Source organism: Rhinolophus ferrumequinum, unplaced genomic scaffold (assembly GCF_004115265.2).
Source record: "Rhinolophus ferrumequinum isolate MPI-CBG mRhiFer1 unplaced genomic scaffold, mRhiFer1_v1.p scaffold_58_arrow_ctg1_1, whole genome shotgun sequence".
Lineage (NCBI taxonomy): Eukaryota > Metazoa > Chordata > Mammalia > Chiroptera > Rhinolophidae > Rhinolophus > Rhinolophus ferrumequinum.
In genome coordinates this window covers 54746-631461 of record NW_022680423.1, presented here as the reverse complement: position 1 = coordinate 631461, position 576716 = coordinate 54746, and the positions used below count along the sequence as shown (strand labels likewise).

Here is a 576716-nt window from a genome sequence, read left to right as displayed (position 1 = left end):
GGCTGGGAAGGAGAGATAACCCTGCTTGCCTGCCGAGAGGTGGGGGCTGCCATTTGTTGCCAACTTTAGCATTGGCGTGGGTGATGGGGTGGAACAGGGCTCAGGACCCAGGCAGGCCCTGGCTTGTGAACTGGCCTCCCATCATTACCTGACTTCAGGAAGAAGAAAACAGCTCTCACCCCACCCCAGAGTAACATGATGGGCATCTGTGATGCTGACGGAGCTGGAAGGAAAATTCCTCAGGTCCACTTTCCCCTTCATGATCCTCAGAGCCCTTCCTCAACACCGAGGGACACTCAATAATGTAAACTTCCATAGTGCAGTAAAAGGGTCTATGAATATGAATCCTTTTTATTTTAACTCTTCCATTTCTGCTATTGGATTTCATAATTCACTTATATGTTTGCTAAGCAGAAGAGGCTGCATGGTGAGGCTCCACTGAAGCAGAGGGAGAAGCAGCTTGGCAAGGTTGAATGTCACAGGCCTGAGTGGTGCTGAGACCCACCCCCATTGTCTCCATGCTGGACTTTGTTTGCAACATCCTGAGTTGGAGAGTTCTTCTTGCCATGCTTCATCATGCCATCTCTCAGCATGGAACTTGACACAATTTTATCAACTGAGGCAGGATGGTAAACTGGGAGACAGGAGCCCAGAGCAGAACTAGATGGGGCTTAGCAAAGACTGTCTCCTATATACAACCACATGACCTGGACATGAAGGTGGGCACCTGATAAGGGCAATCAATTCATAGGCTGACCAGGGTCCCATGAAATGCCAGGCACATAAAGCAATTAGCTCAACTAATCAGGGTCTCTCTCTATATATATGGAAAAAAGAAAAGAATAAAGCCATTGGCATGGGAGTGAAAAGTACTATGAAGAAAATTAAGTCAAGGCAAGAAGATGTATCATGACAAGGGTGCTATTTTTATGGGGGGGGTGGTCAGGGAAGGTCTCTTAGGAAGAGGCATAGGAGTCAAGTACCCCATTTTTACCTCCCTACTTAGTGTATCAGTTCCTCTGGAGTCCAAGACAACAGGCCCTGAGCTAAGCACTCACTACTAGGAGTAATGAGCAAAAGGGATGTCTATGAACCCCGGGGCCTGCCTATCTCTGAGTTCAGAGACACGGGGGAACACTGAGAAAGTGAAGAGACAGCCACTGCCTTCAGGGAGGTGGGGTAATTACACAAGAAAGGGCATAGGCATGTACACAGAAGCAGAAGAACAAATGCCAATTAGTGTGATGCAAAGTGACCATCTGTCAGGCAGTCTGCATGAGGGAAAGGGGCATCATTGGTCTCTATGATATTCTCCATACAAGTGCAATCTGAATGTCACATATTTCCCTAGCTGGGAAATAAAAAGGTATTTCCACTTACCTGAATGTCTAAATTTTGATGCTCCAGCTGTGTGGTGGAAGGAAGTTCAGTCTTTTAGGGGAGTCACTGCTCCCATATATTCCTGTGATTCTTCTGGGAAGTCCCATGTGGACACAGAGCACCCTGGCCTTATTTTGCTCTCACCATCTAAGTTCCAGGCTCAACAGCATCCCTGAGGTGTCACTTCTAGGACTCCATTCTATCACCAGTATTTTGCCACTGCCAAGCCTATTGCCACTGTGGTGAAACCCAAAGTCAGTGACTATAGATGATGTCTGATTTTGCCATCACTGGCAAAACTGAAACTCAATATGGTCATTCTTGAAAAGGGGAAATGCTCATAGCACAAGAGTAATGCAAAGGTTGGTACTTAAAATGTTATCCAGTTAGTCAAACAACTCATCCATTCCCCTGGACAGGTTGCTGGGAGGGCCTCCACCATGGCCCCCATCCCTGATAGCCATTCCAGAGCTTTCACAATCCAGGACATGCACTGCTCCAATGAGCCCTACCACCTGTTTCTACTCCAAGAGCAGCTCTGAGTTTGCAAACAAGGAGAATGCTTCCTCTCACTCAGTCAAGGAATGTCACATAGCAAGGATTTCTGAGCAGGAGCAGCCACATGTCACAGATAAAGGGACACATGTGCCCCCTTTATCTCAAGCCACACACAGGTCATCAAGGAGTTAGGTCACAAAGATGTGATGCATCAACACTCCCCTATGAAGGATGTAGCCTGTGATCTGCTCTGGCTTACCCCTCCAGCCATCTTTCTCACTCAAGTGAGTTCTTTTTGAGAGTCCCTGTCATTCTCCCGTGTGACTTGCTTTCCTTTGGGTCTCATCCATCCCACTGTTCAGTCCATCCCACCATCCATCAGACATATTTGTGTCTGTGCCCCAATAGTAGATGAGGTTTGTCCTTTAATCCCAGGAAGCTCCCTGGTCCTTATGTAAATCACTGCATGCATGTTGGGCAACGTAGTGACCAACAACTCCAAATATTAGGAATACCCAACACACCATTTTCCAGTCAAGATAGTGGAGTAGATAAATGCTGTGCTTGCCTCCTATCATGACCACATCAAAATTACAACTAAACTCCAGAACAACCGTCATTGAGAATGGCCTGAAATCTAGTTGAACAGAAGTTCTACAACTAAGGACATACAGAAAAAAGCCACCTTGTGATTGGTAGGAAGGGTGGAGATGCAGAATGAGCTGGTTCCACACCCGCATGTGGCAGTTAAACATTGAGAGGGATATCTCAGCTGTGGAGGTCTCCCCTGAGGAATGAGGGGTCCCAGCCTCACACCAGGCTCCCAGCCCAAGGTTACAGTCCTGGGAAAACAACTCTCCACAATTTCTGGCTGTGAAAACCAGCAGAGATCGTAGCTGAGTGAAACAGAGAGCCGCTGGAGTCCTAGGGCTTGCACATGAACTTACTCACTGACAGACTCACTCACTCTGAGCTCCTGTGCTGGGGCAGCAACTCAAAAGGCTCCAGGGACAAATAGGGAGGAACTGAGTTGTCTAGCTTCAGGGCAAGGGCTGGAGGGGCCATTTTCTCCCAGACAGAAGTGCTAGCAGAATCCACTATTTCTTTTTTGAGCCCTCACCCATCCTGGCATGCAGATGCAGATGGCTGCCATATCTGAGTCTCCATCAACCTGACTAACACCATTCACCCCACCCTGGTGATTCCCTGAGACTGTGCCCCATCCAAATTGTGGACCCACCGAAGCCACTTCCAGTAGCTTTTCCATACAAACAGCCTGTCTTGGCTCATATTACAGACTTTCCAAAAATCTCGTAAAGTTTCACAAACCCCAAACAAGCAGCATCTGGCCTCAGTGTGACCCATATCTCTTGCTGAGCATCCCAAGCCTGGCACTAGTGGCAGCCAGCCACAAATTATGGCTTGGCCTCTTGCAAGCACCTCCACGCCCAGTTCAGATGGCTGCCATCTGGGGATTGCTTTCTGGCTCATGCAGGTGGCACAGGCTGCAGCTGAACTTGGCCTGCAGTAGGACCCCTCACAGGCAGCCCTGGGATCAACACACCTGGTGGCCAGCATTAGACTAAGCCAGAGCACCACACAGCTGCCTCTGTGGGCAACACACCCATAGGGCAGATGGGGCAAGCATCAGAGCCCCACTAAAGTGAACCCTGCTCCATAGGGTCAGCCCCTGCACCACAGCACCTCCACTGTGGTCACAACCAGTCCTCACAACCAATCAGCCCAAGGGTGAATCTCTCCCATTGATGTGCAAACACCAACCAAGGCTTGACTGAAACAGGAGGGTACACACAACACACACAAGGGACACACCTGGAGCATCTGGCTCAGATGACCAGAGAAAATGCACCATTGGGCCCCACAGGACACCTACTACATAAGGCCACTCTACTAAGACTAGGAGACATAGCAGCTCTACCTAATACATAGAAACAAAAACAGGGAGGCAGCTAAAATGGGGAGACAAAGAAACATGTCCCAAATGAAAGAAAATAACAAAGCTCCAGAAAAAGAGCTAAACAAATTGGAGATAAACAATCAACTAGACACACAGTTCCAAACATTGTTTACAAGGATGCTCAATGAACTTAGGGGAAGAGTAGATAAACTCAGTGAGAAATTTAACAAAGAGATAGAAAACATAAAAATGGAGATAAAAAGCATTTAAAAATAAAGAGTCAGAATGAAGAATGAAATAACAACAACTGAAACAATGAACACCTTAAAAGGAATTAGCAGTAGATAAGGTGAAACAGAGGATCAAATCAGCAATTTAGAAGATAAGGTAGCAGAAAACACCAAAACAGAACAGCAAAAATAACCCAAAAAAGTGAGGAGAGTTTAAGGGGCCTTTGAGACAACATCAAGCATACCAACATTATCATCATAGGGATACCAGAAGGATGAGAGAGAGAACAAGGAATTGAAAACATATTTGAAGAAATAACGATGGAAAATTACCCTAACCTAGTGAAGGAAATAGATATACAAGCCAAAGAAGTGCAGAGTCCCAAACAAGATGAAACAAAAGAGGGCCACACCAAGACACATCATAATTAAAATGCCAAAGCTTAAAGACAAAGAAAGTTCTGATGTAATACAGAATTGTACACCAGAAATCTATGTAACTTTACTAAAAATTGTCACCCCAATAAACTTTAATTAAAAAAAAAAGACAAAGAAAGTTCTTAAAAACAGCAAGAGAGCTCTTCCGCTACCATTTTAAATCCAGCTCCACACAACACTCAGCCACCACTGCTGCCAAGACTCAGATTGCACACCAGCAACCCCCAGTCAACAACTCCACCACCATGGAGGACATGAATGAGTACAGCAACATAAAGAAATTTCAGAGGGATCCAAGATCAGTGCAAGCAAGAATCAATAGACTAATGATAAAATCTTTATTGGAGGCTTGAGATGGGACACAAGTAAGAAAGATCTCACTGAATATTTGTCTTGATTTGGGGAAGTTGTAGATTGCACAATTAAAACAGAACTAGTCACTAGACAATCAAGAGGATTTGGATTTGTGCTTTTTAAAGATACTGCTAGTGTTGATAAAGTTTTGGAACTGTAGGAAGACAAACTGGATGGCACATTGATAGATCCCAAAAGGGCCAAAACTTTAAAAGGGAAGCTCCCAAAAAGGTTTTTTTTTTTTGGATGGATTGAGCTCAGATACTTCTGAAGAACAAATTGAGGAATATTTTGGAACTTTTGGAGAGATTGAAAATATTGAATTTCCCATGGATGTAAAAGCAAATGAAAGAAGAGGATTTTGTTTTATCACATATACAGATGAAGAGCCAGTAAAGAAATTGTTAGAAAGCAGATATCATCAAATTGGTTCTGAGAAGTGTTAAATCAAGGTTACACAACCCAATATATAGACGATGTATTACAGAATTGTATACTTGAAACCTATGTAACTTTACTAACAATTGTCACCCCAATAAACTTTAATTTGAAATAATAATAATAATAATAATGCTTCAAAGTTGCACAACCCAAAGAGGTATATAGGTAGCAACAGCAATGACAAAAAGGAGGAAGAAGTGCTGCAGCTGGTGGACAAGGTGTTACTAGGGATTGTGGCTGAGGTCAGGGTCAAAACTGGAACCAAGGATTTAAAAACTATTATGATTAAGGATATGGATATTACAATAGTGCCTATGGTGGTGATCAAAACTATAGTGGCTATGGTGACTATGATTATACTGGGTATAAATACGGATATGCAGACTACAGTGGACAACAAAGCACTTATGGCAAGGCACCTCAAGGGTGTGGCAATCATCAAACCAATTATCAGCCATAATAAAGGAGGATACTGGGGAGAAAACAGGAGGAGATTGTTAAAGTAACCCATCTTGCAGAATGACATTGAAGATTGGCCTTCTGTTGATCTAAGATGATTATTTTGTAAAAGACTTTCTAGTGTACAAGACACAACTGTGTCCAATTGTATGTAGCCATCGATTAGTTTTCTTTGTTTTTACTTTGTCTTTTGCGCTCTGTGTTATGACTCAATGTGGACTTGTGTTTATACAAATTTTATTTGTATGAATTCATGTTAAACCTTAAATAAATGCTTCCTTATGTGAAAGGAAAAAAAAGCAAGAGAAAAGCAGTTATTTACAAGGGAGCTCCCATAAGACTGTCAGATGAGTTCTCAACAGACACTTTGAAGGCCAGAGGGATTGGCATGAAATATTCAAAGTGATGAAAACAAGGACCTGCAAACAAGATTACTCTACTAAGAAAAGCTATAATTTAGAATCAAAAGACAGATTAAAAAGCTTCCCAGACAAGAAAAAGGTAAAGGAATTCATCACCTCCAAGCAGTATTACAAGAAATGTTAGAGGGACTGCTTTAATAAGAAGAAAACAAAGAAGATCAAAAATATGAATAATAAAATGGAAATAACTACATATCAATCAACAATTAGATTAAATGCTCCAATCAAAAGATAAGGTAGCATAAAAATTAGGGATGACATCATAGAAATGGTGGTGTGAGGTGAGCCTCTGGAAATCTCCCCTGGAATTTACAACAAATTGAACAACTATAACTCCACAAAGGACTCCCTGCACAGCACACAGGCAAGACAAAGAGAAGCACAACTGAAATCATCTAAAGGTGGGCAAATTGGGCGAGCAGGGGAGGAGGGAAGCAGGAAGTTCGGAGACACAGGCCACGTGGACGCAGGACACAGACCTAGCTCAGAGCTCAGAGCTTCTTGCATTCTGGAGCTACCACAACCATGGGAGAGGGAAAAATTTGGACTGCTAGCGCTCCCCTTAAGGCCCACAGTCACACCTGAGGGCTCAGCATATAATACGGCTGAACCCAATGCTCATGACAGAGACCTCGGAGCAAACTGAGGAAAGGAGGGTGTAAATGGAGGTTTAAGCACTCACTGCCAAGCAGAGGGTGGAAGGCTTAGATGAGGGGCTTAGCCAGCGCCTCCCCACCCTCCCAGAGCTTGCCCCACCCCCACCCACCCAGTGCTAGAAGTGGAAAGGTAGCAGTGTCAGATCAAAAGACCACAATAGTTGCAGTTCTGAGAACTGTGATCAGCAGCCACGAACTCGTGGCCCAACCAGTTCCAGCAAAGGAGAGGGAGCCTTGGGTGAATGATGAGCTGTGCTTGTGGTCACCAACATGGCTCAGAGCCAACTCTTACAATTCACCCCACCCCTGCCCCCGCCTATCTGGGCAGATACCTACAGGGGAAAACAGAGCCTCTGAAATTCAGGATCTGAATTTGGTGCAGGAAGAGCTTTGGAACTTCAGAAGCTTTGCATCCCCCAATGGAAGGAGTACCCTGAGACCCAGGCATCCTGCTAACAAAGAGGAAGCCCACCTTCCAGGTAATTCCCCCATTGTGTGAGAAGCTGGAACAGTGCAGAGAAAATATAAAACTACAGTGTGAGAGAGAATTAAAGGCTGCAATTGGAAAGAAAATAAAGCATTCTACCAACACCTACTGGAAAGCAAAGAAAAGACCACTTCATATCAACTTATTGTAGAACCCACTCCTGTAGATGCCAAGGAAGAGAAATAATAATTTACAAATTGCCATGAATAACAAGGTAACAGGCAGCTTAGAAAAAAAAAAAAAAGAAAAGTCTACAGAAAATGAACTTAAAGATGTGGAAATATGTGACATAAACGACAGAGAATTCAAGATTGCACTTCTGAAAAAACTCAATGAGATGCAAGAAAACACAGACAGGCAGTTTAATGAACTCAGAAACACAATCAAAGAACAAAACAAACATTTTACCAAAGAGATTGAAATTTTAAAAAAGAACCAAATAGAATTTCTGGAGATTAAGAACACAATAGAAGAAATGAAGAATGAAATAGCTAGCTTAGCTAATAGAGCTGACAAGATGGAGGAGAGTATCAGTGACATTGAAGATAGAAATCTGGAAATGGCACAAATGGATGAAGAGACTCTTGAGAGTTAAAAAAAAAAAAAGAGAAAGAGCATTATAAGAACTTTCTGACTCCATCAGAAATAGCAATATAAGAAAAATGGGCATACCAGAAAGAGAAGAAAGGGAGAAGAGAATAGAGAGTATATTCAAACAAACAGTGGACAAGAACTTCCCAAACTTGTGGAAAGAACTGTATGCTCAAGTCCAAGAAGCAAATAAAACACCTAATTACTTAAATCTGAGCAGGTCTTCTCCAAAGCACATTGTATTAAAGCTGTCAAAAATTAAGGACAAAGAAAGAATCCTCAAGGCAGCCAGGGAAAAGCAGACAGTAACCTACAAAGGAAAGCCCATTAGAATATCATCCGATTTTTCAGCAGAAACTCTACAAGCCAGGAGGGAGTGGACTCAAACATTCAAACTAATAAAAGAGAGAAATTATGAGCCAAGAATAATATATCCAGCAAAGATATCCTTTAGATATGAAAGAGAAATAAGACCTTTACAGACATACAGAAGCTGAGGGAATTTTCTTTTCTTTTCTCTTTAAATTAAAGTTTATTGGCGGTGGAGGCGGCGGGGGTGAAAACCACGGTGGCACCCGCAGTTCCAAACACGCAGGGCATCCCAGGGTGGAACAGAGAACACAAAAACCAGGAGGTGGGCTCTTTCCCTGTGCCCACAGCTGATCTCTCCCGCCGGGAGGGCGGCTAGTGGGCCCTAGGGCGGACAAAGAACACAGAATCCATACCTGGGCCACTCCCCTTGCTCTTCCAATCCTACCCGCGCCCTTCCAGAGATTTAAACTGGCCCCTGAACTGAGGAGTAGAGTCAGATTACAGAGGAGCCGTAGTAGTGCTCAGGCTCTGGGAAGACTGACAGGCAGCTCTGACCCAGGGAAGAGGCTGGGAAGAGTGTGACTTTGGCTGGGCTAGGAGAGAAGAGACTCCTCCACCCCTAGCCACCACCTTTTCTAGCCTGAGGGAAGAGGGTGACGAGGCTGGGCTGGGAGAGAAAAGACCCCTCCATCACCAGCCCCCACCCTTTCTGCCTGCCTAGGGTTTAAATGTACTTTAAATGTAAACAGATTAAATGCTCCAAACAAGAGACATAGGGTGGCTAAGTGGATAAGAAAGCAAGACCCTTGTATATGCTGTATACAAGAGACTCACCTCAGAACAAAAGACACAGATAGGCTGAGAGTAAAGGGTTGGAATAAGATATTTCATGCAAATGGAAATGAGAAAAAAGCTGGAGTTGCAATACTTGTATCTGGCAAAATAGACTTTAAAATGAAGAAGATATTAAAAGACAAAGATGGGCACTATATGATAATAAAGGTATCGATCCGACAAGAGGACATAACCCTAGTAAACATCTATGCACCCAACATAGGAGCACCTAAATATATAAAACAGGTATTGACTGACATAAAGACAGAGATCAACAGTAACACTATCATAATAGGGGACTTCAACACACCTCTGACAACAAGGGACAGGTCTTCCAGGCAGAAAATCAATATGGCAACAACAGCCTTAAATGATACATTGGACCACTTGGATTTAATCGCTATTTTCAGAGCATTTCACCCCAATGCTGCAAAATACACGTTTTTCTCAAGCGCTCATGGAACATTTTCTAAGATAGACCATATGTTAGGCCACAAAACAAGTCTTGATAAATTTAAGAAAATTGAAATCATACCAATTGTCTTCTCTGATCACAGTGCTATGAAATTAGAAATGAACTACAAGAAAAAAACTGGAAGACACACCAATTCATGGAGGCTGAATAACTTATTACTAAATAATGAATGGGTCAAGCAGGAGATCAAGGAAGAAATCAAAAGATATCTTGAGACAAACAAAAATGAAAACACGACAACCCAAAATCTATGGGATGCCGTGAAAGCAGTCCTAAGAGGGAAATTCATAGCATTGCAGGCCTACCTAAAGAAACAAGAAACATCACTAATCAACAGTTTATCTTCACACTTAAGGGATCTGGAAAAAGAACAGCAAAATAAGCCCAAAGGAAGCACAAGGAAGGAGATAATAAAGATCAGAGCAGAAATAAATGAAATACAAAACAGAAAAACAATACAAAAGATAAATGAATCCAAGAGTTGGTTATTAGAGAAGATAAACAAAATTGACAAACCTTTAGCCAGACTCATTTAAAAAAAGAGAGAGAGGACACAAATTAATAAAATCAGAAATGAAAGAGGAGAAGTGACAACAGACACCACAGAAATACAAAAAAATTTTAAGAAATTACCATGAGCAACAATATTCCAACAAATTTGACAATCTGGAAGAAATGGACAAATTTCTGGAGGCGTACAACCTTCCAAGGCTAACTCAAGAAGAAACAGAAAACCTGAATAGACTGATTACCACCAGGGAAATTGAATCAATAATCAACAATCTCCCAACAAACAAAAGCCCTGGACCAGATGGCTTTACAGGTGAATTTTACAAAAAGTTCAAAAAAGAATTATCACCTATTCTCCTCAAGCTCTTCCAAAAAATCCAGAAGGAGGGAAGACTCCCAAACACTTTTTACGAAGCCACTATTACCCTGATCCCAAAATCAGACAGAGACACCACAAAAAAAAGAGAAAAAAAAAAAAAAACTACAGGCTAATATCCCTGATGAACATAGATGCAAAAATCCTCAACAAAATATTAGCGAACAGAATTCAGCAATACATTAAAAAGATCATACACCATGATCAAGTGGGATTCATCCCTGGTATGCAAGGGTGGTTCAACATCCGCAAATCAATTAATGTGATACACCCCATTAACAAAATGAAAAATAAAAATCACATGATTATATCAATAGATGCAGAAAAAGCATTTGATAAAATCCAACAGCCATTTATGATAAAAACCCTTAAGAAAGTGGGAATACAGGGATCATATCTCAATATAATAAAGGCCATATATGACAAACCCACAGCTAACATCTTACTCAATGGGGAAAAGCTAAAACCATTTCCCCTAAGATCAGGAACAAAGCAAGGTTGCCCACTTTCTCCACTTCTATTCAACATAGTGCTGGAAGTTCTAGCCACAGCAATCAGACAAGAAAAAGAAATAATAGGTATCCAAATTGGTAAGGAGGAAGTAAAATTATCAGTGTATGCAGATGATATGATACTATATTGAGAGAACCCTAAAGACTCCACCAAGAAGCTATTAGAGCTGATAGATGAATTTAGTAAAGTAGCAGGATACAAAATTAATATTCAGAAGTCAGTTGCATTTGTATATACCAAAACTAAAAAATCAGAAGGAGAAATTAAAAAAAAACAATCCCATTTACAATTGCTCCAAAGACTATGAAATACCTGGGAATAAATTTAACCAAAGAAGTAAAAGATCTGTACTCAGAAAATTATAAGACACTGAAGAAAAGAATGAAAGAAGATATAAATAGATGGAAACACATATCATGTTCATGGATAGGAAGAATTAATATAGTTAAAATGTCCATACTGCCTAAGGCAATATACATATTCAACGCAATTCCTATCAAACTACCAACGACGTTTTTCACAGAAATAGAACATATAATCCTAAAATTTATATGGGACCATAAAAGACCCCGGATAGCCTCAGCAATCTTGAGAAATAAGAACAAAGTGGGAGGTATAACAATACCTTACTTCAAATTATACTACAAGGCTACAGTAATCAAAACAGCATGGTACTGGCATAAAAACAGACACATAGATCAAAAGAACAGAATAGAGAGTCCAGAAATAAATCCATGCCTATGTGGCCATTTAATCTACAACAATGGAAGCAAGAATGTACGATGGGGTAAAGACAGTCTATTCAATAAATGGTGCTGGGAAACCTGGACAGACACATGCAAAAAAATGAAGCTGGACCACCTCCTTACACCATATACAAAAATAAATTCAAAATGGCTTAAAGACTTAAATGTAAGATCTGAAACCATAAAATACCTAGAAGAAAATATAGGAAGAAACTTCACAGACATTACCCGGAGTAAGATTTTTACTGATATATCCCCTCGAGCGAGGGAAGTAAGAGAAAAAATAAACATGTGGGATTATATCAAACTAAAAAGTTTTTTCACAGCAAAGGAAACCATCAATAAAACAAAAAGGGATCCTACTGAATGGGAAAAGATATTTGCCAATGATATATCTGATAAGGGATTAATACCACAAATCTATAAAAAACTCACTCAACTCAACTCCAAAAAAACAAATGACCCAATTAAAAAATGGGCAGAGGACTTGAAGAGACATTTTTCTAAAAAGGACATATAGATGGCAAACAGACATATGAAGAAATGCTCAACCTCACTAACCATCAGAGAAATGCAAATAAAAACCACAATGAGATACCACCTCACCCCAGTCAACATGGCTATCATCAATAAATCAACAAACAACAAGTGCTGGCGCGGATGTGGAGAAAAGGGAACACTTGTGCACTGTTGGTGGGATTGCAGATTGGTGCAGCCACTATGGAAAACAGTATGGAGGTATCTCAAAAATCTGAAAATGGAACTACCCTATGATCCAGTAATTCCACTCCTAGGTATCTATCCGGAGAAATCCAAAACTCCAATTCAAAAATCTTTATGCACTCCTATGTTTATTGCAGCACTATATACAATAGCTAAGACATGGAAACAACCGAAATGCCCATCAGTAGATGACTGGATTAAGAAACTGTGGTACATTTATACAATGGAGTATTATGCAGCCATAAAGAAGAAAGAAATCTTACCATTTGCAACAACATGGATGGACCTAGAGAACATTATGTTAAGTGAAATAAGTCAGACAGAGAAAGATAAGTACCATATGATCTCACTTATGTGCGGATTCTAAAGAAAAGAATAAGTGAATGAACTAATCAGAAACAGTTTGGGAAACAAAGAGGAAAAACTGAGGGTTGCTAGATGGGCGGGAGGGGTGGGGGTGGGGGGGAGGGTGAGGGGATTGGAGGGCAATCGGTGACCATAGGATGGCCACGGGCTTGAAAATTAATCTGGGGAACGTAATTTGGTGGTTACCAGAAGGTAAAGGGGTTGGGGGGTGGGGGATGAGGGTGAGAGGGATCAAATGTATGGTAATAAAAGGGGAGCTGACTCTGGGTGGTGAACACACAATGGGATTTATGGATGATGTGATACAGAATTGCACACCTGAAATCTATGTAATTTTACTAACAATTGTCACCCCAATAAATTAAAAATAAATTAAAAAAAAAAAAAAAAAAGCTATTAGAAACAATCAACGCATACAGTAAAGTTGCCGGCTACAAAATCAACATACAAAGGTTTATTGCATTCTTGTAAACTAACAATGAAACCTCAGAAAAAGAAATTAAAAAAAACAATTACTTTTGCAATTGCAACAAAAAGAATAAAATACCTAGGAATAAACTTAACCAAGGAAGTGAAAGACCTATATACTGAAAACTATAAGACATTTTAAAAAGAAATTGAAGAAGACACAAAGAAATGGAAAGATATTCCATGCTCATGGATTGGAAGAATCACCATAGTCAAAATGGCCATATTACCCAAAGCAATCTACAGATTTAATGCAATCCCCATCAAAATCCCAATGGCATTTTAAAACGATATAGAACAAAAAGTCACCAGATTTGTACGGAACCACAAAAGACCCTGACTAGCCAAAGCAATTCTAAGAAAATGAAAAATGCTGGAGGTATCACGTCCCTGATTTCAGCTTACACTACAGGGCAACAATAATCACAACAGCATGGTATTGGTAGAAAAGCACACACACAGATCAATGGAATAGAATTGAGAACCCAGAAATAAAACCACAAAGAAAGGGACAGGTAATTTTTGACAAAGAAGCCAAAAACATACAGTAGAGAAAAGACAGCCTCTTCAATAAATGGTGCTGGGAGAATTGGAAAGCCATGTGCAAAAGAATGAAACTAGACTGTTATCTGTCACCATGTACAAAAATTAACTCAAAATGGATCAAAGTCCTAAACATAAAACCTAAAACAATAAACTGCATAGAAGAAAACATAGATACTAAACTTATGGACCTTGGGTTCAAAGAGCATTTTATGAATTTGACTCCAAAGGCAAGGGAAATAAAAGCTAAAATAAATGAATGGGACTATATCAAACTGAAAAGCTTCTGCATAGCAAAAGAAACCATCGACAAAATAAAGAGGCCACCAAGTGAAAGGGAAAAGATTTTTGCAAACAGTGCCTCCTATAAGGGGCTAATATCCAAAATATACAAGCAACTCATGCAACTCAACAACAACAAAACAAACAACCCAATTGAAAAATGGGCAGACGACCTGAAGAGACATTTCTCCAAAGAGGACACACAAATGGCAAATAGACATATGAAAAAATGCTCAACGTCACTAATCAACAGAGAAATGCAAATAAAAACCACCATGAGATATCACCTCACCCCAGTCAGAATGGCTATCATCAACAAGACAGATAGTAACAAGTGTTGGAGAGGCTGTGGAGAAAAAGGAACCCTCATACACTGTTGGTGGGAATGCAGACTTGGTGCAGCCCCTATGGAAGGCAGGTGTGGAGCTTCCTCGAAAAATTACAAATAAAATTACCATATGACCCAGCAGTCTCTCTCCTGGGTATCTACCTCAAAAATCTGAAAACATTTATCCATAGACACGTGTGCTCCAATGTTCATTGCAGCTTTGTTTACGGTGGCCAAGACGTGGAAACAACCAAAATATCCTTCGATAGATGAATGGATAAAGAAGTTGTGGTATATATACACAATGGAATACTATTCGGTGGTAAGAAAAGATGATACAGGAACATTTGTGACAACATGGATGGATCTTGAGAGTATGATGCTAAGCGAAATAAGTCAGACAGAAAAAGCAGAGAACCATATGATTTCACTGATATGTGGTATATAAACCAAAAGCAACAAAAGAACAAGGCAAACAAATGAGAACAAAAACTCATAGACACAGACAATAGTTTAGTGGTTACCAGAGGGTAAGGGGAGGTGGGGAGTGGGGGGTGGGAGATGAGGGTAAAGGGGATCAAATATATGGTGATGGAAGGAGAAGTGACTCCGGGTGGTGAACATATAATGGGATTTATAGATGATGTAATACAGAATTGTACACCTGAAATCTATGTAATTTTACTAACAACTGTCACCCCAATAAATTAAAAAAAAATAAAAAAAGTCAACACAGTCCTGGCCGACGCACCACTCCTTCTTCCAAGGGGTAGCAAATTAAGGGAGAGAGAGCACAGGTCATAGGGAAGCAGTGTGCTATGTTCTTCCTAATACAGTAAGTAATAGCTTCGTACTGAAAGTGGTCTAGAGGGGAGGGCGGCAATCTGGCCAATGCATAGGAAGCAAAAACAATGGCCCAGGTTTAGGGGATGGAGTGGACAGAGAAGTAGAAGTCTGAGTCACGAGTTCCATATTAATTCAAGGATCAGTCCTCAGGGAAATGAAAATTTTGGTGGAGTCCTATTTAACATAGTTTAATTAACCACCTCTCTATGTAAGTAGCTGAGAAAATAACTGAGGAAGGGACATTGTGCATCCATTTCAGGAAACCTGATTGCTATCTACCTTCCTGATTTATCAGGCTGGGGCTATGGTATAATCTTTCCAGCACAGTTCTGTACAAGGTGAGAAGATGGAAGTTACAAATAAACCCCTGGATTTAATACAAGGCTGAAGTCTTATTTGAAAGGCTTTGTTTTCTTTTTTATCTTTTTTTTTTTTTAAACTTTCTGAGGTGATGGACATGTTTATTACCTTGATGGTATAAGATTTACTATCCTGATGGCATAAGGGATGTATGCACATGTTCAAACTCTTCAAAATGTATATATTAAATATGTACAACTTTTTGTATAGTAAATATACCTCACTAAAGCTGAAAATTAAAAAAAAAAAGAATTGAAAGATATATAGTCCTTTTTCAGAGCTTTCTTAAAACAGCTCCCAACTGAGGAAGGAAGCTTAAAAGTCTCCAAGTTCTAGTCAAGCATTAAGTTAGAGCATCAGAAAGCCAAGTAAATGTGTGTGGACACCATTATATCAGCCTCATAAAAAATGTCCTGCCCTGAGTTGTGATTGAATGCCATACCCTCTCCCTCTATGGAGGGCCAATCTGTGTATCGCCCAGGAGAATAGCGTTTCTGTATCTTTTGTAAAACTCAGGTTGTATATAATGTACACTGAATGATTTTTAGGTTTCATTTTTTTCCTTTAAATACTGCTGTACATGCTAAGTTTCTTCTTGGGTTAAGATTCAGAAAGAATTTTCTATATAGATGAATTTGTATGATGTCTATTATTATGTAATTCAAAATGTTTTTCTTCATACCTTAGCTACCAGAAAAAAAACTAATTGTCCCTGTACTATAATCTTCTCACCTCAAGAGCTTGAAAGTGCCAATACTTTTTTTCATATGCCTTTTTTTTTTAATTTATTGGGGTGACAATTGTTAGTAAAATTACATAGATTTCAGGTGTACAATTCTGTATTACATCATCTATAAATCCCATTGTGTGTTCACCACCCAGCGTCAGTTCTCCTTCCATCACCATATATTTGATCCCCCTTACCCTCATCTCCCACCCCCCACCCCCCTTACCCTCTGGTAACTACTAAACTATTGTCTGTGTCTATGAGTTTTTGTTCCTCATTTGTTTGTCTTGTTCTTTTGTTGTTTTTGGTTTATATACCACATATCTGTGAAATCATATGGTTCTCTGTTTTTTCTGTCTGACTTATTTCACTTACCATTATACTCTCAAGATCCATCCATATTGTCACAAATGTTTCCATATCATCTTTTCTTACCGCCAAATAATATTCCATTGTGTATATATACCACAACTTCTTTATCCATTCATCTATCGAAGGACATTTTGGTTGTTTCCATGTCTTGGCCACCGTAAACAAAGCTGCAATGAACATTGCACGTGTCTTTATGTATAAATGTTTTCAGATTTTTTGGGTAGATACCAGGAGAGGGATTGCTGGGTCATATGGTAATTCTATTCGTAATTTTTTGAGGAACCTCCACACTGCCTTCCATAGTGGCTGCACCAGTCTGCATTCCCACCAACAGTGTATGAGAGTTCCTTTTTCTCCACAGCCTCTCCAACACTTGTTACTATCTGTCTTGTTGATGATAGCCATTCTGACTGGGGTGAGGTGATATCTCATTGTGGTTTTTATTTGCATTTCTCTGATGATTAGTGATGTTGAGCATTTTTTCATATGTCTATTTGCCATTTGTATGTCCTCTTTGGAGAAATGTCTCTTCAGGTCGTCTGCCCATTTTTCAATTAGGTTGTTTGTTTTTCTGTTGTTGAGTTGCATGAGTTTCTTGTATATTTTGGATATTAGCCCCTTATAGGAGGCACTGTTTGCAAAAATCTTTTCCCATTCACTTGGTGGCCTCTTTATTTTGTCGATGGTTTCTTTTGCTGTGAAGAAGCTTTTAAGTTTCATATAGTCCCATTCGTTTATTTTAGCTTTTACTTCCCTTGCCTTTGGAGTCAAATTCATAAAATGTTCTTTGAACCCAAGGTCCATAAGTTTAGTACCTATGTTTTCTTCTATGCAGTTTATTGTTTCAGGTCTTATGCTTAAGTCTTTGATCCATTTTGAATTAATTTTGGTACATGGTGACAGATAGCAGTCCAGTTTAATTCTTTGGCACGTGGCTTTCCAATTCTGCCAGCACTATTTATTGAAGAGGCTGTCTTTTCTGCATTGTATGTTTTTTGCTTCTTTGTCAAAAATTATCTGTCCGTATTTATGTGGTTTTATTTCTGAGTTCTCAATTCTATTCCATTGGTCTATATGTCTGTTTTTCTGCCAATACCATGCTGTTTTGATTACTGTAGCCCTGTAGTATAAGCTAAAGTCAGGGAGTGTGATACCTCCAGTATTGTTCTTTTTTCTTAAGATTGCTTTGGCTATTTGGGGTCTTTTGTGGTTCCAAACAAATCTGATGATTTTTTGTACTATTTCTTTAAAAAATGCTGTTGGGATTTTGATGGGGATTGCATTAAATCTATATATTGCTTTGGGTAATATGGTCATTTTAACTATGCTGATTCTTCCAATCCATGAGCATGGAATGTCTTTCCATTTCTTTGTGTCTTCTTCAATTTCTTTCAAAACTGTCTTACAGTTTTCAGCATATAGGTCCTTCACATCCTTGGTTAAGTTTATTCCTAGGTATTTTATTCTGTTTGCTGCATTGCAAAGGAAATTGTTTTTTGTATTTCTTTTTCTGAGACTTCATTGTTAGTATATAGGAATGCAATGGACTTTTGTTTGTTGATTTTGTAGCCGGCAACTTTACTATATTCGTTGATTGTTTCTAATAGCTTTTTCGTGGAATCTTTAGGGTTTTCTATAGCATCATGTCATCGGCAAAATGTGATGATTTAACTTCTTCATTTCCAACATGGATGACTTTTGTTTTTTTCTTTTGCCTGATTGCTCTCTCTAAGCCTTTCAATACTATGTTGAAAAGCAGAGGTGATAGGAGACAGCCTGTCATGTTCCCGAACATAGAGCAAAGGGCTTCAGTTTTTCAACATTAGTTATGAGATTAGCTAAGGGTTTGTCATATACAGCATTTATTATGTTAAGTTATTTTCCTTCTATACCTATTTTATTAAGTGTTTTAATCATAAGTGGATGTTGTATCTCGTCAAATGCTTTTTCTGCATCAATTGATATAATCATATGACTTTTGTCCTTTTTTTTGTTTATGTGATGTATCACATTGATGGATTTGCAGGTGTTGAACCATCCTTGTGCCCCTGGGATGAAACCCACTTGGTCGTGATGAATAATCTTTTAATTCACTGTTGCATTCGATTTGCTAGAATTTTGTTTAGGATTTTTGCATCTGTATTCATCAGAGATATTGGTCTGCAATTTTGGTGTGTGTGTTTTCCTTACCAGGTTTTGGTATCAGGGTAATGTTGGCCTCATAAAATGAGTTAGGGAGTACTGTCTCTTCTTCAATTTTTTGGAAGAGTTTGAGCAGGATTGGTATTAGATCCTCTTTGAAGGTTTGATAGAATTCACTAGTGAAGCCATCTGGTATGGGCTTTTGCTTTTGGGAAGGTTTTGGATGACTGGTTCAATTTCGTTACTGGCCGGTCTGTTTAGATTTTCCAGTGTTTCATGGTTCAGCCTGGGAAGGTTATATGTTTCTAAGAACTTGTCCATTTCTTCTAGATTATTGAATTTATTGGCATATAGTCTTTTATAGTATTCTTGGATGATCCTTTGTATTTCTGTGGCATTCGTGATAACTTCCCCTTTTTCATTTCTGATTTTGTTAATTAGTGTCTTCTCTCTTTTTATCTTAGTGAGTCTAGCCAAGGGTTTGTCAATTTTGTTAATCTTTTCAAAGAACCAGCTCTTTGTCACATTAATTTTGTCTATTATCTTTTTGTTCTCTATGTCATTTAGTTCTGCTCTGATTTTTGTTATTTCCTTTCCTTTCTTCTGCTGACCTTGGGTTCCATTTGTTCTTCTTTTTCTAGTTCTTTAAGGTGTAACTTGAGGTTATTTATTTGGGATTTTTCTTGTTTCTTGAGATAGGCCTGTAATGATATAAATTTTCCTCTTCAAACTGCTTTCGCTGAATCCCAAAACTTTTGGTAGGATGTATTTTCATTGTCATTTGTTTCTATGTATCTTTTGATCTCTCCTCTAATTTCTTCTTTGACCTGGTCATTTCTTCTTTGACCCGGTCACTCTTTAAAAGTATGTTGTTTAATCTCCATGTATTTGTGTTTTTACCTGCTTTCTTTTTGCAGTTGATATCCAATTTCAAAGCTTTGTGATCAGAGAATATGCTTGGTATGATTTCAATCTTCTTAAATTTGCTGAGGCTGATTTTATGTCCCAATATATGGTCTATCCTTGAGAATGTTCCATGTACACTAGAAAAAAACGTATAGCCTGATGTTTTAGGATGAAGTGCTCTGTATATGTCAATTATGTCCATTTCATCTAATGTGTCATTTAGGGCTGCTATTTTGTTATTTATTTTCTGTTTGGATGATCTATCCATAGCTGTCAGTGATGTATTTAGTTCCCCTAGTATAATTGTGTTTTGCTCAATTTCTCCCTTTAGTTGTGTTATTAGTTGCTTGGTATATTTCGGTGCTCCCTGATTGGGGTCATAAATATTGATTGCTGTTATGTCTTCTTGTTGTATAGTCCCCTTTACCATTATAAAATGTCCATTTTTGTCTCTTGTTATCTTTTTCACCCTGAGGTCTGTTTCATCTGATATCATTATGGATACACCTGATTTTTTCTGGATACCATTTGCTTGGAGTGTCAATTTCCACCCTTTCACTTTGAGACTGTGCTTTTCCTTGTAGCTGAGATGTGTCTCTTGGAGACAGCATATGGTTGGGTTTAGTTTTTTGATCCAATCTGCTACTCTGTGCCTTTTTTATTGGCGATTTCAATCCATTTACATTTAAGGTGATTATTGATATGTGAGAATTTCCTGTCATTCTATCTTTAGTTTTCTTGTAAGGCTGTGTCTCCATTGTTTCTTTGCCTTTTTGTTGTTGTCTATTATTTCTGTGTGGTGGTATTCTATGATGTTTCCCTCTGTTTCTTCTTTTATTACAGTATAAATTTCAGTCCCCGATTTTTTTTTTTAGTGGTTACCCTTAAGTTTATGTAAAAGAAAGTTTGATATTTAGAGTATTCCATTTTCTTCTGCATGCTTACGTTCTCCATTCCCATGTTCTGCTTCAGACCTTTACTCTCCCCCTTTTTATGTTTTGGTTGCCACAAATTGTCCCTGTTGATGGTGGTCGAATAGCCTCCTTTAGTATATCTTGTAGTGCAGGTTCTGTATTAGAAAATTCCCTCAGCTAGAAAAAAACGTATAGTCTGGAAAGGTCTGTATGTCTGGAAAGGTCTTTATTCCTCCTTCATATCTAAAGAATATCTTTGCTGGATACATTATTCTTGGCTCATAATTTCTCTCTTTCAATAGTTTGAATATTTGGTTCCACTCCCTCCTGGCTTGTGGAGTTTCTGCTGAAAAATCTGATGACAATCTAATGGGCTTTCCTTTGTAGTTTACCGTCTTCTTTTCCCTGGCTGCCTTGAGGATTCTTTCTTTGTCATTGATTTTAGACAGCTTCAATACAATGTGCCTTGGAAAAGGCCTGTTGGGATTGAGGTAATTAGGTGTTCTATTTGCTTCTTGGATTCGAGGATCCAGTTAGGTCCAAAAGTTTGGGAAGTTCTCATCGACAGTTTGTTTGAATATATTCTCTGTTCCCTTCTCTCTTTCTTCTCTTTCTGGTATGCCCATTATTCTTATATTGCTCTTTCTGATGGAGTCAGAAAGTTCTCGTAGAGTTCTTTCAATTCTTTTAAGTCTCAAGTCACTTCTTTCATCTGTGTCATTTCCAGGTTTCTATCTTTGATGTCACTGATTCTTACCTCCATCTGGTCAACTCTACTACCTAAGCTGGCTATTTCATTCTTCATTTCTTCTATTGAGTTCTTAATCTCCAGAAATTCTATTTGGTTCTTTTTTTAAAATATCAATCTCTTTCGTGGTTCTTTGATTGTGTTTCTGAGTTCATTAAACTGCCTTTCTGTGTTTTCATGCATCACGTTGAGTTTTTTCAGAACTGCAATCTTGAATTCTCTGTCATTTATGTCACATATATCCTTATCTTTAAGTCACATATTTCCATATGTCCTTTTCTGGAGACTTTTCACTTTTTTCTGAGCTGTCTTGTTGCCTTGGTTATTCTTGGCAATTACTGATTTATTATTTCTCTTAGACATCTACAGGAGTGGCTTCTGCAACAGGTTGATAGGAAGAGGTCTTTCGTTTGTTTTCCAGTACTTGGTAGAATGTTTCATTTTCTCTCTGACTGCAGCCTTTTTTTTCTCTCACACGGTAGTGCTATGTTTTCTCTGCACTATTCCATCTTCTCACACAATGGGGGGATTCCCTGGGAGACAGGATTCTCCTCTGTTAACAGTTCGCTTGGGTCACAGGGTGCAGTGTCCATGTGGGTATGTGGAGAGCTTTTGAAGTTCCAAAGGTCTTCCTGCACCAGATTCAGAGCCCGTGTGTTTCAGCAGTTCTGTTTACTCCTGTAGTTATCCGCCCAGATAGGTGAGGCCAGGGGCGGGGTGAGTTGTGAGAGGTGGCCCAGAGCAATGGCGGCGACCACCACTACAGCCGGTCCTGCTTCCACAGCTCCCTCCCCTGTGCCGGAGCTAGTTGCGCTGCGAATCTGTGTCTGCGGTCCACATTTCTCAGAACAGCAAGTATTCTGTTCTTTTGATCTGACACGGCTACTGTTTCGCTTCTAGCACCGGGCGGGTGGGGGATGGGTGAGCTGTGGGAGGGTACGGAGGGGGCGGCTAGTCTCAGTGCCTACGGCTTCTGTTGTCTGCTCGGCAGCGAGGGCTTAAATCACTGTTTTCAGCCTTCTTCCCTCAGTCTTTTCTCCAAGGTCACTGCCGTGAGCATTGGGTTCAGCCGTGTTATATGCTGTCCCCTCAGCCCTGTGGGCCATAAGCGGAGCCCTAGCAGACCGAGTTCTTCCCTCTCCCGCAGCTGCGGTAGTTCCGGGATGCAGCGAGCTCGGAGCCCTGAGCTGGGTCTGCGTCCTGCGCCCGCAAGGCTCCATCTCCACACTTTTCCCTTCCCTCCTCCTCCGCTAGCGCGATTCGCCCACATTTAGGTGAATTCAGTAGTGGGCCTCTTCGTCTTGCCTGTCTGCTGTGAAGGGTGTCCTTTGTGGAGTTATAGTTGTTCAATTAATTGTAAATTCCAGGGGAGCTTTACAGAGGCTCACCTCACGCTGCCATTTTGATGATGTCTGCCCCCATTTCGTTTTTTTGAAACACATTTTTAATAGCAATCTGACTGTTTGGAACAGCAGTGGGATCTTGTTCAATGTAATCTGGATCCTTTCCTAAACCTACTTCCTTTGAATCTGCCAGGTCAGATCTCTCTTCAATTGGTAATTCATAAAGCCTGGTTGTCAGGACTGTGAAAGAAATTTAGTTAGAAGTATCACTAAATTCATCTCCTGACCCATCCCTGTAAACTGGAGAATAAGTTCCCCATTCATTATATACCAGCAAGTAACATCATACAGATGAATTTAATGTTCATGGTGGGGGCGATAGATCCTTGGTCACATGGGCCCTTCCCCTTTTGTAGAACTGAGACCCACATGGCCAAGGTGTTGGACCCCCCATGGAGATTGAAATGTTCTCCCTCATGTGGCTGAACTGTCCTTCCTCTTAAAAAGCAGGAAGCTGGATATTTCTGGTTTTCTGGATCATGGAAGAAGCAATGAGGAGCATGCACCGCTCTGATGGGTAGGTCTCAGGAATCTTAGGTTAAAACTACCATGGGAACCAGGGAGATGATAGGTGTTGCCAACCTCATGGGTTAGGATCATCTAAGTGGGCATGGAAGTCAGTCTAAGTCGGAGAGCTAGAGTGCCTGGACTTTGAGCAGAACTGAGTTAGACACAGGGTGGTTTCAATCCTATTTCTCCAGTTCAGATGAGGGAGCTGTAATCTAGGCATGCATGGTGAGCAATAGCTCTGAACAAGGTCCCACATGGTAAAGTGGAAATGCATCACCAGTGACAGGAGATGCCACTGAGTCACCAGAGCACAAATGTCAGTCATAGGAGCTCTGGAGAATGTGATCAGGGAGGGAGCTGACTGGTTGGTGCCCCAACCCCAGCATGGGCAGATGAGATAAAGTCATACCTAGATTTGTCCAAGTTGGCCACTCTGTAACTTACTCATCAATACAAATTTGTGACACATTCAACTAAATGTTTCCTAGAAACATGTCAATCCTAGTAGAGTTTAGATAATCTGGTAATCACGCACACCTTCTCCAGTCTAGTGATAAGGACAGAGTGAGGAGGTAATCTAAGCAGACAACGTCTAAAATTCAATGTGTTCTCTACACAGCATCCAGAAGGATCCTATAAAAGCCTATAAAGTATCTCTCTCTACTGTCAAATCTCTCCATGGCTCCCATCACACTTAGAAAACTCTTATAGTGGCTACAAAGTCCATTGTGATCTGGCTCCCTATTACTTCTTGGATCTCGTCCCCTGTGGTAACCCCATTCCAGCCATACAGGCCTCTTCCCTGTTCCCTGGGCTTGATTTTCTCCCAGATGTCTCCATGGCTCTAGCCCACACTCATTTAGTTCTTCCCTGAAGCATCATCTTCTCAGAAAGGTCTGCTCTGACCACCCAATTGTAAAGTGCAACACCCCCACACTCCCATGCCCCTCACCTACTGAAGACTTTATTACCATCTGATACAATAAGTGTTTAAATGAACTGGCTCCTCCCACCCCAACAGTAAAAAGTAAAGCTGTATTAGGATTGGGATTTTTGTCTGTTTCACTCACCACTCACTTGTGAGAACCTAGAATACTGCCTGGCATATAGTCCACATGAATACTCCAAAAAGATTTATGGAATGAATAAAGGTGATGAAGGTCAGGACTACTGGCTCCTAGCTTGGCCAACTATCATCATGGGCCCCAAATCCAATTACCTTTTAGGAGGACTCCTTCCCTCAGGTTTGCTTGGCTCAGCTCCTAGCTCCTGACTTCCCTACCTGCTTTTGTCCTCTCCCATCACCCAGCTCAACTTCATCGCACACACATGATAACAGAGGGCCAAGACATGTGGGCCTAATCTCAGCATTCCCAACAGCAATGTGTCTACTGTCTTCATGAGACAGGTTAGTTAGTATGTTGCTAGGTAGACAGGGGGGTCCCTGGTGGAATAAACAAAAAAGCAGCCATATCCTAAAACTCCAGGTCCTGGAATGTCTTCTTCCCTCCAGGACAGAGACATGAGAATATACCTTGAGGTTAATAAGTTATCTCAAATCCCTTTTGGCCAGACAAAGAAGCAGATCTGATAAATAGGAATGGGTTATTTCATTAAACCCTTCAGGATGGGCAAACAGGACAAACCTGATAGATGAATTTCATTAGAAGGCTCCAGTCCCCTTTGCCAAACAAGCAAGGGAAGGTATAAAAGTAAGAACTTTTGCTTCAGTCACTGGGTACCTCCATTCGGGACCCCCTCCTGCTTGGGAGCTCTGACCCTTTGTTTTCAATAAACTATCCTCTTTTAAAAACTCTTTGCCTCTCCTGGGTCCGTGTTTCCGTTCTTTGGCCTTATAAGGCACGATCCTGGCCCATACACAGAAATTGCCAGCAGATCCAACATCATTACATCATTCAAAACAACCTTCCTTGATTTGGAGCTTCTTAGTTAGCTCCCCAGTCCCTTACAGACTCTCTTTCAGTCAAATCAATCTCAATATCTTAGGGAAAAAAATCTATAATATTATAGTTAGGCAAATAAGCCATCAATTTGGCCAAAACAGGTGATCCTATAAGGGAAGCCACTTCCAACGAAAGGTTTGTTGGGGCTGGCAGTGCTGGGCCTGCCGCAGAACCCTCAGCAATAGGCCAACCTGGCCTTCTCCCCACAGACTCATCACCAAGCCAGTATGAGGAAGAGATCACTTTTGAGCCTGCTCCTTAAATCAAAGGAGTGTATACTTTCAGAATCATAAAGTACATGAAGACCTGAAAGAGAAATTCAATAGATACAGTTCCCACTGTGCAAAGGCAATTCTTTCGAGGCTCACTGATGTTAACATCCAGAACTGGTGTCCAAACAACCCCACACATACACAGGATTTCTCAGAGCTATACAGCAAAACAGAGACATCAGCCAGCTGTCTCTTGAAATTTTCAAGGAGGGGTTGGGTACCCCTTAGCTGGGAAGACACATTAAGGTAGGTTCTGCCTCTGAGATACTCTACACCAAGTTGTGGGAATAGAACTTTCGAGAGTCTTTCCCCAAGATGGTATGAGTGTGAAGCAAGCAGATTTCCTACCCTCCTCACCACCCAGTTCTGTCTACAGCTAGTGGTCACAGCAGTTCTAGAAACCCATAGGAGTGAGGATGCCTGCAAGAACACTGACAAGAGAGAACAAATCCTGGCTGAGCAATGTTCCCAATCACTCTGGGCCAAATTCAGGTGAAATGAGACACTTTTCAAAAACAATTTCTGAGTAAGTGGTGGAGATATTAAGATCGCCCTGAACACATGGAGGAGAGAAAGGAGCAAGCTGTCAAGTGCAGAGGTGCAGACTTGTTCCTCACACACCTTCGCAAAATGAGGTTAGTTCAGACAGTGATTTGTATGGGTTGTCATGACAATGAAATTGAAACTGGGATAAACAATAGCCACTCGGCCAACAGTTAAGCTCTGAGCTGACCGAACAGTAGGATCACAGCCGCCTGGGCCTCATGCAGACATCAGGAGATGAGCATCTCTCTGGCAGGCTTTGATAACAGGTAGCTAAACATGGGGCTGGAAACCATCTAGGTCTTTGTGACCCTTCTTGAGCTAAACTAGGGAATTGAGCGGCATCCTACGAAAGGTCCCCAGAGCCTGTGGAGGGAGAGCAAAGCATAGAAACTTAATGAGATGGACCCAAAGGCCCACAGCACACCATCCAAAAGGGTTAAGAACTGATACCCAATCCTAAATTCACATTCCTCAGAAATCATTGCTCACAGGGGAGGTGGGCAGTGGGGTGGGTGGTGGGGACACACTTCTAAAGCTCAGCAGTGCTTCTTAGCTTTCCTCACCAAATGGACATATGCAAAATTGGTTTCCTCTGTCTTGAAAATGTCTGTGCAGCTCCAGGGTAAATGTGAATGCACAGCTCCTGTGGCAGTGCCACCCCCACTTCCATCTCTGCTTGCCTCAGACGTGGAGCCTGAGCCCCTAAACACACCTGCAGGAGCTGAGCGCCAATTAACAGAACAGAATATGCCCCCAGAGGTCTCACCTTGGCTTTAAGATCTGGTATTGTCATTTATATTTAATAGCGGCTTCAGAAAAAGCTGCAATTCCTAGAGTATGGCAAAAATGTAAATGCTAATTGATTGTTATTCATTTAGAAACTTAGAATTCAATGTTTAATCATCCTCATTAGCATAATTTGGGCAACCTCAGTCTATAACCCTACCCTGGTTGACTATTTATGGTGCCTTGAACAGAAGTGGAAAATTAACTTTGATGTAACGTAACAATTCCATCCCCAATATAATTCATAACGCAGATACTTTTTCAAAAATGAATCAGACTGCTTCGCCCATCTTAGAAGAGGAAACCAAGAAAGCAACAGAAAGAGAATCCCTGATCTTTTGTTTCTGTAGTTGGTCCTGCTCTCCTTTCTCATCAGGTTTGTGCCTGTCTGGGAACAGCTTTGGAGCAGGCTGATAGTGCACAGAGATATCTGTGAATCAAGACAGACGGGCAGCGAGGGGGTAGGGTTCACCCGGGATGGACATCTTGCTTTTCCTGAGGGTATTATCCAAGTAAGCAGCTTTCTAATAAGATGGAAAGAGGAAAATTATCACAGGGAGTAGTCAGGTGGGAGAGTTGGAGAACGTAGTTTAATCCCCTGCATGTGTTCGAGGTTCATCAGTTTAGTTTGCTTCCACCTGCATGATTACAAGCAGTCCTCACAATGATAGGTAGGACCAATGGAAACTGAGGCCAGGAGAAGTTAGGTAACTTGTTCACATCCCATGGCTCATAAAAGGCAGTGCTACCCCTGGAATCCTGGTCTTCTGGCTCCAGATGCAGTGTTCTCCATCTGTCAGACATTGGGTAAAAAAGGTTCCTGGCTCAGCAGTCTGTCTCCTGGCTAAGGAAAGCAGAGTCCTGATGGACTTCATCAAGGGTTTGGGGTGACAGTGGTAGACAAGTCTCCCACAGCAGGAAGAGAAATATTCAAGACTTCACCAGCTTACCAATTTCCAAGAGCTCAGAAGTGGCATTTATTACACCTGCAGAAAAAACTCAGAATATGTTGGTTTCCCACACATTGGACAAAAAGAACTCTAAGGGACCCGCCCAGATGATAGGGTCATCATTGTGTCAGGATTCTCTTTACCCCACTTCACATAAATTTGTCTCTGAGATGTACCAAACTCTGCCAAGGAAGAAATATTTTTCCACGGGCAGCACTGAGGAGCCAGACTGGCATTGATGTGCAGACTCTTCCTCCATACTAATTCTGTCTGGACTGCCACAGCCACCCAGATATGCCAAGTTTCAATGGCAGCAGGTTTTCCTGCCAGTAACCAGTATCCTCTGCCTCCTTCTGCAAACACGTACAGCCTGGACAATGCCAGCTCTCCCTTTTTCATGCCAGGTAGAGCTAATGCTATCTCACAATGGGCAGTAGAGCAGTGTGCCAACAGCCAGAGTGTTACCCAGTGGCTGGCAGGAAAGTGACCAAACTCAGACTATGCCATTTGGCTATTTGGCTTCTGCTGTGGAAAAAAAAAACTGGCTGAGAAGAAGTAAAAGCTGTTGGCAAAATATAAAGTTTGGGCTCTCTTGATCCCAAGCTCAGCAAGGATAAATCATAAATTGGCTTGGCTTCTTTGTGTATATGTGTGTGCTGTGTGAGTGACTACATGCTCAGTCACATATTTTAACAGTTATAAAATTAAGATGGAACCAGGCCAAAGAGTTCATTGTGAAGGGGAAAGCACCCAGGGCCTTGGATAAAACTATGACCAATCTTAGAATAGGTCACCATAATGCCAGAACAATGGATTGATTCATCCAGTTAGAATAACCAATTGGTTTCATCCAGTTCAAACATGTAACCACCTAATCCCACCAATGGAAAAAAAATATGTCAGTTGTTAGAGCTTTTGCTGACCAAACACACAGGGAGTTTGCTGAATTGATGTTTTAGCAACTAAAGGTTGTGATACTGTATAGATACCTCTTCCAGGGTGTCAGTTTACTGAAAAAAAGGTCTCTCCTCCTTCCATTTTTGGATATGTAATATTAATAATAACAATAACAATACAGCACATCTGTGTACATGGATAATCTGCTATGAGCCAAGTATTCTATTATGTACTTCATATACTTTGTTTTCAAGTAATTTTCACAACCTTATGAAATCAGTATTATCATCCTGACTTTAAAGAAGAGGAACTGAGGTTCAGGGCAGTTAAATAGCCTAAGGTCACACAGCTAATAGGTGACATATCCAAGGCCCACTTACATCTGGTTTTCTTCTTAACACTTGCTCACATGTATGCAGTTGTCTCCCCAACTAGATCACAAACTCTATGACAGAAGGGACCTAGCCTATCTTGTTTGTTTCTGGATTCCCACATCTAAAACAGTGCCAACACTGAGGCACAGAATACGCTCTCAATAAACACTTATGGAATAAGTGAATGATTGAATGAATGAATAAACCAGCCCCACCATAACTGTGTCATGAAACCAGACAGCTCCATATCCACCCCGACCTGAAGCCCCATCACAGAGAGTAGCCAAGGACGGGCATTGAGCGGTGGCACTCCCAGAGGCAAGAGTCATTGCTGTCTGCTGTTGGTAGGGTATAGGAGGGCAGAGACTGCCTACATTCCTGCCTCCTGAATATTTACTTTTCCTCACCCCGATATAAGTTTCCCATCAGTCATATGTCTCCCTGATATGCCCCTCTGCTGGGAACACCCCAGGCCTCTCAGTGCCCATTATCATGGGGTACGCATCCATACTCCATTTTGCCAAACATCTTCCAGAGGTAGGCAGTGAATGGACTTGGTGTCTCGGCAATCCAGCTGAACAAGTTTCTACCTGAACTTTGGCTCTGCTGGTAACTGAATGGAGGAGCCAAAAAGGAGATCTGGGCAAAGGAAATTGCCTTCTAATTTCCAGTCATACAGGGCCAGGGAAAAGGTACATGCTAATGATGGTGGGGAAACACCAATAAGAACATACATTCTTTGGTCAGATGGCAGCTCTGGACTCCCATTCATCCCTTTGCTTCCAGGGACACCTGTACACAATTCACCTGAGACAGACTGGTTCTTCCACGGCCCCCAGACAGGAAGCTTCTCTGATATCGCACCTGATCTGCCACATTCAGAACTGCAACTCCTCACGATGGGCAACGCTACAAGAGTGGAGAAATCCAAAACAGCCCAGTGATTCTCTCCAGGGCTCAGGATGGAGCAAGCACCAATTCTTAACCTAGACTTTCAAACATACGTGATGTGGCTACTATTGTTTTCAGAGACCCTGACCCTGTTCATGTCTTCTTCCTTGTTCCTCCTCCTAGAATATGAAAAACTGAACAAATAGGAAGGTGGGCTTAACCCTTCCTGTGGCAGGGATAGGAACATGCCAGAATTGAGTGGGAGTGAGATACCTTATAAAATGAATACCTTGGGCTTGCAAAATGCTTTATATTTGACAAAGCATTTTCTCCTTTGAACCTTACAGCTGTGAGGTGAGTAATACTGTATTAAGTCCATATCACAGAAGAGAAAACAGAGGCTAGGCCAAGGTCCCAAAGGTTGTTCTAAGCTACCTTCCCTCTCCTCGTTACCCAGGTTCTAGGTCCCTGGAGATCAGGAATGGAGAAATGGTGGTGCTAATAGGCCGTATTGATAGCAGTATTGCCTACCTGGTGAAAGGTAGGTAAAGGGCCTGTGATAGTTAATTTTATGTGTCAACGTGACTGGGCCACAGGGTGCCCAGATATTTGGTTGAGCATTATTCTGGGTGTAGTAGGGAGGGTGTTTCTGGATGAGATTAACATTTGAATCATACACTAGTAGAGTACCCACCCTAATGTGAGTGGGCCCCGTCTAATACACTGAAGAACCAAATAAAATAAAAAGGCTGAGTAAGAAGGAACTCCTGCTGCCTAACTGTTGGAGCTGGGACATCAGCTTTTTCCTGCCTCTGGACTCAAACTGAAACATCAGCTTTTCCTGGGTCTTAAGCCTACCAGCTTTTTGGTTGGAACTGTATCTCTGGCTCTCCTGGGTCTCCAGCTTGCCAACTGCAGATCTTGGGACTCGTCAGCCTCCATACTCAACTGAGCCAATTCCTTATAATAACTCTCTTTCTATGTCTATTTATTTATATTTATACCTATTGGTTCTGTTTCTCTGGAGAATCCTGACTAATCTAGGGCCCCAGATAGACTCTGGTTGGGGAGACGAGCTAGAAAGCCAGGCTGAGCTGATGCAGGCAGGCCTCCCACCCTGGCATCAATTGAGAAAAAACATGTTTTCCGCTCTCTTGCACAGACTCCTCCTCAGAAGTTGCCCTTTCTTTCTTTTTTTTTTTTTTAATTTATTGGGGTGACAATTGTTACTAAAATTACATAGATTTCAGGTGTACAATTCTGTATTATATCATCTATAAATCCCATTGTGTGTTCACCACCCAGCGTCAGTTCTCCTTCCATCACCATTTATTTGATCCCCCTTACCCTCGGTCTCCCACCCCCCAACCCCCTCACCCTCTGATAACCATTAAACTATTGTCTGTGTCTATGAGTTCTTGTTTCTCATTTGTTTGTCTTGTTCTTTTGTTGATTTTGGTTTACATACCACGTATCAGTGAAATCATATGGTTCTCTGCTTTTTCTGTGTGACTTATTTCGCTTAGCATCATACTCGCAAGATCCATCCATGTTGACACAAATGGCCCTATTTCATCTTTTCTTACCACCAAATAGTATTCCATTGTGTATATATAGCACAACTTCTTCATCCATTCGTCTATCAAAGGACATTTTGGTTGTTTCCATGTCTTGGCCACCGTAAACAAAGCTGCAATGAACATTGGAGCACATGTGTGTTTATGGATAAATGTTTTCAGATTTTTTGGGTAGGTACCCAGGAGAGGGATTGCTGGGTCATATGGTAATTCTATTCGTAATTTTTTGAGGAACCTCCACACTGCCTTCCATAACGGCTGCACCAGTCTGCATTCCCACCAACAGTGTATGAGGGTTCCTTTTTCTCCACAGCCTCTCCAACACTTGTTCCTATTTGTCTTGTTGATGATAGCCGTTCTGACTGGGGTGAGGTGATATCTCATTGTGGTTTTTATTTGCATTTCTCTGATGATTAGTGATGTTGAGCATTTTTTCATATGTCTATTTGCCCCTTGAATGTCCTCTTTGGAGAAATGTCTCTTCAGGTCGTCTGCCCATTTTTCAATTGGGCTGTTTGTTTTTTTGTTGTTGAGTTGCATGTGTTCCTTGTATATTTTGGATATTAGCCCCTTATCGGAGGCACTGTTTGCAAAAATCTTCTCCCATTCAGTTGGTTGCCTCTTTATTTTGTCAATGGTTTCTTTTGCTGGTGCAGAAGCTTTTGAGTTTGATATAGTCCCATTCGTTTATTTCAGCTTTTACTTCCCTTGCCTTTGGAGTCAAATTCATAAAATGTTCTTTGAACCCAAGGTCCATAAATTTAGTACCTATGTTTTCTTCCATGCAGTTTATTGTGTCAGGTCTTATGCTTAAGTCTTTGATCCATTTTGAATTGATTTTGGTACATGGTGACAGATAGCAGTCCAGTTTCATTCTTTTGAACGTGGCTTTCCAATTCTGCCAGCACCATTTATTGAAGAGGCTGTCTTTTCTCCATTGTATGTTTTTTGCTTTTTTGTCAAAAATTATCTGTCCATATTTATGTGGTTTTATTTCTGGGTTCTCAATTCTATTCCATTGGTCTATGTGTCTATTTTTCTGCCAATACCATGCTATTTTGATTATGGTTGCCCTGTAGTACGAGCTGAAGTCAGGGAGTGTGAACCCTCCAGCATTGTTCTTTTTCTTAAGATTGCTTTGGCTATTTGGGGTCTTTTGTGGTTCCAAACAAATCATCTTTTCCTACCGCCGAATCGTATTCCATTGTGTATATATACCACAACTTCTTTATCCATTCATCTATCAAAGGACATTTTGGTTGTTTCTATGGCTTGGCCAACATAAATAAAGCTGCAATGAACATTGTAACACACTTGTCTTTATGAATAAATGCTTTCAGATGTTTTGGGTAGATACCCAGGAGAGGGATTGCTGGGTCCATATGGTAATTCTATTCGTAATTTTTTTTTTTTGAGGAATCTCCACACTGCCTTCCATAGTGGCTGCACCAATCTGCTTTCCCACCAACAGTGTATGAGGGTTCCTTTTTCTCCACAGCCTCTCCAACATTTGTTACTATTTGTCTTGATGATAGCCATTCTGACTGGGGTGAGGTGATCTCATTGTGGTTTTTATTTGTATTTCTCTGATAATTAGTGATGTTGAGCATTTTTTCATATTTCTATTTGCCATTTGTATGTCCTCTTTGGAGACAACGTGGATGGATCTTGAGATTATAATGCTAAGCAAAATAAGTCAGACAGAAAAAGTAGAGAACCATATGATTTCAGTGATACACGGTATATAAACCAAAAACAACAAAAGAACAAGACAAACAAATGAGGAACAAAAACTCATAGACACAGACAATAGTTTAGTGGTTACCAGAGGGTACGGGGGGTGGGGGGTGGGAGATGAGGGTAAGGGGGATCAAATATATGGTGATGGAAGGAGAACTGACGCTGGGTGGTGAACACACAATGGGATTTATAGATGATGTAATACAGAATTGTACACCTGAAATCCATGTAATTTTACTAACAATTGTCACCCCAATAAATTAAAAAAAAAAAAAGAGTCTCTTGTTAAAATCCAGGCTAGAGATGATGGTGTCTCCGCCCAAGGTAGTATCAGTGGTCAGATTCCAGATGGAGTCAGTCAGTCAGCCTACCAGAGAGGAGCAGGTAGGTTTCAGGGTCTTGGATCCTTCTGTTCTCTGCCCAGGAACATGCCCTAATGTCACCTACTCTCCTGGGACCTCATGGGGAAATGCCTCGTCACAACTAGGAACAGTCTTTCTATGGAAGGGCTGAGGAAGAGAATGAGAAGGCCAAGTTCTGCCCCTTTCCCCAAAATCTGGAGTTGCCATTGAAGGCTGATGATACCATACAAATCCTAGAACTAGTGTAGAGTGTAAAAAGCATAGAAGTACAAGGTTAATTTATAACTTCTTCAATTTCTTTTAAAAATGTTTTATAGTTTTCAGTGCATAGGTCTTTCACATCCTTGGTTAAGTTTATTCCTAGGTATTTTATTCTTTTTGTTGTAATTGCAAAAGGAATTGTTTTTTATTTCTTTTTCTGAGATTTCATTGTTAGTATATAGCAGGGGGTGGCAGACGATGGTAAAAGGGATCAAATATATGGTGATGGAAGGAGAACTGACTCTGGGTGATGAACACACAATGTGATATGTAGATGATGCATTTCAGAATAGTACACCTGAATCCTATGTAACTTTACTAACAATTGTCACCCCAATAAACTTTAATTAAAAAAAAGAAAAAAAAGAGAGCAGCTTTTCTTCTCCAAGCCTTCCTGCTCATGCTACCTGGAGAGTGTACTATCCTTTTTAAATAAATCTACTGATCACATGGCTTCTTCAGTGTGTCGTTTAATTCTTTCCTGTGACGAATACCAAGAACCCGTTTTCTGGTAACACGAAAAGTTTCCTCATTCTGAACAAGGAAGTCATAGGAATGGTGGCAGCGGGGCGCACTCTCTGAGTTCTCCTCCGGATCTTATTACAAACAGGACCTATAACCCATCAAAGAACTCTTTGCCCATCACACAGAACAGCTAAGAGATTCGTGGAAGTAGTACTTGAAGGTACGCTAATTAGGTGAGCAGGGGAAGGAAGGAAGGGAGCGGAGTGAAAACGCTGCGGCCCGCGGCGGGGTCTCGGCCCGCGGCGGCGGCGGCAGTGGTGGCGGCAGCGAAAACCGAGGTAGCACCCGCAGTTCCGGGCACGCACGGTATCCCAGGCCGAAACGGAGAGCACAGAGACCAGGAGGTGGGCTCTTTCCCTGCGTCCCATGGCTGATTTCTCCAGCCGGGAGGGCAGCTAGTGGGCCCTAGGGCGGACAAAGAACACAGACTCCATACCTGGCCCCCTCCCTTCCAATCTTACCCCCGCCCTTCCAGAGACTTAAACTGGCCCCTGGACTGAGGAGTAGTGTCAGATTACAGAGGAGCTGTAGTATTGCTCAGGCTCTGGGAAGCCTGACAGGCAGCCCTGACCCAGGGAAGAGGCTGGGAAGAGTGTGATTTTGGCTGGGCTAAAAGAGAAGAGATTCCTCCAGCCCCAGCCACCACCTTTTCTGGCCTGCGGGAAGAGGGTGATGCGCGGCTGGGCTGGGAGAGAGAAGACCCTTCCATCCCCAGCCCCCACCCTTTCTGGCCTGCCTAGGGCGGGGCAAGTGCTACTGCAGAGACACTCCCAGGGATCAGCAGTAAGGCAGACGCAGCTCTGGGCTTTCAGCAGCTCGGAAATCTCCCGCCCAAACCGCCCCCCCCATATACACACACACTGAAGAAGTGCCCTAAGACTCAGGAGTAGTGGACACGGGGCTGCTGGGGCTACTCTCAGTGTGCATATGTGCAGGCAAGGGCAGAAACTGCACTGACTTTGTAAAACTATCATCAAGACCCCTCAGGCTCACGCATTTAAATCTACAGTCCCAAAGTCACTCAGGGCACCAGGTGACCGGCTCTGCCTCCGCAATAAGCAGGGGGCTCTTTGGTAAAGCAGAGGACAACCTGGACATTACTTGGTGGGCTTAAGCCAAGACTGGCGCTGCTTTTTGTTTTGCTTTGTTTTGTTTTGTTTTGCTTTGTCTTTATATCTTTGATATCTTTCCCTGTGTCGAGTGGGGGTTATCGGGTGTTTTTACATGTGAATGTATTTTATTTTTTTCTTTGTTGTTGTTGTTGTTCTTGGTGATTTGCTTTGTTCTGAAACTGCCCTACCAGGGCCCAGCTTAAGAGGCACAAGATTCAACATATCCAGAGGCCAACTCCAGACCAAACCAGAGTACTACTGGGTTTAACCTACAAGTCACACACCCAGAGGGAATTCTCTGCAGGCACTAGAGCCCATAGAGGCCAAACCACATTTAAGTGGTCAACCCTCACGCAGCAGAACGCCCTGTGGTGGGCAGAGCAAGTCTCACAACGAGTCAGCCTAGGAGTTAACCCTACCTACTCACAAGCAAAAAGCAATTAAAGATCTTCTTGAACAGGACAATATACACAACAAAAGAGTCACCTTTGGAGCACACGCAGAAGAGAAGAACGAAGTAGTGCAAGGCAAATATAAAGGACACATACTACAGAAGATAACCCAGCAAGAACTAAGAACTCTAGGGGATCTACCTAATACATCAAAACAAACACAGAGAGTCAGCCAGAATGGGGAAACAAAGATACACGTCCCAAATAAAAGAACAGAAGAAACCTCCACAACTAGAACCAAATGAAGCAGATGTAACCAACCTTTCAGAGACAGAGTTCAGAACACTGGTGATAAGAATGTTTAAGGAGCTTAGAGAAGACATAAAGAAGGATGTAGAAATCATAACGAACAACCAGTTAGAACTAAATAACACAATTACCGAAATTAAGAACTCACTTGAAGGAATTACCAGCAGGTTAGATGAAGCAGAGGATCGAATCAGCAACTTAGAAGACAAGGTAGCAGAGATCACCCAAACGGAACAACAGAAAGAAAAAAGAACAAAAAACAATGAGGATGGCTTAAGAGACCTCCGGGATAACATCAAGCGCAACAACATGCGCATCATAGGAATACCAGAAGGTGAAGAGAGGAAGCAAGGGATTGAGAACATATTTGAAGAAATAATTTCCGAAAACTTTCCCAACCTGATGAAGGAAACCACCATACAAGCCCAGGAAGTGCAGAGAGTTCCAACCAGGATAAACCCAAACAGGTCCATACCAAGACACATTATAGTTAAAATGTCAAAGAGAGAATCCTAAAAGCAGCAAGAGAAAGACAGAGGGTTACCTACAAGGGAACTCCCATAAGACTATCAAATGACTTTTCTACAGAAACATTGAAGGCCAGGAGGGAGTGGCAAGAGATACTCAAAGTGATGGAAAACAAAGGCCTACAACCTAGATTGCTTTTTCCAGCAAGGCTATCATTTAAAGTTGATGCAGAGATAAAGAGCTTTCCAGAAAAAAATAAGCTAAAGGAATTTATTACCACCAAGCCAGCATTGCAAGAAATACTAAAAGGACTTCTGTAAATAGAAGAAAGATCAAAACAACCAAACTACAAATTTAAAAATGGCAATAACTATGTACCTATCAATAATCACTTTAAATGTAAACGGATTAAATGCTCCAATCAAGAGACATAGGGTGGCTGAGTGGATAAGAAAGCAAGACCCTTGTATATGCTGTATACAAGAGACTCAGAACAAAAGACACACACAGGCTGAAAGTGAAGGGTTGGAGTAAGATATTTCATGCAAATGGCATGAGAAAAAAGCTGGAGTTGCAATACTTATATCTGGCAAAATAGACTTTAAAATGAAGAACATGTTAAAAGATAAAGATGAGCACTATATAATAATAAAGGAATTGATCCGACAAGAGAACATAACCCTAGTAAACATCTATGCACCCAACATAGGAGCACCTAAATATATAAAACAGGTACTAACTGACATGAAGACAGAGATCAACAGTAACACTATCATAGTAGGGGACTTCAACACACCTCTGACAACAAGGGACAGATCTTCCAGACAGAAAATCAATATGGAAACAACAGCCTTAAATGACACATTGGACCACTTGGATTTAATCGATATTTTCAGAGCATTTCACCCCAATGCTGCAAAATACACATTTTTCTCAAGCGCACATGGAACATTTTCCAAGATAGACCATATGTTAGGCCACAAAACAAGTCTTGATAAATTTAAGAAAATTGAAATCATACCAATTGTCTTCTCTGATCACAATGCTATGAAATTAGAAATGAACTACAGGAAAAAAACTGGAAGACACACCAATACATGGAGGCTGAATAACTTATTACTACATAATGAATGGGTCGAGCAGGAGATGATTGAAGAAATCAAAAGATATCTCGAGACAAACGAAAATGAAAACACGACGACCCAAAATCTATGGGATGCCACGAAAGCAGTCCTAAGAGGGAAATTCATAGCATTGCAGGCCTACCTAAAGAAACAAGAAACATCACTAATCAACAGTTTATCTTCATACTTAAGGGATCTGGAAAAAGAACAGCAAAATAAGCCCAAAGGAAGCACAAGGAAGGAGATAATAAAGATCAGAGCAGAAATAAATGAAATACAAAACAGAAAAACAATACAAAAGATAAATGAATCCAAGAGTTGGTTCTTAGAGAAGATAAACAAAACTGACAAACCTTTAGCCAGACTCATTTAAAAAAAGAGAGAGAGGACCCAAATTAATAAAATCAGAAATGAAAGGGGAGAAGTGACAACAGACACCACAGAAATACAAAAAATTTTAAGAAATTACTATGAGCAACTATATACCAACAAATTTGACAATCTGGAAGAAATGGACAATTTTCTAGAGGCGTACAACCTTCCAAGGCTAACTCAAGAAGAAACAGAAAACCTGAATAGACTGATTACCACCAGGGAAATTGAATCAGTAATCAACAATCTCCCAACAAACAAAAGCCCTGGACCAGATGGCTTTACAGGTGAATTTTACAAAATGTTCAAAAAAGAATTATCACCTATTCTTCTCAAGCTCTTCCAAAAAATCCAGAAGGAGGGAAGACTCCCAAACACTTTTTATGAAGCCACTATCACCCTGATCCCAAAATCAAACAAGGACACCACAAAAAAAGAAAACTACAGGCCAGTATCTCTAATGAACATAGATGCAAAAATCCTCAACAAAATATTAGCGAACAGAATTCAGCAATACATTAAAAAGATCATACACCATGATCAAGTGGGATTCATCCCTGGTATGCAAGGGTGGTTCAACATCCGCAAATCAATTAATGCGATACACCACATTAACAAAATGAAAAATAAAAATCACATGATCATATCAATAGATGCAGAAAAAGCATTTGATAAAAATCCAACAGCCATGTATGACAGAAACCCTTAAGAAAGTGGGAATAGAGGGATCGTATCTCAACATAATAAAGGCCATATATGACAAACCCACAGCTAACATCATACTCAATGGGGAAAAGCTAAAACCATTCCCCCTAAGATCAGGAACAAGGCAAGGTTGCCCACTATCTCCGCTTCTATTCAACACAGTGCTGGAAGTTCTAGCCACAGCAATCAGACAAGAAAAAGAAATAAAAGGCATCCAAATTGGTAAGGAGAAAGTAAAATTATCATTATATGCAGATGATATGATACTATATAGAGAGAACCCTAAAGACTCCACCAAGAAGCTATTAGAGCTGATAGATGAATTTAGTAAAGTAGCAGGATACAAAATTAATATTCAGAAGTCAGTTGCATTTGTATATACCAATAATAAAACATCAGAAGGAGAAATTCAAAAAAACAATCCCATTTACAATTGCTCCAAAGACTATGAAATACCTGGGAATAAATTTAACGAAAGAAGTAAAAGATCTGTACTCAGAAAATTATAAGACACTGAAGAAAGGAATGAAAAAAAATATAAATATATGGAAACACATGTCATGTTCATGGATAGGAAGAATTAATATAGTTAAAATGTCCATACTACCTAAGGCAATATACATATTCAACGCAATTCCTATCAAACTACCAACGACGTTTTTCACAGAAATAGAACATATAATCCTAAAATTTATATGGGACCATAAAAGACCCCGTATAGCCTCAGCAATCTTGAAAAATAAGAACAAAGTGGGAGGTATAACAATACCTGAATTCAAATTATACTACAAGGCTACAGTAATCAAAACAGCATGGTACTGGCATAAAAACAGACACATAGATCAAAAGAACAGAATAGAGAGTCCAGAAATAAACCCATGCCTATGTGGCCATTTAATCTACGACAATGGAAGCAAGAATGTACGATGGAGTAAAGACAGTCTATTCAATAAATGGTGCTGGGAAACCTGGACAGACACATGCAAAAAAATGAAGCTGGACCACCTCCTTACACCATATACAAAAATAAATTCAAAATGGGCTTAAAGACTTAAATGTAAGATCTGAAACCTTAAAATATCTAAAAGAAAATATAGGAAGAAACTTCACAGACATTACCCAGAGTAAGATTTTTACTGATATATCCCCTCGGGCGAGAGAAGTAAGAGAAAAAATAAACATGTGGGATTATATCAAACTAAAAAGTTTTTTCACAGCAAAGGAAACCATCAATAAAACAAAAAGGGATCCTACTGAATGGGAAAAGATATTTGCCAATGATATGTCTGATAAGGGATTAATATCACAAATCTATAAAAAACTCACTCAACTCAACTCCAAAAAAACAAACGACCCAATTAAAAAATAGGCAGAGGACTTGAAGAGACATTTTTCTAAAAAAGACATACAGATGGCAAACAGACATATGAAGAAATGCTCAACCTCACTAACCATCAGAGAAATGCAAATAAAAACCACAATGAGATACCACCTCACCCCAGTCAAAATGGCTATCATCAATAAATCAACAAACAACAAGTGCTGGCGTGGATGTGGAGAAAAGGGAACGCTTGTGCACTGTTGGTGGGATTGAAGATTGGTGCAGCCACTATGGAAAACAGTATGGAGGTATCTCAAAAATCTGAAAATGGAACTACCCTATGATCCAGTAATTCCACTCCTAGGTATCTATCCGGAGAAATCCAAAACTCCAATTCAAAAATCTTTATGCACTCCTATGCTTATTGCAGCACTATACACAATAGCTAAGACATGGAAACAACCAAAATGCCCATCAGTAGATGACTGGATTAAGAAACTGTGGTACATTTATACAATGGAGTACTACGCAGCCATAAAAACGAAAGAAATCATACCATTTGCAACAACATGGATGGACCTAGAGAACATTATGTTAAGTGAAATAAGTCAGACAGAGAAAGACAAATACCATATGATCTCACTTATATGCTGGAATCTAAAGAAAAGAATAAGTGAATGAACTAATCAGAAACAGTTTTGGAGACAGGGGAAAAACTGAGGGTTGCTAGATGGGCGGGGGGGGTGGGGGTAAGGGGGAAAGTGAGGGGATTAGAAAACAGTCGGTAACCACAAGATGGCCACGGGGTTTTGAAAATTAATCTGGGGAACATAATCAATAATGTTGTAAAGATTTTGTAGGGTATCCGATAGACATGTGTCCCATTTGGGAGACCATCTCAGGGAAGATGTAGATGCCTGATCACTGCACTGTACACCTGAAGCTGAACAATAATGAATGCCAACTATAATATTATATATATATATATATATATATATATATATATATGTATATATAGGTATGTATACATTTACAAGAGGCGGAGTACAGCATTGGGAGTGGAGATAGTGGAAATGGGATGGCTCGGTGCGATGTCAGAGAGATAGTGGGTGGGGGTGGGGGGTCCACAATGTGAGGGATATAAATGATAAACGTCTAAGGAAAAAAAAAAAAAAAACCTCATAGACAAGACAGACAATAGTTTAGTGGTTACCAGAGGGTAAGGGGGGTGGGGGGTGGGAGATGAGGGTAAGGGGGATCAAATGTATGGTGATGGAAGGAGAACTGACTCTGGATGGTGAACACACAATGTAATTTATAGATGATGTGATACAGAATTGTACACCTGAATTCTATGTAATTTTACTAACAATTGTCACCCCAATAAATTTAAAAGAAAGAAAGAAAGAAAGAAAGAAAGAAAGAAAGAAAGAAAGAAAGAAAGAAAGAAAGAAAGAAAGAAAGAAAGAAAGAAAGAAAGAAAAGGAAAAAAGAAAAAAGTATATAATTACAGTCAATGACATGCTGGTAAATCTTTAACAACTGGCTGTCCAGGAAAAATAATGTGTGTATGTACATGTGTAATTTACTGATATAAAAGAGATATTGCACGTATTTTATCAATAATAATAAAATATACAATTCTCTTTACTATAAATTCTGTGTAGCTAGTTGGTTCTCACAGAATGCTTCTGTTGATTTTTGCAGAACTATCTGTTGCCAATCTATGATTGCAGTTGACAAATGAGTGTAGTTCCCACATGAATGTTGGTTGATATTTACATTTACATTAATGGGTCAAAAGAATGTGAAACAAAGACATTTGTTGGAATTTCTTTTATTTTTCAATGATATGAGTAACTTCTTTGCTGCATTAGATAATAGTTTCAATTACTGCAATAGTATTTCCTGAGTTTTTTGTGCTATTTACAATGTAATAGCTACACATACAATATACTTTTTTTATACTTTTAAGCTTAATTTGAATTATTAAGAATTTCTCCATCAGTGTTTTAAGTCTAAATGAATAGCAAAGCAATAAATGAAGTCTTGACTTAACAGCATTTGCCAGTTTCCATGCTGTGAATACTCCTACCCTAGATGTGAATACTCCTACCCTAGGTGACATTACTGAATTTGGGAAGAGATGCTTAGTCGTGAGATATTAGTATTTTCAACACAGAGATACAATCGGTTGGTGTAAGTAACCTCAAGAACATGAATAATAGTAAAATGTAGTAAAATAACTAGGACGTAATGACTGTTGAGTGTTTATTACCTTTGTGCTTAATGTAACTTACTTAATTGTAAATTTATATAATTTAATTTTTAATAATGGCTGTGTTTACAAGGAAGCTGACAGTATCACTGAAAATTTAACCATTGACTCTCATGAGCCAATACAAGCCCGCTCTAGCACCCCACTGACTGTATGATGTTTGCACAGAAAGCACCCATCTTCCCAACTAAGAGATCTAGTAGCTACCGCTACCAAAAAATGGGGAAACTGAGGCTCAGGCAGCTGATGTCCTAGACCAAGCATGGCCTCAGGGAAGTGTGTCTGGTATGGAGTGAAGGGAGGGTTGTGGAAATCCAAGAGAGCCAGAGGAAGTTAAATACAAAGACAATGAGGGTTAGCAGAAATTGTGGTGTAAGGGACATTCAAACTCAGCACCATGTCACCACCACTGGCTCCCCCAAACCTGCCTGGGCCAGACTCTCAGAACAGGATCTTGGTGGCTCTTCTTGGAGAGTCAGTCACACCAAGTTGCAGGGGTGTGGCTGATTAACAAATTAGAGGCAAATCACACACCAATCAATGTAAATAACAAGTCTGTCCACAGGATGGAAGAACTGCCAGTGGCAGCGTCCTCAGCTGGGCTAGTCACAGAGGCAGCATATGGGATCGGGCCACAGGTAGGCAGGTGGAGTGTCTGACCCTGTTGGCCCAATGCACTATTGTTTCATTGTCCCAGAACGTAGGAAAGGGCCAAGAGAGTGGTTGAGAGGCAGGAGCTGGCAACCCAAAGATCACAGCTGCACCTGCCATTTAGTACCTGCTCTTTCCCAAGATGGGCCCCTTGTCCCCCTTAAGTTCTCGGGGTCCTGATTCAGTTCCCAAACTTCCTTCTCTACTCACCAGTGTATTCAAAATGCCCACTTGGCCCTCTGGGTCCCTGAAATGAGTTATGGTAGAAATACCAGTCCTTCCCAGTCTCCACAAACCCACACAGGTCCTGGACAGAAAGGGAGGAGCAGTGGATAGTCCTGAACAACCAAGGAGGCTGAGCAGTGGCCTTGAGTGTTCTCACTCTGAACTTGGCCCAGCTCAGAAGCTGAGGGCAGAGCAGGTCTCCTGCTGTTCTGGATGCAATAAGGGGCAGGAGCAGCAGGGAGAGTGTAGCCACAGATTGGTTAGAGAGTGGCCCACACCCTAGCTTCTGTGTACAGGAGAGACAGCCCCCCCAGCCCAGACCTGTCTTTTCTGCATTCATTAGCTGTGTGACCTTGGGTAGTTAAAGAACCTCTGTGAGTTTCCATTTTCTCCATGTTAAAACTTAGTTAACAATACAATAAATCCTTGGCTTTCACAAATATAATATTTGTCTGTTGGTTGTTGTTGTTAACTCATCATCTGCCTGTTTAGCTGGACAGTACCTACTCACCAGTGCTGTTTGCCTTCCTAGTAGCCCTTACTCTACTGTTTTACCAGCCCTAAGGATAGCCTGGGAAGAAGGATCCAATGTCTGCTTCTAACTTCCTGTTCCCAAGCTCCTCAGTCCAGAAGCTCACTCCTCCTGAATTTTCCTTCCCCGTAGGACTTAGAATCTGGGTTGCTGCAGCTCACAGCTTGTGATTGGTGGCAAAGCACCAGAACTTCTGCACAGGAGTACGCATGTCCCTGAATGAGGCAGCTCTGCCCACTGTCTTGGTGTCCAAACTTTAACCACCCTGGGGATGGGGGCACACGTGGACCTGGGAGTCCCACAGACTGAGGCTCAGAGCTGGTTCTGCCACTGAACAGGTTACTGAACACCAGTGATCTGGCCTTTCTGCCTCCAGGCCCCCTTTCTGCCTTTTCCATACTGGCCTCAGGGAGATCACCTGGAACAACAGAGTGCATGGTCCCCGGAACTGGGGGACCTCTTCCTTCTGCTCTTTCCCCTACCTGCTGCCCCACCTTCAAATTTTCCAGCCAACAATGACAACTCAGCACCAGTACCTCATCCCCAGAAAGGAGGTGAAATTAGGCCCAGCTTGGCCTTGGGCAACTTGGGGAGGGGAGAACCAGTGGGAGATGACTGGTAGCCTTGAGAGAAACAGGGATGAGAAGCACAAGTAGAGGGAGGCTGAGACCAAAGGGAGAAGGCAGGAGACAGAGGGAAGCACTGACAGTGCACTCAACTCTGCAAATTTCTGACATAAATCACTGTAATGAGCGGCCTGAGAGCCCTCACAGGAGAAGGAAAAAAACTTGGAAATTCCAGATTCTAAGCCCAGAATCTTCCTGTGGAGGGCTAGCAGACCTAAGGCAGCACTTTGTTCTTGCAATGGGCCTCAGTTTATGCCTGCTAAATGGAGAGCACTATCCCCTTCTCTTAGGTCCTGTACAAAGACTCATGGTATCCTCAGGGGCATCAAGTTCCTTAGGCCTAGATAAACAATGGGATAATTAGTTACTATCATTCCTAACAGTATTAATTTTCAAAAAAATTACAGGGAGCTCAGGAACGTGCCTGTTCTGGGGTGTGGAATTAATAACTTATGTGTATGCAATGCCTCATAGCACGAAAGCCAGTCAAAGGAGAATTTGTTGCAACGATGTTGCTAACATTTTTTAGATATCAGGGAGATTATTCATTATGAATTTGTACCAACTGGACAAATAGTTAACCAAGTTTACTATTTGGAAGTGCTGAAAAGGCTGCATGAAAAAGTTAGACGACCTGAACTTTTCTCCAACCATTCATGGCTCTTGCATCACGACAATGCACCAGCTCACACAGCAATGTCTGTGAGGGAGTTTTTAGCCAGTAAACAAATAACTGTATTGGAACACCATCCCTACTCACCTGACCTGGCCCCCAATGACTTCTTTCTTTACCCGAAGATAAAGGAAATATTGAAAGGATGATATTTTGATGACATTCAGGACATCAAGGGTAATATGACGACAGCTCTGATGGCCATTCCAGAAAAAGATTCCAAAATTGCTTTGAAGGGTGGGCTAGGTGCTTGCACTGGTGCATTGCTTCCCAAGGGGAGTACTTCAAAGTTGACTGTAGTGATATTCAGCAGTGAGATATGTAGCACTTTTCTAGGATGAGTTCATGAACTTAAATGTCAGACCTCATATATATGCATATTTTCTTCATTTGTTTCCCACAACAAGGCAGTAATACCGTGTTTCCCTGAATATAAGACCTAGCCATACAATCAGCTCTAATGCGTCTTTTGGAGCAAAAATTAATATAAGACCCGGTCTTATTTTACTATAATATAAGACCGGGTCTTATCTAACGTAATATAATATAAGACCGGGTCTTATATTAATTTTTGCTCCAAAAGACACATTAGAGCTGATTGCCTGGCTAGGTCTTATTTTCAGGGAAACACAATAGTCATATGGCCTTCTTAGCAAAATATTGTACCTAACACATACTGCTATAAATAATATGTACCCCCAGTTTAAAGAGAGAGGGAGAAAGAATTTCATACAATCAATGATCAGAATTTTGTCGTACATCTGTGAAGAGTCCATAAATGTCACCCCTCAGTGAACTGGTGGTTGTGGGGACAGAGCCCCAGAGAGCAGTTTCCAGGCTCTCGGCCTCACATGGAAAGGTGCTGGCTCGGGTAGTAGATGGCCGTCGGCTGTTACCAGTTGGCCATTGGCCACTGACATAAGTGCCGTGGCTGAGCCAGCAGAGGGCGGAGTGTAGACTGCGGATCGTGTGGCTCCTGCCTCCTGTGTCTCCACCCCAGCCGCCAGCGAGACTATAGTGGTGTGACTCCCCTATTTATGGTTCCCTGGGTGTTCCTTTGGGCCTCATCATGTCCTGCGTTCTTATGTGGGGAGCGGGACCAGAGACCTGACTGACTCCCTGCATGACAGTGGTCCTCTCGAGAAGACAGATGGCACTCAACCCTGTTGGCCATGGCAGGCGTCGCCTGCTTTTTGGTGGTCTGCTGCTGCCGTAGGCCCCCAGGGTTGTGGATATTTTACACCGAGGCCTCCACCCAATCGGATGCCTGGCACCGCGAGCAGGATTCCGGCCAGGTAGGATGGGTGTCTGACTCTGGGCAGGAGGACAGGTGGCCCTTACACAGTGTGTGGTACCCAGTAGCCACTGTTCTCAGAAGTTGGACCCCCAAGGAGGGGTGGGAGGACATCGATGGCTCTCCGGCCAGCGTGGAGAGGGCCCTGCAGCTTCTAGCTGAGCGGTTGCCGGAGGAGGCAAAGGTACAGCCAGCCTAGTGGGCTGGATGTTCCTCACCGCCTTGCGTTGTAACATGGAGGACGGGCTTAATGAAATAGCTCAGGTGCAGGACCAGCAGCCCCAGGGGGAGGTGCTGGAAGCTCAGGACCGTCAGGTGGAGGAGGTTCTCACTGCGTTGCATCATAACTTGGAGGAAGTGCTTGCTGGAACAGCCCAGATGCGGGACCAGGTGTCCTGGTGGGAGGTGCTGGAAGCTCGGGTCCACCTGTTAGAGGATGAGTCCCACAGTGGAGACTCTGAGGCAGAGGCAGATGACGGGAGTGGAGACAATGTAGCTCCCAACCCCCAAGCCCAGCCCATCCTGAAGCAAAAGTTAGGGATGAGCAATCTTTGGGCCCTGGGGGCGTTGCTGCAGGCAACCCAGCTGTGACTGAGTTCACAACCTACACCCCTTACACTCCCACTGAGGTGCAGGAGCTGGGGAGGCGGTACCAACAGCGCCCTGGAGAGCCAGTCTCGGCTTGGCTACTACGTTTATGGGATGAGGGGCAGACGACATTCTCTGCTCCCCAGACAAGATGGAAAAGCTAGCCTTCGTGACGGGGCATCGGTCCCTGCGACAAAGGTTACAGAATTGCCATAGGTTGGCTCAAAACCAGGGCAACCACACTCTAATGGAGTGGCTCACTGCTGCAGTACGCACAGTATGGGGACAGGCTGGCAAGCTGCCAGACACTGTGAGTCAATGGCAGTCATACACGGAATTTACGCAAATCATCTGTGAAATGGGTATGAGACATGCTATCTTTTTTTTCTATTTTTTTTAATTTATTGGGGTGACAATTGTTAGTAAAATTACATAGATTTCAGGTGTACAATTCTGTATTACATCCTTTATAAATCCCATTGTGTGTTCACCACCCAGAGTCAGTTCTCCTTCCATAAACCAAAAACAATAAAAGAACAAGACAAACAAATGAGAAACAAGAACTCATAGACACAGACAATAGTTTAGTGGTTACCAGAGGGTAAGGAGGGTGGGGGGTGGGAGATGAGTGTAAGGGAGGATCAAATATATGGAGACATGCTATCTTTAATGCTAATACGCAGGGTCCGGATGACGAGCGTTTTACAGCCAGCATGAGAGATCTGGTTTTGGATACTGCCCCTGCAAGTGCTTTTGGATCCTTGGTTGCCATTCTTACGCCCTATGTGCGGTAACAGATCCATGAAGTTACCGTTGCCATGGCCATGCTAGGGGATGTTGAAAGCAAGAGGCGAAGGAAGTTAAGACAGGAGGTCCGAGAAGTCGAGACCTGGAAGCCCAAGCCAAAAGTAAGGGGGTGAAGTCGCGGGCCTCAGAGAGTACCATGCACGCAGATGTGGCGTGATCTCGTGGCAGCAGGGGTTGATCGGGAAAAAATAGACCGACCACCCAATGCACTCTTGTTGGAACTTTGGATACAGTTACGTCTGGAACAGCAATTCCGGTGAAAGCTAAAGGAGAAGTCTGGGAATCGTGACTGGTGTCCCTCTAGGACTTCATGTGGCCACTTGAGGCCAACTCCTTTCAGCTCAATTAGGGGTGGGGCCAAGGTACCCAGTCAGAGGGGATGAGCAGGGACCAGAGGCCCAACGTGGAACTGTCTATACACTGGTCCCCTTCTAATGTGCAGAGGGTTTTGGCCCTAGTTGACACTGGCGCAGACCGCAGTCTTGTTTATGGGAACCCAGAACTGTTCCCCGGACCAGCAATCTGCATTGATGGCTACGGGGGAAAGACTGTGACTGTGAAAGCCGTTTCCTTACCACTGGGTATAGGAAGGCTTCCCGCCCGTACCTACAATGTGTATGTCTCCCCTGTTCTGGAGTATATTCTAGGGGTGGACGTGCTACATGGCCTCAGCTTACAGATGTCGGTAGGAGAGTTCTGTCTCCGGATCCGGGTGGTGAAAGCGGTGACACGTGGGCATGCTCACCACCCTCCTCAAGTGTTGCCACAGCCCTGGCGTGTGGTTACAGTGCAACAGTACCACCTGCCAGGAGGGCAGGAGGAGATTGGTCGTACAATATTGGAATTGGAGAAGGCACATATTGTGAGGCCAACGCACAGTCCCTTTAACTCTCCAGTATGGCCTGTCTACAAGCCAGATGGGACCTGGCGAATGACTGTGGTCTATAGGGAGTTAAATAAGGTGATGCCACCTTTGCACACTGCAGTGCCTTCAATTCATGATTTGATGGATTGTCTGACTATCCACCTGGGAATGTATCACTACGTAGTGGACTTGACAAATGTTTTTTCTCCATTGACATTGCACCCGAGTGTCAAGAGCAGTTTGCTTTTACTTGGGACGGGTGACAATGGACTTTACAAGTCCTTCTGCAAGGATGTTTGCACAGCCCCACTATCTGCCACGATTTGGCACAGTGGGTTCACCCGTCCTCTGTGGCCTTGTTTCATTATGTCGATGATATTTTATTAACAACAGATTATCTTTCTGATTTAGAGCAAGCAGCTCCCTCTCTTCTCCGCCACCTGAAGTCACGTGGCTGCACGGTGAACGAGGAAAAGATCCAAGGCCCTGGCTTATCTGTCAAGTTTTTGGGTGCTGTGCGGTCGGGTAAGACAAAGGTCATACCTGAGGCGATTATTGACAAAATACAAGCCTTTCCCTGGCCGCCCAAGGTCTACCAACTGCAGATGTATTTGGGTTTGCTGGAGTATTGGCGGGCGTTTGTACCCCATTTAGCATAAATGGCAAGGCCCTTGTGTAATATGATAAGAAACCGGGCCTCATGGGTTTGGACAGAGGCTATAGAGCAAGTTTGTTGCCACAAAATGGGCAGTGTAGCAGGCACAGGCTCTGCAAGTGGTAGACCCTGGTAGCCCGTTTGAACTTGTTGTTCGTGTAACCCAAGAAGGGTACAGTTGGGGCCTCTGGCAACGGCAGGAGCGTCTCCAGTCGCCAGTGGGATTTTGGTCCCAATTATGGAAAGGAGCAGAGGTCCGCTACTCTCTAATAGAGAAACAGCTGGCTGCTGTGTACTGAGCCCTAGTGGCCACAGAAGCCATCACAGGAATGACCCGGGTGTTGGTTTGAACAACCTATCCTGTCCAGGGGTGGGTCCGTACGTGGACCCTGGGACCCAAAATGGGGGTGGCACAGACCACCACTCTTGCCAAGTGGGGTGACTACTTGGAGCAACGTAGCACCCGTAGTTCAAGCCCTTTGAGCACAGAGCTACAACAGGTCCTGGGGCCTGTGGAGCTTGTAGCCCAGGCTGAGCCAAGCACTCTGCCTAGCGGGGAGGACTTGGAGTCCTCGCCCTACAGAGAAGGACAGCCCCCAGTACCTGAGGATGCCTGATGGTACTAGCAGAGGAGCTGCAGCCATTTGGACGGCTATTGGTGTGTACCCCAAAACAGATACCACTTGGTTTGATAATGGGACGGGCCAGAGTAGCCAGTGGGCTGAGCTACGGGCTGTGTGGATGGTAATCAGCCACGAGCCTGGGCTCCTAGTTGTTTGTACTGACAGCTGGGTGGTGTTCTGGGGCCTAATGCTGTGACTCCCTACATGGAAACACCAAAACTGGTTGGTAGGTAGGACACCATCCACTGTGGGGTCAAGCCATGTGACAGGACCTTTGGGACCTAGGGCAGAGAAAGAAGGTGACCCTAATGCATGTCACAGGTCACTCCCCCTTAGTGTCCCCAGGTAATGATGAAGCAGATGCCCTAGCACGGGTCCGATGGTTAGAACGGGCTCCTGCCACTGATGTGGCCCATTGGCTGTATAGGAAATTGCAGCACACCGGAAGCCGAACCATGTGGCAGGTGAGCAGACGCTGGGGTCTGCCTTTGAAAGGGCAGGAGATAGCAGATGCCTGCTATGATTGTGCCGTCTGTGCCCAGAACAGCCCCCAAAGGCAGAGACTCCCCTTGAGGACACAGCAGATTACACGAGGGAGGGTGCCCCTCACTCGCTGGCAAGTGGATTACATTGGACCCCTGCCTAAGGCCCACAACGCGATATATGCGTTTATAGCAGTGGACACTGCTACGGGGTTGATGTTTGCTTGGCCGTGTCCGGCTGCGGATCAGCGGCATACAGTGGTCGCTCTTACACGGCTGTGCGCCATCTATGGGCGCCCCCAAGTCATTGAAAGTGACAGGGGTACCCATTTTACAGGGCAAGAAGTGCAGCGCTGGGCTGCCAGGATGGACGTACATGGTTGTTTCATACCCCGTATAACCCACAAGCAGCTAGCATGATTGAACACTACAACGGCCTTTTGAAGCAAGGCCTCCGGGTGTCAAAACACCCTCCCACAATGGGTGACTGGGCCTTGTGTCTATGGGACATCCTGAGAATCCTGAATGAGAGACCATGGAAGGGAGGGCCTGCACCAGTAGAAACTCTGCTACATCGAACGGCTGCTCCCATTCAATTATAAGTTACCACCAGTGAGACTCTGTTAAAGCCAGGCTATGGCAGAAATGGAAACATTTTGCTGCCAGCACCCACATGCTTGAAAGCAGGGGAACGGCAGCAATGGACTTAGCCCTGGTGGGTCAAAAGCCCCCACTGTAGGTGGTTGGGCCTGATAGCCCCATGGGGGGCTGGTTTCACCCATGATTTGCAAATGATGCCCGGGGTGGTGGCCGAGTGGCCACCGCAACTGACTGTGGTATATGGAGATCCCGATGCCAGGATGATTTTGCGGGGAACCTATGTGCTCTTACTATGGCCTATTATGGGGTCCCCTGTTCCGTTACATGTTGAAACTATGCAAGGGACCCCAAGCACTGCCATAAAGGTCTGGTAGCACCAACCGGGAAAGGTGCCAGTGGCAGCGACCCTCCTTCCCCTAGGATAAAAAGCTGGCATGTATCCTCCCAGATGGAAGGGATTTGCCATTGTTGGTTCCTAAGACTACTATTTCTTTCCGTCCATTGTGCCTATAGCCTAATATGGCACAGGGCCCCTCACAGAACACGCTTGTCACGTATATTGTGAGGCGAGATCCTGTAGAGGTGGAGTGTGGGGACTGAGTCCCAGAGAGCAGTTTCCAGACTCTGCCTCATGTGGAAAGATGCTGGCTCGGGTAGTAGGTGGCCATCAGCTGTGCCTGGTTGGCCATCAGAGGTTACCGATTAGCCATTTGCCACTAATATAACTGCCATTGCTAAGCTAGCAAGCACAGATTGCGGATTGTGGATTGCTGATTGCAGAGAGGTGGATTGCAGTTAGCAAGTGAGGTTGGTTGGCAGAGAAGCTGATGTGACTTTTGGCAAGTCAGCAAGACACATGGCCTCTCCATTTCTTTATCTGTAAAACGGGTATGGTGTGGGGACAGAGTCCCAGAGAGCAGTTTCCAGGCTCTCGGCCTCACGTGGAAAGGTGCTGGCTCAGGTAGTAGGTGACCATCATCTGTTACCAGTTGGCCATTAGCCACTGATGTAACTGCCGTGGCTGAACTAACAAGCTGGGATTACAGTTAACAAGTGGGGTTGGTTGGCAGAGAAGTGGAGGCAGGTTGCGGATTATATGGCTCCTGTTCCTGTGTCTCCAACCCAGCTGCCAGCAAGAACATAGTGGTATGACTCCCCTATCTATGGCTCTGTGGGTGTTCCCTTTTGGCCTCACCATATCCTGTGTTGTTATGCGGGGAGCGGGAGCTGAGACCCTGCAGGACACACGGTAATACCTGCCCCATCGACTCAGAGGGTTGATGCAAAGATCAACTGAGATCAATTTTCACCCATCATTTAAACTCTTACCAGGGGCTTTTAACAGCCCATCTAATTTCACCCTGGACAACCCAATGAAAGAGATTACCACCCTAGACTACTGATAAGGAGCCTTTGGTCAGAGAGGTCTGCTGCCTCCAAACATATGCTCCTATCATGTTTGCTACACCCATGGGGACACAGGGTCAAGTTCTGTCTCTCTGTGCAAGGTCACATCAGTGGTGTTATAGCCTCCACCTGGAGGTAGACAGGTGGGCATGGCCACTGCTCCTCAAAGTACAGACATGTTATCAGAACGCTAACTGCCCCCAACACTGACCAGCCCTCTCTTGCTGGAGGATTTGAGGGCTGCCAGAGGTCATTGGCTCAGTCCTCCCCATGTCTGACACCTCTCAGGCATATCCCCCAGAAGCACGTCTTCTCCCGTGAAGGCATTCCTCCAGTTTCCATTCATTCATCCCTTGAGAAATTCTTCCTGAGCAAGGTCACCCACCCTCATGGTCTTCACTAGTGACCCCCAAGTCTCTATCTCTATCTATACCTCACCCCTCAGCCTCAGATTTTTTCTATTGGTTTATTTCTCTTTTTAAATACAGCTTTATTGAGATAACTAATAGATCGTATAATTCACCCATTTAAAGTGTATAATTTAATGGTGTTTAGTATATTTACAAATATGTACAAGCATCATCACGTTTTGTTTAGAACATTTTCACCATCTCTAAGAGAAACCCTATTCCTTTTAGCCATCACCTGTCACATCCAGCGCGAGGAGGGTTGTGGGGAGCGAGGAGGGCGGCGCAGGGTTAAGAAAAGACAGTAGCCATGAATAGAGTGCAAGTGGAGGCCAAAGGACCAGCAGCCTCTTGGTCTGGGCTGTGGCGCCTAATCGGGCCTCGCATCCGCTTTTATTAGTTAGGTGGGGAAGTTAAGGAGATAAAGCTTGTCAATCTCAAGATCTGTGAATTCCATACACCATAATAGGAAACTGATTCAAGCCAAGCACCCTTGCCTGCAGGCAGCTGGGCCTTAAGTCTCAACTTCCCCAAGGGACAAAACCTATATGCGTGTGAATAGATGGAGAGCACACCATTGAATCTCTTCCCCTGCAGGTTGTGGGAAGGAATGCAGCCACAGAGGCTGAGGCTTTTCTTAGCCTGGGGAAGGTGGGGGCTGTGCCCACCTCTGTGAACCTGTGGGTTCTCCTGTTGGTCCCCACACAACTGTGCCTGGCTTTAGTTGTCCCCCACCATGGGGAATCTTGCTCGTCATTGACTGTCCAGTCATTTTTCTGGGACCAAACAGGGAGGCATAAGGTGCAAACACAAAGGTTTAGCAAAGTCCCTGAAAGGATCCCTCTTACAGACTCTTCTTTCTTCGGGGGCAAGTACAAGGAGACAAACGGTTAGGCTGCTGCGTGGTGACAATCACCCATCTATTCCTCCAACCCCACCCAAGTCCCTAAGCAACAACCAATCTACTTTCTACCTCCACAGGCTGGAATTTTGCTTATTCTAGAATTTTGTAGGAAGAGAATCATTTAATATGTAGACTTGTATATCTGGCTTTTTTCACTTAATGTTTTTGACGTTCACCCATGTTGTAGCATGTATTCATACTTAATTATTTTCTATGGCTGAATAATACTGTATGGATAGATCACAACTCTTTTTTTTTTAATTAAAGTTATTGGGGTGACAATTGTTAGTCAAGTTACATAGATTTCAGGTGTACAATTCTGTATCACATCATCTATAAATCCCATTGTGTGTTCACCACCCAGAGTCAGTTCTCCTTCCATCACCATATATTTGATCCCCTCACCCTCATCTCCCACCCCCCTCCTCCCTTACCCTCTGGTAACCACTAAACTATTGTCTGTGTCTATGAGTTCTTGTTTCTCATTTGTTTGTCTTGTTCCTTTGTTGTTTTCAGTTTATATACCACATCTCAGTGAAATCATATGGTTCTCTGCTTTTTCTGTCTGACTTATTTCGCTTAGCATTATACTCTCAAGATCTATCCATGTTGTCACAAATGTTCCTATATCATCTTTTCTTACCGCCAAATAGTATTCCATTGTGTATATATACCACAACTTCTTTATCCATTCATCTATCGAAGGACATTTTGGTTGTTTCCATGTCTTGGCCACCGTAAACAAAGCTGCAATGAACATTGGAGCACACATGTCTTTATGTGTAGATGTTTTCAGATGTTTTGGGTAGATACCCAGGAGAGGGATTGCTGGGTCACATGGTAATTCTGTTCATAATTTTTTGAGGAACCTCCACACTGCCATCCATAACAGCTGCACCAGTTGCAGAGTTTTTGTGAAAATTAAATGAGTCATTCAGGCCAATCCCCAAAGGTTATCTACTGTATGATTCCATTTATTTGACAGTGTTGAAATAAGAAAATAATAGAAGTGGAGAACAGATTGGTGGTGCCCAGGGATCAGGGAAGAAAGAGAAAGGAAAGGAGTGAAGGCACATATAAAGGGGCAACAGAAAAGATCCTTGTGGTGATGGAAATGCTCTGCATCTTGACCATATCAACGTTAGTGTCCTAGGTGTGATACTGTACTAAAGTTTTGCAAGATGTTACCATTGGGGGAAACTGCACAAACGGTACATAGGAATCTCTCTGTATTATTTCTTACAACTGTACGTGAATATAGAATTGTCTCAAAAATAAAAAGTTTAAATTAAAAAAAAAGAGAGGGAGTTATTATATGTCTAGTGAAGAGTAAGCATTAGCCATTTTTACTCCCCATCCCCAAGTTGCTCTATGAGCTGCTGTGGCCTAGGAATCAGCATCATATAAAGCTGTGATGGCAAATGGAGACTGGGAGAGTTAGAAGAGCCTGACTATGTGTTTAGCATCATTTGTTTCTGTGACTACCATGAGTGCTTCATAAATGAGCACTTGAGGGACCGAATGAGTGAGTGGATGGCTGACTGACCGTTACAACAAGTAAACTATTGACCTCTCAGGAAACGAAATGGGCTTAAAGCAAGAGGTACTTGGGATAGACACAGCACCAATCTTGCAGCCTCTAGGTCAGCCTGCTCAGGTCCACGCCTGCCTCATGCATTCTCGGGCTGCATTATGGAGTGTGTCAGGGGCAGGCTGCGTGACTTAGAGGACAGCAGTATGACACACTTTAATAAGTGCAAGAGTAAATTACATGGGATGAAGAGAGTCCTGACTTTTCCCAACAGTGTGGGGAAAATGGAAGCCTAACATTTTCAATTTAAGGTTTCGTTAGATAATTCCTATTGGTGCCAGTAGATTACAGAGTGGATATTAAATCCTGCAAGGTATGGAATTGGAGTGTACAAATGGAATTCATAAGTAGGGGAAGTTACTGGAAGGACTCGGCCTGCTGTCCTCAGCTAACAAAAAGCGTTTCTGTGAAGGAGGAGCCGGCACAGACCTCAGTCCTAAAGCTCCCACTTACAGCTCCGGGAAGACGAGAGGGGTTGGTGATCCCTGAAATTCTGAGGGCTGGAATCGCATTCCTTCCTGGATTCCTGAGCAAACTCTTCCCAGGTTGCAGATGGGAATGGTAGGGCCAAACTGCACCTCTGGTCCTGGCAGTCAGAGTAGGAACGCACACTCCCAACTGCTCTCTAGCCGTCCCTCTCCTGTCCATCTGGTTAACTCCTACACTACCTTCAAAATGGCTCAAGCTTCCCCTCCTCCAGGAAGCTCCCTAACCACTCACTTGGATTCCCCTTCCACGAAGGACCCTGGCCTTCGGTCATTCATTCACCACCCATCATTATCATCCAGGACGTACCTTACTCCTACTCCTTACTCTTTGAAGTGCTACTCTCCTGCACCTGTGCACCCCCTTCCCCACCCCTGCCAACAAACAAGTGCTGCACAAATGGGGTTTTCACATTAAATCTGTATTGATTTTAGAACAGCGGATCCATCTTGAGTATGTGATGCAGTCACAGCGTTGGAGACACAAGAGGTACAAAAGGATCTAGGGCAAAAGTCTCCCTCCACCCTGCCTGCAGTCCCAGCTCCTCCATGGGCCAGTCAGTCTCCTGTGCATTATCCTCCAAGCAAATATGTACAGCATTTCCCTCTTAACAAACAGCAGAATACAGTACATATTATTCACCCTTCACTGTCTTCACTCACAACATTTCCTGGAGACCATTTCTTATCACTGCACAGAGGATGTTTTCATGTTCCCAGTCATCTTTGAACCAGGCCTTGTGGCTCCAGAACAGGGAACTTGTAGGGCTGTGAGGATAGACTCCCAGGTTCCCCTTTACCCCTAGATGGTTGTGAGGCTGATTGGGGACCGTGAGATGGCCACTGTGGCTGACCTGGACCAGCAGGTTCAGGAGTGTGGACACAGGACCTCAAAGTCTTGGGCCAAAATCATGGGACAGCAGTGAGGACCATCACTGGGGCCAGGATGACATCTCTGGCAGAGCCAGCACGAAGGCCCAGGGTTCGGCTCAGTGGAGAAAGAGACTACAGAAGCTTATTAGTTTAAGCAGAATTAAATGTGTAAATTAATTACCCTCACCACAGGTGCATGTAGTGGCTAACCCTGCATGCTGGGAGAAACACGGGTCTCTATCCTTCTTGCATTTGGCTCTCCTGCCAGATGCAGCTTGGCGGATCCACAGCTGCGTGCCCACAAGTGTAAGGAGGGGCCCAGTCACCAGGAACCAGAGCCAGGTGATCTTGAGGGATGAGCAGGCCCTTCACCTGAATGGTGAGGCTAGATTCTGCCATCAGCAGCACCAAAAGCAGGGGTCAGAAGAAAATGGGAAAAGGGAGGGAAAGGGCCCACCCTCTGTCCTGGTTTCCATACAATTCACTGAGCGCCTATTTATCTAGTGATAGAAGATGCCAGGCACTATGGTGACCCTTTATTTGCTTCCTTTCATTTAATCTAAGTGGTCTCTATTATTAGCCCCATTTCACAGATGAGAAAACTGACGACCAGGAAGAAAAAGTGACTTTTTGCTGTTGACCTAGTTGCTAGCTGGCAGAATCAGGATTCAGGTTCAGGAGAGCATGCTTCCTCCAATGAGGGCAAACAAGCAAGTAGCAATCTCTGGGACTGTGTCCCCCAAATGAGACTTCTCTCTTTCCATGCCCCATGTCAGAAGTCCCTCCTCAGTAGCCTGTCCAGCTGAGCCTCTGCCTTCTTCCCCATTTGTTCCCTCTGCAAATGGAACCAGCTCTCCCACTGTCTCCTCTGTCCATGGACCTTCTACTCTTAGCCATTTCCCAAACTGCCACATCTTCCAGCACTTCTTGCCTCCAGGTCTTTGCTTATTCCTCCACCTGGAATGTCACTGGTATTGTTTACTGGGACCTCCACTCTGCTTCACCCCGATTCATTCTAGAGCCCTCTTCTTAAAGCACTAATCTGGTCATTCTCCCTCCCTCCTGTAAATACAGTGGCCACTCTATTTACAGTAAAACACCAACTCCATATGAAGCACTATATGATCAGACCCTGTCCACTTTGCTGCTGTCTGTTATCCCCTCCTCACCACACCCGAAAGCTGTCCTCCTCATACACACAGAAATCACTCTCCAGGGCAAGTCCCTCTGCTTGGATCTCCCCCAGATCATCTCCTCACCAGTCCTCACACAGCTGCATCATCATCAAAGGAGAACCCACCTTCCCCTGTCCTTCTCCCCCCATTACTGTGTGCTGTGGTCTGCATGGCACTTCAGTCCATGTAAACCAGCTCACGGGTTCATTTATCCTCTGCTTCCTGGCTAGCTCTAAGTTCCAGGAAGAGCAGTGACTTGTGCCTCCTTTATCCCCCATGCCTAGATCTTGGCACACCATGAATATTTGGGAATGAATGAAAAGCCCTCCCTCTCCTGCCCCCCCCACCCCCGGTCCTGCCCTCACATGAATCCTTATTCCTGCCCTTCTGCAGGACATCTATCTGTGCTCCTCTCTCTCACCTAGGCCTGCACAATGGACCCAGTCTTGGGCTTCAGGTCATCTAGTCTAGTCCCAAGGCAGATCCTCACTGGGGCCACCAAAGACTTGTAACCTCACCTCTCAGGCAATAACCATGAGTCCTTTCAGTGATGAGCTCTTGAAAGCCACCTTCCACTGCCAGATACACTTTCTGCAAGTTGCCAATCAGTCTTGGGATTTGCAGCCCATCAATTCAGCCATATTGAGCGGTTGGAACAACCCCATAGAGGATGAAACAAACCTCAGAGAAATAGGCCAGCCATGAGGCTAGGGGGGGCGGGGGCGGGACAAATTTTCAGCCCACTTGGGATTAACTTCTTAATAACCATGAGCAGCCAAAGACTTTCCCCTCCTCCCTCCGCTGGCTACTGTCCTCCCTGGAGACCCAGGGCATCGTTATCAGCTCCTGGGGAGGGGTTCCTAACACCCCCGACAGCCACATCCTTTTGCAAGAGGGTCTAGTTGTTCCCAGGGTCCCTCTTCTTTCCCTTTCCTTCTTCCTAGCCTCAGCCTTGGCAAGATAATGAATTAGAAACCAAGAGTTGGCACATCCACCCAGCAATTAGCCTAAATCTCCCTTGTTCCTGTGGCTGAATAGCAATTTACTTTCAAATTTAGTCAATACTCAGAAAGGTAAAACTGCCTGGGTCACTCTTGGGAGGTGATTTGAGAGTTTGGTGAGAAAATGGGGCCGGGGCAGGCGCTGGACTCACACCTCCACCTTCAAGCACCCACTTCCTCTGGACATTTAATCTTGGGGTCCCGATTTTTACCCTTCTGACCTCTCTACATAGCCAACCAGAAGGATGGTACAAATTTCCCCGTTCTGCAGGTAGGAGATCTGAGGATGAAGTCAAGGGGCTCTGCAGTTTGTAGCCTCTCAGTCACCTTGGATTTCAAGGACTCTGCCTTTCCGTCTCACACTTCTCTTGGTGGTCTGCTTTGTACAGAGTCCAACCCCCCACACCTTCAGAGGCTACAAAACAGAACCTGATGTGCCCACTTAGCCTCCTCCTTCGGCCCCCCTCCTGCCCACAGAGAGAGCCCAAGGGCCGCAGCACCCACAGGGAGGGGATCCTCCCTGTATTCCACCCAGCTACCGCCATGCACTGTGCTGCCTCCTTAGTAGGTTGGGCAGGGTTTGGTGTGAGCAGCAAACCTATAGTTCCTGCTTAGTTGGGGTCTACTGTCCTATAGTTACACATTCCACAGCCTAGGAAAACAAGGTCTATTTAGCTCATGCAGAAAGAGGGGAGAAAGAGACATCCTTTGTGGAAGGGAGTGAGACCAGTCCTAACTGTAAGGCAAAGGAAGGGAAGCTTAGTGCCCATTAACCACAGTGAAATGCTGCCATCTGCTGTCCATGTCTCAGAACTGCAGGGAGCCCTGGGGCTTGTTCTCTGCCTGGGAAAGAAATGGGAAACTATCCAGCTGCCTCCACTGGGCCCCTCCTGTCTAAGTGCAGAAGGTCAAAAAGATGGAAAAATCAAGTTTGGCCCCAAGTTGAGATGTTGTCGTTGATGACTGGACAACAATAATAATATTGTCATGTGTCAATTATTGAGTGCTTCCTATACCAGGTGATTTGCATACACTGTTTTGTTATTCCCAGCAATCCTTTGAGATTCTGTTAACCTCTTACAGGCTGCGTGGCTAGCCCAAGGTCACACTGCTGGTCACTGGTGCAGTCAGGGTTCTAACTTAGGCAGTCTGGCTCCAATCTCTGTACTCTGACTCAGAAGCCCACACAATGAAATGTCCTGGATGCCCCCACTGGGCACCTCCCCGACACCCCTTTTGTTTGTTTCACCATCTGCTCCTACCACTTCTCTTCAAGTGAACTGCTTCTAGCCTCCAAGCCCTGTCCACATGCCTGTACTGTTCTAAGAAAACAAGACAGAATAAACCCTGATATCAGAGTCCATCTTCTGGTGGGTCCTGAAGATCCAAGCCCAGAGCTCGGGTAGGACCTGAGCCCCCTGAGAGTTGGGGTCTAAAGATGAGGTGAGGCAGTTGGACTGGGTGGGCAGAGACTCAGGGATTTGGGAGTCCAGGCCGCCCTGCTCCCAACCCAGTCCTGGTCATGGAGCCCCAACCTGGGACCCAGCTCAATTTTCCAGTCCCTTCCAACTACTTTCACTGTAGTCTTTACCGCATAGACTGTTAGAGCTGGGAAAGGGCCTCAGGAATGATCCGGTGAAAACATCTCATTTTGTAGACGGAGAAGGTCAAGCCCAGAGAGGACAAGCAGCTTGCTCATATCACACAGCCTGAAGAGACAGAGCCGGGAAGAGAACTCCCAACTAGTTGAGCCCTGCTCAGCCCCAGCTCTTCCTCCCTCATCCTCCAACCCAGACCCCAGTGGGTCCTCCCTCATCTGCCAATGGATTACCTACAACACTCCCAGAATCACCTAAAGCCCAGAGCTGGGTGAGGACAGGACACAGGGTGACATGGACCAAGATTTTGCTGGACCTGAGAAGACCAAGAATGGAGTCTTCCTTTTCTCTTTTCTCTCCCATTCTGGGGTGAGATGCCTCTCTTCCGCAACTCTCCCTTTCCCTGAGCCACTTGGAGCCTGCAATAATCTTGACGTTTTCACGCATGCTGAGGAGGGAGGCATTCTAAAAAGTAGGAAGAAAAGATTCCCCTGATTGCTTTACAATTCCAGCTCTAATGTTAATGGAACTGGTTGGGACTGACAGGGGGAGTATGATGCTTGGGGAGGTCCTCAGCAGAGGGCCAGGGCCTCCAGACACTGCTTGCCCTCTCTTCCCACCTTGCCGGCCTCCATACTGCTGGTGGCTGCTCCCGGTGAGGCCCAGGCCTAGGACAGGTGGGGGCCTGACTGCCCCCATGGCTTTCATCTTGGGAACTCACCCAGACCAGTGTCCCTGTCCATTTCCCCTCCTCTGGAGCTGGTGGGCTTGGGGAAGGTCCCAAAATGAGACAGTCAGGGCCTCTCTCAGAGAATCTGGGCATCTCAGGAGACCAGGAAACTAGCCCATCTCAGCATCATGGCCACAGGGACTACAGCTCCTGAAAAAGGTCAGAGAGGCTACAGGGCACTGAGTGCCCATGGAGATGGGTCTGCTGGGTTGGGAGGACACTCCTCAGAGGACATTGTTCATGGAGCTCCAGAGAGCAGCAGCCAACCCCAGGGACACTGCGCTCCTAGCTCCCAAAGGAAGACACCGAGCTCAAAGTATTCCACCAGAGGTGCGTGATGTCTCTCCTTCCCGGCAGTGCCTGAAGGTCCTCCTCAGATGTACTGATCCCTTCGTCTTACTCTCCCTTCTTACCCTTTCCTCTCTGTCTTCTCTTCTTATCCATTTTCCCTTCCCTTTTCTTATTCCAAGGAGCCCCCTTCTGGGAAGTCTGGCTGTTGGTTCAGCAGGGTGGGGAGAGGAGGAGGAAAGGGTGTTGCCCCTCCACTATGGACAAACAGTGAGTTCATTTAGGTACTTTCACTAAGTGGGGCAGGAGGTGGGTGCAGGGAGAGGGGGTGCGGCTGGTGTCATTTGGCCCCTAGTAGGAAGTGGAGCAAGGAAGGATATAAGAATGGAGGGGCCTGGAGGGGTCGGGCCATACCAAGGGAAAAGGTGCCGTTTTCTTGCACCTTCTTTCCCTCCCTGTTCAGCCAGACTTCCTTCTATCTTGCTTGACTCTTTCAGGAAACCTTCCCTGACTGCCCTTCCAGGCCTCTCTGAGCTCCCAGGGATTGGAAGGCCTCATTTCTTTCCTCCATGCCCCAAACCCAGAATGGTACTGCCCTCAGGAGCCGAACTCTCCTGCCAGCCTTCAGACCAGGGAGTCTTCCCCACTACTGAGAAGGCCCTTAGGTCTGAAGCCTCTGGTTAGCCAGCTTGTGTGTAGCCACTCCTGGGCCCTGCTCCCTTCTGGAGACTCTGCGGTAGGCTGGCCAGGGTGTCTGAGCACTCATAGCCCTCAGGGTAGTCAACATACCCCAGGACCCCACCCCACTGTCCTCCCTTCTGCTCACTGTTAACAGAGTCCTGCCTCAGAAAGGTGCAGTCTCCCGCACTGCACCTCAGGGACTCAGATGGAGGTGGAAGGGGTGGAATGGAGACCTCCCAGAGGAAAGAGGGAAGACGACCACACACTCATCAGAGGTTGAAAAAGTGTGTTCAGCAGAACTGCAGCCAGTCCCTCTGCTGACTCTGAGGGAAATGCTTATTCAATACAAAAGAAGTAGGTAATCAATGGTTTATTCAGTGGGGAAAGCCCAAGCTGAATGTCTCCCTCCCTCCCTCCCTTACCCTTGCAAGCTGGCCCAACCTCCCCATAGACCTCATAGGCCTGGAGAGGGACTGTGAGAGGAAGAATGACCCCACCTTGCTGCTCCTGGTTTGGTCTCCTCTCCAGGCCATGGGCCCCTTGATAATATGCAACACGGAGGGCACTCAGAGGAAAGAGGAAGGCTCTATGATGGGGGCAGTGGATGCGGGTGGGGGCAGCGTTTAAGGAACCCTTGTAAATAGCGTTGGCAATTACCAGTGCAGCCATACTTTCACTGGTATGCTCACTTCCATTGCCAGGAGAATGCAAAATTGTCAAACCAATGAAATTCTATAGGTAAATGATATTTCCCTCACGGCAGCTGGGCCAGTAGCTATTTTCTTGGGTGGATTATATCATGTCAAGAAAATTGCTCATCTCAGCAGATAGAAGAGAAGAAAATCTTGGCTAAGATCATTCTTCCAGCCAGGAGAGCCCGTCCTCAGGGACTGCAGATTCAAAGTGGATGTGATGAGACCAAAGGACAGGTAGAATGATGCCAAGACACTGAGAAGTGGGGGCCAAGGGCTGCGGGTTCTGCCAGGCTGGGCATTGGTAGGTAGGACCAGAGCAGGGCACACAGGACCTGTCTTCTCCTGATGGGCCATGCTCCTGGGAAGAAAAAGGTGAGCCCATGCGGAGGGGAGATGGGCAGCTGTCTTGGCCAGGCACCTACTGACTGCATCACGGGGCAAAGGGCCTTGGAGAGAAATGCCCAGCAGGTGTGAAGACAGCAGGGGCATGGGCAGAAGAGGCAGGCTGGTACTACTTGGGCCCCCACTGCTAGCCCCAATGAACCCACCCAAGAGCAGGAAAGTAGGGGTGAGGGGAGAGAAGCCCACTTATCTCCCACCCCTGTGATACTTGGCGTCTGAGCCTAAGAAAGATGGGGACCATTGAAAGCCTTGGAGCAGGAGAGGGGCCTGCATGGAGTATGGCTAAAGCAGAAGGAGAAGGGAGGCCAGGATAGCCCTGAGAGGGCTGGCAGAGGGCTGGGGGAAGGCGGGCACAGGCCTGGGCTCCTTCCCACCCAAATAAGAACAGTAGCAAGAGCAGCAGCGTCAACTGGGGAGGGCAGGAGTGGCGGTGCCTCGTTCCCGCCTGTCTGGAACTCATGGGGCCTCGCTGGACCCGATCCCACTGCCTTTGTTGACGTAGAATGGCCGGTAGTGAGACTGCAGGGAACAAGAGTAGTTAGGGAGGGCAAATGGCAGTGGAGCATACTAGCCAGACCCACCCTACCCTAACCTCCCCCAGGAAGCAGCAGTGGTATGAACCCCAACAATTCTAGGGTCTGTGACCTAAACCTGCAATCTCTATCTACCCTGTGACCAGAGTTGAGCCCCAATCTTCTCAGTCTCCAGGTTCAAACCCTAATTAGAGTAGATTCCCATCAGTCGGTTGGGGAGCCTGAACCTCAGCCCCCTCGTGGAACTTTCTCTCCATGGCCCAGGAATGCCCTCCCAGCACCACCATAGCTCCCCTCTACACGGTGGTTTCTAGTCAACTAAACTACACAGCACTCTTTATATAGATGGACTCACGAAATTTCTACAATCACTCAATTAAGTGAGTTAATATTATCATACCCTTCTTATAGATAAACAAACCAAGTCACAGAAGCTGAGCAATTTGCCCAAGGTCATCCAGCTGGTAAGTAGAGGAGTCTCTACACGACTTCTTCAGTCTCAAGGGCTTCAAGTGTTTGCTTCTATTCTCTTTGCATAATTTTCACCGATAGAGGGGGAGCAGGGAGGGCAAACAACCACCCCAGCCCAACACAGACCGTGGGCTCCCATCCCAGACGCTCCTCCTCTCTCATCCTGGCTCCTTATCAGGATTCAGGGAGTGTCTCTCAGGACTGAGCCAGTGACAGCTTTCCTGCCAGCTCTGTTTATCCTGCAGAAATTTCATGAAATCAGTGCTCCCTTGCTTCCCAATCACTTCGTCAGAGCTCTGAGAAATCACCCTCCAGGCTGAAACAGAAGAGCACATTTAGCTGCTGCTTACCCATGCTAGCACCGTAGGCCCCAAGGGGTTCTCTGGGAGTAGCTTTGTCCCTGAGCTGAGCCAGAGACGGAGCCTAGCAAACACCCAGTACAGGAGAGACCAAGAGTGCTCCCAGCCCCAGTCTTTGGCCAACCTGGGGACTTGTATGTGCTAGTAGCTCCTTGCCTACATCTGGTCCACAGCAGGTCTAGGGGGCCTGTGGAAATGCGGGGTTGAGTCCTTATCTCAGACCTTGGTGAAACCACCTACTAAACAAAGGAAGAGATAGAGACCCAGGAAGAGGAATGACACAGGCAAACTCACACAGCTACTTAGTGGCAGAACAGGGTCTGGACCAGGTCGACTGACCCCCAGGTATCAGCCTTGACTCCAAAGCATTCAATAAAGCAAAGTGAATAGAACTGGCAATGGTTGTAGCTTTTCTTTCAGAAATGCTGGGTCAATAAAATGGATCAAAAGTGGTAGGAGCCCAGAGTGGTGGAAGGGCAGGAACAGAGAGCTCCATGGCATCTGGGCAGGGTGCTCTCCCTTTGCCTCACCCTCCCTAGTTCACAGTCACAGCACGTGTAAATTGGAAGAGCTATAAAATCATCCCTGCCATCTGACTCATGTTGAAGATGGGGAAACTGAGGCACAGAGGAAGAATGACTCATATGAGGTCACAGAGCAAGTTGATGAGAGGGCTGGGGCCACAACCCAGGCAGACTGACTCCAAGCCAGCCCTCTCTTCACACACTACTATCTGCTTCTATTCTCCCAGCACTGGGTGCTAGCTGAGAACACCAGAACCCTGCCCTGCCATGCGTCTCAAGGTGGTGATGAGCCTTCTCTGCTGACACGCAGAGTCTGGGAGGTAGGAGAATATGCGATAGGAAGGGAAAGGATCAAGTCCAGGAACAGAAGGCTTCTATTTTCATCCCATAACTGCATTTTCTAGTCCTGCTGCTGCCATGCCTCTGGATCATTTGTGTCTAAATTATACACATGATCACTTAGCTCCCATCACCAGCAAATTAAAGATTTTCTCCAATTAAACCAGCCCCAGTCACTGTGGACCAGAGTAAGTTACCTCCCCATATTCTGACCTCCAAATGCAAAGACAGAAGGGAGCTGGGGGCTCCAGCCCCTATTCTTAATGGACGCCACCCACATCCCAGAGCAGCTGGCTAATCCTTCAACAGGGCCTGGCATGGGCCTTCAGGAGAGAAGCAGTCATGAAAGCTGGAAGCATAGCATGTGAAAGACAGTCCCTGATCGCTGAGGTCTCGGGCAGGGGTCAGGCATGACAGGGCTACAGGGTATTAGGGGTCATCTCATCTCAGCACCACATTATAAACATGAAGAAACAAAGCCCCAAAGAGAAATCTGACTAGCCTAGGATCCCACAACCAGCAGGTGGCTGGATTTCAAGACCATGCTTCCCTCTTGTGCTGCTCTTTGATGCCCCAGGCTCAGGGTCATTAGCTATTAAAATCTAAAGATGGGGTCTGACAATTAGGTTCATGAACTTTTTGCAATAATGTTGCTAATCTGTTTTAATCTCAGACAGATTATTCATTATGACTTTGTACCAACTGGACAAATTTACTATTTGGAAGTGCTGAAAAGGCTGCATGAAAAAAATTAGACAACTTGAACTTTTCACCAGCAATTCATGGCTCTTGCATCACGACAATGCACAGCTCACAGGCACTGTCTGTGCGGGAGTTTTTAGCCAGTAAACAAATAACTGTATTGGAACACCCTCCCTACTCACCTGACCTGGCCCCCAATGACTTCTTTCTTTACCCAAAGATAAAGGAAATATTGAAAGGAAGACATTTTGACGACATTCAGGACATCAAGGGCCATGTGACGACAGCTCTGATGGCCATTCCAGGAAAAGAGTTCCAACATTGCTTTGAAGGGTGGACTAGGCGCTGGTGCTGGTGCATAGCTTCCCAAGGGGAGGACTTCGAAGGTGACTGTAGTGAGATCTGTAGCACTTTTTCTAAGATGAGTTCGTGAACTTAATTGTCCGACCTGATATATCTGTTCCTAAGTTCGCAGCCTCTAGTCCTCACCGTGCCATCACCCCAATGGGTCCTAAGCTGTCAGAGCTGGAGAACTGGCCCCAAGGAGCTTGGACTTATCTCTAGGATGGCTGTCCCCTGGACTGAGCAGTTTACATTTCCAGAGCTGGCAGGGACCAATCCATCATTCAACAAGCATAGACGCCCAACAATCATGTGCCAAATGAGAAAATAAATGGGCTGCCTATATTACAGATTAGAAAACTGAGCCCAGAAAGGGCATGCTTACCTAGGTCCCCTGCCTATGATCCTTGGGTGTCTACTACCCTTTGCTGCATGCAGGTATTCAGGCCACTGCTGCTTCCTTCTCCCACCCCATGGCCCAGGGACGTCACCATTCTCCCACAAGCCCTGGGCAAGTGATGACCAGTCGTCCCTGGGGAGTCCCATTCAGTACCTAATCTGGACATGCCTATGCCCAGGTGGGCTGTCCTCGTGGCCCCTCACTCACCAGCAAAGTCTGCTTGCCAGATTTCCAAGTCTGGGGCTGGGCCTTGGGGCTTTGGTTCCTCATGAGGGAGGGATAGCCTGCAGAGATAAGAGGCCCCAGTCAGACGGTGTGGACAGCATGCCCCCTGGACACACATGCCATCTCCAAAGTGATCACCAAGCTCCATCCAGCCCATTACCAAGTACAGCCACCCCCTTGAAGAGGTATGCAGTAGCCAGGGGTCCCCACAATGGGAAATCCTGAAGAGGTTGCCAAAGGGAGGAGACCCCAAGGCAGACAGGAGGAGGAGCAGGCCAGGTGGGCTGGGCCAGATCCAGGTCGGGATCACAGCACTCTACGCCACCCATGCTGAGGACTCACGCTGCTGACATTCCACTCCCCCGCCCCCAGAGCCCAGGAAAGCCATTTCATAAGCACAACCTGCTAGGATTTTCACCAGGAGGTGCTCATCCCAACTCCCCTGTGCTGCATGGATACTTATGCCGAGCACCCATAGGCTGACACTTTGCATATGTCTCATTGAGCATCCACACAATTTCTGTGAGTTCAGCCATTTTCCCTGAGTTACACAACTAATAAGGAACAGTCAGGATTTGAGCCCAGGTTTTGCTGGACTGCAAAACCCACTCTCATGTTCCTCCTGTTCAGTTCTGTTGCCTCTCCCCTGCTTCAGAATCAGGAGGCTGGGATCCAGGGAGGGGCAGTAATCTTCCATGTGGCTGTGGTCTAGGCTTAAGACAGCAAACCCAAGGAGCCTGGAGCCCATGGGCGCTATCTGGGCCTGGTCCTGAAGGCACTGGTAGAGGGTGGGGCTTTCTGGGTCTGCCTCCCCACCCCTCCTTAGAGGGATCTATAAGGAGCTGTAGTCCACAGAACTGTGAAAAGCACTCTCAGGGTCAGCTGTCAGCCTACAGGGATAAGCAGTGGTACCTGGGAAAAACAGGCTGTGACCTGGACACAGAGAAGGTCAACACGGTCTGTTCTTGGCTGTGGCAGCCTCGAGCCCTGTCCTGGCCTGCTCTTAGGGACAATGAATTGGTCAGATGCAGAAACCACCTGCAGCACTGCCAGAATGCCAGTTAGCTGGACCTTCCCTGGGTTGGCACTTAGCAAGGGGGAACAGACAAAGCAGAGAACTGGGGTCTCTCCTTGAATCTGGAGATGGAGCAGCCTAGGAAAGAGAGGGTCCCGTGGGTTCTGAGTGGGAGGATGAAAGAAGATGATTTCAGGTCTCACTTCTCCATTCCCGGAAAGAAAATCCCATGCCAGCCAGCCATGAAAGAGGTGAGGATGGGGGTGGGGGAGGGGGACCCAGGAAGCCAGCCTTGTGCAGCAGGCAGAAGTCCAGGGGAGGGGGAGCCAGGCATGGCAGTGGGGCATCCATCCTTATTCCAGGGGGCTCTGGGGAGGAGGAACCAGAACACCGTAGAAGTGGCAGCGAACCCCCACAGTATCCCACCTGCCCACTGTGGCAGAGAAAGGGGAGGGATTAAAAACAAACAGGTACCAGGATTATTTTTAAACAGCCCACTGGTGTCCAATGGTTTGGAAAACTCTGTGGTGGCCTGTCCCAAGGTGGTGAACTGATAGGGGACTTTCCCAGTGCCTGCTGGGAGAGAGAGAGGCATTAGCAGCACTGTGCTGGTCTCAGGAGGGGCCACAGGGAGTCACACCTTCCCCAGGGCGATGCCATTGCACAGCCCTTGCTCAGCCCTGCCCAGCACTCTGCCATAGGCAGGGGTTCTCCTTGCACATATGCAGTCCTGCCCAGAACCTCCATCCAAGGCCATTGTCAGTGGGTCTGGTGAGTTGATCTCTGTGAGGGTGACAGTGGATGTCCCTGAGTCATTCCAACAGGACATGGTATATTTGACACTGGGCTCTCCTAAGGCCAGGCATTCTGCAGAGACGGCCCTGCAGGCTGGTGGGGAGACACTGAGAAACATGAAAGCTCAGAATCACTCCTGAAGGCGGCCATCTTCCCTGCTGGGTGGCCTCCGACCAGAGCGTAGGGAGGGATCTGCTGGAAGCCAAACAGGCCCAGGGAAGACTCAGACTTTCCCAGGGGTTCCTGCACGCCGAGACCCTCTAGTCACATTCCCTTTTCCTTCACCTTGCTGATCATTCCAATAATCTCTGCCCTGGGCATGGGCTAATATTCCAGCCAGGAAGGCACAACTGGATGAAGCCATCTTCAGAGGCCACTGCTTGGGGGTCTGCCTGCCCTGCACAGCCCTTTCCCTCCCCCTGGCCCCACCCAACCTGCTTGTCCTTTTTTCCAGGCCAGATATGTTGTGTGCTAGAAGACAGACTAGGTTACTCCCACCATAACCCACCAGAGCTGTCATGTGGGCATTTTGGAAGAGACATGAGAGCCCTGGGCCCCACTGTGACCTGGGGTTTGTCTCAAAATGACCCAACCCCAGGGGACAAGAGGCATTGACCACTCAGCCTTGTCAAAGAGTTCTGGGGAGCAGAATAAGACTTGGAAGCCATAGGGATCATCTAGTCCCACCTTTCCCAAAGGAGCTCAGCAGGACTCTGCCTCTTTAGGATGTTGACCAGCACCATATGGCCACAGGGTTCTAGAGTCAACCAAGGCGGGAGTCACTATGTGAACAAAGTTAAATAAGCTTTCTGCAGCAGGAAGACTCAGGGGCTCAGCCTTATGGAAGCCCCCTGGGAATGTCTGGAGTGGGAGTTGTAGAGGATGTGGTATGTCCCCACCTCCCTGACACTGAGGCCGGTTGTCACAGCGCATCCTTAGGAACCAGTGTAGGAAACAAGCTCTGAGAAAGACCACTGTGGCCTACCCCTCCTTGACAGCAAAGACATGGAGGGAGGCAGCCTTCAGTCCAAGGCTCTGTCCCCTTCACGGTGAGGAACTGGTGAGTAAGTGAGTAGAGACCATTGCAGGGCTTGGTGGGTGACAGGAAAAGCAGGGAGGACAAGGGAGGCATGGAGAGCTTACCTTTCAGGGAGAAGGAGGAGCTGCCTTGGACGGGGGGCAGGTCGTCAGAGCTCTGCATGGTGGAGGAGAACTCCCAGACCCGGGACGTGTAATTACCTAGTAGGGCAAAGGAAGGGCATCACACCAAGGCAGCCTGGCATGGGGGCCAGAGGCAGGACGAGGCTATTTCCGTGACTCTTCAGCCCTCTCCATTTCTGAAGCCAGCATACTGCTGGTCTCCAATCGTGCCTCCCAGCAATCCTTCCTGCCATGAAAGTTGTCCTTCTAAACTATAAAGTGTTGTCATGTCCCTACCTTACCTAAAGGTCCACTGTCCTCAGACGGATGTACAAAGTCTATAATACACGGCCCACAGCTCTTTCATGAGATGCTGCCCCCCCCACCACAGTCTCCACTAGGCTTCATGTCTCTCCCTTTCTCTCCATTGTTCAACATTCCACCCAGGATGCAGTCTGAATTCCTTACACACACCAGGCCTCTCTTGCACAGACCCGGTCTTCTGCCTAGGATACCCCACCTGCTCCCCCACCCTTAACAAATCCATCTGATGGGTCTTCAGGTGTCGGCTTCTATGTCATCTCCCCAAGTTGGCAGGGCCTCAGCCCATGCCCCACCTCACCCTGCACCCCTTGCCTCCTAGGTTGAAGTTGCATGTTCAATTGTTTGTCTCTCCCACTGAGCTCCATGGGGCAGGGGATGTGCCCTTGTGGCCCAGCATGACACCCACGCCTGGCACAGAACCTGGTTCCCAGAAGATACTCATTCTATGGTTGACAAATGAATGAAGGAGCAAACAAACAAATGAATACAAACACATGCTAAAACTTGGGGACAGCTGATATAACTCCTGGAATTCAGTTTGCCAAGTGGAATGGGCTGCAAATGTTCATTTGCAAGCATGTCCCTGCGGTCTAGAGGAAAGGAGGCAGTGGCAGAGTGTGCAGGACAGCAGGGGTACCGTAGGGCATTTGAGTGGAGGACTTCGGGACCTCTGTGGATGATATACCCTTCTCCAGCCCCTCTTCCAGCAGGCCTGGGAGGCATGCGGAGAAGCCCTCATCAAGCTCACTCCATGCAGAGTCCCCAGTCCTGATGCTCTTCTCTCACAGCTGCGTGCAGGGAGGGCTGGGGCTGATGTTTGGACTCAGCAGTCCGAGATGGTTGGGGCTGAGGCCTCAGGAAGCCTCTGCAGCATGGCCCTCAGTGAGTATGTCCACCCAAGGCTCTAGAGAATCATATGTCTTGCCCTCTCATTCACTCACTCATTCATCTACTCTTTCTTTCATCAAATGTTTCCTGAGCCCCTTCTTTTGGCCCTGGGGTTGCAGTAGTGAATAGGACAGATCCAGATTCTGCCCTCACAGAGCTCACAGTCTCCCATGCATGTGATAATACAGTGTGAATACAGTCCTGGACATAGAGGCCAGATTGCCCTGTGCACAGGTGCCCCTGACCATCCAAATCTCCGGGGTCTTGGCCTCACCAAAGAGCAACCCCCTGTACTCCCTTCTTTGCCTCTTCAGATCTTCTAGTGCTGTGTCCGAGGCAGGGGTTCTGATGCAGTTGGCCCAGTCCCCTCCCTCCCTGAACATAACTGCCACGTACCCAGAAGTCTCTGGGATGGAAGCACAGCCTCCCAGAACCTGGTTTCATTGAGCACATGGCCCTGCTCTCAGCACAATGTTACCTTCAGTGCACTAGACAGAGAGACGCTGCACATGGCAGCTCTCCTTGGAGAAGCCACATCTCTACCCACATTTCACCTCTTCTGGGTCTTAAGGGCATGTCATTTGCTCACCTCACATGGTTTTCCAGGGATGGGCCTATTCCATATCATGCCATCCTTTCCATTAACAGCTACACTAGTTTGTTTTAAGCATTGGACTTTTCAACGCAGAAGTACAGAAAAGTAAAGGTTCTTTTGTTGTTCCTCATGCCCTGATACTTGCAGAGGGAACCTAATCCTAGGTTCCAGTTCCCCTGACTCATCCGTCAAGGAGAAGATCACATAGACTCAGGGATTTTCAATGATGCTAAGGTGCCCAGCTGCCTTTCCTCCAGCATAATTAACAATGTCACACATGTGCATGCATACACACGCACAAACACATTTTTTTTTTTAATTTATTGGGGTGACAATTGTTAGTAAACTTACATAGATTTCAGGTGTACAATTCTGTATCACACCATCTATAAATCCCATTGTGTGTTCACTACCCAGAGTCAGTTCTCCTTCCATCACCATATATTTGATCCCCTTTACCCTCATCTCACACCCCCCACCCCCCTTACCCTCTGGTAACCACTAAACTATTGTCTGTGTCTATGAGTTCTTGTTTCTCATTTGTTTGTCTTGTTCTCTTGTTTAAGTTCAGTAGGACTCTTCCCCACACATCTCTGAACGTGCAATCCCATCTCAGATCCCCACATTCACCTTGAATTGGGGAGTCCAGCCCCCCTGCCCATGGCCCAACTCCTACCTCCTGCCCCCACTGTCCCTGGCCACCCTTAAGCTAAGCCACCTCCTACCTTTGGTGCCATAGAGATTGTTGAAGTTCTTCTGGTTGATCTCCTTGGAAAGGCGGCTGGGGGATGCAGGCTGGTATGATGTCCTGGCCCCAACTGTGAAGTAAAAGGAGGAGCATCATCACAGAAAGGTGGGTCTGGCTCAATCAGGTCCTTGTGGCCTCTGACTTGAAGGGAGTTGGGCAGGACTGTTTGCCCCCAAATGGCTTCCACTGCCTGTCCCAGGACCTGGATTCCACCCCTATGATAGCTCTTTTGGGTCTAAAATAAGGTGATCATTTAATTTACCATCTGGAACATTTTGAGAGTAAAAGGATGCTACTGATAATTATACCAGGAGTACCAGGTATAAACCTAGACAGTCCTGGATAGACTGATATGTGTGGTTATCCTACTTGGGAGCTCTGAGGCTGGAAAAGCAACACTGCCCTCCTGAGCCAGTCCCTGTGTGGCTGAGACCCCAGAGTCTGGGAAATGGGGTTCCTGTGAGGAAGGAGAGCCATGGTAACCATGAAGGGAGCAGAGGCTTTGGGCCCCTGGCTAAGTGAGGGCTTGATGAGCTGGTGCCCAGGAACATGACCCAGGAGCTTCCCCCCAGGGACAGGAGACTTGTACTGCACAGATCTTACCACCATCACCACCCCAAATTCAGGCTCTCACATCAATCTTGAGAAGACGGCAGAGGGGGATCCATATCCCCACTTTACAGAAAAAGAAAACACGTTCCCCACATGTGTCAGGGTCCTTCTATCTGCTTCTCCCCTCCCACCTAACCAGCGCCCCTCCCAGTTCCAGCCCATCTAGCCCAGCACCTGCTGGTCCTTTCTCTAAACCTCTGCACCTACAGTTGCTCATTCCTCTCATCCCACTACCCTCTGTCCATTATAGCCACACTCTCTTTATTGAGAACATTGCCCTCTTTTAGGGATCCTGAAGACTAACTTCTTTTGGGAAGTCTTCCTGCCCAATCCCACTGCCCCAAAGCTCTCAGACTCAAGCTGGTAGCCTCTTGGTGGACTTGTTTCCTGATCTTTTTGCTGACTCTCCTTGGTCCTTCCCTTGCTTCTACTTGCCTGGGAGCTCCCAGAGAGCAGATTTTCTCCTCTTTCCTATCCCCAGTGCAGGGGCAGGGACACTGGATGAACCTGTTTCTTCCACCTACAAATGTCACAGCCTGACTAATAGTGACAGAGTTGGAAGCTCTCCTAGCTTTCGAGTCCAACTTCCTCTCTTGTCAGATAGAGATATTGAGGGGGCAGTGACCAGCCCAAGGCTCTCAAGATGACATCTTGGCGGGTCTGTGCTCTTTTCTTCATCCCTCATTACTGCTCTGTTCCCCTTCTCACAGCCTAAAGTCTGCACTTCCCTCAAACTTCTACAGAGCAGGGGAGCCAAAGCAGAGACCAGTTCTGGGCCCCTCAGGGTCTTGTCCTCAGAGCATGGAGATGGCTAAGAGGGAGAGGGCCTGGGCAAAGGATGCTGGGGTGTCCGGTTAGTGCGGTTCACCATCTCACAGTACCAGGTCCAAAGGGCAGCACTGTGGGGGCAGCAGGGGGCAGCACTGCCCGTCCCATACCACGAATGTGGGGCATGGGGGGGGAGGGGCGCAGGCCCCCACTGCCTAGCCAGGCCTCCACCAGAAGTCCAGGAGTTGTTTTCAAATTGGATGAGGCAGCAGAGGCTCCTCTCTACTGAGCTCCTCTCTTCCAATCACCTAAGCCCTTCCCATAGTGTGTGTGTCTGAGGTATGTGAATCAGTGCTGAGGACTTGGGGCTCCTCCCTCCCAGCCCCCTGTGTCTTGCCCCTGTCTCCTTTCTGTCCTTTCCCTTCATCCCACTCTTCTCCAAGCCCCCTCCCCCACATATACCTGCACACACCCCTTCTATTAAGGCTGGCAGGCCTAGCATACCCACCTTGTGTAATGGACATTGTTGTGGTTTGTTGTTGGCGCCAAAGAATGTGACAGGCTACCACAGGGCAAGGACAGGCAGGTGTTGGTCTATACCCCCACCCAGGCTGTCATCTCTGCAGGCCAGGACTTTACAGGGCCTGATGAGGGCTGAGAGGGTCAGGCACAGCTTCCCATGTAGGGAGGGAGTGGGGGAACTTCAGAAGACCAGCTGTCAGCATTACCCTTGAGGAGCAGAATGATTCTGGAGGAGCCAGCCCTCTCACAGTACTACAAAAACCTAAGCAGAAGCAAAACACAGCTCAGCCTGGCAGATGGGAGCAAGTGAGACCAGAAGCCAGGAGACCCTCTGGAAGGAAAAAGAAGGAAGCGTGTGGACTGGAGGTAAGGGGTGGGTGGGGACTGCCTGTGTCACAGGGGAAGGAAGCCTCTAAGGAGCAGGGCGCCAGATAATTTGTCATCTAAACCAGGATGCTTCTGACAGTGAGAGGAGGCCCTGTTAATGATTATAACAGGACAACAGGTACGTGCCAGGGCTATCCCAGGCAAACCAAAGACAGTCACCCTGCTCGGGGGAGCTGGCTGAATCACTCCACAGAGCAGCTTTCCCTTACCCTTGGGCGTGAGGTACATGGAGTATCTCTTCATCGTGTCTGGTGCATTCCACTCACTTGCATAGCTGTTAGTATAGTTGTTCATGTAGCGATGATCACCTCCTGGGAAGGAAAGAGGTTGGGTCAGCAGAGGGGCTATGGGAAGGAGCAGCTGGCCCACTAGGGGCAACCTTGGGCTCTGTGGAATCAGCCATAGTTTCCTCTGTCCCAGTGAGTGGCGAGGCTCCCCAACTTCAGAGAAGGTGACGTCTTGACCAGCATCTCCTCTGCTCCTGAGCTCTTACGGGGCTAGAGAGTCTGCAGTGAGCCGTCCTCTCTGCCTTGGACTGACCTTGTGAATAAAATGAAGTGCACAGCACTTTGCAGTTTACAAAGTGGTACTGAGATCCATTTCTTATTTGATGTGTACATCAACTCGTGGACTGTTATGAATCATACCATGTGAAAGATACGGAAATGGAGACTCAGGAGGCGAGTGAAGTCACTTGCCCAATGTCACATGGCCAGTAAGGGCAGAGTTGGGGTTTGAGCCCTGTCCCACTTCCTAGCTCTGTCCCAGCCACTGCTGACAGCCCAAGGGGGTGGGATGATGATTGAGCAAAGGCAGGCAGAGAGGAGTGAGCCGCTCAGAAAGGTTACTGACTGCTCACCCTCACCCCTCCACCCACCAGCAGACCCACAAACCCAACAAACTTCTGCCTCAGTGCTTGTCTTCCCCGGCCACCGTCCACCCCATTCCTTTCTCTTGCTATTTCCCCATCTCCTACTTTCCCTCTGCCCTTCATTCTCCCTCTCTCCTGGGCAAGAGAGAGCCCTCGTTCTTCATCTCCATCACCTGTGCCTTGCAGGTCGTGGCACAGAGTAGGCACTCCATGACAAATAAATGGGCCTCCTAGGTGTTGGCCCAGCCCCCTCCCCACCTTCCCCAAACCCAAAATGAAGGTAGTCTGGTGTCTCCCAGCCCCCAGGCCTTTGACAATGGAATGAGACGCTGGTCTGGTGGGCAGGCCCACCTTAGGGAGGAGAGGATGGTCACTCCAAGGTCTGACTCACTGGCTACCCATCCCCCGCCTCTTATAGCCAAACACATTCCCAACAACAACGTAGCAGCAACAAAAACCAACGTGCGGGCCCAGGACCCCACGCACAGATGCAGGGCTGCTGACATGAGCAGCACCCATCCCTGCTCCTGGCGGCCACCTCCCTATACACTTTGCAGGGCACAGAGCCACACCTGCACAGAGGCTACGGCCAATACAAACTTGACCTAGAAATAGCACAGTGGGTGGATGGCAGGTAGGGGTTCCTTGAGACACTCACAGGCCACACTGACCCAGAGCTATCCTCATAGGTCTGGCAAGACCTCAGCTGAGGGGCTCCTCCACCAGGGACTGTGATCATCACACTCTCCAACCCTTCTGCATGGCTACCAGCAGCTGCAACTTCTCAGATGAGAAGGCATGAGAGGCTGAGTAACAGAGTGTAAAACCCAACTGTTGCCCTTGCTTAGTTGAGTGCCATTAGAAAAGCTACTTCTCTGAGCTTCAGCCTTCTGGTCTATGAAAAGCAATATATCCTGCAGGGAAAATAAGATATTGTAAGTGAAGAGGTCACACAAAGCCAGCATACAGGGAGCACTCACTCTCTGTCAGCCATCACTATTGGTAGCATTGCCATTGTCATTAGAAGGAGGATTTCAGGACCCAAGTGCTGCTTAAAGCCAAATGATTGTCTTATCAGTCCTTCGGTATGATTAAATGTCCCCCAGTTTCACAGGGACACTATGTGATATCACCATCACAAAGTGCCCTGAACCCCGGTTCTTCTACACACTATTACCCCCTTCTTATTCCCAAAAGATTCACAAGCTCCATCTGGAGACCAAAGACAGAGGTCACCTCTTTTGGTGTGTTTGGGGCCAGAAGTTGTTAATCAGGCTATGTCCTCAAGGCCTGTGTTGGGCCTAGGCCACTGGGTAGGGCCTTGGGAAAAGTGTTCAGGCTTCAGCCCCAAAGGGACTGAACTGGGACTGGTGGAAAAGGACTTAACAGGTTAGTTTCTCAAGTTCAGAGTCTTTCTGTTGGCCTCTGCAGGGTGCAACATGACTCAGAAAAGAAGCTGATTTCAGGGGAGCTGGTGAGTCACCGAGACATGATGTATCCCATCGTCTCCAGCCCCGCCCAACAGGCCAAGTTCAGCCTCTGGGCTCAACACCACTGTAGTCACAGTGACAGGCAAGTTCTCACTCCGAGCACAAATGCTGCTAGGTCCCACCTACTGGATTCTGCAAAGCCATCAGTTTGGAGTCTGCCCTTACAAATGGCAACATCCACACAGATGTAGATCTGAATGAAACTGATTCCTGAGTCTGGTGGATGACCACAGAGAAGAGACGTTTGGCAGCTGGTGCCCAGATTCTACCTGCCTTGGAGGCCCCTTGTTACTAACTTCAGCAGCAAGTTCAAGGCAGGACTACAGTTCCTGAATCCTAGTCCCAATACCTTAGTTGCAATGGGTGGCTGGGAACAACAAGGGGCCAGACGGCTGGATGTCAGCCTGCACTAGGCAGCAGGAATTGACTGAGGAGAAAAATGCCCATGGCCTTGGGGCCTGCCCACAAGAGACCTACCGTTTTCCACATGGCTCCTTTCAATGAAGTTACGGCTCAAGTCTGCCTTGCACATCTTCTCAACATGACGCATGCACACATTGAGCAGGTCGTCCTTGAAGTTGCCAAGTGACTGCCCCAGGCCCTCCCCCTCCAGCAGAACATGATAGGTGGGAAGGGCTGGGGGGAAGGAGTAACTGCTCATCAAGGCACCAAATTCCTACCAAGAAAGGAAAGAAGCCATTAACCTTTGGGGTCCTTAGGAGCTTTGGGGACCCTGCTCTGTTGGGGGTTCTCACAGTCCAGCTGGAAGACTCAGCACTGGGAGCCAGAGGACCTGGGTTCTAGATCCAGCTCTGCTATTAACTAGCCCCATTTCTCCTCACCAGGCACTAGATTCTTCTTCTGTAAAATGAAAGGGTTTGACTAAAATTCAGTAGATGCTAACATCCCTGGTAGCACTAGCAGGCAGATATGTGACTCCATGGTTCCCACCTTCAACACTAGATACTTCACGCCTACCTCATAGGGGTTTATGATTGTGACACAAGCTGTAAAGACTTTGGGATTGAAAGCACTAAAGAAATGCAAGGAATTCCTAGAGAAGTGTGGGTCAGTCATGGTGGTATTCCCACCTTTACATGCCACATTCAATCCTGCCCCTATCCTTTTGCACTTTTTCTCTCCCTTCCCCCTCCCTGGAGAATCCCTCTTTCTTCTCAAATCCTAACCGACCTTCAAGACCAAATTTATATTCCACCTCCTCCACAAAGCTGTCTTGGATTAATTACTCCAGCTTGCTGGCCCTTCTCAGAGCTTCCATAGGCAGTTGTCTCCTGAATCACATGTTTTATAATTTAATTATACACTCTTTTTATTGTTCTCTAATTGTACATGTCTTATCTTCGCACCTAGATTGCAACTCCTTAGGGGCAAAAACCATGTCTTATACTTCTCTATTCTCCCTAACACCTAACAGAGTGCTGGGCATGCAGTAGTACCCAAAACACTCTAGCAGACGGAAGGGTAGATGGATGAATAGACAGACAGACAAGATCAAGGATAACAAATACGCAACTTATCTGTCACTCTCCCATACCTGAAGCAGGAATCACCAATCAATCACAGTACTCTTTCCTTGTGCACCTGAAGCACTATGAGTACATATCAGTTGAAATTGGTAGAAGGTGACATTTGTGTGCCATCTTTGGATTAGGTAGGGAAATGGCTTGAATAGAAAAATTAAATGGATAGATGGAATAGAGCTTGGATAATTGGATGGATGGATGGGTAGACAAATGAATGGATAGGTGGGTGTATGTATGGAGGGATAGATAATGAATCAGGGTCTGAGAAAGTGGATGGGAGGATTGAGGGATTGAATGATGGAAGAGTTGCTTGTCACCTGCAGAAACAGCACCGAGTCACTGATGCTGTGCAGCTGCTCCCTGGTCTGCTTGTCCTCATGCAGCACTTTGGTCCTTTCATCCAGAGCATCCACGATCACTTTCACTTGGTCCACAGCATCCTGCTCCCGCTGCTCCAGTGCAGCCCTCACTTCCTCCTTTTGCTTCTCCAGGTCCCGCACCAGGTCCCGGAAGTTCTGCTCCAAGATGGCCTTCTCATTGGTGGTGAAACTCTGGGTCCAGATAAGGGAGTAAGGAAGGAGTAATTTAAAAACCTCCCTAGCATTTTCAAATTACTCCCTGTGCACCAGAGTTAGGGAATTTCTACCGTTCCAACCCAGGAAGCCTGTTTGGTCAAGAATCTCATTTAAAGGAATCATTGAGGGATGCCATCTATTGATAGAGATGGCCAGGTTTGTTTTCTGTTTTTTTTTTTAGTCTTCCTTTCTTTATCCATCTGTGGCTCCTCCCCAATTACCATTCCCCCCTTGGGCAACTCTGTGGGCCCAGAAGTGCCCCCTGTGAGTCAGGGTGTACTCACTGAAACCAGGATCAAACATCATTCAGAAAGTGATTTGATGGGTGTTTATGTGGCCAGGGTCAAGAGTCAATGATTTCAGATCATGTTTGCAATTACTCAAACCATGGCAGACATCATCTAGCCACATTGGCACAGTAAAGGAGAAAGGGCATGCATTTGGTGGCGAGGTAGTCTGGTGGGCAGAGCAGACAAAGGAGCTATTGGAAGACAAGTTGGTGTAGAGTCTTTATTTGCTGAGATGATGAATGTTAGGTGATGGGCAAGATCCCACCTGGATTCCTGGCCCAGACTTAGAAGGAGAATTGGTAGACAAGCCAAAGTGGGTAGGTAATCCCAAAAGAAACAAGTGTGGGATATAAATGTGTGCCTGAGACCTTAAACAAGAGGTCTGCCTCCTTCCAGGCAGAACAGGTCGGGTAAGAGTACAACAAGAGAGAGGTCTGAGGGAAGCTCACCTTGATGCGGTCCTTTTCCTTGTGCCATTTCTCAGCTTCATCCTCAATCTCAATGATCTTGAGCTGCAACTGTTCTTTTTGCAGTGACAGCTCTGTCTGCAGGGAAGGGGCCAGGGTTGGAGGAGAAATCAGGGGAAGGAGGTGAAAGAGAACCAGAAAATCAGGGAGTGGGCCCACCCAGGGAGAAAACTGGGACAGGGCTCACTCTTCATCCATTCAGCCCTTCCTTCATCAAACACTAATCAGGGCCTAGGACATGCCAGGCACAATGCCAGTTGCCAAGGATCCAAAAATACTGTCTCACTATAAACTCAGACCTCTAGAGTTAGACATCCCAGCTATGTCTTTGAAAGGGCTAAACATCTGCAAGACCCCTCCACCTAATGTGAGCAGGAGAGAGGCCCATTTATGGGGTTCCCACTCCTTTCAATGCTCCTGGGGCTATTGGGAAGATGGAGGAAAGCTCCTGCCTCTTTCAAGTTAAGGGGAGGGAGGGACCTTGCCCAGCTAGGCTCAGCCCAGGGAGTGCCCCGTGGAAGAAACAATGTGCAACATTTCTATGGCATGACGTGGGGCTTGTGTTGCAAGCTACAGCTAGCGTTGCTGCTGGCAGGGACTCTGTCTGGGCAGGCACAGCTATAAACCTGTTTATGGAAAAGGGAACGCAGTCTGCAAGACAGAAACTTTTATTCAGGGCAGGAGAGAGGATAGTGAGGGAGGCAGTGATGAGTGGATGAGAAAAGAGCAGGCGAATTTCTAAGGATCCCTGCTCATGGCAAAGTCATGAGTCTGGGGTGAGTTGGGAAGAGGATTTATCAGGAGTGTATTGGGATATGAGCTCTCATATACGTATTTCCCTTCCACTTGGAAAAAATGCCCTTCTCTGAAAAGCAGCTATAACAGAGACAAAAGGAGAGGCTTGAAGCTAAGGCCAATCCAATTCAGGCAAGCCAAGAGGTACTTCTTTTGTTCTGCTATATTCCCCACTAGTGCTCTCAAAGCATCTTCCAACTTAGAAGACAGGTAGGTGATCTCCATCTGACATAATGAAAGACCAAGGCATCCAAGAAGGCCTTGCAGTGCTCAGGTCTACCCACTATACTGGGTTTTGAATACAGTCACACCTCTTTCTCCACTCATCTCTTGGAGGAACCCACAAGAACAGTGAAGATGAGGAAACTACAAACAATTAGGAATGGAGGTTTGTCGGCAAGGAGTCCTGAACAGCTGGGCACAGACTTTACCACACGTCACAACCTCCTGAACACTTCACCTAGCTGAGGTGGGTGTTGATGGGGAACCTGTTGCAGACACCCAGGGAAGTGGATTGATGGCAGAGAGAGCTTCCCTGAATTGTTTGGAAAATGTGCCCAAAGGGATGGAGAGCTGGTGGGGAAGAGCTGGGGGAGGTGCTGCAGAGCTCCTCAACAGAAAACCCCTGATTCCAGCTCCCAGGCCCACTCACACTCCTGAGCTCTCCAGCTAGGAGACCTTAGCTTTCTTACCAGTAAGCATCTGCCCTGCTAGCAATAGGCTGGAAATACCACAACATGGTAAACGCCATCACCAGAGATAGAAAATTGTTGTCAAGAGGAGGGCAATAAAAGAAGATGAGGTTGGGGATTTGGACTGGTGTCTGGAAAAAGGCTGGAGAGAGGCCAGCTGTCAATAAACACAGTGATAAGAGGATGGAGAGAGCAAAGGGAGTTAGACCTTATTGTGGACAGCAGAGACTCAATCCTCACACTGTCTGAGGATGCACAGCTTGAGATCCAGAACACAGCGGCTGGCAGAGCAAATGACTTGGAAGGTCCCAGGAAGTCTAGGACTGGAAGGCAGACCTGGGCTGTGAGGAAGGAACCAAGAGGCTGGATGATGGGTCTGTCCCACGCAACTTTCCCATCCCTAGAGAATTCCTGCATTGGCCTGAGGTCAATGGGACAGCTGGAGGCCTCCCACCCACTGCAGCTGACTAAGCCAACTTAGTCCTCCTAAACTGACTAAGGGATAAAGGAATTGGCACTTGAGTTTCTCATCCCCAAAACAAGGTCTGACGGACAGGAAAGTAAAGAATAAAAAAGCATACACTCCCACCCCAAGCCTGGTGGGGTTGGGAGGAAGGGCAGCCCTTCCATGAAATGAGCATGGGGGATCCAGGAGGGAGCCCACCCAGAGCACAGGACTGGGAGTCCAAAGGCTTCAATCCAGTTACTATCACTTCCAGACATTTGTCCTTTGCAAGGTACCTAACTTCCCTGTGCCTCAATCACTCCACGTTTCATGGAGATAATAAGAGGACCGCCTCCCAGGAAGATTGTTCAATGAACTGGGATCAGGGAAATGAAGCTCTCAGAACATGCCTGGCATAGAGAAAGCACTGACTAGTAGTCCCAGTGTCACTGTTGTGTGTGGCACCTTCTACGGACCAGGCTCAGAGGAGTGAGTGCAGTGTGGCAGGCAGGCCACCAGGTAAGTGAGGGGAGCAGACATGTGTGATCACTTGAGGTCTTGGTGTTCAGTGGTGAGCACAACGTGTGCTATTATGTTGGAGTCCAGGTGTAGTGTGTACACTGTCAAAATACAGAGTGAAGTGTTCATAGAGAGGCTGAGGAGGTCAAGACTTTAGACTGAAAGTGCAAAACAGAGGCTTTAATTGTGAATAATCGAAGCTTGGAGGATACTAGGAAAACCAGAATGAAAGTAGGAAAAAGGGGGTGAGGGTGGACTAACCACCTGAGAGTATGAGGAGGTTAGACCAGAGAAGGTGAAGGCTAGCGGAGTCAAGTATCTGGAGTGAGCAGAGGTGCTCAGGGGGAACAGCTGGGAGCTATGTGGGGTGGGGAGTGGGGGAGCTGGGTCACGGCCTGCAGGTGAGAAAAGGTCATACCTAGACAAGCATGGATTCACCGGCCAAGAAAGAAAAAAGAGGCACTGAGCACAGAGGAAGGAGAATCCAAGGAGATTTAGAACAATAAAGAGCCTAGGCCAAAGGCAGAGGGAGTCAGCCCCTGGGAACCATTCCTGTATAAGAAGGAGTGAGGAGGGCAGCGAGGCTAGCTGAGGTGTGGAGAGGAAAAGCTAGAGGTGCCAGCCAATAACCTGAGGGAAAAGGGAGAGGTGTCTGGTCTGGAACCATGTGAGGGCAGGGTCAAAAGTGGGTGCATTGTCTGCAGCAGTGGGCAGAATCAGTGTGGAAGAGAGACTAGTATTATTTCTTTGGGACACTAGAAAAGTTGGACACAGGCTAGGAGGGGGCCTTGCTCCCACAGCACGCCTCGTAAAACCGGACTTGCAGGACACAGTGGGATCCTGGAAGGGACCTTGGACTACAAACTCTGTGCTGCTAGAATGGTCCTTTCTCACCTCTAGAATAAGGACTTTTTGGGGTGAGATCTCTGGAGATGTATCCAGCATTTGTTTACCTCTTTTCAATACCCCTGCTGAAAAAGGCAGGATATAGAAAACAATATAATATGGGAAAGCTCCAAAGACATTGGATTCTCCTACAACACTAGGGAAGGAAGGACATCGATTATATCACTGAGCATCTACCACATACCAGGCATTTCTCCTTCAATCTGCAAAAACCCCTGTGGACATAAGTGACGTTATCCCTCTTTTAAAGACTCAGAAACCAAGGAGTAGAAAAATGGCATAGCTTGAGTTCTTACAGGTAGAAAGTGGTAAGGCCAAGATCCAACAGCGCTCAGATTCTATTATGTGGCCTCCTAACCTCTAGGCTATTCTCTGTATCTTCCAGGACACTGTGCTTCCACTTTACTCCTACTAGTTCAGCCCATCCCGGCTCCTCCACCTTTGCAATTTGGTGATTCTACCTCTTTCTCTTGTTGTTCCCTTTTTATTCCCCATACCCACCTTATTGTCCCCTGAGGCCCTAGCTTTCTCCCTCACTACCTCCTCCCTTGGAAGGTGATTAAAGCCCCCGATGTCTGATGAGGCCTCAGCACCCCACAGGTCCCTGTCTACCCCTCCCTCCTGTCTTCCTCCTACTCCCTGTTTCATTCCCTTCACCCTGCCCAGGCCTGTTCCTAAATGCCTCCTTTGTTCCCTCTCCCACACCCTCCTGGTTGTCTTCCACTCTGATGCCTGGGACAGGCCTTGTGGAGTCCACCCAGTCTTGGAGGAGCAGAGGTTTCCCTGAGAGCAGACGGTGGCACAGCAGCTGGTGGTACCTCAGCATGGATGGGGCCTTCAGATGCAGACATACCTGAACACTCACCTGGACACGTGTACTAGCACTGCCCCCAGGGAAGGGGTATTGAAGATCCGGCCGTGATCTTTCCCTGGCTGGAATTAACCACATGGGCTGTGGGCTGTGACATTTGCCAAATGAGCCAGTTAATTGTCAAATTTGTACTCTCAGACAAATGGTAATTATCTGGATAAGAATCTGAAATGCTAGATAGATTTCCCCATTTCCACTCAGATGTCAAACAGCTCATTAGTCTGCTTCACTAGGGCTTACTGTTCCTTCTGCTTCCTTAGGTGTCAGGACAGGGAAGGGACAAAACGGGATGGGAAGAGTATCAACCAGGCTGTCTCCAGCCCAGCGGTGGGCCCTGGAGGAAGTCACCCTACCTCCCCAGGTCTTGGTTTCCTCTGGTGAAATTGAACTAGATACTTGGTTTCCAATGTGGTGACACATTAGAATCCCCAAGGGATACTTAAAACTACAGATCCCAGGCCCTGATCCCCTGTATCTGTACCTCCTAAGATAAGGCCCTGGAGTCTGTGTCTTAACCATTCATCAGGCAGTTCAGATCAGAGGTCAGCTTTTAGAAGGTACTGGACTCAGTGGCCCCAAGGAGAGCCTGCCAGTCCTATGAAAGCAAAGTTTAAAATGATGAGAGGAAACAGCCTGGGTTGTAGCCACACTAATAGTTTGAACCCCAGTTCTGACACTTTGGGTAAGTCTCTTGGCATGTTTGAGAGTATTTCTTCATTTATAAAATGGGTGCAGTAACCCCCACTCCTGTTGGGACTGTTGTCAGGAGCAACCATGTAAACATCAAGCCCAGTTCCGGGCTCCAGAAAGACTGGTGTGTCTCCTGCCCATTTGCCTGTCACTTTCCTTCTCTGCCTCCTGTCTTTAGCCCTCTTTTATTTTGTTGTTTTCCCCCTTAGCACCCACAGAGGTCATCCCACCTCCTTTTCTTACCTGCCCTGTCCCGAAGCAGGAATGCTCTTGCAAGATCTCCTGGGAGAGTGATCCGAGCCCTCTCCATCACACCCTAGGCTTTTAGCCTGGCTTCTCTTTCTGAACCCCAGTTATCGCTGTCTGCCCAAAGAGCTTTCCTGCCCACACCAGCCCAGCTCCCAAGGCTCAAGAACCAGTGGCTGTCTATGCCCAGCAGACTGGAAGCTCAACCTTCATGGAAGAATTGGGCAATGAGGAAAGAAGCAAAGCCATGGGGCATGGTGAGAGAAACAAACTGAGCCAAATAATGGAGTTGGGAGAGTGGCCGAGGCACCGAGTCTGAGCTGCACTGACAAAACAGGAGCTTGTGCCTCCAGAGCGATGCCCAGGCTGAGAGCTTCTCTGCACATACTTTGCCATGCTGCCAACCCAGAGCCCAGCCAGGACCCACAACAGAGAAGGGCCACTGGTGGGTGCAGAGGCCAGGCAAGCTGCCCCAGAGCAGGCAGCCATCTGCCAGGAGGAGTCCATCCTAATCCAGTGTAGCAGGAGGGGCTTGAGAAAGACAGAAGAAAGATCCATGAGACACAGGAAAGGATGGATATGTACATTGTAAGCTCATCAGCCTAATCCAGCCTCGGAAATGTCCAGAGGCAGAGGTGATGGACCAGAGGACATCTGTGGGACCCCCTGTGACATTTGGAGTGGAATTGAAGACTTTCTGTACTTAGGCCCACCAGAGGAAGGATTGTCATGTTGCCACACCAAGGTGACCTTGCCCCGACACTGCCTCTGCTCAGAGTCTATAGACAGAACTGAGTCCCAGGAGAAGAGCACCGGGGCCCCGGTGTCGTCTACAGCCTCACGCAGGTAACCAACACACGTCGGAGATGATCTCACCTGGGTTTTCACCACCCAGCCTGTAGAACAGGTTCTGGACACAGAGGTCCTTGCAAAAACTGTGTGGGCTAATGTTTGGGTCTGAGGGGATGCCTCCAAAGGACGCCAGGATTGATACACTCATTCATTTTGATCCATCAAAGCACTAAGTTCACTCTGTGCCAGTGGCCCCCACATCTGATGTTCAGCACAGCCAGGCCTAGACAAACTGCTTTGTTCCAGTTCAGTCTCCCGGCTGCTTGGCATTCGCCTTCCTGTCTATTTCTATGCTTGTTGGTGCACGCATGCATGCACACACACACACACACACACACACATGCACACGCATGATACATGAAGTTTCCTCCACTAGCGTCATTCCAGAGGATCAGACATTTTCCTCTGAAAGCTCCTGTGAAGCATACTTATCCTGAACCCTATCACCTCAATGCCTGTCCACTAAGTTGCTCTCAAACACTGGAAGAGAACTTAGAGCGATTGTTCCTCAAACTCTATGAGCTTGGACGGGTCCCTTCCTTTCTCTGGCCTGTGTCCCCATCTGCGAGGTGAAGAGGAGATGGATGAGGTTGTTCATAGTCCATTCAGCCTCGGTTTCCTTCCTCTATGATTTGATGCTTACCTATAGCTGCTGCTGTGTAACTGGGCAGATGAGCCCCAGGCTTGTTTGTGTGTCTGAGCTCTGCCTCCTGACCTACATCATGAGCACTCAAGGGTGAGGACTGTGTCTTTGAGTGTTATAGTAGCCCCAGTACCAGAACCTGAACTCCGAGCTCCTGGTACCTCCAGGAAGGGCTGCCTGAGACATTCCTGTCCTCCAGGGGTACTTGGGCTTTTCTTAAGTGGTGATACCCTTGTTTCAGATGAAATTTGGGGCCAAAACCTATATATTAAAACAAATAAATAAGAGTGTGTGTTGCTTGCAGTAGAGATGGGAACCTAGAGCCCCTGGCTTCTTGACACCAATTTGCCACCCTCCTTATCCCTGAGGCCTCAAAGACATTTACAAGACACCTAGGTTCAAAGGGACAATTTGAAAGCTATCAATCTAGTCCAATATCTTGGTTTCACACATAGGGAAATCAAGACTGAGAGAATGGAAGGGACTTGTCCACTGTCTTACAGCTAGTTAGAGGCAAAAACCAGGGCTAGAACTCAGTCAGGTTCTAGCCTAAAACCCAGTGTGAGGCTCGGTAACTTCTTGGTTGCAGTGGATGAAAATGATTGACCCTTTTCTCTTTTGATTTCCCAAATAAGCTCCTGAAGGATGTGTTCCATGATCCCTGCCCCATCTCAGTGTTTAAGTATGAAGCTTGAAGCCAGGCTGAGATGAGAAAGTAAGGGGAACTGGAAAACCTTCTTCTTGGGCCAAATGAGGCTTCTGCAAAGGATCTTTGAGTCTTTTCCCATTGCTAACTGTCCCTCCCTGCCAGAGGATGTGGGCGAGGGTTCAGGCACAGAGTAATCAACAAGCTCCTAGTCAGGAAGCCTGAACAGGCAGAGGGTCCTGTGCTGCCCCATTCTAAAGGGTGCAAAAGCTCCTGAGGAAAATTGAGTCCCCTGCATTGGCCACCAGGTGGTTCCCTGCCCTGCCCCCCCCCCGCCCCCACCAGGAGACCACCCATTGAAGGAAGCGGTTTTGCTGCTGGAAAGAGCAGGCTTAGCATCTGTGGGGCAAGGGTCAGCCGTCACAGCTGAGCCATTAGCTCAGAACACCTTCTCTAGTTGCACCACATTCACAAGCCTTCACACGCCATGCTCCTCCCCATGGAAGTACAGGCATAACCGCATACATGGAACTCATGCAAACACATGTATCACATATATAAATATATGCAAACATCTACATGTGCATGTAAACGCCCACATGATTATAAAACACACACACACACACACACACACACACACACACACCACCCATACACAAACGCCAACCCTCACCAATAGTGTTCACCTACAAGTATAGGCACATCCACATACAACCATAAACCAAAAGCACACAGGGCCCAGCTGAGAGAAGATAAAGGAGGCCATTGGAAAAGTCAAGAGACTGGCTGTGGGGATCAAACAGAACACCAAGAAGCCACTGCCCTGAAAATGCAAACTCTGCAGCCAGAAAAAAAGGACACTTACAGGTCAAAATTCCTTCCTCCTCACCCGTAACCCATTTTCCAGGGGCCAGTCCTGCTCAGAGGGAATTTAAGAATTCTCTCTCCCTTAAATAAAAAAATAAGACACATGCCAGTCAGATACAGAGACCAGGATAGAGTGCTGATTCTCTGATCTGAGTTGAATTTCTCCTATGACTTGGTTAAGTCCCCAGTCTTTTCTGAACCTCTATTTGTTCATCTAGGAAATGCCCCTGTCTCCTGAGTTCTTGGAGGATTGAGGAACTGCCTTTGACCTCCAGCCTCGCAGCATGCAGGGGCAAAAAAGAGCCATGGACAGCAGAGACTTAAGCCCCAATCCTTAGGAACCCTCAGTGGAGGAGATCAGGTGGAGAGACACCCATGGTGAGGGAAGTGAGGCCTGAAGCGGCAGTGAGGGGCCCAGCAAGTTACCTCCTTCTCGGCCTTGGCTTCTTCTACAGTCACTGTGCTGTGATTCTTGTGCTCCTGGAACATGCAGAGGTAGCAGATACAGGTCTGGTCGGTCTGGCAGAAGAGCTCCATGGTCTTGCCATGCAGGGGGCACTTGCGGGCCTCAAAGTCCCCAATGGGCTCCAGCAGCTGGTGGTCACGAAAGGCAGCACCCTCCAGGTGGGGCTTGAGGTGCAGCTCGCAGAAGGAGGCCTGGCACACCAGGCAGGACTTGACGGCCTTCTGCTTGTTGCCGATGCAGGAGTCACACAGGACCTCCTCCGAGCCTGGCTTGGAGCTCAGAGCGATGCCCTGTTCCGCTCGGGGGTAGCTGTTCCTCCGGACATCACCAGGCTCCACGATGGACATGGCTGGCTTCCGGGGCTCTGAGAAGATAGACTTGCGCAGCTCCCCCTTCTCCACAAAGGTGACAGGTGCCTTTTTGGCAGCCCCCAGCTGGAGCCCAGAATAGAGGGACCTCTTGCCTTCCCCAGAATCCATGCTGAAGTAGTGGGAGCCCTTGTCATCTGCAGACTCCACAAACTGGATGATGGGCCGCCGCCACTCGTTCCCCGAGAACAGGGAGCTCTTTCCCTCACCTGTCTTCAGGGTGCTGCCCAGACTCTTGCCCTCAGCTGCCTCCCCGCCATGCCCATTGGTGGTCTTGGCATCTTTGCCATCAGTCTTGGCCCCATTCTCCACGCCGCTGGTGGGGCCTGGTGGGCTGCGGGCTTCCCTGGCTTCCGGGCTGGCCCCGTTGCTCCGGGAGGCATCAGCGGCTTCCATCTCAGGCACCGGTTGATCTGTTTCAGGCTCACTGGGACCGCAGGGTGGTGACCTCTCTGGTAGAGGTCTCAAAGGGGAGTGGGACAAGGCAATCACGGAGTCCAGAGACACACCTGGAGGGAACGAGGAGGAGAAAGAAAAGGGGAGCGGAGAGGAGGGACGGCTGGCACAAGCCTGACACAACGGCCAAGAGAGAAGCAGAAGAGAGCCAGCAGAGCGGCTAATTATACAGGGGCCACGCCCTGCACATTCATACCTAACCTGATTTTTAAAAGAAGTGATTTTTTTTTCCCTCCCCCAGTTTAATTATTTTCCACAGCTCAGCAACCAGTTGGATTGCTTCCTTTTGACGTAGTTTCTTCTCATCAAGAGAATGGGGAGCCTCTGTCCTCACACGTAGGCAGCTTTCTGAGTGGAAGGGCCCCTGGGGCAAAAGCTGAGGTCTCTGCAGAGGCCCGAGGGACAGAGGGTTATTAACTGGGTCATACAAGTCAAATAATTTGCAGGCCTATATTTCAGAGGAAAGATTTTCTACCCTGGGACAGTGGAGTTGCTTCTCATCTTAAGGGAACTGATGAGTTCAGTTTGATTTGGATTTTAGGATTTGGCATGAAGTAGCTACTAATTATTGAACCCAACTTGCCAACTTCCAGACACTGTCTTAGGTACATTATTTATATGAGTTCATGACAACCTGTTCAACAATCCCTATTTAATAGATGAGAAAACTGAATCTCTAAGATCACTTGCTGGCTTAAGTCAACTGGCACAACTGAGATTTGAACCCAAGGCCTTTGAGCTGCTAAACTTCCTTCTTCAGTTAGCTTCGTGAATATCTCAGTGGAAGGTGGCTTCTGAAAATCACGCCTATCCCAGCAGCCCTAACAAGATACATACAGACCTTACTTTATTTCTATCAGAGCAAGTCAGAACCTGCTTGGATCCAAAGGACAGAGAAACAGTAATGAAGGGAATGTAAGCAACGCCGGGCCAGGTGGCCGGGTCCTCAGGGCCCAAACACTTCATTCTCCTCTGTCTCCACAATAGGTTTGCTGTGTGACTCAGAAAAAAATCTGTCCAGTCTGTCTGCGCCAGGCCATAGGAAATACCCTCCAAAAAAGAGGCCAGTGAAGTGTGGAACTCAGGTAATCTCAGAAGTGAGCTGTTAGAGTATGACTATCATATAAATACAGAGCTCAGGAAGAAAAGTGAGAAAAACTACTCCAGTTGAGTCCTGTCTCTGACAACCTGCAGGAAGACTTGCCAGGACAAGCCAACTGGTCACTTCTAGGCCGTGACCCATTGCCACGGCCCTGGGAAGCCAGCACTCCCTAACAAGTAAAGAGCAGTGCCTCTCCCAGTCTGGGTTGGATGAGACAAAACAGAAGGTGGGTGTGGCTAGGGTGGCAGGTTCTTGTGTGTAGAGGAGTGGGTTTCCCTCCCTTCCCCTAGAATCCAGGTCAAGCTCAGGAGCCCCCGCCCCTTTGGCTCACCAGGCTAAACAGCTAATCCTTTGCAATAACATCCCTGGGAACAAAAGCAGAGACAAGCTTTGTTCACAAAGCAGCAGAGTTTTAAGAGGAGGAGTGGAGTGATGTTGAGGGTGGAGAGTACTGGCTTCTTAATAGGGATTCCCTCTTACCTGATGTCTCTGTTTTCAGGCCCCACAGGAGTTCCTCTTGTTTGAACTCACTGGTAAATTGGCTAAGAGCTCATGGGATCTGCTAGGGTGGGGAACCCTTTCTCAAAAAGTGAGGCCCGGGGGTGGCCGGATGGCTCAGTTGGTTAGAGCATGAGCTCTTAACAACAGGTTTGCCAGGTGGATTCCCACACGGGTCAGTGGGCTGCCCCCTCCACAACTAGATTGAAGCCAATGAGTGGCTGCTGAGGTGCCAGAGGGGCGTCTGGATGGCTCAGCTGGTCAGAGCGCAAGCTTTTAACAACAAGGTTACTGGTTCAATTCCCACATGGGATGGTAGGAGAGCCCCCTGCAACTAAAGATTGAAAACGGCGACTGGGCTTGGAGCTGAGCTGCGCCCACAACTAGACTGAAGGACAATGACTTGACTTGGAGCTGACGTTCCCTGGAAAAACACACTGTTCCCCAATATTCCCCAATAAAAAATTTTAAAAGTCAGGCCCAATTCCACTGGGCTCTTGCCAGAGGTGTGGAGGGAGAGGTAGAGAAAGAGCAGTACTTTCCTGGTCTGCTGGATGGGGATATGTTCCCCCTTTTCTCCTGATAATATCTCCCCAAACCTGTGAGAACAGTCTATGAGGAGAAAAGGGCAAGGAGGGCGAGAAGGAGCAGAAGAGGAAAACCAAAGCATTCTGCTGATGGACCCAACATCAATGTTGGCTGAGCCTGTGCTGCTGCACTGGGGGCCCCTGCCCCATAGAGCTCATGTGCCTATCTGCTGTGAGTCTGGGGAATGAGTCTTTGTCTTGGGAATAGGCTGACTCAGAGTAGAAAACATTTGCGAATGGAGATTCACAACTAAAGATTACCCTGTACAGTGTGGAAGAAATAAAAGTTAGATGAATCCAAGTGGGGAAATGGATGGATAATAGATATGTTGATGGTCGATGAGTGGGCAGAGAAGGATGGATGGATGGATGGGTGATGGATGGGTAAATGGGTGGGTGGATGAGTAGGTAGTTGGTAAATTTGATAAAACAGTTGAAGACAAGGAAGGGAAAAAGGCAATAAGAGAGGGAGGAAGGAAGATAGCTGGAAAGGAAAGAGGTAAGAGAAGGGAAGAGAGAGGAAGGAAGAAGATGGATAGGTAGTAGGTAGGTGAGTGTGCTGACAAGTGTTTAGCAACTGACTCTTCCAGGGTGAAAAAGCACTGGCTTATCGTGTTTGCCAGTTTTTCTCACTGTGATCAATTCCAAGCTACCAACACTAGGTGTATGGGAAAGAGGTGCACGTGATTGGCTCTCCCAAGCCAGTGGGAGCCAGTTTCAGCCCATGACAGGACTGGTGGATGATTGAGGTAGATGAATAGATGGTAAGAGGGAGGATAGAAAGATGGATGCTGGAGAATGCCGCTCTCAGTTGTCCTGAGGGAGGAAAACAGGTCCAAATGATTTCAAGGCCGTGGAAATTATCTCTTCCACAAGGCTTTCCCTCTGACCCAGGCCCATCCCACAGTGATGGCTCCCTCCTCTGAACTCCTGTGACATCCCTGTCTGTCCTACTCAGTGGCGTATAGTTCCTGATGTTGTTGATTATTCACTCATTCACACAGAGTTCTCGAGGATCTTACCATGCATGTGCCAGGCTCTAAACAAGGGACTGATCACATAGGCCTGAATGAGTTGGGGAGATCAGTCCAGTGGGAAAACAGACCAGTGAGTCAATCATTTGAATTTGGCATGAACAGTGAAAGAGAAAACTGTGTGAGGAACTTGGGCTGTCTAGAGGAGGGCTGCCTATTTTCCTTCCTCCCTCCAATCTGGCTGAGAATAGCTCAATTCCCAGGCACAGAAGCATCCCCCCAGCCAGACAGAGGCAGCATTGGATTTGACTTGGTAGATATTTATTTGTTTGAATCTTAGTTGATGCTTGTTGACTGGTCTTTAGATCCTCCTGGACAGGGGCCCCAGACCCCTTCCTCCCTTGATGGCACTGCTCTCTCCAAATGCCTTGCGGACGATAGAGGCTCCTGGGGACCCCCAGAGTCCAAGGCCTGAAAAAACCTTCTTAGGGGAAGAAGTCAAACAAACAACTGTTCTTCCAGGACTTGCTGCAGCCCTCACACCACTATGCCATGACTACCAGCCCTGGGGCTGAACTAAAGAGCGAAGATTTCTATTTCCTTGAGTATTGAGGTCTGGGGTGGGCAATGGGGACTGTCCATGGGAAAGTGATTGCTCCCAAGTTCCCCCAAGCCCCTCACTCCAGCTCTGCCTTTTGTGCCCGTCAAAGGGCCTAACTACACTCAACCCCATCTGCCTCGGTTCTGCCCCTCTCCAACCCAAAATCTAGTTGCACAGGCATTTCCAGATAACCTGCAGAGTCTATGTGTCACATGCAAACTGGCAAAAAGCCCCCAAAGGCCACCTATCTGCCACTGTGGTGAGAGGTGCCTAAAAGCCAAGGAACCTCTTCCATTTTAAAGAACTTGAAAGAAAGGGATCCCATAAACTCCCTCAATCACTCATCTATTATCTAATCCTGTTCTCACTCTAGTCTAGCTTAAAGCCTTCCTGTTGCAACACTTCTCCCTATATGAGGTGATGGTGGAATTTGACTTACTGCAGTCCCTACTATCTCTTGCAAGGTTTAGGAGGTAAGAAGAGCTGGCAGGTGTGGATTGAGGAGAAAGATCCTTATGGAGCTGGGGTGAATTCTTTCTCTTCAAACTCGGCATGCCCTGCCAACCAGCCTGCACTGAATTCCTTCCTCCTGTTTATAAGCCAACCCCAAGCCTTCTCCCAGCATTCTTTCATGAGGCATCTCAAAGCCGTTCCCTCCCGGGAGCCTCCCCTGATTCAGCCAGCAAAGTAGTCTCACCCACCCACTGCTATGGCCTGGTAACACCAGATTTCCCCACTAATCACCTTCAGATGAAAGAGGAAACCCCTTGAAAGGAGAAAACTCCTCAGCTTTCTTGAGATCCAGGGTTGGGAGGGAGCAGCCAGTTGGTCCATCCCATACCTCTGAGCAAGACTTTATCTAGAAGTGTCTTCTAAAAGATGTGCAAGAACGTTAGACTTCAGGTCAAGATGACAAAGTAGGTAAATGCTGTGCTCACCTTCTCCCATGACATCAAAATTACAACTAAATTACAACTACAACAACCATCATTGAGAACCACCTTAAGACTAGCTGAACAGAATTCCTACAACTGAGGATATAAATAAGAAGGATATAAATAAGACTGGTAGGAAGGGCAGAGATGTGAAATAGGCTGGTCCCACACCCACATGTGATGGGTAAGAATCAGGAGGGATATCTCAGGTGCGAAGGCTCCCCCCCAAGGAATGAGGGATCTCAGCCCCACACTGGGCTCCCCAACTCAGAGCACCAGAGCTGGTAAGAGGAGTCCCCACAACATATGGCTGTGAAAATCAGTGGGGATTCTGTCTCTGTGAGATAAAGGACATGTGTACACATAGGCATCCTCTTAAAGGGCCTAAGTACAGACTCACTAGCTCACAAACACACACCCTAAGTTCCAGCAAAGAGACAGCAGCTCTCAAAGCACCAGGGACATATGGGGAGGAACTGAATTATTTGATTTCAGGGTTAGGGCTGGAGGGGAAGCTCTCTCCAAGACTGAATTCTGGCAGGCATCATTGTTCCTTTGTTGAGCCCTTGCCCCATGCAGCAGGCACAGGCAAGCATCAAATCTAAGTCTCCATTAACCTGGCTAACACCACTTGCCCAGCTCTGGTGATTCCCAGAGACCCCGCCCTACCCAATTCACCCACTGGCCCAAACCTTTTTCAGCAGCTGTTCCACCAAAGCAGCCAGCCTTGCTCACACTGTGGACTTTCCTAAAATCTCTCAAAGGTCCACAAACCCCAAACAAGCAGTGGATGACCTCATCATGCCCTTTACCTCCTGCTAAGCAGCTCCAAGCCCAGCACTAGTGGCAGTTGGCTTTGGCTCACAACATGGCCTCTCCCGGGTGTCTCTAAGCCAAGCAACTACCAACTGTAGATCACTTTGTAGCTCCTACCACGTGGCCCCAGACAAGGCACAGGCAGCAGCTGACCAAGGCCTGCACCAGAGCCCCTCCCAAGAAGCCCCAGAACCCACACACCTGGTGGCCAGCTTCAGACCATACAAGAGCACCACCCAATTAGCTCCACAAATGACACACACAAAGGATGTACTTATCAGGCACCAGAGCCCCACTAAAGTAAATCCTGTCCCAGGGGGTCAGCCGCAACACAACAGCTGCTCAGCTGTAGTCACGGCTAGTCCTCACAGCCAGTCAGCCTGATGGTTAATCTCACCCGCTGATGTGTTAACAGCAATAAAGGGTCAACTACAATAGAGGGCACACACAACCCACACAAGGGACACCCCTGGAGCATTTGGCTTAGGTGACCAGGGAGACTACAACACTCAGCCCCACAGGACACCTACTACATAAAGCCCCACTGCCAAGACTGGGAGACATAACAGATCTACCTAATACATAGAAACAAACACAGGGAGGCAGACTAAATGAGGAGACAAAGAATGGCCCAAATGAAAGAATAGGACAAAACTCCAGAAAAAGAACAAAACAAAATGGAAGCAAGCAATCTACCAAACAGAGTTCAAAATACTGGTTATACCCTTGTGCACTGCTGGTGGGACTTCAAATTTGGTGCAGCCATTGTGGAAAACAGTATGGCAGTTCCTCAAATGATTAAAAATAGAACTATCATATGACACAGTAATCCCGGTTTGGAGTATTTATCTGAAGAAATCCAAAAAAAACTAATTCAAAAAGATGCATGCACCCCTATGTTCATTGCAGCATTATTTACAATAGCCAAGATAAGGAAACAACCTAAGCATCCATTGATAGATGAATGGATAAAGAAGAGATGGTACATATATACAATGGACTATTACTCGGCCATAAAAAAAAACGAACGAAATCTTAGCATTTACAACAACATGGATGGAGCTAGAGGGTGTTATGCTAAGCGAAATAAGTCAGACATAGAAAGACAAATACCACATGATTTCATTTATATGTGGAATCTAAAAAAAATTAATATACAAACAAAATAGATATAAACTCATAGATACAGAGAACATTTTGATGGTTGCCAGATAGAAGAGGCTGTGTGAAAAAGGTGAAGGGATTAAGAAATACAAATTGCTAGTTACAAAGTAGTCATGGGGATGTAAAGTACAGCATAGGGAATATAGTCAATAATATTATAATAACTATGTATGGTGTTAGGTTTCTGACACTTACCTCGGACTCTGCAATACTATAGTTATTGGGGGGATCACCTGGTAAGTTATATATATGTCTAAGTACTATGCTTTACACTTGAAACTAATATAATATTAAATGTCAACTGTGAAAAAAAATTAATTTTAAAAATAAAAGCCAAAGGGATTTTTAAAAAAACCTACAGATGGTCTCAAAACAGGGAAGATGCTATGAACAGTAAATATTAAAAATTATTTTGAGGGATTCAAAAAAATGGCAGCATGAGGTGAGCCTCTGGAAATCTCCCTTGGAATTTACAACAAATTAAACAGCTATAACTCCACAAGGGCTCCCTACACAGCAGACAGGCAAGATGAAGAGGCTCACTACAGAATTCACCTAAAGGTGGGCAAATTGTGCTAGCAGGGGAGGACGGAAGGGAGAAATGTGGGGACAGAGCCGTGCTATCTCAGGACTCAGACCTAGCTCAGTGCTCCCAGAGCTCGCTGCATCCCGGAACTACCGCAGCTGTGGGAGAGAGAAGAACTCGGACTGCTAGGGCTCCGTTTATGGCCCACAGAGCTGAGGGGACAGCATATAACACGGCTGAACCCAACGATCACAGCAGAGACCTTGGAACAAAGACTGAGGGAAGAAGACTGAAAATGGTGGTTTAAGCCCTCACTGCCACAGAAAACAGGAGCCTTAGGCACTGAGACGAACGGCCCATTCCCTACCCTCCCAGAGCTCACCCTGCCCCCAACTGCCCAGTGCTAGAAGCAGAACACTAGCAGTGTCAGATCAAAAGGACAGAATACTTGCAGTTATGAGAACTGTGGTCCACAGACACAGATTTGCAGCCCCACTAGTTCCGGCAAAGGAGAGGGAACTGTGGAAGCAGGACTGGCTGTGGTGGTGGTCGCCGCCATTGCTCGGGGCCACCTCTCACAACTCAACCCGCCCCTGGCCCCACCTATCTGGGCGGATCCCTGCAGGAGTAAACAACTGCTGAAACAAATGGGCTCTGAATTGGGAGCAGGAAGAGCTTTGGAACTTCAAAAGCTCTCCGCATCCCCACAGGGCCGCAGCGCCCTATGACCCAGGAGAACTGTTAACAGAGGAGAGGCTCGCATTCCAGGAAATCCCCCCCATTGTGCGAGAAGCTGGAATAGTGCAGAGAAAACATAACGCTACAGTGTGAAAGAGAGAGAAAAAGGGCTGCAGTCAACCTGTTGCAGAACCCAGACCTATAGATTTCTAGGAAGAGAAATAATGAATCATTAATTGCCATGAATAACCAAGGCAACAAGACAGCTCAGAAAGAAAGTGAAAAGTCTCCAGAAAATGAAGTTAAAGATATGGAAATATGTGACTTAAATGACAGAGAATTCAAGATTGCAGTTCTGAAAAAACTCAACAAGATGCAAGGAAACACAGAAAGACAGTTTAATGAACTCAGAAACACAATTAAAGAACAACATAAGCATTTCACCAAAGAGGTTGAATTTTAAAAAAAAGAACCAAATAGAATTTCGGGAGAATAAGAACTCAATAGAAGAAATGAAGAATGAAATAGCCAGCTTAGGAAGTAGAGTTGACCAGATGGAAGAAAGAATCAGTGACATCAAAGATAGAAACCTGGAAATGACACAGGTAGAAGAAGAAAGAGACTTGAGACTTAAAAGAAATGAAAGAACTCTACAAGAACTTTCTGACTCCATCAGAAAGAGCAATATAAGAATAATGGGCATACCAGAAGGAGAAGAAAGAGAGAAGGGAATACATTCAAACAAATAGGCGATGAGAACTTTCCAAACTTGTGGAAAAAACTGGATCCTCGAATCCAAGAAGCAAATAGAACACCTAATTACCTCAACCCCAACAGGCCTTCTCCGAAGCACATTGTATTGAAGCTGTCTAAAATCAATGACAAAGAAAGAATCCTCCATACAGCAGGGAAAACAAGACAGTAACTTAGAAAGGAAAGCCCATTAGATTATCATCAGATTTCTCAGCAGAAATTCTACAAGCCAGGAGGAAGTGAACTCAAATATTCAAACTATTGAAAGAGATAAATTATGAGCCAAGAATAATATACCCAGCAAAGATATCCTTTAGATATGAATGAGGGATAAAGACTTTTCCAGACATACAGAAGCTGAGGGAATTTTCTAATACAAGACCTGCATTACAAGAAATACTAACAGAGGCTATTCTACCACCATTAACAGGGACAATTTGTGGCAACCAAAACATAAAAAGGGGGAGAGTAAATGCCTGAATCAGAATATGGGAATGGAGAAAGTAATTGCTGAAGAAATTACTCCATGCTGAAGAAAATGGAATACTCTAAATATCAAATGTTCTTTTACATCAAATTAATGGTAACCACTCAAAAAATAAAATCCAGAACTGAAATATATATTCTAATAAAAGAAGAAACAGAAGGAAACATCATAGAATACCACCATAGAGAAATAATAGACAACAACAAAAAAGGCAAAGAAACAATGGAGACACAGCCTTACCAGAAAACTAAAGATAGAATGACAGGAAATCCTCACATATCAATAATCACCTTAAATGTCAATGGACTGAACTCGCCAATAAAAAGGCACAGAGTAGCAGATTGGATCAAAAAAAAGTAAACCAAACCATATGCTGTCTCCAAGAGACACATCTCAGCTACAAGGAAAAGCATAGTCTCAAAGTGAAAGGGTGGAAATTGACACTCCAAGCAAATGGTACCCAGAGAAAATCAAGTGTATCCATATAGATATCAGATGAAACAGACCTCAGGGTGAAAAAGGTAACAAGAGACAAAGATGGACATTTCGTAATGGTAAAGGGGACTATACAACAAGAAGACATAACAGTCCTCAATATTTATGCCCCCAATCAGGAAGCACCAAAATATACCAAGCAGCTACTAACAGAACGAAAGGGAGAAATTGACCAAAACACAATTATACTAGGGGACCTAACACATCATTGACATCTATGGATAGATCATCCAAACAGAAAATAAATAACGAAATAGCAGCCCTAAATGACACATTAGATGAATTGGAAATCATTGACATTTATCGAGCACTTCATCCTAAAACATCAGACTACACATTTTTTTCTAGTGTACATGGAACATTCCCAAGGATAGACCATATATTGGGACATAAAATCAGCCTCAGCAAATTTAAGAAGATTGAAATCATACCAAGCATATTCTCTGATAACAAGGCTTTGAAATTGGATATCAACTGCAAAAAGAAAGCAGGAAAAAAACACAAATACTTGGAGATTAAACAACATACTTTTAAAGAACGACTGGGTCAAAGAAGAAATTAGAGATCAAAAGATACATAGAAACAAATGACAAAGAAAATACATCCTACCAAAATTTTTGGGATGCAGTGAAAGCAGTTTTAAGAGGGAAATTTATATCATTACAGGCCTATCTCCAGAAACAAGAAAAGTTCCAAATAAATAACCTCATGTTACACCTTAAAGAACTAGTAAAAGAAGAACAAGTGAAACCTGAGGTCAGCAGAAAAAGGAAGTAACAAAAATCAGAGCAGAACTAAATGAAATAGAGAACAAAATGACAATAGAAAAAATTAATGTGACAAAGAACTGGTTCTTTGAAAAGATTAACAAAATTGACAAACCATTGGCTAGACTCACTAAGATAAAAAGAGAGAAGGCACTAATTACCAAATCAGAAATGAAAAAGGGGAAGTTATCACGGACACCACAGAAATACAAAGGATCATCCAAGAATACTATGAAGGACTATATGCCACCAAATTCAATAAGCTAGAAGAAATGGACAAGTTCTTAGAAACATATAGCCTTCCTTGGCTGAACCACGAAGAACTGGAAAATCTAAACAGACCGATCACCAGTAATGAAATTGAATCAGTCATCCAAAAACTTCCCAAAAGCAAAAGTCTTGTTCCAGATGGCTTCACTAGTGAATTCTACCAAACCTTCAAAGAGGATCTAATACCAATCCTGCTCAAACTCTTCCAAAAAATTGAAGAAGAGACAGTACTCCCTAACTCATTTTATGAGGCCAACCTTACCCTGATACCAAAACCTGGTAAGGACAACCAGAAAACTACAACAAGAAAAGAAAACTACAGACCAATATCTCTGATGAACACAGATGCAAAAATCCTAAACAGAATTCTAGCAAATCAAATGCAACAATGTATTAAAAAGATTATTCATCACCACCAAGTGGGGTTCATCTCCAGGGCACAAGGATGGTTCAAAATGTGCAAATCCATCAATGTGATACATCACATAAACAAAATAAAGGACAAAAATCATATGATTCTATCAATTGATGCAGAAAAAGCATTTGACAAGATACAACATCCATTTATGATTAAAACACTTAATAAAATAGGTATAGAAGGAAAATACCTTAACATAATAAAGGCCATGTATGACAAGCCCTCAGCTAATCTCATAATTAATGGTGAAAAACTGAAGCCCTTTGTTCTACGTTCAGGAAAATGACAGGGCTGTCCCCTATCACCTCTGCTTTTTAACATAGTGTTGGAAGTCCTTGCCAGAGCAATTAGGCAAGAGAAAGAAATAAAAGGCATCCACATTGGGAATGAAGAAGTTAAATTGTCACTCTTTGCAGATGACATGATGCTGTATAGAGAAAACCCTAAAGACTCCACCAAAAAGCTATTAGAAACAATCAACGAATACAGTGAAGTTGCTGGCTACAAAATCAACGTATAAAATTCCATTGCATTCCTTTGTACTAACAACGAAATATCAGAAAAAGAAATTTAAAAAACAATTCATTTTGCAATTGCAGCAAAAAGAATAAAATACCTAGGAATAAACATAACCAAGGATGTGAAAGACCTATACGCTGAAAACTACAAGACATTTTTAAAAGAAATTGAAGAAGACAACAAAGAAATGGAAAAACATTCCGTGCTCATGGATTGGAAGAATCAACATAGTTAAAAGGCCATATTACCCAAAGCAATATACAGATTTGAGGCAATCCCCATCAAAATCCCAATGGCATTTTTTAAAGAAATAGAACAAAAAAATCATCAGATTTGTTTGGAACCACAAAAGACCCCGAATAGCCAAATCTTAAGAAAAAAGAACAATGCTGGAGGGTTCACACTCCCTGACTTTAGCTTGTACTACAGGGCAACAATAATCAAAACAGCATGGTACTGGCAGAAAAACAGACACATAGACCAATGGAATAGAATTGAGAACCCAGAAATAAAACCACATAAATATGGACAGATAATTTTTGACAAAGAAGCTAAAAACATACAATGGAGAAAAGACAGCCTCTTCAATAAATGGTGCTGGGAGAATTGCAAAGCCACATGCAAAAGAATGAAACTGGACTGCTATCTGTCACCATGTACCAAAATTAATTCAAAATGGATCAAAGACTTAAGCATAAGACCTGACACAATAAACTGCATAGAAGAAAACATAGGTACTAAACTTATGGACTTGGGTTCAAAGAACATTTTATGAATTTGACTCCAAAGGCAAGGGAAGTAAAAGCTAAAATAAATGAATGGGACTATATCAAACTTAAAAGCTTCTGCACAGCAAAAGAAACCATTGACAAAATAAAGAGGCAACCAACTGAATGGGAGAAGATTTTTGCAAACAGTGTCTCTGATAAGGGGCTAATATCCAAAATATACAAGGAACTCATGCAACTCAACAACAAAAAAAACAAACAACCCAGTTGAAAAGGGGCAGACGACCTGAAGAGACATTTCTCCAAAGAGGACATACAAATGACAAATAGACATATGAAAAAATGCTCAACATCACTAATCATCAGAGAAATGCAAATAAAAACCACAATGAGATATCACCTCACTCCAGTTAGAATGGCTGTCATCAACAAGACAAATAATAACAAATTTTGGAGAGGCTGTGGAGAAAAAGGAACACTCATACACTGTTGGTGGGTCTGCGGATTGGTGCAGCCACTATGGAAGGCAGTTCCTCAGAAAATTACAAATAGAATTACTGTATGCCCCAGCAATCCCTCTCCTAGGTATCTACCAAAAAAATCTCAAAACATTTATCCATAAAGGCACTTGTACTCCAATGTTCATTGCAGCTTTATTTACTGTGGCCAAGACATGGAAACAACCAAAATGTCCTTCGATAGATGAATGGATAAAGAAGTTGTGGTATATATACACAAAGGAATACTATTCGGAGGTAAGAAAAGATGAAATAGGACCATTTGTGACAACATGGATGGATCTTGAGAATATAATGCTAAGCGAGATAAGTCAGACAGAAAAAGCAGAGAACTATATGATTTCACTGATATGAGGTATATAAACCAAAAATAACAAAAGAACAAGACAAACAAATGAGAAACAAAAACTCATAGACACAGACAATAGTTTAGTGGTTACCAGAGGGTGGGGGGGGGTTGGGAGATGAGGGTAAGGGGGATCAAATATATGGTGATGGAAGGAGAACTGACTCTGGGTGGTGAACACTCAATGGGATTTATAGATGATGTAATACAGAATTGTACACCCGAAATCTATGTAACTGTACTATCAACTGTCACCCCAATACACTTTAATTAAAAAAAAAATATTTTGAGTGACGTCATAGGAATGGCGGCAGCAGGGCGCACTTTCTGAGTTCTCCTCCGGATCTTGTTGCAAACGGGAACTATAACCCATCGAGGAAATTTTCGCTCACCACACAATATAGTGGAGAGATTCGTGGATTGCTTGAAGCTAAGAAATTCTTGGGGGTGAGCTAACTGGACGGAGCAAGGAGAGGAGGAGGAGAAGCGGCGTGGGAGCGCCCGGCCGGCAGCGGCGGGAGACCCCAGCCCCCAGCAGAGCCTCAGCTGGCGGGGGCGAAAACCGAAAACCACGGAGCCGGGCAAGCACGGGATCCCAGGCGGAGCGGAGAGCGCAGAGACCGGGGATAGGCCCTTTCCCTGCTCCCACGGCTGATTTCTCCCGCTGGGAAGGCGGCGCGCCCTGCGGCGGTCGGGGGGCGCAGTCTCCATACCTGGGCCCCTCCCCCCTGCCCTGCTCTCCCAATCCTACCCCGCCCTTCCAGAGACTGGGACTGGAAACCGCGGTGCAGCCCCGCTGTGCCGGGCGCGCACAGGAGCCCAGGCGGAGCAGAGAGCGCAGAGACCGGGAGGCGGCTCTTTCCCTGCGTCCCGCGGCTGATTTCTCCAGCCGGGAAGGCGGCGCGCCCTGCGGCGGACGGGGGGCGCAGTCTCCATACCTAGGCCCCTCCCCCCCGCCCTGCTCTCCCAATCCTACCCCGCCCTTCCAGAGACTTAAACCGGCCCCTGAACCGAGAAGTGGTATCAAAAGCTCACGCTTTGGGAAGCCTGACGGGCAGCCCTGACCCACGCAGACTGGGCAGTGTGCGTGATTTTGGCTGCGCTAGGAGAGAAGAGACGCCTCCACCCCCAGCCACCACCTTTTCTGGCCTGCGGGAAGAGGGCGACGCACGGCTGGGCTGGGAGAGTGAAGACCCCTCCATCTCCAGCCCCCACCCTTCCTGGCTTGCCTAGGGTGGGGTGGGTGCAGCGGCCGAGACACACCCGGAGATCAGCAGTGAGGCAGACGCAGCTCTGGGCTTTCAGCAGATCAGAAATCTCCTGCCCGCACTCACACACACACACTGAAGAGGTGCCTTAAGACTCAAGAGTTTTGGTCACATATCTGGTGGTGCCACTCTCAGTGTGCATTTGTGCAGGCAAGGGCAGAAACTGCACTGATATTGTAAAAACTATCATCCAGACCCCTCAGGCCCACGCTTTTAAGTCTGCAGTCCCAAAGTCTCTCTGGGCACCAGGTGACCGGCTCTGCCTGCGCAATAAGCAGGGGGCTCCTTGGTACAGCAGAGAACAACCTGGACATTGCTTGGTGGGCTTAGGCTGAGACTGTCGCTGCTTTTTGTATTGCTTTGTTTTGTCTTGTTTTGCTTTGTCTTTATATCTTTGATATCTTTGCCTCTGTCGAGTGGGGTTATCAGGTGGTTTTGCATGTGAACGTATTTGATATTTTTCTTTGTTGTTGTTGTTGTTGTTGTGCTTGGTGATTTGCTTTGTTCTGAAACTGCCCTGCCGGGGCCCAGCTTGTGAGGCACGGTCAGCAGATCAGAAATCTCCCGCCCGCACCCATACACACACACTGAAGGAGTGCCCTAGGACTCACGAGCTCTGGACAAAGGACTGGTGGTGCTCCTCTCAGTGTGCATACGTGCGGACAAGGGCAGAAGCTGCACTGACTTTGTGGAGACTATCATCCAGACCCCTCAGGCCCACGCTTTTAAGTCTGCAGTCCCAAAGTCTCTCTGAGCACCAGGTGACCGGCTCTGCCTGCGCAATAAGCAGGGGGCTCTTTGGTACAGCAGAGGACAACCTGGTCATTGCTTGATGGGCTCAGGCCGAGACGGTCGCTGCTTTTTGTTTTGCTTTGTTTTGCTTTGTCTTGTATCTTTGATATCTTTGCCTGTGTCGAGCGGGGGTTATCGGCTGTTTTTTTTTTTTGTTTTTGTTTTTTGTTTTTTGTTTTTTTTTTCTTTCCTCTTTGCTGTTGTCGTTGCTGCTGTGCTTGGTGATTTGCCTTGTTCTGGGACTTCCCTGCCGGGGCCCAGCTTGGGTGGCACGGGACTCGGCATATCTGGGGGCCAACTCCAGACCAAATCGGAGTGCAACCGGGTTTGACCTGCAGGTCACACACCTAGAGGGGGTTCTCGGCAGGCTCTGGAGCCCATAGAGGCCAAATCACATTGGGGTGGTCAACCCTCACGCAGCAGAGTGCCCTGCGGGGGGCAGAGCCAAGTCTCACGGCAGGTCAGCCCAGGAGTTGACCCCACCTGCTCATTAGCGGGAAGCAATTAAAGATCTTCTTGAACGGGACAGTGTACACAACACAAGACTCACCTTTGGAGCACACGCGGAGGAGGACGACGTGGTGCGAGTCAAATATAAAGGACACATACTACACAAGATAACTTAGCAAGAACTAAGAACTCTAGGGGATCTACCTAATATATCAAAATAAACACAGTCAGCCAGAATGGGGAAACAAAGATACACGTCCCAAATAAAAGAACAGAAGAAGCTTCCACAACTGGAACCAAATGAAGCAGACGTAACCAACCTCTCAGAGACAGAGTTCAGAACACTGGTGATAAGAATGTTTAAGGAGCTTAGAGAAGACATAAAGAAGGATGTAGAAATCATAACAAACGAGCTTAGAGAAAACATAAAGAAGGATGTAGAAATCATAACGAAAAACCAGTTGGAACTAAAGAACACAATTACCGAAATTAAGAACTCACTTGAAGGAATTACCAGCAGGCTAGATGAAGCAGAGGATCGAATCAGCGACTTAGAAGACAAGGTAGCAGAGATCACCCAAACGGAACAACAAAAAGAAAAAAGAATAAAAAACAATGAAGATGGCCTAAGAGACCTCTGGGATAACATCAAGCGCAACAACATGCGTATCATAGGAATACCAGAAGGTGAAGAGAGCAAGCAAGGGATTGAGAACATTTTTGAAGTAATAATGTCTGAAAACTTCCCCAACCTGATGAAGGAAACCAACATACAAGTCCAGGAAGTGCAGAGAGTTCCAACCAGGATTAACCCAAACAGGTCCACACCAAGACACATTATAGTTAAAATGGCAAAGCTTACAGACAAAGAGAGAATCCTAAAAGCAGCAAGAGAAAGACGGAGGGTTACATACAAGGGAACTCCCATAAGACTATCAAATGATTTTTCTACAGAAACATTGAAGGCCAGGAGGGAGTGGCAGGAGATACTTAAAGTGATGGAAAACAAAGGCCTACAACCTAGATTGCTTTATCCAGCAAGGCTATCATTTAAAGTTGATGGAGAGATAAAGAGCTTTCCAGAAAAAAATAAGCTAAAGGAATTTATTACCACCAAGCCAGCATTGCAAGAAATACTAAAAGGTCTTCTGTAAATAGAAGAAAGATCAAAACAACCTAACTACAAATTTAAAAATGGCAATATCTATGTACCTATCAATAATCACTTTAAATGTAAATGGATTAAATGCTCCAATCAAAAGACATAGGGTGGCTGACTGGATAAGACAGCAAGACCCTTGTATATGCTGTATACAAGAGACTCACCTCAGAACAAAAGACACACACAGGCTGAAAGTGAAGGGTTGGAGTAAGATATTTCATGCAAATGGAAACGAGAAAAAAGCTGGAGTTGCAATACTTATTTCTGACAAAATAGACTTTAAAATGAAGAACATACTAAAAGATAAAGATGGGCACTATATAATAATAAAGGGATCGATCCGACAAGAGGACATAACCCTAGTAAACATCTATGCACCCAACATAGGAGCACCTAAATATATAAAACAGGTACTGACTGACATAAAGGCAGAGATCAACAGTAACACTATTATAGTCGGGGACTTCAACACACCTCTGACCACAAGGGACAGGTCTTCCAGACAGAAAATCAATATGGAAACAACAGCCTTAAATGATACATTGGACCACTTGGATTTAATCGATATTTTCAGAACATTTCACCCCAATGCTGCAAAATACACCTTCTTCTCAAGCGCACATGGAACATTTTCCAAGATAGATCATATGTTAGGCCACAAAACAAGTCTTGATAAATTTAAGAAAATTGAAATCATACCAATTGTCTTCTCTGATCACAATGCTATGAAATTAGAAATGAAATACAGGAAAAAAACAAGAAGACACACCAATTCATGGAGGCTGAATAACTTATTACTAAATAATGAATGGGTCAAGCAGGAGATCAAGGAAGAAATCAAAAGATATTTCGAGATAAATGAAAATGAAAACACGACGACCCAAAATCTATGGGATGCCGCGAAAGCAGTCCTAAGAGGGAAATTCATAGCTTTGCAGGCCTACCTAAAGAAACAAGAAACATCACTAATCAACAGTTTATCTTCACATTTAAGGGATCTGGAAAAAGAACAGCAAAATAAGCCCAAAGGGAACACAAGGAAGGAGATAATAAAGATCAGAGCAGAAATAAATGAAATAGAAACCAGAAAAACAATACAAAAGATCAATGAATCCAAGAGTTGGTTCTTAGAGAAGATAAACAAAATCGACAAACCATTAGCCAGACTCATTAAAAAAAAGAGAGAGAGGACCCAAATTAATAAAATCAGAAACGAAAGAGGAGAAGTGACAACGGACACTGCAGAAATACAAAGAGTTTTAAGAAGTTACTATGAGCAACTATATGCCAACAAATTTGACAATTTGGAAGAAATGGACAATTTTCTAGAGGCGTACAACCTTCCAAGGCTAACTCAAGAAGAAACAGAAAACCTGAATAGACTGATTACCACCACGGAAATTGAATCAGTAATCAACAGTCTCCCAACAAACAAAAGCCCTGGACCAGATGGCTTTACAGGTGAATTTTACAAAGCGTTCAAAAAAGAATTATCACCAATTCTCCTCAAGCTCTTCCAAAAAATCCAGAAGGAGGGAAGACTCCCAAACACTTTTTACGAAGCCACTATCACCCTGATCCCAAAATTAGACAAAGACACCACAAAAAAAAGAAAACTACAGGCCGGTATCTTTAATGAACATAGATGCAAAAATCCTCAACAAAATATTAGCAAACAGAATTCAGCAATACATTAAAAAGATCATTCACCACGATCAAGTGGGATTCATCCCTGGTATGCAGGGGTGGTTCAACATCCGCAAATCTATTAATGTGATACACCACATTAACAAAATGAAAAATAAAAATCACATGATCATATCAATAGATGCAGAAAAAGCATTTGATAAAATCCAACAGCCATTTATGATAAAAACCCTTAAGAAAGTGGGAATAGAGGGATCTTATCTCAACATAATAAAGGCCATATATGACAAACCCACAGCTAACATCATACTCAATGGGGAAAAGCTAAAACCATTCCCCCTAAGATCAGGAACAAGGCAAGGATGCCCATTATCTCCGCTTCTATTCAACATAGTTCTGGAAGTTCTTGCCACAGCAATCAGACAAGAAAAAGAAATAAAAGGCATCCAGATTGGTAAGGAGGAAGTAAAGTTATCATTGTATGCAGATGATATGATACTATATATAGAGAACCCTAAAGACTCCACCAAGAAGCTATTAGAGCTGATAGATGAATTTAGTAAAGTGGCAGGATACAAAATTAATATTCAGAAATCAGTTGCATTTGTATATACCGATAATAAAACATCAGAAGGAGAAATTAAAAAAACAATCCCATTTACAATCGCTCCAAAGACTATAAAATACCTGGGAATAAATTTAACCAAAGAAGTAAAAGATCTATACTCAGAAAATTATAAGACACTGATGAAAGGAATGAAGGAAGATATAAATAGATGGAAACACATATCATGTTCATGGATAGGAAGAATTAATATAGTTAAAATGTCCATACTGCCTAAGGCAATATACATATTCAATGCAATTCCTATCAAACTGCCAACGTCGTTTTTCACAGAAATAGAACATATAATCCTAAAATTTATATGGGACCATAAAAGACCCCGAATAGCAAAGGCAATCTTGAGAAATAAGAACAAAGTGGGAGGTATAACAATACCTGACTTCAAATTATACTACAAGGCTACAGTAATCAAAACAGCATGGTACTGGCATAAAAACAGACACATAGATCAATGGAACAGAATAGAGAGTCCAGAAATAAATCCACGCCTATATGGCCATTTAATCTACGACAATGGAAGCAAGAATGTACGATGGAGTAATGACAGTCTATTCAATAAATGGTGCTGGGAAACCTGGACAGACACATGCAAAAAAATGAGGTTGGACCACCTCCTTACACCATATACAAAAATAAATTCAAAATGGCTTAAAGACTTAAATGTAAGGTCTGAAACCATAAAATACCTAGAAGAAAATATAGGAAGAAACTTCTCAGACATTACCCGGAGTAAGATTTTTACTGATATACACCCTCGCGCGAGGGAACTAAGAGAAAGAATAAACATGTGGGATTATATCAAACTAAAAAGTTTTTTCACAGCAAAGGAAACCATCAATAAAACAAGAAGGGATCCTACTGAATGGGAAAAGATATTTGCCAGTGATATATCTGATAAGGGATTAATATCACAAATCTATGGAAAACTTACTCAACCCAACTCCAAAAAAACAAACGATCCAATTAAAAAATGGGCAGAGGACTTGAAGAGACATTTTTCTGAAAAGGACATACAGATGGCAAACAGACATATGAAGAAATGCTCAACCTCGCTAACCATCAGAGAAATGCAAATAAAAACCACAATGAGATACCACCTCACCCCAGTCAAAATGGCTATCATCAATAAATCAACAAACAACAAGTGCTGGCGCGGATGTGGAGAAAAGGGAACGCTTGTGCACTGTTGGTGGGATTGCAGACTGGTGCAGCCGCTATGGAAAACAGTATGGAGGTATCTCAAAATTCTGAAAATGGAACTACCTTATGATCCAGTAATTCCACTCCTAGGTATCTATCCGGAGAAATCCAGAACTTCAATTCAAAAATCTCTATGCACTCCTATGTTTATTGCAGCACTATACACAATAGCTAAGACATGGAAACAACCAAAATGCCCATCGGTAGATGACTGGATTAAGAAACTGTGGTACATTTATACAATGGAGTATTATGCAGCCATAAGGAAGAAAGAAATCTTACCATTTGCAACAACATGGATGGATCTAGAGAACATTATGTTAAGTGAAATAAGTCAGACAGAGAAAGATAAGTTCCATATGATCTCACTTATTTGCGGATTCTAAAGAAAAGAATAAGTGAATGAACTAATCAGAAACTGTTTGGGAGACAATGAGGAAATACTGAGAGTTGCTAGATGGGCGGGGGGGGGGGGGGGGGGGGGGGGAGGGGGAGGGGATTGGAGGGCAGTCGGTGACCACAGGATGGCCACGGGGTTTGAAAATTAATCTGGGGAACGTAATTTGGTGGTTACCAGAGCGTAAGGGGGTTGGGGGGTGGGGGATGAGGGTGAGGGGGATCAAATGTACGGTGATGGAAGGGGAGCTGACTCTGGGTGGTGAACACACAGTGTGATTTATGGATGATGTGATTCAGAATTGCACAACTGAAATCTATGTAATTCTACTAACAATTGTCACCCCAATAAATTAAAAAATAAAAAAAAAAAATAAAAAAAAAAATATTTTAAGATTCAGTAAAATGTTTTCAGTTGTTAGTAAAGTTACATATATTTGAGGTGTACAATTCTGTATTACATCATCTATAAATCCCATTGTGTGTTCACCACCCAGTAAAGTGTATTTTTAAACTTCTATAAAGACATGCCAGGAGAAAGATTTCACAATGGCCCTCAGTCATCCAGTTCAAGGTGTAGGACTATTTGCTACAGGAAGTCCTTCTTTGAGTCTAACTTACACACTCTAGAAATGATGGAGCTGAGGAACCTAGGCTCTGGCCCTGCAAAGGACAAGACAAGGGATGATTGTGTCTGTGAAGGGAGGGTCTGGTCCCATCTCAGTTCTTACAGGGTTCTTTTGACTTGTTGGTATCTCCGCCCTTTTGGTGAGCCTCTAGATACAGACGTCAGCAAGAAGGCTGGTGGTTCAAAACCTTATAGCAATAGTAAAATTTCTGAAGTTTAATTTTCTCATTACTGCTATTCTAATATTACAGAGTTTATCCTGAAATTGGAGGATTTTCAATGATATATTAAGAACTCTCGAGATTGAGAAGTACTCTTCCTGCTATCATAAATTCCCTTCTTGGAAGAATTTTTAAAACAGGATTTATTTCTACCTACCTATAATGTTCCAGAGGCACCTACTTGAGAAGGCAATGGAAGGGAGAGGAACAAGCATTTGTAGCATATCTGCAGTGGGCCATGGTCCCAGCCCTGGACTACAGAGAAGATAAGATGTTGACCCCACCCTCACGGGATCTTGGCCTACTGGATCTCTTCAGATTTAAGCAACAGTCCTCTTACTCCTATTCCAACGACCACCCTCTGATCCTTCCAAGCCTTCTGCCTCGTGAAAAGACACCGGGTCTTAACTGTAGCCCTCAAGTAAGCAGAAGAAATGTGGGGCCTCCACAGGGGAAAGTGGTCAGATCCAGATCTGGTGGGATAACCCTGACTCAGGACACCTTCATAAGGGGGAGGTCCACAGAGGGCTCAGCCATCCCATGTCCCTGTCTTGGCACTTTTCTGACGTTTACCTAGGACTCTGGGGGAAATTCCTATTAGATCAGGGTGACTTCTCCTGTGGCTTCCCATCAACACCCATAAAGAAGGTGTGATGGTTAGCTTTATGTTAACTTGGCTAAGCTACAATACCCAGTTATTTAATGAAACACTAATCTAGGTGGTGGTGTAAAGGTATTCTGTGGGATGTGGTGAACATTACAATCAGCCGACTTTAAGTAAAGGGGATTACCCTGTATACTGTAGTTGGGCCTCATCAAATCAGTTGAAAGACCTTAAGAGTAAAAACTGAGGTTTCCTGAACAAGAAAGTCTGCCTCAAAACTTTACCAGGAACTCCTGCCTGAGTTTCCAACCTGTCAGCCTGCACTCTGGATTTCGACTTACAAGTTGTCTTGCAGGGTCTCAGCTCCCAGGCCCCACAAAAGAACACAGGATATGGTGAGACCAAAAAGGAACAAAAACGGAGCCATAGATAGGGGAGTCATACCACTATATTCTCGCTAGTGGCTGAGTTGGAGACACAAGAAGGAAACATCCGCCAGTATCCCAACGAGGGGTCTTCCTGCACCCCAGTCTCACTGGCAGCCTGGCGGGACACAGGAAGTAGGATCCACACGATCCGCAATCCTCCATCTGTGCTTGCTAACCCCACTTGCTAACTGCCATCTGCGCTTGTTAGTTCGGCCACGGCAGTTATATCAGTAGCCAATGGATAACTGGTTACAGCCGATGGCCAACTAGTTACAGCTGATGGCCATCTACTACCTGAGCCAGAGCCTTTCCACATGAGGCCAAGAGCCTGGAAACTGCTCTCTGGGACTCTGTCCCCACACCAGCCCCCACAATCTCAAGAGCCAATCCTTGAAATAAATCTCTTTACATAAATATATATCCTACTGATTCTGTTTCTCAATGAATTCCTGATCCATTCTCTGCCATAGCCCAACTCTGGCCTCCCTGGAGCTCTGACAGGCTTTCTCAGTGGGAGAGGAGCTTCTGTAAGGGCCTGTGAAAATTGGCTCTCTGTGGGTGCAATTGAAATTGGGGAGAGAGTAGCAGATGGAGGGAGTTTGGGAGAAGGAACTCTGGGACTTTCTTGGTGTGTGAATTTGGGCACGTTACTTAATCTCCTTGCCTACAAAATGAGGCTAATCATAGCTCTCTCACAGTACAATTGAGGGATTACGGAAGTAATGACTGAAAAATCCCTGGACAGTGCATGTCTCATAAAAACTGATCAATATGGGTTTTTTTCCTTTTTTTTCATTTATTAGGGTGACAATTGTTAGTAAAATTACATAGATTTCAGGTGTACAATTCTGTATTACATCTTCTATAAATCCCATTGTGTGTTCACCACCCAGAGTCAGTTCTCCTTCCATCACCATATATTTGATCCCCCTTACCCTCATCTCCCACCCTCTGGTAACCACTAAACTCATAGTCTGTGTCTATGAGTTCTTGTTTCTCATTTGTTTGTCTTGTTCTTTTGTTGTTTTTGGTTTATATGCCACATATCAGTAAAATCATATGGTTCTCTGCTTTTTCTGTCTGACTCATTTTGCTTACCATTATACTCTCAAGATCCATCCATGTTGTCACAAATGTTCCTATATCATCTTTTCTTACCGCCAAATAGTATTCCATTGTGTATATATACCACAACTTCTTTATCCATTCATCTATCGAAGGACATTTTGGTTGTTTCCATGTCTTGGCCACCGTAAACAAAGCTGCAATGGAACATTGCAGCACACGTGTCTTTATGGATAAATGTTTTCTGATTTTTTTGGGTAGATACCCAGGAGAGGGATTGCTGGGTCATATGGTAATTCTATTCGTTATTTTTTGAATAAGTTTTTGTTTAATGTATCACTTTAAGAAAAAATGAGCAGGGTTTTCTTCTGCTGGAGGAGAAATGGGGAAGGGTGTGGTGAAGGGGAACTGACTGACCTTCCTTCCCTTCCGGTGGCTGGGTGGGTGCCATGAGGAGCGGCCTGCAGGGTCTCAGCTCCCGCTCCCCACATAAGAACGCAGGACATGGTGATGCCAAACAGGAACACCCATGGAGCCATGGATAGGGAAATCATACCACTATATTCTTGCTGGCGGCTGGGTTGGAGACACAGGAGGCAGGAACCACACTATCCACAACTACTTCTCTTTGCCAACCAACCTCACTTGCTAGCTGCAATCCACCGTGCTAACTGCAATCCGCTCTTGCTAGCCCCCATTTTTTTCTGCTAGCGTAGCCACAGCAGTTATATCAGTGCCCAATGGCTCACTGGTTACAGCTGACGACCAACTAGCCACAGCTGATGGCCATCCAATCACAGTTGATGGCCATTTACTACCTGAGCCAGCACCTTTCCACGTGAGGGCGAGAGCCTGGAAACTGCTCTCTGGGGCTCTGTCCCCACAGTGGGTCAGGACTTTAACCCTCTGTAACTGGCTCTCTTCCATGCATCTCCTAGATCTACCTTCCAGCTCTGAAATTGTATGATTATAGGGTTGCATCCTAAAATATAAAGAAGTACAGTGAAAATAATTAGAGACTTGGGAAACAGAACCTGAGAGGAAAGGGTTAAAGGCACTGGGATTATTTGGCCTGCAGAAGGGGTGGCTTAATAAAACCCTTAATTTAGGGAGGGTTATTTGGACATAGGCACTGGCCAGCATCTCCCCACCTCTCTAGAGGCCGAAACAAGAGGGAATAGGCTAACAGCATAGCTACAGGGATTGAGGTTAGATAGCAGATGTCTGCTTGTCTGAGATAATATCTACTCTTTTAGAGGATTTGGGGGACAGGGACAGTGGTAATTTGCACTGGACAGTGGTAACCTGCCTTGTAGTAGGAAATGGATTGGACTGGCCTCTGGGTTTCCTCCCTGCTGTTTGAGTTCTTGAAACCAATGTTCCCAGAATTGTGAAAGATAAAAGGAAAGGGAAAGAAAACTGAGAGCATACCGAACAGGTGTGGTGGAGCTACCCAAACAGGACTCCACAACCCTGCCCTGGGCTGCAGTGGAGTGTTAGCCAGGCAATCCAGAGATCCAACAGAGTGGGCGGGATGGCAGTGGGGTGTATCACTGAGACAAGGCTGTGCTGTGGGCTAGCTCCTAAGGCTTCAGAAGGCACCTTCCTTCCCCATTCCTTCCACATAGCTTGAAAGTGAACCTGCCCAGGTTCAGGCAGTGCTAACATCTCAGGAAGAAACTAAGGAAAATAAGAAGTGCTTCTTAAATTGAGTCTATGATAGGTAGTGCTCTCTCCCAAGGAACATGCTGAGTGACTCATTCCGTCAGACCCCTGAACTTCCCCATCTTCATCATTATCATTATTATCAGAATAGCAATAGCAGCCATTATTTTTTATTGAGGGTGCCTCTATCAGGCACATTGCATAGATTGTCTACCCCTAATTACACAACTCTCCTTAGTATATGGTACTGATGAGAACACAGAGGCCCAGAGAGGTGAAGCAACTTGCCCAAGGTCACACAGCAGAACTAGGACTCAGCCCTGTGCCGTCCATCCATGCCATCCATACCTCACTACTAACCAGTGAGATAGCATCATCCCTATCTTACTGATGAAGAAATCAAGACTGAGAATTTGAGCAACTTGCCCTCAGTCACTCAACAGTTAATTAAGGAAGCCAGATATCCCAGCTCCCAAACCTGAACATTTCCCATACTAAATGAGGCTGACAGAGAGTACCCACTGATTCTGCAGCTCTCTCATCCCCATGAAGGGAACAAGCAAATCCCTATGAAGTCCCCCAGTGGGTGTCAGGCAAGGGTCAGTCACCTACCCATCAAAGAGATTAGACAGAATGATATCAATAAACAGCACTATTATTATTATTTATTAAGCATTTTCCAGGCACTATGCTTAGCCCTTAACATGCGTTATCTCACTCAGTCCTCCCATAATCTTATGAGACAGGTACTTTTTTTTTTTCTTTAAAGTAGTGTGTTTATTTCTTTTTTTTTTTTTAATTTATTGGGGTGACAATTGTTAGCAAAATTACATAGATTTCAGGTGTAAAATTCTGTATCACATCATCTATAAATTACATTGTGTGTTCACCACCCAGAGTCAGTTCTCCTTCCGTCACCATATATTAGACACCCCTTACCCTCATCTCCCACCCCCCAACCCCCTTACCCTCTGGTACTTTTATTCTTCCCATGTTACAGAGGAGGAAACTGAGACACAGAGAAGTTAAGTAACTTACCCAAGGTCCCAAGGTTAAAAAGTAGCAGAACTGGGTTTTGAACTGCACATAACCTGGTTCAAGAAGTCTCCTTCTAACTCTTTAAACTATACTACTAGATTTTTCCCTCTGAGCCAAGCATACTGATTTTATAGTCTGACAGCTACCTTTGTGATGGCTCTAAAAATTCTTTCCATGTTTTTCTAGTCTCTACTCCTGGGAAGTTCATCCACAGCCTGTCTCACCAGCCCATGGCAGCTCTGCCCTTATCCAGGCTCAGGAATGGGGGAGGCCTCTCCTCAGGAGAAGGCTATGAGGTCAGAGTCTGCTCTCCTGGCCCTGGCAAGGCCTGGCTCCCTCGGGAGTGTGGTCTCACCTGTGGGCACAGCTGAGCCTAGAATCAGAACCAGAGCCAGACCCAGAGCCACAATCAGAAGTAGATCCCAAACCAGAACCAGACCCAGAGCCAGAGGACTGCCTGAAACAAAGGGGCCAGAGGGACCTGCCTGACCCCACAGAGGCAGAAGACATGAGTCACATGGAAGGAGATGAAGCCAGCTCTGCCTGAGTCACTGCTCAGCCTGAGGGCTCTAAGAAGGGAGAACTGGTGACGGGAGGAGGGGAACAAACTGAGGTGGCACTCAGGCACCAGCTCAGTACCAGCCTACCCAAGCGCTCTGCAGCTCCAGGAGAAGCCGGCCCCACCCACCTTGGAGTCTTCCTGATCCAGGCAGAAGCACAACTGCCCTAGGGGAGGGGTGCACAGGGAGGCTGGGCAGGGAGGCTGGGTATGGCAGCTCCTGGCAGGGGAGCTGTTGGGCTCACTAGGCCTCATCTCCCAGCCAGACCCACCCCTCACACCCAAAGTCGAAACTTTCTGCAGTTTCCAGAAGGCCCTGACGGTGAGTGCTCAGCCTGGGGCTGTTTCACATGCTGTTCCTTTGCCACCCCACCCACTTTGGGTCTTAGCTTAGTTGTCATTTCCTCCAAGAATGGCTTCTTGACACTTCCACCTCAATCCAGGCTGAGGGGCCTCTCCCTGTGCCCCCCGTTCTTCCTAGTTCCCCAGTGGCTGCTCTGGTCACACTGCGTTGTACTCACCTATCACCCCACATCCATCACGAGGCCATAAGTCCCACTCATCTCTGTGGCCACAGCATCGCACGTAGTGCCCAGCACACAGTGGGTGCTTCGTAAATATCTGATGAGTTAATGGATGGTTGAAACAAAACAAAAGAGAGAAGACTGTAGGCATCTTGTGGGTCCTGCCCCAGAGCCCACGTTTTCTGGAGCAGTGCCAAGTGCTCAGCTGGTTGTAGACAAGAACAAATCAGGGTTCAAGGGCTGAGATGCTGACAGCAATCATGAGGCAGTTACCCAGGTGGAAGGTGGGGTGGGGCAGGGTGGCTCCAAAAAGGAGGAGGGCGAGGATGCAGGGATTAAATTTCCCTCCAATCTGACAGTTTTCGGGGAAGCCAGGTGAGGAGACATGTCAGGGCAAGAGCAGCCTGTCCATCCTGTCAGAGTGCTGGCACTCAGACAGCAATGCAGCAGGAGCAGCCTGCCTCCTGGAGGGTGGGGTGGAGGCGGGGGTGGCAGAGCTGGGGAGAGCAAGAGAGGAAAAAGGCAAGAAGCAGTGCCTACCATGGTCTTCCCAAACCAGGTGCTTGCTGTGTAGCCACAGCTTCAAAACAACACCCTCACTCAGACTGCTGCCACCAGAGCCCTCCTGTAGCAAATCTGGAGGCATTTGTGAACAAAGGGCAATGGGGTGGGGAGGGAAAGGGAGGTAGCTAGGCAGGTGGGAACGGAAAATGAAAGGAGAGCTACAGGAAGGATGAAGAACAAGAATGCCACAGAGAAAAAGAACTCCAGTGAGTAAATGAGAGGGAGAGAGAGGAATATCAGATGAAGACAGCTCACATCAAATCACACTTCCTAGCCTTCAAAACCCTTTCCTCAAATGTTTCACAGGAATGCACAATAGTTCCATGAGGTGTAATTATCCTTTTCTTTCCTTTTAGTTATTTCACTTTTTATCAGAGAAAACTTTAAAAACTACACAAAGTAAACAAAACAGTATAATTTAAATCCCTATATACTGATCATTCCACTTCAGCAATTATCACACTGCGCCATTCTTGTTTGACTATATTTCCCCCCACTTGATTTTTATTATTTTTTGACATTACTATATTTTAGGAAAATTTACATACATTAAATTGTAAATATTAGCTGTATAATGTTGGTAAATGTTTATATCCAAGAAACGCATATCCCTAACATAACATGGTACATTACTATCTCACCAGAAAATTCTTTCTTGTTCCTTCCCAGTCAAACCCACCCCCCACCTCCACCCCAAACTAATCTAATTTCTAACTATAGATTACTTTTGCCTAATTTAGAACTTCACATACATGGGACCATAGAATATGAACTCTTAGTGCTTTGCTTTTTTTCTGTCAGCATATTGTTTTGGAGATTTATCTATCTTGATGCATATACCAGGAGTTTCTTTTAAAATTGCTGACTAGTATTCCGGTGTACAAATATATCAGAATTTGTCTAGCAATTCTCCTATTGATGAGAATTTGGGCTGTTTCCCATATGCGACTGTTGTGAATAAAGCTTCTATGAACATTTGCTTTTGTGTGCATATGTTTTCATTTCTCTCAAATAAATACAAGGAGAAGAATTACCAAGTTAAACACTAAGTGTATGTTTAACTTTCTAAGAAACGTCAAAACTTTTTCCAGAGTGATCGAACTGTTTAGCATTCCCGCCAGCAATTGTGTGCATTTCAGCAGCTCTACAGTCTTGTCAACATTTGGTTGTTGTCAGGCTTTTAAAATTTAGCCATTCTAGTTGTTGTGTAGTGGTTGTAATTTTCTTTACTTTAATGATGTCAAACAATGTTTCATGTGCTTATTGGAATTTACACATCTTCTTTTGTGAAGTTTCTGTTCAAGTCTTTTGCCCATTTTTAATGGAGTTACTTCTCTTCTTATTATCGAGTCATAGGAATTCTTTGTACATTCTGGTAACAAGTCCTTTTCAGATATCTGTTTTATGAATATTTTCTCCAAATCTGTGGCCTGCCTATTGATTTTCTTAATGGTGTCCTTTTATCAGATTTATTAAGGCATAACTTAGACAAGATCCACCAATTTTAATGTACAAGTCAATGGGTTTTTGACAAATGTGTACAGTCATGCAACCTCCATGAAAGCATCATATAGAACATTTCCATCATCCCAAAAAATTCCTTTGCGCTCTTTTGAGTGAATCCCATACTCATATCCCCTGGAAATCATTGATCTACTTTCTGGCACTATAATTTTGCTTTTCATAGAATTTCATACAAATTGACTCTTGCAGTATGTAATCTTTTATGACTGCGTTCTTTCACTTAGCATAATGTTGTTAATCGATGGTCTTTGGCGCCAATTCAATGCAAACAGGAATCCCGAATTTTGGGTTTGGTGAAGAAGGAAACTATTTAGTGCAAACAGCTCAATTGTGATACAGGCCAACTGTCGAACAGTATGGGTGTGAGACAGCCCTGGGGCAATGCAGCCCTTGAGTGAGGCCCCTCTCTGGCTGGACAGCTCTGCTCTGGTCTGGTCTGGCCACAGTGTTCTTCTCTGGCAAGGTGTCTTCAGTGCCTCCAGCTAGGGGAATGCTGTCCTCAGTCGTAAGTGAAAAGGGAAAGTGTGGTCCCCAAACAACAGAGGAGTTGACATTTTTTAAAATTAAAGTTTATTGGGGTCACAATTGTTACTAAAGTTACATAGATTTCAGGTGTACAATTCAGTAATACATCATCTATATCTCACATTATGTGTTCACCACCCAGAGTCAGTTCTCCTTCCATCACCATATAGTTCATCTCATTTACCCTCTTCTAGAACTCCACTTCCCCCTTAGCCTCTGGTAACCCCTAAACTATTTTCTATGTCTATGAGTTTCTGTTTCTTCACTTGTTTGTATTGTTCTTTTTTGTTTTCAGTTTTATATATCACATATCAGTGAAGACATGTGGTTCTTGACTTTCTCTGTCTGACTTATTTCGCTTAGCATTGTAATCTCAAGATCCATCCATGTTGTCTCAAGGGCACCATTTCATCTTTTCTTATGGCAGAATAGTATTCCATTGTGTATGTATACCATAACTTCTTTATCCATTCATCTATTGAAGAACACTTTGATTTTTTCCATGTCTTGGCCACCGTAAATAAAGCTGTAATGAACATCGGAGGACATATATCTTTATGGAAAAATATATTCAGATTTTTTAGGTGGATACCCAGGAGAGGGATTGCTGGGTCATGTGGTAATTCTATTTGTAATTTTTTTTTTTCAGTTTTTATTTATTTATTTTTTTCAGTTTTTTTTTTTTTTTAATTTATTGGGGTGACAATTGTTAGTAAAATTACATAGATTTCAGGTATACAATGATATGATGATGTAATACATATTACATCATCTATGAATCCCATTGTGTGTTCACCACCCGGAGTCAGTTCTCCTTCCATCACCATATATTTGATCCCCCTTACCCTCATCTCCCACCCCCCACCCCCCTTACCCTCTGGTAACCACTAAACTATTGTCTGTGTCTATGAGTTCTTGTTTCTCATTTGTTTGTCTTGTTCTTTTGTTGTTTTTGTTTTATATACCTCATATCAGTGAAATCATATGGTTCTCTGCTTTTTCTGTCTGACTTATTTCGCTTAGCATTATACTCTAAAGATCCATCCATGTTGTCACAAATGTTCCTATATCATCTTTTCTTACCACCGAATAGTATTCCATTGTGTATATATACCACAACTTCTTTATCCATTCATCTATCAAAGGACATTTTGGTTGTTTCCATGTTTTGGCCAGGGTAAACAAAGCTGCAATGAACATTGGACCACACATGTCTTTCTGTGTAGATGTTTTCAGATTTTTGGGGTAGATACCCAGGAGAGGGATTGCTGGGTCATATGGTAATTCTATTCGTAATTTTTTGAGGAACCTCCACACTGCCTTCCATAACGGCTGCACCAGTCTGCATTCCCACCAACAATGTATGAGGGTTCCTTTTTCTCCATAGCCTCTCCAACACTTGTTACTATTTGTCTTGTTGATGATAGCCATTCTGACTTGGGTGAGGTGATATCTCATTGTGGTTTTTATTTGCATTTCTCTGATGATTAGTGATGTTGAGCATTTTTTCATGTCTATTTGCCATTTGTATGTCCTCTTCGGAGAAATGTCTCTTCAGGTCCTATGCCCATTTTTCAATTGGGTTGTTTGGTTTTTTGTTGTTGAGTTTCATGAGTTCCTTGTATATTTTGGATATTAGCCCCTTATCGGAGGCACTGTTTGCAAAAATCTTCTCTCATTCAGTTGGTTGCCTCTTTATTTTGTCGATGGTTTCTTTTGCTGTACAGAAGCTTTTAAGTTTCATATAGTCCCATTCATTTATTTTAGCTTTGACTTCCCTTGCCTTTGGAGTCAAGTTCATAAAATGCTCTTTAAACCCAAGTCCATAAGTTTAGTACCTATGTTTTATTCTATGCAGTTTATTGTGTCAGGTCTTATGCTTAAGTCTTTGATTGATTTTGAATTAATTTTGCTACATGGTGACAGATAGCAATCCAGTTTCATTCTTTTGCACGTGGTTTTCCAGTTCTCCGAGCACCATTTATTGAAGAGGATGTCTTTTCTCCATTGTATGTTTTTAGCTTCTTTGTCAAAAACTATCTGTCCATATTTATGTGGTTTTATTCCTGGGTTCTCAATTCTATTCCATTGGTTTATGTGTCTATTTTTCTGCCAATTCCATGCTGTTTCGATTATTGTAGCCCTGTAGTACAAGCTAAAGTCAGGGAGTGTGATACCTCCGGTATTGTTCTTTTTTCTTAAAATTGCTTTGGCTATTCGGGGTCTTTTGTGGTTCCAAACAAATCTGATGATTTTTTGTTCTATTTCTTTAAAAAATACCATTGGGATTTTGATGGGGATTGCATTAAATCTGTATATTGCTTTGGGTAATATGGCCATTTTAACTATGTTGATTCTTCCAATCCATGAGCACGGACTGTCTTTCCATTTCTTTGTGTCTTCTTCAATTTCTTTCAAAAACGTCTTACAGTTTTCAGCATATAGGTCCTTCACATCCTTGGTTAAGTTTATTCCTAGGTATTTTATTCTTTTTGCTGCAATTGCAAAAGGAATTGTTTTTTGTATTTCTTTTTCTGAGATTTCATTGTTAGTATATAGGAATGCAATGGACTTTTGTACGTTGATTTTGTAGCCAGCAACTTTACTGTATTCGTTGATTGTTTCTGATAGCTTTTTGGTGGAGTCTTTAGGGTTTTCTACATATAGCATCATGTCATCTGCAAAGAGTGATAATATAACTTCTTCATTCCCAATGTGGATGCCTTTTATTTCTTTCTCTTGCCTGATTGCTCTGGCAAGGACTTCCAACACTATGTTGAAAAGCAGAGGTGATAGGGGACAGCCCTGTCGTGTGCCTGAACATAGAGCAAAGGGCTTCAGTTTTTCACCATTAATTATGAGATTAACTGAGAGCTTGTCATATATGGCCTTTATTATGTTAAGGTATTTTCCTTCTATACCTATTTTATTAAGTGTTTTAATCATAAATGGATGTTGTATCTTGTCAAATGCTTTTTCTGCATCAATTGATAGAATCATATGTTTTTTGTCCTTTATTTTGTTTATGTGATGTATCACATTGATGCATTTGCACATTTTGAACCATCCTTGTGCCCCGGGGATGAACCCCACTTGGTCGTGATGAATGATCTTTTTTTTTTTTTAAATGCATTGTTGTATTCGATTTGCTAGAATTTTGTTTAGGATTTTTCATCTGTATTCATCAGAGATATTGGTCGGTAGTTTTCTTTTTTTGTGTTGTCCTTACCGGGTTTTGGTATCAGGGTAATGTTGGCCTCATAAAATGAGTTAGGGAGTACTGTCTCTTCTTCAATTTTTTGGAAGAGTTTGAGCAGGATTGGTATTAGATCCTCTTTGAAGGTTTGGTAGAATTCACTAGTGAAGCCATCTGGTCCCGGACTTTTGCTTTTGGGAAGGTTTTGGATGACTGATTCAATTTCATTACTGGTGATCGGTCTGTTTAGATTTTCCAGTTCTTCATGGTTCAGCCTTGGAAGGCTATATGTTTCTAAGAAACTGTCCATTTTTCTAGGTTATTGAATTTGGTGGCATATACTCCTTCATAGTATTCTTGGATGATCCTTTGTATTTATGTGGTTTCCGTGATAACTTCCCCTTTTTCTTTTCTGATTTTGTTAATTAGTGTTTTCTCGCTTTTTATCTTAGTGAGTCTAGCCAATGGTTTGTCAATTTTGTTAATCTTTTCAAAGAACCAGCTCTTTGTCACATTGATTTTTTCTATTGTCTTTTTGTTCTCTATTTCATTTAGTTCTGCTCTGATTTCTATTACTTCCTTTCTTCTGCTGTCCTTAGGTTTTATTTGTTCTTCGTTTTCTAGTTCTTTAAGGTGTAACGTGAGGTTATTTATTTGGGATTTTTCTTGTTTCTGGAGATAGACCTGTAATGATATATTTTCCCTCTTAAAAGTGCTTTCACGGCATCCCAAATATTTTGGTAGGATGTACTTTCATTGTCATTTGTTTCTATGGATCTTTTTATTTCTCCTCTAATTTCTTCTTTGACCCGGTCGTTCTTCAAAAGTGTGTTGTATAATCTCCATGTATTTGTTTTTTTTCCTGCTTCCTTTTTGCAGTTGATGTCCAATTTCAAAGGCTTGTGATCAGAGAACATGCTTGGTATGATTTCAATCTTCTTAAATTTGCTGAGGTTAGTTTTATGTCCCAATATATGGTCTATCCTTGAGAATGTTCCATGTACACTAGAAAAAAAAAATGTATAGTTTAATGTTCTAGGATGAAGTGCTCTATAAATGTCAATTATGTCCAGTCTTCTAATGTGTCATTTAGGGCTGCTATTTCGTTATATATTTTCAGTTTGGATGATCTATCCATAGATGTCAATGATGTGTTTAGGTCCCCTAGTATAATTGTGTTTTGGTCAATTTCTCCCTTTCGTTCTCTTAGTAGTTGCTTGGTATATTTTGGTGCTCCCTGATTGGGGGCATAAATATTGATGACTGTTACGTCTTCTTGTTGTATGGTCTCCTTTACCATTATGAAATGTCCATCTTTGTCTCTTGTTACCTTTTTCACCCTGAAGTTTGTTTCCTCTGATATCATTATGGCTACACCTGATTTTCTCTGGATACCATTTGCTTGGAGTGTCAATTTCCACCCTTTCACTTTGAGTCTATGCTTGTCCTTGTAGCTGATATGTGTCCCCTGCATATGGTTTGGTTTAGTGTTTGATCCAATCTGCTACTCTGTGCCTTTTTATTGGTGAGTTCAGTCCATTTACACTTAGGGTGATTATTGATATGTGAGGATTTCCTATCATTCTGTCTTTAGTTTTCTCGTAAGATTGCGTCTCCATGGTTTCATTGCCTTTTTGTAGTTGTCTATTATTTCTGTATGGTGATATTCTATGATGTTTCCCTCTGTTTCTTCTTTTATTGGAGTATATATTTCAGTTCTGGATTTTTTTTTTTGAGTGGTTACCATTAATTTGATGTAAAAGAACGTTTGATATTTAGAGTATTCCATTTTCTTCAGCATGGAGTAATTTCTTCAGCAATTACTTTCTCCATTCCCATATTCTGATTCAGGCATTTACTCTCCCCCTTTTTATGTTTTGGTTGTCACAAATTGTCCCTGTTGATGGTGGTCAAATAGCCTCATTTAGTATTTCTTGTAGTGCAGGTCGTGTATTAGAAAATTCCCTCAGCTTCTGTATGTCTGGAAAGGTCTTTATTCCTCCTTCATATCTAAAGGATATCTTTGCTGGGTATATTATCCTTGGCTCACAATTTATCTCTTTCAATAGTTTGAATATTTGGTTCCATTCTCTCTTGGCTTGTAGAGCTTCTGCTGAGAAATCTGATGATAATCTAATGGGCTTTCCTTTGTAGGTTACCGTCTTCTTTTCCCTGGCTGCATGGAGGATTCTTTCTTTGTCGTTGATTTTAGACACCTTCAATACAATGTGCTTCGAAGAAGGCCTGTTGGGGTTGATGTAATTAGGTGTTCTATTTGCTTCTTGGATTCGTGGATCCAGTTCTTTCCACAAGTTTGGAAAGTTCTCATCGACTATTTGTTTGAATATACTCTGTGTTTCCTTCTCCCTTTCTTCCCTTTGTGGTATGCCTTTATACTTATATTGGTCTTTCTGATGGAGTCAGAAAGTTCTCGTAGAGTTCTTTCATTTCTTTTAAGTCTCAAGTCTCTTTCTTCTTCCATCTGTGTAATTTCCAGGTTTCTATCTTCGATGTCACTGATTTTTTCCTCCATCTGGTCAAGTCTACTTCCTAAGCTGGCTATTTCATTCTTCATTTGTTCTATTGAGTTCTTAATCTCCCGAAATTCTATTTGGTTCTTTTTTAAAATTTCAATCTCTTTGGTGAAATGCTCATGGTGTTCTTTGATTGTGTTTCTGAGTTCATTAAACTGCCTTTCTGTATTTTCTTGCATCTTGTTGAGTTTTTTCAGAACTGCAATCTTGAATTCTCTGTCATTTAAGTCACATATTTCCGTATCTTTAACTTCATTTTCTGGAGACTTTTTACTTTCTTTCTGAGCTGTCTTGTTGCCTTGGTTATTCATGCAATTAATGATTCATTATTTCTCTTCCTAGACATCTATAGGAGTGGGTTCTGCCACAGGTTGATAGGAAGAGGTCTTTCTTTTCTTTTGCAGTACGTTTTGGCAGAATGTTTTATCTTCTCTCCGACTACAGCCCTGTTTTCTCTCTCACACTGTAGCGTTAATGTTTTCTCTACACTATTCCAGCTTCTCACACAATGGTGTGTTCCCTGGAAGGTGGGATTCTCCTCTGTTAACAGTTCGCTTGGGTCATAGGGCATCGCGTCTCTGTGGGAATGCGGAGAGCTTTTGAAGTTCCCAAGCTCTTCGGGCACCCGATTCAGAGCCTGTTTGTTCAGCAGTTCTGTTTACTCCTGCAGGGATTTGCCCAGATAGGTGAGGACAGGGGCGGGGTGAGTTGTGAGAGGTGGCCCCGAGCAATGGCGGCGACCACCACCACAGCCAGTCCTGCTTCCACAGCTCCATCCCCTTTGCCAGAACTAGTTGAGCTGCAAATCTGTGTCTGTGGACCACAGTTCTCAGAACTGCAAATATTCTGTTCTTTTGATCTGACACTGCTACTGTTGTTCTGCTTCTCCCACTGGGCAGGAGGGGCCGTGCAAGCTCTGGGAAGGTAAGGAATGGGCGGCTCGTCTCAGTGCCTAAGGTTTCCATTCTCTGCGGCAGTGAGGGCTTAAACCACCATTTTCAGCCTTCTTCCCTCAGTCTTTGCTCCAAGGTCTCTGCCGTGAGCGTTGGTTTCAGCTGTGTTATATGCTGTCCCCTCAGCCCTGTGGGCCATCAATGGAGCCCTAGCAGTCAGAGTTCTTCCCTCTCCCACAGCTTCGGTAGTTCTGGGATGCAGCGAGCTCGGAGCACTGAGCTAGGTCTGTGTCCTGAGGTAGTGCGGTTCTGTCTCTGCACTTCTGCCTTCCCTCCTCACCTGCTCACGCAATTTGCCCACCAGTAGGTGATTTCTGTAGTGAGCCTCTTCATCTTGTCTGTCTGCTGTGCAGGGAGTCCTTTGTGGAGGTATTGTTGCTCGATTAGTTGTAAATTCCAGGGGAGCTTTACAGTGGCTCACCTCAAGCCGCTGTTTTGATGACATCTACCATTTTCATTGATTTTTATTCTTTTTTCTTTTTGTTTTTCTGCTTGGGTGATCTCTACTAACTTGTCTTCTAAGTCTCTGATTCGATCCTCTGCCTCATGTAACTTGCTGGTAATTCCTTCAAGTGTGTTCTTTATTTCAGTTATTGTTTTCTTTAGTTCTAACTGGTTGTTCATTATGATTTCTCTATTCTTCTTTATGTCGTCACTAAGCTCCTTAAAAATTTTTATCATCAGTGTTCTGAAGTCTGTCTCTAATAGTTTGGTTACCTCTATTTAATTTTGTTCCAATTCTGGAAGTTTCTTCTGTTCCTTTATTTAGAACATGTTTCTTTGTTTCCCAGTCTGGCTGACTCTCTGTGTTTGCCTCAATGTATTAGGTAGATCCCCTAGGGTTCTTAGTTTTTGCTGGGTTACCTTATGTAGTATGAGTCTTTTATATTTGACTTGCACCACTTCCCTATTCTCCTGTGTGTGTGCTCCAAAGGTGACCCTTGTGTTGTGTATATTGTCCTGTTACATTTGAGCTTTAATTGCTTTTGGCTTGTCAGTAGGTGGGATTGACTCCTAGGCTGACTAGTTGTGAGACTTGGCTCTGCCCGCAGTGGATTATCTGCTGCGTGAGGGTTGACTGCTCAAATGAGGCTTGGTCCATATGGGCTCTTGTGCCTGTAGAGAATTCCCTCTGGATGTGTCACTTGTAGGTCAAACCCAATAATACTCTGGTTTGGTCTGCAGTTGGCCTCTGGGTGTGTTGAATCCCGTGCCTCTTGGTCTGGGCCCTGGTGTAGGGCAATTTCATAACAAAGCAAATCACCAAACACAACAACAACAACAACAAAAACCAAGTACACGCACATGTAAAAACAACCAATAACCCACTGTGGGGACAGAGCCCCAAAAAGCAGTTTCCAGGCTCTCGGCCTCACATAGAAAGGTGCTGGCTCAGGTAGTAAATGGCCATCGACTGTGATCAAATGGCCATCAGCTGTGGCTAGTTGGCCGTCAGCTGTAACCAGTGAGCCATTAGCCATGAATATAACTGCCGTGGCTAGTCTAGCAGAAAAAAGGGGGAGCTAGCAAGAAGATGGTGGCTGAGCCTGCAAGCGGCACAGTGAGGGTTGAGAATTGTGTTGCTCCTGGTTCCTGTTTCTCCAACCCAGCCGCCAGTGAGAGTATGGTGGTGTGACTCCCCTACCTATGGCTCCGTGGGTGTTCCTGTTTGGCCTCACCATGTCCTGTGTTCTTGTGTGGGGAGTGGGACCAGAGACCCCGCCGGGCGCCCCGCACGACACCCACACTCAATACAAGCAAAAATATGAAAAATACAAAAATAAAATAAAACAAAAAAAGCAGCATCAGTCTTGGCTTAAGCCCACCAAGTAATCTCCAGGTTGTCCTCTGCTGTACCAAAGAGTCTTCTGTGTCTTGTGCATGCAGAGCCGGTAACCTGGTGCCCAGAGTGACCCTGGCACTGCAGTTCTAGATGAGTGGGGCTATGGGGTCTGGATGGTAGTTTTTACAAAGTCAGTGCAATTTCTGCTCTTGCCTGCACATATGCGCACAGAGAGTACCACAGCCAGCCCTGTGCCCAGGTCTCCTGAGTCTTAGGGAACTTACTCTGTGTGTGTGTGTGTGTGTGTGTGTGTGTGTGTGTGCGTGTGTGCATGTGTGTGTAGAGGGCTCAAGATTTCTGAGCTGCTGAAAGCCTAGAGCTGCCTCTGCTGCTGGCTCCTGACCCCTGTGTGTGTCTCCGCAGTTGTAATTGCCCTGCCCTAGGCAGGCCAGAAAAGGTGGGGGCTGGAGATGGAGGGGTCTTCTCTCTCCCAGCCCAGCCGTGTCACATTCTTCCCAGCCTCTTCCCTGGGTCACAGCAGCTGCAAACCGGGTCCTCCCAGATCCTGAGCTCTAGTGCTCCTTTGTCATCTGACACTACTCCTCAGTTCAGGGACCAGCTTAAGTCTCTGGAAGGGCAGGGGTAGGATTGGGAGAGTGGGGGGGCCCAGGTGTGGTGTTTACTTTCTTTATCTGACCTATGGCCCAGCTGGAGGTCTCAGCTGAGGTTACTGCCTCAAACGATTGATTTGCTGCTCTCTCAGCAGAAGAGATCAGCTGTGGGACACAGGGAAAGCGCCCACCTCCTGGCTCTTGTGGTCTCTGTTCTGTCCTGGGGCCACCTGTGTCTCCGCAGCCACAGATGCGGGCCGCATCTCCACTCCGTTCCCTTCCCTCTTCAACTGCTCGCCCAGTTTGTGCACCTTTAAGTAATCCTCATAGGAGTCTCTTTGCTGTTCTGTGTGATGAGCAGTCAGTCCTGTGATGGGTTGTAGATGTTCAATTTGTGGTGCGTTCCAGAGGAGAACTCAAGCAGACCACCTCATTGCTGCCATTCCTTTGATGTCACTCAGTCTTTTTAAATCTTAGCCCTTCTAATTGTTGTGTAGTGGTGTCTCAGTGTGATTTTAATTTGTGTTTACCTAGTAACTAATGATGTTAAGTTTGTTTTTACGTATTATTTGCCATTTGTTTACATTTAATGATTAAATGTCTCTTCAAATCTTTTGCCCATTTTTTAAGTTTGTATGTCTTCTTATTAAGTGGGAAGAGGGGTTTTTTGTTTTTTTTCTTTTTTTTAATATTCTGAATCCAAGTCCTTTATTAGATATATGTTTTGCAAATATTTTCTACCCCATTATGGCTTGCCTTTTTGTTTTTTAACAATGTCTTTTAAAAAGCAAAAAGTTTGCATTTTTATGATTTTTCCCCCCTTTAGGGGTTGTACTTTCTGTGTCCTGCCTAAAAAGCCTTGATTGACCCACAAAGATCTGGGTCTTTGACTCACCATTTCAGGTTAATTGTTGTTTATGGTATGAGACAAGGGTCATTTAAAAAAATAATTTAGATATCCAACTGTTTCAGTACCATTTATTGAAAAACTTGTTTTTTCCCCCATTGAATTACCTTGGCACCTTTGTGAAATATCAATTAACCATATATGTGTAAGTCTATTTCTGGAATCTCTAGTCTGTCCCACTGATCTAAATGTCTATTTTATACCATAATATACTGTTTTAATTACTATAATTTTATTGTAAGTCTTGAAATCAGGTAGTAATTCCTCCACATTTGTTCTTTGTTTTTCATAGTTTTGAGTTTTTTGTTTTGTTTTGTTTTCAGCTATTACAGTCCTTTGCATTTCCATATGAACTTTAGAATCAGCTTGTCAATTTCTCAAACAATCTTCTGGGATTTTGACTGAGAGTACATATGAAATCTAATCTGTAGATTAATTTGGAAAGAATTGACATCTTAACAGTATCAAGTCTTCTGGTTCATGAACATGGCATATCTCTGTTTATTTAGATCTTCTTTTATTTCTCCCAGCAGTATATTTTAGTTTTCAAAGTACTGTATAATTTTGCTAATTTGTCCCTAAGTGTTTCCTGTTTTTATGCTATTGTAAATATTATTTTTAATTTAAATTTCCAGTTGTTAGTTTCTAGTATATAGAAATACAATTAATTTTTGTGTATTGAACTTGTATCCTGAAACTGATTTGTCAGTTCTAATACTCTACCTTTTTTGTGGATTGCTTAAAATTTTCCATATAGACAATCATGTTGACTATACATAAAAATAATTTTGAAACCTTCCTTCAAAACAACATATCTTTTCTTTCTTCTTCTTGAATTATTGCATTGGCTGGGGCCTCCAGTACACTATCAAAAAGAAATAGCTATAACAGGTGAGTGGGGAGTGGGGGAAATGGGTGAAGGTGGTCAAATGGAACAAACCTCCATTTATAGTATTAATTTGTTCTGTGGATATAATGTGCATCAGGGTGATCATAGTTAACAATATTGCATTGTATATTTGAAAGTTGCTAAGAGAGTAGATCTTGAATGTTCTCATCACAAGAAAAAAATTATAGCTATGTAAGGTGATGGATCCTAAGTAAACTTATCATAGTAATCGTTTCACAATATATACATTTATCAAATCATTATGTTGCATACTTTAAACTAATACAAGGTGATACATCAATTACATCTCAATAAAACTGGGAAATTAGTTATAACAGACTGCATTGCTTTGTTCCTGATCTGAAAACATTCAGTCTTTTACCATTAAGTATTATGTTAGCTGTAGGGTTTTCTCAGGTTGTGTAAGTTCCTTTCTATTCTTAGTTTGCTAAGATTTTATCATGAATCTACGTTGAATTTTGTCAAAAACGTTCTCTGCATCAATTGGCATGACCATATTTTTTTCTTTAAGGCTGTTTAAATGATTTGTTGGTTTCCTACTTAGTTTTCTATTGCTGTTGTAACAAAGTTAGTGGCTTTAAAACAATACTAATTTATTATCTTACGTTCTGGAAGTCTGAAGTCCAAAATAGGTTTCATTGGGCTAACGTCAAGATGTTGGCAGTTCTACATTCCTTCTGGAAATACTATGAGAGATCCATTTCCTTGCCTTTTCTAGCTTCTATAGGCTGCCCACATTTCTTAGTTCCTGTCCCCTTTTCATCTTCAAAGTTAGCAATTGCATCACTTTGATCTTTGCTGCCATCATCACACCTCCTTCTCTGACACTAATTCTCTTGCTTTTCTCTTTCATGTGTAAGGACCTTTGCGATTACACTGAATGCAGCTACATAATTCAGAATAAGTCTCCCATCTCAAAATCCTTAACTTAATTACATCTGCAAAATCTCTTTTGCTATATAAAGCAGCATATTCACAGATTCTGGGATTGGGACATGGGTATTCTGTGTACCATGTATGATAAAGTATAGATTGACTTTTGAATATTAAACAACCTTGAATTTCTGGGCTAAAAGCCATTTGGTCATGATTTATTATCCTTTTAACATATTGCTAAATTTTATTTGCTAAAATTTTAAGTGGTTTGTAGTTTGGGATTTTTTACCCCTATAATGCTTTTGGTTTTGATATCCAGATAATGCTGACTTCTTAAAATAAGTTTGTAAATGTTCCCTTCTTTTCTATTTTCTGTAACAGTTTTTATAGACTTGGTATTATTTTGTTCCTTAAATATTCAGTAGAATCATTGGAATATCAGAGGTGGTTTGTACTGTTTCATGAAGGCCTATTGTTAACTTTTTAGGACATTTGTGAACCAGTTTTTAATCATTAAAAATTAAGTAAATTATGTGGAAAACAAATGGAATAAATACTGAATGAATACTCATCACTTCTTAAATATGTTTTGCTGCATTTTATTAATATCAGTGCTCTTGAGGATTTTTACGATGATTTTATCTGTACGGTGTTCTGCTCTACATTCTTCCCAGCTCCATTAGTGGCATCACACTGGTAACATGAAATTCAACATTGTGCGAATATTTATATCATGGAAATTGGCAAATGCTACAAAATCGGAATATTTTATTCTGGAAATGCAGGTGTAAAACATTTATCAGCACATCAGTGGACAAAATTCACTAGTGAAGGCATCTGGTACTGAAAGTTTCTTTATAGAAAGGTGTTTTAAACTATGAATTTAATTTGTTTAATAGATACAGACATATTCAACGCATTTATTTCTTATATGTGAGCTTTGTAATTTGTGTTTCAAGGAACATGTCCATTTCATCTAAGCTGCTGAATTTATTGGCATATAGTTGTTCATAATATTCCTTAAGATTTTTCTAATGTTTGTAGGATCTGTAGCAACATCTTCTCTCATTACTAATTTGGTCATTTGTATCTTCTCTCTTTTTTCTTGATCAGTCAGGTTAGAGTTTTATCATAATTCCTGACCTTTCTGTGGAGTAAGGCCTAAAATCAAGTCCAATATTACGTGCTGTTTTGACATCTAGTGAAATCAGGAGGGCCTCATCTGGCCTACCTCATGTTCCCCTCCCTACTCCACTCCTATAGACAAGCTGTCCAAGCCAAACAACCCACCTTGTCAAGAGAAACAGGCGCAGTTCTTGCTTATCCCTGAAGAGCAGGTTTCAAGATCCGTGCCAGCTAGTGAAATTATTCAAACATGCAAATCACACCTAGGAACTATGAGGTACCTCATGTACTTGGTACCACAAAGTCCACCTCTTAACAGCCCATGGTTGTTCGCTCTTCTCCCAAGTGCAAGCCCATGCGGCACTGCATGGTATGCAATGTCCGTGTCCCCCGGCTGTGCGTACCTGTGATTAATAAACTGTCGATTGCATCTATCTGGTGTTAGATGTTGCACGTTCCACCGTCCTCCTGACTCTGGGGTGAGAATCCCTCTCTCATCAGCTAAGTGAGTAGGAAGCAATCAAAATACTTTCCAAAGAATAAGCTTTGGCTTTCTTGGATTTTTCTTTTCTTTTCTTTTTATTCAATCGATATCTGTTCTTATCTTTCCTATTTCCTTCATTGGATTTAATTGGATTCAATTTTATCTTCTTTTTCTAGATTCTTTTGGTGGAAACTCAGGTGACGGAGAACACTTTTTTCTAGTATAAGCATTTAATGTTATATATTTATATCTAAGCACACCTTTAGCTACATTCCACAATTTTTGAAATATATATAATGTGTGTGTTTATTTGATTCAAAACATTATTCTTTCCTCAGGGATGACATAGATGCCTGATCACTGCACTGTACACCTGAAGCTGAAGCTGAACAATAATGAATGTCAACTACAAGTTTATATATATTATATATAAATAATATATATATATATTTATTATATATAAATATATATATATATATATTTTTTTTTTACAAAAAGCGGAGTACAGCATTAGGAATAGAGACAGTGGAAATGTAATGGCTGTGTGTGATGTCAGAGGGATAGTGGATGGGGGAGGGGGGTTGACACAGTGTGAGGGATATAAATGATAAACGTCTAAGTATTACTTTGTTTTGTGCACCTGAAACTAATAATAATAATAAATAAATAAATAAACAAAAAAACAAATAAAAGGCATTATTCTTTCAATTTGGTTTATGTAGAAATCTGTTGCTTAATTTCCAAATATTGGGGGAGTTTTCTATAAATATTTTAGTTATTGATTTTTACTTTTATTTCCTTTTGGTCAGACAACATGCTTTGTATAATTTCAAACTTCTTAAATGTATTGAGATTTGTTTTATTGCCCGAATATGATTTGTCTTTGTTAATCTTCCTTGTACACTTGAAAAGAATGTGTATTCTGCTGTTGTTGGGTGGAGTGCTCTATAAATGTCAATTAGGTCAAGTTGATTGATGTTTTTCAAGTCTTCTATATACTCACTGATATTCTGTCTACTTGTTCTATCAGTTACTGAGAAAAGAGTGAAATCTATAAGTGTAATTGGGAGTTTTTCTATTTCTTCAGGTCTATCAGTTTTCTGTTATATATTTAAAGTTCTGTTATTAACTGCATAAGCATTTAGAATTGTCATGGTTTATTGATTATTTGACCCTTTTTCATTATGAAATATATTATTTTTGTCCCTTGTAATGTTCCTTGCTATGAAGTCTTCTTTGACCAGCATTAATATACCCCCTACAGATTTCTTTTGATTAGTGTTAGCATTACATATATTTTCCCATCCTTTTACTTTTAATCTGTGTATTTATATTTAGTGCATGTCCTATAAATAGCATATAGTTGAGTCTTGTTTTTATCTAATCTGAAAATTTCTGCTATATAATTGGAGTGTTTAGACCATTCAGATTTAATGTAGCTATTACTAGGTATAACCCTCCCATTTTGCTATTAGCTTTTCATTAGCCCCATTTGTTCTATGTTCCTTTTGTTTCATTTTTATATCTTCTTTGGGATTAATTGAGGATTTTTGGTGATTCCTTTTCTAAAAATCTCTATTAGTTTCACATTAGCTGTTTCTCTTTATTTTATTAGTGGCTGTGGTAGACTTTACTATATACATCTTCAAATAATCCTTACCACTTCACATATAGTTTACAACAGGGATCAGTATTTTTTTTTTATAGAGTCAAAGAGCAAATATTTTAAGCTTTGTGGGCTATACAGTCTCTGTCACAAATACTCAACTCTGCTGTTGTAGCAAAAGCTGCCACAGCCTAAATATAAATAAATGAGCATGACTGTGTTCCAATAACACTTTATTTATGGATACTGAAATTTGAAGTTCATATACTTTTCACATGTCACAAAGTGTTACTCATCTTTTGATTTATTTTCTTAACCATTTAAAAATGTAAAAACCATTCTTAACTCATGGGCCATAGTTTATCAACCTTTAATGTAAAAACTTTATAACAAACAGTAAGACTTCATTTAACATCATCAATAGGATATGCAACTTTAAGCAAACCAATGTATGATAAAACCAATTTTACCATAGGCTGATTAATATGTATAAGAGTTAAGGCTCTACATCATCTCATCAACATTATAATTAAACTATATTGAACAGACGCCATCAAAATGGCGACCTGAGGTGAGCCTCTGTAAAGCTCCCCTGGAATTTACAACTAATCGAACAACAATAACGCCACAAAGGACTCCCTGCACAGCAGACAGGCAAGACGAAGAGGCCCACTACTGAATTCACCTAAAGGTGGGAGAATCCCGCGAGCGAGGGGAGGAGGGAAGGGAGAAGTGCGGAGACCGAGATGTAAGGGTGCAGGACGCAGACCTGGCTCACTGCTCCAAGCTCGCTGCATCCCGGAGCTACCGCAGCTGCAGGAGAGGGAAGAACTCGGACTGCTAGGGCTCCGTTTATGGCCCACAGAGCTGAGGGGGAAGCATATACCACGGCTGAACCCAACGCTCACACCAGAGACCTTGCAGCAAAGACTGAAGGAAGAAGGCTGAAAACGGTGGTTTAAGCCCTCACTGCCAAGCAGAGAACGGAAGCCTTAAGCACTGAGACCAGCCAACCCCTCCCTACCCTTCCAGAGCTCGCCCCGCCCCCACCTGGCCGGTGCTAGAATCGGAACTGTAGCAGTGTCAGATCAAAAGAACAAAATATTTGCTGTTCTGAGAACTGTGGACCACAGACACAGATTCGCAGCACAACTAGTTCTGGCAGAGGGGAGGGAGATGTGGAAGCAGGACTGGCTGTGGTGCTGGTCACCACCATTGCTCTGGGCCACCTCTCACAACTCACCCCATCCCTGGCCCCACCTATCTGGGCAGATCCCTGCAGGAGTAAACAGAACTGCTGAAACATACAGGCTCTGAATATGGTGCAGGAAGAGCTTTGGAACTTCAAAAGCTCTCCGCATACCCACATAGACAATGTGCCCTGTGACCCAAGCGAACTATTAACAGAGGAGAAGCCCATCTCCCTGGGAATCCCCCCATTGTGTGAGAAGCTGGAATAGTGCAGAGAAAACATAGCACTACCGTGTGAGAGAGAAAAAAAAGGCTGCAGTCAGAGAGAAAATAAAACATTCTACCAACAAGTACTGGAAAACAAAAGAAAGACCTCTTCCTATCAACCTGTTGCAGAGGCCACTCCTGTAGATGTCTAGGAAGAGAAATAATAAATCAGTAATTGCCATGAATAACGAAGGCAAGAAGACAGCTCAGAAAGAAAGTGAAAAGTCTCCAGAAAAGGAACTTAAAGATATAGAAATATGTGACTTAAATGACAGTGAATTCAAGATGGCAGTTCTTAAAAACTCAACGAGATGCAAGAAAACACAGAAAGGCAGTTTAATGAACTCAGAAACACAATCAAAGAACAACACGAACATTTTACGAAAGAGATTGAAATTTTAAAAAAGAACCAAATAGAATTTCTGCAGATTAAGAACTCAATAGAAGAAATTAAGAATGAAATAACCAGCTTAAGTAATAGAGTTGACCAGATGGAGGAAAGAATCAGTGACATCAAAGACAGAAACCTGGAAATTACAAGGACGGAAGAAGAAAGAGACTTGAGACTTAAAAGAAACGAAAGAACTGTACAAGAACTTTCTGACTCCATCAGAAAGAGCAATATAAGTATAATGGCATACCACAAGGGGAAGAAAGGGAGAAGGGAACACAGAGTATATTCAAACAAATAGTCGATGAGAACTTTCCAAACTTGTGGAAAGAACTGGATCCACAAATCCAAGAAGCAAATAGAACACCTAATTACATCAATATGACAAGCCCTCAGCTAATTTCATAATTAATGGTGAAAAACTGAAGCCTTTTGCTCTACGTTCAGGAACACGACAGCGCTGTCCCCTATCACCTCTGCTTTTCAACATAGTGTTGGAAGTCCTTGCAGAGCAATCAGGCAAGAGAAAGAAATAAAAGGCATCCACATTGGGAATGAAGAAGTTAAATTATCACTCTTTGCAGATGACATGATGCTATATGTAGAAAACCCTAAAGACTCCACCAAAAAGCTACCAGAAATAATCAACGAATACAGTAAAGTTGCTGGCTACAAAATCAACGTACAAAAGTCCATTGCATTCCTATATACTAACAATGAAATCTCAGAAAAAGAAATACAAAAAACAATTCCTTTTGCAATTGCAGCAAAAAGAATAAAATACCTAGGAATAAACTTAACCAAGGATATGCTAAAAACTATAAGACATTTTTGAAAGAAATTGAAGAAGACACAAAGAAATGGAAAGACAGTCCGTGCTCATGGATTGGAAGAATCAACATAGTTAAAATGGCCATATTACCCAAAGCAATATACAGATTTAATGCAATTCCCATCAAAATCCCAATGGCATTTTTTAAAGAAATAGAACAAAAAATCATCAGATTTGTTTGGCACCACAAAAGACCCCGAATAGCCAAAGCAATTTTAAGAAAAAAGAACAATACTGGAGGTATCACACTCCCTGACTTTAGCTTGTACTACAGGGCTACAATAATCAAAACTGCATGGTATTGGCAGAAAAACAGACACATAGACCAATGGAATAGAATTGAGAACCCAGAAATAAAACCACATAAATATGGACAGATAGTTTTTGACAAGGAAGCTAAAAACATACAATGGAGGAAAGACAGCCTCTTCAATAAATGGTGCTGGGAGAATTGCAAAGCCACATGCAAAAGAATGAAACTGGACTGCTATCTGTCACCATGTACCAAAATTAATTCAAAATGGATCAAAGACTTAAGCATAAGACCTGACACAATAAACTGCATAGAAGAAAACATAGGTACTAAACTTATGGACCTTGGATTCAAAGAGCATTTTATGAACTTGACTCCAAAGGCAATGGAAGTAAAAGCTAAAATAAACGAATGGGACTATATGAAACTTAAAAGCTTCTACACAGCAAAAGAAACCATCAACAAAATAAAAAGGCAACCAACTGAATGGGAGAAGATTTTTGCAAACAGTGCCTCCGATAAGGGGCTAATATCCAAAATATACAAGGAACTCATGAAACTCAACAACAACAAAACAAACCATCCAATTGAAAAATGGGCATAGGACCTGAAGAGACATTTCTCCAAAGAGGACACACAAATGGCAAATAGACATATGAAAAAATGCTCAACATCACTAATCATCAGAGGAATGCAAATAAAAACCACAATGAGATATCACCTCACCCCAGTCAGAATGGCTATCATCAACAAGACAAATAGTAACAAGTGTTGGAGAGGCTGTGGAGAAAAAGGAACCCTCATACACTGTTGGTGGGAATGCAGACTGGTGCAGCCGTTATGGAAGGCAGTGTGGAGGTTCCTCAAAAAATTACGAATAGAATTACCATATGACCCAGCAATCCCTCTCCTGGGTACCTACCCAAAAAATCTGAAAACATCTACACGCAAAGACACGTGTGCTCCAATGTTCATTGCAGCTTTGTTTACCCTGGCCAAAACATGGAAACAACCAAAATGTCCTTCGATAGATGAATGGATAAAGAAGTTGTGGTATATATACACAATGGAATACTATTCGGTTGTAAGAAAAGATGACATAGGAACATTTGTGACAACATGGATGGATCTTGAGAGTATAATGGTAAGCGAAATAAGTCAGACAGAAAAAGCAGAGAACCATATGATTTCACTGATATGTGGTATATAAACCAAAAACAACAAAAGAACAAGACAAACAAATGAGAAACAAAAACTCATAGACATAGACAATAGTCTAGTGGTTACCAGAGAGTAAGGGGGTTGGGGGGTGCGAGATGAGGGTAAAGGGGATCAAATATATGGTGATGGAAGGATAACCTACTCCGGGTGGTGAACACACAATGGGATTTATAGATGATGTAATACGGAATTGTACACCTGAAAGCTATGTAATTTCACTAACAATTGTCACCCCAATAAATTTAAAAAAAACCTATATTGAACAATGTTATTCAAGGACCTGCTGTATATATTTATTTTCTATTCCTCATCCTTTGTGATATTCTTGTCCCATATTTTACTTCCACATGTGCTATAAACCCAGAATACATTGATATTATTGTTGTTTGAAATGTTCAATTAATTTTAAAAAAGATTTTTAAGTGAAAAAATATGTATTTACCTACATATCCGTTATTTTCAGTGCTTTTTTTTCCTTTTTGTAGATTTAAATTTCCATCTGGTATGATTTTCCTTCTGCCTGAGTGCTTCCTTTAAATTTTATTTGTTGTGCAGTTCTACTAACAATGAATTCTTTCAGCTTCTGTTTGTCTGAAAGGCCTTTGCTGCCTCTTCAGTTTGAAAGGTATTTCACTTGCTATAGAATTCTGGGATGCAGGGTGTTTTGTGTAGTTTAAATATGTCACTCCCTTGTCTCCTGGCTTGCATGTTTTTTGTTTAGAAGTCTGTTTAGATTGTTATCTTTGTTCTCCTTACATAACATGTCTTTTTTTTAACTCTGTCTGCTCTTGAGATTTTCTCTTTGTCATAGGTTTTCAGAAATTTGATTATAATATGCCGTGATGTAGTTTTAAAATTTTTATTTTACTTGGGTCCATTGGGTTTTTGGACCTGTGGGTTTATACTTTTTAGCAAATTTGAGAACATTTTAGCCATGAATTTTTTAAAACACTTTTCTGCCCTTGCCATTCTCTCCTATGATATTCCATTGGCATGTATATTTGACTGCGTGACATTGTTCCACAGATAACTGAAGCTCTGTTCATTTTATTCCCAGTATTTTTATATCTGGGCTTCATTTTGGACAACTTACATTGCTGGATCTTCAAGTTCATTGATCCTTTTATCTGCAGTGTCTAATCTGCTATTAATACCTTCCAATGTAATTTTTATTTCTGATATTATATTTTTATCTCTAGAAGTTACATTTTTCTTTCTCACATTATGTTCATGTTTTCCTCTACCTTCTTACACTATAAAGCATATCTATAATAGCTCTTTAAACATTCTTGTTTGCTAATTTTATTTTATCTATTTTTCTACTGGTTGATTTATCTCCTGATTATGGAATAGTTTTCTAATTTATTTTATGTTTGTAATTTTTTTATTAAATGCTGGACATTGCAAATTTTACGTGTTGGGTGCTGGACTTTGTTGTGTTCCTTTAGGTAGTTATTTACTTTATTCTGGTGCACATAAGTGACTCATAATCGGTTGGAGTCTTTCAAGACTTGTGTTTAAGTTTCTTTAAAGTGGGTCCACAGTAGACTTTAGACTGGAATTAATTTATCTTCACTCCTAAGGTAATACTTTTCTGAGCATTCTACTCAATGTCTCACGTATTGTAAAGTCTCACAACTCTGGTTGGTGGGAACACAAGTTCAAAGTTCTGTGTGGGCTCCAGATATTGTTCTTCCTACTCCTTTCGGTTGATTCTTTCACTAGCTTTGGGCCATTTCCTCTCCCAGATGAACAGCCAGTCAAAGACTCAAGGGACATCTCTGCAGCTCTCCAGAACGCTCTTTTTTTATAGCTCCCTCCTCTTTGGTATCCTGCCTGCAAGTTCAGCATCTTGGCTTCCCTGAACTCCAGTCTCTTTCTCCTCAATTCAGTAAGACCACAAGGCTCTATGTGGCTTCTTTCCCTGTTCTGTGACCTGGAAACTGCCTACAGTCAATAAGCTGAGGTATTTGTAGGGCTCACTTAATTTTTTTTCCTTTTCTCAAGGATCACAGCCCTTTGCTGACCATTGTCTAATATCTGAAAAGCATTGTTTTATATATACAGTTCAGTTTTCTAGTTGTTTAAGTTGACAGGGTAGATCTGGTCCTTATTACTCCATCATGTTGAAAGCAGAAGTGTTTATTGATGAGCAAAGTATTTTTGTTTTTTAATTTTAATGAAGCCTAATTTATCTTTTTTTGTTGTTTTCTTTTATGTTTATGGACTTTTGGTTTCTGTTCAAGACCTTTTTGCCTACTTTTGGGCCTCAAAAACATTCTATTTCATGCTTTCTTTAAAAAAAATTGGGGAGAGGGTCAGACGGGTGGTTCAGATGGTTAGAGCGCGAGCTCTGGCAATGGGGTTGCCAGTTCAATTCCCACATGGGCCAGCGAGCTGCATCCTCCGCAACTAGAATGAAGTCAATGAGCTGCCGCTCAGGTCCTGGGTGGCCAGATGGCTCAGTAGGTTGGAGCGTGGGTTCTCAACCACAAGGTTGCTGGTTAGACTCCTCAACTCCTGCAAGGGATGGTAGTCTCCGGCCCCACAACTAAGATTGAACACGTCACCTTGAGCTGAGCTGCCGCTGAGCTCCTGGATGGCTCAGTTTGTTGGAGCGCATCCTCTCAACCACAAGGTTGCCAGTTGGTGGGCTGCACCCCCTGCAACTAACGACGGCAACTGAAACTGGAGCTGTGCTGTGCCCTCCACAACTAAGATTGAAAGTCAACAACTTGACTTGGAAAAAGTCCTGGAAGTACACACTGTCCACCAATAAAGTCCTGTTCCCCTTCACCAATAAAATCTTTTTTAAAAAAACAAACTTTTTAAAAATATTTTTTATAGTTGCTATACTTAGGTCTATGATCCAATTCAAATTTGTTAATGTATAGTATAAAGTTCAGGTTTCAAGGGTAATTTTTTTTTTCCTGGATAAAGATGTGCCATTTTTTCAGCACCATTGGTTGAAATTTTTTCTTCTCTCCATAGAATTACTTTGACACCTCTATCCAAAATCAATCAACTGTGTGAGTGCAAGCCTATTTCTAGAACCTGTATTGTGTATGATTGATCAATTTGGCTATCTTATTTCAATGCAACAGCACTGTCTTGATTGCTACAGCTTTATAGTAAGTCTTAAAGTAATCTGGCATAAATTCTTCAGCTTTGTTTTTCTTTTTCAGGATTATCTTGGTCCTTTGAACTTCCATATGAATTTCAGAATAAGCCTATAAAATTCTATCAGTAAAAGCCTGCTAGGATTATTACTGAAATTACATTACATCTACAGATTAATTTGGCAAAACATATCTCATCAAGGTTGAGTCTTCCAATTCATAAATGTTGTATTTTTTTAGGTCTTTTAGGTCTTTCTCCATTTATTTAGGTCTTTTAAAATTTTACTTAGCAATATGTTGTAATTTTTAGTGCACAGTTCTTGCATCTTTATAGACTTTCTTAAGTATTTTGTTATTTATAATACTATTATAAGTGAAATTTTTAAAAATTGTTTGCTGCTTGTATGTAGAAATACAATTTATGTGTCTATGTTGACCTCGTATGTGTCTGTCCTACAACCTTGCTAAATTCACTTATTAGCTCTAGTAAGGTTTTAATCCACATAAACTATCATGTCATCTGTGAAAACATACTATTTTACTTTTTCCTTTCCAAAATTTATATCTTTTATTTCTTTTTCTTGTTTTGTTGCAGTGACTGTGATCTCCAGTACAGTGTCGAATAGAACTAGTGAAAGTAGAAATCCTGATGTTATGGGGAAATTGTTCAGTCTTTCACCAATAAGGATGATTTTTAGCTGTAGGTTTCATACAGTGTCCTTTGTCAGATTAAGAAAATCTTTTTTGTTTTCTTGCTTTCTGAGAGTTTTTATCATGAATGGGTGACATTTTGTCAAATGCCTTCTGTGCATTGAGATAATCATATGAATTTTCTCCTTTATTCTATGAATGAGGTGGATTATAATAATTGATTTACAAATATGAAATGGATAAACCTATTAGTCAGATATATGATCCTCTTTATATATTGTTGGATTCAATTTGTGAATATATTGTTAAAGGTTTTTCTATATATGTTTATGAAAGATATTGGTCTATAATTTTCTTTTCTTGTCTTTGTCAAATTTGGGCTCAGAGTTATGCTGGACCCATTAAAAGAACTGAGAAATGTTCCTCCTTACTACATTTTCTGGAAAAATTTGTGTACTATTGATACAGTTTCTTTCTTAAATGTTTGGTAAGCTCGCCAGTGAAACCACCTGGACTTGGAATTTCCTTTGAAGAGAAATTTTGCATGTTAAATGTAACGTACTGGGTAGGTATAGGACTATTTTGATTTTCTATTTTATTTTATGTCTGTTTCGGTATATTGTGGGGCTTTTTTTCCCAAAGTATCTAGGTGGTCAAATTTATCGGCATAAAGTTGCTCATAATAATCCCTTGTTATCTTGTTGATGTTCTGTAGAACATCAAATGGATAATAGAGGGTGAAATTTTCTCTTCTATTCCAGAAATGGTAATAATCATCTCAATGATTTTTTTCTCTTTTCCTTGGTCAGTCTTGCTAGAGGTTTATTAATGTTATTAATATTTTCCAGAAAAAAAAAAAACTTTTGGTTTTATTGGTTTTCTCTATCATTTGTTTTCTATTTTATTGATTCTGCCCTTTATTATTTCCTCCTTTCTACTTATTTTCAGCTTGATTTTCTCCTCTATTTCTAGTTTTTGAAGGTGAAAACTTAGATGATTGACTTTAAGCCATTGTTAGATAATTAAAGCATTTAAAACTGTAAAATTTCTTCTAAGTACTGCATCCCACATATTTTGATATGTTGCATTTTCATTATTATTTAATTCAAAATAATTTTAAATTTCCCTTTTAGTGTTTTCTTGGACCCTCAAGTTATTTAAAGCTGTATTATTTAATTTTCAAATATTTGGAAATTTTCTAAACATCTTATTGATTTCTAAATTCCACTTTGGTCAGGAAACATACTCTATAATATTTCAATTTTATAAAATTTATTGAGATGTTATTTTCCCTAGCACATGATCCATCTTACTGCATGTTCCATGTGCACTTGGGGAAAAAAATGTGTATCAAGTATTTGTCGTATATAGTATTCAATTCAATAAATATCAGTTGAATCGCGGGTGTTTATAATATCATTCATATCTTCTATTTTCCAACTCAATTTATGTCTACTTACTCTGTCAATTACTGAGAGAAAAATGATAAAATCTGCAACAATAATTGTGAATTTATCTATTTTTCTCTTTTGTTCTGTCAGTTTTTGCTTCATGTATTTTGAAGCTCTGTTATTTGACTTAGTGCAGATTAAATAATTATTTTCAATTATTATTAAATTTTAGTGCAGATTCATAATTATTATGCTTTCTTAATCTATTGATCCTTTTATCGTTTCTTATGAGTTGCGCTTAAATGGTGTATTAGTCAGAGATCTAATAGAAATGGAACTTACTGAAGATCCATATCTATACGAATATTTCTCTTTATATCTGTATTTGTATTTCTATCTAAAGAAAGAGAGAATGATAGAAAGATTTATTTAAGCAATTGGTTTATGTCACTGGGCATGACGATGGTGATTATGTTCTCAATTTACCAATGCTGTGGCAAATAGAGCCTAAGGACATGCACACTCTAGGGTTGGGGGATGGGGAGGGAGGGGTCTGTATGCCACCAAACAGTGATGTGAAGTGGCTACTGGGAGTGAGGAGAAGCTGGACCAAGGGTTGAATCCCATATACATATGTCATTCACTGGATTTTGCATTTGTGTGACCCTGTCCCCATCAGCACCCTGGATTTCTCAGAAGACTCCTGCTGCTCTCCCCACAGTGACTCTGGCCTACTCCAGTTCATTCTCCATGTAGTAGTCTGAGGGATCTTTCTGAAACACAAATTTGATTTGCCATCACCTCCCTCCTTCACATGCTTGCCCAACCTAAATCCCTTCAATGGTTTCCCATTGCTCTCAGGATAAAGATCCAAGTCCTTAAGATGGTCCTGCAAAATCCTGCCCTGCTACTGTATCCTCAGTGCTTAGCATACAGCAGGTGTTTATTGAAAGAATGAAGTCCTTGGGCCACTCAACAGCTCTAAGTGCCATCCTAATACGTCTTCAGTTTGTGATGCAGATCAAATGAGTTAACTCAAGTGAACGAGCTCCCTAAATCTGTAAAACACTATACAAGTGGTGGACATCCTCATCTCTGAAGGGAAATGTGGGAAAGATGCAAGCAGAGGGGGTAGAAGGGGCAGAGGGGGCAGAGGGTCATGAAGGTGTGGGGGCCTCGGTTTGGTGAGGCCGGGGCCTGCACAGTGACGGAAGAGGTTGTAGAAGTACATGGGAGCAGTGGGAAGCCAGCAACGACCAAGCTTTCAGTGCTCCCGGACCTGTTCCTGCCACCTACACAGGCCTGTGTCATGCCCTACACTGGAACAGGCTTTATGTCTACTCTCAGGTTACTTGCAGCAAATGGGAGGCCTGAGCTTCATGCTTAGTGATCATCTGAGGGTGGCAGCTCCAGGTGGTTTTGTCTGGTATGGGGGGTGTGGTGAATGGAGGCAGGGGAGATGCCAACCTGAGCAAGGAGGCAGAGGGCTATTCTGAAATCCACTGTCCAGTCACTGGAAGGATGAGGATCATTCCGATTCCAAAAGGAGATCCAGCTAGTATTTCCTGCTGGCATGCTTTGTCCTGGGCTCAGCCCCATTCAATAAGTATCTTGGGTTCTGACTCTGTGTCTGTTTTCCAGCCCCTGGGTCCACTCCCTTCTTTGCAGGCGGGTACCATGTTGAGTTTATCCATTTCCCATTCCTAACTCCAGCTGCCTACTGGTACACAGCAGGATTGCAAAGGCTCGCTGAATGAGCAAATGTGCTCATTTAATGCTCACAAGGACCCTCTGTGGTAGGCATTTATTATTTTTATTTCCCTGAGAGGAATCTGGGGCCCAGGGAGGTGACCCCACCCAGTATCATGCAGCTAGAAGTGAGCAGATGCAGGGAGCTGGATGGATGACATGAGCTGCTCACAGGAGATTCCAGGAACTTTATGGGCTTTAAACAGCTAACTCCAGGGCAGACAGCCTTCCACACAGACACTCCACGCCCATTTACCCACCCCCACAGCGTCCCTGAGCACTCCAGCGTTAGAATGGCTGTCTGTGCCTGGCACCGGAGAAGCAGTAGTGGCAGCTGTTGAAGCAGTGTCTGCTGTTCCAAGGTCCAAGGATTCAGACTGTGTGACCTTCTGTCGGAGGACCCAGAGTCTGAGACAGAGTTTCTCAACCCTTTTCACAGCACAGCACATGAGAAAATAAGAATAGGGCATGGCACACTGAAGTAAAGTTAGGAGCTGTTTATAGCCAGTGACTCTAACTGGGGGAGGGGCAGCAGAAGCCCCAGGACTCCCTGGGCCATCTGGAGGATCTGGTTGGGGAGATGTCTGTCTTCACATACTTATAACCCATTCTTGGCACACCAATGTGTCATGCCCACAGGTGGGAACTCTGCTCCTGGAGAGGTGGCAATATACAACCTCCAGCCCCTCTGACCAAAAGTGCTCAGCCTTTCCACAGGGAACCCCGAAGACGTAGCCTGTTTTTCCCTCTTCACAGCCTTCTCCCTAAGACCCCACTGCCTACCAGGACCTAGAGCCCCTTTCTGGCCCCAACTCTCTCTTTACCTCACAACCCCACTTTCTGTCCAGCCCAATTGTCCTGTAGCTATAATGGTGACAAGGGCTGTGCAGTCAGGTAGCCAGCATTCAAATGCTGGCTTTACCATCTTCCAACTGTGTTACCTTTGGCCAGTTCCTTAATTTCTCTGCTTTTTTTCCTCATCTGTAAAATGGAAGAAATGACAAGCTACCTTATAGGGTCGTAAGGGATGTTGGGTGCACTGCTGCTGGCACCAGGAAGACGACTGTTAGCTCTTGTCATGACCCACCTTCCCCCACAACCCACACAGCTCAGCAACCTTACCTTTACCCAATGTAAGACACCTAGCTCACCTCTTACGTTCAGCTCCCAACCTTTAAGAGCCGAGAATGAAGCAATGCCTATGTTGCCTGCTGTGTCCACCATCAGGACAGCAATGTCAGGCCATTGGTCAGTGGGACTAGCCCCTGAGATGGTCATCTGAGAATCCTGACAAACTATCCTCTTTTTTACCTGCTATCACTGAACTTGGCACAGGCAGAGGGATTCCTGTGCCACCATGGAACAATCTTCTACCCAGTAAGTCTCTTCTGCTGTCCAACTACAATCCCTCCTGCTGTCATTATCTCGCTCATCATGCTCTGGCCTAAGAGGAGATAAAGACTGGATCCTCACTCTCCTTCATGCCCTTGGCCCAGGGAAGGTTGTCATAAAGCTGAGAGAGAAGGTGCTCTTGAACATCAGAGTGAACACAAGAATAGAGGGCAATTTGGGGACTCAAGTGCCAGCTGGTCCTTCCTCTGAGGTCAGGAGCCAGGCACCCAGAATGATGCCCAGCAGCCTGACCAGCTCCAGGTGTGCCCATCAAGCTGGGAAGCCTGGCATACTGTGGGCACATCCTGGAATCCCTTATCCATAACAGACAGGTACAAACATGCCTACACTCAGACCAGCCCTGCCAATGTCAGACTGTGAAGGGTCCCAGCAGTTGGGAGCCAGGGAAACAGCGGGGGCCTGTGCACTAGGACACTGTCCTGGGGGCTTGGCCTCCTAGGGCCAGCTCTAGCAAGTTCCCACACTGGATTCTTGGGGACAGGATCCCAGCCCAGCCAGGCCAGAACCACACCCTAAAGCAAAGCAGGACCAGGCCATTGGTTACCTCCTATTCTGCCCAGCTGGCTCCAGAGGAGGAGAAGACTGCTGCCCTTTTAGGTGGATAGGGGGAAATCAAGGAGTGGTGGCAGGAGTATCTCTCCTGAACACAGCTCAGGCACCAGAGTGGCTCACAGATGCACAGGCTACACTTGCCCGCTTCCCCCTCACAATCCCCTAATGATCCTCCTTGGAGAAGCAAGAACAGTGTGGCAGAGAAAAGATGCAAAAGCAGCCGTATCAGGAGCCTCCCAAAGCAATCCAGGTGGGGTAGGGGAGGGCCTGGAGGAAGGCAGAGCAGGAGGGGCCACATTTGAGAGGACTGGAGGAGTAAAAGCACACCCCACACCCAAGCCCTAACCTGGAGATGGGGTAGTAAACTCAGAGGTGGAGGAATGAGTCCCACAGCCCAGTCTCAACTCTGACCTTTGCCAGTTCAGTCTTGTCCAGGTCACTTGGGTTTGCCAAGCCTATAATCTCCTCTTTTAAATGGTAGGGAAACACCCACATCTGTTTCAGGTGCCTGGTCCTGAGGGAATGAGAAGGGGCTGAGAAGGGAAACAGGAGGACTAGTACCAGCTCTGGACTTACCAGAAAACCAGGTGTGGCCAATCAGTTCTCTCTTGCCCCACCTGAGGTGAGATCTATCTCACATCTTCTCCATCTCAGGAATAAACATGGTCTTAAGATGGGACACTCAACAGTTCCTCTGCTTTTTGTGGGGGAGACTTGCAGAGCCCTGATTTAATCTCTGCTGTTTAGATCCTTACTAGCTGTGTGACCGTTGGGCAGGAAGTAACCCCTCTATTTGTGGTCAGCCTGCATTTAGCTCTTATTACATGCCAGACCTTGGGATAAGTACTTTGCCCCACTCCTGCAACAACCCTATGAAGTCCAGTTTCACAGGTGAGAAAACTGAGGTTCTAAGAGGTTGTGTAAGTTGCCCAGGTCACACAGCTGATAGGTGGTGGAGCTATACAGTGGACAATGCCACCATTCCATCTCAAGGGAGGCAGTGGAATAGCTACCTCCCAGAACTTATGTGAGGAGGAAATGAGATCTCACATGTAAAGTTCCTGCCCATCACAGGTGTGAACTCAAATAAGACTAAGGAACCACACTGTGGTTCCATGTTCTCACCACAGGGTGTCTCTACACCACTGCTCAACCAGCCACACAGGACCCTAGCCACCTTTGACACAGGCCTGCATGAGCCAGGTCTAAATCCTTCCAGCCACTATTTAGCATGTTTCCTCTTGTTTGGTCTTCAGGGGAGACAAGCCTGGACTGTTGGCAAATGCAAGGCCTGTCATCACCCACACCCCTGCGAGGCTGTGTTGAACTGAGGGGTCTATAGCACAAGGAGTTGTTTTCTTTTCTTTCTTTTTTTAAATTCAAGTTTATCGGGGTGACAATTGTTAGCAAAGTTACAAATGTACAAAGATTTCAGATGTAAAATTCTGTAATACATCATCTGTGTATCGTATTGTGTGTGATACATATTGTGTGTTCACCACCCAGAGTCAGTTCTCTTTCCATCACCATATATTTGATCCCCTTTACCCTCATCTACCAGCCCCCTCCCCACTTCCCCTCCCATAACCACTAAACTATTGTCTGTGTCTTCCAGTTTTGTTTCTTCATTTGTATGTCTTGTTCTTTGGTTGTTTTCAGCTTTATCTACCACATATCTGAAATCATATGGTTCTTTACTTTTTATGTCTGACTTCTTTCCCTTAGGATTATAATCTCAAATCCATTCATGTTGTCGCAAATGGCACTATTTCATCTTTTCTTATGGCAGAATAGTATTCCATGGTGTATATATACCACATCTTCTTTATCCAATCATCTATCGAAGGACATTTTGGTTGTTTCCATGTCTTGGCCACCGAAAATAAAGCTGCAATGGACATCAGAGTACATGTATCTTACGGATAAATGATTTGAGATTTCTGGGTAGGTACTCAAGAGAGAGATTGCTGGGTCATATGGTAATTCTATTTGTAATTTTTTGAGGAACCTCCACACTGCCTTCCATAACGGCTGCACCAGTCTGCATTCCCACCAACAGTGTATGAGGGTTCCTTTTTCTCCACAGCCTCTCCAACACTTGTTACTATTTGTCTTGTTGATGATAGCCATTCTGACTGGGGTGAGGTGATAGCTCATTGTGGTTTTTATTTGCATTTCTTTGATGATTAGTGATGTGGAGCATTCTTTCATACATCAATTGACCATTTATCTATTCAGGTCCTCTGCTCATTTTTTAATTGTCTATTCAGGTCCTTTGCTCATTTTTCAATTGGAGAAATGTCTATTTAGGTCCTCTGCTTATTTTTTAATTGGATTGTTTTTCTGTTGTTGAGTTACTTGAGTTCCTTACATATTTTAGATATTAGCCCCTTATCAGAGGTGTCGTTTGCAAAAATCTTCTCACATTCAGTTGGTTGCCTCTCTGTTTTGTCAATGGTTTCTTTTGCTATGCAGAAGCTTTTTAGTTTGATATGGTACCACTCATTTATTTTAGCTTTTACTTCCCTTGACTTTGAGGTCAAATTCATAAAATCCTCTTTGAACCCAAGGTCCATAAGTTTAATACCTATGTTTTGTTCTAAGCAGTTTATTGTTTCAGGTTTTATGTTTAGGTCTTTAATCCATTTTGAATTAATTTTGGTACATGGTGACAGATAGCAGTCTAATTTCATTCTTTTGCATGTGGCTTTCCAATTCTCCCAGCACCATTTATTGAATATAAATGTGTTTTCCCCATTGTACGTTTTTGGCTTCTTTGTCAAAAATTATCTGTCCATATTTATGTGGGTTTATTTCTGGGTTCTCAATTCTATTCCATTGGTCTATGTGTCTGTTTTTCTACCAATACCATGTTGTTTTGATTACTGTAGCCCTGTAGTACAAGCTAAAGTCAGGGAATGTGATACCTCCAGTATTGTTCTTTTTTCTTAAGATTGCTTTGGCTATTCGGGGTCTTTTGTGGTTCCATACAAATCTGATGATTTTTTTGTTCTATTTCTCAAAAAATGCCGTTGGGGTTTCGATGGAGATTGCATTAAGTCTGTATATTGATTTGATTATTATGGTCATTTTAACTGTGTTGATTCTTCCAATCCATGAACACAAAATATCTTTCCATTTCTTTGTGTCTTCTTCAATTTCTTTTAAAAACGTCTTATAGTTTCCAGCGTATAGGTCTTTCACATCTTTGGTTAAGTTTAATCCTAGGTATTTTATTCTTTTTGTTGCAATTGCAAAAGGAATTGCTTTTCTTCTTTCTTTTTCTGAGGTTTCATTGTTAGTATATAGGAATGTAATGGATTTGGTATGTTGATTTTTAGCCAGCAACTTTACTGTATTTGTTTATCGTTTCTAATAGCTTTGTGGTGCAGTCTTTATGGTTTTCTACATATAGCATCATGTCATCTGCAAAAAGTGACAATTTAACGTCATTCCTTATTCGGATGCCTCTTATTTCTTTCTCTTGCCTGATTGTTCTGGCAAGGACTTCCAATACTATGTTCAATAGCATAGGTGATAGGGGACAGCCCTGTCGTGTTCCTGAACATAGAACAAAGAGCTTCAGTTTTTCACCGTTAATTATGATATCAGCTGAGGGTTTGTCATATATGGCCCTTATTATGTTAAGACATTTTCCTTCTGTGACCATTTTATTAAGTATTTTAATCATAAATGTATGTTGTATCTTGTCAAATGCTTTTTCTGCATCTATTGATTTTTGTCCTTTATTTTGTTTATATGGTGTATCACATTGATGGATTTGCGGATGTTGAATCATCCTTGTGCTCCTGGGAAGTACCCCACTTGGTCGTGATGTATAATCTTTTTCATGCACTGTTACATTCAATTTGCTAGGATTTTGTTGGGGATCGTTGTATCAATATTCATCAGAGATATTGGTCTGTAATTTCCTTTTTTGTGTGCTAATTTTACCAGCTTTTGATATCAGGGTAATGTTGGCCTCATAAAATGAATTGGGGAGTACTGTCTCTTCTGCAATTTTTTGGAAGAGTTTTAGTCGGACAGGTATTAGATCCTCTTTGAATGTTTATTAGAATTCACTAGTGAAGCCATCGGGTCCCGGACTTTTGCTTTGGGAAGGTTCTGGAAGACTAATTCAATTTCGTTACTGGTGATGTGTCTTTTTAGATTTTCCAGTTCTTCGTAATTCTGCCTAGGAAGGCTAGATGTTTCTAAGAACATGTCCATTTCTTCTGGGTAATTGAATTTGGTGGCATATAGTACTTCATAGTATTCTTGGATAATCCTTTGTATTTCTGTGGCATCTTTGCTAACTGCCCCTCTTTCATTTCTGATTTTGTTTATTTGTGTCTTTTCTTTTTTTATCTTAGTGAGTCTAGCCAAGTGTTTTTCAATTTTATTAATCTTTTCAAAGAACCAGCTCTTTTGCATTATTTTTTTCTATTGTCTCTTTGTACTCCATTTCATTTAGTTTTGCTCTGATTTTTATTATTTCCTTCCTTCTGCTGACTTTGGGTTTCATTTTTTCTTCTTTTCTAATTCTTTAAGGTGTAATGTGAGGTCTTTTATCTGGGATTTTTCTTATTTCTTGAGATAGGCCTGTAATTATATCAATTTCTCTGTTAAAACTGTTTTCGCTGCATTGCAAAAATTTTGGTAGGATGTATTTTCATTCCCATTTGTTTCTATGTATCTATTGATCTTTCCTCTTATTTCTTCTTCGGCCCAGTCATTCTTTAAAAGTATGTGGTTTAATCTCCACATATTTATGGTTTTTCCTGTTTTCTTTTTGCAGTTGATACCCAATTTCAAAGCTTTGTGATCAGAGAATATGCTTGGTATGATTCTGATCTTCTTAAATTTGCTGAGGTTAGTTTTACGTCCCAATATATGGTCTATCCTTGAGAATGTTCCATGTACACTAGAAAAGAATGTATAGTCTGATGTTCTCGGACGAAGTGCTCTGTAAATGTCAATGATGTCCACTTCATCTAATGTGTCATTTAGGGCTGATATTTATTTAATTTCTGTTTGGATGATCTATCCATAGCAGTCAATGATGTATTCGGGTCCCCTACTATAATTGTGTTTTAATCAATTTCTCCCTTTAGTTCTGTTAGTAGTTGCTTTGTCTATTTTGTTGTTCCCTGATTGGGGGCATTAATGTTGATGACTGTTATGTCTTCTTGTTGTATAGTCCCCTTTAACATTATGAAATGTCCATCTCTGTCTCATTATCTTTTTTATCCTGAAGTCTGTTTCATCTGATATCAGTATAGCTACACCTGCTTTTCTCTGAATACCATTTGCTTGGAGTGTCAAATTCCACCCTTTCACTTTGAGTCTATATTTGTCCTTGTAGCTGAGATGTGTTCCTTGGAGGTGGCTTATGGTTGGGTTTAGTTTTTCGATCCAATATGCTACTCTGTGCCTTTTTACTGGTGAGTTCAGTCTATTTGCATTTAGGGTGATTATTGATATATGAGGATTTCCTATCATTCTTTCTTTGGTCTTCTGGTAAGGCTGTGTCTCCATTGTTTCCTTGCATTTTTGTTGCTGTCTGTTATTTCAGTGTGGTGGTATTCTATGATTTTTCCCTTGTTTCTCCTTTTTTAATGTTATATAGTTCAGTTCTGGATTTTTTTTTTTTTGAGTGGTTACCATTAAGTTTATGTAAAAGAAAGTTTCATATTTAGAGTGTTCTGTTTTCTTCAGCATGATTCCCTTCTCCATTCTCTTGTGCCAGTTCAGATCTCTACTCTCTCCCCTTTATGTTTTTGTTGTCATAAATTATCCCTATTTATGCTATGAGTTGATTTCTGCACTGCAGTAGCAAGTTGTGTCTTTCCTCTTTTTTCTTCTTCTTCTTTACCCTGTATGTTGTGTTTAAGTGTATAGGGTCTTATTGGGTGCAGGGGTTGCCATTTCCCACTTCTGTCTGTCTGTTCGTAATACTACTCATGGTTTTGTATTATTTTGTTGTGTTTTTTTCAGGTTGAACAGCCTGAAAAAACACAGCATTTCTTGTAGTGCAGGTCATGTGTTAGAAAATTCTCTCAGCTTCTGTATGTCTGGAAAAGGTCTTTATTCCTCCTTCATGTCTAAAGGATATCTTTGCTGGATATATTATTCTTGGCTCATAATTTCTCTTTTTCAATAGTTTGAATATTTGAGTCCCTTTCCTCCCAGCTTGGAGAGTTTCTGCTGAAAAATCTGATGATAACCTAATGGGCTTTCCTTTGTAGGTTACTGTCTTCTTTTCCCTGGCTGCCTTGAGGATTCTTTCTTTGTCGTTAATTTTTGACAGCTTCAGTACAGTGTGTCTTGGAGAAGACCTGTTGGGATTGAGGTAAGTAGGTGTTCTCTTTGCTTCTTGGATTCCAGGATCCAGTTCTTTCCACAGGTTTAGGAAGTTCTCATTGACTGTTTGAATATACTCTCTGTTTCCTCCTCCCTTTCTTCTCCTTCTTGTATGCCATTATTCTTATATTGCTCTTTCTGATGGAGTCAGAAAGTTCTTGTAGAGTTCTTTCGTTTCTTTTAAGCCTTTAGTCTCTCTCTTCTTCCATCTGTGCTATTTCTAGATTTCCATATTTGATGTCACTGATTCTTTCCTCCATCTGGTCAGCTCTATTACCTAAGCTGGCTATTTCATTCTTCATTTCTTTTACTGAGCTTTTAATCTCCAGAAATTCTATTTGGTTCCTTTTAAAATTTCAATCTCTTTGGTAAAATGTTTATTTTATTCTTTGATTGTGTTTCTGAGTTCATGAAACTGCCTGTCTGTGTTTTCTTGCATCTCATTGAGTTTTTTCAGAACTGCAATCTTGAATTCTCTGTCATTTATGTCACATATTTCCATGTTTTAAGTTCATTTTCTAGAGATTTTTCATTTTCTTTCTGAGCTGTTTTGTTACCTTGGTTATTCATGGCAATTAATTAATTATTATTTCTCTTCCCAGGCATCTACAGGAGTGAGTTCTGCAACAGGTTGGTAGGAAGAGGTCTTTCTTTTGCTTTCCAGTAGGTGTTGGTAGAATGCTTTATTTTCTCTCTGACTAAAGCCTTTTGTTCTCTCTCCTGCTGTGGTGTTATATTTTTCTGCACTGTTCCCGCTTCTCTCTTAATGGGAGGATTCCCTGGAGGTTGGGTTTCTTCTCTGAGCAGGATGCCTGGGACTCAGGGCACCACCTTATTGGGGGATGTGGAGAGCTTCTGAAGTTCCAAAGCTCTTCCTGCATCAGATTCATGGCCTGTGTGTTTCAGTGGCTCTGTTTTTCCCTGCAGGGATTCACCCAGATAGGGCAGAGTGGGTTGTGAGAGTTGGCTCTGAGCCATGGCAGGGACCACAAGCACAGCCTGTCCTGCACCCAAGGCTCCCTCCCCTTTGCTGGAACTAGTTGGACCGCGAGTCCATGGCTGCTGGCCGCAGTTCTCAGGACTGCAAATATTGTGTTCTTTTGATCTGACATTGCTACTGTTCTGCTCTAGCCCTGGACATATTGGGGTGGGGTGAGCTCTGGGAGGGTAAGGAGGGATTGGCTAGGCTCTGTGCCTATGCCTTCTGTCCTCTGCTTAGCGGTGAGTGTTTAAAGTGCCATTTTCACCAATCTTCCCTCAGTCTTTTCTTGGAGGTCTTTGCCGTGAGGTGAGTGTTGGGTTCAGCCATGTTGTATGCTGATCTCTCAGGCGGGACTGTGGGCCATAAGGGGTGGTAGCTCCGGAACACAACCAGCTCAGAGCTCAGAGCTCGGAGCTCGGTCTACATTCTGTGGCCATGTAGCCCATGTCTCCGCATTTCTCCCTTCCCTTCTCCCCTGCTCTCCCAATTTGCTCACCTTTAGATGATTTCAGTTACATGTCTCTTTGTCTTGCCTGTCTGCTGTGCAGGGAGTCCTTTGTGGAATTCTAGTTGTCCAATATGTTGTAAAGTCTAGGGGAGATTTCAAGAGGCTCACGCTGCCATTTCTATGACGTCCAAGGAGTCATTTTTCATGTGGAACTGCATCCTGTGGACCCCTGAGTGGTTTACAACCTCCTCAAGTTCCCCCACTACTGCTGTGTCTTGGCTCAGCAAATGCCTCAGTCTTCTGAGAGTCACTGTGCAAGGAGTGACTTTCAAGAAATCCTGCACCCTCCCATGTTGGGCCTTGATGGCCTGGAGAGAGGCTCATGCCACCAGTTCTGGGGACCTCTTCCCAGTCTGGCAGAGTATCCAGTGACCGGGGTATTGCTTCCTAGTCTCCACAATCTATGTTCTCATGAATTTCTCCCTGTGAGGATAATTATCTCCTTCTGGAAGATTAAATGAGATTATGTAGGTGAAAAACATTTTTGTAAGCTCTTCATTACAATATAAATGTTGGGTGCCAAAGATAGGGAAACTGAGGCCCCACAAAATTAAATGACTTTCCCCAAGCTACACAGCAACACAGTGGTGGCCCCAGAAGGGTAGCCCGAAGCCTCCTGATTCCAACCTAGTGATTCTCATAAGAAATCACATTTGCCTTTGGAATGGCCTCCTCTGTGTGATCCTACTCCAGGGGTTTGAAAGGTCAGCAGAATAGAGATCCTGGGGAGAGGGAGGAAGTCAGAGATGAAGGGGTTAAGTGGGCCTGGATCCAGCATGGCTGAACAGACCAGTAGGGAAGGAGGAGGCCAGGGAGGGGTGTGGGTGTGATTAAGTCCCATAGGCAACTGGAGAATCAGACTCTGGAGATTGGTTAATTTTATGGGAGCAGATGGCATGAATTATAGGAACTTTAATGGGGCAGTGAGGCTCTCTCCCCACAGCACCTTTGGAAAGGGTCAAGGTGGGGCCTCTGCTGTAGCAGCCTGGACCAAATGCATCTGCTCCAGCAGCTGCTGTACCTTCCTGCCCTCAGTACAGTACCCCCTCTCCATATGCCCCACAAAACTTACCTCCGGAGGAGTCTTGGAGGAGGTGCCATCACCCAAAGGAGAGAGAGACCCTTTGCTCACTCTACAGAAGCCACATCAAAATGTGGTACTAGTCTGGAACCACTGTATGATGGGTGAACCACCATTTGACCCAGTGAGTCGTGAACAGCCAGCTAGCCCCCAAGCTAACTGCAAGACCTTGGACGGTCATCCACATCCTTGATGGTGAGGGGTTTGGAGTTCATCCTGTCCAAACATTTCAACAGAGGCCCAAGGCCACATAGCTAACAACTTGGTGATAGACTTGAACCCTATACTCCTAACTCTTGAACTAGTACCTTTTCATGACCACACTCCATCATACAGCCTCTCTGGGTCTCATTTTCCTCACCTAACCATCAATAGGTATTGACGTCCTTCACAGCTGAAATGGAATAAAATGTTAGCTGCAGAAGGCTTTGAAAAGTTAAATCCACCACGCAAAAGATCACAGCATTATTGCAGTTTGATGAACAAAACTGGGAAGACCCTAGAGTTTTCTGGGAGCAGACTAGCTAGGGGCTCCGCTCTTTGAGGGAACCCAGCTAACACCCGCTGACCTTTACAGTCCCTCTTCATTGCGGCTCTGTTCAAGAGAAGCAAGTAATGCTCAGTATAAGCAAATACTTATAGGAAGATGGACCATTTTGCAAAATAAACCCAAAAACCTCTCTTCCTGCAACCCAAAGCCAAAGAGAAATGATTTCTCAATCACCCCCTGGGGGAATTATCCCCATTCCTGGGCAGGGAAGAGGGAGATGGAGGGCCAGGGATGGAGGGTTGACAATCAATTGTCCCACCACTCTGGATGCTAGCCAGCACACCTGTGCCATGTCTATCCACTTAAGGTACATATCTCTGACACAGCAATTCCTCTTCTATAAATTTGCCCCTCAGTTGTATTTACACAGACATGTGTGTATAAGGCTGTCCACTGCAGCTTTGTTTATAATAACTAAAGACTGAAAACAACCTAAATGTCTGTCATTAGGGGAAAGTAAATAAATTATGATACATCCATACTGTTTAATACCAGCTAAAGAATTACGTAGATATATGTATATAAATGAATATCTGTGCATATAAATTAAGTAGATTTATGTGAAGACCTCTAAGAAATATTGTTAAGAATAAATCGTATATGGAAGGGTGTATATAATATGTTCTTACTGATGGCAAAAAAAAGTTCATATAAAGCATAGAAAATTTATGAATAATACACAAAAAGCTGTTACTAGCAGTTGCCTCCAGGTTGGGAGACAGGTGGTCTGCAGTACAGAGGTATTTACTTTTCAGTATGTTCCTATATTAGCATTTGTATATGTGCTACTTTTTTCAATTAAATGGAGAAAAAAATACAGTCTAGAAAAATAACTACTAAAATCAGCCAGATTTCTCAACTCCATCCACCTTCCAACTTCCAAAATCTTACCCCTGTTTCCTTCCCACCTACCTCTGACCCACTCCAGCCTATAGGTCTGTTTCTACCACAGCCACAACCTCCAGGGACAGATACCTTTCATTCTGTGAGAACCAAGGCCTCCCTTTCATGCCTACCTGCAAGAAGTGTACAAGGGCCTCAAATGCTTGGAGGAGGGAAATTGCCCCAGGTGAAAGCCCTGTGAGCAAGCCAAAGGGTTTGGTTTCCTATTAAGTGCCTAGAAGGAGTGGCAGCTAAACAGCAAACTTCAAAGAGTCTAGGATTTTCAAAACTTGCTTTTGGGGAATATGCAGCGTTTATTGGAGCTATCGGGCATTAACGAGAGTTCTGGATGTTTCTCAGCCTGAAGAGGACTCTCTCCCTCTTTTTTCTGCCCCCACTCCTGGCTAGGCCCCTTTGATGAATCAAGAGGGTTGAGAGTTCAAGGAATATTATATCCTACTCTTCAGACCACATCCCCACCTCCTTCACTTCTAGAAGGAGGTGTGGAAGATGAGAGAATCCAAGGGAAGGGGAGAGAAAACCCAAGGGAAGGGCTGGGGTGCAGGCTTAGACACGCAAAAAAGGCCAGCCTTGCTTACCTGCTCCCTTGAGAAAGTTTCATGGCCAATAATAAGAAATTCTACAGCCTGCCCCATGCCAACTGGGATGCAAACTTCAATACACAATTTCTTCCTCTGGGAAATAATTAAGATATTTTGAGATCCTTAAACAGAAGGAATTGTGGGAGCTTCATTTTTTCCAAATATGTAGTTACAAATTAGCCTTATAAAAGCTGGTTCATTTCCCAGCCTTGGAATATACCTGGTGATTTTGAAAGGTAAGCAGCATGTCCAAAATATAGGAGCATCTTCCAATGCTCCTATGTTCCCAGAACAGAGGACACCCTCAAAAATATCTGTGGAACGAATGTACACATTCATGTATGCATGAGTGAATGATCTGTTTTACCTTATCTACAACATGAAGACATTAGATTTAACAAGTTAGACATAGACATTAGATAACATTAGACATTTAGATTAGACATTAGAAATTACTCCTATTGGTTAGGCATTGGAACACCTGGAAAGACAATACCATGAGTTCTTAAAGGAAAGGATCCCTGTCTTACTCATCATTCTATAAATGATGAATGGATAAATGAGTGGAGAGATATGTAGTATCATGATGCCCAGAGACATAGAAGAAAGGTAAGACAGCCATGTTTCAAAAGTTAGTTCCATTTGAGGCAGAAGGAGAGACAAAATGAGCTATTGGATTTATTTCCAATCCAAGTATCTACAGCTAAGAGTGCATGTTCAGGAATATTTGTAACTAGACCCTGAGCGTATGATGTTACTCGGGTTTCTCAAAAGTTAACCCTTGCTAACCTGTGAATGACCATCACGGAATTCAGTCTCTCCACTGAATAGGTAGGGTGGGGTAGTCAACTCCACCATTGCTGGCCCCTGGGTTCCTCTTCTGCTGCCAGTAACCGTGGTAACTATACTTGGTAACTCACTGGGAGCCAGTGCTCCTCTAGTTCCATCTCAGTGAAATCCCCTACAGGAAAATGAGGGAGTTCTGTCCTTTTCTGAACAGCATCTTCCCAGAGAGTGTGTCCCAGGTCAAACAGGGAACTAAAATGGAAATATGCCATGTTTATTTTTTCATTTCACTCAAGTATCAGATAGATCTTGACAGCACTGTAACACTGAAGGAAAGTTAACTTGTTCACTTTCAAGTACCAACAAAGAAAGAAGGCCCAACAGATGCTGGCCTTGAGACAGGGTTCTAACCCCTACCCCTCCTTGTCTCTCTCTTCCATTTCCCATCTTTTCCCTAACATCCCTTCCGTCAAGTTCCTTAGACCACTGTCCCTACCCCTCCAAATCTCCCCCAGAAAGCTCTCTTATTTATGACCCTGAATTTGGCCAGCTGCGCATGGAGATTTGACAGCAGTTGCTAGTTCAGGAGAGTAGTAGTAGGCTCCATGACTCCATTCAGTCTCCCACCAGACAGCTGTGGCTGATGTCCTCATTAGCCAAGAAACACACCTGTCTCCACGTATGATGAGCACTAGCTTTCTTTTTTTTCCCTAAAGCCAACACAACCTGATCTCATAGGAAGAAGGCCTATTTCTCCTTTTAGCTTGTCTTTGACCTTGACTCTTATAAAAAAATAACCCCAGCATTAATTCCTTTAAGAAAATATTATTTGTTCCTGAGCTTGGTTTATAGAAGAAGCATCACAACATCAGTTGGTAAGTGCTCTCAGCATCTGGAATGACTCTGCTTAGATTCCTTCTAATTCCCCATATTCCTTCGATGAAAAGTGGGAAACCACCAGGTAGTTAATTCTGCCATGATAAGAATTATCAAAAAGAAGGGTCCATCCAATAGATCCTGTCTCTGATGGGGTATGGAGAGTATTATGTTCTCATGGTATCACTATTGAATGCTACAGGGCAATGCATCCAAACATTCCTTATTCCCCTGGTTGACATTTATGAATGACTTGACCCTTTACAGTTTATGTGGGGACAGAGCCAGGAGAGCAGTTTCCAGGCTCTCTGCCTCATGTGGAAAGGTGCTGGCTCAGGTAGTAGATGGCCATCAGTTGTGACTAGTTGGCCATCAGCTATTACCAGTTAGCCATTAGCCATTGATATAAGTAAGCTAGCAAGCGCGGATTGCAGTTAGCAAGTGAGGTTGGTTGGCAGAGAAGCAGATGGCGGGTTACAGATCATGTGGCTCCTGCTTCCTGTGTCTTCAGCCCAGCCGCCAGCAAGAATATAGTGGTATGACTCCCCCGTTTATGGCTCCGTGGGTGTTCCTTTTTGGCCTCACCATAGCCTGCGTTCTTATGTGGGGAGCGGAAGCTGAGACCCCGCATAACATCCTGCACGACAAATGGCGCAGTGAGCAGGGTACGGTGCTGGCCAGAATTTTCAAAGAGGTAATAGAACAGTTTATACGCATGAAAACGCAGTTTCGTGAGCAGGACATGGTGCCAGCCAGAACTTTCCGAAGGATGGTGTCCTGCAGGGTGTCATGCGGGGACTCAGCTCCGGCTCCCCACATAAGAACACAGGACATGGTGAGGCCAAAAAGGAACACCCACGGAGCCATAGATAGGGGTCATATCACTATATTCTCGCTGGCGGCTAGGCAAGACACACAAAGTAGGATCCACACGATCCGCAACCCGTCATCTGCTTCTCTGCCTTCCAATCAGCGAACCAACCAACGCAGTCACGGCAGTTACATCAGCAGCCAATTGGCCAACCGGCTACAGCCAATGGCCAACCAGCCACAGCCGATGACAATCCAATCACAGTTGATGGTCATTTACTACCCGAGCCAGCACCTTTCAACCTGAGGCCGAGAGCCTGGAAACTGCACTCCTGGCTCTGTCCCCACAGATGGTGGAGCAGTTTGTGCATATGAACGCTCAGTCTTGGGAAGCCCGTGGGGAGCAACGCAGGTAGCAGGAAACGGAATCTGCCTGGGAGAAATGTGACCCCTTGGTGAATTGGTGGTCCTCTGAACCCTCCGGATGGCATGCCGCCCTGTTGGCCAAAGCAAGCATCATCTTTCTCTTGGTGGTCCGCTGCTGCCGTGGGCTCCTAGAGTTGTGGGCATCTGACACTAAGCCCTCCACCCTATCAGACACCTGGCACGGCGAGCAGGATTCCGGCCAGGTAGAAATAGTGTCTGACACTGGGCAGGAGGACATGTGGCCCCCACACAGTGTGTGGTACCCGGTCGCCACTGTTCTCAGGAGTTGGACCCCTGAGGAAGGATGGGAGGACATGGACGGCTCTCTGGCCAGCATGGAGAGGGCCCTGCAGGTTCTAGCTGAGCAGTTGCCGGAGGAGATGAAGGGTACAGCCGGCCGTGTGGGCTGGATGTTCCTCACCGCCTTGCATTGTAACATGGAGGACGGGCTCGATGAAATAGCTCAAGTGCCAGACCAGCAGCCCCAGGGGGAGGCGCTGGAAGCGCGGGACCGTCAGTTGGAGGAGGTTCTCACCTCGGTGCATCATAACTCGGAGGAAGTGCTTGCTGGAATAGCCCCGGTGCAGGACCAGGTGTTCCAGCGGGAGGCATTGGAAGCTCGGGTCCACTTGTTAGAGGATGTGCCCCACAGTGGAGACTCTGAGGCAGAGGTGGATGTTGCCAGTGGAGACAATGTAGCTCCCAATTCCCAAGCCTGGTCCATTATGAAGCAAAAGGTAAAAGTGAGCAACCTTTGGGCCCCAGGGGCGTTGCTGCAGGCAACCCAGCTGTGACTGAGTTCACAACCTATATATCCCTTACACTCCCACTGAGGTGCAGGAGCTGGGGAGGCGGTGCCGACAGCGCCCTGGAGAGCCAGTCTCGGCTTGGCTACTACGTTTATGGGATGATGGGGCAGACAGCATTCTCTGCTCCCCAGGTGAGATGGAAAAGCTAGCCTTCGAGACAGTGCATCCGTCCCTGCGACAAAGGTTACAGAACTGCCATAGGTTGGCCCAAGACCAGGGCAACCACACTCTAATGGAGTGGCTCACTGCTGCAGTACGCACAGTATGGGGACAGGCTGGCGAGCTGCCAGACCCTATAAGTAAATGGCAGTCATATACTGAACTTACTCAAATCATCCGTGAAATGGGTATGAGATATGCTATGTTCAACCCTAATAGGTGGGATCCAGATGACGAACGTTTTACAGCCAGCATGAGAGATCTGGTTTTGGATACTGCCCCTGCAAGTGCTTTTGGATCTTTAGTTGCCATTCTTATGCTCTATGTGGGGCAGCGGATCCATGAAGTTACCATTGCCATGGCCACCCTAGGGGATATTGAAAGCTGGCATTGAGGGATGTTAATACAGGAGGTCCAAGAAGTCGAGACCTGGAAGCCCAAATCAAAAGTAAGAGGCGAGGTCATGGGCCTCAGAGAGGGAAAAAATAGACCGACAACTCAATGCACTCTTGTTGGAACTTTGGAAACAGCTGCATCTGGAACAGCAATTCCAGATAGGCCTAAAGGAGAAGTCCAGGAAAGCGCGACCTGTGTCCCTCCAGGACTTCATGCAGCCACTTGAGGCCGACTCCTTTCAGCTTGATTAGGGGTGGGGCCAAGGAACCCAGTCAGAGGGGATGAGCAGGGACCGGAGGCCCCACGTGGAACTGTCCATACATTGGTCCCCTTCTAACGTGCAGAGGGTTTTGGCTCTAGTTGACACTGGCGCAGACCGCAGTCTTGTTTATGGGAACCCAGAACTGTTCCCTGGACCAGCAATCTGCATTGATGGCTACGGAGGAAAGACTGTGACTGTGAAAGCTGTTTCCTTACCACTGAGTATAGGAAGGCTTCCCCCTCGTACCTACAAGGTGTATGTTTCCCCCGTTCCGGAGTATATTCTAGGGGTGGACGTGCTACATGGCCTCAGCTTACAGACGTCGGTAGGAGAGTTCCGTCTCCGGATCCGGGTGGTGAAAGCGGTGACACGCGGGCATGCTCACCACCCTCCTCAAGTGTTGCCACAGCTCCGGTATGTGGTTACAGTGTGACAGTACCACCTGCCAGGAGGGCAGGAGGAGATTGGTCATACAATATTGGAATTGGAGAAGGCACAAATTATGAGGCCAACCCACAGTCCCTTTAACTCCCCAGTATGGCCGGTCAAGAAGCCAGATGGGACCTGGCGAATGACTGTGGTCTATAGGGAGTTAAATAAGGTGACGCAACCTTTGCACGCTGTGGTGCCTTCAATTCACGATTTGATGGATCGTCTGACTATCCACCTGGGCACGTATCACTCTGTAGGGGACTTGACAAATGTTTTTTTCTCCACTGACATTGCACCCGAGTGTCAAGAGCAGTTTGCTTTTAATTGGGACGGGCGGCAGTGGACTTTACAAGTTCTTCCACAAGGATACTTGCACAGCCCCACTATCTGCCATGGGCTCGTAGCCCACGATTTGGCACAGTGGGATCACCCGTCCTCTGTGGCCTTGTTTCATTATGTTGATGATATTTTACTAACATCTAAATCTCTTTCAGATTTAGAGCAAGCAGTTCCCTCTCTTCTACACCACCTGAAGTCACGTGGCTGAGCGGTGAACGAGGAAAAGTTCCAAGGCCCTGGCTTATCTGTCAAGTTTTTGGGTGTTGTGTGGTTGGGTAAGACAAAGGTCATACCTGAGGCGATTATTGACAAAATACAAGCCTTTCCCCAGCCGACCAAGGTCTCCCAACTGCAGACATATTTGGATCTGCTGGGGTATTGGCGGGCGTTTGTACTCCATTTAGCACAAATGGCAAGGTCTTTATATAACATGGTAAAAAAGGAGGCCTCATGGGTTTGGACAGAGGCTATAGAGCAAGACTTTGTTGCCACCAAACGGGCAGTGCAGCAGGCACAGGATCTGCAAGTGGTAGACCCTGGTCGCCCGTTTGAACTTGATGTTCACGTAACCCAAGAGGGGTAGGGTTGGGGCCTCTGGCAACGGCAGGAGCATCTCCAGTCGCCAGTGGGATTTTGGTCCCAATTGTGGAAAGGAGCGGAAGTCCGCTACTCTCCAATAGAGAAACAGCTGGCATGATTGAACGCTACAACAGTCTTTTGAAGCAAGGCCTCTGGGTGTCAAAACACCCTCCCACGATGCATGACTGGGCCTCGCGTCTATGGGATGTCTTGAGAATCCTGAATGAGAGACCACAGAAGTGAGGGCCGGCACCAGTAGAGGCTCTGCTACATCGAGCGGCCACTCCCATTCAGTTACAGGTTACCACAAGTGAGACTCTGTTAAAGCCAGGCTATGGCAGAAATGGAAACATTTTGCTGCCGGCACCCACATGCTTGAAAGCAGGGGAACGGCAGCAATGGACTTGGCCCTGGTGGGTCAAAAGCCCCCACTGTAGGTGGTTGGGCCTGTTAGCCCCGTAGGGAGCTGGTTTGACTCATGATTTGCAAGTGACGCCAGGGGTGGTGGCCGAATGGCCACCGCAAGTGACTACGGTATACAGAGGTCCCAGTGCCAGGACGATTTTGCGGGGAACCTATGTGCTCTCACTATGGCTGTCGTGTGAGGCTGCCTGCAGGGTCTCTGCTCCCGCTCCCCACATAAGAATGCAGGATATAGCTAGGCCAAAAAGGAACACCCATGGAGCCATAGATAGGGGAGTCATACCACTATTGTCTCACTGGCGGCACTATAGTCTCACTGGAGGCTGGAGTCACAAGACGTGCAACATGTTGTCCGCTTCTCTGCCTGCCAACCAACTGACTGACCAACGAACGCAGCCGAGGCAGTTATATCAGGGGCTAATTGGCTAACTGGTAACAGCTGACGGCCATCTACTACCTGAGCCAGCACCTTTCCACATGAGGCCGAGAGCCTGGAAACTGCACTCCTGGCTCTGTCCCCACACTGGCCTATTATGGGGTCCCCTATTCTGTTACATGTTGAAACTACACAACGGACCCCAAGCACTGCCATAAAGTTATGGTACCACAAACCGGGAAAGGTGCCACTGGTAACAACCTGCCTTTCCCAGGACAAAAAGCATGTATCCTTCCAGATGGAAGGGATTTGCCCTTGTAGGTTCCTAAGACTACTGTGTCTTTCTGCCCGTAGGTGCCTATAAGGGTAATATGACACAGGGCCCCTCACGGAAGACGCTTGTCATGTAGATTGTGAGGCGAGACCCTGTAGGGGTCGAGTGTGGGGACAGAGCCAGAAGAAGAGTTTCCAGGCTCTGGGACTCATGTGGAAAAGTGCTGGCTCAGGTAGTAGATGGCCATCAGCTGTGACTAGTTGGCCGTCAGCTGTTACCAGTTAGCCACTAGCCACTGATATAACTGCCGTAGTTAAGCAAGCAAGCACAGATTGTAGTTAGCAAGTGAGGTTGGTTGGCAAAGAAGCAGCCGGCAGGTTGCAGATTGTGCAGCTCCTGCTTCCTGTGTCTCCAGCCCAGCCACCAGCGAGAATATAGTGGTATGACTTCCCTATCTATGGCTCCGTGGGTGTTCCTTTTTGGCCTCACCATGTCCTGCGTTCTAAGTGGGGCACGGGAGCTGAGACCCTGCATTACATCCCGCATGACAGTTTACCAACCATGTTATTACACATTGTCTACTAATCGAACTCCTGAGAGGTTGATTGTATTGTTATCCCCATCATACAGTTAAAAAAACAAAAACAAAAACAAAAAATCTGGTTTGAAGACTTGCCCAAGGTCATATAATTGGGAAAAGGCCAAGTCAAGCCTAGAGCACATGTCCCCTGACCCTCCTGCTTTTTCCACTTTAACTTTTAAAAATTATTTATATTTCCATCTAGAAACCATCATTGGTGCCAACCAAGATTGCTACTATGTCAAGGGAGAGTTACACAAGCACTTCCCTCTTTCTGAGACAGAGCTAGATGCCAAGTGTCCTGAAGCTGCAGAGGGACAAACACCAGCATTTCTGATCCTCTAAGGCCTAGAAAGAAAACATGCCATGAACAAAGACAGTCCATTACATCATCTAAAGGGGAGAGAGAGAGAAGAAGTGGAAGAAAAGGAAAGAAGGGAGGAAGGGAAGGAGGGAGGGAAGAATGGGAAAGAAGAAAGGGGAGGGAAGAGAAGCCAGTAAACAATCCTCTAAGAATTTGTGGGAAATCACATACACTTGAACACACAGACCATACACACATTCTGCATGGATCTGTGTGAGGGTGTAATGCAGTGAGCACGGGCTTTGGAGCCAGGTGGACCTGATCAGTTTCCCAGCTCTAACATCACTGGCTGCAAGTCTGTAAGTCACCAGATCTTTCTAAATCTCTATTTTTTCATCAGTAAAATGTGGGGATTTGTGCCCCTCCAAAAACTGCAAAAAGCTCAAGAAAAATGTCGAGCCAGAGGCTGGAGAAGTGGGGGAGGGGGGGAATAAGGGAATATGAGCAGGGCCCTAATTGGAAAATATTTGAGAACCTCAGAAGTCATAGTGAAGAAACCATTATCTAGAATTCACAAATCCCAGGGAAAAAGTTAAAATTCTTTTCTTCTTATGATGTTGATACCAAGTCCAGCTTCTTTCTGTCTTAAGAATATTTTCCATCCATCACTACCCTAATGTGTCCTCCAGACTTGGCAAGAGGGCTCTCTCTTCAGCCATACTTTCTAGTCCCCTTACCCACAGCTCCTGTGCCAGAACCAAAGCCGGCCCAGCATGGATGGGCAAACCTGAGACAGACTGGAGCCCCTGGCCCCAGCTTGACTTCTCTGCAGCACACTGAAGACACGGCAGCCTGGAGAAAACAGGCAAACATGTAGCGGGGCTAATGGCAGACATGGAGGGCTCAATCTGGAATGAAGATTTGAAAAGATCCAAGGTGGAGAAAGGGCCAGACCCATTGCACTGCATCCTCTTTGCCTGCCTACGCAAGGGCCAAAGGAAGAACTAAGAGTCAGACACTGATGTTATTGAGCAAGTAAGCTTGGATGAGTCCAAAGCCACGCTCAAAGACAAAGGGAAATGGAGGTAGTGGCTGAGACTAGGAGGGTACCAAGGGCCAGAGAGGGAATCTTGGTATTGATGAATTGGACAGTCTGCAGCCACAGACATCCCTGGACATTAACCCAGTGGACTGAGAGCCAGCAACCCAAGCGAGAGATGTGGAGAGAGAAATTGGGCCTACACAGGTCTCTAGAAACAAGTGGGGGTGACAGGCTGGGTATGAGGAAAATCAAGGCAGCTACATGAAGCAGGCCCTGTGAGAACCTCAAGCGTTAGTGGGCCCAGCATCCTTACACCATTCCCAGGGCATGATACCCAGGGCAGCTTTGATCCCTGCAGCATGGAACATCATCACAGAGGTGAGTAGACTTCTGTCCCTCCCCCTACTCTTCCTTATGCCACATCCTGGATTTTCCTCTGCCCCCAGCTTCCCTAGGACACCCCACCCTCACACTCCCTCTTTTCCTCAGCCTACTGAGATCAAAGCTCAGCCTTCCTCTACCCTGAATCAGAAAGTGGACAAGCTACCTCATCCAAACCTAGAAGGTCAGGAATGAACACTCTTTGAAGGCTTTTCCTTGACAGCCTGTGTTCTTTTCCTGACTGTGTAACCTGGAGCATTTACATCATCTCTCTGTGCTTCATTCCTGGAGGAAAGTGAAGACGGTTTCTGCCAGCCCCTGTGCTCTGATTCTTCTCTCCCTTGCAATATTAGTAGGGCTGGGATCTCCTGTTTTATAGACACCGAGCCAAGGAGCCTGTGAGGCAATTGAAGTTCAGAGAGATTAAAGTGATTTCCTGAGATTGCACAGCGGGATTTAGCTGGGTACATAAAAGCCTCAACAATCATTGGTTGATTTGCTACAGACGAATATTCTAACAGTGAAGGGCTGGAGAAACTCAATGGGGTCAGCTGGCTGAAACAGTTCAGGGAACTAAGGCCTGGGGCCTTAGTCATGTTTCCTCCAGGATGAAAGATCTCCCCAAAGCCTGCTGAGCCTAGTCCCAGAGTCTTTGATGACTGCTGTGCACACATCCTATTCTCCCTCTATCCTACTCGGAAAAGCACAAGCTAAGCAGGTTCCCCACTAGCAACAGCAATGGGAGGGGAGCACTCTCTACATTGCCCTCTGGGAAATTCCAGCCCTGCAAACACAGCCTCCGAGTCCTAGTACGGGGCCTTTATCCCTCCTTCATGGAGAGACAGGCAAGGACAAATCATCCCAGCTCTCTACAGCAGGCTCCTACAGCCCAGTGCTTGGGGCAGAGCCTAGGGATGGGAGATGCTAGGTACCCTGAGCACTGGACTCAAGAACCTCATTCAGGGGAAAGTGGCCTCCACCATGTTTGGGCCCCTGCTTTCACCTGTTAATTGAGATAATGACCCAACTCCCAGGGCTACTTCAGATCGAAAGGGGCTTTGAGATACTGGTATGAAATGTGCTGGGTTCAATACAAAGCACAATGCAAGCTGTCCTGGGAGTGGGAGGCCTGGCCCTGGGCCTTCCCCAGCCTGGGTGCTGACTCACTTCCTCCCTCCTGGCCAGATGGCACCTCTGCAACCCAGAGACACTGAACTCTCAGCTGAGGTGGGTGAAGGGTTAGTGTGTGCAGGACACAGGCCAAGCATGAACCTCAATTCACCACCAAAGGGCCCTAACTTGGGAGGGAACTGGGGTGTGCTGGCCTTGAGACTGGTGCGGATGCATTTATAGCTTCATGACTCTCCTCTGAACATGACTGGGAGAGGGAGACAGCTCAGTAAGGAATATCTTTTGGTTACACTTAAAAAACATGAGGAACAAAGCTGAAGAGGCTCCCTGAGGTCTCAGAGCACATCTGAGGACAGAGCAGATCAGAAGCCTCTGGGTCCCTGCATCCTTCCCAGTGGGCAGCCAGACCACACTCACTCATCCTGTAAACCTGAGGTGCTCCTATGAGCTTCATAACACCATGCTTTGTTTCACCAGGGGTACGACAGAAGCACTGACTCAGGCTTTATCTTCAAGGAATTTCTTCTCCTGCTCAACTAATAGCTCTTTAGCACCTGGATGGATCACTAGATATTTCAGGGTGAAGAAAAAAAAGTGAGTGATGAACAACAGAATGAGGTCTTCTGAATGGTCAGAGGGAGAAGTGAGAGCCAACAAGGAAAGGGTTCCAGTTTTGGTTTCTGCCAGTGGATTAGAAATATAAACTCTTCCAGGTAAGGCTCCTCCTGCTGTTCTTCAGTTGGCCTTCATGAGACAGAGTCCCCCGAACTAGTTGGCTAGGGTTCCCTTCCCCTGGTGGACCTCCAAGCTTCCCCCTGCTCCGCGGGACTGGGGTTCCATTCAGTATTCAGACATAGCTTTCCAACATGTAGATAATAGGACCCCCTCTGGGCCAGTCCTGTGCCATGGATTCCCGCTTCAGGGTAAAGAAGAAACACATGCAGCCAACCAGAATGAAAGGGATGTGAGATGACACAGGAGATCCAGGTGATGTGCTGTGGGGGTCCGAGAAAGGCAGGATGGATTGGCTGAAAGCATAGACTCACTGGTACTTTGGAACAAACACCTTCCCATTTCCATTGCTTAGGCATCTCCCCCCCAATTCAAGGCCTACTGTGTTATTTCTTAAATTAGCCAGGCCTAGCTGAGCTCAAATCAAGCTCTAAGCAGGTTCTTGTCCTGAGACCTTTCTCATACATGGAAACCTGAGAACTAGGAATGAAAACAACACCAGCAGCCAGCAGGTTATGAGCTCATAAACATGAGGTCTTAGGGCAGCCTTGGCCCAGGAGTCCTGGTCACCACAAACCTTACCCTGGTGCTTTCTAATCCACGCCGAGAAGTTTCGTATGAACTGGGAAGAATTCTCCAAAAGCAAGGGTGGTTAAAACCCAGAACCACGGACCAGGGAGGTTCTGTAAGGACTTAATGGGGTGGGGGGGCTTTAATGCTGCTCAATTGTGTGAGGTGGCTTGGGTGGAGTCTGGTCTGAGCAGGGGGTCTCTGCAATGATTCCTCAGGTTTCCTCCAGCTGGGCAGATCTGAAGGCTGCAGGGAAGGCACAGAACTGTGTAGGAGTGTGAGAAGCCAAGGAACATGGATTTGTTTTTCCTATTTTTCTGGGCTGGGGCTCGCTCCTTCTGGCACTGGGCCTTCCTGGGGCCTCAGCTCCAGTTTGTTAGTTTTAACTGGAACAATTTCCTTTGAACTCAGTTTGAATTAGCATCACCATGGCAATGGACCCGAGTTTTCACAAGTCGACCTGGTCTTCACCCCTTAAGCAATTAGTTCCAAGGAGAAAAAGCAGAAGGAGGAAGAGGGAAGACAAAAGGGTGAGGGCAGTGGGAGAAAACACAGAGGAAGGGAAAGGGGAGAAGGAGGAGGGAAAAGAAAAGAAAAAAATAAATAAATAGGGGAAGGGGGCTGAGGGGGGATGGGTGAAAGATGAGGAGGAAGAAAGCAGAAAAGGAGGACGTGGACAGAGGTAGAGGGAGGAGGAAGGAGGTCAGGAAATGGAGGAGGAACATTCTGACCCACCAGCTTAGCCAAGGCACAAGACAAGCAAGGGACAGAGTACACCGCTCCCACCCCCCACCCCTTGCGCCCACTGCCTTTACCTCCCCAGCCTGTCCCATGGCCCCACCTACCCAGGAAGCGAGAGAACTGAGGACCAGACCTTCCATACATAGCCTGGGAGAAAACATGCACTGTTTGCAGTTTCTCAGGGGATGTCCAGGAGCCCAACTCCACAAGCGGTCACCACCAGGCAGCAAGCCCACTTTCAGTCCCTTCCTCCTGCAGGGACCAGGCTGGTAAGAGCCAAGAATAAGAGTTTGGAGCCTGAAAACTGAGGAGGGGTCAAGAATGCCTTACTTACTTGCCCTGTGACCTTGGACAAGCCACCAACCTCTGTAAGTAGCAGTGGGAGGGAGGGGCAAGTGAAGTCTGCCCTGGTTTCTGTGGAGTCACTGCTTGCTTGCTTTTTGGCTCTTACCTGTCCAGGAGTTTCAAGACAAGGCAGAAGCTAGGTGATATAGGTATCGTCCTTGAGTTCCCAAACACTACCACATTGTCTAACACACAATAGCCAGGCAATAAATATTTTTCAAATGAATTAACAAATGAATGAACTAGTGTTTTTTAATGGCTGGTAAAAGTGGGAAAAGGGGAATAGCAAACCAGAATCCTCCAGAATTTGATGGAATTGAGGATCTCTCTTTCCTTAGGACTCTGTCTGTCCCCACCTCTTCCAGAAAGCCCTCAGGGACTTGCCACTCCTCCCTCTACCTCCTCAGATTCCTCAGCCCTGGGGCCTTTGTCTTCTCCATCACCAGGCAGTGTAATCACTGATTCACTCATCTATTTTCCCTATGAGGTGGGACTCCACAAAAAGGGACTATGTCTTGTTCTTCAGTTCCTTGCATGCTCCAAGCACCAAGTTAAAGCTCTAAAAATGTTTGTGAATGCACGAAACTGAGTATTTGTGGAATGCCTGGGCCATCAGTCATTTGTGTCCATTGCAGGGCCAGGTGTCGGGCTTTCAGAGGCCAATAAAGGCAGTTCCCGGGAAACATGTGTTAACAGGTCTGGTGATGCTGCGTGACAAGTGAAAAACAGAAGCCATGAGAAGATGGGATCACAGGGATGGGGAGAGGCGGACTTCCAAGAACCTGTCTGCTCAATGAAGAGCTGTGGAGAGAGGTGTTTCCTAGGCTCTTTGGGGCACAGAGCATTTGAAGAAATAGAAAAACAGCCTCTGTCTATTCTCAAAGGGAGTCAGAGGATGGGGAAAGATTCACAGGCAGGAGGGAGGTGATGGGTTCTATCAAAGGCTAGTATGGGACCTTCTAGATGACCTTGAAGGAAGGACCCAGGCTAGAATATGTGTATTGTCTTAGGACCAAGAGTGGCCTGCTGGCATACTCACCTGTTCATGCTTTTGTGATTTCTTTTTATGTCTCCTGGGTTGCAGTAGGCCCCCGACCCAGCAGCAGGATGAATGATGAGTGGCATGAGTTCTGTGGGTTCAGCCATGGTCCACCACTTCCTAGCTGGCGGATGTGATGTGATGTTAGGTATTAGCGAGTTGCCTAACTTCTCAAGATCTCTGATTCCTCGTCTATAAAGTGAGGATAGTGATAGACCCGGCCTCATTTGGTTTCCATGAGAATTAAACCAGGCACTGTTTGGGAAGCACTGAGCACAGTGCCCGGTGTGCCCAGTGACAGCTCATCAGTTCTGCTTTGTATCATCTACATCCCTTTTGAGTCTTATTTTTCCCATGTGTAAAATGGAAGTAGAATCCCTTGTCAGCATCTTCATTTCATCCACCCCTCTGCCTCCAAATAAATGAGCACCTTTTCTCTTCGGAAGATCTCTATCCAGGTGACATCATTACAGGTGACCCTTGAACAACACAGGTTTGAACTATGCAGGTCCACATACACACAGATTTTTTTCAATAAATACTGTAAATGTATTTTCCCTTCCTTAGGTTTTTTTTTTTGGCCCCGCCCCCCTGGATTTCAAGCCATTGTTTCTCAGTCTAGTTGTAGGGCTCAGAACCCTGGACCATGATGGTATCATGAGCCTTGAGCTCCCCGGGGCTGAGGCAGTCGGTTGCGGGTCGTTGGTCAACCACTCACAACAGCTCACTGCAGCTCTCCTCAGCTGTTGGCCACTCACGATGACTGCTGGCCACTTATCCAGCTGCCGGCCAGCGCGGGCACTTGCCGCTCAGGGTAGTACACAGCAGCCCATGGCAGCTCACACCGAGCTCAGGCTGTTCATGGCAGCCCAGCTCCAGGGAGAGCCGTTGTTCACAGTCTTAGCTGTAGAGGGCGCAGCTCACTGGCCCGTGTGGGAATCGAACCTGTGGCCTTCTGCATTAGGAGCACGGCGCTCCAACCGCTTGAGCCACCGCGCCGCTCCATGATTTTTTTAATAATATTTTTCTTTATCTTACTTTATTGTCAGAATACAGTGTATAATCCATATAAACAAAATATGTATTAATCGACTTTATGTTATCAGTCAGGTTTCTGGTCAATAGTAGGCTATTAGTAGTTAAGTTTTTGAGGAGTCAAAAGTTAAATGTGAAGTTTTGACTGTGTGGGGATCAGCACCCCAAACCCCATATCGTTCAAGGGTCAACTATATTTCCATCTGTCCTAAGAACCCCACTTCTTTTCCCTTTCTTTCCCCATTTCTCACTTTTGGCTTCTACGTTCCTCCATTTGCTCTTAGAACCTCCTTCTCCAGCCCTCACCACTCCTCCTCCCTTCTCTTTTCCCAAGTCCTGCCTAGGGCCTCTGTGGCTTCCCCTCCCTCCCCCCTCCTCCTCTGCTGCTCATTATAAAAAAGAAATCTTTCTAAATACGCCAAAAATGCACTCATCCCCCAAGGACCCCCGTTCAGCACAAAGGGCTGGTTCTTCTGGCTGCTCCTTGTGGCCTCCTTCTTGCCCACTGCCTTTGAATTGTGGCCTCATTCACATGACTAAAAGGGCTAACGAGGGATTTTCCCATGTGGCTGGGTGGGGAGGAGGCTGGGAGGGCCCTGGAGGAGGCTGGATGAAAGATCCTGGAGACAAGCAGCTTAGAATCTTCCCAAGGTTTGGTTTATCCTCAGAGGGGAAAAACAAACTGCTTACTTGGTGTCATGAATAATTCCTTGAAAGCTGAAGAATTCTATCAGAGTTGCAGGAAAGACTCAGGTTAGAAATCAGGAAGACTGTGCAGACCAGGACAGCTACCGTGTGGACGTGAAGAGCTGGCCTTCTTCCTGGGCGAGTTGGGAGCCCTTTGCCATGGAGGCTGAGGAGGGGCTCCATGATCCCTCGGAGACCCTTTGGATGAGAGCTGGGATTCTTCAGGGAGCATCATGCTCCCTGTGCTCCGCCCCTCCCCCTCCCTACTTCCACTGCCACCCAGTGCTCTCTGTCCAAGTTCCTGGTCCACAGGGGCACTGATCTACACAGTGAGCCAGGATGACTTGCTCCTGCAGAGAAAAACACACACACACAGACACACACACACACACACACACCTGACACATTCAGGACTAGGGGAAGGGAGACTGGGGCTGAAGAGGGGAACATTCAAGGCCTTTCAATCCCACAGGAATCCAGACTCTCATAGAGGCTCAGGGACAAACAGCACCAGCAGAGCTAGCGCGGGGTGTCCGACGGCTCTGCCCCAGGCTGTGGCATTGCCCAGGATGGAGAGAACTGGTGGGAGAAGGCCTTTACCTCAGCATTCCCTGTTCTCATGCCCTCCCCTGATTTCTGAATTTTCCAATATCCTTCCTGCATTTTCCCTCAACAACCTCCCCTCCCTTCCCCACTCCACCCCACAGCAGCTGGGCTGCTGGAAGTTCATGGTGTTCCTGAGTTAATCGAAAACTCCTGTACTTTGCCCTTGAATTAAGGCCATCTTTCCTTTGTCCCAGGGCAACGGGGTCAGCTTGCTCTTTTCTGGCTTCTATAATGTTGCAAGAGTAAAGGGGCAGGTGGGGGAAGGAAAGGAAATTAAAGTTTATCAAGCGCCTCCTGCTGTTATCAGGCACTGGGCTGAGTGCTCAGCAAACACTGACCTCACAACTGGCTGTCTATTTTGCATTTAAGAAACTGAGGTACAAAGCCTTAAAGAAACTTGCTCCAGATCTCACAGATATGAAATGAAGGATGGGAAATGCCTCAAGGCTTCCAGTGAAATTTTGAGGGGGTTTTTAACCGATGATTGAGTTAGAAAATTCAATGATTGTAGAGTATGGACAGAAAGCTGAGAAAGCTGTGATGTTCCAGCTTGGAAAGAAGAGCAAGGGTCTGTATACAGCCTGGGCTCATATGCAGAGGGAGAGCCCCAAGGGGAATTGGGAAGGCGCATGAAGTTAGATATTCCTTTGTACCCAGAGGCCACCAAGACAGTCCTGTGTATGGATAGAGGGGGTTAAAGAACACCCTAAGCCCAGAACTCCCCTCCAAGAGCCCTGGAGAATTCTTTTCTGGCCCAGAGAAGATCAGGACTTTGGGATACATTCCTGGAAAGGCCAAAGACATAGGTCTCATCCCCAAGTGGTCCAAGTAGAACCTTAAAATGGGTACCCAGCAAACAAGGAGGCTTGGGAAGCACAGCACTGTCCCTGCTTCTTCCACACCTGTTCCCCTTGCCACCTACTCACAGGACACCTGTAGCACCACTAAACTTGTTCCTCCTTCCCTCTGAGGCCCAAGTAAATGTCAGTTCTTTTTGCTTCCTTCCACGTTCTATTTCCTACTCACTCTTTCCTCTTTCTTCTGCCTGCCCCTCTCCCCCTTCCCTACCACCATCTGCCCTAAACAGCAAATTCCTATCCTGACCAGGAAGATTTGCTGGAATCTGGGAAGCCTGGTTTGGCTATGGGGGAAGAGGCAGTAACTGCAGATCCAAGAATAGACCTAAAGGAATGAAGGAGGCAAAAGGAGGGGTCAGTAGTGGGGACAGATGAGTTCCTGGCAGGGGGGCGGGGCCCCAGAACCCATGAGTTTTCTGGAGAGATGTGGGATGCAGGAATGGGAGAGGCAGATCAAAATAGTGGGTACTCAGGTCCCGGCCCCGCCCTACAAAGAGGGTACATGGTTGTAGGGCAGCCGGGGAGGCATTTCAACCTACACCAGCCAAGTCCCAGATCAACCCACCAGGGTTTCTGGTTTAGGCTGAATGGAAAGCAGAGAAGAGGGCCTGAGCCAGAGGGGGACTGAAAAGTCAGCAGCAGATGGGCCGCCCTGGACCTCACCAGACATGGCAGCCAGTCTAATGCAGCGTGATCACTCAGGGTCCGCACCCTCTCCAGGCCTGTGTCTAAGAACAATCTGAAGCCCCAGCAGTAGGCTGGCTGGCCACCTTCCACCACCAGCCCAGGTTAACCCTGGCACGGCTGGCAGCTTCCTCCTGTTTCAGCACGTCCAGTCACAGTTCCTAGCATCTCAGCACACAGTGGCCTTCCTCTGCCTGCCTACCTTCCTTTTCCTCTTCCTCCTGGAGTACAGACCATCCCTTCCCCAGTTTCCTCCACATAGGGCAGGCTGCTGCCTCTAGTCCTCCCAGAGAGCCTGGAAGTCTTACATCGCCAGATAGTCTGGGAGGGTGGCCTGTCCTCAACCCAGCCAACCCTAGGAAAACAGGCATAGAGAGTCTAGAGTGTTAGAATGGACAAGCCTCAGCAGTACGCCAGTCCAACTTCTTTACAAGGCGACAACTGTGGACCAGAGCACACAGGTGCCGAGGACAACTCAGGATCACCTGATGAGTAGGATATCCAGTGCCAACGAGAAGGTGAGTGGCAGTCTGTCAGGGAAAGGGCAGAGGATGGGGAAGGACAGGGATATTACAGGCTCTCCCAGGGGACAGCAGGCCTGTCCCGTTGCCTAAAGGAGCAGGTGTTGCCTGAGGTTCGGTGTGGGGCCCTGACTGGCTCTGCGTGGGTTTCTGTTGGTGGCTGGAAGTGAATCACACTTTCTGTGTGCTTTGCATGTCCATGTGCAGGTGTGCTGAATCATTTGTATGTTGCCTTTTGTGTCTCGGGATGTAGGCATTACATGTGTGTGACAGACCTCAGGGTACTAGCCTTATGTGTGTAAGTGGGCTCTATATGCTTGAGATTGTTCTCAGAATGTGCTGGCACACTTGTGTGCAAGGGACCGGTGAACGGCTATCTATCTGTAGAAACACAAACTCATTCTTCTCTGACAGTTGTGCTCCGAATCTCAGCAAACTCCAGTTCCTGAGTTTCCAGCTTTCCCAGCTAAACTGTGCACAGATGTGTGCTGCTTTGCTGCAGCCATAAACAGACCTCCCAGGACTTTTGAGGAAATGTAGAAACATTTTGGTGTCTGCTCTGGGCAGTAGGAAAGAGAGTGGGATGGGGCTTGAGGATACAGCTTTAAAACAAATGGACCTCAAGTCAAAGAGGAGCTGAAGAGGCAAGACAATTTTCCAAAGGCAACGGTATGGAGGGTGAGTCGGGGGAGGACGGGGTCTCCTGATGGCTTCCAGTTGTGATGTCCTCAACACGGCCCACCTGGGAGAGCTGCCAGGAATGTTGGACTCCCAGAGCCTAGGCAATTGCTGCTCCTCCTCTCCCCAGCCCCGTCTCCCTGAGGGTACAGGGTCCCTCAGAGGGTCCTGGGCAAGTGCCCCACTACCTTTTGGGAGAACATGCTAGCACACCTCCATACCCTCCCTACCAGAGCAGCATGTCAGGGGTGTACTACACATACGCATGCACTCCAGCCACCACTGCTCCGTCACCCACACACTGGACCACACACATGCACGTCACCACCACAGATCCACAGACACACACACACACACGCACACACAGACACACATCCTATGCCAATATTTCAGAACCACAATCACAGATACCACACAAACAGCCTCACCACACACAGACTCTAAACCACATGCTCTGGCACAACGCACGCCCACCCTCATAAACAGAACAATCCGACACTCCCCTTTCCAACTCTTCATCAAATTATGTATACCTGGAAAAATTTCCCCCATCCCCATACACAGTTCCAGACCTTTCCAAGCCAAGGAATAGGCATAATACTATTCTTAGGCTCCTTGTCAAAGCAAACTATGTAACAGTTTAAAAGGATGTGGCCTGGGTTGTTTTAAGCACCCCTCCCTCAGGGATGAAATCTCCCACTCAGTTATGTCCCTTCCTCGTCCCTCACCAGGGGATACACGTGCTCTCTTCTCCCTGCTTGTTCTTTGTTCTCTGAGATAGGAGAGGTCTTGCACATCCAGCAAACTCTTAGGGAGCTATAACTCTGTGCCTGGCATGTGCTGCGCAAGTGTGAGGCACAGAGCTGGAAGAGATGCTTGCTCCACCCTTAGGAAGCTTACAGCTCAGCAGCAGGATGGGACACAGAATGTACTAAAGCCACCAGACAGCCTGACAGGAAGGGGCATGAAGTCCAGAGGTGAAGAGGACACTGCCAGCCCCAAATGCAAGTGGGTTTCCCAGAGGAGAAGCACATGGGCAGGCCGTGGCCAGTGGGCCTCATTTACTGGTGCAGCTTGTGGGAGGGTGAAGCCAGAAGAATTTGGCTTCACTCCCAGTCCACAGAACTCTCTAGCACATCACCCTGTTTTATTGTGTTCATAGAACTTATCTGAATTTACCTTCCTTATTTGAATATCTGTTTTTATCTGTCTCCACCCCTATAATGCAAGCTTATTGAAAGCAAGTCTGCTGCACTTAGAACAGGGTCCGGTGCCCCTTAACTCATGTAAGTAAGGAGGGAGAAAGCCTCCTTACCCTGTGCTAGGGTATGGGAACATAGAGGTCAGTCTTGCAGGAGGAAGACGGTGGTGGGCCTTGAAGGCCAGGCTGAGGAAGGTGGACTGTAAACATCCCCCTAAGGGGAACTCATTGGGTTTTTGAGAGGGCACCAATGTGAACAGACCACTGGGCCCCTGGGGCCAGCTATGGAGAATGCAAATTGCTTTTGACTGTGAGGCATCTGGGTCCCAGATGTAGCCAACTGATAGGTAAACTCTATGTAGTAACAGGATTCAAGTGTATGACCTTTAGCATTATAGGTTTACAATATAAACCTATTATGGCATTATGTAATGTTGGTGCAAAAGTAATTGCCATTTAAAAGGTTAAAAATAATCACAAAAACTGCCATTAATTTTGCCCCAACCTACTAGCTCACATTATAGGGGTAGGGCAGACAAAAACAGATCATCAAATAAACAAGATAGACTCAAATAAGTCTTCTCTCCTTAGCTTCACCCTCAGACCAGCCAACAGGAACCACGCCTAGATAGAGACAAGTTATAATGAAAAGTCTTGCTTTGAGAAAATACATTTCTATGGAGCAACTACAGTACAATATGCATGACAGGAAAGTGGCTTAGGTACTCATCCAGTCCTGGGTTCCCCCTTCTCCCCTTTAGATTGTCGACCCAGCGAGTGATCAGTATCTCACTCTTACTAGAGACAGCTCACTTGATTTTAGGGCAAAAGAGGTAGGTGAGGCTAAAAGGGAACCCTTTTGTGAGCTACCTGCCTACTTTCCCCTAGCTGGCCGGGATGAATGCCATGGTGAGGTTTCATTTTAAATTTTCTCCCATTGGAGGGAAGTTTGTGTTTTTGTTGTTGTTTTGTTTGTTTGTTTTTTAGTTTCAGGTGTACAAAACAATGTAATAATTAGGCGCCTTCCTGGGTGGTGTTTGCTGAAGTTTTATTTCAGCAAACACCACCCAGGAAGGCATGGAGGTGCATGTGGGCACTCCATGGCATCTTTAGCATGTTAGCCTGCTGTACTGTGTATGCGGAGCGCCCTAAGACCCAGCTATCTCAGCTGAGCCATCTGGAGCCATCTGAAGACTCACCAGCCCTCCAACTCACAATCCTAGAGCTGAAAGTTCCAGGGTTGCATGGAGAGGCTGCAGGGAGAAGCAGGGCTCTGGCTCTGAGTCGGAAGGAAAGAACATATGTTCTGGTCTTGACTCCCAGGGACCCCCTCTGGAGCAGAGCACCTTGAATCTCTGTTGGAGTCAGGTGAAGTCAGATATCTCAGACTTCTGGAGAGAAGGGGCAGAACAGCAGAAGGGACCAGACCCAGAGAGACAGAATGGAGAGGAGGGGAGTACAGCCTCTGGACTCAGAGAAACAAAACTTCAGCCCAACTCTGCCACTGGCCAGCTCTGCTATCTTGGGCAGATCAATTCTGCTTTCTGCACCACAATTTCCTCATCTGTAAAATGGAGACAGTCGTCACCACTCTGCCTGCTTCAGAGGGATGCCATGGAGATCAAATATCATGGGAGAAGAAAGGAATTTGTGCTGCACACATGGGGAAAATGAGGCCATTCCCTTCTCCCTGGGGCACCGGATGTGGCAGCAGGGTGAACAGAAAGGACCTGCACTCAGAATTAATCAGGAGCCTCTTATTTCTCAACAGCTGCCCAGGGTCTGAGTTCCAGCTCCACCATTCACCAGTTAGGTAACCTTGAACCAGACATCCCTGCTCTCTGGGCCTTAGTTGCCTTATCTTTAAACTTTGAGTGGAGGAGCTGGTGCTAAATGACTGCTAAGCTTTGCATTTGTTCCCTGGTCCCTCCATCCTCAGATTCCAGAATTTTCCTTCTGTCCTATCTTACTCTCAGCCAAAGGGATCCTGGAGAAGAGGAAACTGGGCTCCCAGTGAATGCATCCACTGGCTGGCAACTGAGAATGGCTGCAGATGGGGACAGAAGATGGGACTCACCAAGTGGCAGGGACAGCAAAGAACTCAACTTGAGTCTACAATCAATCCTTACAAAGATAGGCAAGAGGCTTGGGGGTGCCAAAGTGGAGGCTCATCTGTAACCCTGGCTTTTTGTGCTACACAAAAAGACTTTTTATTCAGTCTTCATTCACCTGCTTCTGCAGAAACATCTATAGAGCCGCTATTACATGCTAGGCACCATCCTGGGCTTGGGAACACAAGTGAGTCACGTTCACAACCTCATGGGTGACAGCAGGATATGTAAATAGATGGTTCCCACCCAGTGTGAGAAGTGCTAGGAAAGTAGCCCACACTGGGTGTTTGGTGGCAAAGAGGAGGGCCTGCACCCAGCCAAGTGGGACAGCTTTCTCTTAGACATTACAGTCAACTTGCTGAGATGATGGGAAAATACAGAAATTGCTTGGTGCCCAACAGTTTAGAGGGTGGTGGAGAAAAAAATGCCTGAGAGAAAGGTTATTGGGTAGGATAGTTAATGTTTTGCAAAGGAGGAAAATATAAGTGTGTGTTGCTCAGTATGCAAACACGTCCACTAACAAAACAGCTTGGAGAAAACAAATGGAACCACGGGATTTTTCTCACAAAGATATAGAAAAGAATAGAAAAGAAAAGTAAAAGACAGCAGTCACAGATATACCTCCTATGATGGCTGAAAGAACATTTCCTGCTAGGTAGGGAAACCAAGGCCCAGTGGCAGGGAAGGGACTGCTGCAGCTCCTTCCTGAGGGAAGCCCGAACCAGCACACAAACCCCACACTCAGGTCCTGACCGAGCTTGCCATTTCATTTCAAGGCACTCATCTAAGTTACTGAGGCAAAGGGAATTTCTGCACACACTGGTCGGTTGAGCATTTTAAGAAACAAGAGATTTCTAGTTCCATAAGGTGCATTCAGCATGTGTTACTTCCTGACACCTGCCTCCTAACCCTGAGAATGCCATCTACCTGGGGAAGGTTGCATTGTCTACAGCTCATGTTCACAGTGGAAGTTTCTACTTATATGAACTGTAATATGTGTTCAGAATCTTCAGGCTACAGGACTGGCCCAAGTCAGCACTTTCTGAATTGATGCCAAAGTTTGATATGACCTGCCCATTAGTGCTAAGAAAACTCACCAGAACAAAGGTGCCTGTCTTGCTTCCCAGATGTGATTCCAGGAGCATTGCCCCTGTGGGTCGTGACTTTAACATTAGGTTCCCCTCTAGAACAGGTATGAGCCTCAGGAGACAAAAATTTAGGGAGGGTTCTTTTCCCATTGTCGTCTACAGAATGCTGAAGAGCTGGGGCCTGATGGAAAATGTGTAAGACTCTGCAGTACCAAGCTGCTAACCTTGAACTCCCCTTCCTTCCTTGACTACAACTAGATCGACTCCAGAATCCAGGCAGAGGCGAATCTTTAGCTGTGCGGGGACCAGCTGGAGCATCATATAGCAAGAGAAGCTTGGGCTCCTTGCCCTTCCCTGGGAAAGGATTGGGCCTGGGTTTTGCCAACTAGCTTGAGCAAGGGGGACCCCACTTTGTGTGCCCAGGGAAAATGCAAAGCCAGCAGTCCCCCACCTCTCCTGTGGGGAGAGTGTACAGGGTTTGCCAATGTGGCAAACCACAAACCACTGGCATGGGCTGGCAGCGTTTGCGGCTCTGGCTCTGGGACCTGTGGTCAGCCTGAGGTCTTCTTCAACTAGAGCTTCCTACTGCCCCCTTGGTCATCAGAGATTGCCTCATGGGGCTGCTGTTCTCTCGTCCTTGCTTCCCCCTGCATTTGCACCGTCCTTATAGATGTTTACATTTTTACTTGCACACGTGATAGGCTGGTGTTTGGCCAGACAGCTCCTTTCCACTGTGGACCCCACAGGGGCTCCTCCACATTCTGTACACTGGGAAGAGCTCTCTCTAAGTCAACATGAACCTGGACTAAATTCCCAGCTCTACCAGATACTAACTATTTCGTCCTGACTTCTTTAACCTTTCCTCAATAATAAAATAGCAAAAATATTTATTTCACAGATTTATTGTATTAAATGAGTCTTTAAAAAAAGCATCCTGTTGATGATAGCTTCCTTCTCTTTCTGTCTTAAGATCCTAGGAAATAGACTCTAAGAGATTTATATGCCCTTATTGGGGTGCTCTGTGGGGGCAGTGAAGGAAGCAGGATTGGATAGAAAGAGAATTAGACTTTGATGCAGAGGGAACGAAGGCTTCAGCCACCACCATGGGGAGTTCTGGAGCTGGAGTGACCCTGCAGAGACGCCCCACACGGAGGCAAGGGGCCAGGCCTTGTGTCCCACGTCAACCTGCCATTGGATGCATGCTATCCCCCCACCTCAGGGCCGGGCATGACCTTGGGCAATGCAGCTCTCTCCAGCTGCATTCCCTCCAGAGGGCAATTCTGCAGGGACAGTGCTGTGAGCTTTCCCAGCCAACCTCTGGGCAGCTGGGCAGTGAGTGTCTCCAGCCTAAACGGGGTTCTGGGCCATGCACCCCAGCATCCACTACTACAACCTCTCGTCTCTCTCATCCTACCCTAAACCTAATACCAGTTTCCAAGAAATGAGTTAAATTCACTCTACAAATACTCTTCAACTTACGAGGGGGGTTACGTCCTGATAAACCCATTGGATCTTGAAAATATCGCAAGCTGAAAATACATTTAATACATCTAACCTACTGAACATCATTGCTTAGCCTAGCCTATCTTAAATGTGTTCAGAACACTTACATTAGCCTACAGTTGGGCAATTATCTTGAGTTTCATCTCAAGAGAAATTGCCATCCTCGTCTCACCAGAAGCAGGAGACACAGAGGGCAATTTTGTAGATATAATGGGGTGTGAAAACACAAAACACAATATGCAAACAATACTGGCAACACAGCACACTGTGGAGTGTTGGTGTTCACCCTGGTGACCCCCTAGCTGGCTGGAAGCTGCAGCTCACCGCCACTGCCCAACATTGTGAAGAAGTATCATACTCCATATCAATAGCCCAGGAAAAGATCAAAATTCAAAGTAAAGTTTCTACTTAATGCGTATCACTTTTGCACCATTGTAAAGTCAAAAAATTGTAAGTTAAACCATCAGAAGTCAGGTACTCGCTGTAGTAGAGAGGCCAACTGGGAATGGGAATCCTGTCGTTCCTCTTAGGACCCAAACTCTTACTTAGCTGTGTGGTAGGGTTGTGGGGGGCATAAATGCCATAATAAAAACTGTGAAGTGCTCTGAAACCTGTGGCATTATTATTACATGGTATAAATTCAGTCAATCCTAATTCCAGTTATTCTTTCTTATGCCCCGTAACTTCACTCCTCCCTATTAGGCTGTGTGTCCTTTGTGAGGTGAGAAAAATGGGTCACCATAGCCACCCAGAGGACGTTGAAATTCTCTGCTCCAAGGCCTGGTGAGAAAGCTGCTGCTTACAGGGCTGGAAGGGCCTTGGGTGTGCAGGCAGCGGGTGTCTGAGCCCCTGGAGGCTGTCTTTTGAGGGGCGATGGGCTCAGGCAAAGCTTTTCCAAGAGGTTGAAGAACAGTGTTGGGGTACCCAAACAGGAGATGGCAGGTGCAGTGCACTACAGTGCCTTCTTTGTTGCTTAACCATGTACTAATGGTGAAGCAGGTGGCCCTCCTGGCCGGCTCCTCACCACCACTCCTGCTCCTGACCCTTAGGAAGTCTCAGCTACTACATTCACCCATCATTAGCCTCCCTCCCAGGCAGTGATGTGCCCTGAAGCATTCTTTAAATTAGCAGGGCTGCCTCTACCCACACTGTGTTTGGCCAGTCCTCCACAGAAGCCAGTCATGTTTTCTCCCTCAAGACCAATTTTGCGCCTCATTTCTGGGTGTTTCGAAGCCTGGTTATATTGCTTTTCTTTTCAACTGATTTTGTTGGACTCCTCTGCCTAGACCATTTCACCCAAATTAATTCCTTTTTTTCCTTCCCACCCTCCTTTACTCTAAGTCTTTTTGGTGGGGAGGAGAAAAGGGGGAGCCCCGCAAGGGAAATTGAATTTCCAATACCAGTGCTCTCTATGGCTGAGGAGCGTGTTAAAGTACAGAATTGGCATGCCACTAAGGTTCCCATACCAGTTCTAAGCACAGTTGTAAATGTTGGCCTCTGAGTGTCCCAGGTGACTTGGGAGTCTGCACACCAGCATCTTGCAGCCTGCCTAAGCCACCCATTGGCTTCAGCTGCAGGTCTGAAATAGAGGAAAGGAAGCCTGAGTTCTGGCAAGATCACTCTAGCCAGGAGCAGCACCATCACCTAGAACTTGTTAAAATGCAAATTCTCATATCCCACCTCAAACCTATTGAAACAGAACTCTGGTGGTGGGGACCCCACCATCTGCAATTTAACAAGCCTTCCGGGTGATTCTGACGCACACTAAAGAAGAGCATGCAGGACTTCTTCATTCAACCTTCAGGAGAGTATGGTTGGCCTTGACTCTTCCTCAGAACAGGCTAGCACTAACATCACTGCCACCAGGTCTAGAGAGTAAAAGTGGGTGTGGCCTCCAGGTAGAGTGTCCTGGGTAGGTGGCAAGGCGGGAGTCCAGAAGGACCCCAGGCAGGAGGTTCTGGAATGTAGCCCAATGTTCATAGGGACCTTGAGGCCTAGGCCACTCCATAGACCCCAAGGCAAAGGGGTGGTTCTCCTACTATATGTACCACCATCCACCTCAGAGTCAGCCTCCAATAAATGCTTCATTTCCCAAGAAAAAAACCAAAGCCCTGGAAAGTAAAGTCACTTGCCAGAAGTCTCTCAGAAAATTGGTGGCTGAACTCAGACTCAGGCAGACGGGAATTGATCTGAAAAGAATGTCCCAGCTTCTGGGGTTACAGGGATTTGTTGACACATTTAGTCATTCGACAAACAGCACCTACAGACTGCCAGACACTATCACATGTTTATCTACACCAAGCCAGTGGGATGATTGTTTCCATTATTCTAATGGAGGCTTCCAAAGGTGAAGTCATTCTCCCATGGTTCACAGCTTGGAAGCAAGTAGCGGAGTCAGGGTTTGAATCCATGTGGCCAGCTATAAGCACAGGGTTTGATTAAGCACAGCTGATTTCTCATGGCCAATACCAACAGCTCCTCTTGTCCTTGGAAAAGCCCATGGACAGAGCTATGTCCCCAACAATTCCCCCAGGGACACAACCCAGCTCTGCTCCCAGCACAAGCCCAAGAACATGCAGAAAGGTCAGAGAATCAACTGGTGGGGTGGGAGGGGTGGGACACTTCACTAGGCTGAGGGCCTGCCTCAGGACCCCTACTCTCTCCTCAGATCTGTCGTCCCTCCCACTTCTAGTTAAGCACAGCCCCATTATTTCCAGACATCAGGTCCACTCTGTTTACGTTTTTTTTTTTTTCTTTGCTTCTGCGGTTCTCCCTGGATGAATGCCCCCTTTTCCTGAATTTACAGCATCCTCCTGCAGTGGGGTTGATGTCACTTTATGAGAGTTACAGCTGCCTTCAACTGTGACTGCTGCATTCCAATTTACTGCCTGGCCTCCAGCAGCCCAGCAGGACTTCTCTCTGGCATGGAGGGGAGGCCCTGCTCCCTGGCCTGTGATTGGAGTAGAGGGTGGAAAACTTCAGTGTCCTCCTTATGCCTGGAGACAGCCAGCCCAGCTCTGACTAGGACTTCAAGATCCTCAATAGATCCTGAGCAACAGGAACAAGAAGAATTGAGGCAACAGGGAATATTAAGAATTGGGAAAATGGGGAGCTGGGTGAGGCTATATGTGTGCACAGAGATCTCTCAGTTTTCCCGACTCCTTCTCCCACGTGCACCCCTCTGAAAACCAAAGTTCTGAATGGAAGGACCCAGGGCAGAGGAAGGTGGAGGCATTCACAGACCGCCTGTCGTTCTCTAGTTAAATCCAGATGTGGGAGGGAGAGAGGAAGACTGGAAGCAGGCCTAGAGGGAGGAGGGGAACTGGGAAAGCATAACTCCCAGCAGGAGTGCCAAAGATGCCCTAGAATCATTTCTGGATTTCAGTGTCCTCACATTAGGGCCTAAAACTGTCAGCCCAAATTGGCCTCCGTTGTCTCTAATTAATAAATATGAGGTGGTGCTGCCAATGGCTCAAGCACCTACGGGAAAACTGTTACCATTTGTATTAGGTACCGCTTACTATGCAGCCAAGGCTTCCAGTTATGTGAATTTTCCATCTGCCTAGCACCTCTGCTACAGACCCAACTGTGGAGGCGAATGCCTGGCCCTGAACAAGAGACAGGGGAGTAGCATGGGTCCCAGGACATTGAACACAGTAATTTATTTATCACATCAACCTGATGAGATAGGAATTATTAATCCATTTTACTGACAAAGAACTGAGGCTCTATATTTTAAAGGTTCAGTCATTTGTGCAACGCCACACAGCTAGAAAGTGGCAGAGCCCATTCAGACTTGGGGTTGTCTGACTCCACTGCCCATGCTATACTACCCATTTTGGAGCTATGGCATTTGCTCATTTTCAAGCAAGTGAGAAGTTTCAGGGAGGCTGGCCAAAGACCTAGAAATCTGAAGTCAGCTCAAAGTTGCCTCATAATCGTGAATGGAAAGACCCAGGGCAGACTATTGGGGGCAAGACCTTGGCCATGTATATACAACGTCCCAGCCAGTATCACCCTCCCCCATGCCCTACAGGGAGGTGGGAGTCATCTCCCAGTATCTGTAGAGAGAGAGGCTAGCACTATCCAGGAGGGCACAGGGTGTAAATGCTCCTAGAGGCTGTTGAACCAAGAGAAGAGAAGGGCCTGTCCCTGCCTTACCACACTTCCCTGTTGCCTCATCCTTCCCAGGATCAGGCAGTTCATGTTCAGGTCCAAAGGAACAGCTGGGAGAGGGAGCCAAGGTCTGCAGCAGTATGGACACCTCCCTTGGCCAGCCCCTCTGTGGAATCCAATGTAGAATGAACACCTGGCCCTGGGCAAAAGGCCATGGCTAGGGTGGGGACCCTGGGCTGTGTGAGTGCAAACGTCCCTGGAGAACATGAGTACTCAGACTGTGGAGTCAGGTGGCCTGAGTATGGCCCTCGTTCTGCCACACTAGCTGTGTGACCTTGGATAGAATACTGTGCCTCTCTGTAAAGTGGGGAAGTCAGAGTTCCTATCTCCTGGAGTACAAGTGGGTATTAAGTAAGATGTCGTACTGAAAGCATTTGGGCCAGTGCCTGCTATGTAGTGAGTGCTCAAGAAATGGTAGCTATTGTTGTTTTAGATTCCATTTCCTATGTGACTACCAATTCCAGCTTGTCTCCTCATGCTCATCATGGGTAGAAAGGTCCTTTTGAATGACAACATTGTTACCCACATCTCTCCAAACCTCTCATTCCAGAGACCAAGGGACCATAGAAGCATTAATTAGCAAAGCCTCAGGACAGGCCCAGGCGGTGAGGGAGTCTAGTTGACGTTAACTGGTTCTATCAGATCTTTGCCCAGTCAGGATGGAGCAGTGCAGGCTACAACAGCGTCTCTGCCCTTGGGGTTCACAATCTGCCCGAGACTGCACCCCAGAGCAGCTGTGGTGGGTGGATATGCAGGGAGTTCCTCCCCTTCCTCATCCTCACAGGGCCCAGCATGTGAGATGGGCAGGAGCAAGGCAGGGAAGTGGGAGGGATGGGCTACCATCTCCTAGTAGAGGGTCGGGACCATATTCTCAAGCTAAGCAACACTCTTTGAGTGCAACCATAATGCAGGCACTTCAGGCATACCAATACCAAGGACTGTGAGAGATACCACTCTCCAATAGTGGTTCCCAACTAATTTAGTGTGCCCAGGGAGCCCTGTTTGAAATGCATAGTCCCAGGCAATGCCTTCAGTGGTGGAGATCCAGAGACCAATATTTTTAACAAGCACCCAGAGGGTTAGTGAGGCTGGTTTGCGGGACCATATTTTGAAGAACACTGGACTGATGTTATATGGCCAATATTACATAGTTAATGCAAAGCCAGGCACACCATGGATATACAACAAATACTGATCGATGGAGTGAGTGAGTGAGCAGAATAGAAAGACTATGAATGGTTCTGTAGTGTTTGACCAAAAGATCTCCTTCCTCTAGGAATTCCCTCCCTCAGAGAAGAGGTAGGCCTTCATCACCAGGTCACTCCCTTGTGTGGTTGGGACCAGACTTTACTACTGAAATTGAAAGTTGCTCTGGAGTTCTAAGGGAAGTTCTAGTCCACACAGGAGAAACCCCCCAGAGTCCCTCTTCCACCTCAAATCTATCCAGAAAGGTCAGGGATCCCTCAGGATTCTATTTCCAGAAAAATGCAATTATATACAAAGGTTTGCCTATAATTTCTAGAGTTCTGGACCCTGAAGCTATCCAAGAATAAGGATCCCTGCTGAGGTGTTCTTTCATCTGTGAGTCAGTGTTCACAACAGGGAACTGGACAAAGAGGAGGGAGAAATCAGGAGGAGAGTCTGGGCAGAAGGGCAGTAAGTGTTCTGCCTTCTGAAACAAAAAGCCAAGGTTTGGTGCCTTGATTATTTTTGCTCCCTTCTCTGTTCTCTGGGAGAGCTAAGGGGCAATTGGACAACAGGATCAAAGCTGGGGGCCTGAGGGACATGGGACCGGAAGCAGCTGAGGTGTCCCAAGAGTGTCCCAAAGTGAGGCTCCGCACTCACTCCAGGACCCAGAGGACAGGGAAGGCAACAAAGGAAGGAGAGAAAAAGAAGTTTTACTAAACTCCAGCTGATGCAGGCACCCTGGTAATAATGGTATGTCACATCACATTAGTCCTCATTATCACCCCCTGCAGTAGGGATTAACATCCCCTTTTCACAAGTGAGGGAGCAGAGACTCACTGTGAGGGGAGGGACATCATGGACCCAATTTTACACAGCCAGTAAACGGCAGAGCCAAGATTTTAAAACCAGGCCCAACAAATACCAAAGCCAAAATCCCCTCTAATCTATGGGACTGAAATGGGCTCAATGTCTGCAAATCCACTCCCTCCCAAGGGACAGTTCCTGCTCTCTGTCTTCCTCTGTTGCTATCAACAGCCCTTTCATAGGATCCCTCCTGTTATTTGCAGGAAATAAAGTTTCTGAATGGGCACTGAGGATTAGATCCCCTCCCCTCTGCCCTCACCCTGACGGCCTGGAACACATCCCTCTACCCCCACCCCACTCGAGGTCTTTGGTTTGAAAGCTGCTCTGGTCTCCTCTGACTTGTTCAAGGGGATCAAGGCAACTATGAGCACTGAAAGGGACTTTCAGGCCCCCGGCTTCCAGCAGGAAGCAAAAAATTATTTTTTTAAATTAAGAGCTAGTCTCTGTGTAGATGACACAGATACTGAGACATTTAGGGAACAGTAGGCAGAGCCAGAAGCCCAAGACCTTGGGGTTACAGTTGGGTTCTAGGTCTAGCCTTACCACTTTCTGGTATGACCTTGGGCAAGTACATTCATTTCTCCGAGCTCCAATTTCCTCACCTATTAAATAAGTAATAATACCAGCCTCCCAGAGATATTATCAGAATTAAGCAAGAAAATGTCAACTATACTTTAGAAAACAAAGGGAGAATTTGCTTACCCAGGGTCACGCAGCTAATTAGTTCAAGACTCAAAACTTTAACCCATGTCTCCTGGGTGCCAATCTCTGAATCTTTACACAAGGCCTTCATTCTCTAAAAGAGTACCTGGTCAATAATTTGGGATTAATAAGTGCATATAACTTTTTATCTTGGCCTAACAAGATACTTCAGTACTTTACTGCTTCGCTTTTTAGGAAAAAATATGTTTAATTGAAAATATAGCGATTAATATACCCCTATTAATCTGGTAACCCATATAGTTACCAGAAACGGGGCGTGTGGAATTAAGAGAATGAACCCAAAGTTCCCAGGCTCACAGTGAGCACTTGATGAATAGTCGGATAGTCACCAGCTTCTCACCGCTTCATTTTTAATAAGTAGGGCATTTAGGGGAAATAATTTGAAATTCCAAAGAGGAAACAAATAAAATGAAAATAATTATTTTAAAAGGTGCGAGTTGGTTGAATCATCTTTTCTCATCTATAAAATGGAAATCTTGCTAGTACCTACCTCAAAGTATTGTTCAGGATGTGATGAGAATTCATGAAAAGTCTCTGACCTTCCCTAGAAGAATATTAGCACATATAAATGATTCCGATCATTTATATAGGGACACTTCTTGATTTGCATAGGGACACTATATGTAGACCTGAGAAACTGTCCACACTGAGGAAAAGGTGGAAAGCTTAAATTCAAATCAAGAAGATTTGTGTTGAACATTAGGAAAGAACTTTCTAGATGAAAGCTGGCTAAGATCCTGTACTTGCACAGTAGTAACTAAGTCCCCTCAGGACATTATGGGGTGCTTTCCCTTCACAAACATTAAAAGACAGATGAAACACTCTGTCTTAGGGACCGTGGCCCTGGCTGGAGGCATGAATTAAAATTTATGTCTGGGATGGGGGGATCATCCTTTGCAAAAAGCATTGTTATTATTCATATTATATCGACTCATATTAGAATCATATTCATATCTCCTTTTAAATCTTTTCTACAAAAGCATATAGGAAAAAAATAATAATGAATGATTAGAGGAAGCTATCAACTGTTTATACCATGGCATGCTCTATAATTATTTAAGAACGACATGTAATTATGTCAATATGTGGAAATACATGTATGAAAAAATGTTGAAAAAAAAGCAGAACAAGAAACATAGTGAAGTGATAACTTCATAAAAGACACAAAGCTCAGAAGATAATTTAGAATAAATATTAATCAAGTTTTATAGTCTGTCATGTAGTCTAAGGCCATTATATGCATTGAAAAAAATATAGAGAGAGGGTGCAAAAAAAGTATGCACACTTTAAGAAAGGAAAACTATTAAAATTGCAATACTCAATATATACTGATAACAAAAGATGAATACAAGTCAGGTTTGACTTCTGCAATTACAAGAGGTGCTCAAAGTGGTGACCATCAGTGTCCAGACACTTCTGATTACGGCAAACTACAGCTCAAGCAACGTTGATGAGATGAATAGGTGAAGCACAGAGGATTTTTAGGGCAGTGAAACTATTCCGCATGATACTGTAATGGTGGGTACATGTCATTATATATTTGTCCAAACCAATAGAATGTACAACACCACGCGTGAGTCCTAATGTAATCTATGGGCTCTGGGTGATAATGACGTGTCAATGTAGGTTCATGGATTGTAACTGTGCACACGCTGGTGGGAGATGTTCCTAGTGGGGAGGCTGTCAGTGTATGGAGGCAAGGACTATATGGGCACATTATACCTGTTATTCAATTTTGCTGTAAACCTAAAGTTGCTCTGAAAGATAAAATCTATTAAAAATTTTTAAAGCTCTGTTGGAACTATAACCACAAATATAATATATATATAAAATCATATTGTTTTTCCCATCGATAAATATGGTATATCTTTCCAGGTGTTCAGTAAAATAAAATAAATCTTTAAAAAAAATGGCATGACAGTGACGGTGGTTCTGAGATCCCAGTTTACGAGAGAAGGTGTTCCCTTTTCTATTAGATAAGGAAGAGATGTGACCCCCAGTCCTGACCCCAACTGGGACTTCTCCCTCCCTCTCTGGGCAATGCTAGGCTCTTTCTAGAGTTGCCTGTCTAAGTCCTAATGCTACCTACCAAATAGGAGTCAGAAAACTGGAGATGATAAAGGACCGCAGCAGCAACCCGCAAGCTGATGGCTCTGGTTAGAAATGGCCCCTGTTCACGTGCAACTTGCTCATACTCAGTTCCCTGATGAGAAGGCAAGACTTCTCATCCCAAACTATAAAACGTACATTCATTTTGTAAGAGCAGTAAAAGGTGGTCTAAAAAATCCAACTGATTTTTTTTTAGTTATAAATTCCCTTCAGGGTTTTACATAAAGGAAAGGATAATTACCCATGCAAAATGTAATAAACACAAGGCACCGAATCCTGCCAGTTCCCCTCCCCTTGTTGCAAGAGAACTAAGATCTCTGCTGGAGCTAAGGGTGCAGCTCCGCAGAGCAGGGGCAAGGCCCCTCTTCTCTGAGTGTACCCCCGGTAATGGAATTGCTGGACCATGAGGGGACAGGAGGATGCTACCAGGGACAGACATCTGTGTCTCCCATGGTCTGTAATACACTCTGTAACTTTTGTGGTTTTCCAGGAGCTGGGAGTACACTGGCAAATGGCCTGAAGGTCTCTGTTGATGAGGTGGCCCAGCCTGCTACCTGGAGGGCCCTGTTCTCCATGGACCACACAACCAATAAGATTCTTAAGAGTAGGGAGCGTGCCTCAGATTCTCTCCCCCATAGCACAGTGCCAGGTACACAGGCTATAGAAAACCTCATTAACAAACACCCTCTGTGTATACAGTGCTATGCTGGGCTCAAGGCAAATAAAAAGATGGGCCAGATCCACCATACCACACCTACAGCGATAAAATGGAAGCCCTATGTGGGGCCACAGAAGGAAGGTACGCCTGCCTTCAGAATACTAAACTTCTAATCTGAGTGGTGCCAGTCAGCTGGCTTCAGTTCTTTTCTACCTTCTGGCTCAAACACAAATGCTGTGAAATCATTATAGCAAAAGGCAGAGAGTGAAAATTACCTAAAGAGCTACCAAAACTGTAAGAGCTCCTCCCCCAGGCCTCCCAATCTCAATTCGTAGTGCCATCAAATTGCCAAAGCCAAAACCAGGGACTTGTCCTTGGCTGCTCCCTCTCACTCACCCCCAAGTCCAAAGACATGAAATCCTACTTCCAAAATGCAGCTGAAGTCCAACCCCTCTCTGTATTCCCACTGCCACCACCTTGGTCCAAGCCACCATTATTTCTCTTCTAGACTGCTGCAATCTACTTCCAGAGTGATCTTTTAAAAATACAAGTCTGATCATGCTCCTCTCTTACAAAAGAACTTCAGTGACTGCCCATTGCTCTTAAGGTAACAAAACACAACAAAACCCACATCCTCACATTGCCTGTAAGGCCCTGCATTACTTGGCCCCTGCCAAACTCTCCTGCATTATTTCAAGCAGTTCTCCACCTGCATCATGCCTCAGGTAGTTAGCAAAGTTTCTGGGGAGCCCACCAGACTCAGGCCACTTACACAAGCTGTTCCCTTTACCTGGGACGTCATCTTTGCTGATCAATCCTGATTCATCTTCTAATTCAGCCTGGACATTGCTGCCTTCCAAGCCCTCTCCGGCTAGGCTAGAGTCTCCTCTAATTCTATGTGGTACCAGTTACAACAATTGTAATTTAAATATTTGCTTTTGCACTTTTTTAAAATGCTTTCTCCCTTTGCAGCTGTAGATTTCATGTCTAGATAAGGATTTGCTACATATGCTTTGTTCCAGTGTTGTAACCACATCATGTATAGTAGTACAGTGTCTGACTATAGATGGATGAATGAATGAATGAATGAATGAATGAATGAATGAAATGAGCAGGAAATGTCTCCTAGAAGAATTAGCATGGAGAGGAGATGGTTATGCTTGGAAACTTCAAGAGTCACAGGGCCTGGAAATGAGCTGAGATGTATCCTCTCTTATAGTTCTGATCATTTAGGCTTCATTGTCCTTACTAAAAGTCATTGATGTAACCCAAATCCATCTAAACTTCCCCTCAGCCTGGTTTTCTGCCTGAGAAGAATGGCTGCTCACGCACTTGTCCCAGACGCTCTTTCTGTCCCACTCTCTATCCAGACCTGCTGCCCCTCCAGTCCACTTTCCCTCCACACCCTTGAATGTAACTGAGTAATTGTGTGATGCTATAAAATTATTAGGTTGGTGCAAAAGTAATTGCAGTTTTTGCAATTCTGTTTAACCTTTTAAACCGCAGTTACTTTTGCACCAACTTAATAATTTGCCCTTCTGGTTGGGCAGTAAAGTGACTGGAGCTTTGCAGTTGGCCTTGAGAGGCAGAGCACAGTACCCCCACCCATCCCCAGCGCCCTCAGACTCAAAGAACAAGTAGCTAGCCCTATCTGCAAGGTCCAGTAACACAGGGCTATAATAGAACCTATGCCAAATGCCAGCCATAGAAAGAAACTGAAAGAAAAATTTTTCCACTGTGTAAGGACAAGATCCCTATTGCATTTTCCCCATTTTCTGATAGAGTTCGCGGGCTCATTTTCCCTTTCCACCTTCCACAGGACTCTGTCAGCACCTTTTTTCTTGGTAATAGACTGGGAGATGGTGTAGCATTTTTCTTCCTGCCAACTCGAGGCACACTAAAACCAAAAAGCAAACGAGAGGTGCCTCCCACGGTTTGGCTGCCCACTTCCCAGATTTGGAGGTATCAAGCAGCATAAAACTGGAAGACCTAAAAAGAAAGTCTTCCTGAATGAGTATGTGTGTGTGTATGTGTGGGAGGTGGGCAAGAGGAGGAGAGGAACATGTTTAGATCACACAGGATTCAATATTTGATACAATGGGAAAAAATAAATAGTATTAAATAATAATCGCCACATTTATTGGTCCTTTACTATGTTCCAAACATGCTATGAAGTGTTTTGTATTCAGTATTTCATTTAATTTTTGAAACAACCCAGTGAGATAAGCATTTATGTGCCCATTTTACAGATGGGAAACAGGCTCACTGAATCACACAGCTCTTGAGTGTCCAAGCTCCAGGATTGAAGTCTTCATGCCCTTGCTTCGAAACAGCACTCAAAACTGCTTTCCTAGGGCTAGAGATCAGAAAGGAAAGGAAATTGGTTTACGGGGTGGCAGTGGGCTTGGGATTGGACATAAAGAATGTTCTGACAATGAGAGCCATTTGGTTGTAGTCAGGATAATTAGGCTTGTTAGAACTCTTCCTCTGAGGGCCTTTACATTTAAGATGAATAAATGCTTCTATGACTGGCTAGTTTAAGGGAAGCACTCTGTGTTCCCAGCGTGAGGCTGACCTGTTTGAAATAACAGCTTCACTGGGGTACAAAATTGCCACACATGAAACCATTAGATTACAAGAGAAGATAGTACAGGATGTGTGCCAAATGGGGCTGCGAGAAAGCAAGGGCTATGGGAGGCAGATGCTACTGTGGTTAAAAGCAAGAGCTTTGTAGTCAGGTGGACTTGTGTTTGACTCCCTGCTGGCTCTCCTGCTTGTATGACCTTGGGCACATTACTTAACCTCTCTAACCATAGGTTTCTTAGTAAAGAAGCTACGAATAGAACCTACTTTGGAGGGTTGCCATGATAATTTTAAAAAGATGATACATGTAAAGTGATTGACCCAGAACTTGGACATAATAAGGATACAATGAATGGTAGCTGCTATAATACTTGTTATTGTTGGAGTCCAGAGGTAGAAGACAGCTGTACTGAGGAGAGCTGTACATCAGTCAGTAGCTGAGAAAGTCTTCCTGAGAAATTTGAATTTTGTTCTGTATCATGAAGAGTTGGTCAGGTAAAATCAAAAGAAGGGAATAGGGTCAGAGGTAGGGCTCACATAGTGGAGTAAGACTTCAAATTTTCTATCTTAAAAGAAAAACCTAGTTTAATCTATGCTTGAACTAAAGAAGGAAGTTGAATTATGGGGGATGAGGTGGTGGAAAGAGATGAAAGTTCTTCTATCCTTGTTAACAAAGCCAGAATTTGAATAGAAACAGAGACAGCTTCAGAGACCTATAAAAGAAATCAGGCACACAGGATTCTTTGCTTCCTTCTTCTGAGATCTCATTGGGGTGAAGGGGAAGGGACATGGGAATATGGCTGGAGGCAGAGCTGATGACGGATAAGGGACAGAACCTGAAACAGGGAAATTAGGAAATGTGGGTAAGGCCCTGATGATGGTGTGGGCGATCTCACGTGGGAAGACCTAACTTTAAAGCTGGATGGACATGGGTATCCTGTCAGACAGAGGGCCAGTTTTGAGACCTTGGGCATCTCTCTTCTTCGGTCCTGCTAGCTCAGAGTAGGAGGCCCTCTGGGAGCAAAGACTGTTTTGTGCTAATCCATTATTCTCTGACAGCCTATTTATCTCCCAGATGTGAAGATAAACTCCTCAGGGGCCAGGATAGTTCTCAAGGAAAGATGTTATTTGTTTTAGACCCTCTATGCTTAACGATCTGTCAAGTACCAACTATCAACCTCTTATATCAAGTATCACTGGGCCTTTGTTAAAAAATGCAAATTTTCATGTTTTTTCCCTAGGGAATCTGAATGGCTAGATATAGGGACCACGTATGTGTTTATAACAAGCACCCAGGTGATTCTTTTGGCAAGGCAAATTGAAAAAACCCTGAGTTAGATAATCCTTTGAATCCTTTTCAGTCCTAAATTTAGGCAGCAGAGTTTAGTAGGAAGAACCCTGGCTTGGTAGCAGTAGGAGGCAGATTTTGGCCCAACCCTAACCCTGCAGTCCATGGGAGTCTGGCTCTATTATTGGTGCCCTCACAGTACCTGCATGCCTGGGTACTTGTTATCATCTTTGGTACTGATAAGACCTCTGTGCTGGGGAAGATCTAGAAGAGAAGGGAGCTGCAGCGTAGAGGAAAATATTCATCTATCTGCAATGAAGACCTCAGAAAAAAAAATTAGGGGGACCTAGATTAAACAGAAATGATAACTGGACATCAGGGAACAATAGGTTCCAAGTATCCCCATGGGGCTTTCTCCTACATAGGATTAGCAAGACAAGGTAGGTATCAGCAACTCCCGCTATACACAGGGTGACACTTAGGCCCAGAGAATTTTTAAAACGTGGCCAAAGCACACAGCTAATCAGAGGAAGCAGGAATCCAGATCCCCCTGCCTTCACCCAGTTCATTGTTGGGTGAATGGCAGGGCAGTCCTGTTTTCTTGGGGCTTCTGGAAAGCCCATGATGGTCAAGCTCCAGTGTCCTGCGTCCTTGGATATTCGCCCGAATGGCCTGGAATCTAACATTTCCCTGGATTTGCTCAGCCTATTACTGAGAATGGGGAGAGAAAACTGGAAATCTGGAGAGATGGACACGGCTGGGGAAAGGCCAGGAATGGGGGAAGAGAGGGAGACTAGACTGAAAACGGCAGCTGCACAAGGGGCTCAGAAAAATGTGGGCGTTTCCAGGGCTGCAACCAGAGGGTGTCCTGACTGACCAAGATCTCATACATGAGGGATGTCAAAGCAAGCAACCACCTCAGCTCAGCTCTCCAGACTAGGGAAGTCAAAAGGCTGAGTGCGAGGTGAGGTCTAATTTTGCAGAAGCTTTTTAGAAATCCGCTTTGTCAGAGAAACTAAAAGACTAAACAAAACCCCTAAAACGCCAAGCCCAATTATTTGATCCACGTGGCACAAGAAAAAGCCAAAAAGGGGGGGCGGGGTAAGAGTGACCCGTCCCGCCCCTGCTGGGAGGAAGGGATTTGCCGGGAAAGCCAACCCCTGACAAAGCCCGGTTGCTGACGGGACGCGGCAGGGAGGGAGGGAGATTGAGAAAGCCCTTTTCCCACAAAGCCGCTGTGCAGCGGTCCCCTTTCCCCGCCCGGTTCTCCTGGCTGTCGCAGGAGTGCAGGGAGCCGCCGCGGGCCCTTTAAGGGCCGAGAGGTGCGCGGTCTCTTTAAGGCAGGTCCGGGTGGTTTCTGTTTTCTGAAGGAAGTGACGGGGGTGGGATTGAATGAAAAGTGCAAAACAGAGTCTCAGCGCCGGAGTCGGGGGCCTCGGGAGCCCCGGGGACGCAGTGTCCGCCTCAGGGCAGCCGGGGCACGCCGCGGAGCGCAGCTCGCGCGCGTCCTCGCCACTTTGGGGGCGACCGGCGGCCGAGCCTCCCGGGAGCGGCTCCTGGGCGCCCCCGACTAGCCACTAAGTTCGAAGGAAGTTTGGCAGCGCCTCTCCCCGCCCGCACGCGGCGAGCCGGGGCCGCAGAGGCCGGCGGTGGCACACCGGGATGCGCCTGCCCGGCTGCCACGGGGTCCCCACGGCGTCCGGCGCGCTGCTGCTGCTGCTGCTTCCTCTGCTGGTGCAGCTCCTCGGGGCGCCGCGCGGCGTGGGCGCGGGGGCAGGCGCGCCCGCCGAGCTGCGGGTCCGCGTTCGGCTGCTCGACGGCCAGGTGACGGAGGAGAGCCTGCAGGCGGACAGCGACAACGACAGCATCAGCCTCGAGCTGCGCAAACCCGACGGCACCCTCGTCTCCTTCACCGCGGACTTCAAGAAGGTGAGGCACCCTCACTTTCCAGGGTGGGACCTTCGAGCCTGAATGCTCAGGCCCACAGACAGTAGTCTGAGGCCAGGAGAAGGACGCGGCTTACCCATGGTCACTCTGGGCGCTTCTCTACAACTCTGCTCCTCTCTTCGGCGCCCAGACCCGGCCCCATCATGCTCTCTGACCAAGTCCTCTGCTGTCCCCTCCGTGTCCCCCTTCCAGCCTTTCACCTCTTTGCTCTGGGTGGCCAGGCTTCATCTCACTCCCTGACCAGCCCTTTCCTCACTTCCTCTTTCAACTCTCCAGAGCCTCCAGGTGCAGACACTCCTTCAAAACCCAGTGTTAACGGCCCTGACTTCCTCATGGAGTGACTTATGTATGCTCTTTAAGAAACAACGGCAGGGCTAGGAATCAGAGATCTGGGTTCTTACTGCGTGATCTAGGGCAAGTCCCTTCCCTTCTCTGGGCCTCTTTGCTCACCTCTGTACAGAACAATGAAGTGGCTCTAGGCTTTGCAGCTCTGACATCTTGGAGCCTGTGAGCCCCCTCTCCTTCTATTTCACTTTCCTGGGCTGCGGGGAGAGGGTGCTGGGCAGAGCTGACGGTCCCTGGTCTCTCCCAAGCTGGGGAGAAGCTACCTCTCCTTTCTGGTCTGGAAAGCTGGGGAGCCTGCAGCAGGAGGACCTGGGGAGAGGCCCCAGATGAGGTCCCATGCTCTGAAATGCCAACCCTTATGGTACCAGGAAGGAAGGCTGGCCAGTCTCCACATTTTGGCTCAGATTGTGGGAAGGGGGCACAGATCAGCCTCTATTCAGTGTGTGTGTATGTTGTGGAGGGAACCAGAAGGTGGACCTGGACCCCAAGGTTGCAGGGAATGGAGAGTGGAGATGCTGGGGGTTTATCAGCAAATGGGCCTGGAAGGGTGGTGAGTGACTAACAGTGACCCTGTAGCAGGAATCCTGGAGGCAAAGAGGGTGGGTGAAGTGTAGGTACTCAAAGGGAGTTTCCAGATCTCCTACGCCGCACCACCAGCCCCTCTCTTGTTAAAGAGACTCTGTCTCTGGGGGAGTGCAGACATGAGGCCTATTAGATAGCTGGGCAGCTGGGAGGGGCCAGGGCTCTGGGACCCTTGGCTGAGTCGTGTCTCTCTCCTCCCTGTTAGAGTTTTGGAACTTGAAAGGAGAGGGGGCAGAGTTTGGGGAGGCAGCTAGGCACCTAGCAAAACTGCCATAGATAGCATGGAGGGTGGGGGGGGATCCAGTGGACCGGGAGGGAGGGCTTGCTTATTGCTCTGTCCCAGGACTGCTGAGTTGTCATTGACATGGGACATACGAGGTCTAATATTAAGTTCGCAAACTTGTTGCAACAATGTTGCTAACCTTTTTTGATATCAGAGGGATGATTCATTATGAATTTGTACCAATTGGACAAACAGTTAACCAAGTTTAACATTTGGAAGTGCTGAAAAGGCTGCGTGAAAAAGTTAGACGACCTGAACTTTTCGCCAACAATTCATGGCTCTTGCATCACGACAATGCACCAGCTCACAGGCACTGTCTGTGAGGGAGTTTTTAGCCAGTAAACAAATAACTGTATTGGAACACCCTTTCTACTCACCTGATGTGGCCCCCAATGACTTCTTTCTTTACCCAAAGATAAAGGAAATATTGAAAGGAAGACATTTTGATGATTTTGGGACATCAAGGGTAATCAGACCACTCTGATAGCCATTCAAGAAAGAGTTCCAAAATTGCTTTGAAGGGTGGCCTAGGCACTGGCGTCAGTGCATAGTTCCCAAGGGGAGTCCTTTGAAGGTGACTGTAGTGATATTCAGCAATGAGATATGTAGCACTTTTTCTAGGATGAGTTCGCGAACTTAAATGTCATACCTCGTAGGTGGATATGGGAGGTGGAAGGAGGGTGAATGGTCACAGATGGGAAGACTTTGTGGCCCTTCCTTACTCAGCAGGCCCCAACTAGGTTCTCAGATACAGGTAGGGCCAGGTAAGTTTGTGTGTGACGGGACGGAAGCTGATGGGGCCACAACACCTCCTGCTTTCCCACCTACACTCCAGGGGAATTTTGTCAAGTATGTTCTTTTCCCAGAAAATCCAAATAGTAGCTGGATCTCTCAGGAGGCAGTCATCTAATCTTCCCTCTAACCTTCCACTGAAATCCTTTGCCCTTGAGAGTGAGCCTCTGGGTAGGTTGAACCTCCCACCTTTCTGCCCACTGCCCATTGTTCTATACGTTGGAATCCTGGAGAGAGATTCCAGCATCCCTGGACCTTTCCAGCAGCCAAGACTGTGGCTAGGACATCAATGAAAGAGGCAACAGGTAGAGCTAAGCTTTTACAGAGTCTAGCTGCAAGATGAAATATGTTACTGCTCTGCCCTGATGACAAGGTGAGGGGAGAGGTGGCACTGCTCAGGTGGCAGTGGGGTGGAGGACTGGGGATTGGGGCTGAGGGTATAGTGGGAGGGCTGACTGCCCAGTTAGAGACTCCATTTGTTGCTGATTGCAAGAGCCGCACAGCGGCTCAAACCTCCACCCAGATTTCTGAAGACTGCTTTTCAAGTTAGCCTCTGACCCAGAAGCTGGTGTTTCACACCCGCCCCTGGCATCTCCAATTTCATCAGCAAGGGCGGGAATTGGGAGTGGAAGGCACAGAAAGGGAACCAGCTCTCCAAGGTCCCTCCAGCTCCCTGTTTCTCAGTTAGCCTGGGGCAGGGTAGAGTTGAGGAATGCCCAGGTGGGGTGGAATAGCCTTCACTCCCAACACAATCCAAATCCTCCTGAAGTGGAGCTCCCCTTTTGTTACCCACTCAATTCTCAGGTCTGGATATAGCGTTTCTTTTGTTTCATGTACCAAATCCATTTAGGGGTAGTTTGGGAAAAGTCCTTAGTCTGCTTGGGAATAGTGACATTTACCATTTTATCACATTTGGGAGACAGTCCAGACTGAAATGAGACAGACCTGGTTTAACCCTGGGAAAACAACTTGCTTGATCTCTGTAAGCCTTCATTTCTTCATTTGCAAAATGGGGTTAATAATAGTACCAATCCCACAGTTATTGTAAGAACTAAATGGGAATGCATGTGAAATACTCACTGTGTGTTAGCTATTATACTAAGTGCTCAAGAAATAGAAGCCATTAACTTTCATAATTGTGGCTCACATAGCATCTCATCATGGACCCTCCCTGCTAAGCTTGGGCTCAAAGAGGTTGAATTAAAGAGCCAAAGTCATACAGCAAGTCAGCACTGAGCCTGGAAGAGCCTCAAGTCCCCTCACAGTAACCTTCTCTTCTAAGTGCTATTTATTAGAGTTCTCCAGAGAAACAAAAACAATAGAAACACATATAGAATAGAAACAAACACACAGGGCAGACGGGTGTCTCCGTTGGTTAGAGCGTGAGCTCTGGGCAACGGGGCTGCCGGTTGGATTCCCACATGTGCCAGCGAGCTGCACCCTTTGCAACTAGAATGAAGTCAATGAGTTGACGCTCAGCTCCTGGGTGGCCAGATGGCTCAGTTGGTTGGAGCGCGGGCTCTGAAACACAAGGTTGCCAGTTCGACTCCTCGAGTCCTGCAAGGGATTGTGGGCTCTGCCCCCCGCAACTAAGATTGAACACAGCACCTTGAGCTGAGCTGCCGCTGAGCTCCCGGATGGCTCAGTTGGTTGGAGCGCGTCCTCTCAACCACAGGTTGCCGGTTGGACTCCTGCAAGGGATGGTGGGCTGCGCCCCCTGCAATTAACAACAGCAACTGGACCTGGAGCTGAGCTGCACCCTCCACAGCTAAGACTGAAAGGACAACAACTTGACTTGGAAAAGTCCTGGCAGTACACACTGTTCCCCAATTAAAAAAAGAAACAAAGAAACACACAAACATATGTAGATATATGGAAAAAGATTTGATGTGAGGAATTGGCTTCCACAGTTATGGAGGCTGAGAAGTCCCGCTCTCTGCTATTTGAAAGCTGGGAACCCAGGAAAAGGAAAACCATTGGTATAGTTCCAGTCTGAGTCAGAAGGCTTGAGAGCCAGGTGTGCCAGTGTCTGAGAGCGGGAGAAGATGCATGTCCCAGCTCAATCAGAGAGCAAATTCATTCTTTCTCCACCTTTTTCTATCCACACCCTCAGCGGATTGGATGATGCCCACCCACATGAGTGAGGGTGATCTTTACTCAGTCTACTGATTCAAATGTCTTTTTGTGGACACAATCACAGATTCATCCAGAAATAATGTTTTACCAGCTCTCTAGGCATCCCTTAACCTGATCAAGTTGACAAATAAAATTAATCATCAAACTCCAAAATTGCTGGCCAGCCCCTCAGCATGGAACAGTCGTCTTTGTCCTGCCATTCTACCCAGCATGGCATTGAGCTGGGTGCCCGTGTGTCTGGCTGACCTTACCGCCCCCCCACCAAGCCAGTCCCCTCTCCATGGCCCCTCCCATCCTCTCTGTTTGCTTCTGCCAAGATCAGGGTCTGGCACTCCCCACACTGCTACACTGGACCTGAAGCTGCTGAAGCAGCAGCAGTAATTGGCCTGCTGCAGGACCCACAGCCTGGAGCCCGGATGAGGATTACAAACCCCACAAGGAGCTTGGAGCTGTCACATGGCCATTGTGCATTACCGTATGTCTTCCCAAAGGCTGCTGACCCTCCGGCAGATTGAGCTGTGGCTCTAAAAGACAAGCCATAGCTCCGTGGCTTCCAAACTTTACTGCACAGTGGAATCACCTAGGGAGCTTGGAAAATCCCAGTGCCTGGGCTACTGTCCATACCAATTAACTCAGAATGTCTGAGGATAGGAGCCAAGCAGCAGTATTCTTTTAGAGGCCCTGGTGATTCCAATGGGCAGTGAAGTTTGGGAACTTGGCATAGCTGCTCCAGGAAAGGGGAGGGGGCTTGGAAGAACAACCAAGTTAGACTGTCAAATCAAAGTAGATCCCAAAGTCAGTCACCCATTTGAAACCTATCATTCTACTAATAATAACCCTAATGTGTTTAAGCAGCATGTAGATTTTAGGCCTAATTCTACATGCCCTCAGGACAGAAGTCCAATTCATAATACACACGCAATAGGCAGTGCTCTTCTTTATAATGCAAACCTATGTATGTATTATCCCCGCATGTACATACCCACTGGGCATGTCTAATAGCAGGCATGTCGCCATCCCCAATCTCTAACCTGACTTTTTATCTGACAGTCTTCGTGGTCCCCCTCCCCCAGCTGCTGTCCCTGTGCAAGCTCTCTTTCTCCTTTGTCCCCCAGGCTGACTGTCCAAAAGCTGGGGGAGGTGATGAGTCATGTTCCAGGAACGGTTTGGTGCTGACCACATGTGGAGGATGGGGCTGAAAGATATGACAAAGTCATGTGCAACTGCTTCAGGGTGGTGGGTGCAATGGGAGCAGGGAGGAAGGAGCCACAGACTCCAGAAGTGTGAATGGAGGTGATTGTGAGGGCCCTGGGCTGGAGCCAAGATAACGGGAGCCATATGGCAGTATGGGTCAGCTCAAGGTGTCTCTGAAGGACTCAAGGAGATTGGAACTTGAGCCCTGCCCTGGGCACTGATGGGTGAGTGGAAGCCAGAGGAAGGAATAGCACGGAGAGTGCCAGAGTCCCTGCCTTGGGGGCTTCTGTTCTGCAGAGCAACATAGGAAGCTTCACGTCTGTGAAATATAGTCCTATTGTCTGTGAAACTGGAATGTGCAGATGGCCACGTTATTGCCTGAGGCTGTTCTAACAGAATATCACATCACAGGGATGTGAGATCTCCCCCTACCCTGTCTTTTAGGTCCCCACAATTTGGCATAGAGGCCTGTGCTAGATAGAGTGTCTTCTTGGGGAACAGAGGGCAGTAGAGGCACTTTCAAGAGAGGCCTAACCTTTTTAGAGTCTGGAGCATTTCCTCTCAGGAGCTTATGAGAAGGCCCGAGAAGAATGACCCCTGTCATTTCCATGGGGCCCTTGGGTCTAAAAGCAGTCCCTGTGCCATGTATGAGAAATTCTTCCACTATCAGCCCTGCCCAAATGTTCAGATGTGCTCCCTGGAGCCTGGCAAGTATCTCCCACTCCTGAATGCCTATGTCCAGGGGAAGTCCTAGCAAAAGATTCCAATCAGGCAGTGAAAACTGCCACCTGGGAACAAATGAGGGGACAGCTGGAAAGGAGGTAGGGAGAGGTAGAAGTAGGGTTCCCTGCTAGGCTTCCCAAGCTACAGAGAGGTGGTGGTGCTGGTGGAAGAAGAGGAAAGGGAGGAGGAGGAGAAGGAGGAGGACGAAAACTCAGCAGACTCCTCTTCCACGTTGAGCAGCCACGCACATCACACACTGTCAGTTGCTGTCACACACTTGGCCGCATTTCATCCTTACCATTGTATTGTGAGGCAGGTATTGCCTTCATTTTGCAGATGTACATACTGAGGCTCAGAGCTGTGAAGTGACTTTGGCAAGACCCAGTAGCTAATGGTCAGGATTAGGGCCCAGGGATCCTTCCACTGTGTCCCAGTTGACTGTGCGTACCATGGCATGGTGCAGACTCCTTCCAGAAGGCTGAAGAAACCTAAATAGGGAAGGGGAAAGAAAAGAAGGAGGTGGAAAAAAGCCTTGGTGCAGAGGAAGAAATCCACAGAGAAACCTTCCTCTGTACAGACTTGGGCTGGGTCCCTTCATCACAAATGCATAACCCCTGATGAATTTTGAGTATTGACTCCTTAGCAGCTTTGTGCCTGAGATACTTTCCTCCCTTCCTCCCTTCCATGACCTCGGGGCGGATGGGTAGGGATGAGGGGACTATTTTTTAAAGATCTCATGGATACTGCCGAGCACTTACTGTGTACATTTTTCTGCTCTTTACCAGCTGTGTGACTTCACAAGTCACTTAACCTCTCTGAGCCCCAGGCTCAGACATGACAGGAACACAGCAGGGACAATAGTGTGGTACCTCCAGGTTTATTGTGAAAAGGGAATAAGAGGCCTTTGCAAAGCAAAAGTGAAAAAGTGAAATGCATGTAAAAAGTGAAATAGCGGTGCCAGCCAGGTCCTGGGCAGGGCCCTCCTCCCCCACTCGCTTTCCTTGCCCTATTAAGCAGATTGTTTTCAGCTTTTTTTATGCTGTAGGAACCAAAGCATCATTAGGAGCTTCCGTCCTTTAAGTTGGCAAGTGTTTAAGCACCTGCCACTGGGATTCTGATAAAGGGCAGGGGCCAAGGGAAGCATCAGGGTGAGTAATCTGGGTGAGAGGGAGGCATGAGCTCCATCTCAGGAGCCCTGAGTCAGCAGGACAGTGGGGCGCAGATAACCCACATAGAGCCTTACATTGTTCCAGGGGCAGTCAGGACAGTGGTGACATTTGGGATTTGGCTGACAGAGAACTAGGAGCTGAGAGTTTGGGGAGGAGGGTACAGGGGCAGGGGCACTGCTTCAGGCTGGTGATTGCACTAATGCCCTGTAACAAGAAGTTTCTATCCTGGGCCTCATGCTGAGGGTGTACAGACACCTCATAATGGGGGTGGCCTAAGTCCCTGGGCACCAGCCTCAGGATGTGCTTGGCCAGCTTTGAGTTGACTCCATCTACCTCTGTTCCTGTTCAAGGAGATTGCGCAGAGCAGCCAAGATGCGCTCCTATGTCTGCCACATGGCAGCCCGCATGGGGCTAGGAAGGAATTGATTCCTGGCTGGCTCTCCAGGCCGACCCCTTGCCTCCCCAGCCCAATGAAGCTGGCCCCTTCTCTAGCCAAAAAGCAGCCCCAGCCAGGAGCAGAGGAATAAATATTTAGATTGGCCTCAGAATCACATGCTCTGGTGTGATGGGAAGGAGACCAAGATGGCAGAGGAAACTCCCAGGGGAGAGTGCCAGCTGTCCAAGAGCAAAGAGGAATTTCAGAGTGGCTGGGGGGCAAGCTGCTTCATGAGAACCCCAGAGAGGTGGCTGCCAGCATGGGCTGTACAATCTGGGCTGTGGGACAGTTGTGGGCTGGGAGAGGGGCATGGAGGGAAGGGGCAGTGCTGCCATCCTGGCCCCCTTAGTTTTCAGTTCCCTTGTGCTGGTGGGCTGGGTGGGCAGCAAGGACTGAGACGGGAGAGCCTCACCACCCTTACCCTTCTGGAGAAGGGTGCTTAGAGAGTGGGTAGGAAGCTGGGAGCTGGTGATGGGGAAGACAGCAGGGAGTAGGAGGGCACGAAGGAGTAGAGGAGGAGAAGAGGTCTGTAGGCTGGAGCTGAGGTGATGAGCACATGAGAGGGGTGTGAAACAGTGCCAGCAGAGAGGCCACATACGAGGGTGTGTGTGACTAAAGGGAGGTGCACGTGATATCATGTGTGAGGAGGTTGTTAGACGGTGGTGAGAAACGGTGTGTGTGAAATGGAGCATGAGAAGATGTGTATGAGACTGGAGGAATTTAATGAGAGAGGGTGTGGAAGACTGAGGGATAAGAGGTTTGTGAGACTGAGAGATGTGGCATGTGACTCTTGAGAGAAAGGAGTGAGGTGGAGGATCCATAGGAGAGACTGTGAGGGAGAACATATGTTCATATGAGCAACTTTGTGTGAGGGAGAGTGGGAATGTGCAGTAGGCCTCAGTGTGCGCCTGACGCAGAAGAAGGCATTGCAGGAGCCTGGGTGCTGCTGGTGAGAGATTAGGAGCAACTGCATGTGAAAGAAATTGTTTGAGAAACAGCAAAGATCATGAATATGTTGGTCTGTGAATGAGGAAAGCAGATGTATGTCTATATGTATCAGTTAAGATTTGAGTTGGCTGCAAGTAACATAAAACCTCAACAATGGCTGAAGCAAAAGAGAAGTTTGTTTCCCTCTTTCTAGTTTTGTCTAAGGCTGGAAGTTGGCAGTTGGCTAGTGTGACAGCTCCACAATCATCAGAGCTACAGCAGGCTCTGTCTGTAGTCTTGCTTCCCATCCTCAATATTAAGCTTTACCTGGGCCCTCCCCAGAAGGGCTACAGCAAAGGCCTGGCACAGAATGTCTTTTATCAAAGTGCAGAGGGCTGGGCCCCCTGCTTTTCCCAGAGCAGCTCTCTACAGTCTCAGGTGTTCACCTGGAGCCCCAGCACAGATGAGCCAAAGCGGCAATACAGTGGATCAAAAAAAGAAAACATGGCAGGGAATGTACACAGAGAAGGGTAGAATATCTGGACAAGGGCTAAGAGGCTAGCTTCGAAGAGCTTAAAGATCCCTGGACTGAGAGTCAGGAGAGCTGGGCTTCTGGTCCTGCCTCTGCAGCTGTGTAACTTGTGAAGGTCACGTCTCCTGCTGGAACCTCACTGGATCATAAAGTAAATGATCCCCTAAACTTTCTAGAAGCCAAAATAGCAGTTGTAGGACTATCAGCCTGCAGGTGTGCCGCTACAAGAAAGCCCAAGAAGAAAGCCATCTTTTTGTGGGAGGCAAGGGGGTTGATGGAGGCCCAGAGCATTTGTTCATTCACTCTGCTAATAAGCGTTGAACTCCATCTCTGTGCTGGACCCTGAGGACACTGCACAAATAAGGGCTAGTTGCTGCTTTTGAATCAGGGCAGATGGTAGAGGGCCTGGAAGGCTTCCCGGGCAGAAGATGCCACGTGAGGACTGGGGCCCTCTACTGAGACATTTTAGTCAGGTGCACAATGGCCTGGCGTCATTCAAGTTTCTGATTCAGCTCTAAACCACAGATATGTTCATGTGGCATCCAGGCTCAAAAGCCACCAGTGACTTCCACTGATCTGTTAGATTAAGTTCACACTCCTTGGCTGGGCTCACAGATCCTGTGCCCTGCGCCTCTTGCCAGACTCTTCCTTCAAGCACTCACTGCCCTCCGGCCATCCCATATACATTCACTTTTCTCAGAACCCTTCCATGCTCTTGTTTGTTCACTCATTTGTTGATTTATTATCAGATGCTTATTGAGCACCTGCTGTGTTCTTAGATGGGGATACACTGAAAATAAGATACTATCCCAGCCTCAAGTAGTTGAGTTTGGAAAGAAAGACAAGTAAAACGATCATTGCGAACACAGTGGGATTGGTGCTGTAGAGGTCAGGGGTTGGGTCTGAGCGACTCGGATGGAGGGTTGGTGAGGGCAGCATTGGGAGGATAGGCAGAGATGATGCATTTGAACTGAGTCCTGAAGCATGGGAGGCAAATGGGGATAGGCCATTGCTGGCAGAGGAATCAGTTCATGGAAAGGTACATGGCATCTCTCATTCTGGGAACCGCCAGCTTTTTGGTTCAGTACTTAGGGAATACAAGAGGAACTGTCTGCAAATATATGGATGCCAGCCTCTGGGAGGTACACTTTATGGAGAGGACGAAAGGAGCCTTTGAAGGGCATTAGAAAGATCAGATGATAGTAGAGTGGAGGGATGGTTTGGGTGGGGGCATTAAGACCCTCACACCTCCCTGTCTTCTGTAAATGCCTCTCTCTTTGCTAGAAAGCCCCTCATCTTTTGACTGTCAAGAACCACTGAAATGTCCCTCATTCTGAGAAGTCGTCCCTTCTTCCCCCACTTAAAGGGGAAGCCCCATAATTAAAGGGACAACACACATTCCTTCATCCATCCTTTGCCCCATAACACGTAGCATAAACCCCAACCCTAGGCCTTATTATAATGCACGGACTTTGGTTGTAGGTCAGGCTTCCCATGAGCCTTCTGAAAACAGGGTCCTTTGCCTTAGTATTGTCCAACCCCTACCCTGCCTGGTGTCTGTGAGGTCCCTGCCCTGGGTAATGCCACTCAATGCTCTCCTACTGATTGGCTGATTACTTGCAAGCCCCACAGCAGTCACCTGACCTCTTTGGGTCTCAGGTGTATCTGTAAGACAAAAATCTTTATTCCTACCTCTGCAGGTATGGAATAGATCACAGTTGGAGCAAGGCCGGGATTTGAAACAATAATAGGGAAAGTTAAAGAGGTCAGCCCACTATGTTCTGAAACCTTTCACTCAGTTTTTCCTCATAATAATCCCTTGAGGTAGGTACTATTAGTTTTAGTCATTTCACAGATGTAGAAACTGAGGTGTAGAGAGATTAAGTAAATCCCCCAAGGTTACATGGCTTGAGTCAGAAAAACTAGGGTTTAAGTGCAGATAGTACTGATTCCACAGACTTTATTATTAACTATTGTGCTCTCCTAGGACATACCTACTCTGCTCCTTACTAAAAACCACAGGGGACTCTAGCAGATGCTCTCTGTCTCCATGACACACGCGCCACACCCTCTGCATGGCCCAGATTCCATCCCTGGTGCTGTGCCCCACTTCTTCCAGGTGTCCTACTCCTGGTAGGCTGCAGGTTCTTTGAGCTCCTGGGACATTGAGGCCTATAGAAGCCTCCCATCTTAGGAACCCTAGCCTTCGTCCTGGGTGTGAGGAACCTGCCTCCAGCCCCCTGCCATGGGCTTTTCCCCAGCTATGCCATCTGTCTTGGGCACTAGGCTACATCTGGGTAAATCATCCCAGGGCACTCTACAGTGAGGAGGAAGCCTGGAAGTCAGGCTTCAATCTGTCCTGGGCTTAGCATCTGGCCAGATGTTCCCTGAAGCAGCAGGACCTCTCCCCCTGCCCTTTGCTCTGTGCTGGAGGGAAAGGGACCTTGAAACTTCGTATGAGTCTGAGGTGTAGGGAGTAGAAGGTAGTAGGGGCACCTGTCAGGAGGGTGGAGCCAAAGAGATCCAGAAACTAGGGCTGCCCACTCCCTCCCAAGGGTCAGCATGTGGAATATGGTTTACTGGAGAAATAGGACTAAGAAGACTGGACAATTCAGGGTTTAAAGAGGCTCTGGGAAGGACAGGCAGACAGACAGGTTAGAAGGATGTCCTGCTTCATTGTACTCTGATATTTGTGTCAAATGCTAATGTTCATTAGTTATGTGGAACCATGAGTAGGAGCTGCCGCACTCCCCAGAGAGGTCTACAGAAGACTCACATACCATCACCAGATGGTTGGGCACAGCTGGAAGAGGGATCTCATCCTGGCTCTGCCACTCATAAGCTGTGTGGCCAGGGGCAGATTGCACTTCCTCTCTGGGCCTGAGCTTCAGTTTCTTTAGCTGGGCATCAAGGAAATTGGACTAGTTGATACATGAGGCAGTTGTGCTCTGTGGTTAAAAGAGCTCAGACTTTGGAGTCAGACTGCCTGGATTAAAATTTCTGCTACGGAATTTTAGTCCCGTGACCTTGAGCAAGTTACCCATTCCAGACTCGGTAGTACTGTGTTTCCCTGAAAATAAGACCTAGCCGGACAATCAGCTCTACTGTGTCTTTTGGAGCAAAAATTAATATAAGACCCAATCTTATTTTACTATAAGAACGGGTTTATATAATATAATACAATATAATATAATATAATGCCGAGTCTTATATTAATTTTTGCTCCAAAGGACACATTAGAGCTGATTGTCTGGCTAGGTCTTATTTTCGGGGAAACACAGTAATCAGCCTACCTCCATTGTTGTAAAGATTTTAAATGGCATAGTGCACCCTTTTTGACTCATAGTAACAGTGACTTGTCCCTCCCAGTTATAAACTTCAATAAATCTTTGTCCTACACAGATAAATAGGAACTACAGAGGAAATCTATCTCAATGAGAAATCTTTATTCCCTCTCTTCACCCCCAGTCACGTTCCCATTTTGGTGGCATTTTGTTGTTGTTATTGACATTGTTATTTAATATAGATTCAGGGGGAAAACAGATTTCTTTCATTCTCTGGTCTGGTCCAAGAATTCAAATAAACGCTCCTGTTAATGGTGGGCAGGTGATATCCCCAAGCACTGAGACCACTCAGCAGCCCTCAGACTGCAGGGTATTGGACATGCCTGTGGTATTGGAGAAGATGCTGTGAATATTCCAGACAGAGTTCTTTTAAAGACCACTGCTGAAAATACCCTAGGAAGGGAAGTCTGGTGTCAAGTCTCACCTAGCAGGAATTGAGCCCAGAGTGGAAAGTACACAAGTATACCAGCCTCCAGTCTTTCCTCAGCCAACCTGAGGGAATTGAAAGATCGAATGGCTAAGTAATTGGGGCCCAAGAACGGATTTCCTGTTGAGAGGAAGCTGGGATTAATTCAAGCTCCGATTCACCTTCCCCACAAGTCTGGGATCATAAGGAACCTAATGGGACATTTCTCACCAGCTGGGTCTCAGTTTCCCTTTCTGCAACATTGATGGAAAATCTCCCCTTACGCACCCACACTTCATTGTTCCAGAGCTCATTTGCAATAAAAGGAACTAAAAGAAACATCCTTTTAAAGTCAAAGGACTTCAGAAGTGCATGAGGATTTATGGAATGACAGCATTATGGAATGAACAAATGAGTTCAGATCGCCTGTAAAATTTGTTCAGATTGCCTGTAAAATTTGCTGATCACCTGCAATGATGGTAATCACCACAGCTGGTACTCTGGGCAGGCATTCTTCTCTGCCCTCCACACTAACTCATTTAGTCCTCACCACAACCCTGTCAGGTAAATGAGTTGTCATCCCCATTTTACAAATGAGGCTTAGAGAAACTGGGAGCTATGCCTGGGTGCCAGCTAATACATTGCAGAATGGGCCCTGCCTATACTGGAAACCCAAGGGGGACCCTAGACCCTATTTCAAAGCACTTACACTCTGGCAGGCATATAGTGAGCATCACTGAATGGAGAATCTCACTGAATATGCACTGTATGAGGCCAGGGCACATACAGTGAAAGATGAACAGCTACACAAGGTTTTATACTCTCAGTGCCACTACAGGCCATTGGGGTTCCTAGGAGAGAACTGTCATTGTCACCAGGGTACCTCCCAGGCAGGCAGGTCTGACTGGGGCCTACTAACTTCTCACTGGGAGCAGTTAGGCAAGGCACAGAGATAGGTGAGAGGAGGGGGCACCTCAGGTGCAGGTGGGTCAGAGTACAGTGTTCCAGCAGCCAAATTGGGAAGGGGACCTGTTCACACAGTGAGTCAGTAACAGGAAGGAGCCCTTGACCTGCTGGTAATGCCATTAGTAACCCTGTGAGGAAAGGGGAAGTGGAGAGGGAAGGGAAAGGTGAGCTGTCCCAGCTCCCTCAGGCCAGAAGGCAGCAACAGCTGTAGACAGCTTGTGCTGCATCTACCCTTAACCCCATCCTGACCCCACAACCTCCACTGAGATGGCGGCCAGGAGTCTGGCTGATTAGAAGCATGGGAGGCATTTTGAGGAGCACTAATTTCTAGGTCTTTCCCGAAAACACTAAACAGGAATGTCAGCGAGAGAAACTCTGGAATCTGTATTTGTAAAAAGTGTGGCCCCGCCCCCATGAGGCCCTGGTGATCCTGACCCGCCCTGATCAGAGTGACACAGGGGTGCCACCAAGGGGAAGCGTCAGCTGTGAATGAACCAGGTGCTGTTCCCTTCAAAGTGAAGTTCTATGCTTTTAAACAGTTTTGTTTTGGAAAGCTTTCTAGCAGTTCACTATGTGAATTTTCCAGGAGGCTCTGGAACATCTGGGGTGTGTTCTTTCTTTTAAGTCATGGGTTTAAATGGGAAAGATAAAAATTCCTAGACCAGCAGGAACGAGGCATCTACTGCAGGGCAGTGTCCAGGCATGTGTCCTCTCCAGGACCTGAGCTGAGCTGGGTGGGCTGGTGGGAAGACCCCACTCCTCTCCAGCTGGTCCCTATCCTTCTGCCCTTTTCCACCAGTATGTGAAGATCTTCCGGGCCCTGATCCTGGGGGAGCTGGAGAAGGGTCAGAGTCAGTTCCAGGCCCTCTGCTTTGTCACCCGGCTGCACCACAATGAGATCATCCCTAGTGAGGCTATGGCCAAGCTTCGACAGGTGAGTGCCTGCTCCAGGCCTGCCCTGGCCCGGCTTCTGCTCCAGAGCCCCCACCACTGCAACCAGCCTGGCCCTAAGCCTGGGCACTACCCCAACCTCAGTCTCCCACCCTGCACCTGACCCACCTTAGCCCTCATCCCTGGCACCTCACTCTCATCCTGTAGTCCTGAATCCCCTGATTTTGCCCCAGGCCAAACCTGACCCCATAGCCCCAGATCTCTAATCTGGACTTAACCCCCAACTCCCATATTCCTCCAGCCCCTTCCCTTTTATGATGGAGGCTAGGAGCTTGGACTCTGAAATTAGATCTGCCTTCAGACCCAGTACCTACCTCATTAGTAACTTGACAATGGACAAGTTACGTCACTTTAAAAGCCTCTATTTTCTTATTGAGAAATGGTTATAGTAAGAAATAAATGAGATGATGTGTGTAAAGTGTTCAGTGGAGTGTTCAAAGCAGTTCAGCCTGTTGACTTGCTCCCACTCCCTTCCTGGACCCTGGGTCTCTCCGCAGCCTCATCTAAGTTTCCTATACTAACCAGCAGGGCTTGCCATAGGCTCCTTCCCTGTGCCTGCCGTTCCCAGAGAGATTCAGTTCCCTGAATGTTGGAAAGTGTGGGACCCCAGGGGTCATATACCTTGGGACAACTTGCTTGGCCTGCCCACCTCCAACACCATTTCCCAGGTATCAGAATTCTCCATCAGGCTGAAGAGGGCAGCCCAGTGGCCAGCTGAAAAGTCTTGACTGACCTCTCGGTATCAGTTTCAATGTCAGTTGGAGTGGGGGCTGGGTGCCCCTTGACTACCACTCTGCAGATGGTCCCAAGGTTCTGAAGGCAACCAGCCTGGGCTTGTCTGACCCTAAGTGATCAGGGGAAAATGATAAGGAAGCATTCTGAAACTCTTCTCTTTCACACAGAAAAACCCACGGGCAGTGCGTCAGGCTGAGGAGGTGCGGGGCCTGGAGCACCTGCACATGGACATCGCCGTCAACTTCAGCCAGGGGGGCCTGCTGAGCCCCCATCTCCGCAATGTGTGTGCCGAGGCTGTGGGTGCCATCTACACCCGCCAGGAGGACGTCCGTTTCTGGCTAGAGCAAGGTCAGCGGGGTGCTGCCTACTGCTGTGTCATAGCAAATATGATAGAGTACAACAATGGGATGTGGCAGTTCAGGGGAGGGACCTATAAACCATGCTGGGATTGATTCGGGAAGTGATGCCTGTGTGGCTTTTCAGTGAGAGGAGTCAGCCAGGTGAAAGGGACCCATTCCAGGAAGAGACACACAGAAACTGGGACTGCTGGACCCTGTGGAGGGAGATTCCCAGGCAACTCCCACCTCATCTCTGACCTTAGTGAGAACACAGATGGGACCTTCTGTCACGAGAGGAGCGCACAGACACTAGGGCCTGGGTGGGGCCTAAAGATACCCATTCCCACCTGCCCACCTCTTAGTAATCCACTCCTCTCCTTCACACCTCTCTGATGCCCACATCTCTCCCCCAAGATCCTTAAGGCCTCCTCTCATCTCTGAATAATCCTTGCCTTTCTGGCCTGTGTGACCTCACCCCTGGGCCACCTCCTAGTACTTTTCCCAGGGCTGTTCCCAGGTTCTCTGTGTAGAGGGGAAAGGAAGATGTCACCATTCCAACTCCAGATCCCTGGTCCCTCTGCCCAGCTGGCTACACACTAGAGAAATGCCTCCCCCTTCCAGTGCTGCACTGGATTTAGAAATGCCCAAAAGAGCTGTGGTCACACCTGCCACACATACCCTTCCCCAGTGGGCTGTACCCCAAACTAAGGTACAAGCCTGATACTGTCCCCCAGAGGCTGGTCTCTTCTGTGGCCACTGAGCCCAGCCAGGGCCCAGGGCCCTGTCATCTCCTCCAGCACTCCTCATGTGCACACTCCCATCTAACCCACAACCTGGCCATCCTGACTTCCCAGTGTATTTGTGCTAGCACTTCCCTGCTTGGCCCTACTCAGGTATCATCTCCTTTAAGAAGCTTTCCTTAGAGACGTCATCAAAATGGCAGCGTGAGGTGAGCCTCTATAAAGCTCCCCTGGAATTTACAACTGATCGAACAACAATAACTCCACAAAGGACTCCATGTGCAGCAGACAGGCAAGACGAAGAGGCCCAGTACTGAATTCACCTAAAGGTGGGCGATCATGCAAGCGGGCGATGAGGGAAGAGAGAAGTGCAGAGACGGAGCCGTGCAAGCGCAGGACGCAGACTTAGCTCAGTGCTCCGAGCTCGCTGCATCCCGGAGAGAGGGAAGAACTCGGACTGCTAGGGCTCCGCTTATGGCCCACAGGGCTGAGGGGGCAGCATATAACACGGCTGAACCCAACGCTCATGGCAGAGACCTCGGAGAAAAGACTGAGGGAAGAAGGATGAAAACAGTGGTTTAAACCTTCACTGCCGAGCACAGAACGGAAGGTTTAGGCACTGAGACTAGCCGGCCCCTCCCTACCCTCCCAAAGCTCGCCCTGCCCCGACCTGCCTGGTGCTAGAAACGGAACAGTAGCAGTGTCAGATCAAAAGAACAGAATATTTGCTGTTCTGAGAACTGTGGACCACAGGCACAGATTCGCAGCCCAACTAGTTCCAGCAAAGGGGAGGGTGCTGTGGAAGCAGGCCCGGCTGTGGTGGTGGTTGCCGCCATTGCTCTGGGCCACCTCTCACAACCCACCCTGCCCCTGGCTCCACCTATCTGGGCGGATCCCTGCAGGAGTAAACGGAACTGCTAAAACATACGGGCTCTGACTCTGGTGCAGGAAGAGCTTTGGAACTTCAAAAGCTCTCTGCATACCCACACAGACACTGCGCCCTGTGACCTAGGCGAACTATTAACAGAGGAGAAGCCCGTCTCCCAGGGAATTCCCCCTATTGTGTGAGAAGCTGGAATAATGCAAAGAAAACATAGCACTACCGTGTGAGAGAGAAAAAAAAGGCTGCAGTCAGAGAGAAAATAAAACATTCTACCAACAAGTACTGGAAAACAAAAGAAAGACCTCTTCCTATCAACCTGTTGCAGAGGCCACTCCTGTAGATGTCTAGGGAGAGAAATAATAAATCAGTAATTGCCATGAATAACGAAGGCAAGAAGACAGCTCAGAAAGAAAGTGAAAAGTCTCCAGAAAAGGAACTTAAAGATACAGAAATAATGTGACTTAAATGACAGAGAATTCAAAATTGCAGTTCGGAAAAACCTCAATGAGATGCAAGAAAACACAGAAAGGCAGTTTAATAAACTCAGAAACACAATCAAAGAACAACATGAGCATTTTACGAAAGAGATTGAAATTTTAAAAAAGAACCAAATAGAATTTCTGGAGATTAAGAACTCAATAGAAGAAATGAAGAATGAAATAACCTGTTTAGGTAGTAGAGTTGACCAGATGAAGGAAAGAATCAGTGACATCAAAGATAGAAACCTGGAAATTACACAGATGGAAGAAGAAAGAGACTTGAGACGTAAAAGAATAAAAGAACTCTACAAGAACTTTCTGACTCCATCAGAAGGAGCAATATAAGAATAATGGGCATAACAGAAGGAGAAGACAGAGAGAAGGGAACAGAGAATATATTCAAACAAATTGTTGATGAGAACTTCTCAAACTTTTGGACAAAACTGGATCCCCGAATACAAGAAGCAAATAGAACACCTAATTACCTCAATCCCAACAGGCGTTCTCCAAGGTACATTGTATCGAAGCTGTCTAAAATCAACAACAAAGAAAGAATCCTCAAGGCAGCCATGGAAAAGAAGACGGTAACCTATAAAGGAAAGCCCATTAGATTATCATCAGATTTTTCAGCAGAAACTCTACAAGTCAGGGGGGATTGGAACCAAATATTCAAACTATTGAAAGAGAGAAATTATGAGCCAAGAATAATAAATCCAGCAAACATATCCTTTAGATATGAAGGAGGAATAAAATCCTTTCCAGACATACAGAAGCTGAGGGAATTTTCTAATACACGACCTGCACTACAAGAAATACTAAAGGAGGCTATTCGACCACCATCAACAGGGCCAATTTGTGGCAACCAAAACATAAAAAGGGAAGAGTGAAGGCCTGAACCGGAATATGGGAATGGAGAAAGTAAGCATGCTGAAGAAAATGGAATACTTTAAATATCAAACTTTGTTTTACATAAACTTAAGGGTGACCACTCAAAAAAAAAAATCCAGAACTGAAATATATATACTGTAATAAAAGAAGAAACAGAGGGAAACATCATAGAATACAACAACACAGAAATAATAGACAACAACAAAAAGGCAAAGAAACAATGGAGACACAACTTTACCAGAAAACTGAAGATAGAATGGCAGGAAATCCTCACATATCAATAATCACCTTAAATGTAAATGGGCTGAACTCACCAATAAAAAGGCACAGAGTAGCAGATTGGATCAAAAACTAAACCCAAGCATATGCTGTCTCGAACAGACACATCTCAGCTACAAGGACAAGCATAGACTCAAAGTGAAAGGGTGGAAATTGACACACCAAGCAAATGGTACCCAGAGAAAATCAGGTGTATCCATAATGACATCAGATGAAACAGACTTCAGGGTGAAAAAGATAACAAGAGACAAAGATGGACATTTCATAATGGTAAAGGGGACTATACAACAAGAAGACATAACAGTCATCAATATTTATGCCCCCAATCAGGGAGCACCGAAATATACTAAGCAACTACTAACAGAACTAAAGGGAGAAATTGACCAAAACACAATTATACTAGGGGACTGAAATACATCATTGATAGCTATGGATAAATCATCCAAACAGAAAATCAGTAACGAAATAGCAGCACTAAATGACACATTAGATGAAATGGACATAATTGACATATATAGAGCACTTCATCCTAAAACATCAGACTGTACATTCTTTTCTAGTGTACATGGAACATTCTCAATGATAGACCATATATTGGGACATAAAATCAGCCTCAGCAAATTTAAGAAGACTGAAATCATACCAAGCATATTCTCTGATCACAAGGCTTTGAAATTGGATATCAACTACAAAAAGAAAGCAGGAAAAAACACAAATACGTGGAGATTAAACAACATACTTTTAAAGAACGACCAGGTCAAAGAAGAAATTAGAGGAGAGATCATAAGATACATAGAAACAAATGACAATGAAAATACATCCTTCCAAAATTTTGGGGATGCAGAGAAAGCAGTTTTAAGAGGGAAATTTATATCATTACAGGCCTATCTCAAGAAACAAGAAAAATCCCAAATAAATAACCTCATGTTACACCTTAAAGAACTAGATAAAGAAGAACAAGTGAAAGCCAAGGTCAGCAAAAGAAAGGAAATAACAAAAATCAGAGCAGAACTAAATGAAATAGAGAACAAAAAGACAATAGAAAAAATTAATGTGACAAAGAGCTGATACTTTGAAAAGATTAACAAAATTGACAAACAATTGGCTAGACTCACTAAGATAAAAAGAGAGAAGACACTAATTAACAAAAGCAGAAATGAAAAAGGGGAAGTTATCACGGACACCACAGAAATACAAAGGATCATCCAAGAATACTATGAAGGACTATATGCCACCAAATTCAATAACCTAGAAGAAATGGACAAGTTCTTAGAAACATATAGCCTTCCAAGGCTGAACCATGAAGAACTGGAAAATCTAAACAGACCGATTACCAGTAACGAAATTGAATCAGTCATCCAAAACCTTCCCAAAAGCAAAAGTCCGTGACCAGATGGTTTCACTAGTGAATTCTACCAAACATTCAAAGAGGATCTAATACCAATCCTGCTCAAACTCTTCCAAAAAATTGAAGAAGAAACAGTACTCCCTAACTCATTTTTTGAGGCCAACGTTACCCTGATACCAAAACCTGGTAAGGACAACACAAAAAAAGAGAGCTACAGCCCACATCTCTGATAAATACAGATGCAAAAATCCTAAACAAAATTCTAGCAAATGGAATACAACAATGCATTAAAAAGATCATTCATCACGACCAAGTGGGGTTCATCCCCGGGAACAAGGATGGTTCAGCATCCGCAAATCCAATACTGTGATACATCACATAAACAAAATAAAGGACAAAAATCATATGATTGTATCAATTGATGTAGAAAAAGCATTTGACAAGATACAACATCCATTTATCATTAAAACACTTAATAAAATAGGTATAGAAGGAAAATACCTTAACATAATACAGGCCATATATGACAAGCCTTCAGCTAATCTCATAATTCATGGTGAAAAACTGAAGCCCTTTGCTCTATTTTCAGGAACACGACAGGGTTGTCCCCTGTCACCTCTGCTTTTCAACATAGTGTTGGAAGTCCTTGCCAGAGCAATCAGGCAAGAGAAAGAAATAAAAGGCATCCAAATTGGGAATGAAGAAGTTAAATTGTCACTCTTTGCAGATGACATGATGCTATATATAGAAAACCCTAAAGACTCCACCAAAAATCTGTTAGAAACAATCAACGAATACAGTAAAGTTGCTGGCTACAAAATCAACGTACAAAAGTCCATTGCATTCCTATATACTAACAATTAAATCTCAGAAAAAGAAATACAAAAAGCAATTCCTTTTGCAATTGCAGCAAAAAGAATAAAATACCTAGTAATAAACTTAACCAAGGAGGTGAAGGACCTATATGCTGAAAACTATAAGACATTTTTGAAAGAAATTGAAGAAGACGCAAAGAAATGGAAAGACATTCTATGCTCATGGATTGGAAGAATCAACATAGTTAAAATGGCCATATTACCCAAAGCAATATACAGATTTAATGCAATCCCCATCAAAATCCCAATGGCATTTTTAAAAAAAAATAGAACAAAAAATCATCAGATTTGTTTGGAACCACAAAAGACTCCGAATAGCCAAAGCAATCTTAAGAAAAAAGAGCAATACTGGAGGTATCACACTCCCTGACTTTAGCTTGTAGTACAGGGCTACAATAATCAAAACAGCATGGTATTGGCAGAAAAACAGACACATAGACCAATGGAATAGAATTGAGAACCCAGAAATAAAACCACATAAATATGGACAGATAATTTTTGACAAAGAAGCTAAAAACATACAATGGAGGAAAGACAGCCTCTTCAGTAAATGGTGCTGGGAGAATTGGAAAGCCACGTACAAAAGAATGAAACTGGACTGCTATCTGTCACCATGTACCAAAATTAATTCAAAATGGATCAAAGTCTTAAGCATAAGACCTGACACAATAAACTGCATGGAAGAAAACATAGCTACTAAACTTGTGGACCTTGGGTTCAAAGAGCATTTTATGAATTTGACTCCAAAGGCAATGGAAGTAAAAGCTAAAATAAACGAATGGGACTATATGAAAATTAAAAGCTTCTGCACAGCAAAAGAAACCGTCGACAAAATAAAGAGATAATCAACTGAATGGGAAAAGATTTTTGCAAACAGGGCCTCCGATAAGGGGCTAATATCCAAAATATACAAGGAACTCACGAAACTCAACAACAAAAAAAACAAACAACCCAATTGAAAACTGGGCATAGGACCTGAAGAGAGATTTCTCCAACGAGGACATACACATGGCAAATAGACATATGAAAAAATGCTCAATATCACTAATCATCAGAGAAATGCAAATAAAAACCACAATGAGATATCACCTCACCCCAGTCAGAATGGCTATCATCAAGACAAATAGTAACAAGTGTTGGAGAGGCTGTGGAGAAAAAGGAACCCTCATACACTGTTGGTGGGAATGCAGACTGGTGCAGCCATTATGGAAGGCAGTGCGGAGGTTCCTTAAAAAATTATGAATAGAATTACCATATGACCCAGCAATCCCTCTCCTGGGTATCTACCCAAAAAACCTGAAAACATTTATCCATAAAGACACGTGTGCTCCAGTGTTCATTGCAGCTTTGTTTACGGTGGCCAAGACATGGAAACAACCAAAATGTCCTTCGATAGATGAATGGATAAAGAAGTTGTGGTATATATACACGATGGAATACTATTCGGCGGTAAGAAAAGATGATATAGGAACATTTGTGACAACATGGATAGATCTTGAGAGTATAATGCTAAGCAAAATAAATCAGACAGAAAAAGCAGAGAACCATATGATTTCACTGATAAGTGGTATATAAACCCAAAACAACAAAAGAGTAAGACAAACAAATGAGAAAATAACGTCATAGACACAGACAATAGTTTAGTCGTTACCAGAGGGTAAGCGGGGACGGGGGGCGGGAGATGAGAGTAAAGGGGATCAAATGTATGGTGATGGAAGGAGAACTGACTCCGGGTGGTGAACACACAATGGGATTTATAGATGATGTAATACACAATTGTACACCTGAAATCTATGTAATTTTGCTAACAATTGTCACCCCAATAAATTAAAAAAGAGAATCTTTCCTTGCTTTCCGACTTATTCTCCCCCTGCCTCTATTTTATCACAATCCAGTATATTGTTTTTATTTGATGGCTGAATGAAGGCTTTCAAGTCAGACAGACTTGGGTTCCAGTCCTAACTCCAGTACTTACTGTGTGACCTCAGCTAGATTGTTAAACTTCTCTTGGCTGGTTTTCTCATCTGTAAGACAGGAATGAGAGTAGTTAGCTCATAGCGGTGATGGGATGCCTAAAGAGGCCATGCAGGGAACTGCCCTTCCCCCTGGCTAGGGGAGCCACTGCCCCTGCCACCAGCATTCCCCTCCTTGACCTTTGCTCTCTCCCACAGGTGTGGACGGCTCCGTGTTCAAGACTCTGCCCAAGGACACAGAACAGTCTTTGCTTCCTCACTGCAGGCTGATGGCGGACCGAGGGAAGCCCTGTGTCTGCCACTATGGCCTGAGCCTGGCCTGGTACCCCTGCATGCTCAAGTACTGCCACAGCCGCGACCGGCCGGCGCCCTACAAATGTGGCATCCGCAGTTGCCAGAAGAGCTACAGCTTCAACTTCTACGTGCCCCAGAAGCAGCTGTGTCTCTGGGATGAGGACCCCTAGTCAGGCTAGGGTGGTGGGGTGGTCCCCAGGAGGCTGCTATGGTCTCACCACTCCTCCCCCAGCCACTAGATGGAGTGGCAACCCACAATGTGGCCTTATTTCCCTTCCTTCCCTTCCCGTCCTTTCCCTTCCCCTAACCCTAGAGCTTTTGGTCCCATCACTCATAACTGTGAAAAAGGGATGTGGCATGACAGGGCTTAACTCGTGAAGGCAGCTCCCACTCCCACCCTGTGCCTTCCTTGAGGACAGAAAGGAGATAAGGGTTCTCCACACCGCACCCTTCCTCTCCTTCATCCCCCGCGAAGTGCTCCTTTCCAAACAACCAAGATGTCATGGCCTATGATTCTCCTGTTTAACTCTTTGAAAGTTTACACCCTGAAGGTGTCTCTGCCTCTTATACCCTCCTCCCCACATACAACCACCCTACCCCCTTAACCATCTGGAAGGAGCTGGCCCCTCTGTGCTTTCAACTGCCCAACGAGGCGGGGATCATTGCCCCAGAGAGATGGTTGTTGGGACTGATGCCATAGCCCCTACACCAGCTCACAATGCCTCCTTCTCATTACTGGCCTCCGAGGACTTCACTGGGGTAGGTGGGGACCTCCCAGCTCTGAGACCACCTGTGCCTTCCCCAGACCTGGATGTGACTGTGAGAGCAGGCACCACGTTTCCTCCTCTAAACAGAAATATGTTTGTAGGTTTCTGGGGCAGGGAGGGAGCATGAAGTATGAGGAAAACTTGAATTTCAGATTTTTAATGCAAAGTATTTATCATTTCTACCAGAAATAAAAGTTTAAATTTTTACTTGACCAACAGCTCTAGACATGGAGGTCTCAGAGAACTTTTGGCCAATGCTGTCACCTGGTGTTAGGAGAAGTGTTCTGTACTCTATTGGTGACCATTCTTAGGAAAACTTCTAAAGCACCTACTGTGTGCTGCTCAGCCACTATGTGGTGGGGAGAGGTTGTGGGTGGGGAGGATATTACTAGGGAAGAATAAGACAAAATGTCTGCACTTAAGAAAAGGAGACATACATAGATGAGCAAGCCAGACAGTAGTAGATAGCAAGAGATATATTAAGTCAAGCAATAAGGTGAAAACTCTGGAACCAGATTTCCAGGGTTCAAATCCAGGCCTTACTTCTTAAATTTGCTGGCAATCTTGGGTCAAGTTACTTTATCGCTCTGTGCTTCAGCTCTCTCAGCTATAAAATGAGCTAAATTGTGAGACTTAAGTGAATTCATACATGTCAAGTACCCAGCGCATGGTGAGTGTCCACTGTGTTAGCTATTACTATATCGTTACTATTAGTGAAAAGAGAAGACATTTTCTATAAACCTGACACAACTAAAACAGACATCTTGAAGCCCTCTTCACTTCAAAAGCATCTTCCAGTATAAAGAGGCTGCAATATGAAGTGCTGGGCCAGACGCTGGAGAAAGACGGGTACACAAGCTGAATTTATTGCAGAAAGTTTTCTGGATGAGACAGAACATTGGTTAAGGCTGAAGGATGAGAATTTGGCAAGGTGGAGGGAACTATGTATTTCAGGGACTTGGAAAGTGTCAGGAGTCCCACAAGGGACCCAATTCCTTAGGAAAGAGAGGACTGGGAGAGTCAGATCCTTCCTCAAAGGCCTTAGAGAAGTAAAGGGGCTTGCGGGGCAGTCTCCCTTACTTTGTTCTCCAGGACTCCCAGAGCTGGCTGCTGCTGCCCCTTGAACCTGTGCAGGCAACAGGGTCGTGGTGGGAGCCAGGCCTGCCTGGCCATGGTCAAGTTAGGGGTCAGTGGGCAGACATCCTTCTCAGGTGGGCATGCCTCTTTCTGAGCCTGTTTACAAGGATCAGTTTCAGTCGTGCTGGGGCAGGAAAGGAAGGTATTTCTCCTCAGGCCTTTCCCTCCTTCCCCTCCTGCCGAATATGGGGCATCAGTCCGAAGCCCCACCTTCTCTGGGTGGGGGAGGTGATTACTTGGAGAAGCTACCTCCCAGCCCATGTGTTTGCCTTTATTATTGCGGGTGGGGTCCCCAAATCATATACCTTCCCTACTCCCAAATAGCCAAAAATAATGCTTTTTTAAAAAGCAATGTTTTCAAGACTTGGAGTGTTTTTCCCACCTTCTTGGGAGTGACTAGCACCTCCAAGCCTACCTGTTCCCTGCAGGAAGGGGACTTCTGGACACTGTCACTGAGCACCACCCAGGCTGTGGCCCCTTCTTGGTCTTAGGGGATGGGGATGAAAATTAAGATCCCTTGAGACTTGGGGTTGACCCTACACACAGGCAAAGTCCACACCTGCCATCCTTCCAAACAACGCTCCTGACCTCCAACCCCATGCCGGCACAGTGCCTCATTTCCACCATTACAGTCACTTTTCTGCCAAAAAGTTTCAGCAGTTCATCATGCATCAGAATCCCTCAGGAACTTTTTAAATAAATGTAGGTGGTCAACTATTTGAGAAACACTGAGATAAGGCTTTACTTTCCTCCAAAGTCCTTTGTGGATATGTGAAGACACCTGGGAGAGGTAATCTACCTACAGTAAGTCCTCATTTCTCTGGCACGTTAGGGTTTACAAAGTGCCTTCATATAAATTGGCTCCATTGGTTCCTTGTAATGATTCTGTGACATTTTATAGATGGGGCTCATCTATAAAATTGTGACTCGCCCAAGGTCAGATAGCGAGTTAGAGCAGAGCTGGGATCCAACCCCCTTCCTTCTTATTCTATACACACTTACTAACCCAAATGGGTTTATCAGATTGGCCAGCTGGAACTTCAGAGAGCACAGTGCAATTACTGGAAGGAAGGGAGGGTGGACGAGGAGCAATGTGTGGTGTGGAGTGCAGGCTTGGGCCAGTCCTGTAGTAGCAATCACTGAGTATTTGGAGGGAGGGAGTGAGGGAGGTGCTCAAAGCTCCCCTGGGACTAGTGTTAAAGGGAACGGGCTCCTGATTGGTCCCCTTTGCCAAGGTAAGTAAGTCTCTTGAGGGGGAGACCAAGAGTTCAGACCTCACCAGTGCCTCTTCAAGCCAGAGGAAATAAAAGTGGTGCCATGCATCCCCTGACAGGATCACCCCGACCTGGACTGGGCCTGACTATAGTGTCCATGGATTTTCCTCAGGCTCCTTTCCCTGCAGTGTTGTTAGCCAAGGACTTTTTAGGTGGAAGAACTGTGGAGCCCCACAATTGGGGCACCTCTGCCCAGGGTGTTCACAGGACCTGTGAAGTGGTAGGTGGGGCTGCCCAGAAGTCTGGCAAAAAGTAGGGCAAGGACCACTCCCAAGAAGCAAAGCTTGAGGTGAACAATGCATGTGATGCGTGTGAGGAATGTGGATGCCGGCCTAGTCCCAGCCCTATGTGACCTGGGTGGGTCACCCCCAATATAAGTCCCCAGTTCCCTCATCCACTGAGACGGCCTTGCTAGATCACCTCTAAGGTCTTCCCTGACACTGACATCGAATGTGTAATTGCCGCCTACCTCAGATTATTAGCCATTTAGCTACTGATGGATAATTGAATTGTTTACTGTGATTTGCTTTTTCAAGGCACACTATAGAGAAATGGTAAAAAGGGAAAACTGTAATGGTCATATTTGGTAGCTACCTTCAAATTGCCCTCCAAATGCACCTGTCCCAAAGTCCTGTTTCACACACACATACACACACACACACACACACACAAACTCCTGCTATACCAGTAGGGGTTCTCCAGAGAAACAGAAAAGAGAGAGAGAGAGAGAGAGAGAGAGAGAGAGAGAGAGAGAGAGAGAGAGAGAGAGAGAGAGAGAGATTTTAAGGAATTAGCTCATGCGATTGTGGGGTTTCACAAGTCCGAAATCCTGGCAGGCTGGCAGCTTAGGCAAAAGTTGATATTGCAGTCTTGAGTCTGAAATCTGTAGAGCAGGCCAGCAACTGGAAATTTAGACAGGATTTCTATGTTACAGTCTTTTTTTAAAAAAAGGCTGAATACTATTTTATTATATATGTATATGTCGTTTTCTTTATCCATTCATCTGTCAACAAACACTTAGATTGCTTCCATACGTTGGCTGTTGTGAACAACGCTGTGAACATAGAGGTGCAGATGTTTCTTTCAGATCATGATTTCATTTCCTTTGGGTATGTGTATCTAGAAGCGGGATTGCTGGGTCATATGCTGGTTCTATTTTTTTAATTGAGATATAATTGACATATAACATTAGTTTTAGAAATACAGTATAATGATTGGATATCCATATATATTGAGAAATGATCACCACAATAAGTCATTAATATCCATCACCATAGAGTTACAAAGTGTTTTTTGTGTGATGAGAACTTTTAAGGTCTATTCTCTCAGCAACTTTCAAATATACATTACTGTTAACTATAGTAACCATGCTGTACATTACATTTCCATGATTTATTTATTTTTTAACTGGAACTTTGTACCTTTTAACCACCTTCACCCATTTTGCTCACCCTTCATCCGTCACCTCTGGCAACCACCATTCTGTTCTCTGTACTTCAGTTTGTTTTTTTCTGTTTTTAAGATTTCACATGTAAGTGAGATCATACAGTATTTATCTTTCTCCGGCTGACTTATTTCACTTAGCATAATGCCCTCAAAGTCCATCCATGTTGTCACAAATGGTATGATTTCCTCCGTTGTTGTGGCTGAATAATATTCCATTGTACGTATATACTACATTTTCTTTATTTACTCATCTATTGATGGACACTTAGATAGCTTTCATCTTTTGGTTATCGTAACTGATACTGGACATAGGTATGCATATATCCTTTCGATTTAGTGGTTGGGTTTTGTTCGGATAAATACCCAGAAGTGGAATGTTGTATCTTCTGGTAGTTCTATTTTTAATTTCTTGAGAAACCATACTGTTTTGTATAGCGGCTGTACCAGTCTACATTCCCACCAAGAGTGCACAAGGGTTCCCTTTTCTCCACATCCTCATCAGCAGTTATCTCTTGAACTTTTTTTCAATTACAGTTGACATTCACTATTATATTAGTTTCAGGTGTACAGTATAATAGTTAAACATTTATATAATTTATTAAGTGATCCCCCCTGATTAGTACCCAACTGGCAATATACATAGTTGTTGCAACGTTATTGACTATATCCTCTATGCTGTACTTTACATCCTCATGACTATTTCATAACTACCAATTGTACTTCTTACTCTCTTCGCCTTTTTCACCCAGGCCCCCAAGTCCCCATCCATCCAGCAACCATCAACTTGTTCTTTGTATCTATGAGTCTATTTCTGTTTTGTTTGTTCATTTATTTTGTTCTTAGAGTACACATATAAGTGATATCATATGGTATTTGTCTTTCTTTGTCTGACTTATTTCACTCAGCATAATACCTTCCAGGTCTTTCTATGTTGTTGCAAATGGTAAGATTTCATTCTTTTTTATGGCCGAGTAATATTCTATTGTATATATGTACCACATCTTCTTTATCCAATCATTTATCAATGGGCACTTAGCTTGTTTCCATATCTTGGCTATTCTACATAATGCTGCAATAAACACAAAGGGGGCATATGTCTTTTTTAATTTATTGGGGTGACAATTGTTAGTAAAATTACATAGATTTCACTGATATGTGGTATATAAACCAAAAACAGCAAAAGAACAAGGCAAACAAATGAGAAACAAAACTCATAGACAGAGACAATAGTTTAGTGGTTACCAGAGGGTAAGGGGAGTGGGGGTTGGGAGATGAGGGTAAGGGGGATCAAATATATGGTGATGGAAGGAGAACTGACTCTGGGTGGTGAACACACAATGGGATTTAATATTTATAGATGATGTAATACAGAATTGTACACCTGAAGGCCTATGTCTTTTCAAATTAGAGTTTTGGATTTCTTTGGATAAATACCCAGAAATGGGACTGCTGGGTCATATGGTAGTTCTATTTTTAATTTTTTGAGGAACCTCCATATTGTTTTCCATAGTGGCTGCACCAATTTGCAATCCTACCAACACAAAGGTTCCCTTTTCTCCATATCCTCACCAACACTTGTTGTTTGTTGATTTATTGATGATAGCCAGTCTTACAGGTATGAGGTGATATCTAATTGTCCTTTTAATTTTCATTTCTCTGATGAATAGTGATGTTGAAATCTTTTCATATGTCTATCAGCTATATATATGTCCTCTTTGGAGAAATGTCTATTTAGGTCCTCTGCCCATTTTTTAATTGGATTGTTAGTTTTCTTGATGTTGAGTTGCATGAGTTCTTTATTAATTTTGGATATTAATCTCTTATCAGATGTATCATTGGCAAATATCTTTTTCCATTCAGTAGGTTGTCTTTTAATTTTTTTGATGGTTTCCTTTGCTGTGAAAAAAACTTTTAGTTTGATGTAGTCCCATTTGTTTATTTTTTTCTTTTGTTTACCTTCCCCAAGGAGATGTATCAAAATATATATATTACCAAGAGCAATGTCAGAGAGTTTTCTGCCAATGGTTATTTTTAGGAGTTTTATGGTTTGGGGTCTTACATTCAAGTATTTAATCCTTTTTGAGTTTATTCTTGTAGGTATATGGTGTAAAAAGGTGGTCAAGTTTCATTCTTTTGTATGTATCTGTCCAGTTTTCCCAACACTGTTTATTGAATAGACTTTCTTTACCCCACTGTATATTCTTGCCTCTTTCATCATCTTAATTGACCATATAGGCATGGGTTTATTTCTGGGCTCTTTATTCTGTTCCATTGACCTATGTGTCTGTTTTTATGCCAGTACCATGCTGTTTTGATTATGGTAGCCTTGTAGTATAATTTGAAATCAGGTAGCACAATACTTCCAACTTTGTTCATTCTAAAGATTACTGCAGTTATGCGGGGTCTTTGATGGTTCCATATAAATTTTAGAATTATTTGTTCTAGTTCTGCGAAAAATGCCATTTGTATTTTGATAGGAATTGCATTAAGTTATAGATTGCTTTGAGTACTATGGATATTTTCACGATATTATTCCTATCAAGGAACACAGTATGTGCTTTCATTTTTTTGTATCTTCTTCAATTCCTTCTTTAATGTCATAATTTCCCAAGTACAGGTCTTTTACCTCTTTAGTTAAATTTATTCCTAGGTATTTTATTAGTTTTGATGCAATTGAAAATGAGATTGTTTTCTTAATTTCTCTTTCTGATAGTTTATTATCAGTGTGTAAAAATGCAATCAATTTTAATCTGAGTATTAATTTTGTATCCTGCTACTTTACTGAATTCATTTATCAGTTCTAATAGATTTTGTTGGCATTTTTAGGGTTCTCTTTATATAGTATCATGTCATCTGCAAGTAATGACAGTTTTACTTCCTCCTTTCCAATTTAGATGGCTATTTCTTTTTCTTGTCTAATTGCCGTGGCTAGGACTTCCAATGCTATGTTGATTAACCATGGTGAAAGTGGACATCCTTTTCCTGTTCCTGGTCTTAAGGAAATGCTTTTAGCTTTTCACCGTTGAGTATGGTGTTAGCCGTGGGTTTGTCATATATTGGCCTTTATTATGTTGAGGTATGTTCCCTGTCTTCCCACTTTGCAGAGAGTTTTTATGATAAACAGATGCTGGGTTTTGTCAAATGCTTTTTCTGCATCTACTGATATGATCATATGTTTTTTGTCTTTCATTTTGTTTATGTGTTGTATCACGTTAATTGATTTGTGGATATTGATTCCACCTTGCATCCCGGGAATAAATCCCACTTGATCGTGGTGTATGATCTATTTCATGTATTATTGAATTTGGTTTGCTAATATTTTGTCGAAAATATTTGCATCTATGTTTGTGAGGGATATCGGCCTCTAATTTTCTTTTTTTGTAATGTCTTTGTCTGTTTCGAATCAGGGTAATAGTGGCCTCATAAAATGAACTTGGGACCTTCCCCTCCTCTTGAATCTTTTGGAATAGTTTGAGAAGAATAGGTGTTAACTCTTCTTTGAATGTTTGATAAAATTCACCTGTGAAGCCATTGGTCAAGGACCTTTACTTGTTGGTAGTTTTTTATATTACTGTTTTGATATGTTAGTAGTAATTGGCCTGTTCATATTTTCTGTTTCCTCTTGATTCAGTCATGGAAGATTGTATGTTTCTAGCAAGTTATCCATTTTCTCCAGATTGTCCAATTTGTTGGCATATGCTTGTTCATAGTATTTTTTTTTATATAATCCTTCATATTTCTGTGGTGTTAGTTGTCACTTCTCCTCTTTTATTTCTGATTTTATTTATTTGGGTCCTCTCTCATTTTTTCTTGATGAGTCTGGTTAAAAGTTTATCAATTTTGTTTACTTTTTCAAAGAACCAGCTCTTGGTTTCATTGATCTTTTGTATTGTTTTATTGAATTCTATTTCATTTATTTCCAATCTGATCTTTATTATTTATTACCTTCTGCTTACTTTGGCTTATGTTGTTCTTCTTTTTCTAGTTCCTTTAGATAAAAGGTTAGATTGTTTCCTTGAGATTTTTCTTCTTTTTTGAGGTAGGCCAGTATTGCTATGAATTTCCTTCTTAGGATGGCGTTTGCTTGTGTCCCATAGATTTTGGGTCACTGTGGTTTTCATTTTCATTTGTCCCAAGGTATCTTTTGATGTCTTCCTTGAACTCCTTGTTATTCCATTCATTGTTTAGTAGCATGTAATTTAGCCTCCATGTGTTTGTGTCTTTGAGGTTTTCTTTTTGTTTTTGTAATTGATTTCTGATTTCATACCATTATGGTCAGAGAAGATGCTTGATATGATTTCAATCTCTTAAATTTATTGAGGTTTGCTTTATGGCCTAACATATGGGAAATATTCCATATGCACTTGAAAAGAATGTATATTCTGCTGCTTTGGGGTGAAATGCTCTAAAAATATCAATTAAATCCATTTGCTCTAATGTGTCATTTAAAGCTGGTGTTTTCTTGTTGATTATCTGTTTGGAAGGTCTATTCATTCATGTCAATGGGATGTTAAAGTCCCCTAATATGACTGTATTACTGTCAATCTCCCCTTTACATCAGTTAATTTTGCTTTATGGATTTGGGTACTCCTATGTTGGGTGCATAAAATGTTAACAAGGGTTAGTTATATCCTCTTGTTGGATTGATCTCTTTATCATTGCAAAATGTTCTTCTTTGTCTCATATCACAGCCTTTGTTTTAAAGTCTATTTTGTGTGATCTAAGTATTGCTACCCTAGTTGTTTTGTTGTTGTTTTTTTCATTTCCAACACATGAAATATCTTTTCTCCATCCCTTTACTTTCAGTCTGTGTTTGTCTTTCTATCTGAAGTGGGTCTTGTATAGAGAGCATATGTATAAGTCTTGTTTTCTTATCCATCCAGTTACCCTATGTCATTTGATTAGAGCATTTGATGTGATATTGATAAGGGCATACTTATTGCCAGTTCATTATGCATACTGGGGGTGCCAAAAATATATACAAATGGACATTTTGGTCAATGTTGCCAAGCAATAGTTCATTGTAATCAGAAGTGTCTGGACACTGATGGTAACCACTTTGAGCACCTCTTGTAATTGCAAAAGTGAAACGTGACTTGTATTCATCTTTTGTTATCAGTATATATTGAGTATTACAATTTTAATACTTTTTTCCTTTCTTAAAATATGTATACATGTTTTTTGGCAACTTTGGTATTTATATTCGGTTTCTTTCCTTTTTCGTCTTAAAGAAGTTCTTTTGACATTTCTTGTAATACTGGTTTGGTGGTGGTGAACCCTTTTAACTATTTCTTGTTTAGGATGCTCTTCATCACTCCTTCAATTTAAATAATAGTCTTGCTGGGTAGAGTAGTCTTGGTTTTAGGTCCTTGCTTTTCATCATTTTGAATAATTCATGCCAATCCCTTCTTGTCCACAGTTTCTGTTGAGAAATCAACTTAGTCTTTTTTCTTTTTTTTTTTTTTTAATGAAAGTTTATTGGGGTGACAATTGTCAGTAAAGTTACATTGGTTTCAGGTATACAATTCTATATTACATCATCTGTATATCACATTGTGTGTTCACCACCCAGAATCAATTCTCCTCCCATCACCATATATTTGATCCCTTTTACCCTCATCTACCACTCTCCGCCCCCCTGCCCTCTGGTAACCACTAAACTATTGTCTGTGTCTATGCAATTTGGTTTCTTCATTTGTTTGTCTTGTTCCTTAGTTGTTTTCGGTTTTATATACCACATATCAGTGAAATCATTTTCTGTCTGACTTATTTAGCTTAATATTATAATCTCAAGATCCATCCATGTTGTCACAAATGGCACTATTTCATCTTCTCTTATGGCCGAATAGTATTCCATTGTGTATAGATACCACATCTTCTTTATCCAAGCATCTATCGAAGGACACTTTGGTTGTTTCCATGTCTTGGTCACCGTAAATAAAGCTGCAATGAACATCAGAGCACATATATTTTTTTGGATAATGTTTTCAGATTTTTTGCGTAGATATCCAGGAGAGGGATTGCTGGGTCATATGGTAATTCTATTCTTAATTTCTTGAGGAACTTCCACACTGCCTTCCATAGAGGCTGCACCTATCTGCATTTCCACCAACAATGCATGAGGATTCCTTCTTCTCCACAGCCTCTCCAACACTTGTTATTATTTGTCTTGTTGATGATAGCCATTCCAACTGGTGTGAGGTGATATGTCATTGTGTATTTACTTCCGTTTCTCTGATGATTAGTGATGTTGAGCATTTTTTCATATGTCAATTGGCCATTTGTATGTCCTCTTTGGAGAAATGTCTCTTCAGGTCCTCTGCCCATTTCTTTTTAAAATTAAAGTTTATTGGGGTGACAATTGTTAGTAAAGTTACATAGATTTCAGGTGTACAATTCTGTATTACACCATCTATAAACCCCATTTTGTGTTCACCACCGGAGTCGGTTCTCCTTCTATCACCATATACTTGATCCCCTTTACCCTCATCTCCCACCCCTCTCCCACCTTATCTTTGTAACCACTAAACTATTGTCTGTGTCTATAAGTTTTTGTTTCTCATTTGTTTGTCTTGTTCTTTTGTTGTTTTGGGTTTATATACCACATATCCGTGAAATCATATGGTTCTCTACTTTTTCTGTCTGACTTATTTCGCTTACCATTCTAATCTCAAGATCCATCCATGTTGTCACAAATGGTCCTATTTCATCTTTTCTTATTGCCGAATCGTAGTCCATTGTGTATATATACCACAACTTCTTTATCCATTCATCTGTCGAATTTGATTGTTTCCATATTTTGGCCACTGTAAAAAAAGCTGCAATGAACATTGGAGAACATTTGTCTTTATGCATAAATGTTTTCAGATTTTTTGGGTAGATACCCAGGAGAGGGATTGCTATGTCATACGGTAATTCTATTCGTAATTTTTTGAGGAACCTCCACACTGTCTTCCGTATCGGCTGCACCAGTCTGCATTCCCACCAATAGTGTATGAGGGTTTATTTTTCTCCACAGCCTCTCCAACACTTGTTATTATTTGTCTTGTTGATGATAACCATTCTAACTGGGGTGGGGTGATATCTCATTGTGGTTTTTATTTGCATTTCTCTGATGATTAGGAATGGTGAGTATTTTTTCATATGTCTATTTGCCATTTGTATACCCTCTTTGGAGAAATGTTTCTTCAGGACCTCTGCCCATTTTTTAATTGGGTTGTTTGTTTTGTTATTGTTGAGTTGTATGAGTTCCTTTTATAATTTGGATATTAGCCCCTTATCAGAGGCGCTGTTTGCAAAAATCTTCTCCCGTTCAGTTGGCTGCCACTTTTTTTTGTCAATGATTTCTTTTCCTGTGCAGAAACTTTTAAGTTTGATATAGTCCCATTCATTTATTTTAGCTTTTACTTCCCTTGCCTTTGGAGTCAAATTCATAAAATGTTCTTTGAACCCAAGTCCATAAGTTTAGTACCTATGTTTTCTTCTATGCAGTTTATTGTTTCAGATCTTATGCTTAAGTCTTTAATCCATTTTGAATTAATTTTGGTGCATGGTGACAGATAGCAATCTAATTTCATTCTTTTGCATGTGACTTTCCAATTCTCCCAGCACCATTTATTGAAGATAAATGTCTTTTCTCCATTGCATGTTTTTGGTTTCTTTGTCAAAAATTATTGGTCCATATTATGTGGTTTTATTTCTGGGTTCTCAATTCTATTCCATTGGTCTGTGTGTCTGTTTTCCTGCCAATACCATGCTGTTTTGATTATTGTTGTTCTGTAGTAGAAGCTGAAGTCAGGAAGTATGATACCACCAGCATAGTTCTTTATTCTTCAGATTGCTTTGGCTATTTGGGGTCTTTTGTGGTTTCATAAAAATCTGATGATTTTTTGTTCTATTTATTCAAAACATGCTTTTGGGTTTAATGGGGATTGCATTAAATCTGTATATTGTTTTAGGTAATATGACCATTTTATCTTGTTGATTCGTGCAAACCTTGAACACAGAATATCTTTCCATTTCTTTGTGTCTTCTTCAATTTATTTTAAAAATGTCTCATAGATTTCAGTGTATAGGTCTTTCACATCCTTGGTTAAGTTTATTCCTAGGTATATTATTGTTTTTGTTGCAATTCCAAAAGGAATATTTTTTTAAATTTCTTTTTCTGAGGCTTCATTGTTAGTATATAGGAATGCAAAGGACTTTTGCATGTTGATTTTGTAACCGGCCACTTTACTGTATTCGTTTATTTTTTCTAATAGCGTTTTGGTGGAGTCTTTAGGGTTTTCTATCTATAGTGTCATGTAATCTGCAAAAAGTGACAATTTAACTTCTTCATTCCCTATGTGGATGCCTTTTATTTCTTTCGCTTGACTGATTGCTGTGATTGCTTCAAAATCTATGTTGAAAAGCACAGGTGATAGAGGACAACCCTGTCATTTTCCTGAACGTAGAGCGAAGGGCTTCAGTTTTTCACCATTAATTGTGATATTAGCTGAGGGTTTGTCATATATGACCTTTATTATGTTCAGGTATAGTGCTCCTATAACCATTTTATTAATTGTTTTTGTCATAAATGGGTGTTGTATCTTGTCAAACTCTTTTTCTGCATCTATTGATATAATCATATGATTTTTGTCCTATATTTTGTTTATGTGGTTACATTGATTGATTTGCGTATGTAGGCACATGTTCATCCTTATGTGCCTAAGATGAACCAAACTTGGTAGTGATGTATAATCTTTTTAATGCATTGTTGCATTCAATTTGCTAGAATTTTGTTTAGGATTTTTGCATCTGTATTCATGAGAGATATTGGTCTGTAATTTCCTTTTTGTGTGTTATCATCACCAGGTTTTGGTGTCAGGGTAATGTTGGTGTCATAAAATGAGTTAGGGAGTATTGTCGCTTCTTCAATTTTTTTGGAAGAGTTTGAGTAGAACAAGTATTTGATTCTCTTTGAATGTTTGGTAGAATTCACTAGTGAAGCCATCTGGTCCTGGACTTTTGCTTTTGGGAAGGTTTCAGATCACTGATTCAATTTCCTTACTGTTGATTAGTCTATTTAGTTTTTCTAGTTCTTGGTGATTCAGCCTAAGAAGGCTATATGTTTCTAAGAACATGTCCATTTATTCTGTTATTGAATTGGGTGTCATATAGCCCTTAATAGTGTTCTTGGATAATCCTTTGTATTTCTGTGGCATCTGTGGTAACTTCCCCTCTTTCATTTCTGATTTTGTTTATTTGTGTCTTTTCTATTTTTATCTTAGTGAGTCTAGCCAAGTGTTTTTCTAGCCAATTAATTTTTGTTGCATTATTTTTTTCTATTGTCTTTTTGTTTTCCATTTCATTTAGTTCTGCTCTGATTTTTATTATTTCCTTCCTTCTGCTGACTTTGGGTTTCATTTATTCTTCTTTTTCTAGTTCTTTAAGGTGTAACATGAGGTTATTTATCTGGGATTTTTCTTGTTTCTTGAGATAGGCCTGTAATGATATAAATTTCCCTCTTAAAACTGCTTTTGCTGTATCCCAAAAATTTTGGTAGGATGTATTTTCATTCTCATTTATTTCTATGTACCTTTTGATCTCTTCTCTTATTTCTTCTTTGACCAAGTCGTTCTTTAAAAGTATGTTCTTTAAAATTATGTAATCTTCACATATTTGTGGTTTTTCCTGCTTCCTTTTTGCAGTTGATATCCCATTTCAAAGCCTTGTGATCAGAGAATATGCTTGGTATGTTTATGATCTTCTTAAATTTGCTGAGGCTAGTTTAAGGTCCCAATTATGGTCTATCCTTGAGAATATTCCAATACACTAGAAAAGAATGTATAGTCTGATGTTCTAGGATGAAGTGCTCTATAAATGTTGATTATATCCACTTCACCTAATGTGTCATTTAGGGCTGTTATTTATTTATTTTCTGTTTGGATGATCTATCCACTGCTGTCAACAATGTATTTATTGACAAATTGTGTTTTGATCAATTTCTCCCATTAGTTCTGTTAGTGCTTGCTTTGTATATTTTGGTCCTCCCTTTTAGGGGCATAAATATTGATGACTGTTATGTCTTCTTGTTGTATAATCCCCTTTACCATCATGAAATGTCCATCTTTGTCTCTTGTTAATTTTTTTATCCTGAAGTCTGTTTCATCTGATATCAGTATAGCTACACCTGTTTTTCTCAATACCATTTGCTTGGAGTGTCAATTTCCACAATTTCACTTTGAGTCTATGCTTGTCCTTGTAGCTGAGATGTATTGCTTGTAGACAGCACATGGTTGGGATTAATTTTTTTGATCCAATCTGCTACTCTGTTTTTTTTTTTTTTATTGGTGAATTCAGACCATTTACATATATGAGGATTTCCTATCATTCTATTTTTGGTTTTCTGGTAGGATGGTGTCTCCATTGTTTCTTTGCCTTTTTGTTGCTGTCTATTATTTCAGTGTGGTGGTATTTTATGATTTTTCCCTCTGTTTCTTCGTTTTTGTGTGTTATATATTTCAGTTCTAATTTTTTTTTAGTGGTTACTGTTAAGTTTATGTAAAAGAAATTTTGATATTTATAGTATTCTATTTCCTTCAGCATGCTTTCTTTCTCCATTCCATTGTGCCGGCTTAAACCTTTATTCTCTCCCCTTTTATGTTTTTGTTGTCACAAATTATCCCTATGTATGCTGTGAGTTGATTTCTGCACTGCAATAGCAAGTTGTCTTTTTCCTCTTTTTTATTTAAGTGGTTTTTTTTTTTCTTTTAACCCTGTATGTTATATTTAAGTGTATAGTGTTTTATTTGGTGTAGGGGTGTCAGTTCCTGCTTTTGTCTGTCTGTTCGTAATACTACTCATAGTTTGTATTATTTTGCTTTTTTGTTTCAGGTCGAATAGGCCTCCTTTAGTATTTCTTGTAGTGCAGTTCTTGTGTTAGAAAATTCCTTCAGCTTCTGTATGCCCGTCCTCCTTCATATCTAAAGGATATCTTTGTTGGATATATTATTCTTGGCTCATAATTTCTCTCTTTCAATAGTTTGAATATTTGATTCCACTCCCTCCTGGCTTGTAGAGATTCTGCTGAAAAATCTGATGATAAGCTAATGGGCTTTCTTTTGTAGGTTACCGTCTTCTTTTCTCTAGCTGCCTTGAGGATTCTCTCTTTGTTGTTAATTTTTGACAGCTTCAGTACAATGTGCCTTGGAGAAAGCCTGTTGGGGTTGAGGTAATTAGGTGTTCTATTTGCTTCTTGGATTTGAGGATCCAGTTCTTTCCACAAGTTTGGAAAGTTCTCATAGACTATTTGTTTGAATATACTCTCTGTTCCCTTCTCTCTGTCTTCTCCTTCTGGTATGCACATTATTCTTATATGCTCTTTCTTATGGAGTCAGAAAGTTCTTGTACAGTTCTTTCATTTCTTTTAAGTCTCAAGTCTCTTTCTTCTTCCATCCGTGTCATTTCCAGATTTCTATCTTCGATGTCACTCATTCTTTCCTCCATCTGGTCAACTCTACTACCTAAGCTGGCTATTTCATTCTTCATTTCTTCTGAGTTTTTAATCTCCAGAAATTCTATTTGGTTCTTTATTAAAATTTTACTCTCTTTGATAAAACATTCATTTTGTTCTTTGATTGTGTTTTTGAATTTATTAAACTACCTGTCTGTGTTTTCTTGCATCTTGTTGAGTTTTTTCAGAGCTGCAATCTTGAATTCTCTGTCATTTAAGTCACATATTTCCATATCTTTAAGTTCATTTCCATATCTTTAATTATTATTTTCTTCCTGAGCTGTCTTGTTACCTTGGTTATTCTTGGCAATTAATGAATTATTATTTCTCTTCCCCAGCATCTACAGGAGTGGGTTCTGCAACAGATTGGTAGGAAGAGGTCTTTCTTTTGCTTTCCAGTAATTGTTGGTAGAATGCTTTCTTTTCTCTCTAAGTGCAGCCTTTTATTTTCTGTCACGCTGTAGTGTTATATTTTCTTTTGCACTGTTCTGGCTTCTCACACAATGGGGAGATTCCTTGGAAGGTGGGCTTCTCTTCTGTGAGCAGGTGGGAATGGGGCAAGCTGTGGGAGGGTGGGCTGAGGTCAGCCAGGCTCTGTGCCTATGCCTTCCATTCTCTGCTTGCCAGTGAGGGCTTAAACTGCTATTTTCACCCTTTTTCCCTCAGTCTTTGCTCTGAGGTCTCTGCCGTGAGTGTTGGGTTCAGCCGTGTTATATGGTGATCCCTCAGGCGGGACTGTGGGTCATAAGGGGAGCACTATCAATCCAAATTCTTCCCTCTCCCGTGACTGTGGTAGCTCTGGAATTCAGGGAGCTCAGAGCTCTGGTCTCTGGCCCCTGCACTGGGACAGTGTTCCCTCACTTCCTCCTCCCCGACTTGCACAATTTGCCCACCTTTAGATGATTTCAGGTACGCGTCTCTTAGTCTTGCCTGTTTGCTGAACAGGGAGGCCTTTGTAGTATTGTAACTGTTTCATTTGTTGTAAATTCCAGGGTAGATTTCAAGAGGCTCACCTCATGCCACCATTTCTATCACAAGTGCTGAAATCAGCTGAGTCTTATAGGAACTCCCTTGTAGGTAACAAACTGCCTTTCTCTTGCTGCTTTGAAGATTCTCTTTGTCTTTCACCTTTATTATTTTAATTATGATGTATCTATGTGTAGGTCTGTTTGTGTACATCTTGTTTTCGACTCTGCACTTTCTGGACTTGTTGTCTATTTCCTTCACCAGGCTCCAGAAGTTTTCAGTCATTATTTCTTCAAGTGTTTCTCAATCTTTTGCTGTCGCTCTTCTCCTTCTGGTACATCTATGAGATGAATGTTGGTATGCTTGACATTGTCCCATAGGTCTCTTAAACTGTTCTCATTCTTTTTTATTCTTTTTCCTTTTTGCTGTTCTGATTGGGTGTTTTCTGATACCTGGTCTTCCAAATCACTGATTTGATCCTCTACTTTATCTAATCTGATGTTGGTTCATTCTCATATATTCTTTATTTCAGTCATTGTATTATTCACTTCTAACTGTTTTTTTTTTTTTATGGTTTCTATGTCCTTTTTTAATGTCTACTATCTCTTTGTTGAAGTTCTCACTGTTTCCTGATCATCCTTATAATCAGTTCTTTGAAGTCCATATCTGGTAGATTGTTTGCCTCCATTTTGTTTAGTTATTTTTCTGGCGTTTTCTCCCATTCCTTTATTTGGGACATGTTTCTTTGTTCTCTCATTTTGGCTGTCTCTCTGTGTTTGTTTCTATGTATTAGTTTGATCGGCTACATCTTCTATTCTTGGCAGGATGGCCTAATGTAATAGATGCCCTTTGGGGCCAAGTGGCACAGTCTCCCTGGTCACCTAAGCTGGATGCTCCAGGAGAGTCTCTTGTGTGCATTGTGTGTGCCCTCCTTTTATATGTGAGCCTTGATTTCTGTTGGCACATCAGTGAGTAGGATTGACCTTCAGGCTTATGGGTTCTGAGGATTGACCATGACCACAGCACACATGTTGCAGTGCAGGTGCTGACCCCATGAAGAGGGATTCAGCCCAGAAGGCTCTGGTTCCTGCAGAGACCACCCTTTGAGTGTGCCACTGTGGGGCTAATCGGGTGACACTCTGTTGTGGTGTGAAGCTAGTCACTGGGTGTTTTGTTTCTGGGGCCTCTTAGGAGGGGCTCCCATGCTGACCAAGTTCATCCACTGAGTGTAACTAACCCAGGGCTACCTGGTAGGAGCTAAAAATAGATTTGAGATTAGTTGCTGCCTCTACTGGACCTGGAGGCATGTGAGTGATGCCACGCTGGGAACCACAGTAGGCCCCCACCTGTACCAGGTCTGGGGCAGCTCAGCAGAAGGCGCAGGACACCCTGAGGCCTGCCACCACTTGCTGGCTGCCTGTAAGTTTCAGCCGCTGAAAGAGCCTTGGATGGTACTCAAGTTGATTGAGGCAGAGTCTCAGGGAGTCACCAGGATGGGGCAAATGGTGTTAACCAGGTTAGTGCAGATTCAGAGTTGGTACCAGTGCTGAGCCTGGGACCATTCAAAATGTTCAGAGCACACTGGGCCCAGCTGCTGCCCATCTGGGGCCTGTGGACCCCTAAGAGTTGTCCAAGAATGTCTGCAGTGTGGGCCCACACTGGCTGCCCACCAGCTGCTGATAAAGCCTCCAGCAATGTGGGAGTTGGATGAGACAGTGTCCCAGGGAGTCAAGGGGGTGGAGCCAGTGGATTCACCAAGCCAATAAAAATTCAGATTTGGCCATGTTGGGGGAGGGCTCAATACAGGAAAGACAGCATCTGCCCTCTGGCTGCACAGGAAGAGGACTCAACACAGGGACAATAGCAGCTGTCTTTCCAGACCTCACCCTGACACCACCCAATTCAGTCTGTCCCTGTATGTCTCTGGTGCCTCCCAAGCTGCTATCCTTTCCCCAGAGTCTAGGGTATGTGCTTGCAAGTGACTGAGTCTGTGCACAGGCTCTTTGAGAGAAATGCCTGGGTTTCCTGAAGCCTTCTGTCTCACTTGGATGGACAGAATTTCCACTGATTTTCACAGCCAGATGTTGTGGGGGCTTCTTTCCCCAACACTGGTCCTCTGGCCTGAGGACTCTGGTGTGGGCCTTGGACCCGTTGCTCTTCAGGGGGCCCTCTGCAGCTGAGATATCCCTTCCAATTCTCAACCATCACACATGGGTGAGGGACCAGCCCATTTGTGTCTCTGCCCCTCCTACCAGTTTCCATGTGGCTTCTTCTTTATATCCTTAGTTATAGGACTTCTGTTCAGCTTTCAGATGGTTCCCCAGGTTGATTGTTCTATAATTTAGTTGTAATTTTATTGTGGTCATGGGAGGAGGCAAGCACAGCATTTACCTACTCTACCATCTTGACTGGAACCCACTATGTACAGTCTTGAGGCAGAATTCCTTCTCCTTCAGGAAATCTCAGTTTTTGCTCTTAAGGCCTTCAACTGGTTAGATGAGGCCCACCCACATTGTCAAGGGTAATCTCCTTTATTTAAATTCAGCTGATTGTAGATGTTAATCACATCTATGAAATACCCTCACAGCAACATCTAGACTAGTATTAGACCAAACTGGGCTCCATAGCCTAGCCAAGCTAACACATAAGATTAACCATCACCCCTGTCATCACTTGATATTATCATAAAGTGCCATTTTGACTAAGAAATATTAAAGTATTCTAGGGTTTATTCTCATATATTAGCTAATGACTATAGTCAGGTAATGCCTATGTTGGTTGTTCCCCACTTGCCCCTCCCACTCCCACCCCTACCTCATTCTCTACCTTCCTCTGCCCTGCTCTGTGCCCATGGATTCCGACCTCTGGACACCACCTGGGCTTCTTCACTTTAGGATTGGCCAGTGAGAAGCATCAGAGATCTGAGGGCTAGCTGAGAGACAGTTCAAGATATGCATTCCCTGTTCCTTGCTCCCTCAGTTCCACACCTCTGGCACTGGCTTCCTTCTCCCAAGGCTCCAAACCTCCATGGGCTCCTGGAACACTATTTCCCCTCTTGCCTCTTCAGCCCTAGCTTTTCAGTGTCATTACTCTCTGGTTCACTTGGTTTGGCTGGCACCTCTGTAAATAAGCAATAGTTTAATTAACGGCATTGCAAGTCAAGTTGATATTTTCCTGCAGAGACTGTGATTGACAACAACAGCAGTCCCAGCTAGGGACTCAGAAAAGTGGACAGTGGAAGAGAAGAGGGCAAAGTGAGGTGGAAAACACTGTCTCCCTTGTCAGGGGCTCAGTGCACATCTCTGGGAGAAAATCCTGACCTCAGGAGGCTTCCATCAGCAAGGGAAAGAAGGCAGGTCACAAGCTACCTCAGGACCTAGACCTGTGGAGCCTTTCGGGGAGGGGGTTAGTACCCACATTCTATGAAGTGACCAGCTCTGCCTTGGCTCTGGCTCCTGTGTCATGCCGGAAGAATGTCCTTACTCCTAAGCAGGGAGAGGCAGGATGAAGTGACAATACACTCATGGCTCCCTCCCCAACGACATCACAGGAAGCAGACACATCTCTATCCAACCTCCATTCACACCTGCCTTTCAGGATTCCCTGATGTCATAATGGTGGGGGAGGTGTCCCTTCTTCCCTGACCCTGACCCCAGGGCTCTGAATCCCAGCCCCTCTCTAGAGAAATTGTCTCCTCTCTTCCTCTTCTCTCTTTCCTGCCTCCTTACCATCAGCCCTGAGAGTATTTAAATCTTTCCCATCTAAAAAACAAAACAAAAAGTACCTCAAACCGAAGTCCCTCTGTACCTTTGCCCTATTTGTACCTGTTCCTTCACAGTGAAACTTCTTACGAGAGACCTCCACCTCCCCAGCCAAGGTCCCTCCCTATACAAATATCATCACCCTCACTCATTTGTATTTTTCCACTTCTTGTGCAGTGTGATCTGGCCAGCCCGTACTGCTTGAAAGCATCCAATATTCCACACACCCTCCTGGCATATGCTGTTTCTTTTGCTTACACTTCTTAAGCCCACACTCATCTCCTACCTCCTTGCTGGACAATCTCTGCTTAGATGTCCCTTCCTCTAAGAAGCCTTTCTTGAGGCCTTTGGCCAAACTCAAGTAAGGCAGGCCCCCATAGTACCCTTTATTTCCCTGTTAGAGCTCATGCCACAGTATAAGGGACTTGCTTCTTCATTGGCCTACAAACATCACCGTACTGTAATCTTCCTGAGGGCAAGGACAGTGTCTGGTCTCCATTCTACTTCCAGCTCCTAGCCCAATGCATAGCTTCAGTGGGTACTCAATACATGCTCTGAATGGATGAATGGACAAATGGCCACTGACCTCCTACATTACGGGTGTGTGGGACTCTCATGTACTTCAGACGCTCCAGGGGCAGTGTGGGAGAGAGGACATGTTAAACAGCAGAGCTGTCCAGCAATAGGACAAACAGATCAATAAGGCCACGACTCCTGTCACTGTGCAGACTGCGCTGAGGCTGGCTGACTCCAGTTGGAATTCAATGGTAAAGTCTGGCCTTTGATGGGGGGCGTGGGCTAGAAGACCTAACAGCACTCTGATGCTGAAATTCAGTATCTCCACCTTGCCTGGAACTGAGGCCCTCACCTGCAATTCCCCCAGACATAGACAGGCACTCACTGTAGGACCGTGGTGAAAGCTGTCCTGTCTTGCAGGTAGGGATACTCAAGTCCGGGTCACCCATCCCCATCACCACAAGAGGGCGTGTTGGGCTTAGACTTGCCCTGAGCACGCTGGTGAACCAGGAAGTTTACCTAGCCTGAGGTAGGCGGGGAGAGCCAGGAAAGGGCTGACTGAGACATAGCTCTGTTTAAGGTGCAATTAGAGTGGCCAGACACAGGCCCAATGCTGGCCCCAAGGTCAAAAAATTTATTGGAAAACAGAGTTGTTATGCTGTTTTAAAATTAAAGACATATTACTATTATCTATTATTCAGAACTTTCAAGTGCAAAATGGGCAATGAGTTTGTGTGTACTCCCCTTAGATGTGAGTAAAGGCTGGACAGTGGATGGGGTGGGATGTCCAGGGTTAAGGGCTTAGCATTAGGGCTATCAGGGCAGGGAATAGCTTTGTATCCTGACTCCCATGTCCTCTCCAGTCTAATACCCAGAAACAGTTGCTTTATGCTGGTTCCCAGAGCACCTCTCACTTTGTCACACTGATACTAACCCCCTCTACCCTCACTCTGCAAAGGTGCCATAAGATGGACTCTGAGGTGTGATTTTAACAGAAGACTAGGAGTTCTTCCTGGCCTCTACCTTCTTTCCATCAGCCCTTTTGAGAAGCCTGAGCTTGGAATCATTCTCTGTGGGTACCCCAAGACAGAGAGCTGACCCCTACCACATACCCCATGCTCTGGGCTCTACAGTCCACCTGGCAGACAGCAGGAGCTAGAAGGGACTTGTTGCTCTACACCCTTCTTCCAGCCCTGACAACTGAATCCAGCTGACGTGACAGGAAATGAGAATGAGCAGGAGGGCCATTTTCCCTCGCTGAGGTGGGAAACGCGGCTGGTGGAGGGTCTTCCCTCCCCTGATCACCTTCTCCAGGGTTATAGCCCATTCAGCAACATGTCTGAAACGCAAAGCTTGATTCCTAGTGCTTTCTAGAAATGGAACCTGGGAAGCTAGTGACTTCCTAGAGTTGCAGCGAAGAGGCTCGTATGTCACCCCTGAAGAACCAGGAGGACCTGGGTAGGGATCGAAGTTGATCACAGTTTTGAGACCATAGCATCCTGGAGTAAGGCTTTGGCTACTGCCTAAAAAAGTCCTCTAGCTGTTGAGAGAGAGGGAGGGTAACGGAGGCAGGGAGAGATAATTTGTGTTTCATTTGCATTTCATTTGCATATGGCTCTATTGAGGTCCAAAGGCACTGAAATTTCTTGCCTTGCTTCTTTTTCCCTTTCTTTCCTCTGTTCCTTTCTAACCTCCAGGCAATCCCCTATCCCAGGCTAAAAACATATATGGAGTATTAGGCCCAGGGGATTGGCACCTTCCCCATCACCTCCCATCTGCCCAGAACTCAAAACGCTGATTTCATGGAGACTATGAGTGCGGAGAAGGAGGGTGGGGTAAAGGGATCTTTTGAGATCCTATTCATCTACTTGAAATTATCACCAAGCAAGTCAGATATGGAAGAAATAAAAATTGTCCCACCCTGCTCCTTTTCCCATACACAGATCTCACAAACCCATCCAACCTTTGAAGACCCAGGAAGAACGTATGAAGGAGGAGCAGAAAATGTGGGAGGGTTTCTGCTTTGCCTTTCCTTGCTGTGTGACCTTGGGCACATCCTTTCCCTGTGCACCTCCTGTTCTTCATATGAATGATATCCATCTCAAGTTATAAGATCATGGAAGGGAAGAGAAGAGAATGAGAGACTCAGGCTCAGGCGCAGGAAGCAGGATTAAAATAACAAGCTTTGGAGTCAGGGAGACCTGGTCCAAATCCCAACTCTGTCATCTACTGGCTGCATTAACCTCCCGACACCTTAGTTTTTTCTATTAGAGGAACCTAAAAAGTATATCTTCCTTCTAAAGTTGTGCTGATTAAATAAGAAGGAGCATGTCCAGCATGCAGCACCTTTCCTGGCAGATAGGAAGCGCTCAGTCAATATTTTACGAAAAATGACTAAAGGAATGAGTAAATGAATGAAGGTAAGAAAATGTCTGCCACCCTCCTCCTCTGCCCACAGCCTGCTACCCTCTCATCCTCTCACCCCATGCCTGGAACCCAAAACTGTGCTTCCAACTGTGACCCTCCGAGGTCCCATCTCTGCCCCAGTGGGCACCATCTCCAAGAGCTCCACCATTACCTCATCCCCAGGACCCCAGAATCCAAGGCTGCTGGAGCTGGAGGCCCTTGGAAATCATTAGGTACAAGCTCCTCTGGCTTCTGGAAAACTAAAGCCGAGAGGAAAAAATGTAACATGGAGAAGAAAACAGAGACTGGGACCCTTGGTGCACACAGCCATGCAAACGCTATGCAAATAGAGCTATAAAAAGCACAGTCACACAGGGGTTTATAAATTATGTGCAGATATTTTTCTAGAATGATGGCAGGTGATGTGCATTTGTAGATAAGAAATGGACCTCAGGAAAGGGGCCAAGCCTGAAATGGAAGAGGGGAGGGTAAGGAAGGAAAAGGAGGGAAGGGAGAGACAGCCTGAGTTGCGGGGATGGGGGCCGGGGGGTAGTTGGGTTGGGTTCACTAGGCCTCCAAGGAATCTTGACTGATCTCTTCCCCCAGCCAGAAGAAACAGGAAGAAAGTCCCCTCTCTTCTTGCTGAGAGTGGGGGAAGAGAGCACAATGTGACGGGGGGAGGGTGGTTTGTATGAAACTGAAGATGCACTTACTAGGCATTTCCTATTCCTCCAGGGCCACTGTGGCACCCACTGAGCCCTTTCTGATACCTGTTGTGTACCCAGCACTGTGCTCAATGCTGTGGAGGCACCAGTTGGTTAACTATCAGAAGGTAGGATAGGAAAAGTCCCACAGAACCCACCACAAGGGCTATTAAAGAAATTGAAGTGTTATGGTAATTTAGTGAAAGATCAGATAACTTCTGACTTCAGAAAGAAAATGGTATTTGAATTGTGCATAGAGGGAGTAGAGTGCAGTGCTTTAGAATAGGAGCCCTGATGCTTTACTTCCTGGTATCATTAGACAAGTTAAACTCGCTGAGCCTCATTTTTCCCATCTGTAAAATGGAAATGACAGTCCAATTTATGAGTTGTTATGAGGACTAAACAAGATGGATGCTTTAAGTGTTAGTACAGTGCCTGGCACATAGTGAAAGTTCAATAAATGCTGGATATTATAACAGGGATTATTGGAGTGGATGGTAGGTGAACATACCAGGTGGAAAGAACATGCAGAAAAGCCCCTGCAGGACCTGTTCTGTGAGCAGGAGATAGGTTTTGAAACTAAGGTAGGTTGATAGGAAGACATGTCTGGAAAGAAAGTCAAGGCCCTGCCCTCCTGTTGGCATTCTGTGCTTACAAGACAGGTAGTCCCTTGCCCTTGGCACCACTTATTGCAACCCGAAGAGTGGAGAAGGGTGCAGATAAGAGCTCAGATCTATGGTGGGAGCTGCAAAGAGCACTGGAAAGGGAGTCCAGAGACCTGATTCCAGCCAGGCACCATCTGTCACTAGGGAATTGTGTGATTTTGTCACCTCCTAGCTCTGTAGATGAGGGAGGTGGCTGTCCCCACAACCCCTGACATTGGTTAATAACTTTCACATCATCATGTCATAGAGCCTCAAAGCAACTTGGGACCTGGGTGGAACAGGCAAAGGGCAGTGTCTTCCCCTGAGAAAGTGTGATAATAAGCTGGGCCCCATCTAGGTCCCAGGATGTTGTTAGGATGCATAGGAACTGGTGAGCGTGGCCACCTGCTAACTCCACATAGACAGACACCCATTAGGATTCGCACCTGCTCCATTTTACAGATGAGTAAAAGGAGTTCAGGGAGGTGAAGAGCCTTGTCTCCTGTCACACAACTGGTAAACGGTTGAGAGACAGGATTCCAAAACCAGATTCTTTACTGTACTTCCAGTGGCTTCTCCAAACACTCCAGGCTCCTTGCAGCGCTTACACTTCGGGAGTCTGTCCAGACAGAAGCAGCAGCTGGGTAATCCTCCTAAAAAGGGTTCCTAAAAAGGGTGAGCTGGACCAAGAGTCTGGGTTACAGCGGGCGCGGTGGGGAGAGGCCTCCAGGCCAGGTTGGGGCAGACAGGTGTTCCGCAGGGTCTGGACCCGCCCCGGTAGCACCCCCTGCCCCTTCCCCAGGCTCCTAGCTCCCCGTATGCAAATCGCTGCTTTGCATGGGCCGGGGGCCAGGTGCTGCAGCCCTGCCAGGGGGCGTGGCCGACGGCCCCCGCCCCGCGCCGCGCCTCGTGCTCACCTGGGGCGTGTGGCAATCCTGGCGGCGCTGAGTGCTGCCCAGGCTGGAGCAGCGGAGCGCGGGACGGTGGCAGCGACAGCTCCGGGAGTGCCTCCCGTGGCGGCGGCGGAAGGGAGACCCTGGCTTCCCAGGGGGCCCGGCTGGGGCCGACGCGAGGGACCTGGGGGGGCGCTGGTTTTGGCCCCGCCTGGGGCAGGATGGTGAATCTAGAACTCATGCACACAGGTGAGGGTGAAGGGATTGAGCTCTGACAGGTGTCACTGGGCGCAGAAAGGGGTGAAGAAGAGGGTCACCGTTCTCAGGGGTCTTATTCCCCGGCTGCCAGAAGAGGGCAGTGTGGATAGCGGGTCACCCAGGGGCTGGCGTGGGGAGGTAGATGTTTGGGGGACCTTGGAGAAGAACGAAGGTGGGATCTATGCGTTTGAGAGGTGGGAGGGTTTCGGAGGCCTTGGAGAGCGGCAGATGTGTGGGCCTTGGTTGTGCTTAACTGTTGTCTCTCAATTAAGTTGCCTTGTTCACTGATTGCAGACGGATGGCTCACTCGCTCAGCCAGGGGTGTGGACCTGGGAGTGTGCATAAGTGAGGAAAATACGTGTATCCACATGTTATGTGTTTGGTGTCCCAGGCATTTATGTGGAGACAAAGTGAGCATCTGTGAGGTCTGGGGGTGGGGTGGGGGTGCTTAGAAGGAGTGGGGCTGGGCAATTACAGAGGCATATCTGGGGCAGGTGCCGTGCCACACGTGTATTGATTAGGGATTGCGGAAGCATGTGTCCCTGTGTATCAGAGGTAAGTCTACCTGTTCCCATGTGAGTTGGGAGAGGTGGTGGAGCAGACACCTCTGCTCCACCCACATGCTCTGTGAGTCTTGGCAATGCTGTAGGCTCAATGCATAGTGGGGGCAGGGGCTGGTCAGGAGCTCTGTGGGACCCCACAGGAGAAGCATAGGAGCCGAAGATAAGTGCTTCCATCTGAGAGGGCAGTGGGGAGAGATACTTCCTTTGTGTTCCATGTCCCGCGGATTCAGATACCTAGCCCTCCTTTCCTCAGAGGTGGGAACCTAGGAGATGGGAATACCTTTCCGGAAGTCGGTTTCTCCTCCGAGAAAGGTATGTGGGCATGGAGTTAACCAGGGGCCTCTATTCACCCTGCTGATCACTCCTTCCACAGCTGGGTTAAGGCGGCAGCTACTATTCATGAAGGGTTGGGCCTATGTTAGGGTAGGCCTTCTGGAGGTCTGAAGGCCTGAGCAGAGAACAGTCTCAAGGTGAAAAAAGCTAAACCTAATTTGGCCATTTCAAACTGGAATTGTGCCTTTGAAATGAGACAGCACTCATTTCAAAATTCCTGCTCTCCTTTTGTTACCTGCTCTCCTTTCTGGCGGAGTAGGGAAGAAGAGAAGGGGGAGGCAATTTTCCCTACACACTTCAAGGAGCAGAGCAGGCTGGAGGCTTTGGCCCTTTCTGGGGCCCACCAATCCTGAAAACAAGCAGCAGTGGGTGCACAGGGAGTCCTAGAGTCCATAGTTCTCCAGACACAGTCCTGACAATGTTGAGTGAAGGGCAGGCTAACAGAGAGGTTTTGACTTTGAGTGGATACCCAGATGCCAGGACCTGGCAGGAAAGGCTAGCTGAGGCAAAAGGAACCATCCAGCTGGTGTCATCCAATGTTTGGGGCAAATCTGTTTCCAGACCCTGTGGCACCAACATGGGACTGGGCATACCTGGGGGCCGATCTCTTGCTCTCCTTCCTTCCCTTCCCACCAAGAAGGACTTGATTTGAGTGGAAGCAAGAATTCGGAAAGGTGGGGCTCAGTGACAAGTTCTTTAGGGCCAAGATCAGAGATTTCCTGAGGGTTTTGTATCTCACTGTCTAAGGAGGGAGGCTCCTGCTCTGGGGGAAGTGGGACATCTGGGACCCAGCAGGGAAGCAGCCTAGGGGTTAAGAGGATCTAGCAAAGAGCAGGAGAGAGAGTGAGGTTTGATGTGAGAGGGTGTGGGGACAGAGCCAGGAGTGCAGTTTCTAGGCTCTCGCCCTCACGTGGAAAGGTGCTGGCTCAGGTAGTAAATGGCTATCAACTGTGATTAAATGGCCATCAGCTGTGGCTAGTTGGCCCTCAATTGTAACCAGTGAGCCATTGGCCACTAATATAACTGCTGTGGCTACGTTAGCAGAAAATGGGGACTAGCAAGAAGATGGTGGCTGGCAAGGTGGGTTGGTTGGCAGACAGAAAAGCAGATGGCAGGTTGTGGATCCTGTAGCTCCTGCTTCCTGTGTCTCCAACCCAGCCACCAGCATGACTCTAATGTTATGACTCCCCTATCTATGGCTCCGTGGGTGTTCCTTTTTGGCCTCACCATGTCCTGCATTCTTATGTGGGGAGCGGGACCCGAGACCCCACATGGCACCCGGCATGACAGAGGGCCAATCCTTTCTGCATTGGCCTGGAGGAAGCTCCAGGCTGATGCTTCTCAGAAGCCCTGATACCTCCCTCACTCCTGTCCCCTGTAGTCAGGGGTTCCAGCCAAAAAGGGGGAGAGTGAGCTAAACCTAAGATACACTGACATGGGGTGTCATGCAGGGTGCCATGCGGGGTCTCTGGTCCTGCTCCCCACATTGGAACGCAGGACATGGTGAGGCCAAAAAGGAACATCCACAGAGCCATAGATAGGGGAGTCATAACACTATAGTCTTGCTGGTGGCTGGGTTGGAGACAGAGGAAGCAGGAGCCACACAATCTGCAACCTGCTGTCTGCTTCTCTGCCAACCAACGTCACTTGCTAACTGCAATCTGCCTCTCTGCAATCCGCAATCTGCAATCCACACTCCGCCGCTTGCTAGCTCAGCCACCATCTTCTTGCTAGCCCCCATTTGCTGCTAGCATAGCCACGGCAGTTATATTAGTGGCCAATGGCTCACTGGTTACAGCTGACGGCCAACTAGCCACAGCTGATGGCCATCCAATCACAGTTGATGGCCATTTACTACCTGAGCCAGCACCTTTCCACGTGAGGCCGAGAGCCTGGAAACTGCACTCCTGACTCTGTCCCCACATGGGGTCTCCATCCACCTTGGGTGGGTTATCTGATTCATCTCTCTACATTTACTTGCTACCCCTCCCCAGCCCACTTCTTTAGTCTGTATACCCTCAGGGCTGTCTGGGCCTTTATGTGGTGTCTGGTTCCCCATCAGTGACACCTCAAGGCTCTCTCAGTTGAGGACTTTCTGTGGAGTCTTTCTGACTGGATCTCCACTTGAGGGTTCTCTTTGCTGGGTCGTCTTAGTGGGCCTTTCAGTCCAGTGTTGTCTTTGTAGGGTCTTTCATTGTGGGCCCTGCTGTGGGGTCTGTGAGAGAGGGTTCCTCTATGGAGTGTCTCATTATTGGCCTTTTCTAGGATCTCTTAGTCCAGGATCCTCTTGGTGGAAATTTAGTCTCCTCTGGGTCCTATTTTTTCCCTCACAGTAATCCTATAACCTGTGGATTCTTTATAAACAGCACTTCCGCTATAAATTCCAAGTCATTGGCTCTTTGGGACTCCTCCTCAATTGATGTACTGTAACAGTTTGGGTGGTGGGACGAGGGAGAGCAGGAGCACACAAAGCAAGGTGTAGGGTCCCCCCACTCAGCTGCACAAGTACTGTGGCCCCTGTGTCAGCCTGTCTTTTTGCTCTGATAACCTGGGTGTACGCCATAATGAGGTCGGCCTGGGGCCTTGACACTTTGTACTTCACAGAGCATCTCTCATGTGGGAGCAGGAACACCTGAGCAGGTGTAAGGTCACCAGACACTGGGGCATCCCAGCCAAGGAAAGACTCCCCTTTGCAGGCCCAAAACAGGCAGAGGGGTAGAAAAAGGCAGTCAGAGAGCTAGATGGGGAGGGAGAGATGAGAGGAAAACTGGAAAGCCAGTCAGAGGAGGACACCTAGCTGGCCACAGGTACCTTTTTTTCTCATTGTAAGCTGTTCCCCATCAGGGCTGGGAAAGAGGGGTCAAGTCTCATGGACCAAACTAGTTACAGCTCAGGCGTACTATTTTGGTTGGAAGGCCTCATTGTGAGAGGAAGTAGATTTCTCTTGAAGAAAAGATGAGAAGTCTCCTGCAGGGGAGAGTGGGAGCCATGACTGGCTCAGAGGTAGGCCTGCTGGGTCCCTGAGTTCCCTCTGATACAAGTGTCCCCATCAGTGGGTGTGTGAGGGAGAAGTAAGGAGGGAGCTCCAGTCCCTTCCAATGAGATAAAAATGGACTGTAGGAGATAAAGGGGTGGACCCTCTGCTTTCCCTGAATAGCCTGGACTCCCCAAGACAATGTGGGCACTCAGTCTACAGCCTGGGAGAAATGCTGCCCCCTGGACTTTGCTGCTGTGGGCTCATGTACACATGCTGGTTCACAAATGTGTTAGGAGGGGCTGCTCCTGGGTCATGCAGAGGCACAGGGAGGGGCAAGGCCAGCTGCCAGCATCTTACCCCAGCTTCAGAGAATGATGATGCCAGTGAGGCAGATGAAGGTCTGTGTCTGGTATCTGGACTCTTACACAGAGCAGCTGAGCCTCCCCAGGGAAGGGAGTGATGGCAAAGAGCCTACTCAATCGGAGCTGAGATAAGAACGCCAAAAAGCTTGGCTCCACCCCACACTTCTCTCACTCACCCCTGCAAGTGCTGTGCTACAGGCAAAGGGTTATGGCCTCTTGTGGAGTTTCGGTGTTGGCCCATTTTTAGGCTGAGACCCAAGAGCTCGTCCCACCCATCAGCCTCCTACCCAACAGGAACAGGTTCTCAGTATCTTAGCATCCTATGGGACTTCAGAAGAGCTTCTACAGATCATCTCAGCCTGCCCCTCCGTTCAGATTTAAATCCCTATCCAATTCAGAAGTGTCACAGTGTTGCTTTCATAACGGGTACTCAAATTAGTGGATGTCCTAGCAGAGTGTGGGGCCTTTGACTCCTTCAAAAGTTATTTTTAGACATTAGGACTACCTTTTAAGCTCATTTAAAGGATGAGTGAGATGGCTTTGGGACATATTTAAATAAAATGCAGGGTATGGGTGTTGGAAGAGAGTTGGGGTAACAGGCATAAAATTATGATTTAAAGAGTTACCCTTTTTAAATGTCATGAGTTTGAAATAAGCTGATTCAGAGAATCTGGTCATCATCCCAGCCTTACTGCTTCTTTTAACTCTTCCTGTCTCTATGGTCATTTTTCCTATGAAATCAAAATTTGGAGAATGCTGATGGTTCCCCAGGTAAAGGACAAATTATAATAGAGCTGAGACAGAAAAGTGAAGCTGTTTGTTGTAATGGGAGAAGAGAACTAACATGGAAGCCTAAGTATCTGTTTAGTTAATTCGTTTATCACATGCTTACTTTGTGCCGGGCAGTTTTCATTCAATATTTCATTTGCTGCTCACAATAACTCTGGGAAGTATCATTGTTCCTATCTTTTTTAGTTGAGAAAACTGAGGTTCAAATATGTGGCCAGGGCCCCCCAGATTTCCAGTGATGGCACTGGAATTAAATCCAGGTTGTCTGCTACCAAAACCCATGCTATTAATTCCAGGCACTGAAGCAGATTTTAAAAATCATGAAGGGAAGGGGAGAACTCTCCTCCTCCCACCCTTTCTCAGCAGTCTCCAACTTTTTCTCAGCACTGCTGAAGAATCCTTGTGGGGAAGTGATTGCTGAGCAGGTCTGTGTTAGGCCGTGCCCAGCTCCAAGGATAGTACTCAAAGATGGAACGAAGCAAAGCCTATTTATCCATTGGAGTGGACATGAGCAGCAGCAGAAGCCCTTTGATGATATGTCCAGGTGGCCCACACTAGTTAGTCTGCATATTCATGCATGACAGACTATACAGAGAGTTGCAAACTGCATCAAGAAGGATTTAGGTTAGGCTCAAGAAATGCCTTGGTAAATGTAGTATACGGGAATAGGTGTAGGGCTGTGGCTGCCGGATCTCCCCTAGAGGTCTGTGACCATACAGGACGGTGTGGAGGTCTGGGGAGGTCTGTACAGGACTCCAAGTATTTACTGTCACTTTGGTAGGTCTCAAAATATTCCTCAAAGCACAGTGGCTCTCAAGATTGCTTATTCCCATCCCTGCTTCTAGAGTGCTCTGAGGGCTGGAGAGCCTCTGGACTCCCCATCTCTGTCTTGCTTGGCAAGGCAGTCACCCCTCTGCCCTGTAGTCACTACAGCCCCAGAGGCCAGAATTTTAAATCTCTGCCAGCGTCACATACATCACTGCCCTAAAAAACGAATGAATAGGTTTCTCCCGCTTTTCCTGGGGCAGAGGTCCACCCTCCCCGCAACTTCATCCTCATCATCTCCAGATCTCAGGCTTCCAAACTGCCAACAGCCTGATTACCTCATGCAAATTAAGATTGCCTGCTTAACTGGGATTGGCCAGTGAGACTGGTATGCAAATTGTTCACCAAGACTTTATCTGGTTTATAAGAGTTAAAGTGTTGCCCCAGAGAAGAGGGTGGGGGTGGGGGTGAGGGGCAATACAATTTGAATAAAATATTCATCTGTCCTTAAGGACTTCAGTATTTGGGCAGCTTAATAAGGAGAGTAGCCAAGAAAGTTGAGTTAGTTCAAAGTTGCCTCTTTCTTTCTCTCTTCTGACTCTGAAGGAGACTTAAGGGACTCAGGTTGTGGCAGCTGTCTGTTGTGGGTAAATGTTTAATGTATTGAAATGAAGCAAGGCAGAGAGGCCCAACCCACAGCACTTGGGGGCTGAGACTGGCCTTACCTAAGTCTTCTCTCTCTGCGGGTCACCAACCTGCCCACCATTTTCATTGAGCATGTTAAGTGTAGGAGAGAAGGTGAGGACCCCCAAGGAGAGGATCTCCAAGGAGGACCACAGCAGAGCTAGGGGTTGATTCCCCAGACTGTGGGCTGACCTCTAAGAACCAAAGAAGAGAGGCAGGAATTGGAAAAGAAACGTGAGAAGATGAAGCCTTGGTTCAGGTGTACTCTTACCTTCCAGGATTATTAATTTGGGGGGAAGAGGGGAGACAGATATTTCTTATGCTATTTTGTAAAAGTGAAATAATTCCCCAAATCCAAAAAGAAATGGGAAGCATTCTCCTCCACCCCCGGCTGTACCCCTCCCCTTGTTAAATTTTTACTAGCTGAGACTGGTGACAGAAAGAACTGGCAATGAATGACAAAAGGTGAGAAAGCCTGAGTAGCATGGGGGAAAGGGGCTAAGAAAGGCAGAGGAGAGGAGGCAAGCATGGGAGAAGGGGATGTGTGCCCCGGCTTAGGAATATTCCAATGCTGTGTGTTAAGGAATCAGGAATTTGATAGTCTGATGGTGGTTGTAATTACAAATTGGTCGTTGCTGTTTAGTTAAAAGCACATGTGTTACAGCAAGAAAAATTGTGACCGGTTATTAAAATGAGTTGATTTCCCTGCAGATACCAAGATGAGTGGGGATGTAGCAGATTCCACAGCTTCTCGCAGCACTCTCAGCCTCGTGGACACAGGTAAGGGTCTTCTCTTCTGGAGAATGGAACAAGACAGCCCCCGGTGGGAGACAGGTGTTGGGACTCTTCAAATAGTGTGGTATCTCTTCTCGTTTCGTCCTTTATCCAATCGGACCCCAAAGCTGGGTCATAGGAAATGGAAGAATTCCCTAGAGAAATGGGATATGACCCTGAAGCCTTCGAACAGTACATATTGGTCTACAATGGAATAAAACCTCGGGAACGAGGCTAGGAAATGGCCAGATCCTTAAAAACAAGACAAAAAAGTTAGGGAGGAGATTCACCTCTTGATGTGCCATTCTAACAACACCCCTAGAAGCAGCAGGCTGTGTGCCCAGCTGCTACTGACTGTCTTCAGTAGATGGGGACTAGAGCCTTTTAACTCCAGATTTCTCAGAGTCCTACTTAAACCAAAGAGGCTGCGTGCAAGTGTTCCTATTCCAAATTGCATGCATGTGGGTGGTAAATGGACTCAGAGAGGAAGGGTTGGTGCCTAGAGATGACTATGCTTTGTGAAGAACAGAAAGAGGATAGGGAAGAATTGAGAAAAACCTTTCTTACCTTTCTGCTTTTAACTCCATAGTCCAAGCTTTGCTTTGAAAGCTCCATATAATTATAATAAAAAAAACTTAAAGAAGATGAGTATAAATTGTAACACCACCAAATAACTTTAATAGCATCTTAACAAGACCTCAATTAGTCTTTCATCTGGATCATTGGAGACATAAAAATTAGAAGTGGAAGAGAATCGATGTCCCCCAAAGCTAAAATATTTTCCCAGGGCTTCAGATGCAGTGTAGTTTTATTCTTGAAGCTAAAAACTTGAGATAAGGAACAAAGTAATTGGGGTTTTGTGGGGGGGCATCTGCAGGATGCATTTACCATAAACTTTTCTGCCCCCAATTTAATATTGGAACAGTGTCTATTTGCACAGGTAGGGTGACAGGCTTTGTATTTTGCTTTCTTTATATCAGGGGTGTCCAAACTGCGGCCCGCGGGCCAACTGCGGTCCGCAATCCATTGTTAATTGGCCCGAAGCAAATTCCAAAAATATATTTAGTTTACTTAAATAAACCAGGTGAGGCAATACGTACTTCACCTCGAGTGAGTGGCCCGGCTGTCGGTGTATTTTACCGCATATGGCCCTTGGTGAAAAACATTGAAAAAAGTTTGGACACCCCTGCTTTATATGGACAGCTGAATTAGGAGAGTATGGACCAGTTACACCCATTTTGCAATCCATTTATTAGCTGAGTATGTTTTCCTAAGGATCTGTGGCATGGGACACCTGTTCTTCCCAGTTGAAAAGAAAATTCTCACCAACCTCAAGAACTCCAGCAAGGCTTTAAAATCAGTTCACCTGGAGACTGATAGGCACAGTCTCAACTTTGACACTCTGCCCTAGAGAAAAATCAGAGTCCAGAAGCCATGATTCAGAAGTTGGGTCACCCTTTCCTGGTAGTAGACTGGCTAGAGCCAACTTTGTACACCTGGACCAGATATATTGCACAGGTACATGGGGACACAGCTAAGAGAGTATCCATGTGGAAGAAGACCACACTTTGCAGGCTGGCACTTGTGCTCTGTTATTAGTTACTTGACCAAGTCAGGGCAACCATGCTGGGAGTGAGAAGGAGCTACATAGAAACCTGAAAAGGGAACCAGGAGAGGGAGGGAGTTCAGATCTTGGGTGGGTGTCGTGCGGGGCGGCCTGCGGGGTCTCAGGTCCCGCTCCCCACATAAGAACACAGGACATGGTGAGGCCAAAAAGGAACACCCACGGAGCCATAGGTAGGGGAGTCATACCACTACGGTCTCACTGGAGGCTGAGTTCACACGACGTGCGACCTGCTGTCCGCTTTGCTGCCAACCGACCGACTCGACTTAACTCTCAACTCCTGAGCGCAGCCACAGCAGTTATATCAGTGGCCAATTGACTAACCAGCTACAGCGGACGGCCAACAGCCACAGCCGACGGCCATCTACTACCCGAGCCAGCACCTTTCCACATGAGGCCGAGAGCCTGGAAACTGCACTCCGGGGCTCTGTCCCCACAGTGGGGGTTAGGAAGGTTAAGGTGTTATCAAGTTCTGGTGTAAGCAAGTTCTGGCCTCCTACCCTGTTTCCTTGAAAATAAGACCTAGCCGAACAATCAGCTCTAATGCATCTTTTGGAGCAAAATTAACATAAGACCTGGTATTATATTATATTATATTATATTATATTATATTATATTATATTATATTATATTATATTATATTCCCAGTCTCATAGTAAAATAAGACTGGGACTTATATTGATTTTTGCTCCAAAAGATGCATTACAGCTGATTGTCTGGCGAGGTCTTATTTTCGGGAAAACACAGTATCTGGGACTATGGGAGTTATGGACCGACTATGATGAAGGAGAAAGAATCCAGACATAAGCTGGGACTTTTGAAATCTGACTGTTATGCCAGGGTTACTGCCTCTTTAGGAGGCAGGAACAGATGGCCTTTGAAGAGTCAATTTAGAATCAAACAGACTTGGGATAAAAATCACAGCTCTGCTGTTTACTGGTTGTATGATTTAGTAGGTTAATTTAGCCTTGCCTCTTCTGTAAAGCGGGACAATTACTGTCCATCTTCAAGAGTGGGTTTAGAGTTAGCTGAGATTATATTTAAAGGCTTTAGCACAGTGCTTGGCACATGGCAGCTGTGATCATCTTTACCTCTAACGGCATCAAGATTCTGTGATTCTGTAATACACAAAATGACCGTCGCTGCTGAGTGTTTTGGGGCTACAGGTAGCCGAATGCCCTTCTGCCCTTCACTCAGGCCAAGTGGGCCAGCCCTGGAGGTTGATTTTTTCTGCTTTCACCATTCAGGAAAGGATTCCGTGTGGCTCCTTGACTATAAGGAGACCATGAAATCCATGCTGTCTGGAACTTCTCCACCCCTGGTCTTTCACGTGTAGGAGTTCAGCTCAGTGGCTGGTCGTATCTACACTTAGGTGGTCATCAAATACTGCATATTTTTTAGGGCAAGAAAAAAGAGGTAGCTAATAAAGTAAGCAAACTTCCTGGAAAGTTGCTCTGACTCACCTTTTACAGAGGAGAGCTCATTATGAGTCACAGTGGTTACCGACTTGGTTTAATGGCTTCCTTTGGATGTTTAAAAGGCAGATTCTCCCTCCCAGCAGTACATGAATTAAGGGGTGGTTTGTCTTTGGTTTTAAAGGAACTATAAACAAAGGTGACCTAGAAAGCCCCAGTTCCCTGAGAGCACCCTCTGTATTATATGAAACCCCAAGAGGCACAAGGGGTGGGAAAAGGAGGTGACTTTCCCCATCCACACTGACCCAGACTGCAAAGGAGAGCATTTCCAGGCCCAGACACAGACCTCCTGGTTGGTAGAGACCTGCAAGGCAGGTCATTTTTCTCTTTCTTTCTGCCTATGAAGAAGTCGAGGCCTGGACGGCGGATAAACTACCCAAGGCCTCAGAGTGTGACAGCACCAGGGACCAGAGGAGGCTCCCAACCCCCTGTCCAGTGATCTCAACACATCCTCCAGAGGACTGGAGTCAAGCTGTTTCTAGATTTTTGAACTCTCAGCTTTTCTGTCATTCCTTTTACCTCCCTACCTGTTGTTACTTTTCCTTCATTTTGGAAGCTGATGACAGTTTTTCTGTTCTCAGCAGACTGGTTAAGGATATACCCAACCTACATTTGAAAAATCTCCAGGTCTATAACTGACAACCCCCATGCAGCTAACCCTGTGACTTTTGACCACACTGGTCACAGCATAGCTTTAAACTCAGGGGAGGACAAATCTGGTAGGCTCAGGTGAAAGGAGGGAAGGGCAGTCACATTCACAGAGCCTCTTTCCCATACCCATGTATATGTACCCAAACCTTTACATACATCATCTCATTTCATTCTTAACAATCCCCATTTTTATCAGTGAGGCAATTGTGGCTCAGAATGAGAAACTAACTCACCCAGGGTCACAAAGTTCTAAGCAGGAATCAAACTCAGGGCTAACTCCAATCTGTGCCATGAACTCTCGGCAAATTATTGGGCAAGTGTTTCCCCACCTGGACCTTTATTATTCTCCCCATAAAGGAGACGTTTGGGCTGGATCTCTAAGGGCTGAATTTTCAAAGATGTGTACGTGGTTTCACTCTTCCAAATTCTCTCCCATCAGTTTCCACACCCTGTATTGGTGTGTAAGCTTCCTCTGAGCCGACCTCTCCCTCTCCACCCAACCTTTCCACCCCATCTCCTTCAGTTCTTCACATTCCCTTCTTTCCGGCTTCCCTCTCAGCCTTCTCTCTTCTGACACCTTCAGCTGCCTTGCTCTGTTCTGTCACTAATCCTCTTCTCTGACCTGGCTGGTAGTCACCTAAGCAACATCTGTGGAGCACATTGGTTCAGACCCTGGGCTCAGAAAGATGAAGAAACAATTTCTCTCTTCAAGGGGCTTTTCTCCTAATGCAGGAATTCCATGGTGGAGTAGATAACAGTGCCAACTTGTATCTGGAAGAGCACCCTGGAACACAGTGCATTTGGCCTTCACAACAATTCTGTAAGGGTAGATGTCGACATCCCACTTTGCAGATGAGGAAATTGAGGCTGGTGATGAGAAAGAATGTTTACTGATTTTCCTGAGCTCCCATACCTAGCAAATGACAGAATTAAACCTGGGTCTTTCTAGTAAGTTTCTATCCAAAGATGGTGGTGGGAAGACTGAGGACCAACACGGGGAAACAGGGACAGAGGATACAAGAGAGTGGCAGCAGTAGGGAAGATGACAAGATTATGGAGGTGGCACTAGCAAAAGGAGCTAGAGGGGAGCCAAGCCCCTGGAAGGTGAGTTGGTCTAGTTCAAGAAGCAAAAGCTCTGTCTGGGGCCAAAACTTGCTTGTTGGGGAAGAGAGGGAAAGGGTTGGGGTCACATCAGTCCCTTCTGGTGGACTGTGGAGGGTGAGAATCTAGCCTTTGAGAGAACTTTCTCCTTCCCTTCTTTCATCCTGAACTAGCCTCACCGATGTACCAGCTCCCGCCCCACCCCCACATTTGACAGTGACTGTGGGATGGTGTTGCAAACAGATGACAATGGACCAAATGCCTTGGCACTCTTGTCCAGCTCAGAGCTCTGGGGAGAAAGCACTCATGACGTGAACGCGGAAAGAAAAGAAGAGCTAGAGATAAGGGGACGGGGGGTGGGGGGGAAGGGGGGGGCCGGGCTTTGGCAGTTGTCCCTGTTGCCCTTCCTCTTCAGCTTCCATTGTCCTGTGTGTGAGGTGGAATGACTAACATCTGTCCCACCCTCCAGAAGGACCACCAAGGTGAGTTAGCTGTTTGGGAATCCTTGTAGAAAATCTCCTCACTTAGCCCTGGGAGCTTCCAACATGGTTTTAAGGAATGGACATGATTCTATAGCACAGCCCAGAAAGCTAGTGATTCCCATAAGGTCCCAGAGAAAGAATGAGTATTTGACCCAAGACTAGAAATTCCTTCTCAGTCAGTTCATTCCTGGGGCCTTGCTGTCTCTACCCTACCGAGTCCCCAAGGAAACAAGCTGAGGATAAAGAATTGGTGTCTCATCATGACTCAGAGGCAAGGATCCAGGCAGAAGACACTAGAAATGAGTGTGGTTTTCAATCCAAATGCTTATTGAATAAAACTATTCTTTCCAGAACAGAAAAGACAGGAGAAATCTAGAAAGTACTTGGGGTGAAGTGAGACTTGTGGGAATTGCAGAAGAGTCTCCTATTGACAACAGCACTTTCTAAGTGAGGCACCTATGCGCGCTCTCTTTCTCTCTCTCTCTCATGATCAGGAGACAAGACAAAGCTCTGTCACTGAATGATGTGGGACAAGTCTGCTTATGCCCTGGGCTTGAGTTTCCACATTGTGATAGGGGGAGAAGAGTGCTATTGGAGTAAAATGAAAGGGGTGGGCTAGGTGGTCTCTAGGATTTGAGCCTGGTGACTATGGTCCTGTGCCTCGATCTGTACCTGTTCTGTCCCTCACCTCTCAGGAAGAGAAAAATGGAGACACAACCCTCCCGAAGTCCAGGGGGAACTGATATGAATTCCTGAGGATGTAAGGATTCTGAGAGGACATCTTGTCCGTACCTCTCTCTTCCTTTGGAGACATTTCAAAACCTTGCCTGGAAAATGAAAGAATCTTCTGTTCTTAGTACATGGACTAAGAACATAGGAATTTTCTTCCTCATCTATCCTCCATCCGTAAGAAAAACTGACCCTACAATTTCTCTTGGCCACCTATTCTTGTAGGATATAATCTTCTGTGCCTACAAATCCTTTCTTATCTCTTGCCTAAGACCCTCATGTTGTAGCATAAGCCCATTGCCTCTTCTTTTAGCCTTCTCAAACCAGAGTGACTTTCATCCCACCTTGTTTCCAGTTTCTGTGACAGGGAGATTAGAAGGTATTCATTCACTGCCCAGGCTTCATACTGTGGCTCCATGTGCCTAAGATATCGGAAAAGCAGCCTGTGGTATCAGGAATCTCCTGTCTCTTCTAGCATTCAGAGAACCGTAGCAAATAAAATAGCTACAAAGCCACTCACACCTGTACCACACCTTACAGCTCACAGACACTTTCCATTCTCGTTCATAGATTCCCAAACCCAAGCCCACAGGGTAGAGAAGTCAGGACCATGATGCCCAAATGAGCTGTGGGTGGCTGGTTCGGTCCTGCCTGGCACCAGTTCCTGTTCCTTTTGGAGGTCTCTTGAAGGAAATGCCCCTCTACTGCCATGTCTGCACCCCCAGGAGAACATGGACCTACCTCCGTTCTCTCTGCAGCCTAAGAGGGAAGAAAGTGAGGGAGCCTGCTGGAAGCTCTTTTACCACATGGAGGTCCACTTAGTTTCACCAGTGGTCATTCCTTAGAGCACTGCTTCTCAAACAATCTGGGGTGCAGCACCAGTTTTTATTACTTCCAGTCTGTCACAGACCAGTGCTTGGTCCAACCATGCAGGACTGGTATGTAGCTCGCACCCACCACTCATGTTCCGTAGGACCCATGCTAGTCTGTACCCATACTAGTCACGTGCTTGGGGTGCTATTAACATTTCTAAGTTCTTCCCCTTTGTGTCTGTACTTATCTGTTCTCAGACCTTAGTGAACATTTCACAGACCAGCCCTGGCTGTTGGAGCACACTGAAGTCCTTTGCCTTAGAGGAGTGTGCAGTGTGTATGAGAATATCCCTTTCCTTTGGCATTCCATGAGCAATGGATACATCTGACCCCCAGTATACCTTATGACCTTCTTAACATTCCTCCTTCTCCCACTGTGGGCATCGTGGGGATGATGAGGGGAGGTTCAGCAGGAGAGGTAGGTCCCAGGCTGTCCTTTGCTGGCAGGAGTGGAATGACCACCCCCACCCACCCACCCCCCCACACACACAAGCTGAGAGACGGTACTGAGCAACATCCAGAGACTCAGGCCACTGCAACTTTCTGGGCTTCGGCCCTTCACTAAGGCACCCAGAATTGTTCCCCCCACGCGACCCCCGCAAAGCTGCGAGTAAATGCTTTTGATTTTTTGGGTCCACCCTCCTCCTCAAGAAACAGGGCAATGAACACTTGGTGTGAAAAAGTGCTGAACAAGTGGAAAAAGAATTTAATGTGAAATGAGCAACCAAATTAGGATAAGTCTTAGGGACCTGAGGAACAGCCCAAATTCCGGCAACTGAAATGCAGTTACATTTTGTTCCTCTCCATCTACAAAGCACTGGCAGACAAATTTACACTCCCCAAAATCCTCATCTCAAACCCCTCAGTGTGGGCTGAGGGCTACACCCGCTGGCAGTCTTCCTTTCTGGTCTAGGCTGCTCTTTCAAAGTTAGGCTTGGGTCCTTTAGGGGGTTTGGGAAACTAAATAAACTAGGGACAGGGGAATGGAAGTTGGAGCCTCAGCCAGCATTTGATGGTGGGTCTCTTGTGTTAAAATCCCTCCCTCAGGGAAGGGCTTTGCCTAGGATGACCCACCATCAGGAAGACTTGCTAAGGGGAAAAGCAGGTCCAGCTTCCCTCTCATTCCCACTCCCCACAGCCTTCATTTTGGGAGGAGAATGCTGAGTGTCCTTCAAAAGGAATCTGTGTGAGGTCATCCCAGCTGGAACCTAAGGGTCTGGCAGGGCAGGCATGGTCAGAGAATGACCAGAGCTGTCAAAGGCAACTGCATTTCATTTCTAGGGACTTCAGCCACTGACCCTTCAAAGTCCCCTCCTGGCTTCTCTATGGGCTAGTGTTCAGTGCGGGGAGCTCCTTGGGAAACTGCAGGGCCCTAGGATACTCAGGGAGGGCAGGCCTTTGTACCAAGCAAAGAGCATGGGATTCTGAGCTGCAGGCATCTCCCCAAAGGCACCAGTACTTTTGACTCAAAAAATAATAGGTATGAATTTGCATGACATTTTACATACAGGTTCCATGCTATGCTTTTTGTCTCCTATCAAGGGTGCCACCAAAGCCCCCCAGGTCTCTCTTCTGCCCCCCACTCTGAGGATGTTGCCTTCTTGTCCTCCAGACTCCAGAACTTCCCCTAGCCCATCCTTGGATTAGCGGGTGGGGGATGTGAGGGAACACAAGGGTTGGCCTTGCTTGGGTGTGTCTGATCCAGGTTTGCCAGAGAGCTGCTAGCTGGCGGCCTGGCATGTCTGTGCTCCACTGGGCACCTCTGGGGTACGCCACCTGCCTGCTGTTGGCTGCAGTGAGGTGCCCCCAGCAGGGGGCTTGTCCCCCACCCGCCTCCCAGACCCCTCCCCTGGGAATGGAAACAAAAAATGTAAGCCAGAGAGCACAGAGAGGTGCTGAAAGGAGAGGAAACCCAGAGGTTGCTATGAAGATAGGGTCTGGGTGCTCGATTTGCATAGGGCAATGATTTCCTTACTGCAGGGTAAATTTCCATATCCCTGCCTCAAAGCCTGTTGGGGCAGAGAATGGGGAGAGGTCGTTTGAAATTCAAATGAGGATGATTAAGGTGGCTCCCACACATCACCAGCTTAGAAGGCCCCTGGAAACCTGCTGGTGGTCCGACTAGGCTGGCTGTTAGGGGGAAACTGGCTGTGTCTCTGTCCCCTCCTGCCCCTGGATTCAGTTTACCTCCCAGTGTCCTGAGGATGCTTGAGCTCAGGAGGACCAATGAGCAAGTTCTAGTTCTGGGCTCAGGCCTACCTCTCTCTGGTGACTGTGGACTTGTCATCTCAGTTTTTCTATCCGTGAAATTGGCAAGATAGTTTGCACTTCTTTGTTTGGCTGAGGAGGTGTGAGGACAAGTGGATTCTGGACTCATCTCTACCACCAATCTATGACAAGTCAACTTCCTTTCTTTTGGCCTGATTTTGGGCATTGGATGAAGGGTCTGAACTTGAGGGTCTCTAAGATCACTTCCAACTCCAAGATGCTGTGATCTGTGAGCACACTCTGAACCTTTGCACACACCAGTTATTTGTAAGACACCTTGAATGATGTGAATTGCTGCACCCCTCAGTTCCTCTAATGTGTTAGGAAGGGCACCCTTGCCCCTCAGCTTACCAAGGTGTAGTCATTGAGACCATGTGCTTTGGAGCTAGAGTCTATATTTGGATCCCAGTTTCTCTCTACTGGTTATATGATCTTTGACTGCTTACTTCCAGACTCACTGCTCAGTTTCCTGTCTGTAAAATGGGGATAATCATTGTACCTATGTCTTAGGGTTGCTGTGAGGATTAAAGGAGTCAACATTTATAAAGCATTAGAACAGGGCCTGCCACAGAGTAAAGCTACTTGCTAGTATTAGTATCAAGAGGACAAAGTGCACACATGATGGGGCAGTGACCCAGTAGCTAGCTAATCCAGGAAAACTCAGGCCTATGAACCATGCCCAGGTTTGACCCGCCTATGAATTCATTCACTTGTGGCCAATACACTATCATATTTGCTTGTTCTTGGGAGCAAGAAGCATGCTTCACTGAAGGGCCCCAGGAGCAGGTATCAAAGTTTAGTGGTCACTTCACTGAGAGCCCACCCAGGTAGAGGTGCCTGTCACCTCAACCCAATGTGGGCTCCTGGTGTCCACCCTGACTCAAGTTTGTCTTCACTTCTCAGGAAGTATGGAAATGGCAGGAAGAAGGGGAGGGAGCTGGTGGGATGACCCCTCCTCCCAGGACCCCATGCTGAGATGGGACAGATTCAATGAGACTAGAGGATATTTATAGTTCTCGGAAATCTAAAGGTCCTTTTTTCCCTTGAATTTCTCTAGCAACTCACTGTGAGGTTTATTTGGAGATAGCATGGTGTAGTGTGGACAGCCTTGGTTGGTGGATGGACGTGCGTTTCAGTTTGTACTCAGTGATTTACTGATCAGTAACCTTGGGCAAGCTGATTAACCTCTTTGAGCCTCAAGTATCCTCATCTGTAAAATGGGGTTAATAAGAGCACCTACTCTAGGATGGTTGTGACGATTAAATGCTATCATGTTTACTACATAAATGTTTACTACAGTGCTCGGTGTATAGTAAATGCTCAATAATGTCAGCTGTTAATTAATCCTTATTATTTGAAAACAATGTTTTGCTGCCAAAATGTTTTAAAATTATCTGATCTAGTCCTATTCTCCTATTTTGTAAGGAGGAGACCGAGGTCAGAAAAGGGAGATGACTTTCCCAAGGTCACAGTGGGGGTTTAAGACTGATGTTTCTCTAGGAGCCCTTTCCCCACCTCAGAGGCAAGTCCTCTATCCTTTGTTTTTGTTTTGTTGTTTTGTTGGACAAAACCTTCTCTTTTCCCACCACCTGTCCCTCAGAAGAGGCTTGTCCAGCACCAGGAGCATGGGCCCCAGAGAGGAGAGGAAAACATGACCCTGGCGGGCAGCATTATACTGCTTGAGGGAAAGGACTCAGAAGACAGCTGTGTGATGTCTAACAAGCCCCACTTTCTCTAGGCCTCAGTTTACTCACTGGCAAACAGGAGTTCTATAATTCCAGCTCTGTAGACCTCACAGATTGGGTGAGAATCAAATAAGAACTGGATATGAAAGTACACAGCAAAGCAATGGAATAAACCTTGTGTATGTCACCACAGCCCATGCAGTTTGAGAGGGACACTGGACCTGGATCCAGGGCATTGAGATGTGAGTTCCTTCCCTCCAGCTCTGGTGCCACTACCCGTCTCAGTTTCCTTAGCTGTAAACGAGTTGTGAAGAATATGTCTGTGGTAGCTTTCGAAAGTGTGAGTTGTTCTACAAATGTGAGATAACATCTCCATCTAATCTTTCTTACGATACACGTAACCCTCTGAGCTGTGCAGAGGACATTTGTGTGCTCACATGAGAACCAGAGCCCAACTGCATGGAAAATCTGATAGCCACCCTCTCCCCCACCACCCTCTCAATCTTCTCTCCCACCCCTTCTCACTTTGCTTCATCTCCACCCTGGGGAGAAGGCAAAGATAGAGGCACTGGTCTCTTACTGACCTTGAACCCCTTGGACGCTCTTCCCCTCTCAAGGCTGTGAGGTGTGGAGAGGGTAAAGATGTGGAGTTGACCATTAAAAAACCTTGTAGGCTGTTGGGGTGAGAGACAGCTCTGGACATGGAGGTTTGAGGGTTTGTGTGACCTTTAGCTACTCACTTCTCCTCTGCGGAACTCAGTTTCCTCACCTGTAAATGGCATGTGCAGTGACAGGAATCTCTGTGGTCAAGCGCGAAAAAGTTCTGATGGAAAAGTAGTAGTTGAGGTGCTTCTCTAGGATGTGTGTATTCGGTGTGACCAGAACCCTGGGTTTATTTAACAAAGCTCTTCCTTTGAAGTTAGATTTTTGTTGTTTTTCCAGGGTCAGGGGACTATGAGTCAAGATTTTGTTGGGGGAATCTGGTTCTTCTGGCTCCATTCCTTGCTGCAGTGGCCTGACTCAGCTGGCTTCTTTTTCTGAAACCTGTCACGACTTCCCAGGATCCTTCTTCAGCTTAGCTGCTGACCATGCTGCCCCCCTTGGACCCCCGTGGTGATGATTGCAGCATCATTGTGTGTTGAGCAAGAGATAAGAAGGCAAAGCAGGGAAGCTCAGAAAGTCCCATCTGTAGCTCAGACTGAGAAGAAATGGGGATTCTATTTCCTGAAAAATTAGGAGACTTTGGTGAGGAGTCTTTCATTTATCAAAGAATGACATGACCAATTGCTGAGGGAAGCTGAGAGGATGCTGGGCTTCTCTTAATGAAGGATGCCTGGAGTGCCTCTGTCCTCTATGATATGGCCCCAGGTTCCTGATATCTGTGGGGAGGGACTGGAAAGCAAGGCCTCGGGGTGCAATCTCATGATTGTGCATGTAAGGAAAAGTCATCAGGATGCTCCCATAAGCCATGTTTCAAGGAAACCTTGAGGTCAGTCATGTTTATTCTGCTGTTCTCTCCCTTTGGAGTAGAGAGGAAAAAGCTTTAAATCATGAAAGTCCCCAAATCCATGGACTGTTAGAGGTAGAGGGAACCTGAGAGAGCATCCTGTCCTAGGGTAGCAAATGGATTTCTTCAGGAGAGCTAATCCTGATCATCGGTGGTGGTCACTGAGTGCTGAGTTTAGGAAAAGGAGAAGGGTTCCTGTGTCCATTAGTGATGTCTGCCCTGGGCGTGGTAGGCATGCCCACTGCATTTTTGCTATTGCTTGTCTACACCCTCAGAAGTAAAGTGACTTGACGGAGCACACTCAGCTATGGAGAACTGAAACTCAGATCTCCCAACTCCTAAGCCAGTGCTCTTCCTACAGTCTATCCCAGGTCCTCCTGTGTCCTGTTCTTCAGGTAGTTTCAGCATCGTCCTCAGGTTCCACCTGGATATTTCCTCACTGCTACAAAGGAGGTGGCAGGAATGCAGACAGAAACTTTTTGTTTTAATATTTAAGGGAAATTGAAAGCTGTGGAGTTTAACCCACTTGCCCAAAGTCCAGTCTAAAACAGCCTTTGAAGTAACTCACAAAATCAGTTTACTATATGTTCTCTGTATAGAACTCCGACCATTAGGAAACACTGTCCAGTTCTTTGAAGAAATCTCAAGTAAGAAAAAAAGGTAGGCACGGTATGTCTGCAGGGTTCTGGAAAAAACTGTTTTGACTGGTGTAAATGACTGCACTGGGAGGTCACTTGGTTTGCTCTGCTGACTGTCTGCCCGTGAGTGATTTCAAGGTACTGGTGGCTTTAATAACTGCTATCTGAGGAAGTGCCAGCAAGTTGCCAAGTGGTCATAAAGTATCACTGGAAGTCTTACTAGGTTATACTGGGAGTGGAGCTAGGGAGTAGAGAAGCAGTCCAGTAATGGGAGAGGTTCAGCCTCATTGCTGAATGCTCTTTGCATTGTTTACCAGGCAGAAGTGAAAAATCCTGCTCGAACAGTTCTCCATTCTTGTGCTTCCACCTCCCTCACCCAGAGAATTACTCCCCAGGCAAACTCACATCCCAGTGCTGCCAAAGCTATGCAAATCAGTGGGGCCTGCGAGACTACAGACTCAGAGATGGGAAAGCAGAGGATTGGCTCAGAAACAGTCCTCTCATCTATTGTCAGGCAGGGGTCCGAGCCAAGCAGCTTAGCACTGCTAACCTGGTGCCCACCAGATGTCATAGGAGGAGAGGCAAAGGTGGAAGTTGCTCTTGACTCCCGGGCACCTCCCACGTACCTATTCTTGGCCTTCCTCTTCAGAACTCCACTGGGTATTATGGAGACTCTATCCAGAATCCTGGGGCTCCGCACTAAGTCAGTGTGCCTTTTACCCTCTTTTGATCACTTAATCTCATTTCCTATGGACAGGGATTTGATCTTCATATTTACCCCAACACCTTCTACCTACAACTCTGGGTTCTTACTTTATGGGGAGCTCTTTGGTCTAGATGAACAGGTCTGGGTACCGTGTGGGACCAGGGAGATGCTGGAGTTGGGGGAGCTAAATTGGGGTTTGGATGGAGTCCTTAGATGCTGACAGTGGATTCATGCTAGAGTGGGAAGAATATACCACATTGGGGTTGGAGACCTGGGTTTTGTTTCCACCTGAGGATCATTCCCAATACAGGCCCATACTTTAAAAGTTCTGTTACTTTGTACATACCACTTAACTTTGTCGAGACTCAGTTTCTTCACCTGTAAAATGGGGTGAATAATAATGCTTCATCTTTCCAAAGGCAGGAATTGCCCTCATGATCTCCTGAGTTCCCCCCAGCTCCATGAGCCAGGGTGCCAATGTGTTGGCTCTCCTCCTGCTTTCTTGCTGGGACCTCATGGCCTAGAGATTCCAAGTGGACCATGAGAACCAAAGAGGCCTGAAGAAACCCCAACTGGTGGCCCTTCATGCTTGGTACATATCTCACCCATTTGCCCCTAAGACCTCCAATTAGGGGATTCTGAAACTTCTTTTGTGAGCCCTTTCTGCCCTACCTTTCCCCTTTGTGTCCTTACCTTTTATTTGTGTGCAGAACAAACAGGACAGAGAGAAAAGGTGAGGAGACTCCTTCCTGTGCCTCTCTATACACATACTACAGACAGTGCCCAGCTTCTGGGAGGGGAAGAAAATGCCCTGGTACACTTCAATCATTTACATTAAACCCTAAGACTTCAGAGATGGAAGGAATTTTAGAGGTCATCTGATCTCCCCTTGATGCTAACAAATTGCCCCTTAATTCAAAAACCACTTCTATAACATCCCTGAAATAAACAGCCTTTGCTCAAATATTCCTAGTTATGGGGAAGGAACTCTGTCGATGGAGAAACTACAGGTTTCACTGCTGTACAATTCTATTTGTTACAGAATTCTTCCTTATAGTGAGATGAAACCTACTTCCCAGCAGCTTCCACCATTGGCCCTTGTTCTGCTCTTTGGAGCTGCGGGATAAGCCTGCTTCGCTTCCATGCTAATATTTGGGGAGGAAGGGAAAGTCCACTGACATTTATTTAGCACTTACTATGTACCAGGCACTGTGCCAAGTATTTTCAAATATTTCCTCATTGAATTGGTTTTTAAAACTTTTATTTTGCAAACCTTCAAACATACAGAAAAGAGAGAAAACAGTTTAATAAACAACCTGACTTTAATAATTACTAACATTTTGTCATATTTGTTCCATCCACTTTTTTCTGAAATTTTATTTTTAACTTTTTATTGTGGACATTTTCAAACACACGCAAAAGTAGAGACAAATACAGTGAGCCCCCTTTTCTGCCATTCTTGTTGCTGGAATATTTTCTTGTAAATTCTAGACATTATAACATTTCAATCCTAAACATGGCAGTATGCATCTCTAAAACATAAAAATAAAATAAAATAAAAGTTTTAAAAAAACAATTCAATGAGGAAATATTTGAAAGTACTTGGTACATTGCCTGTTATATAGTAAATGCTAAATAAATGTCAGTGGACTTTCCCTTCCTCCCCAAATATTAGCATGGAAGCGAAGCAGGCTTATCCCGCAGCTGCAAAGAACAGAACAAGGACCAATGGTGGAAGCTGCTGGGAAGTAGGTTTCATCTCACTATAAGGAAGAATTCTGTTTTCCTTCTTTAGCCAAAATGACATTATCACACTTAAAAAAATAAATCTCTCATTTAATTCTCATGGCAATGCTATGAAGAAGGCTTTATCTGAAGGCATATATTCTCTATGCTAAATATCCTTTCTTCATCTGGTGTGATATCTGGGCTCCTTACCATCTTGGTCCTCACACTCATTGGGGTCCCTTTTTAAAACTGGCAACTTGAAGTGTCATGATGCTCTCATGCTCTCAGTCAGAGTTCTTCAGTCATCTGTATGTCTGCTAATGCGTAGGACAGCGTTAGCTTTTTAAATCACCCATGTGCAACACATTTTGGGCTAATACTGAGATTCTGTCAATAAAACCTCTTTTATTGGTTTTTTTTTTTCACATGAGATACTCAGACACCAATGTACCCTGTCTTCCCTTACCCCCTAGAAACTGCAGTATGTTTCTATCCAAATCATTTCTGCCAATAAACAGAAATGAGAATCATTTTTTTCTCTTTTTGGTTTGGGAGGTATATTAGATTTCTTTGGGAGATTTAGCCTCTTTAAAAATATAAAATGCAGAGTATAGATATTTAGATGGTCAAGTATCCTAAACTCTACACACTTGAATTTTTAATCACCATATGTATTAGTTGTGATTATTTCTATTGCTAGTTTCAGTTTGAGGTTGGTTATTGGTATTGGTGATAATACCAATTTGGCTTCAAATTGTAGCAGATAGATGTTTTTCAGCTTTATTGAGGTATAATTGACAAATAAAATCATAAGATGTGTATATTGTGGTGATTTGATTTGCAAGGTATGACAATTAAATTTGCGAACTCATCCTAGAAAAAGTGCTACATATTTCATTGCTGAATATCACTATGGTCACCTTCGAAGTACTCCCCTTGGGAAGCTATGCACCCATTCCAGCACCTTGTTCACCCTTCAAAGCAATTTTGGAACTCTTTTTGGAATGGCCATCAGAGCTGTCATCATATTACCCTTTATGTCCTGAATGTCATCAAAATGTCTCCCTTTCAATATTTTATTTATCTTTGGGTAAAGAAAGAAGTCATTGGGGGCCAGATCAGGTGAGTGGGGGAGGGGGGGTGTTCCAATAAAGTTATTTGTTTACTGGTTGAAAACTCCCTCACAGACAGTGCCGTGTGAGCAGGGACATTGTTGTGATGCAAGAGCCATGAATTGTTGGCAAAAAGTTCAGGTCATTTTCGTCTGACTTTTTCACGCAGCCTTTTCAGCACTTCCCAATAGTAAACTAACTGTTTGTCTAATTGGTACAAATTCATAATGAATAATCCCTCTGATATCAAAAGAGGTTAGCAACATTGTTTTGACTCTTGATTTGGACTGACAGAACTTGGAGTCATGGAGAACTGGCTGACTTCCATTGTGCACTTTGACACTTTGTTTCAGGGTCGTGTTGGTACACCTATGTTTCATCACCAGTGATAACATGGTCCAAAACATTGTCTTGCCTCTCCGAAAGGTCTTGGTAAACTTCAACTCTCCTTTGCTTTAGTTCATCAGTGAGCTTCTTCGGGACCATTTTTGCACACACCTTTCTTATGCCAAGATTTTCAGTTAAGATTTTCCTGTTTCTCTATCAATGTTTACTTGGTCTGCTATGCTTCTCACAGCCGACGATGTTGACACTCAATTCGATGAATTTTTGCAATGTGTTTGTCAGTTCTGCTCGCTACTGTCCACCCTGACCTTTCTCTTCTTCAGTGACGTGTTCTCTCCCCTCAGAAAACTGTTTAATCCATTTGAATACTGCCGTTTTCTTCGTGCCATTATCCCCATAAACTTGGACTAACATGTCCCTGATTTCACTTCCACTCTTGCCAAGTTTAACAAGAAATTTAATGTTTGTTCATTGCTCTAATTCAAGCTCAGATATTTTTGCGATGGCACACAAAAACATGCAATAACAATAATGAACACTACTCAGTAAGACACCGCTACACGACACGAACACAGCTGTGAGACATTGATATATCAAGGTTATGAAACTTTACCCAGCTGTTTGTACAGTGCTCCCAATGTAAGCGCACGGTGGCAAGTTCGTGAACTTAATTGGCAGAACTTATATGTATACACTGTGAAAGGGTTCCCACTATCTAGTTAATTAACACCTCCATCACCACACGTTTATCTTTTACTTTTCTTTTTGGTGAGAACATTTAAGTTCTCTCTGAGCATATTTCAGTTATATATACAACACAGTGTTATCAACTAGATAGTCACCATGTTTTACATTAGATCCTCAGCGCTTGTTCATGTTACAGCTGAAAGTTTGTGCCCTCTTATCAACCTCTCTCATTTCGCCACCCTTAGCCCCTGGTAACCACTTTTCTACTCTGTCTCTATGAGTTTCACTTTTGTTTTTATTTTTTAGATTCCACAAATGATACATGACGTGCATGCATGCAGTATTGTCTTTCTCTGTCTGGCTCATTGCACTTAGCATAATGCCGTCAAGATACCTCCATGTTGTTGCAAATAGCAGGATTTCCTTCTTTGTTTTGGCTGAATAATATTTCATTGTATATATATATATATATATATATATATATATATATATATATATATATATATTATAACACATCTTCTTCATCCAGTCATCTGATTATGGACACTTAGGTTGTATCCATACATTGACTATTTGGATAATGCTACAGTGAGCAGGAGAGTGCAGATATCGCTTCAATATTCCTGTTTTCATTTCCTTTGGATATATGCCCAGAAGTAGGATTGCTGGATCATATATAGCAGATAATCTTAAATGTAAGGCATATTTTTGTGCAATTTGATTGCTTTAGTTTACTATACAATGTGAATTAGAAAAGTAGATTTCTGAGTTAGAGTATTTGTCAAAAAAGAATTGCCTAATTAAAAAAAAATGTTCAGTTTACTTTTTTTCTTTCTAATTTTTATTGGGAGTAGAAAACACATAGAATAAAAATTAAACATAAAATTTACCATCGTAATTTCTAAGTGTATGGTTCACCCTCCCCTACCTTTTATTTATACAGTTGATTTTTTTAACCTAAATGCAGAGCTTTACATCAATTCCCATTAACATTTTATTTTGTTGGTTTTGGCTTCCTATTAGAACCTATCAAAATAGTTTCTAATCCTGATTCATTATCCAGTTTTCTGTATTAATTTCTCTCTCTGCTTTGAATCACTTCCAAATTCGATCATTATTTATTCTGTTTATATATCTAAGCTGTTGATTAAAGTCTAATACTCAGTTTTCTCTGTGTTGGACACTGGATGCAGTGCATTTATTAAGAAAACTGTGTGAGCATAGGAGTTGAAAAATCCGAGCTTTGGTCCTGATTCAGGTTCTCTGAGTCTGTGTGATCCTAGCAAATTTCTTTCCCTCTGAGGTTGACCTACAGTGTTCTTCCAACTCTAAAAATAAGGTTCCTGCACCATATGTGTGTGTGTCCTGCTTTGTTTTTTCTGCAAGTGGCTACTGCCTTCCAAAGAGGGAGCCAGGGCTTGGAAACAGAATGTATTCAGGTTTCTGCAAGTGGTGGTACTTGCAATTTTTAAGCTCTGAATAGAAGATTCATTTTTGTAGCAGTGTCTTAGTAATTTGGGTCAAACACATAGTCATTCAGCACCTACTATGTGTTGGACACTTTTAGGCACTCAAGGTACAAAGATGAATATAATAACCCTGGCCTCTAGGGTCTCACACTTACATGAGGGAAACAGACACACTCTAAAAAAAATGGGATATGTGCCATAAGAGATATAAATAAAAGATGTGGAAACAGAGGAGGAAATCCCTTATTTTGCTTTGAGTAAGCTTCATGGAGGATGTGACATTCAAGTGGGGTTTTGGATGATGAGTGTATGTTTTCTAGGGAGAGAGGGACATTCCATTCAGAGGTAACAGAGTGTAATATGGCCCTAACATAGGACCAGGCTCACCATGTTTGAAAAATAGTCCAGGATGTCTGGAGTCCAGCTCCACAACTGGATAGTGCTTCCCAGCCTCCAAAGCACAGTCATCAGCTTTATCTCACTTGAGCTTGACTGTATTCCTGGAAAGTGGCTGGAATGGGAATTGTGACCTTATTTTGCCATTGAGAGACCTGAGGCTCTGAAACTTCCTGCCTTGACCAAGGTCACACAGGTTGGGAGTGGTAGAGCCAAGGCTTGAACCCTTGTCCTGTGACTTCAAGTCCAGGATTCTTTCCCGTATACCCTGCTGCTCCTCCATATAGCATCTTAAAGGGGCAGAAAAGTAGTTTGGTGATTGTGGACCAGTATTTCACACAATATAGTAATTGTACCCCTTCGTTTCTCTGGGAAAGAGGGGCTCCTTACTGTCTCAAAGGTGAACAAGTTGAATCCTTGCAATGCGTCTCTGGTCACCTTTCTATTAGGGCATCAGGGCAGCAGAGAACCCCAGATCTTGGCATGAAGTTCCCAGGTACCACCTCCTAGGCCTTTTCTGTAGGCTGTGTGGGGAGGGGTGCCAGGTCGAAAAAGTCCAGTGGACCATGGGACAAAAGCAGGAACAAGACTGGAAGTAAAATGAGGGCTGAGGCAGTTCCCCCTCTGCCAGATCTGGAGATAGAATCAACAGTGTTATCAGATATTAACTAATGCCTCTACTAGATTATATCACCCTCAAATGCACCTTCTCGTGGACTGTAGGCCATGAGGAAAGCCATGTCTCCTGAGAACACTCTTACCTGCTTAGGAGCGGAATTAGAATAGGAATTGCTTTGCGGATGAGTCCTTACTAAGTGCCCAGCATTGAGCTATGTGCCACCTCTGCTCTCTTCGAGTATCATGGGGTCAGTCTCCTGGGAGGCCCTGGCTGGCCCAGGCACCTCCAGCCCAACCATTCAATTAACCCAGGGTTCAAGTAAAATTACGCAGATACCAATGCAGAATAAATTTTATGAGAAAGAGAAACTCCATCACCAGGCTCCAAGTGCAGTAGGTGCATCCTCATGATGAGAGGCCTCTTGAAAAAGGCCATCAAAAAACTTTTGCACATAAGAAATTGTTCATTTTGTTGGCTGGTGAATTTTAAAATTAATCTCTGAATTCTGCTTCCTCATTTTTTTCATTTTGTGGGTCTCACAAACAACATAATGGCATTCACAAAAATCAAAAGCAAAGACATTTTTTGTCTGCAAACATGATGACTCCCTCCAAGTCAAACTGTTTTGGCCCTGCAGTGTTTCTCTCACTTTCTAAGTCTTGTTCCTGTGTATGTCATTACCACCTTCTCCTCTTGCCTTCCAGACACCATACTTGTCTGGTCTTCCTCCTACTTTGGTGCCAACTTCTTTGCTGGCTCCTCATCATCATCCCAACCTTAACCCATTTTCTTCTTCATCTAGACTCAGTTCCTTTTATAACCTCACTCAGTCCTGTGGCTTTATATACCACCTATAAGCCCAATTTGTACTTCTGACCTGAAACCTTTCCTGAGTCCAAACTCATTTCTCTGCCTCCGCTGAGGTATCTAATTGTCATCTCAAGCTTAACTCACCCACAGAAGGTAGCTTTTGATATTCTACTACCAGCCTAGTAGTCCCCGAGTCACCCCCATCTGAGGGAATGGGACCACCACTCACTCGACTGAGAAAGCCCAAACCCTAGGAATCATTCTTGATTCCTCTCCTCCCTTGCACCCTACCTCCCATCCATCAGCTGATACTGTCAGCTATTAATTCAAAACATATTCTAAATCTAGGCCCTTCTCACTGCCTTCTCTGCTACGCTTCCAGCCAGTCTACGGCCCTCTCTCACCTGAGCCACTGCAACAGCCTCCCAGTTGGTCTTCCTTACTACTCTCTTATCCCCTACAGTGGATCACTGCAGGTTTAAACACTTAAGTCAGATCATGTTATTCCTCTGCTCAAACCCTTCATCACTTCCCATATCCTTGGCATGAAAGCTGAAATCTTTACCATGACTGCTCTGTTAGATCCACATCATCTCATCACTGGTTACCCCATCTACTCTCTCTGGCCATACTGGCCCCATTTCTGTTCCTCAGCATACAAGCCTATTCTAGCCTTAGGTCCCGAGCCCTCTTCTGCAATGATCTTCCATAGACTCTCAAAGTTTGAGTCCTGGGGGTTCTGATCAAGATGGCAGAGTAGGTAAATGCTCTGCTTGCTCCCTCCCATGTCCACAATAAAATTACAACTGAATTACAGAACAGTCAACCTGGAAAATCATCTGGAGACTAAATGAACAAAAGTCCTATAACTAAAGATATAAAGAAGAAGCAATGTTGAGACTGGTAGGAGGGGCAGAGAGGTAAATGTGTCGGCCCCATACCCGCGTGTGGTGGTTGAGAATTGGGAGGGATGTCTCAGCTGCAGAGATCTCCCTTGAGGAGTGAGGGATCCCAGCCCCACAGCAAGCTCCTTAGCCCTGAGGACCAGTGCCAGGAAGAAGAGACCACACAACATCTGGCTGTGAAAATCAGTGAAGATTCCATCCATCTGGGTGAAGTGGAAGGCTGCTGGATAGCCAGGTGTGCTCTTAAAGGGCCTGCACATAGACTCTCTTGTTCCCAGGCACTCACCCTCAGCTCTGGCAGAGAGACAGCAGGTCGGGAGGTGCCAGAAACATACAGGGAGAAACTGAGTGGTGTGGCTTAAGGGTGAGGGCCGGAGGGACAGCTGCTATTGTCCCTGTGTTGAGCCAGTCTCCTGTACAAACTGTGAACAAAAGCCATCTTTCCTGTTTTGACCCCTCCCCTGACATGGATAAATCTGAATCTGCATGACACAACTAACTCTGACTCTATATTGGCTTGGTGAACTCCACTCATTCCACCTGGTGACTGCCTGGGACCCTGTCCCACTCAACACACACACAGGACCTGAGGTTCCTTTGGTGGTAGGCAGCTGGCATTGCCCCATTCTGTAGTCTTCATCGACAACTGTTGGTGACCACAGGTCCCAGGAACGTGGCAACTGGATATGGTGTGCTCTATGGCCTTTGCTGAGTGGTCCACTGGCACCGAATATAAATTGGAATTAACCCGGTGAACACTACTCGCCAGACCCTGGTGACTCCCTGATACCCCACTTATGCAAATCACCTACTGCGTGAGGCTCTTTCAATGGCTGAGTCTTACAGGCAGCCAGCAGGTAGTAGCAGGACTCAGGATGCCCTGGGCCTTTTTCTGAGCTGCCCCCAGCTTGGTACTCGTGGCAGCCAGCCTTGGATCCCAGCATGGTCTCTACCAGGTGGCTCCAGTTTCAGCACAGGCAGTGACCAAATTTGAATCACTTTGTTCTTCCTATCAGCTAACCCTGAACTGGTCACAAGCAGCAGCTGAACTTGCCCTGCATAGGAGCCATTCCCAAGAGGCCCAAAATGAACACACTTAGTGGCCAGCCTCAGACCACAACAGAGCACCACCCAATTAGCCCCACAAACAGCATACCCAAAGGGTGATCTCAGCAGGTACCAGAGCCTTCTGGGGTGAATCCCTCTCCATGGGGTCAGCCCTTGCACATGCACTGTGGTTATGGCCAGTCCTCACAGCTCATAAACCTGAGGGTCAATCCCACCCACTCATGTTCCAAGAGCAATTCAGGCTCAACTACAATGAGAGGACACACACAACCCACACAAGGGACACTCCTGGAGGACCCAACTCAGGTGACCAGTGAGACTGCGCCACTGGGTCCCATTGGACACCTACTACATAAGACTACCCTGCCAAGATTGGGAAATATAGCAGATCCACCCATACATAGAAACAAATACAGAGAGACAGCCAAAATGAGAGAACAAAGAAACATGTCCCAAATGAAAGAAAAGAATGAAACTACAGAAAAGGACCAAACGAAATGTAGGCAAGCAATAGACCAGATACAGAGTTCAAAGAACTGGTTATAAGGATAATCAAGAAACTTGAACTTCAACAAAGAGATGCTAAGCATAAAAAAGGACATAGAAATCATAAAAAAGAACCACTCAGAAATGAAGAATACTCAATACACAAGAAGGAATCAACAGCAGATTAGGTACATCAGATGATCAACATAGTGGTTTGGAAGACAAGGTAGTAGAAAACACCCAATCAGAAGAACAAAAAGAAAAAAGAATTTTAAAAAATGAGGGTAGTTTAAGGGACCTCTGTGACAACATCAAGCATAACATTGGAGTACCAGAAGGAGAAGAGAGACAGAAAGGGATTGAGAAGCTATTTGAAAAAATAATGACAGAAAACTTCCCTAAACTGGCAAAAGAAAATAAACATACAAGTTGAGGAAGTACAGAGAATCCCTGACAGGAGGAACCCAAAGAGGCCCACACCAAGACACATCATAATTAAAATGGCAAAAGTGAAAGACAAAGAGAGAATCTTCAAAGTAGCAATAGAAAGGCAGTTAGTTACATACAAGGGAGCTCCCATAAAACTGCCAGCTGAATTCTCAACAGACACTTTGCAGGCCAGAAGGGATTTGTATGAAATATTCAAAGTGATGAAAAGCAAAGTCCTAAAGCCAAGACTACTCTACCCAGCAAGGTAATCATTTAAAATTGAAAAAGAGATAAAGATCTTCCTAACCAAGAAAAAGTTAAAGGAGTTCACCACCAAACCAGTATTACAAGAAATGTTAAAGGGTCTTCTTAAGAAGAAGAACAAGGAGGGGGGAAGAAAAAAAGAACATAAATATGAATAATAAAGTGGCAATAACTATGCACCTATCAACAATCACTTCAAATATAAATGGATTAAATGCTCCAATCAAAGGACATAGTGTAGCTGACGGAAAAGGAAAAGAAGATCCATACATATGATGCCTACAAGAGAAAGAATTCAGCCCAAAAGTCACAAACATACTGAAAGAAAAGGGACGGAAAAAGATACTTCATGCAAATGGAAACAAACAACAAACAAAAGCTGAGGTGGCAATACTTACATAAGACATAATAGACTTTAAAACGAAGGCAATAACAAGAGAAAAAGGACATTTCATAGTGATAAAGGGCTCAATCCAAAAAGAGGACTGAGAGACGTCATCAAAATGGCGGCATGAGGGGAGCCTCTGTAAATCTCCTCTGGAATTTACAACTAATCGAACAACTATAACTCCACAAAGGACTCCCTCCACAGCTGACAGGCAAGACAAAGAGGCCCACTACTGAATTCATCTAAAGGTGGGCGATCACGTGAGCGGGGGAGGAGGGAAGGGAGAAGTGAGGAGACGGAGCCATGAAGGCGCAGGACTCAGACCTAGCTCAGTGGTCCAAGCTCCCTGCATCCCTGAACTAATACAACTGTGGGAGAGGGAAGAACTCGGTCTGCTAGGGCTCCGCTTATGGCCCACAGGGCCGAGGGGACAGCATAAAACACGGCTGAACCCAACGCTCACGGCAGAGACCTTGGAGAAAAGAGTTAGGGAAGAAGGCTGAAGACGGTGGTTTAAGCCCTCACTGCCAAGCAGAGAACGGAAGCCTTAGGAACTGAGACTAATCGCTCCCCCCTACCCTGCCACAGCTCACCCCATCCCCACCTGGCCGGTGCTAGAAGCGGAACAGTAGCAGTGTCAGATCAAAAGAACAGAATATTTGCTGTTCTGAGAACTATGGACCGCAGGCACAGATTCCCAGCCTAACTAGTTCCGGCAAAAGGGAGGGAGCTGTGGAAGCAGTACCGGCTATGGTGGTGGTCGCCGCCATTGCTCTGGGCCATCACTCACAACTCACCCCGCCCCTGGTCCCACCTATCTGGGCGGATCCCTGCAGGAGTAAACAGAACTGCTGAAACAGATGGGCTCTGAATCAGGTGAAGGAAGAGCTTTCGAACTTCAAAAGCCCTCCACATATCACACAGACACTGTGCCCTGTGACACAGGCAAACTATTAAAAGAGGAGAAGCCCATCTCTCTGCATTGTGTGAGAAGCTGGGAATTCCCCCATTGTGTGAGAAGCTGGAATAGTGCAGAGAAAACATAGCACCACCATGTGAGACAGAAAAAAAGGCTGCAGTCAGAGAGAAAATAAAACATTCTACCAACAAGTACTGGAAAACAAAACAAAGACCTCTTCCTATCAACCTGTTGCAGAAGCCACTCCTGTAGATGTCTACGAGAAATAATAAATCAGTAATTGCCATGAATAACCAAGGCAACAAGACAGCTCAGAAAGAAAGTGAAAAGTGTCCAGAAAAGGAACTTAAAGATATGGAAATATGTGACTTAAATGACAGAGAATTCAAGATTGCAGTTCTGAAAAAACTCAACGAGATGCAAGAAAACACAGAAAGGCAGTTAAATGATCTCAGAAACACAATCAAAGAACAACATGAGCATTTTACGAAAGAGGTTGAAATTTTAAAAAAGAACCAAATAGAATTTCGGGAGATTAAGAACTAAATAGAAGAAATGAAGAATGCAATAGCCAGCTTAGATAGTACAGTTGACCAGATGGAGGAAAGAATCAGTGACACCGAAGATAGAAACCTGGAAATGAGATGGATGGAAGAAGAAAGAGACTAGAAATTTAAAAGAAATGAAAGAACTCTACAAGAACTTTCTGACTCCATCAGAAAGAGCAATATAAAAATAATGGGCATAGCAGAAGGGGAAGAAAGGGAGAAGGGAACAGAGAATATATTCAAACAAATTGTTGAGAACTTCCCAAACTTGTGGACAGAACTGGATCCTCGAATCCAAGAAGCAAATAGAACACCTAATTACCTCAACCCCAACAGGCCTTCTCCAAGGCACCTTGTATTGAAGCTGTCTAAAATCAACGACAAAGAAAGAATCCTCAAGGCAGCCAGGGAAAAGAAGACGGTAACCTACAAAGGAAAGCCCATTAGATTATCATCAGATGTTTCAGCAGAAACTCTACAAGCCAGGAGGGAGTGGAACCCAATATTCAAACTACTGAAAGAGAGAAATTATGAGCCAAGAATAATGTATCCAGCAAAGATATCCTTTAGATATGAAGGAGGAATAAAGACCTTTCCAGACATACACAAGCTGAAGGAATTTTCTAATACATGACCTGCAATACAAGAAATATGAAAGGAGGCTATTCAACCACCATCAACAGGGCCAATTTGTGGCAACCAAAACATAAAAAGGGGGAGAGTAATGGCCTGAACCAGAATATGGGAATGGTGAAAGTAGGCATGCTGAAGAAAATGGAATACTCTAAATATCAAACTTTCTTTACATAAACTTAAGGAGAACCACTCAAAAAAAAATTCAGAACTGAAATGCATACTGCGATAAAAGAAGAAACAGAGGAAAACATCATAGAATGCCACCACACAGAAATAATAGACAAAAACAAAAAGGTAAAGAAACAATGGAGACACAGCCTTACCAGAAAACTAAAGATAGAATGACAGGAAATCCTCACATATCAATAATCACCATAAAGGTAAATGGACTGAACTCACCAGAGTAGCAGATTGGATCAAAAAACTAAACCCAACCATATGCTGTCTCCAAGAGACACATCTCAGCTACAAGGACGAGCATAGACTCAAAGTGAAAGGGTGGAAATTAACACTCCAAGCAAATGGTATCCAGAGATAATCAGGTGTATCCATACTGATATCAGATGAAACAGACTTCAGGGTGAAAATGGTAACAAGAGACCAAGATGGACATTTCCTAATGGTAAAGGGGACTACAAAACAAGAAGACATCAACATTTCTGCACCCAATCAGGGAGCACCGAAATATACCAAGCATCTACTAACAGAACTAAAGGGAGGAATGGACCAAAACACAATTATACTAGGGGACTTAAAAACATTATTGACAGCTATGGATAGATCATCCTAACAGAAAATAAATAACGAAATAGTGGCCCTAAATGCCACATTAGATGAAATGGACATAATTGACATTTATAGAGCACTTCATCCTAAAACATCAGACTATACATTCTTTTCTAGTGTCCTAGGAATATTCTCAAGGATAGACCATATATTGGGACATAAAATCAGCCTCAGCAAATTTAAGATTGAAATCATACCACGCATATTCTCTGATCACAAAGCTTTGAAATTGCATATCAACTGCAAAAAGAAAGCAGGAAAAAACACAAATACGTGGAGATTAAACAACATACTTTTAAAGAACGACCAGGTCAAAGAAGAAATTAGAGGAGAGATCATAAGATACATAGAAACAAATGACAATGAAAATACATCCTACCAAAATTTTGGGGATGCAGCAAAAGCAGTTTTAAGAGGGAAATTTATATCATTACAGGCCTATCTCAAGACACAAGAAAAATCCCAAATAAATAACCTCATGTTACACCTTAAAGAACTAGAAAAAGAAGAACAAATGAAACCAAAGGTCAGCAGAAGTAAGGAAGTAACAAAAAGCAGAGCAGAACTAAAGGAAATAGAGAACAAAAAGACAATAGAAAAAATTAATGTGACAAAGAGCTAGTTCTTTTAAAACTTAACAAAATTGACAAACCCTTGGCTAGACTCACTAAGATAAAAAGAAAGAAGACATTAATTAACAAAATCAGAAATGAAAAAGGGGAAGTTATCATTGACGCCACAGAAATACAAAGGATCATCCAAGAATACTATGAAGGACTATATGCCACCAAATTCAATAACCTAGAAGAAATGGACAAGTTCTTAGAAACATATAGCCTTCCAAGGCAGAACCATGAAGAACTGGAAAATCTAAACAGACGTATCACCAGTAACGAAATTGAATCAGTCATCCAAAAACTTCTCAAAAGCAAAAGTCCAGGACCAGATGGCTTCACTAGTGAATTCTACCAAACCTTCAAAGAGGATCTAATACCAATCCTGCTCAAACTCTTCCAAAAATTGAAGACGAGACAGTACTCCCTAACTCATTTTATGAGGTCAACATTACCCTGATATCAAAACCTGGTAAGGACAACACAAAAAAAGAAAACTACAGACCAATATCTCTGATGAATACAGATGAAAAATCCTAAACAAAATTATAGCAAATCGAATACAACAATGCATTAAAAAGATATTCATCACGACCAAGTGGGGTTCATCCCCGGGGCACAAGGATGGTTCAACATCCGCAAATTCATCAATGTGATACATCACATAAATAAAATAAAGGGCAAACATCATATGATTCTATCAATTGATGCGGAAAAAGCATTTGACAAGATACAACATCCATTTATGATTAAAACACTTAATAAAATTGGTATTGAAGGAAAACACCTTAATATAATTAAGGCCATATATGACAAACCCTCAGCTAATCTCGTAGTTAATGGTGAAAAACTGAAGCCCTTTCTCTACATTCAGGAACACGACAGGGCTGTCCCCTATCACCTCTGCTTTTCAACATAGTGTTGGAAGTCCTTGCCAGAGCAATCAGGCAAGAAAAATAAATAAAAGGCATCCATATTGGGAATGAAGAAGTTAAGTTGTCACTCTTTGCACATGACATGATGCTATATATAGAAAACCCTAAAGACTCCACCAAAAAGCTATTATAAACAGTCAACGAATACAGTAAAGTTGCTGGCTACAAAAATCAACGTACAAATGTCCATTGCATTCCTATATATTAACAATGAAATCTCAGAAAAAGAGATACAAAAAAAAAATTCCTTTTGCAATTGCAGAAAAAGAATAAAATACCTAGGAATAAACTTAACCAAGGATGTGAAAGACCTCTATGCTGAAAACTATCAGATATTTTTTAAAGAAATTGAAGAAGACACAAAGAAATAGAAAGACATTCCATGCTCATGGATTGGAAGAATCAACATAATTAAAATAGCCATATCACCCAAAGCAATATACAGATTTAATGCAATCCCCATCAAAATCCCAATGGCATTTTTTAAAGAAATAGAACAAAAAATCATCAGGTTTGTTTGGAACCACAAAAGACCCCGAATAGCCAAAGCAATCTTAAGAAAAAAGAACAATACTGGCGGTATCACACTCCCTGACTTTAGCTTGTACTGCAGGGCTACAATAATCAAAACTGCATGGTATTGGCAGAAAAACAGACACATAGACCAATGGAATAGAATTGAGAACCCAGAAATAAAACCACATAAATATGGACAGATAATTTTTGACAAAGAAGTAAAAACATACAAAGGAGGAAAGACAGCCTCTTCAATAAATCGTGCTGGGAGAATTGGATAGCCACGTGCAAAAGAATGAAACTGGACTGCTATCTGTCACCATGTACCAAAATTAATTCAGAATGTATCAAAGACTTAAGCATAAGACCTGACACAATAAACTGCATAGAAGAAAACATAGCTACTAAACTTATGGACCTTAGGTTCAAAAACCATTTTATGAGTTTGACTCCAAAGGCAATGGAAGTAAAAGCTAAAATAAACGAATGGGACTATATGAAACTTAAAAACTTCTGCACAGCAAAAGAAACCATTGACAAAATAAAGAGGTAACCGACTGAATGGGAGACGATTTTTGCAAACAGTGCCTCCGATAAGGGGCTAATATCCAAAATATACAAGGAACTCATGAAACTCAGCAACAAAGAAACAAACAACCCAATTGAAAAATGGGCAGACGACCTGAAGAGACATTTCTCCAAAGAGGACATACAAATAGACATATGAACAAATGCTCAATATCACTAATCATCAGAGAAATGCAAATAAAACCACAATGAGATATCACCTCACACCAGTCAGAATGGCTATCATGTAGACAGATAGTAACAAGTGTTGGAGAGGCTGTGGAGAAAAAGGAACCCTCATACACTGTTGGTGGGAATGCAGACTGGTGCAGCTGCTATGGAAGGCAGTGTGGAGGTTCCTGAAAAAATTACGAATATAATTACCATATGACCCAGCAATCCCTCTCCTGGGTATCTACCCAAAAAATCTGAAAACATTTATCCATAAAGACACATGTGCTCCAATGTTCATTGCAGCTTTGTTTACGGTGGCCAAGACATGGAAACAACCAAAATGTCCTTCGATAGATGAATGGATAAAGAAGTTGTGTTATATATACACAATGGAATACTATTCGGTGGTAAGAAAAGATGAAATAGGAACATTTGTGACAATGGATGGATCTTGAGAGTATAATGCTAACCGAAATAAGTCAGACAGGAAAAGCAGAGAGCCATATGATTTCACTGATATGTGGTATATAAACCAAAAACAACCAGAGAACAAGACAAATGAGAAACAAAAACTCATAGACACAGACAATAGTTTAGGGGTTACCAGAGGGTGAGGGTGTTGGGGGGTGGGAGACGAGGGTAAAGGGGATCAAATATATGGTGATGGAAGGAGAACTGACTCTGGGTCGTGAACACACAATGGGATTTATAGATGATGTAATACAGAATTGTACACCTGAAATCTATATAATTTTACTAACAGTTGTCACCCCAATAAGTAAATTTAAAAAGAAAAAGAGGACATAACCCTCATGAACACTAATGCACCCAACATAGGATTACCTAAATATGTAAAACAACTATTCATGGACCTAAAGGGAGAGATCAACAGTGATACAGTAATAACAGCCGGGGACTTTAACACCTCACTGACATCAATGGATAGATCATCCAGACAGAATATCAACAAGGAAACAGTGGCCTTAAATGGCAATTCGACAAGATGGAATTAATTAATATTTTTAGAACATTTTATCACCAAAGCAGCAGAATATACATTCTTTTCAAGCGCACATGGAACATTTTCCGGGATAGACCACGTGTTTGGCCACAAAACAAGTCTCAGCAAATTTGAGAAGATTGAAATCATATCAAGCATCTTCTCTGATCACAATGGTATGAAAGTAGAAATCAATTATAAGAAGAAAACTGAAAAAACACACAAACACATGGAGGATAAATAACATGATACTAGACAATGAATGGGTTAACAACGAGACCAAGGAAGACATCAAAATATACTTTGAGACAAATAATGATGCAAACATTGCAACCAAAAATCTACGGGACACAGCCAAAGCAGTTGTAAGAAGGGAAGTCATAGCCATATAGGCTTAGCTCACAAAATAAGAAAAGTCTCAAAGAAACAATCTAACCTTACACCTGAAGGAACTAGAAAAAGAAGAACAAACAAAGTCCAAAGTGAGTAGAAGGAAGAAAATGATAAAATCAGAGTGGAAATAAATGAAAAAGAGTCTCAAAAACAGTACAAAAGATCAATAAGGGCTGGTTCTTTGAGAAGAAAAAAAAAATTGATAAACACTTAGCCAGACTAATAAATTTAAAAAAGGGAAGGGCACAAATAAATAAAATAAAAAATGAAAGCAAAGACATGACAACCAACATCACAGACACACAAACGATCATTAAAGAACTACTATGAACAATTATATGTTACCAAATCGGATAATCTGGAAGAAGTGGATAAATTCCTAGAAACATATAAACTTCCAAGACTGAATCAAGGAGAAACAGACTTTTCTTGTTCCTTGAGGTAGGCCTATATTGCTATGAATTTCCTTCTTAGGAAAAACTAAAATAATAGTGGTGATAATGGACATTCTTGTCTTGTTCTTAAGAAAAATGCTTTTAGTTTTTCTCACTGTTGAGTGTGGTGTTAGCCATGGATTTATCATATATGGTATTTATTAAGTTGAGGTATGTTCCCTGTCTTCCCACTTCACTGAGAGTTTTTTTTTTAATTTATTGGGGTGACAATTGTTAATAAAATTACATAGACTTCAGGTGTACAATTCTGTATTACATCATCTATAAATCCCATTGTGTGTTCACCACCCAGAGTCAGTTCTCCTTCCATCACCATGGATGCTGGATTTTGTCAAATGCTTCTTCTGCATCTACTGATATGATTATATGATTTCTATCCCTCATTTTTTTATGTGGTGTATCACATTAATTGAATTGTGGATATTGACCCTACTTTGCACCCCAGGAATAAATCCCACTTGATTTTGGTGTATGATCTTTTTCATGTCAGTTTCCTAATATTTTGTTGAAGATTTTTAATCTATGTTCTTCAGGGATATTGGCCTATAATTTATCTTTTTGTTATATCTTTGTCTAGTTTTGGAATCAGGGTAATGGTGGCCTCATAAAATGAGCTTGGGAGCCTTCCCCCCTTTTGAGTCTTTTGGAATAGTTGGGAAAGATAGATGTCAATTCTTTGAATGTTTGGTGAAATTCAACTATGAAGCCATCTGGTCCAGGACTTCTATTTGTTGGGAGTTTTTTTTGTTGTTTTTTTTTGTTTTGTTTTTTTGATTACTGATTCATTTTCATTAGTAGTTATCGGTCTGTTCAGATTTTCTCTTTCTTCTTGATTCAGTCTTGGAAGATTGTATGTTTCTAGGAATTTATCCACTTCTTCCAGATTATCCGATTTGGTAACATATAATTGTTCATAGTAGTTCTTTAATGATCGTTTGTGTGTCTGTGATGTTGGTTGTCATGTCTTTGCTTTCATTTTTTATTTTATTTATTTGTGCCCTTCCCTTTTTTAAATTTATTAGTCTGGCTAAGTGTTTATCAATTTTTTTTCTTCTCAAAGAACCAGCCCTTATTGATCTTTTGTACTGTTTTTGAGACTCTTTTTCATTTATTTCCACTCTGATTTTATCATTTTCTTCCTTCTACTCACTTTGGACTTTGTTTGTTCTTCTTTTTCTAGTTCCTTCAGGTGTAAGGTTAGATTGTTTCTTTGAGACTTTTCTTATTTTGTGAGCTAAGCCTATATGGCTATGACTTCCCTTCTTACAACTGCTTTGGCTGTGTCCCGTAGATTTTTGGTTGCAATGTTTGCATCATTATTTGTCTCAAAGTATATTTTGATGTCTTCCTTGGTCTCGTTGTTAACCCATTCATTGTCTAGTATCATGTTATTTATCCTCCATGTGTTTGTGTGTTTTTTCAGTTTTCTTCTTATAATTGATTTCTACTTTCATACCATTGTGATCAGAGAAGATGCTTGATATGATTTCAATCTTCTCAAATTTGCTGAGACTTGTTTTGTGGCCAAACACGTGGTCTATCCCGGAAAATGTTCCATGTGCGCTTGAAAAGAATGTATATTCTGCTGCTTTGGTGATAAAATGTTCTAAAAATATCAATTAATTCCATCTTGTCGAATTGCCATTTAAGGCCACTGTTTCCTTGTTGATATTCTGTCTGGATGATCTATCCATTGATGTCAGTGAGGTGTTAAAGTCCCCGGCTGTTATTACTGTATCACTGTTGATCTCTCCCTTTAGGTCCATGAATAGTTGTTTTACATATTTAGGTAATCCTATGTTGGGTGCATTAGTGTTCATGAGGGTTATGTCCTCTTTTTGTATTGATCCCTTAATTACTGTGAAATGTCCTTTGTCTGTTGTTATGGCCTTTGTTTTAAAGTCTATTTTGTCTTATTGCTACCTCAGCTTTTGTTTGTTTGTTTGTTTGTTTCTATGTGCATGAAATATCTTTTTCCATCCCTATATTTTCAGGCTATTTGTGTCTTTTGGGCTGAATTGTGTCTCTTGTAGACATCATATGTATGTGTCTTGTTTTCTTATTCCTTAAGCTACACTATGTCTTTTATTTTTTAATAAATTTTATTGGGGAATATTGGGGAACAGTGTGTTTCTCCAGGGCCCATCAGCTCCAAGTAGTTGTCCTTCAGTCTAGTTGTGGAGGGCGCAGCTCAGCTCTCAGTCCAGTTGCCATTTTCAATCTTTAGTTGCAGGCACAGCCCACCATCCCATGCGGGAATTGAACCAGCAACCTTGTTGTTGAGAGCTCACACTCTAATGAACTGAGCCATCTGGCTGCCCCTCTGGAAGCTCAGTGGCATCTCGTTGTCTTCAATTTAGTTGTGGAGGGCGCAGCTCACTGGCCCATGTGGGAATCGAACTGGCAACCCTGTTGTTCAGAGCTCACGCTCTAACCAACTGAGCCATCTGGCCACTCTACTCTATGTCTTTTGATGGGAGCATTTAATCCATTTACATTTGAAGTGATTATTAACAGGTGCATAGTTATTGCCATTTATTATTTATGTTTTTCATCCCTCTTTCTCCTCCTCCTCCTCCTCCTCTTCCTCCTCCTCTTTCTTCTTCATCGTCTTTTTCTTCTTCAAGAAGTCTCTTTAAAGTAAAAGCAATAATAAATGAATGAAACTATATCAAACTAAAATTCTTCTGCACAGCAAAAGAAACCATCAACAAAACAAAGAGGCAACCAATCAAATGGGAGAAGATATTTGCAAATAATACTTCCAATAACGGGCTAATGTCCAAATTATGTAAATAACTTGTGTAACTCAACAACAACAAACAACAAACAGTCCAATTTAAAAATGGGCAGAGAACCTGAACAGACACTTCTCCCAAGAAGACATACAAACAGCCAACAGATATATGAAAAAATGCTCAACTTCACTAGCTATTAGAGAAATGCAAATCAAAACCACAATGAGATACCACCTTACACATGTTTGAATGGCTCTTATCAACAAGACAAATAATAACAAGTGTTATAGAGGTTGCGGAGAAAAAGGAACCCTCATACACTGCTGGTGGGGATGTAAATTGGTACAGCCACTATGGAAAACAGTATGGAGTTTCCTCAAAAAATTAAGAATCAAATTACCATATGACCCAGTAATCCTTCTTCTGGGTATCTACCAGAAGATATCTGAAATATCTGAAAACATTTATCCATAAAGATGTGTACCCCTAGGTTCAGTGCAGCATTATTCACAGTGACCAAGACATGGAAACAACCAAAGTGTCCTTCAATAAATGATTGAATAAAGGAGATGTGGTATACATAGACAATGGAATGCTCCGCCATAAAAAAAGATAAAATACTGCCATTTGCAGCAACATGGATTGATCTTGATATTATTATGCTAAGCAAAATAAGTCAGATAGGAAAAGTCGAGAACCATATGACTTCAATCATACATGGCATATAAAATTGAAAGCAACAAACAAACACACAAACAAAAACTCATAGACACAGAAAAAATGTAGTGGTTGCCAGAGGGTAAGGGGGGTAGGGGGGTGATAGAAGAGGGTGGTCAAATATGTGGTGATAGAAGGAGAACTGACTCTGGGTAGTGAACACACAGTGCAATATATAGATGATATATCATAGAAATGTGCACTTGAAACCTATTTAATTTTACTAATTAGTGTCACCCCCCCCAATAAATTTAATAAAGATGATTTTTAAAAAGGAGTCCCTTTAACATTTCTTTTAATACTGGCTAGATGGTGGTGAACTTCTTTAGCTTTTTATTGTCTGGGATAAATAATCATTTTCCTTGCTATTATAGAGGCAACAATCCATGGGGCCCAAAGGAAGGTAGTTTGTCAGCTCCTGCCCTAGTGAGCTATAATAATAGAAAACTTTATTAAAGCAAAAATGGAAACAATTTCCCAAAAACAATAGTTTTATATTTAAGCAAATCATGATATGTCCATAGAGTGGAATATTAGGTAGCCATTAAAAATTATGTTTGCAAACATAGGAGTAAGATTTTTGATCCTCCATAATAGTATAGGAGAAATATTTATGATGCTTACTGGAAAAATCATGATAAAAATCTATACAGACCTGAGTCTGGATGGTGAACACACAATGTGATATATAGATGACATATTACAGAATGTACGCTTGAAACCTATGTAATTTTACTAACCACTGCCACCCCAATAAATTTTAATTAAAAAAAATCTATACAGAGTGGTATATATCAATGAGGAAAAACAAAAATAAAAAGAACCATAAAATGTTAATTATGGTTGCCTCTTAGCAGAATGATTTTTCTGCTACTTTATATTTTTTCTGTACAAAGGTTTATTAAGCACATATTTACTTTTCCAACCCAATATTTATTATAAAAAGAAAAAGATGAACAGAACAAGAAAGTTGTGGGGGGTGGGGGAGAGAAACAGGATTGGCTCCTATCTACCTGACATGATTTAGGTGTCATTACCACTGGAGGTCTAGGAAGTGGGAGGACTTCTTGCCTTGAGGCAATTCCTTTAGGATGCATACCGTGTTTCTTGAAAATAAGAGTTAGCCGGACCATCAGCTCTGATGCATCTTTTGGAGCAAAAATTATTATATTATATAAGACCGGGTCTTATATTACAGTAAAGTAATACTGGGTCTTATATTAATTTTTGCTCCAAAAGACTCGTTAGAGCTGATTGTCCAGCTAGGTCTTATGTTCAGGGAAACATGCTAGCTGGTCATTCCTTGCTTACCCGTGAAAGTGTCTGTAATAGCTTTTGTCTGAGGGAGTGCCACAGAACTCACACTCTGGTATGGCAAATTCTAATCCCATTCGACTCTTTGTGACCTTGGTGAAGTCAGTGTGCCCTTTCTCTGGTTATCCGTATCCCTGGAAGAGATTTTCCAAAGACCTTTCCAGAAAACAGGATAAGCAGGAGGATCCTAACCATAGGGAAAGCAGGTGTTCTTTTTCAAAGTAAAGACAAGCTTCTCCCAACATCCTATTTTTCCTCTAACTTTTAGTCTCTTCTAATCCTGCTAGCAACTAATATTTTCTTTTTTATTTCTTACAGGAAATGATCGAAATGGCCTAGATTTCAACAGGCAGGTAAGGACTTTCAGAAGAAAACCTTTATTCTATAAATTTTGGGGGTCATTTATACTGTGTCAGGTGTGGGAGATACGAAGATTAAGTAAAGTTTGAGGGTGTTTATTCAGAGACTCATACCATTTGGGATTGGAAAGGGCCTTTAGAGGACCTTTGCCTCCAACCCCTCCCCTAACCCACAATCCCATATCTGAGTCTCGTCTTCACTATCCCCTCAAAAAAGTACTGACAAATGCAGTACCTATTTAGGATCAACTACATGCCAGATGTGGTCCAGAATCTAAGAAACAATTCTTTTTCTGTCAAAGCTCAACCTGAGTTGCTTCTTGGGCAAATCTGTTTATGTGGACTGACTGTGTGTAGAGGAATTTATGGAGCTACAAAGAATGGAATATCTGAATTCCTCATGGGACTCCTGATTTACAGGAAGAAGATAAGGGACAAAACAGGGGAAACAGAACAAAAAGCTCAGGAAGGAGTGGAGTACATGACCCAGCTCAGTGGGACAATGTAGAAACAAACTGGTTGCCTGTGAAGGAAATCAAGTTGGGTGCGTTGGAGTTAATCAGGGAGGGTTTCGGACGCAATAAGGCAGTGCTGGATGGACTGCAGGATGGGTGGATATGTAAAAAGAAGGGTGAAGTGCAGGAAGAAGACTTTACTTTTAAGTTAGAGGATGATGAGAAGTGTGGGGGTGAAGGCTACGACAGGGTGTAATGTCAGAAGCAGAAAGTGGGAGATTTTGTTGGGAGGAGGAGGTCTAAGCTGGAGAAAGGAGGAAACAATAATGGGGGGGGGTACCCAGAGTGAGGAGAGAGGTGAAAATTAGATACAAAATCAGAAAGCCTGGGTTTTGGTCCTGTTTTTGTCACTAATCAGTTATATAACTTTGGTCAAGTTACTTAATATTTTTGGTCTGAATTTTCACAGCTGAAAAATTTCACAAATGTGGGGCAGGGATTGGGGAAAACATGTACTAGGTCATTTGTGGGAATACAAAGAAAATTAAGACATGGTTTCTGCACGGGAGGAACTCACAGTCTAGAATGAAGTGTGGGGGTATAGAGATAGAAGGAAAGTAAGGGAGAGAGACTGAATGCTTATAGTACAATCTCATTCATGCCTTATGAGAGGTATGTAAAAAGCATGGTGTCAAACAGAAATGGGAACAGTTCATTCTTCCTGGGATCTCAGGGTAGGCTTCATGGAGGAGGTGATATTTGCATCTAGCTCTAAAGGGTGAGTCAGAGTTTGTCAGGCAGAGAAAAGAGGGCTGGAGAGGGAGACCATGGGCAAGGGAAGATAGTCGCAGTGTGCTGGTGCATTGGGTAACCACTAGGGTTCCTTCCCACTCTGATCATCTGAGCCCAGGTTTACGTGGATGTCTGGGATGGGGCTGGTGACATTCAGACCTACAAGTATGTTCTTCTCCTTTATCTGTAGAGTGATTTGATGTCACTACTAACATTTCCTACAAGGCAGTTAACTGGGTACATTCTTCATAGTCAGAGAGGAATAATCTTAAGTCCTAAGCCAAAACCTCTTAGGCAGGCAACTCCTGCAATTTCATTCACTGGGGAAGTTTGCTAACAAATGGAAGCCAACTATTTGCCCTTTACACTCAAAACCTAAAACAGGGATAGGTTTTAGTGAAGCAGTCTTCTTGGTTGGCTATGAGAAAGGACTTGCAACCAATGGGGTTTATAAAACACTGTAACAGCTTTCCAAGGGAGGAAGAATGTAGAATCAGCTTCTCATTCAAAGTCTTTAAATGAGACAGATTCTTATCTAAGGGATAATTGGGCCAGGTTTTCTTCAAGGGCAGGAGAATGGAGGCAATTCCCAAGGATTCTGTGATCCTGAGGGAGAGTTGTAAACAGGTTGGGATATGGCTTGTGCCCTGTGCTTTCTGTTCTGAGGTCTGAGGATTCTAGACTAGGGTCTACTACTCACTGTCCTAGGTTCTTGGACAAGATGTATGTGGAGGAGCCCATCCCATACCAAGACATGACCCCACCAGCCCAGCCAGAGGTGACCCACTCCACAGGCCCAGTGGGTTTGGCTGTCTGTGTGATCTCTCTGAAGTTTGGGAAACCCTCATGCTTAGGACAAGGCTGGGGGCAGCTTCTCTGGCCTGGGGCAGTCCACAGAGGGTCCTGACCCTCTGAACATCTTTTGGGGTATGGTTTCCCCACCAGTTGAGAGAAAGTTGCCTGGCTTCTGCCAGGATTGGGCCTCCCGTGAGTTTGCTTTCCTTGGATGAGCCTCATGGGTTAGGTCATTCCCTTCCAACCCGGGAAGGGATTTTGAATTTCTTGTTACTGACAAGAACAGACATGTCAGATTTTTTTTCTTTAAAGAGGGGGAATTTTTGAGGAAGAAAGGCTCAGCCGGGCCACACTTATTTACACACTTAGACTGGAGCTCTTCTCTGCTCATAACCACACACATCCATGCCCTCCTTAAGTTTCCTCCTTGCTCCCTCTCACTCCGTCCTACAGATGCCATCAGATACTGACACCCACATGTTCATATTCACATGAACTCACCTACAAGCCTACAGGATTTCTCAGTGACAGTCACTCCCTCACACTTCAAACAAAGGAAATAAACCCTTGTTTTGTAAAATGTAAATAAAACATTTTCTGACTGCCAGGCTTTGTGCTTTTGGTACTTTATCTCATTAATTCTCACTATAAGCCAAGTGTTACTATCCCCATTATACAAGTAAAGAAACTGCTTCCCAGGTGCCCCATCTTTTTCGGCGAAGGATTTGAGCGATTAAGTAATTTGCTGAAGGTCACACTACTGGCCAGCTGGCAGTCAGGATTTGAACCCATGTCTCTTTGACTCCAGAGTCTATTTTTCCCATGATGCCTTGCCACATCCTCCTCTGCAGTCTCTCAAGTCCCCTCTTCCTGTACATATACACCGTCCTTAGGGAGAGGCCTAGGAGCCAGAGGCTAAGCATGATGACCTCACCATGACTAACTGGGAGGAAATGGGAAGTAGAAGAGTGGGGAGGTGAAGAAAGAGTCGTTGTGTAGTAACTGCCTCATTGTGTGATACAGACACAGGAGTGCAAAGGATGAGCCACTGCCCTTGGTGAAGCTCCTGTTGGAAGTCCCCAAGCTAATTGGTAGACTGGGAGTTGCAGCCAGGTGCTGGATAAACTGCAGTCCTGAAGTTACACGAGCAAGAGATGTTGGCTCATCAGGCAGTTTCATGCTGTGCCTGTTAACTTCCTGTGTGGGGCTAATTGTGGGAAGACCCAGGGATTCAGAAACAAGACTACCCGTCAGTCTCTAGGAAAGTTAAGACAAAGTTGTGAGGCAACAAAATAAGGCCAGATCTCTGGACGGGAAGTCAGAAGTCCTGGGTGTCCAATGCTGTTTCTGCCACTCACTAGTTGCTGCCTTTATCTTTCTGGGCCTCAGTTTCCTCAAGAATAAAATGAAGAAGTTTGCATTAGATGACCTCTAAGGCCCTGTAGTCTGCGTGTTATGGTCCCATCGTTTTTCTCATGCCACGTCCTAACTGGTTAGTTTAACTTCCACTCTCCTTTTATTTTTCCTTTGAAGAGAATGAGGAAGAGAGTGTCTAGTTCTTCACCCTGAAATGTAGAGAGTGAGGGGAAATATGTAATATGGAATCTTTCCAGCCATTATGCTCTTGCGTGATCCAGTGAAAAGAATCACTTAAAATTTAGGGACAGAGACAGAGGACCCAGCAGGCTGGATCTGGAGCTGACCACTCATTCTTTGAATATCTAGTTATTCCTAAGCTCTAGATAGAGGGTGCCATTTGTAAGAAGATAAATTGCAGTACTATGCAATGATTTCTGTGATAAATGTAAGAGTGCTGAGATTTGGGATTCTGCCTGAGATTATCACCAAAGAGATGATGTCTGAAGTAGGTCACAGCAGAAAAGTAGGGGTCTTAAACTCACAGAGAGGGGCAGCAAAAATATTCCAGGCATAGGAGACAGTGAGTGTGAAGGCTCACTGTTACAAAAGAGCATAGCTTCAGGGGAACTGTAAAAGGATCAGCATGGGATGAGATGCTGGAAGATGAGGCTGCAGCTGTGGGTCGGGCCAGATTATGAAGAATTTTGAATGACCAGCAAAGAATTTTATCCTGTGGGAACTGTGGGCTTGGGTGTAGACATGGCCAAGTCCAACACCACACACAACCAGTCCTGAAAATGGCACAGAAAAGGCATCAAGAAACCCCGATCACAAAGATATGAATCTCTTAAGGGGGTGGACCCCAAGTTCCTGAGGAACATGTGCTTTGCCAAGAAGCACAACAAGAAGAGCCTGAAGAAGATGCAAGCCAACAATGGTAAGGCCATGAGTGTACAGGCTGAGGCCATTAAGGCCCTTGTAAAGCCCAAGTAGGTCAAGCCCAAGATCACAAAAGGCAGCAACCGCAAGCTCAGTTGACTTGCCTACATTGCCCACCACAAGCTTGGGAAATGTGCTCAAGCCCACATGGCCAAGGGTCTCAGGCTCTGCCAGCCAAAGGCCAAGGCCAAGGCTCAAACCATGGCCCAAGACGCCCCTGCAGCTGAAGCTCTGCCACCAGCTCAGGTTCTGGCTCCCAAAGGTTCCCAGGCCCCCACAAAGGCTCCAGAGTAGAGGCCTCTGTCTGCCAATGCGAGGATGGAAGTACTGGTGTGACCCCTGGGCTGCTGTCCAGGGGTCACATGGGGCTGGTGTCTTCCTGTGCTATTTGGACAAATAAAGCTGAGGCAGGATCTGTCCAAAAAAAAAAAGAATTTTATTCTGCGGGCAGTAGGGAGCCACTAGGTATTTTCAAGCATGAGTAGAAGGAAGGATGAATGATGGACTGATGCAAGAGAGGCCTGATGGAATGCTGTTATTGTAGGAAGATGTAGGCGATCCTAAGGAGAGGAATTACAGCAAAGATGTTAAACACAGAGCCAGGCTGCCTGGGTTTGAATCCTGGGTTTGGCATTACCTGACTGTATGAGCTTGGGCAAGTACTTCAACTCCTGTGTTCCTTATTCTCATCTATAAAATGGGAGAATAATGGTACCTATCTCACCGGGTTGTTGTTGTGTGTGTACCTCATAGACAAGTGTCTAGGATATAGATACTGTATAAGTATTTGTTATTATTATTACTGTGTCAGTAGGCAGGGAGAGACTCAGATTTGAGAGATATTTCTGGTATAAGATCAAGAGGATTTTGGCAACAGTTTGAGTATGGGAATAAAAGAAAGAAAACGGTCTAGCATGATTCTTAGTTTTCTAACTTGTACTGCAACCAGAGATCAAGAGGTCAAGAGGTGGAGTGAATTTGTCCAGATGATTAAAGGAAGAAGGGCAGATGATGAGCTATAGATGATAAGAAATTTGGATCTACAGCCCAGGAGACTGGTCAGGATTCAGAGTGGGGAGTCACCATTGAACAATGTTAACTAAAGTGAAGGGAGGAGTGAGGTCAACTAGGGAGGGTGTGCAGAATGGGATGAGAACCAAGGACAGACCTGGAGGAGAAGGAACACATAAGGGACAGGCTGAGGAGTGGTGCCTATAGATGAGACTAAAAAGTAATTGTCAGAGGGATGGGGAGTAGAACCACACTCACAAAAGAGAGATTTTCATAAAGGTGGGGATAGCCAACAGCGTCGGGGCATGCAGAAATACTGTAGAGCCCAAAGCCTGAAAGTGAGCAATGGTTTGGCAGTGAGAGGAACAGTGATGGCCTTATCCTAGTGTCTGTAGTGTCTATGGTGAGAGCAGATGCAAAATTGCTACAGTTGAGGGTTAAATAGGGGTTAATGAAATGATGGACACAAGAACTGCACACATGGTCAGACAAATAAGTTCGCGAACTCATCCTAGAAAAAGTGCTACATACCTCATTGCTGAATATCGCTAGGGTCATCTTTGAAGTACTCCCCTTGGGAAGCTATGCACTGATTCCAGCGCCTAGTCCACCCTTCAAAGCAATTTTGGAACTCTTTTTCTGGAATGGCCATCAGAGCTATCATCGTATTACCCTTGATGCCCTGAATGTCATCAAAATGTCTTCCTTTCAATATTTCCTTTATCTTTGGGTAAAGAAAGAAGTCATTGGGGGCCAGATCAGGTGAGCAGGGAGAGTGTTCCAATACAGTTATTTGTTTACTGGCTAAAAACTCCCTCACAGACAGTGCTGTGTGAGCTGGTGCATTGTCGTGATGCAAGTCCATGAATAATTGGCGAAAAGTTCAGGCCGTTTTTGTCTGACTTTTTCATGCAGCCTTTTCAGCACGTCCAAATAGTAAACTCGCTTAACTGTTTGTCTAGTTGGTACAAATTCATAATGAATAATCCCTCTTGTATCAAAAAAAGTTACCAACACCGGTGCAACAAGTTCGCGAACTTAATTGTCAGACCTCGTAATTACCCATGGTAAAGTGTTGGCCTAAAATGGAGACAGAGTGAAGAGAAGCCTTTTCAGGATGAGGGAGAGTTTGGTGGGTGTAGGCCAGGGAAGAGATAGAAGAAACAGTATAGGAGACAGAAAAGCGAGAACATGGATAGAGCGTGGGCCCAGTGGAGGGTTTAGCCTAGAAGAGGAGAAAAGTTCCTTGGAGAGGGAGACAGGGCTGAGTGCCCTGTTGATGACTTCAGGAGCCCAGGGGACAGCTCTCCTGGTCACGGAGTTTCTCCACTTTCATTTCCCGCTCTTTGGACCAACATCTAGCTTCAGAAGGACATTGGGAGGTAGAATTGGCTTAAGGGGGCTTGGAGAGTCCACAATGACAGGTTTACACCTGGGGAGCCTCATGTGCTTTGTTCTAGTGAATTCTGGACCCCTCATTATCCAGGGCCATGATCATAGCAGCATTTCCATCTATGTTGTTGAATGCCATCTTGATAGAAGACCGCCCGAAAGTTCTCTGAGGCCAGAAGAAAGTCTGAAGCAAGTTAGCAGGTGTCCTTGTTAGCTCCCTGCCCCAAAGCTGAGAATCAGTGGCCTGTGGTTTTCTCTCAGTTGTAGGATTGGCAACTCTCCTGCACCAACATACCAATACCTCACTTCCTGTGCCTCTCTCTGGACCCCATGCCAACTAGTCCAGAGCAGTTGTCCTAGTATGCTCCATATAGTATTTAGCTTTAAATCAGATGGGATTTTCCTTCCTTGTTTTCTTGAATGTGAACTATTGTGGTTCTCTGGCTGCTCCTGGTATATGTTGATTTGCAGTGTTTGATTGGCTCAATGGGGCATCTTCTCTAAAAATCTACAAAATTCAGCCTAAGGAAAGGAAGGTCTCTGAGGATTCAGAATGTTGGAGGTGCTTCTCCAGCGAGGCCCATGAGGGAGACACAGGGCAGGCAGGACCAGACTCTCAAGCTGGCGAGTGAGGATCTGCAGTGATGGCATACTAAGTCCCTTTCCCCTGCCCCCCACCCGTCCCCCTCAGCCTCAGAGCTGCACCAGAGCAATTGTGTGGGAGAGGGCAAGGGAGTAAATTAACTGACTGTGTTTTTGTTTAGTTCGACAAACCTGTACTTAGCTGGGTATTGAGGAGTCAGAGGGGAGTAGAATACATCCCTGCTCACAGGAGCTCCCATCCGGCGGGAAGAAAATGCAGCAGAGCCTGTGGAGGACAGGGAGGGCTCCCCCCAACCACCACACTATGAGAAAGCCCATGTGGCTGCTTCAGTGAGTCTAAGAAAGCTAGGCAGGTGAATAGAACTGGGGTAGTGGTCTCAATGAGCCAGAGAAAGACTCTGACACCTCCCTGTGAAAGACTTTGAAGGATGAAAATTAAGGACTTGAGATGCTGGGTCTTCTGAGGCTTCTTTCCCTCTGCTGTCAGATCCAGCTTTTTGTTCCATACTTCAGATAGAGGAAGGATTATTGGGGAACAGTCAGACTAACAGAGAGCAGAGGATGAGGAACCAGCAAACCATATTTTGCTCAACCCTAAGCAGTGAAATTGGGTTTTAGAGTGTGGATGCATAATATCCCTCTTGTTTTCACCCCCTCCAAAGTACCAACACAGTTGAAAAAATAGATACAGGAGCCTGACAGGTAGAGCTGCAATGGAGACATGGTTTTGATGTAAGTCCACAGTGGGCTTTCAAAGACTTCATTCCAGAATTAAATACATCCACCAGGCACAGATACAACTGGTGGAGAACAGACCTTAAAGTACTCTCCAAGCCAACAGGCAGATCCTAGAAGGGGCCCAAGCTACACACACCCACTTCCTTCTAAACCTGTGGTTCTCAGCCTTATAGGACCCAATGTCCTATGTAACAAGGATTCTGTAAAGCCCCTTTAATATCCTAGAATAAAGTTTAGAGAAAACATAAATAAAAATCAGTGAGATACTCAAATTTGAATAAAAGGAGAATGAAAAGCACTTTATAATAAAATAATACGTATTTCAGCAAGTAAGTCCTTGGGCACAGTCCCTTAGAAGGTTTAACACGATGGTAGGATGCTTATGCCTATATGAATGTGACGGACACAAATAGAGACTGACGTTGATATGCTATACTGGCAGCTCATTTTCCTAAATGTTAACTCTTGGTAAACCTTCAAACAAAATACAATGTTTCTTCGATTTATGCAGAAAATGGCATTCATGGAAAAAGTCAATACATATTAAAAGTGTACAAAAGATACTTTGTGTTTGCATAAAAAAATGGAATAGGGTCCTAGGCTCATATGATTATAGGCAGGTATTTACTGACACAAATGTCTGATGGCTCATTTGAAAGTCATATGAAAATTGTATGGGGCATAAGTGTTTCTTGTTTTGTGCTCTCTTCGTCATTACAGGATGCCTAGTATACCTCTGCCAAGTAAATGCAAATCGAGCCTCCTAATTATTAAGACTGCCAGAAAAACCACCCCACAGATTTCAGAAAATGACTTCCTGGCTAGCTATCATCCCCAGTAAGGAGAGCTGACCTAGACCAACCATGGAGATCGGTCACTTCTATCAGGAGGCAGAGAGTGAGATGTTCCTCTAACTGCAATCCTTCCATGTAGAAATACAAGGCAGTGGAAAATGGAGGCTCCCCTGGCCCTCAGAAGAGGCACCCCAGAAACAACACACACAGCCTCTGATCTCAGAGAATTTAATTGCTATCCAATGAGGGAGAAAGGTCTGAAAATTTCCTAAAAATGTTAGAACAAGGGATATGTAAACCATTGTTGTCTCAACAGGGCATAAGCTGAGTGACTAGGTAGATACAGAGCAGCATTTTCAAGTGGGAGGTAATTGTTGAGATCAGATGCCTCCCTTCTGCAAAATCATTTACTCATTGTAGTTCAGATGATAAAACAAGAATCGTTAAAACAATGATCCTTTATATCCACTATTCCCTTTAATACTTACAGCAGCCCTGTGAGGTAGTTGTGATTATTCCAATTCTACAGATGAGGAAACTGAAACAGTAAAAGGTTAAGGAATTTTCCCATCATCTCACTGCCCAGAAGTGGAAAATTTAAAGCCAGGCCTGCCAGACTCCAGACTGCATGCTCCTCCCACTCCACGGCCCTGCCGTTCCTAGAGGAGTCAGTCCCGTGTAGTGACTGAGACAATTGCCTCTGTCTGTCTCTGTGCCTCAAATCCTCTTCTGAAGATGGGAACAGTAATAGTGTCTACTTCCTAGGCATGTGGTAAGAATTAATTATAGTTAAGATATATGACTTAGTATAGTCTCTAATATATAGTAATCAACCAATAAACATTAGCTCCTATTATTTTCTGATGAATAAGAACCCATAATTTGTTCTTCCTCTTCTCTCCCTGTGTGGCTGCTGAGCTGGGCTTGTACCAGCTTAAATGGGCTGTGGATGTTTACTAGAAAGGTAATTTTTTCTGAGATCCATGATCTCTAAATCTAAGTCCTCCCCTCCATCCCAAACACACACAGACACACCACCCAAGCTTGAGTGGGAAGCAGTTGATAAGTGTCTCTGCCTTTGGAGACGTGAAAATTTGTCCTTTGCAAGCCATTCTTGGCTCTTTGGCCTGAGGCTCAGAAATCATTTGTTTCCTGCTTGCTTGTTTGTGGCCTTGGCAACAGGCCCAGTATGGGATGGACCAAGCCTTGTTGAGAATGGGACAGTGAAGAGCAGACGGGAATGGGAACAGTTGTGGGCTCTTCAGAGGCCTGTCCCTGGTAAACTCTGGTTTACCAGACAACCCGAACACCACCACAAAGCCCTTCTGGGTTACTGGGTCTGGGGCCTCGCTCATTCAGACTCCAGCATTGACACAGAGTCTGTCCCCACCAGATGGGGAGTGGAAATGGAATGTTCCTCATGTATGGGATGGACAGCAGTGGGAGAGGAGTGTCTGAACCCTTTCCTTGATTCTGCAGGAATGCAAAAGTGAGTTCTCTTTGGAGATTTCAGGAGTTGCCTTTGGTAGATGCAGATGCTAGTGAGACTAAAAGTAGGGCCAGCTCTTCCCCCTGTCACGCAGGAGTCTGGAGCAGGGATCTTGAAAGGAAAGCTGGATTTGGCCCCAGACAATCACAGAAAAAACTAATACCCTTAGTTTAACAGGCTCTTGGTGGGCTGAGCCCTTCCCAAGCAGTATCTCATTTAAATCTTTCAGCAACCCAGAGTAGTAGTTTGTTTATATGTTTGGTGGTTTAACAATATAAATTTATTATCTTAATAGTTCTGGAGATTGGAAGTCAGACATAGATCTCACTGGGGTAAAATCAAAGTGTCAGCAGAGCTACATTGCTCCTGAAGGCTTTATGGGAAAGTCCGTTTCCTTGCCTATCTCTATGACCTTTCTGTTGTCACCTCTTTCTGACTATAGCCAGAAAAGACTCCACTTTCAAAGACTCATGTGATTAGATTGGGCCCACCTGGATAATTCAGAATATCTCCCCATCTCAGTGTCCTTAACCTTAATCACATTTGCAAAGTTTCTTTTGCCACATAAGGGAACATATTCACTGGTTCCAGACATTACAAGATGGACATCTTTGAAGGCCATTATTCAAGCAGGAACTTTTATAATCCCCATTTTACAGAAGAGGAAACTGAGGCTGGCAAAGGTCAAGGGACTTGCTTAGAGCCAGGATTCAAACCAAGAATGATGGGATGTGCCAGGCTCTTTACATAAAGTTATATCTTATTTGATATTACTTAATCCTTATGACAGCCCAGTGAGGTACGCATTATTATTCCCATTATATAGCTGGGGAAACTATAGCTCAGAGAGATTAAGTAACTTACCCAAGGTGGAGCTCAGATATACAACAGGCCTGTCTGACTACATGTACCAGGCTGCTTTGGGGAAAGAAAGCACACTCCTGCAAATGAGAAATGATCTAAAGTTACCCAGAGCCCCTCATTTGACATTTGTACAGTACATTTCCACATTTCCGAGCCCTCTTACCCATACCAACTCCTGCAGACCAGACCTCTCACGGCTGGAGCTTGCCAGCTGGAATGTCAGAGATAGTATCTGCAGGCTCAGGGAAGGTTGCCAAGTAAAGGGTGGGGTAAAGAAGGGTTCCCACCCAGAGGGTTCCCCTGGCCCCATGAAAAGCACCTCCCTGGGCCTGTGCGTGCGAAGGGTGAAAGGAGAAGACTGTTTGCCTGTGTGTATGCCTGCAGGGCAGCGGGTAGGACCTGGCTTTCCCTTTGCCCCCTCACTCAGAGGGCTGTCAAGACAGCCTAGTAACCAGGAGATTCTCCTCCCAGAATCACAGCTGCTGCTGAAAACAAGCTTTTTTTTACCTCAAAAATGTCCAGACCAAGAGTGGCTTTGGAGGCTACTCTCAGGGCACAGGAGCCGTTTCTATGTACCTGTTTTCTTCCCTACAAGGTCACTTCCCATTTCATGTCCCTCTCTGCTTAACAACCTACAGAGGACTCCATTAAGCCAATAGGTTTTCCCTCTCACAATAACTATGTAAAGCAGGTATTATTCTCATTTCACAAATAAAGGAACAGAGGCTCAAAATGGGAAAGTGACTAACAATTAAGTGGCAGAGCTGGGATTTATTTGATTTATTTTTATCCAGTGTCTACACGAGAATAGGCACTTTATTCAGTGCTGGTCTGTTGTCTCCAACTCCAGCTTATTCTATTAATTTCAGCTGCCATCATCACCCCCATAGCCTCCTGGACCTCTGCTGTTTGTGTCCAGATCAAGTGTCAAGATGCCTTTCCCTCTCCCCTGTGTGGCCACTAAAATCCCCTTGGCTTCCAAACCTCAAGAATCCTTGGTTCACATCCTGTTTTAGTTTTCTTTGTTGGCAGCCCCTCCCCTGCGCTGGCATCTTCTAATATTTTCTCCACAGACTTCATTGGCATGGGCTGCTTATAGGATGTCTCTAGTTTTAGGCCTGCAGATGACAGTGTAGTGGTCAGAGGTCCAGCTCTGGTATCACACAGACCTGGATTTGACTTTTGGCTTTACCAACAGGAGCTGTGTAACCGCATCACTCACCTCTACACCTCAGTTTCTGCCTCTGTAAAATGGGGGAGAAATAATAGCCTCAACCTTATAGAGTTGTTGGGAGGGGATTCACTGAGATCTTGAATGTAAAGTGACTGGGACATAGTAAGCGCTCAATCAGCACGAGTCATTGTTGCTGTTGCAACAGTTCTGGTTCTGGCTGTCCCTTTTCACATCAGCCTGGCTCCTGTTTGCCCCTTCTTCTTAGCTCTGTCCCTCGGAGGCTCTGGAGGCCTTTTTCCAGATGGTGTTCTACTTAGATTCCCCTAAATGTTGTCCTTCCTTCCTCTGAGTGTTCTTACCTGTGCCCTTTCACCTTACTCAGCTCATTATTAGAGCAATAATTAGCAAAATATGCCGCAAATACAGTATGGGGAATATACTTAATAATGTTATAAAAACTATGTATGGTGTCAGATGGACACTAGACTTATTGAGGGGATCAGGTCAGAAATTATATAAACGCCTAACCACTGGGCTGTATACCTGAAACAAATCTAAAATAATATAGAATGTCAACTATAATTATATATATATATATATATATATATATATATATATATATATATATATAGTCACGGGATGTAAAGTACAGCCTAGGGAATGTAGTCAGTGGTATTGTAGTAGCTATGTATGGTGTCAGAGGGGTAGTAGACTTGTTGGGGTTATCACTTTGTGAGGGGTGTAAATGTCTAATCATTATGTTGTTTTGTACACCTGAAACCAATAATAAAAATAAAAAATAAAAATATGCCAGACTTGCTCTGTTCCAGGTAAACACAAGCATGCCTCACTATACCTAAAAGAGTGGCTCCTGAAATACTGTACATAAGTCAAAATTTTGTAAACTAAATTTTATTTTTCTGTATGAAGAGAGTCTGCTATTTAAATGAATATTAGTCTGAACCTTTTCATAGAACAAAGAATGCCCTTTTATGGTCAGTTAGAGCCAAACATCATCCATGGGGTTTGCTTAAAGTGAATTATATGTTAATCTTGCTTTTCTTGATGACATCTTCTCAAAGAAAGTGTGTGATCCTAACAAGGACGTTTTTAAACTTTACCCCATCACTGTGAATGGATTTATCTGAGGGGAAATGGGTTTCTAGGTCATTTATGTTGCTGATAAACAGGCCTGGAAAGATTTGAACACCCAGTCAGTGTGGGGTAAGCACTGATTCCTGCAGGGGCCAGTGGTGGAGTACTTCTGTGGCCCTAGTTCTGAGTTAGGTTGAGAGGAGCAATCGAGCTGCTAGGGCCAGAGCCACCAGGCCAGAAAGGGTTAACATCAGTCTGTCTGGAGGGGGAAGCAGTGCAGCTGCTCAAAGACAAGGAGTCCCTTCCTCTCTTCCCCTCTGATGTGAACCAGAACCAACTTCCTTTCTGAGGATTTGGTGCTTCCCCTTACACTGGGCCTGGCAGAACAGAGAGGGCAGTTTCCTGGCTAGTGGGGTACTCGCCAGAGCGTGGCCTTGCCCAGGGGCCTGGGAGGGACAGACACTTTTCTGGCATAAAGCAAGGTGGGTTTTGGCAGGTCCTGGGATTCGGAACTTTGCCTAGGACCTGGGAACTTGGCAAGGGCCCAGCGTTCTTAGGGTGGGCTGCCCATCCTGCTTAGGCAGGCCTTTTGGGGAATAAGATCTAGGGAATCCAACTTCATAAGAGGCCTCTAGGTCCCCTCTTTCCCAGGTCCTAAGGACTTCCAAGTACTGCCTGGGTGCTTATAAGAAACAGTGAGAATCCTCTTTGAAATGGCGGGATGTCCTGAAGGTAGGGAGGAACAAAAGCAATAGACAGGCATCTTGATTCTGTTTTGAGTGAGCCCTGGCATCTCCCCCGCTCTCTCCCTTACTCCCCATCTTCCTGTCAGGTTCTCATTCGTCTTTCCAAACTCAGCTCCAGTGTCTTCTTCTCCAGGTAGCCCTCTGGGACTATCTCCTCCACCTTCTTTACATTGACAAGCTTCTGCTGTGTGTGTGTCTGCCTCCCCTACCAGACTGAAATATTTGAGGAAAGAATCTATGTTTTTATTATTATAGTGCAGCCATGCCTGGCACAGAGTAAACATTCAATAAGGGTTTCCTAAACAGATGAATTGATGGACAGTTGGAATGAACCTATCCGCCTACCCACCCATCCCTCCATCCTGGGTGCCATGAACTCCCATCTCTGCTTTGCAGGGCCTCTGTTCTTATGCTGCTCTATGCCCTGCTGTCTTTCTCTCAGCCAGTGATGTACACTCACCCCTTTCCCAAGAAGGTGAGCTTGTTGGGTTTATGCAAAAAGAGTGCAGTGGGCTCCATCCAGTCAGCTCAGGTAAATATTTCCCAACTCTGCCACTTCTGGCTGGGACCCAGGAACTGTTGGTTGAAGCATCTTCGCTGTTTGCTCAGTGGTTGCTAGGTGCTAGGGCCTACTGTCTACTGATCCAAGTTCTGCATATAGGACTTTGACCAGCCCAGTTTTCGAAACTCTTTGAGGTTGGGAGTTCAGCACCAAGCTACTCATCCAAAGCCAAAAAAGGCCCCTTAGGGAGTAATGTGGCATTCCTGGGTCTACCCTCTTCTGACCACTGAAATGGAAACAGTGTGTTTGTTAGTATCCAATGACTCCTGATATCACTATGACTTTATTTTTCATGGAGACAAATTTGGGTTGAGCCTCTAACCCTGGGGTGAGTCAGAGACACATCAACTTTTAGGGCTAAAGTGTCCCTCAAATCATCTGTCCCCTGTACCCATAAAGGCTCCACAGATCTCTGCTATCTGACACAAAGGCTTTCTTCCTTCCTTCTCTCCTATGTGTTAATATACTTATTTATTCATAATATAATGTCTTACAACTAAAGTTTCACTGTCTGCAGTGACATTTTAAAAGAAGAAAATGTAGCAAATTTTTATAAGGCTAAATATATTCAATTTTTACGGTCTGAGATTTTGCATTTTTTTATGTCAAAATGTTAATTGTATATAATGAAATGATAATCTGAGTAGATAATATTAGTTATTTTAATATTCTTATTTGGCAAAATAAACTGTCAGAACTCTCCCCCCAAAAAAAGAAAAAGAAAAAATGATTTGTCAGGAACCTCAAAAGCCTAGTGGTTCCAGCCTAACTTGTCTCCTGGCGCATACATTCTACTGCTGACACCCCTGTCAGATGGCCCCAGTCTCTCCCAGGAATTTCAGACTCACCACCCAGAATGCAGCCTGCTTCAGGATTGAGTGAGTTGCAATATTATGCCATTCTTTCTCCTGTTAGATCCATGATTGACTTTCCTGTGGTAGTCACTGCCTGAGGGCCTGAGTCTATCCCCTTCACCCACAGCCCTTCAATATTTGGGAAGAGCTATCACCCTGAAATCTTCCCCTTTCTATGTAAATATTCACAGTTCCATAAATGATTCCACATATCAAGTTTCTGATTGCCTTACTTAATGCAAGTATATACATAATACATGAATACTTTCTTGTTGTACAAAAGTTTAATAGTAAACATAAAAAAGAAGACTTTTGATCCCTGTTCAGTCTCAGCACTCTCCTCAGAGGTAACTCCTGTTATCAATGGAGTGGGGGTGTGTGTGTATGTGTGTGTGTGTGTGTGTGTGTGTGTGTGTGTGTGTCTAAAAGATTTTTTTCTCTGCACTTACATGGATATGGGTACAAATAGAAATATATAAACGTTTGTGGAGTTTTTAAAATGCACATATATATATTTATGTACATATATATATAGGTATAAATCATACTGTGTGCAACTTTCTTTTTAAATTTACAAATAAAATTTATAGGTTGTTTAATGGCAGTACATATAGAGTTGTATGATTTTTGTTAAAGGCCACATAAGAGTCTACTGTTTTAATGTAATTTTACTTTTCCATTGCCCTATTGATAGGTATTAGGTTGCTTGAAATACTTTTTAACAATACTATGATGAACTCCTTGAACTTGTTTTTACCTTGATGCCTTTATATACATATATTTCTGTTTGCCAACCACCCACTTTAATATCCACTAGTGTACAACATTCAATACTCAGATGACATTTATCTAGGCCAGAGCACAGTGGGACCATTTGTTCATTCATTCACCTGTTTACTCATTCAACAAATTTTTATTGAGCATGCACTATATCTTTATTGTGCCCTGATTCCAGTCATGCCAGGAACAGATAAGACAGTAGTAGGCCTGTCCTCATGGCACTTACATGGTCGAGTAGGGGAACCTCCCCTGATACTCCACTTCTATTAGTACAGCCTACCCTACAGATTGTTTTAGACTGTCAACTTACATGCTCTTAGAGTCAGTTTACACTTCCCAAGTCTTTTTAAATATAAACTGTTGTCTCAACTTGTACAGTTAATTTTCATATTCTAAGTAAAGGAGTTTTACATTTGCTTTTATGTTTTATCTTATCACTTCCCTTCCATTTATATTTTCAAAATTTTTTTTTTAAATCTTGATGTCTTTCTGTAAGGTACTAACTAGTCCTTCTCCTCCTCATAAAGAGATTTAATTAGTCCACACACTGCATCTTCACCCAAGTTACTGATAACATTCTTAGCAAGACTGGATCATAAACAGCGTCCTGTGGCGTGCCATTACAGATGTCCCTCAGGGACCACAGTGAGCCATTGTTAACCAACTCTCTCTCAGCCCATATGACCCCATTTTGACGTCTAGGGACAACACACACACACACACACACACTACAGCGTTCACCTGATTTCATTTCTAGGAACCCTGTATAAAAGGTAATGAGTTTAATTTCACATGACTTTTTAAGTCAGTTGTGCATAGTGGAAGGAGAGTTGATTTTGAATCCAGGCAGACCCAGGTTCGAATTGTAGCTCTGCCACTTCCTAGCTGTATGGTCTTTGGGAAATCATTTGATTTCTCTGAGACTCAGTTTCCTATATTCTAGGATTGTTGAAAGTATGCATTAATTCCCAATATAGTTAATAAGCACTTTCTAAGTGACAGGCGTTATGCTCTGTGCTAGGCAGGCCATAGTAAGATAGGTCTCCCGGGTAATAAATGTGCAGAATCATTATTGTCATATTGTTTTGGTGACAGAAAAAGGAAAGCCCTCTGTGGAGTAGGTTTTACAGTCATTTAACACTAACCATTGAGACCTAGGTAAGAATCAACAGTTATTTCCCTTTTATAAGCAAAGGAACAGATACACTTTTAGAGTCCCTTGGCTCAAGTTCAGTCAGCCTTTGGGTAACAAATGTGTTAACTGCTCAGTCTTAGATAATGTAGCTTGCACTGTCCATTGTGTGCGTTTCACAAAATGGAGCCCTGTCCCAGGCTAATAAGGGTAACAGGATAGATAATGTACTAAATAGAAATTAAACCAGAAGCCCATTGTTACAGAGAGCTACATCGAGCTGCTGCAGTACCTCACTTATCCAGAGAGCTAGCAGCTCCACCTATTTAGAACCCAGCTGAGAATCCGAAAGAAGTAAAATGAGACCTCAAGCCAGGCCCTTTCTCAGAGCCTTAAACTTTTATTTTAGAAATAGTTGTAAAAAGCTTACTTATCTGGTTTTTCTAGCCCTTAGCAAATAAAAGCTGCAAATTTGAGCTGGAATAGGGGGCTGCTAGAAGCAAGCATACCAAGAGTAGCAGATAAAAACCTGGTTATGAGAAAGAAGTAAAATCCTTGAAAAAGCAGAGCTACAAAAAAAGCAATTTAGGGCCACAGCCAACAGAGGCCAAACATTTCAGTATCCCCAACAGCATGATTGCTTTTAAAAGGAGTTCACAATTATGACTTGAGTCATTGACTAAATTATCTTTTAGGTACTCTTTAAGAGATAGTGTGGTTGTATATAATATCTTTTAGCAAGATCTCTATTCAGAATGAAACCAAATAAATATCCAAAACTAAAACAAAGGCTTTGGGAGAGATTTCAGTGATTTTGAAAATCCACTTATTTGGGAAACCTTCCTCAGAAAAATCCTAGGAATTTGAAAGGTGTGTTGAATTTTAAATCAGATGATTTGGGTTCAAACCATATCTCTTCTACTAGCCAGCCATGTACCTTGGATAATCTTTTACCTTTCATGAATTTTGTTTTCCTCCACTGTAAAATGGGAATAACATTACCTGCTTTTTGAATCTCATGGGAATATTCTGAAAATCAACCAAAATGATATGTTTGAAAGTGCTCTGTAAACTGTAGAACATCTGAAAATATATAAGTAAGGTCTGCAGGCCACAGTGACTCAAGATGCAGTGAGAGAATGAGATGGATTCCCAATTATTGCTGTTTTAAAAAAGCACATACATATATACACACAGCATATATATCTATATAAATGTGTTTGTTTATTGAGATAATGTGCCCCCAAACTTTTCAAGACTTCCCTTTCACCCGGCAAAAGGAAAACTCTACCACACTTTGTAAACTAAAAAGTTCAGTACGTATATATGAAGTTTCGAGTGTTTGCTATATTTAATCTTAAAGTTTTTAAATTTAAGATTAATAATTAGCTTTTTAAAAATTGAACATTGCAGAAATATGTGTTTTAGAAAGCGAACACCTTCTAGATCCCCAAGTACCCTCCACTCCATCTATTATTAGCAATTTGGTTGGCTATGGTCTTTCAGATTTTTTTCTGTGTTCTTTTTGTCCTGCAGGCATTCAACAGAGAATTCCTGAAATAAATAGTCCTTTGTTATGAAGGATCAACCTCTAGGCGTGGAAATACACTTTCTATCCTAAAAACTCTTCATCTGTCTCCTCTGCCCCATTCTTGCCATTTTGGCTCTAGGCATGTCCTCATCGGTTCTTACCGAGACGACTGCAATACACAGCTTTTTAACTAGTTGCCCTGTTCGTAGTTATATGAGGTGTGATCAAAAATACAGTGAATGTTTAAATAAAACAAACTCTTATGATAAAAGACACATTGCCGTTAATTCCCCTCAAAACACTCTCCCTCTCTTCGAACACACTTATCCCATCGTTCTTGACACTTTCTGAAGCAGTTCTGGAAACTGCTGTCCATGACAGTTGTGTTGTCATGGCTGCCTTGATGTCCTGAATAATTTTGACTTTGGGAAAGAGCCAGAAATCACATAGTGCCAGATACAGTGAATAAGGTGGATGAGGGCACTCCTTAATGTTTTTATTTGACGGAAATTGTATATAGCAGAAGCGATGTGTGACATGGAGCGTTATCATGATTGGAGGATGATTTACGCACACTTTAAAACACACCTTCTCTCAACCGTAGCTCACATCTGACTGAATGCACCGAACAAATTGAAACTTGTTACACATTGTTACTAAGGCTCGATGCACCACTTCATGTATTGAAGATCCCTGCCTTTCCGTTGGATGGCGCTTGGCAGCAGTATTCACTGTATATTTTTAACATACCTTGTGCTCCTTCAAATCCATATTCCACACCACTGTTAGCATAATTGAACTAAACGAAAATCTCAGCATGTCACTCCCCTTTACTCTAGTTACACTGTGTCCCCAGAGTCTAGTCTAAACTCTTTGCATGGCACACAAGGCTTCAGTCGTCGGGCCCTGGCAGCTGGCCCAGGCCTCTCCCACCCCATGCTGCAGAAGTGCTGAGCCATTAGTCACTCCTGAACATGAAGCACTGTTTTGCCCTGAATGACTTTGGACAAGCTGCTCCTACTTCCTGGCATGCCCTTCTTCTTTTTTTTAATTAAAGTTTATTGGGGTGACAATTATTAGTAAAGTTACATAGATTTCAGTTGTACAATTCTGTAATACATCATCTATGTATCACATTGTGTGTTCACCACCCAGAGTCAGTTCTCCTTCCATCACCATATATTTGATCCCTTTTACCCTCATCTACTACCACCCTCCCTGCCTTACCCTCTGGTAACCACTAAACTATTGTCTGAGTCTATGAGTTTTTGTTTCTTCATTTGTTTGTCTTGTTCTTTTGTTGTTTTCAGTTTTATATACTATATATCAGTGAAATCATGTGGTTCTTGACTTTTCCTGTCTGACTTATTTCACTTAGCATAATAATCTCAAGATCCATCCATGTTGTCGCAAATAGCACTATTTCTTCTTTTCTTATGGCAGAATAGTATTCCATTGTGTATATATACCACATCTTCTTTATCCAATCATCTATCGAAGGACACTTTGGTTGTTTCCATGTCTTGGCCACCGTAAACAAAGCTGCAATGCAGCAAAAGAAACCATCGACAAAATAAAGAGGCAACCAACTGAATGGGAGAAGATTTTTGCAAACAGTGCCTCCGATAAGGGGCTAATATCCAAAATATACAAGGAACTCATGAAACTCAACAACAAAAAAACAAACAACCCAATTGAAAAATAGGCAGACGACCTGAAGAGACATTTCTCCAAAGAGAACATACAAATGCCAAATAGACATGAAAAAATGCTCAACGTCGCTAATCATCAGAGAAATGCAAATAAAAACCACAATGAGATATCACCTCACCCCAGTCAGAATGGCTATCATCAACAAGACAAATAGTAACAAGTGTTGGAGAGGCTGTGGAGAAAAAGGAACCCTCATACACTGTTGGTGGGAATGCAGTCTGGTGCAGCCGTTATGGAAGGCAGTGTGAAGGTTCCTCAAAAAATTACGAATAGAATTACCATATGACCCGGCAATCCCTCTCCTGGGTATCTACCCAAGAAATCTGAAAACATTTATACATAAAGACACGTGTGCTCCAATGTTCATTGCAGCTTTGTTTACGGTGGCCAAGACATGGAAACAACCAAAATGTCCTTCGATAGATGAATGGATAAAGAAGTTGTGGTATATATACATAATGGAATACTATTCGGCAGTAAGAATAGATGATATAGGAACATTTGTGACAACATGGATGGATCTTGAGAGTATAATGCTAAGCGAAATAAGTCAGACAGAAAAAGCAGAGAACCATATGATTTCACTGATATGTGGTCTATAAACCAAAACAACAAAAGAACAAGACAAACAAATGAGAAAAAAAACTCATAGACACAGACAATAGTTTATTGGTTACCAGAGGGTAAGGGGGTTGGGGGATGAGAGATGAGGGTAAGGGGGATCAAATATATGGTGATGGAAGGAGAACTGACTCTGGGTGGTGAACACACAATGGGATTTATAGATGATGTAATACAGAATTGTGCACCTGAAATCTATGTAATTTTACTAACAATTGTCACCCCAATAAATAAAAAAATAATAATAAAAAAAAGCTGCAATGAACATCGGACCACATATACAGATTAATGTTTTCAGATAAATGCTTTCAGATGTTTTGGGTAGATACCCAGGAGAGGGATTGCTGGGTCATATGGTAATTCTATTAGTAATTTTTTGAGGAACCTCCACACTGCCTTCCATAGCGGCTGCACCAGTCTGCATTCCCACCAATAGGGTATGAGGGTTCCTTTTTCTCCACAGCCTCTCCAACACTTGTTACTATTTGTCTTGTTGATGACAGCCATTCTGACTGGGGTGAGGTGATATCTCATTGTGTGGCATGCCCTTCTATGCCTCCCCCTGGGCTGCTCAGATGGACTTTTCTTCTTTGGAGATTTCTTTATCTCATTCCCCTTTTTCTAGCTATCCTCTGCCCTGATAAAGAGAATCACAGTCTTTCCATGCTACCACTGTACATACTTCTGATTGCTGTAAGTATTGCTTATTAGGTGGTTACTTTTTTTACTTGCCATCTCCTAATTGATCTGGGAGGTTTCTATTCATCTTTGTGTACCTTGTTCCTCTTGGTTTACAAGTGCATACTAAATGTTTGTTGAACTAAACTGAACTGGGAAGGGGACCTTTATGGGGAGGAAATCTATGTTTAAAGCATGCTACGTGGAAAACTGTGTATCCCACTGCTGTCAGAGCAGACCTGGGGTCATAGGGCCATAAGAGATGTCTCACTTTGGGATGCCATGGGAATACAAAAGAAAAGGACCTTACCCTTACTAAAAGACTGTTCCCGAAGATGAAAATTACCAGAGAAAATTGTTTACTTGCATTTATAACCAATTCTCAGACTTTCAGGGAGAGGCTTCCAGGTCACAAGCAGTCACCCAGGAAATGCCAAAGAGCATCTCCTTCAGATTTGTTGCAAACTTAACTTTTCAATAATTATGTAGGCCTCACAGGCATGTGAAATTCCCATACTACACGTGTGGAAATGTTTACACCAAGTGTGTGCCATATGTGAAAACAAACGGCACACAGAGGAGAAATGTGTCAGTAGCACGTTTCTAGATGGGGAATTCTGGGGGGGAGCCCAGTGGGACTACATCACCAAGTGGTATAGGCAGAAGAGGGGAGAGTCTGAAGACCAAAGACCCAAGTGGAAAGTCAGGCTCTGCTCCTCTTGGCTGTAGACATGTTACTTAAATCCTCCTAGTCTTGGTTCCTACATCTATAACAACAGTTTGATAAGATTATTTCCCAGATTGAATTGTCATGAAGAATAAATGACTATACATTTGAAAGTGCTTTTTAATCTCTAAAGTGCTAAAAAAAAATATTACTTTCTCTCTTTCTTGAGCTGATGCTCATGGAACTAAGCTGTGTAGTGCTCCACAACCACAAGTTGGTGCTGTGTGTGTGTGTGTGTGTGTATCCAGGATGGGCAGGGCATCTGCCCTTTCTTTCATAAGTTTTCTTTAGAAATTTTCATTAATAAAATATACACTGAGATTTGTATTTCATGGCATGACTGAGCTTTTTTCTTTTTTCCCTCCCCACTGATTTTCCTCATAACAAAGGAGGGAAAGAACAAATATCAACCGCTGGAGCTAATGCATACATGTGAGAGTCAAGGAAATACACGATGCTGGTTCCCAAGACAAGTACATTATGTTATCAAATCAAATAGATGTGTCTTTCGACTGTAACTAAACCTTACCCTGTGTAATTGAGAACTCTGAGTGGGGACTTTTCTCTTGACTGAGATTAAATCTCATGAGAGCAATGTGATTAGAGTTATTATAGGAGTCCGAGTAGGCAATAACATTGAAGTGATAGAAAGGAAAGGTAGAAGCCAGGCTGCAGTGCAATGGAAGGGACTAAGCACTGGGTGGGGAGTTCGGAGATCTGTCCTAATTGGCCCTGGTTTGGTCCCCAGCCCTGACTTGGCTGCAATTCTAGCTGTGTTGTCCTGAGCAAGTTATTTCCCCGCTCTGGTCTTTAGGAGTCATAGTTGTAAAATAAACCATTTGGACCAGGTGATAACTACATTTCCTTCCAGTTCTAATGGGGAAGGAAGAGAATCAACACTTGTTGAATGTCTGCCGTGCACCTGGCACAGTCTGCACTAAGCTACCTTGAAGAGTCTATGATTCTGTGATTCCATCACAAACAGTAAGTGAGAGTTAGGTTTATGTAGAACTATGTACAGATAGATTTGGATTGAAATCTCAGTTCTATTATTTACCAGCAGTGTGACTTTAATCAAGTTCCCTAACATCTCCAAGCCTGTCTTTTCATCTGTCAATGGGTCTAGTGATACAGTAAGCATACTTACATACTCACAAGTCTGCTCCTATTCTCTCTCTTACACATTATAAATTTCTCAAGTAGATTCCATCTAGTCCATTTCCTTCCTAATATAGAGGAGTAACCTAGGCCTAGAGAAATGAGTAAAGTAACTTAATATTAGATCATGCAACTAGTTAGAAGCAGGGGTGCAACCCAAAGTCAGGTCTCCTTGTTGATTCTGAGCTTTGTGCTTGTTCCTGGATGTCATTTTTTCTTTTAATCATCCCTTGCTCTGAAAAGGACAGCAGAATCCTTCCATGATAGGCAGCCCACGTGTATGCAGAAGACCCCACAGTGATGACAAACTGCATTCATACACCAGACACTTCCCAAGAATAGCCACTGGGCTCAGAAACGGTTTTCAGAGTTTGATTCAAAGACGATGCTCAGCATTTTGTCCCCCCACTGTACCCTCTACTTCCTGCCATTTCACTTACTTGGGGCCAGAACAGCCCTCTCTGAGGGCAAATCGACAGTTCTACGTGGTACTCCTCCCACGACAGTAGTAGTTCTGTGCTCTACTAGAAGAATCAGAAGACTCTGATTCAAAGGGGATCAGGATCAAAAGAGAGAACTCTCATCAGTCCACCTCCTAACTGCAGGCGTTGCTGCTGGAATCTCAGGAGGGCCGTGAAGTAATACAACGGTTAAAGTTGTTCAGTTCCTCTGCACCATGAAATATTTGTGAGGATGCGTCCTCGATGAGGGCACAACCCCTTTCCTAGAATTTTTAAACTTGAATTCATGGACTTACATGCCAGAAGGAGAAGAAAACTTTTATTGGCTTAAAATAATGGGATTTCTCTCATATGTGTTAGCACTAGCAATGCTATGTCCTAAGAACTGAAGCCAAAGCATTAAATAACATGACTGATAAGCTTGTTGCAATTCCAGAGTAGGTACAAGCAGGAAAAACAAGGATGCTTTTTCTGGGAAGTTTCTTTTCAGGAGGTAGCAACTCCAAGTGGCCCCAGCCTCCTAAAGAGCCTTTAGTTTATTAAAGGGCCCCATGTCTCCTGCCGTGCATCACTCCTTTGTCTAGAAGTTTGGTGCTGTCGGGGAGAAGATGCCAGTGTGCATGGGTAAAGCTGCATCTAGGTTGGTCTATCATTGTTCTGTCTAGAGACCAAGGACTGGCTGAGGCCACCTCCCCAGACACTTGCAGAGGTATGAAAAGAGGCAGGAACCTTGGTCACAGGGAGCAACCAAAAGCCACGGAGCAAGGAGAGTCCCCCAAATGAAAATGCAGCCAGCACCTGTTGGGTAGTTTGCAGCCTTCTTCACCGAGACGGGTTGCCTGCCCCCCGTTCCACCACTTGGGATAAGTTTTGAGGATGTTTTCATGAGCAGACTGTTTTCCAGCCCTTTCTATGTCAGTTACAAAGCAGAGACTCGTCCTCACTGCTGGGCAGAAATGTGTGTGTGTGTTGGGGGGGGGGACTCTGGGGGGAAGAGAAAGAAAAGAAAAAAAACTTGCCTGTAATTGAAGGCAGGTTGAGAGATGTTCATGCTTTGAAATCCTCCTTCTTGTGAAATGTTTATGAAACATTTTCCACAAACGAATTACGCAACTGGGACAGCAGCTTTGATCATTTTCATCACCAGTGATATAGTCATTAGTGTAGGGCTGCTTTTCCCCAGAGAGAGCCACGTAAGAATGTCATGGGGAGGGTCTAAGGATGACACCCCGTCCCCTCATACCCAATCGCATGACCCTAAGTAAGTCCAGGTACATGCGGGGGCCAGAACACCATCTTTTTCATCTTGTATGATCTATTTTCTCTTCTATCTGGAATGTTTATAGTATTGTTTTGCAGAAAAAGCACCAAGGGAGGGTCAGAGGACCATTCCTTTGTCATAGTTTTGCCAGTGTTTAGTTATATAACTTTATACCCATCTTTCTAGCTCTCTGGGCCTCCATGAGATAAAAAGGTAAACACTTGTCTCCACACCTCCTGGTTGGGAGATGAAGCCAAGTAAGGAAAGTGTGAAGGGCTTCCAGATCCTTAGAAGGGGCTCTCTCTTTCCAGAACGAGGCTACTGCTATCTAAAGCAGGTGATGTCAAAGAGTTCACTTGGATTAGAAAAGATAATCATCCATGAGACCTTTTTACCTCCCTGGTCACTGCCCAAACTCAGTGTAATGCCTTTTGCACAGTACAGTGGGTGGAGAAGATCCTAAGCTAAGAAACCTTGTCTAATATACAGATAGAATGATCAGTGGTGGTGACAGGGCAGAGCTCTCTGTGGTGGCCCATGTCCCCAGGGATTAGTTCATCTCAAGTAGAGTCTGGAGAAATATTCCACTTGCGTGAGAAGAACCACCAAAAGGACCCTGGAGACAATCTTCACAATTCCAGGCAGACTGTGGGTTTGGTTGGGTTTTCACAAGTACAGGGGAAATTGGGTTTTCATCCAATTTGCCTCCGGTTCTCACATTAGAAGTCAGTAGGATCCAACAGAAGTTTCTCTATCTCACCAGATCCACAGCCAACACCCAGTTGCCTGGAAAGGCTCCAATCTTTTCCATTTGACAGCTGTAAAATTGATTTTTTGATTTGTAGAGGACTTTATTCTGAATTTCTTAGTTTCTGAACCCACTTTCTGAGAAGTGTGCTACAGGGAGTGAGTTGATGCTGTATCTGCTTCCCTCTTATTCCAACTCTGCTCTATCTGAGACGCACCGACCAAAGCAGAAATTTTAGAACTTGTCATAGAAAAAGAAGTCTCCATTATTGTCTTTCACTTTGGTTTGTTTAGGATTGTCTTCTTTGGGGGTTACTGTCAGCAGCTCACACCCAGGGGGTAATGAATTATGAAAAATAAAGGAGTAAAAGGTTGGCAAAGAAAATACTCAGAAGAATAATAGAACACCACAGACTAACACCCAAAGGAACTCTCTGCTATTAGGCACTTCATTTTCAGAACTGGGAGGCGGGCAGTGCCCCTAAAAGAGTTTGAGGGGCAATTGATCCAGGAAGCAGATGAAAGGGTGAGTTTTCTTTTATGATGGCTCTGGTTTCTGAAATTAAGTGTTGCAGGAAGACCTGGCACTGATTCTAACAGATAGTGCTCAGGTTGGAGGCAAAGCACATGTTTTCAAGCTCTGTCATAGCTGCAGCTCCTTATCTACCCACTGAGCATAATGAGTCTCTAAGGGAGCCCTGCCACTTGCCTCCAAGCTGGAGCGAGGCCAAACTGCCCAAGGTGGTTCCACCAGCTCCAGTTCTCCAAGTTCTCCCCCTATCTCCCTTCCTTCATCCTGTCTTACCTATCCCTCTCTGGGATGAGGGATGTAGAAGGGAGATGTGGGGAGGGGAGGCTGGCCAAAAAGGCTTTGCTTAAGTAAAATTTCCTCTCAGAGCAAGCCTTAAGGTTTTTGTTGTTGATGGTTTTAAATAAGTAGTTTGTCTTCTATTTCTAGCTTTTGAAAACCTGCTAACAAATGTTTCCCTGTAATTCAGGCTGTGGAAACTCCGATTTCTGGGGGAAGAATTAAGACACCAGAGCTTCTTAGACAGCGATGCCAAGAGTGGGTGGGAAGAGCTGCGGGGCCCTGGGGGACAGGGATTGGGGTTGTGCTGAGATCATGACCTGGTGGCCATGCTTCTCTCGAGTTTCCAGAAAGCCTCACTCTCTGTGCCCACGGTGCTACTTCTCTCTCTCTTCCTCCCTCCTCTGTGCTCCCAAGGCTCCAGAATAGTCTCCTTAGGTGAGAGGAAAAGAGAGGAATGATTTGTAAAAATTGTCCATGCAAGAAGCATCCTCTTACCAATTTCTGTGCAACCAGGGCTTCTTGGTGCTTTCTAGATCTGCTTCATCTAAGAACACTGCAGCAACCCGGACTAGCTCAGTCTGCCAAATGCTCTATCGAATTGTAATTTGTAATTTCGTTTTAGGACTGAGAGGGGGAAAATAATCATGTAGAATCATATAACAGATGAGGAAATTGAGTCCCATAGAGGCTGAATGATTGCTCAAGGTTACATAGTAGTGAGTTAGAGTTAGGAATAGAAACAAGGTCTAGCTCCCATTTCATTATTTTCCTCATTGTGTCCCCCTGGAGACTATGGAAAGATGGGTTCTATTTATGTCTTTTATTCGATTAACACGTATTAGGTTCCCATTATCTGCAAGACACCATATTTAGGACATCAGCTTCCTTCTCAGTCTCTAATGTCACTTCATAGGATCTTCCTAACTCTCCAACCAAAGGTATTTTTTTCTCTAGTGATCCAAAGCACCATTTTTTCACAGGGATTAAGCATAAGTATAGCTGTTAGTCTGAACCTTTAACTTGGGTTAAACTAATACCGACAGGAAAGATTCCAGGATCTCAGTGACATTCTCAGTGTAGACCAAGAAAATGGTTTAAGCCAGGATATTTATGGCCAAGAATTTCCATCAGAGGATCTCCTCAATGTCTTTTATATGACATGGTCCAGATCCTGTGCTGCTTGCCATGTTATATGAACTCAAAGTCACTTAGCTGCCCTACCCCCATGTATTTCCTGTAAAGCTGCAAAAGGGTATGTAGTTGTTCTCAGGGTGGGTGGAAAGGTGGGCACAAGTAGTGCTTCCTGCCCTGCTCTTGGACACCTGGAAACCCATGAGTGGGTGGCTGGTGCTGTCATTGAAGAGTGGTAGAGCCTGGAGAAAATTTGGAAACTACCACAGACCCCTCAGGCTACAACTGCAGCAGTGACGATGAGGGAGACATGTCCCAGCCTGTAGGGAGACAGGCAAAGATGGTCACCAAAGCCACACAGGCAAAGAGGGCTGCAGTGGTAGCTTAGCATGCAGAGGACAGGGAGGTGTGAAAAACAAGGGGGGGATGGAAGGGAAGCTGGTCTATCAGATCAGTGGTTCCCAGACTTTGGGATTTTGTGAACTGGGAAAATGAAAACCAGAATATGGGGGAGATTGGTTAAGGATTGCCAATTTTGCACTTTGTGAGGTGGGGAGTTTTTAAAATATCATTTAGGATCACCATCATTTCATAAAAGAAATTTTAACATATCCCCTCCGAGAAAGAAAGATCATCTCAGATTTAAAATAAAATTTTCAAGCCACTATAATATCCTTATTTTTTCTCATTTGAATGAGGAAGAACATAAATTACACTGTGTATCAGCACAGCCCCTAGAATGGTGTTTGGGAATGATAGATCTAAGTGGAGTCCCCATCTTGCAGACTGATACTCCAGAGGGCCACTCAGCTCTGGCTCCTACCAGCTGCCCTGGCCCAAAAGGCACACACAGGCAGGGAAATCAAGCTGCAGCCCGGCAGGCTCTGTGCTAGCTCTTTACTCCCTGGGCTTATCACTCATCTCCTGCTTGTTCTCCTCAAAGTTTCCTTTTCTGTTAGCCTGGGGATGCCCACAACTGACACTGTCCTGCCTCCACTTACAGATTAAAACTGAGGATCTCAGTGACTCCTTGCAACAGACCCTCGCGCATAGGCCATGCCACATGAGTCAAGGACCTGCCATGACATCTGGAAACCAAATGTCTGGGGTAAATGCCAACTCATGTCAGGGAGTCCTGACATTCTCTGTAGGCCAGCGAGTTTAATTCAGGCCTTCTGCAAAAGGTCTGACCTCTAGACTTGGCACTCAGTGAATCTATATTGGTCTAAAGCAGGGGTGTCAAAACTTTTTTCAACGTTTTTTACCAAGGGCCATATGTGGTAAAATACACAGACAGCCGGGCCACTCACTCGAGGTGAAGTACGTATTGCCTCACCTGGTTTATTTAAGTAAACTAAATACAGTTTTGGAATTTGCTGCGGGCCAATTAGCAATGGATTGCGGACGCAGTTGGCCCCACTGGCTGCAGTTTTGACACCCTTGGTCTAAAGAATCTCCTGTGGGAAATGTGAGAAAGAGATTAGAGGCCTGGGATGGGGGTGGGGTTATAAAACAGTTCTCTTAAAGTTGAAGCCTGGCTAGTTATTTGAAAAGGGAGGTCCCTACCTATCTGGGATAAAAAGGAGGCAATCTTGCCAAAACGACAGACCTAGCAGCTATGGGGCTGGTGTTAGCCAGCCACATTCAGAGGAGCCCTATAATGACAGCTACTGATACGATCATAGAGAATTTTTGTCCCCAATGAGCCTATTCTCCATCCCCAAGTTTTTACATCAAAGCCAAACTACAACTGAGTGCTGGTGCAGGGAGGAAAGAGATCCTGAAACACTAACCACAAATATCTGAGAGGACGTTCATGTAGTGAGCCCCTTTCTTTGTTTGGAATACCTGAGGAAGAAACAGCCACCCCTTTTCCAGTCATATTTAATACAAGAATGTGCATCCATTCCTTTACTTCTTCATTCAGCAAGAGTTTACCAAATCTTTTATTTTTGCACAGACTTAAGGTACATGAGGGCACAGAGTCCTGGAGGTTTAGATCACAGAGGGCTCTCAGATTCCCCCAAGTACTGGGATTGGTATTTCCATTTCCTGGGCTGGTGGGAGGAACCCAGGGGAAATGGACTTTCTATTTAATCAAATTGGTTTTATTAAGAACTAATAACTTGTCATCTTCCTCCAGAAAAGGTTCAGGCCCAGAAAATGTCCAAGCCATGGCTTTTAGCATAATAAAGTAGCGAGAGTTTAAAACAAAAAAAAAGGACAACTGGGATTGCTTGTTGTTTCTAGGATAAACTTCTGAAAGATGGGGAATACTTAGTCTGTGTCCCAGGGAATTTATAATCTAGCTGGGAGACAGGACTGACACAGGCAAAATTTAATAATAAGGCAAGATTTAAATGACAATAAGTTGCACAGCGCTGCTTGGCTGAGTTGTAATAACACCAGCATTAATGGAGTAGCTACTATGTGCTAGACAGTAGGGATACACAGAGGCATAAGATAAGGTCACTGTCCATAAATTCTTAGAGTCTGGAGACCCAAGGGACAGACAGGCAACAGACAGATGGAGCTGGTACCCCTAGCTTGTAAATTCTGTGATGTTTGTATCTCCCCACATCCAGGATATGACTTCCCTCCATCCCCTCCAGCAGCTCGTACTGGTTCCTGGCCACTTGCAATCTGTATCCCAGTTTCTGCTATCTCAGACCCAACCTGGGCAGCAAGGTAAGAACCCTGGGGTTTTCCATATAGACCAAGTTCAGTAAAGTGCTGCTGCTGCTTACTGGATGAGGAAGCCCAAATGTGAGATATGGGTGAGTGGCTTAGCCCTCTAGTATTAAGACCAGCTTTTCCATATCAAGGCCTGAGGAAAGGACCCTGTCATTCCCCCTCCAGTCTGAGTCTCCTTCTCTGCTTCCTCTCTATCTTCCTCAATTTCATGGCCACTTGAGACTGAAGGTGCAAGCGTGGTACAGAACTGGGGTGGTCCAAGGAAGGAGGTGCTCGTTGGGAAATGCAGTACAGACAAGTCACAATTCCTAGGAAATACCCCTCAGAAGCTTTACTATGGTTCTCTTTGGATAGAGCAGCAGTGCCACCCACAGGCTGTAAACAGGGTTTTCAGGTTTTCTTTGGCTGGGAAATTGTTACCAGAGAACACCTCCTTGGACAAGAGCAAAGGAATTAGAACATTCATAACAATAGCTAACATTTCTTGAGCATGATGTGCCAGGAGCCCTGCTGAGTGATTTTCCTGATTTATTTTTCAGAATAACCTTGTGCAGTAGGTATGCTACGGTGACCTACTAGAAAGTTCCAGAACAGTCTGTCTGAAACCCTGCTCTTGGCCATCACAGTACTGCTTCTCCCTCTCTTATTTCCACCAAGTCGATCCAAAAGTGATGGAAGAAGTAGAAGCTCTAGAATCCAAACAAAATTGAACTGTGTCTTCTTTTCTTAGCTCCTTCCCAAATTACAGGCCTTATCCTTAGTTTCCAAGGCATCTTAGAGCATTAATTACTATGATGACAAATGAGAACATATTTGAAACTTTAAGTATTTATTTTGGCTAAATCATATATATGTCCTCCTGGAATAAGAAAGGGGTGATAACACTTAAGTCAGTTTCTGTATGGAAGATAGTGATGTGAAATTGGCCCAGGCATACAACCAATAAGGCCAACGTATGATTCAGGGCAAAGAACAAAAACAAACAAAAAAACAATTCAAAATTTGGAATCAGAAAATCTCACTGGTAAAAGTTACTAAATGTGTGTCCTTGGGAAACTTACTTTAACCTCTCTGAATTTTCATTTTCTCCACCATAAAAATGGAAAAATAGTAAAACTCTACCTCACAAGGTTATTGAGGGTTATTTGAAATAATACATGTGAAAAGGTTTTGTACACTTCAAAGCACAACATAAATGTCACATTACGATTAGAACTCAGGCCTCTGGACTCCCAGTACAGGGTTCTTGCCCATTTATCTTAATAAGAAAAAATTAAGTCCTGTCTTTTTTAGACTGAGGAGCATAAAGGTCAGCATCAGCAGATGCTGTACATCAGTGACCCCAAACAGGGACAACAGAGACCCCAAGGTTCTGCTCTGTTGAGTGATTGGGGTGACCCACCCCATCGTCTGCTTTGGTAGTTTGATGGCTCCTCCCCACAGTGAGAGTGAGAGCTCCTGGCTGTGGCCCTTCCTGGAGGGAGGCCACTGTCACAACTGCCGACCAGGCAGAGCCCTTCATGGACAGTTTTCCTGGAGAGGTAAGGAAAAAGTGGTCCTTAGGCAATACAATGAGCAGGTATAGTCCATATCACCAGATCGAGTTTCCAGATGCTTAGTCCCTGATCTCTTCTCCCTCAGTCCTTCCTCCCAAGTATAAGATGTCCTGCCAAGAGCCTCTAGCCAATGGTCCACTGCCTTTTGGAGCTGTATAGTCTCATCCACTCGTTTTGATATCCTTACAGATTTGGCTAGGCTTTTGTAACTGTCTTAACAACTTCTGCAGGCAAAATAGAAATTCCCAGCTTCAGCTTGAATTCTTAATGGTCACCCCTGCAACTCCTTCCCTCTTGGGTTTCTCCAGTTCTGGTTATCAGTTCCCAGAGCAGATTGTCTTGACCCTCCTCAGCCTTTGCACCACCCCAGGCAGACAGGCAAGCAGAAGGACTGGTTTGGGGACTGCTGTTTACATATGTTTATCTCTGTGTCTGATTCTCCTCCACCTTTGTGTGGCAATGCCTGGCAGTTCCTGTGGAGACCTCTCCACGGTGCTTGAGGTGGGTTGAGGGACCTGATTATGTAGCAGGGGTGGGGACAGTTATCGTGGTTCCAAAGTTGCAGAGCATGTCTTTCAGATGGCCTGGATTTTATTCGTTTGTTCCTTTGTCCCTCCCCTTTCACCCAGGTCTGCAGCCAAATCTTCTCCCCTTTCCACAGCAACAAAGCTCTCTCCTCCTCCCACAGACTGGACCTGGCCTGGTGTCCCAGGTAAACAACCACATTCTTTCTGTTTCCTCTAAAAATGTCTTGGTTCTTGACAGAGTTAAGCTCATTGGTATTCCCTCAACCCATTGATGATGCACTTACCCTTCTGGAAAAAGGAAATAGCAGGGGATTAGCCATGTTGGCACATGGAAAAATCTAAGCCACTGCCAGGGGAAATGCTTGACCCAATATCACTGGTACGGCCAGAAAGAGAACCCAGAGATCTAAGCTCCTGGGCTAGCCTGCTCCATAATATAGGAACTCCACTCTAGTCCAGATCAAGACCTAGCATCACTCATCTCAGAACCAGTGGTCAGCTCACTTTGCAGGGATGCCAAGGTGACTTCCAGCTCTCCCTGGGAGCTCACAAGCCCGGGGAAGACCAGAGTCCCATAGGCCTGATGTTCCGAGAGCACAAAGCCAGTGGCTCTTATCTCTGGGGCCACTTAAGACCCACTATTCTAGACTGCCTCCTGCAGTGGGCACATGTGTGGGTCAGGACTAAAATCTTTCAGGAGGAGCCATTTGCAGAGCTGCCTTGGTTCTACACAGCACCTGTTTGCCAATTAGAAAAAAGGTACCTCTTCCACTGGCTAGATGCAGCCTCATGTCAGGGTGTATGGCTTGGCAAGAGTAGCAGGAGCTTTATTGTAGCTGCCACTCCTCCCCTATCTACACAATTAATAACCTGCAAAGCTGCATGAGATGACTGCAGAAATGGATGTGCAGAAGAGTTGGGAATGATTGCACAGATCCTAATGTCCCTCCTCTATGCTAAGATCCCCATGGATCACTAAGGGTACTGGCCTTAGAAGGCTAGAGAGTCCTTGAAGACATGTGGAAGGAAGGTGCCATCTAGTGGCCAATAGGAAAGGCAACACCTGCTGGCTTTCCTCAAGATCAATCAGCTCTTACGTCTTATAACATGAGAGCCAGGAGAAACAGAAGCAGAGACACTGTTTAGAAAGTTATTAAGATCATCCTGGACAGTGGTAATAATGGACTGGCTTAGGGTCATAAGAATAAGAATAGAGGGGAGGGAATGAATGTGAAGATGTTTGGGGAAGTTGAATCAGTGCAATTTGACATCTGAATGGATCTGGAGGGGGAAGGAGAAGGTCTAGCAAAGCACTCAGTATTTGTCAGATGAAAAAACAATGAATTAATGAAAAGGAAGGTTCAAAAAGGATCGAGGCTTTGTCCTGAGGATCTGGTCTATGCCACCCCCTCCCTGTAAAACAGGACCGAACCCACAATGGTTTCAATCATTCTGTTCTAAAAGACCCATCATTGGGGAAAAGAGTCCTTAACTTGTTTCTGGTCGTTTTACCTTCCATCATAAGGATGACTACCTTCATGGTAAATCTGAATATCTTGGAAGAGAGAAGGAGTAAAGTTAACCCCAGTCTACGGAAAGAGTAAACTGGGAAGGAGAGAGGAGAGGGTAGACTCAGGTCACATTACCCGCGTGATGGGTGGTGGCCCCTGCACTGGACACAATGCCTGGAACCCTTGACTTGGGTTCCATTCCTTCTTTGTGGAATGATAGATGTCATCACGAGTTCAATTCACTCCTGATCCCAAATCGGTACAACATGGATTCTAGGTTTAATGGTCCATTTTTTCTATGAAAATAAAATAAAGAAACAATATCTCCTGAGAATCACAAATGAAATCAAAGTGCATTTGGATAGCACTGAAAGACTCTCATGAAAGAAAATGATAATTTAGAAAGTAAAATGGCAGTCACAGAGTTTGAAATTGTATGGAAATTCTACTAATGTAATGAGTCTCAGATGTCCTCTGTTATCTTCAGTTAATGCCTGTTGAACACCTCAGTAACTTTACTTTGTGGAAAAAAACAGGCAAAGCAAACAATCTTTTCCTTGTCTTGAGATTTGTTTTGGAAATCTTTGTAAACAACCCTGCTAGCTCCTCTTATGGTGGGAAACGGAAAGAAGGAAGATACCTGCTCAGAATCAAATAGTGAGTCATAGACTAAAACCCAGAAAGGCCACCTCCCTGTCCCACACTCCTACTGTTTCTACTCAGCTGTTCTAGGTATTTCTATCCCTTCATAGAAACTCCTATTTCCACTTCCATGCCATTGAAAAAACAGGAATCTAATGTAGCCAGGAATCTGTCATCCTCTAAGTGAGCCTATTAGTATGAAATATCAGAAAATGCCATTTGATCTGTTGACTATTTGTATATCTGCTTGGCTTATATTCCCTATTAGGCAGTTGGGCGCTCTGGGCTGCCAGGATCCTCTTTAGAACCTCACCTGGAAGGGTCCCAGCATCTCCCAGTGCCCAAGCATTTACCCAGCTCTGGAGGGGCTGATGAGCCCAGTGACCTGGAGGAGCTGGAGAAGTTTGCCAAGACCTTCAAGCAGAGGCGCATTAAGCTGGGTTTCACACAGGTTTGGTTCTGTGGGAAGTAATGGAACAAACTGGGTTGAGTGAATGGAAACTGGGCTTCCCAAGTGCAGGTTTCAAAAGCAAGCTGAGGTTTGACGTGCTGTAGGGCAAGCCCATTGTATCCCTATGTTCCCTGAGAATAGGACACAGTTGCCATTCGTAAGGAAACTGAGGGCGTTGCTGGTGGAGAGGAGAGAAATGAGAGCCATACAAGGGGCCAGACATGTGGGTACAGCCCACTCAGAGTCTGCAGAGAGAAATAAAACAATTCTCCATCTTAGAGGGAAAAAAACCTAGAAAGGAACCAAGGCAATAGTGGGTGCTTGAAGGCTCACTGGGTACATGATTGGTGCTAGGATGGTGGGGGATGTAGACCAAGAAGAGAAGGAGCCTGTCTCCCAACTTCCTCCCTCTCTACCCCCCACATGCAGGGAGACGTGGGGCTGGCGATGGGAAAGCTGTATGGCAACGACTTCAGCCAGACCACCATCTCGCGATTTGAGGCCCTCAATCTGAGCTTCAAGAACATGTGCAAGCTCAAGCCACTGCTGGAGAAGTGGCTGAGCGATGCAGGTAGGCCTCAGGGCTACATGAGGATAGATGGTGCCCTAGAGAATTCTACAGGGAACGGCCTATTGACTTGTCTGTGTTGGGGCTTTAGGCAGTCAATACATAATACCTTTTTGTTCTCCTCCTGAGTGTAAAACCAAGTGAGAAATAAGACACAGGAGACAGGCTAGTGAAGATGAAAATGTCACCTTAATTACTGAGAAAGCCCTGTGGAGGACATGGCTTGAGGTCTGTGGCCATGAAGACTTGTACCCATTCCCTTCCCTAACCCAGACCCACCCAACCTAGACCTCAGGACAGTTCACCAAAGACACAGGTTGGGTCTGCAGAGCAGATCCAAGATTGTTTTCTGGACTAGGTCTTGGTCAGAGGGATAGGGAAGTGGGTTCTCTGGAGTCTCACTGGGAGGAGGAGACAGTAGACACAACAGAAGTTCTTTATCTGGCTAATTCTTGAGTAGGTTTTCAGAGGGTAAGGAGTTACTGTGAGTTGGACTGGTCAGGAAAGTCTTACAGAAGGGGTGGGGTTTGTAGGAGAATTCAGTCAGGTGTGGTGGCCAGGGAGGCATTCCAGCAGGTCAAGGACATAAGCTAAGGGACAAATATTTGGAATGATGAATGGAAGTTTGCTGTCAAGAAATAGCATGGGACAGAGTTTCTCAACTATGGCGCTATCAATACCTTGGGCCAGATAATCTTTGGTGTTGGGGTGCTGTCCTATGAATTGTAGGATGTTTAGCAGCATCCTTGGTCTCTATCCACAAGATGCCAGTAGCACCCACTTCCAGTTGAGACATCCCAAAATGTCTCCAGATATTGCCAAATGTCCCCTGGGGAGGGGTGGTACTACAAAATCGCCCAATTGAGAACCACTGGTCTAGCTGAGAAGGAAGGAGAGGATCCAGTGCCAGGGCTGGGCTCTATTCAATAGATACTTGCGGATTGTGGATTTGTGGTTACTGTGGAAAGGGTGGGGTGGACAGCCAGGGATGTTACCCTCTCAGTCCTTCCACATGGAAACATGTGAGGGGGCAAGAAACCTCCCTCCCATAGACTATCCCTTCTGTGGCTTTTATTGAAGTATTTAAGTGAGAGATAAGATCAGAGGTTCTTAGGATCTTTGGGAAAGGACCTTACAGATCATTTCTAGTGTGATCCTCCATTTGACACCTGAATCCTTCTTAAGGGATATCCCTGCCTATTGATCAGACAGCCTTAGCTCTAACACTTACACTGAAAAGAAAATGGCTTAAACACCAACATTCTACCAACAGGTACCGTTGCTTTTAGCTCAAAGTTCCAGTTCAAATTATACTTGGTGTTCACATCAGGCATACTTATAAAAGACAGACTCCGAAGTGTTACTTGTAGGAGCTCTGCATGTATCCCTCACACCCACACATACTGATGGTGTACCTGAACCATGATCACAAACAGTGGAGGCACTACTGTGGGAGTCATGAAGGATCTTTGCCCAGAGCAACGAGGAGAAGCAGTACTCTTGGTCTGTTCTGGTTCCCCTAGTTCGGGGAGAGAGGCCTGGTCCTGAGAATATCATTGTAGAACCCACCCCAAAGAGTTGTTGAACCCAAAATCCATTAAGACAGGACCGGCTGTGTATTCCCTTCTTTGAGCTTCCTCTGATTTTTCACCTCCTGACAGAATCTTCTCCATCAGACTCCTCAGTGAGTACCCCCAGCTCTTACTCCAACCTCAGTGAAGTGTTTGGTAGGAAGAGGAAGAAACGCACCAGCATTGAGACCAACATCCGTTTGACTCTGGAGAAGAGATTTCAAGATGTGAGTGGCTCCTCCAGGTGGGAGCGGGTGGGTCAACATGTGTAGGTTGGCTGGCAAGCACAAATAGGCCCTTTGGCACCAACCCCTAGCCACCATACACCTGCCCTTGGGAAGGGGCCAAAAAACAAAGACACACCCCCTCTATATGCACCCAGGTGTTTGAGTAAAAGTCTGCCCTTCATCTCAGGTTCCAGAAACTTCTTTCTCCACTTACCCTTCTTGCCCTGACATCTACGTATTTGGGGCCCATTGTCCCTCTCACTGGGAGATTTAAAGAATGGGATATAGTATAGGGTTCCAGAAGAGGGTGTAGCTGTGTACCCATTTGAGGTAAAGGGAGCAAAAACGGCATTGTATACAATTTCTTTATTTTTTATACATTGTTTTGTATTTTTAATATTATAAGTCTAATAAATGCTCATTGTAAACAATTAGGAAAATATAGAAAGAAAAATCCGTCAAGTGCCATATAAATGTATTTCCTTCTGTTTCTTTCTTCCAGACACATTTAAATACCTGTAATCATTTTATACACATACATTTTTTTAACATGTTGCAAAAGCGCATTCTTGAGCCACTATGTGGAAGCTAATAATATCCAACTCCATGCCACAAGAGCTGGGGGAGAGAAAAGGGAAAAATAGGTGTGGTCTAAATAGCTTCTAATCAGGATTCCTTAGGCACCAACCTCCAGAGCCTGCATCTATACCACAGAGGTCCCTAAAGGATGTGTCCATGGCCTAGTTCAACCTTGCGGGCCCCAAGCCTCCAGGACTGCTGCCTCTCCAGCAGATTCTCCCGTGCATCTGGTTCAAGGGTTTGATAGCTGCATCCTGCTGACACGATGACAAGATCTGGCTCTTTCTTCTGATTAGATTTCTCAGAGCAACAAGAATAAGGGAATAAGAGGGAGGAAAGGGGGTTGAGATCAAAGATTGGGTGGGGGTGGGAGGGGTCAGAACAAGAGAGTGATATATATATATATATGTATATATATGATATATACATATACATATATATATACATATATATATATCTATATATATATATATCCTTAGTCTTGATGGATTCCACATTTTAGCTTTAGCATTTCCTATTTTGAGGTAGGACAGGAAGCAATGCCACAGGAGAAATGTACCAAGTTATGAGGAGAGAACACTGAGGATAGCATGGGTTCTGGGAATTCTTCCTGCCCCCACATAACTCATCAATGGACTCCTCTTTTCAGAATTTGTCCTGAAGGAAGGAGTAACAGTAGAGAACCTGTGTCAGGCCTTGTGCTTGGAGGTTTACACACATTTTCTCATGTAATCCTCACAATAATTCTTTATGGTAGGCATTATTCTCGTTTCATAGATTATAAAACTGAAAGGTTAAGAAAGGTTAAAATTTCCTAAGGACACACAGTAAGTGATAAATTCAGTATTCCATCCTAGGTCTGATTCTAAAGCTTTTGATCCATTTATTGTTCTATCCTGCTTCCTTGGAATATCTGTCCCCCACCCACAATTCACCCTATTCCTTTCTTCTCCTGACCACCCTTTATCTCTTTGGTCTCTGTAGAACCCCAAACCGAGTTCAGAAGAGATCTCTATGATTGCAGAACAGTTATCCATGGAGAAGGAGGTGGTGAGGGTCTGGTTCTGCAACCGACGCCAAAAGGAGAAGCGAATCAACTGTCCTGTGGCCACACCCATCAAATCACCGATCTACACGTCACATCTGGTGAGTGGCCAGGACGCAAGCTGTGTGCCAGACACTGGGGGGAGACGATGCGTGGAGGGCAAAGAGTCTTCTCCATCCTGGGGGAGTTGCTGGTTGGGGGTTGAGGGGGCATGCAGTAAATAAATCAGCAAATAGATGCTGTATATTAAATGTCTAATATGAAGAAAAATAGAGAAGCATAAAAAGATAGAAAGTGATAGTTAGGAGATGCTTTTTCAATAGAGAGGTCAGGAAGAACCGCTCTGATAAGGTGACATTTCAGCAGAAATCTAAGTGTTAAAAGGGAAATATGTAGGAGAAAGGGGGTTACAGGCAGAGGAACCAGTAAATGAGAATACTTGGCATGTTTGAGTAACAGCAAGAAAGCCAGAGCAGCTGGGGGCAAAGCAAGAAAGGAGGCCAGAAGCAGGAGATGAAGTGAGAGAAATAACAGGGAGCAGACCTCCCAAGGTCTTGGAGGCCATTGAAAGGACCCGGCCTTATAGCTTGTATGAAATAAGCCACAGGAGGACTCAGAGAGCCTGAGCTGGCTGACGGGCTACTGTGTAGGGAATAATCTGTGTGGAAGCAGGAGACCAGCTAGGAGAATTACAATAATAAGGCTGAGAGCAGTAGAGGCTCGGGCTAGGGTGGTAGCCATGGTGGTGAGGGGAAGTGGTTGGATTCTGAATATACTTCAACTGTGGAGCCAAAAAGATGTGCTTATAGCTCAGATGTGGAGTATGAGAAATGAGGCAAAGATGATTTCAAGTGTTTTGGCCTGAGCAACTGGTTGGGAGATGCTGCCGTTTTCTGAGATGATGAAGACTACAGGAGGAAAAGGTTTGAGAGGAAAAACTAAGAATTTAGATCTGGACATGGCTCCTACCCCAAGAGGATATGTCAAGCAGACAGTTACATCAATGATTTTGGTGGTCAGGGCAGAAGTCAGGGCTGGGAATAACTTGGAGTTCAGACAGACCTGGAAGTCTGGGGAGTAGAAAATATCTTCTCCATCCATGGGCGAGACGGTGCCTGGAGCATATGGGTGGGAAGTTTCTTCTCCATTCTTGGGGATGGTGATGGTTGAAGGTTAAGGGAATTGGGGATAATGATGATGTCCTTGATGCAAGGATTAATGAAATTCAGCCTTGTCCGGGGTGGGACATAGCTGTTTCATAAAACTACACCATTGTTCATCCTTTCACCAAATATTTATTGACTACCTACTATATCTTGGTCTTTGTGCAGAGTGCTGGGGATACACATATAAACAGTATTTGTCCCCTCTCCCGGAGGACCTCACTGTGTAGCATGGGAGACAGACAAATAAACAAATGATAAACAACATGATAATTTCTCTAGGAGAACTTAGTAGTCACAGCTAACAAAGCCTTTGGAGGTAGTGGTTAGGGAAGATTCCCCTAGGAGATAATTATTACCTGGACTGAGTCTAAAAGGCAACAAGGAGTGAAGAGGCAAATAAGTGGGTGGTGGAGTTTTCACAAGGGAAAGTACGAGAACAGTGGTATAGATTAGAGAGAATATATTGCACATTCATGGAACCGCAGATGGTTACATATGGAGGAATATTGAAAGATAAGGCTGGCTAGATCAGTAAAGGCCAGACTGAAGGGACTATGTGTGCAATGCTAAGACACTTAAAGGCTTGGAGGAGTCATTGAAGAATTTTTAAGCATGGCATTGTCTTGATAAAATTTGCCTTGTAGAATGATCACTGCAGTATAAAGTTTGGTTTGAGAGACAGGGAGAACAGTTAGGATGTGACTGCCATTATCCAGCAGAGAAATAATGAGGACTGAAGAAAACCCATGTGGTAAGAATGAGAGGGGTGGGAGAAATTCAGGAGATAATTAGAAGGTAGAATTATTAGGTATTGGTTAATAAACTGAAAATTGGGTGAGGGCACAGAGAGTGATATAGGAAAGAGAATAGTCTGGGATGACTCAGCATTCAGGCTGAGCTGACTGGGTAGATGGTGGTGCCATTGATGGAACAAACAAACACAGGGGAGGAGCTAGTTTGGGAATAGGAAAAAGTGATGACTTTAGTTATTTTTATTATTGTGTACAGTGCAGCCTGTGAGACACCCAAGTGGCAATGTCCGTGGACACTTGGAATCATGAGTCTGGAGGTGGGGAGAGAAGCCTGGGACGGAGATATGGACCAGGGAGACATAAGCATAGACATGGTGGTTGAAATCCTGGGTGAAGAGGAGCTCACCTGTGGTGTCTGTACAAAGGAAGCAAAGAGGAAAGTACAGGTCTCAACCATCTGGAACACTAGCATTTGAGGGATGGGCAAAGGAAGAGAATCGAGGGAAGAAACTGAGAAGGAAGAGCAAAAGAAGGCAACAAATTGCAATGAAATAGATGTAAGGGATAAAGTAGCTGTGAGGAGCTCTATAGGAGTGCTAGAGGAAAACAGATGAAAAAACCCAAATGGGGTCTGAGAAGGCTGACCCGATTTTTATTTATTTTTTTTTAATTGGGGAATATTGGAAGAGTGTGTTCCTCCAGGGCCTATCAGCTCCAAGTCATCCCTCAATCCAGTTGTGGAGGGCGCAGCCCAGCTCCAAGTCCAGTCGCCGTTTTTTCAGTCTTTAGTTGCAGGGGGCGCAGCCCACCATCCCACGTGGGAATTGAACCGGCAACCTTGTTGTTGAGAGTTTGCGCTCTAACTGAGCCATCCGGCTGCCCCTCCTGAAGCTCAGCAGCAGCTCGTTGTCTTCAGTCTAGTTGTGGAGGGTGCAGCTCGCTGGCCCGTGTGAGAATCGAATTGGCAACCCTGTTGTTCAGAGCTCGCGCTCTGATCGACTGAGCCATCCGGCCACCTGGCTGACCCTATTTTGTTTGAAGAACAGATTAGAAGTTAGCATGAAAAATAACTGGTGGGCAGAAGAAATGGTCTATGAGAAGGCATGGAATTCTAAAACAACATGGTGCTTTTGGGGAATCAAGCATTTCAGTCTGGCTGGAGCCAAGTGTTTGGGACTAAGAGAGATTGATGAGGGCCAGATTGTGATGGGCTGTGGATGCTAACGTACCCTAAAAACTATAAGGATCCATTGAAAATGTTAAGTTGGAGGCAATGTGATATTCATTCATCATTCCCTTCTTAAAATATTTCTTGAGTATTCACCATATGCTTGGCACTGGGATACAGTGGTATAATAGGACACTTGTGATCCCTGCTTACAGTCCAGCAGGAAAAACAGACATAAACAAGTGCTATTTGTGCTGAAGGCTCTATAGAAGATGTATTTGAGGGACCTGACCTAGTCCAGGGTATCAGGGCTTCCTGAGGAATGATGTTCAAACTGACAGCAGAAGAATGAGCGGACATTAACGGGGAAAAGTTCTGAGTTGGGAGGACAGAGAGGAGAGAGTATAGGGAGGAACATTCTAGACAGAGGAAACAGTGTGTACAAAGGCCCTGAGGCTGGGGTGCTGGGAAGAGGAAACATGGAAGGCTTGAATGGGCTGGAATCAAGGGAGTGAGAGAGAGTGTGAATGAGGAGGCTGGAGTAGTAGGCGGAGACTAGATTATATAGGGTGTTGTAGGCCACGTTAAGGAAATTGGACCATGTCATAAGAACATTGGGATCTTTAAAGATGGGGCTTTGTTTAGAGCAGATGGGCGGTAGGATCTTGCTTTGATTCAGTCCTAACCCAGGACACCAGCATGGAGAAAAGTGGTGGAGGCCTAGAGGAGCTGTGAAGGAGCCTGACTCATTCTCATCATACATTCAACACATATTTGCTGAGCACCTGCAAAGTTCCAGGCACTGTAATAGACACTGGGGATATAGCAGTGAACAGCACAGGCACCATCCTGCCCTCATGAAGTCTATAGCTTCGTGGCAGGCAAAGACATTAAATACAGAGGGTGCCAAAAGATGTGTACACATTTTAAGAAAGGAAAAAACTATTAAAATTGTAATACTCAATATATACCAATAACAAAAGATGAATACAAGTCACGTTTGACTTCTGCAATTACAAGAGGTGCTCAAAGTGGTGACCATCAGCATCCAGACATTTCTGATTACGGCCAACTACTGCATGAGCAACATTGACCAAAGTGTCCACTTGTATACATTTTTTGGCACCCCCAGTATTTACATTAATACTTGTGGTTTCATGAAGGAAGCAGATAAAGAAAATGTTCTGACCCTATCTTTTCTTCAGGTCTCATTGGGGCAGTCTCTTTGGGATTAGGACATAGTTTCTTCTGCTTCTGATATGAAATAATCTCTAAGACATGTAGTTAAGCAAAAAAAAAAAAAAAAAAAAAAAAAAGGTAAAATGGTACCCACATTGGTGGGTAGAATGCTACCATTTATATAAAAAATTAAAAGGGGGATATATATGTGTGTATATATATATATATATATATATATATATATATACACACACACACACACACACATATATATGCTTGTATATGCATAATCGGTCTCCAGAAGGAAACATCTTAGAAGCTGGTCACAATGACTAAATACATTATTTATTTTAACACAATAACAAATTTTTTGGGTGTGGCAGAAGAGAGGGGAGGAGAAGAAGAGGGAGATTATTGATAACATCTCTTACCATGCTGCCCCACATCTGTCTCCACCCTTCTTGGGGGCCCTGCCTACTGAGGAGGCTCATTGTAAAACAGCAGGTAAATGAAAGCAGCAGAACCACTCCTGATTAATGAGGAAGTGAGGACATGCTGCATCCTGTTGGGATAGGATGTTCCAAATTAGGGAGGGGAGGAATATCAAATCACAGCTCCCTGAGCAAAACTTCCTTTCAGTGTCTTTTGAAAATATTCACCAGCGCTTCGCCTGTCAGCATGAGAAAAATGAGGGGAAGGAAAGTATCAAGATTTCAGTTCAAATGAAAAGGTGAACAGCATTTAGAGACACAGAGCAGCTGACAGTTTCCTTCAGGAAGGAAGGGAACTAACATTTAACAAGTCCTGCACTTTTTACCAGGTATCGAGTTGGAAGATTTATGAACATTATCTCATTAAATCTTAATTAAAAGAAACTATAAGGGAAGTATTACTACCCTTTTACAGACGAGAAGACTAAGTCTCAGTGGGGTTAGGTAACTTGCCTGAAGTCACACAGGTGGGCAGTCCATACTTTCTAAGACGTCTTGTTCTAGGTTCTAAGACAGTAATACTGAGGGGGAGATTGCTGAACTATGTGGGACGTTAAACTAAATTATCTTAGATCCCTTCCAAATCTCAGAGTTGATAATGCTGTGAGGTCTCTAGGGCAAAATGAAAAGCTTCAGAGACTGATTTATACTCCTCTGGTTATTTCCAGAGAGTTGATTGTCCACTCATGCATCAGGCTGAGAAGCCTGAGACAGGCTTGTTAGGGCTGATGCCCTGAGTAAATGCAGGAGTCTTTTAGGAAGGAAGAAGTGGAGACTGAAAAATCGGCAGCCTACTAGCCATGTCTGCCACAGCAGGGTCCAAGAGGTGCTCCTTTCATCACCAGAGCACTCAAGTATGACAGTTTGACCTGGCAGTGCCAAAGAAACCTTTCCAGGGACACACAGGAGGGCATGTAGAGCCTGGTGTCAGCAGCAGGGAGCTGCGGGAACATGGCAGAGCTGGAGCTGGATGCTGGATGTGGGCCAGGGGCCTTCCTGTGAAATGGGACAGAATGTAGGTTTGGACTAGGAAATCATCAAGGAAGCTAAGCCCTGGGCTCCACAGAGTCTGGGATCCAGCATCCTGGGAGAAGCATCCAAGGTTGGAGAAGGGAGTAGGAATCGACATTTACAAGTTTGTGTTGCATTTCAGGTCTCTCCCTCTGGGTCTCTGGGCCCCCTTGCCATCCCTCCTGTCCATAGCACCATGCCTGGAACAGGTGAGCTTTAAAATGAAGTTTCTGAATAACACCAGAATTCCTTTAAATAATGGAATATTAGAACTGAAAGGTACTACCTAAGTCAGCATTCCCTAAATGTACTTCAAAGGATATGAAAGTCTGTGCTGGAGGAAAAGTGTTCCATGATCAAGTAAGTTTGGGAAATGCTGAATAAGCAAAAGTTTAAACAAGCGTTTATTTTTTGTGTTGTTTTGATTGCAGCACTTCTCAGCACTGAAGTGCATTGTACATTCCTAAAGTAGTTGTATGGAAGGCTAGAGGAAGGCAGGGTTTTCCAAACCAATTTTCTACAGAACTCTACTTTTCAAAAAGTACCTGTAACATTTCAAAGAGTTAAATAGCGTGACCATTTGTCTGGATGTGCCCAGGACAGTCCCAGTGTCTGTCTCTGGTCCTGACAAAGTTATCAATAGCACTGCCTTCCACTCTTCAAAGTATCTTAGTTTGCATGGTAAAATTTATGTCACCTTGTCCACGGTTTTTGAGAAACTCATATACAAAATTTCAATTTAATCCAAACCTGCCATTTTACAGAGGACAAAAATGAATTTCAGGGAAGTGAAGTGAGTCACCACAGGCCACAGAGCTGCTTAACCCGGGACCTAGATTTGGGTCTCCTCAATCTTGGTTGTGCTCTTTCTAGAAGACCATGTACCTTTTGTTTGTGGAGATGGGAACACTTGACAGGCTGGCAATCTTTAATTGTGCTCTCAGGTTCTCTTTTCTTTGCCTATGTCCTTTTCTTTCTTTGCTCCTCTCTTCCTTTCTGAGGTTTCTTGTTCTTTTTCCCGTCCCGCCTCTTGGTTTGGGGCTGCATATGCCCAGCCCAGGGTGTGTCCTGGAGTAGGATAATTTTGGCATCTGTCCTTCTTGCTTTAGCAAGTCTGGGACTTGCAGAACCAGCCATGCAACTCTCCAGGGCCTGGTTTGAGGAGAGCACTTATAATGAGAGCCCCTCTGGGGCCCAGTGCTGATGCTAATGTGGCAGGGGGTGGGCAGGTGACTGGAGGGTCAGGAGAGGGTGAAATCCCTTTGGGGACATATGTTTGAAGGGCTCTGTCTTAAGGTCCCAGAACCAGCTGCATTGTGTTCTCCTTGTTTGTGCTTCTCCTCGTCCTCAGTAACACCATCCTGTTCCCCTGGACACAACAGCAGGCCTCCGTCTCCTGGCTCAGTGCTCCACGCCAGCAGCCCCACCGCATCTCAGAATAACTCCAAAGTGGCAGTGAACTCCTCCTCCTGTTTCAACTCTTCAGGGTAAGATGAAAAGGGAGAGTACAGCAACATCCCAGCAGGGCAAAGGAACATGTGAGGAGTATCACAACCTTGGGAAAGAGAGCTATCACAGAGTTGAAAGAAGGGACTGGGATGGGGTGGCAGGGAGGGGACAGAGTGGAGAGCCAGACTGGACTTTATCCCTAGGGAGTAGGATTTGAAAGAAAAACTTCAGCCAGTGAGCAGTCCTGGCAAGGAGCTCATGTCAACAAAGCCAAAATTTCCATGCTCACTGGGAACGTGGAAATTTCCCAACACTCCTGTCAGAAAGGGCCAGGCCCTTCATGAGGCTTAGGAGTTCTCCACTTCATGTCAGCAGCCCTGTCCTAGGTGTTGTGATGTGAGCCTGAGCTTCGTATGGCTGACATGGTGAGAAAGATAGTACTACTCCCTCTCTCCTGCTCCCACCTGGAGTGCAGTGGGGGAAAGTAGCCTCTTGGGCCAAAGAATCTATTCTAAAAAGTATTTTCAGAACTGATGCCTTGAGAGATTCTTCCCTGATTCAGAATAAAAGAGAGATTTGAAAGTTTGGTGATACGTTAAAGACCTGAGCTCATTGGAGGAGATGAACTCACTTGTGCAAACCCAGGTAGCTCAGCGCGGCAGCCAGCTCCCATTGGCCCACCACTGTACAGCCTCAAAAGTTAGGCTTCCTTTAGCACCCCCACCAGAAAAAGAGAGAAACCATATTATGTATACTAAAAATTGTTTTGATACAATTCATATACCATAAAATTTATCATTTTAAAGTGTACAATTTGGTGGTTTTTTAGTGTATTCAAAGGCTGTGCAGCTCTCACCATTATCTAATTCCAGAATGTTTTCATCACCCCAGAAAGAAACCCTGTACCTGTTAGCAGTCACTGCCCAGTCCCGTCTCCCCTCATTACATTAGCGGCTTCACAGTTGATATGTTTCTTTCTCCCTTCCAGATCTTGGTACCGATGGAATCATCCCACCTACCTCCACTGAGACCAAAAAGTTTCTCCTGTTCCACCTGGCCCTGTATTCTCCACTGGAAGGAAGGCAGTCACACCTTCTCTATATGGACAGATTACTTTCAGAAGAGTAGAAGAGAATCCCCACTATCAATGAACCTAAATCTTGCCTTTATGAGCAAGGGCCTCTGGAGATCCAAACTGTGATTGAACCATGTGTTGACTCCTAGTGTTCTTGAAATTCATACCAATACTAGGAGTTGATCATTTACATCTTCCTTGCCTGTGCCCTTACCCTCTAGTTCTAAATATTTCAGATGGCATCACTGTGGCCGTGGTGTTTCAGAGAAAGGACTTTTCGCCATTATTCTGCAACTCATTCTGGGGACAGCCATTTGCCTGGTGTGCCACACTACCAGAAGGGGAGATAATGGTTTTGACTCTGAACTTAGCCACAATCTCTGAACTGGTTCTAAAATCTGTGAAAAGATTTGAATCCAATGTCTCCACCAAAGCCTTGATGTTTTTTCTATTCAGTAAAGTTTTCTGACTGAATCTTCTTTCACTCCATTTCCCTTTAGCCCCACCCCCTCTTCTACAACCAAATCCATTCATGATTTTGTTCTCCAAGTTCCCTCCTCTTTACAGAAGACCGAGTCCCTCAGTCTGCTGGGCACATTTCTCTGCCTGTAGGTGCTCTTCTGTCTGTTACATCTGTCCCAGAGTTCAGGAGCACTTGTTCCTTCTCTCCTACCCTATGTTTCCCCTTATTTCATCCCTTTTCCCCTCTATTGGCTGCAGAAGGAAGAAGACAAAAGCAAACATGCAACAATTATGCTGGCAAAACACCTGTAGATAGCCCTTTCCTGTTTTTGCATTATGTTCTTCTCTCCTTAGTATGGAATTTTCCAGCAAAATGTTTAACTCAGGTGTGAATTTTGAAGACGTCTCTGTAATATTTTACCTTCTTTAAAAAAAAAGAATGAAAAAGAAAGAAACATGTACCAAAGTGTTAAATAATGTGCTGGCTCTCACAAGAGTCCCCAGATGGACTGGGAATCCTTGTTAGCTTCCCAGGAACACCGTCTCTGGCCTCCTTTGTGGGCCAGCGTGTAAGAGACATGACATGAAGCCATTCCACAAACGGTAACTTTTCTTTTTAAGACTGCATATCCAAGAAAAGTTGATATTCAAAGGAATCTCACTGTTCCTAAATAAATTTGCATAGTGATAATATAAACTATTCCACTATTGATAAGAAGAGGTTTAGATTATTGTTCTCTATCTTTTTGTTGTGGGGGATCCGAGTGCATATGATAAAATAGGATGGGAAAAATGTTTCAGATTGATGCATTAAGTCTGTTACTCCCCAAACTGATCTAAAGATGACATGCATTAACACAGGGCTCGGAAGAGTTCAGAGTTGCTGCTCTTTTTCACAGAACTGCCTTAAAGGCAGAGAAGGCGAGAGACTTGATTTTTTTATTTTGTAAGTGGGAGATGGTAAACATTTAAGGTCAAGTCATTCGTAGACTTAAGAGGTAAAGGCTGAGGTTAGTAGCTCATATCTCAGATATCCTAAAGGTCAGTTATTCATAGTTCACAATGAAAATCTGTCTTAAATAGGTATTTAAGGCAAAGAATAATTTATAGATTTGCCTTTGGAATGTACTGTGACTCTTGGTAAGGGGCTTGAGGGGGCAGGGGAGCTATCCTTGTGGGTTTTCTTAGGTTAATACAAATTTAAATAGTTACCATTCCTGAGGTAAATATTGACCTGTGGGAAAGGGAGGCTCTTCAAAAGTGTAATGGCTGAAGGAGAAAAACTAAAATTGGGATTAGACATTTGTTGCAAATAATAATATCCAAGTGGAAAATGTTTACATAAATGGTCACGAGTTAACTGTTCTTGATGTTTGAATGGGGCTTATATTAAGACTAATATTTTCTGTCATGAATTGGGAAAATGTCTATTGATAGGTGGTTAGCTTTGCAAAGAAAGAGTGAGTTGAAAGGGGCTTGGTATGCAGCAGAGACAGCAAGAAGAGCCTTCAACTGTAATTTAAGCATAAAAAGGGACTATTCCACCACCCATGAGCACATCTGTGCATACATGTATATTTCATACATATGTATGTGTGCACGCTTCCTTGTAAACTCACTCTGATGAGCTGACCCTTTTCTGCAGCAATCCTGGCTACCTTGATATCTTGCTCAGGTGAGTGCTAAAAGTTGATCTGCACTGTCCAAGGCTCTAGCTTCCATCCATTTGAACTTTTCAAAAAAATACTTTAATTTTTAAGCAGTTTTAGGTTTACAACAAAATTGAGAAGAAGGTGCAGACATTTGTCGTATGCCACCTGCCTCCACATGTGCATGGCCTCCCCAGTCATCAACATCACTCATCAGAAAGTACAGCTTTTACTAAGGGTGAACCTACATTGACACATCATAATTACCCAAAGTCCACGGTTTACCTTACAGCTCACTCTTGGTGTTGTACATCTTAACAGGTTTGGAGAAAAGTATGACATACTCATCATCAAAATATCATACTGAGTATTTTTACTGCCCTAAAAATCCTCTGTGCTCTGCCTATTCGTCTTTTTGCTCTCTATATTCTTGGCAACCACTGATCTTTTTATTGTCTCCATGGTTTTGCCTTTTCCAGAATGTCATATAATTGGAATCATATAGTACATAGCCTTTCTAGATTGACTTCTTTCACTTAGTCATATGCATGCTTGTTTCTCCATGCTTTTCATGGCTTGATAGCTCATTTCTTCTTAGCTCTGAATAATATTCTATTGTCTTGATGTACCACAGTTTATTTATCCATTTATCTACCTACTGAAGGACATCTTGGTTGCTTCCAAGTTTTGGCAATTATGAATAAAGCTGCTATAAACATCTGTGTGCAGGTTTTTGTGTCAACATAAAATTTCAGTTCCTTTGGGTAAATACCAAAGAGTGTGATTGCTGGATTGTATGGTAAAAATATATTATTTTTATAAGAAATTGCCAAACTGTCTTTCAAAGTGGCTATACTATTTTGCATTCCCACCAACAATGAATGAGAGTTCCTGTTGCTCCATATTCTCACCAGCGTTTATTCTTGTCCATATTCCAGATTTTGGCCATTCTATAGGTATGTAGTAGTATCTCATTGTTTTAATTTGTATTTTCCTGATGGTATATGATATGGAGCACCTTTTCATATGCTTATTTCCCATCTATATTTTTCATGAAGTGCCTGTTGAGGTCTGTGGCCCATTTTTCAATCTAGTTGTTTCCTTGCTGCTGAGTTTTAAGAGTTCTTTATATATTTTGGATAATGGTCCTTTATTAGATGTGTATTTTGCAAATACATTCTCCCAGTCTGTGACTTGTCTTCTAATTCTCCTGATGCTGTCTTTTGCAGAGCAGAAGTTTTTAATTTTAATTAAATCTCGCTTAACAATTTTTTAATTCATGAATCATATCTTTGGTGTTGCAGCTAAAAAGTCATCATATCCAGGGTCATCTAGGTTTACTCCTATGTTATCTTCGAGGAGTTTTTTAGTTTTATGTTTTACATTTATGTTTATCATCCATTCAATTTATTTTTGTGAAGCATGTAAGGTCTCTGTCTAGATGATAATGATGATGGTGATGATGATTTTCTTTCTTTTTTCTTTTCTTTTTTCTTTTTTTTTTTTTTTGCAGGTGGATGTCCAGTTGTTGAAGAGACTATCTTTTCTCCATTGTATTGCTTTAGCTCCTTGGTCAAAGATCAGTTGACTATATTAATGGGGGTCTATTTCTGGGTTCTCTATTTGACTATTGTTTTTAATGAAGGAAATAAACAAAAATATTGCCCAACTGCTCAGCCTCCAGTAACTTCCATTGTCCATTGACTTAGACAGTTGCTGAATAGATTCAAACCTAAAAGTGAGCATCGATTTACCTTTCATGTCTGTATGATTCTATAAAACTCATACTTCTGGTGAAATTTAACCAAAGCTTAGTTAGCTTCTTCAGCATCTAGTTAGGCACAAAAGAATCTAAGGCCAACTACCAGTCGTTGTCTAAGGGGAAAGAGAGGAGGGAAAAAAATTGTTGCTGCTACTTTTCAGATTTCATACTTAGATCTCTAGTTGACTCAAGACCTGTGGGTCCAGCTGTGGACTCCTAAGACTAAGGAATTTTGGTTCAACTCAGAGAATGAGCTTAGTTACAGGTCTCAAATTAGGAATCCTGCCCTGAGCACCCAAGTTTTGGGTGCTCCGTGCCTCTTCTCTGTGCACTCCGAATGCTTCTGTTATATCTCATATAGTACATTTGCTGACTCTGCTGCTGCTGCTTCTCCCACTAGACTGGGGAGCTCCTTGTAGTTGAGGTTGTGTCTTTTTCTTTGCATCCCCATGATGTGCATTGTGACTGGCAGTTAATAGGCAATTAATATTTTTATTTTTAAAAGATTTTATTGGGGAAGGAGAATAGGACTTTATTGGGGAACAGTGTGTACTTCCAGGACTTTTTTCCAAGTCAAGTTGTTGTCCTTTCAGTCTTAGTTGTGGAGGGTGCCGTTCAGCTTCAAGTTGTTGTCCTTTCAGTCTTAGTTGTGGAGGGCACAGCTCAGCTCCAGGTCCAGTTGCAGTTGTTAGTTGCAGGGGGCGCAGCCCACCATCCCTTGCAGGAGTCGAACCGGCAACCTTGTGGTTGAGAGGACGCGCTCCAACCAACTGAGCCATCCGGGAGGCAGCTCAGCTCAAGGTGCTGTGTTCAATCTTAGTTGCAGAGGGTGCTGCCCACCATCCCTTGCGGGACTTGAGGAGTTGAACCGGCAACCTTGTGGTTGAGAGCCCACTGGCCCATGTGGGAATCGAACTGGCAGCCTTCGGAGTTAGGAGAATGGAGCTCCAACCGCCTGAGCCACCGGGCCAGCCCCCGCAATTAATATTTTTAAAAATTGAATTCATTTTTTCCCTCTAAACAACTTATAATGTCCTTCCCTGAGGTAAGGAACTATGAATATAGAAAAATAAGAGTACACATCTGGAGGAGATTCCAGTCGAATGAAGGCAGTGTATCTTGGTAATTAAGAGTATGATCCCTAGGAGTTCATAACCAAATCTGTCTCCTACTAATCATGTTACCTTGGGCAAGCTCCATGACTGCTTTGTGCCTTAGTTTTTCACTTGTAGAATGTGAGTAACAATAGAGTAACTCAGAGTTGTGAGAATTAAAAGAGTTAATATATGTAAACTGCTTGGAAAAATGCCTGGTATATTAATATGTATCATCTGTTACTTTGATTATTATGGTTATTCTCATTGTTATTCAAATAAATTGGTGGAGAGCTTCCTGTCTCCTGATCTCCCTAATAGCCCAGAGCTTTTCTGGGGGATGCTACTGTCCTTCAGGGAGTCATGTGGGGTCTCTGGTCCCGCTCCCCACATAAGAACACAGGATATGGTGAGGCGAAAAAGGAACACAACAGAGACATAGATGGGGGAGTCACACCACTATAGTCTCACTGGCGGCTGGGTTGGAGACAACAGGAAGCAGGAGCCATACTGTTTGCAACCCTCACTACGCCGCTTGCTAGCTCAGCCACCATCTTCTTGCTAGCCTCCATTTTTTTCTGCTAGCGTAGCTACGGCAGTTATATTAGTGGCCAATGGCTCACTGGTTACAGCTGACGGCCAACCAGCCACAGCTGATGGCCATCCAATCACAGTTGATGGCCATTTACTACCTGAGCCAGCACCTTTCCACGTGAGGCTGAGAGCCTGGAAACTGCACTCCTGGCTCTGTCCCCACACTACTATTGACAAGGATCTGATTTGGTAGAACAAGAATTGTGCCCAAAGATATATAAATTAATAAAACTTAATCCTAGGTAATGAAGCTTAAACCTAGAATCCCAATCACCTTAGGATAAAGGCCCAATAGAGTCCCCACTGGAAGAACTGGCACCTTCCTTTATTCCCTCAGCCATTAGACTCCTGAAGACTTGAATACTCTGTTCTTTCCTGGGAAATGGATGCAGCAAGAAAAAAGTTCCAGATTCAGGTACTAGAAGGAAAAAAGTACTGCAACAAAACCAAATGGGGAAAAGATTGAGATTTGCATACTATCTACTTAGTGAAATGGATCTTCTTGTGTTTTCTTCAGGCTATCATTACCTCTTATCTGGTCTATTTCAACCAACTTGTAACAGGTTGTCTTCTCCAATTCATCTTATACTAATTTCAGTTGAGTGTATAGAAGGGATTCTCAACTTTGGTTGTACATTGGAATCACCTGGGAAGCTTTAAAAAAGATTGCTACCCACACAGATTCTAATTTACTTTATCTGGGGTATGGCCTGTGCATTGGGATTTTTTTTTAAAGGTCCTCCAGTGATTTTATTGTGCTACCAATGTTGAGAATCACTGCCCAGATGTGCATACATATCACTGGGAACTTTATCAAAATGCAGATTCTGATTCAGTACGTCTGGGCTTAGGGTCTGAGATTCTGTACTTCTAACAAACTCTCGGGTGATGTAGATTTTGCTGGCCCATGCATCATACTTTGAGTAGCAAGGATTTAGAGGACATGGTAAAATTACTCCCTTGCCAATAACATCATAGGTTTTCTGTTATCTGTATAATAAGATGACTCAGCCTGGCATCTCAGGCTGGCATCAGCTATTTAAGATCATCTAACAGTAGTGGTCAAATGTCACTAATGACACTAATCATCTGAATGACCCCTTGGCAGGTTTTAAAAGATAAAGATTCCTGGGCCCCACACCAGGCCTACTAAATCATAATCTTCAAGGTGCAGTCTATACACGGTATTTTAAATACACTTCCCAAGTGGTATACACAATAAGATTTAGGAGCCACAATATGCTTCCAATATACTTTTCCAGCTTTATTTCCTATGAATTCAACCAGCAAACATTTATTGCACCTGCTAATACCAAGTACGCAGTAAACAAAGATGAAAACAGTGTAATCCTTACTCTTGAAGGGTTGGCAAGACAGATGACCAAAATTACACAATTTTCTATTCTCTGGACCTACCCTAAATGTTCACACCTCTGCTCAAGGTCTTCTGCTTTTATGAGTGTCTGAGCCTGTCAGCACCCCATCATTACTTGTGTCGATCAAACCAGATGCCTTCTTTCCCATATTTTAGTCTCTATACTATGTTTAGTCATCTCTTCAAATTTTCTTTCCTTGGTCTTAAAATAGATCCACAGAGGAGAAAGCATTTACCCAAAGTCACATAACCACAACAATAATTAATATTTATATAGTGACTTCCATGTGCCAGCCGTTATTACAAGCACTTTACACAGGTTAAGTGCCTGAAATTCTCACAATAACCTTATGAGATAGCTATTATTACTATCCCTGTTCTATGGATGTGAAAATTGAGTCACAGAAAAGTTAGGTAATTTGACCAAATAAATACACATACTCAGTAATCAAACCAGGTTTGCTCTTTAGTGTTATTATACTCTACTACCAAGTTGGTGACAGGGCTGAAAGGAGAAGAAATAACTTCTAATTTCCAGGCCTGAGCACTTTTCTGGAAATTAGTTTTGTGTGCTTGTTGTGTAACTTAGACTCAAGCAGGAGGGCAGGGACTAGGTCTTGCATGTCCAGAGTGCCTAGTAGGGGTGCAAGCACTTAGTAGGTGCTCAATTACTGGTTATTGGATGGGCTTTTCCATCGTGGGAGAGGTGGGGGAATGGATAATTATTGAAACGAACAAACAAGAGCAACAGCCTGCAGGTCTCATGCCACCACTAGATCACCATCACTGCACCATCCCCACCGCCCCACCCCGCCCCTTACTACCACATCCCCGCTAGCTCTGCCTTGAGCGAAGGAAAACCCTTCACCCGCTTCCAGACCGTCCCTCGTCCAGCTCAGGCTCTGCGCTCTGTCCTCCCAGCCACCAGGTGCCCCCCGACCCCCGACTCCTGCCGTCAGAACTTCATCCTCTTCCCCTCCTCCCGCTGCTTCCTGCTCCCTGGATCCAGGCCCTGAGCTCCGGGGCCCAGGCGCCCAAAGTTCCCCTGTTCGCTCTGCCAGGTAACAGCGCGGCGCGAACCACCCAGCTACCGCGGCCAGGCTGGGCTCTGGACGCGGGTGGCACAGCCCGCCCGGGACGCTGGTGGGGAAAGACGCCGGCAGATGGCCTGGCCACTGATGGGAGGAGCCTTCTCCTGCCTTTGGGAACCCGAGGCCTTTCCGCGCCGGGCTTGGGCGCCCGCGGATGCCCGCCTAACGGTCGGGCTCAGGTGCACCCGGGCCGGGCGTGGCCGGCAGTCCGTAGGCCGGTCTCGGGGAGATGCGCTGGCGGTGACGGCGAGGCGCCCAGGTCGCTGCTAGCCCCAGACACGCCTGCTCCCAGGCCAGGAGCCCGGTGAGCCCGCCCATAGCTCCTTTACCCGAATCTGGGCCTGGAACGAACAGCAGGAGCCGTAAAAATCTGACCTGGAACGGCCACGTAAATACCCTCCATTCTTTCACCCAAGAGTAAAAAGCCGAAACCCAGAGATGGAGTGACTTTCCCAAGGTCACAGAGTTGTATCTGCCATTTACAAATGTCTGTTCTTTTAAGTTTTTGTAAATGGGCTACTGTTTCCTCTGTTGTGCCAGGGAATTAGAATTCAGGGAAGAGGACTCTAAAAATACTAATCGGCATATCCAAATGAGCTGATCAGCATTACAGGCGGGTGACCCTGGGCTTTAAAAGGAAATAAGAGAGAACGATGGTTCTTTTCACTCTGGGTACTTTGTATTTCTGGCCTTTACTCTGAAAATTGGCCTAGATGTTTTACAAAATTGATCTCAGAACTGGATCGGATTATAGAATTTTTCTTACGTCAATTAAAAAATTTTTCAATTATAGTTGACATTCAGTATTATATTAGTTTCAGGTGTACAGCATAGTAGTTTGACGTTAGTATAACTTACAAAGTGATCCCCTCATAAGCCTAGTACCCACCTGGCACCATACATAGTTATTACAATGTTATTCATTATTTATGCTATGTGGTACTGTACTTACATCCCTCTATTTTGTGACCTCCAACTTGTACTTAATCCCTTCAACTTTTTCACCCATCCCCACCCCCCAACCCCAATCTGGCAACTATCAATTTATTCTCTGTTATCTATGAGTCTGTTTCTGTTTTGTTTGTTCATTTATTTTGTTCTTTAGGTTTCACATATAAGTGAAATCGTATGGTATTTCAGTTCTCATTTTTCTTTTCTCTCTCTCTCTCTTTTTTTCCTTTTTCTTAAAAACTGAGGCTCAAGAGGTTAAAGCCATTTGCCCATACACTCCTATTGGCTAGTTAGGGGCAGAGACAGAATGGGAACTAAGGTCTATGATTGATACCTACTGTTTTCTTGAGTAGAAATCTGACTTCACATGAAAGCTGTACAGAACTTGACCTTCTATAAAGCCCTCCCTGGATAGCATTCTTGGGAGTGACTTGTGTGTTGGTCCACAGATACTATTTTACTTGTTAGAGTAGGATTAAGCAATACTTGTAGCCATGCAGAAAATTCCTGCTGCGATGAGACAGATATCTGAAATGTTTTTTACTTTTTTCCTTGTACTTTCAACAGAGGAGCTAGTGAATATTAATAACAACATCTTGGTTATTTTAGATTTTAGTCCTGTATGTCTAAATCACCTAAATTATAGTCCTGATATCTTTGTCGCCAGTAAAAATTTCAAAGTATAGTTTTCTGACTTTGTTTAATTTTAAAAAATTTTTTAATTTATAAAAAATATCTTAAAGATATTTTTATATCTCAATAAAATCTTCTCAATTATAACCTCAAAATCCTGCTTCTTCCCTTGTCAGTCTTTGAGTTGGATTTCAGAACTGAATAGAACTAGAATTTATTATTCCTTCTAAAATATCTGTACTCTGTTAGATTCTGTATTTAGGTTTACCTCAAGTTTCGATTTTGACTGATAAAGCCGTGACCCAAATCGAAACTTCAGTTGAGTTTACTATCAACTTAAAACCACATTAAACTGCCATGTGTCATATGATCTCTAGGAGAGACCACATGTGGTGGTGGTGCTTTTTCATGAGAGCTTCTTATTGGGATTTTGGAAATGTGAGCGCATTATCTAATACATGTATTATATCACCGCATATCATTGTCTGTCATCACAGGGATGTTATTAATGCCATTTACTTATCATAACAATGTGTTATATTAGACAGTCTACTAACTCTGAATGCAATTCCTGGTTTTCGGTTTAAGCTTTTACCAGTTTCCAACACGTTATCTTTAAGGAACATGGAGTCAGAAATACAGCCACACTTAAATAGAAGATTCTTGGCTATGTAGATAGCCAAGGAGGGCTTAAGTGAAGGCAATATTTTTGTACTATTCAATAGTAGAAATGAAGATTATACATAAATGGACCCAATGCTCTTTTCTTAGGTGCGTCATTTGTTTTACGGTTTCGGTCTTTTCATCATAGGATGGCATTAGCTCTGTGTCTGCAGGTGCTGTGCAGCCTGGGGGGCTGGCTCTCGCTCTACATTTCTTTCTGCCACCTGAATAAGCACCGAAGCTATGAGTGGAGCTGCCGGCTGGTTACATTCACCCATGGAGCCCTCTCTATAGGCCTCTCAGCTTATATTGGCTTCATTGATGGCCCTTGGCCTTTTACATACCCAGGTAAGTGGGAGACAGGATTTTCCCTAAGGGATTTACAATTTGGGGGTAGTCTTAGAAGGATGGGACTTTTTCCACAGAATTTGTACAATATCAAAGAATATTGAAAATTATTACCATTATAATTTGTATTGGGAGTTTTCATTCTTCATTGTTAATTCTGATATTTTATATATCACTTGTTTCTGCTTTTCATAACTCTACTTTTAAAACAAATTTTAAATGTTTTTTATAATGTAGTCCGTCAAAATGTACGAAAAAAACATAAAGCCAATATCAACATCTTCCACCACTACTCCAAACGGACTATTATACATAATTTTTGGTAACCTGCAATTTTTACTTGATTGTATATTCAGAGGACATCATCTTCCCAAGTTTATGTATCTGTGTGTGTATATCTATATCTATAGCTATATGTCTATATCTATATATCTTCCTTTTTCTTTTTAATTATTGTAGAATATTGTGTTGTATGCATTAACCATCATTTATTTAACCAGTGCCTCAGTATTTGGGGCAGCTATATTCATTTTTAAGTTGCTAGCTATTCAAGTGTTACTTTCTTAAAATACAAAAATTATATTATAAAAATGTATAGTTTTCTGGGGCTTCAGTAACAAAATACTACAGATTGAATAGCTTAAGCAACAGAAATCTATTTTTTCACAATTCTGAAGGCTAGAAGTCCAAGATCAAGGTGTTGGCTGATTGGGTTTCTTCTGAGTCTTTGCTCCTTGGCTCGCAGACGGCCGCCTTCTTGCTGTGTTCTCACATGGTCTCTTTGTGTGTGTTTGTGCCCTCATGTCCTTGTTTTATAAGGACACCAATTACATTGGATTAGGGCCCACCATAACAACCTTATTGTAACTTAGTTACCTCTTTGAAGGTCTCATCTCCAAATACTATCACATTCTCAGGTACTGGGGGTTAGGGTTTCAACATATGAGTTTTGGGGTGACACAATTCAGTCTATAAGTCCCCTAGAATAAGATTTGAAAAAAAAATACCTTAGATTCTTTTTTTTAAAAAAAATCCTTAAGATATTGAACTTTTGAGTTTTCCCCCAAATTGTCAAATTGATATGAAAGCAACTGTTAAGCTTTGTGTTTTATGTGAAGGTTCTTAATGGATTTGGACATGCCAGATTCTTGCACCCTATGTTCTTGGACATGAGAACACATTAATTTCTGGGGTTCTTTCCGAAGTCCACTTTCAAGATGGGTTAGGGTCACCAGTGTCCAATAATCTAACCCAGTAAACTACGAAATTAATCTGGTATTCAGGACAAGATAACTGAAAGTTCTGGAAACAAAACTTTAGCTGCTTAAAAAAATGTAAAAGGAAAGAAAGAAACTGTAGGATTTTAATTGAAAGAACACTATAACTCAATTTTATGCTGCTACATAGAACGGATACTGAGATCATTGCTGGTTCTTACATCACTTATTGAGATCTGATTCATCAGAACAGCATTTCCTGGGGTCTGTAACATTGGTTTGATGAAAACCAAGGTTTTAGATTTTAGTCTTTCTTTGGTTGTCATTAAAAAGCAGGTGCCTGCCATTGTTTTTGCTTTCAATGGTTTAAAAAGGTTTGCGAGACAACAATGTAAGGTGCTTGTGTAAGGCAGCACAATCCCCAGTCACTCAATTTGCTTGTTTTGATTTATTTCAGGCTCACCCAATACACCTCTCCAAGTGCACATTCTGTGTCTCACCTTGGGCTACTTCATCTTCGACTTGGGTTGGTGTATCTACTTCCAGTCTGAGGGAGCCCTGATGCTGGCTCACCACACGCTGAGTATCTTGGGCATCATCGTAGCCCTGGTGCTTGGAGAGTCAGGCACAGAGGTCAATGCAGTCCTGTTTGGAAGTGAGATTACTAATCCCTTGCTACAGATGCGCTGGTTTCTTCGTGAAACAGGGCACTACCACAGTTTCACTGGAGATGTGGTGGACTTCCTCTTTGTGGCTCTGTTCACTGGAGTGAGGATAGGCTTAGGAGCTCACCTCCTTTTCTGTGAAATGGTCTCACCCAAGCCCAAGTGGTTTATGAAGGCTGGGGGGATAGCCATGTATGCTGTGTCTTGGTGTTTCATGTTTAACATCTGGCGCTTTGCATGGAGGAAAAGCATCAAAAAGTACCGGGCATGGAGAAGCAGGCGGAGTGAAGAGCAGCAACTAAAACATAATGGACATCTCAAAACGCACTAGCCAAGTTTTACTCCAGCTAATGGATTGAGTTAAGTCATCCATGGGAACCAGGTTAGAAATATGGCTGTTATGGAATCATGCTTATATAACAAACTTAGGTTTCAAAAAGGGCTAAATTTATCAAACAGTTTTGAAGTGGAGCACATACCAGTATTATAACACTAACTTCTACAGTGGTACATAGTTGTAGAAAGTGAGACTAATCAGTGGTAGTTGTTGAGTAAGTCAGAACTGCATTCCTTTCCTTTGTGGTGATCTGGGTCCTTTTGTCCCATGGGAGGCTTGACGTTCAGTCAGCTTAGAAAGGAACTCTGAAAAGATTAATGCTGTGTCCTCCTTATTTCTTTGAAAAGTGACTCTTTCAACAAACACAGTTCTGCTTTCTATGTAGCAATTTAAATAAATTCACCCCATTTACTATAAAATGAGGAACTTTTAGGAAGATACATGGCTTTGGCATTTTGAGCATTGGATCAAGGACCTAGATCCGCTTAAACAAGGGGAGGTGGAAGGATGAAAGAAGGATGGGGGTGAAACTGAGCCTCCCTATACAAACTGTATTGGGGTGTCCAAGACCACTCTTAGGTTTGGTACTTCGCCAAGAGGACCCCCAGGACTCAGCGTGTAGTTGTACTCATAGTTTTTTTTATTATTATTACAGTGGAAAGATCAGCAAAAGGAAAAGGTGCCTAGGGCAGAATCCAGGGGAAACCCATTGGGATCATACAGGATGTACTTAATTCCTGTAGCAATGATTTGTGACAATGTGTGTGAAACGTATACCAAGGTCGCTCCTTAGAGACTCAGTGCCCGAGGTTTTCATTGGGGTCTGGTCATACAGGCAGCCTTCGCCTGGCATGTAGCAAAACTCCTGATTTCCAGGAGGAAAATAGGTGTTCAGCATAAACCATATTCTTTGTACAGTTTAGGCAAGTAAGCCAGGCTTACCAGTTAATGGTTGGAGCCCTCCCCAAATCTGTGTTCCCAGATGCCAGACAAGGGTCAACCTTTCCAAGGACAGCACTTCAGGCCTGTTAACTCTTTTCTGCACAAAAACCATAGACCTGGGTCTTGGATGAGAGATGAATGAGGTGCGCGCAGATTTACCGAGTCTTATGTGGGTTCTGCTCTACCAGGGAAACCATGCCTGTTGTCGGGTTTGTGCGTTAATCTCCTAGGCATGAGAGGCTGTGACTAAATTCCACAGGGATTTATCGTGTGGCTTCCACTGTGCTTGAAATGGCAGTTCAGGCTTCAGGTCTGCTATACATACTGCAAACTGGAACCAAAGACTAAAGTGTGTACTGGCCTCAGGGTGAGGAGGCTTTTTTCCTTCCCCCCCCTTTTTGGATACATACCCTTTTAGTCTTCTTACTATTTGTTTTCTCTGAAAAAAAAGTGCCACTATCTGTGGACAAAATACTAGGCATTCTTGGAAGGAAAGAAAAATTCTTAGTGTGATACTCTCAAATCTCATCTAGGAGAAAAGCAGGAATATAAGTTAGAATAAGAGGTTTGGAATCAAGAATTCCTGGGTTCTTTTGAAGAATTTTGCTACTCACTTGCCAGATCATAGGGCAGTTCACTTGTTTACTCTTTGCCTGGATTAAATCCTGTTGTGAATGAATGAAATACCCTGTTGCGTATTTCAGAGACATTATTTTAATAATGGAGGTCTTTAATGTAGGGCTTTTATGAAAAAATTAAGTATTATTTATATATTATTTATTTGATTATGTTATTTAGATCAGTGGTGATGGGCAAGCAAGTGTATGGGGCCATTAAAGTTAAAGCTGAAGGTCAGTAGGAAATGTCAGCCCATTCTATGGTCACTGGTAATACTAACCTTATGAGTGGTCTTGAAAATCGGTGTCATTGACCAGGCATGGCAGAGTGGTTGGAACCACATAAAGGTGTCATTGCTCCCAGCAAAGTAACTTTAAAGGCATGTTAACAGTGGGTCTCTTAAAATGACTCAATGTGGTTAAAGAGTTTTGGTGGACATGGAAATAATCTCACAGTAATATGTCCATCTCTTTTTTTCTATGATCAGTATCCCTAAAATGCTAGTTTCAACAAAATTGTGGTCCAAGTAGAAAATGCTGATTTTAGCAAAAGCCTAGTTAAAAAGTGTGGCTTGGCGCATGAGCTTAACAAGAAAAAGCTGGCTCTTGAATTTTGGCACAGTGCAACCTGTTCCATACTAGACAAATGAATAGGCTTAATTTGGTACCAATTCTTTTCTCCTTACTCTTCAGAAGGGAAGGAATTGCAGATATTGCTCTTTGGGGGTACTCTCGTGGGAATGTATGAGGGTCTTTTGAATTTTTAGAAACCTAAAGAATGATAAGGACAAGAGAATCCCTCATTTCAGCTTTTCTTGATATTGTGGCTAATAACTATGAAGGAACCTCTCTGAGAGAAAAATGTGAACTGAAGATGACTTAGCAGTTAAGACGCTGAGATTTTACATAACAGGTAAATGAAGGGTAATTAACATCGTGGTGTGTTCAGACAAAATGAAGTACTCATTTGCATTTGGGTTACTATGTAATAATGAACACTGTTCAAGAGGATTTATATTTCAATAGGATTTGTACTAAATTTTATAAAAATAAATAACTTTTTATTAACCCAGACTCTGCCTTTATATCTTTGTTGTGGTTTTGCCAAGAGGTTAAAAATAAAACAAAAACCCCAGTCTTTTGGCCTGTAGAAATCTTACCCTGTGTTTATACTTTTCAGTGTTATACCTCTTACTTGTTCCTTATAATTAACCATTCCTAATATTCTTTGCTTTTGGGAGCAGCAATCTACATACAATAAAAAGTGTGCCAAAGAGAGAGAAAGAACTTAATTTCTTTCTTATTTTGCCCCGTTTGGGAAGTTGCCTTGAAAATGATGTTGAGTTGGCTCTACAGGGCTTTTGGCTCTCTTCAGAACTGTCCTTCCAATGCCTAGAACAATGTTAAACACATATTAGGTGCTCTGTAAGCATGTTGAAGGAATGGATAAGGGAATGTGAATGTGGTTTAGAATAAGCCGCCATTGGAAAACCTCAAAGAGCATGTACAGTGGATTAGGTCATCACTGTCATTTTTCTAGGTAAAGGACTAATGACTCTGAGGTGTGTGTTGTGACCCTTCTGAAGGCATATAGATGGAGGCTTTAGAATTGTCTAGAGCTACCAACACCTGTAAATAAGCTTTCAGGGACATTTTTACCATTAGAGCTTTGTGGGTGAATAGAGATTTTCATCATTAAAAAACAGTTCTGGAATGAACAACGACTGGCTTAATTAAGTCCTTTGCTTACCATCTTCTGAAACTTTCCCACAGCAAATGCCTTCTTTGCTCAAAGCTAGAACTTTGGATCTGTTTAACTTTGGAAAGATCTTGAAAACAGTTTGCCAAGAGGTTTTGTATGCAAGGAAGAAAAGGTGAATCAGGAAATTTCCCAGTTTGTTTTATTTCTGAAGCTCAAGTAGGGAAGCATTCTTGAAGGGAAGAAAGGAACTCATTTTTGAAATGCATGGTTGATGAGTCTAGGTCCAATTAACTTGATATGTACACTGTAAAATTATTAGGATGGAGCAAAAATGATATTTAGGACGTTTAAGAAAGATATAAATTTGGGTATAACTTTTGCATTTTGGTCATTGTGTGGAACTCTTTCTGGTTATACGAGGTCTGACAGTTAAGTTTCCCAAACTTGTTGCATCGATGTTGCTTACCTGTTTTGGTATCAGAGGGATTATTCATTATGAATTTGTACCAACTGGACAAACCGTTAACGAAGTTTACTATTTGGAAGTGCTGAAGAGGCCGAATGAAAAGTTAGACGACCTGAACTTTTCACCAACAATTCATGGCTTCTGCATCACGACAATGCACCAGCTCATATAGCACTGTCTGTGAGGAAGTTTTTAGCCAGTAAACAACTGTATTGGAACACCCTCCCTACTCACCTGATCTGGCCCCTAATGACTTCTTTCTTTACCCAGAGATAAAGGAAATATTGAAAGGAAGACATTTTGATGACATTCAGGACATCAGGGGTAATACCACAACAGGTCTAATGGCCATTCCAGGAAAAGAGTTCCAAAATTGCTTTGAAGGGTGGCCTAGGCACTGGTGTCAGTGCATAACTTCCCAAGGGGAGTACTTCGAAGATGACTATAGTGATATTCAGCAATGAGGTATGTAGCACTTTGTCTAGGATGAGTTCGCGAACTTAATTGTCATACCTCCTATGTAGAAAATTCGCAATTTAGTTTTCAGGATAGAATTGTCATGCCAGGGTACACCAGCAGGTGGCAATGTGTCCTGGTCTGATCATTAGGAAAGTGGCTTAGAACCCTTCTAATCTGCTTCTACTCTTTCCCAAAATAAACATTACAAAATTAGCTGGCTGTGCCCTAAACTTAAAAAAAAAAAAAAAAAAAAAAAAAAAAAAAAAAAAAAAAAAAAAATCAAGCAATAAAGAGTTTTCTTTGGCCTCTGTTTATCTTTTCCTTTTTTTACCCTTCTAACGTCAGTCTTAGCTCATACATCTATTCAGGGATAATGATCCTTTCATGAACTGCTGGGGATTGACTTTTTAGAAACAGCATTGTTAAGAAGTAATTGTTTCCCCTCTCCACACCCACTGTTTACTAGATTTACATGGCCTCTGATTTCCACAAAAAGGTTGAGGTCCCGAGCCCATCAATACAGGTTTAATCTCAAAAGTCTGAAAGCATTTGGATAAAAGGATAGTCATTTCAGATATTAGCAGGTGGAATTAAGGAACTATGTTGTATGTGGTATTTAAATCACTACAATACCTAATTATGGAATCACAAAACTAGATGGATATCTAACTCTACCCGCTACGGGAAAAATAAAAGGAAAAAGTTGGGGAACTCTTCAAGAACCGTATCACTATTTACTTGGTAAATATACTCTCTTTTCTACTCCCATTTCTTTCCACAGCAAGCTTGTTAAGTCGCTGTGGAAAGCACCATGCTTTCCCAATTTGGCAAATAATGCATTTCATTTTGCCGAAGCAGAAGCAGTCCTTTTACCAGGAAGTCTTTACTCCAGTTCCCACCTTTCTTTCTCCTCAGCCCTGCACACATCACTCACTCCTCCAACCCTCTTGGGGAAGGACTTGGGCGCCCCGGCCCTCGTCAGGAAGTGAGGGCAGCTGGTGCCCCAGGTGAGCCGGCAAAGGCCAAAGCCTTCGGGCACTTCCATGTGAAGTCGCTTCCAAGGGTTAAAAGCACTCTGTACGTGTTACAGTAATGAGGAAAGTAAGGAGAACAAGTACATTCCCTTAAGGAATAAAAGTTTTTAGGACAAGAGGGCGGGTAATTTCCAAAGAGCCTCATCCTGAAATTCTCAGTATTTGGGAGAGTGCTCTTTGACGATCTCTGGTTAAAATAAAGCTAGACTCCAAAGTACAGGTCTCCAGCATTACCGGGGGCCTGGGGTCGACGGTGGGCTGGTGGGAGGAGCTCTTGGGTCGGAGGATTCCCACCTCCCTCCGCACCCCGAGAACTTTTTCGCTCCCCCAAACAAGACTCCGGCGGAGGCGTCCGCGCCAGGGGGAGCCGCAGTGCAACCAAGACGCGGAGGCCCGGAGCGGCGGAGGGATCCCGGGTGAGGCGAGGCGGATCCCCAAAGTCAGAGCGGAGGAGGCCAAAAAAAGTAGGCGGGGGGGGGGCCGAACTCGCTCTTACTGGACGCGGGCGAGAAGACAGAACCGGAACCGGAACCTTTGCACGCACCGGCAACTGCCTCTTAGCTTACCCACCCTTCCCCCCCGCCCCCACCGCTGCGGGAGGCCTCCTCCGCCCAACGCGCGCGCTCCCGGGAGTGCCCTGGGCGCTGGTGAGCTGGCCCGGCTCCGCGAGTCACCGCTGCCGGCTCCGCCGTCGCCCGGGGCTGGTGCTTCCAGGCCGGACTGGACGGGAACCTCCCGTCTCTCGCGGGAATCGCCGCCTACCGGCTCGACGGGGAAGAACTGCCGCCTCTGCAGACAGCGGAAGAGTCTGGGCCTCCGAGGGATGGGGAACAGCCCGCGGCACTGAGAGGCCAGGCTCCTGTCACTTCTGGCTGCGGGACTCCCAATCCTCCGCATTCCTGCTCGTCCTAGCTCCCAGAATCTGGTGGGGGCGGCGAGGAAGACGAGAGGGGTCTCCGGGCCCGGGGACATGGAGCCGCGAGTGCCTGGCGCGGAGCGGCCCGAGACGCGGCAGAGGCTGCGGCCACAGGCGGCCGGCAGCCCCAGATAGACGAGAGGGCCCGGCTCTGCGGCGGCGGGGACTTGCAGGCCCCGGACACTTCGTAGGAGGATCCGACAGCCAGTCCCGAGCTGATCCCGCCCTATCCCTGGAGGGATTCCCCGGGCCACCTTCCCTACGGCTCGCCTACTTCCCTCCGTGACGAAGTTTTCTCCCTGTGTCTTCTCGAAGATTGGTCTCTAGCTCTAGAAACTTGCCTTCTGGCAGGCTTTCTAGGTTTGTTTTGGGAGATAACTTGTTTTGCTCCAATCCACATCCCCCTTTCTTGACCCTTTCCAGTCGGACGTTCTAGATGACTGAATGGAGTTTTGAGTTGGACTTTTTTGTCCCTTACGGAGTTGGGCCTGATACCACAGCAGTGGGGGTGGGGTGTAGGTGTTACTGTAAAATGCAACTTGGATAAAAGGAAGACCTCTCGCCAAGGGCCCCAATGAGTGGCACACAGTCAACTATCACCGACAGGTTTGTATGAAGCTCCCCCTGGATTTGGCCTCCCTGGATTTGGCCCAACCTAGCAAGAGTCAGTGATTGCGTTTGACTAAGTGCAGTTGACAGGCAAAGGAGAGAGCGTTGTTTAGGAGCTTTACAATTAGTTTAGGATTGCTGCCAAGTTACTTGTTTTATTGAATTTGAAAATGTGTGTTTTTCTGGAGAGAAACTTCACTTCAGGTTCTCAGAAAAGAGGTAGGTAAAATCGTGATGTGGCTTTCCGTAATGGATTAGGACTCTGTACTTATCTTGGAACCAGAGGTAGGTCATTTTGGGTGAAGGTCAGTGCCCGAATTTGGCTGGGTATTGGTGCATCATCAGTTTAGTTTTACTCCTGTGATTCTCTAGGAATTTCTGTTTGTGAACTTCATTCTGAGGCTGCTGTATGATGATTTATGAACTTGATCTCTTTTAAGTATTGACATGCATAGTGTTTATTATCTAATAAATTTCCAGAATGTTGAAGTTACCAGTAAATCACAGGCTCTTGCCAGGCGCAATATGAAGAAGCTTAAAAAGGGGGGTGGGGAATCATGGGACTTGATTTTAATTATTGCATTTTTAGTATTTCATCTTCCAGAAACATTTATATTTAAGGGATGCAAACCCTAAGCGAATCATACATGTAATAATAGTACAAGCATGGCAGGTGGATTTGTTGAGTTCTGTGAGGCCTTTGTATACTTACCTATTTTGCCTAGTGGTGGTTGGTGAATTGAGCTAGCTCTTTGTGATTTAAGTGGAGTTCCCTCGTTCTTAATAATTGTTCTTCTGAATTTTAGATTAAGTGATAAAAACGTATTAATTCTTTTATTACATTTTTTTCTCAATTTAATTATGACATTGTGTCCTTGTCCCAGATTTCAGCTTGTTTTTTTTTGTTGTTTTTTAGTCATCCTTTAAACTATTATCATTTAAAAAAAAAGAAGATCAAATAACTGAATTAGGGGGTCAAAGAAAGCACTTTGATGAAAAGTGCAACAATAGTGCTCCTGCAGAAAATAACTGAATTTTCTAATAAGTTTCACCTAATTGTAAGACTCATTTGTTGACTTTAAAAGGGTCAAATTCCATTATCATACCATAACAGCTACTCCAGAAACAGAACTTCCTCTTCCTGTTGATGCTTTCTAGTGTCACGTGAATGTTTACCTAAAAGATATCATTAAATATTTAAACTACTTATATTTATTTGAATATTTTAAAAAATATGTTTTGGTTTTCAGTGAAATAATTTTCAACTTTTTTTACGCTTAACATGAGTAGTAACAATGCTTATCTTGATTTTTTTCTAGGTGTCTTCATTCCTTTTCCTTTCAGGGTATTTTGCTTCTGAGAAATCACTTTCACGGGTGTGTGGGTAATTGTTATCCGTGTTCATTCAGTTCTCTTCCACTCTCTTGAGCCTGTAAATAATATGTCTTATTAGGAACTAATGTAATGTTGGTAGTTTTCATTGTGGTAATAGGGGTGTTCAATTTTGTAGAAACAGAACTTAGGGTCACCAACTCATTGTGCACGAAAATCACCTACAAGCCCCCAAGTAATGACCTTTCTTCCTCTTTGCTTCTCAAAGATTTTCTTCCTCTTTCCATTATCTTGGAAATAAAATCTTGGGATTTTTGTCCTCTTTATAACTTGGATAAGATATAAACATACAATAAGCATGCACTTAATGAATGCCTGTTCTTTGCCAGGCACTGTGCTTGGGTCAAAGGATTAAAAGATTAGGATTCTAAGATGAATCTGCAAATTGGTTTGGGTATTAATATCCTAGAATTGGTTCAGGTGCTGCCTGATTTTACATATTTTTTAAAAGAAAAAACAACCTTTAATAGGTACTGCTGAGACATTACCTGTTCCTTAGAAATTTACTAACAGTTTTTTGTTTATTTGACAAGAATTGTTCTTATGTGACCGTTACTTTTTCTTTAAATGGTTCTTATTCCTTATATATCAAGAATCTATTTGCTCTTTAGGAGAGTTGTCCCTGATTTGAATATACAAGTATGTTGGGGTGAAATACTGTTTTAGTGTTACTGCTGTGTCAGCATGCCTTAACAAACTTGGGTAGTTCCTAGCTTCTCAGCTCTGCCTACCTCGTCCTCTTCTCTCACTAACTCCAATGTACTGTAGGTATATCTTGCTGATTCTAGAGCTGTTGGCAAATTTACAGTGTTAGTGTAGCTTTTTAAAGATCCTTTCAAGTTTGAAGTACTGTATGTGGTCTGGCTTTGTTTTGTAGAGTGTGCATATCCACCAGGCCAGCTGTATTAATTAGTTCTTTCATTGTGGTGCTGCTGACTACAGAGTCTGTCTCTCCTTGGCTGAAATCAAACTGGATCATTTTGGGCGTTGTTGTTTTGCAGTTTGTGGCTTGTGGCCGGACACATGGCTGAACAAGATAAGAAAGTTTCATTTTTGTGTTAGGGACTTCTGGGACTGGGATGGAATTCAGCGATGTTTAGCCTCTGATTGGTCACTTTGGATACTCAGAACTCTGTTACATCCTGTTATTATTTTGCAGCTAAATTAACACATTTATTTACTCTCTTTTCTTCCTCTTCATCTTCTACTCCCCAAACCTCCCACCCCCTTTTTAAAAGACATAGCCATCAATTTAAAACCCAAACTATGTTCATAGTAGCTACTGTTTTTATGTAGTACGTCTGAACAGCTTAAAAAAAAATCTAAGTAACTTATGACTACCTTCCAGTCTCTTGCTTTGTAACTTCTGTGACCTGGAGAGTATAGTTTTCAACTTTTAGAATCAGCATTTAAAAAGGGGTAGAAATATCTGATTGATGCTTTCAGTTTGCATTGATCACCGCATTCAGTCCTAAAATATATCTTAATTGTTTCCAATCTTCCAAGATGTCTTTTTTGTCCCTGAGAATTTAGGGGAATCTATGGCAATTGGAATTACTTCTGAGAAGTAGAAGAGAATGACTGGACTCAGTAAGTGATTTCAGGCTAGATTCTAGAACAACGAATTTTCAGGGACAGTACAGGTAGGATTTTGTTGCAAGGGTCTTCCTTGAAAGAAAAGGACTTTTGTCTAGAACTTAACAGATTTTCTTGTTTTGATCTATACATAAACAAAGGTTTTTGATATATTGGCATCTTATTAGCACAGCTTTAAGCTTGTTTAAGTAAACTTTAAAAGTGAATGTGGCAATGTGTGACTTATTATTACTGGCATATAGCCAGTAATTAGCATTTTCATTCAAGATACTTTTTCTGCCAATATTGCCATATAATGCTTTTGATTAAAAAACAAAATAAAAAACTCCTGTATATGTGCTATTTTCAAGGTTGCTTAAATCATCTACAAGGTGAAATTATTTGTAATATTTACTTGTAAAGTCAGTCATTTGATAAATACAAAGTTGAAATCGGAAATCAGTATCACAGTTATGTTGTCTTCTAGGTCAGTACAAGTATGCAATAGTACATTCATTTATTCGGTTTTACATAAGAAAAATGCATAGTCTGAAGTAAATTTGTCAAAAAATACAGAGCTGTGGTCTTCTTGATAAGTGGCACATTTATAAGACGTTCATATTTATTCATGGGATGAAAGAGAAGCTTTATTTGAATCAATGTAAAAATATGTTAACCTGGCAATACCGCTTAACACTTTGGTGGTTTCCAATTGTTAAAATGTAGTATAGAACATTAAATTAACATGTAGGATTTTTTTAAAACTAAGTTTGAATTTCCAGTTTAAAAAATGAAATTTGAGGCACACATTGATGGAACCCATAAGTGGTGGATTATACATATTTTTCTGTGGAGCTTTGTAATTTCAAGGAAAACAGTTGGAAAATCTTGCATAAACACACGTGGTTGCCTCTTCTAAAAGCCATTTAGAAAAGGGTATGACTTGCCTATCAAGTGATACTTGTGATACTTAACCTCACAGAAACAGCAGGATATTTTAATGGTTTTTCAGGAGGTAATTGGAGGAACTCTTTTACATTATGTTTGTCTGACAAAGTTACTAGAAATGTTTCTTGTATAATTTCTTATCTCCTAGAAATTGACCATGCCACATTTTAGGGAACTGGGAGTTTAACTTAATGTGGCCTCACGTGTTAAAACTTGGCTTTGATGATGTTTTAAAGTTTCATTTCCCTTTTAACAAAGTCTTCAAAATGGTGACATTTAAACTGAAATTTTAAAATCATCAAAATTATAAATATTTTGTCTCCTTTTGAGTAAAACACCCGCATGTATATACTGATGATATCCTATGGTAGTGTAATTCTTGAGCATTTACAATGTTTTCGACTCAGCATCGGGCAGATCATCATTTACACTCTAGGCAACTCATAGAGTTTAAGTCAAGTTTATAAAACTGGAAAGAACAGACCGAAGATTTTAACCTAGATTTTCTGGCTCTCAGGTTTCCTAGTTTTTCACTTTAAATTGTTGTCTTTCTCTCTATATTATTTTTTTCTGTCCTACTTTCCTTAAGTAACTTTCCAGTCTGAGCAGGTCAGAGTGGGATATCTTACAGGATGCTTTCTAGTACCTTATCCATTCTAATTTTAAGCATCTCTAGAGTAGATAGATACTCATCACTTCCTCAGGAAACTGAACAAAAATATGGTAGATCTTGTAGTCAGAAAGTTTTCCTGAGCTTTAGCTCAAAATATTAAGTTGTCTTATTTCTTGGATATATTTGCTGTACAAGGCTAAATAATGCTCTCCCCCCATTTTCTGTTTATATGACTCTAAATGGTCCACCACTCTTTCCCTCCCCCAACCCTTATTCTTTCATTAGCCAAGTTGTACGTTTTCTGTTGATTCATTGTCTAAAAAATCATTCTTTTCATTTTAATATTTTATTAGCTTTTTCGGAGTTGCTCTCCTAATACAAAATGTTTTTTTTCCTGTACATGCTCTTCTAGTACAAAATGTTGATACTCTGTATTTTATCTTTATCCATATTCTAGAACAACAAATTCCAAGTTTAGTTTTATTGTAATTCACAGGGTCTTCAGTTTTCTCCAAGCATAGCCCAAAATTACAAGTAAAAAGATTCTCAAGATCATTTTAATTCCCTTTTATCTTAGTTTTTAGAAAGGATGTGGGACGTGTCACAATCAAATTAAATAATAAACAAATTTATACAAACAGCATAATTACCAAATTGACTAATTAAGCAGTTATGTTATAAAAGTCTTCTTTTACAAAGTAATTCTTTCAAATATGAGTGCCCCTAATGTAACAAGTATTATCAATTATGTGACAAAAGGGTAGCAAACAGAAATAATAAGTGTCAGAGGCCATCCTTGGTTGAAAATCAACCAGAAGAAAGATAAAACATCTCTGAATTTAACAAGTAAATGAAGAGATGTAATTTTAGCTTTAGAGTAAGTATCTGTTACAGTGTGGTGAGATACATCTGGAGGTTGTTACTTTTTTTTTTTTGGCGGTGGTTTTTCAGTGTTACTTTAAGTTATATGACATTTCCCCCCATTTTGTTTGTTTTACCTTATTTTTTTGTTATTCCGACATATTAGTGGAAAGAAATAGACTTGCAATGCTTAGCAGTATTTTTCCAGTAAAGTGCACTATTGTTAAAATTGAAATAACATTTTACTTTCTTGCTACTGAATTTATAAGATTGTTACTAATAGACAAATACAGAAGGAAGAAGTCCGTATTTAAATTATAAAATAATAATATAGAAATCGTGAATTTTAGACCTATTTAATTGATACTAACTTAATTTAAAATTATTTAATTAGATGTCTTCGTAGTTTTGTATTTTGCTAGTGATTGTTTCTTTAAAGTTTAGAATTTGGGGGGACATGCCAAATTTAGGGCATTTTACTTTTTTTCAACTTAGAATATCTAGATTACCAAGGTAGCTATAGATGAAAGGAATATGTAAGACAGCTTCTAACTTATGTTAGCTTCTAACATAGCTTCTAAGAAAAGCCCATGAAGCTAAGTGCCTAAAATAATTTTCAGCTGTTTGCTTCTGCAGAGGTAATAAATACATGATGCTGCTGAAGTTCAGAGGCCTTGTCTAAATTGCATAAGCATATGTTACTGACTTTTAATAAAAGGAGAAATGCACTAAGTTTACCTTGTTGAATTAACATGCACCAGTGCATCTGACAGTTTAGATTAATACCAAAACAAAATCTTTTACTGATTTAAATGCTATATTTTGGCTTTTAAGATCATAGTCACATGACAGGTCTGCGTGACTTCCCAGTGTTGAGAGATATGCAAATCTAATGGCCAGTGAAAAATTAGATTTCCTGTCTTGGGACTGTGAATACCAATTCATGAAGAAACTGGAAATATATAAGAAAATCTATATGTTTAGTAAATGCTTACAATTACCTACTTGTCACGCTGCTTTTTCTTTTGATTTTATAAAGCCTATTGTCGTTTAAAGGTATTGCTCTGAGGCTTCAGTTTTGGTTAAATTTTATATTAAAGTGCTGATTTTACACTCACACACAAGACATCAAAGAGGATTTTGTAGTTCTGTGGATTCAGAAAGCGTAGATTATTGTTGAAAAACTGGAGACTTCATTGGCGGAGAAATTCTGTGTGAAATTGATCTTGTAATGCAGAAGGTGGCTAATCTTGCTCAGAAGAGTAACAAGTCCCCAAAATACACTTAAAAACATACAGTAAATCTTGTGAAGGTGCTTAGACAGACATATGCTTCCATAGATTTTAGATAAGTTATCTGCCTGTGTTCCAGACACAAGCTGATATGTTGTGGTTTGCCCCATACAGTCTCTGTGGTTTGCTCAGGAAGTGGTTCTTGTGGGTGAAGGTCTGATCTGTCCCGAGATTGTTGGGGGCACATGCACTGTCGGCTTATTTCCTGTTGTATTGGCTGTCTGGGCAAGATTTCAGAGCAAGTACTGCTGAAGAGGTGTTTGAATATTTTGTAGAAAGATAGATGACTATAATGTTGTATAATATATATCTCTCAGGTGATACGAGTGTTAGTGTTTATAAAGTGCTTTGAGATGCTAGTCTGAAAAGTACAGATACGTTTCTAATCATATTTGCAAGATACTGCTATGTTAAAATATTGCTCAAATTTAAGTAAAAATATGTTCATGTAGTAGTCTTAACTCTATGGAGCTTGACTTCTATAGTCATTCACGTGTTTAATCACTGCAAGAGTCATGGTTAGAATTTTTTCCTTTTTTCTTCTAACGTTTCTTTATAATTTTACCCTACGTAGGCTGACTTAGTAGAGTAGATACCTTGTCTGTAGTAGTACTCGTTAAACTGAGCCTTATTCACAAAACTTAACATCTAGAGCAAGCTTTTTCACCAGTTTAACAAAGCATACTGAAATAATGTAATTGAGAGAATTTTCTTTGAGATCAGTAGCTGTACCACCCATGTACAAAACCCTGTATTTGCTTTGCTGAAACCTGAAGATGAATAAACTCATAGAATTGCATATGTCATACTCTTTTTTTTGTTTTGTTTTGCATTAAGCCTTTATCCCTTTAAAAAATTAACAATGAATGTTTTTGGGGAAGAGGCTTTTTAAAGCTAAATTGTCAACTAATTTTTGAGTTCCTCAAGGGAAGCAGGATAATTCTTAATCACTTTTAAGTAATTATTATTTGCTTTATTATATTTTATTCTTTTTTAATACTAAATACCATAAGAAAAAGAGTAACCAAAATTGTCCAGCTACCTAGATGATAATGTTCAGGTTAAAAAAAAATACACAAGAAAATTCAAATAATATATAATGGTATAAATAAGGTCTCTTTCTGATATTATCCCTATCCCTACACATCCACTGTTCCTCAAACTGTCTACTCAGAGGTAACCATAGTTAAAAAAAAATGGTACATTCTTATAAATAGACCAGCTTATTTTAATATTCTCTGTACCTATCCCATGGTAGGTATATATCAGCTTTTGCTAGATTATGCTACCTTCAAATTTCAGTGGCTCACAAAACTGGTGTATTCCAGCTGTGGACTGGCTGCAGCATTTTTGGAATCCTGGCTGAACCAGCAGCCCCTGTTTGGCATATGCCATTATTGAGGCAGAGGGAAAGAGCAGGAAAACTAATGCAAATATGCGATGACTCTTAAAGCTTCTACTCAGTCATGATATATGTTACATCAGCTCACACATGTCATTGGCCAAAGTAAGTTGTATATAGTCAAGCTCATTGTCACTGGTCTGGGGACGTATAGTCCTCCCATAAGTGGTATTGAAAGTCACATGATAACAGGTAAGGCTGTAAAATCCTCTTAAGGAAATAAAGGGAGAGTGAATAATTAGGAGTAGTAATATAGCTACCTACCACGGGAAGTGCTCAATAAATGCTTGCTAAATGGGTTGTTTTAAATCTATGAGGGTTTTTTTTTTAATGGAATATTTCAAGCACATATAAAAGTACAGAGAATAGTATGATGAACCCCTATGTTCCCATCATAAGCTTTAGTAAATTATCATTTCATGGACAATCTTGGTTTATCTGTTTCCTTGCTCTACTTCTCCACTGGATTATCTTGAAGCAGTTTATGGATATCATAATTTTACCCATGAATATTTCACTGTCTCTGAAAGGTAAGGTGTGAAAGTATGACTTCTTTTAGTAAATTCTTACTGTCTAATAGTTTGAGGTAACGGCACTATGGACTGATAGGTGTCAAGTAGGAGAGGATGTTTATGGAGTGTACCTAGAATTGGCAGCCAGCCAGAAACTTGTTTCATTTTGAGTCTTTTCAGAGGAGGCTTACAGCAGAATGTCATTTGTTTTTCCAGCATCTCCTTTTCTCATGTGTCTGTGGAGAAGCAGGTAATGAGCCTCTGGGAAAAAATAATACTGCAACATTTGATTTGCAGGAGGTTTCATTTCTCACTGAGCTTCTGTTGAAATGATGCCATTTGAAAGGAATCCCAGCCCTTAATGGCTCTAAGTCTTCTGGGAGTTCCCAGTCAGTGATGTTATTGACTGTGGAGAAGAACATCAGAATTGTTTGTGAAAATCCTGTATTCACCTATGCTATTTGCTGTGCATAGAGAGGCTCTATCAAATCTTTGAGGAGATCCCTAGAATGATATAAAAGTAAGGAAATGAGTCTGTCTAATTTTAGATTAGAAATAATTGAAACCACTTTTCAGATGCTCAGGTTAGTTCACTAAAGCCTCCATTTTGACACCAGACTTCACAGATTTTACTAGCATACAGTATAACACAGTAAGTTTATTTTCCATTTCGATGGTTATGGGGAGTAATATGCATTTCATTATGGATGTAGGATCATCAGTTTCACAGAACATTCTTTGGGGAGGAAGGTGTTACGTAATCAACAGTGGGAAGCAAATTAAATAGAATAATCCCTTCTTCAGAGATTGTAGATTGGTAGGGTGACAATGAGGTGATCAAAGAGGATTTATACAGGCTGGTGAATAAATTATTGTATATAACATGAAAATAATTTGATAGGGTGCTACAATCTAATTTTGTTTTCTTAACTGGCTTCTTTCACTGTGTGTAGAGGCACTAAAGTAGTCTTTCTAGATACCCGCATAGTTTTAGTTTTCTTAAGTTGTGTTGTTAACCTCATTTCAGAATCCATGTAACTGCAGTAGAAAAAAATGGCTATAATTGGCTTTGTAAATAAAATTTTTACTTAATTTGAGTTTTTCTTGGCATTCAGTTGATTTTGGCTTTAGTTGCTTGGAACAATTTAGGTTTGTTTAAAATGTAAATAATTTTTTTTTCCATGGAGTGTAACTTTGTGACTTGCCGTTGTTCATGTTATTTTTCTGTTGTATCACGATTGAAAAAAAATGTTCATTTTCAGAAATAATAGTTTGTCATACTTTTGTCAGAATAATATACTTGTATTTTGTGTGCATTTTAGTTGCATTTGTTAGTTGCACAATTTGGAGAAAGGTTTGTGGTTTCTAGTTACTCTATTTACCCAGAAGCTCTACAGGATCAGAATTCTCAAGACAGTATTTAAAGGTAAATTGGGTGTGTTTCCTGGATGGGAATAGTTAAAAAAACAAAAAAAGAAGCTTCCACCATGCAATTATTGCTTAATGGGATACAAGGTACAATTCTGTTTCCAAAGATAGGAATTAAGTAAAATATTATATGGATAAATACTAGTAGTAATTATATTTTCACTCTACTGGAAAAATTCATTTTGAGACTATTCTCTTTGTCAGAGATTTCTAAAAATAACTTTTAAAGGAAAAATTATTTCAGCTCTTAATTTTATATATTTTTAGTTTTTAGCCTTTGTAAGGGAGGAGCAGTGGAAAGGAACTGAATGAGGATGATGTAAAGAAAAGAGTCTGGGTTTTGTTGTGTTAGACTTGTTCTGTTCCTTACTACCTGAGAGCCATAGGCAGATGTACCTTTCTAACAGCAGGAGTTTTTCGCATCTGTAAAAAGGGGAATAAGAATACGCACAGTGGGGGGAACAATAAAGAAAATGTTTAAAACGTAGCACAAAGAGGTCCGAGAATTATAGTAAGCTGGGTAGGGGTGAAACCTCAGAAAGTGTTTTCTAAAAGCTTTGATCGATGCATGTGAAATCAGTTGAATTCAATGGACTGCTGCTGCTGTGACTTTTTTTCCTGATAATATCCTTATCTTTAGATTCTCAATTAATAAGCTGTTTTTAGAATTGATATACGTTTGGAAGTGAAGAATAGACTTAAGAGAGGCAGTTATTTCAATTCAGACTGTGAAACAATAACATCTCTAGTTGCAGAATTGGTAAGATTTTCAGGATTAGCAATCAACTTTTAAATCTGCCTTTAATCACTCAGAATTTGTCCAGTTCTGTCTTACAACATTAGTTCGTTTTTTAATTCACTTATTCAATAAATATTAAATCTGTTCTGTGTAAGTTGTTGTGTTGGCAAAGTTATTTTGAGCTCTTGCTATCTGCTGATTTATATTTAAGAATTAAGAAATTTTCCTGTAAGAGTGATATTCATTGATTAGGGCTGAAGATTAAGGTGAGAAGTCATGTGTATTTTGGGGAAATAGTGGTATGAAATCATAATTAATGATTAAATTTATCTTCTTCAAATTAAAAGAAATGAATGTTACTTCCTATCACATATGAGTACTATTCTTTTTTGTGTTCTTTTTTCTTTTCATTATATTTTGGTGAGTTACCTAAACTAAAATGAAAAGGATGTGATGTAAGTTGAAATTTAAGAAACTTTAGATGTTCGTTGCTTTTGAATAGAAGAAATCACATTTTGTTGATTAGGCATTGCTTTAGTCACTACTTGAAGGAGAACCGCTGTACTCATTAGCTACCTCTTTGAAGGTAGCAATCCATTAAACCAATTTGTGCATCCAGTGATACAGTGATGCTTTGATCAGAGGAGGATTCTGGAAACTACAGTAGTTTGATTAGCAGGATAGTGCTTAAATCATGATAACTTGTTGCTCTAATATTTTATATTTCAGAAAGGTGGCAAGGTGAATGTAGGTGAAAATTATTTTAAAACAGATGAAGCTTCATCTTACGAAGAAATTTAGATGTGATAAAGGACTTTATATTTACCGAGTGCATACTACAGTGCTGGGCACTGTCCTAAGTACTTTCTGTGCGTTAATCTTTTTAAATCTCAGCTGTGTAAGTTAAATATTGTTGACCCTATTTTAAAACAGAAAAATCAAGTTTTACAACATTCACTAACTTGCTCAAGGTCACATAGTTCCTAAACAGAAGAGTTGGAATTATGACTCCAGCGCCCATTTTCTTTTGGCATCCTGGTTTTAGGCCTGCTTATACTGAAATTGGCTCAAGTGGGTTAGTCAGTTGATCTTTTGAATCATTTGAATGAAACTCAGAAAGTGGTTTTTGTCTTCAACAACACCATTAAAGTGTTGTCTTCACATTTTAATTTCATAACTATGTTTTTTTTTTTTCTTTCTATTCATCATTTATTTACCTATTCCCTTTTCCAGATTTCTGACAAGGGATTTTGCTTCATTTCCTCCAAAAGAATGGCTACATTGTGATTTGGTTTCTTATTCATTGCTTTAGATATGTACATATCTATAAGTCATTTTCTGTTTTAACTATTCTAAAGTTCTTAAAAGTTTAAGGCCCATCTAATATAGGTTTTGTGGTTTTTGATTTTTGTTTTTTGGTGCTTTAGGCAACACAAAGCAGTAAGAAAGTGACTCAAAATTTGTTATATTGAGTATGTAAGAGGAAGGAAAGGCAACAAATGAATGATTTCAATAGTAGATGACCAGGTCTTTTGTGAAGTATAAGTGATTTAAGCAAATTGGATTTAATTTTTTTCTTAGCAAGAGTCTGTTTGGTTAAGTGGCAATGGACATAGTATTTTCTTTTTAAAGATTTCTTGTTATGGTAGTGATCTTCCCTTCTTTATCATTTAGTGTATGTTTTCTACCACTTAAGGAAATAAGTAATTATGCCTTTTATTCTAGTTCTAGATTCATCTTCTGCGCCATAAAACATTGTTGCCCTTAATCTTCATTTCTTCTTTGTAAATGATTCTTTTCTGTTACTGAAATTCTGTGGCGTGAATTATTTTAGTCTAGCCACTTTTTATGCCATAGCATTGGAAAGAAAATTTGCTTAAGAGATATTTAAGTGTGTTATTTTTAAACCTAACCCTTTTAGCTATAAATTGTTTTCTTGCATTTTCTTGGTAACCCCAGAGTAGTTGGTTTAAAAAAGAAGCCCACAGACTAAATCTTTTATTGAATAACTACTGTTTCTAGGTAGAAAAAGACTAGAGAATTATAATTTGAGAATTTTACTAGGTTTAAGATGTACAAAGAGGCTGCAGGCAACAAGGCAATGCCTTTTGAGGCATCTTTACAGATACAGAGTCTTTATAGCCCTTAGGGAGCGCTACAGACATCCGCTATGCTGAGTTCTGGAAAGCTACTTTTTCCCATGCTTGCAGCCTCCTTGTGGGGTAAAGTTCTGTTAATTTTGTGTAAATATTTACTGTGTCTCATTTTAGCTGGCATTTCTTCTTCACACTATTAGCAATAAGGAAACCTTGGCTTATTCAATTTGAAAAGTTTACTATTATTGATATGACTAGTCAGGAGAATGTTGTGTTATCTTTGAGGGTTGATGAATTTAAAAAGTCAGATTGGAAATAATGAGGAAGTCAGTAACCAATTCACAGTCCATAAATAATCTGGTTATTACAGAAATATTTGCCCATGTTTGTATTTCCATATTTTAAAATGAGGTTATTGCACAAACAGTATAATTCACTTGTCTTGTCACATCTGACAAATGAAATTATTGTCACTTTTATATATTTATTTGTATACTAATAGTAATTTACATTCACATTTACTATACTTTTGCAACTATTTCTTCATTTAGTAGCAATAATAAACAGCTTCCATTTATTTATTGAGCATTATTCTAGGTACTTTACAGGAATATTTAATACATACAACAATACTGTAAGGCAGATGTTATTCCCATTTTACAGGTGAGAAAAACTTACATTCCGAGACATTCATTGACTAGTCCAATATTCCCCCAGCTAGTACATTTCTGGAACCAGGTCTAAAATCCGGGTCTTTTGACCTGTGGTTCATTGTATTTGCTATTGCCCAGAAGTTTGGGTGGCTATCATTTCTGTGAAGTTAGAATCCAAATACAAAGTATAAAATTGAAATTAGAAGATTCAGTCAAAAAAGGTTATTTTGTTTCTTGTCTTTTAATGTAAATTACAGAAACAATTTCTAAACTGTGTTCCAGAGAACATCCAAAGCACTTTAATAGGAAATGTAATTTTTTGTTTTGCCTAATTGTCTTATGAGCCCTACATTATCTTAGGCACTAAAGGCAAAGGGTAGAATGTAAAACAAAATTAACATGTAACCCTTAAGCTTTTATTATTATTAAAAGGTCCAATTTATTATTTAAAAAATGGTCCAATGTATTTTATTAATCAAAAATGTCCAAATTTTGCAATGTAATATAATTTATCCTGGAGTTATCTATCAGTATGACTATGAGGTCTGACTGCTACGATGTTGCTAGCCTGTTCTGATATCAGAGGGATTATTGATTATGAATTTGTACCAACTGGACAGTTAACCAAGTTTACTATTTGGAAGTACTGAAAAGGGTGCGTGAAAAAGTTAGACGACCTAAACTTTTCGCCAAAAATTCATGGCTCTTGCATCACGACAATGCACCAGCTCACAGCACTGTCTGTGAAGGAGGTTTTAGCCATTAAACAAATAACTGTATGGAACACCCTCCCTACTCACCTGACCTGGCCCCCAATGACTTATTTCTTTACCTGAAGATAAAGGAAATATTGAGAGGAAGACATTTTGATGACATTCAGGATATCAAAAGTAACATGACGACAGCTCTGATGGCCATTCCAGAAAAAGAGTCCAAAATTGCCTTTAAGGGTGGACTACGCCCTCGCATCAGTGCATAGCTTCCCAAGGGGAGGACTTCAAAGGTGACCATAGTGATATTCAGCAATGAGGTGTGTAGCACTTTTTCTAGGATGAGTTCACGAACTTAATTGTCCGACCTTGTAGATCTTACGTCTGTCTTAGAAGGATTCTACGTTCAGATTACTGTTTTTCTCTCTTACCTTCTTCTCCTTCTCCCCCATACCTTTTTGCATGTACTCTTTACCTTCATTGTCATCACCAGGCTTCTAAACTCTATCTGATCCCATCTAGAACTTCTGCTCTTCCTTAACCTTTTATTTATATCTGGTTGATTCCTTTTGCTATTCCCTGACCACATGGTAGATACCCAATACACTTCCTGGATTGCTTATTTTTCTTTAGCCTAACAAAAAAGTTATTTCAAAGATGATACCTTTCTTTTTGTCCTTTCTCATCCTTTCTTTACCTACCTAGGAGGTGGTAACCCAACCATTAATCTCTCCATTCAAAATTCATTTATTGAGTAAAAGTTATGTAGTAGGCATGTTAACATTTTATACATATTATTTTACTTAATTCTCACAATGACTCTGATGTAATGGGTTTTATTATGTAATCTCCATTTTAAGGTGAAGAAACAGAAGGTTACAAATTTTAAGTAGCATGCCTATTGAGTGGTAAAACTGGGATTTTATTTAGTCTGAGTTTTTCTGACTTCCCAAGCCTGTACACTCAAACATTATGCTGTACTGCTAGATATAGACAGTATAATCAGGTACTGTTTCTGCCTTTTTAGGGACTTCTAGTCTAATAGAGGGAGACAAACATGTAGGCAGTTGAATGCACAGGGTACAGTGGAGATTCAAAAGAGTCAAGAATCTATCTACTTTTTGGATAGATTAAAACAGAGGAGATGAATATTTATTTCTGTTGCATCCTGAAAGATGGGATGTAGTTACCAGACAGGTGAGGGATAGAAGAACATTTCAGGTAGGAGTAGCAATATGAACAAAGGCACAGGGGTGAGATAACGCACGTTTTCTAGGCGTACATACAGTTCAGTGTGACTAGAGCATGGAGGTTGATGATGGGCGCAACAATTGGTAAAGCTGCAGTAATAAGAGGCACCAGGTTATGTTATGTTTTTAGAGTTATATCTTCTGGATTGTGGAGAGCCACTGAAGGCCTTTAGTTACAGGGGTAATAAGATCAGTGTTATGTTATAGAAAGATCATTCGGTAGCAGTGTGAATAATGGATTAGTCTTGAGAAACAGTTTTAGAAGCAGAGATACCAGTAAGGAGACAGTTTTTAATAAACCAGATGAAAAATGATGAAGGCCTGAACTGAAGGTATAACAATACAGTTTGTTGTATTAATTTAAAATAGAAAAGACAAACAGAGCTATTAAGAAGATATGAAGAATACCAGTAGTATGAAAAGGGTATGTGGTAAAAGTGAAAGCCTTTTTGGTCTGCAAGTTTGGTGTTGGTGCCATTCACTAAGGGGAATAGTCACATGGAGGAAAGGAACATGAAAGGGAGTAGGCAAGGTTTAGTTTTGTTATTTCTGCTTGGTTGACTGACTAGATGAAAAACATAGAATAGAATAGAATATATAGTAAGGGACACAGTTTAAGGTACTATACAAGGTCTGACAATTAAGTTCACAAATCCATCCTAAAAAAAATGCTACATACCTCATTGCTGAATATCACTGCGTTTACCTTCAAAGTACTCCCCTTGGGAAGCTATGCATCAACACCAGTGCCTGGTCCACTCTTGAGAGCAATTTTGGAACTCTTTCTGGAATGGCCATCAGAGCTGTTGTCATATTACCCTTAATGTCCTGAATATCATCAAAATGTCTTCCTTTCGATATTTCCTTTATCTTTGGGTAAAGAAAGAAGTCATTGGGGACCAGATCAGGTGAGTAGGGAGGGTGTTCCAATACAGTGATTTGTTTACTGGCTAAAAACTCCTTCACAGACAGTGCTGTGTGAGCTGGTGCATTGTCGTGATGTAAGAGACGTGAATTGTTGGTGAAAAGTTCAGGTCGTCTAACTTTTTCATGCAGCCTTTTCAGCACTTCCAAATAGTAAACTTGGTTAACTGTCCAGTTGGAACAAATTCATAATGAATAATCCCTCTGATATCAAAAAAGATTAACAACATTGTTTTGACTCTTGATTTGAACTGACGGAACTTTCTTTGGTTGTGGAGAATTGGCTGACTTCCATTCTGCACTTTAACGCTTTGTTTCAGGGTTGTATTGGTACACCCATGTTTCATCACCACTGATAACAGGGCCCCAAACATCGTCTTGCCTCTCCAAAAGGTCTTGGCAAACTTCGACTCTCCTTTGCTTTTGTTCATCGTAGAGGTCCTTCGTGACCATTTTTTACACACACCTTTCTCACGCAAAGATTTTCAGTTAAGGTTTTCCTGTTTCTCTATTGATGTTTACTTGGTCTGCTGTGCTTCTCACAACCGACGATTTTGATGCAAAATTTGACGAATATTTGCAATGTTTTTGTCAATTCTGCTCGTTACTGGCCACCCTGATCTCTCTTCATCAGAAATACGTACTCGCCCCTCAGAAAACCATTTAATCCTTTTGTACACTGCCAGTTTCTTCATGGCATTATCCGCATAAATTTGTACAAACATGTCCCTGATTTCACTTCCATTCTTGCCAAGTTTAACAAGAAATTTAAAGTTAATTTGTTGCTCTAATTCAAGCTCAGACATTCTCGCAACGGCACACAAAAACACCACAACAATAATGAACGCCACTCAGCAAGACACTGCCACACGTTGACACGAACACAGGTGTGAGACACCGTTATACCAAGGTTATGAAACCTTACCGAGCTGTTTGTACAGTGCTGTGAGTGTGAGCGCACAATAGCAAGTTATTGGACTTAATTGTCAGGCCTTATATTAATTATCTATTACTGTACAATACATTATTCCAAAACAATAAATAAACTTGCACTATCCAACACAGTAGCCACAAGACATGTGACTATTTAATTTAAATTGGTAAAATACAATTGAAAAACTAGCTTCTCAGGCACATCAACCACATTTAAATGTTCAGTAGCTACATGTAGCTAGTGGCTATTGTATTGGACATAGAACATTTAATTATTGCAGAAAGTACTTCTGGACAGTCCTGCTAAACATTTATTATCTCTTTACTGTGATCAGGAATCTGGGAGCAACTTAGCTGGGTGGTTATGGTTCAAAGTTTCTAATGAGGTTGCAGTCGAGATGTCTGCTACTAAAGCAAGGGCTCCTTACTGGAGTTGATATGGATCCACTTGCAAGGTGACTCACATGCTGGGCACATGAGTGCTGGTTGTTGGTAGGAGGCCTCACTTCCTCACCAGGAAGTGAGGTGGACCCCTCCATATGGATGTTTGAGGCATCAGGTGTTACCCAGAGCAAGTGATCATGGAGAGGAAGATAGAAGTCATACTAACTTTTGTGAGTTGACCTCAGAAGTCAAACTCATTTTTGTAATAGTCTATCTGTTAATGCAGATAAACTGTATTTAGTATGAGAGGGAACTACACAAGGGCATGAATTCCAGGAGGCAAGATTCACAGGGGGTTATTTTAGAGGCTGCCCACCACAAGTACCTCTGGAATATCCAGGTGCAAATGTCTAATAGGCAACTAGATGTATAGGAGTGAGGTCTTGGCTCTCACTGTTGTTTGTGATGGTAGTTGAAATAATTTGAATAGGTGAGTTCAACAATAATGGGATTGCACCAGAAGAATGGCCGGTACAATATCTTGGGTCACATTTTTGAGGAAGGACAGAAGTGCTCTAAAAGTCTATCGAGAAGCAGTTACAGAGAATCAAAGGAATGGTTACAGAGGAGTAGGAGGAATACCAGGAAAGTGCCTGATAAAGGAAACTTCATGAAGGGATAAAAGTTGAACGTCAAATGTAATTAACATTGCTAAATGATACAAAGTAGTCAAGTAAGAGTAAAATTTAAGAGAGTCATTGTTCCAAAAATTGTTTATTGAATAAATATGCTGGGAACCAGAGGGAGATACATAGGTGAGTAAGATAGAGTCTCTGATAACATAATACAGTCTTGAGGAGACATGGTTAGGGAAGATTTCTTGGAGGAAGGTAATACCTTACTATAGATCCTCTTTAAAAGGTAAAGAGTTGAGTTGACTTTTCCACTTTTTCTGCCAAACTATGTGTAGTTCCAGTTTTGAAGTTAAGATAGGGAATACTTTTATAAGATTTTTAATGAATGGTTTTGAATGTAATGGCTGACAAAAATCTTGCAAATAATAGTGTTAGGCATGCCGCAAAAGTGTTCAGAAGAAATGTCATTCTTAATATTAAAATAAAAGTTTTAGAGTGCCTCAAGGTGACCAAATACATTTAAGAACTGTTAGAGAAAATATGGTAAAGATGGGTGGTCATTTAGGAATTCATGAAGTTCTATGACATGAACGGAAGCTAAGCATAACTGCTGTTTTCCATTGAATAACCAATCACTGGCACCAATGAATTGAATAGGACAGTTTTTACTGTGTCGCTAAAGGCATGTTGTAAAGTCTTGAAGTGTGACCAATATATTTAGGAAGAACAGAGGGGAGAAGCAATAGTTGAAATCTCTTAGTTAACCTCAATTTAATGGACTCCATGACTTACCCACAGTGGATTAAATGCTTATGTCTAGTAGACTATTTACAGTATGTCTGAATGCTTATACTTCTTCCACATGAACTGTACAATGTAAATACTATGAAAACCTATGAAATAGCATACAAAAGAAAGGTATTTATATGAAAACTGAGTTGTGTATGCTTCAGACATAGTAGAGACTCACCATTGAAGAAATTGCTATCAAATTATATGTGGATGAAAAACAACTATTATTTGGGAAAAAGTAGAGTCTAGCGAGTATCTTTAGTTTTGTGCTGCACTGTAAGGAAACTGAAACAAGAAATAAATCATAGCTGATTTTTTTTTTTTTTAAGGTTTTTTGTTGGGGGAGGCAAACAGGACTTTGTTTTTTTTCCAAGTCAAGTTGTTGTCCTTTGAATCTTAGTTTTGGAGGGTGCAGCTCAGCTCCAGGTCCAGTTGCCATTGTTAGTTGCAGGGGGCGCAGCCCACCATCCCTTGCGGGAGTCGAACTGGCAACCTTGTGGTTGAGAGGATGCGCTCCAACCAACTGAGCCGTCTGGCCACCTGGGAGCTGAGCGGCAGCTCATTGTCTTCATTCTAGTTGCTGAGGGTGCAGCTCGCTGTCCCATGTGGGTTTTGAACAGGCAGCCTAGTTGCCCAGAGCTTGCGCTCTAACCAACTGAGCCACCCGTCCGTCCCCAATATGTACTTCTTAATCCCTTCACCTTTTTCACCCATCCCCTTAATGCCCCTGGCAACTATCAATTTGTTATCAGTATCTGTGAGTTTATTTTTTTAGATTCCACATATAAGTGAAATCATAGCGTCTTTCTCTGTCTGACGTACTTCACTTAGCTTAATATCCTCAGAGTTCATCCATATTGTCAAAAATGGCAAGATTTCATTCCTTTTTATGTCTGAGTAGTAGTCTACTGTATTTATGTTCCACATCTTCATTATCTATTCATGTATCAGTGAACACTTAGGTTGCTTCCGTATCTTAGTTAGCTATTATACATACTGAACATAGGGGTAAATATAGCTTTTCAAATTAGTGTTTTGGATTTCTTCAGATAAATACCCAGAAGTGGGATTGCTAGGTCATATGGTAGTTATAGTTTTAATTTTTTTGAGCATAAATCAATACTGTTTTCTATATGGCTACACCAATTTTCAACAGTGCATTAGATTTCCCTTTTCTCCACATTCTCACCAACACTTGATTCATTGATGATAGCCCTCCTGACAGTTATGATGTGATATACCTCACTGTGGTTTTAATTTGCATGTTCCTTATGATTGGTGATCTTAATCATATGTCTATTGGCCATCTATGTCCTCTTTGAAGAAATGTCTATTCAGATCCTCTGCCCATTTTTTTTTTTAAATTCAAGTTTATTGGGGTGACAATTGTTAGTAAAGTTACATAGATTTCAGGTGTACAATTCTGTATTACAATATCTATAAATCACATTGTGTGTGCACCACCCAGAGTCAGTTCTCTTTCCATCACCATATATTGATCCCCTTTACCCTCATCCACCACCCCCCACCCCCTTACCCTCTGGTAACCACTAAACTATTGTCTGTGTCTATGAGTTTTTCTCATTTGTTGGTCTTGTTCTTTTGTTGTTTTTGGTTTATATACCACATATCAGTGAAATTATATAGTTCTCTGCTTTTTCTGTCTGACTTATCTCGCTTAGCATTATATTCTCAAGATCCATCCATGTTGTCACAAATGGTACTATTTCATCATTTGTTATAGCCAAATAGTATTCCATTGTGTATATATACCACAACTTCTTTATCCATTCATCTATCGAAGGACATTTTGGTTGCTTCCATGTCTTGGCCACTGTAAACAAAGTTGCAATGAACATTGGAGCACACGTGTGTTTATGTATAAATGTTTTCAGATGGTTTGGGTAGATACCCAGGAGAGGGATTGCTGGGTCATATGGTAATTCTAGTCGTAATTTTTTGAGGAACCTCCACACTGCCTTCCAAAGTGGCTGCACCAGTCTGCGTTCCCACCAACAGTGTATGAGAGTTCCTTTTTCTCCACAGCCTCTCCAACACTTGTTACTATTTGTCTTGTTGATGATAGCCATTCTGACTGGGCTGAGGTGATATCTCACAGTGGTTTTTATTTACATTTCTCTGATGATCAGTGATGTTGAGCATTTTTTCTTATGTCTATTTGCCATTTGCTTGTCCTCTTTGCAGAAATGTCTCTTCAGGTCCTCTGCCCATTTTTCATTTAGGTTGTTTGTTTTTTTGTTGTTGAGTTGCATGAATTCTTGTATATTTTGCATATTATCTTTTGCTATTTGCAAAAATCTTCTCCCATTCAGTTGGTTGCCTTTTTGTCGATGTTTTTTTTTTTTTTCTCTGCAGAAGCTTTTACGTTTGATACAGTCCCATTCATTTATTTTAGCTTTTACTTCCCTTGCTTTTGGAGTCAAATTCATAAAATACTCTTTGAACCCAAGGTCCGTAAGTTTAGTACGTTCTTCTATGCAGTTTATTGTTTCAGGTCTTCCGCTTAAGTCTTTGATCCATTTTGAATTAATTTTGGTACATGGTGACAGCAGTCCAGTTTCATTCTTTTGCACATGGCTTTCCAATTCTCCCAGCACCATATATTGAAGAGGCTGTCTTTCTCTCCATTGTATGGTTTTTGCTTCTTTGTCAAAAATTATCTGTCCATATTCATGTGGTTTTATTTCTGTGTTCTCAATTCTATTCCATTGGTCTGTGTGTCTGTTTTTCTGCCAATACCATGCTCTTTTGATTATTGTAGCCCTGTAGTACAAGCTAAAGTCAGGGAGTGTGATACCTCCAGTATTATTCTTTTTTCTTAAGATTGCTCTGGCTATTCAGGGTCTTTTGTTGTTCCAAACAAATCTGATGATTTTTTGTTCTATTTCTTTAAAAAATGCCATTGGGATTTTGATGGGGATTGCATTAAATCTTTATATTGCTTTGGGTAATATGGCCATTTTAACTATGTTGATTCTCCCAATCCATGAACACGGAATGTCTTTCCATTTCTTGGTGTCGTCTTCAGTTTCTTTTAAAATAAAAATGTCTTATAGTTTTTAGCATATAAGTCTTTTACATTTTTGGTAAAGTTCATTCCTAGGTATTTTCTTTTTGTTGCAATTACAGAAGAAATTGCTTTTTTTATTTCTTTTCCTGAGATTTCAGTGTTAGTATATAGGAATGCAAAGGACTTTAGTACATTGGCTTTGTAGCCTGCAACTTTAGTATATTCGTTTATTGTTTCTAATAGCTTTTTGGTGCAGTCTTTAGGGTTTTCTATATATAGCATCATGTCATTTGCAAAGAGTGACAATTTAACTGATTCAGTCCCTATTTGGATGCCTTTTATTCCTTTGTCTTGCCTGATTGCGCTGGCGAGGACTTCCAATACTATGTTGAAAAGCAGTGGTGATAGGGGACATCTCTGTCGTGTTCCTGAACGTAGAGCAAAGGGCTTCTGTTTTTTACTGTGAATTATGATATTAGCTGAGAGTTTGTCGTATATGGCCTTTACTATGTTAAGGTATTTTCCTTCTATACCTATTTTATTGTTTTAATCATAAATGGATGTTGTTTTTTGTCAAACGCATTTTCTGCATCAATTGATATAATCATATGATTTTTGTCCTATATTTTGTTTATGTGATGTATCACATTAATGGATTTGCGTGTGTTGAACCATCCTTGTGCCCCTGGCATTGGTTGTGATGAATAATCTTTTTCATGTATCGCTGCATTTGATTTGCTAGAATTTTGTTTAGGATTTTTACATCCGTATTCATCAGAGATATTGTTCTTTAGTTTCGTTTTTTTGTGTTATCCTTACCAGGTTTTGGTTTCAGGGTAATGTTGGCCTCATAAAATGAGTTAGGGAGTATTTTCTCTTCAATTTTTTGAAACAGTTTGCGTAGTACAGGTATTAGATCCTCTTTGAAGTTTTGGTAGAATTCACTAGTGAAGCCACCTGGTCCCGGAGTTTTGCTTTTGGGAAGGTTTTGGATGACTGATTCAATTTCCTTATTGGTGATCGGTATGTTTAGATTTTCCAGTTCTTCATGGTTCAGCCTAGGGAGGCTATATGTTTCTAAGAACTTGTCCATTTCTTGTAGGTTATTGGATTTTGTGGCATATAGTCCTTCATAGTATTCTTGGATGATTCTTTGTAGTTTTGTGTCATCTGTTATAACTTCCCCGTTTTCATTTCTGATTTTGTTTATTAGTCTTTTCTCTTTTTATCTTAGTGAGTCTAGACAAGGCTTTGTCAAGTTTATTAATCTTTTCAAATAACCAGTTTGTTGTCACATTAAGTTTTTCTATTGTCTTTTTGTTCTCTATTTCATTTAGTTCTGCTCTGATTTTTATTATTTCCTTTCCACTGCTGATCTTGGGTTTCATTTGTTCTTCTTTTTCTAGTTCTTTAAGGTGCAATGTGAGGTTATTTATTTGGGATTTTTCTTGTTTCTTGAGATAGGCCTGTAGTGATATAAATTTCCCTCTTAAAACTGCTTTTGCTGTATCCCAAAAGTTTGGTGGGATGTATTTTCATTCTCATTTGTTTCTATGTACATCTTGATCTCTCCTCGTATTTCTTCTTTGGCCAGTTCGTCTTTAAAAGTGTGTTGTTTAATCTCCACATATTTATGGTTTTTCCTGCTTTCTTTTTGCAGTTGATATCCAATTTGAAAGCTTTGTGATCAGAGAATATGCTTGGTATGATTTCAGTCTTCTTAAATTTGCTGAGGCTGATTTTGTGTCCCAATAGATGGTGTATCCTTGAGAATGTTTTATGTACACTAGAAAAAAATATATAGTCTGATGTTTTAGGATGAAGTGCTCTATAAATGTCAATTATGTCCATTTCATCTAGTGTGTCATTTAGGGCTGTTATTTCATTATTTATTTTCTGTTTGGACGATCTATCCATAGCTGTCAATGATGTATTTAGGTTCCCTACTATAATTGTGTTTTGGGCATTTCTCCCTTTCGTTCTGTGCGTAGATGCTTGATATATTTTGGTTCTCCCTGATTGGGGGTATTAATATTGATGACTGTTATGTTTTCTTGTTGTATAGTCCCCTTTACCATTATGAAATGTCCATGTCTGTCTCGTTACCTTTTCACCCTGAAGTCTGTTTCATCTGATATCATATGGATACACCTGATTTTCTCTGGATACCATTTGCTTGGAGTGTCAGTTTCCACCTTTCACTTTCACTTAGTCTATGTTTGTCCTTGTAGCTGAGATATATGGTTTAGTTTTTTGATCCAGTCTGCTACTCTGTGCCTTTTTATTTGTGAGTTCAGTCCATATATGTTTAGGGTGATTATTGATATGTGAGGATTTCATATCATTCTGTCTTTAGTGTTCTGGTAAGACTATGTCTCTATTGTTTCTTTGTCTTTTTGTTGTCTGTTATTTCTTTGTGATTTCCCCGTCTGTTTCTTCTTGTATTACGTTACATATTTCAGTTCCGGATTTTTTTGAGTGGTTACCATTAAGTTTATGTAAAAGAAAGTTTGATATTTAGAGTATTCCATTTTCTTCAGCATGCTTACTTCCTCCATTCCCATATTCTGTTTCAGGCCTTTACTCTCCTTCCTTTTTTGTTTTTTTTTTGCCACAAATTATCCCTATTGATGCTGGTCGAATAGCCGCCTTCAGTATTTCTTGTAGTGCAGGTCATGTGTTAGAAAATTCCCTCAGCTTCTGTATGTCTTTATTCCTCCTTCACATCTAAAGGGTATCTTTGCTGGATATATTATTCTTGACTCATAATTTCTCTCTTTCAATAGTTTGAGTATTTGGTTCCACTCCCTTCTTGTAGAGTTTCTGATGAAAATTCTGATGATAATCAAATGGGCTTTCCGTTGTAAGTTACCGTCTTCTTTTCCCTGACTGCCTTGGGGACTCTTTCTTTGCCGTTAATTTTTGGCAGCTTCAATACAATGTGACTTGGAGAAGGCCTGTTGGAATTGAGGTAATTAGGTGTTCTGTTTGCTTCTTGGATTCGAGGATCCAGTTCTTTCCACAAGTTTGGGACGTTCTTATCATCTTTTTGTTTGAATATACTCTCTGTTCCTTCCTTCTCTCTTTCTTCTCCTTCTGGTCTGTCCATTATTCTTATATTGCTCTTTCTGATGGAGTTAGAAAGTTCTTACAGAGTTCTTTCATTTCTTTTAAGTCTGAAGTCTCTTCGTTCTTCCTTTAGTGTCATTTCCAGATTTCTATTCGATGTTACTGATTCTTTCCTCCATCTGGTCAATTCTATCTACTACGTAAGCTGGCTATTTTTTTCTTCTTTTCTGGGTCATATGGCGCCGCCTCCGAGTGGGGATGCGGAGAGCTTCCGAAGTTCCAGAGCTCTTCCTGCACCAGTTTTAGAGCCCGTGTGTTTCAGCAGCTCTGTTTACTCCCACAGTTATTTGCCTAGATAGGTGGTGACAGGGGAAGGGTGGATTGTGTGAGGTGGCCCAGAGCAATGGTGGTGACCACCACAGCCGGTCCTGCTTCCACAGCTCCCTCTTCTTTGCTGGAAGTAGTTTGGCTGCGAGTCCGTGTCTGCGGACCACAGTTCTAAGAACTGCAAATATTCTGTTTTTTTGATCTGACACTGCTAGTGTTCTGCTTCTAGCACTGGGCAGGTGGAGGCGGGGTGAGCTCTGGGAGGGTAGAGAGAGGGCGGCTAGTCACAGTGCCTAAGGATTCCCTTCTCGCTTGGTAGTGAGGGCTTAAAAACACCGTTTTTCATTCTTCTTCCCTCAGTATTTGGTCCGAGGCGTCTGCCGTGAGCATTGGGTTCCGTTGTATTTTATGCTGTCCCCTCAGCGCTGTGGACCATAAGCAGAGCCCTAGGAGTCCGAGTCTTCCTCTCCCTCAGCTTGCCATAGTTCCCGAATGCAGTGAGCTTGGAGCACCGAACTAGGTCGCATCTTGTGCCCGCATAGTCCCGTCTCCGCACTTCTCCCTTCCCTCCCCGCTCGCGTAATTTGCCCACCTTTCGGTGATTTCAGTAGTGTGTGCAGGGAGTCCTCTGTGGAGTTATTGTTGTTCAATTTGTTGTTAATTCCAGGGGCGATTTCCAGAGTCTCACCTCATGCCATCATTTTGATGATGTCCCCTAGCCCTTTTCTTATTTGGATTGATTTTTTTGATATTCAGTTGGATGAATTGCTTATGTATTTTTGATAATTAAGCCCTATTGGTTATATCATTGGTGAATATCTTCTCCCATTTAGTAGGTTGTCTTTTTGTTTTGTTGATAATTTCCTTTGCTGTGCAAAAACTTTGTAGTTTTATGTAGTTTCCTTGTTTATTTTTTATTTGTTTTCTTGCCCATGAGACATATCCAAAAAAATATATACCTAAGAGTGATGTCAAAGAGTTTACCGCCTGTGTTTCCTTCTAGGAGTTTATGGTTTCAGATCTTACATTTAAGTCTTTAATCCATTTTAAGTTTAGTTTTGTATGTGGTGTAACAAACTGTTTTAGTTTCATTTTTTTCATGTTTGCCTAGTTTTCCCAACACCATTTGTTGAAGAGAATACCTTTACCTCATTGTATATTCTTGCCTCCTTTGTCAAAGATTAAATGACCATATAGGTGTTGCTTTATTCTTGGGTTCTCCATTCCGTTGCATTGATGTGTGTGTGTCTCTTTTTATGCCATTACCATTCATTCTGTTTTGATTACTATAGCTTTTTAGTTTAGCTTTGTATCAGGTAGCGTGGTACCTCCAACTTTTTCTTCTTTCTCAATATTGCTGTGGCTATTTGGTGTCTTTGTGGTTCTATATAATTTAGGATTATTTGTTCTAGTTCTGTGAAAAGTGCCATTGGCATTTTGATAGGGATTGCATTGATTCTGTAGATGGCTTTGGGTCGTATGACATTTTAATGACAATTCTTTCTATCCATGAGCACTATGTATCCTTCCATTTATTTGTGTCTTGTTCAGTTTCTTCTTCTTCAGTGTCTTATAGTTTTCTGAGAACAGGTCTTTTACCTCCTTGGTTAGATTTATTCCTAGGTATTTATTTATTTATTTTTGATGCAATTGTAAATGGGATTGTTTTTTAAAATTTCTCTTCGATAGTTTGTTATTGGTATATAAAAGTGGCATCCGAATCTGAATAGTATTTTGTATCTCCGTACTTTACTGAATTCACTTATTCTAATATTTTTTTTGGTGGAATCTTTAGGGTTCTCTCTTTATAGAATGTCATCTGGAAATAATGACAGTTTTACTTCTTCCTTTCCAATTTGAATTCCTGTTGATTCTTTTTCTTGTCTCATTGCTGTGACTAGGACTTCCAATACAATATTGAATAAAAGTGGTGAATGAAAGTGGACATGCTTGTCTTGTTCCTCATCTTCAAGAAAAACTTTTTCAGTTTTTGACCCTTGAGTATGACGTCATCTGTGGGTTAGTCATATGTGGCCTTTATTTTATTGAAGTATGTTCCCTGTATCCCCATATTGCTGAGAGTTTTTTAATCATGAGTGGATGTTGGATTTTTGTCAAATGCTTTTTCTGCATCTGCTGATAATAATCATGTGATTTATGCTTTATTTTGTTTATGTAGTATATCACATTAATTGATTTGCAGATATTAAATCCCAGCCTTGCATCTCAGTATAAATCCCACTTGATCATATTGTATGAACTTTTAAATGTGTTGCTGAATTCAGTTTGCTAGTATTTTATTGAGGATTTTTGTGTCTGTGTTCATCAGAGATATTGACTTATAATTTTCTTTTTCTGCAATGTCGTTGTCTCGTTTTGTTATAAGGGTAATGCTGGCCTCATAAAATGAGTTTGGCAGCCTTGCCAAACTTGTGAATATTTTGAGAAGGATTGGTATTAATACTTAAATATTTGTTAAAATTTGCCTGTTAAGGCGCCTGGTCCAGGGCTTGCTTTTGTTTGCAGTTTTTTGATTAGTGATTTGATTTCATTAGTAGTTATTGGTCTGTTCAGATTTTGTTTTTTCCTGATTCAGTCTTGAAAGATTGTATGTTTCTAGGAATTTATCCATTTTTTTCAGATTGTCCAACTTGTTGGCGTATAATTCAGAGTATTTTTTAATGATCCTTTGTTTTTCTGAGATGTCAGTTGTCATTTCTCTGTTTTTATTTCTGATGTTATTTATCTGGGCCCACTCTCATTTTTTCTTTGAGTCTGGCTAAAAGTTTATCAATTTTGTTTGTCTTTCAAAAGAACCACAGTGCTTAATTTCATTGATCTTTTGTACTTTTTCTTTAGACAATTTTATTTATTTATGCTCTAATCTTTAGTGTTTTCATCATTTGTCTCAAGGTATCTTTTGATTCTTTTTCCGATCTCATTGTTAATCCATTAATTGTTTAGTAGCATATTATTTAGCCTCCATATGTTTGTGTGTTTTTCAGTTTTCTTCTTGTAATCGATCTCTAGTTTAATACCATTGTGATCGGAGAAGATGGTTCGCATGATTTCAGTCTTCTTAAATTTATTGAGACTTGTTTTGTGGCCTAACATGTGGTCTATACTGGATGATGTTTCATATGCACTTGAAAAGAATGTATGTTAAGCTGCTTTTAGGTGAACTGTCCTGAAAAATATCAAGTCCATCTGGTCTAATGTGTCATTTAAGGCCACTGTTTCCTTGTTGATGTGCTGTCCTGCATGATTTATCCATTGATACTCATTTAGTGCTAAAGTCCACTAATATTACTGTCTTACTGTTACTCTCTCCCTTTATGTCCGTCAGATATTTGCTCTACGTATTTAGGTGCTCCTACGTTGGTGCATAGAAACTTATAAGAGTTGTATCTTCTTGTTGGATTGATTCCTTATCGTTATGAAATGCCCTTCTTTGTCTCTTGTTACAGGCTTTATAGTACATTTTGTCTAAGTATTGCTACCCCAGGTTTTTTGTTTTTTTCCACTTGCATGAAATACCTTTTTTCATCCCTTTCAATCTGTGTGTGTCAGTGATCTGAAGTGGGTCTTGTAGGTAGCACATGTGTGGGTCTTGTTTTCTCATCTATTCAGCCACCATATGTGTTTTGATTGGAACATTTAATCTATTTAAAGTAATCATTGATAGGTAGGTAGTTATTGCCAGATAATTGTTTTCTGATTGTTTTTGTCATTCTTCTTGTTCCTTTCTTATTCTTTTTGTTGTTGTTGTTAGTTTCAGGTGCACAAGACAAAGTGATACTTAGATGTTTATCATTTATATCCCTCACACTGTGTGAACCCCCTCCCCCAATCCACTATCCTCTGACATCGCACAGCCATTACATTTCCACTGTCTCTATTCCTAATGCCGTACTCCCGCTTCTTGTAAGTATATACATACATGTATATATACATATATATATGTAAAATTATAGTTGGCATTCATTATTGTTCAGCTTCAGGTGTACAGTGCAGTGATCAGGCATCTACATCATCCCTGAGGTGTTCTCCCTAAGGGGACAAGTGTCCACTGGATACCCTACAAATCTTTACAACATTATTCATTACATTTCCCCAAATTGACTTTCGTATCCCCATGGCAATCTTGTGGTTACCAACTGTGCTTTCTAATCCCCTCACCTTCCTCCTTATCCCCACCCCACCTCCCATCTAGCAACCCTCAGTTTTTCTTCTGTGCCTCCAAAACTGTTTCTGATTAGTTCATTCACTTATTCTTTTCTTTAGATCCCACATATAAGTGAGATCATATGGTATTTGTCTTTCTCTGTCTGACTTTTTTCACTTAATATGATGTTCTCTTGGTCCATCCATGTTGTTGCAAATGGTAAGATTCTTTCTTCTTTATGGCTGCGTAGTACTCCATTGTATAAATGTACCACAGTTTTTTAATCCAGTCATCTGCCGATGGGCATTTCGGTTGTTCCATGTCTTAGCTATTGTGTATAGTGCTGCAGTAAACATAGGAGTGCATAGATTTTTGAATTAGAGTTTTGGATTTCTCCGGATAGATACCTAGGAGTGGAATTGCTGGGTTCATAAGGTAGTTCCATTTCCAGATTTTTGAGATACCTCCATACTGTTTTTCCATAGTGGCTGAAACCAATCTGCAATCCCACCAACGGTGCACAAGTGTTCCCTTTTCTCCACATCCGCGCCAGCACTTGTTGTTTGTTGATTTATTGATGATAGCCATTTTCACTGGAGTGAGGTGGTATCTCATTGTGGTTTTATTTGCCTTTCTCTGATGGTTAGTGAGGTTGAGCATTTCTTCATATGTCTGTTTGCCATCTGTATGTCCTTTATAGAAAAATGTCTCTTCATGTCCTCTGCCCATTTTTTAATTGGGTTGTTGTTTTTTTGGAGTAGTTGAGTTGAGTGAGTTTTTTATAGATTGTGATATTAACTCCTTATCAGATATATCATTGGCAAATATCTTTTCCCATTCAGTAGGATCCCTTCTTGTTTTATTGATGGTTTCCTTTTGCTGTGAAAAAACTTTTAGTTTGATGTAATCCCACATGTTTATTTTTTCTCTTACTTCCCTCACGCAAGGGGAAAGATCAGTAAAATCTTACTCTGGGTAATGTCTGAGAAGTTTCTTCCTATATTTTTTTCTAGGAATTTATGGTTTCAGATCTTACATTTAAGTCTTTAAGCCATTTTGAATTTATTTTTGTATATGGTGTAAGGAGGTGGTCCAGCTTCATATTTTTGCATATGTCTGTGCAGGTTTCCCAGCACCATTTATTGAATAGACTGTCTTTACCCATCGTACATTCTTGCTTCCATTGTCGTAGATTAAATGGCCATATAGGCGTGGATTTATTTCTGGACTCTCTATTCTGTTTCATTGATCTTTGTGTCTGTTTTTATTACTGTAGCCTTGTAGTATAATTCGATGTCAGGTATTGTTATACCTCCCACTTTGTTCTTATTTCTCAAGATTGCTGAGGTTATCTGGGGTCTTTTATGGTCCCATATAAATTTTAGGATTATATGTTCTATTTCTGTGAAAAACGTCGTTGGTTCAATAGGACTTGCGTTGCATATGTATATTGCCTTAGGCAGTATGGATATTTTAACTATGTTAATTCTTTCTATCCATGAACATGGTATGTGTTTCCATCTGTTTGTATCTTCTTTCATTTCTTTCTTCACTGTCTTACAATTTTCTGAGTACAGATCTTTACTACTTTGGTTAAATTTATTCCCAGGTATTTATAGTCTTTGAAGCAATAGTAAATGGGATTGCTTTTTAATTTCTCCTTCTGATGTTTTATTATTGCATATACAAATGCAACTGAGTTCTGAATATTAATTTTGTATTCTGCTTACTTTACTAAATTCATCTATCAGCTCTAATAGTTTCTTGGTGAGTCTTAGGGTTCTCTCTATATAGTATCATGTTCATCCACATATAATGACAATTTACTGCCCTCCTTACAGATTTGGATGCCTTTTATTCTTTTTCTTGTCTGATTGCTGTGGCTAGAACTTCCAGCACTATGTTGAATAGAAGTGGAGAAAGTGGGCAACCTTGCCTTGTTCCTGATCTTAGGGGAATGGTTTTAGCTTTTCCCCCGTTGAGTATGATGTTAGCTGTGGGTTTGTCATATATGGTCTTATTATGTTGAGATACGATCCCTCTATTCCCACTTTCTTAAGAGTTTTATCATAAAAGGCTGCTGGATTTTGTCAAATGCTTTTTCTGCACCTATTGATATGATCATGTGATTTTTATTTTTCATTTTGTTAATGTGGTGTATCACATTAATTGATTTGCGGATGTTGAACCACCCTTGCATACCAGGGATGAATCCCACTTGATCACGGTGTATTATCTTTTTCATGTATTGCTGAATTCTGTTCGCTAATATTTTGTTGAGGATTTTTGCATCCATGTTCGTTAGAGATACCGGCCTGTAGTTTTTTCTTTTTTTGTGGTGTCTTTGTCTGATTTTGGGATCAGGGTGATAGTGGCTTGTAAAAAGTGTTTGGGAGCCTTCCCTCCTTCTGGATTTTTTTGGAAGAGTTTGAGGAGAATAGGTGATAATTCTTTTTGAACGTTTCGTAAAATTTCCACCTGTAAAGCCATCTGGTCCAGGACTTTTGTTTGTTGGGAGATTGTTGATTACTGATTCAATTTCCCTGGTGGTAATCAGTCTATTCAGGTTTTCTGTTTCTTCTTGAGTTAGCCTTGGAAGGTTTTTACGCCTCTAGAAAATTGTCCATTTCTTCCAGATTGTCAAATTTGTTGGCATATAGTTGCTCATAGTAATTTCTTAAAATTTTTTGTATTTCTGTGGTGTCTGTTGTCACTTCTCCTCTTTCATTTCTGATTTTATTAATTTGGGTCCTCTCTTTTTTTTTAATGAGTCTGGCTAAAGGTTTGTCGATTTTGTTTATCTTCTCTAAGAACCAACTCTTGGATTCATTGATCTTTTGTATTGTTTTTTCTGGTTTCTATTTCATTATTTCTGCTTTGATCTTTATTATCTCCTTCCTTGAGCTCCCTTTGGGCTTATTTGCTGTTCTTTTTCAAGATCCCTTAAGTGTGAAGATAAACTGTTGATTAGTGATTTTTCTTGTTTCTTTAGGTAGGCCTGTAATGCTATGAATTTCCCTCTTAGGACTGCTTTTGCGGCATCCCATGGATTTTGGGTCGTCGTGTTTTCATTTTCGTTTGTCTCGAGATATCTTTTGATTTCTTCCTTGATCTCCTGCTTTGAGCCATTCATTATTTAGTAACATGTTATTCAGCCTCCATGAATTGGTGTGTCTTCTGGTTTTTTTTTCTGTAATTCATCTCTAATTTCATAAGCACTGTGATCAGAGAAGACAATTGGTATGATTTCAATTTTCTAAATTATCAAGACTTGTTTTGTGGTTCTATACGTGCTCTATCATGGAAAATGTTCCATGTGCACTTTAGAAGAACGTGTATTTTGCAGCATTGGGGTGAAATGCGCTGAAAATATCGATTAAATCCAAGTGGTCCAATGTATCATTTAAGGCTGTTGTTTCCATATTGATTTTCTGTCTGGAAGACCTGTCCCTTGTTGTCAGAGGTGTGTTGAATTCCCTACTATGATAGTGTTACTGTTGATCTCTGTCTTTATGTCAGTCAGTACCTGTTTTATATATTTAGGTGCTCCTATGTTGGGTGCATAGATGTTTACTAGGGTTATGTCCTCTTGTTGGATCGATCCCTTTATTATATAGTGCCCATCTTTATCTTTTAATATGTTCTTCATTTTAAAGTCTATTTTGTCAAAAATAAGTATTGCTACTCCATCTTTTTCTGATTTCCATTTGCATGAAATATCTTACTCCAACCCTTCACTTTCAGCCTGTGTGTGTCTTTTGATCTGAGGTGAGTCTCTTGTATACAGCATATACAAGGATCTTGCTTTCTTATCCACTCAGCCACCCTATGTCTCTTGATTGGAGCATTTAATCCGTTTACTTTTAAATTGATTATTGATACGTACATAGTTATTGCCATTTTTAAATTTGTAGTTAGATTGTTTTCATCTTTCTTCTATTTACAGAAGTCCTTTTAGTATTTCTTGCAATGCTGGCTTGGTGGTAATAAATTCCTTTAGCTTATTCTTTTTTGGGAAGCTCTTTCTCTCTCCATCAACTTTAAATGACAGCCTTGCTGGATAAAGCAATCTAGGTTGTAGGACTTTGTTTTCCATCACTTTGCCAGGATGTAGGAACAAAGCCTTGTTAACAAAACCAAGCAGGCCAAGCATTTATTAAAAGAAAATATAGTCCCAAAATGCAGTACATAAGTGCAGGAATTAAGTGACTGCACCTCTAGCCTTTCACGTTTTATACATTTTCACTTCTCTTTGGTGGAAACCTTGAAGTAGGATTGTAAGTTATATAATTAAGTATGTTTAACTTTGTAAGAAACTGCCAAATTGTTTTCCAAAATGACTATCATTTTACATTCTTTCCAGAAAGGTAAGAGAGTTTCAGGGCCCGCATGCCCACCAATACTTGATATTATCAGTCTTTTTAATGTTAGTCATTTTAAGTGAGTGTGAATAGCTATCTGATTGTATTTTCTGTTTGCATTTTTCTTATGATTAATGATACCGAGGACTTTTCATGTGCTTTTTGCATTGTTTTCTTTTGTGAAGTGTCTGTTCAGATCTTTTTAAAAATTGCCTTCTTATTGAAATACCATGTTTTGGGTGGCCTGGTGGCTCAGGTGGTTGGAGTGCCATGCTCCTAAAGCCGAAGGCCACTGGTTTGATTTCCTCATGGGCCAGTGAGCTGCGCCCTCTACAGGTAAGACTGTGAACAACGGCTCTTCCTGTAGCTGGGCTGCCGTGAAAGGCCAGTGGTCAGTGTGAGTTGCTGTGTGCTGCTATGTGCTGCTTTGGGTTGCTGTGTGCTGACGTGTGCTACTGTGAGCGGCTGGTGTGAGTGGCTGGCAGTCGTGAGTGGTCGGGAAACCGGCAAGAGCTGCTGTGAGCTGCTGTGAGCTACTGTGAGTGGCGGAACAACGACGGGTGACTGACTGCCTCAGCGGGGGGAGCAGAAGGCTCATAATACCAGCATGGGCCAGGGAGTTGCGCCCTACAACTAGACTGAGAAACAATGGCTTAAAAACCGGGGGGTCGGGGCGGGCGCAAAGAAAAAAAGCAGCTCTTTCTGAAGTCCTGCCCAGGAATGTCTGCAAAAAAAAAAAGAAAGAAAGAAAGAAAGAAAGAAATACCATGTTTCCCTGAAAATAAGACTGGGTCTTATATTAATTTTTGCTCCATTAGGGCTTATTTTCAAGGGATGTCTTATTTTTTCATGTACGACAATTTACATGTATTCAGTTATAGTCATATCAGCCCCTTTTGCAACATTGTTATAATGTACTAAACGCATCCCTTTGGCTGAGATCTTAACTGGGGCTTATTTTAGGGGTAGGTCTTAATTTTGGGGAAACACGGTATAAGATATATGACTCTTACCAGGTAGGTATGTGTTTTGAAATTTTTTCTCCCAGTTTGCAGTTTGTCCTTTTATTCCCTTAACAATGTCTTTCAAAGAACAGAAGTTTTTGATTTTGATGAAGTTCAGTTTATCAACTGTCTTTTATATTTTTGCTTTTTGAGTCCTACCTGAAAAATTTTGATCTAACACAAGGTCTCAAGAAATTAATGTTAATTTTTTTTTTAGAAGTTTAATAGTTTAGCTCTTATGTTTAGGCCTATGATGCATTTCATGTTAACGTTTGTATATAGTATGAGGTTAAGATTGAGGTTTGTTTGTGTGTGTGTTTTGGCATATGTTCCAGTGCTATTTATAGAAAAGACTATTCTTTCCCTGTTGAATTACTTTGGCATCTGTGTTAAAAATTCAGTCAACCATCTACACCTGCGTCTATTTATGCTCTCTCTATTGTGTTCTTTTGATCAATACATTTATCCTTATGTCTTGATTACCTTAAATCTTTAAATAAGGTAGTAGAAGTCTTCAACTTTGTTGTTTCCTAAAGATTGTTTTGATGCTTTTAGATCCTTTATATTTCCATATGAATTTTAGAATCAGAATGTCAATTTCTGTTTTTAAAAAGAACAGAAATTTTCAGTATGTTTTTGTTGATTTTGGGTATGTTGTGTTGAATCTAGATCAAGTTAGAGAATCAGCATCTTAACAGTGTGAGTCTTCTGATTCATGAACATAGTCTATCTATTTATTGAATTGTTTAATTTCTGTCAAATGATTCTATCATTTTCAGCATACGGGTTTTGCCTAGATTTTAACTTCATTTCAATGTGTTTCTTGTGTTTTAAAGTTACCTTAAATGGTATTGCCCACTTTTAATTTGTTGCAACTATATAGAAATTCCATTGCTTTTCATATATTGATCTTGTGTACTGTTATCTTGCAAAAATGATTAGTTCTAGTTTTTTTCTATATAGATTCCTTTGGATTTTTTACATAGATAATCATGTTATCTGTGGTTAAAGACAATTTTACTTCTTTCTTTTCAGTCTGTAAGACCTTTTTATCTTTATTGTCTTATACCTCTGGCTAACATGTTAAATAGAATTTGTGAGAAGAGCATGTAGACATCCTTGCCCTTGTTCTCAACTTAGAGGGAAAGCATTCAGTCTGTTACTATTAAGTATGATATTTTGTGTTTAATTTTTATAGATGCTCTTTATGAGTTTAGGGAAGTTACCTTCTGTCTTACTTTGTGAGAAATTTATAATTAATGGTTATTGAATTTTGTAAAATGTTGTTTCTGCGTCTATTGAGATGGTAATCTGGTTTTTCTTTTTCAGACTGGTCATAATGGTGAATTATATTGAATTTTGAGTATTGAGCCAACCTTACATTCCTGGGATAAACCCTATGGTCTATCCCTATGGTTTATGGTCTAAACCCTATGGTGATTAGGTATTATTCTTTGTATATATTGATAGATATTTGGTTTCCTAATATTTTAGCCCTAGTATCAAGAGAACAGATCCTGCACTCTAAATGTTCCTCTGTGTGTCCCCTTTGTAGTCAATTACTCTCCTCTCCCCAGTCTCTAGTAACTGCTAATCTGTTTTTTGTCTATTTTAAATTTTGCATTTTCAGAGTATCATATGCGTAGAATAATATGAATTTGGATTTTGCAACTGCCTTCTTTAACGTAGCAAAATGCGTTTAAGATTTATCTATATTGTTTTGTAAATTAATAATTTATTCTTTTAAAATTGTTAAATAGTATTCCATTGTATGGATGAATCGTAATTTATTTTTTCATTCCCCTGATGAAAGACATCTTGGTTACTTCCAGTTCTTAGAAGTTATGAGTAAAGCTGCTATAAACAACCAAGGACAAGTTTTAGTGTGGACTTAAATTTTCACATCACTTTGGTAAATACCTAAAAGTGCAATTTCTGGGTCATATGGTGGTTTGATAAGTTGTATCACTACTTCTCTATTAAGTACTTATAAACCATAAATTTAGTACATTTGTTCTTTCATATTGCCCCAGAAGAGTATTAAAATCATTAGTCTCTAGTTAAGAAAATCTACTCATCTATCTGTCTTTTTGTTCTTCTTTTATTTATTTAGTTTTTACAAACTACATTTGCCAAATGTGTGGTTCCTTGGGACCTGATTCTACATAGATCACTAACTGTGATTCTGAATTTATAAATGAATCCACAGAACCGTGGGCTGTAGTTTATGTGAGTAAAATGATTACTGGGTTTAAAATGAGATATATTCAGATTTTTTTTAGGGAATGTGCTTTATAAAACAAAGAATATGTTCTTCATCATTACTAATATATTGACCCAGAAATTATGTGTGTGCAAATTGTCATGTTGGGTTGATGCTTCCGGAAAGGAGAGGTTAATGAATCTTCTTTGTATGGCAAGGCATTTGTTAGAGAGCAGTGTTTGAGGCAAATTACTGTTTTAGCAAATTACATGGCTTCTAGGGGTTAGATTGAGTGAATATGTCTTTCTTGTCCCTCCCTCATTTTACTCTAAGTGGCAGGTATGCTAGTTAACAGAGTGCCAGACATCATGATGCCTCAGGCATAGTTAGATACGAGGGAAAATTTACAATAATCAAACACAAACCAACAGAATAGCATGAAGGAACGTCAATCCTCCCAGCCTTTCTTACAAACTTAATTAGGGTTATTGGGGCCAAAAATGTTTTTCCTCCCATTTTTTATCTGTTTCTCCTCTGTCCTCACCTCCTGTCCCAGATTGTCTTTGAAGGGGTCATACTACCAACAAGAGGAGGCTTTTCTTGTAAGTATCAATTTATTTTATTTGGCTTTAGGGAAAGGAGTATTAGCAACAACAAAATTTTAAGATTTTTGAGGAACTCCATTTTTGATAGAGACACTGTTTTCATAAAAATCATACTTTATTCAGTAAGTACTGACGAAAGTTAGTATTTTGTGGCTCTATAATTGGATCATTAGCAAGTATTTTTAATTTTGTGGGAGCTGTTTGGCTTGCTTTCTTTAAAAAAATTGTTAGCTAAGTCTTGGCTTTCTTTATTATTTATGTATTTTTATGTGTAGTCTTCTAGAGATGTGTACATGGATGCTGTTCTTTGCCGTTCCATTAGCAGTGCAGTGTCGGGCTTCAGTTGATGATAGTAGATAATTGGGGGTGGGAGGAGAGGTGTGGTTTCTTCATATCATCCCTTGTGGTCAGCAAAATCATCTGAGAAATGTCTTTCCGAAGATCTTGAATGTATATATAAAGGAAAAGCCTAAGATTGCTTTGGTGAGGATTTCATTCTCCTCTACTCCATGGAAACCGAGCCTTTTGGCTTTTACTTGTCTGCTGATTTGCCCAGTGATCCAGGTAATCTGTAGCAGTCTTTGTTTTCTCTGTGGTGTGTGAAATGTAGCAAAATGGTAGAAAAATAGCTTCAGTGAAAGGGGTATATCTATGACACAGGAATAAAAATAAAAAAGGAAAAGGATATTTTTACATCATTCATTATTCTTACAATAGCTTTTAAGGTTTCTTCATGTTTTAAAAATCCTTATTTTACCTTAATGAAGAAAATTCCTAGATTTGAAAACCTGTGCTTTAATTGCTTAGCTTGAGAACAAAGGTTTTAATGTCCAGCATGGCCGGGATATTTTTATTCAAAAGGAAAGGAAACAGCATCCAGTTTAGAACTGAATTAACATAGCTTCTCTTGAATTTTAGCTAGGGACTTTGATTTATTATTCTGTAAATTATGATTTAATTATCTGAAGCTTCAATATGGTTGCTTCCCTTTGATACCTAAGGGTCATTGGATAGGATATTGGGGATGGGGGCAGGGATTAATCTAATAGTGGGGGAAGGGAATGTTTTTACAGAGCACTCTTCATGATTGTTTTTTCATTTGAAACAAAATTGGAATATACAATCATTTGGAAAAGGTGACATCCATGGCATCAGACACTCTTACCAATTTTAATTATTTTATCCTTTGTTCAGTTTTTGGTTATTTTTGCTGTTGACCGCTAAAATGCTGGTTATAAATATGAAGAAGCTGCTGGATTACTTTGTGATGGCATTGGAATTGCATTCTGTTCTGTTTTTTTTTCCCATTCGTATCTGTGAAAACAGGAACAAAGGCATGAATGTGAAAAAGTCGATGTGGTGTAAAATGCTGTAGGATTTTTTTGTTATTTTCTAAGTTGATTTTCATGGTGGAAGTTATTTTCTTGTGGACAGAAAGTGATAGTAAAAAGTGTGTGGTGCTATAGACTTCTCTGTTTCAAAAACATAGACCAAAAATATTTTTAAGCATACTCAGAAGTTTTCAGTTAATGTGATTATCTCCATCTTAGTGGTATGAGTTATATAACCTTTGCAACATTTTGAAAGCTGGTTAATAAATGTTTGTTAAACATTTACATAGTGTTCAGACTTTACATATATACAAGGTTTATAGTCTAGTAGAGGATATAAAAAGTTCATGATTATGATATACCATTTTTGGTGCTAGGATACAAGTATTGGTTATATACTTATGTACTGACATGTAAAATACATAAACTACTATATGTAACCTTCGTAACAACCCAGTAACAAAATTATCACCATCCTTCTTTTATAAATGAGGAAATTTATATTTCGAGAGGTTAAATAATTTACTGTAAGTAACAGTATCATAAAGTGATGAGGCCCAGGCCAAACTCCCAGATTCTTTCCACTGTGCCCATATCAACAGATTAAAACATTTTATCACAATTATTTGACATTACAAAGAATGATACCAATAGAGTGAACAGGAGGCAGAGATCCTATCTCTGTCAAAAACTGAGTTATTTAACATCATTTATAAAGTGTGAGGGTTGCCCTAGGTCACTTAAAGTTCAGATCTAATACATGATTCTGTTATGTGGAAGAGATTTTCATGGGTGGCTTATGAAAACAAGTCTCATTACTTTGAAATTTTTATCATAGATATACTTAGTTTCCATACCTGATCCTTCATACCCTGCTTTATTGTCCCTCGACCCCTTAGTCAGGGGGGATATACCTATAGTGCATATGGGTATCACCTTTTAACATATTATAGTGCACTTTTATTTATTAAGACCGTTATTTTTGTCTTCCTTTTCCCTTTCCCCCAGATATATTGCAAGGACCTAGACTAGTGCCTGGCCACGTAGTATGCAGTTATAAATTCGTGAATAAATGAACAAATGACTTTTATAGTACATTGGTAAAATATATAAGTAACTTCATACTTTTTAATACTGTTAGGTTCTCTTGGGGCTAAAATTATTCACTTTACTGTTACAATAATCCTTTAAAGAACATAGTGTGAGAATCTTGAAAACAAAACCTACACAGTAATAAAGTTTAGGCAAGCAAACTTAAGTTTGCTGAAATTTCCCCATACAAAATTATTGATAGAATAAAACTTAATTCTATCAAACCCGTGGTAACCACAGCTTTACCCAATAGTCTATTTTAAAATAGTTTACTAAAGCATTATTATTAGATGCTTCTTCCCCATATGCAAAGAAAACAATGGTAGCAAAATTCCTTTTTGGTTTATCTGTCAAATTATATGTACTCTCAAATGCTAATTTACAATGGGTAGAAAATGCACAGGCCATTACATCTTTTTTTTTTTTTAAAGATATGTAACGAGGTATGACATATGTTTACTAGTAGTTTTGGTTCATTTGACCATTTGGCTTTTTGAGACTTTATCAGCTTTACTGAGGTATAATTGGTATATAATAAACTGTGTATGTTGAAAGTATACAGTTTGATAGATCTTGATACACCAGATAATAAATATATCCATCACGCCAAAACTTTCTTCTTGCCTTTTGTAATTGTACTCTCTCAACCTTACGTATCCCCAGGTACACACAATTAATTATTTTTGGTATTTATCCTTTTGCTTCATTGATTTTGATACTGCACTGTTTTAGATCCTTATCATTTAAAAAAATCTGTACTATTAAAATTTTCTAATTGGTTTTTCAGCCCTCAGTTTTAACATCTTCCCGGCCCATTTTTCCATGCTGTTTGCAAGGTGGTAGTTTTGAAATACATATTGGTTCATATTACTGTCAGGTTTAAAAGCTGTCAGTGTTCCTGTGTTATCTCTAGCAGTGGTTCTTTGGAGGAGGAATGTTATGGACCTCTTTTTTTACTAAAATGTATTGGGGTGACAGTGTTCAAAAAACTACATAGGTTTCAAGTGTACAGTTCTACAACACATCATCTGTATATCACATTATGTGCTCACCACCCAGAGTCAGTTCCCCTTCCATCACCTTATATTTAATGTCTTTACCCTCTTCTACTATCCTCCCTCCTCCCTTACACTCTGGTAACCGCTAAACTGTCTGTGTCTATGAGTTTTTATTTCTTTCTTTGTCTTGTTCCTTTGTTGCCTTCAGTTTTATGTTCCCCATATGAATGAAGTCATATGGTTCTCAACTTTGTCTGACTTATTTAACTTAGCATAATATTAAGATCCATCCATGTTGAAGCAAATGTCAGTATTCCATCTTTTCTTATGGCAGAGTAGTATTCCATTGTGTATGAGAATGAGTTCGCAAACTCATCCTAGAAAAAGTGCTACATACCTCATCGCTGAATATCACTACGGTCACCTTCGAAGTACTCCCCTTGGGAAGCTATGCATCAACGCCAGCGCCTAGTCCACCCTTCAAAGCAGTTTTGGAACTCTTTTTCTGGAATGGCCATCAGAGCTGTCATCGTATTACCCTTGATGTTCCAAATGTCATCAAAATGTCTTCAGTATTTCCGTTATCTTCAGGGAAAGAAAAAAGTCATTGGGGGCCAGATCAGGTGAGTAGGGAGGGTGTTCAAATACAGTTGCTTGTTTACTGGCTAAAAACTCCCTCTTAGACAGTGCCGTGAACTGGTGCATTGTCATGATGCAAGAGCCATGAATTGTTGGCGAAAAGCTCAGGTTGTTTTCATCTAACTTTTTCATGCAGCCTTTTCAGCACTTCCAAATAGTAACTTCGTTCACTGTTTGTGCACTTGGTGCAAATTCATAATGAATAATCCCTCTGATATCAAAACAGGTTAGCAACATCCCTGCAACAAGTTTGCAAGCTTAATTGTCAGACCTCATATGTATGCGAAACCTCGAGATCTTATCTACCCACTTTTGCTCTTTGAGGGACCTCTTTTGAACCCTAAGATTTATGTAGCACAGTTTAAAATCAGTGCTGTAGGGAAATATTTAATTGTATAAAATTATGTTGATATTTTATTAAGTTAAAAAATTACCAAACAATATGTCCAGTATGCTTTAATTTTTTAGGAAAAATTTTTATATATATATTTTTACTATATACAAATATAGAAATCTGTCTCTATCTTGAGGAAAGATGAGGGGGGGAATACTCATTAAAATGCTGGGTGTTGAGATTGTGGGAGCGTTTTGTGTTTTGTCTGTAATTTTTAAAATTGTGTACATTTATTTCTTGGGGAATGAAGTGAAGACATTTCTTCATATTAAAAAGTAGAGAACCACTGCTTTATAGGAAAATTTACATGTTGGGGAAGATGAAAATCTTATTTCTCAATCCATGAGAAGAATGATCTTGAAAATGTTAGTGACGTTTATTTTAGAATGGTCAGTAGTCTTATGTGCTAAGTATGTTAGGATAAGTCACATTTTTAGCATCTAAAGGAGAAAATAGAACTGAATGTGAGTGGATTTAAAATGAATTGAACTTTGTAGTGATTCTCAGTTCCAGGATGATGTAAGTGGAACGTCAAAATAATTAAAACCTCTTCCTTCCAACTTTCCAAACTTAGTGCTGTGGTTAGCCATTGTTCCTGATAAGAGTATACCCCAGCTCTAATTTTTTGCTTTTGGATCAAGAAAATCTCTTGTAGAACAAAGTGCAAGATGGCATACATATAACTAATTTTATCACCTTTTCCCCATGAAATCAGAGATCATTTCTCTTTGTGGTGGTTTGCAAGTTTGACATATTCGGATTTGGCAGCAGAAAGCATAGTTTCCTGACAAACTAAGTGAATAGCTAGGATGAATTTTTAATACTTAGTGCCAGAACCAAACCATTTGTGAAGAGACATCTCTTTAGTTTAAAATTTAAAAATTCATTACTCATTATATACGCAGACAGTAAAAGTATTTCTAATGAAAAACAATTTCTTAAAATTTTTTAAAATTTATTTTTCAAACAGTTGATATACAAGGTTATATTAGTTTCAGGTATATATTATAGTGATTAGATATTTATACACCTTACGAAGTGCTCACCCCAATAAGTCTAGTAACCATTTGCCACCATAGTTACAATATTATTGACTATATTCCCTGTACTTTCTATCCCTGTGACTATTTCTGTAGCTAGCAATTTGTACTTTTTAATCCTTTTCACTTTTTCTCCTATCCTCCAACCCCCTCCCATCTGGTGACCATATAATTTGTTCCCTGCATCAATGAATTTGTTTCTTTTGTTTGTTCATTTATTTTGTTCTTTGGAGTCCACATACAAGTGAAATCATATGGCATTTCTCTTTCTCTGCCTGACTTATTTCACTTAGCATAACTCTGTAGGTACATCCGTGTTGTTGAAAATGGCAAACTTTCATTTTTTTTAAATTGCTGAATAATATTCCATTGTATATACATAGCACATCTCTATCCATTTGTATATCCATGGACACTTAGGTTGCTTCCATATCTTGGTTATTGTAAATAATGCTGCAGTAAACATAGGGATGCATATGTATATTTAAATTAGTGTTTTGGACTTCTTTTAATAAATACCCAGAAGTGGGATTGTTGGGTCATATGGTAGTTCTGTGTTTAATTTTTGAGGAACCTTTGTGCCGTTTTCCACAGTGGCTGCACCAATTTCCAGTTCCACCAACAGTGCACGAGGGTTCCCTTTTCTCCCCTCCTAACACTTATTGTTTATTGATTTACTGATGATAGCCATTCTGACTGATGTGAGGTGATACTTCATTGTGGTTTTAATTTGCATGTTCTTCATTATTAGTGATCTTTTCATGTGTCTGTTGGCCATCTCTATGTTCTCACTGGAGAAATATCTTTTAAGGTCTTCTGCCCATTTTTGAATCGAATCGTTTCCTTTTTTTTTGGTATTAAGTTGTATGAATTCCTTTTATTTTGTATATTGACCCTCTTATCAGATATATCATTTACAAATATCAAATAAGAAAAATTAACGTCATTAAAACGTTCATACTACCCAAAGCAATCTACATATTCAGTGCAATCCCTATCAAAATACCAGTGGCATTTTTTACACAAAACTAGAACGTTTTTGTCCATGAATATCCTTTCATTTATTTACATCTTCAATTTCTTTCTTTAATGTCTTTTAGTTTTCCAAGTAGAGGTTTTTGACCTCCTTGATTAAATTTATTCCTATGTATTTTATCCTTTTTGATGCAATTACAAATGGGATTGTTTTCTTAATTTCTCTAATAGTTCATTATTGCAATAATATTGCAACATTATTGAACTATTGCAATAATGAATAGTTCATTATTCATATAAAATTGCAACTGATTTCTGCAAATTAATTTTGTATCCTTGTACTTTATTAAATTCATGTATTCCAATAGTTTTTTTTGGGTTTTTTTTTTTTTTCTTTTTTTGGTGGCATCTTTAGATTTCCTTCTATATAGCATTAATATTATGTCATCTGCAAATAATGACAGATTTACTTCCTAGTTTGTATACCTTTAATTTATTTTTCTTACTTGATTGTGGCTAGAACTTCCAGTACGATTTTGAATAAAAGTGGTGAAAGTGGACATTCTTGTCTTGTTCCTGATCTTAAGGAAAATGCTGTTGGCTTTTCACCATTGAGTATGATGTTAACTGTAGGTTTTTCATATATAGCCTTTATTATGTTGAAGTAAGTTCCCTATAGCACACTTTGCTGAGAGTTTTCAATCATTAACGGATGTTGGATTTTGTCAAATGCTGTATCTGCATTTATCAATATGATCCTGTGGTTTTTACCCTTCATTTTTTTTTTAATGTAACTACTTTAATTGATTTGTGGATATTGAGCCAAGCTTGCATCCCAGGAATAAATCCCACTTGATTGTGGTGTATTATCTTTTTGTACTGCTGAATTCAGTTTGATAACATTTTGTTGAGGATCTTTGCATCTGTGTTCATCAGGGATATTGGCCTAAAATTCTCTTTTTTGGTAGTGTCTTTGTCTCATCTTAATATCACAGTAATGCTAGCCTTATAAAATGAGTTTGGGAGCCTTCCCTCCTCTTCAGTTTTTGAGAATACTTTGAGAAGGATAGGTATTAATTATTCTATGAAAGTTAGTTGAAATCTGCCTGTCATTTATCTGGATTTGGACTTTTGAGTGTTGAGAGTTTTTTGATTACTGATGCGATTTCGTTAATATTTATTGCTCTGTTCAGATTTTCTTTTTCTCTTGAGTCAGTCTTGAAAGATTGTATATTCCTAAAAATTTATCCATTTCTTCCAGGGTGTCTAATTTGTTGGCATATAATTGTTCATAGTATTTTCTTACAATCCTTTGTATTTCTGTAGTGTCAGTTGTCACTACTTCTTAATTTACGATTTTATTTTGGGGGGCCTTCCATTTTTTTTTCGTTATGAGTCTGACTAAAGGTTTGTCAGTTTTCTTTAGGTTTTCAAGGAGTCAGATCTCAGTTCATTGATTTACCATTTTTTTTAGACTATTTCACTTATTTTGCTCTGATCTTTATTATTTCCTTACTTCTACTCACTTTGGGCTTTGTTTGTTTTTCTTTTTCTAATTCCTATTCTTATAGTCTTTAGATTACTTATTTGAGATTTTTTTCTTGTTTCTTGAATAAGAAACAAATATTACTATGAATTTCCCTTTAGAACTGCTTTGGCTGTGTCCCATAGAGTTTGTGTTTTCATCATTTATCTCAAGGTATCTTTTGATTTTTTTCCTTGATCTCATTTTTAACTCATTCTTTGTTTAGAAACATGTTATTTAGCATCCACGTGTTTGTGTGTTTTTCACTTTTCTTCTTGTAATTGATTTCTGGTTTAATACCATGTGATCAAAGAAGATGATTGATGGGATTTTCCTCTTCTTAAATTTATTGGGACTTTATTGTGACCTAACATGTCTATCCTGGAAAATGTTCCATTTGCAATAGAAAAGAAAGTATATTCTGTGCTTTGGGTGTAATGTCTGAAACCTGTCAGTTAAGTCCATCTTGCCTAATATGTTATTTAAAACCACTGTTTTCTTGTTGATTTTCTGTCTGGGTGATGTCAATGGGGTGTTAAGGTTTTCTTACAAATGTCTTAATGTCAGTCACTCCCTTCAGGTCCATCAGTATTTATGTATTTTGGGGCTTCTTCATCAGGTTCATAGATATTTACAAGAGTTATATGCTTGTTGGATTGATCCCTTTAATTATAAAATGTCCTTGTATCTTGTTACAGCTTTTGTTCTAAAACCTACTTTGTCTCATATATAACAGACTTCTTTCAATGCCTTTTGAATGAATTATTATTTTCCATCCTTTTCCTTTCATCTCTGTGTGCCTTTCGATCTGAAGTAGGTCTCTTGCAGGCAGCATTATGTATGGTATCTTCTTTTCTTATCCATTCAGCCATCCTAGGTCTTTTGATTGAAGCATTTAATCCATTTAAATTTAAATTAGGTGAAATCTGGAACATGTTAGTCCAAGTTTATGGGGATAATGTCATGAAGGAAATGGCAGTGTACAAATGGATTAAATGGTTTTCTGAGGGGCGAGAACGTGTCACTAATGAAGAGAGGTCAGGCCAGCCAGTAATGAGCAGAACTGACAAAAACATTGGAAATATTCACTGAACTGGGCATCAAAAATGTCAGCTGACTGTGAGGAGCACAGCAGACCAAGTAAACATTGATAGAGAATCAGTTAGGAAAATCTTAACTGAAAATCTTGACACGAGAAAGGTGTGTCCAAAAATGGTCCCGAAGGAGCTCACTGATGAACAAAAGCAAAGGAGAGTCGAAGTTTGCTAAGACCTTTTGCAGAGGCAAGACGATGTTTTCGGCCGTGTTATCACTGGTGATGAAACATGTGTGTACCAATTTGACCCTGAAACAAAGTGTCAAAGTGCACAATGGAAGTCAGTCAGTTCTCCAGGACAAAGAAATTTCCATCAGTCCAAATCAAGACTGGAAACGATGTTGCTAACCTTTCTTGATATGAGAGGAATTACTCCCTATAAATTTGTACCAACTGGACAATTACCCAAGTTTACTATTTGGAAGTGCTGAAAAGGCTGCGTGAAAAAGTTACATGAAAACGAACTCAACTTTTCGCCAACAATTCATGGCTCTTGCATCAAGACAATGCAGTAGCTCATATGGCACTGTTTGTGAGGGAGGTTTTTCAGTTTTTTGTTTTTTTTCTTAATTAAAATTTATTGGGGCAACAATTGTAAGTAAAGTTACATAGATTTCAGCTGTACAAGTCTGTAAGACATTATCTGTATCTCACATTCACCACCCAGAGTCAGTTCTCTTTCCATCACCATATATTAGACCCTGTTTACTCTCTTCTAGAGCGCCCCTCCCTCCTTTCCCTCTGGTAACCCTTAAACTATTGTTTATGAGTTTTTGTTCGTTCATATGTTTGTCTTGTTCCTTTGTTGTTTTCAGTTTTATATACCACATATTAGTGAAATTATATGGTTCTCTACTTTTTCTGTTTGACTTATTTCGCTTAGCATTATAATCTCAAGATCCCTCCATGTTGTCACAAATGGTACTATTTCATCTTTTCTTATAGCCGAATAGTATTCCATTGTATCTATATACCACAGCTTCTTTATCCATTCATCTATTGAAGGACATTTTGGTTGTTTCCATGTCTTGGCCACCGTAAACAAAGCTGCAGTGAACATTGGAGCACACATGTCTTTATAGATAAATGTTTTTGCATTTTTTGGGTAGATACCCAGGAGAGGGATTGCTGGGTCATATGGTAATTCTATTCTTAATTTTTTGAGGAACCTCCACACTGCCTTTCATAGCGACTGCACCAGTCTACATTCCCACCAACAGTGTATGAGGGTTCCTATTTCTCCACAGCCTCTCCAACACTTGTTACTATTTGTCTTGATGATAGCCATTCTAACTGGGGTGAGGTGATACATCATTGTGGTTTTTATTTGCATTTCTCTGATGATTAGTGATGTTGAGTATTTTTTCATGTCTATTTGCCATTTGTACGTCCTCTTTGGAGAAATGTCTCTTCAGGTCGTCTGCCCATTTTTCATTTGGGTTTTTTGTTTTTTGTTGTTGTTGAGTTGTATGAGTTCCTTGTGTATTTTGGATATTAGCCCCTTATCAGAGGTACTGTTTGTAAAAATCTTCTCCCATTCAGTTGGTTGCCTCTTTCTTTTGTCGATGGTTTCTTTTGCTGTGCAGAAGCTTTTAAGTTTAATATAGTCCCAGTCCTTTATTTTAGCTTTGATTTCCCTTGCCTTTGGAGTAAAATTCGTAAAATGCCCTTTGAACCTAAGATCTATAATTTTAGTACCTATGTTTTCTGCTATGCAGTTTACTGTTTCAGGTCTTATGCTTCGGTCTTTGATCCATTTTGAATTAATTTTGGTGCATGGTGACAGATAGCAGTCCAGTTTCATTCTTTTGCACGTGGCTTTCCAATTCTCCCAGCACCATTTATTGAAGAGGCTGTCTTTTCTCCATTGTATGTTTCTGGCTTCTTCATCAAAAATTATCTGTCTATGTTTATGTGGGTTTATTTCTGGGTTCTCAGTTCTATTCCTTTGGATGTGTAGCTGTTTTTCTGTTTTGATTATTGTTGTCCTCTAGTACAAGTTAGAGTCAGGGAATGTGATACCTCCTGCAGTCTTCTTTTTTCTTTGGATTGCTTTGGCTATTCGGGGACTTTGGTGGTTCCATAAAAAACTGATGATTTGTTGTTCTATTTCTTTAAAAAATGCCATTGGGATTTTGATGTGGATTGCATTAAATCTGTATATTGCTTTGGGTAATGCGGACATTTTAACTATGTTGATTCTTCCAACCCATGAGCACGAATGTCTTTCCATTTCTTTCTGTCTTCTTCAGTTTCTTTTAGAAATGTCTTATACTTTTCAGCTTTATAGGTCTTTCACATACTTGGTTAAGTTTATTGCTAGATATTTTTTTTTTTTGTTGCAAATACAAAGGGAATTGTGTTTTTCTTTAATTTCTTTTTCTGAGATTTCATTGTTAGTATGTAGGAATGCAATGGGCTTTTGTATGGTGATTTTGTAACTGGTAACTTTACTGTATTCGTTTATTGTTTCTACTTGCTTTTTGGTGGAGTCTTTAGGGTTTTCTATATTTGGCATCATGTCATCTGCAAAGAGTAACAGTTTAACTTCTTCATTCCCAATTTGGAGGTCTCTTATTTCTTTCTCTTGCCTGATTGCTCTGGCAGGGACTTCCAACACTATGTTTAAAAGCAGAGGTGATAGGGGTCAACCCTGTTGTGTTCCTGAACGAAGAGCCAAGGGCTTCAGTTTTTCACCGTGAATTATGTTATTAGCTGAGGGTTTGTCATATATGGGTATATTATGTTAAGGTATTTTCCTTCTATACCTATTTTATTAAGTGTCTTAATTATAAATGGATGTTGTATCTTGTCAAATACTTTTTCTGCATCAAATGATAACAATCATATGATTTTTGTCCTTATTTGATGTATCACGTTTATGGATTTGCGTATGTTTGAACCATCCTTGAGCCCCTGGGATGAACCCCACTTAGTTGTGATGAATAATCTTTTTAATGCATTGTTGCATTCGATTTGCTAGAATTTTGTTTTGGATTTTTGCATCCATATTCATCAGAGATATTGTTCTATAGTTTTCTTCTTTTGTATTATCCTTACCAGGTTTTGGTTCAGGGTAATGTTAGCCTCATAAAATGAGTTAGGGAGTACTGTCTCTTCTTCAGTTATTTGGAAGAGTTTGAGCAGGATTGGTATTAGATCCTCTTTGAAGGTTTGGTAGATTTCACTACTGAAGCTATCTGGTCCCGGACTTTGGCTTTTGGATAGTTTTCAGATGATTAAGTTTCCTTACTGGTGATTGTTCTGTTTAGATTTTTCTGATTTCATGATTCAGTCTAGGAAGGCTATATGTTTCTAAGAACTTGTCCATTTCTTCTAGGTTATTGAATTTGGCGGCATATAGTCCTTCATAGTATTCTTGGATGATCCTTTGTATTTCTGTGGCATCCATAACTTCCCCTCTTTCATTTCCAATTTTTCTTATTAGTGTGTCTTTTCTCTTTCTCATTTAGTGAGTCTAGCAATGGGTTTGTTAATATTCTCAAAGTTTTTTAATATTCTCAAAGAACCAGTTCCTTGTCACATTTGTTTTTTTCTCTTGTCTTATAGTTCTCTATTTCATTTAGTTCTGTTCTGACTTTTATTATTTCCTTTCCTCTTTTCACCTTGGGTTTCATTTATTCTATCTTTTCTAGTTCTTTAAGGTGTAACATGAGGTTATTTATTTGGGATTCTCATTGTTTCTTGAATTAGGCCTGTATTGATATAAATTTCCCTCTTAAATCTGCTTTTGCTGTATTCCAAAAATTTTGGTAGGATGTATTTTCATTCTCATTTCTTTCTGTGTATCTTTTGATTACTCCTTTTATTTTTTCTTTGACCCGGTCATTCTTTAAATGTGTGTTGTTTAATTTCCACATATTTGTGTTATTTTCCTGCTTTCTTTTTGCAGCTGATATCCAATTTCAAAGCCTTGTGATCAGAGAATATGCTTGGTATGATTTCAATCTTTTTATATTTGGTGAGGCTAGTTTTATTTGCCAATATATGGTCTATCCGTGAGAATGTTCCCTATACACTAGAAAAAAATGTATAGTTCTAGGAAGGGCTCAATAAATGTGAATTATGTCCATTTCATCTCATGTGTCATTTACCACTGCTATTTCTTTATTTATTTTGTTTTTGAATGATCAATCCATAGCTGTCTATGATCCATTTATGTCCCCTACTATAATTGTGTTTGATCAGTTTTTCCCTTTATTTCTGTTAGTAGTTGCTTGGTATATTTTGGTGCTCCCTGATTGGGGCATAATTATTGATGACTGTTATGTCTTCCTTTTGTATAGGTCCTTTTATCATTATGAAATGTCCATCTTTCTCTCTTGTTACCTTTTTTATCTTGAAGTCGTTTCATCTGATATCAAGGGGTACACCTGATTTTCTCTGGATACCATTTGCTTGTAATGTCAATTTCCACTCTTTCCCTTTGTATTTATGTTTGTCCTTGTAGCTGAGATGTGTCTTCTTGGAGAGAGCATATGGTTGGGTTTCTCTTTTTGATCCAGTTTGCTACTCTGTGCCTTTTTATTGGTGAATTCAGTTCCTTTATATTTAAGGTGATTACTGATACGTGAGGATTTCCTTTCATTGTATCTTTAGTTTTCTGGTAAGACTGTGTCTCCATTGTTTCTTTGCCTTTTTGTTCTTGTTTATTTCTTTGTGGTGGTATTCTGTAATTTTCCCCTTGTTTCTTCTTTCATTACATTATATATTTCAGATTTGAATTTTTTTTGAGTGGTTACCTTTAAGTTTATGTAAAAGAATGTTTCATATTTAGAGTATTCCATTTTCTTCAGCATGCCTACTATCTCCATTCCCATATTCTGATTCAGGCCTTTACTGTCCCCCGCTTTTCTGTTTTTGTTGTCCCTATTCATGCTGGTTGAATAGCCTCCTTCAGTATTTCTTGTAGTGCAGGTTGTGTGTCACAAAATCCCTCATCTTCAGTATGTCTGGAAAGGTCTTTATTCCTTCCTCAAATCTAAAGGATATCTTTGCTGGAAATATTATTCTTGGTTCATAATTTTCTCTTTTAATAGTTTGCATATTTGATTCCATTCCCTCCTGGTTTGTAGAGTTTCTGATGAAAAATCTGATGATAATCTAACGGGCTTTTCTTTGTAGGTTTTCTTCTTCTATTTCCTGGCTGCCTTGAGGATTGTTTCTTTGTCATTAATTTTTGACAGCTTCAATACAGTGTACCTTGGAGAAGGCTTGTTGGGGTTGAGGTAATTAGGTGTTGTATTTGCTTCTTGGATTTGAGGATCCAGTTCTTTCCACAAGTTTGGGAAGTTCTCATTGACTATTTGTTTGAATATACTCTCTGTTCCCTTCTCTCTTCTCCTGGTATGTCCATTATTCTTACATTGTTCTTTCCGATGGAGTCAGAAAGTTTTTGTAGAGTTCTTTCATTTCTTTTAAGTCTCAAGTCTCTTTCTTTTTCCATCTGTGTCATTTCCAGATTTCTGTGTTCGATGTCACTGATTCTTTCCTCCATCTGGTCAACTCTAGTACCTAAGCTGGCTATTTCATTCTTCATTTCTTTTATTGAGTTCTTACTTTCCAAAATTCTATTTGGTTCTTTTTAAAATTTCAGTCTCTTTGGTAAGATGTTCATTTTGTTCTTTGATTGTATTTCTTAGTTCATTAAACTGCCTGTCTGTGTAGTCTTGCATCTCATTGAGATTTTTAAGAACTGCAATCTTGAATTCTCTGTCATTTAAGTCTCATATTTCCATGTCTGTAAGTTCATTCTCTGGAGACTTTTTGTTTTCTTCCTGAGCTGTCTTGTTACCTTGGTTATTCATGGCAATTAATGATTTATTATTTCTCTTCGTAGACATCTACAGGAGTGGGTTCTGCAACAGGTTGATTGAAAGAGGTCTTTTTTTTTTTTCCAGTAAGTGTTGGTAGAATGTTTCATTTTCTGTCCAACTGTAGTCTTTTATTCTCTCTCACACTGTGATGTTATATTTTCTCTGCAGTATTCCAGCTTCTCACAACATAGGGAGATTCCCTGGAAGGCGGACTTCTCCTCTGTGAACAGTTCGCCTATGTCATAGCACACCTCTTTCATAGGGAAATGTAGAAAGCTTCTGAAGTTCCAAAGCTTCCTGCACCAAATTCAGAGCCTGTGTGTTTCAGCAGTTGTGTTTACTCCAGTAGGGATCCACCTGGATAGGTGGGGATATGGGTGGGGTGGGTTGTGAGAGGTGGCCCAGAGCAATGGCGGTGACCACCACCACAGCCGGTCCTGCTTCCACAGCTCCGTCACCTTTGCTGGAATTAGTTGGGCTGGGAGTCTGTGTTTGCGGTCCACAGTTCTCAGAACAGCAAATATTCTGTTCTTTTGATCTGACACTGCTACTGTTCCACTTGTAGCACTGGGCAGGAGGGGGCGGGGCGAGCTCTGGGAGGGTAGGGAGGGGGTGGCCAGTCTCAGTGCCTACGGCTTCCGTTCTCTGCTGGGCAGTGAGGGCTTAAACTACCGTTTTCAGCCTTCTTCCCTCAGTCTTTGCTCTGAGCTCCCCTCGGTGAGCGTTGGGTTCAGCCGTGTTATATGCTGTCTCCTCAGCCCTGTGGGCCATAAGCAGAGCCCTGACAGTCCCAGTTCTTCCCTCTCCCGCGGCTGCGGTTGTTCTGGAATGCAGCGAGCTCGGAGCCCTGAGCTAGGTCTGCGTCCTGAGCCCAGGCGTCCCCGTCTCCTCACGTCTCCCTTGTCTCCTCCCCTGCTTGTACAATTTTCCCACCTTTAGATGATTTCAGTAGTGCGCCTCTTAGTCTTTACTGTTTCCTGTGCAGGGTTCCTTTGTGGAGTTATAGTTGTTCAATTTTTTGTATATTCCAGGTAATGATTTTAAGGGGTTCACCTAATGCCACCATTTTTATGACGTCATTCCAGCTGCATTCTGGGCCCGATTCTTCTCCATACTGGCTTTTTCATGGTATTAAAATGGCTCCAGCAATTCCACGACTCACAGGTACACATAAGATGTTCAACTCACCAGCGCATACTGGAGTGAGAGTCTCTTTCTTATCCCCCACATACCTTCTTTGCAAACGTTACAGGTAGCGATGTGATTATTATGGAGGCTGAGAAGTCTCACAATCTGCAGTCGGCAAACAGGAGAACCAGGAAAGCCAGTAGGGTAATTCAGTTTGAGTTTGAAGAGGTGAGACTTGGGGTGCCAGTGGTGTAAATCTCAGTCTGAGTCTGAAGGTCTGAGAACCAGGAGTAACTGTATGGGAGAGCAGCAGAAGATGGATATCACAGCTCGGGAACACAGGGTTGTGAGGGAGTTTTTAGCCAGTAAACAAAGAACTGTATTGGAACACCCTCCCTACTCACCTGATCTGGCCCCCAATGACTTCTTTCTTTTCCCAAAGATAAAGAAAATATTGAAAGGAAGACATTTTGACGACATTCAGTACATCAAGGGTAATACGATGATAGCTCTGAGACCTTTTCCAAAAAGAGTTCCCAAAGTGCTTTGAAGGGTGGACTGGGCATTGCAGTCAGTGCATAGCTTCCCAACAGGAGTACTTCGAAGGTGACCGTGGTGACATTCAGCAGTTCGGTATGTAGCACTTTTTCTAGGATGGGTTCATGAATGTGATTGTCAGACCTCATATGACCAATTTTTTAGCCCTTAGACCTGCCTTTTGTAGCATTTGATAGTATTGAGTTTCTCTTCTTCCTTAGCCCCTAGGACAGCCCTTTCTCTTCTGTGATTTATCTTCTTAATCTCTTGCATTGGCTCTTTACATCTATTTTCAATGGTTCAGAAGCTGGTCCTCCCCCCCCGCCCCCCCCCCCCCCACCCCCCCCCCCCCCCCCCTCCCCCCCCTTCCCCGCCTTCCCCCAGAATTTAGTCCTTGATCTTTACATGCTTTTTTGAATTTTAGTGACCATTCATGGGTTGATGACTCAAATCTACAGACTCTAGTCCCTCACTTTCTTTGAGGTTGTAGCTTCCTATTCCCAGCTATCTGATTACATCTCTATCTCAGTATCAACCAGCTGGTAGGGAGTTTACAAAACTGGGATTCTCTTGGTGATTTTCTTAGCTAGTGCTGAGGAAACAAGTGAAATAGCCAGGAAGGCCCTAGACATTGTTAGTTATGCATGAACATACATGTGAACATACATAGCTTTTTGTTTACCACATACTCTAAAGTGGAATTTTAGTGATTAGAAGAGAAGTTCTGTGATTTAAAGTTTTTGTGTGGGAAAAGTTGTTTGTGTGTACTTTATGAATGTAGTAAGTAGACTATGATAAGCAAGTTATGCTCTAGGGTAGTTCTTGTTCTTCATCTGTACATTCCATTTTTGTCTTTTTCTCCCCTTCTTTCCATTGCTTTGTAAGAGAAAATAGCTCACAAAGTGTCTTACAATCAGTAGTCTGGGAACTTTTGGGCTTCTTTACCAGAATTTTCCTGGATGTTTTAGTCCCTGGGTAAGCCTCGGTGTTTTGGGGTAGGAATTTTTATAATGGCTATCAGGAGAGTGGCCAAGGTTGGTAACTGCAAATATATACCCTTTGCAGAAACTCAGTTGGAAATTCTCTTCTGCTAACTCTTACCGTGTTTCTCCGAAAATAAGACCTAGCTGGACCATCAACTCTAATGCGTCTTTTGAAGCGAAAATTAATATAAGACCCGATCTTATTTTAGTATAAGACCAGTTGTAATATAACATAATATAATATAATACCGAGTCTTACATAATAGAAGACCAGGTCATATAATAATAATATAAAACCGGGTTTTATATTATTTTTTGCTACAATGGATGCATTAGAGCTCATGGTCTTATTTTAAGGGAAACACGGTATATTCACCTATAAATTAAAAAAAAAACACACACATATTTTCACAAGTAAGTTCGGGAACTCATCCAAGAAAAACTGCTATGTATCTCACTGCTAAATATCACTACGGTCACCTTCGAGGTATACCCCTTGGGAGGCTATGCACCGACACCAGCGCCTAGTCCATCCTTCAAAGCAATTTTGGAACTCTTTTTCTGGAATGGCCATCAGAGCTGTCGTTATGTTTCCCTTGATGTCCTGAATGTCGTCAAAATGTGTTCCTTTCAGTATTTGCTTTATCTTCAGGCAAAGAAAGAAGTCATTGGGGGCCAGATCAGGTGACTAGGGAGGATGTTCCAATACAGTTATTTGTTTACTGGCTAAAAATTCCCTCACAGACAGTGCCATATTAGCTACTGCATGGTTGTGATGCAAGAGCCATGAATTGTTGGCGAAAAGTTGAGGTCGTTTTCTTCTATCTTTTTCACGCAACCTTTTCAGCGTTTCCAAATAGTGAACTTGGTTAACTGTCCAGTTGGTACAAATTCATAGTGAATAATTCCTCTGATATCAAAAAAGGTTAGTAACATTGTTTGACTCTTGATTTGGATTGATGAAACTTTCTTGGTCGTGGAGAATTGACTGACTTCCATTGTGCACTTTGACACTTAGTTTCAGGGTCAAATTGGTACACCCATGTTTCATCACCAGTGATAACGTGGCCCAAAACATCGTCTTGCCTCTCCAAAAGGTATTGGCAAACTTCGACTCTCCTTTGCTTTTGTTCATCAGTGAGCTCCTTCGGGACCATTTTTGCACACAACTTTCTCATGCCAAGATTTTCAGTTAAGATTTTCCTGTTTCTCTATCGATGTTTACTTGGTTTGCTATGCTTCTCACTGTCAGCTGATGATTTTGATGCCCTAGTCAACGAATATTATTTGCAATGTTTTTGTCAGTTCTGCTTGTTACTGGCCACCCTGACCTCTCTTCATCAGTGACACGTTCTCACCCCTCAGAAAACCGTTTAATCCATTTGTACACTGCCTTTTCTCCATGGCATTATCCCCATAAGCTTAGACTAACATGTCTCTGATTTCACTTCCACTCTTGCCAAGTTTAACAAGAAACTTAATGTTTGTTCGTTGCTCTAATTCAAGCTCAGACATTCTCGTGATGGCACATGAAAACATGCAACAACAATAATGAACACCACTTAGGTAGACACCCTCCCCATGTCGACACGTACATAGCTGTGAGACACTGATATACCAAGGTTATGAAATCTTACCAAGCTGTTTTTACAGTGCTGCCAATGTAAGCACACAGGGTGGCAAGTTCGCGAACTTAAGGAGGTTATTAGTCCTCGTACTTGGGAAATTTTACTTTGGAAGATTTGGTAATCTTGTAATCCTTATATTCTCTAGAGTTGTGTTCTCTTATCTCAGAACCCGCTTTCCTTGTTATTCTGAACTTTGTTGTGAGTTAAAATGTTATCAATTATTAGGGAAGTTCTTTGTTTCTTAGACTCTTTTTGGATCAATTTTGATTTACATGGGAGTTAAAGGGAATTGTACTTAAACTTATACTTTTGAGGTTTTTTTTTTAACGTAACTACACACCCTGCCAAATAACCATTCAAGTATCTTTTTTTAATGTGTATTTCTATCTGTTTTTACTAACAGTCTTTTTCAAAAAAACCAGTTTTAGTTATATTTGTGATAAACTTTGTACTTGTTGCTTAGACTAAACAACGGAACATAAAATACCACAGGTAAAGATAATTTCCGAAAAGGACAGAAATGAAAAGAGAAATGGGAGGAAATTTGAGAACATGTTTTAGACTTGGATTAGCATTTTTGTGTAACCTCAAATTGTTATTAAGCCTCCAGTAATATTGTTTTTAATAAAAGACAACCAGGAGGAAGTGCTGTAGTCCTTTTCACTTACAGAGCCAAAAAAAAAAAAAAAAAAAGACAAAGTACCCTTTGTTTTTACTTTTGGAACATATTTTTAATAACTGATAGTACTCCAAGGTAACTTTTTCTAGGATTCTGTTATTAAAGCTAAACAGAAAAACAGAAATAATTGAGGATCATGAGTTGATCATGATCAAAGGATAGACAGATCAATAGAGCAGTAATCAGCACCCAGATATTTTCGGGGGTGAGGAGAGGTGATGGGAAAGAAGGAACTTTTTTTTGTTAGGGAAACTAAATATAATATTTGAATGGTGAACTATTTCTCTTTGCCTTGTTACAGCACTACCCCGCCTCCCGCCCCGAATCTGTAAGATGGAAATGATGTCTTCATGGTTGTTTTTTTTAAGGATTAAATGAGATTATACGTGCAAACAGTTTTGAGTAGTTCTTACCATATAGTAAGCCCTCAATAAATTTAGCTGTTGCTATTATTATTTGGATTTTTAAAAAGAGAACCCATACTCAGGGACAGCTGATGATAAATATGCCTGCAATTTAAGATTTAAAAAAGTAGTTAAGATATTAAAAATATTACCCAGCTTCTTACTCCACCTGTTTGTTGAATTGCTTTGGGAAAATTAGCATAAAATTTAAATCCCTGATTCTGGTTCAGTAGAATGAATAAATTTAATGGCAGTCTTATAAGTGAAATAACTATCTATCTGTTTTTCTTTGTTTTAGGTTTCCCCTCAAAAAACCTATAAGGTAAGTTGTTCAGTTGCATTTCACACATTTAGGTAAAATTTTAATTGGAAGCATTCGTTTGAAATTTGTGTGGATTTTATAGTTTTTGAAAACATTTATTTCAGTTTAATATTCTAAAATGTTTTACAAATTTTAAATATAACAGGTGTTGCCTATTTTTTCTGGAGGATGGCATAGTTTTGATAATGTTTTCAATCTTGGCATTTTAAAAGTTTGTTCAAATTTATGCTTAAGGTCACTCCCTATGAAAATTTAATTTTAAAATTTACTATGACTGTTTTCTGTTGTGAATAGCTTGGGGAGTGTAAATGGATTGCCCGTTTTTTATGTGTTTTATCATCTGGAGTACTGTAATTGCTTTAGTTAATGAATTTTGTCAAACTGGATCAGTCTTTTTTACTTGAAGACAGTAAGGAAAAAAATCCATAATGTTCAAATATGTGCCCATATCTATATCTCCATATTTATTAATTTCCCAGAATTAAATGCCTCTTCCTCAATACTTGTTATTCAACATCTCTTTTTTCTTTCGTCTTAATTGTCATAAATATTATTTAAAATGCTGGTAATATATCATTCTTAATTCTTGTACATTAATCATTTTTAGTGACATAGTGCAGGATACCAATGTTAATCTTGGCATTGAATTACTTAGTAATGTATGTATTATAGTTATGGTCTTATTTATCGCCCAGCCATTAGGCCATAGGAAAAATAATAATTCTAAGTGTCATTAAGGTCTGGCTAAGACTGCTGTGGCTAGAACTACAGGCAGGCTTAAAGTGAGCTTCCCTGAGATTTTTTTTTTTTAACTGCTGTCTTCAGTGCTGTATTTACACAGAGATTTTGAATCTGACCATGGTATATGTAGGGTTGGGAAATGTATTTAATTACTTTTGGCACTGTTTTCTTATCTGTTAAATGGAATAATAATGATTAACCTTTGAAAACCACTAAAAGGATTTAAGCAGTTATTTCTAAGAATAAATAGACTTTAATACTAAATATTACTTTATAATTTTTAAGCACTTTTTATAACCAAGTAAATAGGCTCTATTACACATAGCATAGTCTATTTTAAAACTTCTTGAAAAATATGAATTAGAGAAGTTTATGAGACTGTGTAAGATAAACTGATTTCTTGGTTTCTCTTTGTAAGACATGGGAGTTTTAAATTAAGTTTTTATTTTAATGAGTCTCGTAGTAAATATTTGATTGCTTTGATTTAATTTAGGCATGGAAGTATTTTGAATCGAGAGTCACCAACAGATAAGAAGCAGAAAGTTGAACGCAGTGGGTCACATGATTTTGATCCCGCAGGTAAAACACTGTTTTTCTAAAGAATACTGACAGTAGTGAACTTCAGAATACTATAACTTAAGCTACATAACTTCCCAAAACACCTGTTTTAGAAGTAGCTGTTCAATCTGTTTAGGACTCTCTTCCTCTTCAGTTATATAAACCTTTGCCTTTAGAAGGAATGGAAACATTTTTAATTTTCAATACTATGAATGCATCATTGTAGAGTGTATTACATTTAAAGATAATGATGATAATAGAAATACTCATTATATCATAATTGGATATTTTGGTAACACCAAGGACTTAGTATTAAGACAAATCATAGGCATCAATGACATGGTAGTATGTCATAAAATCAAGTCTATAACAACTACCAATTTCTGTAGCCATTTGAAAGTTCAGGTATGATCATGGTAAATTGAGTATTAAAATACACTTCAAAAATTATTTCATTTTAGAGTAAGCGAATGAAGAGATCCCTTTTTTCTTCAGTCAAAAAGTATTCTGATTCAGAGCTGTCTTTTCAACTTCAGTAGTGTTGATCATTCCTAGAGTTTTCATGTTAGTAGACTTTCAACTAGTTATATTCTTAAATGTATACATATAGTTGAACTTATCTTGTAAAGTATAGGCTTTTGCTTTCTCCTTGTAAATTCACCCAGTATTTGATTTATAAAAATTGCTAGATAATTTTGCTTTCATTACTTGAAATTTATGTGTGTTCTTTGTGTACATACTATTTTATTCAGTAGTATGTTCCTGACAAAAGATAAAATAAGTATATGCTAAGGTCCCAGATACATAAATACATATCTATTTTTAGATATTTTATTCAGAAATAAAATTTTTAATTTTAATAGAGAGTAGGTATATTTTTTGTCTAATTAAGATGCTTCATGCTTTTGGTATTAACTGCTCTTTATTTTGAAAAAAATATTATAAATATTTTTTAAGAAGGGAAGAATAGGAAAGTGAATAGTTAATAATTTACCTGCATCTTAGTAGTAGCTAAAAATGAAACCACAATCAATCAATTTAGAGGTTTTGGTGGTGGGAGTATGTAATGTGTAACTTCTGGATATCATTAAAAGGTAATTCTTTATTTCTGACACCTAATTTTGACATCATGGGGCTCAGAGGCTTCATTTATATGATTAGTATGATTAGTTATTGTCTTGCTAATGAGGGCCACAAGTTTCTGCCCCATGTTCATAGAAGTGTTATGGTCTTGTTAGATTGACTTATTCATCTGTGATTGTTCATCTGTGATGTGATCATCTCCGAAGCATGAGATTATTATAGCTTTTAGCGCTTTTATCATCTCTATAATTGTTAGATGATTAGATGGTATATTTGTAGAGTATTTATGTGTTGTTTTGTTTGAACATATTTTTATTGTACTGTCTTTTCTTCAATAAATCTTTAAAATATGTCATTACCTGTGCTGTTCATGTTCAAGTGCTATCATCTGTGATATTCATACTTTGTGTTTGCACAATTTAACTTGATCATGATTCATTCTTTTTTCCCCCATGAATTTTTTCCCTTACATTGGTCTCCATATTTTCTATATCTCTCTTCCTTTTCTCCCACTCTTGTGCAGATAGCTCCTCCAAGAAGACAAAGTCTAGTTCAGAGGAGAGTAGATCCGAGATATATGGTAAGCTAATGTAGCCAATTCCGCCTTGCACCTTCCTTCATGCTGTTTCCCTTTTTAAAATAACTGCAGCCTTCCTCTGTCTGCTCTGCATGGCATGACCTACTGCAGGGAAGGGGAGCCTGGGGTTTTAATGTGGCTGTGATATGGAAGCGTAAGTTGCTAGAAACTAACTTTGTAGAGTAGAATAGGCCACATTGCTCATCTTCTCTTTCATCTTGTTTATGTTTAGGAAAGTGATTATCTCTAATATGTTTGGGTCAGGTTCCTCTAGATAACATGGTTGGGCATTCAATTCCTTGCTGTCTTCTTCCCATGCCCCATTTGCAGAGTTTGGATCATGTAGAATTTCATCAATGCTACCAGTCTTTGCCTCTAGTAGAATGCTGGTATAATTTAATGTATTAGCAGTTTTTTTGGAATTTTTATTTTTTGTTTCTTTATTTTAACTGCTCAGTCTTCTTGATTGCTGTTCTTGTATAATTTATCCACAATAGTAAACATACCTTAAGTGTTTTATTATTGTAACTTGAAGAATGTGTCTGTGTCTTTCATAAGTTTTCCCTGAAGCTTATTCTGAATGGGAAATTTTTAAAATGGCACCTTTTAAAAATAATCTTTACAAAGAGCAGGTTTAACCTGAATGGTCAACTTTTGCAACACATGATTAGATCACTAATATTCCAGATTGTGTCCTGTCTTCTAAGTATAATATAAACCATATTTTTCAAGTTCATATTATTCCTTTTCCTTTGCACAGTTTTACCTTTCGTTTTTCCTTGTGTTAAAATCTAATTAGATGTTTGAAAAAGGGAAAAAGAAATACTGCTTGGAACTAAGAAATAATCTCTGAAAGACTCAGAAGTTCTTTCTTCTTAGAAGATTCCAAATTTGCCCTCAAAGGAAAACCACGTCTTCTTTAATAGAGCCAAAAATCTCTCAAGTAGAAGTTGCCACAGGTGCAACTGTTTCCTAGCTTGACATATATGAAAGGGAAAAAAATGAAACTGCCCCTGCCCCCTCTTAAGACATTTTGTAATTTATATCTCCTGACACTTGAACCCATAATATCAGATACTTTTAATATTATGAGGCCCAGTATTTGGTTTATAAACCAGTTAATGCTTTGTTTATAAACCAGTTGATGCTTCTTTGCTAGATACATACACATGGTTCTTGTCCTAAGTTTTTGTGACAAGTGCTTTTTCTATGTAGTTAAACTTTTACAGTGATTTAACAGGAATGTGTACCTTGCCGATGGCATGTCAAGTTATATGCTTTTCTTCCAAAGTATTTGGCTCCACATAAGTAAAAAATAGCTTCTGAATTTCGGTGAGACTCGTTTCCGTTCTATATACAGAGCTTCCTATGGTTTATTCTCTCCCTTAGGAATGGGGGACCTATCTTTATAGCTCCATTCATTTCCAGTAGCCTTTGCAGTGTTGTATTTCATCTCCCCCCCCATTTTTCCTAGATCTGTGGTATGTATGCAAAAGCTCTCTATATACTTACAGATGATAGGATGTTTGCTTTGGATGACAGGATGATAGGTATGTATGAAAGCTTGCTGTTTTGATTTGGATGTTAATATTTCAATTATAGGAATATTAGCACTAGTGGAGAAATGCTATTGGCTTGGTAGTAATAGAAACTTTTAAGTGGTAATGAGAAGTAAGTTTGTTGGCTTCTCTGTGTGTTTCTTTTCTTGAGAACCCTTGAAATGCCTTTTTTGTGAAGGAAAATGAGTCCTCAAAAAAGCACTTATCAGAGGGATTAATTGATCAGAACAGAGTCAGCATGCTAAGTTAATCTCTTGGACATTACAAATATTTTATTACCTGTGGTGAATAGGGCTTCTTCAGACTATGTAGTTAGCATGGGTAAAAAAAAAAAAACTCTCTATTGAGGCAAAGAAAGCTTGGAAATACGGAATATGAGAGTAGAGTCACCACAACTGGTGACATTGCTTTAGTGTAAGGTCTGTCTCTTAAGAAGCTAACTTCTAACTTTTGAGATTATACATTGTCTTGGAGTAAAATTCATTAGCTGGATACTTAACACAAATGCTAGTTATTCACTTACAGATTATTTATTTTAAACTTTTACCCATTTTTAGACCTCTTTTATCAGGTAGATTTACTTTGTTCATTTTAAAAGAAACCAAGCGTTTGTTTTATATTGACTTCTTTCTTAAGCTTCTGCCCAGTGAAGTAGGTCAATATTTCATATCTCCTAGTTTTTCCCTCTATAACTTTTTGGAGTCTGTTATTGATCATGTACAGATGTATTTTCTGATTTGCAATTTTAATGGTACATAATTTTCTATTTTTCTCAATATTGTAATGGAGGAATATTGTGGAGATTTTTGGTATGTGTGGGATACAAGAGATTTAATGGGAGTTTTTGATTAGAACACTTCTTCTAACTTCTGTCTTGGTTTCATGAAGAGATTCCAGCTGATTATATTTACATGAAAATAAGCGATGCCTTTTTCAAGCTCCTGGTCTGCTATGACAAAATATCAGAGATTTGCCTTAAACAACAGAAATTTATTTTCTCACAGTTTTTGGAGGCTAGAAGTATGAGATCAGGATGCCAGCATGGTTGGGGTTCTGGTGAGAGCTGTTCTGGCTCATAGGTGGCCACCTTGCCCTTCTTCTCACATGATCTTTCCTTGGTGCAAGCACATTTAGAGAGAGAGAGAAAAGGGGCACTCTGATGTCTCTTCTTATATGGACACCAATCCCTTCATAAGACCCTACTTCATGACTTCATCTAACTATAATTACCCCCAAAGGCTCTATCTCCAAATATCACATTGTGTGTTAGGGCTCAACATAGGAATTTTGTGGGGGACACAACATTCAGTTCATAACAGAAACGAACTGTTAGTACTTGAAATATCCTTGTTTGGATACTTCGGAGTTTTTTTTGTTTGTTTTTTTTTAAAATTCATGTTTTTTTCTTATTCAAGCTCTGGTATCTGTAAAAAAAGAAGAGTTCTTAGTTTTGATTCTTACTTCACCAAGTTATTATTTTCTCTCTTTTCTTCTTTAACATTGCAAGAGCATTCTACAACATGAATATTCTATCCTTACAAATCATTCACTTATTGACCTCTTCTGGAAAGTAAACCAAAATGTCCTACTTGAAAATCTATGAACTTTTTCTCAGTTCTCACTTTCCCTCTGAACCATTTGGCAATGCTGATGCCTTTTCTTTGGTTTTCTATAATGTCAACCTAGTTTTTTTCTCTTTGTAATTATTCTGTCTTTACTTGATTGCTTTTCCTCTTATAAATGTAGATGTCACGGGAGTTTCTGTCCCTGTGTATTTCCCCCTTTTCCAGCTTTATATTTTTAACTATTTGCTTACTGCTTTCATCTAATTGTCCTTCAAATTCAGAATGACCAATACGGAATTTATTATTGTCCCCTATGCTACAAATCAGTCTTCCTCTTGACTTTCTGGTTCTTTTAATGGCACTTTCATTCTTCCGTTAAGGTAGTCTTTTTTCTTTTTTTTTTAATTGAGGAATATTGGGGAACAGTGTGTTTCTCCAGGACCCTTCAGCTCCAAGTCATTGTCCTTCAATCTAGTCATGGAGGGCGCAGCTCAGCTTCAAGTCCATTCGCCGTTTTCAATCTTTAGTTGCAGGGAGCGCAGCCCACCATCTGAACCAGCAACCTTGTTAAGAGCTCGCTGTCTAAACCAACTGAGCCATCTGGCCGCCCCTCCGGAAGCTCAGCGGCAGCTCGTTGTCTTCAGTCTAGTTGTGGAGGGTGCAGCTCACTGGCCCATGTAGGAATCGAACCGGCATCCCTGTTGTTCAGAGCACTGAGCCATCTGGCCAGCCCCGTTAAGGTAGTCTTACTTCCTTCAAGTTATCTTTGACTTCTTCATTTAACTGGTCATCTCTGATCAACTATTTACGAGGTCCCATTGATTCTAACCATCACATTATTTTTCATCCCTCACTCTTTGTTTCCATCCCCACTACTTTGTTCAGTTTTTCATCATTTCATTAAACAGACTGATAACTTTCTTTCACTTCAATTTCACATTGATTCACTTCCTGTTCTCTATTTTTCTGTATTCTGTCACGTTAATATACTAAATTAAGAATTTGGACATTCAGTTGCTAAGAAATACAAAGTTATTGAGATATGCCATCATTTGTTCCCAATTTATCATTCTAGCTCAGTTTATTACTATTCACCTAAATGTACCAGACTCTCCTTCACATTTTATTTCCCAAATATGGCCAGGTATTCTTTCTTGTTCATGCCATTCCCACTGTCTTGAAAAGGTTTACCTCATGTGACTCCTTGTTAGAATCCTCCCCATCCTTTCAGGCCCGTTTCAAATACCGGCTTCTTTGTAGAGCTTTCCTAGATTTGCCCAGCTACTTTTGTTTCTAAACTTTGGCATCCTGCTTTGTATCCAGTACTTGTACTTACGAATATATTCGTCTTTGCATCTCTCAGAATGCTTGGCACACTGGAGGCACTCCTTGAGTTTTGAATCAGTGATTGTTGAGATTGGGATGAGTATTTTCATATAGAGAATTGATGAAATAAAATGTTGATTCATCTTAATTGGATTTTTCTTCTGAAAAAAATTTAAGATAGAAGAAAATAATTTAGAAAAGAGACTTATTGTTACTAATAGTCAAAAAAATGAAATCGGGGTGGCTGGGTGGCTCAGGCTGTTGGAACACTGTGCTCCTAACGCCGAGTCACAGGTTCAATTCCCACATGGGCCAGGGAGCTGCATCCTCCACAACTAGACTGAGAACAATGGCTTGAATTGGAGTTGGCAGTGGGGATGGGGAAAAAAAAGTTACAAAAAAAAAAAAAAAGAATGAAATCAGCATACTTGGAAGTTAAGGCTCCTCTTGCCAGCAGCAGTGTACATTTAGAATCAAGAAGCTTCTTTTGTTTTTTTTTTTAATTAATTTATTAATTTTATTAGTTTCAGGTTGTACAAAACAATGTAATAGTTAGACATTTACACCCTTCACAAAGTGATAACCCTCCTCCCCAATCTACTATCCCTTTGACATCATATTTAGCTGTTAATCAAAGGATTATCTTAGGTCTTACTCATAAAACATGTACGTTTGGCTACACTTTAAAAATGAGCCCTTTTTATGAGGCTGCACGCAGTCTTTCTCCACACCCTTCCCTGAAGCTAACTGTTAAGAGATGAGACTTAGAGAAGCTTGATTGTGTAATAAAATCAAAGGTGAAGAAAGACTAATGTTCTTTCACTAAAGTAAATGCAGTGTGAAGGTTAAGCATGTTGCCTTTCATATTTAAACACTCCATTTTCATTAATTTGCTATTTGTCAGTGTAGTTGTTGCCTGTTTTCAGGAATGTATTAATAGTGAATTTCCTCACCTTTTTTTAGAGTACCGTTTTATGACCTCTTCCCTTCCCCACTACAAAAGATTACAAAGACCTAATTTTTTTCACTTTCAAATACAACCGTTGGTAATTATCTTTTGAGTGAAAACAATCTCTTTTATATTGGTTTCAAATACCAAATCATTGTAACGGGGGAGAAAAGTCCTTTTTAGAAAGACAAAATAAATAAGGAAATGATAGTATTTATGTAAATTTGATAGAACATCTTTACTTAACTGATGAAATGAAGCCTGATATCTGTTATAAGCTTCTAGGTGAAATATCATAATTCTTAAAAAACAGAAAATAAAAGTGTGTTTGTAACTAGAGGACTTATTTTAGGTAGATGGGAATCAGATTATTTTAGCCAGGGCAAAGGTTAATGTTCTTATAGAAGTATTTCTCTACTTTGCATAGTTTTCAGGGCTATGATTTTACTTAAAAAGTGATTGAATGTGATTTATTTAAAATTTATTTTATGTAAAATAAGTTCAAATTTAATTATTAAATATTCATTGGGCACCTATTATATGCCAGGTGGATTCTAAAGGGATAGGGATACAAAGATAATAGGAGACTATCCTGCTTTCTGGAAGTTCACAGTCTAGGACAAAAGAAAGAATTGTTATACATTTTGGTAAGTACAATAATAGAAATATACACTAGTTTACCAATACTCCATGTCTACTTAAAAAATAGATAGTTGTGAAAAATTTTCCCATATGGCCTAAAAACAATAAGAATAAAGAAGTATTACTATGACTAAATTTCAAGAAAGTTTAAGCCTTATCATTATCTTACTTGTTGAGTACTTTCTCTGCCTGTCTTCATACAAAGTGCTTGGATACAGCTCTTTTTTTTTTTCATTTTTTAAATTAGTTTCAGGTGTACAAAGCAATGTAATAGTTAGACATTCATACCCCTCACAAAGCGATAACAGCCTTCCCCCACCTACTACCCCTTTGACATCGCATATAGCTGTTACAAGTCCATTGACTGTATTCCTTATACTGTTCTCCACATCTCGTGACCGTATATATATATGGTTTCTATATATATATATATATATATATATGTAATTATAGTTGACATTCAATATTATTCCGCTTCAGCTTCAGGTGTACCACACACTGGTCAGGGATTTATACCATCCATGAAGTGGTCTCCCTAATAAGACAAGTGCCCATCTGGCACCTTACAAAAGCTTTACAACATTATTGATTATATTCCCCAAAACTGTCTTTCATATCCCTGTGGCCATCTTGTGGCTACCAATTTATGCTCTCTAATCCCTCACCTTCTCCCTCATCCCCACCCTCCTCCCCTCTAGCAACCATAAGTTTTTTCTCTATATATATCTCTGAGACTATTTGTGATATAGCTCATGTTAAAGTGGTTTTTGTGACCTTATAAAAACTCATATTGAGAGATAAACATTTGTATGATAATTATAATTAATAATCTTTATACCAAACAATAAGAGATTTAGCAAAACCAACTATGGGCTATATGATTGTAAAAATCAGAAAAAGTAAAACATTAAATTTGAAAATGGCTACTTTGGAGTTAGGATTCCACTTTTATCTTTCCCTTCTTTTATAACATATAGGGCCTGTTATCTGTACCATACTCTGATTCTTAATAGGACATTGTCATTGTTTCCCTGTTTGTTTCTATTGCCCTTCCCTGCCAAGATTTTAACTTTGAGAGCAAAGACTTCTGGTAGTTTTATATTCTTCACATCTATAGACTGCACAGTTAAATAACTAGTAGACAGGTTCGATACAAATTGCTAAAACAAAGTAGATTTTTTTTTGGTCAAAAAGGACATTTCAAAGATATGATAATTTAGTCAGTATTGATGATTCAGTGTTAAGGGTGCAATTTATCCTTTATAGTGGGTTAAAACAGCTGCTGGTGTACAAAGAACATTACTCTCAAGAAAAACAAACGTTTTATTTGATTTTGAATGGGAAGGATTATAGTAGATCTAAACATTTGAGAGACTGGACTTCTGAATTTTGTATGGTATGACAGCTTAGTTTTCAGTTAATTATCTAAGTTTATGCAGATGGCATAAGTTCATAAGACAGAATAATATCATTAACTTGAACTCCACAGATTCTGAACTGGCTGTATATGTAAGGTATGTTTTCATTTTGAATTGGTCTTGTTATTCTTACATGTAAAGGTACACCAGATTCTCAGTTTAGTAGATAGATTTAGAATAATAATAAATGGACAATATGGTGGGGTTGGGGAGAAGAGAAAGATGAATAGGCTATGCACATAGCACTTTCTCCTTTGTTCCTCATCTTCTCCTTTTGTTGTAGAATTAAAAGGGAACGTTACCAGACTGAATAATTTTTAACTGGAGAAAACAGGTTTGCAGTATTTTGAGGGAATCCTAATATATTTACTCAATCCTTAGCAGTCTTTAAGGACCCTAGGCATATTTTTTAAAATTGACTCTGCGGTGGTATTTTTTTTTCTCAGATCACCTCCCTTTCTGAGATTCCATCCATCTCTAGACTTCTCTACTTTTCCAATTTTCATTAAAATCATTAGCGATTTTTAAAAAAAAAGGTTCTTCTGTGTCTGAACCTATGCCGGGTCCTGAGAGAAGATTATAAACAAGATAGAGCCCCTGTGCTATTAAAGCATACAGTCTTATGAGAGGATAAAAGCAAATCAGAATCAAATGATACTATGGAGTAAATAGAGAGTGCAGTGGGAGTCTATAAGGAAAAGCTTACAGGGGGAGATGATTTTGTTTCTTGAGGCTTTCTTGTTGCTCATCTTCTAAAGTTACTTATCACAAGAAGCCCTGCTCTGTTAAATTTTCCTTCTCTCTTCCTTCCCCATTTAACACTAATTTGCTTGTCTGGTAAAACAAAACAATTTAGACAAACACATAAATGAGGAGCATTTGCAATGTTAGGAGATTGTTAACACAAAAGTGTTTTCCATGGATTTTTAATTGATGGCACTGATAGGCGAGTAATGTATTTCTGAGCAGGGAAATCCAAGGACAACCTACTCCCAATCACAATAAAAGAATACTTAACGTTTCTGAGCCCTGAGTGTTTGTCGGGCACTAGGCTAATCGTGCTTGTGAAATTAAGATGAAATACAAAACCATACCAAACTCTTAACCCTCAGAACGCTTTCCCCTCATTTTTTTACAAGCACCCTATTCTCTACAGGAACCTGAAAAAAAAAAGTCTGCTTAAGAAGTCCAGTGGCTTAAGCACAACGAACACCAAACTTAGAAACCTTGAATTCACTGATTTTCAGCCCTTGTAGGAACTGGGAGGGATAGACAGCATATGAAAAAATATATATTCATTTTGCAGGTATCTTGATTTTTATTTTAAAGCCACAATATATAATTCATTTTTAAATTGTAAATAATTGTAAAAGAGGTTTATGTTTCCAAAATGGATTTTAAAAGATTCCTGTAAAATATTTTGAGATTCTCTGATTCATGTATTTATTGTATTATGTACTAGAAATTTAAAAAGAATGCCTCTTTTCTTGATTTTGTGTATTCATAACCAGTCTATTTAAAGTTTTTTCTAATTACTTGAAGGAAGCAACATTAAGCAAAGGAAAAAGGTTGAATTGTGATGGGTTATTTTTCCTCTGCCCCCACTACAATTTACTGTTTTGTTGGAGTGGTAAATTCAAATCCTATTTAGTATTTAGTAGTCTCTTGAGTTGAGGGGGAACACCATTTCTTTTTTTCAGTTTCAATTATTTTATATTAGTGTCAGGTGTACAGTGTAGTGGATACACATTTATATAATTTATACAGTGATCCCCCTGATTAGTCTAGTACTCACCTGGTGCTATACATAGTTGTTGCAACATCATTGACTATATTCTCTATGCTGTACTTAAATCCCCGTGACTGTTTCTTAACTACCAATTTGTATTTCTTAATCCCTTCACCTTTTTCACCCAGTGTCCCAACCTCCCTCCTCTCTGGCACCATAAGTCTTTTTCTCTGTATCTGAGTCTGTTTCTGTTATTTTTTTGTTTGTTTGTTTTGTTCTTTAGATACCACATATAAGTGAGATCATATGGTATCAGTCTTTCTCAGTCTGACTTTTTTCACTTAGCACAATACCCTCTGTGATCCATCCACATTGCCACAGATGGTAAGATTTCATTCTTTTTTATGGCCAAGTAATATTCCATTGTATATATGTACCACATCTTCTTTATCCAGTTCTATTGATGAGCACTTGGGCTGCTTCCAAGTCTTGGCTATTGTAAATAGAGTTGCACTGAATATAGGGGTGCATATGTCTTTTGGAATTAGTGTTTTGGAGTTCTTCAGATAAATACCCAGAAGTGAAATTGCTGGGTCATATGGTCGTTCTATTTTGAATTTTTTGAGGAACCTCCAAACCATTTTTCATTGTGGCTACACCAATTTGCAATCCCACCAGCAGTGTACCAGTGTTCTTGTTTCTCTGCATCCTCGTCAACACTCGTTGTTTGTTGATTTATTGATGATAGCCATCCTGACAAGACAAGGATACCCATTTTCACCACTTTTCACCACTACCACAATACTTCAACGTAGTATTGGAAGTCGTAGCCACAGCAATCAGATTAAAAAAAAGAAATAAAAGGCATCCAGATTGGAAATGAAGAAGTCATTTTCAGATGACATGGTACCATACATAGAAAACCTGAAAGATTCCACCAAAAAACTATTAGAATGATAAATGAATTCAGTAAAGTAGCAGGATACAAAATTAATATGCAGAAATTGGTTGCATTTTTATACACCTATAACACATTATCAGAAAGAGCAATCAAGAAAGCAATCCCATTTACAATTGCATCAAAAAAAAAAAAAAAGGCAGATGGGTGGCTCAGTTGGTTAGAGCATGAGCTCTGGACAACAAGGCTGCCGGTTCGATTCCCACATGGGCCAGCAAGCTGCGCCCTCTGCACCTAGAATGAAGACAAAGAGCTGCCGCTGAGCTCCCTGGCAGCTGGATGGCTCAGTTGGTTGGAGCGCGTGCTCTCAACCACAAGGTTGCCGGTTCAACTCCCCAAAGGATGGTGGGTTGCGCCCCCTGCAACTAACAACAGGCGACTGGACTTTGAGCTGAGCTGCGCCCTCCACAAATAAGATTGAAAGGACAACAACTTGACGTGGATGGAGCTGATGGGTCTTGGGAAAAACACAGAGTTGCCCAATAAAAAGTCCTGGTTATACACACTATTAACCAATAAAGTCCTGTTTCCCTTCCCCAATAAAATCTTAAAAAAAAAAAAAAAGGTGTTTAAAAAAAAAACACCTAGGAATAAATTTAACCAAGGAGATAAAAGACCTGTACTTGGAAAACTATAAGACATTGAAGAAGATACAAATAAATGGAAGCATGTACCATGTTCATGGATAGGAAGAATTAACATTGTTAAAATGTCCATACTACCCAAAGCAATCTATAGATTCAGTGCAATCCCTATCAAAATACAATGGTATTTTTTATAGAACTAGAACAAATCTTAAATGTTATATGGAACCACAAAAACACCAAATAGCCCCAGCAATCTTGAGAAAGAAGAACAAAATTGAAGGTATCAAGCTGTTTGGTATCACACTATACTACAAGGCTATAGTAACCAAAATAACACATACTGGCATAAAAACATACTGGCATAAAAACAAACACATAGATCAATGGAACAGAATAGAGAGCCCAGAAATAAACCCATACGTATGTGGTCATTTAATCTATGACAAAGGAGTTAAGGACATACAGTTGGGTAAAGACAGCCTATTCAATAAATGGTGTTGGTAACACATTTTTTTAAATGTTGAAAATCAACTTTCTTGGGGCACAATTTACCTAAAATAAGATGCATTCATTTTAAGTGTTCAGTGATTTTGACAATTGAATATACTCATGTAACCATTACCTTAATTAAGAAATAGGACATTTCCATCACCCCAGAAAGTTCCTTCATGTTTTTTGCAGTCATTCTCCCCACCCTGACCTTAGGCAACTATTAATCTGCTTTTTGTTACTATAGTTTAGTTTTTCTGTTTTATGTCGGAATCAAAGTGTGTACTGTCTTTTCTATCTGTCATATTTTGCTTAACATAATGTTTTTATTATTCATCCATGTATGAGTAGTTCCTGCTTTTGTTTTTCTTGCTAAGTAGTATTTTACTGTAATCGATAGACCACCATTTGTTTATTCACTCATCTGTTGATGGAAATTTGAGTTGTGTCTAGGTTTTGGCTCTTATGAACAAGAATCTGCTATGAACATTTGTCTACCAATCTTTATGTGGGCATGAGTTTTTCTCTTGGTAGTGAAATTGTTGGGTCCTATGTAACTGTACGATTAAGTTCTGACAATTAAGGTCGAAAACTATTTGCATCGATGTTGCTAAGCTGTTTTGATATCAGAGGGATTATTCATTGTGAATTTGTACCAATTGGACAAACAGTTAACCATGTTTACTATTTGGAAGTGCTGAAAAGGCTGCATGAAAAAGTTAGACGACCTGAACTTTTCGCCAACAATTCATGGCTCTTGAATCATGACAGTGCACCAGCTCACACGGCACTGTCTGTGAGGGAGTTTTTAGCCATTAAACAAATCACTGTATTGGAACACCCTCCCTACTCACCTGATCTGGCCCCCAATGACTTCTTTCTTTACTCGAAGATAAAGGAAATATTGAAAGGAAGACATTTTGATGACATTGAGGACATCAGTGGTAATATGATGATAGCTCTGATGGCCATTCCAGAAAAAGAGTTCCAAAATTGCCTTGAAGGGTGGACTAGGTGCTGGTGTCGGTGCATAGTTTCCCAAGGGGAATACTTCGAAGGTGACCATGGTGATACTCAGCAGTGAGGTATGTAGCAGTTTTTCTAGGATGAGTTTGCAAACTTAATTGTCAAGCCTCCGTATGCTCACCTTTCTAAGAAATTTCCAAATTGTTTTTCAAAGTGTACCATTTTACACTTCCACCAGCAATGTATGAACATTCCAGTTGCTCCACATCAGTGTCAACACGTGATATTTTCAGTCTTCTTTTAGCATTTCCCGTTTGTGTAGGGTGGTATCTCATTGTGGTTTTAATTTGCATTTTTTGTAAGACTGCAAATGTTGAATACCTCTGCATGTCCTTATTGGCCATTGGTGTATCTTTTCTTTGTGATGTGTTTATTTAAATCTTTTGTCCCTTTTAAAATGTGTCTTCCATTTTTGAATTGTAGAGTTGTTTTATAAAAATATATATACATATTTATAAATATATTTATATAATTTAGATATAAGTCCTTTATCAGATATTTGTATTGTATTTTCTCCCAGTCTGTGGCTTGCCTTTTCATTTTCTTAGTTTCTTTTGAAGAGCAGATGTTTTAAATTTTGAGTCCAATTTACCAGTTTCTTTTTTTATAGTTGGTGCATTTTGCATCCTAAATGATCTCTGCCTACCCTAAGGTCTTGAAGATTTTCTCTTATGTTTTCTTATGAATAGTTTTAGCTTTATGTTTAGGTCCCTGATCTGCTTTAAGTTTGTTTTTGTGTAGGGTTATGAGTTAAAATTCAAGATTCATATTTTCCATGATGGGATCCAGTTAATCCAGTCTTTCATCTGTGGTAGGCTCACATACTTGTGATATTTCATTAACAGCAGGAAATATATATATATATATATACATATATATATGTGTGTGTGTGTGTGTGTGTGTATGTATATACATACACATATATATGTACATATGTGCAATCTTTAACATATTGTTTGATGTGTACATCAGACTTATTTAAAAGATGGCTGTGTATTAAAATTTTTATTTTGAATAATTTTTATTTTTGTTATCACTATACATGTTATATATGTTATTTTGCATATTATTTATATATTGATTTTTGGTCAAATGCTTAGATTTTGCAAAGCTGAAAGTATATATTAAATCTTTGGTTAACACAGAGTCCGGAATCTTCATATCTGAGCCATAATAAAACAGCTGGGTACTAATCAGGGTTGTGTTAAGGCACATCCCTATTCCTTTGATTGTGGTCCTCTTTGTCTCACCTTACCTTGAAAATTTTCCTTTACTGTTAAACTAGAAGGAAAACAAATTTCTCCTGTAGAAATCAGGTCAGTATATAAAAGAGATAAAATAATTGGTTTAGCTCACAGATTCTTTCTTTATCTTTTCTACTTTTTTCTCCATTCTGTTTATTTTTTCTGTGAGCCAAGGTCTTTTTTCCCTTTGAACTCTTTCCTTTTTCGCTCTCTTTTTGGAGAAGAGATGTAGGTGCTCTGCAAGCATCTCCTTTCTTTATATAGTCTGTTTCCTGCATGTAATTTCCTGAGAATGAAATTGGATTTCTCTAGTTTACTGTGGGTGGCTTATAGCGTAATGTCCCAAAGTGTTTTAATTGGAGGGGGGAGTGTTAAACACCAGTTAGAACCAAAAATAGGGTGAGGGGGACTTTGTATTACAAATAAATAGCATAAATGCAAATGTGCTTTCCTTCCGTCTCCTCTCTAATACTTCATCTTTTCCAGTTTATCTTAGCTATTTTTAATCTTGAAGCAATTCTAATCTACCTCTCCAGTGAGAAACCAATATATGTGACTTTTTGGTGTTCTTCTGTTTGTTTTGTTTGTGGGGTTAGTGCTGTCATTTTGTATATGGATTTCATGTGCTACCTTGTGTTTCTCCAGAAAGAGTACAGTCCATTACTAATATGTAATTACTGTTTTTTTCTCTTCCTTGTCTCCTTACCCTGTGGTTCTTGTGCAGGTCTTGTTCAGCGTTGTGTGATCATCCAGAAGGATGACAATGGATTTGGGCTGACGGTCAGTGGAGACAATCCTGTCTTCGTACAGTCTGTCAAAGAAGGCAAGGCATTTTTTAAAACAGTCTTGTCACTTGGGAGCAAACAGTAAGAATAGAAAAACCTAAATAATGTCTATAGACCAGAATAAAATAATAACATACACTGTGGATTTTATGGCCTGATGTGCTCGATTTGTCTTTTGTGTCATAGTTTTAGGCATGGATTTACCCCAGTTGATTTTCTTTGTACTTTATAGAAAGAAAACAGTTTTTATGTAGTTTTAGAAATCGTATGACTCTATGGTCATGATACTTTATGCATCATCACTTACAGAAGTTTGTGCAGTATTATTTCTTTATGGCACCAGAGATATTTTGGTAGAGACAGATTAATCAGAAAGGCTCCAAAATATCAATTATTTTCCCCAAACAACATCTTCTGCTTTTACTATGATTGAATGCTTCCTTTATATTGGGTGTTGTAATTTGAGGTAGGTATTTTTTATCCCCTTTTTATAGGTGATATTAAGGCTTGGAGTAAAAAAAAAACAAAACAAAAAGCATAAAATCAGTCTAAGGTCACATAACCAGTGAGTGACAGGGGCAGCATTTGAATGTAAAAGTGTCTGACTTTATAGTTCTTAACCACTTTGTTATGCTGCCTCGCTTTCAAGAAGATTATCAGTGAAAGCAAATGAATTACAGTTTAAGTAATTAATTTCTCTTACAGATGGAGCAGCCATGCGGGCTGGAGTACAGACAGGTGATAGAATCATCAAGGTAGGAAAAGACTATCATGGAATTTATGGTGGAATTAAAAAACAGAGTATATTAGGCATATTTTGATTTTTTTCACTTGGAATTTTATAAAAAGCATCACATATGATGAAATTGTGGATGATAAAAGCTTATTTCATTCATTTTACAATTAATATTATACTTTACTGAAAGGAATAATGAAAGGCTTGAATAAATGGAATCATATATGTTCTTGGATAGGAGAGGAACTAACTCACTGTTGTGAATACCATTTCTCTCCATATTAATTTGTTAGCAAGAAATTCTCATCAAACTATACTAATAGAATTGGAAGGTGTACCATTACCTGTCAAACTGATCTTTTTTCCATCTAAAGTTTACAAAGTTATAAGAATACCTAAAGAAAAAAAGTGTATTATTTATATGGGTATGTTTGAGGTGAGATGGTGTGGATTAATTTAAAGCAAGTCACTCTTGTCCACCTATCAGTGGAGCACAATAGAGTCCAGAAACAGGCTTGAATTCTGATCAGTAAGGAAAGAATGGATTAGTCAGTAATTACTTTTGAGACAATTGACTAATCTGATTACTTAAAATCAAATTACTATACAGGAAAAGATACCATGAACATATTCACAAAGAATAAACTGGAAAAATATATTTAAAATATATTACAGAGTATATCCTTAATTGTAAAGAACACTTTTCAATTACTGAGAAAAGAATAAATAGTCAAATGGAAAAATGAGCAAAGAATTTTATTAGGTAATTCCCCAAAGTAATTGAAATAAATAATATATTAATACAGGTATGTCCAACCTCACTGATAAAGATAGGTGAAAATATATTTGGTTATCAGAAATTTAAAGATTGATAATACACATTAGGCATAGTTTGGGTATGGTAAAATGGCTACTCATAAGCTTGTTGTGAGTATAAATTAGGTAAAATCTGTTTAGATGGAAATTTATAAATAGGAATCAAAAGTTATATACTCTAAGTAAGTATATAACCTTTGACCAGCAATTTTGCTTTTAGGAACATATCTAAGAAAATAAGTGTACTAGTGTGAAGTGATATGTGTACAGGGAAATTCATTTCAGCTTTATCATATCGAAAACTTGTAAACAACCTAAATATGCATAAACTGAGAGCTAGAAAAAGAAATTATATTTTATCTGCAGCTTTGAAAAAGAATGGATTAGGTCTGTATCTATAATAAAAGATATCCACAATACAATAAAAACTATTAATTTGCAGGAAAAAACAGTTATTATGTATGTGCATATGTGTCTGTTTATGTGGTATGTATATGCTAGAACAGTGTCTCTAAGATTAAACACCATTTTGAACAGTGATCAACTCTGGTGGGCATGATGAGTATACTTTGACTTCTATTTTATACACTGATATATTTGAACTTGTAAATATTTGTATTACTTGTGTCAGAGGACAAAGAATGTGAAATCCATGTTTGATATTTTTACCTTAATTCTTTTTGTTTAGTGGAGATTCTGGATAACATTTAGCCTTTCTGAAAATCACTTTTTTTTATTAGTTTCTGGTGTACAAAGCAATGTAATAGTTAGACATTTATACCCCTCACAAAGTGATAATCCCCCCAATCTACTACCCCTCTGACATCATATATAGCTGTTACAATACCATTGACTGTATTCCCTGTGCTGTACTCCACCTCCCATGACCATAAACACACACACACACACACACACACACACACACACCCATATACATATATATGTATATATATTAATTCTGGTTCACATTCAGTGTTATTCAACTTCAGCTTCAGGTATGTAGCGCAGTGGTCAGGCATCTACCCAGTCTATGAAATGATCTCTCTGATAAGTCCAGTGCCCATCTGGCACCCTACATAATCTTTACAACATTATTGATTGTATTCCCCAAACTGTATCTCATATCCCCGTGACGATATTGTGAGTACTAATTTGTGCTTTCTAATCGCTTTGCCTTCTACTCTGTCCCCAGCCGCTCACGCCCTGTCTAGTAACCATCAGTTGTTGTTTTTTTCTCCTGTATCTCTGAGTCTACTTCTGTTTTGTTTTTTTGTTTATTCTGTTCTTTAGATAACACATATAAGTGAGATCATATGGTATTTGTCTTTCTCAGTCTGACTTATTTCACTCAGCATAATGCTCTTTAGGTCCATCCACGTTGTTGCAAATGGTAAGATTGGGTCATGATGGGGAAACTAAAAGTAAGTTGAATATTACTTTGGAAATACTGCTTATTTTTTCTTCTTTTAAAAAATGTATTATGATTTTGACAAATCAATGAATTTGTAATTAAAAGCAAAGAGATATTTTCTATTTGCGAGAGCCCTTCATTGTGAAGGATTTGTAAAATCTGTTTCGTGGTATGTTTTGTCATCTGTCATCATGGTGCCCTTTTAAATTGTAATGCCCTTTTAAATTGAGGCCTTGTTTTGTGTTCAAGTCCATGATGTTGCTCAGTGTACCTCATAGAACAGTGGTGAAAGTGAATATTGAACCAAATATATACATATTTTAATATATACATAGACCTACTTAATATTATAATTGGTTATATTATGTATAATAATTCCTGAAGTCAGTTTATCCATTGTCTCATTAGAATTTATCTGACATACACTATTTTCATTTTCTTGTAGGTGAATGGAACTTTGGTGACTCACTCAAACCATTTGGAGGTGGTGAAGCTAATTAAATGTAGGTGAATGTTACTTGTTTTCATTGTTTTCCAAAACCATTAAATTGAAGATCAGCAAACATTTTCTGTAATACACCAGATAGTAAATATTTTAGGCTTTATGGGCCATATGGTTTATTACTTGACTTTGTTATTGTAGCACCAAAGCAGCCTTAGACACTATGTAAATGAATGGGTGTGGCAGTGTTTCAATTAAACTTTAATTGCCAAAACCATCTTTGGGCTAGGTTTAAGCCTCTTGGCTAGAGTCTACTTATCCCTGCATTAAAGGTGAAAGTTCTTAACTAAATAACTATCTTCTGTCAATTTCATACATGTGGCTGATTATAATATTCTTGTCATTCTTGGTAATATTGAAAGCATATATTTGAAAGAAATGTATGAGTCACCTGAGAGGGAGGAGATTGAGAAATTGGACGCAATGGCCTGGATGAACTTAAATGGAACTTGAAAAATCATCTAGCATAATCACTTTTCCTTAGATAAGTAAATGATTAAATAATCTAGGGTAATGACCTTCTCTTGGAAACCTCCAGGGTTAAGAATTTATCATCTTCTGCATCAGATTACACCCAGTAAAGTAGACTTTAGAGATAGCTGTTTGTGACCAAGCAGAAACACTATGGTGTTATTTAATTATATTTCTTGTCATTGAATGGACATCTTTAGAATAAATTCAATGAACTGAATTCCTTTTTAGCTTTCTTATTATTTAAATAAAGCAACCCATGAATTCCTTTACCTTTTCATTGCAGTTTTAAATGGTCACTTTGATCATACTTCTTAATTTTAGTATATTTTAAAAGAAATGTGATGATCAAAATTAGATCCCCATACTTGAATACATTTGATATTGAATAAAATTGTAATTTATAAATTTTATGTACTACATAAACAGGAGGGTTTATGATAATATATATATGCCCAATAAACTAACTGTTGCAGAGTATGAAAAGCAAGATTTTTTTTTTAGCTTTTTAAGTTATATATTTCACTCATTCCAATATAATTATAATTTTTACTTAAAAAATTAAATCTTAGGACTAGAGCAATAGATTACTTATCTATTAACGAGAGCCTAGCTAAAAACTTAAAGTAAGCATAAAGCACTCTGAGTATCCAAAGAGATATAAATTTGAAATGCCTAAAACCTGTGTTCTATACTTAATAATGTTACGGATACCAGGACTGGAAAGAACCCAAGCGGCACTCAGAGAGTTAGGAGAGTCAGCTTTATTACGTAGGTGGGCTTAGCGGAATCTTTCCCAAAATACTGAGCCCCTAGCAAGGTTTTGAGCAGGTTTTTATGGGTTGGGCACTTCCTGGAATTGGGGAAGGGGTAGGTGTCATCTGGTGATTGGTTCAGGGTGTGGTTTGGAGGGGGTTATGCGAAAGTGGGCTGGGGCTTAGGCTGGGGACCTCTCTCTTCGCTCGGGCCCATTTTAGATTAGTTTCTCCATCAATAATAGAGCTCTCTCAGACATTCTAGACATAATACAAGTGATATCAAATTAAAGTAGTTTAAAACAACTTAAGAGAAGAAGGGAAGAACTAGGAAGCTATTGGAGGCAAGCACATGTTTAAGTAAATAAGATATATAGATGACTTTCTTAGAAATAAGATTGAAAAATCTTAAAAAGTGTATGTAGTTAAAATTCCCCCAAACATAGCATTGTTGATACCAGTAATTAAGTGTAAAAAGAAAAAGGTTTTAGAACCTCAAACACAGTGAAATAACTGAGAGTGAGTTCCATGGTAGGGTTAAATTGGGGAAAAAAGTGTGAAATACCTGTGAAAGTTCTATTGAAAAGTCTGAGAGAAAGATTTTTGTCATTTAAAGGTCAGTTATCTAAAGAAGTCCTTTATTTGTAAAGTGTCATTTCTTCTTGATGCTAGATAAATAATGAATGTCTTTTGTTGAGTCTTTCTGGTTATGGTTAATTTTGCTTTCTATATTTTTCCCCCCAATAATATACCCAGTGACTTTCTGTCTTCTCCAAATTTTTAAAATTAAAACTCACTATATTTACTGTGTCCACCCCCTCCCCTCAGCTTTTGTAGGGTATTTTCTGTCATATTTATTTTGTAAAGTTAATTTAAAAATGCATCATTATATTCCAGAAAATTAAACTCTGCCTAATTATTATATTCTTAAACTATGATTTTTTAAAATTTGCATTTAAGAAATTAAACACAGCCATTCATAGATGGTTGATATTAACTCACTCTTCTCTAATTAAAAAAAAATATTGGGGGGGTTATAAATTTTATTTGCTTTTAAGTAATATTTAATCTTATGAGTAGTACTTTATTATCTGAAAATGGCATTGTTCTTTAGATTCTGAGAGGCATCACAAATTGGATTATTTTTATGTGGAGAAGTGGTTAGCAGATGATGAAACTTTCTCACATAATTAGATCTTTTAGACCTATCAAAGACTAAGTAGCGAAATGCTGTAAAATTTTTTTTTCAATTTTATTTTCTCTTCCCTCCCCTTTCTTCCATCTCTCCACCCCAAGCTGGTTCCTATGTAGCTCTCACTGTTCAGGGACGCCCACCTGGGTCGCCCCAGATTCCACTTGCCGATTCTGAAGTAGAGCCATCAGTCGTTGGACATGTGTCTCCCATCATGACATCCCCTCATTCACCTGGAGCATCTGGGAATATGGAGAGAATTACTAGTCCTGTGCTCATGGGGGTAAGAATGGAAAAACATCTTTGTAAATGCTCAGTTGCGTAATGCCTTTGCTTTATATTATTAAGAGGTTTGCAGTAGATTCTAGAAGAGAACTTCCTAATATAAAAATTATATAATACAGTTGACCCTTGCACAACATGAGTTTGAACTGCACAGGTCGGTCCATTATACACAGATTTTTTTTTTTTTTTAATAAATACATACTGTACTGTAAATGTATTTTCTCTGCCTTAATAACATTTTCTTTTCTCTAGCTTACATTATTGTAAGAATACAGTATGTTATCAATAAGGCTTCCAGTCAACAGTAGGCTATTCGTAGTTTAAGTTTTGGGGGAGTCAAAAGTTATATGCAGATTTTTGACTGTGCATGGGGGGGTAGCACCCCTAACCCCCCCATTGGTCAACTGTAAAATAGAGTGATTACTGAATATTGGGATAGCAGATTTAATTGAACAAATAAACACCTACCTATACAAAACAGTTTGCCACTCATAAGATATCCTATGTTCAAGGTCCTTATTTATCTTAGAATATATACTTTATGAGGACAGGGTTTTTTTTGTTTTATTTATTGTTGAGACCTTAGTGTCTGAAAAAAGTGCTTAGTACTTGGCATACTTAACAAACCTTTGTTGTTTGAAATTTAATCAAGAGTATACAAGTAATTGTAATACAAAGGCAGAATGTGACATAAGGTAAAAACTATTAAGTTCTATAAGCACTCGAAGGAGAAAGCACATTCAGTTGTGATAAGGAAGGACTTTATGGAAAGCTATTGTTTGAATTGAGCCTTGAAAAACAGGTACATTTAAGTGGTGGCAGTGGAGTGGGAGGCAACCCAGGTAGAGGAAGTAGAGGTGAAGAGCCAAGAAAGCACCAAGTATGTTGGGGAAGTAGCCAGGACTCTTGTTTGGCTGGTGCTTGTTAAGAATTTATGTAGTGAGAGATGAGCTTGAGAAAAGTAAGACTATATATTTTGAAAAATCACAACTCCCAGGCTAATTTACGTGTAACTACACTGTTTCCCCAAAAATAAGACCTAGCCGGACAATCAGCTCTAATGCATCTTTTGGAGCAAAAATATTTTATATTTTTAAAATATTATAATTATTTATATTAATAATTATTAATAATTTATATTAATAATTAATGTATTAATAATTTATATGTTGATAATTTATAATAATAATTATTAATAATTATTTGTATTAATAAGACAGTCAAAAATCTTATATTAATAAGACCTGGTATTATATATTATATTATATTATGTTAATATAATATTATATTATTATATTAGTCCTGGTGTTATAGTAAAATAAGACCGGGTCTTATATTAATTTTTGCTCCAAAAGACGCATTAGAGCTGATTGTTCGGCTAGGTCTTCTTTTCGGGGAAACACAGTAGATAGGCAGTAAGATCCATTAAGCTTTTTTTTGAGCAAAAGAGTGCTGTGATTATAACCGGATTTTAGGAAGATTAGTTTGATAAAATAAAGGGTTGTGAAACAAGTGGAGACAGTGGGAAAATAAAGGGATGTGAAACAAATGGAGACAGTGGGAGATGAGTTAGGGAGCTGTGTTACTTCTATTTCAGGTAGGAAGAATAGGAATTCATGGGGATTGATAATAAAGATCCAAAGAAGGGAAAGTATAAAATAGTATTCTTATACATAAGGCAACTTCATTTCTCCAACTAATATCAATATTTACTGTTTTGTTCAATCTAATTTAGTAAAAGTGAAAAGGGCTGAAATTTCCCTGTAATCTTATCTTTAAGTGTCATGTCTAAAAGTCCTTGTAACTGCTGGAAATAAAGAAAATCTTAATGGGTATTGAAAATTGGAGGTGGTGCCTAACCTTGTCTCACTTTTGCTATTTATTTTAGCTTCACTTTCCCTGTATTGCTTCTTTTTTGTTTATCTTTTTTTAGGAGGAGAACAATGTGGTTCATAACCAGAAAGTAGAAATTCTGAGAAAAATGTTACGAAAAGAACAGGAACGGCTACAGGTACTAAATTACAAAAGGGCTGCTTACATTAAAAATGTGACTGTGCATAGTTGAGTTGGTATCATAATCAACCAGTATTGTAATCAGTGCCATCAGCTATTTGATTAAGAATGGACTTTTTCTATGTTTTCTTGGCATAAGTAATTCTCAAAATATTTTTATAACTTTTCAGTTATTGCAGGAGGATTATAACCGAACACCTGCCCAAAGATTATTAAAAGAGATCCAAGAGACCAAGAAACACATTCCTCAGCTCCAGGAACAGTTATCTAAAGCCACAGGCTCTGCTCAGGTAGCATCACCATTAAAAGTGTCAACTTTTTGCATGAATTCTTCTGGGAATGTGTCAAAGAATGTTGCAGTTGTCTTTTTTAAAGTTATTTTTCTAGTATAGACCAACATGAAGGCTTGTGTAGGACATTACAGAAATGATTAACTAAAAAAAATGTGGACTCCTGATTATTTGCTTATTTATAATGTAATGTTTCTATGTTTCATAATAATTTTAAAAAGAATTCAGTGCTTCTGCTTTGATGTGACAAATTACAAAAATGTATTTAGAAATACACATTTATATTTTTGAGGATGGTTCTGTCATTGTGAAACAGAATGGCAGTTATGTTCTTAAGTAGGGAAGTGTGATTTTACAAATTGACAAACATTGTGCTAAGTCCACAGACAACCATTTTCTTGTTTAGTCTGCATAACAATCCTGATAATTAGATACTGTTGTTTTCCCCCATTATATGTATATATATTCAGAGAAATTCAGAGAGATAAATAACAGGTCTGAGATCATGTAGCTCAAAAATAATGAAACTGAATTTTTTTTTTTTATTGGGGTGACAATTGTTAGTAAAATTACATAGACTTCAGGTGTACAATTCTGTATTACATCATCTATAAATCCCATTGTGTGTTCACCACCCAGAGTCAGTTCTCCTTCCATCACCATATATTTGATCCCCCTTACCCTCGTCTCCCACCCCCAGCCCCCTTACACAATAAACTACTGTCTGTGTCTATGGGTTTTTGTTTCTCATTTGTTTGTCTTGTTCTTTTGTTGTTTTTGCTTTATATACCACATATCAGTGAAATCATATGGTTCTCTGCTTTTTCTGTCTTGATTTATTTCGCTTAGCATTATACTCTCAAGATCCATCCATGTTGTCACAAATGGTCCTATTTCATCTTTTCTTACCGCTGAATAGTATTCCATTGTGTATATATACCACAACTTCCTTATCCATTTATCTATCGAAGGACATTTTGGTTGTTTCCATGTCTTGGCCACCGTAAAAAAGCTGCAATGAACATTGGTGCACACGTGTCTTTATGTATAAATGTTTTCAGATGTTTTGGGTAGATACCCAGGAAAGGGATTGCTGGGTCATATGGTAACTCTATTTATAATTTTTTGAGGAACCTCCACAGTGCCTTCCATAACGGCTGCACCAGTCTGCATTCCCACCAACAGTGTATGAGGGTTCCTTTTTCCCCACAGCCTCTCCAACACTTGTTACTATTTGTCTTGTTGATGATGGCCATTCTGACTGGGGTGAGGTGATATCTCATTGCGGTTTTTATTTGCATTTCTCTGATGCTTAGTGATGTTGAGCATTTTTTCATATGTCTATTTGCCATTTGTATGTCCTCTTTGGAGAAATGTCTCTTCAGTTCGTCGGCCCATTTTTCAATTGGGTTGTTTGTTTTTTTGTTGTTGAGTTGCATGTGTTCCTTGTATATTTTGGATATTAGCCCCTTATCAGAGGCACTGTTTGCAAAAGTCTTCTCCCATTCAGTTGCTTGCCTCTTTATTTTGTCGATGGTTTCTTTTGCTGTGCAGAAGCTTTTAAGTTACATATAGTCCCATTCATTTATTTTAGCTTTGACTTCCCTTGCCTTTGGAGTCAAATTCATAAAATGATCTTTGAACCCAAGGTCCATAAGTTTTAGTACCTGTGTTTCCTTCTATGCGGTTTATTGTGTCAGGTCTTATGCTTAAGTTTTTGATCCATTTTGAATTAATTTTGGTACATGGTGACAGATTGCAGTCCAGTTACATTCTTTTGCACGTGGCTATCCAATTCTCCCAGCATGATTTATTGAAGAGGCTGTCTTTCCTCCATTGTATGTTTTTTGCTTCTTTGTCAAAAATTATCTGTCCATATTTATGTGGTTTTATTTCTGGGTTCTCAATTCTATTCCATTGGTCTATGTATCTGTTTTTCTGCCAATACCATGCAGTTTTGATTAATGTAGCCCTGTAGTACAAGCTAAAGTCAGGGAGTGTGATGCCATCAGTATTGCTCTTTTTTCTTAAAATTCCTTTCATTATTTGGGGTCTTTTGTGGTTCCAAACAAATCTGATGATTTTTTGTTCTATTTCTTTAAAAAATGCCATTGGGATTTTGATAAGGATTGCATTAAATCTGTATATTGCTTTGGGTAATATGGCCATTTTAAATATGTTGATTCTTCCAATCCATGAGCATGGAATGTCTTTCCATTTCTTTATGTCTTCTTCAGTTTCTTTTAAAAATGTCTTGCAGATTTTAGCATATAGGTCTTTCACATCCGTGGTTAAGTTTGTTCCTAGGTATTTTATTCTTTTTGCTGCAATTGCAAAAGGAATTGTTTTTTGTATTTCTTTTTCTGAGATTTCATTGTTAATATATAGGAATGCAATGGACTTTGTACGTTGATTTTGTAGCCAGCAACTTTACTGCATTCGTTGATTGTTTTTAATAGCTTTTTGGTAGAGTCTTTAGGCTTTTCTATATATAGCATCATATCATCTGCAAAGAGTGACAATTTAACTTCTTCATTCCCAATTTGGATGCTTTTTATATCTTTCTCTTCCCTGATTGCTCTGGCAAGCACTTCCAACACTATGTTGAAAAGCAGAGGTGATAGGGGACAGCTCTGTCGTGTTCCTGACCGTAGAGCAAAGGGCTTCAGTTTTTCAACATTAATTATGAGATTAGCTGAGGGCTTGTCATATATGGCCTTTATTATGTTAAGGTATTTTTCTTCTATACCTATTTTATTAAGTGTTTTAATCATAAATGGATGTTGTATCTTGTCAAATGCTTTTTCTGCATCAATTGATATAATCATATGATTTTTGTCCTTTATTTTGTTTATGTGATGTATCACATTGATGGATTTGTGGATGTTGAACCATCATTGTGCCCCGGGGATGAACCCCACTTGGTCGTGATGAACAATCTTTTTAATGCATTGTTGTATTCGATTTGCTAGAATTTTGTTTAGGATTTTTGCATCTGTATTCATCAGATATTGGTCTGTGGTTTTCTTTTTTTGTGTTGTCCTTACCAGGTTTTTGAATCAGGGTAATGTTGGCCTCATAAAATGAGTTAGGGAGTACTCTCTCTTCAGTTTTTTGAAGAGTTTGAGCAGGATTGGTATTAGATCCTCTTTGAAGGTTTGGTAGAATTCACTAGTGAAGCCATCTGGTCCTGAATTTTTGCTTTTGGGAAGATTTTCGATGACTGATTCAATTTCGTTACTGCTGATCGGTCTGTTTAGATTGTCCAGTTCTTTATGGTTCAGCCTTGGAAGGCTATATGTTTCTAAGAACTTGTCCATTTCTTCTAGGTTATTGAATTTGGTGGCATATAGTCCTTCATAGTATTCTTGGATGATCCTTTGTATTTCTGTGGCGTCCATGATAACTTCCCCTTTTTCATTTCTGATTTTGTTAATTAGTGTCTTGTCTTTTTTTTATCTTAGTGAGTCTAGCCAATGGTTTGTGAATTTTGTTAACCTTTTCAAAGAACCAGCTCTTTGTCATGTTAATTTTTTCTGTTGTTATTTTGTTCTCTATTTCCTTTAGTTCTGCTCTGCTTTTTGTTATTTCCTTTCTTCTGCTGACCTTGGGTTTCATTTGTTCTTCTTTTTCTAGTTCTTTAAGGTGTAACATGAGGTTATTTATTTGGGATTTTTTTTGTTTCTTGAGATAGGCCTGTAATGATATGAATTTCCCTCTTAAAACTGCTTTCGCTGCATCCCCAAAATTTTGGTAGGATGTATTTTCATTGTCATTTGTTTCTATGGATCTTTTTATTTCTCCTCTAATTTCTTCTTTGACCCGGTCGTTCTTCAAAAGTGTGTTGTATAATCTCCATGTATTTGTGTTTTTTCCTGCTTTCTTTTTGCAGTTGATATCCAATTTCAAAGGCTTGTGATCAGAGAACATGCTTGGTATGATTTCAATCTTCTTAAATTTGCTTAGGTTAGTTTTATGTCCCAATATATGGTCTATCCTTGAGAGTGTTCCTGTACACTAGAAAAAAAAATGTATAGTTTAATGTTCTAGGATGAAGTGCTCTATAAATGTCAATTATGTCCAGTCTTCTAATGTGTCATTTAGGGCTGCTATTTCGTTATATATTTTCAGTTTGGATGATCTATCCATAGATGTCAATGATGTGTTTAGGTCCCCTAGTATAATTGTGTTTTGGTCAATTTCTCCCTTTCGTTCTGTTAGTAGTTGCTTGGTATATATCGGTGCTCCCTGATTGGGGGCATAAATATTGATGACTGTTATGTCTTCTTGTTGTATGGTCTCCTTTACCATTATGAAATGTCCATCTTTGTCTCTTGTTACTTTTTTCACCCTGAAGTTTGTTTCATCTGATATCATTATGGCTACACCTGATTTTCTCTGGATACCATTTGCTTGGAGTGTCAATTTCCACCCTTTCACTTTGAGTCTATGCTTGTCCTTGTAGCTGATATGTGTCCCCTGGAGACAGCATATGGTTTGGTTTAGTGTTTGATCCAATCTGCTACTCTGTGCCTTTTTATTGGTGAGTTCAGTCCATTTACACTTAGGGTGATTATTGATATGTGAGGATTTCCTATCTTTCTGTCTTTAGTTTTCTCGTAAGATTGCGACTCCATGGTTTCATTGCCTTTTTGTTGTTGTCTATTATTTCTGTATGGTGATATTCTATGATGTTTCCCTCTGTTTCTTCTTTTATTGGAGTATATATTTCAGTTCTGGATTTTTTTTTTTTGAGTGGTTACCATTAAGTTGATGTAAAAGAACGTTTGATATTTAGAGTATTCCTTTATCTTCAGCATACTTACTTTCTCCAATCCCATATTCCGGTTCAGGTCTTTACTCTCCCCCTTTTTATGTTTTGGTTGTCACAAATTGTCCCTGTTGATGGTGGTCGAATAGCCTCATTTAGTATTTCTTGTAGTGCAGGTTGTGTATTAGAAAATTCCCTCAGCTTCTGTATGTCTGGAAAGGTCTTTATTCCTCCTTCATATCTAAAGGATATCTTTGCTGGGTATATTATCCTTGGCTCATAATTTCTCTCTTTCAATAGTTTGAATATTAGGTTCCACTCCTTCCTGGCTTGTAGAGTATCTGCTGAAAAATCTGACGATAATCTAATAGGCTTTCCTTTGTAGGTTACCGTCTTCTTTTCCCTAGCTGCCTTGAGAATTCTTTCTTTGTCGTCGTTTTTAGACAGCTTCAATACAATGTGCCTTAGAGAAGGCCTGTTGGGATTGAGGTAATTAGGTGTTCTGTTTGCTCCTTGGATTTGAAGATCCAGGTCTTTCCACAAGTTTGGGAAGTTCTCATCGACGATATGTTTGAATATATTCTCTGTTCCCTTCTCTCTTTCTTCTCTCTCTGGTATGCCCATTAATCTTATATTGGTCTTTCTGATGGAGTCAGAAAGTTCTTGTAGAGTTCTTTCATTTCTTTTAAGTCTCAAGTCTCTTTCTTCTTCTATCTGTGTCATTTCCAGGTTTCTATCTTTGATGTCACTGATTCTTTCCTCCATCTGGTCAACTCTACTACCTAAGCTGGTTATTTCATTCTTGATTTCTTCTATTGAGTTCTTAATCTCCAGAAATTCTATTTGGTTGTTTTTTAAAATTTTAATCTCTTTCGTAAAATGTTCATGTTGTTCTTTGATTGTGTTTCTGAGTTCATTAAACTGCCTTTCTGTGTTTTCTTGCATTTCGTTGTGTTTTTTCAGAACTGCAATCTTGAATTCTCTGTTACTTAAGTCACATATTTCCACGTCTTTAAATTGATTTTCTGGATACTTTTCACTTTTTTTCTGAGCTGTCTTGTTGTCTTGGTTATTCATGGCAATTAATGATTTATTATTTCTGTTTGTAGACATCTACAGGAGTGGCTTCTGTAACAGGTTGATAGGAAGAGGTCTTTCTTTTGTTTTCCAGTACATGTTGGTGGAATGTTTTATTTTCTCTCCTACTGCAGCTCTTTTGTCTCTCTCACACTGTAGTGCTGGTTTCTATGCACTATTCCAGGTTCTTACACAATGGAGGGATTCCCTGGGAGATAGGCTTCTCCTCTGTTAACAGTTCACCTGGGTATGCGGAGAGGTTTTGAAGTTCCAAAGCTCTTCCTGCACCAGATTCAGAGCCCCTGTGTTTCAGCAGTTCTGTTTACTCCTGCAGGGATCCGCCCAGATAGGTGGAGACAGGGGCTGGGTGCATTGTGAGCGTTGGCCCAGAGCAATGACCCACCACCACAGCCAGTCGTGCTTCTATAGCTCTCTCCCCATTGCCAGAACAAGTTTGGCTGCGAATCTGTGTCTGTCGTCCACAGTTGTCAGAACACCAAATATTCTGTTCTTTTGATCTGACACTACTACTGTTCCACTTCTAGCACTGGACAAGTAGGGTCAGGGGGACTTCTGGGAGGGTAGAGAGGGGGCGGCTAGTCTCACTGCCTAAGGCTTCCGTTCTCTGTTCGGCAGTGAGGGCTTAAACCACCGTTTTCAGCCTTCTTCCCTCAGTCTTTTCTCCGAGGTCTCTGCTGTGAGTGTTGGGTTCAGTTGTGTTATAGGCTGTCCCCTCAGCCCTGTGGTCCAGAAACGGAGCCCTAGCAGTCCGAGTTCTTCCCTCTCCTTCAGCTGCGGTAGTTCCAGATGCAGTGAGCTCGGAGCACTGAGCTATGTCTGCGTGCTGTGCCCGCAGGGCTCCGTCCCCGCACTTCTCCCTTCTCTCCTCCCCCGCTCGTCCGATTCACCCACCTTTAGGTGAATTCAGTTGTGAGCCTCCTCTTCATGCCTGTGTGCTGTGCAGATGGCGTTAGAGTTTAGTCTTGCCTTTGTGGCGTTAGAGTTGTTCGATTAGTTGTGAATTCCAGGGGAGATTCACAGAGGCTCACCTCATGCCGCCATTTTGATGACCGAAACTGGAATTTAAACCCAGTGTAATGAATTTATTGCACATTCACATTTTTAAGGACTATATTTTTATTGTAATTTTGAAATAGGTTTCAACAGAATTTGCTATATAGATATAAGCATGGAGATAATTGTCTCATTAGATAAAAGCAGAACTCAGCATTTGTATGTCAACCAGATTTATATTCTGTAAGATTAAAATTTGGGATTTAAAAAGCTCCTTTTACTAAATCTTAAAGCAAAATGGATAAATTGCCTATGCTATTTAAAATGGACAATAGCTGTTTGTTTGCTATTCTTCCAAAGTTAGGTCTGTACGTGAAAGCCAGATTCATTAGAACTAAAAGAATTTTTCTCCTAGCCTAATCTGCCCATTTTAAAGTTAAAAAAATCATGCTGTGGTTGTGAAAACTAGGTTCTAATGACTTCCACAAAACCACACAGTTGTTAGGTCTCCTGACTTGCCAGTTTAGTGTTCTTTCTGTTGCGTGTTATTTATTACTTTCAGCCCATTAACTATGTGAAGTTTTGAGTATCATGCCTCAGTAATGTTGACAGTTTTATGTTATTATTGAGCAAGGACAACATGCTTACTCTATTTGAATATTAGAAATGTGGTTCCTGGTGCAAAAGCTTACAATATATGCTATAGCATTGTGTCCCAGTATTAGCAATTTATTGAAATTCTAAAGTGTTGGAAGGTAGTGAACCAGAAGTTATAGTGTAATAATCTTTACTAATTTGTAGGCAATATAAATGATATAATTTAACAAATTATTTTATCTTCATGCTCTTTTTGGAAGTTTTTTTTCTCTTTACTAAGTTAGCTGTCTTTGAGGTACTTGCCAGTTTAGAACCACAGAATATGTAGTTTTCTGCTTTTAACTTTTAGAGCTTTAAGCATTCTTTTTTTATATTAGTTTCAGGTGTACAGAACATAATAATTAGACATTTACACCCCTCACAGAGTGATAACCTCCGAAGTCTACTACCCTTCTGACATCGTATATAGCTGTTGTAATACCACTGACTATATTCTCTATTAAGTATTCTTGATCACATCAAACTGGCCAACTTTTAGCAGTCTCCATTTAGATTGTGGTTCAACTCTATTTCTTCATGCAATCAATAATATCAATAATGAAAGTTTTTTTTTTTTGTTAAACTTTTGTGTGTTTAATCTGTTTTAGGATGGAGCTGTAGTTATATCTTCCAAGCCTTTAGGTGACACACTAACAGTCAGTGAGGTAGAAGCAGATCCTGGTGATGAACTATTCAGAATTGACTATGGCAGTGGAGATGCTTCTTGGCCCAGTAGTGACAGTGCAGATGTAAGTATTCTACATCTTTATCTTCTTATGTTCTTCTTTACAGCCACTTTCTAGATTTGATTTTAATTTATGTGACTTAGAGGTGTTCTCTTTTTACTTACTTTTTATCACTGCCGTCTTTAATGTAGCGATTTGATAAGCAGAAATTCTGGATACTGTTATGCGAGGTTGGACAATTAAGTTCGTGAACTCACCCTAGAAAAAGTGCTACATACCTCTTTGCTGAATATCACTACAGTCACCTTCGAAGTACTCCCATTGGGAAACTATGCACCGATGCCAGCGCCTAGTCCACCCTTGAAAGCAATTTTGGAACTCTTTTTCTGGAATGGCCATCAGAACTGTCGTTATATTACCCTTGATGTCCTGAATGTCATCAAATTGTCTTCCTTTCAATATTGCCTTTATCTTCGGGTAAAGAAAGAAGTCATTGGGGGCCAGATCAGGTGAGTAGGGAGGGTGTTCCAATACAGTGATTTATTTGCTGGCTAAAAACTCCCTCATAGACAGTGCTGTGTGAGCTGTTGTGATGCAAGAGCCATGAATTGTTGGAGAGAAGTTCAGGTCATTTTTGTCTAATTTTTTCATGCAGCCTTTTCAACACTTCCAAATAGGTTAATTGTTTGTCCAGTTGGTATAAATTCATCATGAATAATCCCTCTGACATCAAAACAGGTTAGCAACATTTTTACAACAAGTTCTCAAACTTAATTGTGAGACCTCATATATGAGTTTTTAATTTTAGAGTTCACTTTTTCCCATGGACACCCATTGTCAGATGTTTCTTTTGAGATCTGGGAGATGGATTTCCCAGCAGGCATGTTGTTTTAGGTAGAAGTTAATAATGCCAGTGCTTTCTTACTGGACCGAGAGGCCGAGTGTTGATATAACTTTAAGAGCATGTTATGGTATTGGCAGAAAAACAGACACACAAGCCAATGGAATAGAATTGAAAACCCAGTAATAAACCCACATCAATATGGACAGATAATTTTCGACGAAGAAGCCAAAAACATACAATGAAGAAAAGACAGCCTCTTCAATAAGTGGTTCTGGAAAAATTGGAAAGCCACATGAAATAGAATGAAACTGGACTGCTATCTGTCACCATGTACCAAAATTAACTCAAAATGGATCAAAGACCTAAACATAAGACCTGAAACAATAAAGTGTATAGAAAACATAGGTACTAAATTTATGGACGTTCGGTTAAAAGAAGATTTAATGAATTTGACCTCAAAGGCAATGGAAGTAAAAGCTAAAGTAAATGAATGGGACTACATCAAACTATAAAGCTTCTGCACAGCAAAAACCATCAACAAAACAAACAGGCATCGAACCAAATTGGAGAAGATATTTGCAAATAGCGCCTCAGATAAGGGGCCAATATCCAAAATATATAAGGAACTCATATAACTCAACAACAAAAAGACAACATTCCAATTAAAAAATGGGCTGAGGAGGACAGAGACATGCGCGCGCCAAAGCCAGCTGGGACTGGGTCCAACTGCCACCATCACCGTTACCCTCCCACTCGTCCCTCAGCTGCTTCTCCTCGCCTTGGAGGTGAGGTTGCAGCCGCCTCTGGCCTGGTAGCGGCCTTGAGGATGTGTGGCGGCCCAGAGGCTGCCACAGAACTGAGGTCAAGGCCACCGTCCTTTTTCCCAGCGGTCCCACCCAGTACCGGACTCGGTGACACAACTACAAAAAGGTATTTATAGAATTCTAATGAATAGAGATGGATGATGCAGTTCAAATAACTAAGGTCAGCATGAATTCCTGGTTCATTATTCTTCTGCTTGGCAGTACTCTGATAACATGTCAGTGCCAACAATGCAATCACAGTTTCACCTTCAGTAGATGTGACAAGATCTATTAAAGCATGGACAGTAAAAGAAGAGACTAGAACTTTAAATCCTACTTCTATGTAATTTTTTTCGTGATACCAACATTCAGCCCAAATCTAACTCGGGGATCCACCTATGTAACCACTGTCAATTCTTCAGACTCTGACAATGGGACCACAAGAATAGCAAGCACCAATTCTGTGGTCACTACAATTTCACCAAATGGAACATGGCTTGCAGATAACCAGTTCACAGATGCCAGAACAGAACCTTGGAAGGGTATTTCAGCACCACAGCAGCCACTGTAAAAACTTCCCCTCCTTAAGGTAATTCTGACTTGAAGGACAGAAAAGTACCTGTTAGATACTAAAGATTCCAGAAAGAAAAAACCATTCACTGTCTCATGGAAGAAACACATGAACACCAAGAATCAAAAGTCTACTCAGCTACGTGTTATTGGATATCCCACACACTGTGCTGTGAGAAAGCTTAAAAGACTCATTGTACCTGGGGAGTGGGAACGAGGCATGGTGGTAAGCTTTGGGCAGTTTACATTAATATAGTAATTGAGGAAAATGAGGATGTACCAAATCGGATAAAACAAGGAGACATTAAAGAGTAAGTCATGTGTTTGTGGAACTGTGCAGAGTTGACATGCATGAGGTAGGGAGTGGCCAGAGGTGGCCTCAGCAGAATGGGCCTGGTGGTGCATTGAGCTCAAGAGTCAGGGTGTCTCTCGGTGATGGTAAGGAAGGAAGTGACATGCTCAGATATTTGATTAGAAATATAACTCCAAAGGCCTTAGGGAAGATAGAGAGGCAATAGAAATCAAGGTTTCTGAATTGTAATTTGGCCCAAGCCAACAGTGATTGGGTTCGTGAGGCAACCTGGTGACTTTTGCTGTTTTTAGAACCAATAGGAAGCACTTAAAACATTACAACTCTGCATTTGAGAGTTAATAAAATACTTTTTTCAAAAAGTGTGGAGGCAAGGCAAATAAATGGGCATTAGGAATTGAGGCTAGAGGAGTATGGCGTTTACTTCACTGATTATTTTTGTAGTTGACCAAAGTGTAGCTAAGTCCTAAGATGTTAACCTGGCTACATGTGAGCCCTTAGAATAATATGACCCTTTGTTTTCTTGGAAAGGGGGTGTAGCAAATAAACAACTGTTGTCCCAAAACACCATTTTAGTATTTTTGAAATGCTGTTCCCTGACCTGAGTCTAGGAAGTGAAATTTTGCTGGAATGGGTTGCCAGGGGACGCAGGGAGAGCAGGGAATGAACCGGTGTGTCTACCTTGCCTGCATCATGCAAGGCCACTTCTGCAACGTACCCAGTCCAAGACTAGCCTGAGCATGAAGAGAGGACAAGTCTGTCCAGTTCAGGAAGAGTCCCAGAAGAGTGACTTGATTCTGAGCCTATCTCCAAATCTGAGATTTGATACAGGGAGCTGTAAGATCTTTCCTATTTTTTTTAGTAGATCTGTTTCTTCTTCCCTCACAAAAGCTTGGGGACATCTTTACTACCTGTATTGTCTTTAACTGTATCAAAAACCTGAATGTAATTCAGAAGTCAGGAGGTTAAAATCGGACTTTTATGATAGAAGACTGTTCTGGCCTGAAAGCTTGTAGTAAAGTGTTGGTACTTATGAAATCTAGAGAATAGTGTAACTTTGTGTTCTTGTTTTAGATTTACAGCTGTGTAATATGGGCAAGTTAATCTCTCTGCTCAGTTTCCTCATCCATAAAATAGGGCTAATAATGGTATCTGTCTTAGGGGTGTTAGGATAATTGAATGATACAGTATGTGTATGGTGCTTTGCTCTGTACCTTCTACATAAATGCTTAAACATTAACTGTAATAACTTTTATTAATTTCTGGGGGGAAAAATGGGCAGAGGACATGAACAGATACTTCTCCCAACAAGACATACAAATGGCCAACAGATATATGAAAAAAATGTTCAACTTCCTATCCTATTAGGGAAGTGCAAATCAAAACCACAGTGAGGTATCAGCTCACACCTGTTAGAATGGCCATCAACAAGATAAATAATAACAAGTGTTGGAGAGGCTGTAGAGAAAAAGGAACCCTCATATACTGTTGGTGGGAATGTGAAATGATACAGCCGCTATGGAAAACAGTATGGAGGTGCCTTAAAAAATTCAGGATAGAATTACCATATGACCCAGCAACCCCTCTCCTGGGTATGTACCCAAAAAATCTGAAAACATTTATCCGTAAAGATATATGTACTCCAGTGTTCACTGCAGCTTTTTTTATGGTGGTCAAGACATGGAAACAACCAAAGTGTCCTTCAATAGATGATTGGATAAAGAACATGTGGTACATACACTATACACAATGGAATACTACTCTGCCGTAAGAAAAAATGAAATAGTGCCATTTGCGACAACATGGATGGATCTTGAGATTATTATGCTAAGCGAAATAATTCAAACAGAAAAAGTCAAGAACCATATGATTTCACTGATATGTGGGATATAAAACTGAAAGCAACACAGGAACAAGGAACAAGACAAGCAAATAAAGAAACAGAAACTCATAGACAACAGTAATGTGGTTACCAGAGGGTTAGGGAGGGAGGAGGTGGTAGATGAGGGTAAAGGGGGATCAAATATATGGTGATGGAAGGAGAACTGACTCTGGGTGGTGAACACACAATATAATATATAGATGATGTATTATAGAATTGTACACTTGAAACCTATGTGTTTTGTTGACCATTGTCACCCCAATAAATTTTAATAAGAAAGATACACTATAATGCTTCCACGCAGAGGCAGGCAACGTTAAAACAGACAAACAAACAAACAAACAAGCATGTTAATGTTCCATTTGTGGTCAGAGTGACTCAGTCTTGAATCACTCTGCCATTACAAAAAGGAAAAAACTTAGTCCTGTTAGATAGATTTCAGTTAATAGCCCATGTTTAGTAGCATTTTCTTGATTAACCCAGATATTGCCAGATGAACATGGATATTTGTTAAAAAATAAAATATTTTAAGTTGAATATGATGTAGCTCCCTAGTCCTATGAATGCTTAAAAGCTAAGTTCAGTGTTACTCAGCAATACTTTTTAAGTAGTATGCCATGATAGGAATAATAACTTAAAAATAGATCACCCTTTTCAAAAATGATGAGGAAAGTAGTCTAAACTAGTGTTTTTAAAACTGGTTCATGAAATCAATTTAGTGGGTTGAGACCAGAATTTTTTAAAAAAAGAATAGAATAGGAAATTAGAGTGCTTTAACTGTAGAAACCATAAGTGTTGCTTCCTGTAACTTTTGTTGTATACATATATGTGTCTGAGTATGTATATATATGTGCATGTGTGTGTGTACACAGACACATACAGTGATCAACAATGTAAAATTTTTCTTTTATTGCAGGATGTGGTGAAAAAAATTGAAAGCAATGGTCATTTAGGCCACCTTTTGAGGTGTTTATTAAATATTTGAATGAACAACAAAATGAGTGATTATAAAGAGTTGGGTTTTATTTTGCATGCAAAAGAGAGGCATAATCAAAAACATCAGTGTGGAAAATGAAATGGAATAAAAAGACAGGGAGAACTGTAAGAAAAGAAGACTGCTTACCTTAATAGGAACTTAACACTTAATAGGAACTTAATGTGGGTTGAATGGCTAATAAATAGTTGCCATTTAATAGCATTTACCTGCTTGCTTCAGCAGGTACACCACATACTTTACAGATACTCTTTTTAACTCTCATAATAATCTTCAAGAAGTAATATCACCATTTTATAGATAAAGAAACTGAGTGAGACCAGATAAATAAATGGATATTTTAGTAATCCAGATGAGAGATGATATAGTGCAGACTAGGATGTTTTCTGAACATATAACAAACTAGCTGAATTCTTACATGTATTTTATTTCAAGCTAAGACAGGCTTCTTTTAGTTGATGGATTTCCATGTTTGTTTCAATTGTGCTCTATTAACATTGTAGGAACCAGTCTGTGTTTTAACTTTTGCATCAATGCTTTTAATTTTTTTCCATTTTCTGCTCATTTTTATAAAATAATCTCCTTGTGATGTTTGCAGTATCCTTATCATTGTAAAATTCCCTGCTTTTGTTCACCTCAAAGACAGCTTTAAAGAATACCCATGTACCTAGTTCTCAAAAGAAGAGCATACTTGATCACAAATCATCATCTAAAATTCAGAGCATCTGCCTCTGATTTTCAGTTTGTAACTGATATTTTAAAATATACATATTGGAAAAAATTTAAATCTATTCAAAAGTAGAGAGACTAGCATAATTGTCGTCTTCATGTATCGAATGACTCAACCTTCATCAAACTTGTTTCGTTTGTACCCTCCATTCCTCACACTCTCCAAATAACTGGATTATTTTAAAGTAAAATCCAAGGTGTTATTTCATTAATATGCATCTTTACGAGAAAAGTAGACTTAAAAATTTAGCCATATTACCATTATCAAATCTTTAGAATTAATATTTTAATATGCAGTTTGATTACCCTAATGGTCTTATAATGATCTTTTTGCAGTTGGTTTATATTTGAATCAGGGTTTAATCAAGGTCTTCTGCCTTTATTTGATAAGTCTTTTAATTTATAATAGTTCCCTCTCTTTTTTTATTGCTTTTTTTTGTTGTTGTAAAGAAACTGGGTCATATTCATGTGTCCATTATAAGAATCTATATTTTAGTTGTATTTTCATGGTGTTGTTTGACATGTACTTCAGTGTTTATTTCCTGAAAACTGATAGTGAGATCACATTAAAGTTTGAGAGTTGTTTGTCAAGAACAGTTTACGGGTGGTACTGTGTATATTCTGTTTCATTATATCAGGCAGTGAATGTCTGTCTGGTTGTGTTTTTGTTTTCTGTGACCTTACGCTGAAGGTGTTCAGATGAAGTCATCCTGATTGCTTCGTTGTAGAGATCTCCAGTGACTCTTATCTTATGTTTTCACTTGCCGTTGATGATCAAAATTCCTGCATGCATTATTTAATTAGTTGTTTTAAAATGATAATGTTATAGTTTAGTCGTTTCTTCTGTATTTGTCAGATGGAATTATTTTATAAAGAATAATTTTCCCTTATTAGTTTTCAGATTACCCTGAAATATAGCTTATACAGGAAATGTAGGATAAATGTTTAATTCTTTTCCTTTACGTGCATTTTCAGAAGAGTTGGTACCCTAACAAATTCAAAAGGTCACCAGTGTGGGGATGTATATGTACACAAGTACATGTGTGTGGTATTTTGAATTCATAGATTTTTAACACACTTGCTTATTGTGTTTCAGTCTATTGCAATCATTATTGTTTTTGATGCTTATCCTTTTTATAGCCAGTGAACCTCCTCAAAAGCCTTCTTTATTCTTTTGACATGACTCCCCAGTATCATTTTAGTTTTATCTTTTATTATCTCTTATCCAAGACCCAGAGTTACCCGTTTCTCCAAGGCAGGGCTTATTTTTGAAACTACTGTTTTCTCTGTCTCATGGTATCTTGGTATATATATAGATAGCATGTATTTTATTGGCATTCATGCAAAAATCTCTGTGCCTCATCTTCACTTGCGCTGAAGAATGGCTCCCATTGCTTTGGGATATTTCTTTTTCTTTTTTTAATTAAAGTATACTGGGGTGACAATTGTCAGTAAAATTACATAGATTTCAGGTATACAATTCTGCATTACATCATCTATAAATCACATTGTGTGTTCACCACCGAGAGTCAGTTCTCCTTCTGTCACGTTATATTTGATCCCCTTTACCCTCATCTCCCACCCCCCACCCCCCCTTACCCTCTGGTAACCACTAAACTATTCTCTGTGTCTATGAGATTTTGTTTCTCATTTGTTTGTCGTGTTCTTTTGTTGTTTTGGTTTATATACCACATACCAGTGAAATCATATGGTTCTCTGCTTTTTCTGTCCTGACTTATTTCACTTAGCATTATAATCTCAGGATTCATCCGTGTTGTCACAAATGGTCCTAATCATCTTTTCTTACTGCCGAATAATATTCCATCGTGTATATATACCACAACTTCTTTATCCATTCACCTATTGAAGACATTTTGGTTGTTTCCATGTCTTGGCCACCGTAAACAAAGCTGCAATGAACATTGGAGCACACGTGTCTTTATGTGTAGATGTTTTCAGATTTTTTGGGTAGGTACCCAGGAGAGGGATTGCTGGGTCATATGGTAATTCTATTCGTAATTTTTTGAGGAACCCTCCACACTGCCTCCATAACGGCTGCACCAGTCTGCATTCCCACCAACAGTGTATGAGGGTTCCTTTTTCTCCACAGCCTCTCCAACACTTGTTACTATTTGTCTTGTTGATGATAGCCATTCTGACTGGGGTGAGGTGATATCTCATTGTGGTTTTTATTTGCATTTTTTTGATGATTAGTGATGTTGAGCATTTTTTCATATGTCCGTTTGCCATTTGTATGCCCTCTTTGGAGAAATGTCTCTTCAGGTCCTCTGCCCATTTTTCAATTGGGTTGTTTGTTTTTCTGTTGTTGAGTTGCATGAGTTCCTTGTATATTTTGGATATTAGCCCCTTATCAGAGGCACTGTTTGCAAAAATCTTCTCCCATTCAGTGTGTTGCCTCTTTATTTTGTCGATGGTTTCTTTGCTGTGCAGAAGCTTTTAAGTTTGATGTAGTCCCTTTCATTTATTTTAGTTTTTACTTCCCTTTCCTTTGGAGTCAAATTCATAAAGTGCTCTTTGACCCAAGATGCGTAAGTTTAGTGTGTATATTTTCTTCTATGCAGTTTATTGTTTCAGGTCTTCCGCTTAAGTCTTTGATCCATTTTGAATTAATTTTGGTACATGGTGACAGAGAGAGCAGTCCAGTTTCATTCTTTTGCGTGTGGCTTTCCAATTCTCCCAGCACCATTTATTAAAGAGGCTGTCTTTTCTCCATTGTATGTTTTTTGCTTCTTTGTCAAAAATTATCTGTCCATATTCATGTGGTTTTATTTCTGGGTTCTCAATTCTATTCCATTGGTCTATGTGTCTCTTTTTCTGCCAATACCATGCTGTTTTGATTATTGTAGCCCTGTAGTACAAGCTAAAGTCAGGGAGTGTGATACCTCCAATATTGTTCTTCTTTCTTAAGATTGCTTTGGCTTTTCGGGGTCTTTTGTGGTTCCAAACAAATCTGATGATTTTTTGTTCTATTTCTTTAAAAAATGCCATTGGGATTTTGATGGGGATTGCATTAAATCTGTATATTGCTTTGGGTAATATGGCCATCTTAATTATGTTGATTCTCACAATCTGTGAGCACGGAATGTCTTTCCATTTCTTTGTGTCTTCTTCAGTTTCTTTTAAAAATGTCTTATAGTTTTCAGCATATAGGTCTTTCACATCCTTGGTTAAGTTTGTTCCTAGGTATTTTATTCTTTTTGCTGCAATTGCAAAAGGAATTTTTTTTTATTTCTTTTACTGAGATTTCATTGTTAGTATATAGGAATGCAAAGGACTTTTGGACATTGACAAAGTAGCCAGCAACTTTAGTGTATTCGTTTATTGTTTCTAATAGCTTTTTGGTGCAGTCTTTAGGGTTTTCTATATATAGCATCATGTCATCTGCAAAGAGTGATAATTTAATTTCTTCATTCCCAATTTGCATTCCTTTGATTTCTTTTTCTTGCCTGGTTGCTCTGGCAAGGACTTTCAACACTATGTTGAAAAGTTGAGGTGATAGGGGACAGCTCTGGCGTGTTCCTGAACGTAGAGCAAAGGGCTTCTGTTTTTCACCGTGAATTATGATATTAGCTCAGGGTTGTCACATATGGCCTTTATTATGTTAGGGTATTTTTCCTTATGTACCTATTTTATTCAGTGTTTTAATCATAAATGGATGTTGTTTCTTGTCAAACGCATTTTCTGCATCAATTGATATAATGATGATTTTTGTCCTTTATTTTGTTTATGTGATGTATCACACTAATGGATTTGCATATGTTGAACCATCCTTGTGCCCCTGGGATTGAGCGTGATAAATAATCTTTTTATTGTATTATTGCATTCGTTTTGCTAGAATTTTGTGTAGGATTTTTGCATCTGTATTCATCAGAGATATTGGTCTGTAGTTTTCTTTTTTGTGTTATCCTTACCAGGTTTTGGTATCAGGGTGATGTTGGCCTCATAAAATTAGTTAGGGAGTACTGTGTCTTCTTCAATTTTTTGGAATAGTTTGGGTAGGACAGGTATTAGGTCCTCTTTGAAGGTTTGGTAGAATTCACTAGTGAAGTCATCTGGTCCCGGACTTTGTCTTTTGAGAAGGTTTTGGATGACTGATTCAGTTTCCTTATTGGTAAACTGGTCTCTTTAGATTTTCCAATTCTTCAGATTCAGCCTAGGAAGTTTCTAAGTTTCTAAGAACTTGTCCATTTCTTCTAGGTTATTGAATTTGGTGGCATATCGTCAGTCCTTCAGAGTATTCTTGGATGATCCTTTGTATTTCTGTGACATCCGTGATAACTTCCCGTTTTTCATTTCTGATTTTGTTTATTAGTGTCTTTTCTCTTTTTATCTTAGTGAGCCTAGCCAAGGGTTTGTCAATTTTGTTCATCTATTCAAAGAACAAGCTCTTTGTTACATCAATTTTTTGTATTGTCTTTTTGTACTCTATGTCATTTAGTTCTGCTCTGAGTTTTATTATTTCCTTTTCTCTACTGACCTTGGGTTCCATTTGTTCTTTTCTAGTTTTCTAAGATGTGACACGAGTGATTTATTTGGGATTGTTCTGTTTCTTGATATAGGCTTGTAATGATATAAATTTCCCTCTTAAAACTTTTGCTGCATCCCAAAAATTTAGTAGGCTGTATTTTCATTCTCATTTGCTTCTATGTATCTTTTGATCTCTCCTCTTATTTCTTCTTTGATCCGGTCATTCTTTAAAAGTATGTTGTTTAATCTCCACAGATTTGAGGTTTTTCGTATTTCTAATTTCAGTTGATATCCAGTTTCAAAGCCTTGTGATCAGAGAATATACTTGGTATTATTGCAATCTTCTTAAATTTGCTGAGGCTAGTTATATGTCCCAATATATGGTCTATTCTTGAGAATGTTCCATGTACACCGGAAAAAAATGTATAGCCTGATGTTTTAGGATAGAGTGCTCTATAAATATCAATTATGTCCATTTCATCTAATGTGTCATTTAGGGCTGCTATTTCTTTATTTTCTGTTTTGATGATCTATCCGTAGCTGTCAATGATGTATTTAGGTCCCTTCTTATAATTGTGTTCTGGTCAATTTGTCCCTTTAGTTCTGTGAGTAGTTGCTTGGTATATTTCGGTGCTCCCTGATTGGGGGCATAACTATTGATGACTGTTATGTCTTCTTGTTGTATAGTCCCATTTATAATTATGAAATGTCCATCTTTGTGTCTTATTACCTTTTTTACCCTGAAGTCTGTTTTATCTGATACCAGTATGTCTACACCTAATTTTCCCTGATTATCATGTGCTTGGAGTGTCAGTTTCCACCCTTTCACTTTGTGTCTATCTCGTCCTTGTAGCTGAGATACGTGTCTTGGAGACAGCATATGGTAGGGTTTAGTTTCTTAATCCAGTCTGCTACTCTGTGCCTTTTGATTGGTGAGTTCAGTCCATTTACATTTGGAATGATTTTTGATATGTGAGGATTTCCTATCATTGTATCTTTAGTTTTCTGGTAAGACTGTGTCTCCATTGTTTCTTTGCTTTTGTTGTTGTCTATTATTTCTGTGTGGTGGTATTCTCTGATTTTTCCCTCTGTTTGTTCTTTCATTAACAGATATATATATCAGTTCTGGATTTTTTGAGTGGTTACCATTAAGTTTATTTGAAAGAATGTTTGATATTTAGATTATTCCATTTCTTCAGCAGGCTTACTTTCTCCATTCCCATATTCCGGTTCATGCCTTTACTCTCTCCCTTTTTATGTTTTGGTTGCCATAAATTGTCCCTGTTGATGGTGGTCGAATAGCCTCCTTTAGTATTTCATGTAGTGCAGGTCATGTATTAGAAAATTCCCTCAGCTCTGTATGTTTGGAAAGGTCTTTATTTCTCCTTCATATCTTAAGAATATTTTTGCTGGGTGTATTATTCTCGGCTCATAATTTTTCTCTTTCAGTAGTTGGAATGTTTGGTTCTACTCCTTCCTGGCTTCTAGAGTTCTGCTTAATAATCGGATGATATTTTAATGGGCGTTACTTTGTGGTTACCGTCTTCTTTCCTGGCTGCCTTGAGGATTCTTTCTTTGTCGTTGATTTTTTCACAGCTTCAATACAATGTGGCTTGGAGAAGGCCTGTTGGGATTGAGGTAATTAGATGTTTTATTTGCTTCTTGGATTCGAGGATCCAGTTCTTTCCACAAGTTTGGGAAATTCTCGTCGACTGTTTGTTTGAATACGCTCTCTTTTCCCTTCTCCCTTTCTTCTCCTTCTGGTATTCTCATTATTCTTATATTGTTCTTTCTGGTGGAGTCAGAAAGTACTTTCATTTCTTTTAAGTCTCAAATCTCTTCTTCCATCCATGTCATTTCCAAGTTTCTATCTTCGATGTGACTGATTCTTTCCTCCATCTGGTCAACTCTACTATCTAAGCTGGCTACTCAGTCTTTATGTCTTCTACTGAGTTCTTAATCCACAGACATTCTATTTGGTTCTTTTTTAAAATTTCCATCTGTTTGGTAAAATGTTAATTTTGTTCTTTGATTGTATTTCTGAATTCATTAAACTGCCTGTCTTTGTTTTCTTGCATTTCGTTGTGTTTTTTCAGAACTGCTATCTTGAATTCTCTGTTATTTAAGTCACATATTTCCACGTCTTTAATTTATTTTCTGGAGACTTCTCACTTTTTCCTGAGCTGTCTTGTTGTCTTGGTTATTCATGGCAATTAATGATTTATTATTTCTCTTCCTAAATATCTACAGGAGTGGGTTCTGCAACAGGTTGATAGGAAGAGGTCTTTCATTTGTTTTCTAGTACATGTTGGTAGAATGTTTTATTTTCTCTCTGACTGCAGCCTCTAATTCTCTCTTACACTGTAGTGTTATGTTTCTCTGCACTATTCCAGCTTCTCATACAATGGGGGGATTCTCTAGAAGGTGGTCTTCTCCTTGTGTACAGTTTGCCTGGGTCATAGGGTGCCACGTCTATGTGGGGATGTGAAGAGCTTTTGAAGTTCCAAAGCTCTTCCTGCACCAGATTCAGAGCCCGTATGTTTCAGCAGTTCTGTTTACCCCTGCAGGGATCCGCCCAGATAGGTGGGGACAAGGGTGGGGTGGGTTGTGAGAGATGACCCAGAGCAATGGAGGCGACCACCAGCACAGCCAGTCCTCCTTCCACTGCTCCCTCCCCTTTGCTGGAACTAGTTGGGCTGCGAACCTTGTGTCTATGGACCACAATTCTCAGATCAGCAAATATTCTGTTCTTTTGATCTGACATTGCTACTCTTCCTCTTGTAGCACTGGGCTTGTGGGTGGGGTGAGTTCTGGGAGGGGTGGCTAGGCTCAGTGCCTAAGGCTTCCCTTCTCTACTTGGTAGTGAGGGCTTAAACCACCGTTTTCAGCCTTCGTTCCTCAGTATTTCCTCCGAGGTCTCTGCCGTGAGCATTGGGTTCAGGCATGTTATATGCTGTCCCCTCAGCCCTGTGGGCCATAAACGGAGCCCTAGAAGTCCGAGATCTTTTCTCTCCGGTAGCTGCATTAGTTCGGGATGCAGCGAGCTCAAAGAAGTGAGCTAGGTCTGCATCCTAGGCCCCCGCGGCTCCCTCTCAGCACTTCTCCCTTCCCTCCTCTCCCATTCTCGCAATTTGCCCACCTTTAGGTTATTTCTATAGTGTACCTCTTAGTCTTTCCTGTCTGCTGCTCAGGGAGTTCTTTATGAAGTTACAGTTGTTCAATTTGTTGTAAATTCCAAGGGAGATTTTAAGAGGCTTACCTCATGCCTCCGTTTTTATGATGTCAGTTGCTTTGGGATATTTCTCATCCCCAAGAATTGAAGTTCTGCATATCATATAGTTTATGTTTTACATTAAATCATCACAAACATACCAAGTAAATTTTTATAAAAATTCATGCATCAGTTTCATAGAAGGTAGTGATAGAAAAATGGAAGCTTAATTTCATTCATATAAGTCGGTTAAAATGATTTTAACTTGGATAGATGGAATTGTTTGGGGCAGAAGAGGTTATTCGAATAAATAAAGTTGATTTTGACATAATGAGTTTGAGATATGTAATATGTCTAGTTTGAATCATTTGTAGAAATTAGCCCTCAAGCCTGGATATGAAGTAAAAGTATTCTATTGGTTCTATATTTTTTTAGCAATGTAAATTAAAAAGCTGAGAGAGTAAGTGATTTGCCGAAGTCAGGAAAAAGTAGCAGAGCCAGGTTTTATATGAAAGATATTTAGTAGTTTCAAATACATATATGAAATTCAGAACATTATTCTTCCATACCATTTTTTCTTATCTCCTTTTGGTAAACCTATTGATATGAATGGAATGTCTTTTTAGAGTCCCAAGAGTGGCTTGAAAGAGATTATCTAGAGGAAACACGGAGAGAATGAAGTAATTCAGGACACTGTGAGTATGAAACTCATGAAATGATAGTGCTTTCCTTATACTTGAGTGACAGATACGAGACGTTGGACAATTAAGTTTGCGAACTTGTTCAAAAGATGTTGCTAACCTGTTTTGATGTCGGACGGATTACTCATTATGAATTTGTACCAACTGGACAAACAGTTAACCAAGTTTGCTATTTGGAAGTGGTGAAAAGGCTGCGTGAAAGTTAAACAACCTGAACTTTTCGCAAACAAATTCATGACTCTTGGATCACAACAGTGCACCAGCTCTCAGGGCACTGCATGTGAGGGAGTTTTTAGCCAGTAAACAAATAACTGTATTGGAACGCCCTCCCTTACTCACCTGATCTGGCCCCCAATGACTTCTTTCTTTACCTGAAGATAAAGGAAATATTGAAAGCAAGACATTTTGATGACATTTAGGACATCAAGGGTAATACGACGACAGCTCTGATGGCCACTCCAGAAAAAGAGTTCCAAAATTGCTTTGAAAGGTGGACTGGGTGCTGACATTGGTGTATAGCTTCCCAAGAGGAATACTTTGAAGGTGACTGTAATGATAGCAGTGAGTATGGTTCCATGTGGGAATCAAATCGGCAACTCACTTGTTCAGAGCTCGTTCTCTAACCAACTGAGCTATCTGGTCACCCGTCCTTCCTTTTGAAGGGTAAATAATACTCCATTGTATGTACAGACCACATTTTGTTTATTCTTTTTGTCAGTGAACTCAGCAGTGAGTATCGCTATGGTATGTCGCACTTTTTCTAGGATGAGTTTGCTAACTTAATTGTCCAATCTCGTATCTGCTATTTGTATATTCAATTTTTTTTAACTTTTGAGAGAAAACTTAAACTTTAAAGGAACTTAATAAGTTTTTGATAAATGGAGAGTTACTCCATAGTTAGTATTATTAGGTGATTTAATGTTTTCTTATTGGAGTAAAAATACATAAAATTTACCATTTACCTATTTTTAAATATATAGTTCATTGACATTGTTACATTCATGTTGTGCAACCATCACAGCATTCATCTCTAGAACTTTTTCATCTTCTCTCAACTGAAACTCTGTACCTATTAAGCACTTTCTCCCCATTATTGTCTCCCCCGAGCATCTGAGCAACCACCATTCTGCTTCCTGTCTCTATGAATTTGACAGTTCTAGGAACCTCATATAAGTAGAATCATACTTATGATTCTTATGTTCTTATGAATCATACTTCTGTTCTTTTGTGACCAGCCTATTTCACTTAGCATAATGTCTTCCAGGTTCTTCTATGTTGTGGCATGTGTCAGAATTTCTTTCCTTTTTTTAAAATAAATTTTATTGGGGAATATTGGGGAACAGTGTGTTCCGCCAGGGCCCAAAAGCTCCAACTTGTTGTCCTTTAATCTAGTTGTGGAGAGTGCAGCTCAGCTCCAAGTCCAGTTGCCGTTTCAATCTTTAGTTGTAGGGGGCACAGCCCACCATCCCATGCAGGAAAATTGAACCGGCAACCTTGTTGCTGAGAGCTGGCGCTCTAACCAACTGAGCCATCTGGCCACCCCTCCAGAAGCTCAGAGGCAGTCAGCAGCTGCTCATTGTCTTCAGTCTAGTTGTGGAGGGCGCAGCTCACTGGCCCATGTGGGAATCAAACTGGCAACCCCGTTGTTCAGAGCTCGTGCTCTAACCCACTGAGCCATCTGGCCACCCTTCCTTCCTTTTTAAGGCGGAATAATACTCTATTGTATGTATAGACCACATTTTGTTTGTTCATTTGTCAGTGAACACTTGGGTTGTTTTCTATCTTTTGGCTATTGTGAATAATGCTGCTATGAACATGGCAGTGCAAATATCTATTCAAATGCTTTTAATTCTTTTTGGTAAATACTTAGAAGTAGAAATGCTGAATCTTACATATTCTTCATTGAATACTTTTAGCATTCTAATTTTATTTTTTAATTACACTTGTATAGAATTTTATGGTAAAAGAGTTAACATCATGTTGTGATCATTGATTAGAAAAGACTTACATTGTGATGCAACATAACGACTATTTTAAAAGCAGTAATCGAATCACCTATAAAATCAAAAGTTGTCTGACTACTACTCTAAACAAATTTCTGTTGTTTTGCCTGATTTTTTTCTTACGTTATTAAAGCCTTGGGGTTTGAAAAACAAGTAGTAAAAAAGGTCGGATCAAGTCTAGGAGATGCAAATACACACTTTAGGAAGAAAACCTACAACCGCATATTATTTACTTAATTTATGATTTATTGGATCCATGTAGATGAGCTTCAGCTAAAACTACTTTGCTGATGACTCCCAGATCATTATAGCCCCACTCACTTTGCTCAGCTACAGATCCTGTGTGTTCAACTGCTGTCAGATTAAGCCAAACTCATTGTGTTCTATTTCTTCCAAAAGTTTATTTCTCTTAATACTCTGTGGTCTTTGATTTTAGTTTGTAGTTTTTAAACATCCCATATTTTTTACATTATACATTAATGCCCCTGCACTGCTTTTTTTCATGCGAAATCTAACTTTGTAAGAGAGTTGACAAATGAATGATCCATTGCATGGAGTGAGATCTGTCATCCTACAATTTATTTTCTAATTATTTTGTTATCTTTGTTTCTATAGCAATGTTTTGTATGATTACTTTAAATTTTTATTTTTTAATTTTTTAATTTTTTTTTTTTTTTTTTTTTTTGCATTATGCCAGTGATTTTCAACCAGGAGTTTTGTCCCTCAGGACATTTGGCAATGTCTGGAAACATTTTTTATTGTCATGACTGGGAGGCTGCTGCTGGCATCTAGTGGGTGTGTCACTGGAGGCTCACAGAGATGTCCAAGAGAGGACTCAACCCAGAGCCTCAGTGACTGGGTTCTTGTCTTGGTGCAAGAAAGAATTCAAGAGTAAGACAGATCCAGGAAGGTGAAAGTGATTTGAAAGTACACATTTGACAGGAAAGTGCAGGCAAGCTCAGAGAACAAGTCACGCTAAGGAAGTCACAATCAAGGGTATTTATCCCTCCCAGAGCAGGAATTGATGTTCCATTGTCATGGTTCATTCATCTCCTCCCTGTGGGCTGGACCCTCCATTTCCCACGTTTTCTTCCTTATTTGGTTCCTCAGGAACTGTCATGGCGTCAGATGCATGATGGGAGTTGTATAACCTGTCTGTAAATGAGACTGTAATTAGCTAAAGGTCAGGTCCTGGTCATAGGGGTCAGCCTAGCTGGATCAAACTGGTTCTTATTTTTCTCCTGTTGCAGGTATTAGAAACAGTCATTTGTTTCCAGGGAGGCACCTCTTGGACCCTGGAGAGGGATGTCAGTTTCCTAGGCTGTCTGTCCTGCCTCAGGGGACAGAGGGCAAGGATGCTGCTAATAAACAGCTTACAAAAACAGCTTCTGAGGACAGCACAGCCCCACAACAAAGAATTACCGGGCCCAAAATATCGACAGTGCCAGACTTGTAAAACCCTGCATTGTGCACTGATGAAAAAGAATTTAAAATGAAAAAACGGGGTTCAGTGACACCTTTCATTTATGTGACATTAATAGAAATCTTTGTTAACCTCTCTGCTAACTTGTCATTTAATTTCTACTCACAATCTCTTTGTCCTGTTATCTTCACTCACTTTTTAAAAATCTAACTTTTAAAAAATTTTAACTATTTATATAAGCCAACTTTGTTTTTCTGTAACAAGGTCTAGATAGGTATGAAATAATTAATGAAGTTTACATAAACTGATTAGAATCAGATAACCCAGGGTGTAGTAAGTAAAGGGTGTTTATTATTTCCAGAGGAAGTGTTCCAAGAAAAAAATACTGGTGTGGTTTGTTGTTGTTTTTTTGCTAAAGTGGTTCATCGCCTTGAAAATGTCTTTGAAAATAAAGTACATAAAGGAAATAAATAAAAAGAAATCCCACTCATTTAGTGAATCATGTCTTTTTGATGGTTTGGCTTTATTCTTTCTCTGAATTTGATGATCAGAAAATTTTTCTGTTTCTTTTCTCTGATTGTTACTAGGACACTCAATCAGTTATCGGGAGTCCCTCAACTCGTATAGCACCTCATATTATTGGAGCAGAGGATGATGATTTTGGTACTGAACATGAACAGGTGATGATATTTTTCTGAAATACAAATCATTAGTTTTCTGAGATATTTGTAGCAAAAATTAATACTTTCTGGAGATTGACATTGTATTTTGAAGGATTTGAAGCTAAATCTTAAATTAAGATTAGTTGTTTAATTGCATGGGTAATTGCCTATGTTAGCTTTAACAAATAGAAATGACTTTGCTTTTAAAACTGATATGAAGTCATTGGTTTATATCTAAGTACTTCATTTTGGGAGAGGGAGGTACTATTGTAAAGGTTGTTTTTTCTGTTTGTTTACATTTCAAATTCCAGTCATTTATTGATGGTATATAGAAATAGGACTGGATTGATTCTTGTCCTTGGTCTTGCTAATAAATTCATATACTACTTCTAGGAGCTTTTCAAAATAACTTTTTGGGATTTCTCCATAGACAACCATGTTGTCTATGACTAGAGACAATTTTTATTTCCTTGTTTCCAATTTGTTTATCTTTTATTTCTCATTAATTGCCTTTATTGCACTGACTAGGACTTCCAGTATGAGGTGGAATTGGATTAGTGGACAGGATATCTTTGTCTTATTCCTAATCTTAGGGAGAAAATATTCAGTGTTTTATCATCAAGTATGATGTTAGTTATAGGTTTGTTTGTAGATACTTTTTGTTATAGGTTAAGGAAGTTTCCTTATATTCCGAGATTGCTGAAAGTTTTTATCATGAATGGATGTTAAATTTTGTTAAATGACTGAGATGATTATATGTTATTTGGGGACCTAGTCTCCTAATATGGTAGATTACATTGATATTAGCATATTGAACCAGCTTTATATTCCAGGGATAATTGGTCATAATGGATTTTCCTTTCTATATATTGCTAGATTCAGTTTTCTGTTATTTTGCTGAGGATTTGTGTGTGTGTTAATGGGATATATTGCATGTAGTTTTTTGTTTTGTTTTTAATTTCTTTGTCTGGTTTTGATAGTTGTGTAATGCTGGCCTCTTAGAATAAGTTAAGAAGTGTTATCTCCTTTTGTATTTTCTGAAAGAGATAGTATAGAATTGGTATTGTGTGTTTAGATTAACTTTATTTTCATTTTAATTTATTTATATGTGAAAATTATATGGATATTTTGATTCTAGTATGACTATTACTGTTTTCTGTTTCCAACATAGTTAGGGAATATCCAGGTATTCTAGGAGATGTCTTACTTAAAATCATACAACTCTATTTCCTACCACCGTTTCTGCGATTAGCCCAAAAGAAAAGGAAAACAACTATTTCATTATTAGGCAAAAGGCTTTCTATTACATTTTTAGAAGTGTTGTTAGACAATTTTCTGCATACTGATTTGTAGACGTCTCAGCACCTTGATAATCATATTCTAAACTTGCATTCTCCCAAAGTGGTCTTTTTTGTAGCCTATCCCCAAGAGATTATTAATTTTCAGATGGAGAGATTCCGTAGCCTATGTTGCTAATAAAGTGTAGTAGTAAAATTTTTAAATCTTGCATTTTTTTACGGTAAATGAAAGTGAAATTTGGATCGTTATGTTTAATTGAGTTTACATTACATTTTGCATTTGTGTTGGAGTTACTGATGTATAATTATTTCTTTTTCTAGATCAATGGGCAGTGCAGCTGTTTCCAGAGCATTGAATTGCTAAAAGCTCGCCCTGCTCACTTGGCTGTTTTTTTACACCATGTAGTTTCACAGTTTGACCCTGCAACGTTGGTAATATATTTTACAACTCAACCAATTCAGAGTTCTTACATTGATCCATAAACCATAAAACTTTTCACTTCTGCAAGATAAGTGGACAGACCTCTATCAGTTTTTTTTTTTTTAAATTATTAGTTTCAGGTATACAAAGCAATGTAATAGTTAGACATTTATACCCTCACAAAGTGAAAAACCCCCCCCCGTCCCCAATCTCTAGTGCCCCTCTGACATCGTATATAGCTATACAGTTCCACTGATGCTTTTCCTTATGCTGTACTCCATATATATATGTATATGTGTGTGTGTGGGTGTGTGTGTGTGTGTGTATATATATAAAATTATAGTTGACATTCATTATTATTCAGCTACAGGTGTACACTGCAATGGTCAGGCACCTACACCATCCATGAAGTGGTCTCCCTAATAAGACAAGTATCCATCAAATAATCTACAAAATCTTTACAACCTTACTGAATATATTCCCCAAACTGTCTTCCGTACCCCCGTGGCATCTTGTGGTTACCGACTGTGCTTTCTAATCCCCTCACCTTCTACCTCATCCCACCCTCTTTCCATCTAGCAATCAGTTTTCCATACATATAAGGATAGATATGAAAGATACTTAAAATATTATTAATTTATTTTTTAAAGACTTGGTTACATGGTAATAATTACATTTTTTATGGTGACCTACCTGTTCCAAACATTCCTACTCTATGAAAATCTAACAGATTATATTTTTCAGGATTTTTCACTTTCTCTTTCCATTTTCTTCTCTACTATAGCTCTGTTATCTCTACTCGGACCTTTATAAACAGACCAATTCCAAGGAGAATCGTAGCGTCTTCCTTGAGTTTCATCAATTCTTCCTGGATCGATCTGCAGTAAGATACCAACTTGATATTAAGATCTTAGTTCTAGTACATTGAATTATTGGCCTCCTGTGGTTTTGGTCTTTACTGTGCTTTGTGACATCTATTATATCTCAATTGTTGATTACTTTTGACTTATTTTTTATCATTTCTGTTCTTTAATTAAACTTTATTGGAGTGACAATGATAGGTTTCAACTGTACAATTCTATAATACATCCTCTATATATCACATAGTGTGTTCACCACCTTGAGTCAGTTTTCCTTCCATCACCATATATTTGATCCCATTTACCCTCATCTACCACCCACCTCCCCCCTTACCCACTGGTAACCACTAAACTATTGTCTATGTTTATAAGTTTTTGTTTGTTTGTTTCTTTGTTTTGTTCCTTTGTTGCTTTCAGTTTTATATCCCACATATCAATGAAATCATATGGTTCTCGACTTTTTCTGTCTGACTTATTTCACTTAACAGAATACTCTCAAGATCCATCCATGTTGTCACAAATGGCAGTATTTCATCTTTTCTTTTGGCAGAATAGTATTCCATTGTGTATATATACCACATCTTCTTTAGCCAGTCATCTATGGAAGGACACTTTGGTTCTGTCCATGTTTTGGCCACTATAAATAAATCTGTAATGAATACCGGAACACATATATCTTTACGGATCAATGGTTTGAGACTTTTTTGGGTGCATACCGAGGAGAGGGATTGCTGGGTCATATGGTAATTCTATTCTTAATTTTTTGAGGAACCTCCACGCTGCCTTCCATAACCGCTGCACCAATCTGCATTCCCACCAACAGTGTATGAGGGTTCCTTTTTCTCCACAGCCTCTCCAACACTTGTTACTATTTGTCTTGTTGATGATAGCCATTCTAACTGGTGTGAGATGATATCTCATTGTGGGTTTTATTTGCATTTCTCTGATGATTCGTGATCTTGAGCATTTTTTCATATGTCTGTTGGCCATTTGTGTGTCCTCTTTGGAGAAATGTCTATTCAGGTCCTCTGCCTATTTTTTAATTGGATTGTTTTTGTTGTTGTTGTTGAGTTATGTGAGTTCCTTATATATTTTGGGCATTACCTTATCGGAGGCATTGTTTCCAAAAACCTTCCTCAATTAATTGGTTGTCTGTTTATTTTGTCGATGATTTCTTTTGCTCTGCAGAAGCCTTTTAGTTTGATATAGTCGCATTCATTTATTTTAGGTTTTACTTCCACTTGCCTTAGAAGTCAAATTCATAAAATCCGCTTTGAACCCAACGTTCGTAAGTTTAGTACCTATGTTTTCTTCTATACAGTTTATTGTTTCAGGTCTCCTGTTTAGGTCTTTAATCCATTTGGAGTTAATTTTGGTACATGGTAACAGATTGCAGTCTATTTCCATTCTTTGGTCCGTGGCTTTCCAATTCTTCCAGCACCAGTTACTGAAGAGGCTTTCTTTTCTCTGTTGTATGTTTTTGGCTTCTTTGTCGAAAATTATCCATATTTATGTGGGTTTATCTGGGTTTTCAATTGTATTCCATTGGTCTGTGTTTGTTTTTCTGCCAATATCATACTGTTTTGATAATTGTTGCCCTGTAGTACAAGCTGAAGTCAGGGAGTGTGATACCTCCAGCATTGTTCTTTTTTCTTAGGATTGCTTTGGCTATTCGGGGTCTTTAGTGGTTCCATACAAATCTTCATTCCCAGTTCTGATTCCTTTTATTTATTTTGCTTGCCTGATTACTGTTACTAAAACTTCCAGTACTATGTTGAAAAGCAGTGGTGATGGGGACAGCCCTATCTTGTTCCTGAACCTAGAGCGAAGGGCTTCAGTTTTAGTGTTTCACCGTTAATTATGGTATTAGCTGAGCATTTGTCATAAATGGCCTTTATTATGTTAAACTGTTTTCCTTCTCTGTCTATTTTTGTAAGTGTTTTAATCATAAATGGATGTTGAATTTTGTCAAATGCATCTATATATAATTTTCTGCGTCTACATAATTATATGATTTTTGTCCTTTATTTTGTTTATGTGGTGTCACATTGATCGATTTGCATATGTTGATCCATCCTTGTACACCTAGGATGAAACCCACTTGGTCATGATGTATAATCTTTTTACAGCATTGTTGCATTCGATTTGCTAGAATTTTGTTTAGGATTTCTGCATCTGTATTCTGCATCTGTATGCTAGAATTTTTGTTTAGGATTTCTGCATCTGTATTCATCAAAGATATTGGTCTGTAATTTTCTTTTTTGTTTGTTATCCTTACCAGGTTTTGGTATCAGGGTAATGTTGGCGTCAAAAAATGAGTTAGGGAGTATTGTCTCTTCTTCAATTTTTTGGAAGAGTTTGAGCAGGATTGGTATTAGATCCTCTTTGAAGGTTTGGTAGAATTCACTAGTGAAGCCCTCTGGTCCTGGACTTGTGCTTTTGGGAAATTTTTGGATGACTGATTCAATTTCCTTACTGTTCATCGGTCTCGTTAGATTTTCCAGTTCTTCATGATTCAACCTAGGAAGGGTATATGTTTTTAAGAACTTGTCCATTTCTTCTAGGTTATTGAATTTGGAGTATAGTCCTTCATAGTATTCTTGGATGACCCTTTGTATTTCTGTGGCATCTGTGGTGACCTCTTTCATTTCTGCTTTTGTTTGTGTCTTTCCTCTTTTTATCTTAGTTTAGCCAAGGGTTTGTCAATTTTATTAATCCTTTCAAAGAACCAGGCCTTTGTTGCATTAATTTTTTCTATTGTTTCTTTGTTGTCTATTTCATTTAGTTCTGCTCTGATTTTATTTCCTTCCTTCTGCTGACTTTTGGTTTCTTTTGTTTTCTTTTTCTAGTTCTTTAAGGTGTAATGTGAGGTAGTTTATCTGGATTTTCTTCTTTTATGAGATAGGCCTGTCATGATATAAATTTCCCTCTTATTACTGCTTTCGCTGCATAACAATAATTGGTAGTATGTATTTCATTCTCATTTGTTTCTGTGTACCTTTTGATCTCTCCTCTTATTTCTTCTTTGACCCAGTCGTTCTTTAAAAGTATGTTATTTAACCTCCACATATGTCTGTTTTTTCCTGCTTTATTTTTTCAGTTGATATACAATTTCAAAGCCTTGTGATCAAAGAATATGCTTGGTATGATTGCAGCCTTCTTAAATTGCTGAGGCTAGTTTTATGTCCCAACATATGGTCCATCTTGAGAATGTTCCATGTACACTAGAAAAGAATATATTGTCTGATGTTCTAGGATGAAGTGCTCTATAAATGTCAGTTATGTCCATTTCATCTAATGTTTCATTTAGGGCCGATATTTATTTATTTATTTTCTGTTTGGATGATCTATCCATAGCTGTCAATGATGTATTTACGTCCCCTAGTATAATTGTGTTTTGGTCAATTTCTCCCTTTAGTTCTGTTAGTAGTTGCTTTTGCTTAGTATATTTCAGTGCTCCCTCATTAGGGCCATAAATATTGATGACCGTTATATCTTCTTGTTGTATAGTCCCCTTTATCATCATGAAATGTCCATCTTTGTCTCTTGTTACCTTTTTTATCCTGAAGTCTGTAGGCATATGAATTCTCACAGTAGGTTTAAGGTATATGTATATATGTTTGGGTTTATACATGTGTATAATTAGGATGAGGGGAAAAAAAGAGATGCAACATTTATGTATAAGGATCCAATAGATAATACTTGCATAATTGAATTGTGATTGGCCTCTTTGACATTTGGAGGTACAAGTTTAAAAAGTGGTGGAAAAGATCTTATTTACTTCAACGATAATAGGGTTTCATTTGCCAATAAAATCTTAAGGTTTTTAACCTAGAATTTTATTATTGCCTAGCTATAGGGTAAAAGCATTAGCCCTTAATGCTTTGTGGATAATCATACTTCATGTCCTTAGTCCTTTCATATTTGCAGTACTCTTAGATGACTGTTCCATACCTTCTGTCTCCTAAAACCTCCATCATTTCTTCTCCTATCCCTTTTGATGACCTGGCTGTTTCTTATTTAAAGTAGTTTACAGAAAAGAACTTCTACCAGATAACATCACCTACCTTCATCATACCTTATATATTGTGTTTCCTTATATTTACTCAAGAACGTTATTCAAGCAAGTATCCTCCTCCTCTCCTACATCATGTTTTTTTTTCAATCATTCACATTAGCATGCAAACATTGTTAATTCTCCTATCCTATCCTAGCGTAAACAAACACACACAAACATTTTGGCTTTACTTCTTCCTCCTGCTCTTGCCTCATTTTCTTTGTATTCCTTTACAGAGTTGCCTACATATTGCTCAATACCTGCTCAGTGAGGCCTTTCCTGACCAACCTATTGAATCCCATTCACTTTGTCACCTTTCCTGTTATTTTTGTCCATGTAACTTTTATTTATTTGTTTTGTTTGTCTGTATTCCTGCTCTGCTACCCTGAATGTAAGATTCATCAGGGCAGACATTTTTCTTCTGTCTGTTGACTGCTATTTCCCCAACACCGAATAGATCCTGGAACAGAATGGTTACTCAGAATTTTATGGAATAAATTAGGGTTCTGATTTTACTGCCATTGTTTAAAATACCAAACATTTTATATATTAAATAATTTGCTCCCATGAAGAAATAACATTATAGTAAAGTGTATTTGAATTTCATATTTCTTAAAAGAGCTCCATGCTCAGTTAAAAGTTTGTTTTGCTACTGATCTGTACAAGCTTATCAACATTAAAGTGTAATAACCCTGATTAATTTCCTAATTATTTTTATGCCACAGGTGATAATTATTTCATATAAATACCCACATACAGAAATGAACATTTATTTACTTGTTTGCATTTGTGTTAGAAATACTTTTAGGAAAGTTAATTTGAGCCACAGTGTAGCAATTTCAGTTAGAGAAAGCTTTGTAATCCATTTCCTATTCTTCAAATGAATATTAGAGATATCAATTTTAGCAGTAATTTATTTTCAAATGTAAAATCTCAAATCTTATAGGAATTGTTTAAATTCTGAAAATATATGACTTAAGTAAATATACAATACGAAGTAAGTATGAAAAAGTTAAGATATTTCCTGTAAACGTGAAAAAAAACTATTTTTTAAGACATTTCCCGAATTGATGGGAGGGAAAATACAACTATCTGGTGTAATGGGGTCAGAAACTGCAATTATTATGGGGAAAATCCTAGCTAAGAAGAACAAAATTATGGCAGTGTCATTAATTAGTTCAGTACTAAATACTACAGAAGGCTTCTGCAGTTTTAAGACTCCAACCCTTCCACATCAACATTCAATATCTTATCATTGGGTGTGTGACTATTATGGGGGCTCTTTACATAGAAAAGTGACTGGGAATATCGTGGTCTGTAGTGGGAGTATCTCAAATACAGCAGATAAAAATCATGGTTATGTATGAGTAAATTTTTCACGTGATAGGTAGTTTAGGTTTTACCTATATTGATTCAAATAATGTATAACTGATTATATTAATGAATGATTCTAGAAAGCCAAAGCCAGTAGGAATAAGTAAAGCACAGAAGCATTTAGTTATCTAGTAAAATGATTATAGATATTTTCTTTATAGCATGATGCTTAGGAAAAGAGCTTACGTTCAAGTTTAAACAATAAAATGTTCCAAAGCTATGAAATTTTGATGGGTGGAACCCATTAAATGAGCTTACACATGAATATGCTTATAAAAATGGGTATCCAAGTTCTATCTCTTAATATAAGTACTTATCCACATCTTGAAAAGTCCTTAGTGCTATCTCACTTTTTGTTTGCATTTTTGTTTTAGCACCTGAAAGTTTCTGTTCCTGATGAAATATCAGTAGATCTCGGTAAGTTTGGAGCATCAACATCCTGGAGAATTACATCTTTGTAGATTTGTAACTCAGCTCATTTCTAAAGGTTTTATCGTCATATGGTGACTAGCAGGTCATCTGAATCACAACAGACAGTCTATAATACATTTAAGTGTAAATGAAATCTGAATTCTGGAATGAAATACATAAATTGAATTGAACAACCTCGTTTTCTTACTCCAAGATAAGTTTGCACCAAATAGCACTGATATGTTACCAGTTATAATGCACAGACTGTACCTTTAGATCAAATAATTCCTCCCCTTTTCTTTTTGCAGAGAAAAGAAGGCCCGAGCTTATTCCTGAAGATCTGCATCGCCATTATATTCAAACCATGCAAGAAAGAGTCCACCCAGAAGTTCAGAGGCACTTGGAAGATTTTCGGTAAACTTGGTGATAAGGGCTGGCTCTTATGGTTATTCTGAATTAATTTTCTTTTTAGGGAAAGGTTACACATTACATCTTTGGCTTATCGTATGGTCTTTGTCACTGTTATTAAAACACAATGAACATCTAGAATCAAAGTGTTAGAGTGGTACTGAGAGTTCATATTTCCCATTCCATACAACTTCAGGATTTGAGCTCAGTACTATGTCTGTGCTGTGTTCCTTCAGGATACGTGTTCTGTTGAATGATTGCCTCTAGAATTTTTTTCCTCTGGTGTCCTAGGTGACATAGGCCCCAAAATAGTAAACTGGGACATTTTGTCTGTTGCTAGAAATTCATAGCTATGGAAACTCTGATGAAACATCTCCAAAGGGAGATCGTTTTTCTCTACATTTTTCTTTTTCCCTTTAGGCAGAAACGGAGCATGGGGCTGACCTTGGCTGAAAGCGAACTGACTAAACTTGATGTAGAACGAGAAAAGGACCGGGTAACTTTGGAGAAGGAACGAGCATGTGCAGAACAGATTGTTGCCAAAATTGAAGATGTGCTGTAAGTAATAGGAGTATATGTAGAAGAAATTCCCTCTCTACTGAGATGCTAATAATGCTGAAAGTACAGTCTGAACAAATTGTGTATGTGGAGGTACTTATTTTGTCATAATACTTGAGAAACCGGAATTGTTTATTTGTGATGATATTTTAAATAAAGCTCTTGAGTTTCTTTTTCTTGGTATCGGTAAAATGAGTAACTACAAAATTTATAACTGATCAAAAACAGGTTGAATACTTTTTATTGGTTTCAGTTCATAAGCTTTGGAAGTTTTTCTTGCTGTAAAACATTTGTAGTTGATGACATGAGTATGAAAAGCATGTAATTTCTTTGGGGATAAGACTTTTTTTTGGAATTTTATTCCATATGACAGAGATTTGGGTGGGTCCCAAAGCATTCAGCTCTGTTTTATTATTTCAGGTAAATGAGTTTAATAGCAACTCTTTTATTAAACTGTAATATTTTGTTATTAAATGTTTTTGTATTTAGGATGACTGCTCAGGCTGTAGAAGAAGATAAGAGGTAATACAACTTTTATCCTAGAATTTTAAGAAAAAAGAAAACTACTCTTTCTCTTGTCAGTCCTAAATTATGTTTTATTTCTTTAACTTAAAAGAAATAAGTGACATATATTTTATTTGACTAATATTCTAGTGTCTCAAGTAGAATCCTTTTCTGTTTGTAATGAATAGATACCTTCTTAATTTTTACTTGATGAATGAATTCTAAGAGTTTCATCATTGAGGTTTTGGAAGTAATTTCCCGTCTTTATTATACCCACTTTCCTGTCTCAGTAGTCTTATTTTACTTAATCCTTTCTCCTCCAGTTCGACAATACAGTATGTTATTTTCGTGTACATGAAGCATTTGGGAGTAAAAGTAAAAGAACCCCGAAATTTAGAGCACAAGCGGGGTCGGATTGGATTCCTTCCAAAAATCAAGGTAAGACTAGAATGATACCAGTGTGTTCAGGTCTCTGTGCTCCTTTACATTTGATGGCAGTGCTTTCCTTCTTAGTATTTACCTTTTCAGCAAATTAGTGTTAGACATGCTAATAGGTATAAGATATGGTCCCTGTTCTCAAGGAACTCAAAATCTAGTGAGAAATTCAGACATTTGACTAATTATTAGGCAATATGAAGAGTGAAAATGATTTACACAGAGGGCTATTCCCAACTATGTTGTGGCCTTATCCTTTTCTTTTATGGTACCTGTCACAGTTTGTAATTATTTGTGTTTTTGTTTAATTTTTGTTAGATCATAAAGCTTTCTGAGGGCTAAATCTCCATCATTGTATCCCCAGCTTTTAGCATAATGCCTTCACACATTATGAGCTTAGTAAATATTTGTTCACTGGATAAACGAATTGTTTGTTATAAAACTAGCTTTTTATTTTTCAAAATTATCAGCTCTAAAGTGTTTGAAAAGGTATCTTAAGTTTGATGTGTATACAGTCCTGTTTGCCAACTTCTAGTGAGCACTGTGTGTGTGTGTCTTTCATTTACATTTAACCAGTTTATTTCAAATGACCATTAGAATTGCATTTCTATGTTTGAAAGCAACAAAAGAAATCTGTTATGTATCTCTTATCTCTTTGATTATACCTTGATACCAGCAAAGTATGAAGAAAGACAGGGAAGGCGAAGAAAAAGGGAAACGAAGAGGATTCCCCAGCATCTTGGGACCCCCAAGGAGGCCAAGCCGTCATGACAACAGTGCAAGTATGTTGAAGTTTGAGATGCTGCATTTCTACCATTCCATGCCACCTTTCATTACAGGCTCATTTAGCTAAAATGAATTGCTGGAGAAAGGTGTTCTAGACATGATTCCACTGAACTTCCAATGTGCCTTGCTTTCATTCAGTGATATTTCTGAACTAAATTCCCTCTTGTGGCTACATAATTGTCTTAAACATCTTCTTTAATGGCAGTAGAGCAGTCCATCAATTATCCATAACATAATTTATTTACCTATTATGATTTTGTTTGCATTCAAGTTCTGATTGTTAAACAAAAAAAAAAAAAACACCGTGCATGGATCTTTTCACCATACTTTGTTTAATCTCTTTTTATATTTATGTTACCCACTCTTTCCATAATTCTACGTTTCTTCACCTCTTTGTTGCTCTTTGTTTCCTCATCTTCCTTCACCCTAAGGCCTAGTGGAGAGAGATCAGCCTATTAGAGAAGGCTGCAGAAGAAGTAGGGATGAAGGTACTATGGGGAAGAAGCTAGGTCATGTAGTGGCCCACAACTCAGGCAGTACCACATTTGAATATATTAGCATGGTTGGCATGGCGATGGTGTTGTGATATAGTGATGCTGAATGCCCTACACAATGAGGAATTCTCCTTCAAATGCCATTAGTACCTTTGTTGAGAAACACTGAGAAAATGAAGGAAATTTTTAGAGAAGTTGAGGAAATGTAGCATTTCACAGATGCTGACCTTGAATTCCAAGGCATACAGAAAAAGAAATTTTGGAATTTAAAAAGGAAGAATTTTAGGATTAGTAATGTACAAAGCCGTGTGAGGATGTGCAATACTATGGGGGATGTTGACCTGAGAGTTTTTAACTTCTTGTGGTGACCGATGTGAGTGGAGATAATGAGCGGGATAGGGATTAGTCTGGATGGTCTCTGAGGCATATTGTGATGATGAAGTTACGAGTGTTAGGGAGAAGCAGGAGCTTCTAAGAGCCCACGGAGCTAAAAGGCTTCTTCACTCTTCACTCTTACAAATGAATATAGCTCCGTATGTATCTTTGTCTTAGCATTCCCTCTTCCCCCTGCCATTGCTCCCCTCATCTCCATTTCTCATGATTCATCTTCCTCTATTCTTCTCTCCCTCCCTCATCTTCCACCATCTCCCTCCTTTATCTTCTTTCCTCTTCCACCTTCCTCTACCTTTCTCCCTCCTTTCTGTTTCATTTTTCTATCTTTCTTCCTTCCCTTCCCTTTCCTTTTCCTTTCTTCCTCACTTTGTAATAATCAATCTTATATTTTTCTAGGGCCCAACATGTTTCAGACATTTTGCCAAATCCTTTACATTATCTTTTTTTAGCTGTTTTACAGCACAAATTGTTGACCATTTCTTTCTGTTCAGTTGGCAGAGCCATGGAACTACAGAAACAGCGCCACCCTAAGCACTTAACCACACCCTCATCTGTGAGTCCTGAACCTCAGGACTCTGCTAAGTTGCGCCAGAGTGGGTTAGCAAGTGAAGGAGCAGACATTGGATACCTGCCAGCCAATTCCATGTCCTCTATGGTTTTAGGGGCCACTCTTTCCCAGGAAGGAGGAAAAGAGAATGATATGGGTGAGCTGTAGTTCAACTTAACTATGTATCAAGATTTTAAAACAATCACACTGAGCAATAGAGCGGGAGATTATTACAATCAAGACTGAATCCCAGTTAAATTTAGTTTTAACATTTTAATATTAAACCACTAATGACAAATCTATGCTGAATGGTAACTTTAAGTTCTCATCCATTCAAAAACACTTGCTGAGCTTTCTGTTAGGCATTAGCTTCATACCAGACGTTAGCATACAATAATTATACATAGATTCTTGCCCCATGCCCCTTAGTCTCATGGAGAGATAGTCACACACACTTACAAATTCAAATTGTGCTAAGTCCAATAGAGGAAATGTAAAGGAAGTTATTGAGGGGACTAGTCAGTAGGTAAGGGCAGATGTTGAGGGTCTAAAGAAGACTTTAAAAATGAGAGATACTAGAGACGTTTTTAAATGCTAAGAGGAAACCAGTTATGAAGGACAGGTTGAAGATGAAGGCCGATGAACTGTGTAACTAACAGAACAAAGTTTTGAGAAGGAGAGAGGAGATAAGATGCAGAGTATACAAGATCTGACAATTAAGTTTGCTAACTTGTCACTGTGCACTTACATTGGCAGCACTGTGCAAACAGCTCGGTAAGGTTTCATAACCCTGGTATATCAGTGTCTCACACCTGTGTTTGTGTTGACATGTGGCAGTGTCTTGCTGAGTGGCATTCCTTATTGTTGTTGCGTGTTTTTATGCACTGTTCCGAGAATGTCTGAGCTTGAATTAGAGCAACGAAGAAACATTAAATTTCTTGTTAAACTTGGCAAGAGTGGAAGTGAAATCATGGACATGTTAGTCCAAGTTAATGCCATGAAGAAAAATGGCAGTGTACAAATGGATTAAATGGTTTTCTGAGGGGAGGGAGCGCATCACTGTTGAAGAGAGGTCAGGCGGCCAGTAACGAGCAGACCTAACGAAAACATTGCAAAAACTTATTGAATTGTGCGTCAAAGTAGTCGGCTGACTGTGACAAGTAAACATCGATAGAGAAACAGGAAAATCTTAGCTGAAAATCTTGGCATGCGAAAGTTGTGTGCAAAAATGGTCCCGAAAGAGCTCACCAATAAACAAAAGCAAAGGAGAGTCGAAGTTTGCCAAGACCTTTTGGAGAGGCAAGACAATGTTTTGGACCATGTTATCACTGGTCATGAAATGTGGGTGTAAAAATACGACCCTGAAGCAAAGTGTCAACGTGCACAATAGAAGTTCGCCAATTCTCCCCGATTGAAAAAGTTCTATCAATCCAAATCAAGAGTCAAACGATGTTTTTAACCTTTTTTGATGTCAGAGGGATTATTCATTATGAATTTGTACCAACTGGACAAACAGTTACCCAAGCTTACTGTTTGGAAGTGGTGAAAAGGCTCTGCATGAAAAAGTCAGATGAAAATGACCTGAACTTTTTGCCAACAATTCATGGCTCTTGCACCATGACAATGCACCAGCTCACCCGGCATTGTCTGTGAGGGAGTTTTAGCCAGTAAACAAATAACTGTATTGGAACACCCTCCCTATTCACCTGATCTGGCCCCCAGTGATTTCTTGCTTTACCTGAAGATAAAGGAAATATTGAAAGGAAGACATTTTGATGACATTCAGGACATCAAGAGTAATGCGATGACAGCTCTGATGGCCATTCCAGAAAGAGTTCCAAAATTGCTTTGTAGGGTGGAATAGGTGCTCGCGTCAGTACATAGCTTCCCAAGGGGAGTACTTCGAAGGTGACCATAGTGATATTCAGCAGTGAGGTATGTAGCACTTTTTCTAGGATGAGTTCACGAACCTAATTGTCAGACCTCATATGTGAAAGACAAAGAGTGAGACTTGTGAGAAGGACAGGGTGACCTAAACTGTAAAGGAAAACATGAAGTAGATAATTGAGGAAAGAGCTTATTACCGTATATCTTTATACTTGTTATAATGGGTTTCTTAAGCCAGTGAGCTGGGAGGATAGGTGGTTCTATTTGGAGAAGAGAATGCCTATCTATATTAGTGATTTCGGAATCAGTTCAATTTCTGGTGATGACAAGATCAAGGATAAAGCTGTAGGGATGATCATTGAGGTGACATAGAAGGGGTTCTAGAGATGTAGGGAACCAAAGAGACAGGAATTTGAATAGCCGTGTGTGTGTGTGTGTGTGTGTGTGTGTGTACACAGACACACATACATATACATATATACATGTACATACACATACACGTTTGTGTGTGTATATATACACATATATATATATGATTTTTGAGATCACCTTATGTGATATTAACATGGAGAAGAAATCATTGAGCCAGCAGCAGAAGGATCAATGATACTAGATGATTGTTGCAAGGAAGGAGAACATGTGATAATATCCAGAGCCTCAATGGAGCAAGGGGATTGTTATAAGAAAGCAAGATAATGGTCTAAAAGTAGTATTGAGGAATAAGAAGGATATCCATCTCACCTCTACCCAGAAACATACTTCTACCCAGTGCGTGACAGAAACGTTAAGTCTCTATTTGAGAGGTCTGTAGCAGAAGAGATACTCACCCTCCTCCCACCCGCCGTGGGATAGGCAGGTTTTTATTTAAGACAAATACGTAGGGGTGACATTTGTAGAAAAGTCTGTAGATTTTGTCTAATACAGAATTCTGAAAATTTTGGATTAAGTGCATGCATCGATTCTGAAAATTTGGCTCCCATGTCTCATTGAAATAAACACATGGTAGGTAACAAACAAACACCATAAAGAGAAAGGAAGTAGAGGAAAACAAGATGTTATCAACAAATAAGAGATTTTAACAAATTTTGGGGAAATTGAAAGAGGACAAGAGTGGCTTGATGGATAAAACAACATAAAGGAAACTGGAGCCCGTAATTCATTTAAGGAGTCCAAGGTTCGAGTCAGTCTGCTCATTAGAACCCTGGAGAGACTTCTACTCAGAGTTGGCATATGTTATGGAATACATGTAAAAGAAGTAAAGCTGAAAATGATGAATTAATTTAAGGTCTGTAATCAAAACAATTATGTCAGTAGCTTCTGATCGTTGCATTATAGAATATAAGTAGCCTGTCATTTATGTGCCAGAAGAAATTGAGTCTACTTTTTTTAGGGACATTGAATGAATCGTGTAGAGAGAGTTAAGTACTTCACAGCATTATGCCCTGGAGTTCTAACATTTGGGAGCCTAAAAGGCTGACAGTAGGCATGCCAGGGACTCATCTGCTCAGAGGGCTCCCAATCAAATGGAACTATTTCCATGTAGCAGAAAAGAAAACTAAATCATCTACCTCATCTTGAATTCTTAAATGTGAACAGCATTACTCAATTTTGGCAAAATGTGTGTGTTAGAGTCAAGATCTAAGATAATACATAATGCCAAGCATACTGGTGACATAAAAAAGAGAATGCAAAATGGATAGAAAAACTGCCCCTAGCAGAAAATGGTAATTTTCCTATAGACAAAAACTTCAAAAAATACCTTTTAAATTAGATCGTATACTTGGGGAATATAAAGAAGTTATTATATGTATAAAACAAAAATAGAATGCTATGAAAAAGGAGCATTCAGAGACCATAAAAATTTTAATATAACTACTACATGTACTATAATAACTGTTGTATTAGTTATCGGTTGTTGTGTGATAAATTACCCAAAAACTTAAAGCTTAACACAGAAAACATTTATTAGCTCTCAAATTATTGGTGGGTGAGGAACTCGAGAGCTGCTTAGCTGGGCAGTTTTGGCTTAGGATCTCTCATAAGGTTGCAGTCAAGATATCTGCCAGTCATTTGAAAGCTTAGCTGGGTGCAGGAAACTTGCTTCCATGCTCTCGCAAGTGGCTAGTGGCAGAAACGTCTGAGCTCCTTGTGCAAGCCTCAGTTCCTTACCACATGGACTTTTCCATAGAATTGTTTGAGTGTTCCATGACATGGTAGCTGACTTTCCCCAGAGTGATCCAGAAGATTGAGCCAGAAAGAAGCCCCAGTATCTTTTATGACTTAGTCTCTGTGGATGCATACTTCAACAAGTTACAAACAAGTCACTAAAACTAGCCCACACTCAAGGAGAGAAGAATTAGGCTCCACCCCTGAAAAGAGGAGTATCGAAGAATTTGTGGACATATTCTCAAACTATTATCAATGCCAATATTTAGAAAAAAAGAATAGTCCCTAAATATAAAGTCAAGCAAATACCACAGAAAGACATAATATGTAGAGAACCACTACAGAGGTCCAACATATTTCTCTCATAAAACATCAGCAGAGGAAATGGAGGAGAGGCAGTTAGAGAAAAGACAGAAGAAAGTTTCCCAGAGTTGAAAAATACACATCTTTAGATAGAAAGAGTTCACTGGGAACCAACTACAGTGAATAATAATAAAAATAAAGGAACCATACCTAAAATATCTTTGAAAATTTCGTTGTACCACAGATAAAGAAAAAGAATCCTGAAAGCTTATTAGAGAAAATGGGGATGATGCTGCATTACATTTCTCATTATAACACTAGATGCTTGAATTCAAAGGAGCAATGGCTTCAACTAGCTGAAAGAAAATTAAACTTAGAATTCTGTTAGGTATTTGCAGTTTAAGAACTTAAAAATAATTGCAAAAACCACAGTTACTTTTGCACCAACCTAATATATTCATCCAACCTATCCATCAAATGTGAAGAAAGACATAAAGACATTCTCAGATATTCCAGATTCAGAGTTTAACTGAAATGTAGCTTTTATTTGAAAATTATTTGAAGATACCACTCCCGCAAAATGAGAGAAAAATTAAGAAAGAAAATGTCATGGGATCCAGGAAACAGTTGTTCAACCCAGGACTGTGGTGAAGGGCAGTTCTAGGATGATAATTATGTCACAGGCCAAGGGAGCAGCTTTCCATACTGGAATACAAGAACATAGGGAATAAGCAAAAGGAGGGAAGGGGTTTAAGCAATTTTAAGCATGTGATGTAGCAGATGAAAAAATTGAGACTTGATAAAATTATATTACTTTGACAGTAATGATAGGAAGACATTTAGAAATGCTAAGGTAAACAGAGTTGTTCAGAAAGTTAAGTCATGATTTTAAACATGAAGCAATCTAAAAAGTGGTATAATCTTAAAGTAATGCATTGATGGAGTATAATACTTTAATATAATAAACATTATGTTTCAGGTGGTCCATGAATTGCATCATTGGACCAGTAGAAAAGAAAATATGATCCTAACTATCATACCTCTGAACCTGGCAGAAATAATATGCATATGTATGTTGTATATTGTATATGACTATATATATTGTCATGATAATGTAAACACACTCTGGGGGTTTTCAGACTTTTAGAATCAGCCTATTAGGAAAAGCACAGAATATTTAATTATGGCTGCAGGTCAGAATGGAAATGGAAAAAAATCCTCTTAATGATACAGGTAAAAACGTAGTTGAAAGAAGTGAAGGTAGAGGGAAAGAAATATAATTAGAAGAAAAGATAGGTACACTAAATACCTAGTATGAGATGGAAGAGAGTTAAGATACTAAGTAACTCCTCAATGAAACAACACTATGGATGTTTAAACTTAGGTAATAACCAATAATCCAACTAGTAATAATAATGCAATTATTAAGCATTGGGAAGAAATGGGGGAAGAGTGAAGGTGGGAGCACAAATAAGCAATATCCGTAGAGGAGGAAGACGTAGATATTACCTAAAGATAATAAACCAAGAAAAAGAAGTGTGAGGTTATTGTTTGTTGTTGGAACACCATAATAACTAAAATTTGAATGAAAAAGTTTGGTGGCAAAAAAGGATAAAATGAGAGAATATTTCTTCTTATCATATGCTCTTCTGAGTTGTCATGTCTTAAGTTGATTTTTAAAAATGATTTTCCTGTTTATTTTTCAGTGCATTTTAAAATTTTATATGTTAGAATTTTGGTTTTAGCTAACCCACAATTGTTTAAATATGAATGTGGCTATGGATTAGGTTGAAGCTCTTTTGGTATTAATTTTTTTGGGTAATAATCTTTATTAAGTATTCACACTAATCAACTGTCTGACTTTTGTCTTTTCAGGATCAAAGCAAGTTGGAGAAACATCAGCATCTGGAGACTCCTTAGATAGCACACCTCGTGCTTCCAATACTATATTTGATTTTCTACCTCCTCCATTAGATCAAGTGCAGGAGGAGGAATGGGAAGTAGAAAGGTAATTCAATGATAACTTAGGTTTAAATTTATGACATTGCTTAAAGTTTTCTGATTGTACAGTATCCCTATATTTTGTAGCATTTTTTTCCCACATGTGTTTTTTTGGGGGGAAAGAACTAGAGCTTATATTGATAGGTAGGTACTGAAATGTTTCTCAATTTATTTGCTGTTAAATCTTACAATATCCAAAAGAATTATTTGTTAGCCACTGTAGTTTAGCCCAGTTATGAGTATCATTAATATAAATTTCTTGATTACCATTTTGTTTTTAACTTGATTCCTTATTCTCCATTGTTATAGGATGACTGAGCATGGGACACCAAAGCCCTTTCGAATGTAAGTAATCCTAAAGTAGCTTTTAATAGAGACGTATTTTTTATAAGATTTTTATTAAAATAGCTAACATAAAATCTTACATTAGTTTCAGGTAGACACCATAGTTATGCAACATTTATATACCTAAGGAAGTGATCACCATGATAAATCCAGCAACCATCTGACACCATACCATGCTATCACAATATTATTAACTATATTCCCTATGCTGTACATTACATCCCCATGACTTATTTGTTTTATACCTGGAAATTTGAACTTCTTATTCCCCTTCACCCTTTTCCCGTCTTTTTTAATTTTTCAATTACAGTTAACATTCAGTATTATTTTATATTAATTCCAGGCATACAGCATAGTGATTAGACATTTATATAATTTTAAGAAGTGATCCCCCTGACTAATCTAGTTCCCACCTGGCACTATACATAGGTAGTTATTACCATATTGTTGACTATATTTCCTCTGCTTTACTTTATATCCCCATGATTGTTTTGTAACGGCTAATTTGTACATCTTAATGCCTTCGCCTTTTTCACCCTGCCCCACAACTCCCCTCCCATCTGTCTAGTACCTCCGATAAATCTAGTGCCCATCTGACACCACATATAGTTATTACAATATTATTGACTATATTCCTTATGCTATACCCTACATCCACTTGACTACTATATGAAAATCAATTTCTCCTTCTTAATCCCTTCCCTCTTTTCAACCAACTTTGGCAAGCATCAAAATGTTCTCTGTATCTATGAGTTTGTTTCTGTTTTGTTTGTATATTTATTTTGTTCTTTAGATTCCACATATGAGCAAAATCACGTTGGATCTGTCTTTCTCTGTTTGACATATTCCACTCAGCGTAATACCCTCCAGGTCCACCCATGTCACTGCAGATGGCAAGAATCCATTCCCTTTCGTGGCCTAGCAATATTCCATTGTATATATATAACACCTCTTTTTTATCCATTCATCCATTGATAGACACCCAGGTTGCCTCCACATCTTGGCTATTGTAAATAATCCTGCAATGAACATATGGATGCACATGTCCCTTCACAGTAGCATTTTGTTTTTCTTCCCTGAAGTGGGATTACTGGGTTCTTCTTTGTCTGTTGTTATAGCCATTGTTTTAAAGTCTGTTTTGTCTGATACAAGTATTCCTACCCCAGATGTTTTAATTTGTTTCCATTTTCATGAAATATCTTCATCCATTCCTTTCCTTTCAGTCTGTGTGTGTCTTTCGATCTGAAGTGAGTCTCTCATAGGCTGCATATGTAAGGGTTTTGTATTCTTATCCATTCAGCCACCCTATATTTTGATTGGAGCATTTAATCCATTTACATGTAAAGTAATTCTTCATAGATAGGTAGTTATTGCCATTTTATTATTCATATTTTTGAACTTTTTTCTCCCTAAATCTTAAAGAAGTCCCTCTAATATTCCTTGTAATACTGGTTTGGTGATGATGAACTCTTTTAGCTTTTTCTTGTGTGGGAAGCTCTTTGTCTGTCCTTCAATCTAAATGATAGTTTTGCTGGGTAGAGTAATCTTGCTTGTAGGTCCGTGCTTTTCATAACTTTGAATATTTCATGCCAGTCCCTTCTGGACTGCAAAGTTTCTGTTGAGAAATAAGCTGACAGTCTTATGGGAGTTCCCTTGAAAGTAACTAACTGCTTTTGTCTTGCTGCTTTTAAGATTCACTCTTTGTCTTTAACCTTTGACATTTTAATTATGATCCATCTTGGTCTGGGCCTCTTTCGGTTCATCTTGTTTGGGACTATCTGTACTTCCTGAGCTTGTGTGTCTATTTCCTTTGCCAGGTTCGGGAAGTTTTCAGTCATTATTTTTTCAAATAGGTTTTCAATTCCTTGTTCTCTCTCTCCTCCTTCTAGTACCCCTATGATGCAAATGTTAATACACTTGTTGTCCCAGAGATCCCTTAAACTATCCTCATTATTTTCTATTCTTTTTTCTTTTAGCTGTCTGATTGGGTGTTTTCTGCTCCCTTGTCTTCTAAATCATTGATTTGATATTCTCTTTCATCACATCTACTGTTGATTCCCTCTAATGTATTCTTCATTTCAGTTTTTATATTCTATATTTCTGACTGAGTTTTTAAAAATATTTTCTATCCCCATTTTTGTGTTTCCTAGCTCTTTGTTGAAGTTTTCCCCTTATAACTAGTGTTTAGATCTCTGCATCTGGTTGATTGTTTGTCTCCCTTTTGTTCTTTTTCTTGAGCTTTGTTCTGTTCTTTTATCTGGGAAATGTTTCTTTATCTCCCCATTTTGACTACCTCCCTGTGTTTTTTTCTATGTATTAGGTAGGGCTGCTATGCCTCCTTAGTAGAATGTTTTTTTATATAGTAAGTGTCCTGTGGGGTCCAGTGGTGTAGTCTCCCAGGTCACCTGAGCTTGGTGAGGTGGAAGGCTGCTGGAGTCCCAGCGATTCTTCATGAGAGGCCCATGTACGGACTCTCAGGAATTCACATAGTCCAGGCTTCAGCATAGGAGTAGCCAGTGGAAAAGTGCCAAGTTCATGGGGAAGAACCAAATTAACCAGCTTTGGGGCTAGAGCTGGAGGGAAAGGGGTCAGAGCCCTGCTCTCTGGGTACAAAAATGCTGCCAAACACCACTGTTCGTTTGGTGACCCCTGTCTCCATCCAGCTAGCAGGTTCAGGTTGGCTCCAAATTTGTGGTCTTCATTAACCTAGCTAACACTGTTCTCCCTGCCCTGGTGATTCACTGAGCCCCCCTCCACCAAACTCCCATGGCTAGCCTGAGCCACTGCCAGTGGCTCTTCGATCAAATAGCCTGCCTCGGATCATGCTACAGATTTTCCTAAAATCTATGAAGTTCCACCAAACCCTAAACAAGCAGAGGCTGGCCACGGCATTCCCTGCATGTCTTGCTATGTGGCCCCAAGTCCGGCACAAACAACTGTCAGTCTCAACTTTCACTGTAACTTCCTTTGGGTAGCCCAAAGTCTGGCATAAGCTGGGTCCAGCATTGGCTTGGAAATTTGCTTCAGCTAAATGGCTACAAGCCTGACACAAGTGGCAGCTGACCTCAGCTCACATTATGGTGCCCAGCAGAGGGTCTTAAGCCTGGCACTATTGGCAGCTGGCCTCGCATTGCAGCATAGCCTCTTCTAAGTGCCTTTAATTCCAGTACACATGGCAACCAACCACAGATCACTTTGTAGCTTTCACCAGCCAGCAAAAACTGGGCATTAAGAGTGGATTACCTTTTACCTGCACAAGAGCCCCTCCCTAGAGGCTCCAGAAGCAGCACATACATTGACTGGATTTAGACCACCACCCAAGCAGCTCCACAAACACTACAGCCAAAGGTTGGACTCTGCTGCTAAAGTGACTGAGCCCTGCTAAAGTGACTCCTGCTCTGTGGAATCAGCCACTACAAAACACTTCATCCTCTATATTCTCAGTCATCCCGCACAGCCAGTTAGCCTGAGGGTCAGTCCCACCCACGACACGTCAACAACAATCGAGGCTCAACTACAAGAGGGACAACACAAGGGACACCCCTGGAGCACCCAGCTCCAGTACCATGGGAGACTGCACAGCTAGACTTCATAGAATACCTACTACGTAAGGCTACTCTGCCAAGAATGGGAGATGTAGCAGATCTACTTAATACATAGGAATAAGCACAGTGAGTCATCCAAAATGTAGAAACATGTCCCAAATGAAACAAAAGGACAAAACTCCAGAAAACAAACTAAAAAAATGGAGACAAGCAATCTACCAGATAAAGAGTTCAAAATACTTGTTTAAAAAGGATGCTCAATAAACATAGGGGAAGAATAGCTGAACCCAGTGAGAATTTCAGCAAAGAGATAGAAAATGTGAATAAGGAGATAGAAAAGGTGAATAAGGAGATGGAAAACATAAAAAGAACCAGTTGAAACCAAAGAATACAATAACTAAAATGAAGAAAACACAAGAGGAAATCAACAGCAGATTAGGTGATGCAGAGGATCGAATCAGCATTCTGGAAGAGAAGGTTGCAGAAAACACCCAATTAGAACAGGAAAAATAAAAATGAAAAATAATGAGGATAGTTTAAGGAACCTCTGGGACAACAAGTGTACCAACATTTGCATCACAGGCAGGCGTACCAGAAGGATAAGAGAGAGAGCAAGGATTGAAAACCTATTTGAAGAAATAATGACTGAAAACTTCCTGAATCTGGCAAAGGAAATAGACGTATAAGCCCAGGAAGTGCAGAGTCCCAAACAAGATGAACCCAAAAGAGGCCCACACCAACACGTATCATAATTAAAATTCCAAATGTTAAAGACAAAGAGTGAATCTTAAAAGCAGCAAGACAAAAGCAGTTAATTACTTTCAAGGGAGCTCCCATAAGACTGTCAGCTGATTTCTCAACAGAAACTTTGCAGGCTAGAAGGGATTGGCATGAAATATTCAAAGTGATAAAATCCAAAAACCCACAACCAAGATTACTCAGCAAGCTTATCATTTAGAATCAAAGAAGAGATAGTTTCCCAGACAAGAATAAGCTAAAAGACTTCATGACTACTAAACCAGCATTACAAGAAATGTTAAGGGGAGTTCTTTAATTAGATAAGGAAAGATAGAAAATAGGACTGTGAAAATATTGGAAAGAAAAAATTCTCACTGACAAAGGCAAACACTTTGTAAAAGCAATGAATCAACCAACTGGATTACTAATACAAAGGTTAAAAGGCAAAAGTAGGAAGATCATGTGTAATTACAACAGTTAATTAAGGGTTACACACAAACACACAAAAGAAGTGAAAAATAATGACAAAAATATAAATGTGGAGGGTGTGAGTAAAAATTGTAGTGATTTTAGAATGTGTTTGAATTTGAGCAACCATCAGCCATAGCTTGGTATATATGAAGAACATGGTAACCACAAACCAAAAATCTATAAGAGATATACAAGAAAGAAAGAGAAAGGAATCCAAACCTAACACTGTAGAGAGCCATCAACATATAAGAAAAGAGAGCAAGAGAATAAGAAAGGAACAGAGAAGAACTACAAAAACAATCAGGAAGTACTAAAGTTGAAATAACTGCATACTTATCAATAATTACTTTAAGTGTAACTGGCATAAATGTTCCAGTCAGAACATATAGGGTAGATTAATGGATTAGAAAATAAAAACTTGTGCATATACTGCTTACAAGAGACCCACTTCAGATCTAATGACACACAGAATGAAAGTAAAGGGATGATGCAAAGCATTTCTTGCAAGTGGAAACAAAAATATATACATACACGTGTGTATATACGCGTATATATATATATACATATATATATATATATACACACACACACATATAGAGATATATATACATATAACATGTAAGGACACGGTGGAAAGTTCACAAACTTAATTGTCCTACCAACATACACACACTATCTGAGAGTGTCAAAAAAATGTATACAAGTGGATACTTTGGTCAGTGTTGCTTGCCATAATCAGAAGTGTCTGAATGTTGATGGTAACCATTTGAGTACCTCTTGTAATTGCAGAAGTCAAATGTGACTTGTATTCATCTTTTGTTATTAGCATATATTGAGTATTATAATTTTAATAGTTTTTTTTCTTTCTTCAAATGTGTATACATTTTTTGGATATATATATATATATATATATATATATATATATATATATATATATCTGAGAAAATAGAATGTAAAACAAGGTTGTGACAGAGACAAAGGCAACATTTCATAATGATAAAGGGATCAATCAAACAAGAAGGGATAACTCTTATAAACATCTATACACCTAATGTAAGAGCGTCTAAATATATAAAACAAATATTGATGGACATAAAGGGAGAGATTAATAGGAAGACATAATAGTAGGGGACCTTAAAACCCCATTGAGGGGGGTGGGAGGTGAGGGTAAAGGGGATCAAATATATGGTGATGGAAGGAGAACTGACTCTGGGTGGTGAACACACAATGGGTTTATAGATGATGTAATACAGAATTGTGCACCTGAAATCTATGTAATTTTACTAACAATTGTCACCCCAATTAAAAAAAAATCGTTAGAAAAAAAAGCACAAAAGGAAAAATGCTCCCTAAAAAAAAAACAAAAACCCATTGACTTCAATGGATAGATCATCCAGGCAACAAGAAAACAGTGGCTTTAAATGACACATTAGACCAGGTGTATTTAATTGATGTTTTTAGGACATTACAACACAAAGCAGCAGAATATACATTCCTTTCAAGTGCACATGGAACATTTTCCAGAATAGACTACATGTTCTACCACAAAACAAATCTCAGTAACTTTAAGAAGGAAAGAGTATCAGTCACCTCTGATCACAAGATATGAAATCAATTTACAAGAAGAAAACTGAAAAACACAATCATGTGGAGTCTAAATAACATTCTATTAAACAATTAATGTATTAACAATGATATCAAGGAGGAAATCAAGAGATACCTTGAGACAAATGATTGTAAGGCTTGTGGCAATATTGAAGCTATGAGAGTCAGGCGGGTTGAGAAAAGTGAGTGCTTTATTCTGCGCTCCCGGGCAAGGTTCACAGGTCCCGCAGACGGGGGCCAGTGAAGTCGCACCCAGGGTAGAGGGAGGGAGGCATATATGCGATTTTTGGGGTGGGGGTTAGCTGAGTGAGGTGGCAGATGAGCAGGCCCCCCCTAGCGCAGATCGGGTGCGAGCGGCTGTGTCCGGAGTTGCTTATCACATCAGCAGTCTGCTGCCTTTTCTGGGAAACGCCAGGGGCCTGAGTCTCTGTCATGCGGGGAGGGGTCTGACTTGGCAGAGGGGTATGACTTGGCTCCTGGGGACGGGTCTGACTTGGCAGAGGGGTATGACTTGGCTCCTGGGGACGGGTCTGACTTGGCAGAGGGGTATGACTTGGCTCCTGAACGCTTTGACCATGCCTGTAGCTGACCTAACAATGATGATAAAAACACAATCACCCCAAATCTGTGGAACACAGCAACAGCAGTCCTAAAGGTGGATATATTCTTTCATAGCAATATAGGCCTACCTCAAGAAACAAGAAAATCTCCAACAATTGTACACCTAAAAGAACTAGAAAAAGAATAGCCAACAAAGCCCAGAGAATAAGGAAGGAAGGAAGATCGATCAGAGTGGAAATAAATAGAGTCCAAAAGAAAATAAAAAAGATCAATGAAACCATGAGCTGTTTGTTTGAAAAGATAAAGTTGATAAACCTTTAGCCAGACTCATCAAGAAAAAGAGAGCAGGAGCCCAAATAAATAAAATCAAAAATGAAAGAGAAGTGACAACTGACACTACAGAAATACAAATGATTGTGAAGAAAAACTACAGTTATATGCCACAAATTGGACAACCTGGAAGAAATGGATGAATTCATAGAAACAGGACGAAACAGAAAATCTGAACAGACTGATGACTAGAAATAAAATGAAATCAGTATTCAAAAAACTCCCAACAAAGAAAAGCCCTGGACCAGATAGCTTCACAGGCAAATTTTACCAAACATTCAACAAAGAATAAATACTTGTTTTTCTCAAACTATTCAAAAAAAATTCAAGGAGGGAGGGCTCTGCAACTCATTTTATGAGGCGAGCATTATCCTGATACCGAAACCAGACAAAGACATTACAACAAAAGAAAATTATAAGCCAGTATCCCTGATGGACATAGATGTAAAACTCCTCAACAAAATATTAGCCAACCGAATTCAGCAGTACATTAAAAAGATCATACACCATAATCAAGTGGGATTCATTACTGGCATACAAAGTTGGTTCATTACCCACACATCAATTAACATGATATACCAAAATACCACATATGCACAATGAAGGATAAAACTCATAATCATATCAAGAGATGCAGAAAAAATGTTTGACAAAATCTAGCATTCATTTATGATAAAAACTCTCAGCAAAGTGCAGATATGGGGAACATACCTCAACATAATAAAGGCCATATATGACAGACCCACAGCTAACAGTGGTGAAAAGCTGAACATTTTTTCTTTAAGGTCTAGAACAATACAAGGATGTCCAGTTTCACCACTTTCATTCAAGATAATATTGGAAGTTGTAGCCACCAGTCAGACAACAAAAAGAAATGGAAGGCATCCCAATTGGAAAGGAAGAAGTAAAACTGTCAATATTTACAGATGACAACATACTATATAGCAGAAACCCAAAAGAAAAAAGAAACAAATGGGACTGCATGAAACTAAAATATTTTTGCACAGCAAAGGAAACCATCAACAAAATGAAAAGACAACCTACTGGATGGGAGAAGATATTTACCAATGATACATCTGATAAGGGGTTAATATCCAAAATTTATAAGGAAATCATACAACTTCACACCAAAAAGCAATTTGATTAAAAATGGGCAGAGGACCTGAATAAACATTTCTCCAAAGAGGACATACAGATAGGCAATAGACATATGTAGAGATGCTCAACTTCACTAATCAACAGGTGAATGCAAATTAAAACCACAATGAGTTATCAACCTCACACCTGTGACAATGGCTATCATCAATAAAACAAATTTGATGAGGATGTGGAAAAAAGGGAACCTTTGTGCACTTTTGGTGGGATTGTAAATTACTGCAGCCACTTTGGAAAACACTATGGAGGCTCCTCAAAACATTAAAAATAGAACTATCATGTGACCCAGCAATCCCATTTTGGGGTATTTATCTGAAAAAATCCAAAACACTAATTGGAAAAGAGATGTGCACTCCTATGTTCATTGCAGTATTATTTACAAGCCAAGATATGGGAGCAACCTAAGCATCCATTGATATTTGAATTGATAAAGATCTAGAACATGTATACAATGAAATATTAGCCATAAAAAGAATGAAATCTTGCCACTCGCGAAAACATGATATTATGCTAAATCATTCAGAGAAAGACATATACCATATGATTTCACTTACATATGGAATCTGAAAAACAAAATAAATAAACAAAAGAGAAACAAACTAATAGATACGGAGAACAAATTGATGGTTGCTAGATGGGGGGCGGGTGTTGTTTTGATGGGTGAAAACGGTGAAAGGATTACAAAATACAAATTGGCAGTTATAAAAATTGTCACGAAAATATGAACTACAGGGTAAGGGAATATAGTCCATAATATTATAACTACATATGTATGGTTGTATAGGTGCTAAACTTACTAGATGATCATTCGTAAGTCATAAAAGTCTAATCACTAAGTTCTACACCTGAAACTCATATACTATTGTATGTCAACTAAAATTTTAAAAAAAAGAAAAGAAACCGTACACAAATCTGTTGGATAGTATAAAAGAGAGTTTTTAATAAGCAGAAATCATTTAAAAGGTATTTATAGAGGTGTATATAACACATGTATTTTGTAAGAAGGATGATGTTTTAGACTGTTTAAGCAATAATTCAGAAATTTGACTCATTCACTGTAATGTATGGGCTTGTACTATTGTCCACCTGATGTCCTCAAATATCATTTCTTTTTCAATAGGTTTGACAGCATAGCTTTTGGAGAAAGTCAAAGTGAGGATGAACAGTTTGAAAATGACTTAGAGACAGATCCACCCAACTGGCAACAGTTGGTTAGTAGAGAAGTGTTACTGGGACTAAAGCCTTGTGAGATAAAAAGACAGGAAGTAATTAATGGTGAGTTTAATTCATTTTTTTTGTTGTTTACATACATTGAGTTTTATTAAAGCAAAGGAAAACCCAGAAAACCCCGCTCCTTGATGTTTCCTTCAAAGTTTCTGCTTACCTTTTGTTTTAAATGTGGAGGAAATTAAACTAGATAGAGGATCCTTGAACTTTACAATTCAAAAGATGCTAATGACTGTGTGATTCTTATTGATAATTTCAAAGGAAATGGTGTTTAGCCTTTTAGATATTTAAAATTCATAGCATTATAGGTCTTAAACTTGAAAAGTCATTAAGACAACAATGGCCCAATCATTTTATTTTCAAGCTAAGTTAATTTTATGTATAGATTATACACTATTTTGCCGTGTATAATGCACTCCCATGTATAATGCGCACCCACAGTTTTGGCCCAAACTTCTTGGGGAAAAAATCGTTTGTTTTAATTTTTTATCAAATTTTTATCTGTTTACACTTAGGTACCTGTTTTTTGTATTATAAATGAATTTTAGCATTTATATTTAAACATTATGGTACAAGAAATTTTATGTAACAATTTCAAAACACAAGAACAGATACAAGGTACAAGAAATTTTATGTACCAGTAATATATTTATGATATTTATGCATCATACAAGGCCAAGAACTCTTGGTCATTGCAAGTTCGTCATGAGTTCAACAAAACCGATTATTGTATTGCAGGGTATTATTTTGCGTACGGATATTATTATTGATTTCTAGAGTTACACTTTTAACTCATAAGCATAAATAAAACAATTAAAAACACTTATGTAGGTACAGAATTAGTACTACCCATGTACAAGGTGTGACAATGAAGTTCGTGAAATTGCCACCATGCACTTACATTGGCAATCCTGTACAAACAGCTCGGGAAGGTTTCATAACCTTGGTATATCAGTGTCTCACAGCTATGTTCCTGTCAATGTGTGGCGGTGTCTTGCTGAGTGGCATTCATTATTGTTGTCACATGTTTTTGTGTGCCATTGCAAGAATGTCTGAGCTTGAATTAGAGCAACGAACAAACATGAACATTTAATTTCTTGTTAAACTTGGCAAGAGTGGAAGTGAAATCAGGGACATGTTAGTCCAAGTTTGTGGGTAAAATGCCATGAAGAAAAGACAATGTAAAAATAGATTAAACGTTTTTCTGAGGGGAGAGAACACGTCACTGATGAAGAGAGGTCAGGGCGGTGAGTAACAAGCAGTACTAATGAAAACATTGTAAAAGTTCATCGAATTGTGCATCAAAATCTTCAGCTGACTGTGAGAAGCATAGCAGACCAAGTAAACATCGATAGAGATACAGTTAGGAAAATCTTAACTGAAAATCTTGGCATGAGAAAGGTGTGTCCAAAAATGGTCCCGAAGGAGTTCACTGATGAACAAAAGCAAAGGCGAGTCGAATTTTGCCAAGACCTTTTGGAGAGGCAAGACAATGTTTTGAGCCATGTTATCACTGGTGATGAAACATGGGTGTACCTCTACGACCGTGAAACAAAGCATCAAAGTGCACAATGGAAGTCAGCCAGTTCTCCACGACCAAAGAAGTTCCGTCAGTCCAAATCAAGAGTAGAAACGATGTTGCTAACAACCTTTTTTGATATCATAGAGATTATTCATTATGAATTTCTACCAACTGGGCAAACAGTTAACCAAGTTTACTATCTGGAAGTGGTGAAAAGGCTGCATGAAAAAGACGAAAACAACCTGAACTTTTCGCCAATCCACATGGCTCTTGCATCACGACAATGCACCAGCTCTTCCTGCACTGTCTGTGAGGGAGTTTTAGCCAATAAACAAGTAACTGTATTGGAACAACCTCCCTACTCACCTGATCTGGGCCCAGTGACTTCTTTCTTTGCTTGAAGATAAAGGAAATATTGAAAGGAAGACATTTTGATGACATTCAAGACATCGAGGGTAATACGATGACAGCTCTGATAGCCATTCCAGAAAAAGAGTTCCAGAATTGCTTTGAAGGGTGGACTAGGCGCTGGCGTCAGTGCATAGCTTCCCAAGGGGAGCACTTCAAAGGTAACTGTAGTGATATTCAGCAATGAAGTATACAGCACTTTTTCTAGGATGAGTTCTCAAACTTAATTATCGGGCCTTGTATAATGTGCATCCTTATTTTTCCCTCACAAATTTGGGCAAAAAAGTACACATCATACACGGCAAAATACTGTAAATGAGAATGCAAAGTCTAAGGGTAATTACAATTAGTCAAGATCATGCAGCTGATAAGTGATAGGATCCTGATCTTCCTTTATCCTGGTGTAGTGTTCTTTATTTTATCCAAGCATGTATGTGACAGATATGTGACATGGATGCTTTATCCTCTGCTATCTTTAAGATGTGATTTGAATAAATATCCTTCTTACTTCAGAAGTGAGGGTTTATAGGCAAATTAGATAACCCAAAGTACTTTTATTTCTGATGAAGTCTCAATTTAAAGGCTATATGATGTTTGGGTTTACAGTTTTCTAATGTTGTAGTTGTGATTGGTGGGTACTATTGTAAAAAGATAGATGATTTTTGGAGTATACTGTTAACTTTTAAGTACAAAAGAGTTTTGAATGATGTTTTTCATTTGCTGGTATTAAACTCTTAGAGCCAGTGGTTTCTATGGAATCAACAAAATGACTTCAGAGATACTACATCCTTTCTAAACTATAAACAATTACTTAATTTTTTTGTTATAATTCCAACTAAAGCCTATGTTTTGTCCAATGGAATTATTCTAAGTAAGTAATAGAAAACTTAGGCAACATTTTATATTTCCTCTTCTTCTCCTTAGAATTGTTTTACACTGAAAGAGCTCACGTTCGAACACTGAAGGTTCTTGATCAAGTGTTCTATCAACGAGTGTCCAGAGAAGGAATTCTGTCACCTTCAGAACTACGGAAAATTTTTTCAAACTTGGAAGATATCCTTCAACTTCACAGTAAGAGAAATTGACTCTGATCTTTCTCCCTAACATTTACAGTAGATAAAAAATTATAAGTATGTTAAGGCACTGTAACAGTCAAATCTTGTAAATGTTAGCATTCCTGAAATTTTTTTTCTTTTTCTTTTTATTAGTTTCAGGTGTACAAAACAATGTAATAGTTAGACATTTATCATTTCTACCCCTTACAAAGTGGTAACCCTTTGCTCCCATCTACTAACCCTCTGACATCGCATAAAGCTGTTACATTTCCACTGTCTCTGTTCCTAATGTTGTACTCCACTTCTTGTGACTAAAATTATAGTTGACATTCATTATTATTCAGCTTTAGGTGTACACTGCAGTGGTCAGGCATCTACACCATCCCTGAAGTGGTCTCCCTAATAAGACAAGTGTCCATCTGACACCCTACAAAATTTTTACAACATTATTGATTACATTTCCCAAACTGACTTTCGTATCCCCATGGCAATCTTGTGGTTTCCTACTGTGCTTTCTAATCCCCTCACCTTCTTCATCCTCACCCCCTGCTCCCATCTAGCAACCCTAAGTTTTTCCTGTATATCTCTGAGACTGTTTCTGATTAGTTCGTTCGTTTATTCTTTTCTTTAGATTCCACAGATAAGTGAGATCATATGGTCTCACTTATGAGAGAAAGACTTTGTCTTTCTCTGTCTTTCTCTGTCTGACTTATTTCACTTAGCACAAAGGTCCATCCATATTGTTGCAAATGGTAAGATTTCATTCTTCTTTAGGGCTGCGTAATACTCCATTGTATAAATGTCCCACAATTTCTTAATCCAGTCGTCTACCGATGGGCATTTTGGTTGTTTCCATGTCTTGGCTATTGTGTATAGTGCTGCAGTAAACATAGGAGTGCATAAATTTTCTCGAATTAGAGTTTTGAATTTCTCTGGATAGATACCTAGCAGTGGATTTGCTGGGTTATAGAGTAGTTCCATTTCAGTGTTTTGAGATACCTCCATACTGATTTCCATACTGGCTGCACCAATCTGCAGTCCCACCAACAGTGCACAAGGGTTCCCTTTTCTCCACATCCTCGCCAAAACTTGTTGTTTGTTGATTTATTGATGATAGCCATTTGACAGGGGTGAGGTGGTATTTTATTTTGGTTTTTATTTGCATTTCTCTACTGGTTAGGGAGGTTGAGCATTTTTTCATATGTCTGTTTGCCATCTATATGTCCTCTTTAGAAAAATGTCTCTTCATGTCCTCTGCCCATTTTTTAATTGGGTTGTTTGTTTTTTTGGAGTTGAGCTGAGTGATGTTTTTTTATAAATTTTGGATTTTAACCCCTTATCAGATATATCATTGACAAATGTCTTCTCCTATTCAATAGGATCCCTTTGTGTTTTTTTGATGATTTCCTTTGCTGTGAAAAACTTTTTAGTGTGACATAATCCCGTATGTTTATTTTTTCTCTTACTTCCCCTACTCAAGGGGATATATCAGTAAAAACATACTGGGTGTTCCAGCTTCATTTTTTAGCATGTGTCTGTCCAGGTTTCCCAACACCACTTATTGAATAGATTGTCTTTACCCCACCGTAAATTCTTGCTTCCATTGTCGTAGATTAAATGACCACACAGGCTTGGGTTTATTTCTGGGCTCTCTATTCTGTTCCATTGATCTGTGTGTCTATTTTTATGCCAGTACCATATTGTTTTGATTACTGTAGCCTTGTAGTGTAATTTGATGTCAGGTATCATGATACATCACACTTTATTCTTATTTCTCAAGATTGCCAAGACTATCTGGGGTCTTTTATGGTTCCATAGAAATCTTAGGATTATATGTTCTATTTCTGTGAAAAATGTCCTTGGTAGTTTGATAGGAATTCCGTTGAATCTGTATATTGCCTTAGGCAGTATGGACATTTTAACGATGTTAATTCTTCCTATCTGTGAGCATGGTATGTGTTTCCATCTATTTGTATCTTCTTTAATTTCTCTCTTCAGTTTCTTATACTTTTCTGAGTACAGGTCGTTCACTTCTTTGGTTAAATTTATTCCCAGGTATTTTATAGTCTTTGAAGCAATTGAAATTGGGACTGTTTTCTTAATTTCTCCTTCTGATATTTTATTATTGGTATATATAAATGCAACTGATTTCTGAATATTAATTTTGTATCCTGCTAATTTACTAAATTCATGTATCAGTTCTAATAGTTTTTTAGTGGAGTCTTTAGGTTCTCTATATATAGTATCATGTCTTCTACGTTTACTGACAATTTTCCTTCCTCCTTACCGATTTGGATGCCTTTTATTTCTTTTTCTTGTCTGATTGCCTTGGCTAGAACTTCCAGAACTATGTTGAATAGAAGTGGAGAAGGTGGGCAACTTTGCCTTGTTCCGAATCTTAAGGGGAATGGTTTTAGCTTTTCCCCATTGAATATGACGTTACCTGTGCGTTTATCATATATGGCCTTTATTATGTTGAGATATGGTCCCTTATTCCCACTTTCTTAAGAGTTTTTATCATAAATGGCTGCTGGATTTTGTCAAATTCTTTTTCTGCATCTATTGATATGACCATATGATTTTTATTTTTCATTTTGTTAATGTGGTGTATCGCATTAATTGATTTTCGGATGTTGAACCACCCTTGCATACCAGGAATGCAATCCCACTTGATCATGGTGTATGATCTTTTTAATGTATTGCTGAATTCTGTTCGCTAATATTTTGTTAAGGATTTTTGCATCTATGTTCGTTAGGGATATCGGGCTTTAGTTTACTTTTTTTGTAATCTCTTTGTCTGATTTTGGGATCAGGGTGATAGTGGCCTCGTAAAAGGTGTTTGGGAGCCTTTCCTCCTTCTGGATTTTTTGGAATAGCTTGAGGAGAATAGGTGATAATTCTTTTTTGAATGTTTTGTAAAATTCACCTGTAAACCCATCTGGTCCAGGGCTTCTGTTTGTTGGGAGCTTTTTGATCACTGGTTCAGTTTCCCTGGTGGTAATTAGTCTATTCAGGTTTTCTGCTTCTTCTTGCGTTAGCCTTGGATAGTTGTATGCTTCTAGAACATTGTCCGTTTCTTCCCTGTTGTCTAATTTATTGGCATATAGTTGCTCTTACTAATTTCTTAAAATTTTTTGTATTTCTGTGGTGTCTGTTGTCACTTCTCCTCTTTCATTTCTGATTTTATAAATTTGGGTCCTCTCTCTTTTTTCTGATGATTCTGGCTAAAGGTTTGTCGATTTTGTTCATCTTCTCGAAAAACCAGCTCATGTATTCATTGATCTTTTGTATTGTTTTTCTGGTTTCTATTTCATTTATTTCTGCTCTGATCTTTATTATCTCCTTCCTTGTGTTCCCTTTGGGCTTATTTTGCTGTTCTTTTTCCAAATCCCTTAAATGTGAAGATAAACTGTTGATTAGTGATGTTTCTTGTTTCTTTAGGTAGGCCTGCAAAGCTATGAATTTCCCTCTTAGGACTGCTTTCGCGGCATCCCATAGATTTTGGGTCGTCGTGTTTTCATTTTCGTTTGTCTCGAGATATCTTTTGATTTCTTCCTTGATCTCCTGCTTGACCCATTCATTATTTAGTAATAAGTTATTCAGCCTCCATGAATTGGTGTGTCTTCCAGTTTTTTTCCTGTAGTTCATTTCTAATTTCATAGCATTGTGATCAGAGAAGACAATTGGTATGATTTCAATTTTCTTAAATTTATCAAGACTTGTTTCGTGGCCTAACATATGATCTATCTTGGAAAATGTTCCATGTGCGCTTGAGAAAAACGTGTATTTTGCAGCATTGGGGTGAAATGTTCTGAAAATATCGATTAAATCCAAGTGGTCCAATGTATCATTTAAGGCTGTTGTTTCCATATTGATTTTCTGTCTGGAAGACCTGTCCCTTGTTGTCAGAGGTGTGTTGAAGTCCCCTACTATAATAGTGTTACTGTTGATCTCTGCCTTTATGTCAGTCAGTACCTGTTTCGTATATTTAGGTGCTCCTATGTTGGGTGCATAGATGTTTACTAGGGTTATGTCCTCTTGTCGGATCGATCCCTTTATTATTATATAGTGCCCATCTTTATCTTTTAGTATGTTCTTCATTTTAAAGTCTATTTTGTCAGATATAAGTATTGCAACTCCAGCTTTTTTCTCGTTTCCATTTGCATGAAATATCTTACTCCAACCCTTCACTTTCAGCCTGTGTGTGTCTTTTGTTCTGAGGTGAGTCTCTTGTATACAGCATATACAAGGGACTTCCTTTCTTATCCAGTCAGCCACCCTATGTCTCTTGATTGGAGCATTTAATCCATTTACATTTAAAGTGATTATTGATAGGTACATAGTTATTGCCATTTTTAAATTTGTAGTTAGGTTGTTTTGATCTTTCTTCTATTTACAGAAGTCCTTTTAGTATTTCTTGCAATGCTTGCTTGGTGGTAATAAATTCCTTTAGCTTATTTTTTTCTGGAAAGCTCTTTATCTCTCCATCAACTTTAAGTGATAGCCTTGCTGGATAAAGCAATCTAGGTTGTAGGCCTTTGTTTTCCATCACTTTGAGTATCTCCTGCCACTCCCTCCTGGCCTTCAATGTTTCTGTAGAAAAGTCATTTGATAGTCTTATGGGAGTTCCCTTGTATGTAACCCTCCGTCTTTCTCTTGCTGCTTTTAGGATTCTCTCTTTGTCTTTAAGCTTTGCCATTTTAACTATAATGTGTCTTGGTGTGGACCTGTTTGGGTTAATCCTGGTTGGAACTCTCTGCACTTCCTGGATTTGTATGTTGGTTTCCTTCATCAGGTTGGGGAAGTTTTCAGACATTATTACTTCAAATATGTTCTCAATCCCTTGCTTGCTCTCTTCACCTTCTGGTATTCCTATGATGCGCATGTTGTTGCGCTTGATGTTGTACCAGAGGTCTCTTAGGCCATCCTCATTGTTTTTTATTTTTTCTTTCTGTTTTTCCGTTTGGGTGATCTCTGCTACCTTGTCTTCTAAGTCGCTGATTCGATCCTCTGCTTCATCTAACCTGCTGGTAATTCCTTCAAGTGAGTTCTTAATTTCGGTAATTGTGTTCTTTAGTTCTAACTGGTTGTTCGTTATGATTTCTACATCCTTCTTTATGTCTTCTCTAAGCTCCTTAAACATTCTTATCACCAGTGTTCTGAACCCTGTCTCTGAGAGGTTGGTTACGTCTGCTTCATTTGGTTCCAGTTGTGGAGGCTTCTTCTGTTCTTTTATTTGGGACGTGTATCTTTGTTTCCCCATTCTGGCTGACTGTGTTTATTTTGATATATTAGGTAAATCCCCTAGAGTTCTTAGTTCTTGCTAGGTTATCTTATGTAGTATGTGTCCTTTATATTTGACTCGCACCACGTCGTCCTCCTCTGCGTGTGCTCCAAAGGTGACTCTTGTGTTGTGTATACTGTCCCGTTCAAGAAGATCTTTAATTGCTTTTTGTTTGTGAGTAGGTGGGGTTAACTCCTGGGCTGACACGTTGTGAGACTTGGCTCTGCCCCCCGCAGGGCGCTCTGCTGCGTGAGGGTTGACCACCCTAATGTGGTTTGGCCTCTCCAGTGCCTGCAGAGAACCCCCTCTGGGTGTGTGACCTGCAGGTCAAACCCGGCAGCACTCCGGTTTGGTCTGGAGTTGGCTTCTGGATATGCTGAGTCCCGTGCCTCTCAAGCTGGGCCCCGGCAGGGCAGTTTCAGAACAAAGCAAATCACCAAGCACAACAGCAACGACAACAGCAAAGAAAAAAATCAAGTACATTCACATGCAAAACAACAGCCGATAACCCCCGCTGGACACAGGCAGAGATATCAAAGATATAAAGACAAAGCAAAACAAAACAAAGCAAAGCAAAACAAAAAGCAGCGACCGTCTCGGCCTGAGCCCACCAAGCAATGTCCGGGTTGTCCTCTGCTGTACCAAAGAGCCCCCTGCTTATTGCGCAGGCAGAGCCGGTCACCTGGTGCCCAGAGAGACTTTGGGACTGCAGACTTAAATGCGTGGGCCTGAGGGGTCTGGATGATAGTTTTTACAAAGTCAGTGCAGTTTCTGCCCTTGTCTACACGTATGCACACTGAGAGAAGCACCACCAGCCCTTTGTCCAGAACTCCTGAGTCGTAGGGCACTTCTTCAGAGAGTGTGTGTATGGGTGCGGGCGGGAGATTTCTGATCTGCTGACCGTGCCTCACAAGCTGGGCCCCGGCAGGGCAGTTTCAGAACAAAGCAAATCACCAAGCACAACAGCAACAACAACAACAAAGAAAAATATCAAATACATTCACATGCAAAACCACCTGATAACCCCCACTCGACACAGGCAAAGATATCAAAGATATAAAGACGAAGCAAAACAAAACAAAACAAAGCAATACAAAAAGCAGCGACAGTCTCGGCCTAAGCCCACCAAGCAATGTCCGGGTTGTCTCTGCTGTACCAAGGAGCCCCCTGCTTATTGCGCAGGCAGAGCCGGTCACCTGGTGCCCAGAGTGACTTTGGGACTGCAGACTTAAATGCGTGGGCCTGAGAGGTCTGGATGATAGTTTTTACAATGTCAGTGCAGTTTCTGCCCTTGCCTGCACATATGCACACTGAGAGTGGCACCACCGGCCCCGTGTCCAGTACTCTTGAGTCTTAAGGCACCTCTTCAGTGTGTGTGTGTGAGTGCGGGCGGGAGATTTCTGATCTGCTGAAAGCCCAGAGCTGCGTCTGCCTCACTGCTGATCTTCGGGTGTGTCTCTGCAGCTGCACCCACCCCGCCCTAGGCAAGCCAGGAAGGGTGGGGGCTGGGGATGGAGGGGTCTTCACTCTCCCAGCCCAGCCGCGCGTTGCCCTCTTCCCGCAGGCCAGAAAAGGTGGTGGCTGGGGGTGGAGGCGTCTCTTCTCTCCTAGCGCAGCCAAAATCACACACACTTCCCAGTCTCCCTGGGTCAGGGCTGCCCGTCAGGCTTCCCAAAGCCTGAGCATTACGGCTCCTCTGTAATCTGAGACCACTCCTCAGTTCAGGGGCCGGTTTAAGTCTCTGGAAGGGCGGGGTAGGATTGGAAGAGCGGGGCGGGGGAGGGACCCAGGTATGGAGACTATGTTCTTTGTCTGCGCTAGGGCCCTCCCGGCGGGAGAAATCAGCCGTGGGACGCAGGGAAAGAGCCCACCCCCCCCCCCCCCCCCGGGATCCCGTGCGTGCCCGGCACAGCAGGTTCCACCGAGGTTTTCAGTTTTCGCCCCAGCCAGCTGAGGCTCCCCCGCCGCTGCCGGCCGGGCGTTTTCACTCTGCTCCTCTTTTTCCTTCCCCTGCTCGCCCAATTAGCGCACCTTCAAGTACTTCTTAGCTTCAAGTAATCCACGAATCTCCCCGCTATTCTGTGTGATGAGCGTAAAGTTCTTTGATGGGTTATAGGTCTCGTTTGCAATAAGATCCGGAGAACTCAGAAAGTGCGCCCTGCTGCCGCCATTCCTATCTAAATGTATTTTGAAAATAGTAATATACAGTATATAATCCCATGATGGGGTTATTTTCAGGAATTATTGGGTTTTTTTTGTGTTGTTTTGCTTGGAATGCTTGAGTAAATATATTAAAATTTTGCCTTATTGGCTCCATGGTTGTACCTGTACTTATCTCAGATTTTGTAGACAACAGCATGGGTTCTTCTCTTTATCAGTTACTGTTTCTCCGTGACCTTTAATTTGTAATCTTTCTTTCATCAAGGATGCCATCACCACCTACCAATACTTGCCCACCAAATTGATGCCTTTTACTTCTTTGGGGATTTTAGGTTTCACCCTCATGCATTGGCAAGTTCAGGCTTGATTATATTTATTGCCTGTGCCCATACATTTTCTGAGAGGAACGGTAGACTGAATCACCTGCACTATTTAAATTGAAGTTCTTTATGAGTATGGTTATAGACAGAGTCTTGAAGTGAAATGTGTATTTAATGTGTCTATTGAGTATGTAATGTGCTATTTTTCACATTGTTTTATGCTTTGCCACCTGTTTTTCTGATAGAGGACACAAATGTATAAGAATTGTGTCCAGATTTATATTTAAGAAGATTAAAAGCAGCTATACTACTCTGGAAGTCCTTTTTTTGAAAATTTAAGTTCTTGATACTACCAGTAACTCAGCCTGAAATGGGAATATGCTTAATTATTTTTCTCCGTTTTATTTTTCCCCTGTAGTTGGGTTGAATGAGCAAATGAAGGCTGTTCGAAAAAGGAATGATACCTCTGTTATTGATCAAATTGGGGAAGATTTATTGACCTGGGTAAGGAAATTTGCTGTTTTATTTTAATATTTTTATAGCTACTTGATCAGATTCAAGATTAAGTAATTAATCTTTACAAATATGCAGACTCATCCATTTTACAAAGCAAATGTAAAATGAAAAGTCCAGAGTATGTATTATCTTGGTAATGTCTTCTGATAGTGCTCAAACTAAGTGCTCTTTTTTCATCAGATTAAAGATACTCGTTCTTTAGGTTTTAAAGAATATACAATAAAAGCGATCTTGATAGAAATAATTTAACTGACATAGAATTTTAGCTATGTTCTCTTGTCCAAGTATGAAAATTGTACTGTACAGCATTAGACAATTATAGATCCAGAACGACCATCACAAAAGTAGTAAAGTAAAAATCACTTAATCTTATTTACATTTATAAGGAAAGAGTTCAGAGACTATAGTAGCTGTTTGTTAAATTCTGTTATCTTTCTGTCTCTTTGTCAGTATATACCCCACAATATATACTTATGTGCTGAGCACTGTCGTAGATGCTGGGATACGGTGGCAATCAAAACAGACATGGCTCCTGCCCTAGTAAAGCTTATAATCAGTGGGAAAACTGTCATTAGTTATTTCAAGTGTTATGAGTGTTAACAATAACGGGTTGTTACGGGAATATATAGCAGGAAGACCTAAACTAGAACATACAGAAAATCTTCCTAGGGGAAAGGGGGTTTGATTCAAACTTTTAAAGAAAGTTCTATTGCTAAGGCTCCTTTCACTGATGGTGAGACCATTGCCCCTGTGGAATCTACTAATCCAATAGTAGATCTCTTCTTAGCCACTTACCTTGTAGAATAGGATCAAGGAATCATAATCCAGTCTCATCTTGCATTTATTGAGCTTTCCAATCCAAAGCATTTTCTCCCTAGGCGCACTCTAGCATTATTATTGTTAAGAAGCTTTAACTTCCTTGAAAAATTCACCTTACTGGGTGGTAGTGTGATTCATTTTGTTTCTTGATCTCCGTATAGCAGTGAAAGTTATAACTGAGTTCTGTTGGCTTGGCAGCACACTACTGAACTTGAAACAGAAAATTTGTAGTATGACGTGGTATAGCATCCATTTTCAAATGTGGATTATAAAGTTGTAAGTCATATGGACTTAAAATATCAATCTTGATTCCTAAGCAATTTTATTTGCATAATAGTGTTTAAACCAAGTCTCAAGTGAGGTTTGTCATTAATAAGGTATAGAAATGCAATTGATTCTCTTATCACACAGTCCATTGGACTATGTAAATCTACTACATGGTAAGACAAAGTGGAGAAACATGTTAATAGAGTGGGGAAAAACAAATTTATTTTACCACATGTAAAATGAAGTGTATTCTCAACCACTATGATGTACCTACAAAAATTGGAATGGACTAACCATGTAGTTAGTAACTATTAAGTACAAAAGTTAATTTTAGGTCAAAGCTTTGGCCAGAAATGCAGAGGGTGCCAAAAAAATGTATACATATGACTTGTATTCATCTTTTGTTATCGGTATATATTGAGTATTACAATTTTAATACAGTTTTTCCTTTTCTTAAAATGTGTATACTTTTTTTGGCACCCTCAGTAGTAAAAGCAAAAATCATAAATAGACCTTTAGATTTACTCTATTTTTTAAGAGTTTTGGAGAATGTTTTTCTGGTGTAGGTCCTGAAGATTACCTTACGGATACGTAAGCTACTTATAAAACTGCTTGAGGTTAGGAGTATTTTCTTTTGTAAACCCAGCTGCTGCTAGTATTTGTATGGCACTTTTGACTGACTAACATTCCAAAATGCTGCCAGTCCCTTTTAATATGTTGATGTCATGTTTATAATAGACTGAGAATACAGCATTGTAGCAACCTATTAAAATGTTGCTTTGTATGTGTCCTAGTTGAAAAAATACTCCGAATTTATCTACAAATGCACTACTAAAAGATTTTTTTCACAAAATACCTTCATGTACAAACTTTTGGAAAAATGGCTTTAAAGGGGAGATTATATGAAAAGTTTCTTTGTAAACCATGAGAACAGTTATTATAAATATAGAGATGGTTAAAAAATAATTTATTTGACTTATGCTTGTAAGAGTACCTATTATGAGTGAAGCACTTGTTAGGTGTTTTAGCAGAAACTTTAAAGTCATGGAATATACAAATTTAAATTTACAAATTAAAAATATTAGTCAAAAGTATAAGTTTTAGCAAAAGAAGTTCATAGGCTCATGTATCTTCCCCAAAAGAGTTTCAAGGCACAGATCTCTAGCCTCTGCACTGGCTAAGCAGTGATGATGTAATTTTATTGTTACTCAGAAAAGTTTGACCTGTCCTGGGTTTCATGGTAAGAAAGCAAGCTAGATCCCAGGATTTTCTTCCTTGGGCAATAAGAGAGTAATTTCTGTGAAGGTGTTAGATACTAAGAAATGAAATTTTAATCTCAGTCTTGAAGTGTTTTATGTCTCATATTCCCCAAGTGTCACCCTTTCTATCTAATTTAGAAGTAGCATAGTGTGATTTATGGATGATGTGATACAGAATTGCACACCTGAAATCTATGTAATTTTACTAACAATTGTCACCCCAATAAATTAAAAATAAATTATAAAAAAAAAACACACAATAGAATTAAAAATTAAAAAAAAAAAGAAGTAGCATAGACTTGAAAAGGTAAGAAGTGTGGGAGGCTACGAGCAAGAAAACATTGGAATATAATCAAAGGTCTGGATGTTTCAGGGTCAGACGTTATTAATGGAGAAACATTGATATTCCTCATGTCATTTGAGAATACTCATTGGAATATTTAAAGGATTGTGATTGTATCTCATTTTGCCTGGCCTCATTATCAGCCCAATATCCCATTCTCTATTTGCATTCTTGGCACAGTTCAGTGGACCAGGAGAGGAGAAGTTGAAACATGCTGCTGCTACCTTTTGCAGTAACCAACCTTTTGCCCTGGAAATGATCAAATCTCGTCAAAAAAAGGATTCTCGATTCCAGACTTTTGTGCAAGTGAGTTGAGTGAGTCCTGTAAGAAGAAAAATAAAAATGCATTTTTAAGATCAATTATAGAATAAACTGAGGGAATTTTGACTAAGACTAAATCTTTTACAAGAATTATATCTATGTTATTATTTTTTAAAGCCATACATTCTTTCTTAATTACTGGAAGGTATAAAGATGATATTGGAATAGTAAAAACAAGAATATATATCATGATTAAAACACTTGACATAGAAGTCCACATTGCCATGGAGTTATTGTTCGGAAATGGCCCATGTACACTATTAAAATAATATTGTAAAAACATGAGAATAGGCTTATATCAAGCCCAGAGAAGAGAATAACAGCAATCGTACCTGTTGAGGTATATAGGTATAGACCGAGGGTCAGTAAACTACATCCACAGGTCCTATCCAGCCTCTTGCCTGTTTTTGTAAATAAAAGTTTTATTGGAGAACTGTATTAGTTTCTTACTGCTATATAGTAAATTACCACAATCATAGCAACTGAAATAGTGCATACGTTCACTATGTCACAGTTTTTATGGTTGAGAAGTACAGGTATAGTTTAGCTGGGTCCTCTCTTCATGATTTCACCAAACTGAAATCAGGGTGTCAGCTGGAGCTGCAATTCTCATCTGAGACTTGGGGGGTCATCTTTTAAGGTCACTGGTAGCAGAATTCATTTCCTTGTAAATGTACAACCGAGATTCTTGTCTCCTTGCTATTGTTGACTATGAACTGCTTTTGGTTACTAGAAAATGCCCATATCTCTTTGCCACATGGCCCCTATAGATGTTTACAATTGGATGTTTGCTTTCTTCCATGCCAGTAAGAATGTATCTCCCAGACAGCTTTCTTTTAAAGACTCCTCTGATTAAGTCAGACTCACCTAGGACACTCTCCTTTCTGATTAACTCAAAATCAACTGACAGTAACCTATCATTGGAGTGATATCACATCATATTCCAAGTTCTGTCCATACTCAAGGGAGGGGATTAGACAGGGTGGGTACACCAGAGAGTGGGAATTTTGGTGCCCATCTTAGAACTCTATCATACATAGCCATGTTCATTCATTTACGTATTATCTATTGTTGCTTTTGTGCTAAAACAGCAGAGATAAGTAGTCGTGACACAGACTATATGGCATGCAAAGCCTGAAATATTTACTCTGGCACTTTACTGAACAGCTTGCTGTCCCCTTTTATAGATGAGCAGGTATATTCAGACTGGTGATCCATTGTGCCTGCTTGGAATGGCAGCCAGCAAATTAGCTGACTTGCTTATGGTAGGAATGCCAATTATAGGAAATGTAAACTGGATTTTCTGAATATGTGAAAATAAATCTGTTTTATCACAAGAAAGGAATTCTTAGAGTTGCTTATGGATGTTCTCAGTCCTTGCTTAAACAGATAAAAGGTCATTGGTTTAATGATAAAGGCTCCCCTCCCCGTTGTGTGGTTAAAAGAGAAAGCAGAAGTCTGGTGTGGCAGTGTTGTGTCTTGGCATGTTTAAGTCCTGATTTAATAACCAGACCTGTGATGTTGTGGAGACGTACATGATGAGTTACATGGTACGTATTAGGTATAATCCTAGTAATAATCACAAATTCGTTTACTTCACTTTAATTTTAGGATGCGGAGAGTAATCCACTGTGTCGTCGTCTGCAGCTGAAGGACATCATTCCCACCCAGATGCAGAGGCTCACTAAGTACCCTCTTCTCCTGGATAATATCGCCAAATACACAGGTATAGCATTTTCACTGAAGTTAAAAAGCTTAGGAACAAAAAAACAAAAGCCAGGTTCTGCTAAATAATCTCTCACAGCATCTGATGCCTGGAGACTTACAAATAGTATAGTGAGATTTTCTAGTAAGATTAAATCTAGTCTTCTTCAAGATATTTGATTTCATGTATTCCATTAATAGGTGTAGCACAGAGATGGCGATCTATGCATCATGGGCCAAATCTAGCTAATCACCTGTTTTGTCAAGTTTATGTTCATGCTCATTTGTTGACATATTGTCTCTGACTGCTTTTTGCACTGCAACCACAGTTCAGTAATTGTGACAAATACCGTTTGGCCTGTAAAGTGTAAAATGTTTATTATCTTGCCATGTACAGAAAAAGTTTACCAATTCTTCCTCTGTCTAGCATATATCATATTTCCTTTGAAGAAGCTTATACTGGATTGAAGAGATGTTTATATATACATATATATATGTTTTATTTATGTATAGATATAGATATAGATATAGATATATACATTTATTTATTTATTTATTTCAACTGTCCTGTTTTAAAACATGTAGTAAATCTAAATTTCTCAATTGAGCTTTAGGCTCAATTAATAATTTAGTTCTCATTAATAATTCTATGCAATCAAACTCCTGTTTCTCATGCCTGAGAATTTGAAAACACTGATACACATAAATTTTTATACTTTAATATAACTGTTCATTATAACTGGACTATGTTTGGAGGATTATAATTTTGAATATTCTGATTTTGGTATTTTTTTACACTGTAGACCTCAGTGTAACCTCATCACATTTTGGTGAATTTCATCTTTTAATGGTACAATGTTCTCATCTATTTTCTTTCTTTAAATATAATTTCAAATTCAAAGAAACTTATTTTGGACTTATTATGAATTGTGTTACCATTCAAAAAATATTGCTTAACAGGTGCACTGGACATAATCACATAGGCTGTGCACTACGAAATTCTAGGGAGGAAAGTGCCCCATTTATATTGCTTACAATGTGAATGAGAATATAGTGGGCCTGATACTTGATGTAAAGCATCTCTCCTTGAGTTTAGGGTTCTGTACTATGGTTTCTTTTTAAATATTAGTATTTATGTTTTAAAGTACTGTCATAGAAGTTTCACCTGTCCCAAGACTACCTGAATTGAGATTCTGCCATAGGTTTTAGGCTGGTATAAAAATATTCAAGGTCTGAGTACATTTTTATAACTGTTCAAATAAAATGATATCTCATATATATTATATATACATATTTAATGTTTATATATTATATTTTCTGATTTCCTCCATTTTACATTTTATATTTCTCCCCCTTATTTAGAGTGGCCATTGGAAAGGGAGAAGGTGAAGAAAGCTGCAGATCATTGTCGTCAGATCTTAAATTATGTAAATCAGGCTGTCAAAGAGGCAGAAAACAAGCAGGTAAGAAGGGAAAAGCAAGAAGATACAGGATGACATAGTGAAAATATTAAATTAGCATTACCTGGAATCTGTGAAATAATAATTCAAAACTATCATTACATAATTGAAGGGAGGGGATAGTTAACTATTCCTATAGTAAGTAGGTTCATATCAGTTTGTGATAGAGCATCAGAGTTGTCTTTGACCTTTTTGAGCATCTCTAACTGCTTGTTTGCTCATTCATTCATCTATTCATTCAACAAATATTTTTACAGCATCTACTGTATGCCAAGTGTAGGGTATAGAGTAGTTAAAAAAATGAGTACAATAATTGTCCATACTGAGCTTGTTTTCCAGCAGGATAGAAAGGCATTGAACAGATTATAGTGCAAGTATTTTATATATCAGTTGTGATAGCTGCTATGAAGGACAATTTCAGGGTGCTAGGACTGTAACGAGGAGTAGGTCGCCTAGTCTAGTTTGAGGATGTTAGGTGGTGGCCATCAGAGAAAGCTTGCTTGAGGAATTGACAATTAAGTCAAGCTCTGAAGGATGCCTGGGAATGAAATAAAATAATGTGGAAGTGGGCAGCTCACAGGTAGAGGAAACAGCATGTAGGAAAATCCATGGGTGAAAAAGAAGCATGGTCTGTTTGAGGAACTGAAAGATTAGATTACTGTGGATCATGCCTAAATGCAAAGTCATAGTGGTATGAAATGATATACAGTAGGCCAGGGTCAAATCATACAAGGCCTTATAGACCATGTTAAAGCTTTTGGTTTTTTTCTAAGAGCAGTAGGAATTCATTATAGACATTTAAGAAGGAGAAGGGCATGTTCAGATTTTTCACTTTATAAGTATCACTCATCTACTGTATGAAGAATGGATTGCAGAGGGCAGAGAGTACATGAAAGCGCTCCATTAGTAGTCTGTCACAACAGTCCAGGATAGATGGTGGTGGCTTAGAGAAGTGCAAGAATTGGAAAAGTATTTAGAAGGTAAAATTGGCAGGACTTTGTGACTGGTTTAGAGAAGATTTGAAGAGAGGTGATGTCAGGAATAAGTCCCGGGTTTCTGGCTTGCACATTTGGATGAACGGGATGAATGGAGAAGCCCCAGATATGTGGGAAAGACGATGAGTTCAATTTGGGATATCAAGTGAAAATATACAGTAAGCAATTGGTTACATGGACCTACCTCTAAGAGAACTGGGCTAAAGATAAAAATATAAGTCAGTGAACAGGTAGAAGCTAATTGAATCCATGGACTTGGATGTAACTTCTTAGGAACTGAGTATGATGACAACTCTATTGGTGAGGCTATAGGAAAACAGGTACTCCCAAGTGTAATGTTTGGAGTATAAAATGATAAAACCCCAGAGGGAAATTTGACAATATTTATCTAAATTAAAAATGCACATATTCGTACATCTGCCCTTGGACCCATAAATTCTTTTTCTAGTGATTTACCCAGAGACTTATATAAGAATGTTTATAACATAAACCAAATGTGGTATAATTATAAACTGGAATAATACCAGCAATAAAAAGGAACGAATTCCTGAGATAAACAAATGAATGAATCTCACAAACATTATGCTGAGCAAAAGAAACTAGACACAAAAGAGTATATACATATAATTCTATTTTATAAACTTCTAGAACAGACTAAACTAATATATGGTAGAAAAAACAGAAGAGTAGTTGTCACTGGAGATGTGGAGACAGATAATTATTTTTAAAAAGTATGAGAGTGATAGTATATTTTTTATCTTGATAGGAGTTTTATTACAAGCCTATGCATTTGTAAAAACTTGTGGGAAGGTACATTTAAAATGTGTGCATTTCACTGTATGTAAATTATACTTTATGAACTGTAAACAAATATTGAACTGTTGTTAATTATACACATGCTATAACATGTTTAGAATGAAGTATGCTTATGTCTGTAACTTATTTTGAAGTACATCCACAATGTAAGGTGGATTGATGGATAGAGGGATGACTAGGTGGAAAGATACATGATAAAACAAATACAGCAAATGTTAATTGTAGAATGTAGGTTTTGGGTATATGGGTATTTACTATACACATTCAAACTTTGTATTTGGAAATTTTGATAAACTTGGGGAAAAATAGGCGTACCCTTTGATCTAATATTTCTTCTTTAGCAATTTATCTTACAAATATATCTACACATGTGTACGAAAGTGTATGTTTAAGGCCATTTTATTGCGGTGTGATTTGTTATAGGAGAAGATTTGAAGTAACATACATGTCCATCAGTAAGGTGTAGTTAAATAAATTTTAGTTCATTTACAGAGTGACAACCATGCAGCCATTAAAAAAATGCGACAGCTATCCCTATATGTGCTCGTGTGGAGCAATCTCCAGATATAGTGATGAGCGATACACATATACAGAAAAATGTGTATATGAACATATTATGTTACCATTTGAGTAAGTAATACATATATGAATTCATTAGGATATACATACACAATATGCACAAAGACAAGCATACACGTATTCTGTTGGCTTAGAATTTTTCTCATAGGCTACTCAGGAATGGGTATTTCCAGGCGGCTGGATGGCTCAGTTGGTTAGAGTGTGAGCTCTGAACAACAGGGTTGCCAGTTCGATTCCCACATGGGCCAATGAGCTGTGCCCTCCACCACTAGACTGAGGACAACGAGCTGCCCCTGAGCTTCTGGAGAGGTGGCCAGATGGCTCAGTTGGTTAGAGCGCATGCTCTCAAAAACAAAGTTGCCGGTTCATCTCCCGCAAGGGATAGTGGGCTGCGTCCCCTACAACTAAAGATTGAAAACGACGACTGGACAATGACTTGGAGCTGATAAGCCCTAGAGAAACATACTGTTCCCCAATATTCCCCAATAAAATTTATAAAAAGAAAAAAACTAATGGGTGTTTCTTTAGAGAAAATGGGGTGTTAGAAGGCAGAACAGGTTTGGAGGGAGATTTACTTTTTATTGTATGCCTTGCATTACCTTCTGAATTTTGTACCATGTACATGATTTGCACATTCAAAAAAAAATACAAGCTAGTTAGAGGCCAGTGAGTTTGAAAAGATTGTGAAAGAACAGCCAAAGAGGTAAGACAAAAACTAGGAGAGTTTTCACAATCAAGAGAAGGGAGTATTTTAAGAAAGAGTGAGTTGTCAGTTTTGTCTAATATTGCAGAGAGCTCAATAAAATGTAGGTAAAAAATGTCCATTTGATTTAGGTACAGGGAGGTGATTGATACCCAAAGTAGTAACCTTGGCTCCATCCTGTCTTAATTTTCAGCGCTTAGAAGATTATCAGCGTCGTCTTGATACCTCCAATCTGAAGTTGTCAGAGTACCCAAATGTTGAAGAGTTCAGGGTGAGAGATGGTCTAATAATAATTTTAAAAATAAAATTGACCCAAAGACCAGGCAGGTAATTAACATCTCAGTAGGGAATATACATCACCTGACGGATTTCATAGAGTGTGTATGTTTACAATTCTATTCTTTGTTTTAAATGTTTCTTCTGTGTAAAGATTACTTTAGTTTTTCACGAGAGGACTATGTTATGTGAGACTGTAACTTTTGTGACAAAAATTTACAGGAGACTAAGGAACATTATTTATTATTAAGATTCATTTTATTGTGTTGTGTAGTTTGAATAAGAGTAGGGCTATTTGCTATGGGACCTTGCCAGATTATTCAGTAAAACAAGGTAACAACTATTTTTCCTTGAATCTCTTCAGAAGCATAAAAATTGAAACCATTACAGAAATTATAGTACAGTAGTACCTCGGTTTTCGAATGTCTCCTTTGACAAACATTTCGGTTTACAAATGCTGTAAATTTTATGGATCTATGGTATCATTAGATAGTAAAATTCATGCCATATTTGCAGTTTTTAGGGGTTGATTTTAAAGGTCTGGAATGGATTAATCCATTTTGCATTGCTTTCTATGGGGAAACGTGCCTCGGTTTTCGAACGTTTCAAAACTCGAACGGTCTTCCGGAATGGATTACGTTCGAAAACCGAGTTACTGTAAAATATTTGTTGTCACTTCTTGTACATGAGGCTTTCCTATTAAGTAACTGATTACGATTTTAAACCTTTCTTGTACTGTTTCACTAGGTGATTATTTTGGCTGATGTATTTGGTAGCTATTAAAATAGACTTTTATGTGATATATAACAGATTATCAAAAAGCTTGCTATCATGCTTAGCCCCGTCCAGAGAATGAGGTTTTTCTAGAACTAGTTATACTAAAAGATGATTCTCTTACTAAGTTATTAATATTTAGAGCAAGCCTGAGTACTACCTGGATTTTTCGTAAGTGCTATTCTTTAGAAGTTTCTTTGGAACTAGAGCCTGGAACTCAGGTCTCTTACAAAAAAGCTATGCATTATCCTCATCAAGTTATTTATACAACAATGGGTTGAGATACTAGTAGCTGAAGGTTCACAATTTTATTTTCATAAGCTATTATCATCTATTTAGAGTTAGATTTAGAAGACAGTACTTCTGACTGTTTTTCAAGATACCTTTTCGTTTTCAGAAAATGTTATGCAACTTACTTTAACATGGTTCTTATTCCATTTTCAGTAGTTGACAGGTATCAATAATAAAAGTGAATAACAATTTCTTTAAAGGAGACTATATGGAATATTCTTACTAAGTAAGTTCTTGGAAATAATTTGTATATAATTCCTTTTGTTTTGGCAGAATTTGGATTTAACAAAAGGAAGATGATTCATGAAGGGCCATTGGTTTGGAAGGTGAATAGAGATAAAACTATTGGTAAGTCTAATGTCTGTTAATTTGGGGGCAAGTGGAGAAAGGAAAAGAATAGTAAAATTTCTTAGAAGAAGAGATAACACTCATAATTTTGAATTACAGCAGATACAGTAGTACTTTGTGTTATTTATGCATTTACAGAAGATATGCTTATGTGATTTTGTTATATGTGAAGTTTGTTAAATATTTATTTAGGGATGAAGGAGAAAATTCTCTCACAATTCAGTCCTATCCCCATCATACTTGTGTTTGAATGAGTCTACGCTTTCTTTAGACTATTACATCTAAAACTATCTGTGGTGAGGAACCATTGGTTTTTATTTCTTCTCATTCAGAGATTCACACTTCATTGTAATACAATAAAAATAAATTATTTAAAATGACAATAACAAGTAACTTTTTCATTGTTTAATTAAATTTTCAAAATTTTTCATTTAATGTTGAAATTCAGTATTTATATTAGTTTCAGGTGTACTACATAGTAGTTTAAAATTTATATAATTTACAATATGATCCACCAATTACTCTCGTACCCAGCTAGTACTCTACATAGTTATTACAATATTATTGACTATATTCCGGATGCTGTACTTCACATCCCCGTGACTTTTTTGTAACTACCAAGTTGTACTTTACTTCCTTCACCTTTTTCACCCAATTCCCCCAGCCCCCTCACAACGACAACTATCAGTTTGTTCTCTGTATCTGTGAGTCTTTTGTTTTGTTTGTGCATTTTGTTCTTTAGATTCCACAATTAAGTGAGATCGTATGGTATTTGTCTTTCTCTGAGTTATTTCACTTAGAATAATACCCTCTAAGTCCACCCATGTTGTCACAAATGATACCATTTAATTAACTTTTTCTGGCTGAGTAGTATTCTATTGTATATATGTATGTACCACTTCTTTATCCAACCATCTACTGATGGGCACTTAGGTTGCTTCCATATCTTGACTATTGTAAATAACGCTGCAATGAACATAGGGGTTCATATGTTTTTCGAATGAGTGTTTTGGATTTCTTTAGAGAAATACCCAGATGTGGAATTGCTGGGTCATATGGTCGTTTCTATTTCAAATTTTTGAAGAAACTCCTACTGTTTTCCATAGCGGCTGCACGAATTTGCAATTCCACCAACAGTGCACGAGGGTTCCCTTTCTTTTCTCCACATTGTCACCAGCACTTGTTTGTTGATTTATTGATGATAGCCATTCTTACAGGTATGAGTTGATAATCTCATTGTGGTTTTAATTTCCATTTCTCTGGTGATGAGTGATGTTGAGCATCTTTTCATATGTCTGTTGGCATATATGTCATCTTTCAGAAATGTCTAGTCAGGTCCTCTGACCAGGTTTATTTGGATTTATTTTTGTTTTGACTTGTATGAGTTCTCTATAGATTTTGAATATTAACACCTTATCAGATATATTTTTTGGTGACTATCTCCTCCCATTTGGTAGATTGTCTTTTCATTTTGTTGATGGTTTCCTTTGCTTTGCAAAAACTTTTCAGTTTGCTGTAGTCTCATTTGTTTTTTTCCTCCTGTTGTTTCCCTTGCCCGAGAAGATATATCAAAAAAAAAAAAAAAAAAAAAAAAAAATTTACTAAGAGCTGTTCCAGAGAGTTTGTTGCCTATGTTTTCTTCTAGGAGTTTTATGGTTTCTGGTCTTCTACTTAAGTCCTTAATCCATTTTGAGTTTAATCTTGTATATGATGTAAGAAGGTGGTCTAGTCTCATTTTATTGCATGTATCTGTCCAGTTTCTCCAATACCATTTATTGAATAAACTGTTTACCCCATCGTATATTCTTGCCTCTTTTGTCATTGATTAATTAACCAGATAAGATTGGGTTTCTTTCTGGATTTTCTATTCTGTTCCATTGGTTTATGTGTCTATTTTTATGTCAGTATCGTTGCTGTTTTAGGGTTTCTTTCTGGATTTTCTATTCTGTTCCATTGGTTTATGTGTCTATTTTTATGTCAGTATCGTTGCTGTTTTAGGGTTTCTTCTTTTTTTTTGTTTTTTTTTTGTGTTGCTGTTTTAGGGTTTCTTTCTGGATTTTCTATTCTGTTCCATTGGTTTATGTGTCTATTTTTATGTCAGTATCGTTGCTGTTTTGATTACTACAGCCTAGTACTATAGTTTGATATCAGGTAGCATAATACCTCCAACTTTGTTCTTCTTTCTCAAGATTGCTTTGGCTATTCGGGGTCTTTGTAGTTCCATATAAATTTTAGTTCTGTGAAAAATGCAGTTGATATTTTGATATGGTTACATGTAATCTGTAGATTGCTTTGGGTAGGATGAACATTTTAACGATGTTAATCCTTCCTATCTATGAGCACGGTTACGTACCTCCATTTATTTTCATTTTCTTCCGTTTCTTTCTTCAGTGTCTTATACTTTTCCAAGTACAGGTCTTTTACATCCTTGGTTAAATTTATTCCTAGCTATTTATTTATTTTTTTGATGCAATTGTAAATGGGATGGTTTTCTTAATTTCTTTTTCTTACGGGTGTATAAAATTTCCACCAATATTAATTTTGCATCCAGCTACATTACTGAATTCATTAGTTCTGATAGTTTCTTTGGCAGAATCCTTAGGGTTCTTGGTATGTAGTATCATGTCATCTGCAAATAATGACAATTTTTTCTTTCCTATTTGGATGGCTTTTATGTCTTTTTCTTGTCTGATTGCTGTGGCTAGGACTTCCAATACTATGTTGAATGAAAGTGGGCATCCCCATCTTGTTCCTGCTCTTAAGGGAAACGCTTTTAGTTTACCCCCTTGGAGTATGGTGATAGCTGTGGCTTTGTGGTATATGGCCTTTATTACGTTGAGGTATGTTCTCTCTATTCCCACTTTGCTGAGGGATTTTATCATAAATGGATGCTGGGTTTTGTTGAACACTTTTTCTGCATCTATTGATATGATCATGTGATTTTTGTCCTTTATTTTGTTTAAGTGGTGTATCGTGTTAATTGACTTGTGGATATTGAGCCAACCTTGTATCCCAGGAATAATTCCCACTTGATCGTGGTGTATGATCTTTTTAATGTATTGTTGAATTCTGTTTGCTAATATTTTGTCGAGGACTTTTTCATCTATGTCCATCAGGGATATTGGCCTATAATTTTCTTTTGTTGTAATGTCTTTGTCTGGTTTTGGAGTCAGTGTAATAGTGGCCTCGTAAAGTGAACTGGGAGCCCTCCCTCCTCTTGAATTTTTTGGAATAGTATGAGAGGGATGAGTGTTAATTCTTCTTTGACTGTTTGGCAAAATTCACCTGTGAATCCTTCTCGTCCAGGAATTTCGTTTGCTGGGAGTTTTTTGATTACTGATTAGTTTTTGTTTACAGTGATCGGTCTGTTCAGATTTTCTGTTTCTTGTTGATTCAATCTTGGAAGATTGTATTTTCTAGAACTCATCCATTGCTTCCAGACTGTCCAGTTTGTTGGCATGTAATTGTTCATAGTATTCTCTTATCATCCTCCGAATTTATGTGGTGTCAGTTGTCACTTCTCTGCTTGCATTTCTGATTTTACTTATTTGGGTCCTCTCTCTTTTTTTTCTTGATGAATCTGGTTAAATGTCTATCAATTTTGTTTATCTTTTCAAAGAACCAGCTCTTGGCTTCATTGATCTTTTGTATTGTTTTATTGGACTCTTGTTTCATTTATTTCCGCTCTGACCTCTATTATTTCCTTCCTTATACACACTTTGGGATTTGTTTGCATTTCTTTTCTAGTTCCTTTAGGTGTACGGTTAGTTTTTCATTTGGGATTTTTCTTGTATCTTGAGGTAGGCCTGTTTTGCTAAGCATTTCCTTCTTAGGACTGCTTTCACTGTGTTCCATAGGTTTGGGGTCGTTGTGCTTTCATTTTCATTGTCTCAAGGTATCTTTTGATTTCTTCCTTGATCTCATTGTTAACCCATTCAATGTTTAGTAGCATGTTAGTTAGCCTCCATGTGTTTGTATGTTTTTCAGTTTTCTTCTTGTAATTGATTTCTAGTTTCATGCCATTGTGGTCATAGAAGATGCTTGATATGACTATAGTCTTCTTAAATTTACTGAGACTTGTTTTGTGGCCTAATATGTGGTCTCTCTTGGAAAACGTTTCAAGTGCAGTTGAAAAGAATGTATGTTCTTCTGCTTTGGGGTGTAGTACTCTAAGAATATCAATTAAGTCCATCTCGTCTATTGTGTCATTTAAGGTCCCTATTTCCTTGTTGATTTTCTATCTGGATAATCTATCCATTGACGTCAATGGGGTGTTAAAGTCCCCTACTACTACTGTATTACTGTCGGTCTCTCCCTTTATGTCCGTCAATATTTGCTTTATATATCTAGGTGCTCCTATGTCGGGTGCATAAATGTTTACTAGGGCTATATTTTCTTGTTGGAGTGATCCTTTTATCTTTATGTATTGTCCTTCTTTGTCTCTTATTGTAACTTTTGTTTTAAAGTCTATTTTGTTGGATACAAGTATTGCTACCCCAGCTTCTTCTTCTTTTTTCTTTCCAGTCACGTGAGATATCTTTTTCCATTGCTTAACTTTCAGTCTGTGTGTGTCTTGTGTCTTTCTATCTGAAGTGGGTCTCTTGTAGAGAGCATATGTATGGGTCTTGTTTTCTTTTCCATTCAGCAACCCTATGTCTTTTGATTAGAGCATGTAATCCATTTATACTTAAAGTGATTATTGATAGGTATACAGTTATTGCCATTTTGTTCTTCACGTTTATGTTCTTTACTTTCCCCTTCATCTTCTTGAAGAAGTCCCTCTAAGATTCCTTGTAATACTTACTGGTTTGGTGGTGATGATCTCCTTTAGCTCTTTCTCGTCTGGGACACTCTTGATCTGTCCTTTAATGTTAAATGATAGCCTTGCTGGGTAGAGTAGTTTTGGTTGTAGGTCCTTGCTTTTCATCACTTTGAATATTTTGTGCCAGTCCCTTCGAGCCTGCCAAGTTTGTGTTGAGAAATCAGCTATCTTATGGGAGCTCCCTTGTAGGTAACTAACTGCCTTTTCTCTTCCTGCTTTTAGGATTCTCTCTGTCTTCACCTTTGCCATTTTAATTGTGATATATCTTGGTGTGGGCCGTTTGGGTTGATCTTGTTTGTGACTCTTTGTGCTTCCTAGACCTTTCTATTTCCTTCACCAGGTTCGGGAAGTTTTCAGCCATTATTTCTCCAAATAGTTTCTCAATCCTTTTCTCTCTTCTCCTTCAGGTACCCCGATGATGCAAATGTTGTTACGCTTGATGATGTCCCAGAGGTCCCTTAAGCTATCCTGATTCTTTTTTAATTTTTCGTTTTGCTGTCCCCATTGGGTCTTTTCTGCTACCTTGTCTTCCAAATTGCAGATTCAGTCCTCTGCTTCATCTAATCTGTTGATTTCTTCTCGTGTATCCTTCACTTCAGTTATTGTATTCTTCACTTCTGACTGGTTCCTTTTTTTTTCTTTTATGGTTTCTGTGTCCTTTATTATGCTTACTATCTGTTTGTTGAAGTTCTCACTAAGTTCCCTGAGCATCCTGAAAACCAGTGTTTTGAAGTCTGTATCTGGTCTATTGCTTGCCTCCATTTCGTTTAGTTCCTTCTGTGTAGTTTCATTCTTTTCTTTCAGTTGGGACATGTTTCTTTGTCTCCTCATTCGGGCTGCCTCTCTTTGTTTCTATGTAGATCTGCTATGTCTCCCACTCTTGGCAGGGTGACCTTATGTAGTAGGTGCCCTGTGGGGCCCAGTGGCACAGTCTCCCTGAGCACCTGAGCCACGTGCTCCTGTAGTGCCCCTTATGTGGGTTATGTGTGCCCACCTGTTGCAGTTGAGCCTTGAATGCTGTTGGCATGTCTTTGGGTGGGATTGGCCCTCAGGCTGACTGGTTGTGAGGACTGGCCATGAACACAGCATAGGAGCTACTGTGCAGGGCCTGACCCTGCAGAGAGACATTTGCCTCTCTGGGCTCTGATGCCTGCCAAGCCACCCTTTGTGTGTGCCTCTTGTGGGGCTGAAGGGAGTTGGTTCTGGGGCCTCTTTGGAGGGGCTTTCATGCCAGACAATGTCAGTTGCTGTTTGTGACTGGCCCGGGGCTTACCTTTTAGGAGTTACAAAGAGATCGTCGGTTGGTTGCTTCCTGTGCTAAAACTGGAGGCGTGTGGGAGAGACCATGCTGTGAATCGAGGCCAGCTGCTCCAGTACCGGTGATGCCTGCTGGTGCCTTCCAGGGTCTCAGCCAGTATCCAAATTGGGCGAGGCAGGGTCTCGCAGTCACCATGGTGGGGCATGTGGTGCTCACCAGGTTAATGCTGATTCAGATTTGGCACAGTGCTGAGCCTGGAGCACTCAGCAAAAGGCTCAGGGCCCTAGAGGCTAGCCGATTGTCTTTCTTGGGTCCGCGGTCCTCTAAGAGTTATCCAAGAAAGACTGCAGCACAGCCCGAGTCTGGCTGACCACTGTTGAGATTCTTGGGTGGTGTGAGAGTTGCATGTTTCAGGGTCTCAGGGAGTCATCTGGGTGGGATGAGTGATGTTCAGGACAATGTAGATTCACATTTGGCTCTATGGATGGTGGGGCTCCACATCAGCACCATGGGGCCATCCCTCTGGCCCTTGCCCTGAAGCCACACAACTCAGTCTCTCCCTGTATGTCTGTGATGCCTCCCAAGCTGCCATCTCTCCGCTAGCCCAGAATCAGTGCCTGGTAATGAGAGAGTCTGTGTGGAGGCCGTTGAAGAGCATTCCTGGATTTCTAGCAGCCTTCCATCTTACCCAGATGTTTGGGATCCCTGTTTTTTTCACAGCCAGTTGTTTGGGGGCTCTTTCCAGCACTGGTGCTTTAAGCTGGGGTGCCTGGTATGGGGCTAGAACTCCTTGCTCCTCAGAGGGCACCCTTTGAGCTGTGATATCCTTGACCCATTCTCAACCACCACACGCAGGTGTGGGGCCATCCTGTTTTGCATGTTCTGTACTTCTTCCTGTCTCGATGTGGCTTCTTCTTTATATCCTTAGTTGTGAGAGTTATGTTCAGCTAATCTTCAGATGTTTGTCCCGGTTTGTTTTATAATTTAGTTGTAATTTTAATTGGGTCATAGGAAGACCAAGCCCAGCGTTTACCTACTTTGTCATCTTCACTAGAACTCCCCAATTACTGAAATTTACTGTATTAAAAGCAAATTTCTCTGTCGAATTGTTACAAGGTGTATAAAACACATCTCAGTTTCTGTACTAATCATCTTTCCTATGTTTTTGTTTCTAGATCTATACACATTGCTGCTGGAGGATATCCTTGTATTGTTACAAAAGCAGGATGATAGACTGGTGTTAAGGTGTCATAGTAAGATTCTGGCATCTACAGCTGATAGCAAACACACATTTAGCCCTGTCATTAAGTTAAATACAGTGTTGGTTCGACAAGTGGCAACAGGTGAATATGTCTTGTGAATGATGCCAACCTCCAGGTTTATTGTAAAGTTACGTAAGCTAATTCGGTGTTGTTTAAGTAGCACAAGTGGTATAAAGTTTTGTTCTTTTTATATTCTTAAACAAATTAAATTACATTTATTTAGTGCTTACAAATTGAATTAAGAGTTTATACTCCAAATTTAGTATGACTCACTGAGTAATTTTCTGCATTTGAAAATTTTCTGCATATTACTTGATCTTTATTCCATGTTCAAATTATTGATAGACACCAGTGAAGATAGTGAATTGAGAGGTAATCACAATGAAACAGCTTTCATTAGAATGGTATAGTTTTTGATTTGGTGGAAAACAAAAAGCAAAAACTGAAGAGGTGGGTGTTGTTTGTGTTTTTGAAACCAGTTTAAGTTAGCAAATTATATTAACTGGACTAACAATGAGATATCTTTTAAAACCCGTTAGTTCCATAACGGCAGGATTAATTTATGACCTTTTTAACACCCACTGAATATTATTAACTAACTGTTTAACTAAAGGGCAATTCAAAATAAATTCAAAAAAGTCATAGTGTTTAGTTCAGTAATTTAGATATTTGGCAGCTTCTTGTTTCTAATAAACTACTGTGGAATCAGTGCTATTTTTTATAATCTTTGTTTTATTGAAGTATAATAAACACAGCATAACACATATATGTTGCAAAAATTTTAAGTGTATAGCTTGGTGAATTTTTACCAAGTGAACACATGTTTACAAAGTAAACACATGTAACCTTTACCTAAATTAAGATGCAGAATAATCCCAGGACCCTAGAAATGGCCTCCGTAGATCATATTGTGAGAGTAATTTTTGTCTTGTCTTTTCCAGATAATAAAGCTTTATTTGTCATCTCCATGTCAGACAATGGAGCCCAAATTTATGAACTGGTGGCACAGACAGTTTCTGAAAAGACTGTGTATGTATTAGATACCTTGCTCTAATATTTTAACATCCTGAATATAATCTTTCACAAACTTAACTTTGTTTCTGTAATAGAATTTTAAAACGAAAAACAAGCACTTATTCAATATTCTTTTAGATATATTCTTCTAAGAACTTGTTTCTTTTCAGACTGATGTCTCTCAATTTGATGCTGTTGTGATGAAAGTATCTTTTATAAAGGATTCAAAAAGGATCAAGTAAACTTTTTTAATGGGTAGTAAATCCATTATGATGTTAGGCTTTTCTTTAATGTATAGAGTTTTTATAATCTCTACTTAATAATTTTTGCCAAAATAAAGATATTCTCTGGCAAGTAAAGCTTTTTTTGTTGGTTATGTGTGTTTTGCATTCTGGTTTGTTTTTTTTTGGCTTTACTTTTGCTTTCTCAGTGTATTTAAAGGACATTTCTTTTCCTTGCCCTTTTGTATTCCGGATTCTTTTCGAACTTCCATAGCTGGCAGGACCTAATCTGTCGGATGGCTGCATCAGTGAAGGAGCAATCCACGAAGCCTATTCCATTGCCACAGTCACCACCTTGCGAGTGAGTGTGCCTTTGTGTTTGGTCAGAAAAGGAATGGTTAATTCTTACATTTTGTTGCAATGATATTTAGTCACCTCATAAAGTTAAAGATCATTTTCTTCCTTCTGTAGAGGAGACAATGATGAAGAAGAACATCCAAAATTAAAAGTGGAACATCATGGCATTTCAGTCACTGGTTTGCAGAGTCCAGGTAAACTGATGTCAAGTTTACCTGGAAGAATTTAGTCTATATATTACTTACTGAATGCAAAGAAGCTTTAAGTCTTTTGGTTTATGCAGTTTCTGTCATTAACTATTCATTTTAACAGACTTTGTTTATGAGCTTTCTGTGTCCCATTATAACATGCTCTAAGTGTTTTTACTTAACAGTTGATCTCTGTAGTTCATGTGGTTGTTTTTTCCAAGTATTTTCTGAATGCTTCTGGTTAAAAGTTAGAAGTTTTGTTTAAAATATATTCTGCTTTTTCTGTTCCGTTGGACAGACAAAGATTTGGGGTTAGAGTCTCCATTAATGTCGTCAAAACATCAATCTCATTCCCTGGGTACCTCTGGGAAATCAGAGGTAGATGATCTCTTTGTGGCTGAGAGAGAGTTTGCAAAGGAGCAGCGTGCAGATGGGACTCTAAAGGGAATTGGAGTAAATTATCAAAGCAAAATCCAAGATCCACATTTGCCTGTCTCAGAAGAACGGTGGGCATTGGATGCACTAAGAAATTGTAAGTTTTATTCATAAGTTAATACAGATACTTATTAAGTACCAGAGTTGTGTAATGTACTATGTAGTCATTTAGGGAGATTCCAAAGAAGAATAAACTATGATTGACTTATCCCTGCATGAATTTTACAATCTAATTGAGAAGATGATAGAAACTTTGCCCACCTTTTTTAAGTTAACAAGCAATACAGGTATGTTAAAAGTGATCTGTTTGGGGTGACCAGAGAAGGAAGGCATCAAAAAATGAGACAGATGTGATCACTGCCTTGAAAAATGGGTGTGTGATACTTATTTAGAAGACTACATGTCATTCAGACAAGAATAAGGGTAGGACCAAAAGCCACAGAGGCAGAAAACTCTGAGGGTGTTCAGAGAACAGTGGTAGTTGGCTTATGGTAGACTATGTAAGTTACAGGAGTCATGGGAGATAAGATCGGAAAGGTAGCAGATGTGCTGTTGAGCCCAACCTTGAATACCAGATTGCGTCTTCTGAACTTTAAGGATGGCACATCACACTCTTTTGAGGGCATTTTCAAACTACAAATTATTCTTCTAATATTCTTGTGTAAATTGTAGTATTCTCCACCAATGTCCATCTCTCTCTCTCTCCCCCTCTCACACACACACACACACACGCGCGCGCAGTGTGTTTGTACACACCCCTGTGATAGTGGGTGGTGCTTGCCACTGCCACTCTGTTAGCTACCCCTCTCCCTCTCCAGCCTGGTTGATAATCACTGTGTTACAAATGGGAGTGTATCACATTTCTCAGGTGTATTTGGAGTTGGGGAAAAGGCTGAGAACCATTGCTCTAGCTGTAGAGAACCATTTGAAGTTTTTAAGCTAGGTTATGACTAATAAAATAGATTAATTTGACTGAGAGCTGCAAAAGGTTTTAAATGGAAAAAGGTTTGGAGTTGTGCAGTTACTATTAAGCTTTTGTAGAAGCCTGGGTTTGAGGAGAAAGGGTTTGGACTGGAATGGTGCCAGAGGAGTCAACAAATACTTAAAACCATTGACTTGTTTGGATGTGAGGGCAAAGGAAAGGGGATATTTAGAGATGATTACAGTACTCTTGTCAGAAATAAAAGTCAAAAAGGACCACCACTGCAACACATTATTTTTTTCCTTTTTTTATTTGCCAGAGATTGTGGGCTCAATTTTAAAACATGTTGAGCTTAAGATAATGGCAAGCCATTTAAGAGGAAGTGATGAGCAGGAAGTTGGAGTTTAAGACTAGAACTTTGGTGAGAGGTTAGGGAGAAAGATGGATTTAAGTGATAAGCCATGAGACGTCAGACATCTCTCAGAAAGTGAATGTAAAACAGAAAGACAGAAGTCAAAGACTGATCTTTGTGGAGAAACAGAAGGTAGAAATTAAGCCAGAGTTGAAAGTAGGAAATTGGTCAAGTTCTTTAAAACCTAATTAATTCTAAATTCTGAATTAACAATCACAGTGATTTCCTTTTTCAAAATTTTTATTATTATTTTTTTCAATTACAGTTGACATTCACTATCATGTTAGTTTCAGGTGTACAACATAGTGGTTACACATTTATAAGTACAATTAAAATTTCTGATGGTTTGACTAACCTTGTCACAGTAACGCTATCATTGTGTGAGTGACCTCACAGCATACGCTTACCCATTCAAAATAAATTGGTTCTGTTTTTAACAACCTAAGGAAGCTGTGCCATGAGTAGGTCATTTATTAAAAACTAATAAATATCGTCTTTTGAAATTATACAAAATCATTAGTATTAAATTTTATTACAAGGAAGTTTATTTTCTTCACCATTTAAGGAGATTCTTTACGTTGTTATAAATGATAAAATAAGTGTTCTGCTTGTCTAATAAAATTAGAAAAAAATAATGCCTGTGTATACAGTGTCTGTTTCTAGAAAAATAGAACTTTCAGGGGTTTTTTTGGTCTAGCTTAACACAGCTTTTCAGCATCCTTTTAAGAAGTACCTTGTGGGTATTCCAGTTATATGGAAGAAAAAATAGAGGGAGACATGGAACTGGTTATTTAGCAGTTCTAAATAGGAGTGCCTCCCCATTAATAATACCTAGTTCTTTTCAAGTCTAGTTTAATATTAAATCTTTTCTAAATGGTGCTTTATTTCATTTTTCAAATAAAACAAAAACAATGATTGTATGAAATTAATATATTGACTATATGTTACTTTAAAAGTACTTAATTTTAGAGATAATTGATAATTCCACTAATTTAGTTTTGGCCTTCTGAGCGTATAGTTGTAAATATGCCTTTTTTTCCTCCCTCCCTCCTAAATCTTTTAGTGGGTTTGTTGAAGCAGTTGCTGGTACAAAGGCTGGGTTTGACTGAGAAGAGCACTCAGGAAGATTGCCCACATTTCTCAAGACACAGGACAGCCTCTCCCGGGATGCAGGCAGACAGTGGAACCCAGAACTTTGAAAATATTGACATCTATCATCCTGGTGAAGAACAGATGCCCTTTAGAACTGGAATTGATGTCATTTCAACCTGTTACAGTCCACGGACTTCAACTGAATCTTACACTCCACGGGATTCAGTGGTACTGGCATTCCAAGATAGCCAGGCAAGTAACATTTTAGTAATGGACCACATGCTTATGACCCCAGAGATTGTTCCTGCAGAGCCAGAAGGAGGTCTTGATGAGAGTGGAGAGCGCTTTTTTGATGCCCGTGAAGCACATAGTGATGATAATCCATCAGAAGGTAATGGAGCAGTTAAAAAGGAAGAGAAGGATGTTAATTTACACATCTCAGGCAAGTTCTTTCACATTTAAACTTTGATGTTGGTCATTGTTAACTGTCCTGTGTGCTGAAATGGACGTTTGGGTTTGTAAGCATTGTGCGTGTGTGTGTGTGTGTGTTTGTTCTTTCATGCACTAAATAATTATTGAATCCATGCCACACCCCATCCTAGGTGCTGAGAGACAGGGCATTGAATAAACACATAAAAATCCACTATTCTCTTGAAGCTTAAGTGCTAGTAGGGGAAAGAGTAACAGTAAATAAGTAAACAAATAAATAGATGCCAGATAGTAAGAATTATTAGCAGGAAAAGTAAGTTAGACTAAGGGGCAGCAGAAAGAAATGGGGGCAAAGTGATCAGGGAAGAGGGCGTTCGCTAAGGCAGCATTTGAGCAGAGATCCAAGGGAAGAAGCTATGTGTGGGTATCAGGAGGCAGAATAGTGCACGGGCTATGAGGCAAGAGCAAGCTCTTTGTGGTTTAGGAATACAGGGTGAGGGAGAAGATGAGAGAAGATGAGAGAAGAGAACTATTTGACAAGAGAAATGTTGGCAATATCATATAGGGACTTGTAGTTTTCAGCTTTTAACTTTTAAAATGTTGACTAATGTGAAATTATTCAGAAATTAGCATGAAAGTTGTCTAAATTTAACTTGAATCCAAAATGAGAAAATTCTGATGTGCTTAAAACTAAACTTGAGAATTTGGGAATTAATTGCTTTCACCCCTCTTTAATAGCTTTTAAAGTTGTCAGTATATTAACATCTCTATTTTCTGATGTGCTGATAGCAGTACTGATCTTATCAAACTGTTCTGTCTCTATCAATAGGAAACTATTTGATCCTTGATGGCTATGAAACAGTACAGGAGAGCTCCACAGATGAGGAGGTTGCTTCCTCTCTTCCCCTGCAACCCATGACAGACCTCCGAGCCTCTATGGACTCTACCCACCATCAGCAACATTCTCCCCAGAATGCTCATTCTGATGGGGCAATTTCACCATTCACCCCAGAATTCCAGGCCCAGCAGCACTGGGGCATTATGGAGGATTCCTGTTTTGAGATCCAGAGTACCTCCACTTGTGCAGATTCACAAAGCCAGATCATGGAGTACATTCGTAAGATAGAGGCTGACCTTGAACACTTAAAGGTACCTCAGACTTCAGTGTTCTTAGGACTTGGTTATATGAAACACACTTAACAGAGAGGAAGTACAGAATGATAGAAATGCTGATGTCAGTAAACTTGTTCAGGTTCTAAATTTGTATGTTTTCATTGACCATTATCCATGAAAAGACCTGGATTTTAAAAAGCTGAGATCAGCATTGTTTATCTGATTATAAATCACAAGAACAGAAAAAGTTACAGCTCTATAAACTGTGTGTTTGTATGGGTTTCTAAGAACCTGAATATATTCGGGGTGATTGGCTGGCCACAATGAGAAGATGTGAACAATAGCTGAGATAGGTGGGATTTGTGTAGTTGTAAATCTAGGCTGGGAAGTGCTAAAATGTATTAAGTATCTGTTAATTATCAGATATTAGCAGCAGTTTTCCAGATGCTGTGAAGATAGGAATTGGTTCCAGTGGCTCTCATAATTAAACCATGGGTGCGAATGGTGGTTTTATAAGTTGGTCATAGAAGATGTCACTGTACTAGCCTCTGTTTCAAAACTGACATATTTGGTAATTTCCAAGAAAAGGACTTTATTTTAAAGTTTGCCATCCGTAGACATAGCTACTAGATCCCAAATGTTTTTTTCATGACATCATTCAGTTGGAGGCTTAGGGATAGTGTTAAAAGTGTTCTTAGCCTTTTAGCTAAAGATTGGTCTCCGTTAGTTTTTCTTTTAACTTCATATGATATGTTTTCCCTTCTTTATTTGATATATAGTTGTATCCTGTGGCTGATGAGATGAGATATCCAAAAGGCCATTGTGGACAGATTGGGTCTAATATAGTTCATGCCAAATGTGGGACCATTTTCAGGGTGACTCCTAGGGGTGGGAGAATCACCTTTACCAGTTGCCCTTTCCTCTGTTTTATTTTTACATGGGAAAGTTTTAAGTTATTCATTCAAGTTAAAAACAGTTAAAGGAATGAAATTTACTTTTTCCCCCACTAACAAAATTTTAATGATGTTTATGTTGAAATTTGGAAGCATACCTATAATGTAAAAACAAAACAAAGCAAAAAAACTTCTTTCCTATTTTCAAAACATTGTTATGATGTTCAAATGAAAAACCTATGGGTTTTATTTTACAGAAGGTGGAGGAAAGTTACGCTACTCTTTGCCAAAGGCTGACTGGATCAGCCCTCACAGACAAGCATTCAGGTATGTGAAAGTTGTGGATTCCAGACTCTAGCATCATCCTGCCTGAACAAGTAGGTTGGTTGAAGTAATTTCTTATTCTTTAAAGTGGAAACCTTATAAGATTCCTTTTCTTCTGTTTTTAAAAAACTGTTTCCAAATTTCATGCAGAAGCTGTTGTCTGCTGACTCAGCTCTTCCTTTTCTAAGAGGAACTGTGGTTGTTAGTTCTCATGCCACCCCCTCTTCTCTATCTTCTTCATCTTTGCAAAACAAAAGATAGAGTGTTGGTAAGCCTGGTAAATCCTAATTTCCCTATGAGATTTGCCAGTGCTGCTGTGACTCCTTAGTGGTAGAGGGTTGGTCTACCTCAGATCTTGCTATACTTTTGTGTCTCACTGTGACTGCAATTAGATCTGTGTTCAATGAAACAATTTGTATTCATTTGCTTACAGGCTCTGAGATGAGGCTGTTCTGATCCAAAAACAAAATATAAGCATGCCCACAGATTTCATAGGTGTTCTTTAAATGTTAATTTGTTCTTCTTAATTTGATCCCTACATATCTTTATTATTCCCAGATAAAAGTTAGAGCTACGTGTCCTGAAGGTGGTTGGCTTTTGAGCATCGAACTTGTATCAGCACATCCTGGCTCCAGTGTGGACGAAGAGAGATTGTGTGACAGAGGATCTGCCTGTGAAGCCCCTGGGGGTTAGCTATGTGTCAGGGGACCAGAGCAAGACTAGTTCTTCACAGTCTGGCAGCTGCACCTATTCAGTGAGGGAATGTCCATTCTCTCACTCCGCTCTCCTCACTATCTGAAATTCATTTTGATTCAGAACAAAAACCAAATGTGTAGAGCTTTGGGTTTAGGATATGAAATTTTACTTAGTCATGAAAAAAGGAGAAAATTGATATATTTATTTGACTTCATTCCATATTGATAGCACATTTTAATTTTATTTTGCCATGTTTTGTTTTAATTGACTAGTGAGAGTTTTTAGCCCTTTGTATTTAGTACACCCAAGGATCAATTTGCTCCTGAAAGCAAAGAGTTTAAGATGGGTATTAGGAGGTTGGGTAAGAAAGGTAAAGAGAGAAGGAAGGAAGAAGGGGAGGGGAGGAACATCCAATCTTCACTAACCTGTATCCCATACCGTCTGCTGTCTAGGGGGCTGCTTTTCTGATGGTCCACCTCAAAGGCATAGTATTCCTGTAGCTCTTATGTGCAGAGGGCTTGAGCTGTGTGCTATCCCTGGGCAGTGAGTAGGTGGGCTACCTCCTGAGGCAGGCACCTCTTTTCTAGTTGGGATCGACCCCCAGTTAACAGGAATCCTCAGTGTACTAAATAGCAGGCACTTGAAATGGGTATGTTTTCTTCTATTGTCTTCTTTTCTGTGAGGGTTGGGATTTTGGGAGGGAGAGGAAAGCAAATTTTATTTTCTTGACTATAAATTGTTGATTTCTTGATACTGTTTTCATTTTATAATTATACATTAGACTTTGGCACTTGTGTAAAATTATTCCTGCGGATGAGCAGGGCAGTAAAAAGAAAAGAAATGGAGATGCTTCAGATGGTTGGCAGGGTTGGGGTTTGCTAAGTAAGGGTGGGACGGGATCAGGTAAAAAGTTTGGGGAAGGTTTATCTAACTGAATCAACTACTGAGTTGAACAATGGCTATCATTCGCCATGGGTACTGCTGATTATAAGGCCAGTAAAACTTAGTACCTGGAGATTTGACTCTATAATTTTTGCACTGATGGTGCCAAAGGGCCTCTTGGGTTAAAAGGAGAGCCAAGAGTGGAGTGGAGAAAGATGTGGAGAAGGCAGAGCTGTTCAAACCAGCTCCAGAAGCACTTCCTCTGACTTCACTGCTGGAACTTTTTCCACACTGGTGCCTGACCTAAAAATTGCAGACCAGAACATACACTGGATACTGCAGGCAAGGTATTGGTCACTGCCTGCTCTAGAATGAATGCTAGTATTGGCAGCACCCTACAGAGGATACCTGTTTCAGAATTGTAACTTGAGAACTCCTTCAATTTATTGGTTTTCTGTGGTTTTGTTTGTGCATCGAGTATATATGTTTTGAATTAGTTTTGCCAACTAAAACTAAATCGTTTGTCAAATCTTAAAATTCTGTTAATATGAAGGAGTTCATTCCACTGCTCTTATCTTTCAGTAGTGCCCTCTGAACTCTGTGGGTAGTCAGCATGTAATTTTATTCTTCCCTGCAGTCGTGTGTGTGTGTGTGTGTGTGTGTGTGTGTATACAACTTGTCATAAATGATAAGGATTCCCAATTACTTGTACAAACACCACTACATCTTAAACAACTCACCTATGTCCAGATTCCTGTTTTTGTCTTTTCAAAATGGATCTGTTTTTACGTAGACTGATCAACTTGGATCGTTGGACCTCATCTATAGAGTTATATTTTGGGTTGTAGACCAAGTATAAATTAAATCACAACGGGATTAAATGTTTAGAAGCAGAAGCTAATATATAAGTGGAATTTGAACTTTGCGTATCTTTTAAGACAAGCAAGTAGAAAACCAAAGGGTTACATTGTGCTGCTGGAAATAATGTAGTCACACTCTCAACTAAAAGGGTTTCATCTGTAGCCACTTGACACTAATACAATCAGTGGGCAGTTAATCAGGAAAAAGGTAATATAAATGGAACTTTCATCTTAACTTCAGACACTACAGTAAAATTACCCTACTTCTTCTGTGGCACTCATTCAGGAAGCTTTGTAGGTTAGCAAAGTTTTGGTTTCTCTTCTATCTAGTTCAGTCAATATCTTGTCCTAGCAACTATTTGCTTTCTTTTCCTGAAGTTTAACCTCTACTTGGAACAAAAACAGGGCTAACTGGAAAAATACTTTTACCATAGCTCTGGTACTATCAATAAATATTTATCTAGATTTTCAATGAAGCCCCAAAATGAAGTCTAATTATGAAAAAACAACCCACAATTTTTGAGTGTTCTTTTTTTATCTTACTTAACATCTTCCTTCCTCCTTCCCAGCCTGGCCTCCTGTCTTCCAATTTCATTTAGGCCATTATAATCACATCCATTTTATTTTAATACTATATCTGCCTTTCAGGACAATGGAATTAGATATTCATTCTGTCCTTGAGTGGAACTAGTTTACCATCAAAGTCATTTTTCTCAAAGTTAAGTGACAAGAAGTTGAAATCTACTTCCACACGGAAGAATCCAAAGGTAGTGGACAAAGCAATCTTCCCAGAGCAGGAGAGCTGGGTTTAGCTATTGAAGTGACCTGCCATGACCCTGTGCTCACTCCTTTGCCTTTAAGTGGCAGATTAATTTGGAGTGTCTCCTTCCTTTTCAGTGAACAGATTTAATCAAGGCAAATTATTAAACACAGAAGTGCTATAATTTAAAATATTGATTACTACCCTAGAAGCTTCATATTTTACATACTTTAAAATAAGCTAATTTGGACTGCTTAAGTTATTTTGGCTCTTAGATCCTAAACTGTATTCTGTTACTACTACATGGAAGGTATATTTCACAAGCTTTTTCTCTCCCCCCTAACCCCAACAATTAACAACTGTTAGAAAGGATGAGTCTCTTTTAAAAATTTTTTCTACTTTTTTTTTGGGAGGGGGCGGGCAGGGGGCTAATATGAGAGAGCAGAAAAATCTTTTTTTTCTGATTTTTAAAAGCTAAAGAAAATATGCTTCCTGGGTTAATCTTTTATTTACTTTTTTTTCTTTTTGATGTTGGTAAATTTGATGTACTAAGATGGAGCTTCTATATTTCAAACGGAAAGCTGTCTTCTCTGAAGGTGGTATATGCTGTTATTTTGAGCTACTAGAGCTTTGGTCAATATTTTCTTCCCTGTATGTCACCAGAAGCCACCATTGAGGAACTGGGCAACAGAGAACCTCAAATTAGAACAGTTAGGAGACCTTCCAGTCATCTTTTTGCAGGCTGTTTTTTACCCCTAGTATTACAATTTTTGTTTTGTAAATCATGTTGTTTCCCTCCCCCTTTGCAATGTGATCTACAAAATTGTTCTTCCTCAAGGAAAGAGTTCCTTTTGCTTCGTTCCTTATGCCTTCCCCACTGGTACTGATGGTTTTGATAATAAATTGGTAAGAAAAAAATGTACCTCCTAAAAAGAAGCTCTTCCCGCCATTTCCACGTGCCAACGGCTAAGCAGATGTACTGCAAAAATAGCTAAAGTGCACACTGTTGGTTTTTTTTGATAAGCCTCTTCCTACTAGAATATTTTGTTTACCTTGTTCACCATACAATCATGTACTCTTTAACATAGCTTACTTTTAAAAATCTGGAACTATCTTCAAAAACACTTGATTAATAATCATGTAGTTTTACTGATCACATTTTGAAATACCTAAAAGACTTTATTGCTCTAAGTATCCAAATGTACCTTTGTAAAATAGATCTTATATGAATTAGCTGATAAGGCTGTATGTTTCTGGAACAAAAATATTGGTCATCTAAAAACTTTGTTTTCTGGGGTCTGGGAAAATAGAAAATGAGAGTTCAAATATTAAATATGCTAAAAGGAACCAAGTATGTGACTTTTTATTTGTATCCGTGTTCATTTGTCTTATACAAGTTATATTAGAAAAGTGGAGGTGCCAAGGAGGCCTTAATTAGTCTTACTGGCAGTGACTATCAAATGTCTTCCTGCTTATTGAGTATCTTTACTAGTAAGACTAGCCAGTTGATCTCTGTAATGTATAAACTTCCATGAGGACACTAACCGCTGGGATTGCCCCATCATCTGGGTCAGTTTTTTTTGTTTTCTTAAATAGCTTTATTGAGATATAATACACATTATACATTTCACTCATTTAAAATGTACAATTCGATGATTTTTGGTATATTATTAATTTTTTAAAAATTGTAGTAAAATATACATGAGGTCTGACAATTGAGTTTGTGAACTTGCCACCCGTGCGCTTATATTGGCAGCAGTGTACAACACCTCGGTAAGGTTTCATAACCTGGGTATATCAGTGTCTCAACAGTTGTGTACATGTCAACATGTGGTGCTATGTTGCTGAGTGGCGTTCATTGTTGCATGTTTTGTTTGCCATGTGAGAATGTCTAAGCTTGAATAGGACAATGAACAAACATTAAATTTCTTGTTAAACACTTGGCAAGAGTGGAAGTGAAATCATGAACACGTTAGTACAAATTTATGGAGATAATGCCATGAAAGAAAAAGGCAGTAGAGAAATGCATTAAACGTTTTTTCTGAGGGGAGAGAGAACGTGTCACTGATGAGGAGAGGTCAGGGCGGCCAGTAATGAGCAGAATTGATGAAAACATTGCAAAAACTCTTCAAAATCGGGCATCAAAATTGTTGGCTGATTGTGAAAAGCATAGCAGACCGAGTAAACATCGATAGAGAAACAGGAAAATCTTGGTATGAGAAGGTGTGAGCAAAAATGGTCCTAAAGGAGCTCACCGATGAACAAAAGCAGAGTTGCAGTTGGCCAAGATTTTTTGGAGAGGCAAGATGATGTTTTGGGCCATGTTATCACTGGTGATGAAACATGGGTGTACAAATACAATCCTGAAAACAAAGCACCGAAGTGCACAATTGAAATCAGCCATTTCTCCACACCAAAAAAGTTTCCATCAGTCCAACTGCAGAGTCAAAACTAGGGGGCCGGCCCGGTGGCTCAGGCGGTTGGAGCTCCGTGTTCCTAACGCCGAAGGCTGCCGGCTGGATTCCCTCATGGGCCAGTGGGCTCTCACCCACAAAGGTGCCATGCCAGTTCGACTCCTTGACTCCCACAAGGGAGGGCGGGCTTTGTCCTCTGCAACTAAGATTGAACACGGCACCTTGAGCTGAGCTGCTGCTGACCTCCCGGAAGGTTCATTTGTTTGGAGGCGCGTCCTCTCAACCACAAGGGTTGCTGTTCGACTCCTGCAAGGGATGGTGGGCTGCGCCCCCTGCAACTAACAACGGCAACTGGACCTGGAGCTGAGCTGCGCCTTCCACAACTACGATTGAAAGGACAGCAACTTGACTCGAAAAAAATCCTGGAAGTACACAGGTGTTCCCCAATAAAGTCCTGTTCCCCTTACCCAATAAAATCTTTAAAAGAAAAGTCAAAACAATCTTGCTAACCTTTTTTGATATCAGAGGGATTTTTCATTATGAGTTTGTACCAACTGGACAGTTAACCAAGTTTATTATTTGGAAGTGGTGAAAAGGCTGCATGAAAAAGTTAGATGAAAATGACCTGAACTTTTTGCCAACAATTCATGGCTCTACATCACGACAATACACTAGCTCATGTGGCACTGTGTGAGGGAGGGTTTTAGCAGTAAACAAGCAAACTATATTGGAACACCCTTCGTACTCATCTGATTCTGGCCCCCAATAACTTCTTTCTTTACCCTAAGAGAAAGGAAATACTGAAAGGAAGACATTTTGATGACATTCAGGGACATCAAGGGTAATACACGGCAGCTTCTGATGTCCTTTGCAGAAAAGAGTTCCACATTTACTTTGGAGGGTGGAGTAGACGCTGGCGTCAGTGCAGTTTTCCAAAGGGAGTACTTCGAAGGTGATCATAGCGATATTTAGCAGTTAGGTATGCAGCACTTTTTATAAGATGAGTTCACGAACTTAATTGGCAGACCTTTGTATGGCATAAAATTTGTCATTTTAATTATTTTTAAAGGTAAAATTCAGTAGGATTAATGGAGCAGCTTTTTATGGTTCACTTGAAGATAACTTTAACGCTACACTAAATGAAAATGTGTTTCTTGCCATTTTTATCCCCAATGCTGGACTTCCTAAAGTATCAACATTTCTATGCTTTTATGGACTTCATTTCATCTCAGAAGACTCACTGAATTTGGGGGGTTTTGTATGTTGGTTTTGACAGAGAGGTGTAATTTGACTTATTCTTGGGATGACATTTTAAACTCATAAGAACAGTTACTACACATGATCTTAGCCAAAAGGCCAAGATGTGATCTTGGAATGATATTTTAAATTTTCAGTCATTCAGGGGCACATTTGGCTGATAGATCTAATAAGCATAACAAAAAATTATTTTGTGTGATCTTTAGTTAACCTTTTAAAAATTAAGGATATGCACATGCACTTTCCAGAATTAATCGGTTTAATCTATAACTCTTAGCTATCTATATTAATAAACATAACTGGTAGAACAAATAAATACCCATATCATTCAACTTATACCTAGATGGTCATGTTTCTAGGAATGGAGAAAGTAAAACTCTGTCTTTGCATGTGAGCAGTTATTTCCAATTTTTGCTGTTCTGTTACAAGCGAAATGACCAGTTCACCAAATGTTAATACTAACTTGAAAAATAAGACAATCTATCCTGAAGTTGCTTTTCAGTTGAATTTGATGTCTCCCTCCTATGACGAATGGCATGAAACATAGATAAATGGCTGCATGTAGTTGTTTTCCATTTTTTCTATTGTGTCAAGTATAATTCTTATTGCTAATTGAAAACACGTCTTCAATTTTAGCTGTCAGAAAATAAGTTTGATTTGCCACCTGCCATTGCGTTACTAGTGAGTAATCATTTCCTGAGCATCAGCGGAGGCCTTTTTTAGAAATCATTTAAAGTAGGTAGAGCTCTTTTTTGTATTCTAGTCTTTTCCCTTCGTTGATTAGGGTGTTTTGGGACCTACCTATAATTTAAGGCTTCCTTTACAAGCATTTATTTCAGGGGGTCCCCTTCTTTATACCTGTGACCACAAGGTTGCAGGCTGCCTGAACACATTCTGATCGGTAACAATAACTGGGGTACATCTTGGTAAGTTTTAAAAATTTTTTGGAGAAGTATCTGTATAGAGAATTTTTTTTCTACCTCTGTTATTTAAATGGTTAAAGGCAGGTAGTATGATAGAGTGGAGCAATTCTCAGCTTTTCGTCTCAGGACTGCTTTGCATTCTAAAAATTATTGAAAACGTTATGGAGGAGCTAATGTTCAATGTGGATTATCAATTTATCAATATTTTAAAAATTAAAATGAGAACATTTATTATGAGAATATTTATAAAAATTTCTTTAAAATGATAAACCATTACAAATTTTTATGAAAATTATATTTTCCACAATGAAAATATTCTTAGGAGAGTGTTTTATGGTTTTTCAATCTCTTCAGTGTCTCCCATAAGAACAAGATGACTGGAATTTCATATCTACTTCTGTGTGCAATCTGGGGTGACAATATTTTGGTTAAATTGAAGAAATCCAGCTGCATATGAAATTTTATTTATTAAATCAAAGTCTACTGGGGTGACAATTGTTAGTAAAGTTACATAGATTTCAGGTGTACAATTCTGTATTACATCATCTGTGTATCACTTGTGTGTGCACCACCCAGAGTCAGTTCTCTTGACATCACCATATATTACACCCATTTACCCTCTTCTACAGCCCCCCTTCTCCTTACCCTCTGGGAACCCATAAACTAATGTCTATGTCTATGACTTTTTGTTCCTTCATTTGGTTGTCTTGTTCTTGTTTTCAGTTTTATATACTACGATCAGTGAAATCATATGGTTCTCTGCTTTTTCTGTCTGACTTATTTCGCTTAGCATTATACTCTCAAGATCCATCCATGTTGTCACAAATGGTCCTATATCATCTTTTCTTACCACCGAATAGTATTCCATTGTGTATATATACCACAACTTCTTTATCCATTCATCTATCGAAGAACAATTTGGTTGTTTCCATGTCTTGGCCACCGTAAACAAAGCTGCAATGAACATTGGAGCACACGTTTCTTTATTGGTAAATGTTTTCAGATTATTTTGTGTAGATACCCAGGAGAGGGATTGCTGGGTCATATGGTAATTCTATTCGTAATTTTTTGAGGAACCTCCACACTGCCTTCCATAGTGGCTGCACCAGTCTGCATTCCCACCAACAGTGTATGAGGGTTCCTTTTTCTTCACTGCCCCTCCAACACTTGTTACTATTTGTCTTGTTGATGATAGCCATTCTGACTGGGGTGAAGTGATATCTCGTTGTGGTTTTTATTTGCATTTCTCTGATGATTAGTGATGCTGAGCATTTTTTCATATGTCTATTTGCCATTTGTATGCCCTTTTTGGAGAAATGTCTCTTCAGAAATGCCCATTTTTCAATTGGGTTGTTAGTTTTTTTGTTGATGAGTTGTATGAGTTCCTTGTATAATTTGGATATTAGCCCCTTATCAGAGGCGCTGTTTGCAGAAATCTTCTCCCATCCAGTTGGTTGCCTTTTTATTTTGTTGATGGTTTCTTTTGCTGTTCAAAAACTTTTAAGTTTGATATATTCCCATTCGTTTATTTTAGTTTTTACTTCCCTTGCCTTTAGAGTCAAATTCATAAAATGCTCCTTGAACCCAAGGTCCATAAGTTTAGTACCTATGTTTTCTTCTATGCAGTTTATTGTTTCAGATCTTATGCTTAAGTCTTTGATCCATTTTGAATTAATTTTGGTACATGGTGACAGATAGCAGTCCAGTTTCATTCTTTTGCACGTGGCTTTCCAATTCTCCCAGCACCATTTATTGAAGAGGCTGTCTTTTCTCCATTGTATGTTTCTGGCTTCTTCGTCAAAAATTATCTGTCCATATTTATGTGGATTTATTTCTGGGTTCTCAATTCTATTCCATTGGTCTGTGTATCTGTTTTGATTATTGTTACCAAGTTGTTTTGATTATTGTTGCCCTGTAGTATAAGCTAAAGTCAGGGAGTGTGATGCCTCCAAATTGTTCTTTTTTCTTAAGATTGCTTTGGGTATTCGGGGCGTTTATTTGGTTCCATACAAATCTGATGATTTTTTGTTCTATTTCTTTTAAAAATGTCATTGGGATTTTGAAGGGGATTGCATTAAATCTAGATTTTGCTTTGGGTAATATGGCTATTTTGCTATGTTGATTTGCCAATCAATGAGCACGGAATGTCTTTCCATTTCTTTCTGTCTTCTTCAGTTTCTTTTAAAAATGTCTTGTAGTTTTCAGCATATATGTCTTTCACATCCTTGGTTAAGTTTATTCTTAGGTATTTTATTCTTTTTCTTGCAATTGCAAAAGGAATTGGTTTTTTTATTTCTTTTTCTGAGATTTCATTGTTAGTACATTGATTTTGTAGCCAATAACTATTGTATTCGTTGATGGTTTCTAATAGCTTTTTGGTGGAGTCTTTAGGGTTTTCTACATATAGCATCATGTCATCTGCAAAGAGTGACAATTTAACTTCTTCATTACCAATTGGATGCCTTTTATTTCTTTCTCTTGCCTGATTGCTCTGGCCAGGACTTCCAAAACTGTTGAAAAGTAGAGGTGACCGGGAAGAGCCCTGTCGTGTTACTGCACGTAGAGCGAAGGGCTTCAATTTTTCACCCTTAATTGTGATAGTACCTGAGGGTTTGTCATATGTGGCCTTTATTATGTTAAGGTATTTCCTTCTATACCTATTTTATTAAGTGTTTTAATCATAAATGGCTGTTGTATCTTGTCAAATGCGTTTTCTGCATCAATTGATATAATCATATGATTTTGTCCTTTATTTTGTTATGTGATGTATCACATTTATAGATTTGCGGATGTTGAACCATCCTTGTGCCCCGGGGATGAACCCCACTTGGTCTTAATGAATAATCTTTCTAATGCATTGTTGCATTCGATTTGCCAGAATTTTGTTTAGGATTTTGTCATCTCTATTCATCAGAGATATTGGTCTGTAGTTCTCTTTCTTTGTGTTGTCCTTACCAGGTTTTGGTATCAGGGTAATGTTGGCCTCATAAAATGCATTAGGGAGTATTTCTCTCCTCAATTTTTTAAAGAGTTGAGCAGGATTGGTATTAGATCCTCTTTGAAGGTTTCACTAGTGAAACCTTAGAATTCACTAGTGAAGCCATCTGGTCCAGGACTTTTTCTTTTAAGAAGGTTTTGGATGACTGATTCAATTTTGTTACTGGTGAGCGGTCTGTTTAGAATTTCCAGTTATTCATTGTTCAGCCTAGGAAGGCTATATGTTTCTAAGAACTCGTCTGTTTCTTCTAGTTATTGAATTTGGTGGCATATAGTCCTTCATAGTATTCTTGGATGATCATTTGTATTTCTGTGCATCCGTGATAACTTCCCCTTTTTCATTTCAGATTTTGTTTATTAGTGTCTTGTCTCTTTTTATCTTAGTGAGCCTAGCAAGGGTTTCTCAATTTCGTTAATCTTTTCAAAGAACCACCTCTTTGTCATGTTAATTTTTCTATTGTCTTTTTGTTCTCTATTTCATTTAAGTTCTGCTCTGATTTTTATTACTTCCTTTCTTCTCTGAACTTGGGTTTCACTTTGTTCTTCTTTTTCTAGTTCTTTAAGGTGTAACATAAGGTTATTTATTTGGGATTATTCTTTGTTTCTTGAGATAGGCCTGTAATGATTTAAATTTCCCTCTTAAAACTGCTTTCGCTGCATCCAAGAATTTTGGTAGGCTGTATTTTCGTTCTCATTTTTTTTCTATGTATCTTTTGATCTCTCCTCTAATTTCTTCTTTGACCCAGTCGTTCTTTAAAAGTATATTGTTTAATCTCCAGGTATATTTGTGTTTTTCCTTCTTTCTTTTTGCAGTTGATATCCAATTTCAAAGCCTTATGATCAGAGAATATGCTTGGTATGATTTCAGTCTTCTTAAATTTGCTGAGGCTAGTTTTATGTCCCAATATATAGTCTATCCTTGAAATGTTCCAAGTACACTAGAAAAAAATGTATAGTCTGATGTTTTAGGATGAAGTTGTTCTATAATGTTAATTATGTCCATTTCATCTAATGTGTCATTTAGGGCTGCTATATCATTATTAATTTTCTGTTGCATGATCTGTCCATAGCGGTCAGTGATGTATTTAGGTCCCCTAGTATAATTGTGTTTTGGTTAATTTCTCCCTTCAGTCTGTTAGTAGTTGCTTGGTATATTTCGGTGTGCTCCATGATTGGGGCATACATATTGATAATTGTTATGTCTTCTTCTTGTGTAGTCCCCTTTACCATTATGAAATGTCCATCTTGGTCTCTTGTTACCTTTTTCACCCTGAAGTCTGTTTAATCTGATACCAGTATAGCTACACCCTGATTTTCTCTGGATGCCATTTGCTTAGAGTGTCAATTTCCACCCTTTCACTTTGAGTCTATGCTTGTCCTTGTAGCTGAGATGTGTCCTCTTTGGAGACAGCATATGGTTGGGTTTTAGTTTTTTGATACAGTCTGCTACTGTGTCTTTTTATTGGTGAGTTCAGTCCATTTACATTTTGGGTGATTATTGATATGTAAGGATTTCCTATCATTCTATCTTTAGTTTTCTGGTAATACTGTGTCTCCATTGTTTCTTTGCCTTTTGTTGTCTGTTATTTCTGTGTGGTGGTATTCTATGATGTTTCCCTCTGTTTCTTCTTTTATTGCAGTATGTATTTCAGTTCTGGATTTTTTTTGAGTGGTTATGTTTAAGTTTATGTAAAAGAAAGTTGATATTTAGAGTATTCCATTTTCTTCCGCATGCCTACTTTCTGCATTCCCATATTCCAGTTCCTGCCTTTTCTCTCCCCCTTTTTATGTTTTGGTTGCCACAAATTGTCCCTGTTGATGGTGGTCGTATTGCCGCCTTTAGTGTTTCTTGTAGTGCAGGTCATGTATTAGAAAATTCCCTCAGCTTCTGTATGTCTGGAAAGGTCTTTATTCTCCTTCATATCTAAAGGGTATCTTTGCTGGATATATTATTCTTGGCTCATAATTTCTCTCTTTCAATAGTTTGAATATTTGGTTCCACTCCCTCCTGGCTGTAGAGTTTCTGCTGAAAAATCTGACGATAATCTATTGGGCTTTCCTTTGTAGGTTACCGTCTTCTTTCCTGGCTGCTTTGAGGATTCTTTCCTTGTTGTTGATTTTAGACAGCTTCAATACAATGTGCCTTGGAGAAAGCCTGTTGGGATTGAGGTAATTAGGTGTTTCTATTTGCTTCTTGGATTCAAGGATCCAGTTCGGTCCAAAAGTTTGGGAAGTTCTCATCGACAGTTTGTTTGAATATATTCACTATTCCCTTCTGTCTTTCTTCTCTTTCGGTATGCCCATTATTCTTATATTGCTCTTTCTGATGGAGTCAGAAAGTTCTTGTAGAGTTCTTTCATTTCTTTTAAGTCTCAAATCGCTTTCTTCTTCCATCTGTGTCATTTCCAGGTTTCTATCTTTGATGTCACTGATTCTTCCCCTCCATCTGGTCTACTCTACTACCTAAGCTGGTTATTTCATTCTTCATTTCTTCTATGACTTCTTAATCTCCAAAAATTCTATTTGGTAGTTTTTAAAATTTCAGTCTCTTTGGTAATATGTTCATGTTGTTCTTTGATTGTGTTCTGAGTTCATTAAACTGCCTTTCTGTGTTTTCTTGCATCTCATTGAGTTTTTTTCAGAACTGCAATCTTGAATTCTCTGTCATTTAAGTCACATATTTCCATATCTTTAAGTTCCTTTTCTGGAGACTTTTCACTTTCTTTCTGAGCTGTCTTGTTGCCTTGGTTATTCTTGGCAATTTCTGATTTATTATTTCTCTTCCTAGAATCTACAGGAGTGGGTTCCTGAACACGTTGATAGGAAGAGGTGTTTTTTTTGCTTTTGAGTACGTATTGGTAGAATGTTTTATTTTCTCTCCGACTGCAGCCTTTTTTTCTCACACTGTTGTGTTGTTTTCTCTGCAACTATTCCAGCTTCTCACACAATGGGGGTATTCCATGGAAGGCAGGGCTTCTCCTCTGTTAACAGTTAGCCTGGGTCACAGGGCATCCCTCTGTGGGGATTTGGAGAGCTTTAGAGGTTCCAAAGCTCTTCCTGCACCAAATTCAGAGCCTGTGTGTTTCAGCAGTTCTGTTTACATCTGCATGGATCTGCCCAGAAAGGTGGTGTCAGGGGCGAAGTGAGTTGTGAGAGGTGGCCCAGAGCAATGGCCGCTACCACCACCACAGCTGGTTCTGCTTCCACAGCTCTTTCCCCTTTGCTGGAAACCAGTTGGGCTGTGAATCTGTGTCTGCGGACCACAGTTCTCAGAACTGCAAATACTCTGTTCTTTTGATCTGAACTGCTACTGTTCCGCTCTAGCACTGGGCTGGTGGGGGCGGGGCTTGGTTTTGGACGGTTGGGAGGGGTCAGCTAGTCTCAGTGCCTAAGGCTTCCATTCTCTGCTCAGCAGTGAAAGCTTAAACCATGATTTTCAGCCTTTTTCCCTCAGTCTTTGCTCCGAGGTCTGTGCCGTGAGTGTTGGGTTCAACCGTGTTATATGCTGTCCCCTCAGCCCTGTGGGCCATAAACGGAGCCCTAGCAGTCTGAGTTCTTCAGTCTCCCACAGCCATGGTAGTTCTGGGATGCACCTAGCTTGGAGCAACTGAGCTAGGTCTGCGTTCTGTGCCCGCGTGGCTCTGTCTCAGCACTTCTCCCTTCCCTCCTCCCCTGCTCATGCAATTTGCCCACCTTTAGGTGAATTCAGCAGTGAGACTCTTCGTGTAGCCTGTCTGCTGTGCAGGGAGTCCGTTTGGAGTTGTAGTTTTTCAATTTGTTGTAAATTCAAGGGAGATTTCCAGAGGCTCACCTCTGACAGCCATTTTGATGATGTCACCCCCTGCCCATTTCTTAATTGGGTTGTTTGTTTTTTGGAAGTTGAGTTGGAGTAAGTGTTTTATAAATTTGGGATATTAAGCCCTTATCGGATATACCACTGACAAATATCTTCTCCCATTCTTTCATTCTCTCTTCAGTGTCTTATGCTTTTCTGAGTACAGCTCTTTTACTTATTTTGGTTAAATTTATTCCCAGGTATTTTATAGTCTTTCAAGCAATTGTAAATGGGATTGTTTTCTTAATTTCTCCTTCTGATATTTATTGTTGGTATATACAAATGCTACTTATTTCTGAATATAAATATTTTATCCTGCTACTTTACTAAAGTCATTTATCAGTTTTAATAGTTTTTTGGTGGCATCTTTAGGGTTCTCTCTATATAGTATCATGTCATCTGCATATAATGACAATTTTACTTCCTCGTTACCAATTTGGATGCCTTTTACTTCTTTTTTCTTTCTGATTGCTGTGGCTGGAACTTACAGCACTGCATTGAATAGAAGTGGAGAAAGTGGGCAACCTTGCCTTGTTCCTGATCTTAAGGGGAATGGTATTAGTCTTTCCCAATTGAGTATGACGTTAGCAGTGGATTTATCATATATGGCCTTTATTATGTTGAGATATGATCCCTCTATTCCCACTTTCTTAAGAGTTTTTATCATAATGGCTGCTAGATTTTGTCAAATGCTTTTTCTGTATCGATATGATCATATGATTTTCGTTTTTTTCATTTTGTGAGTGTGGTGTATTCACATTAATTGATTTGCGGATTTGAACCACCCTTGCATACAGGAATGAATCCCATGTGATCATGGTGTGTGATCTTTTTAATGTATTGCTGCATTCTCTTCACTAATATTTTCTTGATTATTTTTACACCCTATGTTCATAGGAGATATTGGCCTTTAGTTTTATTTTTTGTAGTCTCTGTCTGATTTTTGGGATCAGTGTTGATAGTGGCCTCCTTAAAAATGTTTGGAAGCCTTCCCTCCTTCTGTATTTTTTGGGAATAGCTTGAGGAGAATAGGTGATGAATCTTTTTTTGAATGTTTTGTAAAATTCACACCATAAAGCCCCTGGTCCAGGGCTTTTTTTTTGGAGGGGGGGGATGGGGGAAGGGGAACAGGACTGCTGTAACAAAGAGTCCTGTGCATCTTATGCAGGCAGAGACAGTTATCTGGTACCCAGAGTGACCATGGGACTGCAGTTCTAAATGAGTCAGGTTATGGGGTCTGGATGGTAGTTTCTACAAATTCAGTGCAGTTTCTGCTCTTGTCTGCATGTATGGGCACTGAGATTACCACAGCCAGCCCTGGGTCCAGGTCTCCTGAGTCTTAGGCACTTCTTCCGTGCGTGTGTGTGTGTGTGTGTGTGTGTGTGTGTGTGTGTGTGTGTGGCGGGCAGGAGATTTCTGAGATGCTGAAAGCCCAGAGCTGCCTCTCACCTGCTGCTGACCCCTGGGTGTGTCTCTGCTGTTGTAATTGCCCTGCCCTAAGCAGGCCAGAAAAGGTGGGATCTGGGCATGGAGGGGTCTTCTCTCTCCCAGCCCAGCAGTGTCACACTCTTCCCAGCCTCTTCCTGGGTCACAGCAGCTGCAAACAGGGTCTTCCCAGATCCTGAGCACTACTGCTCTTCTGTAATCTGACACTACTCAGTTCAGGGGCCAGGTTGAGTCTCTGGAAGGGCGGGGTGTAGGATTGGGAGAGTGGTGGGAGGGGCCCAGGTATGGTGTTTACTTCCTTTGTCTGACCTAGTGCCTAGTTGGAGGTCTCAACTGAGGTTACTGCCTCAAATGCTGGATATGCTGCCTTCTCAGCAGGAGAGATCAGCTGTGGGATGCAGGGAAAGAGCCCACCTCCTGGCTCTTGTGTTCTGTTTTGTCTTAGGGTTTCCTGCGTCTCTGCAGCCACAGATTGCGGGCCTCGGTCTCCACTCTGCTCCCTTCCCTCTTCCCCTGCTCACCCAGTTTGCCCACCTTCAAGTAATCCTCATATGAGTGTCTTAGCTGTTCTGTGTGATGAGCAGAGAGTCCTTTGATGGTTATAGATGTTCAATTTATGGTAAGTTTCGGAGAAGTTAAGAAGACCACCTTGCTGCTACCATTCCTATAGTGTCCTCCTGTATTTGAGCTTTGATTGCTATTGTCACATTAGTGAGTGGGGTTGACCCTCAGGCTGACTGGCTGTGAGTCTGGCCATGTCCACAGCTTCCGGGGTGTGGTTTAGGCAGGCTTACCCAATGGAGCGGGATTCACCCTCCAGCATCTGGTGCCTGCTGGTACCACCCTTTGGGTGTGCGACTTCTGGTAATTTTGTGGTGCTTTGCTGTGGTCTGAAGCCAACCTCTAATTTTATTGGTTCTGGGGTCTCTTGGGAGGGGATCCAGTACAGGCCCAGGTCAGCCACCACATGTGACTGGTTGGACCTACCTGCTAGGATCTACAAAGCGATCCACGATTGGTTGCTGCTTGTGCTGGGCCTGGAGGGGCGTCGGAGAGGCCACACTGTGAACCCAGGATGTCTGCCACCAGTACCAGGTCTGGGATAGCTCCGCAAATAACCAGGACACATCAAGGCCTGCTGCAAGTTGCTGGCTCCTGTAATTTCTCAGCCTTGTGCTGTATGCAGTTGGGTATGGTGGGATCTCAGTGAGTCACCAGGGTGGACCAAGGAGAGCTCCGAGACCAGTTCAGATTCAGATTTGGCCACGGACATGGGAAAGGCTTAATACAGGATATATGGTGCCCACCTGCCGGGTGCACGGAGAAGGACTCCACACAAGGAAATGGTGACTATCTTCCTGTTCTAACCCTGAAGCCACACACTTCAATCTCCCCTTCGAGCGTCCCTGGTGCCCCCTAGTCACTGTCCCTCTCCTGGAGCCCAGGGAGAGAACCTACAAACAACTGTGTGGGCCTTTTAAGTGGACATCTGGGTTTTCCAAAGCCTTCTGTCCCACCCAGATGGTCAGAATCCCCACTTTTTTATAGCCAGATGTGGGAACTCCTCTACCGGACACCAGTACTTCAGACTGGGGAGCCGTTGTTGGACTGGGGTCCCTTGCTCCTCAGTGGGGAACCTCTGTGGCCAATATATCCCTCCCAATTTTCATCCAGCACATGCAGGTTTGGGACCACCCCGTTTCACGTTTCTGTCCCTCCCAGTCTCAACATGGCTTCTTTATATCCTTAGTTATAAAACTTCTGTTCAGCCATAATTCAGATGGTTCTTCAGGTTGATTGTTCTTTAATTTAGTTTGTAATTTTAATGTGTTCATGGATGAGGCAAACACAGTTTTCATCTGCTACATCATCTTGGATCTCATTCTCATAAGATATTTAAAAGGGGGGGAAAGTATTTAATAGCATTTTTAGATAATTCTGGATATTTTTTGGTATTACACTGAAACTTGAAAAGTGGTAGGTTCTTTAAAGATGGCTACAATATCTAAGGGTATAAAGAAAAACTCATGTTGACACAGGTAGTTGACATAGGGACTGAGATGAGAAATGACTTGGCTCCCCACCCACATGTGGTGGTTGAGAACTGGAAGACAAATCTCACTGCCAAGGTCATTTCTGAGTACCAAGAGGACCCCCGCTCCAATCAGGCTCCCCTGGGGTTCTCCATCCCCAGGGCACTAGTGAGGTATGAATAGCCCTCAACACGTAAAGCTGAGAAAAAACACGGATTCTCTCCATCTGGATGAGATGGAGGTTGCTGGAAACCCACACAGAGTTTTACTGCCAGGCACATACCCTGGGCTCTGGCAGAGGAAGAGCAGCTTGGGAGGTGCCAGAGACATATAAGGAGAGATTAAGTTATGGACCTTAAGGGCAAGGCCCAAGGAGATGATGCACATTGTCACTGTGTTGCAACCCTACCACCCACACCACCAAATGTGAATCTGCATTGACCTGAGCACTACTCACTACACCCAGGTGACTCCCTGAGACCCTGAAACATGCAACTCTCACACCACCCAAGAATCTCAACAGTGGTCAGCCAGACTCGGGCTGTGCTGCAGTCTTTCTTGGATAACTCTTAGAGGACCGCGGACCCGAGACAGGCAATCGGCTAGCCTCTAGGGCCTGAGCCTTTTGCTGAGTGCTCCAGGCTCAGCACTGTGCCAAATCTGAATCAGCATTAACCTGGTGAGCACCACATGCCCCACCATGGTGACTACGAGACCCTGCCTCGCCCAATTTGGATAACTGGCTGAGACCCTGGAAGGCACCAGCAGGCATCACCGGTACTGGAGCAGCTGGCCTCGATTCACAGCATGGTCTCTCCCCACACGCCTCCAGTTTTAGCACAGGAAGCAACCAACCGACGATCTCTTTGTAACTCCTAAAAGGTAAGCCCCGGGCCAGTCACAACAGCAACTGACATTGTCTGGCATGAAAGCCCCTCCAAAGAGGCCCCAGAACCAACTCCCTTCAGCCCCACAAGAGGCACACACAAAGGGTGGCTTGGCAGGCATCAGAGCCCAGAGAGGCAAATGTCTCTCTGCAGGGTCAGGCCCTGCACAGTAGCTCCTATGCTGTGTTCATGGCCAGTCCTCACAACCAGTCAGCCTGAGGGCCAATCCCACCCAAAGACATGCCAACAGCATTCAAGGCTCAACTGCAACAGGTGGGCACACATAACCCACATAAGGGGCACTACAGGAGCACGTGGCTCAGGTGCTCAGGGAGACTGTGCCACTGGGCCCCACAGGGCACCTACTACATAAGGTCACCCTGCCAAGAGTGGGAGACATAGCAGATCTACATAGAAACAAAGAGAGGCAGCCCGAATGAGGAGACAAAGAAACATGTCCAACTGAAAGAAAAGAATGAAACTACACAGAAGGAACTAAACGAAATGGAGGCAAGCAATAGACCAGATACAGACTTCAAAACACTGGTTTTCAGGATGCTCAGGGAACTTAGTGAGAACTTCAACAAACAGATAGTAAGCATAATAAAGGACACAGAAACCATAAAAGAAAAAAAAAGGAACCAGTCAGAAGTGAAGAATACAATAACTGAAGTGAAGGATACACGAGAAGAAATCAACAGATTAGATGAAGCAGAGGACTGAATCTGCAATTTGGAAGACAAGGTAGCAGAAAAGACCCAATGGGGACAGCAAAACGAAAAATTAAAAAAGAATCAGGATAGCTTAAGGGACCTCTGGGACATCATCAAGCGTAACAACATTTGCATCATCGGGGTACCTGAAGGAGAAGAGAGAAAGGATTGAGAAACTATTTGGAGAAATAATGGCTGAAAACTTCCCGAACCTGGTGAAGGAAATAGAAAGGTCTAGGAAGCACAAGAGTCACAAACAAGATCAACCCAAACGGCCCACACCAAGATATATCACAATTAAAATGGCAAAGGTGAAGACAGAGAGAATCCTAAAAGCAGGAAGAGAAAAGGCAGTTAGTTACCTACAAGGGAGCTCCCATAAGATAGCTGATTTCTCAACACAAACTTGGCAGGCTCGAAGGGACTGGCACAAAATATTCAAAGTGATGAAAGCAAGGACCTACACCAAAACTACTCTACCCAGCAAGGCTATCATTTAACATTAAAGGACAGATCAAGAGTGTCCCAGACGAGAAAGAGCTAAAGGAGATCATCACCACCAAACCAGTAAGTATTACAAGGAATCTTAGAGGGACTTCTTCAAGAAGATGAAGGGGAAAGTAAAGAACATAAACGTGAAGAACAAAATGGCAATAACTGTATACCTATCAATAATCACTTAAGTATAAATGGATTACATGCTCTAATCAAAAAGACATAGGGTTGCTGAATGGAAAAGAAAACAAGACCCATACATATGCTCTCTACAAGAGACCCACTTCAGATAGAAAGACACAAGACCACACACAGACTGAAAGTTAAGCAATGGAAAAAGATATCTCACGTGACTGGAAAGAAAAAAGAAGAAGAAGCTGGGGTAGCATACTTGTATCCAACAAAATAGACTTTAAAACAAAAGTTACAATAAGAGACAAAGAAGGACAATACATAAAGATAAAAGGATCACTCCAACAAGAAAATATAGCCCTAGTAAACATTTATGCACCCGACATAGGAGCACCTAGATATATAAAGCAAATATTGACGGACATAAAGGGAGAGACCGACAGTAATACAGTAGTAGTAGGGGACTTTAACACCCCATTGACGTCAATGGATAGATTATCCAGATAGAAAATCAACAAGGAAATAGGGACCTTAAATGACACAATAGACGAGATGGACTTAATTGATATTCTTAGAGTACTACACCCCAAAGCAGAAGAACATACATTCTTTTCAACTGCACTTGAAACGTTTTCCAAGAGAGACCACATATTAGGCCACAAAACAAGTCTCAGTAAATTTAAGAAGACTATAGTCATATCAAGCATCTTCTATGACCACAATGGCATGAAACTAGAAATCAATTACAAGAAGAAAACTGAAAAACATACAAACACATGGAGGCTAACTAACATGCTACTAAACATTGAATGGGTTAACAATGAGATCAAGGAAGAAATCAAAAGATACCTTGAGACAATGAAAATGAAAGCACAACGACCCAACCTATGGAACACAGTGAAAGCAGTCCTAAGAAGGAAATGCTTAGCAAAACAGGCCTACCTCAAGATACAAGAAAAATCCCAAATGAAAAACTAACCGTACACCTAAAGGAACTAGAAAAGAAATGCAAACAAATCCCAAAGTGTGTATAAGGAAGGAAATAATAGAGGTCAGAGCGGAAATAAATGAAACAAGAGTCCAATAAAACAATACAAAAGATCAATGAAGCCAAGAGCTGGTTCTTTGAAAAGATAAACAAAATTGATAGACATTTAACCAGATCATCAAGAAAAAAAAGAGAGAGGACCCAAATAAGTAAAATCAGAAATGCAAGCAGAGAAGTGACAACTGACACCACATAAATTCGGAGGATGATAAGAGAATACTATGAACAATTACATGCCAACAAACTGGACAGTCTGGAAGCAATGGATGAGTTCTAGAAACATACAATCTTCCAAGATTGAATCAACAAGAAACAGAAAATCTGAACAGACCGATCACTGTAAACAAAAACTAATCAGTAATCAAAAAACTCACAGCAAACGAAATTCCTGGACGAGAAGGATTCACAGGTGAATTTTGCCAAACAGTCAAAGAAGAATTAACACTCATCCCTCTCATACTATTCCAAAAAATTCAAGAGGAGGGAGGGCTCCCAGTTCACTTTACGAGGCCACTATTACACTGACTCCAAAACCAGACAAAGACATTACAACAAAAGAAAATTATAGGCCAATATCCCTGATGGACATAGATGAAAAAGTCCTCGACAAAATATTAGCAAACAGAATTCAACAATACATTAAAAAGATCATACACCACGATCAAGTGGGAATTATTCCTGGGATACAAGGTTGGCTCAATATCCACAAGTCAATTAACACGATACACCACTTAAACAAAATAAAGGACAAAAATCACATGATCATATCAATAGATGCAGAAAAAGTGTTCAACAAAACCCAGCATCCATTTATGATAAAATCCCTCAGCAAAGTGGGAATAGAGAGAACATACCTCAACGTAATAAAGGCCATATACCACAAAGCCACAGCTATCACCATACTCCAAGGGGGTAAACTAAAAGCGTTTCCCTTAAGAGCAGGAACAAGATGGGGATGCCCACTTTCATTCAACATAGTATTGGAAGTCCTAGCCACAGCAATCAGACAAGAAAAAGACATAAAAGCCATCCAAATAGGAAAGAAAAAATTGTCATTATTTGCAGATGACATGATACTACATACCAAGAACCCTAAGGATTCTGCCAAAGAAACTATCAGAACTAATGAATTCAGTAATGTAGCTGGATGCAAAATTAATATTGGTGGAAATTTTATACACCCGTAAGAAAAAGAAATTAAGAAACCATCCCATTTACAATGGCATCAAAAAAATAAATAAATAGCTAGGAATAAATTTAAACCAAGGATGTAAAAGACCTGTACTTGGAAAAGTATAAGAACCTGAAGAAAGAAACGGAAGAAAATGAAAATAAATGGAGGTACGTAACCGTGCTCATAGATAGGAAAGGATTAACATCGTTAAAATGTTCATCTACCCAAAGCAATCTACAGATTACATGTAACCATATCAAAATATCAACTGCATTTTTCACAGAACTAAAATTTATATGGAACTACAAAGACCCCGAATAGCCAAGCAATCTTGAGAAAGAAGAACAAAGTTGGAGGTATTATGCTACCTGATATCAAACTATAGTACTAGGCTGTAGTAATCAAAACAGCAACGATACTGACATAAAAATAGACACATAAACCAATGGAACAGAATAGAAAATCCAGAAAGAAACCCTAAAACAGCAAACGATACTGACATAAAATAGACACATAAACCAATGGAACAGAATAGAAAATCCAGAAAGAAACCCTAAAACAGCAACGATACTGACATAAAAATAGACACATAAACCAATGGAACAGAATAGAAAATCCAGAAAGAAACCCAATCTTATCTGGTTAATTAATCAATGACAAAAGAGGCAAGAATATACGATGGGGTAAACAGTTTATTCAATAAATGGTATTGGAGAAACTGGACAGATACATGCAATAAAATGAGACTAGACCACCTTCTTACATCATATACAGATTAAACTCAAAAATGGATTAAGGACTTAAGTAGAAGACCAGAAACCATACAAACTCCTAGAAGAAAACATAGGCAACAAACTCTCTGGAACAGCTCTTAGTAAATTTTTTTTTTTTTTTTTTTTTTTTGATATATCTTCTCGGGCAAGGGAAACAACAGGAGGAAAAAAACAAATGAGACTACAGCAAACTGAAAAGTTTTGCAAAGCAAAGGAAACCATCAACAAAATGAAAAGACAATCTACCAAATGGGAGGAGATAGTCACCAAAAAATATATCTGATAAGGTGTTAATATTCAAAATCTATAGAAGAACTCATACAAGTCAAAACAAAAATAAATCCAAATAAACCTGGTCAGAGGACCTGACTAGACATTTCTGAAAGATGACATATATGCCAACAGACATATGAAAGATGCTCAACATCACTCATCACCAGAGAAATGGAAATTAAAACCACAATGAGATTATCAACTCATACCTGTAAGAATGGCTATCATCAATAAATCAACAAACAAGTGCTGGTGACAATGTGGAGAAAAGAAAGGGAACCCTCGTGCACTGTTGGTGGAATTGCAAATTCGTGCAGCCGCTATGGAAAACAGTAGGAGTTTCTTCAAAAAATTTGAAATAGAAACGACCATATGACCCAGCAATTCCACATCTGGGTATTTCCTCTAAAGAAATCCAAACACTCATTCGAAAAACATATGAACCCCTATGTTCATTGCAGCGTTATTTACAATAGTCAAGATATGGGAAGCAACCTAAGTGCCCATCAGTAGATGGTTGGATAAGAAGTGGTACATACATATATACAATAGAATACTACTCAGCCAGAAAAAGTTAATTAAATGGTATCATTTGTGACAACATGGGTGGACTTAGAGGGTATTATGCTAAGTGAAATAACTCAGAGAAAGACAAATACCATATTATCTCAATTGTGGAATCTAAAGAACAAAATGCACAAACAAAAAAAAGAGACTCACAGATACAGAGAACAAACTGATGGTTTCCATGTGGGGGGGTTTGGGAGGGTTGGGTGAAAAAGGTGAAAGAATTAAGTATAAATTGGTAGTGAAATAGTCATGGGGATGTAAAGTACAGCATTGGAAATATAGTCAATAATATTGTAGTAACAATGACTATACTGTATTAACTGAACTTCAGTGATTAGAGAGTAAACCTGAATTTCTTTCTGTTCTCTGGAGATGTTATAATTATTTTTTATTATCTGAGGTTTTGTTTTGGTGGTTTGGATATTACTGAGCAGTTTTCCTTCTTGTGTTATCACTGCTTCTTCTTTCTTTTTTTTGTTTCAGCCCCTAATAAACAGTTTTTTTAATAATATGGTAATGAAGCTTTCACTTCTTTTTCTTACTCTTTTCTGTTTTGAATCTCCTTTTTTCTGGTTTTGAATCTCTTTCTCCATTTCATGCATCCATTTTAGTTAATTGGTGCTCCCATCTAACCATTTCCCTCTGACTTGTCACTGATAATGTGATTAAACCCTCTAGGGTACTGCTTTTTTTTTTACTTCTAAATTATTTTTGATTGTGTGTGCTGTATTTATTTAGATCCAAGGTATAATTTGGAAGCTGAACAAAAGAGCATATTTTTGCTTTTCCTCACCATGATATTGGGTGAAAAATGCTGTCCAGCATGTCTGTGGGATACCAACTGTACTGTGTCTTTTTTATTTGCTGGGGGGGGGGGTGGTGCGGGGGGAGAGGGGGCGGGGAATGTGCCTATCCAGATGGGTGATGGTAGCCTGTTTACTTTACATTGTGATTAATGAGATCCTTCAAATATTGTCACTTTGAGGTACTATTTCCACTTTTATTTTTATTTAACATTATAAATTTCAACCACATTCTCTGTTAAACAGAAAGAATAGCATGGTTCTGTCTGGATTAAGACTCTAGTATGCATGTGAATTTAGTTTCTGCTTCAGTGACTTTAAAATATAGTGGACAGTGTATGTCATCCTAGGGGATGTTTTCCAAATATTTTTCTTAAATTAATAAACATTAAAACCCTGCACCTGGGGAGACCTATACAAAACAAGGCATATATACACACACACGCACACGCACACACACACACATAATAAGAAATAAGTAAAATGCACTGGAACTTTAAAAGTTAAGATTGATTTAAAAGTAAGATTTAATTTTTGGTTTTATTTCAAATGATAGGTTGAAATTTCTGCTATTTCAGTTTCTCTTAGTTCTGCAATAATGTTTTGATCTTTTTATTTGGCCCAAAGGGAAATTGGTAGCTTGGCTCAGTTACAAGCAAAAAACCTTGAATTTTAATGAACACAAGTTTGGATTGTAGCTCACTTAAACAAGAAATGGCATAGCTTTGTTCAATTAAACATTATAGCAGGATGGCAAAATGTAGCCATAGTGGAAGGGGAGTTTCCAGGTTTTTAACAGAAAATAAAACTTGAAAGCTCATAATTTACTGCTAAATAGGTTACTTTCTGTTGACTCAGAGAAGAATCTACCTGTCAAAAACTCCTCATGGTTAGTTGGGCTCAAATTCATAACCAGAGTCTAGCATCCATTGATTACAGAGATCCCTCATGCACATATTTCAGGGAAAAGCCATAGAGTGGGCTACCAAAGCCTCCTGCACTGTGCTCCTGCCACCTGAGTCAACCCTTATAAGAGAGCTCCTAGGATCAAAATTCAACAAATAGGACTGAGACTTTCCCTGACCAATGGGAACTGCAAAACTTTATCCTCATCAGCATCTTCAACAATCAATCAGGCTCCATTCCAACCAATCAGGACAGTGCATTTTGGACCAATCAGACTGAGAATTTGGAGAAAACAGACCAACCAGGGACCAGGGCATAGACTTCTGTATATAAGTCAGCCTCCCCTCTATTTCAGGGGCACATTTTTGGTTTCCACTGAAGACTTTATTTTCCTGTCTGAAGATGTAACACTGAAGCTGTCTCACTGGAGAGGGACTAAGCAAAACTGAGCTGCAACAACAAGACTACCTCACCCCAGTACCACCTTATGCCAAGACCTGCCCTCATGCCCAGGGTTGCCTCACACCTGGGCTGCCTCACACCATACTGAGTGTATCTACAGCTGAGCATATCACAGTTGAGCTGTTTGCACTGAATATAAAGTCTCCCCCTTCACTGCATTCCAAATTGGGCATTCCTGTTGGAGCTGAATTGGTGCCAATGACCATTGGTTGACATTTCATAGTGGCAGTGGTGAGAACTGAAGTGACAGCTAGACTTTTGTCCTAGTGCCACCTTAAATGAATGGTTTGGTGCCTGCATGAGCCCCTTGAGCTCAACTATTTTCCCAATAGCATTAGAAAAGTTTTGGATAAGTCTCAGATCCAGGATCTCCAATACTTTTGGTTGGGGTCTCAGAGACTCTACTCTGTTTAGGTAGGGGATCCTCATTTGGTGAGTTCATGTATTTAGTCCAAGAGAGCCCGTCTATATGATTTGGGTTTGGTGCCTATGAGGAGTATCCCTCAGTATTATTTGGCACCAGGGGGGTATCCTCCAGGGAGATTTTACTCTGTTACATTTGGTACCTAAAGAGGATATCCTCTGATCAACTTTGGTACAGTGGAGAGTTCTTCCATGTTGGGATTCAGCCTTGTCTGATAAGTTTGTGGGGACTCTCATGCTAAGAGGTGTTGGGAGGTTTAGGACACCACCCATAAGGAGGACTGCCAAATGGGCAATCCATGCTCTAAAATTCTTATGTTAATTAGCTGCATTCTGGTGGCAGCAGAGGAGACTTTGGCTGATTACATGCAACAAAAATTATGGTCCAGAGAATTGTAATTGGTTAGGCCTCTGGACAAGAAAATTACATGGGATAATCTTAAGCTTTGTTGGCCAAGATGGAGCAGCTTTGAAATCCCAGAGTTTATCTATTTGCATGCTCAGTTACAACAAAGGAAATACCATACCTCCCAGAAATGGGAGAAGCCTTCTTTAAACTGGTACTTTGAGAGCTCTAAAGTAAAACAGACAGAACGTTATGCATATTTTAAATGGCTTCTGAGGCCTCTTAGTTTTTCCCCCATTCTCTCTACCTCTGGTAGGTTGGGGAGAGGTGGGTATCACCTATTTGTGCTCAGGTCCTGCTTCCAGTGCCACCTTCTTTTCTCTAGAGAAATCTGCTCTCTTTTAAATTCGAGTCTTCTGTGTCTGCTCTCTTTATTTTTCAGAGTTTTCCAACTTTATTGTGCACACTTGCATTCCATATTCTTTCTTTGTTTTCTGATAATTCCCTCTGACCTCTCAGAGACAATAGAACGAATTCTCTGATTTTAAAAACAGCTTTAAAGGAATTCTTACAGCATGCAAAAAACTTTGGCTATCTAAGTAAAACCTTAACTTAGACCATCTTCCCGAAAACATAATTTAGATGCAGTTTTATTTTGAATTTTGCATTATAATGCGGATTATGTATATCCATTCATATATGTTATAGATATGCTATATTTATGCCACTGGATGGTATTGTCTAATTGATTGCAATTTCAAAATTAGGTTATATTAATAAATGAGCACTATTCAATTGGCTTAAAACAAATGAGCGCTTAATCATTAGAGAAATGCAAATAAAAACCACAATGAGATACTACCTCACTCCAGTTAAAATGGCTATCATCAATAAATCAACAAACAATAAGTGCTGGTAAGGTTGTGGAGAAAAAGGAACCCTTGTGCACTATTGGGGGAATGCAGATTGGTTGCAGCCACTATGGAAATCAATATGGAGGTATCTCAAAAACTGGAAGTGGAACTACCTTATGACCCAGCAATTCCACTCTTAGGTATCTATCCAGAGAAATCCAAGACGCTAATTTGAAAAAATATATGCATCACCTATGTTTATTGCAGCACTATTCACAACAGCCAAGACTTGGAAACAACCAAAATGCCCATCGGTAGATGACTGGATTAAGAAACTGTGGTACATTTATACAATGGAATATAAAGAAGAATGAAATTTTACAATTTGCAACAATATGGATGGACCTAGAGAACATTATGCTAAGTGAAATAAGTCACAGAAAGAGAAACACCATATGATATCACTTATATCTAAAGTGGATCTAAAGAACTGAATAAATGAGCAAAGTAAACAGAAATAGTCTCAGAGATACAGAGGAAAAACTGAGGGTTGCTAGATGGGAGGGAAGTGGGGATGAGAGAGAAGGGGAGGGAATTAAAAAGCACAAATTGGTAACTACAATATTGCCACTGGGATATGAAAGACAGTTTGCGGAATATAATCAATTATGTTGTAAAGACTTTGTAGGGTGTCAGATGGGCACATGTCTAATTAGGCAGACCACTTCATGGACTGTGTAGATGCCTGACCACACCTGAACTGGATAATATTGTATGTCAACTATAATTTAATATGTATATAGTCACAAGATATGGAGTACAGCGTAAGGAATAGAGTCAATGGAATTGTAATAGATATATATGACTGTCAGAGGGGCAATAGATTGGGGGAGAGGGGTTATCACTTTGTGAGGAGTGAAATGTCTAACTATTACATTGAAACTAATAAAAATAAAATAATTTTTTTAAAAAATGAGTGCTCATTTGAATTGAAGAAACAACAGAAACCAACCCAATTGCTTTTCAAGTACATGTGATCAAGGATTAATCTTTACTAAATAAAGAACAAGCTTAAGGATGTTGGTTAATTAAGAAGGGTACTGGTTTCCCACTGTTCTGCTAGCTTCAGGACTGACAGACAAAATGAGAAGCAGGATAATAAGTTTGGAAAGCTTAGTGTGTCATTTTGCAAGGTTAGAAAGCCACAAAATGCCTCAGATTATTATGCAGACACTAGTGATAAAACCTGATTGGGCTGTTAGTGAATGAAAAATGATTGCATATGAAGAATAAGATATGTGTGCTTGGTAAAAGAAGGTATAAGGGATGGAAATCCACTTTTGTTGAAGGAAAAAGAATAATTTTATCCTAGGGTAAAATAATTGTTCTAGAATAAGAAAAAAAAAAGACAGGACAAAAACTGAAATGTTTATGCAAGTTGCAGAAGGTTAATGGAGAAGAAATCTTGAGAAAAGAAATCTTATGTATGGTCAAACTAACCAGTATTGGAATTGATTTATTTAAGTTAATTTCAAAAACACACTGATACAGATGGAATTTGGGTTTCTTTCTCTGTTAGAAGGACAAAATTTTTTGTATACTAATTTTCTGCTTTGGCAAGAAATTATAAAGGGAAAATAAGGATATTGTGTTTGATATTTCCTATGCTCTGTATCATCAGATCTCTGATTGTTTGGGTAAACCAAAACTTCCTAATACTGAAAGAGCTAAATTTTGCTTCTAACCATATAAATTTTTGTAATTGTTTGTCAAGTCTTTAATTGTCACCATGATTAAATGGATAACTAAAATAGGAAATACCTACAAAAGGGGGAAATAAACTAATTAGGCCTATTTGAGATTTGGAAAGTGAATTTTCAATTCAATTACCCTTTTTTCAGGATAAAAATGTACTAGTGATTATTTGTATTCTCATTGGGTAGAGGTGTTCCCATGTTAAAGGGCTACAGCTGTGGCAGGCAATAATTACTTCTAGAATCATTTTTTCCTGCGTGAAAATCCTCAGAGCCCCACAGCAATATGGGGACCCCACTTTACAAGACAAATCCTACACCAAGTATGCAAAATTTCTCTGATACTGGAGCATTTTCATTGTACGTCTCATTCCCAATCCTCTGGTTATATAAAGCAAACCGACTAGATAGTTAAAATCCAATGGGCAAAACTTGTTGACTCTTTTAATCTGCCTTGGCCTAAAGCCCTTCCCTTGGTATTGCTTAAAACATGCTCCTTTTGGTAAACATCAAATATCCCTTTTAAAATTGTTACTGGAGGACCTATGAAGCTAGATCAGGGAATGTACAAACCTGCCTTATTAAGAACTTATCACTTTATCAAAAACTTAGAAAAGTTCTGGAAATTAATTCAAATCTTGCAGAGCAATCTTTTCACAGCACATTCTGGGAAACAAAGACACCAAACATCATGGCCTACAACCTGGACATATGGCCTATTGAAAAGAATATCGTCATCATCAAAATGGCAGCGTGAAGTGAGCCTCTGTAAAGCTCCCCTGGAATTTACAACTAGTCGAACAACAGTAACTCCACAAAGGACTCCCTGCACAGCAGACAGGCAAGATGAAGAGGCCCACTACTGAAATCACCTAAAGGTGGGCAAATCGTGCGAGCAGAGGAGGAGGGAAGGGAGAAGTGCGGAGACAGAGCCACGCGGGCACAGGATGCAGACCTAGCTCAGTGCTCCAAGCTCGCTGCATCCCGGAACTACCGCAGCTGTGGGAGAGGGAAGAACTCAGACTGCTAGGGCTCCGATTATGGCCCACAGGGCTGAGGGGGCAGTATATAACACGGCTGAACCCAACGCTCACGGCAGAGACCTCGGAGAAAAGACTGAGGGAAGAAGGCTGAAAACGATGGTTTAAGCCCTCACTGCCGAATAGAGAACGGAAGCCTTAGGAACTGAGACTAGCCACCCCCTCCCTACCCTACCAGAGCTCGCCCCACTCCCACCTGCCCGGTGCTAGAAGTGGAACAGTAGCAGTGTCAAATCAAAACAACAGAATATTTGGTGTTCTGAGAACTGTGGACCACAGACACAGATTCGCAGCCCAACTAGTTCCTGCAAAGGGGAGGGAGCTGTGGAAGCAGGACTGGCTGTGGTGGTGGTCACCGCCATTGCTCTGGGCCACCTCTCACAACTCACCCCATCCCTGGCCCCACCTATCTGGGCGGATCCCTGCAGGAGTAAACAGAGCTACTGAAACACACAGGCTCTGAATCTGGTGCAGGAAGAGCTTTGGAACTTCAAAAGCTCTCCGGACACCCACACGGACACTGCGGCCTGTGACCCAAGTGAACTATTAACAGAGGAGAAGCCCATCTCCCAGGGAATCCCCCCATTGTGTGAGAAGCTGGAATAGTGCAGAGAAAACATAGCACTGCCGTGTGAGAGAGAAAAAAAAAGGCTGCAGTAGGAGAGAAAATAAAACATTCTACCAACAAGTACTGGAAAACAAAAGAAAGACCTCTTCCTATCAACCTGTTACAGAAGACACTCCTGTAGATGTCTAGGAAGAGAAATAATAAATCAGTAATTGCCATGAATAACCAAGGCACCAACACAGCTCAGAAAGAAAGTGAAAAGTCTGCAGAAAAGGAACTTAAAGATATGGAAATATGTGACTTAAACGACAGAGAATTCAAGATTGCAGTTCTGAAAAAACTCAACGAAATGCAAGAAAACACAGAAAGGCAGTTTAATGAACTCAGAAACATAATCAAAGAACAACATGAGCATTTTATGAAAGAGATTGAAATTTTAAAAAAGAACTAAATAAAATTTCTGGAGATTAAGAACTCAATAGAAGAAATCAAAAATGAAATAACCAGCTTAGGTAGTAGAGTTGACCAGATGGAGGAAAGAATCAGTGACATCGAAGATAGAAACCTGGAAATGACACACACAGATGGAGGAAGAAAGAGACTTGAGACTTAAAAGAAATGAAAGAACTCTACAAGAACTTTCTGACTCCATCAGAAAGAGCAATATAAGAATAATGGGCATACCAGAAGGAAAGAAAGAGAGAAGGGAACAGAGAATATATTCAACCACATTGTTGATGAGAACTTTCCAAACTTGTGGACAGAACTGGATCCTCGAATCCAAGAAGCAAATAGAAAACCTAATTACCTCAACCCAACAGGCTTTCTCCAAGGCATATTGTATTGAAGCTGTCTAAAATCGACAAAGAAAGAATCCTCAAGGCTCCAGGGAAAAGAAGACGGTAACCTACAAAGGAAAACCCATTAGATTATCATCAGATTTTTCAGCAGAAACTCTACAAGCCAGGAGGGAGTGGAACCAAATATTCAAACTATTGAAAGAGAGAAATTATGAGCCAAGAATAATATATCCAGCAAAGATAGCCTTTAGATATGAAGGAGGAATAAAGACCTTTCCAGACATACAGAAGCTGAGGGAATTTTCTAATACACGACCTGCACTACAAGAAATACTAAAGGAGACTGTTCGACCACCATCAATAGGGACAATTTGTGGCAACCAAAACATAAAAAGGGGGAGAGTAAAAGCCTGAAACGGAATATGGGAATGGAGAAAGTAAGCATGGTGAAGAAAATGGAATATTCTAAATACCAAACTTTCTTTTACATAAACGTAAGGGTAAACCACTCAAAAAAATCCAGAACTGAAATATATACTGTAATAAAAGAAGAAACAGAGGGAAACATCATAGAATACCACCACACAGAAATAATAGACAACAAAAAAAGACAAAGAAACAATGGAGACACAGTGTTAGCAGAAAACTAAAGACAGAATGAAAGGAAATCCTCACATATCACTAATCACCCTAATGTAAATTGACTGAACTCACCAATAAAAAGGCACGGAGTAGCGGATTGGATCAAAAAACTAAATCCAAACCAAATGCTGTCTCCAAGAGACACATCTCAGCTACAAGGACAAGCATAGACTCAAAGTGAAAGGGTGGAAATTGACACTCCAAGCAAATGGTACACAGAGAAAATCAGGTGTAGCCATAATGATATCAGATGAAACAGACTTCAGGGTGAAAAAGATAACAAGAGACAAAGATGGACATTTCATAATGGTAAAGGGGACTATACAACAAGAAGACATAACAGTCATCAACATTTATGCCCCAATCAGGGAGCACCGAAATATACCAAGCAACTACTAACAGAACCAAAGGGAGAAATTGACCAAAAAACAATTATACTAGGGGACTGAAATACATCACTGACAGCTATGCATAGATCATCCAAATAGAAAATATATAACGAAATAGCAGCCCTAAATGACACATTAGATGAAATGGACATAATTGACATATATAGAGCACTTCATTCTAAAACATCAGACTATACATTCTTTTCTAGTGTACATGGAACATTCTCAAGGATAGACCATATATTGGGACATAAAATCAGCCTCAGCAAATTTAAGAAGATTGATATCATACCAAGCATATTTTCTGATCATAAGATTTGAAATTGGATATCAACTACAAAAAGAAAGCAGGGAAAAACACAAATACATGGAGATTAAACAATATACTTTTAAAGAACGACTGGGTCAAAGAAGAAATTAGAGGAGAGATCAAAAGATACATAGAAGCAAATGACAATGAAAATACATCCTACCAAAATTTTTGAGATGCAGCGAAAGCAGTTTTAAGAGGGAAATTCATATCATTACAGGCCTATCTCAAGAAACAAGAAAAATCCCAAATAAATAACCTCATGTAACACCTTAAAGAATTAGAAAATGAAGAACAAATGAAGCCCAAGGTGAGCAGAAGAAAGGAAAACAATAATCAGAGCAGAACTAAATGAAATAGAGAACAAAAAGACAATGGAAAAAATTAATGTGACAAAGAGCTGGTTCTTTGAAAACATTAACAAAATAGACAAACCAGTGACTAGACTCACTAAGATAAAAAGAGAGAAGACACTAATTAACAAAATCAGAAATAAAAAAGGGGAAGTTATCACAGACACCACAGAAATACAAAGGATCATCCAAGAATACTATGAAGGACTATATGCCACCAAATTCAATAACCTAGAAGAAATGGACAAGTTCTTAGAAACATATAGCCTTCCAAGGCTGAACCATAAAGAACTGGACAATCTAAACAGACCGATCAGCAGTAACGAAATTGAATCAGTCATCGAAAATCTTCCCAAAAGCAAAAATTCAGGACCAGATGGCTTCACTAGTGAATTCTACCAAACCTTCAAAGAGGACCTAATACCAATCCTGCTCAAACTCTTCAAAAAACTGAAGAGAGAGTACTCCCTAACTCATTTTATGAGGCCAACATTACCCTGATTCAAAAACCTGGTAAGGACAAACACAAAAAAAGAAAACCACAGACCAATATCTGATGAATACAGATGCAAAAATCCTAAACAAAATTCTAGCAAATCGAATACAACAATGCATTAAAAAGATTATCATCACGACCAAGTGGGGTTCATCCCCGGGGCACAATGATGGTTCAACATCCACAAATCCATCAATGTGATACATCACATAAACAAAATAAAGGACAAAAATCATATGATTATATCAATTGATGCAGAAAAAGCATTTGACAAGATACAACATCCATTTATGATTAAAACACTTAATAAAATAGGTATAGAAGAAAAATACCTTAACATAATAAAGGCCATATATGACAAGCCCTCAGCTAATCTCATAATTAATAGTGAAAAACTGAAGCCCTTTGCTCTACGGTCAGGAACACGACAGAGCTGTCCCCTATCACCTCTGCTTTTCAACATAGTGTTGGAAGTGCTTGCCAGAGCAATTAGGCAAGAGAAAGATATAAAAGGCATCCACATTGTGAATGAAGAAGTTAAATTATCACTCTTTGCAGATGGCATGATGCCTAAAGACTCCACCAAAAAGCTATTAGAAACAATCAACGAATGCAGTAAAGTTGCTGGCTACAAAATCAACGTACAAAAGTCCATTGCATTCCTATATACTAACAATGAAATCTCAGAAAAGGAAATACAAAAACAATTCCTTTTGCAATTGCAGTAAAAAGAATAAAATACCTAGGAATAAACTTAACCAAGGATGTGAAGGACCTATATGCTGAAAACTATAAGACATTTTTGAAAGAAATTGAAGAAGACACAAAGAAATGGAAAGACATTCCATGTTCATGGATTGGAAGAATCAACATAGTTAAAATGGCCATATTACCCAAAGCAACATATATATATTTAATGTAATCCCTATGAAAATCCCAATGGCATTTTTTAAAGAAATAGAACAAAAAATCATCAAATTTGTTTGGAACCACAAAAGACCCCGAATAGCCAAAGGAGTCTTAAGAAAAAAGAACAATACTGGAGGTATCACATTCCCTGACTTTAGCTTGTACTACAGGGCTACAATAATTAAAACAGCATGGTATTGGCAGAAAAAGAGACACATAGACCAATGGAATAGAATTGAAAACCCAGAAATAAAACCACATAAATATGGACAGATAATTTTTGACAAAGAAGCAAAAAACATACAATGCAGAAAAGACAACCCTTCCATAAATGGTACTAGGAGAATTGAATAGTCACGTGCAAAGGAATGAAACTGGACTGCTCTCTGTCACCATGTATCAAAATTAATTCAAAATGGATCAAAGACAAGCATAAAACCTGAAACAAACTGCATAGAAGAAAACATAGGTACTAAACTTATGGACCTTGGGTTCAAAGAGCGTTTTATGAATTTGACTCCAAAGGCAATGGAAGTAAAAGCTAAAATAAATGAATGGGACTACATGAAACTTAAAAGCTTCTGCACAGCAAAAGAAACCGTCGACAAAATAAAGAGGCAACCAACTGAATGGGAGAAGATTTTTTTGCAAACAGGGCCTCCGATAAGAGGCTAATATCCAAAATATACAAGGAACTCATGCAACTCAACAACAAAAAAACAAACAACCCAATTGAAAAACGGGCAGACCACCTGAAGAGACATTTCTCCAAAGAGGACATACAAATGGCAAATAGACATATGAAAAAATGCTCAACATCACTAATCACCAGAGAAATGCAAATAAAAACCACAATGAAATATCACCTCACCCCAGTCAGAATGGCTATCATCAACAAGACAAATAGTAACACGCTTTGGAGAGGCTGTGGAGAAAAAGGAACCTCATACACTGTTGGTGGGAATGCAAACTGGTGCAGCCGTTATGGAAGGCAGTGTGGAGGTTCCTCAAAAAATTACGAATAGAATTACCATATGACCCAGCAATCCCTCTCCTGGGTATCTACACAAAATATCTGAAAACATTTATACATAAAGACACGTGTGCTCCAACGTTCATTGCAGCTTTGTTTACGGTGGCCAAGACATGGAAACAACCAAAATGTCCTTCGATAGATGAATGGATAAAGAAGTTGTGGTATATATACACAATGAAATACTATTCGGTGGTAATAAAGATGATATAGGAACATTTGTGACAACATGGATGGATCTTGAGAGTATAATGCTAAGCAATACAAGTCAGACAGAAAAAGCAGAGAACCATATGATTTCACTGACATGTGGTATATAAACCAAAAAATAACAAAAGAACAAGACAAACAAATGAGAAACAAAAACTCATAGACACAGACAATAGTTTAATGGTTACCAGAGGGTGAGGGGATTGGGGGGTGGGAGACGAGGGTAAGGGGGATCAAATATATGGTGATGGAAGGAGAACTGACTCTGGGTGGTGAACACACAGTGGGATTTATAGATGCTGTATTACAGAATTGTACACCTGAAATCTATGTAATTAATTTTACTAACAATTGTCACTCCAATAAACTGTAATTAAAAAAAAAAGTCCTCATATGAATGCCTAGGGGCCTCAGAGATCTGCAGACGTCTCCTCCTGCCTGGAGTACGGGGTCAGAGAGGTAAGAGGGTGGACGGGGTGGTGAAAGGGAGGAAGGTCATGGAGCACCCAGTCTGCAGTGGTAAATAGCTTGCCCCTGATGGGCCGTGGGGAACAACTGAAGAATCGAGAATCTGAGACTCTTCTTGGCCTGCAATCTTTTCCATGAGAGAGAGAGATTAGATAGATAGGTAGATGAGAGAGAGAGAGAGAGAGAGAGGTAGAAATACCAGGATGACATTCTGGCTTTCCTATTAATAGTGCATGAGGATGAAAACGCCTGTTTTACCACATCTTCATGCTCCCTGGTTCTTAATACATTTTTCAACTCTTCATTCAATTCCCAGGAGCAATATGATGTCTTGCTGCTTTATTGGCCATTTCATCATTTTCCAGGAGGTTAACCTTTTTCCATTTGTCTATTGATCCTGTTGGATTTGCTCTTTTATGAATATCCTTTCTTCCGCTTTATTGGCTTTGAAGGCAAAACCACGTCCAGTGCCTCCAGGAGAATGTGTGGAGTGGCTGAAGCTGGCCAACCTGACCCCACTTCCCCTAAACAACTATGGATGGTCCTGGACAAAATTGCTCTTTACCTTGTGGCAAACAGCAGATGAGCTAGAAAGAGCAGACCCCTGAGTATGCGCTGCCTCTTCCTGCTGGCAGCGTTGGGAATTAAACCCTCTTGCACAGACAGAGCCACTTTCTCTTTTGCTCCTTGACATGATGCACTTGACTTGAAAATGACTAAATATGCATATTCTGGATATTTGGTCTAAACTAGCCTAACTTAGAACCTTGGGAAGATCCGTGTGTTTAGTAGCAATGCAGTCTTTACATTTGGAGTAGATCATGAGGGTCTTCAGATTTTGGTAATCTTGCTTCTCCAGTCATTTAATCTCACAGTCTACTCCCTAATCATGTGGCCATAGGACAATCACTTAGCTTCTGTGCACCTCATTTTTCTCTTTGGGTAAATGGGATGTGGATTGTGCCACTTTGGAGAAGAGGTGAGAAGGCGAGTTAGCGATTTAGTTCGGACATTTTGGAAGTGCCTAGTGTACTTTTGACATTGTCTCTCCTAGCTCAGAATTAACTCATGTAAAGCTCTTATAGGGGGCATGTTGACTGAGAGTCTCCTACCAGCTGAAAGTTGACCCAAGAGGGCATTTACAAATGACATTATCATTTATAAACTGTATGGTAAGGGTCCTTTTCTCAGCAGCAGTTTTCTTCCTTGATTAGAGTTTTATCATTGCCAGTGTAAGTGGACTCGAGAGACACAGCCTCCGGGAAAGACGCATGCCTTTCTAAAACCGGTGTCCTCTTCTCTTGCTTTTGGGGCCTTTGATTTGACCAATGTTTGCCATTTGGTTTCCTAGAGTCACCAAGGAAACATAAGACCTCTGCAAGTGGGATACATCATGGTCTGACCCTTATAGTATTTTCTTTTCTGTAATCTCAGGTGGCTGCAGGTACAGTGAATGTGCTACATATTCTGCAAGCACTCACTTGCCGAGGGAAAAACATGCTGAACTGAGTATGGAGAGCTGGCCGGATTCTGGCATCCAGCTGGGATTGGCCAGAAGATGAATCAACAGTGACGGAATACCCGATCTGGCCAAAGACAACAAGTTTCCAATCTTGTTGCACCTGGAGCCAGGGGAAACCAATTTTTTTTTTCTCCCCTGTTGTTGGAAATCACCTTAACCCTTCTTTGCACACTTTTGTCCAGGTTTTGTCTTGCCCACAAGACATTTACACAGAGGTGATCTCATAGAACGTAGCCAGGGCAGCTGTAAAACATGCTAGTTGAAGAGGAGGGGGAGGTGCCCAGGGCAAGCACAGTGCAGAGGTGGGCCTGATCCCAGAGTGGGGGTTGGGCCTCTCGGCTCCTTTGCATGGCCTGGAGTTCATCCACT

At 41.4% G+C, this 576716-nt stretch overlaps 5 protein-coding genes and 3 pseudogenes across 9 annotated transcripts; 6 read left to right on the top strand and 2 right to left on the bottom strand.

Annotated features, from left to right (window-relative positions):
• The window catches only part of LOC117020046 (heterogeneous nuclear ribonucleoprotein D-like), a 6342-nt pseudogene extending 902 nt beyond the window's left edge, over nt 1-5440 (top strand).
• Nucleotides 5441-62674: 57234 nt separating this feature from the next.
• Nucleotides 62675-89952, bottom strand: TRIM29 (tripartite motif containing 29). Of its 3 annotated transcripts, none has more exons than XM_033102252.1 (10): nt 88887-89952; nt 80271-80366; nt 79274-79507; nt 77890-78088; nt 75261-75362; nt 72740-72832; nt 70211-70306; nt 68747-68848; nt 67240-67316; nt 62675-63881 (listed from the first exon to the last, which is right to left on the bottom strand). In XM_033102252.1, exons 1-10 carry the CDS (start codon nt 89688-89690, stop codon nt 63819-63821), a joined length of 1866 nt encoding a protein of 621 aa, XP_032958143.1. In that variant the 5' UTR covers nt 89691-89952; the 3' UTR covers nt 62675-63818. The 3 variants fall into 3 exon arrangements, with proteins under 3 accessions (XP_032958143.1, XP_032958144.1, XP_032958145.1); XM_033102253.1 differs by having other exon boundaries at nt 68747-68845; XM_033102254.1 differs by lacking the exon at nt 68747-68848.
• A 108421-nt stretch (nt 89953-198373) lies between these two features.
• Nucleotides 198374-223767, top strand: OAF (out at first homolog). The gene is made up of 4 exons (XM_033102251.1): nt 198374-199101; nt 213754-213888; nt 214808-214988; nt 222642-223767. Exons 1-4 carry the CDS (start codon nt 198835-198837, stop codon nt 222905-222907), a joined length of 849 nt encoding a protein of 282 aa, XP_032958142.1. The 5' UTR covers nt 198374-198834; the 3' UTR covers nt 222908-223767.
• A 69559-nt stretch (nt 223768-293326) lies between these two features.
• POU2F3 (POU class 2 homeobox 3) lies at nt 293327-344035 on the top strand. Its single transcript, XM_033102248.1, has 11 exons — nt 293327-293359; nt 322782-322886; nt 324364-324466; nt 326658-326740; nt 328977-329159; nt 329589-329730; nt 331389-331525; nt 333089-333250; nt 339059-339125; nt 340268-340403; nt 341354-344035. The coding sequence occupies exons 2-11, from the start codon at nt 322842-322844 to the stop codon at nt 341391-341393; spliced, it is 1098 nt and encodes a 365-aa protein (XP_032958139.1). The 5' UTR covers nt 293327-293359; nt 322782-322841; the 3' UTR covers nt 341394-344035.
• On the top strand, nt 297526-297999 carry LOC117020045 (60S ribosomal protein L29-like; annotated as a pseudogene).
• A 5216-nt stretch (nt 344036-349251) lies between the features above and the next one.
• TLCD5 (TLC domain containing 5) lies at nt 349252-356852 on the top strand. 3 transcript variants are annotated; one of them, XM_033102247.1, is made up of 3 exons: nt 349252-349437; nt 351888-352062; nt 353737-356852. In XM_033102247.1, exon 3 carries the CDS (start codon nt 353841-353843, stop codon nt 354273-354275), a length of 435 nt encoding a protein of 144 aa, XP_032958138.1. In that variant the 5' UTR covers nt 349252-349437; nt 351888-352062; nt 353737-353840; the 3' UTR covers nt 354276-356852. The 3 variants fall into 3 exon arrangements, with proteins under 3 accessions (XP_032958138.1, XP_032958136.1, XP_032958137.1); XM_033102245.1 differs by having other exon boundaries at nt 351863-352062; XM_033102246.1 differs by lacking the exon at nt 349252-349437 and adding an exon at nt 349452-349855 and having other exon boundaries at nt 351863-352062.
• Nucleotides 356853-360898: 4046 nt separating this feature from the next.
• On the top strand, nt 360899-542436 carry ARHGEF12 (Rho guanine nucleotide exchange factor 12). The gene is given in 42 exon segments (XM_033102250.1): nt 360899-361023; nt 419515-419538; nt 420773-420858; nt 422444-422500; nt 436714-436812; nt 437480-437529; nt 440183-440240; nt 442762-442940; nt 444876-444953; nt 445126-445245; nt 453352-453492; nt 467887-467955; nt 471975-472067; nt 473669-473779; nt 474553-474651; nt 480434-480476; nt 480779-480884; nt 481299-481436; nt 481926-481958; nt 482264-482378; nt 483052-483157; nt 484540-484752; nt 490827-490959; nt 491262-491297; nt 500823-500977; nt 503784-503930; nt 512097-512182; nt 515063-515188; nt 516815-516929; nt 518270-518370; nt 521654-521731; nt 523075-523084; nt 523087-523149; nt 530405-530572; nt 531433-531520; nt 532001-532087; nt 532198-532277; nt 532570-532803; nt 535104-535574; nt 536391-536710; nt 537825-537894; nt 538450-542436. Coding segments are annotated over 42 exon segments (4629 nt in total). The 5' UTR covers nt 360899-360991; the 3' UTR covers nt 538461-542436.
• A 2342-nt stretch (nt 542437-544778) lies between these two features.
• Nucleotides 544779-544871, bottom strand: LOC117020051 (uncharacterized; annotated as a pseudogene).
• Between the last annotated feature and the right edge of the window lie 31845 nt (nt 544872-576716).

Coding starts and splice junctions, on each gene's coding strand:
- OAF (XM_033102251.1), top strand. CDS start 198,835: ATGCGCCTGCCCGGCTGCCACGGGGTCCCCACGGCGTCCGGCGCGCTG. Junction 213,889..214,807: donor CTATGGCCAAGCTTCGACAG/GTGAGTGCCTGC, acceptor TCTTTCACACAG/AAAAACCCACGGGCAGTGCG. Junction 214,989..222,641: donor CCGTTTCTGGCTAGAGCAAG/GTCAGCGGGGTG, acceptor TCTCTCCCACAG/GTGTGGACGGCTCCGTGTTC.
- POU2F3 (XM_033102248.1), top strand. CDS start 322,842: ATGAGTCAAGGACCTGCCATGACATCTGGAAACCAAATGTCTGGG. Junction 322,887..324,363: donor CTGGAAACCAAATGTCTGGG/GTAAATGCCAAC, acceptor CCCCACATCCAG/GATATGACTTCCCTCCATCC. Junction 333,251..339,058: donor CGATCTACACGTCACATCTG/GTGAGTGGCCAG, acceptor GTTGCATTTCAG/GTCTCTCCCTCTGGGTCTCT.
- TRIM29 (XM_033102252.1), bottom strand. CDS start 89,690: ATGGAAGCCGCTGATGCCTCCCGGAGCAACGGGGCCAGCCCGGAAGCC. Junction 75,363..77,889: donor AAGGAGCCATGTGGAAAACG/GTAGGTCTCTTG, acceptor TTTCCTTCCCAG/GAGGTGATCATCGCTACATG. Junction 70,307..72,739: donor CAATCTCTATGGCACCAAAG/GTAGGAGGTGGC, acceptor TTGCCCTACTAG/GTAATTACACGTCCCGGGTC.
- TLCD5 (XM_033102245.1), top strand. CDS start 351,864: ATGGCATTAGCTCTGTGTCTGCAGGTGCTGTGCAGCCTGGGGGGCTGG. Junction 352,063..353,736: donor TTGGCCTTTTACATACCCAG/GTAAGTGGGAGA, acceptor GATTTATTTCAG/GCTCACCCAATACACCTCTC.